At 40.6% G+C, this 576716-nt stretch overlaps 2 protein-coding genes and 1 long non-coding RNA gene across 8 annotated transcripts; 1 reads left to right on the top strand and 2 right to left on the bottom strand.

Annotated features, from left to right (window-relative positions):
- Positions 1-79120: 79120 nt before the first annotated feature.
- Positions 79121-87164, bottom strand: LOC132834182 (SKI family transcriptional corepressor 1 homolog-B-like). The gene is made up of 8 exons (XM_060852846.1): positions 85419-87164; positions 83998-84088; positions 83283-83387; positions 82646-82717; positions 81172-81246; positions 80595-80669; positions 79916-79981; positions 79121-79218 (listed from the first exon to the last, which is right to left on the bottom strand). The coding sequence occupies exons 1-8, from the start codon at positions 87156-87158 to the stop codon at positions 79121-79123; spliced, it is 2322 nt and encodes a 773-aa protein (XP_060708829.1). The 5' UTR covers positions 87159-87164.
- A 62288-nt stretch (positions 87165-149452) lies between these two features.
- On the bottom strand, positions 149453-543095 carry map2k5 (mitogen-activated protein kinase kinase 5). Of its 6 annotated transcripts, XM_060852984.1 has the most exons (23): positions 542430-543094; positions 523981-524029; positions 519953-520020; positions 456177-456246; positions 452884-452924; positions 430091-430158; positions 429001-429049; positions 404768-404832; positions 364818-364857; positions 338878-338946; positions 338695-338776; positions 336662-336723; positions 307399-307447; positions 304254-304327; positions 298247-298297; positions 267785-267856; positions 230872-230901; positions 222627-222659; positions 214441-214467; positions 214079-214111; positions 208578-208639; positions 203437-203482; positions 149453-150414 (listed from the first exon to the last, which is right to left on the bottom strand). In XM_060852984.1, exons 1-23 carry the CDS (start codon positions 542571-542573, stop codon positions 150310-150312), a joined length of 1389 nt encoding a protein of 462 aa, XP_060708967.1. In that variant the 5' UTR covers positions 542574-543094; the 3' UTR covers positions 149453-150309. The 6 variants fall into 6 exon arrangements, with proteins under 6 accessions (XP_060708967.1, XP_060708969.1, XP_060708968.1 ...); XM_060852986.1 differs by lacking the exon at positions 298247-298297 and having other exon boundaries at positions 542430-543095; XM_060852985.1 differs by lacking the exon at positions 222627-222659.
- LOC132834276 (uncharacterized) lies at positions 542214-543448 on the top strand. The gene is made up of 2 exons (XR_009647159.1): positions 542214-542763; positions 543021-543448. It is a non-coding gene; the product is annotated as an uncharacterized LOC132834276 (long non-coding RNA).
- Positions 543449-576716: the final 33268 nt, after the last annotated feature.

The raw sequence follows: 576716 nt of genomic DNA, 5'->3' as shown, positions 1-576716 counted from the left end.
TTCAGCATCATCACCAATAGGAATATCACCGGGAGCCATCAGAGATTTAGATGATGATACATTAAACTGGCTGCATATAATACTAGGTATTTGCCAGGCTGTGCTGACAGATAGCAGGGGATTCAGAAAGATTTCAGAATTATTTTCATTAAGTGGAATACCTATTACCTGTTATTTTCCAGATGTTTCCCTAGAAGTGTACAGAATTGATTTAAGTCCCATTGAAATAAATACATAGAAAGTGTCACTCCGTGGCCCCATGAGTTGTTTCAAGGTGTACTGTCAATGTTTAAGATACTTGTCCATTCAGGATTTTTGTTTTGCTACATTTTGTTACATTTTGTTCATTTGTGTTTGCTTTTTAATTTTTCTTTTCTCAGAGACATCAGGTGCACTAACACTCAAGTTTGGTACTGCACCATCTACAGTGACACCTTTCAAAAGTGAAATTAATCTGAGGTTTTGTTTGCCATCACATGCAAGAAAATGTGAAGAAATATCCTTTCCATTGGATGTAAGTAATCCCATGATACTATTTTGAAGAATGCAAGGACGATTATTCACATTGATTGATATTCATCCTTCAATTAACATCACCATTCAGATTATCTAATCCAACTGAGACAGTTGAGGTGAGGGTGTGTAGAGGAGATGGTGGTAGTATTTTTACAACTAGCGACTGCGCCAAACATCTGCTCCATTGATTAAGATCAACAGCCAGATCCTAGAAAATGTGGCAGCCTTCTGTCATAGACATAAACAAGAACATATCTAGTGGTCTATCACTAAACTAGTAATCTGGAGACACCAATAATGTTCTGGGGACTTGGGTTCAGATCCCACCATAGCAGATGGTAGAAATTGAATTCAATAAAAATCTGGAATTAAAGTTTAGTAATGCCCATGAAACCATTGTAAATTACAGGAAAAGTTCCGTTTGGTTCACTTCTGTCCTTCAGGGAAGGAAAATGCATTCTTGAGAGCAATGTGGTTGACTCTCAACTGCCCTCTGGGCAATTAGGGTGAGCAATGAATACTGGCCTAGCCAACGATGACCATATCCTGTGAATGAGTAAACATGAAATCAGGCATTGGACTGAACAATTATCTCAGAAGTCAGAAAGCTGGAGTGGGAACAAGCCTTCCTCGATTTTGAGGGAGTGCCTAAAAAGAGGAGACTTATGAGAGCTTGCTTGCTAAAATTAGCCACTTCATTTCTACAATGACTATACTTCAAAAGTATTTCATTGTTGTAAAGCATTTCTTGACATTTTCTGTCCATCAAAGGCACTATATAAACAGAAATCTTTTTTTCTTAAAATTAAAAAGTTACCTTTTATATAAAACTCTCAACAGACCCATCTGAATCGAAGAGATTTACTTTTATCATCTGGACTTGACTGGAGAAACATTTTCCTAAACTACCATCTCTTTCAATATGAGATACAGCAACACCAAGGTCAGAGTAACTATGATAGCTAAAGTGGCTAGTATATTGCAAGTTACCTTGATTGACTTAATCAACTAATGTGCTATGTGTCATTGGATACATCAGCCAATGATATTTGGCTTGTCAGGGCTAATGATTTCATAATTTTTCCAATGGAAAACTGCCAGCAAGAAGTTGTGGCCAGTTTTCCAAGAGCACTAGACCCCATCTATGAAAACCATGTTACTGTTGTGGCAACTTTCTGGCTTCACAGAACAGAGGCGTCTTTCATTCCAGCAATGTGCAGGTGGTCTAGGACTGGCAATGTCTAAATCTGGAAAATGCAGCTGGAAAAATCAGAGCACTTTCCTTTCACAGCACCCTTCTGAGCTGTTAAAATTTGAAGTACTGACAGAGCCGATGAGCAGGATGAGCATCTTTTCACTTAACGCTGTGACTGAGAAACTCTGAACCATAGCTCAATGAATCTTATATATACTGCCTTTCATTGTATTCTGGGTTCTGGCAGCTGACTATGATGGTCTACAATGGCCACTTACTAACTTCACTTGTGCTTCGTACAGAAGCCAGGTAGCATTCAATCATCTCAATAGTCCTGGAAGTGGAAGGTGTTGGGCTGATGCTTGTGTTAGGAGTAGTGTGTGGGGCACTGCTGTGCTGTTTCGTCCATCATCTACTAGCTTGGTTGTTCCCTTCTCCTGCACATGAAGAAGATGTGCTACATATACAGAGTTTTTAAAGAGAGTTGAATCAACAATCCTGTTGAGATCCATAAACTGTTTGGAAATGCAAAAATGACAATGTGCGAGTGACAAAGTTATTATTATTCCGTATTATGTACACCTTGTTCCACTATGGACTCGAGGCCCAAGTTCTCAAGTATCAAATCTTCAATTTGATGGGTCATTTGGTAGTCTTCCATTGGTTATGTATTACTCCCATCCATTATGGGTTGCCTTCTTCTGAAAATAGACATAATGTGATGAACTGCTGTGTGTTTGAAGTGCACAGATGCAATTACTCTGCATTCAAGTCTATGTGAGAATCAATGAACCAAGAGCTGATACATCACTGTTCGTAGAAGCGTTAACAATGGTCTTGATTCCTCCAGTTATCAGCTAAAGATACCTTTGGCAGCAAGAAAGAACAACTTGCATCAATAAAATCTGCAATGTTTTAAAGTATTCACAAAAGCTGGACACCTTGCTGCATTTCAAAAGTCAAATGGCAGAAGTAGATTTTGTGTTAAATCTTTTATTTCTGTATCTGAGGCTTGAAATAGATTCCTAGCTGGTCAAACGTCCCCAAATTGGAAAATGTCTTTTTCATATAAAATTTTATTCCTCCTCCCTAGAAGAATACACAACTGGTACAAGGTTTCCTTCAACCTATGCAATTGCACAGACTATGGATTAATGGATGATTTCAAATATTATTGTAGAGTCATAAAGCACAGAACCAAACCCTCCAGTCCAACTTGTCCATGCCAACCAGGTATCCATTGGTGATTAAGAAATTTGACAGCATGGATAAAAGTGGGCGAATCTTGTTGCAACAATTTTACGGCCGCTCTCCGTGCTGCTGTTTATGAGGAAGTTTCTGCCTCATTAAATGTAGGAAACAGCAGAACCTGCTTGGTCAAATGTGGAAAAGGAAACCACTTCCTGTCTAACTAGAACAGCCTCTTGCAGTTAACAAGAGATAAATAAGTGTATGAATTTCTTCAGCGGAGGGTAGTTAATCTGTGGAACTCATTGCTGCAGGGGGCTATGACAGCCACGTCATTGAGTGTATTTAAGACAGAGATAGATAGGTTCTTTATCAGTAAGGGGATCAAAAGTTACAGAATGAAGGCAGGAGAATGGGGTTAAGAAACATATCATCATGATCATATGGTGGACCCAATTCGATAGGCTGAATGGCCTAATTCTGCTCCTATATCTTATACTCTTATGTCAGCAAATGAAAAGGTCCAGATGTCAGGTTTTACTCCTTCAAGTTCCAAGTTGGAACAGATTTAGTTGATTGGTAGACATGAGACATGAGGAAAAACTTTTCACTCAGTGGTTAATGGGTATCTGGAATTCGCTGTCCAGTTTAGTGCATGAAGCAGAAACCCTTTAATAGAAACCTGGATCTACATTTGATGTGCTGCAACCAATAAGGCTATAGGTCAGCTGCTGGAAAGTGGGGTTAGAATGGGCATAAGAAATAGGAGAAGGAGTAGGCTATCTGCCCCATTGAGCCTACTCTGCCATTCAATAAGATTATAGATGATCTTTTTGTGGACTCAGCTCCACTTACCGGCCCACTCATCATAACCCTTCATTCCTTTACTGTTCGAAAATCTATCTTACTTTGCCTTAAAAACATTCAACAAGGTGGCCTCAACTGCTTCAATGGGCAGGGAATTCCACCGATAGGCAGCTAGGTTATTCAGCCAGCACAAGTATCTTGGGCTGAATGGTGTCTATCTGAGCTGTGTCTTTTTCTGTAGTTCTACTTTTTCGCGCAGGGGGTGGTGCTTGTGTGGGGTGGGCTGCCAGAGAAAGTGATGGAGGTTAGTACAAATGCAATATTTAAAAGGCATCTGGACGGGTTTATGAATAGGAAGGGTTTGGAGGGATATGGGCAGAATGCTGGCAGGTGGGACTAGATTGGGTTGAGATATCTAGTCGGCATAGACGAGTTGGACTCTATGATTCTATGACTCTAAGTCTGCACGACATCATCATAATGGGTGGTGCATATGGCTCTCCTTAGTGTTAACCTGTACAGACTGTCCTACAACAGTTTGGCTGTGTAGGTGTCTCAAAACAGGACTCGATGCCTTATGAAGAGGAAGGGGAAAAATAGATAGAAAAGACTCTCAATTTGTTTTTGCTAACACTAGCAACAGAGGTATACCCACACGTATTTCATCTCAGCATTGCAAAGCTCAATATATCCTCGTAGACCCCATCCAAATTTGGATGACCAAAACCTACAACTCACATTCACTTTTTCTTGATTGTAGAAGATGAAGAAATGATTTTATTGAGATGTTTAGATGATTGAAGAAGTTAATTAGGTGTGACGAGAGGTAGAAATTGTTTGCTTTGTTGGGAGAATCCAGAACAGGGAGACATAAACATAAAAAGAGAGCTAGGCTGTTTGGGGAGATGTCAGTTTGAAGCATTTCCTCACATGGAAAACTGGAATTCTCACAACTAAACACAGTCAAGTCATGGGTCATTTGAAGATTGATAGATATTTGTTAGGCAGGGACATTAAGGGATTTGGAGGTGCATAGACAGTTAAGATCAACTTTAAATTATTTGAATGATGGAACAGATTTGAGAGGACAAAATGATTTATAATTCAGACACCACAATTCATCCAGGAAAACTTACCATGCTCAAACTGTAAGGGGGCTTACATTTTTCTTGATTTTTGGCTTATCGCCATCTGAATCCACTTTTATTTTCCCCATTGCAACAAATAAAAGCAGCTATTCCTCATTGCATCTTGATCTTCTGTGATCTAAAAAGCTGCCACACAGGATTCCAGATCCATAAACAAATATGAATAATTAGTTCATTTCAAAATGCTGCAAGAAATTGGATGAGGCTAAAGGTGCTTTTAAATCACATTTGAATACAATAGATTTATTAAGTTATCAGCTCAGAAGATGACCATTCAGTTCATCATGTTTCTTTCATAGGACAATTCATGACTGACTTTTGTTGCAATTTGCAGATGTGATTACAAGCCACAATAAATGTTGTCACCAAAAAGGTTAATAGTGAATAACCAGGGATGAGACACTTTGAACCAGCAAATCTGCCAGGATGACTATCTAATCTTTCCAGAGTCTCTGACATTCCATTAGAAAGGGAGACATGTATTGGAATTAGTTGAGTCAACAGATTTATTAGGCGAAAGTAAGGACTGCAGATGCTGGAGATTAGAGTTGAGAGTGTAGTACTGGAAAAGCATAGCAGGTCAGGCAGCATCTGAAGAGGAGGAGAATCGATGTTCTGGGCAAAAACCCTTCATCAGCTCTGAATTACTCCTCATTCCTTGGTGTTGTTGACAGTCCAGAGAAAATTATTGCTTCTTTTTCCTTCTGAATGGACTGTTTTGAGGTCCCTGCTATTCATATACCCTTTAGACCTGCAACATGTTACAATCATAGCCCCATCCCCTCATGGCAAGAGACTGGCAGATCAGCCAGCTCTGCTGTGATTAAGTCCATTGTGGGAGGGCCTGTAGCCAGCCTTCCCAATCAGTCATTAAGTGAGAATCCAGGTTAGGGTGCCATCTTACTGCTGGTGTTTGGTCTTTGAAATCCAGAGCTTTCCAATTTGATCTTACATCACATCTTCATGACATTACTGACCCTCTGTCAATGCCCCACCCTCCACCATCTGGCCTAAAACTGCCTGCCAAAGATTTGAAGACGTTTGGATTTTTCTTTCTTCAAATACTTAATTGTATGTGTTGGGCAATTGGATCTTTCAAAACTTCACCTCTTCAAAGTGTCAGTAAAGAGGTAGGCCACTGCCCGAAGCTTTGCTTCGTTCTGTCTTACTAAACGTAAGGTTACTTCTGGTATGACAACTCTGTCGCTCGAGGAAATCCTCTCCACCCCCAACAAATCCTGATGACACACTTCAGATTCTTCGGATCAGTTACAGTGAGTGGGTTCCCATGGTGACAGCAGAAACTGTGCACATTCAGAGCCGACTCTCAGGTGCTTGTTTTATTTTTAAACTCTGTGTGGCTTGTGGGAGAATTACTGTGGTCAAGACACGATATACATTGACATTTCTTATTCCATGTAAATGGTATTGTAAACATTTATTTGAATTTATGTTGGATTGTACACATTGGAGATTCTCAGAATAATGAGGAAGTTTTGTGTATGTGACATAACTGATGGAATGTCCATGTGTGTGACAGGAATGTTATCCCAACCCCCATTATTTAATGGCCTATTGCCATTCACTCCTCATACTCAGAGCTTCTGAGGTCAAACTGCAAGTGAGACAGGCGGGACAGCGAGAGGATTTTGGTTTTAAAATTACAGTGCAGTGAATTACGTAACACGTGCCAGAAAAACTTAAAAAGGGGGTCAGACTGTTACACCCCATCATCTTCTTACTGTCTCCCACCCCCACATTTGGATAAGATTTGTACCCAACAAATCAAGAGAGACTTGCATTTATATAGTTCCTTTTATGACCAAGTGGTGTTCCAAAGTCAATGAAGTGCTCTTGCAGCGGAGTCATACTTGTGATTTTATTTCAATATTTATCCATGGAATGTGGGCACACTGGCTGGGCCAGCATTTGTCACCCTTCACTAATTGCCCCTTGAATTGAGTGATTCATCAGGGCCATTTTCACAGAGCAGTTACATTGCTGTGAGTCTGGAGTCACATGTAAGCCAGACCAGATAAGAATGGCAAATTTCCTCCCCTAAAGAACATGAATAAACCAAATAGGCTTTTACAATTATGACAATAGGTTAGTTTATTTTTCATATTCCAGATTTTTACAGAATTCAATGTTCACTGTCTGAATATTTGAAGACATGTCCCCAGAGCGTTGGGCTAGAGGTTCAGGATTACTAATCCAGTGATGTTACAACTGCGCCATTGCTTCCATGGTTTCTGCACAGTAAGAGGCCATTCAGCCTGATCAGTCCATGCCAGCACAATTCCACTGGTCCCACTATCACTTCCTTTCCCTGTGAACCTATAAAAGGTGCCTAACAAAAAAAACAGAGCAGCCACGTAGCACAAGTAAAGATCTAACAATGTGATAATGAGCAGTGAAATGTTTCAATGACGCTGATCGAAAATGTAGCCCTGAAATCTTTCACATCCACCCAACAGGGCAGATGGGATCCTGGTTTTGCATCTTATCTGTGAAACAGAAACTCCAACAGTGCAACTCTCCATCTTTACTGAACTGGTGCATCACCTTAGATATCTGTACTCAAACCTTGGAGTGGAATTATGATACAAACCAATATCTCCTCACAGACAGGAGAGTATGCTCACAAGCTGACACTTACTGTCTGTGTTACCATGGGACTCAGTCCCTCCAAGAACAGGCAGCTCAATAAGGTTGAAATGGAAGGACGATTGAGCTGTGTATGAGGCTATTCAAAACTACCACTATAGGAGTGACCTCAATCAGTCAATGCTTTTCTGAAATGACCCATTTGCCGTCTTAACAAAGCTCCTGGTTCTCAGCAGGAGGTTCCATATTAATAGATAAAGGAATAATGAATTATGAAAGAATCCGTCTATGGCGATCAGTAAACAGGACTCGAAGCTAAATTCCCATATATTGTGGCAAACACCATCAAACTCTTTGTCAAATATTTTACCCACTTAAATACTGAACATTTATATCATAAAATGCACAAGTTTGTACAAACTATTCAATTTGTGCCAAAAATCTTAATAAATTTGTTCGAAACAATTGTTTGTAACTTAAAGAACTACCAACTCATGAGTGCCCTCTTTCTGTGAGATAATTAAAGTATGAGAGATTTCAAAAGCTAATGCAATTATTTTTAAAATAGTTTAATTTGACACCACATCCTCCAGTTCTCCTCATTCCCTCTGGAGCACTCTTCCTGAGGTGCATATTCACAGGCACCTGTCAGCCAGTGAATATGCCCTATTTACTGTTCTCCATATATGAGTCTGTGCTTAGAGCATCATTAAACCATGTGACTTTCTGTCGGAACACAACCAACTAATGTCCACATACTTGGGTAGTTCATCTTAGTTGAGGGTAATGTTGCAAAACTGAGTGACATCAAATTGACTGCTTGATTTACTGTATGGCCAAGATTGTTTTCCACTCACTGATAGAAAGGACATTTGTGTGTCATGTATTGATGGGTGTTTAAATAGGCACGTAGGGTGAAATCTTCTTAAGAATTGTTGCTGAAGATTGCAAGATCTACTGGGTTCAAATCCGAAACCAAACCCTTGCTTTCTTAACAAGAAAAAAAACTTGCATTTATATGGTGCCTTTCACAAACACCAAACACCACATAATGCTTTACAAGTAATGAAATACTTTTGAAGTATAGATTCAGTTGCAATGCAAGAAACATGGCAGTCAATTTACACTCAGCAAGCAAACAGAATTGTGACAATAATAAGATAATCTTTTTGTGAAGTTGATTAAAGCATAAATATCGGTCTGGACACCAGGGATACCTCTCTTCCTCAAAAAGATTCACAGGATCTTTTGTACCCATCCTAACAATACCATCATTTAACATTTCATCTGAAAAACAGTACCTCCAACGATGCACTCTCCCTCAATATTACACTGGTCTGTCTGCTTTGATTGGATGTCTCCCCAATGGCCTCCTCTACATTGGGCAGACAGGTCACCTACTTGAGGAACGTTTCAGAGAACACTTCTGAGACACCCCACCAACCAACCCAACCGCCCCATGGCTGAACACTTTAACTCCCCCTCCCACTCCGCCAAGGACATGCAGGTCCTTGGCCTCCTCCATCGCCAGACCATGGCAACACGACGCCTGGAGGAATCCTCCAACCACATCTTCCGCCTAGGAACCCTCCAACCACAAGGGATGAATGCAGATTTCGCCAGCTTTCTCATTTCCCCTCCGCACCCCCCCCCCACCTTATCTCAGTCCCAACCCAACCCTTCTTGACCTGCAATCTTCTTCCCGACCTCTCCGCCCCCACCCCCTCTCCAGCCTATCACCCTCACCTTAACCTCCTGCCACCTATCGCATTCCCAATGCCCCTCCCCCAAGTCCCTCCTCCCTACCTTTTATCTTAGCCTGCTTGGCACACCCTCCTCATTCCTGAAGAAGGGCTTATGCCTGAAACGTCGATTCTCCTGCTCCTTGGATGCTGCCTGACCTGCTGCGCCTTTCCAGTATCTCCAGTTTTAATCCAACATCAACAACCACAGCTAACATAAACCATCTTGTATTCTGCAGCAAAAAAAACTCTGGGGAAGAATCAGGAAAGAGAGCACTTGCTGGTTTACAGTGTCACTGAACATCCTTTTGTTAAGATTCAGTGCACACCAGAGCAGTGCCTTAACCCACAAATTTATTGAGTGAATTGAAGTTTCAAATCTGTTACCAGATAAAATTACTGTAACTGATAGACTAACAAGAAAATTGACTGGAGTAAATCTTTAAACTAAGGAACCAATGGGCTGTTTCAGATTAAAATGATAAACACAATATTCACAAAGGAGAATGTTTGAGAGGGAGGTTGAATTACCAAATTAAATACAAGCTTCCCCCATGGTTTACTGGATTCATAATGTGGTACTGAGCCTGCAGATGAGAGATCTGAGACTTGATTTCTGGTCCACAGCCACTGAAGCCAATTGCAATTCCTCTACTGTAGCTCCAACCAAATCAACAAGCTCCCAACAGACCAGAGGGTTGAATTCAGCTCCACACTCATAGCAGTTACAAATGCCTTAGTGTTTAGCTTCTCCTTTGCACAACGGTTTCTCCCTTCATGAGAATTAACTCAGATTAGAAAGTGTGGACAGCAACTTTCAAAAATACATAGGTCACTTCATCAGGTGAGTGATGGAAGGCCTGTAAATGAATCAAAGAACTTACTGTATTATCTCACTGCCATACGATTCTGCCATACTAAAATGTGATTCCAACTTATATTCTGCAATTGTCTTTCTTCTCACTCACCACTCCAGATTCTCCCCTTTCCTCCACTCTTCAAAAGTAATGAAATACTTCAAGACATTGTCATGATCATGGATCATAATCCCAGATTCCACACAGACACAATGAATTCCAACTTGTGTTTTTATTTAAAAGATGTCAAAATTGCTGCAGGTATAAATTCAATGGCTGTCTAGAGAGACAGAGAACTGGAGTGTCATACCTGATACGGTGTCAAGGAAACTTCAAAAAGATGAATTTAAAAAGGGGGAGATGCACCTGATCATTAATTTCCAGAGAGTGAACAAAGAATAATAGTGCAGAAAAGGACAATCGGCCCTCCTAGCCTGTGCCAACACATTTTGCCCTTTCTTGCTAACCCTGTCTTCACCTATAGGCTACATACCCCTCTATTTCCTTCCTTTCATGCATTCGTCCAGGTGCTTCTTCAATGCTGCTTTTGTATCTGTTTCCACCACTTCCTCTGGCAATGCATTCCAGGCACTCAGACAACCTTTGAGGGAAAAATCTTGCCTAACATATCTCCTTTAAACTTCCCCCTCCCACTTTGAACTTGTGTCCCCTAGTAATTGACCCCTTCACCCTGGGAAAAAGCCTGGTACTTTCCACTGTATCTATGCCATTCATAATCTTATAAACTTCTATTCGGTCACCCCTCAACTTCCTGTCTTCCAGTGAAAACAAACCCAGTCTATCCAACTTTTCCTCATAGCTAAAAAGCTCCATAACTGGCAATATTCTGGGAAACCTTTTCTGTACCCTCTCCAAAGCATATACATTCTTCTGGTAGTGTGGTGACCAGAACTGTACACAATATTGTGAGTGTGGCCGAACTAAAGTACTATAAAGCTGCAGCAGAGCTTGTCTATCCTTATACTCAATGCCCCTTCCAGTTAAGGCAATCTTAGACTGTAAGCATAGTTGGAGGAATGACCCCATACTGGGTAAGAGGCATTGTTTGTGTCTTCGCCTTTAAGTATAAGAACTGGGGTTAAAAACCATTCAACGCTTCAGGCCATGTCAAGTCATAGTTCAACTATGTGTGCTAGTGAGAGAAGATCTTCGTGAGCTCAGGTGCTTGTGTGTGCCAGCTGTATATACTAATTTGGGTTCTAGTGTGCTGTGAAGGGTCACAGTCAGAGAGTAACAACAGGTCACCCTGCATCGAGAGCATTCTGTCTGGATGTATCACTACCTGGTATGGCAGCTGTACCATTCAAGATTGGAAACGGTTACAAAGAGTGGTGAACCCAGCCCGGACAATCACAAAGGCCACCCTCCCATCTATAAAATCCATCTAGCAAGCCCGCTGTCAAGGAAAGGCCACCAGCATTCTCAAAGATCCATCCCACCCTGGCAATGTTTTTCTACAACCTCTACCATTGAAGAGAAGGTACAGAAGCCTGAACACATCCACCAGCCAGTTTTGAAACAGTTTCTACTCTACTGTTGCTAGAATACTGAATGGACTCACAAACTCTTAACATTTGCCTGTACCTATGTTTTTGTTTCTGCTGCTGTTACCTATTAATTACTTATCTCTGCTACTTAACTCTGTGATCTGCCTGTATTGCTCACAAGACAAAGCTTTTCACTGTGCCTCAGTACACGTGACAATAAATTCAAATTCAATTCAATTCAATTCATCGCAGGTTAACAAACTTCTTGCTCTGAGTTAACCAGCCCAAAGGAAACGTAACAAAAGAAGGACTCTCTCACTCTGAGTGCTGCCATCTAACCACCATCAAAAGGACTCAGGAATTAAAGTTTCTACTAGCCTGCAAATCCTTATGAATAACTGATAGAGACTGACCAGTAATTTTTTAAAACTTTTACCTTCCTTTACACTCACTTCTCATTTGTAATCCGTATTTTTTCGGTGTTGCTTAATTATTTCTTTTCACGTTAATTAACTATTTCTCTCATTTGTTAATTCGTGAAAGCCTGTTTAAATCAGTTCACTTAAAACATAAGTTCATATAATCTGGAAGAAAGAGAGGAGATCCTTTGTAAATTAACCATGTTTCTTCAACCAAAGAGTGGACTGAATAAAGGAGGGGAGCCAGTTTATTAAGAAGGGTTTCAGAGCTGAGGTATGTTGATTGAGTTAATATTTGGGACATCCATGAATGCCTTGAATGATAGAAGAAGCTTGAGGGATTGAATGGTCTACTCATGTTTCTATTAGAAACAAAGGTGCTTTATTTGGCCTCATTATACTAGGTTTGGGAAATGTAAAAACTAGACAGCGTTTCAGTTTCTCAGTGCAGTCCAGGAACCCACAATGGAAAACATTTACTTGGATGCTGGATGAGAAAGCAAAGCATCAATTTACATTTCTATAGGCAAGAACAGAATTCATGTACGGTCAACAGATTGTTTTAATACCTAGGCTTAAAACTAGGAATAGCTGCTTGTATGTGTGGCCTGTGCTAAACGACAGCATGATCTAGCAACCTTAAGAGAGAAGGGGAGAAAGTTAGAAAGCAAAATTCAGGGAAGTGGCTGCAAATTCATTAATGGTTCCAATGATCGCTGCCTGATTGAGTTTCATAAGTACAGACTTTGTTAGCTATAAACATTCTGCATGCCAGAGATAAAGCAAAATGGCCAATCCCTAATAGCGAAGTCAGTGAGAGGTTGTACTTTGGCAGTACCATTATGGCCTGGGACAGAATGAGGAAAGCCTGTTCTGTTCCGCTGGCTCTCTGTGTGCCAAAGTGACAGGCACTACAGCTACATAATTCCTGAGAGATCTTGATTTCTCTTTCTGTAACCTTTATACTGGGTGATGGAAAGAGAGAGAGAGAAAAAATAGAAATTTGAATTTCTGTAGCATTTTCAAGGCATTGAGATAACCAGAAATATTTTACAGCAAATTTAGTTTGAGGAATAGTCACTGTTGTAAATAATAAGTGCAGGGGAACATCATGTTGAGAGTTCCACCATTGGGAGCAAAGCTGGAACGCTGCTATATCAGACTAAATTCCTTTGTGTTGTGTTACTAGACTACACAGGCCAGGACAGTCTCAGAATGAAGTTGTCTGCCCCTGACCTCCCATTTCCATTCTTGTACCTCTTCAAATAGTTTTAACATGATCTATAATTGGGAGAAAACTTCCACGCATACCTATGGTTGAACTCTCACACACATGTGGGGGTAATGTGCTGGCACATGTATCATTTGTTACTCCCTTGAGTCCAATGGGAGCCACAGGTGAGGCAAATAACTGGTAGAATTAAGTCTTTAACATTTGTCTCATTAGCTCCATGCTAATATTTCGCATTCTTTATATCATTTAACAATCAGCAGTTCCGTGATTAAAAAGGAAATCCATTCACAGATTAGGAAAACCCCTTGTATCTATAATTCATTTGCTTTTTGTTCTCCTGTCACTACCTCTCTTTAGATTTGTGCACTCCTATAAGGGGTAAAATTCATGTATATTTTCAGAACGTAAACTTTAACTCGTTTGTCTTTTTTAAACATAAAAGACATGTGCCAGATTTACTGTTTCTCTGTTTCCAAACTCCTTACCCAAGTGAGAATGAAGTGCAAAATTGCTCCCTCAACCTGACACTAATGCTGTTGTGCTTTGAGTCGATATCATGGGGGTGGCAGTATGAGGCCAGTGAATTCAATACTGGCTTTTGATCAGATATCCCCAGATAATGTATGAACAACCTCAATCCAATTCCAACAGCCTCAAGCTACCCCCAAGTTAGAATTTACATAAGCACTAAATTAGCAAGAGGCCACCAGCAGGGCCTATGAAAATTGGATAGATTAACTGAGCAGCAATTTTCTCAAGCTGGTTTGATCCTTTCCCCAGTACCAACAATTTTTATGCAACAGAGATCAAAAGGGAGAAAATATGTTGCAAATCTGAAAACAGAAACTTCAGGGTATGCACAGCAGGTTATCAGTATCTATCAATGGAGAAGAAGGGGTAACATCTTGAGGGTAGATTACTTTGGAATAAAATAACTGAAAGCACCTATGTATTCTTGCTCATTTCAAACATCCCTTTAACTTGCCTCTACATGCACACTAATTTGGTCTGATATATAATTTCTAATGATCTTTTTGCCATGAGGTGACCCATGTAACTCATTCTCACTTTTCAGGATTCATAGTTTTTAATAAAAGGACTTCACAGATGATTAAACACAAAGCTGCCTTCTTTGTGATCAGACTCACTATCCTTACTCTCTCCTTCTCTATATACACTGTTGCCTTCTCAATCTAATAAAACTAACCACTCTTGCTAATAAACGCAAATTACTGCGGATGCTGGAAATCAGAAGCAAATCGAGAGAATACTGGAGATATTCAGTAGATCTGGCAGCATCTGTGGAGAGAGAAACAGAGTTATTTTTCAGGTCTAGTATGTGTCCTCTTCAGAACTGCAGAAGTTGTAGTGAACTGAAGAGTTCTGCTTTTATTAGCAAGAATGATTAGTTTAATCAGATTGGGAGGGTATGTGGTTTCCTGATGAAGGTCTTATGCCTGAAATGTCGATTCTCCTGCTTCTCGGATGCTGCCTGACCTGCTGTGCTTTTCCAACAGCACACTCTCGACTCTGATCTCCACCATCTGCAGTCCTCACTTTCTCTAGGATATGTGGTGTGTGTTTATAATCACTGTTGCTTTCCTGTTCCAACAAGGGTTCTATACTGGGTTGCCAACTCTGGTTTTGCGTATTCCTTTTGTCACAACATTTTGTCACAAACCCAACTTCTAACTGTCTCACCTGGTTAAATTGGTGTCCCTTGCTCCACCCAAAACTGTCTCCACCTTCTCTCCACACACACCACCAATATTTCCATAACCAAAGCACTTACTGGTGAAGGAAAATTAATAAGTTGTACTTTGGTGAATTCAATCCCATTCTTAACTGATGACATTTTTCAATAGGACTCAATGGGGTGATTTTGATATTAGGTGTCAGTAGGAAATGGACAAAATGTGGAAACAGGTTGGCAGCTGGTCTTCAGGTCTTTTCTAAGGGCGGCACGGTGGCACAGTGGTTAGCACTGCTGCCTCACAGCGCCTGAGACCCGGGTTCAATTCCCGACTCAGGCAACTGACTGTGGGGAGTTTGCACATTCTCCCCGAGTCTGCGTGGGTTTCCTCCGGGTGCTCCGGTTTCCTCCCACAGTCCAAAGATGTGCGGGTCAGGTGAATTGGCCATGCTAAATTGCCCGTAGTGTTAGGTAAGGGGTAAATGTAGGGGTCTGGGTGGGTTGCGCTTCGGCGGGTCGGTGTGGACTTGTTGGGCCGAAGGGCCTGTTTCCACACTGTAAGTAATCTAATCTAATCTGTAAGTAATCTAATCTAAGCTGCAGCTCAACCAAAGCTCTGCTGCTGATATCCTAACTTGCACAAAGTCCTGCTCACCCATCACCTCTGTGCTTGCTGAACTGGTTTGGCTCATGGTCTGGGAATACTATGATTTTAAAATTTGCATCCTTTATTTCAAAAGTGTCCATTCATCATTCCTCTTGAACTTTGCAATCAGGCTGCCTGCTGTCCATGATCTCAATCCTCTTCCAGTTCAGACCTCTTGCCAACCCTAAATTTTGTTATGCTCTACCTTTAGTGGCTGTGTCTTCAGCTGCCCTGCCTCCTAAGACCTGGAACTCCCTCCACAAAATCTCTTTGCCTCACTTTCTTCATTTAAGCTCCTTAAAATGTATCTCTTTGAGAATGATTTTGGTCACCCGTCATGATACCAGGCAGATTTGGTTAATAATTACTCTTCTGCTGTGTCCTTTACCATATTCAAAGCATTAAATAAATGCATTGATTGATCAGATAAATGTAAAACTTTTCTTTGTGGGGTTGAGGGGAGGAGCAGTGATTCCTCTGGAGTTCCAGGAGCAAAGTTGCATTTTGGCCTGGCCTTATGATCCCACTGGGATCACGTAGGACTCATCCCAATGAATGTTCTCAGAACTCTGTTCGAAGCTGGCAGGCACCTGGTCAAGGGCAACCTCGGTCTTCTCCTGTCTGGGCTATTTTACACTTGCAGCATTCCCACTGCAGAGTGGGAAGTGAACGGACAGTGGTCTCCTGCTGCCTCTGATGGGCAAGCAGTGATTTAGCTTGCAGTTAAAATCTGCTCTCTTGCTTCTCATAGAAATACAGAATTTGCAGAGGCTGGACAGGCAAGGGATCTCATTCCAGGATATCTGCAAAGTGTGATGTGGAGAGTAGTGCCTGGCTCTGCTGTCCCATCAGTCGTCTCCCTCTTTTTCTTAGAATTAGAAATTGTTCATTTATTCTGATTGGTAAGGCTTCAGGCCGGTTTTGAAACATTTCAAAATATCATATTTTTTTGAATCCAGCTTGAATGAGGTCATTACCTCCCTGCAGCGAAAATTAGATCTAATGCTCTATGTTCATTCCACTGGGACTAACCTCCATTTCATCTTTTCATCCCAATTGTTTAGATAAGTGCTGGGTTATTACGAATTGCACTGATTTACTATGATGTTTGCATATATGGTTATGCACTGATGCGGAGACAGAGAGAGACGTTTGACATTATCAGAGATTTCTGCGATGATTTTCATTTCAAGCTTAACACCTTGAGAGCTAAAAGTCATTGCTCCCAATAGTGAGTGAAGGAAGTTGAGTTACTGAAGTGATTCAAATTGAAGGAATCCTGAATTCCACAGGCATGCAAGGTTGAAGGGGTTTATAGAGGTAGGGAAGTGGGGTGGTGGTGGGGGGGGTAGTGGGGGGAGGTCATGGAGTAATTGGTAAACAGGAAGTGGAATCTTAAAATCAAGACATCTCTGAGCCAATAATAAGAGACATTTCAGCAACTGACAGGACTTTCCAAATCCATGACCTCTACCACCTAAAACAAAAGGAACACTGCCACCTGCAAGTGCTCCTCCAAACCACACACCATCCTGACTTAGATATAAATCATCATTCTTTCAATGGTCACTGGATCAAATCCCTACAGCATTGAGGATATCCTTACACTCCAAGGACTGCAATGGACTAAGAAGGCAGCTCAGCATCACCTTCAAGAACCAATAGGGATGGGCAATAAATGCTGACACACTCTGCTTTGCTCACATCCCATTAAAGATAAATTTCCAAAAAGTTCTGCAAGCGCACAGTTGAATATAACTTACTGCAAATGCACACTGAAGCATCAGAGATTCAGTTAGGCTCAGGTTTATAGGGCAAGGAAGATGGGAATCTGGCCAAAGCAGCATTATAATAGATAACAAAGACATGGCTGAGGTTTTCAGCATCAAATGGGCTTGAATGTAAACCTGGATTATTTTTGCTCAAAACTCTGTAATGGATAGTGTCAGTGAAATACTTGATCATGGTTGTGTAGCTCCCTCTAGCCATTGGGCTTCTGATACGTGTGAGGAGTTTCTGCATTTAGCTACTGGTTGCACTTTCTCCAATACATGGTGTGGAGGCTGTCCTAGGAGATTGGGACATCTCTAGGATTATTGACAGAGCAAGGGGTCACCCACCCTTTGTCAAACAGCTAACTAATAGAAATAACATTCAGATGTTCTACCCAGCCTTAGTTATCCCTGCTCGTACTCATTCTTGAGAAGATACAGCATGATGCCTCTGAAGTCAAATAGTCCAACATGGCTCTGCACTCACTCCTCAAGTGTGAACTATAGTGCAAAGTACAACTGGGATGTGGATGCCCATGGAACTATATCTAACTAAGTGTGGAGAAAACTGAACAAAGAAACACCTTACACATTAAACAAACTCACATCTTCCTTCAGCATGATAAAGTAAACCACACCCACAAACTGCTATCCAATTAGGTTTTGCTTGGGGCTTCCAACAAACAATTTAATTATAAAAACTAAGTATGATGTGCGTGAATTTGGCAATGTGCCATTGCCAACCCTCAAGGTGCATCTGCTTGTTTGCAAAGCATTCAAGTATTTGACATTACAAATGCATTATAGACTTAATTGGATGTGTATAATACAACAATAGTGCAAACCATGAGCTTGCTAATTTACAATATGATTCCAAACACTGGTAGCCTGCAGCCTGCTAAACCTTGAGGCAATAAAGTCCAGCTGAAAAAGAGAGAAGACTTCAGCTAATTACCACTCGCAACCTTGTTTCTCTAGCATCACCAACTCATTTATTGTCTTCAGGAAGCTGCAAAGTTTGAGATATTGGAGGTAAATATTTTAATGTTCGGCAATTGACTATTACTCTTTATGTCATTGTCAGTTTTGCATATAAGACTGAGATAATTTAGCACATGTGACAGTATAACAACAGGAGGTTATTCAGCTCCTCAAGCCTGCTCCACCATTTAATAGGATCATGGCTGAGTTAGGTGTAACCCACATTCCCATCCTCTTCTAAAAACTTTTATCCCCTTCCTTGCCAAGAATCTATTCATCGCTGCCTTAAAATGTTCGAAGACTCTGTTTCACCCTACGTTTTAAGAAGACAGTTCCAAAGGTTTCAATCTTGTGTAGGAAAAATAAATTTTCCTCATACCTGTCTCAATGCTCCTTTTGTGCAAACAGTGACCCACCTCCCCTGCCAACCCCCTCACCCCCACCCCGTTATGGATTCACTTACTAGAGAACAGCCTTTCCACATTCACCCTATTAAGATCCATCAAGAATTTATATGTTTCTAACGAGTATGTCAAAAAGCGATTGCTTCAGGATCGATACCTCATCCCTGTTAATTTGCTTGTTAAAATAAGTGTTGACGATAGCTGCATCACTATTGACAAATTGTTGCCAAGTGTTTTTTCCCATCACCAAATCAGCTGTGGTTTTTTTAAACATTAACCATCACCAGTAAATTGTTGTCATTTATTAAGCAATTAGGAACATAAGAGAGAGAGGTAGGCACTGTAGGGGGTGTAGTGCTTTCTTTCTGCCTCCAACTCCATTCTGATTCAGCCCCTTTCCTATTGCCACCTCACTTTTGATGGTTTGTATTGCCTATACTAGGCGTTGTATGTAGATATTTAATTGGTTATGTGGGTGATAGGTGGTGGTCAACAGTTTTTTTTAAAAAAGGCAAAAAAATAGTCATGGTGATTTGATGGTGGGTAAGTTGTTCATTTGTGTGTGTGAGCGCTTCTGAGAATGGAAAAAAATATAAAAGATATCTGGATTGAGAGCTATCTAAATGTTTCTGCTAGATTTATTGGTAGTGGTTGATAGATTGAAAAAAGTACCACAGGTGATTTGATGAGGGAGGGAAAATAAATGTTTAGTTGTGTGCAAGAGCACTTCTGGGGGATAAAAGACGACAACTTTTGTTAACGGTTGTTGTGCACAGGTTTTGTGTCCCATTCTCTGGGACAGGTAGCCAGGGTTCAAGTCCCAATGAAGGGCTCCTGCCTGAAACATCAATTTTCCTGCTGTTCGGATGCTGCCTGACCTGCTGTGCTTTTCCAGCATCACTCTAATCTTGACTGGGTTCAAGTCCACCTGGTTCAGAGGTGTGTTATAACAACAAAAATTAAAATATCAATTAAAATTCTGCTGTTCATTCAGAAAATGCAACTTTTATTGGTTTAAGAAAGAGAGAGATACATAGCCAAAACATTCCCTCATGCCTTTTTCAGGAAAATGACAATGACCTAGTGGTATTGTTACTAGACAATTACTCCGGGTTCAACTACTACCATGGCAATTGATGAAATTTGAATTTGATTAAAAAGTCTGGATTTAGAAGTCTAATAATGACCACGTTGCCAGTTGTCTTGAAAATCCCATTTGGTTCACTAATATAATTACTCCTTTTCCTTTCTACATGTAGCTCTAGACCCACAGTAATGTAGTTGACTCTTAATGCCTGCTGGGCATTTAGGAATGAGCAATAAATGCTGGCCTAGCCATCCTTTTAATTAATCTTTGAATGAATGAATGAAAGTCAAAAAGAAGAATACCAAATTTGAAACAATCACAACAATTTTTCTACAGGATTCATTAACAAGTTGATTCACGACTGACCAAACTTTTATCCAAACCAATTCTACTTTTTGATCTAATATTCAATAACATTAAATTCCAATACACCAAAGGATACAATAAAGATATTAAATATTCATCTATTCAAAACCTTACAGTTATAGAATCCCTACAGCATAGAAGCAGGCCATTCAACCAATCAAAACTGCATTGACCCTCCGAAGAGAATCCCATGCAGACTCATCCCGTTACTGTATCCCCCGTTAACCATGGCAAATCCACCTAGCTCATTGTCCTGGACCTACGAGCAATTCAGCTTAGCCAATCCACCTCTGGACTGTGGGAGGAAACCAGAGCACTAAGAGGAAACCCATACAGACACGGGGACAATGTGCAAACTCTCCACACAGATAGTCGCCTGGCACTGTGAGGCATCAGTAGTAACCACTGAGCCACTGTACTGATATATTCCAGTGATTCTATTACCATAGTTATATGGTCTCTTTAATCAAATTTCTGCTGTAAACAATGGCCAAACAACATGGTCCAGATCCTCAAGCCATAAATGAGCAATCTTCCCATTATGACAGCCCCTCAATCTTGCCTTAGGCCTGATTTGCAATGCATTCCTATTCAGTGGAACTGAAAGGTTTTTTAACACATGATGTGCTGAATCCACAACAAACCTAACCAGTGTGAATCCATTTTCCTGCTTTCACTGCATATACCAGGTACAAAAGTCAGAGAAAAGAAAACTGCTTCATAAATTATTTTGTGGGGTCTGTTTTGTCCCTTCATTTGCGATCTTAAATATAAATTACCTGTCCAGCTGATTTGGGGTGTCTTCATGATAAAACTATATGATAACATGCCTGGATTTTTCCAAAGAGATTTTGCTTGACAGCAAATAAGCTCTGAACATTCAGTGGTAAGATTTGGAGAACTGTCCTGAGTCCATAAACCAGAGGGTTGCTCAATTTTGAGACTGGTTGTTTTGGCAGACTGAGATTCCTCTACAGAACTATTTAAAAACCCTTTTCTTTTCTCTTATAATTCAGCTTTCTGGTAGGATGGTTTGTTTCCTCAGGGGCACCAACTGGGTACTGACAGGAGGTGTGAGATGGAAACCAGATTCTTGTGACAAACCTCATTGGTAGGTTTTTTACTAGCATAGAGAGTATAATCCTTCCTAATTTGATTTAGGTCTAGTCAAGGTCCTCATTTAGCCAAGCTCCTCCGCTGGGGCCTCACTACAAGCCTCAGGCGGCATTATAAATAATGCTAGCCATTACTGAGCAATGTCCACTCCAGACCAAGTGGTGAGTTATACACCTTAAATCCAGCAAACCTGCTTGGCTCTAGAGATTTGCATTCACTAAATATAAACTGGATTTACAATGTGGTGATAAATGATAATGAGATTGCAAGTTCAATTTAAACCATAACAATTAAAAAATATTAATCTATTTGAACTCTGACAGTAAAAGGCTGGCATTGGTAGAAGTGACCACAACACCACTGGATTGAGAAAAGAACACAACGGGTTCAATAGTGTTTTTATAAGAAAGGAAATGCGCTGTCCTTACCTAGTCTAATTCCAATCCCACAATGTGTTGATTCATAGCTGACCTCTGCAGTGATCCAGCAAATCATTCAATTGCATCACCACTCTCTCAGGTCAATTAGGAATGGGTAATTAATGTTGGTTTTGCCAATGGTGCACATTGCTTGAGGATAAACATAAAACATGTAGTTTACTTCTATAAATATATATTTTTTTAATGGGCTAACGCCCAACTAACCTCAGCAGACAGAGAAATGTGGCAAAGTCACAAACAGTGTTTAAATCAGAAATGCATCAATCCAAAAGATTATCCCAGGGCTGGATTTTCAATCTGGGATTGAGAACTCCTGGAGGCCAGATCATTGCTAGGCTCTGACATACAGCCTTGTCATGTTGCAAACTGGCCCAGAAGTAACGTTCCCTACACTATTAAGGTCACAAGGCATGGAAAGAAGATGGGAAGTGGTTACAGGAGATGGTTTTTAAATTGAAAATGACATCCTTCACTTGGCTTGTCATTGTGTGGGGAATGAAGCAAAAGGAGAAAAAATGTCTGCCATCATTATGGGTCTTAGTTTAGATTATGTCCTGATTGTTAGAAGAACTACAGGAGATGCTTTTGTTAGTAGGGTTACACTTTTATTGAAAATCATCTGCTAGCTATATCTAGGACAAAACTGAGCATGAGGCTCATTTCTCAGCAATTGATTAGGAGTAAAAAAATTTAAACCTTACTAAAAGGAGACAAGTAGTCAAAGCTTTTCATCATGTATTTGTCAGAATTAGGACACAAGAAATAGGCTAGAAAACAATGACACCATTTTATCCAGCAGAGGATGCTGATTGGTTGGACCAATTATCAACACAGAGATGCGCAACAGCGGTTAACTGTCAATCTGAGTTCCCAGGCCATTATTTTCATGAACAGCCGGAGCAGCATTGGACTGATAGTTATTGGTCCAGAACGCCTTAATTCGCATCCAAGCTGCTGTGTCCTAATATGTGGGAACGGTTGACATAAAGGTCTACAAATCTGTCATAGAGGGGTTCTTGTAGGGGCTCCTGTGGTGCAGTGGTAGTGCCACTATCTCTGAACCAGGAGACTTGGGATCAAGTTCCACCTGGTTCACAGGTGGCGGTAAGGGTGATGGAGACAGAAACCCTCAACAAGGCATTGGTCAGGCCACTTTTGGAATATTGTGTGCAATTCTGGTCTCCTTCCTATCGGAAAGATGTGAAACTTGAAAGGGTTCAGAAAAGATTTACAAAGATGTTGCCAGAGTTGGAGGGCTTGAGCTATAGGGAGAGGCTGAATAAGTTGAGACTGTTTTCCCTGGAGTGTCAGAGGCTGAGGAGTGATCTTACAGAGGTTTATAAAATCATGAGGGGCACAGATAGGATAAACAGACAAAGTCTTTTCCCTGGGGTGGGGGAGTCCAGAATTAGAGGGCATGGGTTCAGTGTGAGAGGAGAAAGGTTTAAAAGGAACCTAAGGGGCAACTTTTTCATACAGAGGCCAGTGCATGTATGCAATGAGCTGCCAAGGGAAGTGGTGGAGGCTAGTACAATTACAACATTTAAAAGGCATCTTGATGGGTATATGAATAGGAAGAGTTTAAAGGGATATGGGCCAGGTGCTGGCAAATGGGACTAGGATAGGATATCTGGTTGGCATGGATGAGTTGGACCAAAGGGTCTGTTTCCGTGCTGTCCATCTCTATGACCATGCAGGCAGATTCTGATTGGTCAGGGTGTTGCCATGGGAATGTAGTAAGATGATTGGCTATCTTCTTGATCCCATTTCTCATGAAAAATTACAATATATGTGCAAATTCCTTTTGCCTACATAAAACAGGGTCCTATATATTAATATATGTAGCTTTTAGCATGTGTAAATACATCTAACTGCGAGCTCAAATTATGATCTTAAATTGATTTGGGGTGTAATTCTTCGCACAGTTCAGAATATATAACAATTGATTTCCAGTGGTAGAATCATCTCTAAAGATAGAAATACTTTTCTGAGATTTGCAAGCATAAGGTGACTGAGTATGATGGTTTACTGCCCACTGTGAATGGTCAATTGGACACATTGTTTCAAACAACACAGTAGATTAAGAAAAAACTGAAAGAATTGCAGAGGCTAGAAATCAGAAACAAAAACAGAAATTGCTGAAAAAATCTCAGCAGGTTTGGCAGCATCTGTGGAGAGAAAACAGAATTAACATTTTGGTTCCAGTGACCCTTCCTCAGAACTGTAGGTTATAGTAAAATCTGTAGATTCTGTTATCATGTGCTCTTCAATCACTGTGGATGTTGACTGTCCTATTTACAAGTTTAACATAAACCCTTTATTGCACAACCCAAACATGCACTTCTCTGTTCTGTTCAAGTAATGCCAATTGTTGACACTTCCTAAACACCTCAGTTTGATTGTCCTTTAATCTTACACAAGAATATTCATCTGACACTTGTTAAACTCAGCTGGAGAATTATGTACATTTCTGGTTGCCACATTACAGGAAGGATGTGAATGCACTGGACAGTGCAGAAGTTTTTACAAGAATAGTTCCAGGGATGAGGATAGAATCTAGAAGTTGGGATTGTTTTCCTTGGAGAGAAGAAAGCTGAAAGACAATCTGATAGAGGTTTTCAAACTCTTCAGTGAACTGGATAGAGTAGATAGGGAAAGATGGATAAAGGAACAAGAACAAGAGGGCATAGTGTTATGAAGATGTGGATGTACTGTACTTTTAAGAGAGTTAAAGCAGAACTACCTGTCAGTATCAAGTGTTCTCAACAAGATACAATGTAACATGTGGTCCAGCTACTGGAGTAGCTAGGGTAACTGGGTTTCCTAAGAGACAAAAACAGATTCAAATTAGGTCAATTAGTTTAAATTATACCCCAACCAAGTTTGAATTTAGTAGATTGACAATCTTAAAAGCCAATGACACAATCTGAAGCTTTGAGGGTTTAAGACTGGGAAAAATTGAACAGCTGAGAGGAGAACTGCTGTGCCACTAGTATGTAGGGACTGTCTGAAAAATAGCTTTCTTAAAGTTACCTTTAAGCACCTTTAAGCATGACCTCTGAAGCATAACCCCTAAGAAGAAAAGAAGACACAGGAAGATCCAAATAGAAGATTTGACAGCTGGCTGGTTTTGAAAACTTGAAATTTTAGTAAATCTTAATTGGAAGGTTTTATCGAACTAGTATTATAGAAAGGAAAGTAAAAGATAGGTTAGAGGAAGGCGTTGTAAATAGTTGTTAGTTAATTATTCTCTGTTAAACTTTAAGAAATAAAGTTGTTAATTTTTACTTTAAATAGTTCTTGGCCTCTCAAATTTTCACAGATTACTGCATGGGCTAAATATTTTCTGCATTGCAGATGTAAATTAAGCAGGGGGGTTTACCCTGTTTATAACAATAGATTTAAAGTGATCTGCAAAGGAAGCAAAGGTGATGTAAGAAAAATCTTCGTTGCTCAGCAAGTCATTAAGTTCTGGAATGCATTGCCTGGAAATGTAGGGGAGACAGGTTCAATTGAGGCATTCAAGAGGGGCTTTGGATGATTATTTGGATAAAAGTAATGTGCAAGGGCGTAGAGAAATATCAAATGATTAGTACTAGGTAATGATGTTTGTTTAATGATCTAGTATAGGTACAATTTGTGGAATGGCCTCTATTTGGGTCATCACACTTGTTTGATTCTGTGTTCTTGATAGCATGTCTGAGATCCTCACTCTTTCCATTATATACTCTAAATATTTGATACTGTCGCAAGGGGGTAGGTTTTCAAAACCAGCCAGCTGTCAAATCTTCTATTTGAATCTTCCTGTGTCTTCTTTTCTTCTTAGGGGTTATGCATCACAGATCACAGATTGATAAAGGTACCATTAAAAAAGCTATTTTTCAGACAGTCTCTACATGCTGGTAGCATGGCAGTTCTCCTACCAACTATTCATTTTTTCCTACTCTTCCAAAGGGAATAAAGGATTGGATGGCACTCATGGAAGCCATTGAGAAGTCTCATAAAAGTAATTGATACCTCTAGGAGAGGGTAAGGAGGAGAAAAGCTAAAGGAAAATAAACAGCAGCTCAGGTGCCTTCTATCGTTGATGCCTATGGCAGGCCTGATCCCAAGAGTACTTCACTTGAGAGGGAAGTGCGGCACAGAATCACTGTGTGAAGATATCAGAGTTGAAAGAGCTAAATTATGAGTATTATGTGTAGACAAACCTTATATTCCATTGACTATGGACCATTAAGGAGTGATCTAGTTGAGGTTCTTAGGAGGGACAGGCAAGTTAAAATCTGCTTCTTTGATTAGACAATTATCTTTCTGATACTCACTGCAGTCTCATTTTCCAACAATGGGTTAATATTTAGCAGTCCATTTTAAGGGTTTCCCATTTGCCCACACCAGGTCCTGCTGGTGATATTGTTGACCCCTATTGAATCTTCCTACCTTCCAGCCAATCTCAGATAATTTTCAGCAATGTTGTTGAGCAGGCATATTTCACATTCCATTTCTGCCTGTTTGTGTTTGTTTGTTAATTTTGATACGCTGTACTAAATTAAACTCAACTGAGTTCACAACAGTTTTGCTCTGCAGCCTATTTGGGAAGCATTCTCATAACATTGACCAGACCTGGGAACTGACTTATGTCATGCTTCCCCTGAGACAGATACACCCCAAGTCTCACATTAACATGATCCCAGCAGCAGTGCCTAGCCTACAATGGCAATTACTACTACCACTATTACCAGCACCACAATTTAATCTGCCATCTCACACTCTGCCAAGCTAAGCTGACCAAATTCATACATAGCTCACTACTGCAACTCAATGCATACTATGCCTGATTGCGTAAACTCCTTTATCAGGTTAAGTGAATAATTCCATGCTTTTTTTTTCCTAACCTTCTCTCCTTGAGACACTGCCATATCATAGAATCTTGGAGTAGTCCAAAAATAATTCCACAGAGACCAAGTCACCTTTCATTTACACATAGAGAATCCTTGACACTAGTCTGGCTTCCCCATATCCAGATCTGAGTGAATAGACCTCCCGACATTCCTGTTTATATCTGTCAGCCAGGGCTCCCTGATTGAGCCTGTTAATCTGGACCAATCAGGGAATTTATATTCTATGAGGCCCACCTGGCTGACCTCATGACAGTCACTACACACACAGCTCAGGCAAAAGTCATCATGCCTGTACTGGCTCTGTTGTGAACGTGTCCAGTTAATTCTACACCCCCATGTTTTCCCCCTAATTTTGTATTATTATCTTTCTGCACTTTGAATATTTATACAATTTTCTTTCTAAATTTTACCATGTGACTGTGCTTTCAGACATTATATACTGAATCCCAACAACTGTGTGTAAAACGGTTTTCCCCACATTGCCAATCTTTTACTAATTATCATTGTTGCTTGCAAAGTCAAACTTCTGATATGTTACAATCTCTCTTTGATCCAATACAGGATTTTACAATCTCTCTCGTTCAATCTGATGCAAAAGCAGTTTTCAAATCTGAATTTCACATATCCTCACACTGTCCCACTGGACAACTGTTTTCTCTATGTCCTTTAGTTCTGTATGAGTATATCATCTCAGTTAGCTTTCTCAGCAGATAGCAATCCCATGTTGCAATGTCTATTAGTAATACTATTCAGAAAAGCTTTTTTTATTAACTGGTACACAGTTTCTGTTTAGTTTCCTTAAAACTGATATTGACAGCTGCAGGCATCTTCGGGAGAGGGAAACTCAAATGTGTTTCATTTTCACTGAAGGACTGACTGCACTATGCTCAGCTTGCTCCAATTGCAACCAATCCCTCAGCAAGGACTGAGGATTAAATCTAAGACCTTCTGGCCCACTTAACTAACTTATCAACTGTCCGGTCTGAGTCACAAAAAGTGCCCTGTCCACCCTCTGTTGGTTTATGGGGAACAGACATGAGAGATGGAGTGAAGTTGCTGTCCTGTCATTTACAATCTAGTGGTAATAGATGCTTATTGTCCTTAAGGTTCACTTCGCCAAATAAACCAAAACAACAGACATTCTATAACCGATAATATCACAGAGTCACCCAGGCCATGATGATAGGTCACCAACCTAAAAGGCTAACTCTGTATCTGTCTTCATAAATTCAGTCTAACCTATGATGCAGGGGGATCTGGGTGTCCTGGAGTATGAATCACAAAGATTGGGATGTAGGTACGCAAGTAATTAGGAAAGCTAATAGAAGATTATCGTATATTGCTAAGACTATTAAATGCAAAAGTAGAGAAGTAATTATGTACAATGTTGGTCTTACTTAAGAAAGAATGTTAATGCATTGGAAGCAATTAAAAAATGCTTATTAGATTAATGCCTGGAATGAAGCGGTTGTCTTGAGGGAAGATTGGACAGGCTGGGTTTGTATCCACTGAAGTTTAAAAGAACAACAAATGACTAGATTGATACAAATAAGATACTGTCTTGTCTATTGGAGAATTGAGAATTAGATGACTTTTAAGATGTCATCCACTTAAGACAGAGATGAGGAAAGTTATTTTCTCACAGCGGATCATGAGTCTTTGGAACTGTCTTTCTTAAAAGGCAGAATCTCTCCGTATTTTCAAGGCAGAGACAGATAGATGTTTGATAAGCTGGGGTGAAAGGGTGAAAGCTGTGGGTCAGAACGTGGAGGAATCATATCAATCATGATCTTATTGAATGGTGGAACAAGATCGATGGGCTCCTAACTCATATGCTTCTATGACTATAGACCTGCCAAGTTTTTCCAATATTACCTTATGTTTCATTACAAATCCTATGCTACCATCTAATCTCATGGAATAATACAGAAGGAGGTTAGGTCCATTGCAACTGTGTTGACTCTTGAGAGATTTTGAAGAAACATTTCAAGATCTGCCGCAGCAAAATCTCCAAATAAGCATCTGTTCTCAAGCCTGCACTGATGCTGTGATTGAAAATCTTCCTCCATAGACATGTGTTCATGCCGTGCTCTTGGTCGGCTTGTTTTCTGGTTGAGGTCTGTAGCCCTTTGGGAATGATATCATTATAGCACTGAGAAACCACTAGTTTGGTGTCACAACCAATAATCGAATGTGATGGTAAGATATTTGCAGTTAAACATGAAAGCAGTGGAAGATTCCGCCTTTGGCATATTTCTGTAACCCTGCACTGCCTTATTTTCCTCTTCTAATTATTGAGATTGAATAATTTACAACCAGTCATTAAAGGGAAATCCAGAATGTTATTACAATTATAATTGTACAGTAGTAAGTTCTAATTAGGAAGTCAAAATAAAATGGGAATTATAATTTTGTTCCTCTCACTAATGAGTGCTGGTAGGTTTCTGGTCGACTTAAGAAATCTTTTATTCAGGGATTTGCCCCAGCATTTAAAATAAATAATTATGGGGTAATTTCTGACAATATCACAGAATCAAAGAATTGTCATGATGCAGCTGGAGACCATTCAGTCCATCGTGTTTTCCTCAGCTTTCTGAGCTTTTGACTTGTTGTCTGCTCCTTCCCTAAAGGCAGCAGGTTCTGTCAATCCTTGAACCAGCCAAACTGGTTAAGGAGCTGAGTGTTTTTAAATAGAAGTAGATCAGCTAAACACTTTGTTCATACTTTGAAAAGATTCTCTGCATCATTAAATGGAAAAGTAGAGAAACAAAGTTCAGCTTTGTTTTTCAAAAGATCCATATTAGTCTCAAGTTGGATACAACTATTGGCCTTCGTGCCATTGTGTAAGTGCTCACTCGAATACTCTGGCCTCTTGTCAGAAGCTGATGTCTTTAAGGACATGAGGTGTCCAAGACTTGTTTGCAAAAACTGAAGTCTGAGACACCAGTGCAGTACTGAGGGAGTGCTGCACAGTCAGAGGCACTGGCTTTTGGATGAGATATTAAACCAAAGCACCATCTGCCCTCTCAAATGGCAACGAAAGATTCCACATTGCTTGTTGAAGAACAGTGGAGGGTGTGTTCTCCCCTGTGCATTGGACAATATTTGTCACTCAATCAATGTGACAGTAAAACAGATAATTGGGTCATTATCACATTACTGTTTGTGAGAACTTGTTGTGTGTAGATTGATTGCCATTGTTCCTAAATTACAACAGTGATGACACGACCAAAAGGTAAAGTACCTCATGCCATCCAGTGGCTGTGCACACAATGTAAGTGGAAGCCTGGCTGGCTAGGCACAGCATGCTCTCCCAGTCTGATACTGAGCATGCTAAGAGCAATTGGAAGCAGAGAACAAAAATAAAGGTAAAGTTTCTTCTAAAATACACTGAGCAGTAACAATGGATTCCAGATGCGGTCTGCATAATGCCAGAGAAACAGTGGTATGTCTCTTCAATAGACAGCCAGACGCAAAAGGCTGAATGCCCTACTTCTGTGCCTATGACCCTTAGCTCCCAGTTTAGACAGATCCAATTAGCGAAGACTGAAAACTGGAACAAATAATTATTTCACTCAGGGGACGTACTGATTTAGCAACCTGAGTTACTGCCTTAACCATTTCAGGTAAAGCTAGGCCAAAGAAACTGTTGGAATAATAGCATGAAGCTGACACTGTTTCAGCATAACTGTCCAATGAAATACTGATGCTGATCCCCTGAAGGCTCTCAGTTTCACCTGCAGTGAATTCCCATGGTGGCCATTTTCCATGATCAGCATTGCCAAAACAAAAGCTTGCGTTTGCATAGCAACTTAGCTCAATTGGCTGTGCAGTCAATTTGCAGCGTAGAGTGCCATTAGTGCAAGTTCAATTCTCAGACTGGTTGAGATCACTCTAAAGGGCCTATCTTCTCAACCTCATCCCCTCACCTGAGAAATGGTAACCCTCAGGTTAACCTACCCCCAGCTGTCTTTCTCTCATGAGGGAGCAGAATATGGCAACTTTCATTTTTCACCTTTTTAGAATCTCAGCATGTCCTAAATTAGTACAGGGGGAACACTACACTGGCATTGGTCCAATCTTTCAGCTAACACATTAAACCGGTGTATCATCTGCTCCCTCATTTAGATGTAAACAATCCTGTGACACCATAGAGGGCGGCACGGTGGCACAGTGGTTAGCACTGCTGCCTCACAGCGCCTGAGATCCGGGTTCAATTCCTGACTCAGGCGACTGACACGTTCTCCCCGTGTCTGCGTGGGTTTCATCCGGGTGCTCCGGTTTCCTCCCACAGTCCAAAGATGTGCGGGTCAGGTGAATTGGCCATGCTAAATTGCCCGTAGTGTTAGGTAAGGGGTAAATGTAGGGGTATGGGTGGGTTGCGCTTCGGTGGGTCAGTGTGGACTTGTTGGGCCGAAGGGCCTGTTTCCACACTGTAAGTAATCTAATCTAACCATCTCAAAGCAATGTCAATGAGTTCTCCATAGTGACCTGGCTGAATATTTATTCCAACGCCACCAGAACAAAAGTTTGTTGTATCCTTATATAGGATGTGAGCATTGCTGACAATGCCAGCGATTGTGGCCCAAGCTTAGTTGCCCAGAAACTGAGTGACTGTCCCGGCCATTTCAGAGATCAGTTAAGAGTCGTCAACATTGCTATGGTTTGTCGTCACTCCTAGGTCAGACCAAATAAAGGTGGCTGATTACTTTCCCTTAAGAGGACATTAGTGAATCAGATGGGTTTTTACAACAGTCATCAGTGAGTCATTTTCTCATTGCTGTCTGTGGGAAGTTGATGTGTGAGATTAACCTTACTTTTCATCTATGACAACAGAGACTATGCTTCAAAAGCATATAAATATTCTGAAGGCGTGATATAAATGTAATTTTTCAGTTTCATTTTCAATGTCAGTCCATGAAGATCTTTGAAGTGATGCTCCTGTTCTAACGAATGCTATGTCTTCCTCCTTTACGATTAAATCCTACATTCAGTGATGCATCCAGTATGTGAGTCGCTGTGACTTGTCTCCGATGGCCAATTCAATGCACCACACATTACAGCAGGAGTTTGCTAATTGAAGGTTATGTTGGACAGAGCAGCACTGGGACTAGCACATTTGCCAGACATGAAGCAGTTCTGTCTGCACTGAGCTGTCCTTTGATGTTATGGCGACCAGGCAACTGAAGCAGCCTCCGGGTACTTAACAAGCACTTTCTGGATTACATGGCACCTGGAGAACGGAACAAGGGCCTTTTCATCAAATAAACATTGGCAAGGAGGCAGTGAACTTCTGCAAGAAAGCCCATCTTTTAACTCCATTGTTGAGGATCTGTGGTCATTCTCACTCCAAATTCAGATGAGAACTGTTATTAATCCCCGAATAAGAGGCAAGTATTTTTCTAAATAACTTTTTAAAATTCAAAGATGGTGAAGATTCCACTTGTCTCTTGTCCAGGAACGATTTTCCTCTGCACACTGGAAGTAGCAACTTTAGGAACAGTGTGTCGTAGGCCATTCAGCCCATTAGGCCAAGTCTTCCATTGACTTGGATTACAGCAGATTAGCACCTCAGCTCCAGTTGCCTGCTCTTACTCCACATCCCCTACCCACCGCGAACAATCCCAGGCTTCACATTGTTGTGGCCACATTTATAAAGGAAAACAGCTTGCATTTATTCAGCACCTTTCCTATATTCTGTATCACATTTTACAATGAGTAAAATTTCTTGAAGTGCAGCCATCATTGCATTGCCAGGTTTAGCAGCCAATTTTATACACAGCAAGATTCCACAAATCACATTTGGATGAATGACTAAATAAACTTTTGGATGGGCAAAGCTGCTTGATGAAGGAATCAGGCCCAGGGAGAATTCACTGCTTTTTCTCTGAATAGGATCAAACGATCCATCTGAATATGCAAACAGTGTCAGTTAACAAAGTTGGCATCTCCTATGCTCCCTCAACACCACAATGAAGTGTCAGCCTAGATTATGTGCTTAAGGATTGAGCTCACAGCCTTCTGACTCAAGGGTGAGCATGCCAAGTTAAGAAAGGCTACACCCGCTGCACAAAGTGAAAGAACAGCCTTTTGCCATATTTTCTTTTTACTATTTTTCTCCTGTCTAGCCCTGAATTACTCTGAGTCCTACTTCAGTGCCTCAACCACTTGCCACCCATGATTCCAGAGACTGCGAGCTGAAGCGAAGTGTAGGCTCCAAGGATGTTGGAACATTCTTTTATGCAGAGCGTCACTGTCTGAAAGATCTAACCTCGATTAGCTCAGGATCACTGAGACCTATTCGAAAGGTTCAGCCTCCACTTTGGCTGCAATCCTGAGGCTTGGCACAGATCGGACCCTCCTGGAGAGCTGGAGCCATCATTACCAAATGAGCTCTTTTGAAAAGGCTTGGCTCGTTCTGAGAATCTTATCAGAATGTCACTACAAAGCGTGGCGACACAATTTTAAAATAGTTTTCCACGTTGCTCATGTGGACAATAAATTTAAAAATCTTCTCAGAACCCTAGACATTAAGAGGCTCTGGCAACAATGTCACCTTAGAATGTATTAACTGTTCGCTGAAAGGCAATGTTAAAGTAAGCTGCATACTCTGCATTTCTGTTCCTCTCCGACCCCATAACAAACTGTTGGCATTTTTCCAGAATCTTCTCAGAATGCTGGTTCCACATCTGCATGTATTTATTTTAAATGTTAAAATGTTACGGCACAAAAAGTGCCCCCGATGATTCGTTGAGTAGCTGAGTAATAAAGGAATGGCTCAGTCTCAAAGTTCTGATGAGCGGAATGGGTCTAAACTGGGGCAATGTTAAGAACATTGCTGCTTGTCCTAGTTTTAGGAATGGAAAAAGTAGGCCTTCATTCTGATCTCTCTTGTCCCCCTGTTTCTTTCCCCCTCTGTCTGTTTTTCTTTCATGATAAGATCATAACATACAAGAGCAGAATTAGGCCATTTAGCCCATCAAGTCTGCTCTACCATTCTATCATGGCTGATATGCTTCCTTTTCCTCAAAACCATTGATCCTGTTACTAATCAAGAATCTCTCTGTGTCTTAAAAACACTCAATGACTTTGCCGCAGAAGACTATGGAGGCCATGAGTTCCACAAATTCTCAACCCTCTGTCTGAAGAAATTCCATCTCATCTCACTTCTAAAGGGTCATCCCTTTACTCTGAGGCTGTACCCTGGAGTCCTGATCTCTCCTACAAATGGTAACACTTTCTCCACATCCACTGCATCCAGACCTTGCAGTATTCTGCTATCTGTTGTTTTCTTTTTTTATTCATTTCCCACTCTCCCTATACTGTCTTCCTGTCATCCCATTCTGAATCACAGTTGGCATCAGGCATTGAGGTCTTGGCCCTATTTTCTCTGGTCCACAGCCCAGGCAAGATGCCACCAAGTCTGATATTTTATGAACAGAGACTTCCTGGGCAGTAGAATCCTGGTCAAGACTCTGAAAAGATGGAAGGGCAGAAAATCCTGGTGCCCGTCCTGTCTCTGCTGGTTTCATTGCGTACATTGGGGGATGTGTACCCTCAGACTGCTAGCTTTATGTTGTCCTTTGACTTTGTTTTAAATCACAAGGCAACAACCACTAGTGCTGGCAAGGGTGTGGGGGTTGAGGGGTGTGGAGGCTGGGGAAGAGAATGAGCACCTTGTCCTCTACTTGTGTTACTGGAAAGTTCACTTTAAGGGAAAGAGGGCCAGAGTTTCAAAGTCATAGAGGCCAGCCATAGAGCCACGAGATCACCATTCTGGTGCATTATGGTTGGCATATTGTCCATATGGGGAGTAAATTTGAATACTATCTTCTCAGAACCCTAAACATGAAGAGGCTCTAACAATAATATCACCTTATAACTTAAAAACTGTTCATGGAATGTCATTGGGGTAGAGCTGGGGCAAAGAGAGGTGCATCCAATAAGACAAGATGCCAATAATATCACCCCATCAGTCCTACCACTTGAAGCAGACCAAAGCGAATTATGCCCAATCCCACTGGTAGAACAAAGCAATGCTGTGACAGGAGATAGAGACTAATTGTGCTTCCATTAATTGCTCCCTGTCGCCCACCAAGCAGGATGCTGACTCTGAGCTTCTGCTGTGACTAAGCACACGAGCAAAGGAAGATCCCGCAGGCGAGTCACAGTTGGCTCAATCCTTCACTCTTCTCTATTTATGGAACCGTTTTTGCAACAATGATTTCACATAACATCAGGCCATTGTCTTGCTGCCAAGTTTTCCTTTAATCTCCTTCTGTTTACACATTGGAAGATTGACTTCCCCAAAACCAAAATTATCTTCCTGCTTAACTAAATACATAAATCATAGAAAAATAACACTTCAATTTTGGTGTTTGAAGTTCTGAAGAGTAATGTTACCTGACCATCTTTATTGTAAAATTAGTTTCCAGCTCCAGTTTCCTCATAAACATGGCTATTTCTTTTCTCACATTCTTTATTTGAATCAGATTTTCCAATTCTTGAAATTTGATTCTACCCATTTGAAATGTGCTAAAAATACAAATGGAGGTCTAGGTTTTGGAGACTGTGCAGAGATTTACCAGAATAGTACAAAGTATGAGGGAGTCAGTTTTGTGGAGAGATTGGATAAGTTAGTGTTGATCACCTGAGAGGAGAGCAGGTTAAAGCGATATTTGAAAGTAAATATCCATTTCCAGCCACGGGAGGATTGGTAAGCAGTGGTCACTAAGTTAAGCGAACAAGCAAAAGAACTGGGGAGGGATACAAAAGTATAGATTTTTTTTTACTTAATGAGCTATTATAACCTGTTATTCTAATATAAAAGTTTCTTATTGGACAAGGGTCAGTTTGGTTCCTTGATACCAAAATCAGTGAGTCCTCCATTTCTCTTAACATTAAGAGTTCTGTACTTCTTCAATTCTATTTCCAAAGTGCCAGTTAATTACAGAGAGCAGGTTCACAGACAGCATCTCCAGTAATCACCAGCATAAAGATGATTCTAAATCTTAAATGATAAATCCAACCCTCCAACTTGGCACCACCCTCTTGACCTATCCTACTTGTCCATCTTCCTTCCCACCTATCTGCTCTACCCTCCCCACCCACCTATCACAATTACCTCCCACCTGCAACCACCTATCACCTTCCCCCCCACCCCAGCCCTAACCCAACCCTTCTATTTATTTCTCAGCTCCTTTCCCTCCCACCCTAACTCCAACATTCCCGATGAAAGGCTTATTCCGCAAACATTGACTCTCTTGCTCCTCTGGATGCTGCCTGTTTTGCCGTGCTTTTTCAGCACCACACTTCTCGACTGAACCTTTCTAGCATCTGTAATCTTCACTATCTCTAAATCTTAAACGATGCCATTTAAGCCAGATAAGGACAACTGTCTTGAGTTGCCGTATCTGGTTGGGAGTATCCCTAGAATATGACAACCCACTGGGGAAATCCATCATAAATTGAGCCTGGCAGCCCCCGATGCCGTATACACCATACCCCAACTTATCTCACTTTCAGACTCGGGCTGATGGAAAGCATGGAAAACACGTCTGTACTAACCAAGCATAATTCTTTATTATAGATAATTAGACTATAGCTGTGGGTGAACAGATATAAACCACTGGTGCATAACACTACTAAAAAGATTATAATCCCCTGATAAACTCCCCCTTATACCCAGTCACACAGATAAACAATAGGGAAAATTGATTATGGGCAGGTTGGAGAAAACTGTAACATCAGTTCAGTGTTCTTTCCTTTCCAATTCTGACGTTGAAACGATCCTCGTTCAGCTCTGGCCAGACACCTATTGCTCAGATGTTTTTCTCTGGAAGCTTCCACTGGCTTGTAAGAAGTATAGAGTCACTGACTCACTTGTAAATGTCTCTGATTCATCAGTTCAAAAGTCACAGCAATTGCTGTCGGAAAGGTAACTGGTAATCTTCAGGTTTAAAGTGAGGTTTTTACTGCAGAGAACAGACAGTTTCTGGAACTGGGAGAAAATCTGTACACACTTCTCTCTTTCTGTAACTTGTTTCCAACTCCAAACTGCTCAGCCACACAGGAGCCAGTCACACAGTTGTTTGCAAGCAAAAGATCTCTGTCATTGATGACCGTCTCTAGACCATAGATCAATCAACTTATTGTTGTCAACAAGAGCTGCACAATATATGTTCTTGTCTACAATCGGAACTTCAATTACAGTTTGTTCAAATAGTTGTTCGCTATGTCTGACAGGTGGGACTAGATTGGGTTGGAATATCTGGTCAGCATGGACAGGTTGGACCAAAGGGTCTGTTTCCATGCTGTACATCTCTATGAGTCTATGACTCTATGTCTGTAATGGGAATACTGTTACTTGCTTTCAAGGCTGGTTTATAAAACAGTTCTTTCTCAGTTCAATCCTTGGATTTTAAAAACACAAAAATGAAAAGCCAGTCCTTACAGGAGATTTCATCAGATAGTCACCTGACTCCAACCAACTTTCTCCCCACTCCTGCCATTGGTCACCGACTAAGTCCGCACTTGCGGAGCCGCGTCCCCCTCCACCAATCAGAAAACAAACAAACTTGTATAACCAAACAAGTATGGATGCTGCAGAACTCAAATAAAAGCAGAAATTGCTGGTGAAACTCAGCAGGTCTAGCAGCATCTGTGAAGAGAAAGCAGAGTTAACGCTTTGATTCTAGTGTCTTCTTCAGAGGGTCATTGGATTTGAAATGTTAACTTTGTTTTCTCTCTCCACAGGTGCTGCCGGACCTGCTGAGTTTCTCCAGCAATTTCTGTTCTTGTTTGAGATCTTCAACATCGGCAGTTATTTGTTTACTTTAGGGAATGACTGGTTGACTTGACTTGGCTAGCTGATATTGAAATCTCAAACGATTCGTGTTCCCATGGTTTTTGTGACTAATTACAATAGCTTTTAATTTTTTTTAAAAATAACCTACTTGTTTTAAAATATCTCTGAGATTTCCCTCCAATATTTTCTCTCCACAGTTTCTTGGAGATTAGTCTTTAATTCTTTGAGAGTGATTTTGGAGTGTTGGCACCCCCACTCTGGGACTTTGTGGATTTATTTTCACAGTCCCTGGAGCAAAGAAAACATTCAACCAGAGTTCCCTATCTCCCTCGACACTGCATTGAAAATAAATATATCATGTTGCTGCACAGATCCCAGTAAAATAGGTTTGACCTTTAGTCCTGTGTTGGGTTGGTCAATCTCAAATGGGACAACAGTAAGTCTCAATTGCTCCTCAGTTCCAGCACGTGTAGAATCAGTGGGGAATGTATAGTGGGTGAGGGGAATGTTTCCACTGTAGTGATTGTAACAAGGTCAGTCAAGTGGACTTCATAGAACACGAGTTCCCTGATTGGGGTTGTTAACCAGATTCGATCAGGGAGCCCTGGCTAACAGATACAAAGAGGAATGCCAGAGCTTCTGCTCATTCCGAGAGCTGGCTCAGGGAAGCCAGATCAGTGTCAAGTACTGTGCACATGTAAATAAAAGGTGACTTGGTGACAGGATACAGCCTCTGTGGAACTTTGTCATCCAGCCTCCACCTTTAACAGTATTCTTATCTTTAAGAGTTAACACCAGAGTGGGCTGACCAGGTGGATTAGAACTTACTCCTTTGCTGTTGCTACCTGGGTTTCAGACATTCTCTCCATGCAGTGCTCTAACTCAATAGTGTTAAACATGTGGCTCAATTTATCCCCAGCAGTGTAGAGCCCAGGCAGCAATCCCACTCCAGAAAACCGGTCAAAGGTTAAATATCTTGACATCGTTGATTCCATTTCAGTATGACTTTCAACCCTGGCTTGTGGACTATGCTGTAGTTCAGTGTCACAGCAACAGATTGCAGGGTGGGGTGCACAACAAGCCTGTGGAGAGAGTCAGTGAGAGAAATAGAGGCATAAAGAAGAGACATGTGACAAAGAGAGAGAGAGAGAGATGTGAAAGCACAAAGAATGTGTTTAAGTGGAGGGGGGCGGTTGGATAGAGGGAAAGAGAGAGGGGTTGATAGACAGAGACAAAAAGAGGCGGGGAAAAATGGCAAATGGGATAAAATGTCATAGGAAGATACTGCCTCTGATAGACCAAAGAATGCTGAGAAAATGTGTGTGAAGGGAGCAAAGTGTGTAATAGAATTGGACTGAGAAATATTTATGTGGAAGGATATAAGAAAGAGCCTAAGAAAGGTCATGACAGAGAGAAAATGAGTGATGAAAACAAAGGAAGAGAATGGGCAGGCCAGAGGGAGATGTATATAGTGTGAGATGGAGAGAAAGAAACAAAACCCTGTGAGGGAAAAGTGAGCTTTCTCCAGGATTTACTGCAGCTAACACTGAGGAAATGTCAGCCAACGTGGCAAACTTACAGTGGTCAAATAAGATTAAATGCTGGAAGCATTCAGCGTGTCAGGGGGCATCAGTGGGGAAAACAGACAACAGCAATGGTTCAGGCGTGAGCCCTTGAGGAAGGTTAATGAAGGGCAGGATTCAGCAGCTCAGGCACAGGATGTGAAAAACCTAGCAATAAAAACAACTTAAATACCACAGACTCGCTGGCCCCTGGTTGGTTGGACTGGGCAGGTCTGCCTCAAACTGGTTGAAACCAGTTTGTCATAAGCTTCAGGGACAATGGAAGCTGGGCAACACCCTGAGACTTAGCAAATCTTCAGGGACACTGGTTAACCCTTCCCTTGCAGACGTGCAAACCATCACTGTGTTGATAATGAAATGCACAGCTGGAACTAGTTGGGAGTGAATTTAGGAGTGAGTAGTAGTCGCAGCAACTGACTTAAAGAAAGCCCTGTTTATTTCTCCGCACCTCACCGTCTCGTGCTTTATTCTTTAGTGCAAAAGTAAAAACCTGGCTATAAGGATAGGGGCTCTGCACTAATTAACATGTTGTGTAATCAATGGTAGGGATCTGGGGGAAGAACAGCTGAAAGTAGGAGGTCTTTTACTTCCTTTATTCATTCACAGGAGGTGGGTGTCACTGGCGAGGTATTGTTCAAACCTAATTTCCCAAAGGATAGTTAAACGTCAACCACATTGCTATGGGTCTGGAGCCACATTTAGGCCATTCCAGGTAAGGATGGCAGATTTCCTTCCCGAAAGGAACCAGGGGATTTTCCCCAAAAAAACAGCAATGGTTTCAGGATCATGATTAGACTCTTAATTCCAAATTTCTTTGAAATTCAAACTCCATTATCTGCCATGACAGGATTCAGACCTGAGTCCTCAGAAAATAATGTGGATTAAAATCAAGCAATAATATCACCTGGGTTCAATTCCAACCTTGGCTGACTGTCTGGTGTAGAGTTTGCACATTCTCCCTGTGGCTGCGTGGGTTTTCACCAGGTGCTCCGGTTTCCTTCCACAGGCCAAAGATGTGCAAGTTAGGTGGGTTGACCATGCTAAATTGCCCATGGTGTTCAGGGATGTGGAGGTTAGGAGCATTAGTTAGGAGTAAGTGTAGAGTAATAGGTTAAGGGAATGGGTCTGGGTGGGTTATTCTTCGGAGGGTCGGTGTGGACTTGTTGGGACGAAGGGCCTGTTTCCACACTGTAGGGATTCTATGATAACTAGGCCATCACCTCCCCAATGTGACAAAACCTCCCAAAGTATGTCTAGCTAGAGGTGACAACCTTATTTCATTACTTGTTTAAAAGGTGGCAACAGCAATGGTGCAATTGGCATCAGTTTGTTGGGAGATGTCAAACAGCCCATAGGGTAGGAGGTACAGGTTCTGCAGTGTGCAATGCCATGCCATGGATATTCACAGGGAGAAGGATAAAATCTCACAGGTTTTGTCCCTCAGCTCAGTTTATATTTGACAAAAAGGAAAAGAGTGCAAACAGGAACATTTGAATCAATTTTTGGGAAATTATTGGGACACTAGGACATTGAATAAAATTCTGGACTATCCTGGCAATACTGAAATGTCTGGTCACTTTTCAAGGAGCCTTCCAAATTTTAATTTCAATGGCCAGTGGGGATGAAGATATATGAGGTGGTTTCCCCATTACCTTCACCATATATTTTAAGAAAAATAAAGCTTCTTCCCAAAAGACCCTCCACCTGCAAGAAAATATTGTCCTTCGTGGTTTTCACTCTACTATCAAAACTATCTCGGCCAGGACTCCTAACCCCAAGAATGAGACTCTTACCAGGGCTACAGGTAGCTCCCATAGAGGCAAAGATCTCAAATAGCACTCCTGCCCTCAGAGTTAAACTGATAATCAGGAGGAATTGAACTCAGGCCAATGGGGCTAGTGGTGCTGAGGGTGAAATTGGTCATTGGGAGAAGCCAATAGTTGGCAATATCATATCAGCAACTTGTTTACCACATTGAATCCATTGGGGTGACAAACAACTCAATGTGTAGGCATATGTGCGTGTCTTCTGGAGTTGAAAGTTAAGTCTGGAATCCCCAGTGTCTTTAGTCACTGTTGCAACATGGGAAATATGGCAGCCAATTCATGCATAGCAAGCTCCCACAATCACTAACCTGCTAATGACTCCACTGCTCAAAACCAGCAATAGTTGAGGGACTCTGCTCTCTTGTATGTTGATCCCAATCAGCGCCCAGCTTCGGCATCTTGTTGAATCCTTGTTGAATGAGCTTCAAGTCCCATATCACACCTGCCTCTGCCCTTCTTTAACCATACTTACTCCACTCACTGTTTCCAATATCCACCGCAACAATTCAAACTCATCCTCGCCCCTTCCATCTGCATCCCATTCCACACTGAGTCCCACTCACCCACTCACCCAACATTCCTTCCCCATCTGATTCTCAATGATCTCTGCTGTTCTGAGACTCTCAGTTCCTTCCCCTTATTTACAAATTCCTAACCCGCCTCACATTTATTTCTGATCTCAGGCTGCACTGAAGTCTTCTGAATGTGTCCTTCTGTGTATCTCTCTGTCTTTCTCTCCCTCTCTCTCTTTCTTTTCTCTTTCTCTGCTTACCCTTTACTGATTAGGCCTCCACCCAACATTCCCCATTCTCTCTGAAAATCTCTCCTGGCTTTGAAAGCTTTTTTTCAATATCCACACTTTGACTCTCCTATCCCACTGCTTCTGTGGACCTGCAATTCTGAACTTTTGGAATTCTTTCTCCAATGAACTCTTCACTTGCTTTTGCCCCTCTTACTTTTAAAGTCTTTTATATAGGCTTTTGGCACCCTCCTGCTCTTTCTCTCTGTGACCTCCTCTAACCCTCTGACATCTCTGTGCTGCTTCAGTCCTGGCCTCGTGCACCTCCCCAGTTTGATTGGGAACACAATTATTGATCAGGTTTTCAGGTGCCTGAAATCGGAGCACTTGAATTCTGTCCCTCAAGAACTCCACTTGTCTACCTTTACAGAACTCTGAAGGAGAGTTATACTGACTGTACTTGAAATGTTGACTCTGTTTCTCTGTCCACTGATTCGGCCAGACCTGCTGAGTTTTTCCAGCACTTTCTGTTTTTGTTTCTAATTTCTTCTTATCCAGCTTGTTGCTAAATGTAATTCTCTATGACCTGTTCACAGTGGTAGAGATGTTACATAAATGCGTGCTATTGTTATTGCCTGCTTCTTTCTGAAGCAACTTTGGAGGTTTCCCAGCATGGAAGGTGCTGTATCAATATAATGCATGTTTTTGTACAATAATGACAGCACAAATGACGATCATAGAGCAATGTTCCCCTTGTGTTTGCAATGCCAGTTGAGTGGACAATATATCCATTCTGGAGACTGACATCCTCAGACTGACCAGCACCATTGCCTGAAATAGGAATGGAGCACCACCTAGTGGGTATGTAAGGAGGTTGCCACAATTCCTCCAGCAGTCTTGTTATCAGCCCCAGACTGTGCTTAATGCACAGTCCTCCTACACAAATCATTAATAGACTTCCCCTAGATGTTGCTTCTCTTTAAATTCTCATTTAATGTCCCTTTCTCTGTTTCTCTCACCCTCTCTTGCTCTCCCCCTTGTTCTATCTCACTCTCTGAGCTGTGTATTTTACAGGTTACTGATATAACTGGTGAAGTTTGGGTAACAGCGTCAGTATGTTACATGTTATTGAGCCACAGAGATCAGATAACACCACATTCACTTCCAGAGTGGGCAAAGGTCAGCTCACCTCAGTTACACTGGAAGGCCACATGAGCTTCAAATACCTTAAAACAGAAACCAACAGGAAAATTAGGCGATTTCAAAGAAAAGCCCTGGCAATATATTAAGGCAAATGTTAATTACCCAGTTTGAGACAGATGAGAGCACGATAGAGAGCGAGTGTGTGTGTCTGTCTGTGTGTATACCCCTGTCTGTCTGCTTGTGTATATATGTGTGTGTGTGTGTGTGTGTGTGCGCGCGCGCACGCATGCGCGTCTATCTGTTTGTGTGTCTCTGTCCGTCCAGGATGTGGATGCCACTGGCTGAACCAGCATTTATTGCCCATCCCTAATTGCCAGAGCTGAAAATGTGTTGCTGGAAAAGCGCAGCAGGTCAGGCAGCATCCAAGGAGCAGGAGAATCGACGTTTTGGGCATGAGCCCTTCTTCAGGAATGAGGAGAGTGTGCCAAGCAGGCTAAGATAAAAGGTAGGGAGGAGGGACTTGGGGGAGGGGCATTGGAAATGCGATAGGTGGAAGGAGGTCAAGGTGAGGGTGATAGGCCAGAGTGGAGTTGGGGGCGGAGCGGTCAGGAACAAGATTGCAGGTTAGGAAAGCGGTGCTGAGTTCGAGGGATTTGACTGAGACAAGGTGGTGGGAGGGGAAATGAGGAAACTGGAGAAATCTGAGTTCATCCCTTGTGGTTGGAGGGTTCCTAGGCGGAAGATGAGGCGCTCTTCCTCCAGCCGTCGTGTTGCTATGGTCTGGCGATGAAGGAGTCCAAGGACCTCCATGTCCTTGGTGGAGTGGGAGGGGGAGTTGAAGTGTTGAGCCACAGGGTGGTTGGGTTGGTTGGTCAACACATTTTCAGCTCTGATCTCCAGCATCTGCAGTCCTCACTTTCTCCCCTAATTGCCAGAGGGCAATTAAGAGTCAACTATATTGCTGTGGGTCTGCAATCACAGGTAAGGACAGCTGATTTTCTTCCCAAAAAGACAAACATAAAACAAATTAATTTTTCAGACATTCAACAACAGTTTCAAGGTCATCTTTAGACTCTTAATTCCAGATTTTTTTATTGAATTCAAACTCCACAATCTGCCATGACAGGGTCCCAGGTTACCCGGCTCTCTGGATTAATTGTCTTGTGATAATACCACTAGGCCATCACTGTGGACCATGTTGTGGATGAGGGATCAGCGTATGGATAGGGTTGGAGGCGGGGGGGGGTGAGGTAGGATAGGATTTGGAGTTGGAGGATGGGAAAGGGGACCGGGGTCTGATTTTCCTGTTTGCTTTAGCTCTACTAAAGTAAAGCAGAGCTCCCATTAGAAGGGGAATTAAATATTTGGCAGATTTCCTGCTCTTGATTGAGGTATCACCTGCAGCACTGCCCCTCCTGAGTGAGAAATTTGTGAGTTCAAACCCCACTCCGAGGAGTAAATATTCGGTGTCAGTGCTGCATTTTTGGACGTGATGTTTTCTGGATGAGGTGTCAAACTGAGGCTCTTTCTGACCTCTCAGTGGATGTAAAAGCAGGATTGTGAAGATAAGCAGGGGACAATTCCCTTATGTCGTGATCAATATTTGCCTCTTTAACAAAAACAGATATGGCACAATAGCTCAATGGTGAGCACTGCTACATCATGGTGCCAGGAACCCGTGCTCAATTCCAGCCTTGGGTAACTGTCTATGTGGAGTTTGCACATTCTATCTGTGTCTGTGTAGGGTTGCCTGAGTGCTCCAGTTTCTTCCCATAGTTCCAAGATGTGCAGATTAATGGAATGCTAAAATTGTCCGTAGTGTTCTTCAGCCAGAGAGTGATTAATCTATGGAATTCATTACCACTGCATTGAGTATATTTAAAACAGGGATAGATACGTTTTTGATTGTCAAGGGGATCAAAGGTTAAGGGGCGAAAGCGGGAAAATGGGATCGAAAAACCTATCAGCCGTGATTGAATGATGAAGCAGACTCAATGGGCCGAATGGCCGAATTTCTGCTTCTATATCTGAAGGTGTAATGTGGGGTTATGGTAGGGGCTGGATCTAGGTGGGATGACTTCAAAAGGTTAATGCGGTCTTGATGGGCCAAATGGCCTCCTTCTGAACTGTAGGGATTCTATGATCTCACTATGTGTAGGAGTTTATCAGGGAGGCTGGATAAATACAGGAGGGAGAAAGGGAGTGAAGGATTTGCTGATGGAATGATAGGGTAAAATGATGCTCATGGGGGACATGACAGGGTGTGTGGCCCAGTTGGGCAAACTGGCCTGTGTGTTCTGTAAATACAATGGAATTCCATCTGTAAATCAGCTCTGTGTAATTACTGTGGTTTCAGCAGGGGCACACATTGTGAAATCTGCAGCATTCATAACAAAACAGCAGGATAACCAAGTAGAATAATTCCAACTCAATATGTAATTTTTGAGTATTTTATGCTTTAAATGTTAATGTGCAATTCATCAGTTTAATGGCTTATGAATTATGTCCAACACTTTAATTATAGATGTGTCTAATCAACCTATCCAGGGATGGATCTCTGGAGTAGTAGTGACTTGAACCCGGGACTTCTAATCCAGGGGTAGGGACACTGCGATTGCACCAAATTGCTGGAGATACTCAGCAGGTCTGGCAGCATCTGTGGAGGGAAAACAGAGTTAACATTTTGAGTCCAGTGACCCTTCTTCAGAACTAGAAGCAGCTCGAAAGAGGTGATATTTTTGTAAATGGTTGGGAGTGGAGAGGAGTGGGTGTACGGGTGGAGATAGAACCCAAAGAGAGAGAGAAAACAAGCTAGGTAGAGGAAATGTCTATTGATAGTCAGCCAGGGAAGAAGAGAAGCTGGATAGGTGACACTGGGGGCTACGTGTAGTTGAAAATGGGCTGGCTGTGCTGAAAGTAACCCATTTTGTGACAGGACCTGAGATTGTGGGAGTGGGCACTACATAAAGAAGGAGGTGTCCATGCTCTGAAATCGTTAAATTGAAATTGTTGACGTTGAGTCCTAAGGGCTGTAAGGCAACTCAGTGGAAAGTGAGGTGCTGTTCCTCCAGCTTGCGCTGAACTCCACTGGAACACTGCAGCAAGCCCGAGACAGAGATCTTGGCCAGGTAACAGGGTGGGGTGTTGAAGTGGCAGACAACTGGGACTCAGGGTCTTTTTAAAAACGTGTTCTGCAAAGTGCTCACCCAGTCTCTGTTTCAGCTCTCCAATGTAGGGAAGTCATTGGACTTTGGCTCTTTAGCTCTTCAATTTTTCACAACAAAAATGCAACCATAAGCCATCCCTACCACCACCACACCAATGTCATAGTCACCACAGGTAGGATGCAAAAGGCAATGAAATTGCATTAATAGCAAACATCAACTGCACATCCCTTTCCCCGCTCTGCTCCCCCACCCACAATCCCCATCCTACTACCTAACAGAAAATGCAAACCAAGTCATGGAATTCAGTCCAGAAGCCATAGGATTGAAAGCAGAGGAATTGTGGTACATCATCTGGAACGTGGGTAATAACACACTTGCAATAGGTTTAGTTCTGGTCTTCATACAAAAGCTATAGAATCAATGGAGAGAGAAGTAGCTTATGACAATCAGAAAAGACTGAACAGGCTGAGGAAGAAAGATGAGGGACCAATTAGAAGTCCTCAAAATTATAAAAAAGACTTAATAAAATAGATTTAGAGCAAATGTTTCCATTTTTGGGTCAGACTAAACCTAGATCTATATATATATATTTTTTTAATTGCTCATAGGAGGTGGGGTTTTGCTTGGAGATAATAAACCAGGGACTTTGTGTCAATCCCTGAAAAAGCTGGAGAAACTCAGCAGGTCTGGCAACATCTGTGGAGAGAGAAACAGAGTTAAAGTTATAAGTCCAATGTGACTCTTCATCAAAATGATGCTGCCAGACCTGCTGAGTTTTTGCAATATTTTCTAGGTTTGTTCCATTTACAGTGGAAGGTGAATATACCCAGTAAGGCTTAATACCAGGTAGCTACTGAGAGAATAAATTCACAGAATTTCATCGTTTTAAACAAGCAAGCTAAATTTTATTGCCCATTTAGTTAAGTAAAACAATCTAAAATATACATACAACTTTTACTTCAACATTCAGAATTAACATGAGACAATATCACTCAACAAATAAACTGCAGTCAAACACCATTTTGACTGTATTTAAATGGCCAATATACTCAACAGAGCCCACCCAAAGATTAATGGACTGGATTACAAAGTCTCATTCAAACTCTATCTCCTTTGGAATGGATACCAATTCTTCACTCGTAATGACCTAACTTCAAATTTTCCTCACAAGTCAGTCTGTACTGAGTGTTCACAGCCTGGTAGTTTAATATTCCTCCAAGATGGTGTTTCACTAGATTTCAGCATAAGGCTGCATTTCAGCACCTACTCACAAGCACAATTCCAGGTCTTTCACAGACAGATAGTTTCATTACCAGGCACTGCTGCTGCTGAGCAAGTACTGCTTCACAGTTTCCTTCACTCCCACTCTCAGTTGAACTGAACCATTCATGGCTTCCAGAGCCGTTTTCCATCCCTATAACCTTTCCATGAAATGGACCCTCCACTCCCAGGGACCTTTCCTAATTTCCGTAACTGTTTAGAGTCTCTTAAGTTAAAAATCACACAACACCAGGTTATAGTCCAACAGTTTTATTTGGAAGCACTTGCTTTCAGACCGTTGCTCCTTCATCAGGTGGTTGTGCTCCTAACATCAGCATTTGGGCTGACTGGAGCCATTTTGTTTGCTTCAGCTCTTCCAGACTGCAACTGACTCCTCCCAGCAAATGCACACACAAATAAATTGAAACCAAACAATTATTTTAAACTCTACCCACTTCCATGATGACATTGCCTGCTGAGAGCTGTTCTTCACTTGGCTGTAAGTTAAAAATCACCCAACACCAGGTTATAGCCCAACAGGTTTAATTGGAAGCACTAGCTTTCAGAGTGCTGCTCCTTCATCAGGTGGTTGTGGAGTATAAGATTGTAAGACACAGAATTTATACCAAAGGTTTGCAGTGTGATATAACTGAAATAATGCATTGAAAAATACCCTCATCTGTTAGAATGACCATGTTAGTTTCACATCTTTCATATGTAAATCGCAAAACATTTTTTTAAAAGTTATATTCTCAGGTGAACTTTAACAATTGGTGTTAGCCCAAACAATGTACTGGGTATTAGCACCATTATTGGCTAATACCCAATAGCTCTAAATCTATCTGGATTGCCATTACTACAAGCTTTGCAGACATCACACCTCCAACTGAATGCCTTTTGTTCTTGTAGATCTATCTCTTCCATGCTGATGCTGTTAAACAGGATAACCCTCTGAGCTCCCTCTTATCTTTGTTTTTAATTTAACCTATTTTTGTAATCAAGTTGTTATTACATACCTCTGGAGTAGGTGGGACTTGAATCCTGACCTCCTGGCTCAGGAGCACAGACACTACCATTGTGCCACAAGTGCCCCTCCCACTTGTTTTGGGCATTCTGGTAGTCACTAAAGCCTAGCATTTCAATTACCTTATTTCCTAGCTGTTAAGCTCTTAAAGCAACATGACCCCAGGCTGTTGGGTGCATGAGATTTCAAGGTGTTTCTGTTACCTTTATCCCATGCGCTGCTTTTAAACTTTAATTCCTGAAACTAAAATTTCATACCAAAACATATGAATCGTGAAATAGATATTCACAACAGGAGGTTCATATGGAGAATACACTCCAGCATTAATCAGTTGGGTTGAATGACATACTTCTGTCGATGTAAAACACACAACAGCCAATCAGTTATGAAAATAACTCATTAAACCGGTGATTCTGTGTGTCCGATATGTTGCTTGTCATCACCTCACTTCCACTCCATGATAAACAGCATCGTATCCTTCTTGACAGAAAAGCAATTTTAATGACTCTTTTGATTATCCACAAATAAAGCTAAGGACAGCAATAAAAGCAACATGCTGCAGATAGTGGAGATCTGAAATAAAACGTGAAGATGCTAGAGAAACACAGCAGCTCTGTTGCTACCAAACCTGCACTTTTTGTGTTTATTTATAAAGTTGGGAATGATGGATCATATTTAGTTAATAAATCCTATTTGTTACACACCAACTTGAATCACAAGATCATCTGCAGAATTGTCACTTCAATTCCCAGTTTTGACCAGAGCGGCACTTTGATCACTATCCACTAGATGGTTAAAAAATCACACAACACCAGGTTATAGTCCAACAGGTTTAATTGGAAGCACACTAGCTTTCGGAGGGACGCTCCTTCGTCCGGTGATTGTGGAGGGCTCGATCGTAACACAGAATTTATAGCAAAAATTTGCAGTGTGATGTAACTGAAATTTTACATTGAAAAATTGATTGTCTGTTAAGCCTTTCAGCTGTTAGAATACAGTGATAGTTTCACTTCTTTCATGTGTAAATCACAAAACCTTTTTTTAAAAGTTGCATTCTCGGGTTAGCTGTTAACAATGGTGATAGGTAGACAATATGTTGAACAACTAACCCGAGAAATCAACTTTAAAAAAAAGGGTTTTGTGATTTACACATGAAAGAAGTGAAACTATCACTGTATTCTAACAGCTGAAAGGCTTAACAGACAATCAATTTTTCAATGTATAATTTCAGTTACATCACACTGCAAATTTTTGCTATAAATTCTGTGTTACGATCGAGCCCTCCACTATCACCGGACGAAGGGGCGACGCTCCGAAAGCTAGTGTGCTTCCAATTAAACCTGTTGGACTATAACCTGGTGTTGTGTGATTTTTAACTTTGTACACCCCAGTCCAACACCGGCATCTCCAACTCATATCCACTAGATGGTAGCATTGTACTAGACCAGCTCTTCCACCAAGCCCACAACATTCCAAAACTCCGGCTTTTCTTTCCATCCACAAAAATCTATACTTCTCCCAACCTAGTTCCCTCAGCCTGTTGTTTCTCATCTGTATGTATTTTAACCCTGACACCACCAAACGGGGTAATTAGCACCTCCCATTTTTGGAGGCAACAGTATAAATAATTAGTATTTATATAATTTACATATATATTTATATAAGGGAGATGATGGCCTAGTCAATTATTATCGCTAGTCAATGAACCCAAAGACATGCAATGTTCTGAGGACCTATGTCTGAATTTGATTTCAATAAAAATTTGGAATTAAGAGTCTAATGATGACCATGAAACTGTTGCCAATAGTTAAGCAAAATCTATTTGGTTTACTAATGCCCTTTAGAGAAGGGAAACTGTACTCATTATCGTGTCTCACCTAAATGTGACTCCATACCCACACCAATGTGGTTGACACTTAACTGCCCTCTAGGCAATTAGGGTTGGGCAATAAATGCTGGAGTAGCCACTAATGCCTACATCTCGTGATTGAATAAATAAAACACCATACATAATGCAATCAAATTATAATGTGTTTCACAGGTCTCTCAGCCTGGCGTGGCCTCAGCATGGACCTCTGGCCTAGAGATGATTCCTGAGCGGTCCCCTGGCCTCAAGAGCCCAGCGGATTCTAGAGTAAAAGTCCAGTATATATGAGAGGCTAGGTGCCAACATGGATTGGGTTGGAAGAACTATTATTCTAAACTTTTTATTTATTCATTTTTCTATTTTTTTCCTAAGAATCTTTATTTAAGAACAGTACCTCGGCACCTTTGTACCTAATTTGGCGTACTAAGTGGCGACTTATGAACTTTTCACAATATGATGTCAGTATATGTGACAGCAAAGCCAAACTCTATGCCACTGGGCTTGAGATGTAAACACCAAGCCATAGTTTCTGTCCTGGGTCAAGAGTGTGGTGCGGGAAAAGCACAGCAGGTCAGGCAGCATCCAAGGATCAGGAGAATCGACGTTTCGGGCATAAGCCCTTCATCAGGGATTATTGATAGATAAGAGAGGGTTAGGAAGGGTATTCCAGAGCTTAGGGCCCATGCAGCTAAAGGCGTAAGCATCATTTCGGCTTATGCCCGAAACGTCAATTCTCCTGATCCTTGGATGCTGCTTGACCTGCTGTACCTTTTCAGCACCACACTCTTGACTCTGATCACCAGCATCTGCAGTCCTCACTTTCTACTACACGGTTTCTGTCCTGTCCTGTGCTCAGTTCTCTTTGCTAGAAGGTGTGGGCCACAGGTGAACTTCACTGTAGTATCATCTACCCCCGCATCCCACTCTAATCCTCCTCTCCCCACCTCCCCCAGTAGCTGACAGGCAGCAACTTGGGTAAGATATCAAACTGGGGACCATAACTCATGGCCTCAGCATGAATTGGATCTGTTGAAGAGGAAGAGGCTGCGGTCTAAAGAAGAAAATATTTTCCCAATCCGTATTTAGGAATCAGATCAGGTGATGACTTTGCTGGCACTCCAAGGGACCTCAACTACCACCTCCATCATCTCCACCTCCACCCAGACCTTTTAACCCTTTATATCAGTATCAGAATATCATTGGAAAACATGCTCAGAGCTGCAAGAGACATTTACAATAACTCTGGCAGATTGCAAGGTTCAATGAATTCCACAAACTAGTTCATCAGCGAAACATAAATCCATTTTGTGTTTGCTGACTGTATCCATCTCCATCGCTGTGTTAAAATGTCGCTAGTCGAAGGCATTCAGGGGCCTTTAAAAACCTACCTGCTGTCTTGAATCCTGGTTCACACTGTGTCCTATTCACTAACCATCCCTTTGTTTTTTGAGTGATATTGGATCCCAGTCTGGCAAGGGCTCCATTTTAAAATCCTCATCCTCATTTTCAACACCCTCCATGAAGTCCGTATCTCTGAAATAAATCTCCCAGCTCTGTCGCTCTCTGGGACATCTGCACTCCTTTAGTTCTGGGCTATCCCGCCGACTGTTATTGCTCCATTATTGGTGCTGGTGCCTTCAGCTGCCTGTGTCCTAAGCTCTGGAATACCCTTTCTAACCCTCTCTTATCTATATTAATCTCTCTCACCCTCTCCTTATGACATGACCTAAAACCTACCTCCATAACCAAGTTTATGATCACCTGCTGTAATATTCCCTTATTTAGTTTGGTGTCAGATTTTGGTACTGCTTCCACACAGGACCTTGACTCATTTTATTATGTTAAAGGTACTATGTCAATGCACATTACTGCTATTTACTTAAGTTAGAATATACTCTCTTCTTTCTTTATTTTACATACCAAGTCAAACCAAATTAATTCTAAATGAGACATTGTAACAAAGGTTAAATCACAAACAAAACTTACAAAGTTTAAATGAAGACTTGGCCTTGGGAACTGATCACCTGTTCCATCCACTTGATACCCCTTTGGTTGCACTCAGCCTGAAGTGTACTAGTATGATGTACTCCCTCTCCAAAACGCTCCATATGAGGATACATGATACTAGCTGCACTTCTAGGTGTAAATTTGGATGCTGTCACACACTTCCTGCTGGAATGTGTCTTTGCAAAGGATGTCCAGCAGAAGACTCAGTGAATTTTGACCAGGTTTGTCCCGAGCAGTTCCATGACATGGGTCTCTGTGCTGTATGGTCTGTTCTCTGGGGGGAACACCTAGACAACCATCAACCCCATTAAAAACGCTTTGTTCTGCCTGAAACTTGTTGGTCTTCCAGTGTAAGGAGTTGACCTCTACAGCATGTTGCAGACTGGCATGTTCCAGGGTCCAGGACTACATGCTGAGGGACGCACTAAAGTTGGGGCAGCTGCTACTAAGGTGCAGTGGGGAAATACCACTGTCTCAGGTCCTGATGAATGGTCCTGACTCAAAACATCGACTTTCCTGCTCCTCCGATACTTCCTGACCTGTTGTGCCTCATTCCTGATGAAGGGCTTATGCCCGAAACATCAATTCTCCTGTTCCTCAGATGCTGCCTGACCTGCTGTGCTTTTTCAGCACTACACTCTCAACTCTGATCTCCAGCATCTACAGTCCTCACTTTTTCCCTCTGTTGTGTCTTTCCCGCTCCACATGTTATCGACACTGTCTAAGGTTACTGCCAAAGTTAAATGAGGGTCTGATACCTCAAATCTATGTAACTATAGACTTGTCCAAATAAGAAATGCCTTTGGTTTGTTTATTGGATAGAGTCAAACTTCAATGTGTGTTTGTTTTCTTCATATGCTACTGTACAGATTCAAACTGCTTTGGTGACAATGCACATATATGAAGATATTTTTAGGAATAAAGTATATTTTTAAAATAAAATGTAAGTACATTGTAAATTCAGGGATATCAGTAACACACAGATTTCCTGTGGGGGTTTAACTAACAAATACTAGCTGGCTTCCCACATTCTTTTTTCGGTTATTGTTCCTAGTCAGGTTACCGGCAAGTCCAGGATGAATTGCCCATCCTTGGTCACCCTGGGATAGGAGAGGCTTGCTGAGTTACTTCAGCGTGCAGTTAAGACTCAGCCACATTGGGACTGGAGTCACATATCAGCCCAGACTGGACAAGGGTTACCCTTTCAAAAGTGAACCAGCAGGGGTTGTACAACAATCCAACAGGGCCACAACTATTTCCAAACCCCTCTCCCACCAACCCCAATATTTCCAGCAACTCTGGTGAGTTTTGGATGATCCATCTTCAGGTTTCTGGATTACACGTACAATAAGAAATCCACATCACTGGGATCATCAGCCCATTTCTGAGTTAATTCAAACATACTATTAGTTGTTCAATATGTCTGTATTTCAGAATTCTGAGTTCTCCAATATGGCCTTCTAAAAGCTAAACCACAGTGTAAACATTCTCAAATATAGTTTCGCAATGATGTGCGTTGGAGGGAGAGACATATGTTGTCATTAAGAGAAACTGAGTTTAAGGTTTATTTAGTTCATTGATCTGTTTATTTAATCTTGTGGAACAGAAGCTCAGTAAAGACACTCAGTCTGCACTTGGTAACTTAGCTGAGTATGCCAACGTTAAATACACTGAATTATTTATGCAATTATATAAATGTTATGTATTTTTCACGAATTTTTTTTCTCAATATTATTTATGGACATGGGCTGTTCTAAGTTGCTCACTTTTGCTCAGCCATTAGTTAGAGATGTTTTGAAATTAATGATGGACAAACCATGTTAAAAATTGGAAGCAGCAGCTCTTTAAGAGATTCTATCTTTTCCTCACCTGCAAAGATTTGAGCAATGTTTTATATATCATGAGGAGAAAATTCGTCCTGGCCTGTCTTCAGACCCACCAATAAGAGATCCAAACCAGAAGGTCAAAATCAGGGTTCTGAGATCAAGCAGCCCAAACTGAAAGGCCCAATCACGGAGGAATGAAAATTAGAATTGGCCCTAAGGGTATGTGTCCTTTGTCTGGATTGAAATTGCAAGAAATGTACCAATATTTACTGTTGTCTGTTTGAAATAATTCCACAGATGACGGTATACCATCACCAAATCATTCTTTATTTCCACGTGCACCGTACACAGACTCTGACCAGCCAGCTCAGAACCAGTCTCTAGAGTGAGGAGAATCCCTGACACTCCTGTTTATATCTGCCAGCCAGGGCTTCCTGGTTGACCCAGGTTAATAGCCCCAAACAGGGAACTCATACTCAATGAGATCCACCTGGCAACCTCATTCCAATCATTTCACTGCTATCGTCACGTGGCCTCTACTATGAGGCACACATCCTGTCGGCAGACATCTTGAGCTTCACCTCATGAATGTCCTCATTTTGTACACACTGCTGTTAATGGCGTCAGGAAAGGTACTGAGCTCAAGTGCAGAGCTGAAAAGAAAAGCACAGCTTTAGTGAAGATGTCTGCAGCATTTCCCCTGTTCCTGTTCAGGTTATGGGAATATGAGGCAAAACTGGGATCCCTTCCATGAACAATGGCAGAATATTGGAACAATGGCTTTAAGAGACACAATTTATCCTGGTTTGTTTAAAGGCAGAAATGTCAAGCAGTCTACCAGTGTCACTAGATTAAACAGTTTGTGAGGCCTTAGGGTTTTTTTAAAAATTGGAACAATAGAAGCAGCCTGAATGGGTGCGGTCAAGTTCTTTTAGAATCAGGAATTTTAGTTTAGCTTTCAGCAGTTGCTGCTGGGGTCTTGAAGAAGTGGAAGTTGCTCTTCCCCTCTCTTATTTACAGCCAAAAGCTGGGGGTGTCTCCCTGTTACGATAGTTACATGTACGACAATCTGTTTCTGAATTTGCCTTTTGCCAAGTGTGTTACTAAATTAGAACAGTTAATTAGTAATAGTAATAATCTATTGTCCTACTAAGGTTTCCAATAGAGTTAAGTTATTCCAATTCCTTCTTTCTTTCTTTAATTGTATATTACCTATAGTAGGTGAATAAAGTGTGTTTTGCTTTAAATCCAGTAGTTTGACCAATTGAATTGCATCTGGAATTTTGCAAGATAAGAAAAAGTTAGGGGGTTTGGTCTGGTCCACAACAACAGTAATGGATTTGTCGAGTAACCGAGATCAAGTACAAATTGCTGCACTTTTATCTCTATTAGAAAGAGACTGTTTCAACATACATTCCATTCTAAATGCTTTCATGGCCCATTTTGAGCTCCAAGTGAACATTACATATGAGTGTTCCCTAACATTGAATAAATACCAAAGTGGAAAAGAGTTCCTTGATCAATCATGAATTCAGCTTGCAGAAACCTGTGAATATGCACGGATTAGAATTGGGGATGCGTTAGGAATTAGAAAAGACAAGATGCAAACACTACAGCACAGTAGCAGTGAAGTAACCTGGAAATCTGAGTGTACTTATTGACTCAAAAAGTCTAAATAAACCCCAGAAGAGATTACACTATGCCATACCAACCATTGAAGGAATTTTCCCACAACTGGAAAAGGCAAAATTCTTCACCACCCTGGATGTGAAGGATGGAAGCTGGATAAAAGCAGCAATTTTCAAATTACATTCCAGATGCTCTTCAGGAGGTACCAATAGTTGCTGATGCCATTCTTCATTACTCCAGAAGAATATCAATGCAGACAAAATGAAAGAGTTAGTGAGTGGAAGTTGTAATGGATGACCTGCTGATTTATGGTTGTGGAGACAAAATGGAGGAAGCCATTGATGTCCATGACTGAAATCTAGTGTGTCTGCTCAACACAACTCAGCAGGTGAACCTGATGTTGAACCAAGACAAAATTACAATTTAGGATGGCCAAACATAGGTCATGTACTGACAGCAAAGGGTTTTCACCTGAATTCCAACTATGTGAGAGCTGTAGCAATGAACAACTGATATAAAGGCAATGTACCATTTGCTTAGATGCATCAACTATTCTGGAAAGTTGTTATCAATTTGTCGTCAGAGTATGAACAATTACATGCAGGTCATTCTGCTACAACACGCATTTTGTTAATGCGAATTCGCTGTAACACGATTGACAAATTGGGGACACAGTTTCTAAAGTGCGAACTTTTAAAACGTCTGTTGGCTGTAATGCAATCGCATCACCAACACTTTAAAGTGCTGTTTCTAAAGTGCAATTTTTTTTATCTAATATAGGATTGCACAAGAACACAACCACTGCATCATAGAAGAACCGCCTGTATCAAGGCACACAACAAGAAGCAACCTTCACTAAAATTATGCAAGTAGTGATGGCAACACCAGTGTTGAAATTCTATAATGCAATTGATGAAGTCACCCTGCAGTGTGACACTAGTGAGACATGGCAACGTTCCCTCTAAGCTATTTGTCCACACAGCCACTTCGGGGGTATATGAATGTACTGACTTCTAGTTCCAGAAACCATTACAATGGCAGGAAAGCTTAGATGGATTTTAAAATAGGACTTGGAGAAATCCTAATGAAGCATAGTCAACTGATTGTACGTACATCCAGGGCACTAACCACAAACAGAAAGACATTACACCTAGATCAAGAAAGAGTGTTGAAACATTGTCTTTGCTTGAGAATAACTTTCATCAATACTTTCTTGGAAGAGACAAAATAACAGTTGAGTCTGGCTACAAATAATGTCAAAGCATCTTCCCCAAGATGCTATTATCTGCTCCATTAACAAAAAATGTTACTCCAGTTAAAGAGATATCATCCGGGTGAGACATACCAGAAAGGGAAGTAAATACGTATTGTAGACAGGCTGTCGAGAGCAGCACTCTCAGTGAAGGAAGCAACAACAGAGTGCGAAATCTTCCAGATTCAGTGTAAAGCAGCAGCTTGATAAGCTCGTGGGAGTCATCAACCCAGCAAAGACACCAAATATAACGGACAGACACCTTGCTGAAACAGAGATCGTGGGGAAAGAGATCAATCTGAGACTGTTGAGGAAAGAAGTGAGTCAAACAGTCAGGGTAGGCAGGGAGAAAGCATTCAACAGGGTAGGACTGATAAATTAAACTGCATTTATTTCAATACAAGAGGCCTAACAGGAAAGGCAGACAAGCTCAGGTCATGGTTAGGAACCTGGGACTGGGATATCATAGCAATTACAGAAATGTGGCTCAGGGATAGACAGAACTGGCAGCTTAATGTTCCAAGGTACAACATCTACAGGAAAGACAGAAAGGGAGGGGAGAGAGGAGGGGGAGTGGCGTTTTTGATAAGGGATAGCATTACAGCTGTACTGAGGGAGGATATTTCCGGAAATACATCCAAGAAGTTATTTGGGTTGAACTGAGAAATAATAAAGAGATGATCACTTTATTGGGATTGTAATATAGACCCCGCAATAGTCAGCAGAAAATTGAGAAAAAAATTTGAAAAGAGATCTCAGTTATCTGTAAGAATAATAGGGTGGTTACTGTAGGGGATTTTAACTTTCCAAACATAGACTGGGACTGCCGTAGTGTTAAGGGTTTAGATGGAGAGGAATTTGTTAATTGTGTGCAAGAAAAATTTCTGATTCAGTATGTGGATGTACCTATTAGAGAAGGTGCAAAACCTGACCTACTCTTGGGAAATAAGGCAGGGCAGGTGACTGAGGTGTCAGTGGGGGATCACTTTGGGGCCAGCGACCATAATTCTATTAATTTTAAAATATTTAGATAGACCAGATCTAAAAGTTGAAGTTCTAAATCAGAGGAAGGCTATTTTTGACTGTACTGAGCAAAAGCTTTCAAAAGCTGATTGGGGGCAGATGTTCACAGGTAAAGGGATTGCTGTAAAATGGGAAGCCTTCAGAAATGAGATAACCAGAATCCAGAGAAAGTATATTTCTGTTAGTGTGAAAAGAAAGGCTGGTAGGCATAAGGAATGCTGGATTACTAATGAAATTGAGGGTTTACTTAAGAAAAAGAAGGAAGCATATATCAGGTATAGACAGGATAGATCGAGTGAATCTTTAGAAGAGTATAAAGGCAGTAGGAGTATACTTAAGAGGGAAATCAGGAGGGCAAAAAGAGGACATGAGATAGCTTTGCCAAATAGAGTTAAGGAGAATCCAAAGAGTTTTTCCAAATACATTAAGGACAAAAGGGTAACTCAGGAATGAATAGGGCCTCTCAAAGGTCAACAAGGTGGCCTTTGTGTGGAGTTGCAGGAGATGGGGCAGATACTAAGTGAATATTTTTGTCAGTGTTTCCTGTGGAAAAGGACATGGAAGATATAGAATGTAGGGAAAGAGATGGTGACATCTTGAAAAATGTCCATATTACAGAGGAGGAAGTGCAGGATGTCTTGAAACGCATAAAAGTGGATAAATCCCCAGGGCCTGATCAGGTGTACCCTAGAACTCTGTGGGAAGTTAGGGAAGAGATTGCTGGGCATCTTGCTGAGATATTTGTATCATCGATAGTCACAGGTAAGGTGCTAGAAGACTGGAGGTTGGCTAACGTGGTGCCACTGTTTAAGAAGGGTGGTAAGAAAAATCCAGGGAACTATAATTCAGTGAACTTGACGTCAGTGGTGGGCAAGTTGTTGGAAGGAATCCTGAAGGACAGGATGAACATGTATTTGGAAAGGCAAGTACTGATTAGGGATAGTCGACATGGCTTTGTGTGTGGGAAATCATGTCTCAAAAACTTGATTGAAGAAATAACAAAGAGGATTGATGAGGGCAGAGATCTATATGGACTTCAGTGAGGTGTTCGACAAGGTTCCCCATGGGAGACTGGTTAGCAAGATTAGATCTCATGTCATACAGGGAGAACTAGCCATTTGGATACAGAACTGGCTCAAAGGTAGAAGACAGAGGGTAATGGTGGAGGGTTGTTTTTCAGACTGGAGGCCTGTGACCAGTGGAGTGCCACAAGGATCAGTGCTGGGTCCACTACTCTTCATCATTTATATAAATGATTTGGATATGCGCTTAAGAGGTGTAGTTAGTAAGTTTGCAGATGACACCAAAATTGGAGGTGTAGTTGACAGCGAAGAAGGTTACCTCGGATTACAATGGGATACTGATCAGATGGGCCAATGGGCTGAGGAGTAGCAAATGGAGTTTAATTTAGATAAATGTGAGGTGCTGCATTTTGGGAAAGCAAATCTTAGCAGGACTTATACACTTAATGGTAAGGCCCTAGGTAGTGTTGCTGAACAAAGAGACCTTGGAGTGTAAGTTCATAGCTCCTTGAAAGTAGAGTCGGAGGTAGGTATATTGGTCAGAATATTGAGTAGAGGAATTGGGAGGTCATGGTGCGGCTGTATAGTATATTGGTTAAGCCACATTTGGAATATTGCATGCAATTCTGGACTTCTTCCTATCGGAAGGATGATGTGAAACTTGAAAGGGTTCAGAAATGATTTACAAGCATTTTGCCAGGGTTGGAGGATCTGAGCCATTGGAAGAGGGTGAATAGGCTGGGGCTGTTTTCCCTGAAGCGTCAGAGACTGAGGGGCGTGAATAGGGTAAATAGACAAAGTCTCTTCCCTGGAGTGGAGGAGTCCAGAATTAGAGGACATAGGTTTAGGATGAGAGGGGAAAGATATAAAAGAGACCTAAGGGGCAACTTTTCATGCAGAGTGGTACGTATATGGAATAAGCTGCCAGAGGATGTGGTGAAGGCTAGAACAATTGCAACATTTAAAAGACATCTGGATGAGTATATGAATAGGAAGGGTTTGGAGGGATATGAGCCGGGTGATGGCAGGTGGGACTAGATTGGGTTGGGATATCTTGTTGGCATGGACAGGTTGGACCAAATGGTCTACTGTTGTGCTGTATATCTCTCTATGACTCTGTGATTCTATCTATCCAACAAGATGCAAACCTTTGATAACTGCAAGAAGTGGAGATAAAAGGATGGCCAAACAGCATCAAGGACACAGTGGTTGGACATACAGCAATCAATTGACAGCCCTAGATGGCATATTGTATAAAGGAAATAGAATAATATCCTGAAGGATTTGAAAGGAGAAATGCTAAAGTGAATCCATGCAAGTCACCAAGAAGCTGAACAAAGCTGGGAAAGGCAGGATATGTGCTCTACTGTTCGAATGTGTGCAAAAATATCAAGGACCACATCAGCCAGTGCAGTGTGCTACTGATGAGAACCATATTTAACAAACTAGAGAACCACTGATGATACACAATGTCCCCATGGATTTTATTTATTCACTGATGGAACGTGGACATCGCTGGCTGGTTAGCATTTTATTCCCCGTCCCTAGTTGCCCTTGAGAAGGTGGGGATGAGCTGCCTCCTTGAAATGCTTCGGTCCATATGCTGTGGTTGACCCAGAATGCCCTAAAAGGAGGGAATTCCAGGATTTTGACCCAGGAACAATGAAGAAACGACAAGATACTTCCAAGTCAGGATGGTGAGTAGATAAACTTGCAGGTTGTGATGTTCACATGTATTTGCTGCCCTTGTCCTTCTAGATGGAAGTGGTTGTGGGCTTGGAAGGTGCTATCTAAGAATATTTGATGAATTTCTGTAGTGCATCTGCTGCTACTGAATGTTGGTGGTAGAAAGTGTGGATGCTTGGGAATGTGGTGCCAATCAAATGGGCTGCTTCGTTCTGGATGATGTCGAACTTCTTGAGCATTGTTGGAGTTGCACACACCCAGGCAAATGGGGAGTATTCCATCACAATCCTGACTTGTGCCTTGTAGGTAGTGAAAGGCCACGCGATCCAAAATATTAATTTTGATTTTTCTCCACAGTTCCTGTCAGAACCACTGAGATTTTTCAGCAATCTGTATTTTTCTTTGTGTTTGAGATGGTAGGCAGGCTATAGGGGTCAGGTGGTGAGTTGCTCACTGCAGTATTCCAAGCCTCTGACCTGCTCTTGTAACTCCTGTTTTTAAGTGGCAAATCCAATTAAGTTTCTGGTCAATGGTAACTCCAAGGATGTTGATAGTGGGAGATTCAGTGATGGCAAACTATTGAATGTCATGGGCAGTGATTAGATAGTCTCTTATTGGAGATGGTCACTACCTGGAATTTTTGTGGTGCAAATGTTACTTTCCACTTCTTAGCTCCTCTATTTTCCTATCAAAGTACATAACCTCACTTTTTTCCCATATTATATTCCATCTGCTGACCTTTTGCTGTCTCATCTAACCTGTCACCATCCATATGAAGACTCATTGTGTCATCCTCAGCACTTGCCTTCCCACCTATTTTGTGTCATCAGCAAATGGTGATGGTACATTCACTTCCCTAATCCAAGTTAATAATATATTAATATAATAGATTGCAAAAGAGCTGGAAAGCCAATTGCTGATTATAAAGCAAAAGCCAAATCCTGCAGATGCTGGAAATCTGAAATAACAATTTAAAATGTCTCAAACATTCAGCAAGTCAAACAACATTAGAGTTGCCAACTGAGATTCAATTATGTCCTGGAGGTTCCCACCACATGACTTTACACCATCTCACCCCCTACACAATACTCCTGCCACTAATTGATCAACACATCCATCCTTGTGACCCATTGCCTTCCTCTGGCATTGAAAAGCAAATAGATTATTATCCAATTGACTGTCACCCAAACAGCCTTGTCTCCTATTTTCAATAGTTTTATAATAAGGAAAAATAGTCAAAGAAAAATAATTCTTTTTATGTCTCTATGATTTTTTTTTCTCTAGCGTTGCACACAGCAGCATCCTGGAGATTGGTCTTCAATTCCTGGAGAGTCCAGGATATTCCCTGGAGGTAGATGTTCCTAGCTATCATTCATGGAGAGGGAAGCAGAGGTAACGTATCAAGTTGATAATGATCCTTCATCAGAACTGCCATCATTGACCTGAACTACGAATTCTGTTCCTCGCAGAAACATCCATAACAACCTGTTTTTGGTCAACCAACCTGAAACAGGAGGCCCAAAATCTTATCAGGTCTGTACTGGAAGGTTCAAGGCTGAGATCTGAATGAGGACATCCAAGGCCAGCTGAAATTGGGCCCTTTTTTATATCCAGAATCCGTGCTCTGACATATAACTTTTCATTGAATATCCACCCCCAGTAAATCAACAATGTTTCCAATCAATGCATTTCTGTGCAAAGCCTAACAAGGACATTACAATAGCACCAAAGATAAGGGAAAAGGTAGTGAGCGAGGGAAAGGATCAAGTTCAAATGGGGTTGGAAGAGAGACAGAGCCTCATTGTTATTGCTTGAGTGAGCTGCTGTTTACCTATTCTAAAAAGCAGAATTCTAGGTGAACTTCTTCCACCACTAGCTCAAAGAATATTTTCTTTAGAGTTGCAAAAGCATTCCTGGATTCATGGAGAAGTTGATTTAAATATTTCAATGGCTTTTATTATGACTACAGTGGCAGCCCAAGACAGTGCATCGCCTACTCTATGGACTGTCCAATTTGACAGAAGATTTTCAAACAGCATGCAAAACAAGGGCAGGTTTTTTTGTTCAGTGTTTGCATCCCAAGAACATTGGAAAAACATCTGACCCAATATTAGTTTTCAGATGCTTCCTGGTATTCGTTTAAAACCTTCATTAGGTCCATTACAGATCTCATAATGTCTCGAATTGTAGTTACTGTTGTAAGAAACATGGTGTTAATTTGCCCAGCAAGTTCCCACAAACAGCAATGTGAAAATTACCATGTTTTTCTGCTTAACTGGATTGAAAGGTAAATATTGGTTGGGACCCCGGAACAAGCCTCCTAATTCTTCTCTGAAATATGTCTATAGGATCTCTGTGTCAGTCTGAAAGGGCAAATGTGACTTCAATTTAACATCTTATCCAAAAACTGGCTTCTCCATGGGATCTTTTCTATTCAATATTGTTCCCTCAACCAACCATCAAAATCAGAAATTCTCTTATTTCATTGACTTTGCTGGATGCAGAACAAGTGTTATATTTGTGTGATAACAATGAGTTGTTCTCAAAGTCTTCCAAGATGCTCTGAGAAATTTGAGAAGGCTCCCAAATAAATGTTAACTTTTTAAGAGGCAAATTATCAATAATCTAACCATCACCTCCAAGTTTCCCTGGTTCTCACGTCTGCTTCAAAGAACAAAGAACAAAGAAACTTTACAGCCCAGGAACAGGCCCTTCAGCCCTCCAAGCCTGAGCCAATCCAAATCCACTCTCTAAACCTATCGCCCAATTCCTAAGCACCCGTATCGCTCTGCTCCCCATTTATTCATGCATCTGTCCAGATGCACCTTCTACCGTGACTGCTCCACCACCTCTGCTGGCAACGTGTTCCAGGCACCTACCACCCTCTGTGTAAAGAACTTTCCGCATGTATCCCCCTTAAACTTTTCTCCTCTGACCTTGAAAGCGTAGCCTCTCATTGTTGAATCCCTCACCCTAGGAAAAAGCTTATCTCTATCCACCCTGTCCATACCCTTCATGATTTTGTAGATCTCAATCAAGTCCCCTCTCAATCTCTTTTTATCTAATGAAAACCACCCTAACCTCTCTTCATAGCTAGCACCTTCCATACCAGGCAACATCCTCAGAAATCTTCTCTGCACACTCTTCAAAGTGTCCACACCCTTTTGGTAATTTTTTGGCGACCAGAGCTGTACACAGTATTCTAAATGCGGTTGAACCAAAGTCTTGTACAATTTTAACATGACCTGCCAGCTCTTATACTCAATACCCCAACTGATGAAGACAAGCATACCATCTGCCTTCTTGACCACTCTATCCATCTGTGCAGCCATCTTCAGGATACAATGGATCTGAACTCCCAGATCTCTCTGCTCATCAACTTTTCCCAAGGCTCTTCTGTTTACAGTATAATTCACTCTAGAATTAGACCTTCCAAAATGCATCGCCTCACATTTGCCCGGATTGAACTCTATCTGCCCCCTGTCTGCCTAACTCTCCAGTCTATCTATATTCTCCTGTATTCTTTGACAGTCTCCTATGCTTCATTAATGTCTTCCATTCTGGATCTTACAGGTAAAGTCACCCCGTTTCCAACAATGGGCCATCAGATCAAACACGTCACAACAATGAATCCATCACCCTGAGGAATTAAATCACTGATAATTCTTCATCACATCTTGGGAGCAAACGGCAGAGATTTCTCAAAGCCTGCATGCAACTGTTGTTTAATGTGATATTCACTGTATTCAGTGTTACCAGTGTAGACGGATAAGTTTCGCTTTTTTTGAAGATTAGTATGTCTGTTCGGTTTTCATGATAACCCTTCGAAAAGCTTTCTCAAGTCCACACACTGAGTTGGCTTAGTGCTGAGTAAAGAGAAATGGGTAGAAATGGACAAACAGAGAGGGGGAGTGACAGTAAACATGCACATGGACAGACACAGTCATAAACACACAGAGAGCAATAGCAGACAAAACAGAGAGAGAGAGAAACATCAAGATCCACATCCTGTTCCTCTTTGGCCTATAGAACATAGAACATTACAGCGGAGTACAGGTCCTTTGGCCCTCAATGTTGCACTGATTTGTGGAAGCAATCTGAAGCCCATCTAACCTTCACTATCTCGTCCATATGCCTATCCAATGATTATTTAAATGCCCTTAATGTTGGCGAGTCTACTACTGTTGCAGGCAGTGTGTTCCAAATTGTCTTCTACCTTTGAGCCAGTTCTGTATCCAAATGGCTATTTGTCCTGTATGAGATCTAATCTTGCTAATCAGTCTCCCATGGGATAACTTGTCGAACAAGTGAACAACATTTGCTATCCTCCAGTCTTCAAGCTTAGCAATCTCCTCCCTGGCTTCCCAGAGAATCCTAGGATAAATCCCATCTGGCCCGGGGATATTTTTTACACTTTGCAGAATTGCTAACACCTCCTCCTTATGCACCTTGATCCCATCTAGTCTAGTAGCCTGTATCTCAGTATTCTCCTCGACCACAGTGTCTCTCTCTAGTGTAAATATTAATGACAAATATTCATTTAGAGGTTTCCCTAACTCCTATGACTCCACGCACAACTTCCCACTACTATAATTGATTGGCTGTAATCTTACTCAAGTCATTATTTTATTCCTGATGCTCTCTGAGTGAAGAAACTATCTCTGACATCTGTCCTATATCTATCACTCCTCAATTTAAAGCAATGTCCCCTCATGCTAGCCATCACCATCTAAGAAAAAAGGTTGTCACTGTCCAACTTATCTAATCCTCTGATTATCTTATATGTCTCAATTAAGTCACCTCTCAACCTTTTTCACTCTAACAAAAACAGCCTCAAGTCTTTCAGTCTTTCCTCATAAGACCTTCCCTCCATACAAGGCAATATCCTAGCAAATCTTCTCTGAACCCTTGCCAAATCTTCCGCATCCTTCCTATAATGCAGTGATCAGAACTGTACGCAATACTCCAAATGTGACCACACCAGAGTTTTGTACAGCTGCAGCATGACCTCCTGGTTCCAAAACTCAACCCCCCTACCAATAAAATCTAATACACTTCTTAACAACCCTACCAACCTAGGTGGCAACTTTCAAGGATCTATGTACCTGGACATCGAGATCTCTCTGCTCATCTACTCTACCATTAGCCCAGTACTCTGTATTGCTGTTAATCCTTCCAAAGTGAATCAGCTCACACTTTTCCGCATCAAACTCCATTTACCACCTCTTAGTCCAGCTCTGCAGGTTATCTATGTCTCTCTGTAACCTACAACATCCTTCATCACTATACACAACTCTGCTGACCTTAGTGTCATCCATAATCTACTAACCCATCTTTCTATGCCCTAATCCAGGTCTTTTATAAAAATGACAAACAACAGTGGACCCAAAACAGAACCTTGTGATATACCTAGTAACTGAACTCCAGGATGAATATTTCCCACCAACCACCACCCTTTATCTTCTTTCAGCCAGCCAATTTCTGATCCAAACTGCTAAATCACCCTCAATCCCATGCCTCCATATTTTCTGCAATAGCCTAACATGGGGAACCTTATCAAAAGCCTTACTGAAGTCCATATACACCACATCAACTGCTTTACCCTCATCCAACTGTTTGGTCACCTTCTCAAAAAACTCCATAAGGTTTGTGAGGCACGATCTACACTTCACAAAACAGTGTTGACTATCCCTAATCAACTTATTTCTTTCTAGATGATTATAAATCATATCTCTTATAACCCTTTCCAATACTTTACCCATAACTGATGTAAGGTTCACTGGTTTGTAATTTCCAGAGTTGTCTCTACTCCCCTTCTTGAACAAGTAAACAATATTTGCTATCCTCCAGTCTTCTGGCTCAGCAATCTCCTCCCTGGCTTCCCAGAGAATCCTAGGATAAATCCCATCTGGCCCGGGGATATTTTTTACACTTTGCAGAATTGCTAACACCTCCTCCTTATGCACCTCGATCCCATCTAGTCTAGTAGCCTGTATCTCAGTATTCTCCTCGACCACATTGTCTCTCTCTAGTGTAAATATTGATGACAAATACTCATTTAGAGCTTTCCCTAACTCCTATGACTCCACGCACAACTTCCCACTACTATCCTTGATTGGCTGTAATCTTACTCAAGTCATTATTTTATTCCTAATATACCTATAGAAAGCCTTAGGGTTTTCCTTGATCCTGTCTACCAATGACTTCTCATGTCGCCTCCTGGCTCTTCTTAGCTGTCTCTTTAAATGATGTCTATGTTTTTTTAAACTCTCTCTCTCTACGATCCAACTCAGAATCAATCTGATGAAATACCTCAGATAGTCCAAACAGCCTTTCACATCTGAACCCTAGGATTCAGTGTAATCCAGACGGTATCCTTACTCACTGATTACTTGGGAGTTCTGGGGACATTGGAATCTAAATCTAGGTGACACTAGATAATAAGATAAATATAAAAATTCTTCCTATTCACAAACTTCCAACTTGCGAAAAGAAAAATTGCAAAATTATTTTGTTTAAGTTTAAATAATACCATGTGCGGGTTGCTCCAGGTGCCTCATTCTCAGAGTTTCAGAAATTGGGATTACTTCTTAAATAAACTGAAATTCTAGAAACTCTTCATCTCCAATGTTTAACTCCCTATCACGGAATGGCTAGTAAACAACTAATGAATGTGTAATAGTTGTTATTTGTGATGAAAATGAATGTGATCCACTGTTTTACCAGCCAATTGTGGTATTTGCATATAGGAATCTGTAACAGCCTGAGATCTGTTCAGAATCTCTAAGGTGAGGAATGGGTTTAGCAGCATTAGAATGGAATGTAACCTGCTGCAACATTCCTGGATAGACAGAACCCTCCCCTCACCCCTCGCCCCTCACCCCTCGCCCCCTCACCACTCCCCTCACTCCTCCTCTAACCTCCCCCCCACCTCACCACTCCCCTCCTCTCACCGCTGCTTTCACTCTTCCCCTCACCCCTCCCCTCCCCAACCCCTACCTTCAATGGTCTCCTCACCCCTCCCCTTGTCACTCCCCCCACCTCACCCCTCCTTTCACTCCTCCCCTCTCTCCTCACTACTATTCTCATTTCTCCCTCCCCTCACTACTCCCCTCCTCTCTCCCCTCACCTCTCCCCTCACCACTTTTTCGGGAAGTCTGACAGTGACTGATAAGGCAGAAAGGGTTTATGGATCAGGAATAAGATGGTGTGGGTGCTGAGGAAAGTGAGTGAGAGGTGAATGGGATGGTGAGCAGGGAGGCAAATTTGGCAATGACTGATTAGGAGTGAGGCAGTGATCTACAGGCATGCAAAGGACTCTCCTCTAAGCCCTCGCCCCACCTCACCACTCCCTTCCTCTCACCGCTGCTCTCACTCTTCGCTACCTGAGATCACCAGCAGAGAGACACCAACTCTGTGTCTGCCTGGGTACGAAATAACACTCCTGCAATTGCAGGGACAGAAAGCACCATCATTAAGCAATACATTAAAGATGGATAGAGAGACAAAGAAATTGAAAAGCTTAAGGAAGTTAACTCTTAGAATTGGTCTGTTTTCAACAGAGATCAGAAATTTCATAATGTACAGCTAAAATCAGTCCAGGACTGAAATTAGCCTTCATCTATCTCATTGAATGAATCAGGTCTGGAGGAAATTTGTAATTTTAAGCCCTGTTTTTGCCAACTACCAAACATTGTATAGCACAGCAGCAGGCCATTCAGCCCACCAGGTCTGTCCCATTCACAACCTACAATCTATTGGCCACCATTTCTAAAGGGACAGCCACATAGTATGGCACTAGAATTAAAAGGTGAAGTTGCTATAGTCTTACTGATGGTGCATATAGAACAGCCCGTGATATTAACCAGCACTAAGCACTTAACTTTGTATCCCTTGTTCTGTCTAAACACTCTATGATCTGTATGTTCTTGTTTGCTGTGATCTGCCTGTACTGCTCTCAAAACAAAACATTTCACTGTACTTTGATACATGTGACTACAATAAATCAAATCAAATCAAATTGGATCCATTTGAGATGTAACTTTTTCACGCAGAGGGTGGTACGTGTATGGAATGAGCTGCCAGAGGATGTGGTGGAGGCTGGTACAATTGCAACACTTAAGAGGCATTTGGATGGGTTATGAATAGGAAGGGTTTTGAAGGATATGGGCTGATTGCTGCCGGGTGAGACTAGATTGGGTTGGGATATCTGGTCAGCATGGACAGGTTGGACCGAAGGGTCTGTTTCCATGCTGTACATCTCCATGACTCTATGACTCTATGTCTTCCAGTGAAGATAATCTATTAACTCTTGTGCATAAAATAGGTTAACCATTAAAGTGGAAAACAAAGGACTTTCAGAGAAAATGCTCACCTCTGAATGGAAAATTAGGGTTAGGTAATAATTTTTGCCCTTCTTTGTGATGTCTCCATCCCATTAATGAATTTAAGCAAAAAGGCCATAATTAGTCCACAGTATCATTATAGAAAACAATATATTTACCTCTATTAACTACTTGCTCCTTATTACATGTTGACATTGCGAGTTGACAGTAGCAGAGATTCATAATTAGCAACTTTTTTGTCAGTATACTTTGTATAAATATTCATGTTTAAGTTGTACTATTTTGATGCCTTCATAAACAGCATAAATGCTGAGTAATTGAAAAATATCTGGCTATTGATAGCATGTATGATCCATTGCTAGTCTCTTTGAGAAAGAATAGACCTGTTTGAACCAATTTTTATACTACTGAGTGGATTGCTTGGCCATTTCAGAAGCCAACTGTGCACAGGATATATTGACAGAAACAGGTCATTCAGCCCAATTGTATTGATCTTTATACTCTACTTGGATCTCCTCCCTTCCTTTCTCACAAAGCTCTACCAGTAGTTCAGCAGCTCAGTAGTTAGCACTGTGCCTCACAGCACCAGGGACCTGGGTTCAATTCCATCCTTGGGTGATTGTTTGTGCGCATTTCCTCTGGGTGCTCTGGTTTCCTCCCACAGTCTAGAGGTGTGTAGGTTCGGTGCATTGGCTGTGCTACTTTGCCCATTATGTCCAGGGAAGTGTGGTTTAGGTGGATTGGCAATTGCAGGGTTATAGGCCTGGATGGATGCTCTTCAGAGGGTCAGTGTGGATGTGATGGACCAAGTGGCCTGCTTCTACACTGTAGGGATTCCATCTTAACCTTCTCTCTCATATGTTTGTCTAGTTTCCACACTGATACTACTCTCTTCAACCACTCCCCATCTAGCGAGTTCCATACTCTCATAGCTCTTCTGAATTCTTTGTTGGATTTCTTAGACAGTATCTTATATTGATGGCTTCTAACTATGCTCTTCCCCAGAAATGGAACATTTTCACTGTGTCCACTTGATCAAAACCTTTTGAAATTTTACTGACCTTGATTAAGTCACTCCTCATGTATCTTTCTTTTTCCAAAAGGTAGGTAACCTAACTTTCCAGATACGTATATTCACACATTTCTATAGACATCTTTGGCAATCTTCGCTTTACTCCCTCCAGTGCCACTATGTCCACTTGGCAACCATATGCAGCACTCAGAGTGTGATTTAATCAGGATTTAAAACAACTTCAACAATAAAAAGGAAGTGCTGGAAATGCTCATAAGATCAGGAAGCTCCTCTGGAGAAAAATAGATTTAATGTCGATGACCTGAGGCATAACTTCTTCAATTTTCAATTCTGTCCCCCTAGAAATAATACTGAGTGTTTCAGTTTGCTTTCTTCATAGCCTGTTCAAAATCAGCCAATTTGTTGTGCGTGAGAATGAGAAATTACTTCACACAGTATACATCATTGTTAAAAATCACACAGCACCAGGTTATAGTCCAACAACTTTAAGTGGACTATAACTTGCTGTTGTGTGATTTTTAACTTTGTCCACTCCAGTCCAACACTGACTCCTCCACATCATGTACATCAGTGAAACAGGAGGTTCTCAGACAGCCATTGTATGGGGTAGGTGGTCATTGGTACTGTAAGATAGGCTGCATTTTTCCCATTTTATTCTCAAAGTGTGGGAGCTATATGTTAGATAGCAACTGAGATGCCACCCCAAGCACTGTGATAACTCAGTCTTTCAGGCACTAATTGGTGAACTAACAAGCACAGAATTGTTAAGTTTCTCAGCCTATGGTAGGCCTTGACATCTTGCCCCTCAATGTTGCCAGCCAATCCTGCCCATTCTGTGTTTGCAGTTGCATCCAACTTAAGACAATTCCACATCCACAGTCTCACCCTCACCCCAGCAGGAAATTCCCAAAGTTTCCCAGTCAGGACATGACCTTTCTCACCAGCTAGGAACATAGGTCATCAAGCAGCTGATAAGCTGCTATGATCTGCCTGTACTGCTCACAAAACAAAACTTTTCATTGTACTTAGATATATGTGACTACAATAAATCAAATCAAATTGGATCCATGAAGTGGGCATCAATTAGTGACACCCCAATGGGCTTCTTACCCAGAACTGAACTGGGGACATGATGGGAAGGGGAGAGTATCTCTCCATTGCCATCTCCAAGGAGGGAAAAGTTCTGCTCATAAACCATTGCAACACATTGTGGTTTGTTAATGAATGTTGACTTTGATGTGAACCAGGACCTGAGAGAGAGCGTTGAGGTCAAAGGGTCATTGGACTAGAAACACAGATGCTGCCAGATTTGCTGAGTTTTTCCAGAAATTTCTATCTGTGTCTCCAGTTACACGCTGGTACATTTCAGTGCTGTCAATCACTGAGTCCAGGGTAGAACCTTCAGTTCGACTTCTGCTCAGGCGGTGGCGACAGAGTGCCACTATTCTCTGTCTCAAACAGATGTTTCAGGAGGATTTGTTTTATTAACGTCAGTTGTGCCACGAGGACCTGCCTGCGCTGTTGTAAAATATGTTGCAAGAAATTGTGAAGACAATTGGGAGAAGGAGGAATCCCCCATTTGTATTGTCCTGTGACTCGCGATGTGTTAGACCACACCTGCAGTAAACCTGCGGACATTGAAATGAACCTTTTCAGTTACCCTCTCGCCCCTCATCAAAACAACGAAAGTACGGGACAGCAACAGGATGTTGGAGAAGTACAGACAAACCCCTCAAACTTGGAAGTAGATGTCACAGTGCCATTATTCCGCCAGTCCTGTGCAGTCTCCAGCCAGAGACCCCATTGAGGTTCAATAACCAACAACGTTGACAGCAACAGAAAGTTGATCAGTTCCTGGCCTTTGGAATGGGAAACTGTCATTGAGCAATATGAATAAATGTCACCAACATAGTTTACTCCAAACTCCTGTCTCTAAACTGTGACAATGTCTTGAGCACACTTGCATCAACTTCAGGTTGGGAATTAAACAACAGGAGATCTGTGTTTTGCCTGTCTGGCAGACAGGAGGTATACTGTCCCTTGACTCATATGAACTGCTCTGCATTGGAAAAGTGGCTATTGGCTTTCTGGGCTGTGTGCCTGCCGTTGACATCATGTGACATACACTCGCATGTTTTGCGGTGCAGCGATAGTGTCTATATCTCTGGACTGGGTTCAAATTCCACCTACTTCAGAGATCCATCATAACAAAAGTAAAAAGACAGATTTAAAGTATCCACACAGCAGATAACACGCAGTATAAGTCAAAGAAGGGCTGACTCTTGTGAAAGGAAGCATCAGTAGTGCAGTTCATGTCCCACCTACTCCATATATGCATTATAACTTCAGGAAGGGAGACTTGTGTTTAATAGCACTAGTCCTGAACAACATCCCATCGCGCCTTACAGTCAATGGAGTTTAGTCACAGTTCTAATATAGGAACGTTGTTTACTTTTATGGATAAGACTTTTTTAAACTTTAAAGACATTCCTAAATTTCATGGAGCACCAATAAATAACAAAGTATATTTCGGAAAGAGGACCTGACACTTGCAACTGAAGCTGTGGAATTATACAACTGCATGCATCAGTTAATGGCTACCTAGGCCAAGCCCAGGAGCAGACCTACAAGGAGGAAGTCCAACTTGCCCCAGTCCCTCTGAAGGATTTTATATTCAATGTTGACCATTTCCAAACCAACTGTTGGCAAATCTTACACAGCTGTGAGCAGATCTTTAGCTGCACTATTCAGAGACTCCGTTTACAAAACCATGTTGCATTGGTACAAGCCAAGAGCCTCCTCAGCCCTCTGCCTCCCAAATGTAGTGTAGATAAGTCTCCTGTGTCAGGTTCGAGATAACTCCAACCACTACTAAACATTGAAGCAAAAACAGAAATTTCTGGAGAAACTCAGCAGGTCTGCCAGTATCTGTGGGAAGAAAGCAGCATTAATGTTTTGAGTCCAGTGAGACTTCATCAGAACCATTCTGATGCAGAGTCACCGAAACTAAAATATGAACCCTCTAACTGTGCTGCGGGTGGTTCTGCATCCGAAGGACTTCAATAATTCAAGCGGGCAGCTCACCATTACCTTCTCTGGGGCAACATGGGTTGGCAACTATACCGAGAACCTATGATATATAAAAAGCATAAGTTTTAAGGTGCATCTTTGCAAAGGAGTGAGATTTAGAGCAGTTTTGGAAGGAAACCAGAGTTTATGGCCGAACTGATTGAAGGTATCCCAATGGTGGGATGAAAGAAATAGAGATGTATATCATTCTTTTTAAATCATCATCTCATTTAAAAGTTGTTTTGGGGAAGGCATGAATAACAAGCATCTACATGCATGCAGGTTTCTTGAATTGGACACATGATGACAAAATCCTCCTCATGTTCAGTTCTTCAATCTCAATGAATTTCAAAGTATCATTTGATAAAGATTGTGCTATTTTTAATCCTAGAGAAGACTTCCTACACTTCATAAACGTCACAGAGATATATAAATGTGCTTGGAGATTATTCAAATCCATTCAGCTCATTTCTCGATGGAGACCACTGCATTCAATAAGCACCTAACTCCTTCTTATACAATGTCAGTGACTTTTCCAATTGGTTGCTCAGTGCAATAATAAAGAGGATGTTTCCTGCTTTCAGAGTTGATGACTGTCTTTTTTTGATTTTCCCTATTTATTGATTAGAATATTGATTTTTACCTATTTTACACACCATTCTGTCTGTAATGCTCACCTGCCAAACAGCAGTGATTGTGCCTTGAGCAATTTATTGTGTGAAGCAAATTAAGTGGTTACAATGTGCTAGCACACAGTATAAACATAAATTATCATATGATTTTTTTTTTGCTAATTATGCTTGGTACAAAACTATGGAGTCCACCAGTCAATACTGATTTAGCTGACTATTGTTGAAGGTGCAGTTCAGGACTGCATAGTTGTCCTCAGTGCCCTAAGTTCAACTAAGTCATTAATCAGGGATTCAGCATAATCACCCTGTCAGAAAGTCTACATTTGTATGGAGGTTCGGAGGAGGTAGGTATTGTGTCTGGTTGAACTCTTTTTTGGTGCTGTACAGTGTAAATAGCCCAATGGCAACATAATATTATTTGATGTTAATATTATTTTGAAACTGATGTAAAATAGCAGACCATTCTAGGGCACCTCACAGGAGTGTTATCAAGCAAAATTTAACACCAAAGAGATATGAGAACACAGTGGGTTGGTAAAAGAGGTATATTTTAGGGAGCAGCTTAAAGTAAGCAATTAGGAAGACAAATAGTTAGTGTTTATTCTGAGAGGATTGAAGTACAGCAATAATGATGTTACAATTGTACAGGGTTTTGACGCGACCACATCTGAAAAGCTGTCTGCAGTTTTGGTCTCCACATTCAAGAAAATACAATATATACTTGCATTGGAGATGGTACAGTGAAGGTTCATTAAATTACTCCCTGGGATGAGACCGTTGTCCTGTGATAAGAGGCTGAACAAATTGGATCTATATTCTCTGGGGTTTAAGAGAATGAGAGATGATCGCATTAAAATGAGCAAGCTTCAGAAGATAAGGAGAGATTTCTTCACACAAAATATTGTGAATCTCTGGAATTCTCGACCCCAGAGGCTTGTCGAGTCTCCATTGTTGAATTCGCTTAAGGCTGTGATAAGACCGATATTCGGCCTCTCGGGGGATCAAAGCTGATAGGGGAGTGGGCATAGGGGAGTGGAGTTGATGCCCAAGATCAGCCATGATCATATTAGACAATAGACAATAGACAATAGGTGCAGGAGTAGGCCATTCTGCCCATCGAGCCTGCACCACCATTCAATATGATCATGGCTGATCATCCTTAATCAGTATCCTGTTCCTGCCTTATCTCCATAACCCTTGATTCCACAATCCTTGAGTGCTCCATCCAACTCTTTCTTAAATGAATCCAGAGACTGGGCCTCCACTGCCCCCTGGGGCAGAGCATTCCACACAGCCAACACTCTCTGGGTGAAGAAGTTTCTCCTCATCTCTGTCCTAAATGGTCTACCCCGTCTTGTTAAGCTGTGTCCTCAGTTTTGGCACTCACCCATCAATATTGAATGGTGAAGAAGATTCAATGGGCTGAATGGCCTCTGCTAGCACTTATTTCTCATTTTCTTGCATCAAAGGAGGATAGATGGGTAGCAAGGTGAAGTTTGGGAAGAAATTTCAGAAATTAGGGCCCAGGCAGCTGAATGCATGACCACCCATTTTGGGGTGAGTAAAGCTGAGAATGCAGAAGGGCAGAGCGGTGAGATCTGGAAGAAGATACGGGAATAGGAAGGTAGGACGAAATGAAGGAATTTGTAAACAAGGTTGAGAATTTTAAAATGGAGATGCTGTTAACTGGAAGCTGCCTAATTCAACGAGGTCAGATTATTGGTGATCAGGACATGGTAGCGAACTAGTTAGAGCCTTCGGTTGAAAGTAATAATTGGGAGCACAGAAATAAAATGAACTTTTTCTAACCAAGCAGATGTGCTGATTAGTTACATTTGATTATCTCTGGACTACCAGCCAGTAAATAGTACCTTGGGGTCGGGTTACAAACTTAGCGGAAACACAGGCTGTTACAGTGAACACATGACCGTAGCATGCAAATTGCATCGTGTGTCCGTGTTTAACACTGAACTGTGAGCCGCGCTGTAGGTTATCTGCCGCCTGGTAATTATGGGAGTGAACCCCATGACCGAAGCATTAGGGAGCTGGATGTAATTGGAGTTGACCACATCGCCACTAACCAATTGATTAGAAATAGGTTAAGCGAAAGACCAAGTTATTTCGTACCAAGATGTAAAGTGATTCCCGATAATCCACCGGGTAATTTCTGGCGTTAGGCGTTTGCACAGCAATACCTTCCTGCTTTGTTTCTTTAAATAAGGAAGACTTTGCATTTAGATAGCACCTTTCACCTTCTTAAGGCAACTGACTGAAAGTGGGCAACCAAATAATGCCCAGCTAGATCCCACGCAGACATGGTGGGAACATAGCTGAAAAATGTGTTGCTGGAAAAGCGCAGCAGGTCAGGCAGCATCAAAGGGGCAGGAGAATCGACGTTTCGGGCATAAGCCCTTCTTCAGGAATCTTCTTCAGGAATTCCTGAAGAAGGGCTTATGCCCGAAACGTCGATTCTCCTGCCCCTTTGATGTTGCCTGACCTGCTGCGCTTTTCCAGCAACACATTTTTAAGCTCTGATCTCCAGCATCTGCAGACCTCACTGTCTCCTACATAGAACATGGAACAGTACAGACCCTTCGGCCACGATGTTGTGCCGAACATTTGTCTTACTCTAAGATGAACCTACCCTACACACCTCTCAAATGACTGCTGTCCATGCGCTTGTTCAGCAGTCGCTTAAATGTCCCTAATATCTCTGACTCTACCACTGCTGGCAGTAGCGTTGGGTTACTCCCCTGTTTCCAATAGTAATGTGGATGTTTTGTCTACTTAAATAGGCAGAGAGCGCCGACATTAGTTTTAGATTCTCGATGACTGAGAGTGAGCACAGTACAGAAATCTCCAAACACAACTATTGTCAGTTCAAAAGGGCAAGCTGATAGTCGGAGTGGTTTATGGTCTGGGCGAAGGTTCAGTAGTGTTAGCAACCCAGGATCTGGGATAATTATAACTGATTATAACGGATGTTCACTATCTCGCGTTTCAAATTGTGTGAAAACTACATGGTGCATTTTTTTATATTCTTGAACCAATACCAAAAAAAAGCGAAAAACACCGACAAACAGAACAGACTTGGATGATCAGTCCGTCCCCAAAACCTTGGAATTGTTCTGCGTCTGTGAATCCAGTGGAGATGATGCACATCTGCTCAATAATAGACCACAGACCTGTCACCAGACCCATGGAACCTGATCAGGATTTGAAATAGTTTCACAGAGTCTTTCAGGATACACCCCTGCGGTGTTATTGCCTCTTCCGGAGTTTCCTTCGAACAGGGAACCTGAAGTTGAGCTGCATGAAGGTGGTAGTTTGGCTTCAATCTCCCGGATGATTTCTATTCTCCATTCGATGTAGGGTTTTTTTTTCAAGCTTTTTTGAGAAGTAATTCCCCCATTGATTATAAACTAAAAGCCCGCAGCAAAGCAGAGAAACGCCGGAGAAGGGCAAAATATTCAGCGCTTGTTTTTAAAAAAAGCTGAACGACAGATTTTATCCAATTAGTTTTCTTCAGTTCCCCCATCAGCCCTCAAACTATTCCATTTACAATGTTAGTTCTTCATGAGCGACTAACATTTTGTCAGTCAAATTGTATACATTTTACAGCGTATAATGTAAGGTAGTGGATATAATGTAATATGCAGTGGATATACAGTGTCTATACATACAGTATACAACCTATACACATACGTTATACAGTAAATATACACAGTATAATGTCTATAGATATGCTATAAATTGTATATACATACAGTATGTAACCTATATACATACATTCTACAATATATCTATTATATACAGTATTCCAAGTCAGACGCCACAATGTTGTCCTTTAAGTTCCTATGCACACGTAAGACATCCCTCTGAGAACCAAAAGCGGACTCTTACACATATCCCCGACTGGCTTTTGCTTTGTGCTGATCATTTCCCGAAGCTCAGCATCTCTCCTCGCAACTTCCTCAACAATGTCTAGTATTTAAAACGAACTACATGTTTCCAGTAACTGTACAAATAAAAAGGTCTTTTCCAGTTCGGGCTGTAGTCCGCGCGATGCCTCCTGTCCGTCTGTCTGTCTAAGGTTTTGTTGACCAGAGTGTGAGGGAACCTGTTTCTGTGTTCCCACTCACTTCCCCTCCTAAACCCAACAGTAAATGGATTGCTGCTGATGTAACCAGCAGGATATTTTGATGGTGCGGATTGGGAGTTTTTGTTTTGAAAAGCTGTTTTTTTTTGGATCGCTCTGTGTCGCAAACGTTTGAGCGAAAATAATTTGTTTCAGGCAATGCTAACGAATTTTTTTAAGCCTGTTTTCCACCTACCCCCAACCCCATCCCCCCACCCACCCCCACCGCCTTCTTATTTTCAAGTTGTAATCGAGAAAGCAACCCTTGAGTTTTTTTTTCCCTCATCCCCGCACACTGAGTGTAGTGATAGCCCTGGTGAACATAGTAATCTGGCTCCGTTTAGTCTTGTGATTGTTTAATCCACAATCAAAGCAGCTCAAAATACACCGGTTTTATTTTTGGCAGGGCTAATTTTAAATCAACTCTGATCTTTAAATGTGTAATACTCGAAATCCCATTCCCCAGTGATAGCAAGAGAAAACGGAGGGCAGTGAGTGACACATCAGCGTGGAAGGAAATGTAGACATCATCGATGTACCATCCTGGGAGTTGGTGGCAAATGTACATTGTAAAATCTTTCTCTGATTGATGGTCAATAAGAAACCTCCAAATAATCCGCTCTCATCCCCTCCTCCCAATGTTGTAATCGAAAATCACCTCAGTACCTTAAACCCTGAACTCATTTTCGCCCAGAATTAAACAATTTGGGGCACCACGGATTACATTTCCCCGCCCCCAACCCCCACCCTCCTCAGGACTCCTGGAGGTTTTGAAGGTGAGAAAGCCCAGAGGCTAAAGTCCTAGGACGGTGTTGTTCCAGCACCCTACAGACCTATGGGGCAACTGAAATAATCCAAGTCAAGAAAACGGTTTAAGGCCGACTTTATTTTAAGAACAAAATCACTTTAACAGATTTCCAAACGGAATCTTTTACACACTGAATTACCTCTTAAAGTGCTCTTTTAATAACATCGATAATATACAAAGGTAATTTTGTTCCCCATTAGATTTTCGGACTGAGAAAGGCAAATAAATAATAAATAAATCAATAAGTTACAACCATTAAATACTGTACGAACGAAATCACATTACAGAAAGATAAATTGCACATAACCACTTATTTCTTATCAACAATATTTTTAAATAAGTGGACATTAATTCAGACAGGTAGGTCTGTAACAGTGACCCTGAGGTCATCTATTCACTTTTCATATACAAAATTTCGTGCTCCTTAGTCCTTGCATTTATATTCACAATCTCCGTGCTGGCACACGGGCCCCTCCTGGTTGTTAGTGGTTTGGCTTCCCCTATGTACGGGTTTGCGCCTCTTGTTAAAAACCTTTTATCTTAAATTATTATTTACAGTCCTAAGGATCATTTAGAGCGTCACTTTGTGTTGTGTAAACGGGCTGGTGTGTCACTGCGGGAGCAGCGGGGGTTTGAAGGAACAGTTGCCAGTGCAATGTCGAGGGGTCAGCATCTTACACGAGAAATGGTGGAGAGCGTCGTGTGCTTCTGGGTGCAGAGAGTTGGGAATGGAACAGAGGGATGATTAAAAGATTGAAAATCTGATTCTGCAATATCGTTCTCATCGGCATTGACTCGACTAATCAATATTTATCATGTTATTAAATGTTATTTTAAAACCACGAATATTATAGAGCAGCAGCCGTTGGACCCAGCCCATCTGTGCCCACTTCTTGAAGAACTCTCCAATTAGTCCCACTCCTTAACCTTTCCCCAGGCTCTGCTCTCCTGTTCAACTGTTTGTCAAAATCCCCTTTGAAAGTTATTATTAGATCAGCTTCCATTACCATTTAGCTAGCGCACTCCAGATCACAAGTCGATACGATAAAACATATTCTCTTGATCTCACCCACCAAAAAAAGGTTATAATGATTAAATTCTGTCTTCCTTTCTTTTCAATAATTTCCCACCTAAAACTGATCAGCTCTTAGCCTTCATTCTGTATTCTATCTGCTTTTTACCATATTCGTCTTTTATTTAACTCGTTTCTTTTCTCATCTGGTTCCTTTGCATTATCCATTCTTTCCTTTAATATCGCTTTTTCCCCCTCAATTCTTTCTCCCAGCTCCTCATTCTCTAGTCCACCTGAGACCCTTTTCCGCTCGGCTAAGAATTGTGCTCTGGTCTATTGTCACCTCCTTGTATATGGACGGTGTCATTCAGAACATGGCGATGAAATCATTACCTTTCAGCTTTTGTTGGATGGCGTAACGCGCTTTTCTCTCTTGATCCAGCTCATTGCAGAGCGTGTCTGTCAAAAGCAAATGAGGCCATCACTGAGAAAAGCAGCAGAGAGACGCTTGGAAAAAAAACCTAAGAGAACTTCAGCAAGTCTCAATTTAAATAAAACAGCTTGTATGCATTTCCCTGCTCTCTCTCTCTCTCTCTCTGTGTATGTGTATGTCTGTCTCACTCGTCTACCGTGCAAACTCGAATCAGTTCTAGGTGAACAGCGAAATATCACAGAAAAATCCAAGGTATGGCCAAAGAGGTGGATTATGCTGGAAGGCAAGCTGAAAACCAGTTGAAAATTAAACCAAAGTTAGGCACTACTTCACAGGTAATTTTACGCCTCGATTTTTAATTTAGACACCATGAAAATTGCATTGGAAGAAAAATTCAATCATTTATTTGTAATGATGCCTTCCAGCCGTTTGTACATAGGATTCACATGCAGAGGCTAATCAGCCTGTACTGAAAGGCAAGGGCACGTTCGACGGTAACACATGAAAAGGTCAGTGCTATTACAATTGGAATTATTGAAAAATAATTTAACTATAAATGGTCTTAATGCACTCAATGAAATGCTTACTGGAGACTGTTCAGTTCATTCCTATAAACACCGACACGTGATTGCATTTTACCTCTAACGATTTGGAGTTGCTGAACCATTTCCTCTCTGTAGGCCAATTCCCTCTTCATTTGATCCTGAAAACTGTCTGTAGAAAAGTAGGGCAGATTTCAAGTGAATATTTATCGACACACTTTTTTGTTCCAGCTAGAATAGATTTATTTCAAAAGATTCACTCCCCTTGTCTATTGGGTTTAATCCCAATTAATGAATATTATCTCTTCCCGCTCATGTAGTTGCAACTATCACCAATTCCCTCCTTTCTCACCCAAATACTGTCCTAATTTTTGGTCTCTGTATAAACTTAATAGAACTATAGAAAGTACTGAGGTTGGAACTGTATTTGTAGTCTGATTGCGTTTAGGTCACTTTCTCTGCAAGCATGTGGTTATTAAAGACATTATTACCCACAACTGTTTTCTACAGAACAAGGAATTTGTTAGGAAGCTGAAATAATAAGGGGTCTATCCATAACGGTTTGGGGAGGGGTATAGACTCCTGATACCACTATCTGAAGCAAACAGTTGACGTTCATGTATCATGATGTACCCCCTTCACCACCACTGCCCCACCATGAGAGTGTGACATACCTTTTAGACTCTGAAATTCCCGTTCTAACTTCTTCCTGAGCTCCATCTGTTCCAAAAGTAGTTTTTGTAACTCTTCTGAAATATGAATAGAGAGTGTGGGCTCTTAACTTGCTTCCAGATTTATATAGAAATCTGCATTCAGCTTTATATAGGAACTTACTATAAGGATTTATAAAGAAACCTACTGTAAGGGTTTATATAGAAACCTACTCCCAAATTTATACAGAGACCTGCTGTAAGGTTGTGTGAGTGGCCATTGCATGTGCCATTAAAAGGAAAAGTGTTTTTCAGTCTGGTACACAAGATTGAGAGGACAGCCGAATATTTATCAGTATTCATTCAGAATGAAGTTTCACTTCAGGTGAGCGCTTTCAACGCGCTATACCTAGCCATGAAGCTTAAAACAATACTCTTGTGTTTGACCAGTCACACTACCTGCTGGTATTTTCACGAACCGCCTTACTGATTGACCAGTGCCAACATCTCACCATTCCCTGTAACCTCAGGTCTACTGCAGCTGTCCTTCACGGTGAGCGCCCCACACCCGTCACTATCGTTTGCCAACTATTACAAAAGCGACAACAACTCTCAATCCATCCAGGCTGTGCACAGCCGCATTAATGATGCTTAATTACATTTCAGGCCGCTTGAACCACAAACTCGAGAGAGATGGAACAAAAATGTGGCAGCAGCGACTTGCAAACCCGAACACCAGTGTGAATTGACAAGTGACCGGGTCAGGTCGTTTACCCTTCATTGCAATCACCAGGAGAAAGTGAGGACCGCAGATGCTGGAGTACCAGAGATGAAAAATGTGGTGCTGGAAAAACACAGCAGGTCAGGCAGCATCCGAGGAGCAGGAGAATCGACATTTCGGGCATAAGCCCTTCTTCAGGAATGCGATTGCAATCACCAGGTTAACATGGTTTATGTGTCATTCACTAGTTATCAACGGAAGTACCTGCCCCTCACTCAACTCTTACAATAATTGGAAAATCAATCGCCGTCAGAGAAAAATGTTAAAAACTCACTGAGGATTTGAGATTGTGACTCTCGTGAAGATGAGCCAGGGGTACATTAATCATTTCACATTTACATGAAAAATAAAATATACTGTCAAACTAAATGTAACTCGATAAATTGAACAAATCTGTATACCCAGTCTCGTCACTTGATTCATTCTATATCGGCCCCAGGAGGGGTTTAACCCAATACTTTAAAGTCGACCTTTCCTTAAACTCAAATCCCAACTTCAAAGGTCAGTTACATTTGAAATAGTTCGACAGAAAAGGGTAAAGGAGAGAAATAGTTCACAACAATAAACGCGCTTTAAAAAAAATCCTGATTTTCAATAATTGACATTTTGTCGCAGCAAATGTGACTTTTTCGATGAGTGTAAATTAATGGAAGGTCAAGGTACCATCTACCCGAGCTTTCGGATTCTCTAATATTTGTAGAAAGTCAGAATGCAGACCTTTCCCCATGTTCTCAATGTCTTTTTCGACCAGTTGGGTTCTTGGGGTTTCCAGTCTAATGCCATCTTCGCCTGAACATAAACACAGACAAGCCTGGTCAGGTCCAACCAGCAGACAGAACTGCTCATTCCGACATTGCCTCAGAGCCTTGCTGTGTAAGAGTTTCTGGGAATGTTTCAGTGGTGACAACGGGATGCTGTGTGTGGTTGGAGAGGTTAAGCTTGCGAGGTAGGTGAATGTGGATCAGTTTACAGCCTTGAACAAGGCTAGACACCTCTAAAGAATTTGAAAACTAAAACGACCCAAATCAAGAAAATAAACAGCACCAATATCCCCCTCTCCTACACCTTGCCAGTTTCCAAAAATTCGTAAATAATTTGCCTGCATACGGGACATTGCAGTGAATATGCAGATTATGTCAAGTATGGCTGATATATTCAGTGTCGCTGTGTACTCGATGTGCACTATAAGAGTTGACTTGCTCGCCAATGTTAATATCTTGATAATTTTTTTACACTTTTGAAACAAGTAAATATAAACGTTTGTTTAAAAATGGAAACACCTAACTTGCTCTGACTTGAGACAACTTTTGTCCTTTCTTTAATGATTGTGGATCCCCAAACAGAAAGTGCTCACCCCGCTCAGAATTTGCTGAGGTCTCTTGGGAAACACCGCCTTGCTGCTGATAGGATTTTCTCGGCTCGGGGTCCTCCGCTGTGCTCTGGGTCTCCTGGTCTTGCTCTTGGAAACACAACAAACCGAGGTTCAGTCTGAGAAACCGACTTCACTAGCTAATTACAGCCCCTGCTAACCGCTAGGCCAGAGGAGCAGCCGCTGTGGATGCCTATAGTTAGCAGGTAACAACTCTCCGCAATTAGGATAACATTGCCTGCAGCACCGCGCTGTCTTAGTTATTCAATATTAACCACAACAAATAATTTAAAATGTCGATTGTTTCATTCAGTCGATAGCAAATAAAAATCTGACAGAACAGAATGAGGCCATTCGTCCTATCGGGTCTGTACCAGCTCTCTCAGCTAACCCAATTTAGTCCGACTTCACTGATCCACCTCCACAGCCCTGCAAAGACTCTCTCTTTAAGCAGGTATCCACCTCCCCTTTGAAAGTTCCTAGTCAATGGCCACTTTCCGGATGTGACCAGCCTTCAACCCGAAAACGCCCAGAATTAGCTCCGACCCAAGAAATTACGCCCCCGCCTTATTTTCTTTATGTCTTGTTGTCTTACATCGGTTTATGGATGACTAACTTCAAATTAGAGTTCAGGAAAGTTTAACCTTTCTGTTGAGGGTTGGGGTGGGGAATGGGTAACTGAGAGGGGGGTGCGGTTTACCAGCTGCAGTCTCTGTGTAAATGGGCGCTGGAGTCGCGCTGCAAGCATTTTTCACACTGTTCAAGTGACCCTCCCGATCGTGTGGAAACACCTGCAAACAGAGGAAGAAATAAGCGAGATGTAGTCACGGTTTCCTGCAAAGACGCAATCCCTTAAAGTGAGCCTCCCCATTCCACGCGAATGTCTCTCATTAAACAGGAGAAACCCCCGGGTTGTTTCCATCTCTTTGAACATAAAGCATTGCTCTCCACCCCCCCACCCCCCCCCCCCCCCGATAAAACTCCTTGAGATTTAAAATCGGTCTTCTCCAAACCTCGAAGTGGTACAGATCTCTGTTTCTGTGCATTTGCTCTACTAAATGCAATTACGGATACTTGAAATGAAATGATTGAGATGAAATTGCGCTGGGTACAACACGCTTCTCGACTCCATACAGCTCCCGTCTAATTTCACAGCATCAAATAGATTCTGATAATTTGCTTAATTACTTTTATTTAAATGTGGCTGGATGCTAATTTTCAGGTGTCATTGTAGATACGCCATGTGCCAGCATCCTCTTTGGCGTTTCTTTTTGAGGCGGCCTCAGCTTAAAATTGCTAAAATATTCCACACATAGCGTTTCATTTTTGCCATCCCCTTCTGCAGATTGGCCAGACTGAGCAAAGCATCCATGACACCTGGTGCAAACTTTCTCAGTGGCAGGGACAGGAGGGGTATTTTTGTTTATGGGGGGAGGTGTGGGGGGGGGAAGGTGTGAGGGAGGGAGGTGATGGGAGGGAGGGAGTGGGGGTGATGGACGGAGGGGGTGAGGGGGTGAGGGGGTTGGGGTGTGGGGGTGGGAGGGAATGGGGGTGTGGGGGTGGGAGGGAATGGGGGTGTGATGCAAGAAGGGAGTGGGGGTCTGAGGGAGGGAGTGGGGTGTGAGGGAGGGAGGAGTTGGGGTGTGAGGGAGGGAATAGGGGTGTGAGGGAGGGAGTGAGGGTCTGAGGGAGGGAGTGGGGTGTGAGAGAGGGAGGAGTTGGGGGTGTGAGGGAAGGAGTGGGGGTGTGAAGGTGTGAGTGGGGGTGTGAAGGAGGGAGGGAGTGGGGAGTGAGGGAGGGAACAGGGGTGAGGGAGGGACAGAGTGGGGGGAAGGCGTTTGGGGGGTTTAAGGAAGGTGGCAGTGGGGGTGTGAGGGAGGGAGGCGTGAGGGAGGGAGGGGGGTGTGAGGGAGGGACGGAGTGGAGGGAGGGCGTTTGGGGGTTTAAGAAAGGAGGCAGTGGGGGTGTGAGGGAGGGAGGCGTGAGGGAGGGAGGGGGTGTGAGGGAGGGACTAAGTGGGAGGTGAGGAAGGGAGGGAGTAGGGTGTGAGGGAGGGACGGAGTGAGGGTGAGGATGTGAGGGAGGGACGTGGGGAGGGTGAGTGGTGAAGGTACACGTTACCTCGTGGCCTTTCTGCTCCCCAGAAGCCTCGCCCTCTCTGACTTTCTCTGAGCCTTGGACACCAAAAGGGCTTCCTCGGCTCTCCCTGGTGGAGATGTCCTGTGTGGGTTCAGGGGGAGCAGGCACCTCTCTGTCTGGGACTAGCTCAGTCTCTGGCACGGTGTCCACCAGCGGCGGAGAGGCCTCATCCTCGGGACATCTATTGGACTCGACATCGACCTCAGGCTCTTCCCCCTCGCTGTCCACCTCGGGAGAGACGGACCTGTAACTGGAGCTGTCACTCATGAAGTCCGGTGACCCATAGCCGGGCCGGGCTCCGTTATAAACCTCCCGGTTCCCGTAAAGCTTGGCGATGCTCTCCGCGTCCTTCACCACCGGCCGGAACGCCGAGATGTAGTTGAGTTTCCGGGGCGTGAGGGAGATGCCTTCGACCGAGCGAGCCTCGTCCCCGGAGCGGGGGTCCTCCTCATTCCGGGAGTGGGTGCTGGAGCACCTCTCACTGTCCGCCAGGCTGTCCTTGGGAGTGTTACTGCTGCGGTCACTCTGCTCGGACACGTCCATCTCGTTCTGCCGCCCATTGGGGGTCTCGGACACCTTGGGCTGGCTCTGTGGGTAAGGGGGCACGGGCAGGGCGCCAGCGGCCGGCCAGAACATGGGGAAAGACGGGTAGACCGTGTCCTTGGCGCTGGACCAGAACATACTGGGCAGCCCCCCCTGAGTCTTGTCCCCCACCACGTTGGCGTCGTCCTTTTTCTGACAGAGCCCGAAGGTGGGGAAGCCGTACGGGTGCGGGAAGATGGGCGGCGGCATCTTCTGCAGCATGCCGAAACCTTTGCTGGGCACCGGGATGACCGGGTAACTCCGGACATTGTTGGGCAGGTTCATGCCTCGCCCCTCGTCCTCGCACCTCAGCGCCTTGTGGGGGATGTCCGAGCCCCGGGGGGGCAGCGAGCTGGCCCCGGGAGCTTTCAGGGAGGCCGAGGAGCCGGAGCCGTGGTTCGGGAGGGTCCTCTTGCGGCTGCCTCCATTGAACATCGCCTTAACATCCTCCCAAGCGTGGGCCAGGTATTCGGAGGGAATCTTGTCTGAAAGTTTGAGGTGTCTCCGCCAAGAGTTGAAGTTTGCGGCGTCGGGCTGTGTGTATTTAGTGTCCGGGACTCTGTGAGAATGGAAGATGAATTTATTTGGGGAAAAGTACATATTACAATAGCTGCACTTGATGCACTTGGCCCTAGAGCTGTTGTACCTGGCAGGGATGAAGTTACCACGACAGCCCCATGCGCACTCGTGAGACACATCAAAGGCAAAGTTCTCGGGCAGTTTCGGGGGCGTGTGCTCGCCCAGGAAAGACTTACAGAGCCTCTCCGCCTCTCTTTTGGTGATCATGCCGCATCTCCGGGACGAGATGGGCATCGCCCCGGCTCGGCGCAGGATCTCCAGCTGGACTGGGGTGCACTGGACACAGGTGATACCCAAGGCCACTCTGCGGTTGTGGATCTCGTTGTAGCTGTAGTTTTTCAGCAGGGTGTTGGAGATCTGGGCCAGGCACAGCCTCTCCTGCCCGTCAATCACCAAGGAGACGATGGGCAGCCCGTACAGAACGGCTTCCCCGATGGTATTGGTTTTCAGGTTGCTGGAGGCCGTCTGGTCTCTCTGGCTGTAAGGTTGCAGTTCCTGTTTGGAGGTCGGTGTAGAAGCGGCGTCGTTTATTACTCCCAGCTGAGTAGAAATCTTCTCCATGCCGGAGCTCCTGTCGAGAAACCAGCAGAAAACAACAATTCTATATCAAATATATATTCTTTTTTTTCCCCAAAGCAGAAATGCAAAATGACTCGTCATTTTATACAACCCGGTTAAACGGGAAATTGCGCTAAATCATTTGGAAACGATAATTACAACAATTCATCATCCTCTGGGGTAATTGAGAGAAATATTTCCGATCTAAAATAACGAGATTCCCCACTTATAAATATCTCCAACGCCCCAGCCTCGGGAATAAATATCTATTTTATTAAAAATTTATGTCCCAATCAGAATTTTCGAATGCATTGTTTCTTTTCCCAATTAACGGGGAGGGATAATTCCTAAATTTTCAACGTTTTCACAACGAGACAATATTATTTGGTGGAAATTTTCGGAGGAATTTCAGAGATTTGGACTCAGGTACAAGTTACTCCTTCTGCCAGGAAGATCGGCTTCCAGATTAAAAGTGGAACATGGTAATATTTTTTTCAGGGGAACAGTTGAAATCGTTGCTGAAACTGGCGCCACACTGGGTTTAATATCCCAGTATAATTTTTTTTAAAAAATCAGTGTCAGAGTTCCTTTCCAAAACCTGGAGTTTTGACCAACACAGCGACTAGGGGCTGTCATTTCAGAATCTTCATTTAGTTTATTGTTAATTCCTACCTGCTCTGCGTCACTTCGGTTTCAAGATGAAGCTCAGTGTTGATTATTCTGTGATGCAGAGAAAAGAAACGCGATTTTCAGCCGAACAGACAATCGCAATGTCTCGACCCAAGGCTCTATTTTTTTTTAAACGCGCTTTTAATAAACTTAGCTCGCTCCCGCCGCCCGGTAATCCTTGGGAGGTCTCATCCCGCTGCACGGTATTTAATCCAAAACCGAGAGACGGTCAAGATAAGCAACGGCGTTTAAGTACTCCAGCGATTTTACACTAACGATGGGATACGGTCAATTAGTATTTACATCACACCGTTAGCGCGGATCAGAGAAATGAATGGGGATAAATCAGAACTACTTCCTACAATATAGATCACCACTGCTGCCTGTAAAACATTTTTGACTAAAGACTTGAAAAAACGTACGGAAAAAGGCCTAAAACCCTTTGCTGTTCTAAAAGGATTAAATTGAAAGACATAGTAACTTTAAATGTGACACGGTAGAATCGTAAAACGGGTTTGCCTGGCGGATCGCAGAATTAAGTGCAATTAAACTGAATACACCAAGAACTATATAACTTGAAGACAGAATGGGACAGTCATCAAACGCGTGTACTCACACTCACACATTCATACACTCACTTTCACACATACACCTTTACACTCACGATAACACACGCATGAGCCCATTCACAGTCACAGACAGATTTACACTCACAACAACACACAAATTTACACCCACTTACACACACACACACACCTTTGCACTCACAATAACACAATCACATCCAGCGAGAAATAGAGAAAATGAACTTTACCCTCTATGTCTGTTCAATCTGACACGATCGTGCGTTCCAGTTTTCAGAAAATAAAAGTTGTTGCGGGGGAGACATGAGGAGGGAAGATGTCGGAGTCACGGCTCCTGCTCCCCGTTATCCTGCTGGAGGCTGGAGGGAGGGGGATGGGGGGGGGGAGGTGGGGGAGAAGGTGGAAGAGAGGGGGCGGGGGTTCTGAAACTCCTGTCCCGCAGTGTGCAATCCCTCTGCCCCCGGTCCTTGTGTATTCTCTGTCTCTCTCTAAAGGCAGTGCAACAAAAAAAAGGTGTCGAGTATCTCAAAGAATGTCCTGAGAATCCATGTCCCTAAACTGCCCCATCTCCTTAATGCAACAGAACAGCCACATGGCAGCTGAATGGGAGCGGAGCTGATCCTTAGTTGAATGGTTTACATCGATCAAGCCACAGCTAAAATAATAGGAAGACACACCCACTTAGCGCCGGCAGAATTACATTAACCATTTGTCTACGGGATGCCCGCTAACGTCAATCATTATTTTCCGTCAATCAAGTGCTGCTTCATCCAGTTACATCGTCTGCAGGCCAGGGAGAGAGAAATATAGAGAGTGAAATCTTTGAGACTCGCCACTTGGAGGTAAGCTCTCGTATTATTGGAGAGTTGATTTTAATTATTTTTGCTGCGTTTTGTTTGCTTCCTATTTTTTCTCTTCCTGTTTATTTCAACATTCAAAGGCTTCAGGCCATTTACCACTTTAGTTGCGTTTTCATTCTGTTAATTTCAATGAATTCGCGTCAGATCGAGGTGGCAATCTTTGAGCTCAACAACTCAAAATAAAATCCCACTACTGTAGAAGCAAGAGCCCAGTTTTATTCAAAGTGTTTTAGAATGAAGGGTTTGGGAGTCAGACTAACACAGACTCTTAGAAGATCTCCAAGTTTGAAAGAAAATATTAATTTCCACATTCTCTGGCGTTGGAGTATCGCTAAACAAACACAGCGATTAAAGAAAGACAGAACAGGAAAGTGGCAACGCAGTGGAGAACGGGAATGAAACGAGCAAGAGAGTGAGAGAGAGAGGGAGGGCGAGATGATGCAAAACTAAGCCAGTAAAGAGTGGAGAGGACACGGGAGAGAGAGAGGGGGGTAAAGAGGCCCATCTTTACTGGAGATCGGGCACATTTCTTTTTGTTTAAAGCGGAACATGAATTGATGTTTCAAAGAGTGGACACCATGAAACTGGCCCTGCTTGTATCTGTTAATAACGTTAGAAGGGGACAGTTCCCAATCTGAAAGCCAGATTGTAGTGACTGTGCTTTTATTGACCACACGTGGCTTTTAGAATCAGCCCCAGGACCGAGCTGTGCCCTTGGCGAAACTTTGAGAACAGTGACTTGGTGCTGCACCGACACTGCTCCTTCTGTCTGAATTAAACCGGACAGTGTCACCCTGGCGGCAAACAAGCTCATGGAACGGTCTCGGGAAGTTATGACGAGGGGATCGCCTCGCTTAAAGTTTGTTTGTCCCAGTGGAAATTGGGAGCCACGCAATTAAAATTACTGTAAGATATGACTGAGTTCTTCAGTTGAAAAATTATGTTCCGGCGTTTCTTTTATGTGGTTTTAAACACTAGCCTGACTGCGCCGTGTGTTAAAGGCTGATGTTCTGTGTACATAAACACTCTGATGTATTTCTGCAATATTCTGCCGTAAGTGGTGTAACACAATGCTGGCTCTATTAACTATTTATAACCTGATCAATAACCATCATTTAGCCCTGCTGGGGACATGATTGTGCTATCACTGACCCTCGTCTACCATCATCTTCTCGACTTCTAGATAAATTCTCCAGAAATTATTACCCGTTTAAAGGTCCAATTTCTGTTGGGTTCTAAAGTGTGTGTGAAACGCAACATTATTTTAAAACAGGGACACACTGTGAATTTTTTTTAACTAGAAGTGGAGACAAAGTCATTTTATAAGGTGAATATTGCCGCGGTGTTATGTAGAGAGGAAGTGCGGAGAAAGAAAGGAGGTCATATATATTTATTTATCAGAATATGAAACTTGGTGATCTTGGGGATAAAAATTGCATGTTCCCGTTTGCAGTTCAATAAAATAACTCGGAGCAGCAAAACCATGAAATAAAAATATTCAGTTTGTAAAACAACCTCATTTAATCTACTTTCGTTTTATCGAAGACTCTATAGATTTAAATTGATTATTTTGTAAAATGCATTATCTATCTATCTATCTATCTATCTATCTAAATATCTATCTATCTGAATATCTATCTATCGTTAGGCGTAGTCTTTTTTTTGTTTTTGTAACATGACGCCGTTTATTGCTCTTAATGGACACGTTAATTAAACTGTAATTAATCATACTGTCTGGATTCAAATTTGAACAGTTACACTAATCAAACAGAACTTAATAACGTCCATGAAACTGCCCGGAGCTATGACTTTTGTTAAGCAGACTCGTGTTGAACTAAAGCAAGCGTTGGCAACAGCTTTTTACGCCATATGTATCTTATACACCAGCATCGAGACGGGAGCAGTTCAGGAGCGAGAAAGCAGTTTAGTAATTTCTGGAGAAGGCAGCTGAACCTTTTCCGCCCGACATCAAGAACCAGAAAATCTGAAACTTGTTTCTTTGTGAAACAGACGGCGTTTAACTCCCTTTTTTTTTGAAAAAAAATACCAAAACTATTATTTGGTTAACTGACGTCGCGGGTTTGATACCGACTCAGGGGACATAAGCAAATGCAAAATTTATTGAGTAAAGGAGCATCGACGTAAAGCTGAGACAGTATTGTGTTTCGTTTCAGCTTTCTACAGTCCCCGCCACCCACCCCCTCAATAATTAGAATCTTGTACGGTAATTATTCGCCACCTTTTAATTATTCAGAGGGTCTGAGTGAGTGTAGTATTCCGGCCAATGATTTCGTAGGTTGCAAAAGCTTCGAATACCCTGTGCACGGGTTCTATGTAAACCTCGTAAACACACCAAAAAAACACCAGCTTCAGTTGATGAATTTATTTGTGTTTTGAAAACATATTTTCACGCGTATTCGAATCCATCTTTAATAGTCTGCAAGCGGCCATCAAAGGTTCAGAGATATCTATATTTATTTAAATATGTGTCAGCCGCGACACCCCCCCGACCCCTACTCGAAAGTGAAGACTTCCACTAATTATAACCGGCTTGGCAACACATTCGCTCCCACAGATGCATTCAGCTCAAACTCCGCAATGGTTTGCTGCCCCTGCAGCTAGAATCCTACTCGGGTAGGGAAAACCACCCTTAGGCGAATGTCAGTCCCGATAAAGCGAAGCGTGGTTGACTGCAAAAGTTCTACACCTGATTGTTTCAGACTTTAACCCAAAACACACGCATCTACTGGAAGGTCTGGGATATAGACTGACAAATTAATGCTTCTAATCCGCTCGGGGTTTTGGCCTTTAAATATACACAAACCCTTCTTAAGCCAAAAAAAAACACAAGATACTTTCGGAATAGGCAGCTGTAAGCAAGTGCATCAATTTGTGGGGAAACATTAGTTTTGACCAGACCCCTGTTGAGCACAGTCTCACAGCGTGTAAACACTGAGAATGAAATTGGCTTCTGTCGGCAGGTCTGAGGCCTCAACAGTCACTTACCTCATCTTACCCCTGTCACTGGGCCTTCTTTTCATCAATCCTTAAATCAAGCGAAGTTCGTCTCCAAAGTTGTTTTGTTGGGATACGTGGGACCGCTCGACGGGCTTCGATCTAGCTCTGTACAGTTCATATTGGAAACCAGGGCGCTCAGTGGACAGCTTGGAGGTGGATTCACGTTAAAACTACATGATTCCAGCGTGCAGCTTATCCTAGCCGCTGAGAGAAACGTGCAGCAAGGCAGTCTCTGTCATTAGATCAGCAAAGATGGGAGGAACATTTCATTAATGAATTGTCCATTAGTCTTTGTTAATTACAATATCGGTTGTTTGTCAGTCCTTATGCACTTGTCTTATAACGCGGCAACCTTTGTTTTTTTGTTAAAGGAATTCCCGGGAATATTAGAATACATTTGGCCTCAGCTGTTTAGCCTGTAATTCATTATATTTGTTTAATCATGATATTGTCATTTTTACTTTTGAGGTGCGTGTTATTAAAACGCTTGGTCTTGACCTGTGGACATCACTCAAACATTTACTCACACTCATTCAAACATAAACACTCACTCAAACGCACACACACACTCCAACACAACATTCACACACTCACTCAAATACAATCTCTCAAAAATACACACTCAAACATTCACTCAAACAGTGAATTCTCAGCTCCAACGATCTTCAGCCACATACCAAACAGGTTGTGTTCTCTGTACGTCTCCTGCACAGCGCACACATCGAGCACAAAGTTACTTAGCTGACTGAAGCCCAGATGTCTGGAAAGCTCGCTGACTGCAGCAGACTAACTTTTCACTACAGCGCCCCACCCCCCCACCCCCTTCAAACGCGAGACTCCCTTCTGCTTTCTCCCTGAACTAACCGCAAAGCTTATTGTTCAGGAATTAAAACGGGTATCCGAGTATTTTGAACAGAAAAAAAAATATCTCTCAGACGCCATACTGTCTGTGGAAACTGTATAGCTCTAAGCGGGACTCTGGGCATTAAAGAATACAATATGCGTTTTAATAACTGCCTCCAACTCGTACATAAACCTGAAGGTAGGAGGGGGCTTTACTGCATCTGATGATATTTTGTAGCAATAACAACTCGTTAATGTGACTAATGTACAGAATCTTAGTAGCGTCCTTTACAGTTAGTTAAAGATAAAGTACCCTGTACCTAAGATGAACCATCCATCAATCTATCCGCACCTGAGGGTAGATACCGAGGAACACAGCACATTTCAAACAAACTCTTTAAAATAACTTGCATTGGTATAGCGCCTTTCACTATATACAGATGTCTTACAGTTAATGAAGTCTTTCCGAAGTGTGGTGATTGAGTAATGTAGGAAACTGCATTTTTACAAGATTACATTTTGTAGTAATCGAATCTGACATCAATTTATATAAATATTTTCTGTTGTGCACTAAAGGTAACATCGAATTCAACAAACACCAAACATGTGGTGAGATATTTTGTTGTTGTTACGGGGATGTCACTGTTGGGCACGGAGTGAAAAGCGTCCACATAATCCGGATACCAAAGTCAGCGTCACCTCAGGTCAGTGACATAGATTCCTGACGTTAGGAAGACCTGTCATCTGTCTGATGACATTGATAGGAACGCGGGACCTGTACAGGCGGGAGAAAGGACGAGAAGGGCGTGCAGATGGGATTAAATGAAGGGACTTGGGAGGATCACGGAACAGCCTGTTTGGGCCGAACGGCGTGCACCAGTTTGGGACAATGATCCGCTGCTGTAAACTCCATGTCGAAGTACAAGAGCTTCTACTTGAACGAGAAATGGATGCGAATCTGTCTGAGCTAATGAACTTCTTGTAGTTCATAGCTGTGCGTTTGTGGTGTCTAAACCATATTTAATAAACGCACACTGAGCAGTATGCGCTATCTGTTTAGATTTATGTCCCAACCTCCATATGTTATTCTAAAGATTGACCCTTAGGATAATTATTAAGCACACGTTACTATTACACAACCTGACGCTGATAATTTAACGGTGCGGACAGCGAAATGAACTATTCACCTGTTCCCGCATGATGGCGTTTGAGATCTCCGCTTGGATTTGCTCCTAAAAAGTTCAGGGTCGGACTGAACGTCCCTAATGCTACAGTCAACCCGACCTGCGCAGGACAGTGCTCACTATAATCCGCGTATTATTCTTCAGGCAGGGTAAATAAAGAGGGTTATCGCACACAGGAGCAGCAAGGAGGTGAAAGGTAGTTATGGATAGGCTGGAATATTCGGTAAAAACAATGACTGCAGATGCTGGAAACCAGATTCTGGATCAGTGGTGCTGGAAGAGCACAGCAGTTCAGGCAGCATCCAACGAGCAGCGACATCGACGTTTCGGGTAAAAGCCATTCATCAGGAATAAAGGCAGTGAGCTGGAAGCATGGAGAGATAAGCGAGAGGAGGGTGGGGGTGGGGAGAAAGTAGCATAGAGTACAATAGGTGAGTGGGGGAGGAGATGAAGGTGATAGGTCAGGGAGGAGAGGGTGGAGTGGATAGGTGGAAAAGAAGATAGGCAGGTAGGACAAGTCCGGACAAGTCATGGGGAGAGTGCTGAACTGGAAGTTTGAAACTAGGATGAGGTGGGGGAAGGGGAAATGGGGAGGATCAGCTCTGATGTTGGAGAATGGCGGGGTACATTCGAAGGGCCGAGGGGCCTGAGTATGCAGCTATATAAGTAAACTTATGTCACTGGGTGGATCAGGCCTCATGGCTAAGTCGTAATGATTGTCCTCACCACCACCCCCTCCACCTCACCATGGAGAGCGCCACCACGGGACAACTTTAAAAACGTCCTTCCCAAAATACATTTATTTTGTCTGAATTCCTTTAAAGTCTGCCCCCTCCTTGAAGGACAAAAGCTGACATAAAACACCGGGAGGCCGGTTTTCTGTTCTCCAAAGTGAGCAGTCAATCATAGCACCAAAACCTCTGAGAGGTGTATGTGAGTGTAGCAGGTGTATGTGTCAGTTGTGCAAGTTGTAGAGAATCGGAACGCTATGTGGGTTGGAGGAGTGTACATGCCTGGAGGAGTGTACATGCCTGGAGGGACAGAGTCTTTCAAAGAGAAAAAGAAACATTTTTCACAAATGCGCTCACATACAATGCCTGGTAGTCATTAGCCAACCAATCAGCACTCTCCTGTTGTGCTGTCCAAATGTTGGGCTTTGCCTAAATTTGTATTCTTGCCAGATGTCCTGATGAGTGCAAAATGAGAATTTTCGACAGCACTTTTCTTTTCAAATATAGGCACTGTTGCGATATTGGAAGGGGGAACAGCCGATTTGTGCACAGGAAATTCTCACAAACCACATTGAAATATTGGCCAGAGTGACATTGGTCCAGGGACAAATATTGGTCAGGACACTGGGGCGAACTCTGCTTTTTAAAACAGTCACAGGGTTACTTACTTTTCCATACACACAGATGGTTTTAATATCTCTTCCAAAAGATTACAATTTTAACAATGTAGCACAGGGAATACCAGCCTGATTGGCTGACCAATTGTCTGGAGTAGGGCTTGAATCCACAACAGAGATGGGGGTGCTGTCCACTCAGTTACAACTGAGACTGTTGAGGGTCTGTATATGAAAGGAAACCAATTTCGACCAACCTCTCTGATTGTTTCCCATCGTTTATTTGTGGGATTTTCAAATCTCTTTCTGAGTGTGTGGAGATGTGAGTGCATTCTGACTAATAGTCAATGTTTAATTTGAAACTGTCATTGAAATCAAAACTACGCCCCCTGTCCTCACATTGGCGCATAAGGTTATGAGGGCCACGGGCAAGGTAGACAGGAAGCAGTAGTTCCCTTTAGTTGAGGGATGTAGAACGAGGAGGCAGGAGGTTTAGAGGGGATTTGAGGAAGTAAAAATTCAGATGGTGGGAATCTGGAGTGCACAGCCTGCGGGATGGGGGTGGTGGTGGGGGGGGGGGGGGGCGGGTGACTTGCATCCTCTAGAAAGGACATGGGTGAGCACTTGAGATATCATAACAGTCAAGGTGATGAACTAAGTACTGGAAAGTGGGATTAGTGCAGATAGGTCTGCGCAGGTTCGATGGGCAGAAGGGTCTCTTCTGCGCTATAGCACTGTATTAATGCAATCTCAGAACATTGTTCAGGGATCATTTTCCTTGACTAGGCAAATCTCATTCACCCAGATTTGTCTAGTTATGTCTCTCAGATATTTGCGTGTGAAATAGATAATCTCAAATTGTGTGCGTATTTCTGTGTTTGTAGGAGAATCTGCATTTTGCCGGTATGACTTTTTCTGTGACTCTCAGTCAGAGAGCTGATGCTCACACAGTAGTTGTGTTCTAACATTCTATGATCCTATGCATTGTGTGTCTGTCTGTGGATTCTGCTCTGTGTGTGGTTATCTGTGTGTGCATGTGTCTGTGTGTGTGGCTGTCTCTGTGTGCGTGTGTGGACTCTGTAGACTGTGTGTGGCTTTTGCTATGCGTGTGTTTATGTGTCAAAGCTGAGTTCACAGTGCCTGAGTTTAGTGCCGTTCCTCAAATGATTTTAGTGCCCCCACTCATCCTCAGTTAGATCAATTGAATCAGTTCGTAACCTGAAAAGAGCTGGCCTTTGAAATCCCGCAACCCCACAGCACTAGCCTTGTGTCAAACCTTACAACAGGGCTGCTTAAACCCGCACCCGTACACTTGTAGCCCCCTCGCCCTCCAAAACTGGAGAAATAACCCAGTGTGGACGAGAAATTGAAGGATTCGGCGAATTTTTCTTCTGCAGGGACAAAGTTTCAACCTGGGTCGTCTCAGTACAGACAAAGTTGCATTAAAAATGGTTAAGGTCAGTTTGGCAATACGCGGTGCATGGTCTCTCGCAAGACCCCCTGGAACATGCACATTGTTGGGTTTGTATTCCCGTCATAACGGAGAAGAATGTTGCAGGCAGGAGCTGTCAGTAAAGATGAGTGTTACATTCCAAACATTTTCTAAACAATTGTTCAGGGATATTATTCCGCACCTTGAACGCGGACCTCTCGACTCAGAGGTAGGGCACTACCACTGCGCCAGAGGGAACTTGGGCATCGCATTCTATAATGAGTACATCACATTCATGGGCGTCTACAAACTCACTCCAGTCTATTACTGGATGTTGTTAAAATGCTCCCGGATTTGACCACAATCTCACCGTCCGCTAAAATTCGGGTGTAAGGGAATTGCAAGCTGGTTGCTATGTGTCAACACGGTCTTGAACATTAGAACACCGCTTCCTGTTGGATGAAATGCTTAAAGCGCCAATCAGGGACCAGTTGCACTAGAGGGATTAGAACCTTTTACAATATTTATAGGTCACACCACAGCACCCTCCGCCAATGCACTCACTCAGGATAGAGGCCGCGGATAGTACTGAGATTTCCACCATTTCTTTCTATTCCCCTGTCATCAGAGTGTGGTAATTAACAAAATAATATCTAAGTATGCTGTTGGTAATTACCACACACCGTGCACGTCTGTTTATGAATTTTGCATTGATCAAGAGATTGCAATTGGAGGCTCCTGTGATTCTGGGGAAGGTTGCTGTTTTAAAAGTTCATAGTCTCATTGGGTTTTTACTCTGCTCCATTTTCAAAGCATAAAAGGTGCAGCAGAGCTAAAGTACCATGTTGGATCCTTCTTGACTAACTGTCAAAGTTCCTCTGATCACATTTCTCTGAAGCGCCTGGGACGTCTATTTTACCTTTAGGACGCTAAATAAATGTAAATTGTTGAATTGCGCGTGTTTGATCGGCCGCGTTATAAGCATAATTCCAGAGCTAACGTCGGTGTCAGAAGCTATTTAGCATTTGTCAAGGGTACGTCAGCGTTCTATCAGCACGTTTAACCCCTGTCCCTCTATACACATTCCACTTCCCTTTACATCCAAAGCCCTGTCCCTCTATACCCACACGCCTGCCCCTCGGTACACACCACTGTCCCTCTATACACACACTCCTGCCCCGAAGTGCATACCCCCTTGTCCCTCTATACACAGTCCACACACTCTTGCCCCTCTGTACACACACGCCTGCCCCTCTATACACACACCCCTGACCCTCTATACACACACCCCTGTCCCACTATACCCACACCCCCGTCCCTCTATACACAGTACACACACTCTTGCCCCTCTATCCACACACCCCTGCACCTCAATACCCACACCCCACCACTCAATGCCCACCCTCGTCCCTCTATACTTATACCCCAGTCCCTCTATATGCACACCCCGTCCCTCTATACACACCCCTGTCCCTCTATACTCACACGCATGTACCTCTATACACACCCATGCTCTGCTATATCCACACACCTGCCACTCTATACACACTTTCCTGTCCCTCTACACCCACACCCCTGTCCCTCAATACACACACCCCGTGACTCTATACCCACACCCGTGTCCATCTATACCCACACCCCTGTCCCTCAATACACACACTCCTGTCCCTCTATACCCACACCCCTGTCCCTCTAAACACACACCCCATCCCTCTATACCCACACCCCTGTCCCTGAATACACACACCCCTGTGGCTCTATACCCACACCCGTGTCCCTCTATACCCACACCCCTGTCCCTCAATACACACACTCCTGTCCCTCTATACCCACACCCCTGTCACTCTATACACACACTCCTGTCCCTCTATACCCACACACCTGTCCCTCTAAACACACACCCCATACCTCTATACCCACATGCTCATCCCTCTATACACACACCCCAGTCACTCTATACCCACATCCCTGTCCATCTATACACACCCCTGTCCATTTATACACATACCCTTTCCGTCTATACACACATACCTGCCCCTCTACATACACACTCCTGCCCCTCTATACACATGCCTCTGTCCATCTATACACACACCCCTTCCCTCTATACACACTCCTGCCTCTTTATACATATGCCCCTGTCCATCTATACCCACACTCCTCTCCCTCTATACACACACACCTGCCACTCTATATACAAACCCCTGTCCATCTGTACACACCCCCGTCCATCTATACACACACCCTTGTCCCTCTATATACACACACCTGCCACTCTATATACAAACCCCTGTCCATCTATACACACCCCCTTCCATCTATACACACACCCTTGTCCCTCTATATACACACACCTGCCACTCTATATACACACTCCTGCCCCTCTATACACACACCCCTGTCCATCTATACACATACCCCTGTCACTCTATACATATACTCCTGCCCCTCTATGCACACACCCCTGTCCCTCTATACACACACACCTCTGTCCCTCTATACCCACATCCCTGTCCCTCTATATACACACTCCTGCCCCTCTATACACATTCCTCTGTCCATCTATACACACACCCCTGTCCCTCTATACACAACTCCTGCCTCTTTATACACATGCCCGTGTCCATCTATACACACACTCCTGTTCCTCTATACACACACTCCTACCCCTCTATACACATGCCCCCTGTCCAACTAATACCCACACTCCTCTCCCTCTATACACACACATCTGCCACTCTACACACACACTCCTGCCCCTCTATACACATGCCCCTGTCCATCTATACACACACCCCTGTCCCTCTATACACACACACCTGTCACTCTATACACACACCCCTGTCCATCTATACACACACCCTTGTCCCTCCATATACACACACCTGCCACTCTATTTACATACTCCTGCCCCTCTATACACACACCCCTGTCCATCTATACACATACCCCTGTTATTCTATACATACACTCCTGCCCCTCTATACACACACCCCTGTCCCTCTATACACACACCCCTGTCTATCTATACACACACCCTTGTCCCTCTATACCCATACTCCTGCCATCTATATGCACATCCTTGTCCATATATATACATGCCCCGTCCCTCTATACACACCCGTGCCCCTCTATCTTCACACCTGTGTCCCTCTATACACACACTCCTGCTCCACTATACCCACACACCTGCCACTCTATACACACTTTCTTGTCCCTCTATATCCACACACCTGTCCCTCGATACACACACCCCTGTCACTGTATATCCACACTCCTGTCGCTCTATACCCACACTCCTGTCTCTCTATACACACATCCCTGTCAATCTATACACACACCCCATCCCTCTATACACACACCCCTGTCCATCCATACACACAGCCCTGTCCATCTATACACACACACCTGCTACTCTATATACACTCCTGCCCCTCTATACACACCCCTGTCCATCCATACACACAGCCCTGTCCATCTACACACACACACGCTGCCACTCTATATACACAATTCTGCCCCTCTATACACACACCCCTGTCCCTCTATACACACACCCCTGTCCCTCTATACACACACCCCTGTCCATCCATACACACACCCCTGTCCATCCATACACACACACCTGCCACTCTATATACACTCCTGCCCCTCTATACACACACCCCTGTCCATCTAAACACACACCCCATCCCTCTATACACACACTCCTGTCCATCCATATACATACCCCTGTCCATCCATACACACACACCTGCCACTCTATATACACTCCTGCCCCTCTATACACACACCCCTGCCAATCCATACACACAGCCCTGTCCATCTACACACACACACACCTGCCACTCTATATACACAATTCTGCCCCTTTATACACACACCCCTGTCCCTCTATACACACAAACCCGCCACGTTATATACACACTCCTGTCCATCTATACCCACACCCCTGCACCTCTATATCCACACCCTTGTCCCTCTATACACACACTCCTGCCTCTCTATACCCACACCCATCCCTCTATACCCACACCCCGTCCCTCTATACCCACATCCTTGCTCCTCTATAGTCATACCCCTAACCTACACACACCCCTTTCCCTGTATGCTACACACACCCCTGCCCCTACACACACCCCTGCTGCCTACACACACCCCTGTCCCCTATACACACCCCTGTCCCGTACACACACCCCTGTCCCCTATACACACCCCTGTCCTGTACACACACCCCTGTCCCCTACACACACCCCGACCCCTACACATACCCCTATCCCCTATACACACCCCCGACCCCTACACACACCCCTGACCCCTACACACACACCTGCCCCCTACACACACCCCTGACCCCTACACACACCCTTATCCCCTATACACACCCCTGACCCCTACACACATCCCTGTCCCCTACACACACCCCTGACCCCTACACACACTCTTTTCCCTGTATGCTACACACACCCCTGCCCCCTACACACACCCCTGACCCCTACACACACCCCTGCCCCCTACACACACCCCTGACCCCTACACACACCCCTGACCCCTACACACACCCTTTTCCCTGTATGCTACACACACCCCTGACCCCTACACACACCCCTGACCCCTACACACACCCTTTTCCCTGTATGCTACACACACCCCTGACCCCTACACACACCCCTGACCCCAACACACACCCCTGCATTCTCTCTTGCATATTCACAATCACTTGTCTGAATAAATACATGTAAATCCTGCACTCACTCTTGTACTCACTCTCGTTTGAGTCCCCCAACCTTCCCACGGTCGGGCACATGTTTCCAATCGGTTCCCCTCCCTCCTAACAGCACACACTCACGAGATTCAAAATCCCAAATTCCCGCCACGCGGCCAAGAGTCACTCCATCTAAAGCTGAACTCACACCGAGAAACCTGGGAACATTGGACCCAATCCAGCCGAACACTGACCTCAAAACAAAACAAAGCATTTATTAATCTCTTGGCGTTTATTTTAATTTAAATTAGCAATGAATCGATTATTAAGAATATTATTTCTAAAATTGCAACACATTTAATCATTAAAACCATTCATTATCTGCGTTCCGAACGTGAAAGGGATTTCATTTCACAAAAGATTGACAAATCCTAGAATTGACAGGTTCGTGCCACTTTCAAATTGATGCTAGAAAATAAAGCGACCGAATACAATGTTAATCGGGGTGTGTATTTGTGTGTGCTGTGTGTGCATTTGTGTGTGTATGTGTCTGTGTGTGTATTTGTGTGCGTGTCTGTGTGTGTATTTGTGTGCGTGTATATTAGTGTGTATATGTGTGTGTATGTGTGTGTGTGTATTCGTGTGTGCTATATTAGTGTGTATTTGTGTGTGTGTATTAGCGTGTGCGTATGTCTGTATTAGTGTGTGTGTGGGCGACTGACAGTTAATAGTGTGAGTGAGAGTGAGGAATGAATGTGAATGAGTGAGTGTGAGTGGGCGAGCGAGTTAGTCAGTAGAATGTGGGAGCGAATGAATGAATGAGTGAGTGAGCGGATCTGTGAGTGTTTAGGAACAAGTGTGAGACTGAGTGCGTGATTGAGAGTGCGTGAATGAGTGAGAGCGTGTGTGATTCAGTGTGTGTGAATGATTGAGTGAGTGAGTGAGTGGATGAGTGTGAGTGTGAGTGAGTGGATGGGTGTGTGCGAGTGAGTGAGTGAGCAAGTAAGGGATGACGGTGACGGAACATAGACATACTGCAGTCTCCAAATCCCATTCCCAGCAGCACTGAGACGGGGCTGTGAGACTTTTTGGCAGCGTCTGGGAAGAGAGGCCAATGATCGAGTGTGGGGTCGGGGGTCAGCACTTGCTATCAAACAGAAAGCACCCCCTCCCCTGCCCTCGCCCTTCCCCACACCTCCCCCAGCGATCTACAGCAGCTTTACTTTTGGAGCAGACGGGCGAATTATTTTTCGGTTAAAACTTAGAAAGCCGTGTCATATAAAGAAGCACCTCTCCTTTCCTGGAGGGCTCCGAACGAGATTGCAACATAAATCACGGCGGTCTAATTCTGTGGAAGTTTAATAAATGCTGCTATTCAAAATGAATGTTCTCCATTTAACCGTTGTATCAGCAGCAAATAAACCCATGACCCCAATAAATTTAATTTTAGAGGCCGATCAATTCTGCGTTGTATCGATTGAACGGCCCCATACATTAGATGCCCTGCTCTCTCCCACTCTCTCGATAGCGTTCTCTCTCTTCGATTACAGTCTTATTAAGGGAAAAGATTGTTCCAAGAACATGGGAGTCTACTGAAAATTAAACGGTGACATTTTAATTACTGGCTATTGATAAAAGAATCCCTTTAATGGCTGTTTACAAGCCTTGGCATAGTTAGGATGACCTGTTCGACTAATCAAGTTGGATGGCTTTGCAAAGGTCAGGCGTTGGCAAATAGACTACATAGATTGTTAAACAGCAGCTCAATCAGCAACGGCAGAGGGTAAAAAAAAGGTGCAATTTTAACCCGGGTCAATACTTACTCGGACACTTTGCTTTCGTGGCCTGGAGTGTGTTAAACAGAATCCAATCATTCATTTGGCAACAAGGAGTTAATTTCGGAGTTGGTAATAATGCGATTTTCTGTACAGACTGGGCGGAGGGGAAGGAGAAAGATTGTGACAAGCTTTTATTTCTCAGTAGGGAGCAAGGTAGATACATAATCATCTGAGGGAGACATATTCACCTCTAACTAAATTAATATGTGTTATATTAAGAAGACAAGTTATTTAGACTGGATGCACACACGGTCTGGATGCTCACGGTGAACTGACTCCTCATTCGTTGTGTTGATGCTTGGGTCTGATGGATAGTAAGGGGATGAGGAACGAAGGGTCAAGGAGAGTCCCTGTATCTCATTCTGTACCGTCCTTGTGATCCAGGCAGTTCAGCCGAACCCACAAGGCGACCACTCAAAGCAGTGATAATCTTGTCTCAAGACAACACTGTTCCTGTGAAATAGTCTCTACATAGACAACTTCATCCTCTGAACATTTACACTGCCGTACAAAATTAAAGTTTCTAATCAGCTCCACAAAAGGGACATATGCCTGTTTTCCTAACTCGAAACTTGCCCTTTTAACTTTTCCTTTTTGAATCAATTCCCCCGCTGTGTAGGGTAACGGGGTTTGCAAAACTTCAGCAACCACCTGACACCGTTTTATGAACTAAATCAAACCCTGCTCTGAGCAGCCTGGACGGCGACTGGGTCACGCGTGGAGATGAACAGAGGTTTCAGAGTCTGTTTCACAGTGGTCTGTCTCTGAAACGCAGCGTGTGAGAGCGATTCCGGGGTGGATCCCCACCCCCGGTTTAACACCAGCTGGGCCCCAGTATTCAGAAGGACGAGTTTGGGCTTTCTCAATGATTCAGGAAGGCGGAGATCTCTTAGTTAAATGCAGACAACTCCCAAACTGATACCATTCGCCCCATTCGAAGCCTTCTGCCTTTTCATAAACTCAGCCACTCAAGAGCGTGGCTCTCTCTAAGGACGGAGTGATATATGCAAATCCGAATCTTAACTGAGGCAATCTTCCCTAAATTTAGTCCCTGGCTTTGTTGGAGCAATAAGTTGTCAGGGCAGGAGTTTTCCCAAAGTGAGACACACGGGCAAATAATCCCAGTTTTCCTGCTCCAACACATTCTCTCAAACGGCAGTGACAATTCTGATCTAATTCCTCTCTCGTCAAATTACCGTGTGGATCCTTTTTGATCCATCGCCAATGATCTAGTCAGTTATTGAAGCAATCTTAATTTTTGTTTAACACAGACAGGCAACTCCTTCCCTACTAAGGAATCATTAAAAAAAAATCCTTATCACTGTGGCTTTAGAAAATAGAAAGGGGAATAATTTTAAAAGCTACAGGACCGTTAAGAGGTGCAAATATAACACTCACCTGAGCAGGAATGTCACTTTGGCAAATGGATTCATTGCAAAACCTGCTGTTCCGGAGAATTCAAATAGGTGGGTTCTGCTGCGTTCAGGTACATCCTTGGCTCTGGTTAAGGACACGAACTTCTCCTTTCGCTAATCCTGGGAAATAAATCATCAAATCTATAGTGAGCGAGAACGAGAATGAATTACTGCTCGCTTCTATTAAGACTATAAACTGATTTTCATCGATCAGGTTTATATAACTAAAACAAGTAGACCTAAACGGATGAGATCTCATAAAAAACACATTTACTTTCAAAAAATCTGTCATATGCACATTAATAAGTCAGCTCATTTATACATTTTTTTAATCAAATGAAATATAAGACAGTAAATTGGTGAAATTTGAGTGCTTTTAATCTGTTAAATACTGTATAGAATGGTGAATGCTGAAACTCTGAATTAAAACATCTTTGTGTAATTCGAAGTTGCAAAGGACTGACTGAAAGAGATGAATTGGGGTGTGAAAATATTGCAACTGAAGCAAATACTGTTAACTTTTCCTGATGATTCAGTCTGGCACTATAGATCTATAGATTAGGGAGAACCCAGAGATAGAACTAAATGTCTGCCTGATTCCTTTTCCAGTTTCTTTTATTCAGTCCAGTCTCCTTAACCATAGAGTAATAATCATTCGAGGTCATGTGTCGGAGAAATTTGACAAGCGCTTTCCTGTGTCAATTGCACCCTTTGCTCTTAATGCCCTTTAATGGAGCAAACTCTTTCTCATCAACTGTATAAGTGCAATCATTGACAGCTGGTATTGGCTGCAGAGCATAATTTAATGGCTGAAGGTGCAAAGTATTGCTTCCCTAATGTGGGTGCACTGCCCAGGGTAGTATTGAGCCATTAAAAACAAAAACAGTCCCAAGCTCAATCCCCACATGGCAGGGCCACAATAAAGATGCATCGTTTGGTTTCAGTGTTATGGGTGGTGGAGTGCAGAGGAAAGCAGTCACCCAGTGGCTTTTGGTGGACAGGACTGGGTGGGTGAGAACGTTCCAGGCCTGTTGGGAAGTCCTTCACAGGTAAATTGTCTGCTGCACTCACTATTAAGCTTTCATGTGAAGAGTTACCACTTGGCAGAAGCCAGCATCTTTGTGACTGGGGCTGAATAGCAGTGTATGCCTAGTCTGAAACAGTCTGAAGGTGAGCAAGGTGGGTAATAAAACATAGACTTGTTTATACAATAACAGCTGCTTGAAATTGTAGGCAATGCAATTTAACCACATTTAAGCATTAACCTAGTGACTACAATTAAAGCTCCTACATTCTACAATTAAAGCCTCTGTAAACCACTTGCACGAGTATCTTGAGAGTGTGATTGCTTTCAATATTTACAGCGAAATTGTTTTCATGGGATAATTATCGTGTTGCAGGAAAGTTTGTGTTAATTGCAGTTGATATTTCCATAATGTGGAGCTCAGCAAACCTTGAGCCTAAAGGCCCAAACTGATTGTAAATATTTAATGGCAATAGATGCAGCCCCACAGTATTCATCCATCCTTGCTGTTCATTAATAGCAAGTGTCAGAGGCAAAAGAGACTAAAAAGCTCGGAAGTGATTTTCCAATTAGTCCTTAATTATTAATAATCTTACATCACTGAAACTTACGTTTCTAGCAATTTAGCTGAGGGAATGCTGTTAACATAAGAAAGATGGTATATATGTCCCCCATGATATTATTGTAAGGAGGTGGACAACCAGAGTGCTTCTGCCGATTTAGCGAAGTTTTATTGTTGTGTTCATAACTCTGTTATTTTACTAATTCTAACACCTCCTCTCTCGTGCTGACAGTTTTAATCTCTCCCTTTTCCTACTGGCTGTTTTCAGTGTTGCAGACCATCAGTGCAGCATCTTATTAAAGTGTCACTTTTCAAGCACAGGGCTAGCTGGTATATGTTGTCTGGCTATTCTTCTGAAGAAACATCACCACCAAGCTAAATGCAGTCCTCATTCCTAGTGCAGTCACTTGTAATGGGAGGCAGAATACAATTACAAAAGAGGGGATCTGGACTGAATCTTTTTCAGAACCTTGGGTTGGCAGCACAATTGAAGCTTCACATTGCAGCTCAGCTAACTCAGTACAAATTGAGCATCAACTTTCTGCTGAAAAGTTCATTTCATTATTTTCAAAGTCAGGAAACTGAATACTGGGTGGATGTCCTTAAAATATCTGCCGCCTTCTCTTCATCTTTTTCTTTTTACAATCTAGTGCCACCAGTTGAAAAAATATGATTATGTGGGTTTTAATGAATATGTTTTAACCAGCTCCAGGTTCACAATTCCAGCATCAAAAAGGTTTCCTTGTGGCCACTAGGAAGTTAGAGGAGTCCTGAAATTTGTTCTCAGAACTTTGTTTGCTAATCAACATCCTAGACCTGTAGAGAAATCAAGGCAGAATCAACCCCCTCCCACTCCACCGAGGACATGCAGGTCCTTGGACTCCTCCATCGCCAGACCATAACAACACGACGGTTGGAGGAAGAGCGCCTCATCTTCCGTCTGGGAACCCTCCAACCACAAGGGATGAACTCAGGTTTCTCCAGTTTCCTCATTTCCCCTCCCCACACCTTGTCTCAGTCAAATCCCTCGAACTCAGCACCGCCTTCCTAACCTGCAATCTTCTTCCTGACCTCTCCGCCCCCACCCCACTCCGTCTATCACCCTCACCTTGACCTCCTTCCACCTATCGCATCTCCATCGCCCCTCCCTCCAAGTCCCTCCTCCCTACCTTTTATCTTAGCCTGCTGGACACACTTTCCTCATTCCTGAAGAAGGGCTTATGCCCGAAACGTTGAATCTCCTGTTCCTTGGATGATGCCTGACCTGCTGTGCTTTAACCAGCAACACATTTTCAGCTTTGTAGAGAAATCATCATAATACAACAAACTATAGGTGCTGGAAATCCCAAACAAAAACAGAAATTGCTGGAGAAACTCAGGTGGTCTGGCAGCACCTGTAGCGAGAAAGCAGAGTTAACTTTTCGGGACAAGTGACTCTTCTTCAGTTCTGAAGCAGTTAACTCTGAATCTGAATTCATGGGAATATGGATATTGACATCAATTTAAAGCATGTGGTTAGTTAACAAAAAGAGACACTGCCTTTATTGCCATATTCCAATCTCATTATACAGCTTTCATCTCTCATACTATGCCATTTAATAAGGTTTCTGGGCCTTGGCTGGAAATGATTTTCAATTCCATTTAATGCTATATCATGGCACATTCACTGTAGGTTATGTTTCATTTTAGAACTCACAGAGGAAGTGGTTTCTCAGGCATGAGGCTGGAGTGTGGCAGAAAGAACCTTAAAGTGCAATCTAGTTAATGCTCCGTGGTGTTGCTATAAAGTAAATAACAAACTGACTGCTCTGAAAACTGCTGAAAAATTGCCCAAATGGTTACAGAAATGTCTGTGAATGTGTTAGAAAAACTGAAACTAAAGGCAGAGGCAGATTAATTGTACACTCCCTGCAACCTCGCACTGCAACTCAGCATTCACTCCATTAATTACAATTGGAATCCAACTGGCAGTCAGATTCTACAAGAGCAGCACCATCATGATCATCAACGTGACCAGTGGGACAAGTAGTCAGGAGACCCCTTGGTGGGTTTCCTAAAGGAACTGTTGGAATTTGTCTTGTACATAATCAGGATGTGGAAAATAATGATGAAAGATCTTTTCAACCATTTGCTTTGGTTTTGTTCCTGTTGTCTACCTGTTTTAGTCAAAGCAAGACCTCAATTGTTATTCCATATTTTGTGGGTTATGCTGTTATCACACACATTGTTAGTTTGTGTGACCATTTCGAGTTTTTCAGTAGAATTATCTTTTCAGAAGATATTAACAGATGGCATAGTTGGCTTTTCCTGACTCTATCCCATCAATCTGAACTAAAGAAGGCAGTATTAACATTCAGGCCTTAGCAGTTTAGTGTGGCTCAGGACGGAAGTGCTCATGATACAGATCTTTTGCCTTATCTCTCTCTCCCTTCCCATTTCAGTTCTTGCAGGGATCAGATACATTAGTGTCACTAGATACCTCTTCGCTCTTTACAAAGACACACTGGACTGTGAGTGGCTTCACTGCCAGACCCAACAGAATTCTTTGATGTTTTGATGGCCATGAGAACGAGAAAGTGACCAGAATGTGAAATGATTTCCCTGACCACCCTCCACAACCCTTATTTGGACAATATAACATTTTCACAATGCAACAACATGTTTTGAGATGAATTGCATGCCTGTGGTTGACATATAAAGTTTGCCAAATAATGGTGGGGACTGTAAAAAATGTTTGCATGTAGTGATTTTCAGCATATGTTCCAACTTTCAAGAATTCAAGAGTTTTATTGGAGTAAATAAGGAGAATTTATGCAGTGGTAGGAGTGTTGGTAACCAGAGGACTCAAAGATAAGGGAGGGCGGCATGGTGGCACAGTGGTTAGCACTGCTGCCTCACAGCGCCAGGGATCTGGGTTCAATTTCCGCCTCAGGCGACTGACTGTGTGGAGTTTGCAGGTTCTCTCCGTGTCTGCGTGGGTTTCCTCTGGGTGCTCCGGTTTCCTCCCACAGTTCAAAGATGTGCGGGTCAGGTGAATTGGCCATACTAAATTGCCCGTAGTGTTAGGTAAGGGGTATATGTAGGGGTATGGGTGGGTTGTTGCTTCGGCGGGTCGGTGTGGACTTGTTGGGCCGAAGGGCCTGTTTCCACACTGTAAGTAATCTAATCTAATCTAATCATAATTAAATTTGCAAAAGCCAGATGCAGAGAATGACAAGCGATATTACATGGAGTGAGTTGTTGTGACGAGTGATATATGACCTTAGTGAGGTGTGGAAACAGATTCAATAGTAATTTACAAAAGGAATTGGATAAATACTTAAAAATGTAAAATTTGTAAGGCTACACAGAAAAAACAGAGAGAAATTGAACTAATTGGATAATTCTTGGATTGACCTCCTCTTTACTGTATAAGTCTATGAAACAGATCACAGAACTTTGGAACATTCTCCAACAATCACAGGCCAATGAACAACCCTGATGCTTGTGGGATGTGTGGTCCAACCACTGGTGAAATATGCATTTCTTATGGTTTGTGGATTGCCATCACATAATCCTCTATCTATCCCTTTACTAAATAAACAATATGATCATCAACAGGAATTCTCCCACAACACATCACCTTCCCAGTACGTGTTCAGGTAAAGACCATCTTAATGTTAGAATTATTTAATTGCAGTCCCTCCCAATGCTTCCCTTTGAAAAAGTAGAATGTAATTGATTCTCAGAGATCTGAAGGATCCCTGGTTCTACTTGCAGTGTGTTAGTTTAATGTACAGAATTAGCTGATCTCAACAGGGGCAGCAGTTGGAGTACTCAACTTGACTCCATTTATGGGGTTGCTGTTCCTGATTATTTTCCAGTTGGACCTTGTGTTTGCATTTTCATGTGATGAGGGGTTGGGAAAGCAGGTGTCTCCAACGACAAATAACCTGCCCACATTCAACTTTTGGTTCAGTTTAGAGTGGAATGCCCAGTAGCAGGAAAAGTGCTATTTTTTTGTGGTCTGTTTCTTTGCTGGCACTTCACGTGCAGATTTGGATCAGTCTAGAGAGTAGAATTTTGAGTAGAAATAAAATTTAAAGGCATGGGGATGATCACATCACAATGACAATGTTGGGTAAAAAAATTGTCTAGCACGGTATAATATCAGTTAGAAGCAGAAAACTGAGGTTTGGGGTGGCACGGTGGCTCAGTGGTCAGCACTGCTGCCTCACAGCACCAGATTCAATTCCAGCCTCGGGTGACTGTCTGTGTGGAGTTTGCACATTCTCTCCATGTCTGTGGGAGTTTCCTCCCAAAGTCCAAAGATGTATAAGTCAGGTGAATTGGCCATGCTAAATTTCCCACAATGTTAGGTGCATTAGTCAGAGGATCTGGGTGGGTTACTCTTCGGAGGGTCGGTGTGGACAGGTTGGGTCGAAGGGCCTGTTTCCACACTGGAGGGGAATCCAATCTAATCACTTTGAGACAAGCTGATGCGTGTTTTTCCAAGTTAGAGAAAGTGGTTAATGTTTATTGGATCATATCTCATTAAGGGAAAAACTGTGAAACATAGATAACTACTGGTGAAATACTCTGATGTCCTAAGACATGCAGGATTTGTAAATGTACAGGAGTTATGGAGAACACACTGAGAAGATCAGCTTGCATCTTTTGAACCACAACAATCCACCAGGCCTGTGAGCGAGGCAGCTGAGTGTTGAAGAGCAATCTCTCATGCCAAGAGAATTTGGTAGGATGTCAGAAATAAAATTAAACAAGGCTAGGATAGTAAAATACTTAAGATGTTAAGGTGCCAGGTAGCATTCACACCCCCAGAGGATAAAGTGACAAAAGTTTTATTTTCCAGACTCTTTTGATACAAACCCAGGCTTTGAAATTAATGAGAATCACTGATTCTAGTAAGTTATGTTTGTGAACGTAAAATATCACAAAGAATTCAAACCACAAATCCAAAAAAACAATTATGATATTTTTGGTGTGCAAAAAGTAAGAAAAAGAAATACTTGCAATTAAATGCCACTTTTGGAGATCACCGGGCAAATCAAATCAAAGCACTTTACAGGCAATGAAGTCATTTTGAACTGTAATCATTGCTGTCATGTCTTAGACAGCTTTCACACAGCAAGATCTGAAAATGAGCAATGTGTTAATGTCCAAATAAACTGTTTTATTGTGATATTGACTGAGGGGTAAATACTGGCTAGACACTGGGGATAACTTCCCCCCTCTTCTTTGAAACACTGTCTCAGGTTCTTTTATATTCATCAGAGATTGCTGAAGGGGCTTCAGGTAAATGCCTCATCTAAAAGGAACAACAGTCTACACCGCAGCACTGGAGTTTCAGCCTTGATTTCTGTGCTATCTATCAAAAAATTATAGCAGATGGCGAAATACTCCAAAGTGTTCTCTATAAAATGCTTGCTTCCAAATAATGCTCTGTTTGAACCCATTCTTTCTGCACAAGATGTTTTCAAGGTCAGCCCTGATCTGTGCTGAGTTTGTTAATTCAGCTGTTGAGGTTTTCACTTATGGAAGGTATGATCAGTCAGCACTCCCGTTAAATGCTATCTTGGTGAGCGCTGGTTTGTAAATGTGCAAACAGTTTAGAGTTTTGCCTGCAATATTTTGTTGGTAATCTATTCCACTGACCCAGATTTGGTCAATGGGTAGAGTATTGGAGGGCATAGTGTACCTGTGGAGTTTTACACTGCCAGGTGTTGGTGCTGTCAATGGTTCCATGTCAAGAGAGGACTGGGGAATAGATGACAAGACTGAGGAGGGGGTGAAGAAAAAAAAGTATGAAAAGAGTTAGGTAGACATGACTGATTGCCACTCTCCGTGCTGAGGCTTCAAATAACAAATGAGAAGCTGCAATAGGTGATGTATGATGTGCTCAATCATTCGCATCATCAAGCTTATAAAGGAAGTTCCTAACACAAGCCAAAAGTGCCAAAGAAACTTAACAGATCTGGCAGCATCTGCAGACAGAGAAGCAGAGTTAATGTTTCAAATCCAGTGACCCCTCACCAGATATGACAGTAAGTCAAACCAACCTTGAAACTTTAACTCTGTTTCTCTCTCTCTCTCTCTCTCTCTGCTGTCAGACCCATCGAGTTTCTTTCGCGTTCTCTGTGTTTCAGATTTCCAACATCCAACGAATTTTGCTTTTATTTATGTAGGTATTAGGATTTTGCATATGTCGGCTTTGACTGGTTAATATTGGGATATTTTGTCCTTGCAGCATACATTGCCAATCCCTGTGCAATTTACCACACCCAGAAAAACAGTACGTAGATGCGCAAAGTCAACACTGTTTCGAGTGCTGTGATTACTGGTTTGATAGTTGAGATGGCTGGATCAATCTCAGGTCTGTAGTTGATACCAAGTTGTTCAGAGGTTGTCCATGTGGTAGATTAATGAACTAGCACCTCCCCGAGCGCTTCAAGTGTTGACATTTTCCACAAAGGTATACAATGATGATCATTTCCCCTTTTACCATGTGAAATCAGTATAGTTTGTTCACTACTTTTAATTAAAGAGGTATAGCAAATTAATTTAATTGCTCTCACCCTATGCTTTTAAGGGAAAAAAACAGATTAACAAATTGCAGTCCAGAATCAGCATTGTGAGCTAATCTTGTGCAATCTTATTTCTTGGAATATCTTAGCGGACATGTTGCCCATGAATTACTTTCCTTATCAAATATATAAAGGTAACAACATTATATTTTAGTATATCTTAGGTTAGCCACAACTTCCATTGGCGTCATGTTTGAAACTCACAACCTTGGCATTCTGTTAGATCCAGAGCTGATGGCCTGACCCATATTGTCTCTGTGATGATTTCCACTTACTACAAAAACTGTACCATCATATTTGTTCTCTCTGGACCTGAGAATTGCAATTTACTCAAGGACACTCAACACCATCCTTAAGCTTCTGCCCTTCTAAAGCTAATATGGTGTGTCATGCCCATACAGTTAATGGCAGAACTCTGAACAGCATTGACGTACAGGGGGACCTTGGGGTTCAAGTCCATAGCTCCCTGAATGTGACCATGCAAGTAGATAGGGCAGTGAAGAAGGCATATGGCATGCTTGCCTTTATCGGTCAGGGAATTGAGTACAGAGTCAGGATGTCATGTTCCACTCTTATAAGACTTTGATTAGGCCAAACTTAGAGTATTGCGTTTAATTCTGGTCATCGCATTACAGGAAGGATGTTGAGGCTTTGGAGAGGGTGCAGGAGAGGTTTATCAGGATGCTGCTTGGATTAGAGGGTATGAGCTACAAGGAGAGGTTAGAAAAACTCAAGTTGTTTTCTCTGGAGCGGTAGAGGCTGAGGGGAGACTTGATAGCAGTCTATTAAATTATACAAAGCAGAGATAGGGCTGATGGTCAGAATCTTTTTCCCAGAGCTGAAATGTCTAAAACCAGGGAGCATGTGTTTAAGGTGAGAGGGGGAAAGTTCAAAGGAGATGCAAGTTTTTTACACAGCAAGTGATAGGAGAGTGGAACGCACTGCCAGGGGTGATGGTGGAGGCAGATATGACGAGGGCATTTAAGGGACTTTTAGATAAGCACAGGAATATGCAAGGAATAAAGGGACATGGACGAAGGGCAGGCAGAAGGGGATAATTTAATTTAGCATCATGTTCGACACAACATCATGGGCCAGGGGCCCGATCCTGTGCTGTACTGTTCTATGTTCTATCCTCTAATTCAGTTATCACACGGTTTTCCCATTCAACAACTCTGTGCTCACTGATCTACTAGCCACCGTCCCCAGTCCATAGTGCTTTAATTTTAAAAAACTCGCACTTATTTTCAAATTCGTTTCCTGTAATCTCCACCAACACTGTTACTCTCAGAGAAATTTTTAATTCTTTCATGGGTATCATTTGCTGGGCTGCATCAGTTGCCCATCTCTTTTGCCCTTTTACTGAGTGGTGTACTAGAATGTTGCAGAAGACAATTAAGACTCATGAATGTTGCTGTGGGTGTGGAGTCAGAGTAGCGCAGACCAACTAAGGATGCAAGGTTTAGTTCCCCAAAGGTATTGAACCAGATGGGTCTTTCTGACCACCAATAGTAGTTTAATGGCCACCATAATTGAAACTAGTTTTCAATTGCAGATTCCTATGTCCCAGAGCATTAGCTTGGCCCTCTGGATTACTAGTCCAGTCACATTATTAGTCAGACATTAAGCCCCCCCAGATCTTTGGCAGTATCTAATTCTAGACTCTTGTGTATTGCCACTTTTGTCAAGGATGCATTGGCAGCTGAATGCTCTGGAATTCCCTTCATGTACCTCTTCAGCTCTCTTTCCTCCTTTAAAACTCATCTCCTTAACCAAGGCTTTGATTCTAATATTTTCTTTTAAGGGCTCAATGTCAAATTGTGTTTGGTAATCGTTTTTGTGAAGTGTATTTGAATGTCTTACTGCAATAATGCTGCCATTTAAATTAAAATCATTGGTGTCTCAATCCAATTCAATTTACAATAAAATATAACCACTGTGGCCAGATTACAATAATACAATAATAAAACAATACATTGCTTCAAAAAACATAAAGTATACTATGATTACATACATCATTGTTAATGAACGCCAGAAGTTCACAACAGTTTCATATGAGACAGTTTATTGCATTGAAGAGAGTAGGAGGAAATTCTTCTTCAAATTGAGTACAGATGTTTAATGTTTTTATATTTGTACAGCCAACTCTGTCCCTCAGTAATTAACTCATTTGTGTTTTATTTAATTTTGTGGAAACAATTACCACTGTGTTTTATTAATTTCAGAATGTGCAAACTTGCAGCTGCAATCTGCTTCTTGAGAGAAAGAGCAGAAAATCAAGCCAAACTTCCACTCTTCATGATTGCCAGTGCCTCTTGCTGGAAAGAACACACATGTGGCTATTGTGTGGAGACAGGATCAAGTTTGCTTGTGCTTCTCTCCCCATAGTAACATGGATATTCGCAGCACATAAAAATGCCATTTGTCCCATTGCACCTTGCGTTAGTTCTTTGTTACAAAACTCCCATGCCCAGCTCTCACATACACTGGTGTTTCCCCTGCACCAAACATTTATCTATGATTTGCTTCAGATGTGAAGTGATTTCCTCGTCAATCCTTCTCAGCAGTAAAAAGTTTATATGTTATGCAATTTGTTGCATATAGAAATTTCTCAAAATCACTCTCAGTGACAATATTAAGTTGCTGATCCCCTGTTGTTGACTTCCCCTCCATCAGTTAAAAAGCATTCATAATTTTGAAACAGATTCGTTGCTTAATTAAACTTCTTTGTTGCAGTAGAAATGGCCCTCAAAACAACTTGTCAAGCTTCTGTCGAAAGCACGTTCAAACCCTGCGATGTTTACCATCGAGAAGGACAAGGGGCAGCAGATGCATTGGGACACCACCATCTTTATGTTCCCCTCTAAAACAACTCACCATCCTGACTTGGAAATCCATCACCATCCCTCTCATGTCATTGGATCAAAATCCTACAACTCACTCCTTAGTAGCATTTTGTATGTACCTACACCACATGAACTGCACCTGTTCAACCATGTGGCTCACCACCTTTTTTGTAAGAAATGGGAAAGTGATGCTGGCCTTGCAGTGATGCTCATAAGACTAAACAAAACAGCATATGAAGTCTCTCTCCTTGTAATTATAGGTGCCCATTCCTGTCATGCTATTGAAGACGTGTTGTTCAGTCTTTGAAACCTCAATGCCGTTTCTATAACTGCACACCCTAAAACTGTAGATTGCATTCACAACATAGCCTAGTCACATTTACTATCTAACACAGAATGCAAAGCATGGACATTGGGGTGACTGACAGGTTGACACTGTTAGAGAAACTTTTCCTCATGGTACGTTGGTGCATGGAGCTAAGGGATAGTGAAATGGTGCAGAAAAGTCAGGTTAACAAAAGTGTCCATATTTGAACTTAGATTTTGCAGAACTCTGAATATTTTATACTTAGTTATTAAAAATGAGAACCATTGAGATAATTTCTGATTGGTAATAGAAACTCCATAGAATGGGAATGAATTAGGATTAGTAGAAGTATCTAATTCAAAGCTCTGACTTAAGAAGTGATTTTTAATTTTTTTTAATTTACAGGATGTGGGCATCACAGGCAAGAACTTCTTGCCTACTCCAAATTGCCCTTGTAGTGGTGAGCTGCTTTCTTCAGCCATCGCAGTCTGCTTGGCACAGGTGCACTGAAAGACAGTGATGTTAGAGAGGGATTCCTAAGACTTTGACCCAGTACTGTGTGCAGTTCTGGTTTCCAAATTTGAGGAAAGACATTCTGGCTATTGAGGGAGTGCAACGTAGGTTCACGAGGTCAATTCCTGGAATGGCAGGACTACCTTACGCTGAAAGACTGGAGCAACTGGGCTTGTACACCCTTGAGTTTCGAAGACTGAGAGGGGATCTGATTGAGACATATAAGATTATTAAAGGATTGGACACTCTGGAGGCAGGAAACATGCTTCCGCTGATGGGTGAGTGCCGAACCAGAGGACACAGCTTAAAAATACGGGATAGACCATTTAAAACAGAGATGAGGAGAAACTTCTTCACCCAGAGAGTGGTGGCTGTGTGGAATACTCTGCCCCAGAGGGCAGTGGAGGCCCAGTCTCTGGATTCATTTAAGAAAGAGTTGGATAGAGCTCTCAAGGGTAGTGGAATCAAGGGTTAAGGCAGAAACAGGATACTGATTAAGGATGATCAGCCATGATCATATTGAATGGTGGTGCAGGCTTGAAGGGCAGAATGGCCTACTCCTGCACCTATTGTCTATTGTCTATTGTAATATTGGATAAAATGAACATTGATATATTTCCATATAAGGATGATGTGCAACTTGGAGGCGAGCCGTGAGGTTGTGGTGTTCCAATGTACTTAGCACCCTTTTCTGGTAGAGGATCCAGGATTGCATGACACTGTCAAAAAGGCACTTACAAGCTCTTGCAGTACATCCTTTAGATGGTCCACACTGCTGTCATTGTGTACCATGTGTTGAAAGACACCAAGTTTTAAGGTGCTGAATCAAGTACAGATCAATTTGGAATTGAGTATAATTTGTTCATGGCAAGAATAGATTTTCTGTGCCTAATGAATAATGTAGATTTTACTTGATAACCACTTTATTGTAATTGTGTCAAGTTTCTGATTTGCCCAAATCCCTCAATACACCATTATAAAGTACATGGACTCAATCCTAACCTCTGCCCCACTTCCAGGACAGAGGGCTAAATGTACAAACATTCTAGATAAAATGTTAAACCAATATCTTTCTTCTCTGTTCCAATAGTAAAGATCATGTTGTTCCCAAATGGCCTTCCCTGTGGTAATGGAGCATCTGTTAGACCATAACAACCATTAATAAAAGCAAAATACTGTGAATGCTAGAAGTTTGAAATAAAAAATCGAAGTGTTGGAGAAACCCAGCAGTTTAACAGTATCTTCTGAAGACAAGCCATATTGTACTCAAAATATTAACTGTTTTGCTGCCAGACCTGTTGAGTTTCTCTGGCATTTTCTGTTTATATTTCAATTGAACAGATAGAGGGTTTGGTGAGGGAGTGCAATGAGAACAAGCTCTCTCTCAATGTTGGCAAAACTAAAGAACTGATCATGAGCTTGTTCTCATAGCACTCCATCACCAAGCCTTCTATCTGGAATATAAACAGAAAATGCCAGAGAAACTCAGCAGGTCTGGCAGCAAAACAATTGATAACCTACAACCTCTCCTGGACCTCCCACAGAGATGGGATGGTCAAGAAGACACAACAATGTCTCTTGTTCCTCAGGAGGGCCAGGAAATTCAGCATGTCCATAAGGCCCCTCACCAACCTTTACAGATGCACCATTGAAAGCATACTGTCCAGGTGTATAATGATCTGATATGGTAACTGCTCTGCCCAGGACAATAAGTAACTACAGAAGGTGGTGTGCACAGCCCAGATGATCATGGAAGCCAACCTTTCATCTGAGGACTCCACTTACACAGCTCACTGTTTCGGAAAGGCTACCAACATCAGCAAAGACACATCGCACCCCGGTCATGATCTCCTACAGCCTCTTCCATTAGGCAGAAGATACACTTGCACAAGCAGGTTCAGGAATAGCTCCTTCTTGGCCGTTATTAAACTGATGAATAGACTCTCTACCCTCAAATAATGCTGGTCTCACTAACGTTGACCTCACCTCGCGCATGCTGAATGCAGTGTAATCTATATGACTCTGTCTAAGTGTTTTTGATCTGTACATCCTTGCTTATGATGATCCGCTTGTACTGCCCGTAAACATAGCTTTTCACTGTACCTCAGTACACATGACAATAAATAAATCAATCAATTAATTGTGGTTTGATTGCCTGTCTGGTACTGTATTAATTACTCTCAGCCAGGACAGCTTTAGGGACATAACAGCTGGCTTCAAATCATCTGAAATAGGGAATGAAATATATAAGACCATAGAACATAAGAGCAGAATTGTTCACCTTCTGTCTTCTGCCAGTCATCCAATCCTCTATCCATGCCAGTACATAGGTCTTAACACCATGCACTCTTATCTTATTTAGCAGCCTCCTGTGCAGCACTTTGTCAAAGGTCTTCTGGAAATCTAAACATATCATGTCAATGGCTCTCCTTTGTCTAACTTGCTCATTACCTTCTCTAAGAATTCTATCAGACTTATCAAGCATGACCTCCCCCTGAACAACCCATGCTGACTTAACCCTACTTTATCATGCACTTCCAAGTACTCTGCAGTCGCAACTTTAATGGTAGATTCTAAAATCTTACCAATGACTGAGGTCAGGCTAACTGGCCTATAGTTTCTTGTCTTCCGTGTCACTCCCTTCTGAAATAGGAGTGTCACACTAGCCATTTCCCAGTCCTCTGGCTCCCTCCCTGACTCCAGTAACTCCAGAAGATCACCACAATGCCTCCATCAGGACCCTGGGTGATTTATCCACCTTCAGGTCTTTTAGCTTCCCCATCACCTTCCCCCTAGTGAGGGCCATTACATTCACAACTGTTCTCTGACTGTCTTGAAGTTCTGGTGTGCTACTGGTGAAAACTGGTCTGAAGTACCTAGCTAATTCTTCTACCACTTCTTTGACCCCATTACTAGTTCTTCAGCCTCCTTTTCCAGCAGTCCAAGTTCACTCTTGCCTCCTCTTACTTTTAATACGATTAAAAACCTCCTGCAATTTTTGTTTATATTACTAGCCAACTTACCCGCATATTTTATCTGACCTCTCCCCATGCCCCCATTGATATTTTAATTATCCTTTGCTGGTTTTTAAAGGCTTCCGAATCCTCCCACAGATCTTCACCACATTATATGGTTTTTCTTTTGTTTTTTATGATCAGTCACGGTTGCTTCACCCTCTCCTTAGCATGCTTCTTCTTCTTTGGGATGAATTTCTGCTGTACCTCACAAATATCAGCCAAATGTTCTCACTGGTCACTGCTGTTTATAGATCCCTGCTAGAATGTGCTCTAGTGTAAGTAAGGACAGGACCAACAAGGCCAAGGTAGTTTCCACAATCAATCATGAATGAAGAATGGTCACAATGGCATTGTATCACAAGCCAACACTTGCAAGAAAGATAGGAAGACAGTTGGGAAGAACAAGAATCATATCACAGTGGCTTTGTGGCCATGTCGCTGGACTATTCAAAGTCCCAGGCTAATGTTTTGGGAAAACTGAAAGAACTGTGATTGCTGGAAAAGCTCAGCAGGTCTGGCAGCATCTATGGAAAGAAATGAGAAGTAAGGTTTCAGGTAAAGTGACCTTTCCTCAGAACGTTCTGGGGATATGGATTCAAATCCTACCATGGTAGATGATAAAATTTGATTGCAATAAAACCCATCCGGTACACTAATGTTCTTGAGGGAAGGAAATCTGCCATCCTTATCTGGTCTGATCTACATGTGACTCCAGACACATAGCAATGTGGTTGACTCACAACAGCATCCTCAAATGGCCTAGAGAGACACTCTGTTCAAGGTCAGCTATGGACTTGCAAGAAGTGCACAGCAACATCTACATTCTACAGAAAATAAAGAAGAAAAAGTCACCTGCCCTGTGAATTCCAGTTTTCAGTCTTGCTATTGTGAGAAAACAATGGACCAAATATAAGAACAGAAGCAGACTCATTCTGCCCCTCAAACTCACTCTACCATTAAATGAGGTCATGACTGATCTGCTACTTTGACTATTTCCAACACTATTCCTGTATCTACTGATATTTTTAACATGTAGGAATCTATCAGACTCAGTTTTGAATATACTCAATTCCAAGGATTCAAAAATTCTCTGAGTGAAGAAATTCCTCCTCATCTCAGCCCTAACTGAGCTGCTCTTTATTATGACACCGTGTCCCCTGACTCTAGATTCCCCAGCTCAGGGAAAACATCCTTCCTGCAACTGCCCTATCAAGTCAGCTTTGTGTCCAGGGAGTGAACTGGCTCTAAGTTTGTAGCATTGGATGTTCTGGCATGCAAAACCCCTCGTGTTACTGTCCATGGCACAGAAATGATGCCCTTATTATAACAAAGAGTTCAACAATGGTAAATCCTCTGTGATAAAGTGGTAGTGCTGATCAGGAAAAGCATTTAGTAGCACAATAGTATCGGAGAAACTAACTACTGGATGGTTCAAAATAAATTCAGGAAATTCACTGGGGCTGACTCAACTCTTTATCACACTAAATGTGACAGCACTTTATTAGTCGACTGTGAAGCCATACAAAATCATTCCAAGATGCACTAATTTCCACTCCGACCACATTACTGTCTGCACAGCAGTAAATAGCATTATCTTTCTGTTGGAGATTTCCAGTTAGATACACTATGATCTATTACATAAAAATACCATTACACTATTGCAGTTATTACAGAGAATATTAGCGTTCTTAAAGTTTAATTTAAAATGAATACCCTGTGTGGACCCCATGGGCTGGTACAATGACTTACTGTGTGGTTGCGTGTTCATAAACTTGGTTTGGATGAAAAAAGAATCCTTCAACCCTTTTATTTCTTCCTTCTGGAATATCTACCCTAGTGTCTTCCGTAATAGTGGCTAGCTGTTTCTTAAATTATTCCAGTCTTCTAGCCTCAACTACACTGCTTGGTGTCTCATTCCAGCTGCAAAGAATGTGTTCTCATGACCCCTTGTCTTGTTCTCCTGGTGTGTTTGAAAAATTGAACATCCCATCTTTCAGATGAGATATTAAACGGTGGCTCCATCTGTCCTCTCAGGTGGATTTAAAAGATCCCATGGCACTATTATGGAGTAGAAGAGGCAATCTCTCCCTGTGCCCTGGCCAATAATTATCCCTTAATCAACATCACTACAAACAGATTATCTGATTATTCTCACGCTGCTAAAATAAACAAAGTATTGTAACCATTCAGCATCTATCCTGGAAATCTGGATCCAGTTCTGATCCTTCACTCTGCATTTCTCCCCACTGAAGCTGCTGACTGCTTCTGGCATTTTCTGTCTTAATTGTATCATTATTTGTGGGATCTTGTTGTGCAAAAATGCTTATGTGTTTCCTGCCCTACAACTACAACTGCACTTCCTAAGGATGTACTTAACTGGCTGTGAATTACTTTGGAATGACCCAAGTATGTGAAAGGAGCTACTGAAATGCACTTTTTTCACATTTTCTTCAGGTTAATTTTCTCTTACTTTATAGACCTCTACAAAATGCAGATATTAATTCTAAAAACTGAAGAGCTTTTGCTTAGAAAGCATCTTTAAAAAGAAGTACTCTGATCTATTATGTAAAAATACTATTACATTATTTTGTAGTTATTAAAGGGAACATTAACATTCTTCAAGTTTAATTTACAGTGAATGTGTCCTGTGTGGCCCTTATGGATTAGTACAATGACTGACTGTGTGACTGAGTTATCATGAAGTCGATTTGAATGGACTAAACCAAGATCTGGGCAATACTGTAACCCACTTCAACTAATTGGCTAAAATGCTTCAGAGGATATTCAGAGTCATCCTTGTAGTGGAAAATTGGAGCTTGATATAGCCCAGACCAGGCTGGGAGGACAGGTTCTCTTCCCTGAAGGACATTACTGAATGAGTTCAGTTTTTTAAACAACAATCTCCAGAAGCTTTCACTTTTGTTCCTGGTGCAGCAACAATTTAACAGATTTATTGAATTCAATTTCACAACTTGCCACAGTGGATTTGAACTCATGACCTCTCAGCTGCTAGTCCAGTATCATAACTATTTTACTATCATATCCCTAACAGGAGGTACTCATAGCTCTTCTCCCTGACACCTTGAAGCTGCTTCATTGATCCCCTCGGCACTGTATCTAGATGATCCCCTACTGTTCCAATATGTTTCTGTTCCCCAAATCACAACGATTTCCTGATTCCAGGCAAATCTCTTTGTGTTAAGGAGAAACAATGTTGTTTAGAGGGGGAAAGGGATGGAGTGGGGTGAAGGCAAATTTGACAGGGCTAGAGAATAGGAGATGAAGGAGGAGAGAGAGTGTGACAGATCATGGGGAAGTGATGGAAGACATAGTTTGAGCTATGCGCAATTAACATTATATAGATCAGAATGTCCTAGATTTGACATTTGGTCACTACAGTGTTGCTGATTTCAGCCTTAATAGGGCTATAAGTGGACTCAATGGTCTTGAAAGATGGGGAAAAAGCATCAATGTTTATTGGAGAGTGATATTAAAGGGGAGTCTCTTTAGTGTTCAGTTGTGTAAACAACCTTTATTCAGAGCTCTTCTGGTCTCCTTCCTGTCAGAAAGATGTTGTGAAACTTGAAAGGGTTCAGAAAAGATTTACAAGGATGTTGCCAGGGTTGGAGGATTTGAGCTACAGGGAGAGGATAAACAGGCTGGGGCTGTTTTCCCTGGAGCATCAGAGGTTGAGGGGTGACCTTATAGAAGTTTACAAAACCATGAGGGGCATGGATAGGATAAATAGACAAAGTCTTTTGCTTGGGGTCAGGGAGTCCAGAACTAGAGGTTTAAGGTGAGAGGGGAAAGATATAAAAGAGACCTAAGGGGCAACGTTTTCACACAGAATGTAGTATGTGCATGGAATAGCTGCCAGAGGAAGTGGTGGAGGCTGGTACAATTGCAACATTTAAAAGGCATTTGTATGGGAATATGAATAGGAAGGGTTTGGACGGATATGGACCGGGTGCTGGCAGGTGGGACTAGATTGGGTTGGGCTATCTGGTCGGCATGGATGGGTTGGACTGAAGGGTCTGTTTCCATGCTGTACATCTCTATGACTGTGTGACTCTATGTGAGGATGAGGCCAGAGATGGCTCTAAATCTGGCTTTCACACAGGGCACAGTAGCCCTCCTGAATATAGTTCAGATTGGAGGAGAGGTCAGTGACACTCTACCTTTCCCAATAAAGTACTGGACACTTATACATATCACTTTACAATGGTCACATGCAACATTGACATCAGTGTTTGCCAGGTCCCCTCTGACATATACATCCAATCCTGTGAATACGCGATCAATGATAGACAAGATTAGATTAGATTAGATTACTTACAGTGTGGAAACAGGCCCTTCGGCCCAACAAGTCCACACCGACCCGCCGAAGCGCAACCCACCCATACCCCTACATTTACCCCTTACCTAATACTACGGGCAATTTAGCATGGCCAATTCACCTGGCCCGCACATCTCTGGACTGTGGGAGGAAACTGGAGCACCCGGAGGAAACCCACGCAGACACGGGGAGAACGTGCAAACTCCACACAGTCAGTCGCCTGAGTCGGGAATTGAACCCGGATCTCTGGTGCTGTGAGGCAGCAGTGCTAACCACTGTGCCACCGTGCCACCCACATGACCAACCTTAGGTCCTCCCATCATCTCATGATGTTTTCCAGACCCCTATCACCTGTCCTTGGGCTTTTACAATACATCTTATTGACCACATTCCATTACATTATTATGCCCCTCCCCAGACATTTGCCAGTGGATGCTGTGTGTGACCTTGTGAAGTTGCGATTATTTTCCTGAGGTCATAATGGTCTAAGTAATGTTTTGCAGTTGCCCCCTTACTATGCTATCTGTTTTCCGGTGTCCTTTCATGAGGTTTATACCCTTCGTTATACATCATTCCATTCTTGGTTTTCAGACTATTTGTTTTTCAACGCTCCCTCCTGACGAGATGGGGACTTCTGTCTACTTTCTACAGCTAATTGTCTCAAAGAATTCAGCTACATTCCTCAACATTAATTTTTTTCATTGCAGTTATTATTTGTATGCTGAAATGTATCATATGTAATGACAATTACTTTGAAAAGCCTTAGATTATGGTGGGATCAGATTTTCTATTCTACACTCTACTAAATAAAGAGTTTGCTCTTTTCCATGAAGGTTTCTACGAGCATTTCATTATCTTATCTGGTTGCCATGAGCTACGATTCTGACCATGAAGCTTGCTGCTTCAACTACAATTCTCTTCAGTAATGGGCAATTCCAACAATGCCTGATTGAACGGCTTAGAAATATGCAGTTATATGGATGTCAGGTGAGGGAGAATTTGACTTGGCTGTGAGTGTCCGGTGGTGGAGTATCCTATAGCACTAACAGCCTTGCCTGATACATAGAGATTACCCCCTTGAGTGAGGCACCAAAAAGTTGGTTGCATTTTTGTAAAATTCAGCAGTTTCAGAGAGACAGGAGGAAAGCTGGGACAATTTCATGGTCACAATCACGCTATTTAATTTCAAGAGTGTCAAGTGACTAGCACTTGGATGTTTACATCTGGTGGCAGTGCACGTACCAGCCCAGGTTGGAAGAAGTCCTCCCAGTTCTAAACTGAATCCCAACAAAATCCATTGAGCCAAAGACCAGTATTGGTATGTCATGCATCTCAGACTGTCAGCTTCAGGCATATTAAAGGTGACATTTATGGCCACAAAGCGAGAAGACAGATTGAAAGTCCACATAACATATATGGGACTGTGTTTATTTTTAAGAACATGAGGCATAAAAACAGGCCATCAAAAACAAATGATTGTCATTTTTAATGTGAGGTACTTGGTCAGTCTGATTGATCACCCAGATACATTGGGCAACCAAAACAATATGTCACCATTTAATGCGTAGTCAGGAAATGTAGCCGTCAATGCAAGCACAGCAATAAGAAAAATCTTCAGACATTCTGAAGATTAATTTATTAATTTTGTTTGAAGGATGAGTAATAGTTAGGACAGCAGGAAAAACTCTTCTTCATACAGTATCATGGAATCTTCAGCATCCACCCAAGGGTGTAGGTACCAAAAAGACAACAGGCATTGTAGAATAGCAAGCTTTCCATTCTGCACTGAGTGTTAGATTAGAAGTTATGCTCAAGTATCTGGAGTGGATGCACCCTTCCTCCTCTTGTTAAACTGATTGCAGATATTCATGGACTGAGTTCGAACATGGTCCTGGCCATTTGGCATGGAACCATTTGCCAAGAAGGGTCAACACTCCTAGGAGAACACGCAAGACAAAAGGGAACAATTTTAAAATGTAAGTAATTAATCTGTTTTGATCTCTATCATTCTAGCAGTTAGTGTAAGAGTGAGATGAAGTGCAGGGAAAAACTCTTTTGGCTGTATGGACAAACAAACTTTTCTATATTGGGAAACTTTTCGAAAATATTACAATCTCTGGAATCTTTGTCTAAACATTGGAAAGACAGAGTCAGCTACTTTCAGAAGCATGAAAGTAGTAGTAATATGTGGAAGTAGAAAAAAATAATCATTTCAACAAGGCATCAAATCAATAGCAGAATCTCAGTGTGTGGTATAGAAATCTGATGACTGCACAGATTCTGCAGGATTTCACCGCATTCAGAGTTCCCAGTTAGAAACTTAAATTTCCATTGTTTATTGGTTTAGGTTAGATTACTTACAGTGTGGAAACAGGCCCTTCGGTCCAACAAGTCCACACCGACCCTCTGAAGAACAACCCACCCAGACCCATTTCCCTACATCTAACACTATGGGCTATTTAGCATGGCCAATTCACCTAACTTGCACATTTTCTTGGACTGTGGGAGGAAACCAGAGCACCCGGAGGAAACCCAGGCAGACACGGGGAGAATGTGAAAACTCCACACAGACAGTTGCCTGGTTGGAAATATTTGATCTACGCAGAAGTAAGAATGCAATATATTAATGGCTCCAATTTTAACCCAACTTGCTTGGAGCTTCAGTTCGAAGATTATATAGGTTGGGTCTATGTCCCAACCACCCTGCTTCCCCCCAGTCTCCTCCTACCAGGGTGGTTGGGTTTATTTATTTCCATCAGTTATTTCTAGTTTATAATTATAGATAAAGTTAATTAAACACCAATGTAAAGTTGAAGGCTGTTATTAAGTCACTTAGATCTTTGATTTATTTGTTTTGAGAGTTGAGAGTTTCACATGTCAGATAGTTGCAGAGACTGGAAAATGAGTAACACGTGAATAATTATCCTCCAAATGCTTATTATTCCTACTTGCCTAGTTTCAGAGGCTGCGTTAAGCTTCCAAAAGCATTGGCATTTTAGATAACTGCAATATAAGGCGTTTCAAAGATTTGAGGACAACTTCTCCTTCTTTTTCTTGTTTTCTTTGCCTTTTTCTTTGTGCAGTACTATCCATGCTCCCAGGGACCTTCACTTGATGAATTCACCCATGGTCCTCAGACTGTCTTCGGTTGATTAATGTTGTGTTCTATCTCTTTATTGCAGCTAGCAAGCCCTGATTTGTTGCTTACATCAAGCTACTGAGATGCTTGAGAATATACAAACAGACAGGACCAGGCTCAAATTGCTTTTGGAATAAGCAAGAGGATCTTGCAAGTTGGACAGACATGGAGAAACTTTACTTGTCAATGTCATGCAGCGTGTAGAACTCATCTGACAGTGAGGTCCTTGGATGAGTGTTGGAAATGTCAACATCTAGACAAAGCATACAGGATATTTTTCATTACAAACATTACTGTGGTTGGAAAGGTGAGTTGGGAAAAGGTTTTCTGTGTTCTTTTATTAACTTATTCTCTGTTTAGTAAGGTTCAAACAAGAAAAAGTTAGTACAGGGACGATGAGCCGAATGGCTTTCTTCGGTGCAATAAGATTCTTTGATTCTAAGCACATAGTCCAGAGCAGGAAAAGACTAATCTGGAAATTCAACCCAATCCACCAAATGGACATTCTACACTTAAGATTTCTCCAATGTGGAGCCAATTAAAGAGACAGTAGAGGCTTGAAATGTTCAGTAAGACTCATTGATTAGAATTAAAGTCAGAGTGAATCTACATGCCACCCCATTTCCAAGAACATCCAAGATTGAACAACAGAACAATTAACCTCATTTTATTACTTCTGCATGGATGGAGAGAGAAATTAACTTCAACCATAATTACAGCATTAAGATATACTTTCGTAAATTATTTTTGATGGGCAGTTCTTGCATACGTTGGAGCATGTTTGTACTTAAAACTGTATGATGTGGTATTTACAGCACAAATACAGTCTAATCAATTCATGCCAGTGTTACGCTGCATGTTAACTTCCTTCTACTTTTCTTCATTTATCACCATTATTACATTTTTTTTATCCTTTCTCTCATGTCTTCATCTAGTTTCTTCTTAAATGCATCTATACTATTTGCCTCAACTACTCCAAGTGACCACAGATTCTACAATCTGACCACTCTCTGGGTAAAGAGGTTTCTCCTGAATTTCCAGTTAGATTTATTAGTGAATAGATTGGAGTTATATCCCTCAGTTATTGACATCTCTGCAGGTGAAAACATTTTGATATCAACTGTATCAAATCTTGAAGACCTTTATTAGGCCTTCCTGTAGAGAAGAAACAGCTTGTTAAACTTTCTTGGTAATTAAAAACTGTCACTTCAGGTATCATTCTTCAAGTCTTTTTTTGCATCTTCTCCGGTGCCTCTGTTATGTAATATAGAAATGAGAACTGTTTACAATACAGTAAACATGGTCTAACCAAGGTTCTAAACAAGTTCAGCATAGGTTCCTGATTTTCAATTCTGTGTCTTTAGAAATAAATATAATTGCTCCGCTTGCCTTTAATGCTTTACCCATTTAACCCAATGTTTACATTTGGTTTGATTTCTCCTCTCTATTATCCATTAGGTTCTCATAGCAGGTTTTGTGCATTTTGATTATCAGATGTATAACCCCACATTCCTGAAACCTGCCTCATGCAATTGGAAAGGTCTGTGCAGATGCCCATATGATGTACTATTCACTCTCCGAAGCCAAGAGCTCTACTCTTCCCTCTCAGAAGTCCAACATACTAACAGTTGTAAAAAAAAGGGAATAGAGGACTTGAGGGGAATAATACCTAGAAAGCTAGCCACAAACATAGAATATAAACCAAAACTCTTGTTAAAAGCTCATCCTCCACTCATTTTGAAACACCAGCTATAAATTTTACTCCAAAAAGATCTATAAAAACCGACACTTCCTCTTGGGCTGTAGCTACGCAGCTACATAGAACTACATCTGTCAGAACTTACAAGAAATGGTAAAATGATAAATATAAACGGATAAAAACTCCGCCTAAAGTGTCTCCTTCCTTCAAGGAAATAAATTTGTCACACTTTAGTCTAGTTCTGTAAGGCAATAGCTCAGTGATCTCATTCATCGTACTGTTAGCTGCCAGCAAGCTGTGACACATGGTGCGATTAAGACAAAGTTAAGTCTATAACTTCTAGTCTGCAACCTTTGTGCTTCCAGTCATGACTGATAGTGTTTGCAGTGTGATTTCAGCTGTTGTATCCCTGTGGCTGGCCCCCACATGGCCTGCATTCTAAAATGACCAGAAACAGATCTACACAATGTCTGTATTAACAAGCAGCAGTCATTCTGTCAAACTTCATTTCTAGAAGACTTCTATATTTTTCTCTCTACTGTGACTACAGGGAAAGGCAACGTTTTAGTTACAGTAAAGTCCCTTTCTCTGGAGCACAGGTTCTGGTCATTGTATAGGTTATGAGAATGCAATAATTGACTAATTATATATGTGTATTTGTGTACTCATACAAATAATTTCTTTTACTTTATGACTTTAATAATATACAAACTCAATATTTGTATATTATTGTTCAGGTTTCTCAGCATTTCTCTTAAATGATACGCCCACATGACTACTCTTCACATATAAATCATTGTTTTGGTAGGAGTTTTTGCATGTAGATTGACTGGGCAGTGATTAGGAGCAGAAGCCTTTACTCGTTTTATAAAACATTTTCCCTTTTCTAGTTAAAGACCAATTGTGATCATGAAAAATGCTGTCCTGCTTAAATCCAAATGAGTTGTTCCAAAGACAGTGAATTAAAACAGGGATCTTTGGCACTGCATTGGCTATGGTGCCTTTATTCATTAAGCAATTAGAAGCTCAGCAGCTCACTGTGTAATGTACTAAGTTTCCCCAATTTTCTGTAGTAGAACTGGAAAGTAATTACCTATTCTGTATCATGGCATGTGATAACAAGTTGCATTGATAAAGTGATTTTAATGTTGTAAAGTAAGCCAAAGTACACTACTGGAGTCTAATCAGACAAATAAATTGATACAGGACCAAACAGAAAGACATTTGCTGAGGCTATGATGTGGAAGTGTTGATGCTAGATTGGGATAGACTGGGATCAAAGTCACACGAAACCAGATTTTAGTTCAACAGTTTTATTCGAAATCACAAGCTTTTGGAGTGCTGTTGCTTTGTCAGATGAAGTGACATCAGTCACCTGACAAAGGAGTAACGCTCTGAAAGCTTGTGATTTCAAATAAACCTGTTGGACTATAACCTGGTGCTGTGTGACTTCTGACCTTGGCCAATAACTAGGTCAGTGGGGTAAGTTTTAAGGGGTTCAAGGTTATTAGGCAAATTTAGCTGATGAACATTGAACATATTTGCACTCATATGCCATTTTAACATGTTAGCCTACTTCTCCTTCTCCATGTGAGATTTACGGATTCCATGATACAAACCAATAAATATAGTCATTAATGCATTTTCTATGTTTGGCCACATCATGATAATTACATTTCAACTTCAACATTTACATAGCACCTCTCACATAATAAAAATGTTCACAAGGAACATTCACAGGAGAGTATCAGACAAGAACTGACATCAAGACAAAGAACAGTCAGGGCAAATGACTTAATTCTTGGCCATAGAGATTTGTTTTTAAGCAGTCTCTTATGCATGGGAAGTGGAAAGGCTAACTGTTAACAGTTGAGAATTACAGAGCTCAAGGCCTGGATTTAACTTTTAAGGCTTCTCTCTATGTTTAACTTAATAACATTTAATTAGTGCACGGAGTTGCCTTTTCATGGTCACAGGGGCTTTTCTCATTCCTCAATATTTGTTATTCTGCAGTTGAAAATTATTCACTGTTATCTGATAGGCAACTGTAGCTTTCTTCCACTTTGATGTTATATGAGCTTCACAGTTGGCGATTCTTAAAATTCACAGGTCATTACATATTTTGGAACATTTGTGAGGGCATGAATAGACGACGTGTACCTTTTTTAGTGTGCTTTAATCAGGAGGTTTTGGTCAAGTATTAGAACTGCTTGATGAGCTCTTTGGTGCTGCACTTGTAGAGGTGAACAACTTCTGTCAAATCATTACTGTGCTTTGGTGTCAGTACTCTCAAGCAACAAAAAGGGTGGCAAAGATGTCAAGGCCCAATGATGTTAAGGAAACAACATAAAAATCATTCAGTGCATTACAGGTGCCATAATCCTTAAGCCGTTATGAATTATCACAGAGTAGACTGGTGGAAAGCTAAACAAAGATGTGGTGAAGATGGGGAAAAAAAAACAAAAGTGTAAACACACTTATTTATTTGTCTGTGAGTGTGCATATGCTGCACACAGACTTTTAATAATCCTAGTTAGGTTCCTTTCCTTACTCAATAGGGAGCAAGATTTGTTGTTTTAATAATAACTGGCCTTTCCTAACAAGCCATAAGCTGAGAGCAAAGTCATTATAAATTTGACAGCAAGACATAAAAGCAGCATTAGAGTTTCCTCAAGAATTGTAGTCTGTGACCCTTGCAACCTCACCAACAACTTATATTTACATAGCAGCTCAATGTAATATAATGTCCCAAGGTGCTTTATAAAAACCAGTAACATTTGGTTACTGTGCCACCAAACTTGGGAGCAAAAAAAAACAAACCTCTGTCTATATCCACAACTATGGTTATCTATAAGGCCATTCAGACTTGTGTTTGAAGCAATTTTGTAATAACAAAGTTATAGGTTCACCTAATCTTCCTGGGTTATGGCAGTGTGGTGAGAAATGATGTAGCACAGCAATTAAAATAACAGACCAAGGCTCAAGAAAAACATTAGTGCAGTATAATATTAGGAAATATAATGAAAGAACTCCACTATTGTGGCAGAATCTGATCTAGTCCACATATTACAATAAAAATTAATGGTTGGGAAATGATTATCAGTCGTACAGTGTTTCAGATGGAACTTACTACATGTACACCGTGATTGTAGAATGTTTAATTAAATGTGAAACAACAATGCTTTCCTCCCAGATAAGCAGATAATGTGAGTTAAAACACAAGGCAATATTGTGGGAGGATGATATAACAGCAGTGTGGTCATTCAAAAGGAAAATAAAATGAACATAAAGTGTTTCATAAACACTTATTAGGCAGTTCTGAGTGATTTACATATTGATTTATTCATTCAGACAGGGTAATGTGTTTATTTTGCTTTTACCTTACACTGGTAATTAAGAAAGTTATTAATTAGGGTTCTCAAACAAAACAAAAAAAAATTCCACTGTTGGATTGAGATACAATTAGCATCAGCCAACTGGGAGGTGATTTTGAAGGATTGTCCTAGAAATAATTTAAAATTAAGCTTGTAGTCAGGAACCTAAATAACATACAGGGTGACCGCTGTATCTGTGGAATTGTTTTCTACGGATTCAGTTACCTGCGGTTTACCCAAACATATTATAGGGAACATTCCAGAACCAAGGACAAGGGGGCTGCTGGGAAGGTAAATTTCCCATTGAAATTAATGGGTTCGCTCCTGTCTGTGCTTTTGGATTTCTGTAGTAGGTCTTGGAATGTATCCTGAAGAAGGGCTTATGCCCGAAACGTCGAATTTCCTGTTCCTTGGATGCTGCCTGACCTGCTGCGCTTTTCCAGCAACACATTTCCAGCTTGGAATGTATCCCCCATGGGTACTACTGTATATAGTTTTAGAAATCGCCTTTTTGGAATTTCTATAACAGTTATCACTTCAAAATAATTTGAGATAGTAAAGGCCTGGTGACATTATCGTTAGACTGTTAAACAAGAAACTCAGAGCATGTTCGGGGACCTGGGTTCAAATCCCACATGACAGATGGTGGAATTTGAATTCAATTGGAAATCTAGGATAAGGGTCTACTAATGATCACAAAACAATTGTTGGAAAAACCTTCTGGTTCACTAAAAACCTTTAGGGAAAGAAACCACCATCCTTACCTGGTCTGGCCTACATGTGACTCAGCCCCACAGCAATGTGGTTGACACTTAGCTGCCCTTATCAGATCAGATCAGATTCCCTCCAGTCTGGAAACAGGTCTTTCAGCTCAACAAGTCCACACCGACCTTCCAAAGAGTAACCTACCCAGATCCATTTCGCTCTGATTAATGCACCTAACACTATGGGCAATTTAACATGGCCAATTCACCTGACCAGCACATCTTTGGACTGTGGTAGGAAACCGGTGCACCCAGAGGAAACCCACGCAGAAATGGGGAGAGTGTGCAAACTCTATACAGACAGTGTGCCCTCTTGACAACAAATACAAATTATAAATAGCACTTCCCACATGTTATTACTTCTAACTTTATCAGCATAGTTAACTTTTACCTGTTATTTCTTTCAAAGCTCTGAATCCATAGGAAGATGGCAAAAAGCTTCAATGGAGGCTAATGCTCGGGTGATAAGGTGTGGTGGTGGATGAGCAGCAGTTATAGCTGCTTGGTGTTTGTGTGACATCATTCTGGAGGGATTCTGATTTGTAGCACTGGTAATGTAAATAACCTGACTTTGTTACAATGGATGGTAGGATTTGGGTTTTGGTTTGCTGGGTAATTCTAGATTTAGAACCAGTGGAGGTAGCACCAGAAACTAGCTGAATGTGCAACACAGATGACAATGTTTGGGAATCTTTTTGTCTTCAGTAGTGAGAGTGGAGGCTTTCAAGACATAGGATGTTAAGATTGGGAGCATGAAGAAATTTGTGCCAAAAATGGAGATGTTGTAGCAGTGAATGGGAGCTTAGATGGTGTTAGTAAGACCTGATGACTTTGTTTTCAGGGATAACTCGAAGAAAACTAGGTCCTGTCAATATCAACAATGGAAAGCATTAAGGTGTGATATCACTGTTGGTGTCCTGTGAACTGGAAATGTTGCTGTGATTGTAGCTTGAAGATGGTCTTTAGTCTGGATTACTCTCCTCAAGGAAGGAAGTTGCCTTAAGTCTTGTAGTTTCGGAGAATGTAGAGTTTAGAGTATGGGAGTCCTTGTATCTGGCACCCATTAGAAGGGCATCTGTCAACTTAAATCTGGTATGTGTGCATGTGTTCATGTGGGAGGACGGATCCCATTATCTAGAAGCACTGAGAGACAGTCCCAGAAAACAAAGGTGGGCAAATCAGTTATTGACTTTTGAGATTGTGGGGAAGTCTGAGAACAAGACCAAACCCATCCCGAAGCCATTCTTGCTCATTATGTACCTGTGGCGCAGGCATTCTAAATGCACTTCAAGCTGCTAATGTTTTTGCTAATTGTATCAACAGAAAGTTGACAAATCCATTATTAAAGCATTGATAGTGCTAAAATCCACTTTTATTTCTAGCAGAATTCTCACCACTCGGACTGTTTACATTTTCAATCAACAAGACATATTAGTGGTTATCTGAGAGTTTTTGAATTCCAACTTACGACCATTTTCTTCTGTAGAGAAGGATAGTTTAATTTAGCACTGTCCCCTTTGTCTCAAGTAGTCAACTGTCCTCTGATAAATTCTGTTCCTAATTAAGGATCAGCAATTGATAAAGTAAGAATTTTCTATTGGCATAGCAAGATATAAAGCACAACCTCATGAGAATGACATCAGGATTATAAGGTTAAATTACTAGGACAGGCAGCATAAACCTAGGCTGTATTTTTGTGTGTTCAGAAGTTTAAGGGCTGATCTAATGGAAGTATTTATTATAATGATGAATACATTAGGGTAGGTTCAGAGAAGCCATTTCCTCTGGTGCAGGAATCCAGAACAAAGGGTGTAAATATCAAAACACTACCCCAATAGTACTTTTATAATGATAAGTTAATCTCTCCAGGTTAAATCAATTATATCCATTTCTGAAAGTCTATATGGACTGTGATATCTGTCCCCTGCCCCATTACTTTTACATCAAGTTATACTTTATTTACTGTGTTTCTCTGCATACATAAAAAGCAGTTTTTCTATATTTGAATTAATAATGCTTGTTTCATTTCAGTTGTGCAGCACTGTGAACGTTTATCTTTCAAATCAATTTTGATAATAAAGGATCGATAAAATTAATAATTAATAGTTTTGGTGTCAATTCACATTTCAAACAACTTTATTAGTTTGACTGCTCTGTCAATGAAGTTTTCTTAGACATGTTGATTTCCAATGTGCCATTGTGGTTTCAAGATGGGGGTGAGTTTATTGTAGCTTTTCATTGCATTTTGGGAGAGAAATCAATAAGCACATCTTCCATTGAAAACTTAGTTAAAATCTGCAAAATACTCATAGAGTGGCCTGCAGAATTATTTCATGCAGATAAACATACAAACAATAATTTAAGATCAATTGAGTTGATTGGCTTATGCAACACTAAATGAAAACTGAGAAAAAAATGCATTTTGTGATAGCACCCATTTTATGCACTCTTTCAAAATTCCTGGTATCCTTTTAATTTTTTTTGCAGGAAAGTATAGAGCATAATTATTATTTTAGGATATCTGTTAACAGGATTCTGACAGCGATGAGAAACTACACTAAAGTCTAAGACACAGATTTGTCAAGTTTAGAGCACATGATAATTCCACGTCAGACGAGATGGACAAGAAACGTGATCAAAAGTCCTGATCTCAACATTGCCCAAGCAGGTGATCCTTCAGAGTCATTTCAGGGAACCAATTCACAATGGGTCAAAGGAAATGATTCAAAGACAATATGCCTGCTCTGCTTAATATCAAAACATAGAAGCAAATGTCTAGTCATAACCAAGATGGCAATTCATTATCAAAATGGTTTCATGACCTTCGAGACCACAAGAGCAGCCGCTGATAAATGGAAGGAGAGAGCTGCTTCTCAAGTCAACAATCCACTACCACTTCAACTGATGTCCTCACTGTGGGGAGCCTGTAAGACTGAGATTAGTCTCATAAGCTATCTGCAAACCCACATCCAACATGTTCGCCCAAATGTCTGTGAAGATGAATCAAACCTTGACACTGGAATTATTAATGCCTAACTGCAATGTTTCTGTTCGCATCCCCTGATGAAATTACTAAATCAGCACAGGTTTATTTTGGAGGAGTTCTGGTTGATATAGTTCAATGTACACTAAGAAATCAAATATTGTTGACTTAATCTCATCATATCACTGACATTTTTCAAAATGCAGGAAACAGCAAGTGGAAAATGCAAGTAAACATTCCTGCTGCAATATACAACCACCATTAGAAAATTAACCAAATCCCAGTCTGGTATGTTTGCTAGGTATGACCAATATATATGTATCTTGCAGTTTATTAGACAACATCCTTAGCAAGTAATACTTCTATACCTCAGTACAAAACATTAAATTAACATGTAATTGAACACAACTGAATTTTAAAAAGCAGAGTACAAGTCAGGATCCTTGTTCCCATGCTTTGAAGAATGTATGCACCATATGCAAAGCTCATCTCCCAAAGGTTATATTTTAAACGTTTTAACTCCTTAAACTTTTTAATTCATTCCAGGTTGGTCAAAAGTGTTCAGGAGAGTTAAGGGACTGCCCCATTGCCACCCTTTTATACCTGATTTCACACTGCAATGGATTTACATTTCACATGCTCTCAGTGAATCGGGATTTGCTTTACAATTGGTGCGAAGCAGAGACTGCATCAAATGTAAATACATTTAATTACAGCTGTAAAGATAGCACGCCCTGCAGCATATTGTAATAAAGGAAACTAGCTGGTAGTCTTCTTCTAAAACTTGTAATATTCTACCTTAAAAGACTTTAGAGCTCTATCTTATTTGTGCACAGACAAGGCAGTGATGCAAATACCATAAGACATAGGAGTGGAAGTAAGGCCATTCGGCCCATTGAGTCCATTTAATCATGGCTGATGGCATTTCAACTCCACTTACCTACATTCTCCCCAAAGCCCTTAATTGCTTGTGACATCAAGAATTTATCAATCTCTGCCTTGAAGACATTTAGCGTCCTGGCCTCCACGTCAATGAATTCCACAGGCCCACCACTCTCTGGCTGAAGGAAAGTCTCCGCATTTCTGTTCTGAATTTACCCCCTCTAATTTTAAGGCTGTGCCCATGGGTCCTAGTTTCCTCACCTAACTGAAACAATTTCCTAGCATCCACCCTTTCCAAGCCATGTATTATCTTGTAAGTTTCTATTAAAACTCCCCTTAATCTTCTAAACTCCAATGAATACAATCCCAGGATCCTCAGCTGTTCCTCGTATGTTAGACCTACCATTCCAGGGATCATCCGTGTGAATCTCCGCTGGACACGCTCCAGTGCCAGTATGTCCTTCCTGAGGCGTGGGGCTCAAAACTGGACACAGTACTCCAGATGGGCCCTAGCCAGAGCTTTATAAAGTCTCAGTAGCACAACAGTGCTTTTATATTCCAACCCTCTTGAGATAAATGTCAACATTGCATTCGCTTTCTTAATCATGGACTCAACCTGCATGTTTACCTTTAGAGAATTCTCGACGAGCACTCCCAGATCCCTTTGTACTCTGGCTTTATGAATTTTCTCACAGTTTAGAAAGTAGTCCATGCTTGTATTGTTTTTTCCAAAGTGCAAGATCTCACATTTGCTCACATTGAATTTCATCAGCCATTTCCTGGACCACTCTCCCAAACTGTTTAGATCCTTCTGCAGCTTCCCCACTTCCTCAGTACTACCTGCCTGTCCACCTATCTTCGTATCATCGGCAAACTTTGCTAGAATGCCCCCAGTCCCTTCATCCAGATCATTAATTTATAACATGAACAGCTGCGGCCCCAACACTGAACCCTGCGGGACCCCGCTTGTCACCGGCTGCCATTCCGATAAAGAACCTCTTATCCCAACTCTCTGCCTTCTGTCAAGACAGCCAATCCTCAATCCATGCCAGTAGCTCACCTCGAACACCATGGGCCCTCACCCTACTCAGCAGCCTCCTGTGTGGCATCTTATCAAAGGCCTTCTGGAAGTCTAGATAGACCACATCCACTGGGTTTCCCTGGTCTAACCTACTTGTCACCTCTTCAAAGAATTCTAACAGGCTTGTCAGGCACGACCTCCCCTTACTAAATCCATGTTGACTTGTTCTAATCCGAGGAGAAAGTGCGGACAGCAGATGCTGGAGATCAGAGTTGAAAATGTGTTGCTGGAAAAGCGCAGCAGGTCAGGCAGCATCCAAGGAACAGGAGAAACGAACGTTTCGGGCATAAGCCCTTCTTCAGGAAACTTCTAATCCGACCCTGCTCTTCCAAGAATTTAGAAACCTCATCCTTAATGATGGATTCTAGAATTTTACCAACAAATGAGATTAGGCTAATTGGCCTATAATTCTCCATCTTTTGTCTTGACCCTTTCTTGAACAATGGGGTTACAACAGCGATCTTCCAATCATCTGGGACTTCCCCTGACTCCAGTGACTTTTGAAAGGTCTCAACCAACGCCTCCGCTATTTCCTCAGCCACCTCCCTCAGAACTCTAGGATGTAGCCCATCGGTGCTAGGAGATTTGTCGATTTTAAGACCTTTTAGCTTTTCTAGCACTTCCTCTTTTGCAATGGCAACTATACTCAACCCAGCCCCCTGACTTCCTTTAATTGTTGGGATATTACTCATGTCTTCCACTGTGAAGACTAATGCAAAGTACTTATTAAGTTCTCCAGCTATTTCCTTATCTCCCATCACTAGCCTTCCAGCATCAGTTTGAAGTGGCCCAATGTCTACTTTTGCCTGTTGTTTGTTTCTTATGTATTGAAAGAAACTTTTACTATCATTTCTAATCTTACTGGCTAGCCTACCTTCATATTAGATCCTCTTCTTCCTTATTTCTCTCTTTGTTATCCTCTGTTTTTGTAGCCTTCCCAATCTTCTGATTTTCCACTGCTCTTGGCCACTTTATAGGATCTCTCTTTCTCTTTGATACATTTCCTGACTTCCTTTGTCAGCCATGGCTGTCTAATCCCTCCCTGGATAATTGTACAGTGTCCTCAATTATACCCACAAACTCCTGCCATTTTTGCTCTACTGTCTTCCCCGCTAGGCTCCGCTTCCAGTCGATTTTCGTCAGTTCCTCTCTCATGCCCTTATAGTTACCTTTGTTTAACTGTAACACCATTACATCCGATTTTGCCTTCTCTCTTTCAAACTGCAGACTGAACTCTACCATATTATGATCACTACTCCCTTAGTGTTCCCTTACTTTAAGATCTTCTAAAAAGTCTAGTTCATTACATAGCACTAGGTCCAGAATAGCCTGTTCCCTTGTGGGCTCCATGATAAGCTGTTCCAATACCAATGAGATGTAGCATCTTGTCTTCACACATCATTGTTATCATGTCACAAAAGTAAATGACTCTTCCCTCAGACCAAAGTAAACTGCTTCTTTTTTTTCAAAGTACTCTTCTAATGATAATTTAAGTTTAGAATTAAGAAGCAGAATTTGCACTGGGATCTGCTTTATATCTTAAAAAAAATTACTGCTAAAGACCTAAGCGGCTGCATTAAACATGAAAGAAACCAAGAGGATAACTCTACAGTGCATGTGTTCATGCAGGTTTTATTAATAACATCAGATTGATCACATTAACAAGTCAGATGAGAAAATCTAAATAAAATCAAAAATAACTGCAAAGCTAGGAATACAGAAGCTGAATTGCGCAGACTTCACCAGAGTTGTCAGAGTACTCTTGGCTGACAATAAAACTGAATGCTAAAATGAAGGAGAACAAGGTATACAAAAGAACCTCTGAACTGAGATTATTTCAAAAAGAGTTTTCTTTTTGTAAATGCCTTGAATTTGGGATTAATCCACTTTCTCCCCACCATCTTTTTTCTTTAAAGAATGAGAAACATTCTCCAATAAACCTACAGATATATTATTTCTACACATTAAGCCAATGCTAGATATATGCATGACCAGATCTAGTTCTTACACAGTTATCATAACTTGAATGTGTAGCTTCAGTCTGCACTGTACTGTCTGACATTGTGAATGAATGTGCATCAGTTGTTGCAGACGTGTGGTTGTTGTCTGGAAGTAACAATATTTTCAGTATCTGATTTGTCATCCTGTGCATTGGGTGATTGATGATGTGCAGTTTGGATATGTCTATTTCTTTGCATGACTTGATTTTTGCTCATTACAACATCGTGTCACCTAGGCTGGACACAATGATGCAGTATCCTACCATGAACCGACATGTTTGTATGACAATCTCAAACTTTTATACCTTTTCCTGGTTAAAGTTGGGATGCTCGTTGATCATGCTCGTGTATCATTTTCTCCCCTTTTTCCAACAATGCATTGTACACATGTGGCTGGTTGGAAACAAATGTGTGAAATGTGGGAAGGAAAAATTGTGCAATTCTGTTTTCTAAACATGAAAGCTGGCTTGAGGGTGAGCCATAGCCTGAGGAGTATGGTAGGTTTATTACAGAGATTCAAACACTTGGCAAGTTGGTTTACACTTGATTATCACGGATTTTATGATATGGACAGTGCATTCTACAGACAATTACACTGACAGCATTGAGGACAGCATGATGGCACAGTGGTTAGCACTGCTGCCTTACAGCACCAGGGACAGGGGCTTGATTCCAGTCTTTGGTGACTGTGTGGAGTTTGCACATTCTCCAGCGTGAGTTTCCTCTGGTTTTCTCCCATGGTCCAAAAATGTACAGGTTAGGTAGAATGAAAATAGTAAATAGAGGGTTACAGGGATAGGGTTGGGGGCTAGGTCTGGGTGAGATGCTGTTCAGAGGGTTGATGTGAACTCAGTGGGCCGAATGGCCTCCTTCCACACTGTAGTGATTCTACGATTCTATGAAGCAGTAGTTTGTCAGGCATACCATTTTCTGAACATGCCTGTGAAGTATGGCTTGGTGTATTATAGACCATTTTTAGACTGCAATGCCATCTGCGATACAGAGATAATTTCACAGATTCTCAATGATACAATCTACATGCTGTTGCAATATATCCTGTCTGATGATAATCTGAGGAAATGGTATCCACTGAAACATGTTCTAAAAGTTGGCAGCTCCTGTGACTCTCGGGAAAGATGTATGGGTCAATACTTTTTGCATCGACCTTAGAAAAATGCTTGACACCTGAGAAGTTTGGGATTAAGCTCTTCCAGGGAACAATAATTTGAAAGCATCTTTTTAGTGAGATGTTTAGTATCCTTGAATTCAAACATGGAAAACAAGTAATGGAGTTGCATCAGTTAATATAGTGCTTGACATTGTGGATAATGTAGCTTTGTACCATGAAATCCCATTCCACTTTAAGATTGTCTTGGATGTGAATTCTGCACTTAAGAACTGGGTTGCTCATCATCTTCCACTGCATCACTTTTAAAGTTGCCAATAACGTTTAACTTGCCCAGGCAAACACTAATCATATCGTCAGCAGTCTCAATGTTGCAGTCCAGAATCTTTGGTGTTACAACTGACAGGTTTGTTAATTCATGGATTGTGATCATCTGTAGATCCATGCATTCCGCTGGACCAGTGAGAGCTGGGGTTTAGATCAGAGTGGTGATGAAAAAGCACAGCAGGTCAGGCAGCATCCGAGGAGCAGGAAAATCTAAACTCTGGTTTCCAGCATCTGCGACCCTCACTTTTGCCCGGTAAGAGCTGAGCCAACTGCTTAAACAGTACATTAGGTTTCATGTTCTTATACAGGTGCAGCTTCAAATATTAATAACACAAAAATAATCTAATTTTCCACCAATTTAAAAAAATCAATTCAAAGTTTAGTGTTCAACTTCCACCTGTTTCTTCCTCATTCCAGGCTGAAATGATCTAATATCATGTGGAACGAAAGACTGCATATTAGTTCCAACGAGAAATTTTAGTTGGTCAATCAAAAAGTTAGGTCTTGCTACTAATCTATGTCAAAGCAGAAAACCCCTGGCCAAAATATGTAAAACTACAACAGAGGAATTGCAGCAGCAGTGGAAGTGGTGACAGCGAGGACCAGGGGGCTGCCGGGGAAGGTAAATTTCCCTCTTTAAAGGACTTAACTCGAGTGTCAGTGGCCTCCATTTGCAGCAGCAGTGGGAGTAGTGAGTGCGAGGAGCTGAGTGAGTGCAGTCAAATTGTGCTCTGGGAAGGTGATTGAACGGATATATTTGGGCAGCAGCTGAACTCAAGACACTACGTGTAGTGTCTCCCTCCCATCCTCCTCCATGAACCCCCAAATAAAACTCTGTGTGTGTTGATAAGGCAAAGTTTCTCAATTTCTTTTTTTATTGTGTGAGTAATAAAACATTTTCTTTCCTTTTTCATTTATCTAAGTTAAGACTAAGTTAAGCTTAAGATTAAAAATGGCAAGAGATCTCAGACCTATGTTATACTCCTCTTGCTCAATATAGGAGTACACGGATGCAGCTGATAACCCTGACTCCTTCACATGCAGGAAGTGTGTCCAGCTGCAACTCTTATTAGACTGCATGGTGGCTCTGGAGCTGCAGATGGACACACTTTAAAGCATCCATGATGCTGAGGAGCTCATGGATTGCACGCTTAGTAATTTGTCACACTGCAGATTAGGATTGCTGAGGGAGAAAGTGAGTGGGTGACCAAAAGGCAGAGAAAGAACAGGAAGGCAGTACAGATGTCCCCTGCAATCATCTCCCTCCAAAACAGGTATACAGTTTTGGATACTGTTGGGGGAGATGGCTCACCAGGGGAAGGCAGCAGTAGCCAGGTTCATGGCATCGTAGCTGGCTCTGTTGTACAGAGGGGTGGGAGAAAGTGTGGAATGGCTATAGTCATAGGGGATTCAGTTGTCAAGGGAGTAGATAGATAGTTCTGTGGTCAAAAACAAGATTCCCGGATGGTACGTTGTCTCCCAGGTGCATGGCTCAGGGATATCTCAGACTGGCGTCAGAATATTCTGAAGGTGGAGGGTGAACAGTCAGTTGTCATGGTGCATTTAGGAAGCAATGATATAGGTTAAAAAATGGGATGAGGTCCTAAAAGCAGAATTTAGGGAATTAGGAGCCAAGTTAAAAGGTAGGACCTCAGAGGTAGCAATCTCAGGATTGACTAGCACGTGGCAGTGGTAGCAGAGTCGAAATGAAAGAATAGGGAAAATGAATGCATTGCGTCATAGATAGTGCAGGAGGGAGGGGTTCAGATTTTTGGGACATTGGGACCGGTTGTGGGGGAGGTGGGTCTATTACAAATTGGATGGTCTACACCTGGGCCGGATTGGAACCAATGTCCTTGGGGGTGCTTTTGCTAATGCTGTTGGGGATGGTTTAAACTAATGTGTCAGGGGAATGGGAACCAAATGAGGAGGTTAGTGGACAGAACTGAGGTAGTAACTAAAGCCTGTAAGAAACTAGATAATGAAGTCAGCATGACTCAGGGTAAGAGTAGACAGGGAGCAGATGATGAGTGCAAAGGGACAGGTGGTCTGAGGTCCATTGTTTTAATGCAACGAGTGTAGTAGGTAAGACAGATGAACTTAGGGCTTGGATCAGTACCTGGGAGTGAAATGTTATTGCTATTACTGAGACTTGGTTGAGGGAAGGGCATGATTGGCAACTAAATATCCCAGAATATCGATGCTTCAGGCAGGATAGAGAGAGGAAAAAAGGGCGGAGGAGTTATGTTTCTGGTCAGAAAGGATATCACAGCTGTGCTGAATGAGGACATTATGCAGGACTCAAGCAGTGAGGCAATATGGGCAGAGCTCAGAAATAGGAAGGGTGTGGGCCTTCCAACAGCGGGCATGAGATAGAGGTACAAATATGTGAACAGATTATGGAAAGTTCTAGGAGCAACAGGGTAGTGGTGATAGGAGATTTTAATTTAAAGTTGGCAGGTCATGTTACAATTGTATAAGAGTTTGATTAGGCCACATTTGGAATACTGCATACAGTTCTGATCGCCACATTATCAAAAGGATGTGGATGCTTTGGAGAGGGTGCAAAGGAGGTTCACCAGGATGTTGCCTGGTATGGAGGACACTAGCTATGAAGAGAGATTGAGAAGATTAGGATTATTTTCATGAGAAAAAGACAGAGGTTGAGGAGCGACCTAATTGAGGTCTACAAAATCATGAGAGGTATAGACAGGGTGGATAGCAAGAAGACCTTTTCCAGTGTAAGGGACTTAATTACTAGGAGTCATGAGTTCAAAGTGAGAGGGAAAAGGTTTAAGAGAGATATACTCTTTAGGCAGAGGGTGGTGTGTGCCAGGAACACATTTCCAGTGGACACCGTAGAGACAAGCACGATAGTGTCATTTAAGATGTGTCTAGACAGGTACATTAATGGACAGGGAGCAAAGGAATACAGACCCTTAGAAAATAGGCAACAGGTTTAGAGAAAGGAGCTGGATTGGCATAGGCTTGGAAGGACGAAGGGCCCATTCCTGTGCTGTAATTTTCTTTGTTCTTTGCTCAATAATTCTTATTTGGGAAATTATACTGTTGCTTACAATCACACTAATATGAAATGCTTTTGCTGATTATTTCGCAGAGCTTTAAAGATAGGTTTCAACTTTGACAAATTGTACCTGTGCTGAAATCAGGCAGATGAGCAAATAAGTGTGTTAAGGTAGGAGCCTCTGAATTGCAAACCTGTGGCCCAGGTAAATTTGACCTCTAAGGTCCAAGAAACTCAGACTTTTCTATCATATTTTATTGTCTGGTCATTCTATTCAAATGTTGAGGCCTGAATGTTTCAGAAGTTCTGAATGCCTCATTTGTAGATAGAACCTAATCACGGCAATAGAATCTACTTAACATGCATTGAAGTACACCAATAAATGGAATTAAAAGTATTATACACAGTTCTCACTTCCATGGTAAACATTTTGGAAGCCACAGAAGACAAAAAAATTGGACGAATTTCATTGATGTCTTCTGCCACTAATGTCATATTAAATGACTACACTTCCACAACATTTTAGTGAAAATGAAAACAAAATTGTATTATAAAATCTGATGTAAAGACACATGTGTATCCATGCTTCTATTCTATCAGAATAAATGCTGCATGAACACTTCATTGATAATGGCTGCCATAAAGAATTTAAATAGTTATTTGCCAGATTTCACTAGAATCTCAACATAAGAAAATGAGCACAAATGCAACTGCCTTGGTGACTAAGGGAATTAGGTAAACAAGAGCATCATAAAATTCATGTTGAGTGGCAATATGGGAAAGATGTAGGTTTGATTTTCATCATATTTTAGTTCCTGGTCTTGAGCTATGCTGAGCAGATGCTCCAGTTGGAGTGCTTTCTAAAGGATTAAGGGAAAAACGAAGGATTGTGTTGGGGAACTTATGTGGTTAAAATTTGGAAGCAGGTCAATTACCGATTTTTCAATCAAAGGGATACAGTAGCTTGGCAAGAATGCTTGCTTTTCACTTGAAGGAAAACAGAAGGTTTTGGGTTCAAGTCCCAGTCCAGGAATTCAGTCTAAACTGATACGTTCATGCTGTGATGAAGCAGAACTGCATTATTGGTGATGTTACCTTTTGAATAAAGCATCAAGCAGATACTCTGGCTGCCTGTTCAGATGGTCAAAAAGGTCCAATGGCACTAATTGAAGAAGAGGAACATTAGAGCCCGTATTCACCCTTCATGTAACTCTGTCAAAGCAGATCAATTGAGAATTTTGTTGTTGTTGAATGGTGTGATGCACAAATTTGCTGTCACATTGTTTTATAAAACAAAAATATGTTTGTCTTCTTTTGATGGTTTTCTGTTCACGAGGATGGAATGATTATCTTGCAGACATCTTCACAGATCTTGCCATTTCACAGTGAACTCAGCATGAGGCAGGCTTCAGTGATATAGGGTTATACTGGACAATAAAGTGCTCAGTGTTGGCTAGGAGACACGCAAGGATAATAGAGAGGGAAAAAAAGAAATCAAGTAAACCGCAAGCCACTGGTTAACAAAATAAAATCATAAAAAAAGTAAACAAAGTTTGGGGTTCATTTCCAAAGAGGTAGAATTTAAAAGTAGTGAATTTATGTTAAATCTATATTGGAATACTGGTTAGACTGCACTTAATGTACTGTGAACAGTTGAGATCAAACAAGGCTGTGTCATTGCATCAACTTTATTTTCTTCACTGCAATAATTCCAGCAAATTCCAGAGGTGAGGTGAGAGTGACAGTCCTTGACATCAATGTCACATTTGACCAAGTGTAGCATCAAGAAGCTCTAGCAAATCTAGAATCACAGGGAATTGGGGGGAAAACTCTCTGATGGTTTGAGTCATACCTGGCACTTGGAAGATGGTTGTGGCTTTTGAAGGTCTGTCACCTCCACGGTATCTTAATGAGAATTTCACAGCGCACTATCCTAGGCCATACCATTTTCAGCTGTTTTATCTGTGACATTCATTTCATCATCAGGTCAGATTTGAGGATGTTTGCTGATGATTGCACAATGTTCAGCACTATTCGTGACTCCACAGACATTTAAGCAGTCAATGTCCAAATACAACAAGACTTAGACAATATAAATGCTTGAGCTGAAAAGAGGCAAGTAACATTGGTTCCACAAAAATGTCAGGCAAAGACCATCTCAAATAAGTGACAACCTAGCCATCACCCTTGGCATTCAATAATGTTACCATCAATTAATCCCCTACTATCAGCATCCTAGGCTTCCATTGACCAGAAACTCAAAAGAACCCAGTGCATAAATAAAGTAGCTATTTAGAGGCTGGGAATACTGGAATGAGTAACTTACTCTCTGACTCTTCAAAGTCTGTCCATCATTTACAAGGATCAAGTCAGGAATGTGATGGAATACTCCCCATCTACCTGGATGGATTCAGCTCCAACAACACTCAAGAAGCTTGACACCATCTGGGGTAAAACAATTTGCTTGACTGGTACCATGCCTACTCCTCTACCACCAATACTCAGCAGCAGAAATTAACCAAAGATCCTTAGATAGAACCTTCCAAACCCATGACCCATTTAGAAGGACATGGGAACACCATTACCTGAAAGTTCAAGGCATCATCATTCTGACTTGGAAATACATTGCTGTTCCTTCAGTGTCATTAGGTCAAAATCCTGGAATTCCTCCCGAGAGGCATTGTGGGTCTATCCACAGCACATGGACTATGATGACTAAGGAAGGCAACTACCTTCTCTAGGACACCAGGAATGTTTATACTCCATGCGTAAATAAAAAAAAAGCAATAGGCATGGAAATAATCTACAGAGCAGGTAGGAAACTGTTCCACCAACTCCACCTCAATCCAAAACTGAAATCATTCCAACCTGAGTCATTGAGCTTCAAAATGCAGATTAGCTTTCATTATACACCCTGAAAACTCAGGTCCTCATCCAACCAACCCACAGCATAACACCATTATCAATAGAGTTGATTAAGATCAACAGTGACATCCTGGAAAATGGGGCAAATCTCTCAATGAAGATAGACATGGACAGTAAAATTTGTCAGTGCTCCGATGTGGCACCTTATCCTACAATCAATTGAGAAAAAAGTATTTGAAGACAAGATCTTAAACCTAAGACTAAGGCCATGGTTCCCCAGGTTGTAGTATTCTCCGCACTCCTGTATGCTTCAGTGACTTGGACACACAATGGCAGGCACCTCCAATAACCTGAGAAGCACCACCAACGCTGCCTTTGCAAAATAGCAATCCAATTACAGTATCCTCTCCCAAGCCCATTTGTGCAGCATTGAAGTGTTAACCACTCAAAACTAGTTCTGTCAGTTTGTAAGCCTGACACCAGACTCCTGAAACAACTATCTTACTTGGAACTTGGTCTTGGCAAGAGTCAGTGAAAAAACTTTAGTGATGTCCTCAGAGCATTCTTGAAGAAGTTGACCAAAGCTGCTGACTCAGGGGAGTTCCTGGGTTGTGGGTGACCCAGGATAGAGCAGTAAGGTCCCAGGGGACTTCAAGAACCTTTGTCAGGAATGCAGAGGTGAAGTTGAGGTGTCAGAGACAAATCTGCACAGAATCTATCCAACCTGCTCCAAAAACATGTGGCCGTTTTTAGATTTCACAATGGACTTATCAGCCATCTTAGAACCCATGCAACCTGAGTGGAAGCAAGTAATTGTCACTCTCTAAAATGAATCAAAGGACTGTGGATGCTGGAAATTTGAAACAAAAATAAAAATTGCTGGAGAAACCCAATGGATCCAGCAGTGTCTGTACAGAGAAAGCAGAGCTAATATTTTGAACCCAGTGAACTCAGTTCTGAAGAAGGATGACTGGACTTGAAATGTTAACTGTTTTCTCTCCACAGATGCTGCTTAGTTTCTCCAACAATTTCTGTGTTTGTTTCATCCTCAACCTAATGGGCTGCTTGAGGAAAAGGATTCTGAACAGTTCAAGTCTCCATATAATAAACAAACGGCACTGTAGGAAGTCAAATAAAAGATTTGCTAGGTTGATACTTGAATTGAGAAGCTAGACTAAGAAAACTGAATGAGCTGTGCTTTTTTTTCTAGGGAAGAGACGACTGAGGTGTGACATGAATGAGGTCCTCAAGATTATGAAACTATTTGATAGGGTTGACTTAAAACAGGAGTTCCACTTGTGGAAGAAACCAGAACTAAATGCCACAAACCTATGATAGGCATAATAAATTCAACAGGAAATTCAGGCAAAATATTTTTATCCAGAGAATAGTCAGAAATGTGGTACCTGCTACCACAGTGGATTGGTGAAACAATGAGCACAGATACATGTAATGGGGAAAACTAGATGAATATATGAGGGAGAAAAGAAGAACATGCCAACAGAAATGCACGGAGAATGATAAGAGGCTCACATAATACTGCCATGGACTTGTTGGTCTGAATGACTTGTTTTTGTTTTGTAAATATTATTCTTCTATCCTGCAATTCTATTTCATTGGCTTTTATATTTGAAGACCATCAAAAGCACTGCATAAATGCAAGTTAATTCTTAGCATGATCCACACAGAGAGTGTTGATGTTTAAATGTATTTTTTTGTGCAATATTCCCCTACTTTGCTGCTACAAAATCAGTGCATGTTAAGTAAACAGGGACATTAAGGTGAACACCTGCATAAGTAAATATACAGAATACCTTTCTTGTTTTTTGACATGCATCCGGATGAAACATCATTGCTGGATGATATAACAGTTTTATAGATAGCTATGTTTTGTAGCCACTTTGGGGAATTAGTAAGTTATTGTTGTGAATTCCACTTTTGAAACCAATATTAGGCATTTGGTAACTTCTTTATTTAATGAAAGTTTTAGAAAATCAGCAGAAACTGCACATTACTGAACAAAGGAACATGATAAAGGTACATTATTATGACGTAAGGCATTTGTGTGCCTACACAGATTACCACAGCGATCAGTGCAATGCACAATAGAAGATGGAAATATTCTAACTGAATTTATCAACAAAAAGACTGTACATAATGTGAGTATCTTATCCAAAACCGCAATCAAATATTAAAAACCATAATTGCAGATCAAAGGTTTGTAATTTTGATACAAACCTGACCAAAGAATATAATAAACTTAAGGCCTTATATTTACTTGCATTCCAAAATGCTGTAATGTATTTTCAGAAAAATAAGTACACATCCAAAATATTAATTGTTCAATTGGTGGAGAATGGCAGATCCTTGTCTTGCTTGCCAAGTTTATCATTCCTTCTAGTCCAATGACAAGATCAGTCTCTCTGGTAACAATGCTACCAGTTTACAGATACAGGGCAGATTATGTCAGAATTCACACAGGACAAACAGGCATACATAAACTGTGCAGTGAATTAGATGTGAAAACCTGGACGCTGCTGCTTGTAATGTGTTGCCCCCCCTGTGATACAACCTTTTTTGTAGATAGTCTATAGATCATACCATGATGGCTGTAATTGAGACCACCTGCCAAGTCAGAGGACAGTTACAGATGTCTGCTCAGATGAGATAATATAAGACGTGCTGTGGTCACGGAACACTCAGCTACATTGATCTGGCAACACTGGAGGGGAAAAAAAAATTGCTTTTGCTGTTGAGATTTTATTATCTTCATAACATCCTTTGTCTGTAGAGACTGGTGAGGTTGGTCACTGGATACCCTGTTGAGAGCGCCTCTCTTCAAGCATTCTGCAAACCCACATGGAAACCACCTCTGCGTTCTTGTCATTGTACTGCACCACAAATGGGTGAACCTGCAAAGCAAGGTTTAAAAAAAAGTGAAGCAAATAAAAGGTAGGAATCCTTTGTAGACTAAGCTAATAACTGTTAAGGTCAGGTCATTAGTGCCTTCAACTCAGATCTTTCCACATTGAAATTCCTCACCAAAACTGACCATGAAAAGAAAGACATGAACATACATTCCTTGTAAATTAATGCTCTAACGCAGTGATGCTGCACTCTAAGCAAGATGCCTTGCTTGATATAATTGAGAGTTCCAGAACAGCTCTATATTATTCAGGGACATAATAGAGATCTAGCTCCTATTAAGTTAGAAATGTAGAATCACGAGATCTACAGTACATTAGCAAGGATAGAAAAGTTTATTTATATCTCCCAGTGCAAAGAATTTGAACTTTTGCACTTTGTTCTGTTGAATGGTTATGTAATGAAAAGAAAACGCTTATGCATGTCTTACAACATACAATAACCTGTAAATAAAAAAAAACAACTGGGGATGCCGGAGTTCAGAAACAAAAACAGAAACTGCTGGAAAACCTCAGAATTCTGAGGAAGGGTCACTAGATCCAAAATGTTAATTTTGCTTTCTCTGCACATATGCTGCCAGACCTGCTAACTTTTTTCTCACAATTTCTGTTTTTGTATACAATAACCCCTTTTCATATACTAAGATTAACGAAAAGTAGCCACCTGCAAATGAGGTATGTGTGCGTTTTTGTGTATGTTAGTGAGACAGAGATTACAAGACTAAAGAGATTTTTAAAAATAGACAGGTGATCGGAGTGGAAACGTGGAGATGCTTGAGGTGAAGGGAAACAGTTTTGATAATGATTCAGATGTGAGGGTGGTAGGAGGAAACTGAAGTTGATTGAGAAGAACACCAAGCTTCTGTAATACTGCCCAAAATCTCAGATATTCAGAGAGGTTGAATGGAGTTGAAGCCAATTATACATAGAAATATGCTAGAGAAGAGGACGACTATGATTCCTTGGACATTTAGCAAGGGGAAGTTGAATCACAGAATGGCAGGCCATGTTGACAAAGTGATTAATGAGGCAAATGAATTCAGTGCTTTGATTACAAAAGTAAGCAAGTTGTATGAACTTTGAGACAACATTGGTTCAGGTTCAATGGGAGGACAATTTCTTGTTCTTTAGTGCACAGCACAGTTAGAAGATTGTGAAGGTATTCAAGAGGGTGCATAAAAGATTTGTGAAAATAGTTTCTGGTACGAGGGCCTCAGCTGTGTGGATAGACTGGAGGAGCTGGGTTGTTCACCTTAGAGAAGAGGAGGTTGCGAAGAACATAGTTAGAAGTGTTCAAATTCATGGAGGTCTAGACACAGCAGACAAAGATAGACTATTTCTGTTAGTGGTAGGGCTGGGAACCAAAGAATATTGACACAAGATAATCAGCAAAAAAAAATTAAACCAAAGTGAAATGAGGAAAACTCTTTTGACTCAGCAAATGGTTAGGATCTACTGAGTGCATGGTGGAGGCAACATTAAGGCTTTGCAAAGGAATTTGCTAAGAACCCAAAGATAAAAACAGAGCAAGGTTATAGGAAAAGTGAACAAAAAACTGAGTTGCTCTTGCAGAGAACTGGCAACAACACACGTTTCCTAAACTTTAAATGCTCTAGTTTTAAGAATGTTGGCACTGCTCAGCAAGAGGAAACAAGTTCATATGAATAATATTTGCTCGGGATTAAACATGGATAAGAGTTGTAGTTTATATTGAAAGTTGCTGTCTAATCTGGATTCAAAGCTTCCATTGTACCAGGCTTTCTATTCTATCGAGAAAGTCTGAGTGGAGGAAGATGTCTGGGCAAAAGCACATAAATCATGCCAAATATAAGCTGACATTCTGAAGTTCTTATTGACTAAATTTCTGGGAGCAGAAGAACAAAGAACAGAATCTTAGTTCACAAATTGAAATGGTTGGGCAGAATCTCTGACAACTGAATTGCACATGGCATGTAGAAAGAGTAAGTTTGTGAACATTGTACAAAAAGCCATTTGGTCCACGGACTACAATTCTGAATGCTTTGTCTTTTGATTTACTCTCCAAAATTAGCTTTCAAATAAAGTAAAGCAAGCTTGCATCCATACTGCGATTAGCCAGCTCAGCATCTGCAAACCCTAACAACATGCATTCATAGTTATACATGACCCTGGCAATGAATTCAAAATGTTTCATACAAAGCAATGTACACCAGGTGTTGGCATATGTTAGTTTACATTAAACTACTGTGACATAATGTGCCAGAAATACTGAAGGATTTGGTAAAATGTGTAGAAACATATTTTGCCAGATGACCAGTCCATGCTTTCATATAATGCTGGTGCTTGTTCTGGAATCAGGAAGTATCCCACTATCTAGTAGCTTCATTACCAAACAAGGTGACATTACAGTTAGGATGATAACAGAAAATGCTGGTAAGACTTTAGACTTGAGAGGAAGTGGTGAGGTGAGGACCTGCACAGAGTAATAGAAAGACTGGCAACTGACTTGAGTGGGACTTGTTTCATAATGATGACCACAAAACCATTGCTGATTGTGGAAAAAATCCATCTAGTTCACTAAAGTTCTTTAGGGAAGGAAACTGCTGCCTTACCTGGTTTGGCCTACACATGACCCCAGACTCACAGCAATGAGATAGACTCTTAACAGCCTGCTGGGCAATTAGGGACGGGCAGTAAATATTGGCTTAGCCAGCAATGTCTACATCCGTGAAATAAAATTATACAAAACAAGTTTTTATAGTCTATATTTATGTAGGACTGAGGGTAAAACAAAAGCAAAGGGTCTATATTCTGTTTTGTTGAGGTAAATCTGGAGATTTCAAGCCTGACACAGAGTCATACAGCATGGAAACAGACCCTTCGGTCCAACCAGTCCATGCTAAACATAATCCCAAACTAAATGAGTCCCACCCGCCTGCTCCTGGTTATGCTCCAGGCAGTTTGGAACACTAAGTGTGCAGGAGATGCCTCTGGTTGGTGCAAACCAAGCTTCAGGTTCAAGGTTCTGAGCACCATAATACATTGGTGCGGCAGAGAGGTTGGTGGATAATATGTTGCAGGCTGTAGTCACCCTGTAACTTAAGGAACTAACATTCTGAGAAGGAATGGATAACTGCCAGAAGAAAAAAAGGTGGGGCACCAGACAGGTAATGAGGAACTCTCACCAAGTGCATCTTGCTTGCAAACAGTTTTTCAACCTTGGAAAATGGTAAGAACAATGATTCCTCTCTGAAGGCCAGCCATAGCCTTCACACGACGGATGGTCCAGCTGCATAGGGAACGAGGAAGTCTGGTGATGATTCATTAGTGAGAACAGACAGGTGATGTGGCTGTAAATCTGATAATAAGATACCTTCTGGTTGTGAGGGTCAAGGATGTTATGGAATGACTGGAGGGCATTCTGAAAGGGGAGGATGAACAGCCAGAGCTAGTGGTCCACATTGGAATCAATGACATAGGAAGGAAGAGAAGTGAAGTCCTATAAGCAGGGTGTTTGGTAGGAAATTGAAAAGTGGAACTTCAAAGATGTCATATCTATAAATGACTCCTGAGGCTGCTCAGCAGAGAGTCTATGGATAGGGAATAGAGCAGATGAATGTGTGAGACATGATGCAAGGGAAAAGGCTTTAGATGCCTGAGACAATGGGATTGTTTCTAGGTGAGATGGTAATTCCACAAGTTTGATGGATTACAGGAACTGAACCAAAATCCACATTGGGAGAACTGCTAAGACTATTGAGGCAGATTTAAATCATATTGGCAGGGGGATGGTAGTTCAGGACAGAGATACTGAAATGGAATTAGGAGTTAAAACTCAATGAGTCTAGAAGGCAGAGGAGATCTAGACTAGAGAAGAAAAAAGCTGATTTAGCAAGTCTGCATGGAACAAAGTTTAATGCAAGGAGCCTCAGGAAATTGACAGATGGACCAGATGGACTACACCAGAGTTCTAAGGAAGATAGCTGCAAGATAGCGGAGGCATTAGTGGTGATCTTTCAGGAATCGTTAGAATCAGGAAGGGTCCCAGAGGACTGGAAAATTGCTAACATGACAACCCTGTTTAAAAAGGAAGTAAGGCAAAAGACAGAAAATTACATACTGATTAACCTAACCTCAATGGTGTGCAAGATCCTGGAATCCATTGTGAAGGATGAGATTTCTGAATACTTGAAAGTGTATGGTAAACTAGGGCAAAGTCAGTACGGTTTCATCAAGGGGAGGTCATGCCTGACAAATCTGCTAGAATTCTTTGAGGAAGTAATAAGCAGGTTAGACCAAGGAGAGCCAATGGATGTTATCTATCTGGACTTCAAGAAGGCTTTTGACAAGGTGCCACATGGGAGGCTAATGAGTAAGATAAGGGCCCATGGTGTCAGGGGCAAGGTGTGAGCATGGATAGAAGCTTGGCTGTCTGGCAGAAAGAGTGAGGATAAAAGGGTCCTTCTCAGTATGGCAATCAGTGACAAGTGGTGTTCCACAAAGCTCAGTGTGGGGACAACCTTTCACTTTTTACATTAATGATCTAGATGAAGGATTTGAGGGTATTCTGGCTAGGTTTGCAGACAATACAAAGGTAGGTAGAGGGACAGGTAGCATTGAGGAGGCGGGGAGACTGGAGAAGGACAAACAAGTGGCAGATGGAGTACAACATGGGAAAGTGTCAGGTCATGTACTTTGGTAGGAAGAATAGAGCTGCAAATGTGTTGCTGGTCAAAGCACAGCAGGTTAGGCAGCATCTCAGGAATATTCCTGAGATGCTGCCTAACCTGCTGTGCTTTGACCAGCAACACATTTGCAGCTGTGATCTCCAGCATCTGCAGACCTCATTTTTTACTATAGGAAGAATAGAGGCATGGACTACTTTTTAAATGGGGAGAAAATTCAGAAATCTGAAGTGGAAAAAAACTTGGGAGTTCTAGCCCAGAATTCCCTCAAGGTAAACTTTCAGGTTGAGTCAGTAGTTAGGAAGGCGAATGCAATGATGGCATTTATTTTGAGAGAACATGAAGGGACGTTCTGCTGAGGCTCTATCAGGCTCGGGTCAGGCCACATTTGGAGTATTGTGCACACTTTCAGGCCCTGTATCACAGGAGGATGTACTGGCCCTGGAGCGTGTTCAAAGGAGGTTCATGAGAATGGCCCCAGGAATGAAAAGCTTAACATACAAGGAATGTTTGAGAATTCTGGGTTTATACTCGATGGAGTTTAGAAGGATGACAGGATGAGTGGGGAACTAATTGAAACATACAGAATACTGAATGGCCTGGGCAGAGTGGATGTTGGGAAGATATTTCCACTGGTAGGAGTGACTAAGACCCGAGGGCATAGCCTTAGAGTAAAGGGAAGAACTTTGAGAACGAAGATAAGTTGAAACTTCTTCAGCCAGAGAGTGGTGAATCTATGGAACTCATTGCCACAGAAGGCTGTGGGGGCCAGGTCATTAAGTATATTTAAGACTGGGATAGATAGGTTCTTGAGTATCAAGGATTACGGGGGGAAAGCAGGATAATGGAGTTGAGAAACTTATCAGCCATGAGTGAATGGTGGAGCAGACTTGATGGATTGAATGGCCTAATTTCTGCTCCTATGTCCTATGTTCTAGATGAGCTGATAGCACAGATAGACCTGTGGGAGTATTATATCACAGTGATAACTGAGACTTGGCTAAAACATGGGCATGATTGGCAGCTGACATGGCTGGAGATAGTGTATTTAGTTGAGATAGAAGAGGGGATGGAAGACGAAAGGGTTATAGAATTGACCAAGAAATCAACTGTAGAAGTGTGGAGGGATGATATCTTAGACGGACTGTCAAATGAGACCACATAGATAGAAGTCAAAATCACCAAAGGACAAACATGCAGTTGGGTGTATGTTCTATAAGCCCCCAAACAGTTAGGGAAAGATAGAGAATAAAATATGTAATCAAGTTTCAGAGAACTGTAAGAATAAGGCAGAAACAGAATGCAATTTCAGCTACCTAAATATTAACGGGCATAATTTTAATGCAAGGTAGAAAATTCTTAAATTGCATCCAGGAAAATATTTTTAGTCAGTATATAGAAAACCCAACAAGGGAGGGGGTAATTCTCAACGTAATATTTGGAAATAAGCCCGGTAGGTGAAAGGTGTATCAGTACTTCCTTAGATAGCATCTTCGAAACCCACGACCAGCAGCATCTATTGAGAAGGACAAAGGCTGCAGACACATGGAAACACCACAACTTGCAAGTTCCCTTCCAATCCACTCACCGTACTGCTGTTGCCTCAGTGTGCAAAAGTGAGGACTGCAGATGTTGGAAACCAGAGTTTAGATCAGAGCGGTACTGGAAAAGCACAGCAGGTCAGGCAACATTCAAGAAGTAGGAAAATCGATGTTTCGGGCAAAAGCCCTTCATCAGGAATAGCAATGCATGTTGTGGATGTTGTGCCTGGCCTAAGATGTACTAAAATATAATGTTGTTATCTTTATATATTTGATAAGGAAAGTAATTCATGGGCAACATGTCCACTAAGATATTCCAATAAATAAGATTGCACAAGATAAGCTCGCAATGCTGATTCAGGACTGCAAATTGTTAATCTGTTTTCTTCCCTTAAAAGCATAGGGTTAGAGCAATTAAAATAATTTGCTATATCTCTTAAATTAAAAGTAGTGAACAAACAATACTGATTTCACATGAAAGGGGAAATGATCATCATTGAGGAGAAAGTGAGATCTGCAGATGCTGGAGTATCAGAGCTGAAAATGTGTTGCTGGAAAAGCGCAGCAGGTCAGGCAGCATCCAAGGAACAGGAAATTCGACGTTTCGGGAATTCCTGATGAAGGGCTTATGCCCGAAACGTCGAATTTCCTGTTCCTTGGATGCTGCCTGACCTGCTGCGCTTTTCCAGCAACACATTTTCAGCAAATGATCATCATTGTATACCTTTGTGGAAAATGTCAACACTTGAAGCACTAGGGGAGGTGCTAGTTCATTAATCCACCACATGGACAACCTCTGACCAACTTAGTATCAACTACAGACCTGAGATTGAGCCATCTCAACTATCAAACCAGTAATCATCAGGAATGGAGGCAGGGAGCCTCCAGGATGGAGAGATAAATGGGTGGTGGGGGGCAGTAGCAAAGAGTACAAAAGGTGAATGGGGGTGAGGATAGAGGTGATAGGTCAGAGAGGAGGGTAGGGAAAGGTAGCAAAAGTACAATAAGTGAATGGGGGTGGGGATGGAGGTGATAGATCAGACAGGAGGGTGGGGGAAGGTAGCAAAGAGTACAATAAGTGAATGGGAGTGGGCATGGAGGTGATAGGTCAGAGAGGAGGGTGGAGCGGATAGGTGGGAAGGGAGATTGGCAGGTAGGACAGGTCATGACGACAGTGCTGAGCTGGAAGGTTGGAACTAGGGTAAGGCGGGGGAAGGGAAATGAGGATACTGGTGAAGTCCACATAGATGCCCTGGGGTTGAAGTGTTCCGAGGCGGAAGATGAGGCGTTCTTCTTCCAGGCGTCGGGTGGTGAGGGAGCGGCGGTGGAGGAGGCCCAGGACCTGTGTGTCCTTAGCAGAGTGGGAGGGGGAGTTGAAATGTTGGGCACGGGGCGGTGGGGTTGATAGGTGCGGGTGTCTCGGAGATGTTCCCTGAAGCGCTCTGCGAGAAGGCATCCAGTCTCCCCAATGTAGAGGAGACCGCATTGGGAGCAACGAATACAATAAATGACATTGGTGGATGTGCAGGTGAAACTTTGAATGTGGAAGGCTCCTTTGGGGCCTTGGATAGAGGTGAGGGAGGAGGGGTGGGTGCAGGTTTTACAGTTCCTGCAGTGGCAGGGGAAGGTGCCAGGATGTGAGGATGGGTTGTTGGGGGATGTGGACCTGACCAGGTAGTCACAGAAGGAACGCTCTTTGTGGAAAGCAGAAAGGTGTGGGGAGGGATATATATCCCTGATGGTGGGGTCTGTTTGGAGATGGCAGAAATGTCGGCGGATGATGTGGTTAATGCGAAGGTGGAAAGTGGAGACCGGGAGGTTCTTTCCTTGTTAAGGGTGGAGGGGTGGGATTTGAGGGCAGAGGTGTGGGATGTGGATGAGATACTTTGGAGGGCATCTTCAACTACGTGGGAAGAGAAATTGCAATCTCTAAAGAAGGAGGCCATCTGGTGTGTTCTGTGGTGGAACTGGTCCTCCTGGGAGCAGATACGGAGGAGGCGGTGGAATTGAAAATACAGGATGGCATTTTTGCAGGAGGTAGGGTGGGATGAGATGTAATGCAGGTAGCTGTGTGAGTCGGTGGGTTTGTAAAAAATGTCAGTGTCAAGTCGATCGTCATTAATAGAGATGGAGAGGTTCAGGAAAGGAAGGGAGGTATCAGAGATGGGCCAGATGAATTTAAGGTTGGGATGGAATGTGTTGGTGAAGTTGATGAACTGCTCAACCTCCTTGCGGGAGTATGAGGTGGTGCCAATGCAGTCATCAATGTAGCGGAGGAAGATGTGGGGAGTGGTGCCGATGTAACTACGGAAGATGGACTGTTCTACGTAGCTGACAAAGAGACAGGCATAGCTGGGGCCCATACGGGTGCCCACGGCTACCCCTTTGGTCTGGAGGAATTGGGAGGATTCGAAGGAGAAATTGTTAAGGGTGAGGACCAGTTTAGCCAAACGAATGAGATTGTCAGTGGAAGGGTACTGTTGTGGACGTCGGGAGAGGAAGAAATAGAGGGCTTGGAGGCCCTGGTCATAGTGCGTGGAGGTGTAGAGGGACTGGATGTCCATGGTGAAGCTGAGGCATTGGGGGCTGGGGATGCGGAAGTCTTGGAGGAGATGGAGGGCATGGGTGGTGTCTTGAACATATGTGGGGAGCTCCTGGACTAGGGGGCATAGAACAGTATCGAGGTAGGTGGAGATGAGTTCGGTGGGGCAGGAACAGGCTGAGACAATGGGTTGGCCGTGGTGGTCAGGCTTGTGGATAGTGGGAAGGAAGTAGAATCGGACGGTGTCGGGTTCCCGGACTATGAGGTTGGAAGCTATGGGAGGGAGATCTCCTGAGGTGATGAGGTTCTGTATGGTCTGGGAGATGATGGTTTGGTGATGGGGGGTTGGGTCATGGTCGAGGGGGTGGTAGGAGGAGGTGTCTTCGAGTTGGCGTCTGGTTTCAGTGGTGTAAAGGTCAGAGCGCCAAACTACCACTGCACCCCCTTTATCTGCTGGTTTGATGGTGTTCCCTCAGTGGCACTGGGTCAAAATCCTGGAACACTCTCCCTAATTATGTATCCACCTACAGCAAATGGACGGCAGCAGTTCACCATCACCTTCTCAAGGGCAACTAGAGAGGAGTAATAAAATACTTTTCTCGTCAGTGAAGCCCACATTGCAGGAATTAATGGAAAAGGAAGGGAGCATTTTGCATTGTGGCCAGAGAGCAGTTAGATTTAGGATAGTTATGGAAATGGATAAGGAATAAAAATTCTCAGAAGGGGCAAATCTAACTTTACTAAGTTAAGATATCTTCACTAAGTTAAGCTATAAATTGGCCCAAGTGGATTCTGGGTAACAACTCACAGATAACATTTGTCAGAGTGACAGTATGGAGCAAGTATGATCCCTTGAAGAGTGCAGAACCTTGGGTGTCAAGGGATACAATGGTTAAGATTCAGAAAATAAGAAAAGCTTTTGACAGATACCAATGGCTCAAGGTGGCAGAGTTCCTACAGGAATGCAAGCTATATAATGGGGAACTAAATGGAAATGATAAAGCCAACAGAGTGCATGAGAACGCAATGGCGAGTAGAATAAAAGGAAATGTGTATGTCAACCTGGAAGATATAGGTACAATCCTCAATGAATGTGTCAATTTTCGTAATGGAAAATATCAAGCAAGTGTAAACAACAAAGTGGAAGACAATGAAACATTAGAAGAAATTAATGGGGGTGGAGTGGGAAGATAGTTGCTCGAGGGTTAGGCAGCCTATCAAGAGAAGAAATTTGCAGGGCTGGATGAGATACATCCCTGGCTGCAGAGGTAGGAGATATTTTGGGCCTTGTAATCCTAATTGGCCAGTGGACTGAAGGACTGGTTACATCATCTCACTGTTAACAAAGGCTGCATTTGCTCACATCAGTGCTTGTGCACATGTTGCTTTAAATCCCACATGTAAATGGTTTCAGGTGAAGAGGGAATAAGACAGTATCGGGATCCTAGAGACGGGAATTGGAATGGGATCAAGACCTGGGAGATGGGGAGCAGACAAGTTTGGGACCTGGGAGGGGGATAGGGAGATATTAGGTTCTGGGAGAAGGGGGTTAGCCAGGGGAGGGGTTGGAGTTTGGGGAGGAGTCACTCCCCACAACCAGTCCAGATTCCCACCTACTGCTTCCCATTTCCCTCCCCAATTCTCCCTTTTTCCCTATGTCTTGACTTTCCATTGCTGAATCCCATTTCAAAAGCAAACACTTCAATGCACATGTGCACTGCAATACTTTTGTATGAATTAACACGTACATTCTACGCAATGACACAATGTCTTGTACCATGCGCCCAAATTCAGTGTCTGAATTAGCATGCATGCGGAACTGCCAGAAAAAACAGGTGTTAGCAAACACTGCTGTTAATAAAGTGAAGAAGGGATAGATCAAGAAATTACTGGGCAATCATCAATCTTACCGTTGGCGAAATTATTAGAAATAATTTGAAAGGAAAGAATATATCAGAGATTCATCATGGACAGTTAGCATGCATGTGTTAAAACAAAGTTGTTTTGACAAATTTGATCAACATTTTTCAGGATGTAACCAGGTGCATTGATGACAGTAATGCATTTGATGTGTTAACATGCACTTTAACAAGGCTCTCAAGGTCCCTCATGGCAAACTGAATCATGGAGTCATAAAGAACAGAAAAGGCCCTTCACCCCACTAAATCTATGGCAACATATCAAGAGACATTAATGTCACTTTCCAGCAGACAGCACAAAGCTTTGAAAGTGATGATATTTTAAGTGCTCATCTACGTATGTTTTAAAGATTATGAGGTTTCCCATCTTTACTACCCTCAACTTGTGAAGAATGTAAGAGCCCATGGTAAAGAGGGACATTGGACCCAAAACTGACTGACAGGCAGGAAACAGAGGGTGTCAGTAAAGGGATGCTTTTACAACTGGAATACTGTTTTCAATGGAGCTCTGCACAGCTCGGTGCTGGATCTTAGCTGTTTGTGGCTAATGTTGTGTGTGTGGTGCCTTTCTTAGCTAAGGCATAGAATACAAGAGCAAGGAAGTCATGCTCAAATTATGTAAAACACTGGTTAGGCCCAACTGTAATATTATCTGTAGTCACAGTCATCACATTATAGGAAGGACGTGACTGCGTTGCAGAGTGCAGAGATTTACTAGAATACTATTCGAGTCATGAGAAGATATTGGATGAGTTGGGATTGTTTGCCATAGAACAGCTAAGGTTAAGGGGGACTGGATAGCGTGTATATGATTATGAATGCCATAGACAGGGTGGATATGAAGGCACTTTCTACATTAGTAAGGAGGTCAATAAACAGTGGGCGCAGATTTAAGGTAGGAGGTAGAAGACTAAGAGGAGAGTTCAGAATATTTTCTTTTTTACTCACAGGGTGTTGGGAGTTTGAAACATACTGTCTGAAGTCAGAAACCCTCGTAACATTTTAGCACAATTTAGATATTCACTTGCATTGCCATACCCTCCAGGGGTATAGGCCAAAGGCTAGAAAAATGGATTAACGTTGTCAGGTGTTTGTTGACTAGTGCAGACAGGATGCACCAAATGGCCTCCTTCTGTGAACTACTGTGAATCTGAGGGACTTAGCAGGACAGGTACCCTATGGCACTTCTGTAAGAAAGAAGATAATTTAACGTCACAATAAAAGTTCATCGACCTGAAATACAAACTTTGTTTCTCCTCCCAGATATTATCTGACAAACTGCTGAATAGTTTTAGTATTTTCTGTTTTTAGTTCACATTCCAGCATCTGTCATATTTTGCTCTTTCCTTAGTTAACTACTGGATTATAAGATGACCTATAAAGAACGTAGACTTATTGTGCAAAGGAGTAGAAATGTGGCATTTCTTTAAATCCTAGGATTTACCGTGTGCATTGCTGGGGTCAAGCACTGTGTCATGGAATTGAACAGTGGGAAAATACTCTTTAAACCCCTAGGAAACAACTGATACACTTGTTGAGAATTCACAAATTATCTGGCAATTTTTCCTTTTCCCCTATAAATGCAAAATATTGGCACAAAGGAGAATGAATAAATGAAATAAATTGCAAGATTATCCACAGAAAAAGAAATAAATAACAAGTACAGAAAGCATAGATTGCTGGTGGGCTGTCAGAGATCAGCTCCACATGAAGTGTAACTGTTCACCATTTGAGCCAGGAAACTTCCAGGACTGCTGTGCACCACAGGTGGTAGCTAAGTTTCCTGACTTTGATACTCCTCGATTGGTATCCAGGTTAGAAAAGCATGATAACTATTACTCCCTATGAAGCCATTCAGTGACAGGTTCATTGGTTGAATTGAACACAACTACTTCCTACTGAGTGCACAAACTTGAAATGGCCAGTCTCCATAGGGAGGGAAAATTAAAACTTTAAATGTTGCCAGCTAAGTCAGCTTTTTGAAGTGATTGTTTTTAATCTTACCTCAATGGGGTGGTAGGGCACACAGTATATAATGAAAGTAATTGTCCCTTAATTTACCTTCAATTTATACGGTAATGCAGACAGCCCCAAGAAACACAATTAGTACTTTCCTTGCAAATGCAGTATCTGGACTGGGTAACTTTGAAAAAAATCAAGAACAACAGCTTTCTGTGCATTAATGGTCCACACAGGAAACACAGCAATTTGAGAACAGCACTAGTCAAGAGTACAATGTTTAAAATGGCTTTTGCAGCCAAATAATTCTCTTCACTTCTGGAAATTTAAAGCCAAGTTCAAAATAACAGTAGGGTCAGGTTCGCTAATTCCCATAAGGGATTTTGAGTCTCAATCAAATCATGGAGATGTTGCTCTGCAGAAACAACCTACAACGGAGCTCAGCTGAAGACTGGGAAAATGTGAATCAGCTACTACAGTGAAGGGTGTGTATTGTCCTTGAGTGAGAAATTTAAAAATTGCCACAGCAAGCAATATTAAACTGTTAAATTCTCTCCACTTTTGGAGAGAACAAATAAATAATTAGCTATGCAATAAGTTCAACTAAACAAATGAAGTTTAATTTCTTTAAAGCGTAAGCTTACCAAATATCTTACAAAATTGTGGGGTATAAGAAAGCGCTGTTATTAAACAACACTCATAAAAGTTTTAAAGCAACCAGTAAACACGAGCTGATCAATATGTCAAAGCTCAGGAAATTGAAACAAGGAGTTGAACCTTAATAAAAAGTGGATGAGTGTCCAATTTGGCAAGCTTCATGAAGGGTTTGTCTCTGTGAATCCTAGCAGATTTTTTCACACTCTTCCCAAACTCATTTCATTACCGAAAGACCATATACACTGTTTACCTAACTCTTGCACTTTCCGACAGCACTGGCCACTGCCAGGTCCTCCCAGGATTCCTGGTGCCAAAACCACCTTTAAAATGCAGTTATGCATCCAGTCAAACACTGACAGCCTCCTGCTGCCCTGAACAGTTTGCCTCAGACATGTTGGACAATGGGTAATTTGTACACGCTTTGTACTTTATATGGAAACAGATTTAAAAGCCTGCAGATTATCTCAATCACAGATTTTGCAACTTATTTGACACAATTGCTACTGCCTTGCTGTAACTTCAACATGTCACAAATGCTGAGAAGAACCAAACAGAAATTTACTGAGCATTACTCACACAACAGAAAATTTTCAACACAATTGTTTCTTTAATTTATAATTTACTCAATGCCAAACACAATTGCAACACAAATAGATAAACAAGGAAAGCTTAGGAGTGAGTATTTTAAGGCTCCAGTAACAATATAAAAATCAGGTGAATTTGGCAAGAACATGTTGCAATGCTATACAGACATGGACATTCGCTGGAATAAGAAGAGGTCAGCAGGAATAGGAAAGTCAATGGACTGGAAAGCAGGCCGCAGAATGAGTGCCAGTCAGACTAATTTTCTGTGTCAACTTTGAAAATTAGGTAAACAGTGACAAACCAGCTTCTTAAAATCAACTTGTCAGTTCTCATTTTCTTGAGAAAGGGTAATCTTCGGCTACTGGCAGCCCACAGAGTTTTCTAATAGAGGTTAAACTTCAAGGCTAACAACACACCACACTAGCCATAGAGACATTTAAAAACAAACTGCTAAGTCCTACTTCTGGTGTAACAAACATGCAAATGCTCTTCTAAAAACAATGTGGAAGAATCTTTGCCTTTTGTTAAAAGCAATTTTGAATACGCTTTCCTGTTCCAACAAATTGTTAAATAAAAATATTATAAACTGATGTCCACACACATACTTGCTATTTACAAATGGACAAGGTCTGTCCCCAGACTGAGTGTGTCACATTTCAACACTACCTCACTGTCTGATTTCATAATCTTTCTCCACATGCTTTTATGAAAGCATACAAATAATCTGATGTATACTGAAATGACTGGGTCAGAACAAGGTTACCCTCAACAAAGAAGAGAAAAACGAAAACATCGATTGCTATTATGTCCCATGGACTGAATGATCTTGTATTTCTCATAAATTTGATAGTGACCTCCAGTTTCTTTAGCCTCTATAAATCCCTCAAATTATGCTGGCTTCTTAGCAGCAAATATTTTCTTATGTGACTTCTATCTTGTTGAAGGCATTGATTCATTATAGAATATTCGACAAGTATGGGTTTAGTCATGAGTTGTCAGGATATTCAACCATTGGGGCTTCACATTTATTTTTCCAACTATGCCCCTGCATTTTGTTGAACTGATTTATTTTATAGGACAAGGAGGAGAAATTCTGGATGATTTATTTGCCTCCCTAATTTTGGGGGTGCTATGGTTAATTGCAATCAAACTAGCAATATCTGCAGCTGGTAGGGAGCTCTTACGAAACTAATCAACTGTTCGCAAGTTTAATTTTACTGGGTAAAATGACAAAATATATAATTTCAGCACAGTGACACATTCGTACAATGCTCACACGCTACACACCTCTGGCAAAGGCACAGATGACTAGAAGACCCTACTAATTAAAATAATTTTTACTATTAAAACTCACTTTTGTTTTAAGAATCAGCATGTAGTTTATTTTAAGTACAGCACTCAGAATACTGATCATCAGAGTGTGATATGAAGAGAGTAGGAGATGACATAATGCATTGGGACCTTGTGCACACTGTGGAAAGCCCTCACACGCATAAGTGTAATGAACCCATAGTCCAAAAACATTATAGTGTACATTAACCTATCATTAATGGCACATTAGAACTCGGGGCATAGCATGCTTCCTGGTCAGGGTGTCATCAGGACAAGATAACATCCTAGAAGCTCTGAAAGGAACTTTAAAGAGAATGGTATCTGAATGCTTCCATTCTCAAAGTGTTTGATCCAAATTGCCTTACAGCACTGTATGTAGAATTTGAATCAAATGTGCTTATGTAATAACGAAGTAATTTAAATCAATTTAACCTGGGTAATATTCTACATTTTTAAAGGATTCTACAGCAGCAGCTTTTTATTTTTAATTACAGAATTTACTGATGTTATATCCAATATGGGTAGAAGTTCTATAATCCCTGTTCATCCCCACTCCAAATTACTGCAGAGTCAAAAGGCACAAAACTGCAACTACAAAGGAAAGGGCTGGGAGAAAGAATAAGAGTACATTGATGCAAAAATATTTTGGTGAATGTCAAGAGTGGATTCATTCCAACTCCATCCAAAGCAATTTTAATAAAAAGTGCTCTCAAAAATAACTCAGACATTTTCCAGTTATGTCAAATAAAACTCATCTAAAAACACATTGTGGTCCTTCAAAATGGTTTCAGGATGCAGGCCTATCTACCAAATCCCAATGAATTCCTGACCTCACCAATGATATCAGTAAAGAATAAGTCACCTAGCCAGTTGCTGTTCTGTTTTATCAAATGCTGGTCCATTGCATTTGCTTGAAATTTATTTTTTTAGAAATGGATGCTTAACACAATTGCACAACATTAACAGATTAACACATGGAGAACAAATTCCATTCTAACCAGTTTAAGTGCTTGCTTTTGGAAATTTTTACAGCACATTTCAAAGCCATGGGGAAAGGAACAGGTTTTAGGGAGTAAGCAGTCATTCCCATTGATTGCATGGGAGATGACGGGGGAATTTTCCAATTGCATTACAAATGGAAGCCTCTCTACCAGGCAGATTTCAGATATTCAAATAATGTTACAGGTACTTTTTTTTACCAGATGGAACATCACTGCTGATCTTGTGCTCACTCAATGACACACACATTCATTGGTCAGCATCCCTGGGCTCGAAAGAATCACAGGAAAAGAAAACAGGCAAAGTCCCCATTAAAAGTTTTCCTGTGAAGATGAATTGAACAGGATTGGGATACAGTTCAGCCTCAGTGGTAGTGCCTTATCCTGGCTCAAGCTGAGTAAGTTGCAAAGATCATCCAGTACCTGTGAAACTGTATCCAAGCAAACGTCAATAATTTGGAGGGTGCAGGAGAGAAATACAGTGTAGGAAGTGAAAATTCATTGGTGACATTAAGAAAGTTGACATAAATTACCAGACTGAATTAAATTAAAATTGACAATAAAAAGCAGTAATAAGTAAACTACCACATTATAAAATACTGGAATGGTTTTTGATTGACGGACTGGTGGCAGTGGGAAATTCATGATGCTTATACTGCTCATTCCTATACTTGTATGATAGCCATTGACCTGATAGTTATAGCAACATGGGTCCAGATTAAACAAATATCGAGGAAAAGGAAAGGAAAATAACATGAATGGTTTTCGATCATTATACTCTATGGGGATCTTTGAGGCTCTTAGTTTATTTAAAATAAATTAGCTTTCCAGATCCAAGTGTTTATCCAATTTTCTTTAGAGCACTACTTTTAATCTGCATTCACTACAATATCAAGGTAGGAGCACATTGAAAATCCTTATCTCTGCTTTCATGGAGATTTGCCTTGTATCACCTCTTGCTCTTCAGCTAATCAACTAAAACTGAAATTAAATGTGGGCTATCTGATTATCGATTCTTCAGCTATCAGAAACGGTTTCTATTTAATCTATCGAAACATACAGAATTTTACATACCTCTAAGGAAACACCCTGACTTCTCTGCAATGCATCACCCTGGAACAATTCCAGTAAATCTGTTCTGAACCCTATACAAAGCCTTCACATCCTTCTGGTGTCCAGAATTAGAAACCGTAGTCACAGTATAATGGATTTATAATAAGTTCAGCAAAGTTTCTTCACTTTTGGACTCTTTGCTTCTATGTAAAACACCATCAAAAACTCAGATTTGATATGAAACACTTTGCAACCATGGTTCTTCAGACAATTGACATAACCTGGTCATTCATATTATGCAATCGGCTTTGTTTCTTTGAATCTGACTGTGTGGCAAAATAATTCTATTGAAGGTTCTTTGATTTTCAGCATTGTTTGCATTTATGGGTACTGTACTTACCAGATCTGGCCCAGATATGGTTTCACACACATAGCAATATGGTTGACTCTCAACTACTCTCTGAAATGGTCTAGCAAACCACTCAGTTCAAAGGCAAATTGAAGTTGGTGACAATGGTGGCTTTGCTAGTGACACCCAGATTTCATGAAAGAACACCATATATACTCGAGTAATAGTCAATCTCATGTAAAAGTTGACCTCCTATTTTTGGCCAAATAATCTGGAATTTTCCATACATCTTGTGTAAAAGTTGACTCTAGTTTTTCACAGATCAATGTCATTGAGTCAGTGTGCTGGTCGTCACGTCCGGCACCAGCTTTCCAATCTGCAGGTTGTTCTGCTCCACTCCCGATCTTCCAATCTGCTGGGTGCTCCGCTCTGGGTTTTCAGAATTACAATAATTCTCTTTTTTTATCGCATAGAGATCAACTGAGCTTCTGCGAGTGATACACTGTGAATTTTGACGGGCATGAATTTCAGCCCCTCAAAAGTAGTATCCATGTAATAATCGACCCTATAAATTTAACCTTAAAAAGTAGTCAATAAAAATTTGACGATTACTCAAGTGTATAAAAATAGTCACTTGTGCTAGCACATAGTAGAAACCAATTTGAGGAAGTGAATAAACAACTGTATAATTTTCTCTGGTATATCAATATAAATCTTGTATTCAGTAAGTTTTGCCTTAAAGTATTCAACATCTTTATAAATGAAAGCAAAGAGAAAAAAGTATCATTCATTTCTTGATGCACTCTTCTCACATGAATTCTGAATTCAGCTTCTAACATGCAAGCTATTATTATTGTCTGAATTTGCCTGTTTAGCTCATATATACAGTGCTGGTGTTGTGATCTTCAAGGGCTGAGCTTAGGTAAACATAGTTCCATCTTTGCAGAAAAAAATTTCAATTGTGGTCTAGACCACTCATGATCAATACTGTGGAAGATTTAGTATTATGTAAATAAGCTAAGTGATGATACTGCTAGCTACATTTTCTGAAAATTAATGTCAGCTACTCTTCTATGGATTTCTTTCAGATACAGCAGTAACCAATTCATTTTCAGGATTAATTTTAGTTTACTTACTTGATTTCAATATAAAACCAACAGCACCACCTTTAATATTGTACAAAAAGCCAAGACCCAGAGTGGCAAAGTTGGATCAAAGTCTTCTGTTCAAACTAGCGTCTATGTCTAACAACCGTTGTCAAAGATAAAATCTGAATATTGATATGCCTCATCTTTCTTTTAATCATACTTCATTAACATGCCTAAATAGAAGGCTTAATTTAGGTGATGAGAATTTAATGGCATATTTATACTATTGTGCTGATGTCAAACCAGCACAGTTTACAGTTTCTATTTCTACTTTCCTTTCAACACAAATTACTTTATGGGTTGAAAATTGCCAAGACAACTACACTCATGCTCATAGCTGCATGCAGAATGGCTATGATCTGGTGCTTACTGGCTATATTCACACTGGCCATTGCATTACAATGCTGGTGTGAGATCCAGGTGCTCCAATTACAGATCCTGACATTGTTGCTTATTTGTTGTGTTAATGCTACTTATAACGATACTCCATTGTGGTTTTACTTTCAAAATACTAAGAAGCTTTAAGTGAGATTAAGGCAAGGCAGCTTGTTCATTGAAAAACAGTATTTCTTTATTTACAAATATCTTCAAAAGATCACTTATGTCTCCAGAGATCTGAATTCTTGTGTCTAGCTTGTGGGAACGCAGCAAAGATAGTCTATTTAAACCACTGCTGTGTACAAATAAAAGCTTAACTAAAAGTGACAAATAATACCATTAGGCTTAGTTTTAGATCATTATCTCATTTAATTTAATATTTAAATCAATGTTCTCATTTCGTTTAATATACCCCATTGCATACAACAAGCACTAAAGTATATCAGCACCATGATACTCTCAAGTATAACAATAGAATTAGCCAGCCAAGGATATTATAGCTGCTCTTAATTGGTCTCAGCCAGTAATAGTTTTCCACTCTAAAATTAATATAAGCAATTTTAAATAACTCTACTTATGATTAATAAGCTCGAAAATTAAAGAGAGTCTAAAGCAATTACACAGTACTCTTGGTCAAGACCTCATTAGGGGAAGTAGCAAGGATGGAGCAGCAGAATTTATAAAAGGCATAGTTTAGGTTATTTTGCTGAAGACAAATGTACATCTTCAAAAATCACACCGACATTTCAAGAATAGGTCATTGTTAAAGAGTTGGCCAGGTACATTTGCATGTTAATGACTTCATCCCAATGGTGATTTGGGTCAGAAGAAAATTGCGCCATATAAAAGCATGAGTCTAATGCTTGCTCTGTCTCCTATAAAACATACAAGCAACTTAAACATTAAAAAAGGCGTTAAACAAGTTTATTGGTTCAACTACATCACAAATTAAGTACCTTGTTAATTAATCCACTCTTCAATAGTAGGAAAGAAACTCGCATGCTAGGAGTTCATTGACACAGGCATGAACATGAATGAAGGACAAATTTCACAGTTGGCCTAATCCTTTTTTATTGATTATATGCTTAGACTTTGAACAGAAGTGCCTGAATGCCTTGGCTGGTGAGCAAGTACATTAGCACATTTATGAAGTCCATGTTGCAAAGGAAAAAATTAATATTAGCAACTGCTGCAATCTGCCTGGGTCTAAGTTGATTGAAATGAATTGAAATTCTTGTCAAACTCATTTGAACACAGGAGCACTACATGGACAATTAGTTCCTCCATATGAATACTGAACAAACACCGGCCTGGTGACTGCTTTAAGACAGTTTACCTACTGTGTCGAGTAGAAAAATAACCAAAAGCAGTCTTTATGAAATATTTAACTTCCCAATTAACACAGGGTTTGGCCAACTAAACAAGACAAAAATCAATTCCTTGGTTTCTTGGAATCAATTCTTAAAATGATTAAAGCATCTGTTTTGGTATGAATTTGTTTACTCGATCAGCTTCCACTCTAATTGCAGTTGTTTATCTCTTTGCATCCCCGAGGCCATAATCTCCATCTCACTAATACTTAACACTCAATTCACATCTAAAGCTCCTTCTAATTCTCAACAGGTTTTTTTTGAGGGGTGGGCTCTGAAAATTATTGAAGCCAGGAAGCCAAATAGGCATAGTCTCTTTGTCAGAAATATCTTATACACTAACAGCTGGGCACAATCATCACTCGGGAATGGTGACAACAAAGGTGCTAAAAGGCTTTTCCACAATGATTGCTGCTCCACTGGGAACTTAGTGGAGAAATGGCAGGAGAGTGAGAGAGAATCAGACAAATGATTCATAAGACAACAGAAACCTTTGGCAGTGGTAAATTTGTAGTTTTGAGCTCAGGCAGCTGGTTACTAATGACAAGAAACTGTAGACACTTTTGCTGTATGAATGCAGCCAACCACAGATTTAGTTTTACAGTTATGAAAAGAGGCCTTTTAGAATTGCTCATCAAGCACTACTAACTCTCGTCACATTTTTAATACTTGGCCAGTAGTCTTGCACACGTGGCAGTTTGTATTAATTATGTTGTCAAACTTAGGTGCTGATTACTGTAGATAAGAAGTGTCTCTGAGCAGATTCATATATTAAAAGACATTTCTGCACTACACAGTCAGTAAGGTGCTCAATCAGAGTGAAGAGAGCTTCAACCAAATGAGACAAAGGTCAACTGAATGAACTAGAAATTCAGCTCAAAGGGAACTCAACTTAGGTGCAAAGAAGGACAGAGATGCTTTAACTGAGGTCTACTGGTAAAAGGTAATGCTGTAGAATGAGAGACGAATAACAGATGATAAAAAATATGGATGGAGAGGTCTATCCATATAAAGGCATAGATGGAGAGAACTACTGCAGTCACACCAGTGGCAGAGTGCCGTCATGAATCCCAGCATAACGTAAGTGTGTGAATGATGATAACTGGTGAGTAGGATTGGTGAATATTTCTAAGTTTTAAAGTAAAAGTAAGATCTTTAGGTCTCCAGTGTTTTTCTTTTCTCTCAAAAGTAACTGGTTAATTAGAAGATTGATACCAGTAATTTTCTTTTAAATTCATTACAATAAAGTATAAAGACTAAGGAATCTAGAGTAATTATTTTATATATTAAATCAATATAATAGCGATGAAATAGCAGGTAATGAATTACTGCTGTAGCATGTGCAAGTTGCTGGACACAGCACCATTGGTTAGGAAGCCATTCAAGTAGGGTAAGAAATTGAAACGTTGTAGGGGAGAATGAAATTAGGGGTGTAAATACCTCACTGCACAGTTGTGAGTGGGGGTCTGTAGACTGTGTTGCCTGCCCTTTGCCAAAGTTATGGACTTATGTTCAGAGTTAAGAAGAACTTGCAGTGTCGGGGTGATCCAGTTACTACGAGATATATTGGTACCAATGAGAGGACTAGAAAGGAGGTTCTCCTGAAGGAATTTGAAAGTTAGGAGCTAAATTAGAAAGTCAAACTTTCAAGGTAGGGATTTTACAATTCTTGATTGCTCCTGAGCCATGTGCAAACTGACATAAGATGTAAAAAATGAAGGTTTTAAATGCGTAGCTTAAAGATTGGAGTGGTTAGAGTTACAGTGGGTTACAGATCATGGAGCAGTGGGAAGAGCTTCATTTGAACTGTGCTGGGACTAATGTCCTGGTGAATTGATTAACTAGGGCTGCAGAGCAGGCTTTAAACTAATTATAAGCTGGATATGGGTGGGGGGGATGGGGCGAGACAAAGACAATGAGTGCGTCTGGGAGAGGGGAAAATGTAGACTTTCAAAGCACAAGGATATGCAGTGTCTCACGGACCAACTTGGATAACATTACTCAAAATGACATAGCGTCGGATGATGTGGGGTCTGTGTGGGTGGAATTGAAGAACCACAAAGGCAAAAAAAACCGTAATGGGAGTTATGTACAGACCTCCTAACAGTGGTCAGGACCAGGGGCGCAACATGTACCGGGAAATCGAGAAGGCATGTCAGAAAGGCAAGGTCACGGTGATCATGGGAGACTTCAATATGCAGGTGGCCTGGGTAAATAATGTTGCCAGTGGATCCAAAGAAAGGGAGTTCAAGGAATGCTTACAGGATGGCTTTTTGGAACAGCTTGTCATGGAGCCCATTAGGGAGCAGGCTATTCTGGACCTAATGCTATGTAATGAACCAGACTTTATAAAAGATCTTAAAGTAAGGGAACACTTAGGAAGCAACGATCATAATGTTGTAGAGTTCAGTCTGCAGTTTGAAAGAGAGAAGGCAAAATCAGATGTAATGGTGCTACAGTTAAATAAAGGTAATTATGAGGGCATGAGAGAGGAACTGACAAAAATAGACTGGAAGCAGAGCTTTGCAGGGAAGACAGTAGAGCAAAAATGGCAGGAGTTTGTGGGTATAATTGAGGACACTGTACAGAGGTTCATCCCCAAGAAAAGAAAGATTATCCGGGCGGTATTAGACAGCCATGGTTGACAAAGGAAGTCAGGAAATGTATTAAAGAAAAAGAGAGATCCTATAAAGTGGCCAAGAGCAGTGCGAAATCAGAAGATTGGGAAGGCTACAAAAACAAACAGAGGATAACAAAGAGAGAAATAAGGAAGGAGAAGATCAAATACGAAAGTAGGCTAGCCAGTAATATTAGAAATGAGAGTAAAAGTTTCTTTCAATACATAAGAAACAAACGACAGGCAAAAGTAGACATTGGGCCACTTCAAACTGATGCTGGAAGCCTAGTGATGGGAGATAAGGAAATAGCAGGAGAACTTAACAAGTACTTTGCGTTAGTCTTCACAGTGGAAGATATGAGTAATATCCCAACAATTAAAGGGAGTCAGGGGGCTGAGTTGAGTATGGTTGCCATTACAAAAGTGAAAGTGCTAGAAAAGCTAAAAGGTCTTAAAATTGATAAACCTCCTGGCCCCGATGGGCTACATCCTAGAGTTCTGAGGGAGGTGGCTGAGGAAATAGCGGAGGCATTGGTTGAGATCTTTCAAAAGTCACTGGAGTCAGGGAAAGTCCCAGATGATTGGAAGATCGCTGTTGTAACCTCCTTGTTCAAGAAAGGATCAAGACAAAAGATGGAGAATTATAGGCCAATTAGCCTAACCTCAATTGTTGGTAAAATTCTAGAATCCATCATTAAGGATGAGGTTTCTAAATTCTTGGAAGAGCAGAGTCTGATTAGAACAAGTCAGCATGGATTTAGTAAGGGGAGGTTGTGTCTGACAAACCTGTTGGAATTCTTTGAAGAGGTGACAAGTCGGTTAGACCAGGGAAACCCAGTGGATGTGGTCTATCCAGACTTCCAAAAGGCCTTTGATAAGGTGCCACACGGGAGGCTGCTGAGTAAGGTGAGGGCCCATGGTGTTCGAGGTGAGCTACTGGCATGGATTGAGGTTTGGCTGTCTGACAGAAGGCAGAGAGTTGGGATAAAAGGTTCTTTTTTGGAATGGCAGCCGGTGACAAGCGGTGTCCCACAGGGTTCAGTGTTGGGGCCGCAGCTGTTCACATTATATATTAATGATCTGGATGAAGGGACTGGGGGCATTCTAGCGAAGTTTGCGGATAATACAAAGTTAGGTGGACAGGCAGGTAGTAATGAAGAAGTGGGGAGGCTGAAGAAGGATCTAGCCAGTTTGGGAGAGTGGTCCAGGAAATGGCTGATGGAATTCAATGTGAGCAAATGCGAGATCTTGCACTTTGGAAAAAAGAATGGAAGTATAGCCTACTTTCTAAACGGTGAGAAAATTCATAAAGCCAAAGTACAAAGGGATCTGGGAGTGCTAGTCGAGGATTCTCTAAAGGTAAACATGCAGGTTGAGTCCGTGATTAAGAAAGCAAATGCAATGTTGTCAGTTATCTCAAGAGGTTGGAATATAAAAGCAGCGTTGTGCTACTGAGACTTTATAAAGCTCTGGTTTGGCCCCATTTGGAGTACTGTGTCCAGTTTTGGTTCCCACACCTTAGGAAGGACATACTGGCACTGAAGCGTGTCCAGTGGAGATTCACACGGATGATCCCTGGAATAGTAGGTCTAACATACGAGGAACGGCTGAGGATCCTGGGATTGTATTCATTGGAGTTTCGAAGATTAAGGGGAGTTTTAATAGAAACTTACAAGGTAATACATGGCTTGGAAAGGGTGGATGCTAAGTAATTGTTTCTGTTAGGCGAGGAGACTAGGACCCGTAGACACAGCCTCAGAATTAGAACAGAAATGTGGAGACATTTCTTCAGCCAGAGTGTGGTGGGCCTGTGGAATTCATTGCCGTGGAACGCAGTGGAGGCTGGGACGCTAAATGTCTTCAAGGCAGAGATTGATAAATGCTTGATGTCACAAGGAATTAAGGGCTACGGGGAGAATGCGGGTAAGTGGAGTTGAAATGCTCATCAGCTATGATTGAATGGCGGAGTGGAACCGATGGGCCGAATGGCCTTACTTCCACTCCGATGTCTTATGGTCTTAAAATGGGACAGGAAGGGACAGAATGTACAAATATAGAAAATTGAAGTAAACAGGGTCAGACGGGGAAATGGTAAAAAGGTAAAGTGACTTGAATGCATGTAGTACTAAGAAAGATTAAACTAGTTAACAGCACAAATCGCGGTTAGTTGGTATGATATTAAACCCATTATACAGACCTAATAACAAGGAGGTCAGATGTGGGAAATAAATATTAAGAGCTTTGTGAATTTTCCACAGGACATACAGAAAGGAAATGTGGTTAGATAGCTTTGTTATAAGAGATTGATCAAATATGATAGTAAGAAATGATCTTGGATCAGAAGGTACAGAATCTTCTGGATGGAGGAAAGAAATATAAGGGGAAGACAACACTGGTATATGGTGGGACAAGGAATAAACCAAGAGATAATGAGGGCATGTATAAAATACAATACTTGATCATGAGTGACTTTAATCTTCATGAAGATTGGGAAAGCCAGATTGGCAGAGGCAGTCACACAAATAATTTATACTGTATATTCAGGACAATTTCCTAGAACAATGTGTTGTGGATTCAATCAGGGATCACACTATTTTGGATCTGGTAATGAGCAATGAGATAGATTTATTACTACCTCAGTCCTACCTCAATACTACCTGCCTGATGAGAGTGAAAGATTGCTTTGGAACAGTAACCATAACATAGTAGATTTTAACATTTAGTTTGAAGGGGAGGAACATGGGTTTGAAACTAACTGTTCGAAACTTAAATAATGATAACTACAAAGGAATGACAGCAGAGCTGGCAGGAACGGACTGGCAAAAGAATTCAGTAGCAAAAATGGTTGAGGAACAATGGCTCACAACAAAGGTATATCTGACTGAGAAAAAAAGATTCTTGGAAACAAATAAGCTAACTGTGGCTAAACAGGGAAATTAAAAATAGGGCTGAAAATGTGTTGCTGGAAAAGCGCAGCAGGTCAGGCAGCATCCAAGGAACAGGAGATTCGACGTTTCGGGCATAAGCCCTTCTTCAGGAAACTTTCCTGAAGAAGGGCTTATGCCCGAAACGTCAAATCTCCTGTTCCTTGGATGCTGCCTGACCTGCTGCGCTTTTCCAGCAACACATTTTCAGCTCTGATCTCCAGCATCTGCAGACCTCACTTCCTCCTCGAAAATTAAAAATAGGGTCAAATTGAAAAAAAAACATACATATGGCAAACATTAGTGGTAAGACTGAGAATGGGGAAAGTTTTAAAAAACAATAAAAGATGGGAGAAGGAGAAAATAAACTTTATAGGTACAAAAAGAAAGAAATTTCTGGCAAAGCTCAGCAGGTCTGGCAACATTTGTGGAGAAAAACCAGAGATACCCGTTTTGGTACTGCTTGCCAGTTTACCTGTGAAGTTTAAAAACTGAAAGAACTGTGATGCTAGAAATCAGAAACAAAAACAGAATTTACTGGAAAAGCTCAGCAGGTCTGGCAGCAACTGTGGTGGGAAATCAGACCTTTGTGGAGAGAAGGAAATAAGAATGGGGAAGCAGGAAATGGCAGAGGAGTGGAATAAATATTTTGTATTAGACCGTGTTACAACATCCTAATAGCATTCCAAAATTATTAAATAATTAAGGGGCAAAAAGAAGAGGGGAAATAATTATCACTAGAGGAAAAGTATTCAGGAAAATAATGGGGCTAAAGACTGATAAGTTCCCTGGACCCAATGGATACAACCTAGGATATTAAAAGAAGTAGCTACAGAGATAGTGAATGTGTGTGTAGTAATCTTCCAAGAATCCTTAGGTTTTGGAAAGGTGACAGAGAATTGGAAAACTGGTACATAACCAGGATAAACAGTGGAGCGATTTAAATGGAGAAAGACCACAGAAAGCTACAGTATAGTTTGATTTGGGACTAAACGTGTCCCATGTTAGGAGCCAAGTTCAGGAGATAATGAGAAAAGTAAATTTGATGTTGGCCTTTATTTCAAAGGGAATGAAGTGTAAACATAGGAAGCTTTTGCTAAAAATATGCAAAGTTATACTATATTCACAATAGTGTGAAGTTTGGGGACACTTATCTAAGGAAAGACATTTGAGACAGTCCAGAAAAGGTTCACTAGGTTGATCTCAGGTATGAAGGAATTGTTTCATGAGGTGGGTTTTCTGTAAGGTGGGTTTGCGCTCATTGAAATTTATAAGGATGCGAGGTCATATTTAAAGGTATAAGACTCTTAGGGAAATTGACAAATGTGGAAAGATTGTTTCCCAATGTGGGTGAGTCTCGAACCAGAGGGTATAATCTCAGAATAAGGGCTGCACATTTTAGATGAAGATGAGGAGGAATTTCTTCTCTTAGAGGTTTGTGAATCTGTGGAATTCTTTGCGAAAGCATGCTGTTGAGGTTATTCAAGGCTGACATACACTGATTTTTAATTAGGAAGAGAATCAAGGGTTTTGGGAAAAAAGCAGGAAAATGGAATTGAGGATTATCAGATCCGCCATGACTTTATTTAATGGTGGAGAAAATCCAATGAACTGAATGGCCTACTTCTGCTCCTATATCTTATGCTTCAAGTGATCATCTAAATGCTTCTTCAATGTTTTAATGATACCCCCCATCACTTTTGGAGGCAGTGCTGGACGGGGTTGGGGGGGCGGGCAGGAGATTGCATGCAGGGTGCTGCTGCCTCATCTCCTGAATGGGGAGTGGACTCAACAGAAAACTCCGTGCTCCAGAGGAAAGGCATTGAATCAGTCAACTGAATAATCAATTATCTGAACGAAATAGCGCCTGCTCATCTTGTTTGGATAATCGAGGTTCCTCTGTACACAATTGAATACAGTGCAATGACAAATATAACACAAAAGTATCCTATTACAATATGAGAAATTAAAATCAGGATTTTAAAAAAATTGTCTAAATTCATAATTCTGAATAAAAATGCAACAAACACACGTTTGTTTCACTATAAAAATGGTAATTGTCTCACCTTCCAATATACAATACTTTTATACCCTTATTTCTTAAGATTTGGACTAAATAGGCAATTAAGTACTGAAACAGCAGACTGAATTCTCTTTTAGAAGTTTCATGATTTTTAAACCAGAAAGTCTGATGTAATACAAAATACGGCAAAATATATTTTAAAACCTCAACAAATTTTCTAAAAGTCTGAAAGCACATACAAGGCAAAGTGTTATAATTTGAAAAATAAAGAAACGTTTTTGCATTTCTCAACAAATTGGCCAAGTTACTTGTTTAGTATCCTTTCTTTTAAAATGAAGCAGTACAGGTTACAGTCTTCAATTACATACAAGTTACAGTTTGAAAGTTTATTAAATTAAAAGCTTTCTTCAATACCTTTTCCCCTGTTCACCCCCAATTTCTGCACCATCTTTCATTAAGTCATGCCTCACCAGTCCTCCAGCATCTCAACTTCTTTACACTGAAATGAATTTAACAGGATTCTTCACCATGGAGAGTCACCATGGCTAATTCTGATGATACATAGGACCTGGATGCATCGTTTTCAGCTGAAATTACTACAGAGCAATTGAAAGCAGAATTCCTGCTTAAATTTTCTAGTTTGGCCCAAGGTTTGCTGAGGACATCAATGGCACCATGACTGATACTCCAGTAGGCTCAACTGAGCATTGGCCAAGAAGCAAACCTAGGAAATTCTGATCTGCATTGTTGGCAAATTCCTTTCTCTATTAACACATTGGGCTATTTTCCACTAAACTGGTTTGATGCACCATTGTTATTTCAGTAAAAAAAATCAGTGATATTTTAGTGATTTGGTTGGTACACGATAAAGCATTAGACTTTCCAACTCAATTGCACTCAGCCAGAGACGCTAAACTGAAATCCAAGCTCAGCATTTATGAATTTCTACTCTTTATTTCCTTTCTCATTCATACCAAACGTAGGACCAAATTTGGATATTCCAATTGTTATCTTAACTTTGCTGCAATGCATGCAAATTGCTTGTATTAGTTAAACAATGATGATGAAGTAAAAATAAAGTGCTGGAGAAATTCAGCAGGTCTGGAAACATCTGTGGAGAGAGAAACAGAATTCAGTAGCACTTATTTTAGCTTAAGGGGAAGTACATGAGCAAGAAAGGAATATACTGATAGGGTTAAAGTTAAGGGGTGGGAGGAAGCTTGTGTAACACAAACAACAATGTAAGCATTTTAGACAAAATAACATATTTCTATTTTGTATCACACTTGTATTTTCCTAGCTCTGTGGTGGCAGGTTTGGAGGTGGGGGCATTTGGAAAATAGCCTGGAAAGCCAGGTCAGAATGGATCCCTAATACATTCCTGCCACTGGGTAACCTTTCTAGGGAGGATTGAGAAGTGCACTGACTGCCTGTTTCATAGAATTGAGCAGGCAATTAAAATTATTGAGGTTCCAGTTTGGGATAAAAACTTTTTGCCATTTTGCCAGGGACTGAGGATGTCACGTGTGGATAAGAAGGCCACGGGTCCTATTGGAACCTGACGCTCAATGCTGTAAAGAGGACACTATATTAATAAGAGATCACATTTGAGGTCAAGTCCAATCCAGGATGATTCACCGAGCAATCTAGATGAAGTTATCAATGGGCAGGCCAGCAAGGGTGTCACCATGCTAGCAATGCCTACTTCTCCCAGTTAGGCTGCCAAGACTTCAAAGATATTTGTTGTTCTTAACAAGTTAAGAGACATGCAGCCAATTAGGAAGTCACCCCCAATTGCTTTATCAGACTTGCTGTCGACAAGTGGGAGCTCAGAGCTCACATTTCAGCTTGTTGTCAGGATTTTCAAAACTGCAAAAAGCCAACCTGGTAATCAGACAATTCTACACAATTTATAAATACAAGGTTCCTTTCTTGGTTATCTCACGTTAGTGAAATTAGGCCCCTCTCAATATCAGATGGCATTGTGAACCCTTCTGCAGACAAGAGTTATTTTGCTCAGTGAGAAATAGAAATAAAAAGTCTCCATATCATATTTTGAGCTGTTGAAGATAATCAAAGTAGATATCTATATACTATTTAGAATAGCTTGTGGCCACAGTATTACAATGGCATGGCATGTGTAAGCAGTTTAAGGATCACAGTACATGGCTATTAAGTACAATGAGGACTACTATATTTACCATGTAATCCCTTTTATTGCACTTCAAAGCTGCTTAGCCAAGCAAACTAAATCAACCTCCTCTTAATTGATGATTTTTACAACTGCCCTGTAGCCATTTTGATATTCTTTGTGGTGAATTGCACTTGATAGAATGTTTATCCTTTGGCTCTGTTCTTGATTTCATTGTAAGATGTGAGCTTCTCTTTCTCAATGCATCATTATCAACCTTCCCAGCCCAATCTTATAGTATCCTGACAACAAACCCCTTTCCTGAAATGGTCAACTAGCCTGTATCTGCATTTATCAATGAAGACCCAACTTAAATGGGGCTATACCTCTTCCAGCAACCAAATAACCTTAGCTTTATCTCATGCTTTAAGCCAATACAGATTCTAAATATTGAGATGCCTATCTGGAAACCTTTTTTGGGCTATGGATACATGCATATCACCCTGTCTCTGAGCCTGCTTGTTCCTTATCTCAAAGCAAGGCTCTTCAACTTCTTATATTCTGTAACACTCATTTACTTACATCTATAGGTTATCAAAAAAGGCTCTCTTATGCATTGTCTAAGAACTTTCTATTCACATGCTCATTCTGGGATGGTATCTTACAGCTGTTAGAATCAGGTAAAGCATGACTACATTATTCTTATTCTACTGCATATCCAGGCAAGCTTCTCTCTTGGTTTACAGCATTCTAATCATTTAATGGTACCTTACATTATCTTTGCAAGCATTAACATAATTATTTGTTATTATCACCATCATTCTGAGAGTGTCACACATTGAGACAATTTGGAACTGTAGCTGAACATGTTTGAGTTCAACACTAAGGCGTTGTATCAAGTCTGAAATCAGAGTTATTGCCCATCATGCCAAAATGGTTGATAAAATAACTGCTGGACCCTTGCATATGCAGATGTTGATGTCAGTTGGCTGTGTTGTGCTTACTTCTGAACATTGATCACCACCTGATCAGTCTCTGTCAAAGCTCTTGACATGAAATAGACCAGTGTGTGTGTTTCATCTATTTGCACTTGAATAAGGCCTGTTCCAATTCTTGTGGGGAATGTATCTGAGCTTACAATATAAAAAGTAACAATAGGATCAAGCCTGGACTGTAATGTACAAAAGCATCAGTAGGAAGTAGTTTCTCTTTAATCCTTTGAAGAGCTGCAATTCCAAATCCATCACTGGCCTTTTCAAAAGCTTGCTTATGGGATGAGTAAGACTGGCTAAATTGGAGACAAACATTTCCACTTGATTCTCATGCCAAGAAGCACTTCTTGTCATTTACATGTATTGGTGCTGGCCAGTCACTGGGTTTGTGGATCTGCAGTAGTGCCATGTTCCTGGATTATGTGTCCTAGAAATATAATTGCCATTTTTGAGAGTTGGTATTTCTCATTTAGTCAAGACCTTTGTTTTTAAAAAATGACTCTCTAGTTCCAGATTCTCTCATGAGAAGAAACATCTCCATATCTACTCGGTCAAGCCCCCTCAAGATCTTTAATCAAATGATACTTTTCTAAACTCCAGCTATTGCAAGCCTACCTTGTTTCCTCATTAGACATAATGCCAATCCAGTTGTCAGTTTAGTAAACTTTCTCCAAACTGCTTCTAATGCATTTACATCCTTCCTTAAATAAAATGATCAAAACTGTACATTGTAATGTACTTGCGGTCTCAGCTATACTCTGTATAAATGAAGCATAACCATTTTGTATTCAATTTCCCTTCCAATTAACAATTACGTTCTATTAATTTTCCTAATTACTTGCAGTACCTGCATACTAGCCTTTTTATAACTCATAAACACACGATTCCTCTGTATCACAGTGCTCCAATTTCTCACAATTTAAATATTATGCTCCTTTTTAAATTCTTCCTGCCAAGATGGATAATTTCACATTTTTCAATGTTATACCCCATTTGCCACATCTTCGTCGACTCACTTTATCTGTATTGCTCTGGCATTCTTAAGTGATCTTGCCTGCCCATTTTTTGCATTATCAACAAAACTGGCAAATATACAAGTCTTCATTGAAATCATTTAGATAAATTCTAAACAGTTGAGGTCCTAGCACCAATCCCAGTTACACACCACGCTTTGTCTACTAACTTGAAAAAGATTCAGTTATTCCCAATCTCTGGATCCTGATAGCCATCCAATTTTCTATCCATGTCAAATGCTATTCTCTACACCAGTGGTTTTATATTATATGATATAATACTTTATTAAATGTTTTATGGAAATTTAAGTACAGTATGTCCTCTGCTTCTCTTTTATCCACAGCACTTTACTTTCTCAAAGAACTTCAACAGGTTGGTGAAACATGATTATGATTTCCTTTTCACATACATGCTGAATCTATCTGATTAGCCTGAACTTGTCTAAATGTCCTACTAAAACCTCTAATATTTTCTGGTGTGACAGATTATAAGCTAACAGGTCTGTAGATTCCTGCTTAGTGTCTCCCTTCTTGAGTAAAAGAGTTACATTTGTTATCTTCCAATCCAATCTGAATCAAGGAAGTTTTGGAAAATTAATATCAACAATCTTACTTGCCAATCTTTTTATATCCCCAGGAAGACGTCCATCAGGTCCTAAGCAATTGTTAGCACTTATCGTGTGATTAGATATTTCTTGTGTTCCTACCTCCTTTCCATTTCATGATATATAGCTCCTCCTGGGATGTTATTTGTATCTTTTACAGTGTAGTCTAGTGCAGAATACCTGCTCATTTCATCGGATATTTGTTCATTTTCCATTATCAATTGTCGAGACTCACTTTCTAAAGGACCAATGCTCACTTTAACTTTTCTCATTGAAATTTGTACTGTTTTTATATTTCAGCTGACATACTCTTGTACTCTAATTATTCCCTCATTAATTTCTCTCAAAAATCATTTTGTTTTTTTTTAACATTGTCTAATCTTCTGATGTGCCACCTGTTTTTTGCACAATTCTATATTTTTCTATAAATTCGATAATACCTTTAACCTTTTTAGTTAACCATGAATGATGGTTTTGTCCCAGAATTTGGAGAAATGTATCTGTTCTGTGAATTCTGAACTACCACTTTAACGGTCAGCCAAGGCATTTTTATTGAACTATTCTTTAACCTTTTTGCCAATTTGCTTTAGTCAGCTTTGCTTTCAATTATTCTTTTGCATAATTGTTTTTATTTAATCTTTTAAAAAACGCCTTGGATCCACTACTCTCTTCCTCAAACTGAATGTACAATTCAATCATATTAAGGTTGCTGCTACCTAGGGACACCTTATCCATGACATCATTAATTAATCCTATCTCGCTGCAGATCACCAGGTTTAGTACAGCTTGATTTCTGGTCAGCTCCAGAATATGCTATTGTAAGCAACAATCTTGAAAATATTCTACAAATTCTTCATCTAGGCTACTTTTGCCCATCTGATTTTTCTAGTCTATAAATAGATTAAAAGCTCCCATGATTGTCACTTTGCCTTTCTGACAAACCCCAATTATTTTGATGTTTATACTCCATCGTACCATGGGGTTATTGTTAGAAGATGTACACCATGTCCACAAGTGACTTCTTTCTTTTAATTTCTCATCTGTACCCGTTGTGATTAGAACAAGATTGGCCAGGTGGAACTCATTGAATATGAGTTCCCTGAGGGGCCCAGTTAACAGCCCAATCAGGAAGCCCTGGCTGACAGACATAAACAGAGAGCCTCCCCACTCTAGGCACTGGCTCTGAGCTAACTGGTCAGAGTACACTGTGCCTGTGTAAATAAAAGGTGACTAGGTGATGGGATACTGGCCTCTGGATGATATTTCAGCACACAAACTATTTCTATATTCTGATTTCTATAACATAGCTCATTCCTCTCTATTATGCTAACACCATCATAAACAAGCAGAGCCATCCCTCTTTCTTAGGAGGTTAGGAACAGCATTAGGCCATTCAGACCTGGGAGGCTGTTCCACCATTCAGTAAGATCATGACTGATCTCCATATACCTGCACTTGGCCCATACCCTTTAATACCTTTGCTTAACAATAATGTATCTAACTCAGATTTAAAATTATCAACAAATCCAGAATCTACTGCCATTTGTGGAAGAGAGTTCCAAATATTTACCACCTAAATGTCTTGACACTCTTCAATATTTAGGTACCCATCCATGTCATCCTGCAACCCTGTCTCTGTAATGGTTACCAGATTGCATTTATTTATGTCAATTTGTGTTCTCAGTTAATCTGTTTTGTTTTGTATGCCATTTGCATTCAAACATACAGTTGCATAAAATACTGCAGTTGCTGAAAACCTGAAACAAAAAACAGCACATGTTGAGAAAACTCAGATTTGGCAGCATCTGTGGACACAGAAACACTGTTAATGTTTCAAGTCCAGTCTTCTTCATAACATTACAGTTACAGATATAAACAGAAGTCTCAGAGAGTTTCCGTACTCTAGGGACTGGCACTGCGCTACCTTGTCAGGTTTGTCCTTTCATTCTTCTTGTATCATTTGACTTGTCTCTATTCTTTGATTTACATATTCTCAAATTTGATTCCTTGTTCCCTAGCATTTTGTTTAAAATTGTCCCTTCTTCCCTTGTGATGTAACTTGCAATATTATCAGCCCCAACATCGTTTGGTGGAAACCCGTAGCGATGGTATAGATCCCATTTACCTAGTAATGGTTTGTGGGACACTGGTATCTGAACACACTTCTCATATATAAGTCATTGAGTTGGGGTTTAATCTCTCCACTCTGATTTGCTCTATGCCACTTTGCACATGACTTACATTACAATCCAAACATTGTGGCCTTTGAAGTTATGCTTCTTAGTTTGGTATGCTGGTCTTCATATTAATCATGCAGAACCCCTTTCTTTGTCTTGTTTATGTTGTTGCTTTCTGCATGGACTGGATCCTCCCCCTCCCAGTGCAAGTTCCTCTGTAGCCCTTAGCAGGTGTCCTGAAGAACTCTCATTTTTCGTAGCAGAGAACGATATTAACTCGCCTGATGATACTGTCTTGTACAACTACTATTTTTGCTCCCCTCACTTAAGGGTCTCTTCAGTCAGTGACTTGCAGCCTCTGCCTCCACATGTCAGTGAGATCTTAAACGTTTCAATTCCCTTCCTGGTCGTCTAGTCCCTTAAGTTGCGGAGGCACGGCTGCTTGCTTTCTGCATATGCTGTGTGTTTGCCACTTAAACTGCTGGCACATGGTGCAGGTGAGAAATTGATGTCGCACACTGCTGTACTGCAAGATATGATTGCTGACCAGCAAGGCAAGCTATCCTGTTTGTGACTGCACTAACTCGTATAGCAAGCATGGATGTTGTAAATTTGCAAGTAGGTACAAAGCGAGCAAGTGTTAAGACAACAAGCAAGCAGCCCTGAGGTGCAATCTGGTCCAATCTGTGCGCTGGGTGCCTGACCCTGCACACAAAGTATCCTTCCATTAACCTTTCAATATTAGTTACCAGTGTACCCGGCAATGCAAGGGATTGTGCTTCATACTTGACCTGCAAGTGTATCAGAGAGATATCATGATGCTTGTGAAGTGTTGCAAAATGCCAGAAGCCAATTTCCATGGATGAGAGGTGCATGAAACTGGAGTCTTGGATTGTCCTCTGAGATGCTAATTGGCACTGAGCAATTTGGAGACTCTTTTCAGCCAATGGCAAGCTGAATTCACCTGGTAGCTGTTCAGATTTTCTTGTTGAGATTTCTTGATGTCTAGCTTGGTTAAAACGTTTGGTAAGATAGGAAGCTGAATATTAATGAGATAAGTTGGACCATTAGTAAGGCAAATTATCATATTCCTTAATTGGCAACTTGGCACTGCCTAGTGAGAAACGTTCGATGCTGCTTGTGAAAAGTGTAAAAGACAGTGAGATGCTCCTGATGTTGAGATGGGCCTCGTCATCCAATTGTGTCACAAATCTTGCCACAGCCCATGTCACTCAGATCCCTACAACATTCTGCCTATCCTGATGAAGAGTACACAATTTAAACCATATAATTAGTCTAATTAACCTGTTTTTTGCCCAGAGCAGTAGTGTTGTTTTCCCTTCCATTACTTATCCAATTCCCTTCCAAACAATATTGCTGAATTAGCGTACATCACTTTCTTAGGCAGCATATTCCATACCATAACTTTCCTTAAAAATTTGTTTCTTTACGAATTACTTTAAATTTAGGTTCCGTAGTTCAATATATTAAGATGTTCTTAATTTTGAAATCCTCTAATAAAATTTTCCCTTCAACTTCTCTGTTTTAAGGAGAACACTCTCAATTTTTCTATTCACTTTCTATAACTGAACTCCTCAATTTCTGGTGCCATTCTTGTAGATTTACCTTCCTTGTTACCTCATTAAAAAAAAATCAATGCAGTTGGCAAGATATAATTTACTTTCACAAATTTGTGCTGGTCCTCCTTGACTAACCCTTACTTTACAAGTTTATTTTGTTTCTGATTATGGTTTCCACAAACTTCCTTTCCAATGATGTATGGCTGACCGGCCAGTCTTTGTGTGGTTTATCACTTTTGCCTTCTTGGAATAATGGCATAACATTACTGTTTGTTGTCTGTTCTGGTACGACTCCTGTATCCAACGAGAATTGAAAGATTGTGATCAATGTTTCCACCTCTGTTTCTTTCAGCAACATAGGATATATTTCACCTTGGCCAGGTGACTTTACACTCTCAGTTAAGATAATCTTGTCTGTAATTATTATTCTGTCCTTAACAGCCTGTCCACCTTATAGTGTAACCTTCACAGCAATCATTTCCATTGTGAAGGCAGATGCAAAATACTTATTCAATCTTTCTCCCATTTCCTCTGCCTTGAATTGAGGTTTCCTCTCAGGTCCTTAACAGATCAAACTTTTTCCATTTAACATTTTATACATCCACAAAATATTTCTGGGTTAAATTTAAAATTCCCACTTAATCTTTGAGTTTCCTTGTTTTATATTTTAATTCCCTACATACATTCCACACTCTTTTTCAGTTAATAACAGAGTTTTATTCCTGACATTTATCAGAAACCTCCTTCTCCTGTATCCTTTTAACTTCTATTTTCATTTGCCACTCAGAGCATCTTGTTCTACCGTTTCCCTTCAAAGGAACTGCCCAGGTTGTTTATGAACTCTCTTTCATAAATTCCCTCTGATGTTTGCTTACTACCTTATCCTACAATCATTGTTTTCTATCAACATGTGCAAAATCAAACATTATAATTTACTCTTCCCCAGTTCAGAACATTTACCTACATTTTATTTACCACAATTACTTGAAACCAAATTACATTAATTGTCAGCTAGATGATGGCTTACTATAACACATTCTAATTGCCCTTCTTAATTTTTCAGAACCAGATCCAACACTGCTTCCTTCCTTTTTGAACTGCAGACAATTTATCAAAAAGAATTTTCCTGTGCATGTACTTGAATTCTTCCTTCTTTTCCCAATTGGCAATTACTTCTTTACTTAGAGACTGGGAAGAACTATATTTTCAAATATCAGAAGGTGCTTCTGCTCTGATCACTGGAAATTTTGCTAGGGCAAGGACCAGACCAGATCTGAATCTACCAATATTCACATATGAAGAACAGCCAATTGAGCCATAAGTATGGAATTTTTAAAAACTGAGTTACATGATAGCTATTGGGACAAGGGAATCATGACTAGGCAAGCATTTATTTTTGGTATCTAATTGCCTGGTGAGTAGTTAGTTGTCAACCACAGTGGGTCTGGAGTCACATGTAGGCTAGGCCTGATAAAAGCAGCAGATTTCCTTCCATAAAGGAATTAGTGAACCGGATAGGTTTATGAGCATCAACGGTTACATGGCCAACATTAGGCACGCTTTTTACTTCAGATTTTTACTCAATTCAAATGTCACCATCTGCAGTGGTGGAATTAACCTCATGTCCCCAGAATGTTAACTTGGAGTTCTGGATTACTGGTCGAGTGATATTATCATAAGGTGATAACATTTGATAAGGTGCCACACGGGAGGCTGCTGAGCAAAGTCTGGGCCCATGGTGTTCGAGGTGAGCTACTGGGATGGATTGAGGATTGGCTGTCTGACAGAAGGCAGAGAGTTGGGATAAGAGGTTCTTTTTCGGAATGGCAGCCAGTGACAAGCGGTGTCCTGCAGGGCTCAGTGTTGGGGCCACAGCTGTTTGCATTATATATTAATGATCTGGATGAAGGGACTGGGGGAATTCTAGCGAAGTTTGCAGATGATACGAAGTTAGGTGGACAGGCAGGTAGTACTGAGGAAGTGGGGAGGCTACAGAAGGATCTTCACCATCCCTCCAGAACTCCCCCTCTCTGAGGATGAAAGATCAGTCCTCAGCAGAGGCCTCACCTTCATTTCCCTACGCCCTTGGATTACACGCGAGTTCAACACGCGACGAGATATTGAACAATTCTTCCGCCGCCTTCGCCTCTGTGCCTACTTTTTCAACCAAGACTCCCGCCCACCTTCTGACGACCCCTTCTCCTGCCTCCAACACATCCCATCCACCTGGACACCCCGTGCTGGCCTCTTACCCGCCCTCGATCTATTTATAGCCAACTGCCGCCGCGACATTAACCGACTCAACCTGTGCACCCCTCTTACCCACTCCAACCTCTCACCCTCAGAACGTGCAGCCCTCCACTCCAACCCCAACCTCAGCATCAAACCGGCAGACAAGAGAGGCACAGTAGTAGTTTGGCGCACCGACCTTTATACCGCTGAGGCCAAATGCCAGCTTGCGGACGCCTCCTCCTATTGCCCCCTTGACCATGACCCCACCTCCCACCACCAAACCATCATCTCCCAGACCATCCATAACCTCATCACCTCAGGGGATCTCCCATTCACCGCCTCCAACCTCATAGTTCCACAACCCCGCACCGCCCGTTTCTACCTCCTGCCCAAAATCCACAAACCTGACTGCCCCGGCCGACCCATTCTCTCAGCCTGCTCCTGCCCCACTGAACTCATCTCCGCGTACCTCGACACGGTTCTGTCTCCCTTAGTCCAAGAACTCCCCACCTACGTTCGGGACACCACCCACGCCCTTCACCTCCTCCATGATTTTCGCTTCCCCGGTCCCCAACGCCTTATCTTCACGACGGACATCCAGTCCCTGTAAACCTCCATCCCCCATCACGAAGGACTCAAAGCCCTCCGCTTCTTCCTTTCCCGCCGTACCAACCAGTACCCTTCCACTGACACCCTCCTTCGACTGACTGAACTGGTCCTCACCCTGAACAACTTCTCTTTCCAATCCTCCCACTTCCTCCAAACTAAAGGAGTTGCCATGGGCACCCGCATGGGCCCCAGCTATGCCTGTCTCTTCGTAGGATATGTGGAACAGTCCATCTTCCGCAACTACACTGGCACCAACCCCCACCTTTTCCTCCGCTACATCGATGACTGTATCGGCGCTGCCTCGTGCTCCCACGAGGAGGTTGAACAGTTCATCAACTTTACCAACACCTTCCATCCCGACCTCAAATTCACCTGGACCGTCTCCACTCCTCCCTCCCCTTCCTAGACCTTTCCATTTCTATCTCGGGCGATGGAATCAACACAGACATCTACTATAAACCGAATGACTCCCACAGCTACCTGGACTACACCTCCTCCCACCCTGCCCCCTGTAAAAACACCATCCCATATTCCCAATTCCTTTGTCTCCGCCGCATCTGCTCCCAGGAGGACCACTTCCAGTACCGTACAGCCCAGATGGCCTCCTTCTTCAAAGACCGCAGACTCCCCCCACACGTGATTGATGATGCCCTCCACCGCATCTCCTCCACTTCCCGCTCCTCCGCCCTTGAGCCCCGCCCCTCCAACCGCCAACAGGACAGAACCCCACTAGTTCTCACCTACCACCCCACCAACCTCCGTATACAGCGTATCATCCGCCGTCATTTCCGCCACCTCCAAACAGACCCCACCACCAGGGATATATTTCCCTCTCCTCCCCTATCAGCGTTCCGCAAAGACCACTCCCTTCGTGACTCCCTCGTCAGGTCCACACCCCCCACCAACCCAACCTCCAATCCCGGCACCTTCCCCTGCAACCGCAGGAAATGCAAAATTTGCGCCCACACCTCCTCCCTTACCTCTCTCCAAGGCCCCAAGGGATCCTTCCATATCCGCCACAAATTCACCTGCACCTCCACACACATCATCTATTGCATCCGCTGCACCCGATGTGGCCTCCTTTATATTGGGGAGACGGGCCGCCTACTTGCAGAACGCTTCAGGGAACACCTCTGGGATGCCCGGACCAACCAACCCAACCACCCCGTGGCTCAACACTTTAACTCCCCCTCCCATTCCACCAAGGACATGCAGGTCCTTGGACTCCTCCATCGCCAGAACATAACAACACGGCAGTTGGAGGAAGAGCGCCTCATCTTCCGCCTGGGAACCCTCCAACCACAAGGGATGAATTCAGATTTCTCCAGTTTCCTCATTTCCCCTCCCCCCACCTTGTCTCAGTCGATTTCCTCGAACTCAGCACCGCCCTCCTAACCTGCAATTTTCTTCCTGACCTCTCCGCCCCCACCCCACTCCGGCCTATCACCCTCACCTTGACCTCCTTCCACCTATCGCATCTCCATCGCCCCTCCCTCCAAGTCCCTCCTCCCTACCTTTTATCTTAGCCTGCTGGACACACTTTCCTCATTCCTGAAGAAGGGCTTAAGCCCGAATCGTCGAATTTCCTGTTCCTTGGATGCTGCCTGACCTGCTGCGCTTTAACCAGCAACACATTTTCAGGTCTGATCTCCAGCATCTGCAGACCTCACTTTTTACTTACAGAAGGAACTAGACAGTTTGGGAGAGTGGTCCAGGAAATGGCTAATGGAATTCAACGTGAGCAAATGTGAGGTCTTGCACTTTGGCAAAAAGAATAAAAGCATAGACCACTTTCTAAACGGTGAGAAAATTCATAAAGCCAAAGTACAAAGGGATCTGGGAGTGCTAGTCGAGGATTCTCTAAAGGTAAACATGCAGGTTGAGTGCGTGATTAAGAAAGCGAATGCAATGTTGTCACTTATCTCAAGAGGGTTGGAATATAAAAGCACCATTGTGCTACTGAAACTTTATAAAGCTCTGGCTAGGCCCCATTTGGAGTACTGTGTCCAGTTTTGGTCCCCACACCTCAGGAAGGACATACTGGCACTGGAGCATGTCCAGCAGAGATTCACACAGATGATCCCTGAAATGGTTGGTCTAACATATGAGGAACGACTGAGGATCCTGGGATTGTATTCATTGGAGTTTAGAAGATTAAGGGGAGACTTAATAGAAACTTACAAGATAATACATGGCTTGGAAAGGGTGGACGCTATGAAATTTTTTCAGTTAGGCGAGGAGACTAGGACCCGTGGACGCAGCCTTAGAATTAGAGGGGGTCAATTCAGAACAGAAATGCGGAGACATTTCTTCAGCCAGAGTGTGGTGGGCCTGTGGAATTCATTGCCGCAGAGTGCAGTGGAGGCCGGGATGCTAAATGTCTTCAAGGCAGAGATTGATAGATTCTTGATGTCACAAGGAATTAAGGGCTATGGGGAGAATGCGGGTAACTGGAGTTGAAATGCCCATCAGCCAGGATTGATTGGCGGAGTGGACTCGATGGGCCGAATGGCCTTACTTCCACTCCTAAGTCTTATGGTCTTATGATCATTATGTCATTGACTCACTCCTGGAATAAATCAGAGAGGACACAAGGTGAGCAATCTTAGGTGAGAATGGATAGGGAGGGGTATGCTAGAACAGAAAGAGAAGAAAGGTAAAAAACAATAATGACAAAGATTTAGGCTATAGCAGTGAATGCGTGAGGAAGGGATGGAGATGTTCAGATTTATTAGATCAAATTTTTCACATGTACAAAATTAAATTTAAGATTTATCATAATGTACACATTTACATTTTACTTTGATATTTATTTCAAATAAGCAAATTAACATGCATTATTAATAAATCTACTCACATAAAATTTCCAGCTGTGGATTCTCACACACACTTGCATATAGATTATTTTTAATATGGGTTCAGTGCGTAATTTGTTACAGCACAACTGCACCCAAAAGAATAGAAATTGAATCAACACGAGACAATCAAGTGTCTCTGATAATGTATTAGTCGACACATTGATCGAAACAGAGGATGCAGGCTTTCTTTGTGACCTAATTCTGTGCTATGCATAGATTCCATTAAATGGTAGTCAGCTTTCGTGAGCTTCTGGAAAATACAATTAACACAGAGTGGTTGATGCAATGGGTTCAGAGCTAGCCTGAACTTTTTTTTATATGAAATGATTGCATGTGGTATAGATAGCTGAGCTAAGTTTTTCTTCAAACAGTGGTGAAGTAATGCTTACAAATATGAACATAATTTGAAATGGTAAATAAAGAGAAGTTTCAATATTACCAGCAGTCAGTTGATTTTCTAAATCTTTAACAGTGTTATTTAATAAAGGAACAGGTAGCCACAGTATCATGATGATCTTTAAAACACAGGAAAATCCTAATGACAAGTCCCAGTCTGTGCTGAGGTATCAGATTTTAGTCCACGTAACAAAGTAGTTCATATAACTGAGGCCGGTTTTCTCTACACAGTCTCATGATCCTATTGTCAAGCTTAAATGAGGTCAGAATCTGTACTATGTTAGAATCAGTCATTTTTCTGCGGTATCTCATTGCAGGTATACTCTTGACATTGGCTGGCTAAAAGGAATCCCTAAAACTCAGAAATAGCCACATGCTCTTGTATGCAAGATGTATACCAAGATCGATGCAGCTTCTCTCTAATTTTTTACAAATTAAAATGTAAAGAAGTTTCAGCAGTCAGGATAGGATGGAGCTTGGAAACAGCATGCTGGCCAGCCTCACATCCTAAACATTCTACCCAAGATAGAAATCAGCCTGGCAAGTTTAGACTATCTTACACTGTTATAGTTAAACAGTCAGAGAAATCATGAGAAAGGGGTAAGGTAACGGAATGTTACCAGGAATTTTGAAGTTTTAACTGAACACACGTAACCAACTTCAAAGAAGAAAAACTGGAGTTGGTGAAGCAGAACATATTTTTTCAAAGTCTGTTTTTGATTTCAATAGCAGAGATAGCATGAAATCTATCTTTGCTGTTTAGAAGACAGCTCATTTGACTGCTAAGTAAATTACTGCTTCCCATTCTTTTTAAAGAGAAATGAATTACTGTTCAAAATTGTCTGCTGGAAAATTGCATGGCAGCAACACAGCAACAATTAAAAGATCACAACAGCCAGCCGTGTAGTGAGAAGATGCCATCCTCAGCTTGCTGAAGGCACATGTCCAAGAAGCAAAGTGACTATCTTCAAGTGCAATGTTTTGTACTTTTATTCCTTAAATTTGCTCTCCATCTTTCCTGAGAATGTTGACTCTTGGTGGTGTGTAGCAAGCTGTCTCTAGTACTTTGGGTGACTACCCTTCACTTCTGAGCCCAGAAAATATGGGAAGGATAATTCATTGCAGACAGCATCACAGTTGAGCCAGATACTGCCCTCACCGTAGTGCAACTTTTACCAGTAGAGATTATTAGATATCAATCAGGGCATGAATGCTTTCTGAATGCCTGCCCACTTGAAAGGCACTAAGGCCAATCATATATCCCTGCCATCAACTGAGCTGACAGTGGGTAACTCAATGCAAACTATTTGAAACCTTCTGATCTTTATAAATACTGTACCACTGAGAAAGCTATTGTTCATTCATCATTTGCCCCAGCTCTTGTATAGCTCAGGGGGTTCACTAATATTAAATCCTACTTGAACAATGTTGAAATTTAATATTCAATCACATGATCCTCATAATCTCTAATTTTTCATAGATGTTGGCAATCCACGAAGCTTTCATTGTCATCATTAAATTCTTGATTTTTAAAAATTGTATTCAAATTCCACCATGTGCCATGGCAGGAATCAAACACAGAATACAGAACACAGAACAGTACAGCATTGCACAGGCCCTTCGGTCCTCAATGTTGTGCCGACCTTTTATCCTTCTCTAACTACCTACATACCCAACATTTTATTGTTATCCATGTGCCTATCCAAGAGTCATTTAAATGTGCCTAATTATTTGGATTAAAAGTCTAGTGATAACATCAATAGGCCACAGCCCCCTTTGATCAAATAACAGCTTCCAGTTAAGGCAGCACACCACCACCTCTGGACATTTAGTCACAAGATTACTCACATTCTAAGAACAAAGAGAATTCATACATTCATAACAGAGACAGGACCTTGGTATTCTAAAGAAATTAAATATTTAAATTTTAAGAAGTTAGCAATACTACCGCACTTCCCAATTTTATCCTTTATTTTCTTGAAGTGAGCACAGCCTTAGTTAAGGTATGGGCTATTCACCAGTTCACTGTCCAAAATGCAATTTCTGTTTTTATTTCAAATCTTTGGCATTCCGAGTTTCTTTTTATTATTTTTTATATATAAAAACTCTAGTTTTGTATCAAAGGCATACGGCATTAGTTTTTGAGTTGTGATTGTTAGTTGTTGGGCATTAGCATTACTCACAGAACTGAGGCACCATCCAACAAAACCACAATTTTTCCAGCACTTGCTTTACTGTTATTTAAAGTGGACCCATAAAATTTGGCTTTAATTTAATCACCACCCTGCATCTTTAGTGAAACATCATTCATTTCATGGTGAATTAAGTGTTTTAAGTTGCTTATTTAAGTCTGCAGTTTCCACAGTTTCACACTTTTATGATAAATTTCTTCCCTCGAGGTGAAAGGGTCCAAGTTCACCAAATAGTGGATTAATTCTGACTCCCACTGAACAAGAAGTATGCGTCAAATCTGCTTAAATTGAGTTGCAAAAAACGATTTATTTTGGATTAATTCAAATTATTTCACAGGGCAAAAAATGTTCCCAAATTTCATTAATCTGCTGAGTAAATGAAATTACAATACACTTATAAACTTTGATTTGTATTTGTGCTCCAGCTCTCCCTAGTAAAGGCTGTGTCTTTGTTGAAAAAAGGCTCCACTGCAGAAATGTAATTAACAAACTCACAGAATGTTGCCACTTAAAATGGTCAGAACTACTTGTATTTGAATTATAATGGCTGCCTGCCGCTTGATTAGAAGGAGTGACTTTAAAAAATGTGAAAATACAGCAGTAGCTTCAGCTGTTCCAGTGAAGAAATATTTCACGCAATACAGATGAGTGTAACAAAAATAACACCAGGAGATAAAGTGAGGAAGGCGCAGTATAATTATTATTTACTAGTTCTGCTGGATGCCACCGATATTCTTAACAGCTTGTTCATTGTCAAATCAACAAACACTGCTGAATAAATGACCTATTGGGAATTATTCTCCGGCAGCATTCCTTCCCCTTGCTGGATGTCATTTACAATCAGTGAAGGTTGCCTCAAAGCTGACAGCAGCTCCCTGAAAGCCCTGCAGACTCTGGTCTTTACCAGCTACTCAAGTTTATCTTCAAAATGAACATGATAAAATCTTGTACAATTCTTTATGATTCATAAAGGCTTGCTCTTTTGGCTGGCAGAACCCCATACAATCCTCAATGGCTGACTATAAATTCTGTGTATTATCTATATTTATGATGCAGATCACTTTTATAATGTAGCATTGGTGTTTAAAAAAGATCAGTGGGATAGATGCTTCAAAAAAGGTAAATTTCAAAATATCCTGATGCCAACAATGAACTTAACACTAATTATTTTCAATGGTATGATATAAATATGACAGTTGCATATTTCAAAAAGATAATCATACAATGATTGACATCATGATCAGCAGTGCCACCCTTGCAAGCACAGAAACATAATTCTGCAGAGGGTTGAATGCAATAAGGATGGGATGGATAGTCTTCCCCTCAATCCCACTCAAAACTGGAAGAAATGGTGCAGAAAAAGACAAAATTATGTAGCAGAGCCCAATGATATTTTCACCTGATGCAGACTTCCTCCCCTGTTAAGACTTATGTTGGTCTCCTGTCCTATGCCTGCTGTACATAAATGTGAGTGACTTGCTGGAGTCAGTGGAGGCAATTGCAATGGTGGGAGGCAAGGCAAGAGAAACCAATTTCTGGATCAGTGGTGCTGGAAGAGCACAGCAGTTCAGGCAGCATCCAATGAGCAGCGAAATCAAGAGAAACCAATCCTGACTGAACTTGTTACTGCATATTATGAAACCTGTCAAATAATCTACATATATATATTCTAGGTATTATACAATAGGGTGCAGTCAGATTCAGGTTTACCAAGGATATAATTTAAAAATCTGAACCCAGATGTTGCTGAGAATACTGGAAGAGATTTAAACATTTTATTGGCATAAATGTGAATTCAGATCTCCCATTTTGTTTACATATTCCATAAATATTAATTCCAGCAAAATGGCTAACATGTTGAGTTGAGATAAAAATCACACAACACCAGGTTATAGTCCAAAAGGTTTAATTGGAAACACATTAGCTTTCGGAGCGACGCTCCTTCATCAGGTGATAGCGTCGCTCCGAAAGCTTGTGTGCTTCCAACTAAACCTGTTGGACTATAACCTGGTGTTGTGTGATTTTTAACTTTGTACACCCCAGTCCAACACTGGCATCTCCAAATCATGTTGAGTTGAAGTATTAACTTTGTTCTTTCCACAATGCTGCCAGTCCTGCAGAGTTTCTCCAACAATTTGTTTTTGTTTCAGGTTTCCAGCATTTGCAGTTCCTTGTTTTATCTTGACATTGAAGATAAATTCTGACACAGCGAGCAGTAATTTTTTGAAGTTTCAATGGGTTAACATCGCTGCATCTGGACCGAATTGGGTTAAAAAGCTGTTTTTCCTTTATTGCACAAAGCAACTGCAAACATTGGAAATTTGAATCAGAAATACAAAACGCATTTTAGTCAGAATCTTTAAAGGGAATAATGGAGTTAACTTTCAAATTGCTATTTGAAAATTTATCTCTTAATTTTAGCAATGGTGATTGACTTACTGTTTCAGTCATTATTTTGTAGCTAGCCAGTTGTGACAGTAATACATCACAGAGCAGATACAAATTTTGCACAGCAATGAAAACTATTGACAATAGCAAATAAAGGTAAATTTTCTTGAAAGTTCCTAATGTGCAGCAAAACTTTACAATAAACCCAGCCATACTTCTTTGGAAAAAATTGCTGAAGAATGTAGCAATAAGATTTGCAGTTAGAGGTTGGTGGGGTGGCCAACAATTTTTGCCTTGAAATGACAATGTATTCTGTTGTAGTCACTAACTTGAATATGAATTAAGCTTCGAGTAAAAAATGAGGTCTGCAGATGCTGGAGATCACAGCTGAAAATGTGTTGCTGGTCAAAGCACAGCAGGCCAGGCAGCATCTCAGGAATAGGGAATTCGACGTTTCGAGCGGGGCTTATGCTCGAAACGTCGAATTCCCTATTCCTGAGATGCTGCCTGGCCTGCTGTGCTTTGACCAGCAACACATTTTCAGCTATGAATTAAGCTTCTGGATTTAGGTTCAAATTCAATTATTAACTGAAAGATCAATTCTAAGATTAGGATGTGAAGCTAAATCACAAAACAAACATGATCTGATTCAGTGCAAAACAGACTTGAAGGGCTAAATTTCATTAGATTAGATTCTCTACAGTGTGGAAACAGGCCCTTTGGCCCAACCAGTCCATACCGACCCTCTGAAGAGTAACCCACCCAGACCCATTTCCCTCTGACTAATGCACCTAGCACTATGGACAATTTAGCATGGCCAATTCACCTGGCCTACACATCTTTGGACTGTGGGAGGAAACTGGAGCACCCAGGAGAAACCCACGCAAACACGAGGAGAATGTACAAATTCTACATCGACCCCAAGGCTGGAATCAAACCCAGGGCCCTGTTGCCGTGAGGCAGCAGTGCTAACCACTGAGACACCATGCACAGGAATAGTTGATTCCTGTTCCTATCTTCTACATGGTGGTTCCCAGAAATGTCAACTTTGGCATTTTACTTTCCTGGTGTGATGCAGGCAGTGATTCTTCTTGTTTGAATTAGAGGGTATTTCATATTCTAGCTATACCAGTAGGTGGTATGTTGCAGAACACAACTTTAAATGCTAATTCAGCATACAGATGGTTGAATGAAGTTAAGGGAAGAGAGGGCACTGAAGATATTGCTAATTGGATAAGGCATGCTTTTTTTTAGCATTCTATATGTGAAGGGAGTTTTGTTATTAGCTGATTGAAGTACTGTACTTTATCCTTTTAAATCATTTTATTGACAATGGTTTGTAATTTGTTTTTGACGACTGAAAGTACTTTACAATGAAACCCAATTTTCTGATTACAAACATATTGCTTTTTTTTTCACTTGAGGCACATGGATTTGTTGCAGCTGATCTTTTTGACCCGAGTTCAAAAAATACAAATATCAGATGGCTTATTCATATTGCAGTTGCTCCCACTGGCAAATTACATTAAACAAAGTCTATGTTTTTGGTCAGAATCCCAAAGTAAAACCAAGCATAAACAGAACAAAAAAAACCTAATAATCACAGGTGGCACACGCTTTTCAAAAGGTATATTGTACAATATTCTGGAAAGACAAAAGATGTGCCAGATTAAGTTTCTACAGGAAGAGAGAGAGCAATGCAGAAGGAATTGCATTAGATGCAGCCTACACCCATCTGTTGTTACCTTTTGCCCACATTCTAGATAGAGAAGCAATATCTTGGTAGTGAACTATGGAATTAACAACATGAATTCGAGGACAGCAGATAGCTAGATGCAGAGCTGTATGATCTGTGAAAAGTACAAATCGCAGTCAACATAAACTACCAGTAGTAGGGGCAGTCAATTGTACTTTCAAATTTGATACTTTTACTACCTTTCAGATATGTTGCAATGTTATTTATGAGGACAGCTCTTTGGAGTGGGAAGGAGACAATACTCCTTCCTATCAATTCATTTGCTCACCCTTTATTCCACCAGTTATCAAGTACTGGCTGTACAATCAATTGTTTGAGCACTTTTATCATTTTGCATTCACAATTACTGTGATAGATCCAATTAACTCTGAAATGTACATTAACCGATCTGTATGAAAACAATATACCTTGGGATACTGAAAATCTGAAATTATGAACTGAAAACTTTGAAATTTCTAATAAAAGATCATAAGCATGAAACATTAACTCTGTTTTTCTTTCTCCACAGGTACTGCCAGATCTGATTGTTTCCAGTATTTTCTGTTTTCCTTAAAATATTAGTAGCACTTGGAAAGGTTACTATTATTTCTTTCCCCTATGCAACCACTTACCCACAACTGGTTGTATCCTCTTAAATATACTCAGAACCTGGAAAAAGCAGCTCTTTTAGGGAAGTTTTACATGATTTTTTGCTCCCTTCTGCTAAGTTCCCAATGTTAGGTCCAATATATACTGAAAGCCTATCCTCATAATCAGGGTCTCACAACAAAGGAAGGGTGCTAATAACAAACGCTGCTTAACAACTGATTAAAAATTAATTACTGTGTTTATATGAAACATCTTGAAATGATTATGAATATGTAATAAAGTTAAGTATAAGTGCAAGTTGCAAATTCTCTTGATTGCAAAAAACCAGTTTCATTAAGGTTATCATATGATATTAAGACTTCACTAGCTGTATAAAACCCAAATGAATTACAAGTTAGTTAAGGTGGAAGAAAAATTCTTAAACTGGCACAGTATTCAAGCCCATAAGGGGAACTGAGCACAGATTTCTGTTTAATCCTGACTAAAGAAAAAATGGTATGATATACACAATACTTGGCCTTAGCCATGAAACTGACCTCACCATTTACATCTTCCACCTTAGTTCTAACCTGACAAGATTTTCATCATATGCTGTGGTCATGAACCATAAATAAAAACAGAAACATAACATTGTTTCACATTAAATGGCCTAGAATTAATTCCATACAAGAAAATCTACCTCAGTGGTGGCTTTATCATGTTGGGATTTGATCAAAATGCAAAGCATGTCTCATAAATTCTCTGTAATAGGGTGATGATTTTAAGCATACATTGGATCTGCTCATTCATAAGTAGCTTGGAGGTCAGAATACACCAGCCTATGTCTTCCCTTGATAATGAGGTAAATACTTCATGGAGTGATATTTTAACCAAACATCTTGGAGTGCAAGGTATGGATTCAAGTGCAAAGCAATGCAACGCTGAAATGATGTTCACAGTAAGGGAAATAAGGAGTATTTTTTCACCAAAAGTTGGAAGAACAGAATTACTTATCAGAAAGAGGTAGACTTGTTGGTCATAATGGTCATTTCAGTTTCCTAGAAATCATAACTGTTCTTAAGAGATAACTGCTTATTTAGTGAACACATTTTAATGAAAATTAGCTCTTGAAAGGCATATGGAAACATAATTAAACATATCAGGCCAGGCTGTCAACAGTACAACTGTACTAATTATTTGCTGTAAAAAGGCAAGTCTAATGACTAGACTAATTGGTGTGTCCCACGTGCAATGTAACATTCCCTTAAACATCTGACTAACCAGAATACCTGTTCCCACTTGAATGTATGTGGGCAGAGATGTCTAAACATAATTTGTAACTAGTAAATAACACTTTCAGAAGAACATGGGACAATTCCCCACTAAAAAATTGTTTTAAACTGATGGAGGCTTTACTCTTGCAAATATAAAATAACATTTCTATAAAAATCGACTAATAGATTAATTTTGAAATACATTTGAGTTTTATTGTATAGGTAAATACAACAGCCAATAGCACTAAACAAATTGAATGCATTGGTAGAATAAGAAGAGTAATGTTTGACTTGTTACAATAATTCTATTTCTCTCTCAATAAATTCTGACAAAACTACTCAGGAGATTAGAGAGAGATAGTGGTTGGAGTTTTTACAGTTTACTTTATCCATAACTTACAACTTTTCATTTAGCCCTTTAGATAATGGATTGGAATTCAGCTAAGACAGATGGGAAAAAACCCTTTACCTTTTGGTTCCCATTAAAATGTACCAAATGAAAGGGGTTCCGCTGATTTCAAACCAGCTATTGATATGTGAGAAACAACAGTGTACAGTCATAGAGATTTGCAGCACAGAAAAAGGGCCTTCAGCCCAATCAGTCTGTGCTGATCAAAACAACCACCTGATTATACCAATCTCATTTTTCAGCACTTGGCCCACAGCCTTGTATGCCTTGGCATTGCAAGTATACACCTGAATATATCTCAAATGTGATGATAGTTTCTGTCTCTCCCACTCTTACAGGCAAAAGAGAGCTCCAGACTTCCACCACCCACTGGTTGAAAACGTTTTTCCTCACACTCCACTAAATCTCCTGCCCCTTAGCTTAAATCTATGCCCCTGGTCACTGATCTCTCCACCACCCTGTCTATGACACTCATAATTTTATACATCTCAATCAGATTAGTCTCCTCTGGTCCGAGAAAATAACCCGAGTATATCCAATCCCTTTTCATAACTAAAACTCTCCAGTCGAGGCAACATTCTGTTAAATCTGCCCTGTACGCACTCCAATGGAATCATATCTCTTCTATAATCTGAATTCTAGTACTGTACAGAATACACAACTCGATGTGCAGGTTAATCAACTTTTTATATAGTTCCAACATAACCTCCCTGCTCTTAAACTTTATGCTTTGACTAATTAAGGTAAGTATCTTATCTGACTACTTCGGCAGTTTATCTAGCTATCCTGTTACCTTAAGAAACTGGAGGACATGCACACCAAAGTTCCTCTCATACTTGATGCTTCCAAGGGTCCTACTATTCACCACGCATCCCCTTGCCTTGTTCATCCTATCCAAGAGCATCATTTCACTCATCTGGATTGAACTCCATGTGACACTGATCAACCCATCTGAGCAACCAATCTATATCCTCATGTAATCTAAAGTTATCCTCCTCATTATTTACTACTCCACCAATTTTCATATCACCTGCAACCTTCCAGATCAACCCTCCTATATTCAAGTCTAAATCATTTATATGTACCATAAACAGCAAGGGCTCCAACACTGAATTCAGCAGAAACTCAATGGACACTGGTTTTGAGTCACAAAAACACCCTTGACTGTCACCTTCTGCTCCCTGCCACTCAGCCAGTTCTGGTTGCAGTTAGCCAAATTACCTTGGATTCCTTGGGCTCGTACCTTCGCTATTAGGTTCCTATACAGGATCATGTCAAAAGCCTGCTAAAATCCAAGCAGACTGCATCGAATTGTCCTCATTCATACACCTATTCACCTCTTTGAAAATTCAAACAGGTTGGTCAACAAAACTGTGGTGGCTATTAATCTCCAATGTAGATTAATTCCATCCTCAGGATTACTTCGAATAATTTTCCCACCACTAAGGTTAGATAGATAAATTGACTTGCGGTTTCCTGGTCTATCCCTTGCACCCTGCTTGAATAATCACATATCATTTATAACATACCGGATTTCTTAACCAAAGAAAATTACATTAATGATTGATCTTACAAATAAAATGTATGTAAAATAAAAAAAGACTTGGTTAATAATAATCTATATTATATAATTAATATTTTAGTAATTTACTTATGTTTAAAATCACCCAATGGTGATATGTTGAGAAAAGAACTTGGTACCCAGTCATTTTAGGTTTCGTTAGTCAGAGATGTTGCCTGAAAATTAAATAATTTTAAAAATGATGGCTTACCATGAGGTCCTCAGGTGCAGGTCTTTCTGTTGGCAACTTTCTCATACTGTAATAAGCAAACATTCTAATTATTTCATAATCTTTATAACCTTTGAAGGATGATCACAGTTTAACAGAAAAATAACTGATCAACATAGATTTTGGACCCATGTCAATTTTTAGTGACCTTGACTTTTCAGAAATTTGGCTTCTCATTACTAGGTATGTGGTGCAATTATCTCTCCAGAATAGCACCTGTATTGTACACGCACAGTTCTAGTGAGTTATGTTGGATGCCATTTTAGCAGAAGTTGTCCTTTAGCCACCCCAGAAGTGAGTATTAGCCATTAACATATTCAAATATGGGGCCTAACATCCACCTTCTATCCTCCTCAGCCCCAGTGTCCATCATAACTTGGACTTGTGCCTGATGTAGCCAGCACCAGCACCGATTTCTTCTAGCAAAGCCAAAGCTACAGAAAAAAGTCCAATGATCTCCAACCCAACTGCTAACCTCCATAAATGGTGTCCATGTAGCAGCGCCAGTGTCAGCTCAAACACCTCTTGAATTCTACAGGTTCCTACAATCATCATCTTCCCTCAATCCCAGACAGTTCCACTAATCACATTCAGCAGACTCTCGAATAATTGTCCCTGGCAAATCACCTGCAATCTTCTTTCTCAGTCTCCTATGGCCTTCAATAGTAGTAAGACTGAGTTATTCTTTTAACAACACCGTGAAATCCTCTTTCTTCACCCCTAACAACTAATAACATTTTAAAGCCCAGCTGTTTCTCTTTCAGGATTCCATGATCTTACCAATTACTTAACTGAACATTCGCATATAAATCTGTGCAGGCTTCTATACTCGTAATCAACATGGGCGGCACAGTGGTTAGCACTGCTGTCTCACAGCGCCTGAGACCCGGGTTCAATTCCCGACTCAGGCAACAGACTGTGTGGAGTTTGCACGTTCTCCCCGTGTCTGCGTGGGTTTCCTCCGGGTGCTCCGGTTTCCTCCCACAGTCGAAAGATGTGCGGGTCAGGTGAATTGGCTATGCTAAATTGCCCGTAGTGTTAGGTATGGGGTAAAACTGTAGGGGTATGGGTGGGTTGCGCTTCGGCGGGTCGGTGTGGACTTGTTGGGCCGAAGGGCCTGTTTCCACGCTGTAAGTAATCTAATCTAAACAAATGCCAAACGCAAAATCCTTGACTCCTTCCCCTTTTTAAGTTAGCACCATGCAGCTTAGACAGTGCAGAATTCCTAGACCTGTTATTTTTTTTTTAGATTAGATTAGACTTACAGTGTGGAAACAGGCCCTTCGGCCCAACAAGTCCACACCGACCCGCCGAAGCGAAACCCACCCATACCCCTACATTACCCCTTACCTAACACTACGGGCAATTTAGCATAGCCAATTCACCTGACCCGCACATCTTTGGACTGTGGGAGGAAACCGGAGCACCCGGAGGAAACCCACGCAGACACGGGGAGAACGTGCAAACTCCACACAGTCAGTCGCCTGAGTCGGGAATTGAACCCGGGTCTTCAGGCGCTGTGAGGCAGCAGTGCTAACCACTGTGCCACCGTGCCGCCCATGAAAGAACCATTTTGTTTATGGTCATTCTGGCATGACCAAGGAGGTTATTGTTTACATTCCTGTCAGTGATAAAGCCTCAGAGCAGGGGAGCCAGAGTTAGAGGACAGAATGCCAGGGAGGGCTGACAGGATAGGGGAAAGTGAGGACTGTAGATGCTGGAGATCAGAGTTGAGAGTGTGGTGCTGCAAAAGCGCAGCCGGTCAGGCAGCATCCAAAGAGCCTGAGAGTCAACATTTTGGGCATAGGCCCGTCATCATGACAACATAGAGCCATAGGGAAGTGCTGAGGGAGTTCAACAAAACATTTTTATTTGCAATTATTGTTATGATTAGAACAATTACATGTTCTGTGCTTAATTTGCGTATATGATTAGATTAGATTACTTACAGTGTGGAAACAGGCCCTTCGGCCCAACAAGTCCACACCGAACCCCCGAAGCGCAACTCACCCATACCCGTACATTTACTCCTTACCTAACACTACGGGCAATTTAGCATGGCCAATTCACCTGACCCGCACATCTTTGGACTGTGGGAGGAAACCGGAGCACCCGGAGGAAACCCACGAAACACGGGGAGAACATGAAAACTCCACACAGTCAGTCGCCTGAGTCGGGAATTGAACCCGGGTCTCAGGCGCTGTGAGACAGCAGTGCTAACCATTGTGCCACCGTGCCGCCCACTATGATTAACATCTTGTACAAATTTAAGCAAATAGGTGAAGTTTTCTCATTAATAGTCCTTGCTTCTTGAAGAATAGAAACAGTGACCATTATTGTGGGCCCCAACTCAGACACACTGTACTTCCAGACTTCACAAGTGAGGTTGCTGTTGAGCCCCTTAACAGTAGCAAACCTGTCAGCCTTTTCAGCCACTTGGATGGCAAATTCAGGTCATTCTGTTTATAAGGCAAAAACATATTCACCAGAAGTTCTATGCCCTCTCTCATCAGCGCATTCACGGAGGTGGACTGTCTTCTGTAGTGTTAGTGCTTCTCTTGAACTGGCCATGAAGAAGTTCCAAATGACAATCATCCATCTTACAGGTTTAGTTCTAACCCTCTCCCAGCCTCATATTTGCCATTAGATAAATCACATGTACCTACAAGATCTTACCCCCCGCAGCACAATGCACTATCACTCAAGAAAAAAAAAATCCAGACTGAGATTTTTCTTCACAATATTAAGGGGACAGGTTCAGCCACCATTTATTGCCATCCCCACAGACTAAAACCAGAGTTAGAAGGTTGTACTAGTAAGCAGTGTCCATTTTTTTTCCTCAATGTCTCTAAGTTGGGCTATAGTTCCATATGTACCAACTGCTCCCTGGAAGTGCACTGAGTACCTAAACATCATATGCAAGCCTGGCCAGCAAGTGTGGACAGGCTAATTGACCACACGGACACAAACCCAATTTTATCCTTATCAGATGTTTACATTCATATTTTACACATCAGAAATAACTGTACAGCATTAATGGGCAATTAAACATCCCTCTCACAGCTTGGGAATAAATAAATGGACTGTTGTGCCTTCATTAGGTGAAAGTAATCTCTGCAGATGGTAGAGATTAGAGTCGAGAGTGTGATACTGGAAAAGCACAGCAGGTCAGGCAGCATCCGAGGAGCAGGAAAATCGATGTTTCGGACAAAAGCCTTTCATCAGGACTGAGGCTGGGAGCCTGGGGTGGAGAGATAAATGGGAGGGGGGTGGGGCTGGGGGGAGGGTAGCAGAGAGTCCGATAGGTGGATGGAGGTGGGGACAATGGTGATAGGTCGGAGGGGAGGGTGGAGCGGATAGATGGGATGGAAGATGGACAGGTAGGTCATGAGGGTGGTGCTGAGTTGGAAGGTTGGAACTGGGATAAAGTAGGTCAAGGGAAATGAGGAAACTGATGAAATCTACATTGATGCCATGGGGTTGGAGGGTCTCGAGGCAGAAGATGAGGCATTCTTCCTCCAGGCGTCGGGTGATTCGGTCATGGCGATGGAGGAGGCCCAGGACCTGCATGTCCTTGGTGGAGTGCGAGGGGAAGTTGAAGTGTTCGGCAACTGGGTGTTGGGTTAGTTGGTGAGGACTTCACAGAGATGTTCTCTGAAGCGCTCTGCGAGTCGACTTTATTTGTTGTTCCTCCAGAAAACACCACAGAACTATCAAACCTCAGACTTTAAATCTGTATGGCTTGGTAGCACATGTAATGCAATAGTTCTCCCGCAGTCATTGAGAGAAAACTTCAAAAAGAATGTTAAGTGTTCTACAAAAATACAACTGAAATATCATGACAGGACTGAAACAAAACTAGCACATGCTAACCTTGCTTCTGTTTAGAATGCAAAATGAAGTAAATTGCACTTTCAAAACTGTGCTGCGTGGTTTCTGGACAAAATGGAAAAATACAATACCAATCCTAAGAGATTTACAAAATGCAATTCCATCTTTCCAATCCTAAATTTCCCACAAGTTTACTCCTAAACTCTTCCAATATCAATAGTGCAAAACACCAGCATTTTTATAACTACTGTACAGTCAAAACTTCTTTTAAAAGCTACATTAATAATAATTTTTATAAAAACATTTCCTTAAATTATACCTTTTTGGGAGACAGACACATACAAACGATGACAGCTGTGATATCACTATTACTACCATCTGCTTTAATTACATTTATTTCATGTACTTGCACTTTACGAGTGGGCTGGGACATGTAAAAGAACAGACTATCTGGGTTGGTTTTCCAATACTGTATTTGTTTAATTTTTTTTAAACAGAGACGGGGAAGGGATAATGTTTCAGTCACTTAGCAGAAAATAGCTGTGAACGATTAAAAAAATAAATTACAAACAAAACCCTTCAGGAAAACTGTACACTCTTTTAAAAAAAAATTCAATAAAAAGTTTATTTCTTTTTGCATCAAAACATCTTTTGATGTTTTTATAATACACAAGTTGTTTTCTATGAAATGCAACTGTCATTTAAGGAAATGTATTCCCATAACATCTTATGCTAATATCAGATGACACTCAAAAAATTAACAGACTCGAGTACTAAACAAGAAGCATAGTTATAAACCATTAACTATCGCAGAGGACAATTTGCTGTCTCCATAAACAAACATATGCACCTCTGGAATAATGCACCCATTAGCAAGCAATTCAAGCTGTCTAAAGACTTGTTTGGTAACGGTCCTAATCTATGATTCCAAAGTAGCTGCTTCTCCAGGGAAAACAAAGCTATTACCCACTATCATTTAGGTTTCAGCTTGACATCTGTGAACATTTCACACCAGTTACCCCGCCTTCTCCTTTTTAAAACTTTTATGTGACATCTGATAATTTCAAAAGCTGCTCCATGTTATGGTGTTGTATGACCTTCCATGTAAGTAACATTCACAGAAATTAAGTAACAGTATTCTTTTCTTTCTTTGCTATCCATCTGTTCACGGCACACAGACCCTCCCTGCCTATGGAAAGATGTAGAAGAGCCATAAGGTCTCCTGGAGTCTGAGAGCTAATGGAATGTATCATTTACACTGAGGAGATGGCATATTTGCAAACGGAGCTTACCACTGAGTGATGAAATGTACAAATGGTTCAGAAAACTCTCCAACCGGAAGGACTGGTGGATCCTGGGAAGCAGTAAGACAAAGTGTATGAGGGAGAGAGAGAGAGAAAATGGAAGAGAGAAAGGAGAAATAGACAGAATAAGTAGAGAGAAACAAAAACAAAAAGGTTATTTCAATGAATCAATTTTACTGACAAGTTGAGAAACTCTACACAGTCTCTAACACTAAACTTGACCATTTTAGAGAAAGTTATTGATTGAGTTTCTAACAACTGGAATTTGGTCATCTATTCAGTTAATATAGGATGATTAATTCTATTTTAACGGGTAATTCTCAGACTTTAATGTAAATACTGTACTACTTTGTGCACATGGTTTGATTATTTAACTATTAAAACCTACAAGCACTTTTTAAAATTTTCTACATGTGGAACTGACTTCATAAAATATTAAAATACATTTGATGGGCAGATATATCTCAAATTTCAAAAATGTTCCCTTAAAACATTGTTTTAAAACGTACTTCTATATAACATTAAACTTTAACAGTTCACTAGAACTAAACTATATATTAATTTTAAAAGAGAATCAGAAAACATATTAGAGACATATTCCAAAAATAATCAACTTGCTATCATACAATTGGTTTACTAAGTGCATAAATTCCAGGAAAAACTACATAAAGATTTACCATTATAATTATAAGCAAATAGTTATAATAGCAGCCAATTTAAAGGCTGCAAGATGATTGTACCACACAGTGCATAACAAAACCCTCGGATGCAATTCCTTTGCTATTCCAACAAAAAAAGACTCAAATCTTACAGAATTATGCACAGAAATTTCTTAAAATTAAGATCTGCGGGAGTTTAATGGCTGCCTCATCAAATTTGCAATTGCTGAAGAACAGCAGAATATAAAAGGCAGCTGGAAGTGACTGCATTTTCATCTGTTCTCATTTTTCCATTAAAAATACCTTTTGGCTGCAGTTTCTGTGACATCCCTGTTAAAACTACCCTGCAAAGTATGATACATGCACCTATTTAAATTAACAAAGAGATGACTTATTTTAATCTCACAGTGCTTTGGACTGCTTCAGCCATTTGGATGAGCAATATATCATTACATACAACCTTTCAATGCTTCAGGCAAAACTCAATGTGTGTAGCGTTTAGTAGGAGCCAAACAATTTCTCTACTATATAACTGTGTCAAGTGCATGCGTGCATTCATTACGGCAAAAAGAGAAAGAGAAAGGTGTGTCTGTATATATGAGTACTTGCTTCTTCCAGATTGGGGGTGGGGGTGGAGAATTGGTATGGAAGAAGGAGGTGGTGTTGAAAAATCTTTGATGTGATGAAAACACATGAAAAGCACCTCTGCAATTTGTAAGCTTCATTATCAATGGTAGCAAATAGATACAATCAGAGCTTCAAATGTGATTAGTAAATATACATGTAATTGCCGTAGCCAATTACAACTTCAAATTATCAGAAAAATGAGATCAGTAATTACAAGGGAGAAAATTAAGTAGATCTCTCATCTGAGCTTTGTCTCCCATTTATACAACAGGAGGCTGCTTGAAGAATACAATCAAGTCAGGAAAGTAAGTTAAGGGACACAGAGGTAGGAAGAGCCAGTGAAAAAAGCCATTTGACAGTGAGCATTATGATCCAAAATCTTTTATGTCCAACATTAAACCGGAACATAACTGTGGGCAGTGAGAACAGGCTGGGACACCTCCAACAGCATGGCTGATGTCATATCACTGACAGATTTCTACGTCTGCAGATATATCCGTAATGTACCAATATATTTATTGATTTTCTTTGTTGGTGAGATATTTAATATTTTTCCTGCACGACTGTAAGCAAGCAGTAATGATCCTTGGCAGCCATGTCAAAGCAGATGCCAGCTTTGTTGGCATTTGTAAGTTAAAAAAAAATGAAAATACCGATCACAAAATTTATTCCCTACATTTTGATCTATGTGGTACACAGATGTTTTAACAGATGCACTTCTGGACATGTTATTTTAGGTGAGTGAGTCAAGACTATTATTATATGACAATAATTACATTGGTGAAATATTGAACCAAGCAATCGTTTAGTTATTTGTTCATTCAAACAAAGATCAGTTCCAATTTTAAAGTTTCCCACCTCAAACAAAAATCTATTAGAAGAGGACAGAAATAGGAAAACTTGATTAAGAACATATTTTTACTTAAAACCAAAACAGAAGATAAATTCCCACTGGTATTTAAGAATTCAGAGCCAGATAACAGTTTAACGCAGGCAAAATATAACTAGCTTATTGCACGTATTTCCACAATACAAGTTTAGATTACTAAATGGCCACCTGATGAGTCAAAGGATTGTACGTCAACATGTTTTCAACAAGAAAACAACTCCATTTATTTTATGTTGTCTTTGTTTAAATTCAGATACCAGAACAATGGTACCTGTGAACCAGTTCTGATTGTTTGTAATACAAAATTTGTTTCCTTTATCCATGTGGTAGACTGAGTCTGTAAGTCTAGTAAAAAGACAATGACTCAGTATTGTAAGCATGAGAAGTTAATGAATGACAATGGAACCCACTGTTAAGACATTATTTTAAATTTAGCAGCAGTTATTTGTTATTTAATTATAATTTGCTTAAAAGAAAGTCAAACGCCATTTTTAAATCAGACATATTGCAGACTAGTACAGATGCGTGGCAGGTGAAATGTAATACAGAGAAATGTGCGGTGATCCACTTTGGTAGAAGAGATGGGAGAAGAAATATAAGTTTAATATCACCATTCTAAAGAATATGCAGGAACAGAAGATCTAGAGGTGCATCTGTATGGAGGATCTTTGAAGGTGGATGAACATATTGAGAGGCTAGTGAACATGGACTTCATATATGAAGATATGAGTACAAAAGCAGAGAATTATACTGAAACTTTAGAAAGCTCTCTTTGGGTCACAGCTATAGTATTGCATCCAGTTCTGGTCACCATACTCTAGGAAAGGTATTGGATCCTTCAAAGTGTGCAGATGAAATTTACCAGAATAGCTATGGGAATGGAGATTTTAGCTTCTAGTTTGGTTTGGAAATGCTGAACATTTTACAGAAAAGTAAAATGAAGAGAGATTAAGTACATGTGTACAAAGTTATGACAGGTTTGGAAGAAATACACAAGGAAGAACTCTTTCAATTTGCTGACTTTACAAAGACTGGGATAAGGGGAGTTGGGTTTGGGTGGGATTTACTTTGGAGAGTTGGTGCAGACTCACTGGGCTGAATGGTCTCTTTCTGCACTGTAGTATTCTATGATTGTGTTTTTGATAGTTAAATTAAGTAAGTTAGTCAGGACACTCCGTAAACTCCTGATCTTCTGAGTCACAACAAAAGGCAGATCAGGCCCTAGTTTAATGTGTTGTCTGAAGGGTTATACTTTTGAAATGCAGTAGAATGTCAACATTCTTGAACCCATGACCTTCCAATTCAGACCAACTGAGCCATTCTGACATTTATTCTTTATTAGTTCAATTTCAAGATGGAAGAGAAAAAAATTATTGCAACACAAGAAAATGTGTTCAAATACTTGATCCAGTTATCTAAAATTTATTTCTCTGCTATTTATTTTAAACTGGCAAGTGCTGCTTATAAAAGAACAAAGAAAGGATTTGCAGACTTGTTAACTGTACCCTAAGCTTTCCATGGTGCTAATTCAAGGCCTGAGAATATTTATAAATATTTATAAAAGATCTCATATGTATTGCTATTTTGCTGTATTTTAGATTTTAAAAAACTGCAATCTTATTTTTCTCCATTTTAATAACTTCATGCGAGGACTTTCAATTAATAACTCTTATTTACTCATAATGTGCTGGGGATTTAAAAAAAATTGAAATTATATCCTTTATCGAGGGGTAATTCAGAAAGGAGAGACCAGGGGTCAATAGACCTAGCACTTAAAAAATAGCGGGTTAAGGAATAATTAGGTTAGCTGTTAGGGAAAATAGTTTATCTTCAAGCGTGGCTAAGCACATGTGAGCCTTGTGCCAAAAAGCCACACTTGAATGAGACCATAGATATGAATTGTCATACAATTAATAGCCTTGGTGTATTTTCCATTTTCTAAACTAAATGGTACATACAGGATGCAAACATTCTTCACTCTTTTGCAAAGAACAATATTCACATTGTAAAAAAGGTTTAATTTGCAGCAGTTTAAGTAAGTACTTGGTCAGCTGAAATTTAGGTGGCCCACTGAATTCCATATATTCAGCTCGAGCACAGCGAAGGGCAATGAAAAAATACTTTGAGTGATGCCTTTGCCATGTGAGTAATGAACAGTTCATGGAGGTCAACCCATTACAACTGAAACAGTTTAATTATTAATTACCTGCAATCTATGAGCTAAAGGACAAGTTCAGTATGTTTAGTGTGTGGTAACACCAACTGGACTCTCTCTTGGCATTTGGTTATTAGCACATGTCAGCAAAGTGCTCAGGCATAAAGAAAAAGACACAGAGGCAGCAAACACACTTAATATGTGTATTGAGAGAGACTGCCAGAGAAAAAAACAGGGGGAGGGGTGGTTAAAAAATCTCCCTGATGATCTGTTATAGCTCGTGTGCAAATTTTGTTATTTTACAGCGTAATCAATATTCTTTTGCCTCAGGGTGAGCACAGTTGCAGTTTGTAAAAAAATCTGGATAAAAATAATCAAACAATCAAGAAAAGAGGGCCTCAGTGGTCATAAACCAGCAAAGGATGAGGGAGCTGGGGCTACGCAGGAAAATATTATTTTACCAAATTTGTGAATAAGCTCAAGACTACAGGGCAAAAAAAAACCAAGATATTCATTAATATAAGCTATTTCTTAACACAAAATGTCAATTTGAGAACAGTGAAGCTCTGTCACCATTTAGGGGCTATCTTTGGTCTCTTGTCAATTATAAGCTGAAGGAGCACAGCAGTACTCCTTCATAGTGCTGAAATAACTAAGGCAAGGCAGCATGAAACAGTCATAATACCTTGCAAACCAAACAGATCTGATACACAGAAAAAAACCACCTAAATTAGTCAATGTTCCTCTATTTTTCTCTTAGTCTCAAGCTTTTTATTGCTTTCATAAAATACCACGGCAAATAATCAAGCATGACCACTGACATCCTCTAGATTGAGTTTTAGAGCCATTAAATGAGCTAGGCCTCTTGGGAAGGCTCCTGCTCAGGTTAGTCTAAAGGTAATTATTCAGCAATTCGAGCCATGGCTCTACCTAGTTCCTCTACGGTGCCTGAATGGTATGCATGGATAAGGTCATATTTGAGCTTGATATAGGTCTGGCATGGCTAGGTTTGATGGCCTAAGGAGCTGGACTGGGCTTAAGAGGTTGTTAGAGTCAAGAGCTTCATTAAGAAAAATATAATGTGTATATTGTATAAATAAAACTTTCCAGGCCATTAAGAATGACTTTAGAAGAGAAAGCACATAAGACAGTGACTCACCTCATCAACGATGCACTGCAATAACTGTAGTGGCTACAATGGCAAGTGAGGTGGGGGACGGGGGTGCGGTGGAACAGAGAGAAGTATTAGCTTATATGCAGTCTTTTACAGTAGACTGAGAAAATCATTAATGCAGTAAAATGTTGCAAGATTAATCAACAGCGCGGAAGTCTTATAAAAACATTGACACCCTAGATGTTCTATTATTTCTAATGATACCTAATCTACTACAGGCACTTTAGTGCTTGTTGTAACAAAAATGCAATTTGCTAAGTTTAAAGTAAAGCATTCAAGCATGCAAAAAGGCAGCCAGCAGGAAAAAAAGTGAATTTTTTTTCCTCTGCAAACTCATAAAACCTTACCATTAAAGATCCCTGGTTTTTCTGAATCTGAAAGGCAATATGTAATTAGCATGTCATAATCAAAATGACTCACTTGGACACATTACGATCACTGAGAGAAAATTATTGCATAGCTGGTGGCAATTTGTGGGCATGTGTTAACACCATTTACATAATGAAAATACACAAATGTTAATAGCTATTCTTCTCATTTATAGGCGAAAGTCAGCAGAATGTTAATTTTGCAGAACACTTTTTAGTACCCTCCAGGTTATATAAGTGAGGGGGAAAGAAATAATACAGTTACAGTGCTGTTTACACATCCCATACAAATAATAATCGCTGGCTATGGTACAAATCCAAGATTAAATGCTACATTTGTTCCCCGTGCATTCAAATCCTCTGCCTTTCAAATTAAAAGATGATTCAAAATATAAAATCTGCCAGTTATTTGATGCCCACTGAACACAAGCACAATTTACAAGTGATCTGACCAATCTTGTCTCTCTCGACATGAAATGAGAATTTTCAAAGCAGCAATTTTTTTTTAATTAGAATCTTCACTCATACATCCTTCCCCAATGAATTAGCTGAAATCTAAACTATGTCAGTTCCCACTGAATATAAGGAAAATTACATTTTTTTGGTTGATTTTTTTTCTGCTTACCAAGGAAAAGAATGTTTGCACTGGGGACATGAATATTTTCCCATTTCAGACAGTATTAACATCAAGCACACCCAGATCAAGTTTAACAAGCATGGCTGCAAGGTAAAGCTGACTCGAGACTACCCCATGGCATGTCTTCAATCTAAGTTGTGTAAAGCATTCTACTTTTCATCAATTTGATATTTTTACTTTGGGAGTTACAGCAGGAGTGGAAGACCTGGAAACAGTATTTAATATCATTTTATTGAAGCCTTTATGATTTCATATCCAAGACCTCTGTTTTGGGAAGGAACCATGGTCCACATGTTGGAGGGTAAATGAAATCTCAATCCAGGGCCCAAGACAGTCAAAAACTGGTATTTGAGGGCAGCATGCTGGCTTAGTGGTTAGCACTGTGCCTCACAACACCAAAGACCCAGGTTTGTTCTTGCCTCAGGCAACTGTCTGTGTGGAGTTTGCACGTTCTCCCTGTGTCTGCATGGGTTTCCTCCAGGTGCTCTGGTTCCTTCCCCATTCAAAGATGTGCAGATTAGGTGAATTGGCCCTGTTAAATTGCCCATAGTGTTCAGGGATATGTAGGTTAGTGCATTAGTCTGGGGTAAATGCAGAGTAGTAGGGGAATGGGTCTGAGTGGGTTACTCTTCGGAGGGTCAGTGTGGACTTGTTAGGCTGAAGGGCCTGTTTCCGCACGGTTGGGATTCTAGATTTTTGATAGTAAAGCTACAATAGTAGCATACTACACCTTAACAAAGATGAATGAAGACTCCTCCTGGAGATCTAAGCCTGGCAAGTACCTTGATCTCCCAAACTGCTATTTAAAACTGATAGTTTATGTGGTTTCTATACAAAGAGGGAGTGATATGGAGAACTTAGGGAACATCAAGTAAGTGTTCCCGTCATCTTGGAGATAGCCATGATGTGGGGGTGCTGGTGTTGGACTGGGGTGGACAAAGTTAAAAATCACACAACTCCGAAAGCTAGAACTTCCAAATAAACCTGTTGGACTATAACCTGGTGTTTTAATCTTGGTGGTAGGAGATGTTGGAGATACAGACACAGTAGTACAGGCACAAACTAATGTTAATTAAGTGCCCTCCCCTAAAAGCTCTATTTTCTTTGGTAAGGCCAGCACACTGAAAGGCTCTAGCAAACATAAATTTGGCAAAAGTGCCAGAACTGCAGTCTAATAATTTCAGGTTCTGACAGTTTTCTACTGAGTGAGGCAAGTTGTATGCCAATATTCAATATGACCTGGTTTGAAACTGTCCATACTAATTTCACATGAAATGTATAAATACTTTGGAATATATTCTGAATAGAATATCCCTAGAAAGATCTACATAATTCAAAGGAATGCACTTGCAAACCAGGTTTTATACAAATGTACAAAATCTTACCAGCACATAAGTTAATTCAGCAGGTTGCTGGTACAGAAAAATATATTTCCAAAAGTGCCTGCTTTTCATTCTGTGCTGGGATAGCTCACCTTGGATCTCTAGTTTGTTAGGATAGCTGAACTTGATTCCCTACTTCAGGTGGGAAATCTCACCTCTGCACTGGTGCACTTTTACACCTAATAAGCAAAGATTCTTTTCTTTTTAGCAGAAGGATTCATGTCCCAAGGATAAACAGACAATGTGCTAAAATCAGTCTGTTCAAATATCAAAAGTTTATTTTCTGTCAAACAGCAAAAAAAGGTATAAAATCTACTGGCATACTAGTGATGTCACCCTTCTATATGAAAATATATTAAAGAAATTTCCTGACTGGTCTATCACCCAACCCCCTCCCTATTTTTCAAACTCAGTGCTCTCAGCTTTAATTTAAAAAGGTAAGAAATTGCAACTTTAACGTAATATAATTACTTTCCATTACATTATGCAGTAACACAATGCATAGGTCAATGTTTCACTTGAATCTGACAATGTACTGTAAATATAATTGATTCATTCTATCAATTAAATACAACCTCATAGCCTTGCTTTCTCTTTCTCCTCCCCCACAACCCTTAACCACCTTATAAGTACTGGAGAGACCTGACAGTCAGAAATATTAGCTATCAGTTCTACTTTAGATGAACTGCCTTTAAGATTGAGTTATGTTTTAAATTGTCTTTAACATTTTAGAAGAGTGCAATCAGCCTGCTCAATAGGGCTTTGTGCCCCACACCCCAAGCAATGTGCAACGTCTTGTTTTCTTTGCTTCTATTTTATGTATATTCTATTAATTGCTTGCATTCTACCCAAACATTTCTAGATGTTTAGATGATTCAGACTGACATTCTATATAAAGAACATTACGGACATGTTGTGGTCCAATGGCTTTATCATATGTAATTCCCCAAAGCAGACACTCCAATTGTAGAACTTGTCAGTTTAGTTTATAAAGATGTTTTTAAAGTGGTATCTATAAAACTTCACACACATTTCCTTACTATTTCTATTCTATTTGTTCTCTCAATAAAAACTTACTTACAACCAAATTTGATATGTAAGGAAAGGTGGGATTTAGAATCTATTCTAGAAAAATAACTAACACTTATCTGATGTACTTTCCTATAACAATTTAGCCCAATTACTTTTGAATATGTGATCACTGTATGTAAATTACATATAGTTTACACTTATAAAATAAATAAGTAAACAATAATATGAAACCATACAATTTCAAAACGAAGCAAAAGATTTTCTAACAATAGTTTTATAAGATGAAGTACCAGAAATGTGTGCTGGAATCATGGCGAAAATATCACTCTACTCCTACAAAAAAAAGCTGTTCACTGAGAGCTACGTGCAATTTAAAATTATCCAATAACACCCTCATTCAATAGGTATGTCTTTGGAACACCTCAAACTTTGTATTTGTGATCAATTTTAATTATAAAATTTAGATAAGTATTAATGTCCTATTTAGACTGGGGTAGAAACTGGGCAAAGGGATACCAATGCAAACATATAGTTGATCAACCATAACCTTGTTTTCATAGCCTATGGCTGTTTAGCTGACTAGGAATTGAGAACTTCTACTGATTTTTTTTCACTTTCAGCAAGCATATTGTTATGATCCAGGTGATGATAATATTGGACAAGTCAGATGCCAAAGTGAAATCAGGTTTGATAGCGCACACATTTTATTTTTACTGGTGAACAGTCACTGAATATATTCACAAGATGTTGCCAAAGTACTTTTAAGAGAGCATCAAATTTTATTACACAGAAAAGGAAAATTTAATATTATTTTCACAATACAAAGACTAGTTGAAGTAGTCTTATTACAAATTTCAGAAATAAATATTCAACCCTTTTATTCTCAACACATTAGTCAAACCTCAGAGAGGGGCAACCCTGCCTCCACTTTAAAATTACTTCATCAGTTGGCTCGGTTGCAATTATTTCTTTTCAGCAAATTTCTGTATTCACTTGTTGTTATTTCTTTAATCAATGTCATTTCCTGATATCCTTAAAACAAGCTGTTGAAACTGCTCACTTATTTCTTAACAAGGATTCTTTAGTTTCATTTTACACAGGCTTCTGCTCATTTTTGCTGCTTTTCTTGTCTTGTTGTGAAGACTGCTAAAATCCATTGTTGATTTTGTGGTCCTCTTCCCTCTGAAAGAAACCTGCATCCACTATCTGACTTCTGGATTTCTGTTTGCTTGTCATAAAATACTCTTTTGTTTGGCAACAGCAATTATTTTTCTCTTAAAGCTTTGCTTCTGATACATCCAACTATTCACCTCAAAGGTTTTATTGACCTCACTGACAACTATGTAAATAAAACTTCAGACAATCCAGTACAACACTAAGTTTTAGTTCCAATTTTGAATTCTATGCCCTTCCCTTTTTAACCCTTAAAGGTTATAAATACAAAATTAAACTTAAAGCTATACATAGTTTTCTCCATTTTAGAAGCTAAATTTCTAAATATTCATAATATTATGAATCAAATCACATTATATAAGTTGGTAGAGCTGCACAGATATAAGATCATTCCATACCCTTTGGCAAACTAGAAAATGGGAAATAACTAGTGTTTCACTGTTTGTAATTATTTTCTTCAAAATTTAGAAAGTACCAAGATAGTTTGGATAGTATCCATGCTAGCTCACTGCCTGGTAGCATCTTTGCTGGTGGCACACAGAATTGTTATGGTGCAGAAGGAGGCCATGCAGCCCATCATGCCTGCACTGGCTTGTTAAATGAGCACCGTTACCTAATGCCAATTGCTCGTTTATTTTCCATACTCTTGTCTATCCAAGTAATCATCCAATGTCCTTTTGCATGTTTCAATTGAACCTAGCTCTGCCACAATACTTTCCATACCCTAACTAGTCACAAATGAAAACACTTTTCCTTTTTCAGATCACTTTAAATCTATACTCAATTGTTCTTATCCCTTTTACAAGCAGGAGCAGTTTTCTTTTCCTATCTGTCTTATCCAGCTTCTCTTCGTTTTGAAAACCTCAGTCAGATCTCTCCCCAGTTTCCTTCTCTCCAAGAACAGCCTCATCTTCTTCAATCTATCGTCCTGATCGAAATTTCCTCATTCCTGGAACCATTCTTTTAAACCATTTCTGCACTCTCCAATGTCTTCACATCATTCCTATAATGTGGCACACTGAACTATACACATTACTCCAGTTGAAATGTAACAAGTGTTGTACACATCACGTATTTGCTCTTGTACTGTGTGCCTTATTAATAAACCATGATACTGTATGCTTCACTTCCTGCTCTCTCTACCTGTCCTGCCATGACTGATGATCTGTGTACATGCATATCCAGGTCCCTCCTGCAACCTATTTGGAGTTGTATTCCCTTTGTTATATTGTCTTTCAATGTACTTCCTACAAAATGCATCACCTTACACTTCTCTGCATTGAAACACATCTGCCATCTATTTGCCCATTCCAGCAACTCATCAACGTCCTCTGAAATTTTGCAGTGTCCTGCTTACAGTCTGAAATTATTCTAAGCTTTGCATCATCTGCAAACTTTGAAATTGCCCCGTGAACATCAAGATCTAAATCAGTTATATATATTTGGGAAAGCAAGGGTCTCAATATGGACCCCTGGGACCTCCACTACAAACCTTCCTCCATTAACCATTACTCTTTGTTTCTTATCACTCAGCCAATTTTGTACCTATACCTCCACTGACTCTTTTTTCCATGATCTTTTACTTTCGTCACAAGACTGTTGAGTGGCACTGTATTCAATGCCTTCTGAAAGTCCATGCACAATTATCAACAACATTGCTCTTTTCGATGGTGGTGAGAGCAGGAGTAGGCAGCCCTGGGCCATCAGCGGTGAGAGTGGGAGCAGGTAGCCTGGGGTCAGTGGCGGTGAGAGTGGGAGCAGGTAGCCTGGGATCAGCGGCGGTGAGAGTGGGAGCAGGCAGCCCGGGGTCATTGGCGGTGAGAGTGGGAGCAGGCAGCCCGGGGTCATTGGTGGTGAGAGCGGGGACAGACAGCCCAGGGTCATCAGCAGTGAGACAGTGGGAGCAAGTAGCTCAGGGTCATCGGCAGTGAGAGTGGGAGCAGGTAGCCTGGGGCCATCGATGGTGAGAGTGGGAGCAGGTAGCCTGGGGCCATCAACGATGTGAGTGGGAGCAGGTTGCCTGGGGTAGCTGACGGCGGTGAGGGTGAGAGTGAGAGCAGGTAGCTTGGGGCCATCAGCAGTGAGAGCAGGAGCAGGTATCCTTGGGCCATCAGCAGCCAGAGTGGGAGCAGGTAACCTGGGGTGGCTGACGCGGTAGTACCAGGAACTGGCTGCAAGGTGGTGAGAGCAGGTAGCCCAGGGCAGAGGCAGGAGTGAGGTCAAGGCCTGTGAGGAGTGTGAGCCCAGCATGGCCAGGTGGGCTTATGGACTGTGGTGTTGAACTGATTACTGTGTTTCTTTGCTTTTCTGTCTTTTGGTAAGAAGGACTGTAATGTTTAACATTTTCAATTTTGTTTGCCTTAGTTTTCTACTCACCAGTTAAGATGGCAACGTAAGTGGTGACTTGTAAGCTTTCACTGTTCTCATGTGAGTACATGTGACAACAAACCTAATTCAATAATTATTGTAGCATTGCAGTAGGTGAATTGCAATGGGACTACAATATATTAATGTGCACTAAATTCCAGTGCAAAGAGCAATGTGATAGGTTCAAATTCAGTACATTAGGTGGTTGCTGATTTTACTTCTTTTGATATGGGAGCTGCTAAAGAAATTTGCATAATTTCTGGGCAGTTTTAAGATGTTCCCAGACAATCAGCTCCACGGGAGCAGTGACATATACGCCTTGGACTCAGTATCCAATTAATGTCCACCTTTCTAGCCATTTCCTGTGACTAGATAAGAAACATGAATGGGAGAAAAGGCAGGGGAAATCTATTTACCAGACAATCCTTCACAAAAAACATGGGGAAGATACTTAATTTCATGGCAACAATGCAATTGGACTTTGAATAAACATACTTTTGGCGAACACCGCTCTCAAACAAGTCAGGGAGAACACTTACGATGTCGGATTAAGTGTTAATTAATTTATTGAGTCATTTCACTCATTGCATGTATGAATGCAGGGCAAGTGTGTGCCTATGCAATTACTCAGTTTTACACAAAATGCAGCGTCTAACAAAGTGATGACAATTACAAAGTTAACTTCTAAAAATATTGCAGAATTTTAGGGGAAATTCAAAAACACAAAAGCAATACATCTTGGAGTAGATGGATTGGGGAGAGGAGAAAAGAGACACCCTCTTGCTGTATCCGTCAAAAAAGGCACCATGTTTAGCAGAACACACCAGAACAGATTTAGACACAATTTCTGCTTCAGAATTTTGTATTCTGTCCTACAGAAAATCAAAATACTTTTAAATCAAACAGGACTGTTTCAGTGTATAGCATTCCCAAACATGAAAATAATTAGCTGTGTTTAGAAAGACAGTTTAATTTGCACCTCAGTACATTGAAAATTGAATGTCACAAAAATCACACCTCCAACTTCTTAATAATGATCACACTTTATACATCGACTGGAAGGAGTTAATGGAGCAGTTCAAGTTATTTTTAAATCAGTGTCTGATTTATATGCCAATATTACATTCAGTTTTTAATTTTCCATGTTGGGGAAATATTTAAATAACATGCTCATGTTACAATATCACTGCGACAGATTGATTTCAAGCTAGCACTAATAACTAAAGTCCCATCCCAAAAAATAAACAAAATGAGAGGGTCCATCATCTGTGCCACTGAAACAAAATGATCATTGGCCCCAGATTCAATTGAACCTTTTCATTGTTACCTTTACTGTTAAAAACTTGACGTTATTCGATCCCTCACCACTTTGTCATAAATCAGGAACAATGCCTTTGTTGAATTAAAGCATTCCAAAATAGCAACAAGCAGATGTGAAGCAGATGCTGAAAACTGCCATGAGAACCCAGAACTTGGCCATTGAAGGAAGAGAGGCAAACAAAGATGGTGGTGGGGAAAGGAACAGGTAGCTTGTTGATAGCACAAAAATGTCAAAACTGTACTTGGGAACCTACCACTTCATTCAGAACTTCCCCAGATCTTAGCACCTGCCAGTTTAAGTGCAAAAATGATAATCAGAACCAAAAATACTATTCTGTGTATGAAATACACAGCATAGTATTAACATATCACAAAGCTTAGATTTTAAAAATATACGTGTGTACATAAGACTCTGTAACAATGTTTCTTTGAAACCAGAAAGAGCAAGCTAATTATTGAAAAAAACATTCAAAATGTAATTTGCTACATATGCTGTAGAATGATATGAAAAGATAAGAACTTACATACATATAGTATCTCATCATTTTCTTAGACTATCTAAAGTAAATCCACAATCTAATAAATACTTTGAAGCACAACCACTTGTCATGTATGTGAAGTATTTACTTTCAGCAGGGAATGAGTTAATTTCTTCAGACACAACCCTGATTTAAACTGAGAAAAAAATTGCTGTCTGTTTGTAGATTGGTTTGACTATTTCTTGTAACAAATGGGGAGAAAATATGGACAAGTCTTGAATTGAAAGAAGTTACATATCTGCTATTAGGAAACTTGTAAACCTGCATCCTCCAAAAGAAATCCGTCAGCATCTATAAAGTGAAAAGGTTTTGACAAAGACCCTTTTCCCCTCCACAATTACAATGCATTCTTTAACTTTGTAGATGATGGTGGATTACAATATCTTCTGCTTTCATTTCATATCTCCAGCATTTGCAGTTTTCATTTTTTATCATTTTTCTGTCTTAGTTTCAATGAATTGTATCTGTAGATTGAGCACTTTACCAGTTTTCCCGTGGCGGTTCACCATTTAATCAATGCCTCTGGTTAAAGTGAATGAAGAAAAAAGGATGACTTTCACTATCAGTACTTTTTTCTATTTCAGTTGCCATGACAATGCTTTTTGACGGAAAGTGGCTGTGTAGACCTTCCACTCTCCCTTTTACATTATTATCAAAAGCACAATCAGAGCAGTAAAATGGATTCACCCACCTCAAAACGTAACTTACAGAAGAAACCAGCTATAGCTTTCATCTTTCTCTTCCACACTGGAATTATGACTTGCCCTTAAGCTCTTCTTGGAGAGATTTACCAGTGACCCAGGTCAGATCTTCCCATATCAGTTGACAAATTTTTATCTCTAATATTTTTATCACCTAGTGAAAATTCACTGCTTTTCAGACCAGTGTCGGTACGTTCTTCAAAAACAGATATTGGAGTGCTCTCTAATTATTTGGATGACAAAGCTTTTCATAGGCTGCATGTGAGGTTTGATATATTATAGAAATATGATTGGCACTTAAATAACACAGCATATCTCAAGATTGCTCAACTCCACACATTTAACTTGAGCTTAATGCATGTTCACGAAGCAATAAAGTAACCCTTCTTTTTTAAAGAAAAGGATTAAAATTGAGTATTGAATGTCTTGCAGCTCTTCGGAGCCTAGACTCTAGCACTCAGGTTATAATTCCAGTATAAATTTGACAAGTGAATTTGATTGCCCTAATTTACTAAGGGATTTTTGCTGATATGCAGTCAAAACTGACCTGCTGATCTGGGATAAAGGAAGGAGGAGTCTAAAATAGGCAAGATTTCTAAGCAAAAAAAAATTGAATTGTTATCTTTTAAAGCATTCACTGTTCCATCCTCTGTTGGAAAAACTAACATCAAATGATTTGTATGTTCAAAAAATATTTGATCCCTGCAAACATCATCCCTCCAAGTCAAGCACCATACATTACCATCCCTTTATCAAACTGGGTCAAAATACTAGAACTCTCTAACTAACAGCAATGTGTGCCGTACCTTCACTGTACGGAATGTAGCAGTCCAAGATGGCACTTTCTCAAAGACAATTGGGAATGGACAATATATACTGGCCTTGTCACTAATTCTCTTATCACATAAATGAATAAGAACAAAAAGAAAACTCATTTCCATTAACTTCCCCACTTAAAGGATGATATTTTCTCCTTCTGTGACTTGCATTCTCAGAAATAACCTAGAGAGGATAGGGTGAACACGGCTAAGGGGCATCTCTACAAGGGAAAAATATGAAATAAACATCTCACCAAATAGCTTCAAATGCTTAATAACAACAACAGCATCTGTTTGGAATAGATTGACTTGCCAATCACATTTCTAGAAAATCCATTTGATGTGAAAGAACCAAAGGATGAGGAAAGAATAACAAATACAATGCAATAAATAACTTGGATGGTGTATAAACATCAAATGGCTTCTCTAAATGAAACCTGCAGCTATTGGATCTACCAATATCAAATTTAACCTGTCTGCTGACGATAGCAGGCCCTCATTTGATTGGATAAAAGGATGTGCTCCAAATTCTGAAAATTGGAAAGGAATCAACTAAGATTGAAATTAATGATAAAATAATGCAAATTACAGATAAAAGAAACACTGGAAAAAGTGAAGTGGGACAGTAGGGAGGATACTGAATTGGAAATAATATGTTTGAAACACACTTGTCTTATTTATCTCTGCAGGACAGTAATAATATATTCTATTTGCATCTCTATAGCTTCTGATAGGTTAAATATTACCTGGATCTCAAGAGTGTCTGAAGTGAAATTAAAATGGCTAGCCTAGAATACAAAATACATTGGAAATTCTGGCATGTCAGCACATAGAGTTAAAACCTTATGGTAAAAGTAGCTCAAAGTATTTATGGATAACATCAGTGGCAGGGAATAGGTTTAGCCTCATGGTTCACAACATTAAAGTGGTTATTCAGATCAGGCAAATTGAGAGGCAGGGAAATGAATGGAAGTATCAGAGAATAGAAAATCAAGTGCAGGAAGTAAGATACTCTTTACAGTCAAAAGAAGAATCAAAATGAAATATCAAACCAGGCTCCAAACAATTAAAGAGATATCAGCATGTGTACGTAGCAGGCTATGCACCCATCTTCCGTAATGAGAAATGCATGTGATGTGCAGTATGTAGGAGGGCTTGACAGGATGCAAGGTGAGGAAAGAAAAACTACAAATATAAACCAACCTCAAAAACAATTGGCAGTTAATTGTATTAGATGTACTGTATTGTTATTATTGTTGTGTTATTTGCTAAAGCAGTAGGCAATTCCAAATTGGTTTGTCCATGGTATACTAACGGTTATATATTTAAACCATTGCAAGTATTCTTGGAATATCTGCCGGTACTTCTGCAAAATTGCTCTTAAGTGCCAACACTGAAGGTGCACTGTACATAGGTACCTGAAAATTACAAAATGGAAACTAAACACTTCACTCAGCTAAATGTTGGCAAATGGGACTAGTTCCTTTTAAGAAACCTGGTCAGCATGGATGAGTTGGGCCGAAGGATCTGTTTCTATGCCATATGACTCTTTCAGTGTCCTTTATTCACACCCAAAAGAAGTGGACTTAGCTATTCTCATGAGCTAACCATATACCGACATGAACAGAAGATGTTCTTATGTAGAAATACTTTTCTGAGGTTAAAAATGCTTTATGCAAAATAACTCAAACAATAAGATGATGCTTTTAAAAGAAATGCCAATGAATGAAAGAAAGAATTACATAGTTATACTTAAAGCCAAGATTACATAATGTGGAAGAACTTTGTTTATTGACATCTTCTTTGATCTAAAAATTGATGCAATACAAAGTATACACAAAAACCTGCTAAATCTATGAGTTTTACAATTCTGACACTAAAAAAACGGTTGAAGAGTTATTGCAAAATAAACAAAACTGGAATCCAATTTGTTTTTATTTTTCCCTCTTCCAATTGTGAATTGAATCAAGATGCTGCCAGAAAATCAGCCTAACTTGCATCATTGTGCAAAACCATGATTTATCTTCATACACAGTCGAAAAAGTATATTAAAAGGCCTTCATCTGTTTATACAGTAATATGTTCCATCAACACTATTCCTGCTATTCTCTAATTATGAACAACCCTTCAACAGTATCTTGCTGAACTTATCCCTTGATTCTCCTAAGCTGATAATGCGCCACAATACACTCTGCCTGGTTCATGTTTAAAAAAGGAGTACAGTCTTGGTGGGTTGAATAACCTGTTTGGTACAGCAAAATTTTATGATCTGAAGCTTAGGAGTAAGAGTCAAAGGAACCAAACATAACAGCATGACCTACAGAGATACAAAAAGAGTTGCAAAAGAAAGAGACTTTTAAATTGAGGTGAGAAAGTAATTGCTTATCAAAAGGTATACCTTGACTTGCATCTTGTCCAAGTGTGTGTGAAAGGTGCTCAAAGAATAATTTTCTCTGTACATTAAATTTTTGTTTTATAAATCAGTTTATGATTCTGTTACTGATGGCACAACACAAATTCCTCGACGCCACAAAAGATTTCTAAATTGAAGTGAAACTGTAAAATGTATATTAAATGTTTCTCTTGTTCAGAGAGGAACTTGGGCACTAAATGCCTTTCAATAATTTAAAATTAGTACATTGATGAAGCTCCACACCAAAAGCAACTGGCCTGATCTTTCCTTACAATCTAGTTATTATTTTTGAGAGTGAGAGAAGTAAATGTTGAAAAATTGACTCAAGTCCATTTGTACTTGTCTAAATACAAATCGTTTATGTAACTGAAAACAGACTGGGAAAATTGGACCGTGAAGGACTTGTAAAATGCTAAGGTTAGTTTGGTGATAGAACAGACTAATACAAACTTACAACAGTAGAGAGTAACATCATTCTCTTTTGTGGTGCCACTAAACAGGGTTGACATTTTGGTCACATTCAGGAAACCAAAGTTCTCATACAAACTGAACTTTGGATTTTTGTTTTATATGCAGTTCAGATATGTAAAAACTGATTGATTTGTCAATAAAATTCAATTTATTTCTATTATTTAAAAATATTTCACCTCCCAAACAAAAAAATCTTAATCTCCACAATGCCTCACTGTGACCAGTACTAACCAGAACCTATTTTCATGTGCTTTAACTCCAAATATTTGTAACAACCTTGAAAAGTAACAGACTATGTTTCAGCTTTTTTTAAAGGAAATTATGTACATCTGACATTCAATGGAAGAAACTTCATAATTGATTAGATTAACTTCTGATTAGATTAAAACTTGACTTTAATAATCAGTTTTCCAGTAATTTTAATTGATATTTATTTATATTGATTGTGTTTTACAATTTAAAAACAATCCTACAAACATATGTGGTAAAGTTCAGATAAATATTTCAGCTTTTGTGACACAGAACAAGCAGGTTTTATTTGGTTACCTGAAAGCTAGCCTAGGGCTTGATAGGTTATGTGATTCACCATGAAGGGGATTTGCCAACACAGTACATTTTTCAGTTTACAGAAAAAAGATAGGTTGACAGACTATTATTAAATAGTTACTTTTTATGTCAGTTTCTAATACTTCTAGTCTTTTCTTTCAATGTCTTAAGTTGTGTCTCCTTTGATTTCTCAGGCATCAGAAAAGGATTGTTTTAAACAACAACCTTTGGTGCTAATATGCCTTTAAAGGCAATTGTTTCCAAAGTGGTCAGTCATGGCACGGTTACATCTCAGCACAGATGGAGGTTAATTTGGTCTTTAATATTTATGTTGGTTCTTTGCAAGAGCAATTGAACTGGATCTACTGCCTCCATGCTTTTCTTGGAACCTTGAAAATTTTCTCTTTAACCATTTACCATTTCCTTTCAAAACCCTTTTCTATCCATCCCCTTCATATTCAGTACATTCCATATCTGTGACACTCACTGCAAAAAACATTTTTCCTCATGTTACTTTTAGTTTTGTTCATGATCTTAAATCTGTGACTCTTGGTTCTTCACTATTCTGCCAAATGGAACAGTTCCCCTTACATCTATTGGTTCATGGTTTTAAACTATTCTATCAAATCTCCTCACAATCTTCTCTTATCTAAGGCGAACAACTCCCATTTTCCCAATGTATCTCAGCAACTGAAGTCCATCATCCTTGGGAACAGTCTTGCGAATCTTTTTTGTACCATCTCTAAAGCCTTCAAATCCTTCCTAAAGTGTGGTGTTCATAAATGAAAACTGGTATCCAGCTGAGGCCAAACTACTATGAAGGTTCATCATAACATCCTTCCATTCATCCCCTAAGCCTCTATTTATTTCTAAAGTCAATACACTTATGAAGTGTCACATAATATACATAGGCAAACTATAACTGGCAAGAAGTGTAATTTTAGACAAACTAATAGACTGGTAAGAACTTGTGGTAATATTGAAGTGTTAGCTCTATCACCCTAGCAACATCTTTTAGTGTTTTGCACCTGAAGCAATCAGTTTCCCTTCTGAAACAGAGCTTTATAGTTTAAAAATTCATGATATTTATTAACATTATATTACAATGAATTAGTTTGTCAAACTATTATAACTGAATTTCCAATTATGATAACATTCATTCTAAAGGAACTGGTTAAATAAGAATGTGTTTAAAATTCTAGGTGTCAGTTAAAAAAAACAATTTTTAGTGGAGCTTCCAAGTCAAACAAGCATTTAAATCCTTGATGAGTTGTCTGCATCTGAATAAAAATGTTCATGGCAAGTAGTGTCAATAATATGGATTATATGCAAAAAAAGGAAGAAACCCTGGTACATGCTGCTTCAGGGACTGTCCTGCATTGACTCCAATTAGTACTCGACATCTACTCAGCAAACTTTTACTTTACAATAAATTAGAGCTACATAAAGACCAAAAACATTTTAAGCAGTAACAGAGGGGTCTAACCTCCCAGAGGCTAGTGTCAATTTTTAGCATAAATTCCTGTTAATTTTTTCCCCAATGAGGAAAAGGGAAAAATAAAGTAGCTTTATATTGTATTCAAAACAGAGCAGTTGCTTAAAATAACTTGGGGAACGAAAGCCTGCTATCAATCAAAACAGCATCTGCCGGCGGTTGTATAAACAGAAGATCAAATAAGATGTCTTCAAGGATTTTCTGTGTGAACCGTAAAAAACTTCATTAACTTCTGACAAAGAATGCAAATTAATCACAACATGGGGTGAAATGAAATTAAAGACTCTTTTCTAATCAATGACAAAGCAGGATGAAATATTTCAAGCCTCTTAATGTGAGGGATGTTTACAGCGTGCTTGGGGAAGCCAAAATGTAAGGTTTGAGTACAGTTCCACCTATGGCGGCTATTTAGGCCCCCCCAGAGCTATCTGCTTACAAGGAGTACATACATAGCACTGATACACAAACACACTAATCATCCAAATCTCAGGTGCATCCAATTTGTTATTCACACTCAGTGCCAGCAAAAAATGCCTGGTGCAGACAGATGCACCAGGAACCTTAACTGACAGTTTTGGCCTCCGGAAGTGCGATCACTACAGCAAAATCTAGTACAGCCTCCAGGTGAAATGTCTGGAGCTCCATATGGAGCAGGGAAAATTAACAACAAGATGAAAATCACTACTGCAGCAGGGAGTCTGAATTTAAAAAAAATGAAATTTAAAGATGAAGAAAGAGAAGTAATAAATTAATGGGGTGTGAAAACATTCAAAGCTTTACAATACCAGGGGCACTATTTGCACAGAAGTTATTTTTACTTCGGGTCATTTCAATGTAATTTATTAACCCGGCCTGGTTTCACAGCTAAGACAAGCCAGTTATTCTTTTTCCCCCTCCTTCCCTTTTATGGAAAGAAAAGCAAAATCTTTTACGTTTGCACTAGCAAATCAGAAATGTAATATTTATTCAAATGTAACATTTAGTTAATATGCAGGCTTTCATCAACCAACTTAGCTGTCCAATATGAAACAATCATTGGAAATCCTTCAAAAATAGATACAAGAGTTATTGTCACAATTTGAAAAAACTTTGAGAGCAAACTGAAAAAAAATCAGCAGAAGCAAATCCGAGTTGTTCACTCTTGTGACACACACACACATAATTTTACCATGCATATATTTGTATGTGTAATACAAATCTTATTTGCATAATAATAAGTTAATGGATGCTCAAAGAATGTAGGCCAACAAGACTTTTAAATCAGATGAGCCAGATAGTGTTCAATTTATATAGACCACTGAGGGGGGTGGGGGGTAGAAGACAGAGAGAGAGTGCTGTTGGGGCAAGAGATGGGAGGATTAAAAAATGGTTTCCAAACCACTGGATGGATAGCATATTTCAATTTAACTCTGCAGCTTTGTGTGTACGTGGAACAAACTTTCAGGATTGCTCCCTTGCACCTTCATACATAGGGATGAATGTCATAGTGGCAAAAGCCAGTAATGAACAATCTTACCTGAGGATATGGAAACCTCCCAAGAGCAAGCTGTAAAAGGAAATAATATTTGTCTAGTTATGGATCTGCATGTGGGGCATAATCTCACTGTAAGACAAGAGTTTAAATCCTATCATCAAAAGTCACAAATGAAATTAACACTGTGTAATTTTATTTTTAAAAACACATTTAAAATGCAAAACTTTTTTTAGAAAGGTAATTTAATCACACGTCTAATATTGGATTTTATTTTAATCATGAATCAATTCCTACACTGCTCTATTTTAAAAGAAAAGGGAACACAGAGCATGGCATGTAATCTTCTACGAAATTGCCTGCAGATATCTCACTGTACTATATGTGCTTCAGATTTAATGAAGCTCTAATGTCCTTCTTAATTTTCCCTGTTTCAGTATCACCAGGGGTTGAAAGAAGCTGTATCTCCAGAAGGATGCAGCCCTGATGAAAATTATCAACCACCGTTCCGCTTCTGAATCCAAATCACAGCTTTTGCAGACACATGAATACATATTTTTTGGTGTTACATACGAACTGTGCAAGTTTTATCTGTTTCTTTGCAAGTGGGTCAGGGAGGCTTCCTACAACATCATTCAAACATTTTTACTACAGATTATTTTCTGGGAATATGAATACCTAACTAGAATACATTATGGTATTATACAAGAATCACATAATAAAATACTTTGCTACTGTATACTTCTAAGATCACAACTACATAAGTAAAAAGATCATCAGATGTGGGAGTATCTGTTATGGGCCATTTGGCCCATCAAGTCTGCTCTGCTATTCAGTGAGATCATGGTTGATCTAAATCTTCAACTCCCCTTTCCTTTCTTTGCCCCAAAACATTTGATTCCCTTGATTAAAAGTCTATCTCAGCTTTAAATATGCTGAATGACTCAAGCTTTACAGTCCGCTGAAGTAAAGAATTTCCAAAGATTCATGACCCTCTGAGGAGCGGGTCCTCCTCACCTCTGCCTTTTACATTAGATTATGTTCTCTGGCCCAATATTCTCCCACATGGGGGAACAACCACTCTGCATTTACCCTGTCAAGCCCCCAAGAATATTGTATATTTTAACATTGTTGCTTCTCATTCTTCTCATTTCCGATGAGCAGTACAGGCCAAACCTATTCGACTTCTCCTCAAAACAGCTCTTCCATACCAGGGCCAGGGATCAATGTGGTGAACCTTTTCTGACCTGCTTCCAATGCCAATATATCTTTCATTAGATCAGTGGACCAAAACTGTTCATAACATTCCATGATCTTACTTTTCACAAGTGAATGTATGGTTGAATTTTGAAAAAGTGGCAATGTCCTGAATAATGGGCTACAAAACAGAGGCAAACCTTACCACACTCCTTTTCTGCTGTCCCATTTTTATACTCCAGCTAACAGACAGCTGATAAGCTGTTGATGGGGTTCCCATCCCTTTAATAGACAATATCACACCTCCAAGAATTGGCAACTAATCAGAGGACGGTTAGCAATTCAATCCCAACAGCAAGAATGGTGGCCAGTGCTGCGATGGCACCAGCTGAAGAAGCTGAATGAATGCCATCCTTGGATCAAATTAAGTGGGGTGGTGGTCTGTGGGGCAAGTCAAGCAAGCCGTAGGAGAGTGAAGGGAGCAAAGGGAATGGAAGGATTAGAGAGACAAGAGAGATGAGAAGGAGAGAGGGGTGCGCAGTGGAGCATGGTTAAAGAATGAAATCAGATTTGTTGGTGAAGGAGTGTCTATTACCTCCAAAGGCTCCATTTGGATTCAAACTCACTTGACACTCAAAGCCTAGACCACTAAAGTTTAAAAAGGTTGTCTCATCACAGGACAGAGGACCACCTGCTGCTAGTAAAATGCCAGTGGTGGCAGAAAAGACCTTTATTTGGCCACTTAAGTGACACGTTGGCCTCTGGACTGGACATACTCCACATTTTCTGCTTCTGATAAAATGCCACAGAAATGGCAAAGCAAGCCATAAACCACATGTGCTCTCCATGTTGATTTTCTGGAAACCATTCCCACCTCTCCATATGTTCTCACAGGCTCCATAAAATTCAGTGCATGACCAGAAATAATATTATTAGCTTAACCAATGTATATAGTTATGTGTGCACATTGAAGGTAGAGCGATAATTATGCTGAAGTCCACGTTTTTGCCAGATATTTTAACTTCTGTTGGAGGCAAGTTTGACAAGAGGTGAATACTGTCTGGTATTCTTCAGTCATTGTTCATATCTAAATCTAGAAAGTGAGTGCTATTAGAGTATTCAATGGTTGATAGAATACAATAACTCTCTCATCATATAACTCTCACAGACAATTTAGAGAAGAGAGAATAGAAAGTAAAATTCCTGACTAATGTTCCCTATTAAAGGTTATTGAGGTCAACCATACTATCATTATTGCACCTAATCTGAAAAATCAGGCAAGGTGATACAAACTGAAAATCAAACTAAGTCTGCATAACTCAGTTACATATATTTTTACCAGTCAAGGTATTAAAGAAGTCTGGACTTTTGAATGTTGCAAAATTGTGTGTCTGCTAAAATCTGTTTCTATAACGAGATCTGAAACCAATATTACCCTCTAATTCATAGGTCAAAATGCTCTCAAGACATAATCCATATTCAGGCAAAATCTATAATTGTAATACTGATTTTACAACCAGATGCACAAACTGAAAACCTTCAGTCACCAATCTAATAACACTATTATAGCATAGGTGTGAGATGATAATGGGAAGGTGGCCTGTGTTCTTACTCAGGTGGATCACTAAAGTTGGTAGTTTTCAGAGTATCTTGGCCAGTATTACTCCCTCAATTACCACACATAAGTAAATCAATTCTTCATTTAGTTCATTATTGGTTTTGTCTGTGATCAAAGTGGTCTTTTTTTGCCTTCAACAACATGCAGGTTCACTTCTGAAATAATTCATTATACACAAGGCATGTTGGGCATTTCCAACAGCCCAATAAAACATGAACAACAAATCTTTGTTTTTTTTATCAAGTACATAAGCCAGTCAACAGCACGCTTCTTTTTCACACCACTTGTACTCATTAGTTCAACCTGTGTTGCATGGTCATAGTTAATCATAGGCCTCTGTCAATACTTCACATTGTAACAGCAACGAGGAAATACAAGAGTTTTATTCATCCTAATAACCTACCGCACAGGTTTCTATCATTCTTTTTTCAAATCCTGAATAAAGAATGCTGTGGGCTTTTGAGTTGGCTTCAAAATTCCTTACATGTTATACTGTTCAATGTCAAATATCCCTATACTGTATGTAAAGATACACGGCGTTGATGTGCAATGCATTATAAATTTCTATGTTAAAATTATAATGGAAATTACTGATGTTAAATTTTCCTATTAGGTGGCAGTACAACAGCTGCACTGGCAGGAGGCTACAAATACAATCTGGCAAGTGAGCAATTTTTATTGTAAATGTGGTCAAAATTAATTTACGATAGAAATCTATAAAATAAGGATAGAACACGTGACTTTAAATTGGGCACCTATATTTCGACATTTCCTGTTAATTAAACATTCCCATTTCACCCTGACTAATCCTGGTCAAGATCACACTTAGTCCCTATTCTCTATGTATAATGCCTTGAGTGATGGATTTGTTAAAATGAAAATAAAATGTGGAGCATGCATTTTTCTTTAATTATCTTGCATATTTCTGTGCTACGTAAACTATTGTCTGATCTGAACTGATGAGAGGAAGGCACAGAAAATATCTTCCAATTGACTTCAGAAATCACGGTGTCAATGCAACATACTGACTTCCAAACTAGAAGATTGAGGTCCCATTCCTTAACTTGAGCACATAATCTAAACTGACCTCACTGGAATGCCACAAATACGCTACCTTTTGAAGGAGATGCTAATTCAAGTATGTCTGGTGCTACAATTTTATAAGACAGTTATGTTTTGGGACTGTCTTTAATTAACGAAAATGGGTCGAGTGACCAGTTATGAAGTCTGCAAACGAGTAAAGGGAAGTCTGGGTTGTTATGCTTGGGAGAAATGTAAAGAGTTTGCACTTGGACACAATGGCAGCACCATCTATTTTCACAGTGGCTGTACTGCTAGTTTCCAAAGTGCCAGTCAAGATATTAATAGTTATATATTGGACTATCCATTTAATTTCAAAATAAATTAACTATTCATCAGTTTTACCTGGACAGAAGGCACATTGATTCACATTGCTGGCTTTGAGATGATAAGGCTAGGATATCCCCAAAAATCTTATATGTAGGTATTTTGCCAGGATCTGGGAAAGAGTGCAGCGAGAGGCTGAAAATCTTTAAGACTGACTGAGCAGGAATGTGGATGGGCCGTACATGCTTAGATTGCAAAGAGTAAATCTGTGACAACCTGAGAGACTGTAAGATTTACCTAGCTTCAGTTAAAGGAAGATATCACCAGAAAAAGCCTTCATGGTGAAAGACGGTTCTGGGATTGAACATTACAAAGCTAGAAAAGAAAAACAATGAACACAAATCTTGAGAGCTAAAAATTACTTTGGATTGGATCCAGCGAAAATGAATGCAAACTTGAGACAATTTAAATGTCCTCTGAAGAGTTTTTTTTTCTATAAGTAATGAGGGAAAGTATAGATATGTAGTTTAATGCATAAATTGTCTAAAAATGTACTGTTCAGGTAAGTGATTTTAGTTGGCTTCTTACAGTAAATGTTTTAAAACTCAAGTCTTTTTTATGTAATTCTTTCAATTCAATTTTAAAAATGAATTTAATAGTTTCAAAAGAGATTATTGCATTACTTTCACAAATGGCACTATTCGAAGAAGAATGGAGGAGATTTCCCAATGTCTTGTTCAAAGTTTATCCCTCAATCAACATCACTAAAAACAGTTCCAAGTTAGCTCATCTTTATTTGAGACTGGATTTTGCAAAAAAAAATTGTTTACAAGATGAAATCCACACTCAAGAAACTACTAACTGTGAACAAATAAATGTTTCACATTCAGTATGCATCTGCCTTGCTCTAGAAACGTACCTTGTTAGATGTAAAATGTTTGAAAAAACAGAATAGTATAATAAGACAGCAGAATTAAATTGCCTGTTGAAGTTTATCTCAAGCCAAGTATCATATTTAATATTTCGGAGTAGTGATGTGATTTATTACTAATCCCAAATCAATTCTCTTATCTTCCTACAGAGTGGTAAAATCCAAATGGATTTGAAAGCCTTTGTTTCTCTGAAGTGAAAACAAGATGCTGTGAGGTTAACTTGACAACAAAAGGTCATGGTACAGTTTAGAAAGTACAGAGACAACTTGAAGTGGTGCTTCTATTAAATGTGCAGGATTTACAGAGGAAAGACAAGAAAGCATTACAAATTAATTTAATCTTCAGCAGCTAGTTCACAGCTGCACTTGAGGAAACCATCCAGGGCTTAAGAGCAAAGCCTTGAAAGGGCTGCGTGTGAGTGGCTTCAATTTTTAATGTATAACAGCCATTAGCTGATAACCTGTAGAATCTTCACCCTTGTGAATCAGCACAAATGCAAGTAACAAAGTGATGAAGTGACACATTTGCTTCATGTCTGGAACCATAGAGGGAAGCAGGTCACTATACTCCATCGTGGCTGGGAAGAAATATTTTCCAATCTCTCCACTGATACCTTTTACGCAATCAAAATGACTTCATGATTAAATTACTGATGCAACTTTAAAAAAATTAAAATATGTGCTTTTGCACTGTAATTAAAATATAAATATACTGACTTACCAAATGTTGTCCTGAATTATATTTGGAACTGGGGAAAGCAAATATCTACTCATACCCCGACTGTATAAACTGAAATTGCAGCTGAGTGTAATAGAATAGAGGTCTCAACCTCTGTAAATTGTATGTATCTAAACTAACACTTATTGCCGTTTGCATGTAGCTAAGCTCTAAGCTCCAACCAATATAGGGTTACATCCCAGTGCAGCATGCAGATAAATCATTCTGGAATATTACTTCAGCAAAGTTTAGCCACAACTGGAGCATATGTGCTTCCGAGCCACTGAAGCAAGTGACCATAAAATACACTAATTACTGGAAGTTATGGTCAGTGAGTGATTGATAGCCCTCTGCAAGGCAACTTCCTCATTTCTGCTCCTATGACAGGGCTCATCCGGCACATGGCAATTATTAATTCATGACCCTCCCCTAAGGCACAAGTACCTTTACTCTTCTCATTCCCCTACTTCCAATGTTACTGCAAACTGCAATTAACAGCAGACCACAATTTCATCAGTGTTTTGGCACCTCTGGAAGATGGTGCACCATTGCTTTATTCTGAATGTTTGGCATATATCCCTGGCTTTATTGTAATGTATCATTTTGAGTCTTGTTGCTGCCAAGTTAATTTTAACACAGGCTTCTTTTTGCATTTTTTTAACCTTTTGATCTACATAAAGCTGGCACTTGCAAAAGAGGCCTGACAGTTATTTTGTTTATTACTGCCCCTAAATGTTAATTTAGATGGCCTCTAGTCGAACAGCTGTTGTTAATACCATGGCCATAGCTATGTATTACAGGCATCTGCTACATTTTGGCATTGTTTTGCCAAGCGAATTTTAACCCTTTCTATACATGGTTCACTTACTCTTCTTTCAAGACCACAGTCAATGATTATATTTTAAATAAGAACTGTAAAATGACTTATGCTGCTAATTCTGAAATAAAAATGTGAATAATTATTTGGAATCTTCAAATGCATATGATCCCATTTGGGGAAGCTGTACATTTATAAGTAACTGAAACATCCTTATGGACAAAGTAACAAAGAATGTAAGGTACTCTTGATATGTATCACCTCCTAAAATATGAACATATTTTAACAGCAATTATCCTTCCATTTTCAATTGTAATTAGTAGACATCTCATAATTCAATCAGATTAGGTATTTGAAGGCACAAATCCCTGACAATAGTTCATCTGGAAGATTTAATTTAAAGCTATGAAAGCAATGCTGCGTACTTCCTTAAAGCAACAAAGTGATGTTAGTCTCATATTGGCTATGGTAAAGATATGACATGTACACTTCATTCTGGAATGGGAGCAAACTTTTGAGTTCATTGAAAATACTGTATTGGCTATAGCCTTGAGCTTTAATTAACTCTGTCCCCTTTTCCTCAATAGAACTTTTGCAATTCTGCACTATATTTAGCCAGAGCTACTTAATAGATGATTAAAATCTGTGGAAAGTACTAAGCTTTGAGGACCAATCATCTTCAAAAACATTTTATTTGAATTTTTTTGGCAAAAACAAAGACACTTATGGCCATCCAGCCCCAGGAGAATTAAAATTAGTATTTTTTAAAAAAGGTAATTTTGAAAAGCTTCAGATAGTGACTCTGCCATCTCACCAACTGGATCTGAGGGTAGATAGGTGAGAACACAAAGTTGTGCCGAGGAAAGAGGCACTTAGCCAATCAGATCAGGTTTGTTGGCTGGCAGCTCTATATTTTTAAGCCAAAGTCCCTGCCTTTTCCTCATCTTCCTTCACAATGACAGGTAATCCTCCTGTCCCAAACACACAAATAAGATTGACTATAAACAATAAAGGTTTGATTTGTAACTGATCTTAGCAGGATGATGGCCAACGCTAGAGTTTGCCTGAACAACCTAGTTAAGAGGAGAAAAAGTTGAAGCACTTTCTGGCTCCGAATTGTTAACTGGTGAGTAAAAAGATGTGCATAGATGTATACTTCAATAATCATGGCACAAAGAAAATGATAGGTTCAGTGAAGTTACAATTTATTTGTAAAATTGTCAGTGGAAGAATTTTGATTCAACTGCTAAAGCTGAAACTGATGAAATGCTACCAATTTAAACAAATTCCATAAAATGATAAGATGGTCATAGATAGAACATACCATATTTCTGCAAAACAACTGACTGACAAATTCCAAAATTAATTTATTGGCTTGAGGCGCATTGGTGATCAAAAGCATGTGAAAAGTGTCAAATTAATTTTATTTTCTTCCTAATTTGAAAGGAAAACTAATAAAATGTGTCTTATGGAACACTGGAACAAAAGGAAATATTAAACTGTTAATAGAAACTTATCAAAATTAAACTGAAATGCCTTTGCTGGATGATAATTCATCTTGTCCCTTGTGGTGTTCACCTATCATGAAAAGCTTTTGTCTTGTTAGTGGACTCCACATGCCCCCTCTCAATGGATACCTGACGAAACACTGAAATAATTCCAGAGGCAAGTATCCTGTCACCAAGTCATCCTTTATTTACACATAGAGAATACATAACACTGATCAAGCTCTCTCAGAGCCACCTCAAAGAGAACAGGATATTTGATACTCCTGGTTATATCTGTCAGCCATGGCTCCCTAATTTGACCAGATTAACAGACCCAATCAGGGAACTCATATTCTATGAGGTCCACCTGGCTGACCTCCTGACAATCACTACATCTCTCCCAATCCGACTCGGAGGACACAGGCTGGTTCTTTTCTCCTGGGTGACTTTAGCACTGGCTGAAGTATCTCAACTCTGCCTCTGACATGAATGGTGTATAACTGACAGTAGTGCACCTCTTGTACCTGCAGTGTCTCGGAAGAAATTCATTATCCGCTTCTAGCAACAAAGGCGTTGAGGCAGCAACGTTTGCCATGTCCTTCTCAGATTCCGAGATATCTTCATTGCTTGATGGAGAAGGCCAACCCATGGATTCCGGAACAGTAAGAAAAGCAGTCAAGGAGCTGAGCATGTTTTGCTCCCACACCATTTGCGTGTTTACAGCTTTCATATGGTCCATGTGCTTGTTCATGACTGTCATAACTACTCAAACTTTATACAGCAATGGACCTGACTTCACTTCAACCATGCCTTTTACCCATGTGGGACCAATTCTGTCTTTCCTGCACCCAACTGTCTCCCTCTCTTAGTGGAGTCTCGTGCCTGATATTGGCATTCCTGATGCTGTTTTACCCTGCTGACTGCAAGGTCTGGGAAGATCTGATTTAACTTGGTGTGGAGTCAACTCTCTGTTAGCACCTCTGCTGGTGCTATCCTTGTAGTTGCATGACAGGTGGCCCAATAATCAAACAGGAATTGGGACAGTTTGGCATCTAGTGAAGCTGAACGCTGTTTCTTTAAGCCTGTCTTCAAAGTTTAGACTTCTCTTTCCGCTAAATCATCTTGATAGATGGTACGGAGCTATCCTTTTATGACAAATACATTTGACTTTAAGAAATACTCAAATTTCCTGCTGATTAACAATGGCCAATTATCTATGACCAACACTTCTGGAAATCCTATTGCAAAAGATGCGCTCAGTTTTTCAATCATCATCCCTATGTTCGACAAATGAACTCCAGCCATTTTGAGTGGGCGTCCACAATGACTAAGAACATTGAGCCCATGAAAGGATCTGTACAGTTGGAAGTTTAACAGAGTCCACGGTTTACCTGGCCATTCCTATCAATGTGGACAATAGACAATAGGTGCAGGAGTAGGCCATTCTGCCCTTCCAGTCTGCACCACCATTCAATAGGATCATGACTGATCATCCTTCATCAGTATCCTGTTCCTGCCTTATTTCCATAACCCTTGATTCCACATTCCTTGAGCGCTCTATCCAACTCTTTCTTAAATGAATCCAGAGACTGGGCCTCCACTGCCCTCTGGAGCAGAGCATTCCACACAGCCACCACTCTTTGGGTGAAGAAGTTTCTCCTCATCTCTGTCATAAATGGTCTACCCTGTATTTTTAAGCTGTGTCCTCTGGTTCGGCACTCACCCGTCAGCAGAAACATGCTTCCTACCTCCAGAGTGTCCTATCTTTTAATAATCTTATATGTCTCAATCAGATCCCCTCTCAGTCTCAAGGGTATACAAGCCCAGTTGCTCCAGTCTTTCAGCATAAGGTAGTCCTGCCATTCCAGGAATTTACCTCGCTGTTGGCAATATATTTTGTCCTTGTTAGCACTCTGGGCACTGCCCCATCAATGCATCAATCCTGGCCACCAGTCTCAAAGACGTTAGCCAGAAGCTATTTTGGAAACCCATGAATGGCCCTAGTGGAGTTTAGCCTGTACCTGGCTGTGACCTTTGTTCAGGACAATCACTCTTGGTCCCCAAAATAATATTAATCTTCTACGGTGATCTGGTCCATTGGGTTTTAAGAAGATTTTAATTCTGGTTGTGTTGGCCCTTTAGTTTTCCCCATCACCACAAGCTGTTTCAGTTTTGCCAAGACTGTGTCTTTCTGTGTCCAAAGTCTGATATTGTCAGCTATGACTGGAAGTTTGTCCAGAAAATTGAAAAACACTTCAGACTCTTCCAGTAGTGGTGTCTGTCAGCAGGAGGTGGCTCTATGTATCAGCATTTGCCACTTAGCCTCCCAGTGTTCTCACCAGTAATTATACACATTAAGCATTAGAGCCCAATGCTGCATTCAGCCTGAAGCAATGGGTGGCATTGCCTTGTCCTCTTTAAGTAGACCTAGCAAAGATCTGTGATCTGTTCATATTACAAATTTACATCTACAAAGGTAGTGGTGGAACTTCCTGATTCCATCTATGATCACCAAAACTTCTTTATCTACCTGGGTGTACTTATGGTCTGCATTAGCCAAACTCCTGGATGCATACGCTATTGGGTGTTCCTCTCCACTAGGCCACCTATGAACTAATACTACCCCAATGCTGTATAGGGTGACATTTCGTGGCATTAAAAGATCTTGCTTGGGATCATAATGTGCCAACACCATAGAGGATGATAGCTGTTTCTTCACTTCCCTGAAAACTACGGCTTGGTTATACAACCATTTTCAAGGCTTTTTTGAGTTGGTGCAAAGGTGCCGGGATGCAGGCCAGGTTATGTCTGAACTTTCCATTTAAATTCATCACCTCAAGCAAAGACCTAAGCTCTGATACAGATGTGAAATCTGAAGCACCTTTGAACGTCATCACTTTATCTTCCAACGGGTGTAACCTTGTCTTGTCAACTCTGTAGCCCCTTCTAAGGCGTACACACATATGGGATAAACAACACGTAAGGACTATGTCCAAGTTCTCTAAGCGCTCCTTACTGATCTTCCCTGTTATTAGCACACCAACTAGGTAAATGGCGACCTGGGGTCGACCCTGTAAAATGTTCTCCATCCTCTGCGGCAAATTTGCACCAAATGGTAGTCTCGTATATTGATACAAACCTTTATGAGTATTAATCATAGCAAACTTCTGGGAATCCTTATCTAGCCACAATTGCAAGTACACATGGCAATCATCCAACTTCGTGAAGGACAGTCCCCTGTCTACCTTGAAAATCGACTGGAAGCAGAGCCTAGTGGGGAAGACAGTACAGCAACAATGGCAGGAGTTTCTGGGTGTAATTGAGGACGCAGTACTGTGGTTCATCCCAAAGAAAAGAAAGATTATCTAGGGAGGGGTTAGAAAGCCATGGCTGACAAAGGAAGTCAGGAAATATATCAAAGAAAAAAGAAACAGCCTATAAAGTGACCAAGAGCACTGGGAAATCAGAAGATTGGGAAGACTATAAAAACAGAGGAAAACAAAGAGAGAAATAAGGAAGGAGAGGGTCAAATATGAAGGTAGGCTAGCCAGTAATATGAGAAATTATAGTAAAAGTTTCTTTCAATACATAAGAAACAAATGAGAGGCAAAAGTAGAAATTGGGCTCCTCCAAATTGATGCTGGAAGGTTAGTGATGGGAGATAATGAAATAGCTGAAGAACTTAATAAGTACTTTGTGGCAGTCTTCACAGTGGAAGACATGGGTAATATCCCAAATATTAAGGAGAGTCAAAGGGCAGAGTTGAGTATGGTAGCCATTACAAAAGAGAAAGTGCTAGAAAAGCTATAAAGTCTAAAAATCGATAAATCTCTGGTCCTGATGGGCTACATCCTAGGGTTCTGAGAGAGAGAGCTGAGGAAATACTGGAGGCGCTAACTGTGACCTTTCAAAAATCACTGGAGTCAGGAAAAGTCCCAGATGATTGGAAAATTCCTGTTGCAACCCCTTTGTTCAAGAAAGGATCAAGACAGAATATGGAAAATTATAAGCTGATTAGCCTAAACTCAGTTGTAGGTACAATTCTAGAATCCATCGCTAAGGATGAAATTTCTAAATTCTTGGAAATGCAGGGTGGGATTAGAACAAGTTAGCATGGATTTAGTAAGGGGAGTCGTGCCTGACGAACCTTTTTGAATTCTTTGAAGAGGTAACAAGTATGTTAGACCAGGAAAACCCAATGGATGTCATCTATTTAGACTTCCAAAAGGCCTTTGATAAGGTGCCTCATGGGAGGCTGCTGAGTAAAGTGAGGGCCCATGGTGTTCGAGATGAGCTACTGGCATGAATTGGAGATTGGCTGTCTGAAAGAAGGCAGAGAGTTGGGATAAAAGGTTCTTTTTCGGAATGGCAGCTGGTGACAAGTGGTGTCCCACAGGGTTCAGTGTTGGGGCCGCAGCTGTTCACTGTATATATTAATGATCTGGATGAAGGGACAGGAGGCATTCTGGCGAAGTTCGCTGATGAAACGAAGTTAGGCGGACAGGCAGGTAGTACTGAGGAGATGGGGCAGCTGCAGAAAGATTTAGACAGTTTAGGAGAGTGGTCCAGGAAATGATGAAATTCAACGTGAGCAAGTGCGAGGTCTTGCACTCTGGAAAAAACAATACAGGCATGGATTATTTTCTACACGGTGAGAAAATTCATAAAGCCGAAGTACAAAGGCATCTGGGACTGCTAGTCCAGGATTCTTTAAAGGTTGATTTGCAGGTTGAGTCTGTATTTAAGAAAGCAAATGTAATGTTGTCATTTATCTCAAGAGGATTGGAATATAAAAGCAACAATCTGCTTCTGAGACTTTATAAAGCTCTAGTTAGGCCCCATTTAGAATACTGTGTCCAATTTTGGGCCCCAAACCTCAGGAAGGAGATACTGGCACTGCAGCGTGTCCAGCAGAGATTCACATGGATGATCCCTGGAATGGTAGGTCTAAAATATGATGATTGGCTGAGGATCCTAGGATTGTATTCATTAGAATTTAGAACTTTGAAGGGAGATCTAATAGAAACTTACAAGATAACGCCTGGCTTAAAAAGAGTGGATGCTGGGAAGTTGTTTCTGTTAGGCGGGGAGAGTAGGACACGTGGGCATAGCCTTAAGATAAGAGTGGGGTCAATTTAGAACGGAAATGAGGAGACCTTTCTTCAGCCAGAGAGTGGTGGGGGTGTGGAATTTATTGCCACGGAATGCAGTGGAGGCCGGGATGTTGGGTGTGTTCAAGGCAGAGATTGATAAATTCTTGATCTCGCAAGAAATTAAGGGCTACGGGAAGAGTGCGGGTAACTGGAATTGAAACACCCAAAAGCCATGATTAAATGGTGGAGGGGACTCGATGGGACGAATGGCCCTGTTTCCACTCATGTGTCTTATGACCTTAGCTTGCATATAAATGTTCTATGTGGTGGGATTGAGTATTTGTCCAGCTGCCAAAAGCGGTTTACCATTTGTTTAAAATCCCCATAAAGGGGAACTGACACATCAGGCTTCGCAGTCGGTACAACTGGTGCTGCCCATTCTGCAGACTGGACTGGTTTGATGTGTGCTTTGCAGAATTGTAGAATTGCTTCCTAGTCAACACGTAAGGTGGCCTCGGCTCCTTTGATAGTCTCTAGACCTTGTTGAGAAATGTCCGGATATTTAATTAGGACATCACTGAGAGAGCCATTTTCTAATTAAAAGACATTGAGCCAATCTAGGTGAATCTTTCTCAAATCATTTCATCCTATCAAGCTATCAATCAGTGGCAACTGAACCAGCTGCTTCTCATAAGAGATTGGAACTGAAATTGCATCCTTAATCTGTCAAAGTTCCCTGGTATAGGATCTCGAATTGCCAAGTAAAACTGATAGTCGCAGAATTTGAGGCAGCTTGCGGTCATAACATTCCTTAACTTAATCTGTCAACACTTGAAAGGTTTTTGTATGTGGTGCCTCAGGGACAGGCTGGCTCCTAGTAACAGAAAAAGCTGCAGTTCCACAAGCAGTCAGGAAAATGTTTTGTCACTTTTCATCTGCCCCAATATCATTTGCCCGGAAAAAATACTGCATTCTTTCCACATACTGGGTACAGTCTTCGAACAAGCAGAGCTTGCCAAATATGGCATGATGCCAGAATTGCTTACTCCAATTCAAAGACAACTGTTGCGAGCAAATTTCTTCAGGCGCATGCTTTTCTCTCATTGCCAGTATCCTGTCACCAAGTCACCCATTATTTACACATGGAGGGTCCTTGACACTGATCCATCTCTCCGAATGGACAGAACCTCTGACACTCTTGTTTATATCTTTCAGGCAGGGTTCTTTAATTGAACCAGCTTGACACCCCCAAACAGGGAACTCATATTCAATGAGGTCCACCTGGCTGACATCACTACAGACATAACCACAAAACAGGGGCAGATACTTTGGTGTTACAATCCTCTCCATGGTTGTTTGCATCAGCGAAGCCCAGAAGCACATCCACAAAGAGATCTTCTGATTTGCCTTCTCCTTTCTGCACAGATGCCAATAGATTAGGGGCCTGGGACTGAAGTACAACAACAAATTCAAATTAAGCAGTTCTACCCATAAAATGCTAAGACCCCATGGTTAATAGTTGCTATAAAGCAAATTAGTCAAAATAATTGTGAAAAACTGATTTCTTAAGGCCATAAAACTTGCATGTGGCCTGGCACACAGTGAACCTACTTAATCACAGGATGGTTGCAAGCAAGTTCCCCTCTCTAATGCCCCAAATGAAAGATAGAGATAAAAGTCCTCCCACTGGGGTCCTCCAAAGCTAGACATCAGCCAAGGTGTGTCTGGGTACCAGTGATGGCTGCAGTCATTGTTGTGAATCCACGAAGCGGAGGACTATATGCATGACATGTTTTGGGAGACGGATACACAGTGGTTTAGCAGTGTTCAGACAGATAAGGAATGAGTGATGACCAAGAATCCAAAAAGCATCAGGCAAGTAGTACACGAGTCCCTGAGATCGTCTCGCTCACAAACTGATTTTTTGCTTTGGATACTGGTTGCGATAGTGGCTCTTGAGAAGGGTACAGTCAAAGCCCAGTCAGTGACACCATGAGCAACTCATAGTGGAGGAGAGAAGAACAATGAAACACCAGAATTCACTGGAATTCTTCAGCTAGAGGAACAGATAGGTTTTTCTGTGGTCATAATTGTGACTTTGTGTATACTGCTTTCCTGGCGCCATTATGTGGAAGTGTGGGTGCTGGAATGGGAAGGAACAAAGTCAGAAATTATGCGACACTAGGTTACAGTCCAACAGGTTTATTTGAAATTACAAGCTTTTGGAGCACTGCTCCTTTGTCAGGTGAATTTACCCTGAAGCCAGGATCAAGGAATATCACAGAAGAACTGCAAGCAATTTTTCTGGGGCAAGGTGAACAGCCAGAGAAAGATGTCGATGTTGGCACCAATGATTAAGATAGTAAGGGATATTTCAGTGAGTTTGGAAAGAAATTGAAAAGCAGGACCTCCAAACTAGTAATTTCAGGTTACTCCCAGTCCCACATGCTATTCAGCATAGAAGCTGGACAACCATAAGGTTCCCCATGATAGGCTCATTCAGTAGGTCAGGAGGAATGGGATACAGGGGAACTTAGCTGTCTGGATACAGAATTGGCTGGCCAACAGAAGATAGCGAGTGGTAATAGAAGGAAAATATTCTGCCTGGAAGTCTGTGGTGAGTGGTGTTCCACAGGACTCTGTTCTTGGGCCTCTACTGTTTGTAATTTTTATTAATGACTTGATAACTTGGATGAGGGGATTGAAGGATGGCTCAGCAAGTTTGCAGACGACACAAAGGTTGGAGGTGTTGTTGACAGTATAGAGGGCTGTTGTAGGCTGCAGCGAGACATTGACAGGATGCAGAGATGGGCTGAGAGGTGGCAGATGGAGTTCAACCTGGATAAATGTGAGGTGATGCATTTTGGAAGGTCGAATTTGAAAGTTGAGTACAGGATTAAGGATAGGATTCCTGGCAATGTGGAGGAACAGAGGGATCTTGGTGTGCAGGTACATAGATCCCTTAAAATGGCCACCCAAGTGAACAGGGTTGTTAAGAAAGCATATGGTGTTTTGACTTTCATTAACAGGGGATTGAGTTTAAGAGTCATGAGATCTTTTTGCAGCTCTATAAAACTTTGGTTAGACTGCACTTGGAATACTGTGTCCAGTTCTGGTCGCCCTATTATAGGAAAGATGTGGATGTTTTGGAGAGGGTTCAGAGGAGGTTTACCAGGTTGTTGCCTGGACTGGAGGGCTTATCTTATGAAGAGAGATTGACTGAGCTCGGATTTTTTTCATTGGAGAAAAGGAGGAGGAGAGGGGACCTAATTGAGGCATACAAGATAATGACAGGCATAGATAAAGTCGATAGCCAGAAACTATTTCCCATGGCAGAAATGACTAACACGAAGGGTCATAGTTTTAAGCTGGTTGGAGGAAAGTATAGAGGGGATGTCAGAGGTGGGTTCTTTACACAGAGTTGTGAGGGCATGGAATGCGTTGCCATCAGAAGTTGTGGAAGCAAGGTCATTGGGGACATTTAAAAGACTACTGGACATGCATATAGTCACAGAAATTTGAGGGTGCATACATGAGGATCGGTGGTCGGCACAACATCGTGGGCTAAAGGGCCTATTCTGTGCTGTACTGTTCTATCTTCTATGTAACTGAGCAATCGTAGCTGGAAAAGTGGCATAGAAGAGATAACTTTAGATTTCTAAGTCATTGGGTTAGGCAGGACCTATGCAAGACTGACAAGTTACATCTTGACAAGGGTTTAAGCTAGACTGGCAGAGGAATAGGAGCCCAAGAGGGAGTTCCGATTCAAGCCAAACAAGTAGAAATAGAAGAGTATTAAGCAAAAACAAAGGACAGAAAAAGCAATGGCAAGCATCAAATAGAATCAAAGTGGAGAATAATATTAAAGAGGTTGAATTAAAAGCACTGTGTCTGAATGCAAGTAGGGTTCACATAAGGGATGTTGATTTCAGTGCAGAAATTGAGGTGAATTGATGCGATTTAAATGCCATCAGTGAGATGTGGTTGCAGGGTGATCGAGATAAGGATTGTGTGAAACTTGTACAGTAAATGAGTAAGGATAATTGGATATAATTCTTTAATAATGAAGAGGAGTCACTGGACTTGAAATGTTAACTCTGCTTTTTTCCCACAGATGCTGCCAGGCCTGTTGAGTTTCTCCAGCAATTTCAGTTTTTCTTTCAGATATAATTCTTAGTTTTGTTGTCCTGTGTGACATATACTTTGTGTTGAAAATAGTTTTTGAAATGGCATTTCATTCCTTTCAGAATGTAAGTATGTTTTTACTTTGGACTGCAGAATGAAAATGGGAACATGGTCATTGCATTAAAAAGGAAAAGGTGCGCAAGAGATTTATTTGTGACTTGGAATCAACAAGTGAAGCAAAGTGATCGATTTAAGGCACTCTAGCAAAAACCACATTCAGAGACATCAAAAGTAAGAAATCTAAAACAAAGGAAAAGGAAGGACCCTGGGTCCAACCAATCAGTCAGTCAGTCAGTCAGTGAAAAAATTCTGTCCTCACTTTCCAGACATAATTATGTTATCATTGCTAAGAATCAAGAGGATTATAGGAACTCTCCATTCTATTTTACTGAACTCATTTCTACCTACCTCGACACTGTCCTATCCCCCCAGTCCAGGAACTCCCCACATACGTTCGAGACACCACCCACGTCCTCCACCTCCTCCAAGACTTCCGTTTCCCCGGCTCCCAATGCCACATCTTCACCATGGATATCCAATCCCTCTATACCTCCATCCGCCATGACCAGGGCCTCCAAGTCCTCTGTTTCTTCCTCTCCTGACGTCCCCAACAGTACCCTTCAACCGACACTCTCATTCGTTTGGCCGAACTGGTCCTCCCCCTTAACAATTTCTCCTTCGAATCCTCCTGCTTCCTCCAGACTAGAGGGATAGCCATGGGCACCTGTATGGACCCCAGCCATGCCTGTCTCTTTGTTGGCTACATAGAACAGTCCATCTTCCGTAATTACAATGGCACCACTCCTTACCTCTTCCTCCGCTACATTGATGACTGCATTGGCGCCGCCTCATGCTCCCGCGAGGCAGTTGAGCAATTCATCAACTTCACCAACACAATTCACCCTGACCTTAAATTTACCTGGACCATCTCTGACACCTCCCTCCCCTTCCTGGACCTCTCCATCTCCATTAATGATGACCAACTTGACACCGACATTTTTTACAAATGCACTGACTCCCACAGCTACCTGGATTCCACCCCTTCCCACCCTACCTCCTGCAAAAATGGCATCCCGTATTCCCAATTCCTCAGCCGTATCTGCTCCCAGGAGGACCAGTTCCACCATAGAACACATCAGATGGCCTCCTTCTTTAGAGACCGCAATTTCCCTTCCCACGTGGTTAAAGATGCCCTCCAACACATCTCGTCCACATCCCGCACCTCTGCCCTCAGACCCCACCCCTCCAACCGTAACAAGGGCTGAACGCCCCTGGTGCTCACCTTCCACCCTACCAATCTTCACATAAACCAAATCATCCACCAACATTTCTGCCACCTCCAAACGGACCCCACCACCAGGGATATATTTCCCTCCCCACCCCTTTCCGCCTTCCGCAAAGACCATTCCCTCCGTGACGATCTAGTCAGGTCCACGCCCCCCTACAACCCAGCCTCCCATCCTGGCACCTTCCACTGTCACCGGGGAATTGCAAAACCTGCGCCCACACCTCCTCCCTCACCTTCATCCAAGGCCCTAAAGGAGCCTTCCACATCCATCAAAGTTTTACCTGCACATCCACCAATATTCATCTATTGTATCCGTTGCTCCCGATGCAGTCTCTTCTACATTGGGGAGACTGGACGACTCCTAGCAGAGCGCTTTAACGAACATCTCTGGGACACCCGCACCAATCAACCACACTTCCCTGTGGCCCAACATTTCAACTCCCCCTCCCACTCTGCCAAGGACATGGAGGTCCTGGGCCTCCTTCACCACCACTCCCTCACCACCAGACGCCTGGACGAAGAACGCCTCATCTTCTGCCCCAGGGCATCAATGTGGACTTCAACAGTTTCCTTATTTCCCCTTCCTCCACCTCACCCCAGTTCCAAACTTCCAGCTCAGCATTGTCCCCATGACTTTTCCTCCCTGCCTATCTTCTTTTCCACCTATCCACTCCACCCTTTCCCCCCTCCCCCCCGACCTATCACCTTCGTCCCCTCCCCCACTTACCTATTGTACTCTATGCTACTTTCTCATGACGCCCACCTTCCTCTCATTTATCTCTTTACCGTTCAGGCTGTCTGCCTGTATTCCTGATGAAGGGCTTTTGCCCGAAACGTTGATTTTACTGCTCCTTGGATGCTGCCTGAACTGCTTTTCGAGCACAACTCTAATATAGACTCTGGTTTCCAGCATTAGCAGTCATTGTTTTTATCTATCCTATTTTTGTGTCCTGGACTGGTGATCCAGAGCTAAGTTTTTCCTGATTATATTTTTTCCTCAACCCATGGTATTTCTGTTGAACTGTCTGTCACAAATTATTCAAGAATGAGCATGTAGTTGGGATAAAAGGGGTATAGCTCAAATTTAATAGTTATTTAGTATTAATAATCTATCTTCTTTGTCTGTTAAAGTATAAATGTTTATTATAAATGGCTATTTTTCTTATTGAAGACAACACTTGGGTATTAATTTTGGGTTCTGAATTGCATCAAACTATCATGGTTTAATTTGATATATATACATTTATCACAGCTTGTGGAAATGGGGTTTGATTGTCAGCACTCTTCCTCGAGAATTCCTAGCATCTGATGTGCAATTGTAGGCACAGTATTTATATGGCTGGTCCAGTTCAATTTCTGGGTAATGGCAAATCCCAGAATGTTGATACTGGGGAAGAATCACCAATGGTAATGCCATTTAATGTTGAGGGATGATGGTTAGATTTTCTTGTTGGATGTGGCAATTGCCTGGCACTTCTGTGGTGCAAAGGTAGCTTGCCCCTTACCAGCCCAAGACAGGATCCTGCCCAGTCTTGCTGTACATATGGACACAAACTGCTTCAGTATCTGAGGTGTCTTGAATGTGGTAAACATTACATAATTATCTGTGAACATTTCCATTCACCTAATGGAGGAGGAAAGGTCATTAATGAACCAGCTAAAGATGATTAGGCCTAGGACATTACTCTGAAGAACTCCTGTGGTGATATCCTGGGTCTGATATAATTGACCTCCAACAACAGCCATTTTCCTTTGTAGGAAGTATGACTCTGACATGCTGAGTATTGTATCCTCAAATCCCATTGACTCCAGTTTTGTGAGGGTTCCTTGATACCATGCACAATAAGATGTTACCTTTACATTAAGGGGAGTCAATCTTGCTTCACCTCTGGAGTTCAGTCGTTTTGTCACTGATTTGACCAAGGTTGAGTGACCTGGTAGAATCCAAACTAAGCATCACTGAGCAGGTTATTTCTTGATAGCACTATTAATGGTTCTTTTCCTCACTTTGCTGATGATCGAGAATAGTCTGGTGGGGTGGTAATTAGCCTGCCTTGGATTTGTCATACTTTGTGTTCAGAATATACTTGGCAATTTTTCACATCATCAGGTAGATGCTGGTATTGTAGCTGCAACTGAACAACTTGGCTAGGGGCATGGCTAGTGGTGGAGCTCAAGTATAGTACTATTGCTAGAATGTTGTCAGGGTCCAATACCTATGTAACATCCAGTACCTTCAGCCATTTCTTGATATCATGTGGAATGAAGTAGTTGAAGACTGTATCTATCTTGCTGCAGATCTCAGGAAAAGACGAAGATGGATCATTTATGTGGCACTTCTTGCTGAAGATGGATTCAAGTATTTCAGCTTTGTCTTTTGCGCTGATGTGAGTAACCTCCTATTACGTGTTTCACTGTCTATCACCATTGAAGACTGGATGTGGTCAAACTGCAGAGTTGGGGAATTACTTAGTCATCTATTTTATGTAAAAATGAAAGTTGAAAGCATGGTCCCTCTAGTCACAGCTGTTACCTCTTTGCTCAATTACTAAATGCTACCGATATAGCAGTAAAATACTGTAGGTTTAAAAATCATAAAACTGTCTGTAAATATTACAATATTAACAACTTAATCAACAGAAATATTATTTTGTCAGGTTGTGGAAATAATTCTATTTATTACTCTGCTACAATGGCATTAAGTACACATTGTTTTGCAAATCCATGCTTGCATCATTTCCAGAGCAAAATCAATGTTATTGAACATTCTTATTTGTTCTGGCTAAATATCAAATGTTGACCATAAGCAGGTGTCATGTGAAATGTGATCATTGCCAATTTGGTATTCTACTGAGAGAAAATAAAAATCTACTTTAGTAAAAAGTCCTTAAGATATTCATTCGAGAAACAGTTGAAATTATGGACTTGTTTGCCATTAATGAGATCTACAGGACTAGTTGGCATCAGCTGGGAAATCTCATATGCTCACTGTCAAATGCCTTGATCAAAAGTCACAAAGCTGCTAGATTTTGGACACCTTTAGGCTCAGCACTGTTAACCCTGTGGATTTGCAGTGTATTACACTTTCACTTTTAGCTTGATAAAGAGTAACAATGACTAGAGCACCACTGGATTACAGAAGGTTGCTTGGTTACATGTTGGTACAGAACTTGAGTTTTGCTTAAAAGAATGATATATTTTCTTGAAGCTTTTTGACTTCCACTTACCAGTTCAAGGGTAATCATCAGGTGATTGTGGAGGGCTCGATCGTAACACAGAATTTATAGCAAAAAGTTTGCAGTGTGATATAACTGAAATTATACTTTGAAAAATTGATTGTCTGTTAAGCCTTTCATCTGTTAGAATACAGTGATAGTTTCACTTCTTTCATGTGTAAATCACAAAACCCTTCTTTTTAAAGTTGCATTCTCGGGTTAGCTGCTGACAATGGTGATAGCTAGACAATATGTTGAAGGTATTAGCCCCCTGTGTTCTCTGTCTATGACCTGATGTTTAGATTGATTCTAATCTAATAAGTGAGATAACAGTGTTTTACATAAATTCCTGCAGTTTTTGAGCTCAGAGTTCTATCTGAATGTATGCAGTTTTTGAGCAATGTGCAACGTAACTGTGTAATACAAATTCACCCCACAAAATATATGTGTGCATGTGGGTCTTGTGATTTACACATAAAAGAAGTGAAACTATATTCTAACAGATGAAAGACTTAACAGACAATCAATTTTTCAATGTATAATTTCAGTTATATCACACTGCAAACTTTTTGCTATAAATTCTGTGTTACGATCGAGCCCTCCACAATCACCTGATGAAGGAGCGTCGCTCCGAAAGCTAGTGTGCTTCCAATTAAACCTGTTGGACTGTAACCTGGTGTTGTGTGATTTTTAACTCAGTGACACCAGTGATTGTTGTTAATTCAAGTTCACAATGTCCCATTACAGAATTTTGTAAGTTTGTTTAAACTGTCAGTACTCTGGGTCAACTTTTATGGTAGTTTATATTTTGCAAATTATAACATATAATCTGCTTTGTTTGAAAGCAATACAACAAATACAATTTTCAATAATGTAATATGTTAATATAATACAAAATTTTAAGTGATAAATCAAACCATGTTTAAAATAATGAATTACTTTTTATCCAGTACCAAGCACAGAGGATATCTTTGTTATATTTTGCTATCAGTCAACAAAATGTGTAAATAAATGACGGTTTATTTTCTTTGAGTTACAGAGTTGCTTAAAATATTCATAAATCAAATGGATAAGAATAATTTATGCCTTTTGGCAGCATGAAGTAGAAAAGGTTTCAAAAACCTGCTCACAAAATTAAATAATAAAGGAAATAGGATTAATGTCCTCATTAGACTCACTGACTAACAGTAACCTTGAGGTTTTCTGTTGCAAAAGGTGGGAGGGTAGGCAATATTTTAACTACACATACCAAATAGCAAGCCAGAATGCTTTAAATCATACATAAAATAATTTCTTCTACTTTATACAGTAAGTCTCACTGGCAAAACCTCTTTTAAAAGTTACTGAGCACTGGAGTGTTTGGAATGGCTTTTAAGTTTTGCTTGAAACGCTGATTATATGTACATAATTTGCATTATTAAAACTACTGATTTCACAATCCATGAGAAAGAGACAAGTGCAAAAATGTCATTGCCTTTCCAGCACTATATCACAACTGAACAACTGTAATTCTGTAAGTAACAATGAACCTCCCCCAAATATTTTTTCCTCTATACTGTTGATTTTCCATTTATCTGTTAAAATACAACATTGTTATTAGCAGTTTTTAAACATTTCTTTCAGAGTTTCATTTTTAAAAAAATGATAACAGAAAAAATAAGGATTCCTGTTGGGGTACCCAAAGACATTTTGCAAGCCATTTAAACCAGAGAGTTCCATTTCAGACTGTACTGAATTAGCTTCTCTCAGCATTTCTGAGCTGAATAAGGGAAAGATCATTTCTTGCTTCTATTTAATGACTCATGCTCAAAAGTAAGGCATGTCAATGCTATATGAGGAATGGATCTTGCACAACGGCGATGCTGCCTGCAGTTGAATAACCTGTTAACATGTCTTGTAGGTTTAGAAATAAAGAATAATGATTTGCTAAAATTCTGGAGGACTAGAAGTCTCCATGATAATGCATACCAGCAAGAATGTATGTCTTTTAGTTTTAGTGTAAAGAGGCAAGTAACAGGAAAAAATATTGATACGAAAACTTTTCTTGAATGTGTGTAAACTAGAACAATCAGTTGTGAAAATATGTCCAGAAGTATGAACATATTAAATGCACAATTTTTTCAGATAATGCACAAATTAACATTATTAGTTACTTAGGAAATAGACAACCTGATTTGCCATTGAACTTTTCGTTGTAAACATTTGCTATAATGAATTTCACCACATTCTGCTAACATAATGTGGTGAAATTTCAGCTGCTAACAGCTGAAATAATCCAATTAACTATTCTCTCCCTACCTCAATTGGTGGTGCTCTTTTAATGGCAGTGACCTTGTCAGTCTGTTTTTTTTACTGTTACTCGCCTATCTAAAGACACATTTTCCTTGCTGAAACCTTTGTCCTTGCCAGCACAACTCACCGTATCACTCAAACCACTTCAGTAAAAAAAATCATGTTGAAGGAGCCCTCTGAGGAACATCTGACATGCCAATTAACAAAATACAACAAAGCCAAATTGTGCTGTGCACCTTACTCCAGAGACAATGACTTGTGACAAAAATTAAGGGGTAGACAGTGAACAAGGACTGTAAAGACAAAATAGACACAGGAGAGGCTTACTGGCATATCTGGTATTTTCTGTTAAATCAAATGCTTCATTTGAATTTCTTTAGAAAAAAAATAAACCATTCTCAGCATTACACACACTGGGAGTAGATAGGAGAATAACACAGGAAGGAACAATAGTCAAGTGAAACCACAAAATAAATAACACCACTGTTACCACAAAAGCTGAGAAATTATTGCTTGCAAATGGTACTGAATGTATACCAAGGGGCCAATTTTCCAAATTTGCACTACAGAGAAACACTGTAAGAGGCACGTTGGAGGTGGGAGCGGGTTCACTTCATGTGCTGTCTGTATACTTCGTAAATTTACTAATGGGCAGAATAACATGAAGGATATTTCTTCATAAGATTGGCATCTAACCTCCACTTGAGTTCCTTGGAAATAGCAGAGCTGAGATAGTATAATGGAGAGTAGATCTGTCTTACTGTTATGCCAAGGCATGATAGTGGCCCTAAACAATGCATTGTTCTGCAGGAAGTTTTAATTTTATTTTTCTTTTTGATTTTGATTTTGATGCACCTGCTGTATACTTTCGGCAACTGTTTTTATTATATCATTCATTCACCAACTACAGTGAGACCTGAAGTAAGATCTTACCATTTTCAAGTTTCTGGACACCGATTTTTAGGTTAATTATATCAAGATATTAATGTTCTTATTGTAAGTTCCTAACTATAGGTGAAATGAATAAGCTTGTTGGGAAAACTGGAGATTTGGTTGATCAAGGTTATAATCCACCAGCACTATCACTCTGTATTGTAGTTCCAGAATTCTACAATAAAGCTGCCCATTTTCAGGAATCAGCCTCCTTATCCACTAGCAGATGCTTTCCAATTTATATCTTTTCAGTAGTGGAGATATCATAGGCTAGCAATGTAGGCCTTATTAAAGCTAGATACAGTTTTAAAATCACATGCTCACTTACAAGTCAGATTGTCAGCCAGACAATCCAACACTTAATTTACTTTCAATCTATGTAACCTATATTCTAATGACCATGTTACCCCTTGGGGACCATCTCTCGACCCTTCTCCCAAGGACTGACATCCACTTCCCTTGAAACATCCGAAACATAGGGCTGACAATTTCCCATCCCAGGATCTGAGATTACATCCCTGCCTTGATTGACTCTGGAAAGCCCTCACTGCCGGACTCACCCTGACATCTGAATCTCTTCAGCTCTACCAGACTCGATCCCTGCCTCCCCCAACTGCCCGTCAAACGTGATCCCCACAGAGCACCACCACTGAACCCGACCTCTGAATTCCCCACTCAACTATTGGAACGGACCTCACTTTCAAGCCCTAGACACAACCAGCAATTTCCCTCTGCCCACTGAACAGACTGGACTCAACCCTTCTCTACCCAACCTGACACTTAACCTCACTACTCCACTCAAGACCAGATTTCTCCAGCCTACCCTGACTTACTGTAAACACTTACCTGCCTCTTGGCATCTTACCCCCACCTAGGTGGCATCTTAACACCTGGCATCTTATTCACCTACTAATTTGGCATCCAACCTTCTCAGCACCAATATATCACACTTATGTACTCACCCTTTGACAGCAGCTGTCAAAGTGGCAAGCTGCACCATTACATTTCAGATTAGAGGGCCTTCCTCATACAGTTCTATGTAGTGAAAGGACTGTCAGAATGAATTACACCTCTGCATTTCTGATGGAGACCTGAGCAGAATTTCCTCTCAGAAATGTGGAGCTTCCTTCTTTCCTAAAAAAAAAGGCTGAATGACAATCTGCATGGGATCACCACTCACTAGAAAATATGGTCAACAGACACAAAGTTCAAAAACAAGGGAGTCATGGTGCACATCTAATGTTTTATAATTCATCCTCAACCACAGTACCTTGTTCAATTCTGTGCACCACATTTACACTTCTTAAGAGAAAACTTACAGAACAACAACAAAAGGGTGGGATACTGAGATTAGCTAAATTCCACTTCAACAGTTTCAACATAGATTCAATGGGACAAATGGCCTCCTTTTATGGTGCAACCATTCAATCATTCCTAGATTAGATTACTTACAGTGGAGGAACAGGCCCTTCGGCCCAACAAGTCCACACCGACCCGCCGAAGCGCAACAGGCAATTTAGCATGGCCAATTCACCTGACCCGCACATCTTTGTGACTGTGGGAGGAAACCGGAGCACCCGGAGGAAACCCACGCAGACACGGGGAGAACGTGCAAACTCCACACAGTCACCTGAGGCGGGAATTGAACCCGGGTCTCTGGCGCTGTGAGGCAGCAGTGCTAACCACTGTGCCACCCACAAGCCCTAGACACAACCATCAATTTCCCTCTGCCCACTGAACAGACTGGACTCAACCCTTCTATGGATCCATGGATCTTTGCTCAAAACACCCAATTTACTTATGCCATCTGAATTTCTGCACACAGCTACATGCATTTAATTTATTTCCTCATTTTTAAATTTATGTCCATCCATAATTTTACTTTTCTACAATTCAAGAGGAATGGCTAATGTCTTAAATATACTTTACTGAAGCTTCGATAGTTTATTGTAAGGACAGCATCTTTTTACTTCTTGTTCTTTAAGACCTGTGGACTGCAATGAGGATGCACTGTTTCTAAAAACAGGGTTTTACCAAGATAAGACCATAAGACCACAAGACATAGGAGTGAAAGTAAGGTCATTTAATCATGGCTGATTGGCATTAACCGCACTCTCCCCATATCCCTTAATTCCTTGCGAGATCATGAATTTATCAATCTCTGCCTTGGAGACATTTAATGTCCTTGCCTCCACTGCGCTCCGTTGCAATGAATTCTATAGGCCCACCACTCTCTGGCTGAAGAACTGTTTCCTTATTTCCATTCTACATTGACCCCCTCTAATTTTAAGGCTGTGCCCATGGATCCTAGTCTCCTCTCCTCATGGAAACAACTTCCCAGCTTCCATCCTTTCACCTATCACCCTCACCTTGACCTCCTTCCACCTATCGCATCTCCATCACCCCTCCCCCAAGTCCCTCCTCTCTACCTTTTATCTTAGCCTGCTGGACACACTTCCTCATTCCTGAAGAAGGGCTCATGCCCGAAACGTCGAATTTCCTGTTCCATGGATGCTGCCTGACCTGCTGCGCTTTTCCAGCAACACATTTTCAGCTCTGATCTCCAGCATCTGCAGACCTCACTTTCTCCTCCATCCTTTCCAAGCCATGCATTATCATGTAAGTTTCTATTAGATTTCCCCTCAACTTTCTAAACTCTAATGAATACAATCCCAGGATCCTCAGCCATACATTGTATGTTAAGCCTACCATTCCAGGGATCATCCTAGTGAATCTCCACTGGACATGCGCCAGTGCCAGTATGTCCTTCCTGAGGTGTGGGACCCAAAATTGGACACAGTATTCTAAATGGGGCCTAACTAGAGCTTCACAAAGTCTCAGAAACACATCACTACTTTAATATTCCAACCCTCGAGGTAAATGACAACATTACATTTGCTTTCTTAAACACGGACTCAACCTGCAAGTTAACCTATAAAGAATCCTGGACTAGCACTCCCAGATGCCTTTGTACTTCGGCTTTATGAATTTTCTCACCGTGTAGAAAATAGTCCATGTCTGTATTCTTTTTTCCAAAGTGCAAAATCTCACATTTGTCCAAGTTGAATTTCATCAGCTATTTCCTGGACCACTCTCCTAAACTGTCTAAATCTTTCTGCAGCTGTCCCAACTCCTCAATACTACCTGCCTGTCCACCTAACTTCATAGCATCGGCAACTTCACTATAATGCCTCCTGTCCCTTCATCCAGATCATTAATATATAAAGTGAACAGCTGCGGCCCCAACACTGAACCTTGTGCGACACCACTTGCCACCAGCTGCCATTCCGAAAAAGAACCTTTTATCCCAACTCTCTGCCTTCTGTCAGACAGCCAATCCCCAATCCATGCCAGTAGCTCACCTCAAACACCATGGGCCCTCACCTTACTCAGCAGCCACCCATGAGGCACCTTATCAAAGGCCTTTTGGAAGTCTAGATAGATAACATCCATTGGGTTTCCCTAGTCCAACCTACTTGTTACCACTTCAAAGAATTCTTGCATTTCCAAGAATTTAGAAATCTCATCTTTAATGATGGATTCTAGAGTTTTACCAAAAACCAAGGTTAGGCTAATAGGCCTATAGTTTTCCAACTTTTGGCTTGATCCTTTTTTGAACAAGGGGGTTTCAACAATGATTTTCCTATCATCTGGGACTTTCCCTGACTCACATGATTTTTGAAAGATTACAGTCAGCGCCTGCACTATTTCCTCAGCCACCTCTCTCAGACCTCTAGAATGTAGCCCATCTGGGCTAAGAGATTTATCAATTTTTAGACCTTTTAGCTTTCCTAGCCCTTTCTCTTTTGTATTGGCTACCATACTCAACTCTGCCCCCTGACTCTCTTTAATTGTTGGGATATTACTCATGACTTTCACTGTGAAGACGGATGAAAATTACTTATTAAGTTCTTCAGCTGTTTCCTTTTCTCCCATTACTAGCCCTCCTGCATCAATTTAGAGCAGCCCAATGTCTACTTTTGACTCTCATTTGTTTCTTATGTATTGAAAGAAACTTTTACTATAATTTCTAATATTACTGACTAGCCTACCTTCATATTTGATCCTCTCCTTCTTTACTTCTCTCTTTGTTATCATCTGTTTTTGTAGTTTTCCCAATCTTCTGATTTCCCAGTGCTCTTGGTCACTTTATTGGCTCTCTCTTTTGCTTTGATACATTTCCTGACTCCCTTTGTCAGCCATGGCTATCTAATTCCATCCCCACCCCCGGTAATCTTTCTTTTCTTTGAGATGAACCTCTGTACTGTATCCTCAATTACACCCAGAAACTCCTGCCATTGTTGCTCTACCATCTTCCCCGCTAGTCTCTGCTTCCAGTCAATTTTAGTCAGTTCCTCTCTGATGCCATTGTAATTACCTTTATTTAGCTGGAACACCATAACATCCGATTTTGACTTTTCTCTTTCAAACTGCAGACCAAACTCTACCATATTATGATTGCTGCCTCCTAAGTGTTCCCTTACTTTAAGAGCTTTTATAAAGTCTGGCTCATTACACAGCATTAAGTCCAGAGTAGCCTGCTCCCTTGTGGGCTCCATCACAAGCTGTTCCGAAAAGCCATCCTGTAGGCAATGTATGAATTCCCTTTCTTTAGATCCACTGGCAACATTATTCACACAGTCCATCTGCATATTGAAGTCCCCCATGATCACTGCGACCTTGCCTTTCTGACATGCTCTATCTATTTCCAGGTACATCTTGCACCCTTGATCCTGATCACTGTTAGGAGGTCTGTATAAAAATCCAAATATGGTTTTTTTGCTATATGTCATCCGACCCTACGTCATTCAGTGCCATAGATTTAATTTCACTCTTAACTAACAAGGCAACACCGCCCCCTCTGCCCATCTCCCTGTTTTTTCGATATGTTGTAAATCCTTGGATGTTTAACTGCCAGTTCTGAACTCCCTGAAACCAAGTCACTGTGATGCCTACCATATCATAATTATTCACGATGAGTTGTGCCGTTAAATCATCTACTTTGTTATGAATACTATGAGCATTCAGGTAAAGTGCCTTAATGCTAGCTTTCTTATCATTATTAGAGATACTAGAAAACATAAGATGTCCTGAGTTATCTTTCTTTTTTGCTGCATTCCTAGTCTGCCTCAAGCTTAAACCCTTCGAGTAAAAAATGAGGTCTGCAGATGCTGGAGATCACAGCTGCAAATGTGTTGCTGGTCAAAGCACAGCAGGTTAGGCAGCATCTCAGGAATAGAGAATTCGACGTTTCGAGCATAAGCCCTTCATCAGGAACCAAACCACCTGCACACGTGCTATCCTGCTGCTTATCTTTCCATTTAACTCCATACTCCCTGTTGCTTTCGCTTTCTCTTCCCCCGACTCAGAAATTTAATCTCCTACTGACCACCCTATTTATCCTTTTCACTAGAACACCAGTTCCAGATGGGTTCAGGAGGAGACTGTCCCAACGGTACAGATCCCCACTCCCTGGTTCCAAAACTGATGCCAATCCCCCTTGAAATGGAATCCCTCTTTCCCACACCAATCCCTTAGCCATGTGTTTACTTCCCTAACTTTCTTATTCCTATTCCAATTGGCACGTGGTTCAGGCAGTAATCCGGAGATTATGACCTTTGAGACCTGCACTTCAATTTCCTTACTAATGCTTGATGATCCCCAAACAGGTCACACACCCTAGCTTTGCCTATGGTGTTAATCCCAATGTGGACTACTACAACTGATCTCCACCCCCCCCCGGCTCCAATATCCATTCAGAGATGTCTTCATAAGTTCCTGGCAAGGAGTTTGATAATGATTGTAAACTGTGTTTTGAGGCTGCAATATGAAGATAATCAGGAGCTGAGGAGATTTTACAATTGAAGCTGATTTCTTCTCAGCTAACTAAGCAAGTTGGAATTAGAACAAGTTACAGAAAAGAACGTCATGGAGGAACGTACAGTTGTTCTCCTTAGCAAAAGCTGCTGTTTCTACAGTAAAAAAAAATTTAAACTTGAAGAAAACCGGTTATCATTCTTGCAGCAGTTACTGTTAGCACAGTGAATCAGTTGCTCTGTACTTGTCACAAGCCAGTGGAGGTTCCCAGAAAAATACAACACATCAAGGGCCTGGCCAGCCAAAGAAGAATTATCTCAATACAGGAATTGGGAAGCAAACACTGACTTTCCAGTTTTTCTCTACTACTGCCAATAATTAATTTTTCCTATTTGTTTGTCTGTGGATGAGAGTGAGTGTATGGGGTAAGCGGAGTTTATAAGGGGATTAGAGTTGTTGTTAATAGTGTTACGACATGGGGTAAACCCCTGTGCTAATTTAAACCAGACACACAAAAGTTCACCTCATGCCATAATTTGTTAGATTTTTAATGGTAAAGGACTATCCCAAATGCCCCTATTTAAAGAAAAAATTAATAGTTTTATTTTTTAAGTCCAAAATAGAACATTAAACAACAATTATTTACAACTCCTTTCTCTTAAATCTATTTTCACATTCCACTCTACAATACTGGTCCGATAAATTCCTTCTTAAATTTACAGCAAAACACTTTCAAACCCAGCTGTCGTTTATGGACGTCAAACTTTCTCTGTAAATTTTTCAAGATCGGCTTCGGTCTTCTGCTGTATAAATTTCTTATGGACAGGTACCTTTCGGAGAGCTGGTCTGCCGGCTGTTAAGTGGTGATTGGCAGCTCTTTGTTGTTCTCTCCCTAACTGTTCAAATGTCCAATTTTAAACTCCAATATCATTTCATTTTGATGTCATCCAAAACAGTAAAATTCAAATTTGATTGGATTTTGGTATCTGGGGCATAATGTAAACTGATTAGCTGAATTTGAATTTGTTTTGTACCATGGTAACACAGTTCCAGCTATTTGTTTCAACTAAATGCTATATTTTAAACTTTTTCAGCACCCATTGTGCTCTCTAGGTCAGTGCCAGATTCCATTCTCTCTTAAAGGTACTGTACACACCTACACCTTCGTAACAATAGGTTATATGCTAATGGTTTGTATCTTTTTGCCTGTAGCTATGGTCTAATTCCTCACAATAAATAAGGATTCTTGTTTAGTACAGAAACGTGGTCCATGCTTTCAATCAACATTGGCCTGAAAGTGAGGTAAATTGGGATACCTTGCATACCTCAAAAAGAACTTCTAACATTTGGTACCACTCCAGGAATAATGAGGCTCAATCTATAGCACACGAGCCCGAGTGAACTATGTAAGAAAGCAAAACGAGGGTCTTTATTCACTACTAACTAATGGTCTCTTAGGAGCGATATACTCAATAAAATAAAAAAAGGCAATGAAAACACTGTACTTTAAAAGTATTATAGTGTTCACTGAAGACCATTGCGCTACCATTGCAGAATAATACCACCTCAAGACTGTCAGGAGAATATAATGGGGTTTTGGCCTAAGGAAGCTAACTTATATGACATGTAGTCTTCAAAATTATATGCACAATCATGACGAAATTAACTTAGAAAACACCTTATAATTTAAACTGCAGCAAAAGAGAGAATGAGGCAAAAATAAATATTCTCAAAAAAAAACCAAAAGAGCTGTGGAGGTTGGAAATCAGAATCAAAAACAGAAATTGCTGGAAAAGCTCATTAGGTCTGGCAACATCTGTGGACAGAAATCAGAGAGATATCTTCAGAGTCCCTCACAGGTTCATTGGACCTGAAACGTCAACTGTGATTGCTCTCTATAGATGCTGTCATACCTGCTGAGCTTTTTCAGCAATATCTGTGAACAAATAGTCTCTATTTGATTTTTAATTACTGCACATGTATGATCTGAATGAATAAACCATTCAACTGAATCATTTCAATGTAATAAAAACAGTAGAGGTTTTCACATGTTCTACTGCGAAAACAAAGATATTTGAAAAGGGTACATCACAATTTACACTAAACATTTTGAGGCTGAATACCAAATCACTGCATTGTATGTAGTTTCAGCACGTATGTGGAAATTATAAATCGTTAACAGAAACTTGCCTTAGGATCATAAATAGGCACTTAACATTAATTAGTATTTTAAATAAATGCTTCCTTTAACGTGATTTATGAAGGCAAAAAATATGTTGAAAACAGACTTCAAAGGTGAACTTCTGGCTATTTCTTGCCTAGGAACTGTAATCAATCTATTAGCCTGACGGATTGTAATTGCCTAATTTAGTTTCAGAAGAATATGAACTCAGTCATCAATGGACAGCAATGTGCAAAATAAATTGACGTGTGAATATTACAGAATATACAAAGAAATATAACTGTTCAGTTCTTTATTGAGTCCTATTAGAGCATCCAAATAACTAATAACCACCATGTTTTGTCAGTTGAATGGAATAATATCACAGAATTATTACGTACAATATTCAATGCAAATATACAGGCAAATCAGTGAGCTGAAGTCAAGGATTCTTTTAACTGAAGGGTTCAATGCCCCTCAATAAATTAAGACATTAGAAACAACTCAATGCAAAATTCACCATCGATAACCACATACATCTGTGTGTTTCAAATGGAGGTTTTGAACTACTGCCAAACATTACAAACAAGGAAAAATCTGTGGGTAAACTTCATGTTACTTGCTTATTTCCTCATTACATTTACGATATATATATTAGTTATATATTAACTTACCACAATTATTTTAGCATCTTTAGGGTTGAATGACATGTTTTTTAGCATCTTTAGGGCATGAATTTCAATTGAGCCTCTAGTTCCAGTTCCAATCCACATTTTTTTAAAAAACTTTGCTTGTTATGCCTCCTAGAATCCTCACTTTGTCTTCATTACTAAGTTCTCAGGTACTCTTGCCTCCCAAATCCTTATCTCAACATTTCAGTACTTCTCCAGCTATTTCCCAGACTTGACACAATTAAAAATATGCCTACTGCTTCTTTTATCTTTCTTTTGGCATATCTGAAGGGTCCATTGAGGCACCACACTCTTCCTCATTAGCAGCTGCAATCTGAACTGTCCTGTCCTACTCTGTCACCAGCCACAATGTTCAATGAGTCCTCAGAGTTAATCTTGACAATTCTCCTCATTGTTCAACTTGTCATATGCATTGCTGACATTGTGGGACTCTGTCAAGTATTGTCTTTTACCATACCCTTCTCCAAGATTTCCTCCAGAATTTCAGTTCATTCATGAGCTTATCTTGCATGACTGGAAGAATATCATGGCATTGAGAGAAATATGGTTCAAGTGTGACAACATCAATTGGTGAAGTGCAGTTTATTTCTGGTTATACCTTCAACCAGTTGTCCTGTTCAAACTGCCATGGTAATGGTCTAAGTAATCAGCCCTTCTTATCTTCTCTTACTCTGGCACTTTAATCACCCTGAGCATTTCATTTTGCTGCACAGGTCACACTGAAAATCTTTATTTTTTTACCATCCACCTTCCCTCAGAGCCTGCACTGAGTGATTTCTTAATCTTCAATTCATCACATGCTCTCTTTTTGGAGTTCATGCCCTCCTAGCCCACTCTTAATCTCTCCCTCCACATAAACGCCATAGGCCTTTTGATGGCTACCCGAGATCTTGCTGATTCACACTGAAAGGCTACTACAACTATATCAATCGCAGATAAGACCAACTTGGACCACTGTCTTTTCCAGTATCACTCTCCACGCACAGACTTTTCGCTCTTCCAATCCTACATTCTTTGGTGTCCACCTCTAAAAATAAACTTCTCAATTCACAACTACACTTTCAAATCCTGCTGTCTCGCCTTGACCCTCTGTTCATCATAATAGTTCTGCATTACTGATTGCTCAAGAACATCATCACCCATAACTTTGACACCCCAGTACTCCAATGAAAAATTATTTTTGCTCACCCTAGTCAAATGCCCAGAAGAGGCATCATCTCTATTCTCTTATGTTTAAAGGATTCAGCCTTAAACAGATATGGCATTCAGTTAATTTAATCTTTCACTAATAAATCTGGCTTGATTATATAAAACACTATTAAGTACTGATCTGAGATTCCAAAACTGTACTCTATTCCAGAATCACCTGGAATGCAAAGGAAACCACTGGCTTCTTTTGTCTATCACAAACTAATTTCTTAATCTTCTCTTCCACATTTCCTTCACCTGTCTTCCACCAATATATGTGGCGCTGGAAAAGCACACTAGGTCAGACAGCAACCAAGGACCAGGAGAATCTATGTTTCAGGCATAAAGAAAGGCTTATACCTGAAATGACAACTCTCCTGCTCCTGAGATCCTCCTGACCTGCTGTACTTTTCCAGTGCTACATTTTTTGACTCTGACTGTCCAGCATCTGCAGTCCTCACTTTCTTCCACCAATATGTGTAATGAACTCATGAAAACTAAAATTGTGACCATCTAATCGGCTTCATCTGCCACCTTCCTTCCTTCTCCCGGGCCACTGAGACAGCCTTACCCTAAAGTCCTCTCAGACCACTGCAGTACTGAAATCCATTTATCTTATATCACCTTAAGGAGCTCATGTTGTTTGTAAGGTCCATATTCTGACCCTTCAACTCTACTCCAACTAAAATACTGATTAGCCAAGTTCCCTTTCTGGCTTCCATGTCAGCTATTCTTATGAGCAGTTCTCTCTCTTCATGTTCTGTTTCCCTCTCCTATTTTGCCATCTTTTGTCAAAGATAAATTAACACTCAACAACAAATTAATAGGACCTGATGGGACTATATCTCAGGGTTCTAAACGAGGCAGCTGAGAGATGGTGCATACACTGATATGGTTTTGCAAAAGTACCTGAATTCTAGAACAGTGTCAGCAAATTAGAAAACGCAACACCACTAAATTGAAGTGTCCTATGATGCATTCTTGCTCTTTTTTTTGATGTTCTTGCATTTCTAACTCCATTTTAACTCCAATTTACATGATTATGATTTTAGCTGATTGCAATACTGAATACATCAGATCCCAGAATGGCTTGATAGATCAGAAGTTAAACTTCTTCAGTTGGTGACCGTGGTGGCGAGTCACTAAGCATATTTACAAAATGTTGCCAATGTTCTTTAACAAAAGAACACAGGTTTATTACACAAAAAAGGCTAAGCTTTAGAAGACACTTTAGAAAGATTTTAACAGAAACACCAAAATAATTCAAGCCATTTCCCAGCAATAAACTTTACTGATACTCAATCCCAGTGAAGTGTTGCCCCCATTGTACCTCTTTAATTTCTTAACTGACTCTATATAGGTTTGATGGCCTAAAGATGACTTTCCAGTCTGATGATCTAAATTTCTTTTCAGTTCTGACAGCTTGAAAATTTCTCCAGAAACACTCATAGCCTGGAGAGAATCACTTTCTGCAGGGGTGAAAATGATCTTGTGTACTGAAAACTGATTTTGAAGCTAAAACAAAACACTAGTGGCCCCTGGTCTGTTTTCTCAGCATGCCATAAAATTCAATTTTGTAAACACTTCATCAATTAATACCACATTTATCCTGCTTGGTACTTAACTTAGGTCACATGTTTTGTTTTTGGAAATAATAGCTTCAATTCACTTTTCCAAATTACTTACTGATTTTTTAAAAAAACAATTACCTTTCTAGAAACGAAATCACAAATCTAAATTAATTGTAGCTTCGAATTCAAATGATAATATAACATACAACTTTATCAGAACATTTTGACAAGAAATGGAAAAATTAGTAAATAAATGCCAGAAGATGGAAGACAAAACCCTTCTTGTTCTTATGATATCACACACACACACACACACACACACACACACACACACACACACACACACACACACACACACACACACACACACACACACACACACATATATATATATATATGTTAACTCACCTCCATAAATGAGATCCCAAAACTCCACACATCTGAATGTATTCCATACTGTTCACCTGCTATTCGTTCAGGCTATAAAAGGAATGGAATAACACTTCAGGAGTTATGTTTTTGAACTATAATCTAAAATCTAACTAACTGATTTAGTACATTTCCACTTCAATTTAACAATAGTCTGAATTAGAAAGGCTTTAATGTGTGCTCCCATTTGACAAAAAAAAATGTTCTGTAGTTAGTTTCCTCATGCTGCAGATCACACATTCAAAGTAGCTTTCTCCAATGCTGTTCTTAAACTACATTCTTGCAAGAATGGTACAGATCCCTCCAATTATACCATTCTCGTGTGAAACCGGTAGGTGAGGATTGATTCACAGTCACAAATCTGCTCCCCAATATACCGCAGAAACAATAAAGGTAAAGTTTCTAATGGGGAATCTACATGGCATTCGATAAATATTTCCATATTAACTCTTAATACACACCATACATAATACATTTTTATATAAATGGCATAAAAATGCTCACAGGCCAAGAATTACAAAAAACGGATCGCCAGATTCCAGTTTTTTTTTGTATTATTGTTATACCTGGAGGAGGATGGACAACAATACAAATAATTTCTTCAATGGTAAAATCAATAGTTCAAACGATTTAAGGCTGTTCTGAATTTAACTTGCTTGTTCTTCCTAAAGGGGAAAAATACTGAAGCAAAATAAAAGGTTCTCAGATTTCTAGGGAATGGGTCAAATTCAACCGTTTCAAGCCAAACAATGGCAAATAATACACATTAAATGTTTGCAAGGGAATTATTAAAAGTATCAAAATGAGAACAGGGTGTCTGGGTAGTGATAAAAAAAATCAAATTAGATCTGGTGTTTTACACGAAAGATGAGAAAACATGCAACCAGTTTTAATTATAGGTTCTCCCACTACAGAGTACCTTCAAAACCTAATTTACATTAACCTTCAGGTTATATGATTAAATAAAGCAGTTTTCCCCATTCAATTACACAGCGATAATTGGCTATAATCAACAGTAATGAAGGGCAAAAGGGTAACCCAATAAGTGCAAAACTACATTTTAAGTTCTTTGGAAGTATTAAAAGCAAAACAATATGCAATCAGTTGTTAAATGGAAGAGTGAGGAGCTTTAACACTGTCAACTTTCTTCTGCAAAACCTTTTCCTGAAAAGAGATTATATTTACATTGGTATCCAGTGGTGTTTGCATGTGATTTCCAAATCCAATCAGAATTTGGCTGATTCTATTCCTCCTCTATCCAAAATTTAAATCTAGTTCACAGGAACTCACAGCTTAGTTTCTAACTCTAATTACTTTTATTTTAAGTATGGCGTTAGTGATCACAATGTCATTAGGTTTGAAGCAATTACGGAAAAGAACAAATAAAATTCAAATGTGAAAATACTCATTGAAAGAAAGCAAATTTCAGAGAAGAGGAATTTGACCTAACTGGACTGGAATCAAAGATTGGCAGGTAATCATAAATTAGGAAACATCAATCATGCAAAGGAAGCGACAGAAGTCAATCTGCTTTCTACATAAATTTATTCACAACCCTCTCTGCAGCATAAGTACAGAGTATTTCTTTCTTCTACAAACCAATATCTGCAATTTGGTGGAAACCAGTTTTTTTTTTATAAACTATCAACTCACACAATTAACGAGGAGATAGTAAGTACTGCAGATGCTGGAAGTCAGAGTTGATAAAATATGGAGCTGGAAAGACATAGCATGTAAGACAGCATCAGAGGAGCAGGAAAGTTGACGTTTCGGGTTGCAACCCTTCATCAGGACTGGGTGTCCAGTCCTGATGAAGGGTCCCCACCTGAAATGTTGACTTTCCTACTCCTCCTATTATGTGTGACGTGCTGTGCCTTTCCAGTTCCATGTTTCATCAACACAGTTAACTAACTGTGCAATAAATTACTTGTACTGTCCCCAAGAGGCAGTGTCAGAATATCAAAAATCAGAAAGGTAGGGAAACAAGGACGGGGGGGGGAGGATTTTAAATCACAATAGTATTGGAGGGGTTGATAATACATTTCACTTCCCACAGTGCCCACCTATCTCTGATAACTCTGAGGTAATGCTGGACACCCAGGCATGAATGTAGCCATGGATGAGAGGCAGGCAGTAACAAATGACCTTTTAGATGGCTACTTTAGCCAGGCCCCGGAGCAGAACCACAAGGAGGTCTTCCTACCCACCCTCTGCAATGATGCCCACAGAAGCCAAAGAAGAAAAACTGAGTGTGCATGATAAGGCAACCAAGGTGAGTATTTGTGTTAAAGTCTAGGACTTGGGTCTAGATATTTTATTGAAAATGTTCAGATATGTTAAGACACATCTGGGCAAGTGGAATTTGAACCCAGACCTTCTGACTCAGAGATGGGCACTGCCTTTGTACCACAAGAGAGAAATCAGTTCTTTGTTTAATCAAAAAGATCCACAGAACTACAGATACCAGAAAGCTAAAACAAAAACCAAGAAATTAGTGGAGAAACTCAGCAGGTCTGGCAGCATCTGTGGAGAGAAAGCAGAGTTAACCCCAGTTCTTAAGAAGGATCACTGGTCCCGAAATGTTAATGGTGCTTTCTCTCCGCAGATGCTGCCAGCCCTGCTGAGTTTCTCTAGCAATTTCTGTTCTTTAATTCGTCAATCTGTCCAGGATTGTTCCAACACACTTCTGGAGCAGTTGAGATTTGAACCCACATCTTCTGGCCCAAAATAGAAACGTTGTCATTGAACCAAAACAGCTCTTAGAATATTAATCTAGTGATCCAGTCCAGTCTATGGATTGCTAATCTAGTGACATTGCCACCATGCCACTGCCTCCTCCTTGAGGAACTAGTTTTTATTTTAAAAATAAAACTATTGCCAAATCACCCATGTTACTCATTAAGAGAACAATCATCACCAATAGAAACAGGGGAGACTAGGAAGAGAGGGAAGGGACTAAATTAAAATTGTGTTGGAGGGGCAACAAATCAGTTCTTATATACAACCCTAATTAACGTTCGTTGCTTTTAAATTCAAATTGAAGGTGACCCAGGATTTGAAATATTAAAAGGTAAAACAGTAAATGAGCGGAATAGGTTATTTGATTTCAGATTTAACACAAGAGAGAAATAGAAGACACACAAAGCTTGAGCACCCTGGATGACTTATAAAGACTAGAATTATACTTTTGATAGATGTAAGGTTTGTAACAGAGTAGAAAACCAAGATGAATACAAAGCTTCAAAGGAGTACTGAAAAAGGAAATAAAGGGCCAAAAAGAGTACGTAAGTATACATTAGCAGATAGCATAAAGGGGAATCCAAAGGTTGTTCAACAGTATCTAAACAGTAAAATGATAATCAATGCTGAGTGAGCCTTTAGAGACCACGAACATCTTCTTAAGGCTGAGATCATAATTGAGTATTAAGTGAAAATTTTGGTTTTCTCTTCACAAATATAAAGGATGCGGCCAATGTCACAATAAAAGCTTAGACCAAATAAAATTGGGAAGGATAAAAACAGATTTTAAAAAATGTATTTTAAAGGGTGGCAGCACTCAAAGTAGAAAGGTCAGGCTAGCATGCCTCCTAGACTCCAGGCATTTAGAATGACATCACTACTGAACACCTGGAGCATTTCATAAAAATGATAGCAGAATATGCAAATTTTTTAAAAATTGCATACGGAGACTTATATTTGAACTTGGCACTATATAGTTATGTAAGACAGCATAGAGTATGAGTAAGGGAGGATTAAACTAAGTAGGTCCCCTGTAGAGACAGAATACACATGGGGGAAATAATATCATTCCATGTTAATATTTCTATAATTTCAATCTGCCCAATGGGTTTAATCGCACAGAACCAGCACTATTTCTATTACATGTGTCATTATCAAGGAATGTTCATATTATGTCAAATAGCTTGTGTATAAGAGGAACGGGGTGGGGGGGGGCAGTTAAAAAAAGAAACAAAATCACTGACTCCCTGGCACAACAGTTTTATGTGTAAATTGGGCATCTATCGAAAGCATGAAAAAAAATTACTTTGCAGAGATATGGATTTACAAGATAAATAGAGGGAAGTTGGATCTTGTGAATAGGTAATTCAGGCAGCAGGAGTGCAATAATAACAATAATAATGGCCATTTAGCAAACAAAGAGCGTTTATTTATGATCTAATAATCCAGAAATTTAGACTAATAATCCAGAGATGAAATGCCACGAAGGTAGTTCAAAAATGAGAGTCCAACTGTCAATATCTGGAAATAAAAATTTGGAATCAGGAAGAGAGACCATGAAATTGTAGAATTGTTACAAAAATTAATTAGTTTACTGATGTCTTTGTCGGAAATAATACTACCAACGATTTCAGTCCAACACAAATGCATTTTTACCTTAACTGTCCTTTGAAGAGCCCAAAAAGCCATTATTATGAGGTCAAATCATACTTCACAGAAATTAAATTTAGTTGACTGAATAAATCAGGATCAAAAGTTAGCTTCAGCCATGAGATTTACTATGAAGCTACTAGATTATTATAGAATTCCAAGTGGTTCACCATTGAGCTTTACTGAAAGAAACCTATTATCTTTACTTGGCCCAGTTCATGTGACTCTAGACCCGTAGCGATGTGATGACTCTTAACTGGCTATTGAAATGGCTTCGCTAGTCTATCAGTCATATCAAAATACAATTAATTCAAATGAAATGGACAGTGAAATGATTTCTCACCAGTATCCCATCACCAAGTCATCTTCATTTAGATGTGGAGAGTCCATTATACTGACCCAGCTTCCTCAGAGCCAGTTCTCAGAGTGAACAGGATGTCTGACACTCCCATTTATATCTGCTAGCCAGGGCTCCCTGACTGGACTAGAGTATAACCCCAATCAGGGAACACATATTCTATGAGGTCCATGGAACTGACATTGTTACAATCATGACATCCTGCCCAACTTAGAGTCCGATGGCATTGGTGGTTTTTTCTTTGTAGCTCCTCCTGAGGTGTTTTAACACCGGGTCAGGTTCCTCCAACTCTGCCTTTGATACAGGTGACGTATAATGCACAGTTATTTGCCCCTTATGCCAGGAGCATCTTGGAAGAAATTCATTCTTCAGGCAGCAAAGGTGTCAAGGTGGTAATATCTGGCATGTCCACCTCAGATTCCAAGGTATCTTCAATGCATGAAGGATTGGGAGAACCCACAGGTTCCATAACAGTCAAAAAGGTAACTGAGGAGTTGGGTACAGTTTGCTTCCAGACCATTTGTGAGTTCGCAGTTTTCATATGGTCCAGATGCTTATTCAGGACCGCCGCACCTACCTGAACTTTATATGTCATTAGACCTGACCTTGGGTCAACCATGCCTCTTACCCTTGCAAGGACATTCCCATGGTTCCCACATCAAACTTAATTTCCTGAAGTATACTGTCCCTCTCGCTTAGGGGAGACATTCTTGTATGCCTTCTCACTCCCCCGCCTCACTCCGAGGTCTGGAAAGATCAGAGAAAACCTAGTGCAAAGTCTTCTCCACTGGTCATCCAGGAGTCTCTAAAATAAAGATGCTGGTGAGAAGTTATGGCTGGTGTCCAGAACTGGATACAGACATAGCTGCATTGATGGGACAGTGATCAGAATGCCTACAAGGACAATACTTACAGCCAGCAGCTCACCAACATTCATGGGAATGGCTGGGTCTTCTCCTCATTAGCCACACTGCTGGAACTGTCCCTGTAATTGCATGAGGGATGGTCTTATAATCAAATAGGAACCAGGACAGGTTGGTATTTAGTTAAGCTGTAGGTGGTTTCTTTGAGCCTGCCTTCGAAGTTTGGACTACTCTTTCTGTCTGCCAGACCACTGGATTCTGGAAGGTATAGTGCTGTCCTTGTATGGAATACTCAAATTCCCTGCTTGTAAATGATGGTCCATTCTCTGTGAAGAAGTCTTCCATGATGCGCGCAGTTTTTTCTATTGTCATCTCCTTGTTTAACAAATCAACTTTATGCACATTTAGCCATTTTCAGTGGGTGTCCGCAATGACTAAGAACATTGACCCTGTGAAAGGACATGTATAGTTGACATATCACTGGGTCCAGGGTCATTCCCAACAGCTACTGGCAGTAATTTTTGTCCTTGTTGGCCCGCTGAGCACTGTGCCATCAACGCAACTGTGTCTGCATCCAATTCTGGCCACCAGACATAATTCCTGGCCAACCTCTTTAATTTGGAAACCCATGGATGGCCCTAGTGGGGTTCAGCTTGTATCTGACTGTGTCCTTTACTCGGGACAATCACTCTTGCTTCTCATAATAATATGACACTTTCTATTGTGATCTGGAATCTCAGGTACCAAACGATTTCAATTCTGGTTGTGCCGGCCCTTTGGTTTTCCCCATCACCACCAGCTGTTTCAATTTTGCCAGGACCAAATCTTTCTGCATTCAAAGTCTGACATTGTCAGCTGTGACTGGAAGTGTGCCAAGAAATTTCAAAAGCATTATGGACTCTTCCAATGGTAGTACTACTGGTGGTGCATCTGTCAGCAGGAGATGGCTCAATGCATCCACTTTTGCTACTTTGCCACCTAGACAGTGCTCCAACTGATAATTATACACACTTAGTATGAGAGCCCAACGCTGAATTCAACCTGAATCTGTGGGCAGCACTGCCTTGTCCTCTTTAAGTAGGCCTAGCAAGGGTTCGCTGTCCATTATTATTACAAATTTACATCCGAAAAGATATTGGTGGAACACCCTGATTCCAAATACGACAACCAAACCTTCTTTCTCTATCTGGAAGTATTTGCGCTCTGCATTAACCAAAATCCTGGATGCTTTCACTATTGGGAGTTTGTCTCCATTGACCCACCTATGAGCTATGACCCCAATGCCATACTCAGTGGCGTCACATGTCAATACAGATTTTGATTCGGATTATAGTGTGCCAACATATGGAGGATGATAGCTGTTTCACTTCCCTGAAAGCTTTAGCTTGGCTTTGTCACCTTTTCAAGCTGACCCTTTTAAAATGTTGATGCAAAGGTGACAGGATGAAGGCCAGGTTATAGAAACATAGAAAAATACAGCACAGTACAGGCCCTTTGGCCCTCGATGTTACGCTGACCCAAGCCCACCTAACCTATACTAGCCCACTATCCTCCATATGCCTATCTAATACCCGTTTAAATGCCCATAAAGAGGGAGAGTCCACCACTGCTACTGGCAGGGCATTCTATGAACTCACGACTCGCTGAGTAAAGAATCTACCCCTAACATCTGTCCTATACCTATTTCCCCTTAATTTAAAGCTATGCCCCCTCCTAATAGCTGACTCCATACGTGGAAAAAGGGTCTCATTGTCAACCCAATCCAAACCCCTAATCATCTTGTACACCTCTATCAAGTCACCCCTAAACTTTCTTTTCTCCAATGAAAACAGTCCCAAGTGCCTCAGCCTTTCCTCATACGATCTTCCTACCGTACCAGGCAACATCCTGGTAAACCTCCTCTGCATCCGTTCCAGTGCCTCCACATCCTTCCTATAGCATGGCGACCAAAACTGCACACAATACTCCAGATGCGGCCGCACCAGCGTCTTATACAACTGCAACATGACCTCAGGATTCCGGAACTCAATTCCTCTACCAATAAAAGCCAGTACGCCATATACCTTCTTCACAGCCCTATTTACCTGGGTGGCAACTTTCAGAGATCTGTGTACATGGACACCAAGATCCTTCTGCTCATCCACACTACCAATTTTTCGACCATTAGCCCAGTACTCCATCTTGTTACTCTTACCAAAGTGAATCACTTCACAGTTACCTACATTGAACTCCATTTGCCAGCTTTCTGCCCAGCTCTGCAGCTTATGTATATCTGCTATAACCTGCCACATCCTTCCTCACTGTCAACAACTCCACCGACTTTCATATCATCCGCAAACTTGCTCACCCAACCTTCTAGCCCCTCCTCCAGGTCATTTATAAAAATGACAAACAGCAATGGTCCCAAAACAGATCCTTGCGGAACACCACTAGTAACTGCACTCTAAGATGAACCTTTACCATCAACTATTACCCTCTGTCTTCTTCCAGCCAGCCAATTCCTAATCCAAACCTCTAACGCACCCTCAATGCCATACCTCCGTATTTTTTGCAGTAGCCTACTATGGGGAACCTTATCAAACGCCTTACTAAAATCCATATACACCACATCTACCGCTTTACCCTCGACAACCTCCTTAGTCACCTTCTCAAAGAATTCAATAAGGTTTGTGAGGCACAACCTGCCCTTCACAAAACCATGCTGACTATCCTTGATCACATTATTCCTATCCAGATGTTCATAAATCCTATCCCTTACAATTCTCTCTAAGACTTTGCCCACAACAGAAGTGAGACTCACTGGCCTATAGTTACTAGGGTTATCCCTACTCCCGTTCTTGAACAAGGGAACCACATTTGCTATCCTCCAGTCTTCTGGCATTATTTCTGTAGACAACGAGGACATAAAAATCAAGGCCATTAGCTCTGCAATCTCCTCCCTTGCTTCCCAGATGGCTGAACTATCTGCAATGATTCATCAGGCAAAGCAAAGAACTGTGCTCCGATATGAACAAGGGAACCAAGCACCTTTTATTGCTCTCACTTTATCTTGCAATAGGTGTAATTCAGTCTTGCTGACTCTGTAATCCGAGTAGGTCACTTGGGGTACCTGGAACATACATTTTTCCCTTCTAAGGCATATGCCTGTCTGGGGGAATCATCTAAGGACTAAGTCCAAGTTCTCTAAATGCTTCTTATTAATCTTCCCTTTTATCCTTTTATCTTTATAATTGAGATAAGTGGCAACCTGGGGTAGACCTTGTGAAATATTCTCCATTGTTTGCTGAAAAATGGCACAGGTTGAGGATACCACAAATATCAGTCTCGTGCATTGGTACAATCCCTTATGGATATTAATTGTAGCATATTTCTGGGAATCCTCATCCAATCGCAAGTTCACATATGGCTTATGTCCAGCTTTATGATGGACAGCCTCCCTGCCAGCTTTGCATATAAAACTTCTGTGTAAGGGACTGTGTATTTTTCCAGCTGCGAGCAGCAGTTTACAAAATCCATACAAAAGTAAACAACCCCACAGGCTTCACAATAGTTACAACCAGTACTGCCCATCCTGCAAACTGGACCAGTTTCCAGCCTTCTGCCTGATGTCTCTACTGTTGCCAGTAAGGCAAATGGCACTGGGTGGGCCTTGCAGAACTGTGAAATTGCTTCTTGGGCAACATACAAGGTGGCTTTGGCTCCTTTGATAGTTCCCAGACCTTCCTGAATAACTTCTAAGTAATTAATTAGGACTTCACTCAGGCAGCCATTTTCTAATTGAAAAAAGTACAGCCATTCTAGGTGAATCTTTCTCAACCAAGTTTGCCCCATCAAGCTTGGCCATGAGCCTTTTACTACAGTCAGTGGAAACTGAATCAACTGCTTCTCAGAAGAGACCCTTAATCTGTACAGGCTCTCAGTCTAGTCAAAGTCTTGCACAAATGTAAGGGCTGGATCCAAAGCAAAGTTTGTTAAAGACTGGTTCTGCCATCACTGATACAGCTGTGCTGGTAAAAACCTCCATCAGAACTCAGTGACCATTTAAGACATGCTGATTTTGATTGGTTTTGATTTGGATATTGCTAAGCAACGTAACTGTTCTAAACCAGATGTAGGTGGGCTTTCCAGTGTGTGTATTCTCCTGGCTACCAGCCTAAGATTTCTCTTATTCAATTTAAGTTAAGTGGGACTCTTTTGCTACCTCAAGTCCATATACTGGCAGTAATTACAATGGCCTGCCAACCCGGATCCTGAAGAAAATGGCTGTGTTTTGGGGTTTTGTAGTGGGCTGACCTCTGTTCATGATATGTCCTGAGTGAAGCTATATCAAGTGGTGCTCCCCAAGCACAGTTGGACTGCTGAGCGTGTCCACTTCAATTGGAATATCCTTTAACTCATATGTTCCACTTGCCACATTTTCAAATGATGAAGCAGTTTGTATTGCCTGTTCAAAATTCAGTTGGGCTTCAGCTAGTTGGCGCTTTAGCATCATTACAGCATTAATCCCACATAACAAACGGTCTCTCAGTATCTCATTAATAGTTAAACCAAAGTCAGATGCCTCTGCCAATTGTCTTAACCTAGTCAAAAATCCCGATACAATTCTCTTGGCTTAGGAATTGCCTAGTAAAACCAGTAACATCTCAAAACTAGAGGCGGCTTGGGGTCGTAACTCAGTCAACTCTTAAAGGTTTTAGTACATGGTACCTCTGGGAAAGCTAGGCTCCCTAATAACCAAATAAGCTGCAGGTCCACAAGCTGTCAGGAGAATTGCTCGTTGCTTTTCATCTGTCCCAATCTCATTTTCCTGGGAATTAAAAATTCTTTCCACATACTGGCAGGATCGAATGAGTCAAGTTTCCCAAATAACAGCTTGATGCCAGAAATGTTTATCCCTAACTCAAAGATGACTGTTACGAGTGAATTTCTTCAGTAGCATGCTTCTCTGTCATTACCACTGAATTAGTTCCATCGAGGCCGGGTATCCCATCACCAACTCACCCTTTACTTATACATGGAGAACCCTTGTTATTGATCCAGCTTCCTGAGAGCCAGTTCTCAGAGTGAACAGAACCTCTGACACTCCTGTTTATATCCGTCAGCCACGGCTCCCTGACTAGATTAACAGCCTCAATCAGGGAACTCCTATTCTATGAGGTTCACCAGGTTAAGCTCCTTACAATCACTACAGAGAGAACAGTGGCATCAATTTAGGCACTACATCCAGACAACAGCTAAGTCTAACATGCAAAGTATTCCTCACTGAAGCTGTGCATTTCATGCAATCTTCATATTGAGGATACCATCCATCAAACTATTTGTACCCCCATTGTGCAAAATAGGATAAATGCAGAAAAATCTGAAAACTGGGCTTCCAACAGGACTGTATGCCATCAGCAGTAGCTATTGTTATGTTCTGTTCGCCGAGCTGGAAGTGTTTGCTGCAAACGTTTCGTTCCCTGGCTAGGGAACATCATCAGTGCTATTGGAGCCTCCTGTGAAGCGCTGCTTTGATGTTTCTTCCGGTATTTATAGTGGTTTGTTCTTGCCGCTTCCGGGTGTCAGTTTCAGCTGTAGTAGTTTGTATGTGGGGTCCAGGTCGATGTGTCTGTTGATGGATGTTCTTGCCGCTTTCGGGTGTCAGTTTCAGCTGTAGTGGTTTGTATATGGGGTCCAGGTCCATGTGTCTGTTAATGGAGTTTGTGGATGAATGCCATGCCTCTAGGAATTCCCTGGCTGTTCTCTGTCTGGCTTGTCCTATGATGGTAGTGTTTTCCCAGTCAAATTCATGTTCCTGGTTGTCTGAGTGTATGGCTACTAGGGATAGCTGGTCGTGTCGTTTTGTGGCTAGCTGATGTTCATGGATGCGGATTGTTAGCTGTCTTCCTGTTTGTCCTATATAGTGTTTTGTGCAGTCCTTGCATGGTATTTCGTAAACTACGTTAGTTTGGCTCGTGCTGGCTATTGGGTCCTCTGTTCTAGTGAGTTGTTGTCTGAGTGTGGAAGTTGGCTTGTGTGCTGTTATGAGTCCTAAGAGTCGCAGAACTGACAGCCAGACTACTGCGACCCTTAGGACTCATAACAGCACACAAGTCAACTTCCACACTCAGACAACAACTCACTAGAACAAAGGACCCAATAGCCAGCACGAGCCAAACTAACGTAGTTTACAAAATACCATGCAAGGACTGCACAAAACACTATATAGGACAAACAGGAAGACAGCTAACAATCCGCATCCATGAACATCAGCTAGCCACAAAACGACACGACCAGCTATCCCTAGTAGCCATACACTCAGACAACCAGGAACATGAATTTGACTGGGAAAACACTACCATCATAGGACAAGCCAGACAGAGAACAGCCAGGGAATTCCTAGAGGCATGGCATTCATCCACAAACTCCATTAACAGACACATGGACCTGGACCCCATATACAAACTACTACAGCTGAAACTGACACCCGGAAGCGGCAAGAACAAACCACTATAAATACCGGAAGAAACATCAAAGCAGCGCTTCGCAGGAGACTCCAATAGCACTGATGATGTTCCCTAGCCAGGGAACGAAACGTTTGCAGCAAAAACTTCCAGCTCGGCGAACAGAACCACAACAACGGACACCCGAGCTACAAATCTTCAACCAGACTTTAAGCAGTAGCTATATTCTGCTACACTTTGAGGCAGTAATAAGCAAGATAGGTAAAGGGGAAGGATTGGAGATGTAATATACTTGGATTTTCAGAAGATGTTTGATAAGGTAGAACACTTTTAGACTACTTAATAAGATAAAAGCCTATGGTGTTGAAGGTAGCATATAAGCATGAATGAAAGGCTGACTAACAATGAAAATGAAGGGCTTTTGCCTGAAACATCAATTTCCCTGCTCTTCAGATGCTGCCTGAACTGCTGTGCTTTTTCAGCACCACGCTTATCTAGAATCTGTTGGCCTTTATTTCAAAGAAGATGGAATAGAAAATGACAGAGGCTACGCTCAAACTATAAAAAGCACTATCAGGCCACAGATGGAACAGGTTGGGCCTGTACTTACTGGAAGTTAGAAAAATGAGAGGTAACATTACCGAAAGAAAAAATGTTCTTACTAGACTTAACAGGGTAGTTGAGGAGATGAGGCTTCCCATTGTTGGAGATTCAAGGACTAGAGGATATAATTTCACAATAAATGGTTGCACATTTAAGGCAGTGATGATGAGGAATTTTCTCTCAAAGAATAGTGAATCTGGAATTATTTATCACAGAGGGATTAACATGCTAAAGACAAGCACCAAGTGTAACTAAAAACACAATTTCAAACTGGTGTACATACATGTTAAATATAGACAGAACTAAGAGACATGAATCTGAACCTCTGCATCCAGTTGTGAATGGCAGTAGTCAATTAAACAACCAAGACGAAGACGATGCGCCCCATCTGAAATCAAGGCTGAGCCTATTAAATTAGTGCAAAAATGCTGAGTGAATGACCAAATTTGGTTTCTTCAAGGGCCTTTGCATTATAAATGCCAACCATCAGTCGAATTGATCTACTCCATGTGATGTCAGGAAATGGCTACAAGCACTGAATAGAAAAGACAATAGACCCAGACATTATCCTGGTTGAAGGCTTGTGTTCCAGAAGAATACATAAGAATGTATGAACTAGTAGCAGGAGTAGGCAATTCAGACGCTTGAGCTTGCTCTGCATTTAATATATTCATGGCTGATCTCATCTTCTGTTTGATTTATTTCCACAAATGCTCCCAGACCTGCTGAGTTTTTCCAACAGTTTCTGGTTTGTTTCATCTTGGCCTCATTTCCACATTCCTCCCATAACTGTTAACCCATTACTATTTAGAAATCTATTTCCTCATAAAATGTATACAGTGCACTGGAATCCACTGTTATCGGGACTGTGAATTCCTCCACATCTCTGCTTTATATTTGCTACCCCTTCTCCTAAAACTGTGACCTTTCATTCTAGATTTCTCAAGGGAAAACACCGACTTGATGCTTACTTTGTCAATCTCTTCAGCATCTTACATACTTGAATTAGATCTCCTCTCGTCCCTCTGAATTGTAGTGAGTGTAGGTCTAAACTACTCAATCTCTCTTCATTCGACAAGCCTTTCATCTCTGGAATTAATCTAATGTATCTCATTAGAATGTTCCAGTTCTGCTACAACATTGGCATCTATTAGCTAAGTGTAAAATTTCTCAAGTATACCATGTCCACAAAAAAATCAGGAGAAATGCAACCTAAACAATTACCTTGCATCAACTTATTCTCAGCTATTAGCAAAATGATGGTATCATCAGCAGTGTAACTATTTTGCAATACTGATGCTCAGCTCGGGTTCTGCCAGAACCACTCAGCTTCAGAGTTCTATTCGGGTCCGGATAAACTTGGATACAATAACGACTCACATCCTCAGTTCAGCCAAAGTGTGACATTAACACAGGCTTTACATCAATGAGCTGAGGAAAACTGAATTTAAGGGAATCAGACTCTCTACCAGCAGAAATTGTGATTATCGCAAAGGAAAACAGTTGTGCTTTTGAAGGCCAATCTCACTCCTAGGTATTGATGTGGAGTTCCTCATGACAGATTCCTAAGTTCAACCATCTTTAGCTGCTTCATTAATCACCTAACGTCCATTAGAAGTGAGGGTGTTTGCAGTGTTCAGTTCTATTTGAAACTCCAGAGAAAAGGGATAAGTAACATGCATGCCACAATTCAATAGCAGTACCATCTTGGATGGTGGAAAGGCTTCAAATGCCAGAGGATGAGTTACCCACTGCAGAATTCTCAGACTCCAAGCTACTCTTGTAGCTTGTGTGTTTATGTGTTGGTCAACGATGGCTTCCAGGATGTTAATATTAGAGGAAATTGAAGATAGTACTGCTATTGAGTGTGAAGGTAGTGTGTCAAAGTTTGGGGATAACACTAAGATGAGTGGTAGCGCAAAGTGTGCAGAGGACTCTGGAAGTTTGCAAAGTGATATAGATTATTTAAATGAGTGGGCAAAGGTCTGACAGATGGTGGACAATGTTGATAAATGTGAAGTTATCCATTTTGATAGGAATAACAGTAAAAAAGACTATTATTCGAATGGTAAAAAATTGCAGCATGCTGCAGGTTGGAGGGATCTGGGTGTCCTTGTGCATTAACTGCAGAAGGCTGTTTTGAAGGTGCAACAGGTAATTAAGAAGGCAAATGGAATTTTGTCCTTCACTGCTAGAGAGATTGAGTTTAAAAGCAGGGAGTTATGTTACAATTGAATAGGGTGCTGGTGAAACTGCATCTGGAGTACTGTGTGCAATTTTGGTTATATGGCAATGGGGTGCGTGCAGAGGAGATTCACTAGGTTGATTCTGGAGCTGAGAGGGTTGGCTTATGATAGCAGACTGAGTTGACTGGGATTATATTCATTGAAATTCAGAACAATGAGAGGGGATTTTATAGGAACATCTAAAATTATGAAGGGAACAGATAAGATAGAAGCAGGGAGAATGTTTCCACTGGCACGTTAATCAAGAATAAGTGGGCATAGCCTCAAAATTAGGGTTAGCAGACCTAGGACTGAATTAAGGAGGAACTTCTTCACCCAAAGGATTGTGAATCTGTGGAATTCCCTGCCCAGTGAAGTCATTGAGGCTGCCTCAGTAAATGTTTTTAAAGCTAAGATAGATAATCTTTTGACCAGTAAAGGAATTAAAGGTTATGGTGAGAGAATGGGTAAGTGGAGCTGAGGCCAAGAAAAGACCAGCCATTATCTTATTGAATAGCAGATCAGACTCAAAGGGCCAGGTGGCCTACTCTTGCTCATAGTTCTTATGTTAAGGAAAAAGCCAAAGGTGCTGTGGAAGACATACCAGCATGGATCACATTGCATGAATGAATAAATGAGAAAAAAGTTAAATAGACACTTGATTGAATCAAACTACAACAAACAAAGACTACAGCAAGTTGAGAAGAAGTCCCATCGCTTTCTGCTCAGCACAACTTTGGACAGAGTATAAATACTACATCTTCCACCAACATTTACACTCTGAAAATGTGAAAAGATGACTTTTATAGATATTTTCTCATCAACCACTTCAGAAAGTCATAGAGAGTCACAGAGTTGTACAGTGCAGAAACAGACCCTTTGAATCAACTAATCCATGTTGACCAAATATCCTAAACTAATTGAGTCCCATATGCCAGCATTTGGCCCATATGCCTCTAAACTGTTCTTATTCATGTACCCATCCAGATGCCTTTCAAATGTTGCAATTGAACGAGCCTCCAGTATTGCCTCTAGTTACACCACCCTCTGCATGAAAAAGTTGCCCCTTAGGTCCCTTTTAAACTTTTCCCTTTCACCTTAAACCTATGCCCTCTAGTTTTGGACTCTCCTACCCGGGGAAAAAGACCTAGCCTTTTCACCCTAACCATGCCTCTTATGATTTTATAAACCTCTATTAGGTCAGCCCTCAGCTTCTGATGTTCCAGAGGAAGTATCCTTAGCCTATTCAGCCTCTACTTATAGTTTAAACCCTCCAAACCTGGCAACATCCTTGTTGATCTTTTCTGCACCCTCTCAAGTTTAACAACATCCTTCTTATAGCAGTGAGACCAGAACTGAAAACAGTATTCCAAAAGTGGCCTAACTAATGTCCTGTACAGCTGCAACATGACATCCCAACTCCTACACTCAATGTACTGACCAATAAAGATAAGCATACCAAATGCCTTCTTTACTACTCTGTCTACCTGAAACTTCACCTTCAAGGAACTTTGAATCTGTACTCCAAAGACACTTTGTTCAGCAACATTCCCCAGAACACTACCATTAATTATATAAGCCATCTCCTGATATGCCTTACCAAAATGTAACATCTTCCTTCTAAATTAAACCCGACCTTCTATTCCTCAGCTCTCAGTTCATCTGATGAAGGTCCTATTGCACTCTGAGATAACCTTCTTCACTGTTTGCTAAACCAACAGATTTGCTGTTGTCTGCAAACTAACCATTCCTCCTATATTCACATCAAAATGACTTACATAAATTGCAAAAAGCAGTGGACCCAGCATCAATCCTTGCAGCACACTACTGGTCACAGGACTCCAGTCCAAAAAACAATCACCCTCCATCTCCTACCTTAAACCCAATTTTGTATCCAAAATTATGCAACATCATCTTGGTCAGGTGGGAATAAATCAGAACTTTCTAAGCCATACATAAGAGCACTACCACTGCGCCTTCCAGCAAACTATCTAAGTAACCTGGGTCTCTTGGCTTAGAGATAGGGACACTACCCTTAAGTCACAACATTCTCCACTATTTTTAATAAACTTGTTCAGACACATCTCTGGAGCAGGTGAGACTTGAACCCAGGACTTCTGGTCCAGAGGCAGGAATACCATTCCAACTCCTACTCTTATAATCCAGGGTGATCAATTGTTTAGACCTACAGCAACATTTTTATTCAACCTTTTGAAGCTTATTAGGATTCACACCAGTGGGAATTCTTCATTAAGGATTCATCTCAAATGAGTTTTGACATAGATGATGATCTTTTAATAATCTAAGCATATAATCCTTTCTCAGGCTTTCCACTAACTTCATAATGCCCCTCCTTCAATATCTCTAGAATTACCCAAATCTAATCCAGCCACTTATTGTAATGTTTCCCCTCTCACTGTGGAAATATCTTCATTTAAAGACTGTCGCCAGAAGCACAAATGAGACCAGGAATTTTGTATGTGGGAAATCGCAAGTACACAATTCATAGCCAATTCAACAGTTAGTATACACCTTTATATTTGTTTTCAAAACGACTACAACTCTAGTTTACATTTTAAGTAATTAGGTGCCAGTAAAAATTTGAGGAAGGTAGACTTCAAAAAGCTGCAGCATTTATGCTTGGTTTGAGTATAGGAATTGAGAAGCCATGTTGAAGTTGTACAGGACATTGGTGAGGCCTCTCTGGAATAGTATGTCCAGTTATAGTCACCCAGTTATAAGGAGGATATTATAATGCTGGAGAGAGTTCAGAAGAGATTTACCAGGATGTTGCTGGGTATTGAAGGTTTGAGCTATAAAGGATGGCTGGATAGGCTGGTACTTTTTTCACTGGAGTGTAGGAGGTTGAGAGGCGACCTTATAGAAGTTTATACAATAATGAGGGGTATAGATAGAGTTAATGGTAGTTGTCTTTTCCCTCTGGTGGGAGATTTCAAGTCTACAGGGCACATTTTTAAGGTTTTTTTTAGATTAGATTACTTACAGTGTGGAAACAGGCCCTTCGGCCCAACAGGTCCACAAAGACCTGCCGAAGCGCAACCCACCCATTCTCCTACATTTACCCCTTTAGCTAACACTACGTGCAATTTAGCATGACCAATTCACCTGACCTGCATATCTTTAGACTGTGGGAGGAAACCGGAGCACCCGGAGGAAATCCACGCAGACACAGGGAGAATGTGCAAACTCCACACAATCAGTCGCCTGAGTCGGGAATTGAACACTGGTGTCTGGCGCTGTGAGGCAGCAGTGCTAACCACTGAGGTGACTGGAGAGATTTATAAAAGACATGAGGGACAAATCTTTTACACAGAGGGTGGTTCACATGTGGAATGAACTTCCTGAGGAAGTGGTTGGTGTGGATACAATTACCTAAATATCTTTTCGATGTTGTAAGTACACAAATAGGAATGGTGTGGAGGGATATGGGCCAGGAGCAGACAAGTAGGACTAGTTTAATCTGGGATTATGTTTCCCGTGGACTGGTTGAACTGAAGGGTCTATTTCTATGCTAGATGACTCTAGGACACATGCATGTATCCAATCTTGCTGACTTCCTACTCTATGCATAACCATAATAAGGTGATTAATCTTCCAGATCAATATTATATGCCTTTGTACATATATAGTACCTCAAATTACAAGAAACATTCTGTGTAATTTCAGTGAAGTTGTGAACATGGTAAAATAAAACAAAACCAAATCAGTTAGGCTTTATAAGATATTTGGAAAAGTACTCAAAAAAATCACAGCAATTCAATATCAAAGAAAGCCACAGTAATTCAATTAATTGGCAAGGATGTTTTTAAGCTGGATTTTCATGAGCTACTCTTCACTCAAAGTAACAACAGAAAGCTGTAAAAGCCCATCATATAAAAAGGGACTTGTGTTTGAAGTAAGCTTTACTGATTTGCCCAGCTGTGCTTTTCTCAACATCTTTTCATTCAATAAACTACACTAAGATTAGATTGTTGGGAAGATAATATTCTTATTACTTGCACAAATGGACAACAGAAAATATCACTATTAATGTACATGTTTATGTTTAATACTTAAGTCTCAAATCTAATTAAACACCCTGAAAGATTTGGCATAATCCAGCAAGTAAGTACAAACTTGGGGTCTGTTAATTTATTGCTACAGGTACTCAACTGATTTTCTGTGCAATGGTGGGATATAACTTTGCGCTTGAAAGATTGTCAGCTGAAGGTCCCAGAAACATTTTGCTCTTCTCAAAAAAGAAAAAAGCCTGCCTTTCTTCCTCATCTCTATTGAAGGCACAGACTGAAGTAGAGATCCAGTTCTATGGGTACTGATCATCTTTATATATCTTTCCAAAATAGCAATTATTTACATTGAAACATAGAAAATAGGAACAGGAGTCAGCGATTTGGTCCTTTCAGTTTATTCTGCAATTCGATATGATAATGACTGAGCATTCGACTCCAAACGCTGTTCCCATATTCTCCCCATACCTTTTGATCATTTTAGCCGTAAGAACTATATCTAACTCATTCTTGAAAACATAAATTTTTTGGCCTCATCATTTTCTGTGGCAGAGAATTCCACAGGCTCACCACTCTCTGGGTGAAGAAGTTTCTCCTCATCCCAGTCCTAAATGGTCTATCCCATATCCCTAAACTGTGACTCCTCGTTCTAGACTCCCTGTTCATCAGGAATATCCTTCCTGTATTTATCCTGTCTAGTACTGTTAGAATTCTATTGCTTTATTTGAGATCCCCTTCTTCTAAACTCTATTGAATATGGTCCTAAGTGATCCAGTCTCTGTTCACGTTAGTTGCAATCCCCATGAATCAATCTGGTAAACCTTCATTGTGCTCCCTCTGTTCTTGAAAAATTCCTGTATGTTCGTCAAGTAGAATTTTTTTTCATAAATCTATGCTGACACTGTCCAATCCTGCCTGTATCTTCGAAGTACCCTACTATTAAAACTTTCATAATGGACTCTAATATTTTTCTCATGACCAGTGTCAGGCTAATCAGTTTATAATTCCCTGTTTTCTGTCCACCTCATTTTAAAGGACATGCAGGGGTACAACAACAACTTGCACATGTCGCAAAATGCCATTCAGAAGCATTTTAAAGCAAAATTTGATGTAGAGGCACAAAAAGAGACATTTGGGCAGATAACCAACAGCTTGGCCAGAGAGAAAAGTTTTAAGGAGTGTCTTCAAGAAAGGGTTTTTATTTCATTTGAACAAATAAATACAGTGAAGTATAATATGTAGCCACCCTCTGGCACCATTTTCAGTTACAAAAGATATTAGGATAGAACTAGCAACTTCCTCCTTTCTTGTGCTCTGCTTGACACCGTACAGGGTGGCCGGTGGGAGGAGGAGGTGGTGGTTACTTCACAGGGGGCTCTGTGCCCACCGATGCACCAACATCACAGTCCATTCCATAAGTCTCATTTAGGGATTGCCACTGCTCCCCTACTGGGCCTACAACATTGCTGATTGCAATCACTGTTCCCATCAATTTTCCAAGAGTACTGATTTGGGCCTACTACATTGTCTGACCAGTACCGACCAGCCATTGAAACCATCTTAAAAACTGGTGCTGCCATCACTACCTCAAGTCCTACCTTGAGCCCAGTGAAGTTTCCACTCTCTAGCACCATCTCTTGCCACAGGGCTAACATTGAGGGAATTCATGAGCAGATACAGCTAAAGACATGTCCATCTACAATTAAGCAATTAAAATTGGGAAGGTCAAGATGCCAGAATTAGAGGCATCTTGGATGGTTGTGGGGCAAGAGGGGATTATCGGCGAAGGGGTAAGCAAGGCCACAGACGGATGATCAGAAAACATGAGTGAACAGGATTCAGTGTAAATGAACAGGACTTTTGGTGTTAATAACAACATGAACAGTATGTATTCCATGGTCTCAAATGTATGGCGGTAGAAGGGAGGCAACCTGAAATGCACTGGAAAAGTCAAGTTTAGAAGTAAAGAGATGGATGAGGGGCTCAAATAGAGTTGGGCAATATTACAGAAGTGGAAGTAGATGACTTTAATAATAACCTGTGTATGTGGTTGGAAGCTTACCGCTGTGTCAAATAATAATACCAAAGTTGTCAACCAGTGGGTTACCCACTGATGCAGAACAGATGGCATCAATGGTTAGAAAATGGGCTTTTTAAAAGTTATTAATTCACAGGATGAGTATATCACCGGTTAGGCCAGTATTTATTGCCCATTCTCAATTGTCCTCTGCGCAATTAAGAGTCAATCACACTGATATAGGTCTACAGTTACAGACCAGGTAAGAACAGCATTTTCCTTCCCGAAAGGACATTAGTGAACTAGATGGGTTTTTTACAACAATCAACAATAGATTCATGATCTTAATTAGACTCTTAATTCCAGATTTTTACTAAATTCAAATTCACCACCACATATCGGAGATTGTAAACAAAGAGTCGGACTTATTTCTTTAGAGGAGAACGTTGCTCATCCAGTATTGGATATCGGACAAGCAGGCAGATAACTTTGAGATAACGTGAAAGCATCAGGAAAGCTGGTAGTGAAGTAGACAGGCAGGAAGCTGCAAGAACACAGTAAGTCAGGCAGCATCAGAAGGTAGAGAAGGTAAAGTTGCCATAGTTCCAGAGGACTATAAAATCGCACTTTCATTAGAGAGAGAGAGAAAACTGGAGATAAGTTTAACTCTGAGAGTCACTGTGCTTTAGACATGGGTTGAGGTTGAGAAGGTTGGACCTTCAATAGTGTCATCACCTAGTGTGGAAACTGCTGTTGCATCATTCTGAATCTACAACACAGACAAAAGTTTCTTGGTGCATTGAGTCTGTATTGGTCAAAACATGTAATGTTTCAACACTTCACCCATAGCCTTATATGTCTTTTTAAATGCACAATGCAATCCCTACTTCTTAAATGCTACAAGGGTTCTGCCTCTCCAATCCTACAAGCAGAGATTCCCACCAGCCACTGAGCAAATATGCTTTCCTCACATCACCTTGAAAGTTCTTGCCCTTTACCTTAAATCTATGCCCCTGGTAACTGATCCCTCCACAAGGGGAAATATTTCTTCTTGTCTGCCCTGTCTATGTCGTTCATAATTTTATGCATCTCAATCATAATACTCCACTCCCCCCTCCCTCCTCCCTCCTCCACCGACCAATGACCAACCCCAGGCTCCTCTACTCTAAAGAAAACAACCTCAGTATACCAAATCTCTCTTCATAACTAAAACTTTCTGTACCCGGCAATATCCCAGTAAATCTACTCTGTACTCTCTCCAGTGCAATCACATCCCTTCTATAATGTTGATTCCAGAACTGTACATGGTACTGTAGTTGTGTCTAACCAACTTTTTATATAGTTGCAGCATAACCTCAATGCAGTTAAACATATGCCTTAGCTAAGAGAGGCAAGAATCCCATTTGCCTCCTTAGCCACTTTATCCAATTGTCCTGCTAACTTAAGGGACTAGTGAACATACACACCAAGGTCCCATTGATCCTAAGTGCTTTCCATCATGCATGCCCAAGCACATCACCTCACATTTATCCAGATTTAATTTTATTTCTCCCTGATCAGCCCATTTATGTATGCCAGTGATCTGAAGTGATCCTCCTCACTATTTACCACTCCACCATTTTTCTTATCCTCTGCAAACTTACTGATCAACCCTCGTACATTCAAGTCTACATCATTCATACATATCATAACCAGCAAGAGCCCCAACTCTGATCACTGTTGAAATGCAATGGACACTGGCTTTCAGTCACAAAATCACTTCATGGCCAACACCATCTGCTCCTTGCCTTCCACTCACCCAGTTCTCGATTCAATTAGCCAAATTTACTTGGATCCCAGGAGCACTTGCCTTTCAGTCTCCTATGTGGGAGCTTATCTAAAGCCTGCTGAAGTCCAAGTTGTTAAATCAAATGCAGTACCTTCATCCACACATTTGGTCACTTCTTTAAATATATCACAGTCCTTGTCCCTGATTTCTATACCCACGTTGTCCCTATCACTAGTGAACCCTGACACAAAGTATTCATTCAGAACTGTACTTATGTCCTCTAGCTTCACTCAAATTTCCACTGTCATGCTTATCAGGTCCTCCTCTTTCCTTAGTTACCCTTTTATCCTTAGTGTACATGTAAAATAACTTAGAATTTTCCTTTATTTTGTCTGCCATTATTCTTTCATGACTTTATCTTGCTGTCTTAATTTTCTTCGAGTAAAAAGTGAGGCATCTTAATTTTCTTTACAAGTTTCCCCTTGCATTCTCTGCAAACCTCTAAGTGCTCAGTATTTGTCAAAAGCCTTCCTTTTTCTTTTTATCCAATCCTGAATATACCTTGATATCAAGGGATCACCCTTTGTCATTATTGGAACATGTTGGCCCTACACTTTCCCTACTTCCTTCTTGAATGCACCCCACTGCTCTGTCACAGATTTACTTAAATGTTATCTGGTTACAGTCCATTCTGGCCAAAACATACCTGATCTTAATTAAAGCAACCTTCCCCAGTTTAGAAATTTGATTTTAGTCCAACTTTAGCCCTTTTCCATAGCAATTTTGAATCTAACTGAGTTAGGATAGCTATCTGCAAAATGTTCACCCTATTGATAGAGGAGCCATTTGCCTCAATCCATTACCTAAATTTAACTCCAGGACCCCCCCCCCCCCTCTCTCTCTGTGGTGCCATCTAAATACTGGCTTTAAAAAAATGTCCTGGATATATTTAAGAGCTCTGCTCCCTCTAAATCTTTCACACTATGAATCCCCCAGCTAACACTGGAGTAGTTGAAATCCTCTACTATGACTACCTTATTACATTTACACTTTGCTGATATTTGCATACTTCTTGCTCTTGATAGGTACTCTTCCTATTTCTCTTGGATCGTTAGGGGGCTATGGTATACTCCCAGCACATGATTGCTCCTCTTTGTTTTTTTTAAGTGATTTCCATTTGAGAAACCTTCTAAGATGTCATCTCTCTTTACCACTGTAAATTTAATCCCTAATCAATATTGCGACACTCTGTCCTCTTTTACTGCTGATTTTACTGCTCCTCGGATGCTGCTTGAACTGCTGTGCTTTTCTAGCACCACTCCAATCTAGACTCATCGCTCCTCTTTTATCTCCTTCCCTATCTTGCCTGAAGGCTCCACATGCTGAAATATTGCCCAAGGAGAAAGTGAGGACTGCAGATACTGGAGTTCAGAGTCGAGAGTGTGGGGTTGGAAAAGCACAGCAGGTCAGGCAGCATCCAGGGAGCAGGAGAATCAATGTTTCGGGCAAAAGCCCTTCATCAGGAATAAGGCACATCAGGAATATTGCCCTGCCAATCCTACCCCTCTTTCAGGATCCTGTTTCAGTGACAGTAATTATCTCGCACCCCCATGTTCTAGCTTTGTTCTCAACTCATTTGCCTTGTTCATCAGACTTCCTGCATTGAAATAAGTACCGCTTCATCATGTCAAACTCCCTTGTGCTTTGACTGGCCTATAATTTTAATGCATTCTCGACTCCTTTGCTGTCTCTTCAAATTTTGCTGCGCATCGTCCCTGCTGGACCTTCTTTCAGGACACCAAGCCCTTGCTGCCAAATTAGTTTGAAACTTCCCAAAAGCCAGAATGCTGGTCCCATCCCAGTTCAGGTGCAACCCATCTGCCTTGTTCAGGTTCCACTGCCCCCAAAGACCCAAAGCCCTCCCTCTAGTATTCCTTCTCCAACCAGTTTTTGTTCATGGGAATAGGGCAGGATTGGCTGGCCAGCATTGTAGCCCATTTTTAATTGCCCTTGAGGAGGTGATGGCAAGCTGATATTCTTAAACCGCTTCAGTCCATTTTGGTGTTAGTGGTTGCACAATGCCTTTAAGGAGGAGTTTCAGGATTTCACCCAGCCATAATGAAGGAATGGTGATATATTTCCAAACCAGGGTGAGATTGGCTTGGCAGGGGATTTTGCAGGTGGAGGCATTTCCAAGTATCTACTGCCTTGTCCTTTTTAATGGCAACAGTCATGGGTTTGGAAGATGCGAGCTAAGTAGCCTTGGTGAATTTTTGCAATACACCTTGTAAATGGTACATATTGCTGATACTGTGTGTTGTGGTGGAAGGAGTGAATGCTTATGGATGTGGCACCAGTCAAGTGGAAGCTTTGCCCTGGATGATACCATGCTTCTTCAGAGCTGTCAGAGCTACATTCATCCAGGCAATTGAAGAGTATTCCATCACACAATTGACTTGTGTAGATGGTGGACACGCTGGAGGATTCAAGAGCTGAGTTATTTGCTGCAGAACTCAGGCCTCTGACCTGTTCTTGTAGCCACAGATTTTTTTATGGCAGGTTCGCTTCAGTTTCTGGTCAGTGGTAAATTCCAGAATGTTGATTGTGAAGGGATTCAGTGATGGTAATGTACTTGGGGCAATGGTTGGATTCTCTCTTGTTACAAATGGTCATAGCCTGACATTTGTGTGGCATAGATGTTACTTGCCACTTATCAGCCCAAGTGTATATATTATCCAGGTCCTGCTGCATGTGGGCTTGGCCTACAACAGTGTCTCAAATGGTGCTAAACATTGTGCAATTACCAAAATCTCCAGTTCTGACTTTATGATAGAGAGAAGGTCATTAATGAAGCAAGTGAAGATAGCTGGACTAGGTCTACATTTGGGAACTCCAGCAGAAACGCCCTCACAAAGTCACAGCCACCTTCATTTGTGTCAGACAGGAGTCTAATCAGTGGAGTTTTGTTAGATTTCCTAATGCCACAGTCAGTCAAATGTGACCTTGATGCCAAGGGCAGTCACTCTCATATCACCTCAAGAATTCAGTTCCTTTAAACCAAAGCTGTAATGAAGTCAGCAGCTGAATGGCCCTGGCAGAACCAAACTAAGCATCAGTGATCAGGTTATTGCTGAGCAAGTGCTTGATAGCACTGTTAATGACACCTTCCATCACTTTAAAGATGATCAAGAGTAGATTCATGAAGCAGTAACTGGCCAAGTTGGCTATGTCCTGCTCTTGTGTACAGGGCACACCCGTGCAACTTTCCATATTTTCAGGTAGATGTTAGTGTTGTAGCTGTATTGGAACACCTTGATTAGAGGCACAGCAAACTCTGGAGTATGTTTATTCAGTACTACTCTTGGAATGCTGTCAAATATGCCTATCTGATGCCTTCAGCCATTTCTTGATATTACATGGAGTAAATCAAACTGGCTAAAGACTGGCATCTGTGACACTGGGGTCCTTTGGAAGAGGCCAAGATGGATCATTCATTTGGTACTTCTAGCCTTGATTTTTGTCCTGATGCGCGAGGCTTCCAGATTAAGAATCGGGCTATCTGTTCAGCCTCCTCCTCCAGTGAGTTGTTTAATTGCCCACCACCATTCATGACTGAGTTAGACAGAAAAAGCTTCAATATAATAAAAGAATGAACTTCAAATGTGAATTGCTTAGCCCTATCATTTGCTGCCTAAGCCATTTGGTAAATAAGCGGTTTGCAGCCTCACCATGTTGACTCCTCATTTTTAGGTGTGCCTGGTGTTGCAATTGGCATGTCCTCCTTTATTGAATTTAATAGTTATTTTATGTATTTTTAATGCTCTCTGAGCAATTAGTATACAGTTTCACAGTATGATTAGTACTTTTTGTAGCAGCCATTTTAACTACAGAATTCTATAAAAGGGAAGAAATTGGGAAGCAGACAATTGTAATTATGAAGTAGCAGCAATACACTTTTAAATGGTGAGGGTGAAATAAACAGAATGTCAAATTACTATGTTTATGAATATTATGCCTTGCAAAATTGATGTCTCTAGCTTCTCTTATAAGTACAATAGATTATTCTTCCTCTAAATTTATGCAGTTACTTTGATACTTGTGATGAAAAATAGATTTTAACACATCCTAATTTTGAGGTTTATAATCTTAATAAATTTTAAATTGTCTTTGGCACTATAAACAGTTGGTTGATAAATGTACTTTTTAAACATGCTAGAAGGCAGTAAAGTTGTGAAAGAGACCTAATCCACCAAGTCACTTTGTGGCCAGACATGGCAAAACTAAGACCATAAGACATGGGAGCAGAAATTAGGCCATTCAGCATTTCAAGTCTGCTCCGCTGTTCAATCATGGTTGATAAGTTTCTCAGGAGAAAGTGAGAACTTCTTGATGAAGGCTTATGCCCAAAACATTGATTCTCCTGCATTCCTGATGAAGGGCTGTTGCCCGAAACATCAATTTGCCTGCTTCTCAGATGCTGCCTGACCTGGTGTGCTGTTCCAGCACCATACTCAATGACCTGGCCACTACAGCCTTCTGTGGAGTGAATGCCATAAATTCAACACTCTCTGGCGAAAGAAGTTTCTCCTTATCTCCATTCTGAAAGGTCTTCCCCTTACTCTAAGGTTGTGCCCTCAGGTCCCAGTCTCTCCTACCAATGGAAACATCTTCCCAACATCCACTCTGTCCAGACCATTCAGTATTCTATAGGTTTCAATTAGATCTTTCCCCCCCTCCCCCCACCATGGTCTGACCAGAGCCTTATAGAGCCTCAGAAATACATCCCTGCTTTCATATTCATGTCCTCTCAAAATAAATGCCAACATTGCATTTGCCTTGCCAATTACTGACTCAACCTACAAGTTTACCTCGAGAGAATCCTGGATTAGAATTCCTAAGTCTCTTTGCACTTCAGATTTTTGAATTTTTTCCCCATTTAGAAAATAGTCCATGATTGTATTATTCTTACCGAGTGCATGACCTCACACTTTCCCACATTGTATTCCATTTGCCATTTCTTTGCCCACTCTCTTAAGCTATCCAAATCCTTCTGCAGTCTCCTTAATATTTCATGTTCCTCTACCTATCTTTGTAGGTTTGTGAACTTAGCTGGAATGCCCTCAATTCGTTCATCTAGATTGTTAATGTATAAAGTGAAAAGTTGTGGTCCAAACACGGAACCTTGCAGAACACCATGTATCACTGTTTGTCATCCTGAGAAAGACCCTTATATCCCCATTCTCTGCTTTCTGCCATACAGCCAATCTTCTATCTATGCTAGCATCTTGCCTGTAACACCACAGGCTCTTATTTTGCTTAGCAGCTTCCTACGTGGCACCTTGAAGTCCAGGTAGATAACATCCATTAGCCCTCCTTAGTCTAACCTGTGTGTTATGTCCTCAAAGAATTCTAGCAGACTTGTCAGGTATGACCTCCCCTTGTTGAAACCATGTTGACTTTGCCCTATTTTACCAAATCATGATATTTACTGAAGGATAATTAAGATGGAAGTTTGACACAACAATTCACATTGGTAAATGTTGACAGAAAATAGAGAGCAGGTATTAAGCGTCTTGGATAAGAAGTATTCAACTTATGCAAAACATTTAATAACATAACTTACACAGCCTAAGAGAAAGAAAGCAGTAATTTAATACTACAAGGTAGTACATATGTGGGATAAAATATGTTGAACTGGAGAACTAAAGCTTCAATACAATGTGATACACAAGAATATTTACAAAATGAAACATTTGGGTGCTCATTCTACAGCATGTGATAAAGCCAAAGCGATTCTTGCCACAGTTTAAGCAAGGTCGGTGGCTAAGAATTTAATCATTTTTTGCAAGTTAACTCTGATTTATTTAGTATTTACTGTTTCATTCCTTTTCTAGGTTGGTAAATTTTAAATGTCATGTTGGAAATGAAACTGACAAATTTACAACTAAAAAATCCTTTGGCAATGACAGTGGTAGAAATATAGATTTCAGATAAATGCACATCTGAATTCATCATGATTTACAAATTTTGACATAGATGTATATACACATTTCTCTACAACTAATTGCCTGATTTTGACCACTTTTTTCCAGTACATAAATAGGTTGATTATATTTTGCTTAACAGCAGAAAACAGATGGAATAAATTACAAAAGATGTTGTGTTTACTTCGAAGAACAACATTGTCCAATTTATAGGAGCAAATTACTGCAGATGCTGGAATCTGTACCTAAAACAAAAATGCTGGCAAACACAGTGGATCAGACAGCTTCCACAGAGGAAAGTACGCTGATGTTTCAAGTCTAGGTGACTTGTCACCAGAGCTGATGTAAAGTGTGGAAGAGGCAGCATTTATGCAATGGGGGGTGGGGGAGGAGGTGTTGCTGGGTTGGGGATGGGGAGGATGGAGAGCTGGGGGAGGAAGGATGTTGATAGTTCTGATTAATTCATAGGCATGTGAGAAAGGCAGAACATCTTCAAATTGTGAACCCACTCCCGTTCCTTCCCTTTCTTTTCACTTTATTTGTTACATTCTCTGTCACCATGTCCTGTCTCCCTTCTCCTTACCCCAGTCAGACTGTCTGCTCTTTCCAGTCTGGCAGCTAGGCACACCGTTGTTCTGCTATTCTCACATTCCAATGACTTAATCTGAACTACTAACATCCTTTCTCACTCAGCACTCAACCTTGCTACCCCCCCCCCCCCAAACCTATCAGCGTTCCGGAGAGACCACTCCCTCCCCGACTCCCTCATCAGGTCCACACCCCCCACCAACCCAACCCCCACTCCCAGCACCTTCCCCTGCAACCGCAAGAAATGCAAAACTTGCACCCACACCTCTCTCCTCACCTCCCTCCAAGGCCCCAATGGATCTTTCCATATCTGTCACAAATTCACCTGCACCTCCACACACATCATTTACTGTATCCACTGCACCCGGTGGTCTCCTCTACATTGGGGAGACAGGCCACCTACTTGCAGAATGTTTCAGGGAACACCTCTGGGACACCTGCACCAACTAATTCAACTGCTCCGTGGCTGAACACTTTAACTCCCCCTCCCACAAGGACATGCAGGCCCTTGGCCTCCTCCATCGCCAGACCCTGATCACACGACGCCTGGAGGAAGAGCGCCTCATCTTCCGCCTAGGAACCCTCCAACCACACGGGATGAATGTAGATTTCTCCAGCTTCCTCATTTCCTCTCCTCCCACCTTATCTCAGTCCCAACCACCGGATTCAGCACCACCCTCTTGACCTGCAATCTTCTTCCTGACCTCTCCGCTCCCACCCCCTCTCGGGCCTATCACCCTCACCTCCTTCCACCTATCGTATTCCCAGCGCCCTGCCCCCAAACTCGCCGCCCCCCACCAACCCTTACCTTTTATCTCAGCCCACTCGGCACACCAGCCTCATTCCTGAAGAAGGGCTTATGCCCGAAACGTCGTTTCTCCTGCTCCTTGGATGCTGCCTGGCCTGCTGTGTTTTTCCAGCACCACATTTTTCAACCCCTCCAAACTCCCTACTATTGCATAAATACTGCCTTCTTCACACTTCACATCAACTCTGAAGAATCATCTAGACTCGAAACATCACAGTGCTTTCTCTCCATGAATGTTGCCTGATCCGTTGCGATCTCCAGCATCTTTTGTTTTCAGTACACTGTTCAACTTATATTTTAGCTATATTGACATTAATTTAAAAAAAAAATCATTAATACTTGTGACATCAGTAGAAGGTTTACTCACCGCCATGTAGGCATTTGTTCCCACATATGTTTTGGCTATTGAATTCACCAGCTACAAGAGAAATGGTGTTGTAATTTAAGTACAAATTATCAATAAGATCTTGAACAGTTCTTCCATCTTCAGATTCTAATATCTAAAACAGCAATGATATATCCTAATTGAAAAAAATGGGAAAGCCTAGGATGTACGTAAAGTGAAGTCACCATGTAGCTTAGGGAGAGACGAGTTGTGCTGGGTTTAACCTGAGGGTCACCATGGCTCAGGAGAGGAGCAAGCTTGAGATTGAAAGCACTCTGTTGGTGTCACTCTGCATCACAAACCAGCGGCTCAACCAACCAGCGGCTCAGCCAACCAATTGAATGTACACAACTTCAATAACAACTTGCTTTTAATGAACATCCCAGAATACTTTGTGGAGAAAAAATAGATGCTGTCACTGAAGAGTTGGATAATATAATTAAACAATCAAAGAAGCAAATGACGCTTCAAGCTTCAGCCCGATGAAGGGCTGAAGCCTGAAGCACGATTCTCCTGCTCCTTGGATGCTGCCGGACCTGCTAAGTTTTTCCAGCACCACAGTCTCGACAAGTTAACTTTGCGTCTGTTATAAGACTTCTTCAGAAATTGATGTTGAAAGAGGGGTTGGAAATGGAGTTCTTTCTCTATTATTACATGAACTGTGGAATCACTGGCAGGACTAGCAAAGGCTAATGGAATGTTGGTCTTTATGTCTAGAGAATTAGAGAATAAGGATGGCAGGAGTTATGCTGCAGCTATACAAAACAGTGGTTAGACCCTATTTGGAGTAGCATGAGCAGAGCTGGGCACCAGACCTGAGGAAGGATATTCTGGCGTTGAAGGAAGTACATTGTAGGTTTAACAAAATGATACCTGGACTTTAGGGGTTAAGTTATGAGATGAGATTATACTAATTAGGCCGTTATTCTCCAGAATTTAGAAGGCTAAGGGGGGATCTGATTGAAGTCCTTAAGATAATAAAAGGAAAAAGTAAGGTAGATAAGTTATTTCCACTTTTTAGAGATTCTAGAACTAGAGGGCATAGTATAAAAATTAGGGGCCAGATCATTTATGAGAGGGGTTAGGAAGCACTTCTACACATACAAAGGTGGTATAGATTTGGAACTCTCCTCCACAATTGGCAGTTGAATTGAGATTGATTGTTAATTTTAAATGTGAGTTGACAAATCTTTGTTAAGCAAAGGGCTAAAGGCAGATATATGGAGTGAAGCCACATATCAGCCATGATCTCACTGAATGGTGTAACAGGCTCAAGGGACTGAATGGCCTAATCCTGTTCTTATGTGTTGCCCATTCCCATTTGCCTTTGAAGTGAGTGGTTTGCTAGGACATTTCAGAGAGATGGTGACATTCAAAACAGGCAAGCCCATTTCTATGAATCTGGAGTCATATGTAGATCGGACAGAAGGACAACGACTGTATTCCTTCCCTAAAGGATATCAGTTAACTAAATGGGTTTTATCAAAAATAGTTGTGAGATACACCATTATGAGAACTAATTTTATATTCTACAATTTATTATTTTAATATAAATTTTACCAGTTGCTGTGATAGTATTTAAACCTATATAGTACTACGCTATAAAGGCATGGGGGGAAACCGAGATGGTTGGAAGACTTAAAAGGGTGAAGTGATACCAAGGAATTTATTATAACTTGAATGACACAAATGTTGAGTGGACCATTGAACATGTCCCTTTTTAACACTTTCCTTCACCCTCTGCTTATAAACTCTTTGCTCTGAAAGTATGACTTGATAATGGAACAACAAGGACAATGGAGTATCTGTGATTTTAGGAATTTTCAATAGTGTCAACAATTAAAATTTAAAGATTGAAAAATAAATTGAATAATAGAGGAGGAGAGTGAGTTAAAACTGGTGAATTAGAATTAAATCAGGTATTCAAAGAGGGAAAGAAACATTTGATAAGCAGTGAATATGGGGCAGAAAGTAAAAGATGAAAAAAAATGAATTTAAAACTTGAAATAATTTAGCGTTCAGAAAAAACAAGGTTATGCAATGTTTGGTTTGAGTAAAAATGAGCATAGCAGCTGATATGGGAACAAGTATGAAGAGGGTATAACAAAAATAATTGTCATTTCCAAATAATGTATTCAATCCAAAGATATTGCCATTGACCCTTTTACTACTCTTGTCATCCCCCTGTGCAAGATGAAGTACCCAGTCAAGGTACTAAGCCTTGCAGCTAAGAAATCAGAAAATTTACTGACTTCAAAAAATTTCACAAACATAAAGGATTTGGAAATTTTAACCAAGGCCATATGAACAGGAGTCTTTAAATCCTATGGTCTGACACTCCAAACACATTTGTTTGATATTGGCTTTATGGAACATCCTAATTTTCTCTTCCAAAGTTTTCCTACTCCAGAAAGTTGCAACTGGAGATGATGACTTATTTGTTCATGTCTGTAACATATTGTTATTAACTGCCTAGTTCAATTTGCTATTCTTAACAAATTCCAAAAGTTCAAGTACTTAATTTCTTTATTACCAAGTCTTTGACAAGCTCATTGGCTAACACCACGTTCTCTCCCTCTCGCTTTCTCTTTTCTCTCACAATACTATGATGAAAAAAAATCCCTGACCTTTTACACTTATCAAGTATGGTTCCAGAGGATGTACGTTATATTCTAACCTTGAATATAACCTTCCTTCCTGACACAACCTTAAAAATAATGACAATCTGCACAAGGTACTTCCTCTTTGCAATGGCAGTTCTGCAATTAGTTAATAAGAGACCATACCACAATCAACACACATCAAAAAAGAAATACCACTAAAACTGATATTTATCCAATAAGTCAGTGCAACGTGGTAACATATTTCTGACTTTCAGCTGAATCTCTAAATTGAATGACTGTTGTAGTGAATCCATTAATGTTGATTCAAATCCGAAGATATTTGACTTAAAACAATAATGCTGTTTTTCTCCCCATGGATATTTTATAACATCTGTAGTATTTGCTTTTATTGTAACCAATGAGAAATGATAGCCCACTTGCTCTACATTCACCTTCAACATCTATACTTTGCATTCATTTGTTCACTGGATGTGGGCATCACTGCCTGAGCCAGCATTTACTGCCCATCCCTAAATGTCCCTGTAAGCCACCTTCTTGAACAGCTTCAGCCCTTCTCAACAAGTCTCAGTGTTGTTGAGAAGGGAGTTCCAGGATTTTGACTTGATTAAAGTAAAGGAATGACAACATAGTTTCAAGTCAAGATGGTGCATGGCTTTTGTTTTTGGGGTAACAGACTTGCAGGTAGTATTTTCATGTCCCTCTAGATAGCAGACATTGTGGGTTTTCAAGTATGCTTGTGAATTATCTTGCAGATCTTGAGTGGATCTTGTAGACGCCATTGTCCTTTGGGAAGAAAGAAAATGTTGAAGGTGGTGTATAGGGTGCTGATCAAATGGCTCCCTCTTCCTGGATGGTGTCAAGCTTCTTGAGTGTTGCAGAGCAGGTCTCCTCCACATAAGCAGAGAGTATTCCAAGGTGTTCTTGAGTTGTGCCTTGTAGATAGTGGACAGGTTTTGGGATGTCAGAGATCAGTTGCTCACCACAGATTTCCCAGACTTTGTCCTGCTCTTAGAGTCATGTGTCTTGTCTAATTAGACCCCTCTGTCTTGTCTAATTTCCTCTTAAATGGAACTATACTATCTACTTCTATGACTCCATGGTAGAAAATTCCACATGCTCACTACTTTTTGCAAAGAAAAACTGCTTTTGAATTCCCCATTTTACTTCTTGGTGACTACCTTATATTGATGACACTTATGCATGCTCTTTCCCAAAACAGGAAATGTTCCCTGTGTACCCACTCTGTTCCAGTCTTTCAAAGTCGTAGTCACCTCTATTAAATCACCTTTTTTTTCCCAGGAGGAAGGAGACCTAGCCTGTCAATTTTTCATGACACATATACCCACTCACTTCTGGCTTTATTCTTGTAAATGGGCAATGGATAGCCAGTGCTGATAAGCCATGATTCCTCAATGACTTGCCTTAAAAATCATCAGTTTGTCAAAAGTTTTGGCCTACAACCTCTGTAAAGTGAAAGACATGAACTTCTATACAGTGCAGTAGAATTTTACTAATAGTTAAAGTAGGAAAATAGGTGGCAAGCGGGGGGGGGGGGCAGTGTTGGACGAGGTTGGGGGGCAGGCGGGGGGCGCGGGGTTGGACAGGGTTGGGGGCAGGCGGGGGGCAGAGTTGGACGAGGTTGGGGGGATGGTGCTGGATGGGGTTGGGAGTGGGCAGGGAGGAGGTGTTGGACAGGGTTGGGGGACAGGCAGGGAAGCGGTGTTGGATGGGGTTGGGGGGCGGTGCTGGACGGGGTTGGGGGTGGGCAGGGAAGCGGTGTTGGACGGGGTTGGGGGGCAGGCTGGGGGGGGAGGAATGGTGTTGGACGGGATTATGGGACAGACAGGGAGGTGGTGTTGGATGGGATTGGGGTTGTGTGAGGGGGCGCGGTGTTGGACGGGGTTGGGATTGTGGGTGCAGGCGGGGGGGGAGCGGTTTTGGACTGGATTGGGGGTGCGGGCAGGGGGGTGGACTGGGGTTGGGGGTCAGGTGGGGGGGGCGGTGTTGGACAGGGTTGGGGGCAGGTGGGGGGGCAGTGTTGGATGGGGTTGGGGGTGGGTGGGGTGGCAGGGAGTGGGGCTCACGCACTAAGTGCTGCTGCAGTCTCCTGAACAGGGTGCAGACTTTAAAAACTTCGAGCCCCAGAGGAAAGGCATTTAATCGATTAACCGAGTAACTGATAATCCGAATGAAATAGTGTCCCCCCATCTCGTTTGGATAATCGATGTTCCCCTGTATTTGAAATCTTTACCTGATGAAGGAGCAGAGTTCAAAAAACTTGTGGTTTCAAATATACCTGTTGAATTATAACCTGGTGTCATAGAATCATAGGAGCGTAGTGTTGCGTGATTTCCTACAGAATAGAGATGGGTGTAGTGAATCTGTGGAATTGTTAACTGCTGAGAGCTGTTGAGTTTGGACTATTAACTATATCAATGACGAGTCATACAGACTTTTAAATCAGTAAGGGAGTCCAGGATCATGGGTAAAATTCAGGAAAGTGGAGCTGAGGATCATCAGATTAGCCATTATCTCATTGAATTGTGATCAAACTTGATGGGCTGAATAGTCTATTTCTACTCCTCATCTTCTGGTGTTTTTAAATAATAATTGTGTGTAACTATGAAAAGAATTACATTGATAAAACAGAAAAGAGTTTCTTGACCTTCGAAATGGAATGGTGAGAAATAAACTAATGGCACTCCATTACAAAAGCTGCAATCACTTATAACAAAGTCAGTTTTCGGAACATCTAACAGTCTGAACAAAATTTTCTTGTCACCTGGGACCAGCACACTATCCTGATACAAGCTGTCTGCTTACACATTTGACAAAATGGAGAATATACAATGCACCAGGGAGAATAGACTTTGACAACTTTTAATATACCACTGACCTTCTTTTTCTTCAAAATCTTTGACTGAGAAAAAAGGGCGACTGCAATTCAAATCAACACCAAAGCAAGCTCACAGGTCACTACCACAAGTGTCTCAAGGGCCAAAAATGGAAATTAATTAAATTTTGTGCATCGCCTTGTAAATGCCCGCTACTATTGTTGATCTCCACATTAATTTTTATTGCAGGCCTCCACAGTTCCCCAGACACGGCATGTGCTCTGCCCCCTCTATTGTCTGGCCAAACACTTCAAATCAAATACGCATATCAATGACCTGTTCTATTTTTAAATAGTAATTACAATATCAGCAATTTTTCTGTCATTAAACAATGAACAATCATACTCTGATGAAGGAAAGTCACTCAGAGATTAAATGTGAATAAGTCTCTCCCTCAACAAGGGGTTTTTGTTGTGAATCCCTTTGACATGTGGCCAGGTGATTTGAATAAAGATGTCCCCATGAGCATACCTGGGTGCTTACTCCAAAATCGCACAGCTTGACCTGTCCTCGCGTGTTCACTAGCATATTAGAGGGTTTGACATCTGCAAAGGACAAAATAGGAGATAGAAACAATCCCTTTTAAAAGCACCTCAGAATTTAATGATTCTGTAATTACAGCTATGACTCAGTAATGCAGAAAATGAATGCAATACAAAGGCTATACAGATTAGAATGACAAGCTTTGCACCTGCTGCACACATTTATAATGCTCCTGAATACCGTGTTTGAAAAAATGTCTTTCAAATAAGCAAATATTCTCATTACAACATAGTTACTCAATCTACTTCTATGAAGTAGAAAAACTTGATTGGTGCCACAAAACAGTTGACACAATCAAGATGATTCTGTCCTGTGTCATTTAAAAAGATGTGCAATTTATGAATGAATATTACAAAAATCTCTGGTGGAATCTTTTATCTCTGTTTTAGCAACATATTTAATAAGGCATCAGCTTAGCTACTGTGCAATACAGGAGACAGCTGTCAATTATGACTTCAGAACTTTCAGCATAGCATAATAAGCAAGTGTGACCAATCACTAAAATGAAAAAACATTTGTAAATAAACAACTTTATGCATAGTTTTTCTTTTTCTGTTGATTCTTTGAAGCATTAATTGGGACAGTACTGCCATCAAGAACTGGTTCAAAGACAGTTACTAAACTCAAAGTGTGAGGCAACTGACATCAACATGAAACCCGGGTGCTTCATCTTCAACTGTGCATATTAATTTCTCTCTTTCATATAGTGGAGCTGAGGGACTTCTTTAAGCCCATTCCCTTGATGATTTAACTATCACTCAGCATTCCAATAGAAATATCTAACAACAGAAACAAACAAAGGATATTCAAGTTAATCATAATTCTTTGCAACTGATTATTTTTCTGAAGGATACTGTTGAGGGGAAAGTCATTGTTTCTGCTCATAATAAAATGCAAGCAAGGTCAACTTTACTATGCAGTGGCTACTGAGAATTAATTTTAAGTGACCAGTTCTTCCCTCTCATTATCACAGTGAGCGAATTGTTCCAGGCAATGCAGCATTGAGAGTTCCCAAAGCACAACTGCATCTTACACTGTGATAGTACACCCCTGTTTGGGAGTTAAAAGAATAAAACATGCAATGGGAGCATGCAGCAAACCTTCAACACAAAGTCAAGGGAAAATAGTTGAATTCTGCTAATTTCAATCTACTAGAACAATCCTCAGAACCTTCAAATTGTTAGGTAATGCACCCCTGGTAAAATGCAATGTTTATTTTATTCTTCAGTTGTATATTTTCATCTTGCCCTGTTGCTGCAGCCAGTTTCTCCATTACTACCCTCAAGACAGCACAAATATTTAACAAACATTTTGGATAATGATATAGATTTTTTAAAAAGTGATTGCCATACGGATTTTTTGTTGAGGGTAGGGGTGCGGGGGTGGAATAAAAAACATGAATCTCCTGTAGCTGAGAGTATTGGTTAATTTTCCGAAACCTTTGCCAAAATCATGCAATCATTTGCAATAGCCAAGGGGCGAATTTTTTAAAATCCAATTCTCCCAACTCACTTGCAATGGGAAATTATCAGCCTTTGCTCAGCAATTCTCTACATTACTCTAAAATTATACAGTTGGAACTGGAGACCGAACATGGATGTGAAAATTGAAGCTTTCATTGCTGAGGGACACTGTTCAAATGCTACCTGATTTAACTAGGTATTTTATTATTTTGAAACTTGACTTATTCATTTACTTGATTACAGGAATAAAAAATATCTAAGGTTTACTCAGAAAATTTGTCAACAAATGCTGAAGCAGTCACTTACATTTTATATGAAACTAAAGGACAAGATAACTTCAATTAGAACACAATCATATAAACTTGTGAAATCAAAATCTGATGGGGCCTTCCACTTGAGCAAGGTGTTAGAAAGCTGCTGGCACCTTGAAGTCAGATATAAGTTTAAGCCATCACCTACAGAATATAAAAGCAAGAAGGGACAGAAAGTAAAATTTCATGTCACTAATGTTTTCTTTCAATGGTGTAAAAGTGTTCTCCACTTGTGTATTTAGGTTTTTGAATTCATGAATCAATGATAGTAACTCTGCCACTGCTGAGATGTAATGTAAGTATATTTTATGAAGCTATTCTAGGATTGCATAATTTTCATTTCAGTAGGAATTCAATATTAACTTGCTCATTTCTAGCATTCAACATTTAATTAAAGGGATGAAAATGAAACAAGGACATAGAATGACAACATATATATAAGCAAATACATATTTGAACTCTAAATGAACAGAGAATCTAATGTACAAGCGCTTACTAATTAATCATATAAAGATGACACCACTTTGGTTTTGGGAGCTTGTAAATGTAGCTGGCGCCAGTTGATGGAGATGTGGCCAATACATAAAGTTAGATCAATACTTGTTGGGCTTGGATTAATGGGGATGATCTGATAACTGAGATAAGTTTACTTCCACCAAAGTGTCCCAATTAATAGGCTTCAACTATGAAATGATGATCTGAAATAATGTCTGCACTTAACTGATCTCAGTCAGGGCAGAGGGTAGACTCACTACTGTTCACCACATTTCCCTGGGCAACAGGAAGTGGTTTGGGCAGATACACACTTAGAATGCTGCATATTACTGCACATGTACCAAATACTGACAGGATTAAAGGTTATGTGTGTTGTCCTCCATAGTTAGACATTCACTGTTAAGAGTGACACAAATAAAAACGTTTGGATATGCTACAGAGAACATCCTATGCCTAGTGAACTTCATGTGTGAAGAGATGATAGAGAAGGTAAGAGAAAAAAAAACTACAGAAATGCCAACTTCTCATATAGTCATTGGAAACACCTGAATACAAATTTCAGCATGTGTGACAAAAGGAACTGTGATCTAACCTTGCATATAGTTCTCTACAAAACATCTATGTAGAGCTCTAATTTCTACATTGCTGACATCACTTTATTTTGCCACTCTTGAGTTTGAAAACTCAATTTTGTATTTTTCTGTTCACTTAATTAATAACTGTAGCCTTCTTGATCATTTGAGGTTAAAAGAAAACAAGGTATTATTTGTTTAAAAAAAAGTCTAAACAAGGAGTATAACACACCTCTGTGCAAAATCTTTAGGCTCCAGAGGTAGGTAAGGCCTTTCACAACCTGCAGGATAAAATTAGAAGAACATGCATTATAATTATTCCAGTTATTCTTTAGAATCTGTTACATTCACACTATGAGTACCTGGCAATAACCATCTCCAATAAGGGAGCTAACAAAAGCAGAAATGCTGGAAAAGTTCAGCGGGTCTGGCAGCATCTGTGGAAAGAGTTAACGAATGGGTCCACGAACGGTCACTGGACCCAAAATGTTGACTTTGTTTATCTCTCACTCCCCTTAGGTGCTCCCCACCTTCCTGAAGAAGAGCCTATGTTTGAAGCGTCAACTCTCCTGCTCCTCGGATGCTGCCTGACCAGCTGTGCTTCTCCAGTGCCGCTCTGCCTGAACTTGAATCCCCTATAACCTCTGCTTTCCTACATTTGCTATTCTCTCCTGTGAGGTCCCTTGACATTGGTGTCATGGTGCTGAATGGATACCATGATTTTCTGCAGTCTCCAGTTTCAAAGAGGCACACACTCTGAAGACCCCTTTCCTGCCTCTGCCTATTCTTCTGGATGGCCACCCATTCACTCTCCTGGAATATCTTGGTCTGTTAGGTGGCCACCTGGATCCAGGAAACTTTCAGACTCACTGGTACTCTGCATGACTCCAGCAGTCCCTCAAGCTTGAAAATCCTGAGCTCAAGCTCAAGTTGCTGAAGACATTTTCTGCACGTGGTCCCCTAAGGCATACGAAGTGTCCTGAATTTTGAGTGGAGCAAGAATTGCAAATTATAAGTCTCAGCTGCCCTTCCATGATTTCAGTAAGATTTCTATTTGCCCTTTGAGAATCTAGTGATTTCTTTGTTTAAACTATAAATTTTATTATATTTTATTGTATTGGAACACGTACAAAGTTTCCTTATTCCAGTACTCTTCTTATTAATTCACTCAATGTTATACTCGTCCCATTTGATTTTTCTTTAATTTCCTGAATTCTTGTTCAGAGCAGTGTTTAGAGAGAAGAAAATATTCACCAGCCAATCACATGGTTTCCTATGTCATTCTACTTTGATTTTCCGAACAATCATTTGGTGTTGATTTCTGAGTACATTCTTTGTTTTACCACTCAGCCTTTCTGCTTAAGGGTTTCTACTGACATTGCTCTATTTAGGCTTGCCAGTCTCCCTGATCTGGGATCTTGCTCTTCATTTGGGTCTCCAACGATGCTGCTCTATTTATTATTGAGCTCTCTCTCCAGGTCTTGGGTCTCCTCTGCCAAAACTCCATTTATCACTCTGGTCTGTTCAGTTCTCATTCCTGTCAGTCATTGTTTGGTTATCCTCACAAGACCAACATGAAAAGCCACAGTGCCACCACTGGCAGACTGCAAGTTCATGGCAATTTACTTTATAAAGGTGAACATATCTTTTATAATGGGGATAATGTTAATCAAGACAGCTAACAAAATGTGACATGTGGCAAGAAGTGCACAGCAAACAAGATTTTAATTTCCCAGAAGCTGTACAACAACGAGTCTTAGACTCAAGTGCTACACAGCATGGAAATAGATCTTTGGTCCAGGTTTTCTATACAAACCAGATACCTTAAATGATCCAGTCTCATTTGCTAGCTTTTAGCCCATATCCCTCTGAACCCTTCCTATTTATGTACTCATCCAGATACTTTTGAACTGCTGTAATTATACTAGCCTTCAACACTTCCTCTAGCAGCTCGTTCCATGCATGCAACACCGTCTGCTGAAAAACGTGCCCCTTATGACCCTTTTAAATCTTTCCCTCTCACCTTAGATCTATGTTGTCCAGTTATGGACTCCCCTGTATTGGAGAAAAGGCCTTGACTATTCAACCTATCCAAGTCACTCATGACTTCATAAACTTCTATAAGGTCATCCCTCAGCCTCCAATGTTCCAGGGAAAATAGCCCCAGTCTATTCAGTCTCCCCTATAACTTAAACTCTCCAACCCTGGCAACATCCTTGTAAATCTTTTCTGAGCATTTTCAAGTTTCACAACATTCTTCCTATAGCAGGGAGACCAGAATGGCACACAATATTCTAAAAGTGGACTCATCAATGTCCTGTACAGTCACAACATAATATTCCAATTCCTATAAGTCAATGCACTGACCAATAAAGGCAAGCCTACCAAACACCTTCTTCACCACCTTTTCACTACCCTGTTTATCTATGACTCCACTTTTAATAAACTATGAATCTGCACCCAAGGTTCTCTTTATTCAGCAACACTCCTCAGGACTTGACCATTAAGTGCTTAAGTTGTGCCTTGATTTGCCTTACCAAAATGCAGCATCTCACATTTATCTAAATTAAATTCCATCTGCCACTCCTCAGCCCATCTGTCCATCTGATCAAACTCCTGTTGTTCTCGGAGGTAATCTTCTTCGCTGTCCACTACATCATCAATTTCAGTGTTATCTGTAAATTTATTAACCATACCTCCTATATTCACATTCATATCATTTATACAAATAACAAAAAGCAGTGGATCCAGCATCGATCCTAACAGCACAACACTGGTCACAGGCCTCCAGTCTGTACAACAACTCTTCGCCACCACCCTTGGTCTCCTATCTTCAAGCCAATTTTATATCCAAACGGCTAGGTCTCCCTGTATTCCATGTGAAATAACTTTATTATTCAGTCTATCATGCAGGATATTGTCAAATGCCTTATTGAAGTCCATACAGACAATGTCCACTGCTCTGTCTTCACCAATCTTTTTCATCACTTCTTCAAAAAACTCAATCAAGTTTGTGAGGCATGATTTCCCACAAAGCCATGTTGACTATCCCTAATCAGTATTGCCTTTCCAAATACACGTACATTCTGTTCCTCATAATCCCCTCCAACAGCTTAACCACTACTCATGTCAAGTTTGGAAGTACAGGTGTAGAGTGAAGGGTTTTCACAATAGCTGCCTCAAATGGCACCACTTAGGTACAAGTACCGCGGTACAAATCTTTGATTAAAAAAAGAGGAAGAAGAAGAAAAGTAGTAACATTGATTACAGTGTCAAAACAATGAGTTAGATTGAATGAGAGGATTTGAGAAGCTCAAGTTGAGGTTCTGAATGTAGGTTTGCTCACTGAGCTGGAAGATTCATTTTCATATGTTTCATTACCATACTAGGTAACCTCTTCAGTGAACCTCCAAATGAAGCATTCATGGTGTAGCCTGCTTTCTATTTATATGTCTGAGTTTCCTTGGGTTGATTATGTCGTTTTCTAGGGTGACACCATTTCCTATCAACAAATACATTGTCTTGGATCCCATTTACCATCCAGTGAGAAAACAAACAGGAAATGACATCACCAACCCAAGGAAACTCACCAGTGCTTCATTTGGAGGCTCACTGAAGATGTTACCTAGTATGATGATGAAACGCCTGAAAATAAACCTTCAGTGAGCAAACTTACATACTTGAGATAGATATAGCACAGTTGAAGAATTGACATTACAGACCGGTAAAGAATTTCAAGTAGCAGCAGCTCAACAAGTGGTCTGACCACCCATGCTAGGCCCCAGTCCAACAATCATCCTGCTCCACTCCAAGCCTCCAGTCCGCTCTCCACTGGCACTAAACTGCACCAACGTAAGTTGCACTGCTCCAGGACTCATTTTCCCTTGTGTTGCTTCAGGATTGATTCCTGCCGCGCTGCACAGGAACTTGCTTTGCTGCATGTGGAACCGGGCCTCACATCCCCTCGTGATGCTTCAGGATTTGTACCCCTCGCAGTGCACTGGGACTCGCTTCCTCGCATGCTGCTCCAGGTCTCATTATCCCTTGCGCTGTTCAGGGACTGTTTCCCTGCATGCTGCTTCAGGTATGTTAAAAGTTGGGAGAGAAAAAGTAAAGAAAGAAAAAGAACAGATAGAGTAGAAGAGCTCTGGGTGGAGTGTCGTACTCTGATGCCAACTTGGCCAATCTCAACAACATCATGTTAGGCAACCCCCAAGTCTTCTGGCACCTCACCCATACCTATTGATGATGCAAATATCTCAGTAAAGGTCCCAGTAATCACTTCCTTAGCTTCCCAAAAGTTCTGAGGTACACCTGATCAGGTCCCAGGGATTTATTCACCTTCATCCATTTTAAGATGTCCAGTGTCTCCTCCCGTGGAATATGGACATTTGAAATATCACTATTTATTTCTCCAAGTTGTTCCAAGATTAACCACTGCAGAGATATTATAAGTCATTTCAAGGGAGAATGAATGGTATTATGAACAAAGGTGTTTAAAGGATATAGCAACAAAATTAATTTTTTGTTTGATTTAAGGGAGAAGGCCACTTGAGACTAACGATCTTTTCTCACATTTAAAAATTCTTTTTTAAAATCCCACAATTCAAATACTTAACCCCACAATAATGTAACAGAATAATTCATCACACACATAATTATAATTTTGCTTGGATCCACTAGGCAAAGAGAGAACAATGGAATTTAATGAACGTCCATAACTATTCCATATTACTTTTATAGCCATATATGAATTAAGAAGGGTTTCTAGCATTCCAGTAACTGTGCAAAACAAGAAAATACTGTGCGTAACAATAAAAGCACAATTAAATGGATTTCCATGACAGATTAACACCTTTTTACAGAAATTCCACATAACAGAGAAAAGGTCTGGCAGGATGCAACTCTAATATCCAAAGATGTGCAGGGCAGGTGAAATGGCCATGTTAAATTGTCCATAGTGTTAGCTACGTTAGTTAGATGGAAATGGGTCTGGGTGGGTTACTCTTCAGAGGGTCAGTGTGGACTTGTTGGGCCGAAGGGCCTGTTTCCGCACTGTAGGGAATCTAATCTAATCTACCCATTTTTAAACTAACAAAACAAAGAGGCCATTGCACTCAAGATTTTAAATAAGCTATTTTTCCCAAAAATATACTTATTCATAAAATTTGTAAAATTACATTCTAAAATATTTTGACTTGAATACAAATAAAATAGGACTTGTCGCCATATAGCATACAGTATTCCACTCTTTTCTACTCAATACAATTGTAATAGTATTAATATTTGCAAAATACGTCTAGGTCAGTCAGGTATACAGCCGGAGTCCAAAGCATTTCAATTTGTAAATTACAGCATGTGCAATAGATATATATTTTTCTCTACAGTATATATGTATTGTTCTACTGAAGTGGCACAATATATTTTCAATGCTCTTAATCTCCATAATCTATATTCTCTGTAAGGCAATAGCCTGAGTTCTCAGCTTTGTGTACGATACTGAATGGTCTTAGAAAGCGACCCTTCCCCATTGTGACTGTACAGTTGTTGCCTTAAACTGTTCTGCATTCCTCAGCATATTGTCCTGAATCTTAAAATATTCAAGTTGAAGAACAGTCAAGAAGAATTCTTTTACTTAAAGATCAGCAGGTTTTGGGCAGACCAAAGAGTATCCTTTGCCATGTTGATGTTTGACTCTGTGAGCATTCGTGAGAACAGTCATAGAATATAAAATCTTGCAGCACAGCTACTTAAGATGATCCTTGACAAAACTGCTACATGTTCCTCTAGACCTTCTTTGCAACGACATATTCCACGATGAAATGCGTGCCAGTCTTTTCCCTAACACAGCCACCTTGAAGGCAATGTGTGGAGGGGGTGAGATTCCAGTATGTAGGAACAATCTGACGGGAAGAGCACTTCTCACCAGAAACCAAGCTACATTTTGGTGCAGGTTTGTAAATTCACACCATCAAGTCTTCTGCCAAATTACCTTGACAGTCTGTTAGGGATGACAATCCGACAGTAACTACCAAATCTTTTTAACTGGGCCTCAAGGATATTTTGTATAGAGGAACCTTGATTATCGGAATACCAATTATCCAAAAATCATATTATCTGAAGAAGATCTCGAGGTTCCAACAGAAACATTACATGAAAAGACTGATCATGTCTTTTGTTTACAGTGATTAAAAGTGCAGCCCAGAACAGTCCTGGACAGTTGGGAGCGCAGGCACTGTCTCTAAATTACTGAGCTCCCGCCCACACTCTCTCTCTCTCTCTCTCTTTCTCTCCCCCCACACTTTCCCTGGAGTTCTACACAGGGCTGTACCCTAAACCCCCTTCCTCAGATAATCTCTCTAACATTGTCCCACACAGGGCAGAGTGGAACCTGTCAAAACGCTGTGTGTATGTTAGTTAGTTAGTTAGTTATTTGGACACTCACCCCACAAAAGACAGCAGCAGCAGCTGCCTTGTTGTTGATGTCCAGTCCAGCTGACCTGGAGAGGGGATGGAGACAGGGGTGGGCAGTGGCGGTGTTGGAGTGGACGGTGGAAGTGGACGGGGGGCAGTGCTGGGGACCAGTGGGGGGGATAGGCGGGGAGTGGTGTTGGGCTGAATGGGACAGATGTGGGGCGTGGGTGAGGAGCAGTGTTGGAGTTGGATGGGGGAGCGGGGGGGATGGGGGGGGGGCAGAAGGCGGTCAGGGGACGGTGTTGGGTGTGGGTGAGGGTGCAGTATGCTGCAGTCTCCTGAATGGAGAGCAGACTTAATAAAGAACTCCGAGCTCCAGAGAAGAGGCATTGATTTGATTAACCAAATAATCAATCATCTGTTCGGATAATCGAGGTTCCTCTGTACTGATCACTTAGACTTGATAGATTTGTGGTCACAGGTGTTTTCTGCCTAAACTTCTCCATGAGACACAGGTGGAACTGCATAGTCTAATTACTTTGAGCACTCTGAGGTTATGTGGCCAGACCCATCCTTAGCAACAGGTAGAAGCAGAGTGTTTTTTGGTGTTTGAATGCGGAGGGTCTGACACACACAAAGGCAGCCACCAGAATGCAGGTGATACGGGAACATTTTCCTCCCCTTTTTATCCTCGCCTTTTTGTATGTTCTTCAAATATGGGCCATTTTCAACTTTCAGATAATAGCTATAGTTCAGGAGTGAAGAATAACCCATGTCTGTGTCTTGTACTGCAAAGCTAAGAGCACCTGATGAGCCTTAATATAAAGTCAAAAGAAGTTGTTCCCACCTGCTCAGTTTTTGTTTGACGATGACGACTTACTCATTACAGTTTGTGAGGCATGCCCAGCTCCTTTGACCAAATTCCCAGCAACTTCAGATAACCCGACTTGAACTTATTGTCACGTGTACCGAGGTACAGTGAAAAGCTTTGCTCTGCGAGCAATACAAGCAGATCACAGAGTTAAGTAGCATAGATAGGTAAATAATAGGTAAACAGCAGCAAAAACAAAAACCCAGGTACAGGCGAATGTTAAGAGTTTGTGAGTCTATTCAGTATTCTAATAACATTAGGGTAGAAACTGTTTCAAAACTGGCTGGTGCGTGTGTTCAGGCTTCTGTACCTTCTCCCCAATGTTAGATAAACATTGCCATGGTGGGATGGATCTTCGAGAATGCTGGTGGGCTTTCCTTCACAGTGGGCCTGGTAGATGGATTCTATAGATGGGAAGTTGGCCATTGTGATTGTCTGGGCCGAGTTCACCGCTCTCTGTAACCATTCCCGATCTTGAATGGTGCAGTTGCCACACCAGGTAGTGATATATCCAGAATGCTCTCGATGTCGCACCTTTAAAGTTGGCAAGGGTATTCGCTGTCATGCCAAATTTCCTCAGCTGCCTGACGCAGAAGAGATGTTATTGGGCCTTTGTAACCAGTGCATCCACATGAAGAGTCCAAGAAAGTTGCTGAGGATGACCATTCCCAGGAGCTTGACACTCTCCACTCGTTCCACCTCTGCATTGATAATGTGTAGGGGGGGCATGAATAACATCCTGCCAAAAGTTAATAATGAGTTCCTTGGTTTTGCTGGCACTGAGAGCTAGGCTGTTCTCAATGCACCATTTTTCCAGGTCTTCCACCTCCTGTCTGTAGTCTGTTTCATCGCCATTGGAGATTCAACTATGATGGTGTCATCAGAAACCTGTAAATGGCATTAGTTTGGTATTGGTAACACTGTCATGAGTATACAGCGAGTACAGTAGGGGGCTGATTACACACCCCTGGGAGACTCCAGTGTTGAGTGTTAGTGAGGATGAAATATTGTTCCCAGTCTTCACTGATTGTGGTCTGTGGGTCAGGAAACTGAGGATATAGTTGCAGAGAGTGGGGTTTAGTCTGAGATCATTAAGTTTAGTAATCAATCAATCAGTCTCAAGGGGATAATAGTGTTGAAGGCTGAAATGTAGTCAATGAGTAGGATTCTTAAAAACTGTTCTTGGTGTCAAGATTTTCTATGGAGGAGTGAAGGGCAAGTGATATGGCCTCTGACGTGGATCGGTTGATCTGATAGGCAAATTGGAGTGGATTAAGAGTAGTGAGGAGGCTGGAGTTGATTAATGCCATGACCAGCCTTTCAAAGTACTTCATGACCACCAAAGTTAGGGCCATTGGGCGGTAGTCATTGAGACATGCTGCATGAGCTTTTTAAGGCACTGGGATGATGTTGGCCCTCTTGAAACAGGCAGGGACAGTGGCCTGCTACTGGGAGAGGTCGAAGATGATGACAAAGAAGTCAAAGAACTGGCTAATTTATTGTCCAAAAAACATGGCCTCACTCTTGCCTTGATTTACCTTGTTTAAACTGGATGTAGATGCTCATGAGTCTGCGTACAAAATGTGTATTTGAGCAGAAGATCATGATGTTATCTATGTTCAGGAATACTTTGATGAGTGTGCGCTATACCTTGAATAGCCAACTCTTTGGTAACAAATAAGAAACATAAGAAATGCCTGTACCCTCCTGGTAGGCTCAACAAGATGTCCTATACAACACATTAGACAAGGGAGAGAGGTCAGACCTGCCTGATTCCATATCTAACTGGAAAGGTTTCTCAACTTCCATGAATTGATTGAAGCTGCACTACTGATGTTTGTGTACAGCAGTTGTGTTCATTTGCAGGTTCCTTCTTCAAATCCCATTTTGAAAAGCACATCCATCAAAAAAGCGTGCTTAATTCTGTCAAATGCCTTCTCCTGGTCCAGGCAGATGAAGTTGTCTATGCCTTATCCCATACACAGGCAACCATATTGCTGAATGGCATAACGTTCTCAGAAATCTTCTACATTGCAGGTCTGGTAAGGCTGAATCATCAACTCGAGCTAGATGCGATTGGCAATAATCTTGAACACAATGCTGTTGTCCACTTTCAGTAGTGAGAATAGGTACTGGTAGACAATCCTTTATCTAAAATCCCAAAATCTGAAAAGCTCCAAAATCCGAAGGCTTTTTTGTGAAGTTTTGTTTTCATTCATAAGGTTGGTTGGCATGCAAACAATTAACCCAACACCAAACCCACTCGATGCGTGTCACTCACATGTGATGTGTGGGGCCGTGGCCCAGCACTGGCAGGCCTCAATTCTGCTTCAGGGTCTGTTTTACCCACAGTGCATCTGCTGGTTGGTATGAACTCAATGGGCCAAATGACCATGCTTTCACAGGGTAGAGATTCTATGTTCTATATCTCAATAATTGCAACATGACTCAATGGTCAGACTCAATGAACCTGTTTTGTTCCTGTTAAGTCAGTTTTGAATATGTATACTATCTCAATTTTAAATAGCTCTATTTTTATAAAGTCAATTACTGCATCCCTTTATGATGCACTGTGGCAAATGGGAGTGGAGGTGAAGGCAAATTGAGAGAACTGAGCTAAACTGCAGCAAAAGAAATTTAAATAGAAATTTTCTCAATGTTGACATTTATTAACGAGCTCCTGAAGCACAATGCAGTGCTCATTGTAGTGGTAGATGTACATTTTTAAGGATCAATTTGTAATACTCCCTACTGCTGCAGGCTATGTAAAATAAACAGAAAAAGCAAGTAAATGGAAATTGTGAAAGTAAGGTTGAATTAAAGCACTCATTAAATCATTCCAGAACCACCTGGGTCGAAAGTCAAAACTCCCTCTAGAACTGAACCAGTGGGCCTTGAAACAATGGTATCAGTTTAATATTGCAGCACAGAGAAATTAGCAACCACTCAGCATGCTGAAAAATGGGATTAGAATAGTTAGGTGGTTGTTCTTTGACTGGTGCAGACGCGATGAGCTAAAGGGCATTGTCTGGCTGTAGACCTCTATGACTAGATCCAAATATTTTTACTTCTTTCCTTTTAAATCTCCTAATCACTACAACTGTCCAAGCGTCGTCTGGAAGTCAGTGAGCTCAGCTGTGATGCAGAGTCACGTCAACAATTCAATTCCTATACTGGCTGAGTTTACCATGAAGGCCTTGCCTTCTCACGCACAACTCTCATCTCAGACATGGTGACCTCGTGGTTAAACTCATCATCAGTCATCTCACTCTAATGAGAGAGCACCCTATGGGTCTTTTATAACAAAACTTGGTCATTTTCACTTCCAACACCCTTGCTTATCCTTTCTTTCACATAATGTAATGGACGATACCAACCATCTTACAAATATGTCAAGGAAATAGTCTAAACCCTAACTTTTATTTAAAAGCAAGTTTAAAGTACTGCATTCCAGATGTAATTCAACTTGTCAAGCTACTGGCTTTAATCAAACACACTATTATTACGTGCAATTAAAACGCAAAAAAAGAAAGAATTGGTATAACTTTAATCCTACTGGAAACCTTAACAGAACAACAGATTAGTTAACTCCTAAACAGTAACTGTTCCAAGATAGTAACATCCCATAAACACTCCCCTGGCAAAGACAAAGGCAAATCCAGTAAAACAGATCATCTCACATGATTTCTCCAGTCCAGAAAAAAAGAAAGAACTGAAAACAGCTTCCACAGCCAACTTCAAAACCCAAACAACTGCAACCTAAGCTAAAACCCTGGTTCTATGGAAGCCTGTTTTCACCCATTCATACTGTTTCTATTGTTCTAACTTATAAAAAAAACTGGCTGTTTACTTTATTGGCTCAGAAGAAACACTCAGCATCTCTGGCTCAAAATCCCTCTTCAAAAAAAACACAGGACAAAACATATCTCTTAATGCCATAGTATTATCACCACCCCCTCCCCCACTTTGAAAAAAACCCATCAATGCACAAAGATGGCTTCATTGTCAAAAACCTTTAATCTTACACTATTAGAAAATATATATGTTACATTGACTCTAAGCATGCAAACATTCAATACTACAGTCCACTTCTTCTGCCACCAAATACCTTTGTTTTTCTTCAAAGTCATGACAACTTGTCAGCAATTACCCTCTCCTCCTGCCACGTGCATAATTTTCAAATTAAATAGCATACTTCTAAACTTCTTCTAAACAGTCTGGGATTTTTATCTTTAAGTTTTTCCAAAAATGTTAATGGGTTATGATCAGGATGTAAAATTTTCTCAGACACATTACTGGCACATAAATTTCGCAATGCCAACACCAAACCCAAGGTCTCCATCTCAATTGTGAAACATTTCTTTTGATGAATATTCAAATTTCTGGAAAATTACCCAGTTGGCCTATCTATCTTCTCAATGTCTTCTTGCAAGACTGCAGCACCGACACCCACATCACTTGCATCAATAACCAACTTGAATGGCTTTGTGTAATTCGGTGTGGCTAACATTGGGGCCATAGTTAAAACAGCTCTCAGGCTGTCAACTACCTTCTGACATTCCTCCATCCACTGAAATTTTCTGCACTTCTTCAATAATTCAATAAGTGGAGCAACCACGCTACTAAAATTTGGTATGCGTTTTCAATAAAAACCAGTCACAGGAATTTCCATCTTCGTTGATGGGATGGGAAACTCCCCAATAATCTTTGTTTTCACATTTCAGGGGGCCACTGTCCATCTCCAATGATATGACCAGAAGTGTGATTTGGGCTTTAGTGAAATCACTCTTTGACAGGCTTATCACCAAGCTTGCCCTCTGAAGTCAATCCTGATAGATTCTGCAAATGTTGCATGTGTGATTAAAAATTACCAGAGCGTCTATGTACACCACACACTAAAATGACTTTAGTATTTAATCATTGAAATATGGTTGGTATATTTTCATACCAAATGGCATAACTTTAAACTGGGAAAGTCCTTTTGATGTTACAAAAGCTGAAATTTCTTTCACTCTCTCGGATAAAGGTACCTGTCAGTATCTTTTTCCGGCTTCAAAATGTAAGTTGCTTGTCCCACTTTCTCAATACAGTTTTCCAGCCATGGAATAGAATATGAATCAGATTTCATAACTGTATTGACTTTGTGGTAATCAATATGTAGGCATTGGGTATCATCCGGTTTTGGCACCATCACTATGGGTGAACTCTATTTATTGCAACTCACTTCGATTGTATTGTATTTGAGCATGCTTTCAATTTCTTTTTGAACCTGAACCAATTTTACAGTGTTATGTCGATAAGGATGTTGCTTAATTGGAACAGCATTTCTTATCTCTACATCTTGCATAATCAGGTTAGTATTTCCCAATTTATTCCCACATATCTCTCCATGTGATTGTAGTAGTTCTTTCAGGTCATTCAATTTTCCTCTGGAAGGTAATTCAATAAAAACATCGATTCTCCTGCTCCTTGGATCTGCCTGACCTGTTGCTCTTTTCCTGCAACACATTTTTCAGCTACATAGATAAGCTGCAGAGCTGGGCTGAGAGGTGATAATTGGAGTTTAATGCAGAAAAGTGTGAGGTGATTTACTTTGGAAGGCGCAACAGATATGCAGAGTAATGGGATAATGGTAAGATTGTTGGCAGTGTAGAGGGCAGAGGGATCTCTGTGATGATGTACATAGATCTCTGAAAGTTTCCACCCAGATTGATAGGGTTGTTAAGAAGGCATACTGTGTGTTAGCTTTTATTAGTAGGGGGATTGGGTTTCGGAACCATGAGGTCATACTGCAACTGTACAAAACTCTGGTGTGACCGCACTTGGACTATTGCGGGCAGTTCTTAGATTAGATTAGACTTACAGTGTGGAAACAGGCCCTTCGGCCCAACAAGTCCACACCGACCCGCCGAAGTGAAACCCACCCATACCCTTACATTACCCCTTACCTAACACTACGGGCAATTTAGCATGGCCAATTCACCTGACCCGCACATCTTTGGACTGTGGGAGGAAACCGGAGCACCCGGAGGAAACCCACGCAGACACGGGGAGAACATGCAAACTCCACACAGTCAGTCGCCTGAGTCGGGAATTGAACCCGGGTCTTCAGGCGCTGTGAGGCAGCAGTGCTAACCACTGTGCCACCGTGACGCCCACTACTCATCATATTATGGGAAGGATGTGGAAGCTATGGAAAGGGTTCAGAGGAGATTTACTAGGATGTTGCCTGATATGGAGGGAAGGTCTTATGAAAAAAGACTGAGGGACTTGAGGCTGCTTTTCTTACAGAGAAGGTTGAGAGATGATGTATTTGAGACCTACAAGATAATCAGAGGGTTAGATAGGGTGGACAGTGAGAGCCTTTTTCATCGGATGGTGATGGCTAGCACGAGGGGACATAGCTTTAAACTGGGGGTGATAGACACAGGACCGATGTCATAAGTAGTTTCTTTACTCAGAGAGTAGTAGGGGGATGGAATGCACTGCCTGCAACGGTAGTAGATTTGTCAACTTTAAGGGCATTTAAATGGTCATTGGATAGACATACAGACAAAAATGGAATAGCGTAGTTTAGATGGGCTTCAGACTGGTTTCACAGGTTGGGTTAACATCGACGGCCAAAGGGCCTGTACTGCAATATAATGCGGTTTCTACAGGTTGAAACAGGAGGAGAGATCACAGAATAAAGATAAGGAAGTTGAAGTTCTATTATCAGAAACTATTTTTGATTAAATGGTTGAGAAAAAATAAGAACAGGTTGAGGATAAAAATGGATAGTTTTAGTTCAGAAAAGTTAGTTGAATTATAAAAAAAGAGACAGGAAAAGAAAAGCACTTTTTGCGAAAAGCTTACGCTGAATAAGAATCTGAATGTATCTCCGAATGAGGGAGTGAAGACAATCACATATTCAGGCAGATGAAAAATAGGCAGAAGTTCATCAAGTTGTATTACTGGTAGCTTACAGAAAGGAGATGTTATAGGTAGCATACAAGATACCAGGAGAAGGTCATTTAGAAGTAAGAAAAACTCAAGCCAAAATACAGAAAACTTTTTATTGGCCTGAACTGCATAGAAGTATGGTTGAATTTTGCTTGCCATGTCACACATGTCAAATAATAGGAAAACCTCAGGCAGTGCTAAAACCAGCCTCTTTAAAACCTATCCAGCATTTGAGGAACCTTTTTCAAGAGTATTAATTGATTGCATAGGACCTTTCCCTAAAACAAAAAGTAGGAATCAATATTTGTTGACCATAACTGATATGTCTCCTAGATTTACAGAGGCCATCTGAAGGATTGGAGAAGATGGATTCAAATTTTTTTTACTAGATACAGACTACCACGAAGATACAGTCAAAATTATTCAAGGAAGCTATGGATATCTTCGGAATAAGGCAGCTTAAACCAATTGTGTACCACCAAGAATTGCAAGGAGCATAAAGAGTGGTCGCATCAAACTTTAAAGACCACGCTGAGAACTCAGGACAGTTCAGAGGATTAGGATGAATTAATTGCATTTGTACTTCTTGTAATTAGGGATGCACCTAATGAATCAACAAAATTCAGTGAATTTGAGTTAGTTTTCAGGCATGAGGTAAATGGATCACAGAATTTAATTTAGAAAAAAATTAAGTCAGCTCAGACACCACATATTTGGAATGTGTTTCAAATTTTAGGGAAAGTGAGTGAGTGAGTAGGCTAGACAACATTTCAAAGTAGCACAGCATTTGATGAAACAGGAAGCAGTCAAGAAATTAAGAATTTCTTGATTCAGGAGATAAAGTGTTCGCATTACTACCAGTGGTAGGTGAGCCTTTAAATAAGGTTCAGTGGTTCTTACCAAATCGTAAAGAAATTGAGTGAGGTGAATTATTTGATAAGAATCCTAGACAAGAGGAAAGCCCTATGTCATGTATTTTGATATGGAAGGAAAGCAAAGGAGAATCATAAAATCAAACTCCTATGTTGTTGAAAGAGGCCATTTGGCCTATCAAGTCTGCACTGATTCATTCCTGAAGAAGGGCTTATGCCTGAAACGTTGATTCTCCTGCTCCTTGGATGCTGCCTGACCTGCTGCGCTTTTCCAGCAACACATTTTTCAGCTCTGATCTCCAGCATCTGCAATCCTCACTTTCTCCTAGCTTATCTATGTACCTCTGAAATCTATAACATCCTTCTGCACTATCCACAACTCTACCAACCTTAGTGTCATCCGCAAATTTACTAATCCATCTTTCTACACTCTCATCCAGGTTGTTTATAAAAATGACAAACAGCAGTGGACCCAAAATAGATCCTTGTGGTACACCACTAGTAACTGAATTCCAGGATGAACATTTCCCATCAACCACCACCCTCTTTCAGCTAGCCAGTTTCCGATCCAAACTGCTAAATGATCCTCAATCCATGGCTCCATACTTTGTACAATAGCCTACAGTGGGGAACCTTATCAAACGCCTTACTGAAATCCATATACTCTACATCAACCGCATTACCTTCATCCACCTGTTTGGTCACCTTCTCAAATAACTTAATAAGGTTTGTGAGGCATGACCTACACTTCACAAAACCATGTTGACTATTCCTAATCAGGTTATTCCTGTCTCGATGATTATAAATCCTGTCTCTTATCATCTTTTCCAACACTTTACCCACAACCGAATTAAGGGTCACTGGTCTATAATTACCACGGTTGCTTTTACTCCCCTTCTTCAACAAGGGAACATCATTTGTTATTCTCCAGTCTTCTGACACTATTCTTGTAGACAATGACGACATAAAAATCAAAGCCAAAGGCTCAACAATCTCCTCCCTGTCTTCCGAGAGAATCCTAGGATAAATCTCATCCAACCAAGAGTACTTATCTATTTTTAAACTTTGCAGAATTTCTACACCTCCTCCTTGTGAACCTCAATCCCATCTAATCTAGTACTTGTATCTCAGTATTCTCCTTGACAACATTGTCTTTTTTTAATTTCCTCTGACTCCACCACAACTTCGATTGCTAAAGTAAACATAACTGAATTGGGATCACTATCAGATATTTCTGGAAAAGCGCAGCAGGTCAGGCAGCATCCAAGGAGCAGGAGAATCGACGTTTCGGGAATGAGCCCTTCTTCACTTTCTCCTTGTGATCACTATCAGCAAAGTGCTCACCTACCCGCAAATCTAAACCTGGCCGGGTTTATTACCCAGTGCCAAATATAATGTGATCTTGCCCCTTGTTGACCTGTCTACATAGTGCATCAGGAAACCCTTCTGCACACATTGAACAAAAACTGATCCATCTAAAGTACTTGAACTATAGTGTTCCCAGTCAATATTTGGAAAGTTAAAGTCCCCCATAACAACTACCCTGTCACTCTCACTACTATCGAAAATCATCTTTGCTATCCTTATCTCTGCATCATTTGAACTATCTGGAGGACTGTATCGGGTGACCTCTCCTTTTCTGTTTTTAACCTCAGCCCATACTACCTTAGTTGACGAATCTTGAAATGTCCTTTCTGCAGCCGTAATACTGTCCTTGATTAACAATGTCACACCCCCACCTCTTTTACCACCTTCCCTATTCTTACTGAAACATCTAAATCCCAGAACCTGCAATAACCATTTCTGACCCTGCTCTATCCATGTCTCTGAAATGACCACAACATCAAAATCCCAGGTACCAACCCATGCTGCAAGTTCACCCACCTATTCCGGATGCTCCTGGCATTGAAGTAGACACATTTCAAACCAACTTCTTGCTTGCCGGTGCCCTCTTGCAAACTTTAAACCTTATTTCGAACCTCACAACTCTCAACCTTGTGTATACTCGTATTACAATTTGGGTTCCCACCCCCTGCTGAAAATATGTAAACTCACCCAGAGAGTATTAGCATCTTTCTTCTTGTGCCTGAGATGTGACGACCTCCCTGTAACTCTTCTCAATAACCCCCTCTGCCTCCCAAATGATCCAAAGTTCATCCAGCTCCAGCTCTAGTTCCCTTATGTGGTTTTTGAGGAGTTGGAGTTGGGTGCACTTCCCGCCGATGCAGTCAGCAGGGACACTAATGGTGACCCTGGACATCTTAAAATTTTAATTTCTTTACCTACTTTTCCTGGTACATGAGTAAATCTTATCAATGCAGGTGAATACTTTAAAGAAATTTGGTGTTCTCTTATTAATCAACTCTGACTAGGTTTTACATGCTTTTGCTGCTCTCTAGCTTCCACTGAGATTTCCTTTACCAATTTAATAAACAACAAAGGCTTATCTTGTTTCACCAGATTTGCCTTCCCAGTGCTTTCCTTAAACCACCACCACTGCAACTTCATGTGTCCTATTTATTACAGTGTAAATACCAGAGGTATGTTTTTACTTATTTTCTACCCCTTCTCATGGGTTTCCCTTTCTAAACTGTGGTAAGCTGCCTTTACTATCATCAGTAAGATCTCCTTTTCCTTGATTACCTGAGGATTTCTCTTTTTCCCCTTAATTTCTATCCCTTACAGTTTAAAATTGATGTTGGAAGCTAAACTTTGATTTATGAACTAACTCATAACCATCTGCCATTTCTGCTGCTCATCTTGCAGTTGTAACTGTTAGCTCTTCCACTTCAGGAAATGAATTTTGAAATCCTCCAAAATAACAGTCTCTCTAAGAACATCATATGTCCGATCTACATTCAATGCCCTTATCCACCTATCAAAGTCTGTTTGATCCTTTCAAACTTTAGGTACGTTTGACCAGGTTCTCTCCTTAGATTCCTAAATATTCTTTGTGAGCTTCTGTTGAACTTAAAAAGTTCATATATATTTAAGATGGCTTTTTTCACCTTATCATACTCCTCAGATAATGATGTAAACACCTCACGAACCCTACCTTCCAACTTTGTTTGAATCAACAATATCCACATGGTCACTGGCCATATCATTTGTTTAGCCATTTTCTCAAGTTAACTGAAAAAGGCTTCTACGTCTTTCTCAAACTTTAGTAACGCTTGGATTTATTTATACAGAGCCCCACCAGGCTTTGGCTATGATGGGTTTGCTCTCCATCACTACTCCTACCTTCGCAATTTTAAGTCGACTTTCCTCTTTCATTGACAATACTGAAATTCAAAACCTCTCACTTTCTCCACCTTTTACTTCCTTTCTTCTGCTAGAGCCATCCTTTCTTATGATTAAAAGCAGAGAAAAAAGCAAAAGTCAAACTGTGGATTTCCTTTTCTCTTTAATTTTCTTCTGCTAAGGCTAATCTTTTCTTTTTGTCCTGCTAGGGCTTTTTTTTTGGCTTCTTCTTTCCCCCTTGCCATGGCCACTAATTCAAGCTGTTTCATTTACGATTTAATTTTAGCTAATTCCAATGATTCTAATTGCAATCCTGGCAACTGTAAATGCTGAGCTATTGCTGCAATTATCTCCTTTTTCCTCACGGACACAGGCAACTTTGACTTCAGCTTGCTTGCCAATTCTGAAAGCTTTGCCGTGTTCACTTTCTGTAAACCATTCAAAGTGACTTCTTGCACATCCAAGAAACTCATAGCATGACTGAAGGAGCTAGTCTTAAACAAGGAACATCTTATGTTTTATCTTATTTAAACCAACCGAATGCAACACCCAAAAGAAAACATCAACACTCACCACTCACTGGGTTTAGGATTATTGTATTCAGAGACAACCTGGAATTAGAGATTTTGATCCTGACCAGAGCTGCAAATTTGTTCTGGACCAGACCAAACACCCTTCAAATATAGCGAGGAGATAGCCTAAATCTTAACTTTTATCTTACTTAAAGGCAAGTGTAAGGTACTGTGTTCAGATATAATTTGATTGGTCATGATGCTTGACTTTAAGCAAAACATACTTTATTCTTACACCCATTAAAATACAAACAAAAGAAAGAATGTGAATAAATTTCCCAATAGGGTTAAAATTAACAGAACAACAGATTATTTAACTAGTAAACAGCAATTGTTCCAATATAGTAACATACCATAAACACACCCTTGGCAAAGGCAAATCCAATAAAATTCATTGACTCACATGTAATCTTTCTCCAGTCCAGGAGAAAAGAACACAAAGAGAAAAATTTGGTAGAGGGAGAGAACTCCAGCTTTTTGCTGTCAGAGGAGATGGAAACAGCTTCCATCATCAATTTCAAAACCCCCACAACAACTGCAAACTAAACTAAACTCCTGGCTCTGTTGGAGCCTGACTCCACCTATTCATGCTGCTTCTATTATTATAACTTTAAAACAAAACCCAGCACCTCATAAGCTGTTTACTTTATTGGCTTTGCAGAGACAACTCTGTGCCTCTGGCTGAAAAACTCTTTTCAAAAAAATCCAGGATAAAATACATCTCTCAAAGCCATTGTATCGTTACAATAGCAAAATACCTAAATCAAGTAACTTGTGGGAAGAGGAGATCTATATCTCAAGACTTTCTTACAAAATTGTTGGGATTAGAATTGTTATGATGAGACCACACAGAAACTGATCACTTAGGTCAACTAGGCAGAATGGTCATGTTCCACACAGGCCTGCTTTGTCTCATGTGCATGTCTAGTTTCCTCTCGAAAACATCAAAAGTGATCTCTCAATCACATCTTGCAGTAGCAAATTCTTCCAGAACCAAAAACATCTCTCCTTATTTCCCTACTGACTTTATTAGCAACTGTCTTACATTGATGGTTGCTCATTTTACATTAACCCACAAGTGGAAACACTCTCTTCAGATCTGTCCTGTCTAACTAATTTATAACTTAAAGATCTCCATCAGAATACCTCCGAGTTTTATCCCAGTCAACTTTTTCTGACACATCATAGTCTATCAGTTCTGGTACCAGTCCTTCTGCATTTTTTATACCAAGAAGACTAGAATTGTATATAATCCTCGAAGTGTGGTCTAACCAGGTTCTGTAAATTCTTTGCTTAAATTTTATGTCTTTAAAATCTATATTGTTAGAAGTAAATTTCAGTTCTTGTTAGCATTTTTAAACATTTTTTTTACCACAGAAATTGTTTTCAATAAATTATTCGGCTATATTTCTAGGTTCTAGGTCCATTATTCTACCAGCACAGTATTTTACTTTGAGGCATCAATGATGTTGCTATTTTGCAATCAAAATACAACACCTCAGAGTTATATATGTTAAAATTCATTTGGCTCAGTGGTTAGCACTGCTACCTCACAGCGCCAGGGATTCAGGTTTGATTTCAACCTCAGGGGACTGTGTGTGGAGTTTGCACGTTCTTCCAATGTCTGCATGGGTTTTCTCCCTCAGTCCAAAGATGTGCAGGTTAAGTGGATTGGCCATGCTAAACTATCCAGGGTTCAGAGATGTGTAGGTAAGGGGCATTAGTCATGGGAAATGTAAAATAATAGGATAGGGGAATGGGTCAGAGGGCGATACTTTTCAGAGGGTCAGTGTGAACTTGTTGGGTCAAATGGCCCATTTCCACATTGTAGAGATTCAATGATTCTATGCACAGTATGCCAGTTATCAAATGTCTTTGTGAGTTATATTGACTATATTGTTGGCTTGTTACCAAATGCAAATCTTACATTAATGATGTGGGTTTGTGAACAATTGAATCAATGATTAATATTGGTTCCAGCATTAATCCATGTGATAGCTATGTTCAAGCCAAATAACTATCTTTATCCTCTAGATTCCTACTCAGTGGACTTATCACTAAATTGGCTATTTGTCCACTGACTCCATGGGGACATATTGTCTGAATCTGGAGTTGTATCCTTTTTAATTTTACTAGTTTACAACATTTATTTTCCATTCTTGTCTCTATTGTACTAATTGCGATTATGGTGTGAAACTTGGTCATGCTATTAACACTGATGAAGGCCCAAAATGTTAATTCTCCAGCTCCTACGATGCTGCCTGACCTGCTGTGCTTTTCTAGCGCCACACTCTCGACCCACATGCTATTAACCCTAAACGATATATCAGTGTTGGGTCAAACAGATTTTTTTTTGTTCAGGAATGTCCAGATTTAGTAAGAAAATGCTTTACAGTTTAACATATAAAAATAAAATCGGCAATTACTGTCTTAACTGACAATTCATTTTCCAATTTCAGAGACAGTTATATTATTAAAACATTCCTTTTGATATAAATGGTACCAAAAGAGTAAATAAACCAAAATAACTAGAAATGGCAGCAGCAAATACCTTGCACACCAGAAGACATGTTTGCTTCATTTGTTTCTGCACTTGCACAACAGTTGTTTCACTTGGATATTTGAAGTCAATGACAGTGAAAAACCAGTGGTAGTATGCAGTATGAGTTTGCAACTGAAGGATATGAAGAAGTATAAAAAGGCTGTGCTGCCAAATGCTTCTCCCAGCCTTAATCAATTTTGCCCAAAGAACATTAACATTGCCCTCAAAACAATACCTTTGTTTGAGCTTCTCCAGTATTTTATGTTTTTATTTCAGGTATCCAGTGTCTGCAGTATTTTGATTCAGACATAACTCAATTCTAAAAGTGAATCATCACAGTCAGCATCTGTTATGTAGTTTATGTAAGCTTACACGCTTCTCTCAACAGCCAACATAACATTTACAAAATTCAACGTTGAAAGTAAAGTGACAATGATACTTTAAAATCATTTTACACTCTGAACATTTAGTAATGTTATTTTGTATTTGAAAGATGTTTGATTTATTTCTGTTTTTTCCCAATTCTTCTCCTTGTACCCCTTGCTGCTGAGAGTTGATGGTAGTCTTTGAATTAACATGCTTGATCGTTTGGGGGCAGATATTTTCATTAGAGAGAAGACGTCAGTTACAATGAGGGTTCAGGCTACTGGCCTCAATGAGGGCTCTGGCTACTCATTGGCTTTTGTTTGCTGCTGTTGCCCAGAGCTTAAAGGGGTCTGGCTACTGGTGCCATTTGCAGTTCTGGGCATAAATACAACACAGTTTCCTCAGCAGCACAAAAATGTTAATTCTATTTAGTGCAACCTAGTTAAAATAATCAACATAAATGCTTAATTGTTAATTTTTTAATATAATTTTATGGAGAACTAATACTAATAATATGGGAAGTAGGGGCTTGGTGTGTGTGTGTTGGGGGGGGAGAAGGGTGGATGCGCAAAAGTGAAAGCAAAGCCGAAATAGTTGAGAATCTCACATTCATAATTTTAGTGGGAATGCATAGAATTAAAAACAATAAAACACTTTCGATTTCTGAAAGCACTAACGCATTTGCATAAACTCTACATTATGGCTCACAACTCTATAGAATAAACACACAGGAAGAACTACAAAGCTTTCCAAAGATGCAGCTATAAGAAATTAGGACCCTCTAAACTAGGTTTTCCTGTTCAGAATGACTTTTTAAAATAAGCTTAGCTAATGCAGTACTGATTTTTGTGTCTCTGAGAAAGCATAAGCAAAATTGTGCAAAACAAAAGCCACAAAGTTTCAATCCCAATACCAAGGTCACTTAATTCCCAAACTGACATCAGGGAATTGCTTGGTACTATGCATGCATCCTTTATCCACAGAAGTGTTTAGAAAGAACAAAAGCTGACCCTGATTGGAAGATAGACAAAGAAGGAGGTGTGTCCTGATATCTTGGAATCTGTCCTTTAATCATTGGTTAAAAAGATTCAAACAGATGATTGATTTAGTGCAATCTACTAGCCCCCAGAATTAAAGTAAATTAAAACTTCCTTGTTGGGAGGCAAAGCAATGTCTCTCAGGTGGCAGTGTACATCGGGCAGTTGCCTCTTCAAAGAAAAGATCAACTAATAAAATTGAAGGAAGACCTTAGGGAGATTCCTTAATGCTTCTGCTGAATAGCAGGATGCTGTCTTCACAATCTGTTGAGATCAACATGTTGTTCTAATGCTGATATCAGTGAACTGTCCTCAACTTTCACCAGTTGTATAGTTTCCTTGTCTATTTAGCTAATATATTGTATCAAACTGCTATCTCTTAATAAACATCTTAAAATTACTTACAAACAGTAGACAGTCTATTTTATGTGATGTGGACCTCAATCCTAAACCTTACACAGTCTAATCAAAACAAAGTTCAAGAATAGAAACTCAAAATGAATATGTTTCACTTAAAAATACTTAACTGTGCACACCAAATAATAATAGAACGGTTACAGCATAAGAGGATGTAATTGAGGGTATTGCAGTGCAGTTGTAGCATCCATGTTTCCAAAACAGTAGGTCTGTGTTCAAGTACTGCCTGCCTTGGAAGTGTACCATAACATATCCAAATAGGTTTTTTTAAAATGGAACTTAAATGGAAGTAATTTAGCTTCTTGTGCCTTTGTCTACTCTCTACAAGAGCAACATGCTTAGTCCTAGTTCCATGTCTTTTCCCTGTAGCCCTACAAGTTTCTTTTGTTCAGATAACTGTTCAAATTTGAAAACTATGACTGAATTGGTTTCTTGAACTGTCCACCAGAAACTGGTTTTAACCAAACACCATAAATCAGTAACCTCTGGCTCTCCAACAACTGGAACGGTTTCTCCTACATTCACTATTGACATTCCTCATGGCTTTGAGTACCTTGTTCAAATCAAAATATTGAATAAGACTGTGCATTGAATGAGCAATTGTTGATTTCGTGAGAAAAACAAAGAAGCTGTATTGATGTTGGAACCTTTGTTTATCCACTCCATGGTCAATATGTGTGCTTAAATGCTTTCATTCTGGCTGTGCAAATATAAGATCTCCTAAAATTACACATTAAATTACAGCAGCAACAAGCAAATTATGACCAATTTGCTGATAAAAGCCAATATTCAAATGGAATCTCCATTGCCCTGGGCAGTTTCCAAAGATAATTACAGGACTTTGTGAAAATGAAGGTCTGTGAATTAGAATGAATTGAGACTAATAGCTGTCGATGTTTGATCACTTGGATTTAAATTAATTGTCATTACAAGGGATAATGAATGTCAGAATAAGATATTAAAGTGAAAAAATGCAACTTATAATTAATTGCTCCAAAACGGAGGATATTTCTCCCATCTAATGAATGATCAAGTTTATTCTTATGAAGAATAAGGTACAAAAAATTGCAATACGAGAAAGCAGTCATCAGCAAAGTATCAAGAATTGTAATTTGAATTTTTCTTCACCTATTAGTTCTAAAACAAACTATTTTCATTCTCTGGACAATCAAAAGAGTCCAAGTCGTGTTTTAAGTCCAAGTGGAGTTTGCACATTCCTCCGGTGTCTGCATGGGTTGCCTTCGGGTGCTCCAGTTTCCTCCCACAATCCAAAGATGTGTAGTTTTGGTAAATTTGCTATGCTAAATTGCCCATAGTGTTCAGGGATGTGTAGGTTAGGTGCATTAGTCAGGGGAATGGGTCTGGTTGGGAAATTCTCAGAGGGTCGGTGTGAACTTGTTGGTCCGAAGGGCCTGTTTACACACTATAGGAATTCTATTCTATTTAATTCTAAATATACTACAAAAACTTGTGTTACAAAATATAAATATACATGGATGACATATGTTTGTGCAGCACAAGTAATTTAGTTGGAAGATTTTTGCTAATGATTTTTAAAAAACCCAGCCCACATAATTACCTTCTAATTTAAGATCTTGTCCCTGAGCAAGACTTTTGTGGTCTTGATTAGAGGTCATTGATGGAACTATTAGTCTGACATGCTTGTATTATTTTTCATTGGGCTACCCAGCTGGACTTTAGATACGAGAATTAATGGTAAATGGAACCAAAGAGCAATCAACGGTGTGATTAAAATAGACTGAGTAGCAAGACAAGAAGTAAGAAGATACAGTGCTAAAATTTCAGTTATGAGGGAATTTAGTAGAATCTGAATTCAGGATCATTTCAATCAAATTTCTTTATTTAAAGACGATTAGAGGAAGATTATAAAAGATATCCAAAAAAATCACAATCAGCACAATTTTCACGACGAGGTTACTTACAATCTTGAGCTCAACTGCATTGTTTATTGCTCTGATAATAAACATACTACTAAAATTCAAATGCAAATTTGTGACAATTTACCACACGTAACAACTGGACAAACAGGATTGAGGCCTTCATAAAGCTGAGGTCTGATTTGGAGCAGAGTTTATATTGTCTGCAATTAACACTGTACCTCACAAATTTAATGTGTTAAGTTCAATTGCCAACTTCTTAGATTTTGTCCATGCACACACACACAAGGCCAGGACAACATTCAGACTTGGGCAGACATGGCAAGTAATATTAGTGCCACATAAGCATCAGGCAATGATAATCTTCAATGAAACGAAAATCAAAAAACAAAAAATCATAGTGTTCTGAATCTGACACCATATTTTATCTTGGGGCTAATTTTCTGAAGCTTTAGCACAACTTCCTTCATTTTGGACTTTTTTGCCTATATTTTTAAAGTCAGGGATCCAATAAGAACTAGCAAACAGCCCACAGAAATATTAATTCGCCATTTGGATACAGAACTGGCTCAAAGGTAGAAGACAGAGGATGGTGGTGAAGGATTGCTTTTCAGACTGGAGGCTTATGACCATTGGAGTACCACAAGGATCAGTGCTGGGCTCACTATTTTTTGTCATTTATATAAATTACTTGGATGTGAGCTTAAGAGATATAGTTAGTAAGTTTGCAGATGACACTAAAATTGGAGGTGTAATGGACAGCGAAGAAGGTTACCTCAGAGTACCACGGGATATTGATCTGATCAGCCAATGGGCTGAGGAGAGGCAAATGGAGTTTAATTTAGATAAATTTGAGGAGTTGCATTTTGGAAAAGCAAATCAGAGCAGGACCTTTACACTTAACGGTAAGGCCCTGGAGAGTGTTGCTGAACAATGAGACCTTGGACTGCAGGTTTATAGCTCCTTGAAAGTAGAGTCGCAGGTAGATAGAACTGTGAAGAAGGCATTTGGTATGCTTTACGTTATTGGTCAGAGTATTGAGTATAGGAGTTGGGAGGCTGTACAAGATATTGGTTAGGCTACTTTTGGAATATTGCGTGCAATTCTGGTCTCCTTTGTATTGGAAGGATGCTGTGAAACTTGAAAGGGTTCAGAAATAATTTACAAGGATAGGGAGAGGTTGAATAGGCTGGGGCTGTTTTCCCTGGAGCGTTGGAGGCTCAAGGGTGACCTTACGGAGGTTTATAAAATCATGAGGGAAATGGATAGGGTAAATAGACAAAGTCTTTTCCCTGGAGTGGAGGAGTCCAGAGCTAGAGGGCATAGGTTTAGGGTGAGAGGGGAAAGTTATAAAAGGGACCCAAGGGCAACCTTTTCACACAGAGGGTGATGCATGTATGGAATAGGCTGCCAGAGGAAGTGGTGGAGGCTGGTACAATTGCAACATTTAAAAAGCACCTGGATGGTTATATGAATAGGTAGGGTTTGGAGGGTTATGGGCCAGGTGCTGGCAGATGGGACTAGATCAGGTTGGGATATCTGGTTGGACGAGTTGGACCAAAGGGTCTGTTTCTGTGCTGTAATTTCTATGACTCTCTATTAAATATGCTGGATTGAAATTAGATTTTGCAATATTGACAATGAATACATTAACTTGTTCATTTGGAATTCCTTTATTTCATGTTTTAACAATTTATCCGAATTTTGGATTATCTGTCAAGATTGCAAGGTCCCAACGCTTAGCTAAACTGTGTTAGTCAGCATTTGATCATCTGAACATTCGATTATCTGAACAAAATACTCCCTGCAGGCGTTGTTCGGATAATCGAGGTTCCTCTGTATACAGCACGGAAACAGGCCCTTCAATCCAACCGTCTATGCTGATCTGATATCCTCAACTGATCTCGTGCCATTTGCCAGCAATTAACCCATAACTGAGAGACTAGGATGATTTTAATTGGAATTTAGAAGAATGAGGGAGGGATATTATAGAAACATATAAAGTTATGAAGGGAATAGACACAATAGAAGTAGAGGGGATGTTTCCACTGCCAGTGAAACTCGGATAAGAGGGCATAGCCTCAAAATTAAGGGGAGCAGATTTAGGACCAAATTGAGTTGGAACTTCCTCATGCAGAGGGTTGTGAATCTGTGGAATCCTATGCCCAATGAAGTAGTTGAGGTTTCTTCATTGAATGTTTTTAAAGCTAAGATAGATAATCTTTTGAACAGTAAAGGAGTTAAGGGTCATGGTGAGAGAGCAGGTGAGTGGAGCTGAGGACACGAAAAGATCAGCCATGATGGCCTACTCCTGATCCTATTTCTTACGTTCTTATGTAAAACCTTCATATTAAATGTAACCATCCAGATATCTTTTAAATGTAATTGTACCTGCCTCCACCAATTCCTCTCACAGCTTGTTCCATACATGCACCACACTGTGTGAAAAAGTTGCTCTTCTGGTCACTTCTAAATCTTTCCCATCACACCTTAAACTTATGCCCTCTAGTTTAGAACTCCCCTATCCATGCCCCTCATAAAATACACATTTCCACCAAAATAAAATTCACAATGACTCCATAAATATAGAAGAACTAAGGAACAATAACAGTCACATCTTTGTTTCTAAATCACACATCCTGAATTTCTCAGTGAGCAAACTACAGCACATTTATACTGGACTGCAAAATTTGCACAACGTGTGGTCCACTTTAGCCTAATACCGTCAAAATTGGCCTATCTCCAATTTAGAACTTCAACATTTAAGATCTGGTCTATCCTTTTCCATCACTATTTTAAAATGAATAGAATTATGGTCACTGGCCCCAAAATGCTACCCCACTGACACCTCAGTCACCTGCCCTACCTTATTTCCCAAGAGTAGGTCAAGTTTTGCACCTTCACTAGTAGGTACATCCACATACTGAATCAGAATGGTTTGGAGAATTCAGGTTATACATTTCCTTTGTATCTGCCCACTCTGTGTTCAGCACGGAAACAACCGTTATTCCAACCATTCCAAGGTTGCTGAATAAGGCCTCATGTTCCTATCCAAATGAAATTAACCAAAATAGCCAATTTTATTTTATCCAAAATCATCCACATACTGAGGACGGAGAATTCACTGAATATAAACAATCCATGTCTTGGACATTTTTAAAAAAACTAGATATGGCAAGTGCCCACATTACATCACAGCTTCTTGACAATTTTCGAAAACCTGTTTGGAAATGCAAATGTTATGAAACACTAAATGCTATGAATAATATGTGGATTTACTCTTAAACAACCCACAGATATGCTTGAACCCCAAGTCCATAATAGTGCTGGTGTATTTTCTTAGAGTATATACAATGACATCAGCCTTCACTATATCAGACATTTGGTTGAGCTGGTTTTAAAAATATTTCCACGCACACTTCATGTTTCAAGAAACATCCCAAAGTGCTTTACAACCAATGAGTTGCTTTTGAGGAGTCGACTTTGTAATATAGGAAATACTGCCACCAATTTGCGAACAGCAAGGTTCCACAAAACAGCAATGTGAATAATTAGACATTCTGTTTGTGTGCAGCTATCTGAGAGTTGAATATTGGATTACAAAAAGAATATTGGTAAAGCTGACATTTTTAAGCTTTCCCTCCTTACCTCATCTCTTGTCTAGCTAAAAGGAAATGTTTTAATGAATACTACTTCATATCTAGCCAGAAGAACTTGCGCCTGAGTGATTTAAGATTACTAGATTCTTTATTGTATCTTCCATTTGCGCAGCACTTCCACCATGTATCACAGTTTGCTGATTGGGAACGTGCAGCGTGGCAAATCAGAAACACAAAAATACCCCCTAATATTCTGCAATGTAAGATACCTCAAGTATATATCACCTTGTAAAGGCAACCAATGAAAGATTGTAATATCTATTTCAGCCACATTTTATACCTGCTATTATGCTACTTTCAGCAAATGAACACTTCAAATCTAGTCCTAAAAGGTTTTAAAAACAAACTCCATTAGGATGTCCCCAACCAGCCTAAAATTATAGAAGTGTTACATCTAATTACTTTTACAAGACCTACCTGTAATCTTTAGTCAGCTAACCGTATCTACAATTCCAAACATCCCTTAGGCCATGATAATATGCAAATTGCAAATTATGTCTCTCACCTCAGATTTTTCAGCATGTGCAATTATATATATATAGAAATATGCACAATTTCTTAATGTTTTGTTTTATTATCTTTTTCTACATTTATTCTATATGAAATGGATCATTTCTTCAATATGTTGTTGAAATATTGATTTTAAAAATATTTAAACTTACTGCAACAGAGATTCTCCCTAGCACATGCTCAGGGATTCTTCTATATACATCCAAAGAACCTCCTGAAGGAAATTGTAATGGAGGAGAAAAAACATGAATGCATATTAAATTAAGTTGATATTACTACAATTGTTGACCGTAAGTTCTAAAATAAATTCTTATGACTTGATACACTGGAGGACCCTATCTGTTTCAAGGTCAAGTACAACATCTAATTTCTTAAGGTACTATTAATATTTTAAATACACCATAAATAGTGTTAATATAGTAATTGGGGTTTAAATTCTAAATTACATCCAACAAATTGGCATTCACAAAAGCAAAACATTTACAATTTGTTTTATCCATACCTCTAAATTGCAATGAAAATTTTGACTGTTACATCATTATTATTTGACAAAAGACATACATACCAATAAACTTGATAGTTATGAATAACACAAAATATTGTACTATTAAAATTATGTTTGACCAGTTAGGACTCTTTCAAAAATGGAGGAATAAACAAGAGATAAGTGACCCATAAGGAATAAAATCCAAACTATTTCAGTGGAGGGAAAAGTCAGTCCGGAAGATGTGGCAGACATCGCTTTGCACACTAAAGGTAAATTAATATTAATCTTTTCCTGCAGGCTCCTGCAAAGCAGATTTTGCTCTGAGATAGTTTTTTAAAAAAAATCCTTTCATAAAAGTGGAGGTCACTGACAAGACAAGCATTTCTGCCCATACCTAATTGGCCTGGATCATTTGAGAGGGCAGTGAAGAGTCAGCAACATTGCTGTGGATCTAGAGTCATGTGCAAACCAAACCAGGTAAAGAGGCAGGTTTCCTTTTCTAAAGGTCATTAGCAAACAACTATTGATGATAGTTTCACCATTGTGGAATCAAATTTTCACTTCCAAATACTATTAACTGAATTTAAATTCCACCAGCTGCCATGGTAAGATTTGAACCCGTATCTTCAGAGAATAAGTTTCGCCCCTCTGGATAACTAATCCAGTGACATTATTACTGCACCACCATAACATAATAATGATAATAGCACTTTTATTTCTAAAACTTCCTAGTTTTTATAATTTCTGGCCCATAAAAAATGCTATTCTGGTGATAATGGCACACCTTGCTCAGTATCGTATTAGTTTGTAGAATCAGAGCAGAATATGTGTCAGCACCTATATATTATACCTCTAAGCAGAGTCACTTTCCATAGAAAACAACCCCAAGCTGGGTCAAAAACAATGAAATCATACTCATAACATGGGTTACAGAATGTGGAATTATACCTCAGTGTGGGCCATAAAATAAATCTATACTTGTAGAACTATATCCCTGGCATGGTCTAAGAGCTTCCTGACATGATGGAAGTACTGAGCAAACAGCATTATAAATATAGTTTTTGGCATTACAAATACAGAAGCAACCAATGCAAGAAGCCAAATTATTTAGCTAGTTATACTATTATTCACCTGGTATGACAATGCACGGACAAGCCTGGGTACTGATCATTTGAGAAATCACACCTTTTTATATAAGATAGTTCTTCTTTGCCTTTTGTATACCATGCACAGATGTTCATACAGGCCTAACCAACTTGGCTGTTTTGTATCTATTGAAAATGCATTACATTCTATCAAGACACCACAAATCCTCTAAGCTATACGCCAAATTGAAATGTTGCCTATTTGCCATCCAAATCGGGTTTCAGGAATAGTTCAAGTGCCATCAAATCTAGGTATATTCATAGATAAGCTGCAGGGCCAATGTGGATTTAAATGTAACAAGTTACTGCTGATAAGGTGAAATTTTTTTTGCAGTATGTTTCAATATAGACTCTGGGTTAGATTTTATTTCTCTAAAGCATTCTAAGCTGCTAAGAGTCTCATTCATTCCAGTTATGACTTACATACCCTAACAGAAAGGGCCATACCAAAACAGTAGTCAAATTTGCAGACTCCCAGTTTTAAAAAAAACCCCACAGCAATTAATTCAAATTCATACAAAAAATTGATGCTTTAAATAACCTACAAACTCACCATCCATGAATTCTGTACATATTGATATCCTGTTTTCCACAAAAAATGCTCCATAAAATCCTATTATATACGACGAATCACACTGTAAGTAGTTGAATGACCAAAAAAGATTAAGAATGAGTCTCACAATTGAACGAAGTAAAGCAAAGCTAAAATTAGTACTCAAAAAAGTTGAAAAATTACCTTATAAAGAATTTCTAGCTCTGACATAATTTGTTTTTGAACTTCAAGTGTAATGTCTAAAGGAATAACCTGCAATAAAATAAATCAATATGTTATCATGTGCTAATTGACCAAATATTGCAACTTTATATCTTAACAATAAACAGAGATCACATCAGTTGTCAGCAACCTACTGTAAATATTTTTCTATATAAATTAGGAGCTGTGGATTACCAATCTCATTGAGAAACCATGATTAAAACATAAAAGTCAATCTTGCTTGACACTGTCAAGGTTGTAATGAGTGCAAAGCTACTCAAAAGGCAATGGTTCAGAATCAAGGCTGTAAATTTACAGACAAAGGTAAAGAAATCCCTTCTAAATTTCTAATCTACTCTTCTGAGAGCAGTGGGTCCCAGATGGTAACATATTCACCTCTCGATGAGGTTATGGGTTCAACCCACAGACCAGATTATATTATATAACCTAGGCTGACAACACAAGTAAAGAACTGAGAAAGTATAACATGTGAAGTTTCCAAGGTCCTATTCAAAAAGTACTCCTCCTGTTCAAGATTACGCACACAAGTAATAGCCACAAAAAAGAGACTGACAGTTGGATACTAGTCACTCCAGTCTGAGAGATATAGCTCCTGCAGAATTCTACTATATTTGTCTCTATAATCTCCACACACAATAAAATTCAAAAAATATTAATTTTGTGAGGGGGTTTAAATTATCGAGCTGTTTTCTTGATCACTCTCTACTTTGTCTCACAAAGTACTGTTCATGAAGTCCATGGAACTTTCTGTAAGAGCTCTTTATTTATAGCTGAATCTATATTGACACTCTCTTCACGCTAAGTTAGAGCTTTGCTCCCTTTCAACACGATACTTATCTATGTGTCTCTGACATTTACATTACATCATTATACATTCATCTAGTGTCAATCACATGCCTCTAGGTCTTCCTTCAATCTCAGATTTTACAGGGTGAGAATCTGTGGTGCTCTGATCAATCTCCATGATCTGTTCTGATTTCATTCTGAGGACTAGGATGTTCTGCACCCTTCTTTTAATGTGAGAATGTATCTTCGATTGAGCTTCCTTCTTTTTCTGAGAAAGTTATAATGTTTAATCAGTGTTTTGTTCAATGACTCAAATGCATGACCATTTCTTCTAATAATCCTAAAAACTGTTTCAACTTTATATGATCTCAGTTGTTGCTTCCTTCTCTCTGTTGATGTCATTTACATATTTTTTTCGCAGACTATAGCTTTGATAACACTAGTTCACATCAATAACCAACTTTAGTACTCTTTTTGCCTTGTCCATTACCACCATATTTTGTTTTGTTTGACACTTAACCCCAATTAGACTTCCAAAGTACTATCATTGGAGTCCAAGGGACTTGGTGCAACTACTCTTTACCTACAGGATGATCTATACACATTCTTTTCATGCAAGGTGAACTTTTGCTCACTTTCAGTTTGTTTTACTTAATTATGTGACTGATATCATTATTCATATTTCTGATGTTTATCCCATTAACTCACATCAATGTCCTAAACAAATGGAGGCATTTTAAAAGGTTTATTATTAACTTACATAGTACTTGCTACTGTAATTCTAAGGTTCTAGCAACCTTCTGGGACCCCATGTGGTGAACCTTTAGGTGGAAAATTAAACAGAATCAAAAGGCTATCTGAAGAAAACACGGCTGACATGAATCAATTGTCTCCAAGAATCATGTCTTGTGATCAGCAGCAGAATCAAAAGCTTTTCTTCTTTCAATTTATGGACGTTAAGGTTCAGAAGAGATTTGGAGAAAGTGAGGATTGCAGTTGCTGGAAAAGCATCAGGGCTCATCAGTTTGGGATTTCTGATAAGGGCTTACACTCAAAATGCTGATTCTTCTGCTCCTTGGCTGCTGTGTGACCTGCTGTGCTTTTCCAGCACCACATGCTCGATTTCAGAAGAGATTTGCCAGGATGTTGCTGGGAATGGAGGGTTTGAGCTATAATGAGAAACTGGATAGGCTGGGATTTCTTTGTTCACTGCAGCATAGGAGATTGAGAGGTGATCTTATAGAGGTTTACAAAATCATGAGGGCTGTAGATAAAGTGAATGGTCAGTATTTTTACCCGAGAGTGGGGTATTTCAAGACTAGGGAACATACTTTTAAAGTGAGAGGAGAAAGATTTGAAGAAAACAGGAAGTGCATTTTGTTTTAAACACAAAGTGGCTCGTGTGTGGAATGAATTTCCAGAGAAAGTGGAGGATGCAGGTACAGTTACAACATTTAAAAGACATTTAGATAAGTACACAAATGTTGGGAGGGATCTGAGTCAAGCACATGCAGACGAGACTAGTTTAGTTTGGGATTATGATCGGATGGACTGGTTGGACCGAAGGGTCTGTTTCCATGCTGTATGATCCAATGACTCCAAGTACTTGTTGCCCCAGCAAAGATCGACTAACCACATATGCATACCTGAGCTTTTGTAATCTGTTTGATCTCATAAGTTCACCTATTAGACTTTTGAGAAATCGCTGAATTGAGTCTTGGTTAAGGTCTTGGGTAATAATGAAGTCACAATTCTTGAACTTTGCTTGAGAACAACTTAGGAAATGTATGAAATACTCTGTTAACGTTTTCATTCAGAGCCAAAGGAAAGACACAACAAAAAAAATTAAAATCTACATTTTAATGCATGCTGAATTAAGATGACTGCAATAAACTGTGCATTTTTCACTTGTGCTTTAGAACCCTAAACAACCTCCCCAGGGAATGTTAGGTTAACTAATTACAAATCAGCCTCAGATTTTTATATAACACTATATATGTATAAAGGCAAATTTATTGCAAAGGAATTACAATAAAGCTGTTATCTGACTGCACCTTCCATCCCTATTGCAAAAAATACAAATGCTATAAAGAAACAGTTCATGTGATCAAGCCATTCAGCTCCTCAAGCATGCTCTACCATTTATAAAGTCATGGTTGACCCGATTGTTACCTCAAAATCAGATTCTCACTTGTTCCTAACAACATTTCACTTCCTTGCTTACTAAGAATCTATCTTTCTCCTTAAAAATATTTGAAGACTCTTCTTTTTAAGGAAGAGAGATCCTTTCTAAGAAAAAAATTGGTTTTCTGTGTTAAATAACCCTTTATTTTTAAACAGTACCCTCCAATTCTAGATTCTTCCACAAGAGAAATATCCTCTTATAGCTATCTCATCAAGAATCCTCAGGAAATTATATATTTTAATCAAATCACCAAGTTTTGAGAAGATTTGTAGCTCTGGTTGAGGTTCTGGGTGTAGGTTTGCTTGCTGAGCTGGAAGGTTCATTTCCAGATGTTTTGTCACACTACTAGGTAACGTTTCCAGTGGGCCTCAGCAAAACAGTGTACATGATTCCTGCTTTCTATTTATATGTTTGGGCTTCTTTGGTTTGGTGATGTTATTTCCTGTTCTTTTACTCTCTTACTCTCTATACTCCAGCAGATGTAAACCTAAATCTGTCCAATTTTCCTCATGAGGCAACCTGCTATTCAAGTAACTAGAATAGTAAACCTTCTCTGAACTCCCTCCAATGCATTTATATGTTTCCTTAAATAAGTTATAACCAATGTATTCAGTATTCCAAATATGGTCTCACCAATGCCCTGTCTAGTCTGAGCATAAACCTCCTACTTACATATTCAATTAATTATGACATTTTCAAATAAACATTAGCTTTCCTAATTACTTGCTGGGCATGAATGCTAGTGTTTGTGACTGGCATATGAGAACACCCAGATCCCTTTATCTTCCAGTTCTGTAATTTCTCACCATTTAGTTAACATGCTTTGCTTTGTTCTTCTTGCCAAAATGAACAATTTCCCATTTTCCATTATTTTCCACTTGTCACATCTTTGCTCACTCACTTAATCTATCTATATCCTTTGTAGCATCCTTATGTCATTTTTACAACTAAGTTTCCTATCGTGGAGATATGGCTATAACTCAAGAATAAGAAAGGTGCAATCACTATGATGGTTTTTTTTAACAAAGGCCTCCTAGTAGCCAGCGGGAGATAGAATAGATATGTAAGCAGATCATGGAAAGATGTAAAAACAGGGTTGTTGTAGTGGGTTATTTAAATTTCCCTAATATTGACTGGGATTTCCTTAGTGCCAGATGCTTAGACGGGAAGAATTTGACAGGTGCATCTAGGACAATTTCTTGAAACAATATTAAGGAAGGGCCATATTGGATCTTAAATTAGGAATGTTCCTGGCCAGATGATCAAGTTTCAATGGGGGAGAATTTTGAGAACAGTGATCATAATTCCCTAAGCTTTCAGATAATTTTGGATAAGGAGAAGACTGGTCCTCAGGTGAAACTGATAAATTTGAGGAAGGCTAATTACAACAGTATTAACACGAACTGCAGAAATTAAATTGGGGTGGGTCTTTGAGAATAAATCCACATCTAACATGTAGGCGTCTTTAAAGACTGGTTATCAGAATTCAGGATAAGCATGTTCCTGTGAGGATGAAGATATGGATGTGAGTTTTGGGAACCCTGGATAACAACAGACATTGAAAGATTAGCCAAGAAGAAAAAGGAAGTATAAGTAAGGTTTAGGGAACAGAAATCAGACAAGGCCCTTGAAGAATATAAACGAAGCAGGAAACAACATAAAGAACGAATTACGAGCTAAAATGGGCCACATCACAGTCCTTGGCAAGAGGATTAAGAAGAATCCCAAAGTGTTTGTACATATATTAGAAGCAAGAGGGTAGCTCAGGAAAGGGTAGGTCCATTCAAGGACAAAGAAGGGAATTTTATGCATGGAGTTAGAGTAAGTTTATGAGGTTCTTATTGAGTACTGGATATTCACAAGGAGAAGGAAGTGGATGATGGTAAGGTTAGGAAGGGATATGTCAATATTCTAGGGTATATTGGAGTCAAGGAGGTGGTGTTGAGTGTCTTGAAAAACATTAAGGTCGAGAAAACCTAAGGGACTGTTGGGGTCTATCCCAAGATACAGAGGGGGACAAGGGAAGAGATTGCTGAGGCCTTGACAGAGACCCTTGTATTCTCTTTAGCTCCAGGCAAGGTCCCAGAAGACTGGAGAATAGACAATATTGTTCCTTTGCTTAAGGGCAACATGGATAATCAAGGAAATTAATGGAGAAGATTCTTAGGGACTAGATTTACTCACATTTGGAAAAGAATGGACTTATAAACGATAGTTAGCATGGCTTTGTGCAGGGGAGATATTGTCTCACAAATCTGACTGAATTTTTTGAAGAAGTTATGAAGATGATTGATGAGGGTAGGGCAGAGAATGTAATCAACATGGATTTTACTAAAGCATTGACAATTCCCTAATGGTAGGCTGGTCCAAAAGATTAAGTCACATGGAGTCCACAGTGAATTGCTAAGCTGGATACAAAACTATCTTGGTCATAGAACACAGAGGGTGACTGTGAAGGGGTGTTTTCTGACTGATATCTGAGACCAGTGGTGTTCTTCAAGGATCAGTTGTACAAAACTTTAGTTAGGCCACATTTGGAGTAGTGTATGCTGTTCTGATTGCCACACAGGTGTACCAGGAGTGTCTTAGCTACAAAGAGACATTCAACAAACTTGAATTATATTTGCTAGGGATGCTGAAGACAGACCTAATAGAAGTACATAAAATTATGACAGGAATGGATAGGGTGGGTAATTGGAGACTTCAAATACGAGGGGACATAGGTTGAAAATGAGAAGGGGTAAGTTTAAAGGAGATGTGCAAGATAAGTCTTTTTTTAAATATAGAGATTGCTAGGTGCTTGAAATTCTCTGCCAGGGAAGTGGTTGAAGCAGTTATGATCAGAAAGTTTAAAAAGCAATTAGATGGACCCATGAAAAAGGCAGTGAATGGAGGGATATGGAACATGTGCAGGCAGGTTTGGAGTGGTATTATGGTCAGCATTGCCATGGTGGCCAAAGGGGCTGCTATGCTCCTCTGTTGCATTCATTATTCAGATCTACCCTTTCATTATTTTTATGATCTTAGGCCTTATCTGTCGATTTATTCTTAAATGTGCACACTCTATCCTTTCCTGCCACAGTCCATTTATTATTGCTAGTATTAACAATTTTCTGTCTTGCGTCATCTTTATTTTTTGCTTTCCCACATCTTTCCAAACCTGATCCTTTCCTGCACTATTTAGTTGAACATTTCTACATGCTTAGTTATGCAATGCGCAAGAACACTAGCTCCAGCATGTTCAGGTGGCAACGAAGAGTACAGATCCCACTTTGCCAGTAAGGGTGATAGTGCACCGTGAACAGGAATCCTGTTCTCCCACAACAGTTTTTGAGCTGTGCATCAATTTCTCTAATTTGATTTGTCCTAAGGACAGGTGATGACCCAGTGATATTATCACTAGATTATAAATCCAGAAATGAAGCTAATGTTCTGGGGATTGGGGTTCAAATTCCATCATGACAGATAATGGAAAGTGAATTTAATAAATACCTGAAATTAAGAATCTAATGACACCCATGAAACTACTGCCAATTGTTGAAAAATACCCGATTCACTAAGGTTCTTCAGTGAAGAAAATCTGCCATCTCATCTGGTTTGGCCTACACATGACTACCATGTATCAACATTCCTCAGCTGACGAATCAATACTCCTCCAAGTCGAACAGCACTTGGAGGAAGCACTGAGGATTCCAAGACTTTAGAATGTACTCTGGCTAGGGGATTTCAATTTCACCGCAAAGAGAGGTTCAGCAACAGCACTACAGGAGTTGTTCAGGTCCTAAAGGACATAGATCCTAGACTAGGACTGTAGCAGGTGGTGAGGAAACCAATAAGAGGAAAACGTATACTTGACCTCATGCCCACCAATCCGCCTGCTGCTGATGCATCTGTCCATGACAGTATTGCAAAAGTAACTACCATTGCACAGCCCTTGTAGGAACAAAGTTCCACCTTCATACTGAGAATACCCTATACCATGTTGTGTTGCAACATGCTATATGGGATAGACTTCGAACAGCTCTAGGAACTCAAAGCTGGACATCCATCAAGTGTTGTCAGCCATGTCAGCCGACTGCAAGTTCCCTTCCAAGCCAGTTACCATCCTGACTTGGAAATATATCGCTATTCCTTCAGTGTTGCAGAGACAAAATTCTAGAATTCCGGTCCCAACACTATTGAGGGTATACCTCCAACAAATAGACCACACCAGACCCCCACAAAATATTTTGAGAAGGTATCCTACTCCCTAACATTTTCTTATTTTAAAAGGTTGATGTGAAGCCCCTTGTTCCAGATGTAATGTGACTAGTCAGACATTAAACAAACATTTATTTAAACACTACAGTTAAAATACAAATAAAAAGAAGAATTTATAATAACTTACATGAATAATAGATACTGTACCAATTACAAATTAACTGTTCCAATATAGTGTGAAATATTGTGTTATGAGATATTGTGTCAGAGGTTATCTATTAACTCAATCATCAGCTCGCTATATTCATTAATACCGGGTTCCTGTTCATTCATAACACTCCACTAACCCATTATTTACTATAACAAGGTTTCATTCATTTATTCATAAAACTGCAGTTTTGTAGTACATTTTAACATTCAAATTTAAAAACAACCTTTTCTAATCAAATTTAAAAATCCCACAACACCAGGTTATAGCCCAACAAGTTTATTTGGAAGTACTAGTTTTCAGAGCGTTGCTCCTTCATCAGGTAGCTGTGGAGCAGGATCAAAAGACACAGAATTTATAGCAAAAGATCAGTGTTGTTCATGCAAATGATACAATATATTGAACAAACCTAGATTGCTGTTGAGTCGTTTATCTTTTAGAATGGATTCCAGGTTTGGTTTGATTAAAACGTAAATCCTAGAACTTCTTTCAAGTCACATTCTTGAAATAACTTAAGGTTTTATTAAAAAAAAGCAACATCTCAGCTCAGATAATGCAATAAAGGTATGAGGTTAGAGTCTGACTGTATTCCAATCTTGAGTCAGACTGGTTCTATTTCTAAGGTAGGCATTTATAAAATGTTACACAGATTGACTGCCTGCAGATTGTGTGCTTTTTGAACAAAATAGAATGTATCTGCAATTACAATTCTGCAAATGCAATTTCACCTCATTGACTTATATGTGTGCACGTACATGTGTGAGACAGAGTGACAGCGAGAGAGCGAGCAATTATGTGCATGTGAGCGTGTGTTTGCGCGTGCATGCCTCTCGGGTGTGTGTGTGTGTGTGTGTGTGTGTGTGTGTGTGTGTGTGTGTGTGTGTGTGTGTGTGTGTGTGTGTGTGTGTGTGTGTGTGTGTGTGTGTGTGAGAACGTGTGTACGAGAGTCTGCGTGAGTGTGTGTATGTAAGAGTGTGCGAATATGTTAAGAGTGTGCATGTATGTGAGAGTGTATAATGTAGTGGGGTCACGTGTAGAGTGGTATGGACCCAAGGTCCCAGCTGAGGCAGCCTTCATGGGTACTGAACTTGGCTATCAGCCTCTGCTCAGCCATTCTGTGTTGCTGCGTATCCCCGAAGTCTGCCTTGGAGGATGACTTGAGCCCGAATGTCCCTTACCGCTGAAGTGTTCCCCAACTGGGAAGGAACATCCCTGTGTGGTGATTGTTACGTGGTGTCCATTCATCCGTTGTCGTAGTGTCTGCTTAGTCTCGCCAATGTAGCATGCCTCGGGACATCCTTGCCTGCAGTGTATCAGATAGACAATGTTGGCTAAGTCAATGAGTACCTGCCGTATACATAGTGGGTGTGTACCCACGTGTAATGGTAGTATCCATATCGACACTCTGACATGTCTTGCAGTGGTTGCCCTGATAGGCTTGTGTGGTGTTGTGGTCGATTTGTCCTGAAGGCTGGGCAGTTTGCCGCAAACAATTTGTTTAAAGTTTGGTGGCTGTTTAAAGGTGAGAAGTGGAGGTGTAGTGAAGGTCTTGACAAGATGCTCATCTTCATCGATAATGTGTTGCAGGCTGCCAAGAACTGGGCGTAGTTTCTCCACTCTCAGGAAGTACTGGACAACGAAGCATACCCCATTGGTCACATCCTGTGTCTGTCTCCTGAGGTGATCAATGTGGTTCCTCACTGTGGCATGTCGGAATTGGTCATCGATGAGTTGAGCATTGTACCCTGTTCTTTGGAGGGCGTCCTTCAGGAGTTCATCACACTCCTCATCTGACCAGATTGTGAGCATACCCCACAATACTTTCTTCATTCCTGAAGAAGGGCTTATGCCCGAAACGTCGAATCTCCTGTTCCTTGGATGCTGCCTGACCTGCTGCGCTTTTCCAGCAACATATTTTCGGCTCTGATCTCCAGCATCTGCAGACCTCACTTTCTCATCGCTGCAACAGCCTCAGTACTCAATAGCAACAACTGCTAATCTCTGAGCACCATTCTACAACTCATCCACTTCATCCTAGACCACAACGTTTTCACGTTTGACAACCAGTTCTTTACCCAGACACACGGACTGGCTATGGGACCAAAGGTACACCCCAATATGCCAATATTTTCATTGGCAAGTTCGAACAAGACTTCTTTGTTGCATAGAACCTCCAACCATCACTATACACCAGATATATTGACGACATTTTCTTTCTCTGGACCCATGGCAAGGAGTCATTGAAATGACTACACAGTGGTATCAACAAGTTTCATCCCACCATCAGACTTACCATGAACTACTCTTTGGTAGCTGTCTCATTCTTGGACACACGCGTCTCTACCAAGGACGGGTACACCTCAGTATCTCATTCTACCACAAACCAACGGATAACCTCACGATGTTGCACTTCTCTAGCTTCCACCCTCAGCATATTAAAACAGCCATCCTCTATGGACAATCCCTACGCATACCCAGGATCTGTTCAGAGGAGGAGGAATGTGACAGACACCTAAAGGTGCTGAAAGATGTCCTCATAAGAACAGGGTACGATGCTCAGCTCATCGATCACCAGTTCCAACGTGTCACAGCAAGAAACTGCAATGACCACCTCAGGAGACAAACACAGGATGCAACCAATAGGGTACCCTTCATTGTCCAGTACTTCCCAGGGACAGAGAAACTACACCATGTTCTTTGCAGCCTGCAACAATATCGATGAGGATGAGCACCTCGCCAAGATCTTCCCTATATCTCCACTTCTCACTTTTAAACAAACCTTAAATAGGCCATTGTTTGCAGCAAACAGCCAGCCTTCAAGACAACATTGACCACAACACCACACGACCCTGTCGAGGCAACCACTGGGTCGGAGTGTCGCCATGGATACTACCATTACACATGGGGACACCACCCACCATGTACTCAGCAGGTACTCATGTGACTCGGTCAATGCTGCAGGCAAGGATGCTCCGAGGCATGGTACATAGGTGAGACCAAGCAGGCGTTATGATAACGGATGAATGGACACCGTGTAACAATCGCCAGACAGGGATGTTCCCCCCAGATGGGGAATACTTCAGCGGTCAGGGACATTTGACTCGAATCTTCAGGTGACCATCCTCCAAAGCGGATTTTGAGATATAAAATGACGCAGAGTGGCCAAGCAGAGGTTGATAGCCAAGTTTAGTACCCATTAAGATGGCCTCAACGAAGACCTTGGGTTCATGTCACACTCCAGATGACCCCACTACACGATACACTCACACATACATGCACACTCTTACATACTCCCTCTCATACACACACACAAACACACACATACACATCTTCACACGTACTTACACTGTCTCCCTCACATGCACGCACACACACAAGTCTAGGGAGTAAATTTCTGCTTGCAGATACATTCTACTTTGTTCAAAAAGCACACAATCTGCAGGCAGTCAATCCATGTACCATTTTATAAATTCCTACTTTGGAAATGGAACCAGTCTGACTCAAGATTGGGATACAGCCAGACTCTAACCTCACACCTTTAATGCATTGTCTGAGCTGAGATGTCACTTCATTTTTATAAAACCTTAAGTTATCTTGAGAATGTGATTTGAAAGAAGTTCTGAGATTTACGTATTAATGAACCAAAACATGCAACCCATTCTAAAAGATGAAAGACCTAACAGCAATGTAGGTTTGTTCAGTATATTGTATCAGTTGCATGTGATCTTTTGTTATAAATTCTGTGTCTTTTGATCCTGCTCCACAGTTACCTGATGAAGGAGCATCACTCCAAAAGCTAGTACTTCCAAATAAACTTGTTGGACTATAACCTGGTGTTGTGGGATTTTTAAACTTTGTCCACCCCAGTCCAATACCTGCAGCTCCACATCCTTTCTAATCAAAACGACCCTTTCAAACCCATTACTGCATTTCCACACCATATCGTCCTTAGCTACAAACAGTGTTTACCTCTGAATTAGTATAGCATATGGAACAATACCACCATCATCAGGTCTCTACACATTAAGTACCTGTTAAATACCTTTTAACTAGGCTATTATCCCTTTATAAAAGCAACTGACAAAACAGTGCTTCCATGAAATTGCATGAATGAATGAAACTCAGATCAGCAAATATTACATAAATCTCACAACCCAACTGCAGTAATCAGTTTAATATCCTTTATTCTTTTATTAAGTACAGGTACAATTTCTAACTTATTTAGAGCATACAGTCCTCGCATTTTTATTAATATTTACTAACTTAAAAGACAGAAGGACTAACACTTCATAATTATGCAAGCAGACCGGACAGATATCCCATCAGAAGTAGCAGCCAGCATTTAGCACGTTTTAACCCATCTCCAGTCTCCCAGGTAAGGAGCCTTTCAAACCTTTGTATACAATAGATAAAATAATGTAACACCATAGTAATGGAATTTTAATATATGTAAGAACTGTATTTCCAGATTCTATTGCCTCCTCAAACTTGTGCTGTGATTGCTGAATAAAAGAGACTATTTTTACCACTCACCAATTTCTGTCGTTATTTGAACACTATCCCACAACAGTCACATCCTATAAACACACCTCTTGGTAAAAGGAAAATTCAGGGAAAGTAGTAGCTAGGAGACATCCCACTGACGCTTCCAACTCTTTTGAGACCCCCAAAAGTTTCTGCCCAAAACTAAGCCTAAAAACTAAACAAACTAGAAAGCCTGGCCACATAGCCACACCTAGGCTGCTTCCATTGTTCTAACTTTAAGAAAACCTCTGCCTTCCAACCTCTCTTCAAAAATAAACACACCAGGACAAAATATCCTCTTAAAGTGACAGTATTGTTACAACATAGACTCCAGCAGTTTAAGAAAGCTGTTCACCCCAACCTTCACAAGGGCAACTTGATATGGGCAATAGAAGCCCTCCAGCCAGCAATGTCCACATCCCACAAGTGAATGAAAAAAATCCAATTTGCATGTGGTTCAGGTAATATGGTTAGGAATGTGATGTGAGCCATCAGTAGCAGCAGAATCATTTTCCAAAATAATTTGTAACCTCGTGGCCTGGCATACCCCCTCACTCAACCATTCTCTGCTTCCTCCAGCATCTCAGCCAATTTAATTCACTTAATGCGATGGATGTAGGTTTGCTCGCTGAGCTGAAAGGTTTGATTTCAGACATTTCATCACCATACTAGGTAACATCCTCAGCGAGCCTCCGGATGAAGCACTGGTGGTATGCCCTGCTTTTTATTTGTGTTTAGGTTTCCTTGGGTTGGTGATGTCATTTCCTGTTCTTTTTCTCAGGGGGTGGTAAATGGGATCCAAGTCAATGTGTTTGTTGATAGTGTTCCTGTTGGAATGCCACGCTTCCAGAAAATCTTGCGCTTGTCTCTGTTTGGTTTGTCCTAGGATGGATGTGTTGTCCCAGATGAAGTGGTGTCCATCCTCATCTGTATGAGAAGATACTAGTGGCATCATGGTAGCCCACAAACCCATCAACACACTAAAACAGCAGTTAATGAAAGACCCTACATTGACAACATGCAAAACTGATGCCATTTACAAAATATCTTGCAAGAACTGTAACAAACACTACATTGGACAAACAGGCAGAAAACTAGCCACCAGGATACTTGAACATTAACTAGCCACAAAAAATACCTGACCCACTCTTACTAGTATCTTTACGTGCATGAGGAAGGACAACATTCGACTGAGAAAACACATCCATTCTAGGACAAGCCAAATAGAGACACACGTGAGAATTCCTCAAAACATGCCATTCCAACCAGAACTCCAACAACAAACACATTGACTTCGATCCCATTTATCACCCCGCCTGTGAGAAAGAACAGAAAATGACATCACCACAGGAAATGATATCACCAACCCAAGGAAACCTAAACACAAATAAAAACACCCTGAGCTACAAATCTTCTCAAAACGTGCTAACTTAATGTGATATCAAGGAATATTTTATGGCACTCAATATTGCAAAGGCTTTGGGACCCGACAACATTCTGGCAATGGTACTGAAGCATCTGCGCCAGAAATTGTGTCACCCTGAGCCAAACTGATCCAGTACAGCTACAACATTAATACCATCTGACAATATGGAAAATTGTCGAGGTATATCCTGTACACAAAAAGCAGGTCAAGTCAACCTCGTCAGTTACTTTCAATACATTCTACATCATTAGCAAAATGATGGAAGGTGTCAACAACATGCTATGAAGCAACACCAGCTTAGTAATAACCTACTCACTGTCATCTAATTTAGTTTCCACTAGGGGCACTCAGTGCTGCACTGCATTACAACCTTGGCTCAAATATGGACAAAGAGTTGAATTCTAGAATTGAGGTGAGGGTAACAGCTCTTGACAGCAAGGTCGCTTTGGTAACATTAGACGGAGGTGACAGAGTGTGACATAGGGGCAGCACGGTGACTCAGTGGTTAGCACTGCTGCCTCGCAGCGCCAGGGACCCGGGTTCGAATTCAGCCTCGGGCGACTGTCTGAGTTTGCATATTCTCCCAGTGTCTGCGTGGGTTTCCTCCGCGGGCTCCGGTTTCCTCCCACAATCCAAAGATGTGCAGGTTAGATGAATTAGCCATGCTAAATTGCCCATAGTGATAGGTGCATTAGTAGGGGAATAGGTCATTGGTGGGTTACTCTTCGGAGGATCGGTGTGGACTTGTTGGGCCAAAGGGCCTGTTTCCACACTGTAGGGAACCTAATCATCAATGAGCCCTAGCAAAACTGGAATCAATGGGTATTGGGGGAAAACTCCACTAGTCTTTCGGAGGTACACCGGAAGATAGTTGAGGATATTGGAGGTTAGTCATTGCAGCTGCAGGACATCACTGCAGGAGTTCCTCAAGGTAGTGGCCTGGGTCTAACCATCTTCAGATGCTTCATCAATGACCTTCCCTCCATCATAAAGTCAGAAGTGGGCATGTTCAATGATTGCATGATGTTCAGCACCATTTGTGACTCCTCAGATATTGAAGTAGTCCATGTTTAAATGCAACAAGTTTTGCACAATATTCAAATATCCAGGCTTGGGTTGATAGGTGCCAAATAATATTCACACCACGCAAATGCCAGGCAATGACTATTTCCAATAAGAGTGAATCTAACCACTGCCCCTTGCAATTGAATGGCTTTACCATCACTGAATCTCCCATTCTCATTCTTGGGTTTAATCATGGACTGGAAACTTAACTGTACTCACCATATAAATACAGTGGCAACAAGAGAAGTCAGAGGCTAGGAATACTGTAGCAAGTAACTCACCTCCTGACTCCCAAAGCCTGCCCACCATCTACATAGAATGTCAGGAATGTGATGGAATACTCTCCTCATTCCTGGATGAGTGCACCCCTAACAACACTCAACAGCTTGACACCATCCTGGGCAAAGCAGCCAGCTTGATTGGCACCACATCCACAAGTATCCACTCCCTCCACAACCAATGCTCAATAGCAGCAATGTCGCACTATCTACAAGATGCACTGCAGAAATTTATCAAGGTTCTTTGGGCAGCACCTTCCAAACCCAGGACCACATCCATATAGAAGGTTCAAAGGCAGGAGATACATAGCCATATCATCTTCTGCAGCTTCCTTTCCAAGCCACCCATCATCCAGAGTTGGATGGGGGTGGCTCAGTGGTTAACACTGTCCCTCACAGCACGAGGGACCTGGGTTCAATTCCTGCTTCGGGCAACTGTCTGTGTGGAGTTTGCACATTCTCCCAGTGTCTTTATGGGTTTCCTCCGGGTGCTCCGGTTTCCTCCCACAGTCCCATAGTGTTAGGTGCATTAGTCAGAGGTAAATGTAGGCGAATGGGTCTGGTTGAGTTGCTCTTCGGAGGGTCGATGTGGACTTGTTGGGTCGAAGGGCCTGTTTCCACACTGTAAGGAATCTAATCTGATCTAATCCCTTCAGTGTCGTAGGGGCAAAATCCTAGAATTCCCTCCCAAACAGTATTTTGGGTCTGCTTACAGCACATGAACTACAGCAATTTAAGAAAACTGCTCGCCCCAACTACTCAGCCAGCAACACCCACATCCTATAAGTGAATGAAAAGAAAAAGTCCAATGTGATTCTGGGTAATCCAAGATGGAGGACAGGAAAAATTTCTGGCTGAACGAGCTGCTCCTTTTTTTGAGGTAATTTAGGTGTTGGAGGTGATTTCCTCGAATTCCAGGAGCAGCAATTACTGTTTTATACGCTGTTGCATTGTTTTGGAACTTTGGAAAAACCAAGTCAAAACAACAGCAGTTTAAAAGGGAGAAGAGCAGACAAAGGAAACGCACGGTGAGGACAGTGCAGGAGAGAGAGAGAGAACACACCTGCAGTTACCGCCTTTGCTGTTTGAATTCATGTATCGTTGGACATCGGAGTGCAACTGGGAAAATTAACAAACAGTGAAATTCACAACTAATCTTGGAGGAACTGTTGGATGAAGTTCACAGCACAGTATCAGATAAGTTAAGTGTTGTTTTAAGTCTGTCCAAGAGAAAGGCTGCAGTATTGAGTATAGTGGATTCTTTCTTGATTATATGTTCTTGGAGATAAGTCTCTTGATTAAACTTAAAATATGAGCCATAGCTATTAATTGAACCTGGGGCAGTGTTTGCAGAGGAATAAGATGATGTTATTTTCTGGGTCTGTAGATTGTGAAGGAGCAAAAATGGCCTTTGCAGTGATATGTACTTCTTATCAGATGTCGGAGTTTAAAGAGAGTTTAAGGGTTACTGCAGATTATATCTGCCATAAATGCTGTTGGATGCGAATCTTATCAGATCGAGTGGATCGGTTGGAGAGACAGATAGAAGTGATGAGGAATTTGCAACAGCAACAGTATGTGATGGATGACAGTTATAGGAATGGGGAAAAGTCTCAGATACAGTCACATAGATGGATTAACTCCAGGAAGGGCAAGAGAGGTCGGCACCTAGGGCAGGAGTCTTTTGTGGATATACCCTTTTCAAACAGGTATGCGGTTTTGGAAAATGTAGAGGGTGATGGATTCTCAGGGGATGTAGCACGAACAGCCAAGTTTCTGGTATTGAGACTGACTCTAATGCAATGAGGGGGTACGTCGGCTTCCAAGAAATCAATTGTGTTAGGGGATTCTGTGAACAGAGGTACAGACAGATGTTTCTGTGGCCAGCAGAGAAAAAGCAGAATGGTGTGTTATTTCCCTGGTGCCAGGATCAAGGATGTCTCAGAGAGGGCGCAGAATGTTCTCACGGGGGAGAAGGGCCAGCAGGAGGTCATTGTCCACATTGGAACCAACGACATTGGCAGGGAAAAGGTTGAGACTTTGAAGGGGCATTACAGAGAGTTAGGCAGGAATTTAAAAAGTCCTCAAAGGTAGTAATATCTGGATTACCCCCAGTGCTACGAGCTGGTGAGGGCAGGAATAGGAGGATAGAGCAGATGAATGCATGGCTGAGGAGCTGCAATTTGGGACAACAAATCTAAGCAGGACTTTTACTTAATGGTAAAATCCTAGGCAGTGTTGCTGAACAGATAGACCTTGGAGTGCAGGTTCATAGCTCCTTGAAAGTGGAGTCACAGGTAGATAGGATAGTGAGTGCGGTGTTTGGTATGCTTTCCTTTATTAGTCAGAGTACTGAGTACAGGAGTTGGGAGGTCATGTTGCGGCTATACAGGACATTGGTTAGGCCACTGTTGGAATATTGCGTGCAATTCTAGTCTCCTTCCTATTGGAAAGATGTGAAACTTGAAAGAATTCAGAAAAGATTTGCAAGGATGTTGCCAAGGTTGGAGGATTTGACCTACAGGGAGAGGCTGAACAAGCTGGGGCTGTTTTCCCTGGAGCGTCGGAGGCTGAGGGATGACCTTATAGGGGTGGGGGGGGGTCAACAATGCAGAACAGGAAATTACTGACAAAGGAAAAGTTGCATTTATGCACTAAACTTCATTAATGTGGTTGCCAGAAATTTCTGCCAGCTTCACAGTTAAAATGATGGTGATGTTTCAAGGTTTTTCTGTTATTACAACTGCAAATTCAAGGCCACAGCTTGTGAAAGTGAAGAATTATGAAGAGCAGGAGGGATTAGGACCACAACTGTACACATCATACATTAATGATTTAGTTGAAGAAACTGAAGGCATTCTGGCTAAGTTTGCAGGTGATACAAAGATAGGTAGAGGGACAGGTAGCATTGAGGAGGCAGGGAGGCTGTCGAAGGATTTAAACAGGTTAGGAGAGTGGTCAAAGAAGTAGCAGATAGAGTTCAATGTGGGGAAGTGTGAAGTCATGTACTTTGGTAAGAAGAATAAAGGCATGCACAATTTTCTAAATGGGGAGAAAATTCATAAGTCTGAAGAGTAAAGACACTTGGGAGCTCCAGTCCAGGATTCTCTCAAAGTAAAATTGCAGGTTGAATCAGTAGTTTGGAAAACAAATGGAATGATAGCATTTGTCTCAAGAGGACTTGAATATAAACACAGGGATGTACTTCCAACGCTCTCTAAGGCTCTGGTCAGACCACATTTGGAGTATTGTGTGCAGTTTTGAGCCCGATATCTTAGGAAGGATGTACTGGCGCTGGAGCGTGTTCAGAGGAGCTTCATGAGAATGGTCCCAGAAATGAAAAGCTTAACATATGAGGAATGTTTGAGGACTCTGGGTCTATACTCAAAGTGGAACGTATAGCAGCGCTTCACAGGAGGCAACACAGCACTGATGATGTCACCTAGAAAGGGGACAAAACGCCTGCCAACAAACCTATCAGCTCAATGAACAGATTAATGAATCCAAACAGGTCTTGACCTAGATCTTCACAAAATCTTTAAATCCCAACAACTCTCTGGTAAAACATGTTTTCCTCATTTCGCTTCTAAACTTTCTACTAATCACTTTAATTCTGTGTCACCTAGTAACTGATCTCTCTGTCCAAGATCAGTTCTGTCCAAGGAGATCAACCCCATTTTATGTTTCCTCATAGTTGTATTTTTCCAGTCCTAACAATACCCTTGTAAATCTCCTCTGTACATATACACTCTTCCAACCTTCTATATTGAGCTGACCAGAACCAAACACAGTATTCAAGTTGTGACCTAACAATAACAGGAAGGCAGAAGATTTAGAAAGAAAGGAAGATGATGATGAAAACATATGCCAGGTTATTCCATTTGATTTGTGGCTTATCAGTGTGCAAACTGTCAAGAGAAGAATTTGGAATTAAAATATAAATTTAAGTTTAAAAGAAAAAAAAACTGATTACATCACACAGGACAACCATGCACATAACTGGTTAACCTGACACACAAATGCCTTCTTATGTAATGGGGGACATATTTGAAATCATGTGGAAACCTATATTGTACCTTGCTGTAGGGTGATTGATAAAAAGCAGCTTCAAATTGGCTTGTAACTGTAATATCCTGCTGCCAAGGAAAATTTAAAACCACATACTTGTGAATCAATAGTCATTCGCCAACAAAATTCAACTCAGGGTCTCTTGGTGAAAAAAAAATGAATAATTCACCACCACAGTGTCGCTCAATTAATAGGAATAGCATTTAAGGCTGAGAGTGGAGTACCTGAGTAAATTTGCTCAGATCACCAATACACCTCCAGGACAAACAAGGATGAGTTGTCAAGTTAAATACAAGCAGTCAACTGACTGAATTATAATTTACTCTTTGTGCTCAACTAAAATTAGTGCAAGGCTATTAAAATATACAGTATAAATAAGGCAATTCATCACTGGCTGACATGGATGACTTCGTCTATTTGCAGGAGCAGCACACATTCCACTTAAGGGAGGGAGTGCAGAATCACAGGTCAAATTAAGCTACTATTCCTGTTTAATTTACTTACATAATCCCTAGCTGACACAATTGTCTTTGTATGTACTTTTACAGCATTTGAGATGCATTGTTACTATATAAATGATTAATCAAATTAAGCATTTCAATGCTGATTTGTACCCAATAGTCGTCAAGATTAGTTACAAGAGAAAAATACTATGAATTGTTCATATCTTTCAATGTATACATGTAGAAAGCAAAATTACACAATTAATCTTGCAAAAATTTTAATTTAACCATTTTGTTACTTTTTTTTGAAAGAAATAGCACCCCAAAAACACCAACTCTGTGGTTGACTTCTTCCTAGTTTCCCTTTCTATACTTCACCCTGTTTAAATCTACATTTGCACATTTAAAATAATAGACCTGATGTTTAAAATGTGATTGAGAAAATTCTTTCCGGATGGTCAGACTTGGAGGATTAACAGTATCTATTTTAGAATGGAAATGATATTTGGATAGATTTTCAGTTTCTTCTAAACAGGTTAATACTGGCAGTAAATATTGATCAGAGGGACTTTGTGCAAGATTACAAACTTTCATGGGAGCAGCTCTGATCATGAATATACCTTCATGACCATTTGGTTTCTCGCTTCTCATGTTCCAGTGGTAACAGGTGCCAAATATGGCATTCTGACAATATAAATTGTGCTTCAAGATTAATAGTTTGTAGTCAGATTTACTTTAAAAAATTTTTACACTAATTTAGTTTTTTTAAAGCTGGGTTTTGAGGAATGAACTCATTATTAAACCTCTACCTCCCGATGAAAGGGAAAATTCTTAAATAGTGTCTTCATTAAGTAAGTTAATCCAATGCAAAAGTGAAGCTGAGAGTTGAAAATTGGGTAGACTTTCTGCCTCAAAATAATGCTCCAGAATCTCCAAAAAACTTAAAATTCAAACTAAGCCCAAAGGCAGAAAAAATGTATTTCCCATTTCTGTGTTCTTCAATATACCGAAGAAAGAAAAACCCTGCACTTTTGAAGTGCTGTTCATTGCCTCAGGACATACCAGAAAAGACTGCACAACCTGTGAAATACTTCTAAGTGAAGTCATCGTTCTATCGTAACAAACAAGATCTCACAATCAACAAACCAGAAACTCTTTCAGTGCGGTTGATTGAAGGGCACAAGGGAACTACTTTGGCCCTCTTTGAAGAATGCCATGAGATGATATACATGTACACTGTACTTTAAAAGGCTGCTTTAATCATGCACAAGTTTTAAATTCATTGCAAGCATTGTTATCCAACTGTTTCTTCAAGGTTGTTATGGATTCCAGTTGACACCATATTGCATTCCTAATATATTGTTGCAAAACATGCTTGTTGAGTAGAAGGCAGTCATTTATCTGCTTTGATTCAAGCACCTTCAATGAAAAACATGTTAACAAGCCAGGACCAGTTTTTCAAATGAAGCATTTCTGTAATTGCTAATTCAATGAAATCAAAAGAAGTGTTCCATTTTGAGGACCCACTGTTCCACTTAAGATATTTTCCTAGATGTTAGTTTTCTCCAAAATATTATTTTGTTTTTGCATAGTACTTCTAAAATAACCATTTTCCTATTCCATTTTCTATAATCTAATTGAGACCCCAGGGCAGACACAGGTGGTATGCTACCAGCTGTACAATATGGGGATAAGAGATACTTATTTATGAGTATTACATTTTATTATTGAAGACATTGTAGCAGCACATTACTGCAGATATTGGAATCCTTGTGACAACATAAAATGCTGGTGATCACAGTGGGTCAGGCAGCATTCTTGGAGAGACAACAAACTAATGTAAATAATTCTTCATCAGAGCTGGCATGAACGTATGGAGGGGACAGCATTTATGCAGTAGTGGGGTGCGGGAGGAAAGTGTTGGGGCTGGAGGGCACTCCACCCTCTATTACCATTGTATAAATGCTGTCCCTTCCACACTTCATGTTAGCTCCAAAGAAGAGTCAAGACTCAAAAAGGTTAGTTTGCTCCCTGTCCATGGATGCTGCCTGACCTGTAGTGATCTTCAGAAATTTTTGTTTTCAGTACATATTGTCTATTCCTTCAGACATTATAAACAAGAAATTATTGCATTATCTCAGAATATTTCATTTTATTTGTTTTGCAACTGTACCCATGGCTAAAAAAGAAAGTTAAAGATAACAAAGACAAAAACTAGAGCAAAACATCGACCAAAGGCCTTGGTACACTGGAAGATTGGGTAACTTTTAAAGATCAACAAAGGTTTACTGAAAAAAACAAAGTAATTAAAAAGACTAAAGTTATATTATGAAAGAAGCCTAATTTAAAATATAAAAAAAAGAGCAAAAGCTTCTATAAGTATTTAAAATGGAAGAGAGCAGCTAAAGTGAATGTTCGTAACTTGGAGCATGAGACCAGTGAGTTAATCGTGTGGAAATCAGAAATGCCAAGAGGAACTAAATCAACATTTTGCCTCAGTTTTCATAGTGTAAGATACTAGTACCATCCCAACAGTAACAGGAAAAGCAGAGTTATAGCAAGGGAGGAACTTGGAACAATCATCACTTGGGAAACATAGTGAGCAAAATATTGGAATTGAAGTCCCTAGGGTCTGAAGTACTATAGGATCATAAAGACAACGGAAGCAAAGATAATGGATCATTTGGTTATAATATTACAAACTTCCCTGGATATCAGAGAGGTTCCAATGGATTAAAAAAAAGAGAGAGAGAGAGACAGAAGGTAGGAAATTATAGACCAATTATTTTAGCATCTGTTGTTAAAAATTGTTAGAATCATTATTAAGGAAGTAATAGTAGTCGAAAAGCATGATGCTAGAAAAGTGCAGCAGGTCAGGTAGAATCCGAGGAGCAGGACAGTCGATGTTTCAGGCATAAGTCCTTCATCGGCATTCCTGACGAACGGCTTATGCCTGGAACGCCAACTCTCCTGCTCCTCAGATGCTGCCTGACCTGCTGCGCTTCTCCAGTGCCACAATTTTCAACTCTGAAAATTTTCACCTAGTCAAAGTAATAACAGGACCTGTTTGAAGTGTCAAAATGCAATCATTAGAGTCAGCATGGTTTTATGAAAGGTAAATCATGTTTGTCTAATTTGCTGAAGTTTACGGATGTAACAAACATAGTGAATGACGGATTCCTGTAGATGTAGTATATTTGGACTTCCGGAAGGCATTTGATAAGGTACTGCACAAAGAGTTAATACATAAGGCATGATCATATGGGGTTTGGGGAAATTTATTAACTTGAATAGAGGATTCACTAATCAACCAAAAACAGAGAGTTGGGATAAGTGTTTTTTTCTCTCTATTTTGCAAGATGTGACCAGTGGGGTGCCACAAGTTTAGTCTGCAGACAAGAACTATCAACGATCTATACTAAAGAGTTTGAGTAAAAAATGAGGTCTGCAGATGCTGGAGATCACAGCTGAAAATGTGTTGCTGGTCAAAGCACAGCAGGCCAAGCAGCATCTCAGGAATAGAGAATTCGACGTTTCGAGCATAAGTTTATGCTCGAAACGTCGAATTCTCTATTCCTGAGATGCTGCCTGGCCTGCTGTGCTTTGACCAACTAAAGAGTTTGATGCAGGCATAGAAAGTATGGTCGTCAAATTTGCACATAACATTAAAATAGCTGGGAAGGTAAGTTGCAATAAAGAAATGAGAAATTTACAAATTGGTACTTGTAGTTTAGGTGAAAATGCCAAAATCTGGCAATGGATTTTAACATGGTGTGAGGTTGTCAATTTTTGTCTAAAGAATAACAAGGCAACTCATTATTTAAATACAAACTTCAGAGTACTTTGGTGCAGAGGGATCTGTGCCCTCATGTTTCAATCACAGAAAACTCCTATGCAAGTGCAGCAAATAATAAGGTAAGTTAATGCAAGTCTGGCATTTATTCCTAAAGGAATAGCATATAAAAGTAGGGAAATGTTGCTGCAACTGTACAAAGCACTAGTGAGACTGCACTTGTAGGACTTCATACAATCTTGGTCCCCTTATTTGAGGTGGTATGTATTTGCGTTAGAAGTTTTTCAGAGAATGTTCATAGATTGATTCCAGAGATGAGAGCTTTTTTTTAAAAAAAATGTTGCAGAACAAAATTAAGATTAATTTAAAATATAGAATATTTTAGGATAAAACTTGTTTTTTTAAAGTTATTGAGTCTGATGCATCTTTCCCTTAAGGACAATGACAGTGTCATCTCGGAAAAGGAATCTCAATGAAGAAGAATACATTCTTCAAATTTGTGACTAACTACATCATTTATAATGTAACTGCATCTAACTACATACACAGGAAAATGTTGCTGAAAGTGTAAGGGCTTTTATGATCTACACCTTTGCATTTATATTCCAAAATAACTTTCATAGTGTTAATTCTTTTTAAACATATCAGTATCTGTAAGCCTATTTCACAGTGTATCAAGTACCAGTGAAACTTAAAAGTAGTAGACCCCTTCCAGGAAGTACCTTCGTAAAACAGTTGGACTTTAATGATTTGGAGCCCATTTTGGACTGGGGTGTACAATCAACCCCACCGCCCCGTGGCCCAACATTACAACTCCACCTTCCACTCTGCCGAGGACTGGTCCTGGGCCTCCTCCACGGCCGCTCCCTCACCACCCAACATCTGGAGGAAGAAAGCCTCATCTTCTGCCTCGGAACACTTCAATCCCATGGCATCAGTGTGGATTTCACCAGTTTCCTCATTTCCCCTTCCCCCACCTCACCCCAGCTCCAACCTTCCTGTTGTGGTTCTGTTCGCCGAGCTGGGAATGTGTTGCAGACGTTTTGTCCCCTGTCCAGGTGACATCCTCAGTGCTTGGGAGCCTCCTGTGAAGCGCTTCTGTGATCTTTCCTCCGGCATTTATAGTGGTTTGAATCTGCCGCTTCCAGTTGTCAGTTTCAGCTGTCCGTTGCAGTGGTTGGTATATTGGGTCCAGGTCAATGTGCTTATTGATTGAATCTGTGGATGAGTGCCATGCCTCTAGGAATTCCCTGGCTGTTCTCTGTTTGGCTTGCCCTATAATAGTAGTGTTGTCCCAGTCGAATTCATGTTGCTTGTCATCTGCATGTGTGGCTACTAAGGATAGCTGGTCGTGTCGTTTCGTGGCTAGTTGGTGTTCATGGATGCAGATCATTAGTTGTCTTGCTGTTTGTCCTATGTAGTGTTATGTGCAGTCCTTGCATGGGATTTTGTGCACTAGATTGGTTTTGCTCATGCTGGGTATCGGGTCCTTCGTTCTGTTGAGTTGTTGTCTGAGAGTGGCTGTTGGTTTGTGTGTTGTTATGAGTCCTAGTAGTCGTAGTAGTCTGGCTGTCAGTTTCGAAATGCTCTTGATGTATGGTAGTGTAGCTAGTCCTTTGGGTTGCGGCATTTCCGCAATGAGGACACGCTGCAACCCAATGGACTAGCCACACCACCACACATCAAGAGCATTTCCGAACTGACAGCCAGACTACTGCGACCACTAGGACTCATAACAGCACACAAATCAACAGCCACTCTCAGACAACAACTCACCAGAATGAGGGACCCAATACCCAGCATGAGCAAAACCAATGTAGTGTACAAAATCCCATGCAAGGACTGCACAAAACACTACATAGGACAAACAGGAAGACAGCTAACGATCCGCATCCATGAATACCAACTAGCCACGAAACGACACGACCAGCTATCCTTAGTAGCCACACATGCAGATGACAAGCAACATGAATTTGACTGGGACAACACTACTATTATAGGACAAGCCAAACAGAGAACAGCCAGGGAATTCCTAGAGGCATGGCATTCATCCACAGATTCAATCAATAAGCACATTGACCTGGACCCAATATACCAACCACTGCAACGGACAGCTGAAACTGACAACTGGAAGCGGCAGATTCAAACTGCTATAAATGCAGGAGGAAAGATCACAGAAGCGCTTCACAGGAGGGTCCCAAGCACTGAGGAGGTCACCTAGACAGGGGACGAAACTTCTGAAACACAAATTCCCAGCTCGACGAACAGAACCACAACAACGAGCACCCGAGCTACAAATCTTCTCACAAACTTCCAACCTTCCTGCTCAGCACCGCCCTCATGACCTGTCCTACCTGCCTATCTTCCTTTCCAAATATCCACTCCACCTCCTCTCTGACCTATCACCTTTATCCCCACTCCCATTCACCCATTGCACTCTATGCTACTTTCTCCCCACCCCCTCTCCACTGTTCTGCCTCTATTCCTAATGAAGGGTTTTTGCCCGAAACATCCGTTTTCCGCTCCTCGGATGTTGCCTGACCTGCTGTGCTTCCAGCACCACACTAATCTATACAAATGATATAAATATGTCTTTACCATAGTATATTAATCAAAGTATCTATAATGTTGGCCTGGTGGGAAAAATATTGCCTCTGTGGCACTAAATGATGGAGATGGTGTCTGACTAAGTTTGATTCTCAAATAATACTGCGGTAGTCGATCTGAACTCTAATGGTAGTTGACATCAGTGCTGCTGGCTATAAAGGGAAATAAAGAATACAGATTCTTAAAAAAATGAGAAAAAATGTATGGATGATGCAATGTGCATAATATCAATACAAACAGCATTTGAAAAAAACAACAGCAATATACACTGTTCAATAACTACAAAATAATAATGCATAAACAAAATATTCATCTTACCTTAACTGCTAATATTTTTCCACTTGGAACATGGTAAGCTCTGTGTGGATATAAAATATAGATACTGAATAATCCACATACCAAAGCAGTGCATGAGATTCACATCAAAACAATGTGTTAATCGTGAAGTTTGGGTTCACAACAAATCTGTTGTTTCATAAATCAATCAATTCTATTTTCTCTGCTGTGCAGCCTTCTAAAGTCTCAGACCATAGATTTCAGCAAATATGGCAGCTAAGCAACTGTGCATCTTTCTTTGGCTGTCCATATTTTTTTACCTGCCCCAGCCAATGTTCCTAATGATGAAGAATAGAATATTTTGGTACCCAAATGCTACATTTATATCCCACTGAGAAGTATCTTGGCTGAACACAAGATTGCAAATCAATTGTCTGACAGTGCAATAGTTGAGGGAACTTGGAAACAATTGCTTGTAGAGCCTGAAACTCTTAGGGTGGATTTCCTGATGTGTGGTGGGTTCATGAAATGTTTGTGCTCAGTTATCCTGTTGAGTGCTGACCTTCATGAATCTTCCAGGCTCATGGTTATTTACTTGTTGATGGCAGGTGTCTGGCAGTTGTCCCAGATGGGTGAGCTGTCGCAGGTGAGAGTTAGAGAAAAATTGCTGCACACTTGCCATGATGCCAACCCAACTGAAGAAAATACATTTTTCAAAATTTACTACCTTGGGATAAAAAATTGACTGATTGCACCAGGTATCAGATTGTTCCTTTATAAAAGTCCTCACCTAAGTAACACTGAATATGAAGAACATATTTGTTTTCATTATAAGCTGCATTATTAAGGCCTTAATAATGGGAAATCAATTGTCTAATTTGAATACATTTGCTCCAATATGGACGGAAGTATTCAACATAGACCACCATTTCCAGCAGGAAAACTCTTCACCCATTTCTCAACACTGATCATCCTTACATTTTACCTCTTACTGAGCTGCTCAGCATATAATTGCTACCAACTCACTGATATTTTTTAAAGTGGCAGCAAAAATGTATGTTGCCACTTTAGTGTAACTAATTTGATTAAACTGACTTCACCACCTGAATGTTGGTCAATACATCATCATATGACATTTATAGAACAAAATCATTTCACTGTACAGAAAACAATCCTTATTGGAGGCTCTGGCCAGCATGTTCTAACCACAAAACTGCAACAATAGACATTTAACGTTATGGTAGTTAGTGTAAATTTAAAATTATATGTAAGTAAATGAAAAAGAAAATAAATCAATAGAATATGAAATCAAATTATAACAGAATTATTATGTTTAAATGACCTCTTGAAGCAAGGTAAATTATTGCTGAAGAAAAATTACCTAACAAATACATAAATATGCATGAATCAATTGGAAAACAGTAATATTAAAGAACCAGGCAACACAATGCATGTTTACAGTTGACTCTACACATGGTAGAGAGAGAAGGAGAGATAAAGATCAAGTCTCCAAATATTTGACACACATTGCAGCATTCTAGCTAAATTGCACAAAAACGTGCTAGTTCCACTACTGGGTAAAAGTCAACCCAATTAAACACAATCAATGAAATTTCAGTGAGGAATGGAATAGTAAAGAATACAGTGTATTCTACTGATTGAATGTACTATCAATACAAACCACTTTTGCAATAGAAATATCACAGTTTTGATGTAAAATAAAGGGTCCTTTTACACTGCCTCAAGTACACGGTGACTAGTGACATTTCTAATTTTCACACTAGTCATTCTAACAGCATATTTTACAAGCAACTTAACCTGCAAGTCTCCACAAGGTATCCTAATTGACCTTTAACACTGTGACTTCAAACGACACACGTAAAAACTCAACTACACTGCTCAGTATAGGAATAAGGTTGCTTGCATTCAGTGCTGGTCATGTGAGTCAATAACCCAAGAGTCAGACTTAGAAAGTGCAAAACTAAACTTCTAGCCATTTTTACATGCAAACAAGAGTGAGTGAAAGAACCGTTTCCTTATCCATAATGTGAGTCACCAGGATGTTAGGTAATTTTCAAACCTGGCCAAACTAATATAAACACATAGCAATTAAAGAACAAAATCCCTATGCACCGTATGCATCCATTACTATAACATAAACTGATCAGGCTGTTTTTATAACATAACCCACTTACAGAATTCCCCAAATACCGCATCACTTCCTATTCCCCTAAAAAGCCCATTTGAGGTCATGAATGTTTCTGAAGCCCTACTTATACAAGAACCTGCAGCTATTCTGCTTTAAATTGCTTCAGGTCCTGGCCAGATTAACTTTAAAGGGTCATAATGTAAAACATGCTGGTGACAAAGTATTCATACTATTTCTACTTTAGATCTGCTTGTCGGTTTACGCTGGGGATATAAACCTTAAAAGAGCCTTGCCTTCGACAAGAAGGGGTGAATTTTAATACCAGATTTATATCATTGCAGTTTAATTCTGATTAAATTTAGGACAGATTTATAGCAATACAAAGTCTCCAGCGTAAATTGGGATTCTAGGTTAAAGCACCTCAATTTGCTCGTTAAACGTATAAAAGCATCAAAAAGCTTTAATATCCAGGTCTAATGTGAAATTCCCCACATACTCTATGAGCATATTAGCATTAAATAGGCTTGACCAATGCATTAAATTATTTAACTCAAGAACATTACTACCTCCTCTTAACCTTTCATAATCTAATCACCTATTTACAGGTTTCTGTTTTATTTGCAGCTCTAGCTCTTTCGTTTAAAGTCATAGATTTAATATGGCATTTTTATATCACAACCTACTCATTGGCAAACTTTGCACATTAGGTAGAATAAGTAGACCAGCCTTTAAGTAATTTAAAATAGCCTAATTAGAAGAGGCAGTTTCATGATTGTGGCAGTTAGCATTACAACACATGAAATCCCTTGCCCAAATTAAGTGCTGATTATTGTACTTAAGAGGTGACTCCAAGCAGATCCACATCAGAAAGATATTTTAGCTCCACAGTTAGTAAGGACCATGGTCAGCATGAATAAATACTTCCCTTGAGTAACACAAAGGTGAAATGAGCACAGCTGGAAGTTTAGTTCAAGTGGGAATTCAGTGCTGAGGGAGTCAGAGGTGCTTTAACTAAGGTGTACTGCAAAAAGTAAACTCTCCAGAGTGAGAGATGAGCGAGAGAAACAGCTGATTGGTAGATGTATTTCTAGTCTTTAAAGTAAAAATAAAGTCTTCAGTTTGTTTTTAGCTCCCCAATCATTTTCTTCCTGCTACCTCATACTTCTTTCTACCACTACACCTCCCTCCCACCAATACCTGTGGTCTGACATCACCTCTGTTGCATGAAAGGTACTCCCTCACTCACTTTTGTAACACCCCATTCTCCATCACCATCAAACCCACATGTTTTCTGTGCTCCATCCTCCCTCTCTTGGAATACCTCAACATCTATCATCCACATGCACTAGACCCAACAGTTGTGCCACCACGTGCATCTTAGTCATTCAACCCCTTTATGACATTACAGGTGAAGAGCAATAGGGGAATGAGTCTGGGTGGCTTACCCCATAACAGATCAGAACGACAGAACAGGTAGCAAAGTACGGATTTTTGTGATTTAAGAAAGGGTTCTTGCCCTAGCAGGAGAAGGCAGGGACCGCTTTTGCGGGGATGTGGAGGAATCCATGTTCCAATAGCCAACTAAGGAACACTTGTTATCTCACTGCAACAGTCACATTAACCAGGAGTTGGACATCACTACTAACCAGCAATTGTAATACCTTCTGCCTCTTATGTCTTACAGGCATACCTATCCACCCAAGGATCAGCCTGTCTCCTATAAGGAAAGTTTCTCTGCCTTCCCAAATGATAATCCCTCCACTCTGTCCATACTACCATCTACACTGATTCCTGGAACACCCAGTAACATAGCTGAGGACATTTCAATGGGTTCTATAAGAATGCACTTAAAGTTCCACACACCAACAGCTCTGCAGATGGGCAAGGGAAAAAATGCCAGCAGTTGGAGGACTGATGGGGATTGGGCATGTGCTAAGCCCCCACCTGGAAATGACCTTGTGAGTTTGGCAGTGAACAACTTCGTTCAGATGCATAGAAAAGAGCTGAACTGTCAGCAGGCACACAAGAGGCACTGGCCATCATAACGGAGAAACTGCAGCGATGCCGCCAACTCAGTGACAAACATAGGCCCATCCTTCACAAATCTGCTCACTTACCTCACCCATTGCGCATTCCAACACAGCAGTTATCTTTAAGACTGTCCTCTGCCAGTGGCATCTAAACTCAACAAACACATCCTGCTGAAATCCTCAACATCATTGTCACCTTTCTAGGTAGCAATTTCATCAACCCCACAGACTTCCCACTTCGGCACGTCATCACCCAAACCGTGTACATTCAACTACAGCTGCCTACCCATTCCTTCAGTCCCCCAGCTCCTCTTTCCCTTAATTTCACTCAGAGATTAAGATGCATCCCCACAGTGGGACATGAAGGCTCACTGTGTACAAATGTAGGAAAACAGCAGCAAATAAGGTCAAAGGGAAAAATCCGATAAAGGCAAAATTAATGCAGTTTTACTTAAATACATGTAGTATTTGAGATTAAACACAAGAATTAATGGTACAAATAGAGCTAATGTGTATGATCTAATAGCTGTTACAAAGACATAGTTATAAGGAGATCAAAGCTGGGAATTAAAGATTCAGGTTGAATAGAATAGAAAGAATCCCTACATTGTGGAAATAGGCTTTTCAGCCCAACAAGTCCACATAACCCTCTCTATAGTAACCTACCCAGACTCATTCCCCTACTGCTCTACATTTACGCCTGACTAATGCACCTAACCTACACATTCATGAACACCATGGGCAATTTAGCATAGCCAATTCACCTAACCTGCACATCTTTGGATTGTGGGAGGGAACCAGAGCACCCGGAGGAAATCCATGCAGACACAGGGAGAATGTGCAAACTCCACACAGACAGTTGCCTGAGGCTGAAACCAAACCTGGGTCCCTGGCGCTGTGAAACAACAGTGCTAACCACTGAGCCACCATGCTGGCCACGGTGTATCAGACGTTTCAAAAGTTTTACAACACAATGAAATAGGGTGCTGGAAATCAAGTTCCCTTATCCCCACACACATCACAAAAATTAAAGATTTTTAAAAGTGCACACAATTTTCCAATTTATTGATCTTTTACACAGATTGAGAAAATGCATGGATCAGGTTTCTGTACTTAACAAGGATTATTATTCATTACAAATAAATAGATTCCAACTATAGATAAACAATTAAGCACTATCGACAAATAACTCTACCAGTTAAAACTGGTTCACAATTATCAAGGTCTTTGATTTTTTATTTAAAGCTCATATCAACTCAGAGCAACTGAAAAAGGGAATAAAATGACTACCTTCAGACTTGAAATACTTTTCAGTGCAGAATAAAATCATGTCTTTCTCTTCCAGAGGTCCAAATACTTATCCCTCAAACATTCACAACCACAAGCTCTTCAGCTTCACCAGAGCCAATCACATAATAGTTGGCAGGCAGAAGACCTTTGTCATTAATAAGTAGTCACCACGTCACAAGCAACCGGTTACTTTTTGACTGCCAAATCTCGATTGTACACAGCTTCCTGGCTTCAGCTCATATGCAACATGGCATTTTTCAGTGCTTGTACCAGCTTGGTGAAGAACACTTACAAAGGGTCCAGATGTAGGTTTGCTCACTGAGCTGGAAGATTCATTTTCAGACGTTTCTTCACCATACCAGGTAACATCTTCAGTGAGCCTCTGGACAAAGCATTGCTGAAGATTCCTGCTTTCTATTTATATTTATTTGGCTTGGTGTCATAATTTTCTGTGGTGATGTAATTTCCTGTTATTTTTCTCAGAGGGTTGTAAATTATGCCCAAGTTAATGTGCTTTTAGATAGAGTTCTGGTTGGAATGCCATGCTTCTAGGAATTCTCATGCATGTCTCTGTTTGGCTCGCCCTAGGATGGATGTGTTGGCCCAGTCGAAGTGGTGTCCTTCCTCATCAGTATGTAAGAATACGAGTGAGAGAGTGTTATGTCGTTTTGTGGCTAATTGATGTTCATGTATCCTGGTGGCTAGTTTTCTGCCTGTTTATTCAATGTAGTGTTTGTTACATTCCTTGCATGATGTTTTATACATGACATTAGTTTTGCTTGTTGTCTGTATAGGGTCTTTCAAGTTCATTAGCTGCTGTTTTAGTGTGTTGGTGGGTTTGTAGGCTACCATGATGCCAAGGGATCTGAGTAGTCTGGCAGTCATTTCTGAGATGTCTTTGATGTAGGGGAGAGTGGCTAGGGTTTCTGGATGTGTTTTGTCGCTGAAAAATCTGTGGGCTGTGTTCTTTTTGAATACGCCTTTTAGGTGATTTTCCTCTGCTCTGTGTAGTTCGTCTGCACTGCTGTGTTTGGTGGCTCGTTGGAATAATGTTCTAATGCAGTTTCATTTGTGGATGTTGTGGTGATTGTTTCTGTAGTTTAATATTTGTTCTGTATATGTTGTTTCCCTATAGACACTGGTTTGAAGTTCCCCATTGGCTGTTCGTTGTACTGTGACATCTAGGAAAGGCAGTTTGTTGTTGTTTTCCTTCTCTTTAGTGAATTTTAGTGAATTCAAGACCATCAATAATACCCTTACTGGCATAAAATGACTAAAGTGGAGGAAAAGAACAACAAACTGCCATTCCTAGATGCTGCAGTAGAGCGAACAGCCAATGGGGAACTTCAAACCAGTGTCTATAGGAAAACAACATATACAGACCAAATATTGAACTACAGAAGCAATCACTCCAACATCCACAAACGAAGCTGCATCAGAACATTATTCCAATGAGCCACCACACACTGCAGTACAAAGGAACTACGCACAGCAGAGGAAAATCACCGATACACAGTGTATTCAAAAAGAATGGGTACCCAATGAACACAGTCTGCCGATTTCTCAGCAACAAACCAAAACAAGCAGACAAAACACATCCAGAAACCCTAGCTACTATCCCCTACATCAGACATCTCAGAAATGACTGCTAGACTATTCATATCCTTTGGCATCATGGTAGCCCACAAGCCCATCAACACACTAAAACAGCAGCTAATGAACAGCAGCTACAGACAACAAGCAAAACTAATGTCATGTACAAACGACTGTACTAGGACTGTAAAAAGCACTGGACAAACAGGCAGAAAACTAGCCACCAGGATACATGAATATCAATTAGCCACAAAACATGACCCTCTCTCACTAATATCCTTACATTCAGATAAGGAAGGACACCACTTCGACTGGGACAACACATTTATCCTAGGACAAACCAAACAGAGACATGCATGAGAATTTCTAGAAGCATGGCATTCCAACCAGAGCTCTATCAAAAAACACATTGACTTGGACATGATTTATCACCCCCTGAGAAAAATAACAGGAAATGACATCATCATAGGAAATGATGTCACCAACCCAAAGAAACCCAAACATATAAATAGAAAGCAGGAATCATCAACAAGGCTGTGTCCAGAGGCTCACCGAAGATGTTACCTAGTATGGTGACAAAACGTCTGAAAATGAACCTTCTAGCTCAGCGAGCAAACCTATATCCAGAACCTCAACCTGAGCTACAAATCTTCTCAAACCTCGCTAACTTACAAGGGGTGTCAGATAACTTGCAATAAAAATAGTAATACTTCAACAACTGTTGGTTTGACCCTAGACTCCCTAAATGTAGATAAACTCTTGGACAGAAAAAGAATCAGGAGATAATGAGGGGATTTTTTTTTAAAAACACAATGCAATTTTCACAGGTGATTTTAATTTTCATGTTGACTGGGAAAGTCAAATTGGCAGAGATAGTGAAGAGGAAGAATTCATGGAGTGTATACCGGTTAGTTTTCGAGAACAATATGTTGTGGATCAAACCAGGGATCAGGATATTTTGGATTTACTAATGTGCAATGAAGCAAGTTTAATAATTGATCTCAGACAAAAAAATGCCTTGGGAAACAGTGACCAGAGTATAGTAGACTTTAGCATTCAGTTTGAGAAACATGAGTCAGAAACAACAGTGCTAAACTTAAATAAGGATAATTACAATGAAATGAGTGCAGAGTTAGCTGAAGTGGACTGAGAAAGGAATTTAGCAGCAAAGTGAGTTGAGGAACAATGGTAGATGTTTGAGAAAATAGTTCATGACTTATAATAAAGACATATGCATTAAGAGAAAAGGCTTTGAGGAAGTAGATAAGCCAACTGTATTAAGCTAAGGAAGGTCTGGAGAGCATTGAATTGAAAAAGGAAAAAAGACATTATGGTAAAGACTGGTGGTTAACTAGAGGCACTTATAAAAACTAAAAACTGACCCAAAAAAAGAGGCAGGAAATAAACTTTGAGAGAAAATTTGCAAGATACATCAAGAGGGTCTGCAAGAGCTTCTTTAAACATATAAAAAGGGAAGAGAGAAGCCAGAGTGAACATAGGCCCCTTAGAGAATGGTACTGGGGAAATAGGTAATGACAGAGGAGATGAACAAACAGTTTTCACAACAAAAGATACTAATAGCATTTTCAAGCCACTAGATAGTCAAAGAATAAAAGTAGTGAGGAAATAAATACAATAACATAGTAGAGAAAAAGTACAAAGCAAAACTAATGGGACCTGATGGGATGTATCCTAGGATATTAAAGGAAGTAGCTACAAAGATAGTGGTTGCACAGGCAGTGATCTTCCAAGAATCCTTAGAGTCTGGAAATGTCTCAGAGGATTGGAAAACTGCCAATCTAATATCCTTATTCAAAAAGGGAAAGAGACCAAAAAAAACCAAGTCATACTATAGACCAGTTAGCTTAATATCAGTATTTTTGAAAACATTAGAGCCCACTATAAAGTATGTAATACCAGTGCATTCAGAAATACAAGCAGAGTCAGCATAACTTCATGAAGGGGAAATCATGCCTGACAATTTGGCCACTTAAGAGCCCATGATAGTGGAAATAGTTGCAGTTACATAGTGATAATACCACTGCACTAGTAATTCAAAATCCCAAGTTAATGTTCTCTGGACATGGACTTGAATTCCACCACTGTAGATGGTAAAATCTGAAATAAATTAAAAGCTAATTTAATGGAAAGCGCATAACCACTGTTGATTGACGTAAAGACTCGTGTCCTTTAGGGCCAGAGATCTGTTATCCTTACCTGGTCTGGTTTGTATACAATTTCAGATCCACAGCAGTGTGGTTTACTCTTACATATCTTTAATTATCCAGAGGGCGGTTAATTATGCTGGCTTAGCCTGCAATCTCATTTCCCATGAACAAATGAAAGAAAAAGTATATAACCATGGATAGAGGATTGGCTAACTAATGGAAGACAGAGTTAATATAAAAGGAACATTTTCAAGATAGCAATCCGTAACTAGTGGAGTGCCATAAAAATCAGTGCTGGGGTCACAAAATGCATTAATAATTTGGATGCTGGTATACAAATTTGTGATCACAAGTGGTGAAGATGACACAAAGCATTTACAGAGGGATATAGACAGGTAAAGTGACTGAACAAAAACTTCACAGATAGAATATAATCTGAGAAATACAAAATTATGCACTTTGCCAGGAAGAGTAGAGGGACTGAGTATTAGTTAAATGGAGAAAGCACAGAAAGCTGAACCACAGAAGAATTCAGGAGACATTTATGCATTAATCGTAAACAGCTAGCATACAAGTTCAGCAGATAATAGGGATGGAAAGTGGAATTTGGGCCTTTTTCTCAAAGGAGTGGAGTATAAAATTTGGAAGTCCTACAAAATCTATACAAGGCACTAGTTGACCAAACCTCGAATACAGAGAAAGTGAAGAATGGTGATGTTGGAGATCAGAGTTGAAAAGTGTGCTGCTGGAAAAGCACAGCAGGTCAGGCAGCATTGAGGAACAGGAGAATCGACATTTCGGGCATAAGCTCTTCATCAGGGCACATTCCTGACGAAGGGCTTATGCCCGAAATGTCGAATCTCCGGCTCCTCAGATGCTGCTTGACCTGCTGTGCTTTTCCAACACCACACTTTTCAACATACCTAGAATACTGTCATCAATTCTGGTTCCCTTATCTCAGGGAAAAATACCCTGGTATTAGAGACAGTGCAGTGAAGATTCAGTGTGTTGATTCTAGGAATGGAGAGATTTTCTTATGAGGAAAGATTGAGTGGGTTGGACGTGTACTCATGTTCAGAGTACCAAGAGGCTGACTCATTAAAATATATATACTTTTTAGAGGGTTTGGCAGTATAGATGCAGAGTGATTTGTTTCCCCTTGTGGGAAAATCGAGAATCAGAGGATCCAATCTCAGAGCAAGAGGTCATCCAGTTATGAAATGAAATGAAACAAAATCCCTACAATGTGGAAGCAGGCCCTCCGGCTCAATGGGTCCACACCAATCTTCCGAAAAGTAACCCACTCAGACCCATTCCCCTACCCTATTAACCTATATTTGTCCCTGATTAATGCACCTAACCTATACATCCCTGAACACTATGGGCAATTCATTGAACCTGCACGTCTTTGGGTTGTGGGAGGAAACCAGTGCACCCAGAGGAAACCCATGCAGAAATGGGGAGAATGTGCAAACTCCATACAGTCACCAGAGGCTGGAATTGAACCCAGGTCATTGATGCTGAGAGGCAGCAGTGCTAACCACTGAGCCACCATATAGAGATGAGGAGAAATTTCTTCCCTCAGAGGGCAGTGAGTTTGTGGAATTCTTTATTGCAAAGGACAGTAAAGGTCGATGCAAGGTTTGTGAAGGTTTGTAGCTCAGGTTGAGGTTTAGGGTGCAGGTTTGCTCGCTGAGCTGTAGGTTTGATATCCAGACATTTCATATCCTGGCTAGGTAACATCATCAGTGGCGACCATCAGCAAAGGTCGAGTTGTTAAGTATATTCAAAGTTGAGATACACAGATTTCTTTAATCAGTAAGGGAATCATGGGGTAAGGGAAAAAGGCAGGAAAGTGGAACTGAGGATTATCAGATGATAAATGATTTCACTAAATGGCAGAGCAGATTCATTCAGTTGAATGGACTGTTTCAGCTTCAATGTAATTTGATCTTGTGGATATTTGAGCATAGACAATATCCCATTTAGAAATTAATACTGTGTAACAATGTAAACATTCACCTGCACCTTTGTCACCTCCTAGTTCCAAGTCTTCAGTAGCTTCTCAAACTTTCCGTATAAAATTCAATCTCATCTGGAACTTAAGTCAATTCTTCACTTGTCTACAGAAACACCATTGTTCTTCATCCCATCTAACATCTTCAAAGTTTATTATCCCAGCACTGCACTCACATGTAAATCTATAAAGAAGCTCAGACCTGAAGGATACTATTCTCTTTGTCTGTGCCACTATGACTGGAATGAGCGTTAGGTATAAAAATCCTGCATGCTGAAACTCTCTTCCGAAAGGTACATACTTCAAATAATAGAGAGAATATTTTCTCTGATTGTTTTGTGGCAATGTTAGCCATGATTAGCAAGGAATTCTTTCAGTGCGCTTACTACCATTGCTTCCTCATTTCGTATCACCAATATCCGCTTATCTATAGTTTCTAGGAGATAAAAGCATGACCCAAAAATGTAGTCCAGTTGGCGAGCAATTGAAAATTCACACATGGAATCAAGCGTACCCATGAACCAGATTGACAATACGAGTGTTATAGGCCAGACTAAACTTCCTCAAAATATATCAAGGACATAGCCTAAATTCTAACGTTTATCTCGTTTAAATGCAAATGTAAGGTGCTATGTTCCAGGTACGATTTGATTGATGAACCTACTTGGCATTAAGCAAAACACACTTTAATCCTCCACTGCAATTAAAGTACAAACAAAAATGAATTGGGATAATGGATGGGAACATGGGTCTATGATAGCATAGCTATTACAGAAAAAACATGGCTGAGGGAGGAACAGAATTGGCATGTCAATATTCCAGGGTATTGGTGCTCTAGGAAGGACATAAGGGGAGGCAAGAGAGGAGAGGGAAGTGGTGTTTTTGATTAGGGAAAACATCACAGCAGTACTTAGAGAAGATATTCCTGAAGGATCATCCAGTGAAGCTACGAGAACTGAGAAATGAGAAAGGGGTGATCCCTTTGATGGGATTGTACTATAAGCCCCCCCAATAGTCAGCAGGAAATTGAGGAGTAAATATTTAGGGAGAACAGAGGTAGCTGTGAGAAAAATACTGTTGTAATAGCAGAGGATTTTAACTTTCTAACATAACACTATGGCAGTTCCTGTCTCAGGACTTCGATGGGAAGGAGTTTAAGTGCGTTCAAGAAAACTTCCGCATTCAATATGTAGATGGCTCCTCCAGATAACAGGCACAACTTGACCTCTTCTTGAGAAATAAGGCAGGGTAAGTGAGTGAAGTGTTACTGGAGGAACATTTTGAGACCAGTGACTAAAATTGTATTAGTTTTAAAATAGTTATGGAAAAGGGCAGGCCTGGTCCACAATTTAAAGTTCGAATTGAGGCAAGGCCAATTTTGATGGTACTAGGTAGTTAATTGGGGGAGGTTGTTTGCAGGTAATGGGACCTCTGGCAAGTGGGAGGATTTCAAAAGCAAGATAACAAGAGTTCAGGGACAGCATATTTTTCTAGTGTGAATGGCAAGGCTAGCAGCAGTAGGGAACTCTGGATGACGAGATATTGAGGCTCTGGTCAAGAAACATAAGTAGGTATAAATCCGGTATAGAGAGCTGGGGTTAAGTGAATCACTTGAGAAGAATGAGGGGTGTAGCAGTACACTTCAAAGGGAAATCAGGAGGGCAAAAAGGGAACCATGAGAATAGATTTGTCAAATAAAATTATGGAGAATAAAGAGATTCTGCAAGTACATGAAGGGCAAAAGAGTAACCAGGGAAAGAATAGGGCCCCTGAATGATCAATGAAGCCATTTATGTGAGGAAGTACAGGAGATGTATGAGATCCTAAACAAATACTTCAGGTCAGTATTTACTGTAAAAAAAGAAATGGAAGCTAGGGAACTCATGGAAATAAACAGTGATATCTTGAAAACAGTCCACATTTCAGAAGAGGAGGTGCTGTAGGTTTTAAAATGTAAAAAGTTAGATACATCCCCAGGTCCTGATCAAGTGTGTGGGAAGCTAGGAAAGAAACTGTGGGGCACCTAGCAGAAATATTTTTATCGATAGCTACAGAAGACTGGAGGGTGGCTAATGTTGGCCACTATTTAAGAAAGACCTGCTAGGAAAAATCAGGGAACTACAGACTGATGAACCTGAGGTCAGTGATGGGTAGGTTGTTGGAGGGGATTCTGAGAGACAGGATCTAAATGCACTTGGACAAGCAAGGTTGATTTTTGACCGTCAGCATGACTTTGTGCATGGGAAATAGTGTCTCACAAACTTGATTGAGTTTTTTGAAGAGGTGACCAAGAAGATATACAAAAGGAAAGTGGCAGATGTTGTCTTTCTGGGTTTTAGTAATGGTCTTGGACAAAGCTGCACATAGTAGACTGATTATTAAGGTTAGATCCCATGGGATCCAGGGAGAGCTAGCCAATTGGATACAAAATTGGCTTGATGGTAGGAGACAGAGGGCGGTGGTAGAGAATTGTTGTTCAGACTGGAGGCTTGTGACCAGCGGTATGCTGCAAAGATCGGTGCTGAATCCACTGGTGTTCATTACTTATATAAATGATTTCAAAGAGAGTATAGGAGGCATGGTTTGCAAGTTTGCAGATGACACCTAAACTAGTGGTAAAGTGAACAGTGAAGGAGTTGTCTAAGTGTACAACTGAATCTTCAGAAACTGAATCAGTGGGCTGAGGAATAGCAAAGGGAGTTTCATTTAGATAAATGCGAGGTGTTGCATTTTGGTAAGACAAACCAAGGAAGGACTGGCACAGTTAATAGTAGGGTTCTGGGGCACTTTGTCGGTATATAGTTCCTTGAAAGTAGCATCACAGGTAGACAGAAGGCATTTGGCATGCTTGCCCTCATTGGTCAGTGCACTCAGAACAGGACTTAGGACGCCATGTTACAGCTGTAAAAGACATTGGTAAGGCCACATTTCAAGTACTGTATACAATTCTGGTCACCTTGCTATTGGAAAGATGTTATTAAACTGGAAAGGACGCAGAAAGGATTTACAAATATGTTACGGAAACTGGAAGGTTTGAGTTATAAGGAGAGTCTGGATACTTTTGTTCCCTGCAGTGCAGGAAGTTGAGGGTGACCTGAGGGGCATAGATGAGGTGAATAGCCAAGACCTTTTCCCAAGGATAAGGGAGTGCAAAACTAGAGGGCATAGATTTAAAATGAGATGGGAAATTTTTAAAAGGGAACTATGGGGCAACGTTTTCACACAAAGGTGGTGTGTATATGGAATGAGCTGCCAGAGGAATTACAACATTTAACAGACATTTGGACAGGTACTGGATAGGAAAAGTTTCGAGGAATATGGGTCAAACAAATCCAAACGTGACTAGTTCAGTTTAGGAAACCTGGATGGCATGGACGAGTTGGACCAAAGGGTCTGTTTCCGTACTGTATGATTCTATGACTCTACAACTAACTCTATAGACTTAATAAAATATTACATTATTTGACTACTATTCAACAACTGTTCCATGGCAATTTAGTAAAATGTTTCAATCTCATGTGCAGCAGAGAAAGAATTCAAACTATTAGCTGCAGCAGAAGGAATGGCATCTAGCAGTTTCAACTCCAAAAACTCTAATTTCAACAGCTGAAAGTAAAAACTGAAGCCCTGGGTCTGTGAGCCTGAGTCCATCCAGTCTTGCTTCCTTTGTCTAATTTTTAAAAAACCCAAAGCTATTTGCTTTCCATGAAGCAGGCACCGCTGCACCAGATTGACAACACCCCTCTTCAAGAGAAACAGGACAGAACAAATCCCTCTTAAAGGCACATTTCATCACACGATCTATAATCTTGCTAACTCCTAATGTATCCAATGATCTGTGGATGAGGTTATGAGTAATTGCTGTATAATGATGTACAGTCTGAAGTTCCAGTCATGTTAAAGTTCTTTGTCTTATGCGAAATGAATTTATCAAGAATTATGAGGCAAGAAATCAGAGACGGAACTGAAGAAACTCTGACTTGATCAAAACCAAAGAATGAATGCCAAATGTTGATGAGAGTTTCAAATGGGTGGAAATGTGGGCAGGTATTGAATGAATGGATTGTTTAGACATTGAAAGTATGTGGGAACTCTATGAGGAAGCAGTTAAAGGGATTATTGACTCTAGTGGCTCACCATTTGACTCATGAGTATGGTGATTAATTCCTCCACTGGAAAATCTTTAAATTTAATAAAAACATTGTTTTAAGTTGTCAACCTTTGGTTGGTTGGAACATATCCCATTGATTCCTATTATGAAACTTGTTCATCGTTTACAACTTCACTGTTTACAATGTTCTTCCCATGTGAATGGCAGGACTTTATAGTACTATACTTATAGTACAGTCACAGATGAAGAACAGCTAAATGATTTAGATCATAGATTGCAGCCTGCACCCCATCCTAACTCATCAATTGAATAGAAATGGAGAAAATTGAGAGAAGATTTGAAAAATAATACAACTAAAGTTTTGAATTACATTTTTGTTCTGTATATTACCTAAATTAAACTTTACCTGGTTTGCTTTTAGTGTGAAAAAAAGTCAATATCAGGAGAGTATATAGTCATACATAACTTTACATTGATTATTGTCTTTTCTTCTTCAACAACTATTATGCGAAGAAAGAACTTGCCTTCTATTCTGTAAATAAACATAAAGCTACAATAAGTAAGAAGCCATTGTCAATTGATCACTCGAAGATAAGCAAATCCCCTGAATTTCTATACGAAGTCCAGCAATTTTAAATGGTCTTCTTTGGGAGCATCTCAACAGGTTATTTAGTATGTCAGTTACTTGACAAGAAAGATGATCTTTCTAAAATGACGATGGTTTCCTGTTACCAACTGAATAATACGGGAGTACTTGATGATTTAATTATGATGCACGTGAATTCATCCATAAAGGCCGGCTTTGAGTTTCCAATAAAGGTTCATACCCAAGCTTTGTCTATAAATGCCATGTTCCTGTTTACAATATCAATTTAATAGTTAATTCAGTAATCATTTGTAGACTTTCATCACAAATTTGAATAAAGCTAAACCCATATTCCCTTCTCTCTTTCAACTGAAAGACAGCTGGAATAGAAGTAATTTGTTTGCTTCATACTGATCTTCACTTTTAAATTGTCCCTGCCATAAATATGTTTCAGCATCTAGGCTGCAAACTGATTAATGTACTTTTGTGCAAAGGTATAGTTACACCAGAATACAATTCAACACCAGTACACTGTTTTAATTAACAGCTAACAGCTACAAGTTGGAAACAATGACTATTCTAATTACCACTTTTAATCACCTCCATTCTTCACACAAAAAATACCTGGGGTGGGGGAATCAACTGCAGCTCACTTACCTTGCAATTCTACATGCATGAAACCAGAGAGATGCAACATTCATTCAACATGTTTTCTTTCAAGCCAAACCACTAGCTAATAATATATTCATGTGTGCATAATCAAAAGATTTCCAAAATACTTTGTTGGAAATCTATTCGACATTTGATGAATTTTTGGAGTTCAAATTGCTTCTGTACCTATCTCCTTACAGTCATGATAATATACACAATAGGCTGCCCAAATCATAGAAGGATGTGTTTCAAAACTCATATTAAGTTCATATTAAACTATACAAATTATCTTTAAGTATTTCAACTCCTTTCCATAATTCCACACACTATAATCTTAAAGTAAAGCTTTTGCTTTGCATTTATAAATTTTCTCTCTAAATTTCTTTGGATAGCACTATAGTCACATGACAAATCTACTTTATCCTCTAACCTTCCATACATAAAATTGTTTTCTTCCCTAGGTGAAGACAAACTTTGTTCTTGTTAAGATGAGCAGCAGCTTTTTAAGGGAATGAACGTCATTACTTCTTTTAACATCTCATGTTAGCTATGAGCACTCCAAGTCAGGCACAGCAAAGTAATGTTCCCTCACCTGAAAGAAAACTTCAACAAAGAATCTCATCACTGGACCAGCATGAATGTTTCGCTTTTCACACAATCATATGGCCTTTTAAGTGGGGCTATTAGTTAAAGCCAAATTATATTTGCCCTGGAGTGTGATCTGCATCCAATAGAAATTTCATAGTTTTGTTTAAAAATCTGAGTAGACGTTGCATTTTAGCAGTAAAAGCTACTTTGAAGGCCACAGATATGAAGGGAAACATTTTTAGCTAGAAGATCCATCAATTTATTTTTAATCATTCATGGGATGTAGATGCCATTGGCTAAGCCAACAAATCTTTTAAGAAAGGTGGTAAGGACAAGCCAGAGAACTATAGACCAGTGAGCCTGATGTCGGTGGTGGGCAAGTTGTTGGAGGGAATCCTGAGGGACAGGATGTACATGTATTTGGAAAGGCAAGGACTGATTAGGGATAGTCAACATGGCTTTATGCATGGGAAATCATGTCTCATAAACTTGATTGAGTTTTTTGAAGAAGTAACAAAGAGGATTGATGAGGGCAGAGCTACATGGACCTATATGGACTTCAGTAAGGCATTCAACAAGGTTCCCTGTGGGCAACTGATTAGTAAGGTTAGATCTCATGGAATACAGAGAGAACTAGCCACGTGCATGCAGAACTGGCTCAAAGGTAGAAGACAGAGGGTGGTGGTGGAGGGTTGTTTTTCAGACTGGAGGCCTGTGACCAGTGGAGTGCCAAAAGAATCGGTGCTAGGTCCACTACTTTTTGTCATTTATATAAATGACTTGGATGTGAGCATAAGGAGTATAGTTAGTAATTTTGCAGATGACACCAAAATTGGAGGTGTAGTGGACAGCGAAGAAGGTTACCCCAGATTACCATGGGATCTTGATCAGATGGGCCAAAGGGCTGAGAAGTGGCAGATGGAGTTTAATTTAGATAAATGTGACGTGCTGCATTTTGGGAAAGCAAATCTTAGCAGACTTATACACTTAATGGTAAGGTCCTAGGGAGTGTTGCTGAATAAAGAGACTTGGAGTGCTGGTTCATAGCTCCTTGAAAGTGGAGTCGCAGGTAGATAGAATAGTGAAGAAGGTGTTTGGTATGCTTTCCTTTATTGGTCAGAGTACTGAGTACAGGAGTTGAGAGGTCATGTTGTGCTGGACAGGACATTGGTTAGGCCACTGTTGAAATATTGCATGTATTCTGGTCTCCTTCCTATCGGAAAGATATTGTGAAACTTGAAAGGGTTCAGAAAAGATTTACAAGGATGTTGACAGGGTTGGAGGATTTGAGCTAGAGGGAGAGGTTGAACAGGCTGGCGCTGTTTTCCCTGAAGCGTTGGAGGCTGAGGGGTGACCTTAAAGAGGTTTATAAAATCAAGAGGGGCATGGATAGGATAAATAGACAAAGACTTTTCACTGAGTTTAGGGAGGCCAGAACTCAAAGGCATAGGTTTAGCGTGAGAGGGGAAAGATATAAAAGAGACCTAGGGGCAACGTTTTCACACAGAGAGTGGTACGTGTATGGAATGAGCTGCCTGAGGAAGTGGTGGAGACTAGTACAACTGCAACATTTAATGGGCATCTGGATTGGTATGTGAATAGGTAGGGTTTGCAGGGATATGGGCCAAGTGCTGGCAGGTGGGGCTAGATTGGGTTGTGATATCTGATCAGCATGGACGAATTGGACCGAAGGGTCTGTTTCCGTGCTGTACATCTCTAGGACTCTAATAATTGCCCTGAAAGGTGGTACTGCCTTCTTAAATCTCTGCAGCTCTTGGGGTATGGGGAACACCCAGAGTGCGGTTACAGCGGGAGTCCCATACTTTGCCCTAGCAAAGAAATGATGCTATTGTTCCAAGTCAGGATGCTATCTGGCTTGTAGGGGAACTTGCAGGTGGTGGTTTTCCCTCATATCTGCTGTCCATGTCCTTCTAGATGGTAGGGTCACAGATTTGGAAGGTGCTGTCAGAGTTGCCTTGGTGAGTTTCTGCTTGGTGAGTTGATGGCGTACACTGATGCCAATGTGTTGGTGGTGCATGTTGAATATAGTGAATGTGACCTGTTTTGACCTGGATATTGTCAAGCTTCTTCAGTGTTGTTGGAGTTGCACTCATCCAGGCAAGTAGGGAATATTCTATCACACTCGTGACTTGTGCTTTGTAGATGGTAGGCAAGGACTGGGGAGACAATAGTGAAACAACAACTCACTGTAGAATTCCTCGTCCTCTGATCTGATCTTGTAATCATAGTATTTTGTTGGATGGTTCAGTTTCAATTCTGGTCAATGGTAAACAATGGACATTGATAATGCGGAATTTGGTGATGGTAATGTCATTTAGAATTTAGAATTCATTGTCATATGTCTTTTTAACAACAAAAATACAATGAAAAGTGTTCTAAGTCACCCTATCATGGCACCTATATTAATGACAGAAGTCATAGTAAAATCATAAGTTACAATAAGACAAAGTTCTTCAAAGTCCATTTCAAGGCTCCTGGTCTCGAAGAAAGTCGATCAAGAGACGATAGGCACAGCCAGAATGAGAACAACATTCATGACGAGAATGAGATGATGGGGATACCACTTCATTGGGCCAAAAGCCTCTGAAGAAAAACCATCTCCTAGAATGCCACTTAAAAAAACGCTGGGTTGGTCGATCACTGGGTTCGCCACCCAAAAATAAAATGATGCACCGAGATATCAGAACACCGAGTAGGAAATGCTTGAAGATTAAGATTGAGCTGGACCGCCGTCAAGATCATTAACTGCGATGAAGTGGTCCATCAGAGACAGTTCTGCAGGTCGAGATCAACACGCCATGAAAGACCGCCACTTCGGACCCCTGGAAGCAACTGCCGCTTAGGAGATACTCATGGCTGAAGCTTTTAAATAAAGGCATGATGAATTTGATGTTATCTATACTAAATGAAAAACATCAAAAACAGAAAAAGAAAAATAACAAAGGCAAACAGGGTAGATAAGCAATGCGCTTCTGGGCCAGGGAGCCTGAGCACTGCACTACTACTCCACTGCTGCCACCTTATCAGTCAATTTAACGTCAACGGATGGTGGTTAGATTCACTCTTGGAGACAGCATTGCCTGGCATATATGTGGCGTAATATTACTTGTCACATATCAGCCTAGACCTGGATATTATCCAAGTCTTGCTATTCATGGTTAAGAACTGCATCAGTATCTTAGGAATGGTGAATGGTGCTGGACATTGTACATACATCAGAAAAGCTCGTCACTCCTGATCTTGTGGTGGACGATAGGTCCTGGGATTGATTGACTTCCAACAACATTCTTCTTTTGTGTTAGGCCTGACTTCAACCAGCAGAGAGCTTTGTACTGAAATATCCTGGCAATTAAAACCAATAATCTATTTCATTTAGCCAATATATATCAATGAACAGGTTTTGAATGTTAAGAAAATTGTGCACTGTAAAGACAAGATCCTTTTCCCCACAAACATATTCCTTTGCATGCAATTAAATTTGGTGTTGGTCCTGCCTATGTGTGAACCACTACGATTATCTGAATTAAATATAATTTGCCAAATTTGCATCAAATTTCCAATCTCATCAAGATCTGCCTGCAGTAGTTTATTTCATTAACAGCCAAAATACTTGCACATATCTTCATACCATAATCTAGTATCCTTCAATTCTCACAGCATTAGGTTCTGGAATTCTCTCCCTAACCTTTCTGCCTCTCTAATTCACTTTACTCCTTAGAAAACCTACCCCTTGACCAAGCTGATCTAATATTCCTTTGTGTCTCTGAGTCATAACTTGCTTTATAAATTTCTCGAAGCATTTTTGCACATTTAGTTATATAACACCAGTAAATAAATGTATATTGATAGTGTTGTCATTGCACCAAATATGCAGGCTATTCTCAACACCAACATGAATGAAAATCACTAGCACAGATCCTTGCAGGATGCCACTAAAAACCCGTCTTCAAGCAAATCAAAAACATTAATAATCACTTCTACATACAATTCTTAATACTTTCTGAAAGTTTCCAAACAACTTAGTCCTACTGACTAGCTTACCAAAATCTGTTTGAAAATCTAGGTGGAAAACCCTCATGAACAAATCCAATAAACTTTCAAAGTATTTAATCAAATTAATCAGTGAAACATTTTTCAGAAGCAGTGATGAGAATCCACAATAACTTCAATATCTGGGTGATCATAAACAAAGTGGATCTCTGATTTCTTTCAGCATATTTTCTACGATAAGGCCAAACTAATAGGGTTATAGTTTCCTATAAGACTTATCATATTTTTAAAAATCAGAATTACATGAGCAGATTTCCACCTCAATGGAATAATCCTCAACCATAAGCCATGAAATTTACAGGAAAGGGGCTCACAAAATACTGGTTCCAATTCTTCAAATATTATTGGTGTCTTTGTTGTAGTTCCCAGTTTTATCTAAGATGCTATTCTCAGTTTCTTTTGACAACTTTCATCCTGACATTTTAATTCTTTGCTGGTGTGTAAGCATGGTCCACAGGAGTCAAGACCGATGAAAAGTAATCAAAATGCTTCAGCATACACTGGAGTGAATTAAAATCGCCCTGAGGAATCCTTCAATGGTATTATGCAACTTGGATCTCTCATTCCTGACATAGGACATTAAATTTTGCCATTTTTAGCAGATGTTCACTATCATTTCTGTATTCTGCTGCACTCCTGAAACTCTACTGTCTACCTTGTTTAAGTTTATAAATAATAGGCAGTTCCAGGATTTTGAACCGGCAACACTGAAGGACCGATAATATATTTCCATTCAGGATGGTGAATAAATTGGAGGGGAACTTGCAGAATGTGGTCTTCCCATTTAGGTTTCCCTTGGTGTTCTAGATGGTAGTGATCATGGATTTAGAAGCTGCTGCCTAAGAAACCCTGGTGAATCTCTGCAGTGCACCTTATAAATGGTACTGCTGCTGATACTGACAGTTAGTGGAGGAAGTGAATATTTATGGATGTGGTACCAATCAAGAGGGCTGTTTTATCCTGGATAGTCTCGAGCTTCTTCAGTATTGTTGAAGCTGCACTTATCCAGCATTTATTCCATCACACTTCTGATTTGTGTCTTGTCGATGGGGTAGTTATGTGGCAAATTACTTATTGCAGGATTCCTTGCCTCTGACTCTCTCTTGCAGCTGCAGTATTTCATTTGCTGGTCCAGTTCAGTCCTTGGTCAATGGTAACTCCGGGATGTCGACAGTGTGGGATTCAGATTCTGAATCCTGCTGCATTTAGAATCAACTTCAGTATTCTGATGAATTGCGAACAGTGCCGAACATTGGGCTGAGGTGACCTTTTCAATACAGACAGGTTGATCCTGAACTGGAGGAGGACCAATACCTTGGCGGCCAGGTTTGCTAGTGCTGCAAGGGAGGGTTTAAACTAGATTGGCAGGGGGGAGGGATCCTCAACAGCAGAGAGGCAAATGTGAGCCTCAAAGAAGATAGAATGATCAGAAATAGTAGGTTGAAGAGATAGGTCAGGCTGGAACACGGCAGGAAACAAGGAATGCCTGTTGGATTCAATAGCATTTAATTCAATACAAGAGGGCTGACAGGTAAGGTTGATGAATTCAGGGCATGGATAGGTATGTGGGACTGGGATATTATAGTCATTAGAGAAACATGGCTAAGGAAGGGGCAGGACTGGCAGCTTAATATGCCAGGATACAGGTGCTTTAGGTTGGACAGAGGTGATGGAAGGAGGGGAGGGGGAGTTGCATTTTTGATTAAGCGGAGTATCACAACAGTAGTCAGAGATGAAATAACTGAATAATCATCCAGTGAGACTTTGTGGGTGGAGCTAAGAAATAAGAAGGGGATGGTGACATTATTGAAGTTGTACTATATGCCCCTAAATAGTCAATGGGAATTAGAGAAACAAATATGCAGGGAGACTGGGGAGACTTGCAGGAGCAATAGTGTTGTCATAGTGGGGATTTTAATGTTCCTAAAAGACTGGGACTGCCAGGGTGTTCAGGGCTCAAATGGGGTGAAGCTTGTTGAGTGTGTTAAGGAAAGTTTCATCAAGCAGTATATAAAGGGTCCTACTCAGGAAGGGGCAAAACCTGACCTACTCTTCGGAAAAAGGGCAGGACAAGTGACAGAGGTGATAGTGGGGGAGCACTTTGGGACTAGTAACCATAGTTCTATTAATTTTAAAACAGTCATGGAGAGGCACGAAACTGGTCCACAAGCTCAAGTTCTAAATTGGGGCAAGACGAATTTTGAGGGAATTAGACAGGAGCTTGCAGGGGTTGATTGTAGTAGTTTATTTGTAGGCAAAGGTACCTCTGGCAAATGGGAGGCCTTCAAAAGTGAGATAGCTAGAGTTCAAGGTCTTCATATTCCGGTGAGGGTGAAGGACAAGGTTGGCAGAAATTGGGAATGCTGGATGACAGGAGATAGTGAGACTTTGACCAGAAAAAAGGTGGCATGGCTCACGTACAGGCAGCTGGAATCCCTGGCGGTATACAGGGAATACAGGAGTTTACTGAAGAAGGCAATTGGGAGGGTGAAAAGAGGGCATGAGATAGCCTTGGCTGAGAAGATTAGGGTGAATCCAAAGAGTACTTTAAGTATATTAAAGGATAAAGACTAACTAGAGAGAGAGAGAGAGAGAATAGGGCTCAAGGACCAAAGTGGACATGCATGTGTAAACTGCAGGAAATGGGTGAGGTTTTCAGAGTAGACCTGGGAGCTTGGGGAAGTTAGTTGTGATACCTTGGGGACAGTCCATATCACAGTAGAGATGTCGGATGTATTAGAATGTATGAAAATGGATAAATCTCCTGGTCCTGACCAAATATATCCAAGAACACTGCAAGAGGCTCCAGAAGTAATTGCTGGTGTCCTGCCTGATATTTTTGCATTGTTGTTAGCCATGGGTGAGGTCCCATAAGATTGGAGGGTAGCGAATGTTGTGCCATTATTCAATAAGGGCTGCAAAGAAAAGCCTGGGAACTATAGATGTAAGATTAACATCTGTGGTGACAAGTTAGTTGAGAAGATTCTGAGATAAGATATTCATACATTTGGAAAGATAGGGTTTGATTAGGGGTAGTGTAGCATGGCTTTGTGAGTGGGAGATCATTCCTCACAAATTTGTTAGGATTCTTTGATGAAGTGACTGGAAAGGCTGAGAACAGGGCAGTAGATGTAGTCTATCTGGATTTCGGTAAGGCCTTTGATAAGGTTCCACGTAGTAGGCTGCTCTGGAAAGTTAGATTGCATGGAATCCGGGGCCAGCTGGCGAATTGGATACAAAATTGGCTTGATGTTAGGAAGCAGAGGGCAAAAGTCGAAGGATGCTTGTCTGACTGGAGGCCTGGGATTAGTGGAGTATCCCAGGGGTTGGTGGTGGGACCATTACTGTTTGTTATCCAAATCAATGATTTGGATGAGAGTGTACCAGGCATGATTAGTAAGTTTGCTGATGACAGTAAAATAGGAGGTATCATGAAGAGTGAGGAAGGTTGTCAGAAATTGCAGTAAGATCTTGATCAGCTGAGGAACTGGGCTGAGAAATGGAAAATGGAGTTCATTATAGGTAAGTGTGAGGTCTTGCATTTTGGAAAGTCGAATCAACGTAGGAATTTCATGGTGAATGACAGGGCCTTAAGGAGGGTAGTGGAACAGAAGGATCTTGGAGTTCAGATTCACAGTACTCTGAAAGTGGAGTCACAGATAGATAGGGCAGTGAAAACAGCTTTTAGCACACTGGCCTTCATCAGTTAGGGCATCGAATATAGAAGTTGGGAAGTTATGTTGCACTTATACATAACGTTGGTGAGGCTGCACTTAGAGTATTGTGTTCAGTTTTGATCACCTTGTTAAAGGGAGGATGTTATTAATCTGGAAAGAGTGCAGAAGAAATTCACAAGTATGTTGCCTGGACTCAATGGTCTGAATTATAGTGAGAGTTTGGATAAGCTAGGACTTCTTTTTGACTAAGATGATGAGCTATATCGTCACCCAGTGAGTGGTGAGCCTGTGGGATTCACTACCACAAAAAGCATTCAAGGCCTGAACATTGCATCTTTTCAAAAGGGAATTGAATATAGGGACTATATCGCATTTGGGATTAATGTAATCAAAGTATATAGGAAAAAGCGGGAACAGGCTATTGAGTTGGATGATCAACTACCATAACGAATGGCAGAATATACTCAAAGGGCCAAATGATCTACTCCTATTCCTATTTTCTATGTTTGCACGATCTGTTGGTTGTGGAATCACTTTACCCTGTCTAAAGCTGTTTGGCACGCAAGCAGTCTTGTTTTAGAACTTCAACAAGTTTACACTTTCTTTTTAGGTATGCTATGGGATACCATGACTCTTTACTCTTCCTCCAACCAGTGCAATGTTTTACATTATCCAAATGGGCAGGCATGTCTCATTTCAAAGATTATAGCTCTGAAAATACAACACACCTTCTCTCAAATCAAAATTTTGATGCAAGGCTGGAACCCAAATCTATTGATTTGAAAGGCAAGAATTACGACTAAGCTAAACTGGCATTACTAAAGAAAGGCTAACCATCACTCAAGTTACTAATAGTTATGCAGAACAATGGTTGAAAAGTGTTAATTAACTCCAGTCAACCTCTTTGCATTAAAATAAACTGTTATGAATGTGGAGCTTAATTTCTTTAAGTTTTATTCACTGCATGTTTTAAAACTTTCTCAAATCTTATTTACTTGCATTAATAGCTCACATTTTGAATAACTTGCAACTTCTTTTGAAACACATTTTGCAACTTTACAAATCTAAGTCAAACTTGTTCAGCTGAATCACACTGATATTTTGAGATGGATTACCTTAAATCTTGAGGTAACTTTTTGTTGCCCATGTTCATTTCAGTGTCAAAGTGATGGTATGAATTAAAGACCTAGTAGGTCATGTGATAGGTATTATTTCCTGCCCCACTTGCTATTAACAAAATTCTTTATAAACCCGCATTAAAACTTTCAAGTAAGAAGTTTGAAAAAAAGCATTAATGCAACATCTTTTGTAAGACAGGAACAGATGTAGGTCTTTCAGTCCAGTGAGTTTGCTCTGCCATTCAATGAGATTGTGACAGATCTGATAATCCTCAATTGCATTTTCCTGTTTTTCTTTCCCATAATTCTTGATTCCCTTACTGATTAAAAAAATGTCTGTCAGCCTTGAATGCACTTAATGACCCAGCCTCAACAGTCCAATGTTGTCTTGAATTGGTGTTACATTGAGGGATATAGTTAGTTATATTCAATACTTCATTTTCCTGATCCTTTTCCCTTCCGTCTGGTAATGTTGAAACCTTGTTTGGTACGGTGCTGCAGTTCTCAAGTCTTGTAGGCTTGGGTCTGGAAAAATTCAACACTAAGTGCCTTTTTGACTGAAGGAGGAGTTGTAACTGAGCTGATTCTGTCTTCACTTGATGTTAAAACTCAAAAGTAACAACTGAACATTGATCAGTTTTCTGAGCTCTTTGTGATTAACCCTTCTTGAACCAAGTCATTTGAGTCCAATTGCAGTGTCCCAGCTGAGCTCAGCTATTTTATTATAGATTGGAATTTGAATGATATGATGTGTATGACTCAAGTATTTGTTATAGTGACTCACTGAGCTAATTGTGGAGTTCCAGTTGTTTTGTAAAAGTTGGGAAATCCAAAATAAATTATGTTTTGGTCCACTGGACATGCTCCTTTCATATGGACCTTGTACAATTTACTCAGTTGGAGTTCAGCTTATTTTATATCCTTGGAGAAATTAATATCAGCAAAATATATACAAGAACAAAAACAGTAACTAATATAAATGCACCATCAGACCTTTAAGACACATTTGGTAAAGTTAGTAGTGACACAGCGCATTTCTTGATTTTTATGCAATTTGAAGCCATGTCATTTACTTTTGGGTTTTTGTAGTGTGTATAGGATGGGTTAAGTAGAATTGAGAGCTCTCCTTCCAGCAGATTTTGCTTTAGATGTGTCACTAAGTGTTCCTTTTATCGCAAATTTTGCTTTACAGCCAAACATGCCAGTGCACATTAGCAACAGGAACATTTTTCATAATTTTGGTGAGCATTACATTTTTTTGTTGACATTGAAATATGAATTCTTAATATATGAATTGCAGGTGAATCCTTGATGTCTATTGACATGCATGTTGGTGTTTAACAGAACAAGAATCCACGTTATGGAATGAATGTGATTGTACTGGAGAGTGCGCAGAGGAGATTCACCTGGATGTCATCTGGGCTGGACAGTTTATTTATGAGGAGAGATTGGATAGACTGGGGTTGTTTTCCATGGATCAGAGAACAATGAGGGAGAACACATTTGATACGTATAAAACTTTGAGGGGCACAGATAGGGTACAAAGGGTGACACTTTTCCATTTGGTGGAGGGATCAATGACCAAAAGTAAGGAGTGTGAGGTTCAGAAAGGATGTGAGAAGAATTCTTTTCACCCATAGAGCTTTGAGAATCTGGAACTCACTGCCTGTAATGATAGCAGAGGCAGAAATCTTCATAACATTTAAATGTACACTCACAATGCCAAAGCATAAAGGCTACGGGCAAAGTACTAGAATATGGAATGAGAATAGTTAGGTGCTTGTTTTTGACCAAAACAGATTCAATGGGCTGAAAGGTCTTTTTCTGTACTGTAGACCTCTGACTGAGTACAATGGTAGTTGACCGTGCAATGTTTGATGACAGCTCCCTGACACCGTAAGGTAATTGAATAAAAAACTCCTTGATACATAATATTGGATACCAGGGAGTGATTTCAAGGCCGTAATCTAATCTTTAGATTCAGGTGAATGTTCATAAACTACTCAAGTTGCACTCTGGCGATTTATCTCATCATCTGAACAACGTTGATTAGGTTACAGCCTGGTAATCACTCCCTGCTATCTCGTTCCATATTTAATACTGATCACAGGTAAAGGGTTATATACATAACTAATGAAGTAAAACAATGTAATTAATTATTTATGGGTAGTAATTATACACAGTAATTTATACATTTTAATCATCCATCTGGTATCGCTCTCCTTTTTCTTCACCAGAGATGTTTTGGAAGCTGATAAAGATTGCAGTTTACAAAATCTATTGATTGTATCTTATATGCAAAGAGTTTCCATTCTATCAATTGTATTTCTGATAATACATTTGTTCATCATTAAAATGGATTTATTAATTTCAATAATTGTTCAGGTTACCCCAAGATTTAAGGTAATCCATCTCAAAATATCACTGTGACTCAGCTGAACAAGTTCGACTTAGATCTGTAAAGTTGCAAAATGTGTTTCAAAAGAAGTTGCAAGTTATTTAAAATGTGAGCTATTAATGCAAGTAAGTAAGATTTGAGAAAGTTTTAAAACATGCAGTGAATAAAACTTAAAGAAATTAAGCTCCACATTCAAATCAGTTCATTTAAATGCAAAGAGGTTGACTGGAGTTAATTAACACTCTTCAACTTAGTTGGCTGGTAGTACAAAACTTCAATATTGCTGAAAAAAAGACATTTTGTTGAAGATCTTCATCTTTCACTCATCAGGGTAATCCCCAAAAACCTAAAGTAAAAGGAAAGAAAATATCCTGTGTTTTAAAGAAAGAGTGCTGATAGTTGACAAGTGAAATCTGATTGGTGGGGGCATTGCCATGGAGAATATACCAGTTACAAGTTAACTGGAGGTTTTGTTTAAATTTGAAACAGGCAGGTTGAAACTAATTTGTTGAAGTAGTGCCCTAAGAAGCAAGCCACAGTATGATTGTCACTGTACTTGTTTATTTAAATGAGGTGTAGCATGTACATGTTCTTGATAGGGCCTCTGCACTGATAAATGTCACTTCCAGTATGTGAAAGTGCTTGAAAACTCAAAACATAATGTCCAACATTATATGTGGTTCTGCAATTGAAGAACATTTTTTCATTAATCTTGAATATGGCAAGAATTATTTTTACAGTCAACGTGGGTTTTATGATTGCCAAACCCATAATCTAATGTTCAAAATGAAGAGCAGTGAGACTCCAGAGAGTATCTGATCCTTTTGGGATCACATGCCAATTTGTGCAGATACTTTCAGAAGAGACAAGGAAGAATATTTTCTTTTAAGAGGAGGAAGAATGAGTTTAAAAAAAAGGGCTGGAGAAGCAAACTGAGTCTCACTTGAAGCATTTTTTCTTAGTACAATAAAATTTTATCAAACTACATTGAAAAAGTAGATCAAATAACTACAAGGGATTTCCAACATTTCCAGTTTAAAAATAAAAATGTGAGAAATAAAGAAATTTTAAAAGAGCTTCTAAAATAAACCAGTAATAATTAAATCAGATTACCAGAATTCTTATTCAATTTGATAGAGATTAACACATAATAATAAACCTGAAAGCAAAACAAAACATAATTATGTTTGAAGAATGGATCTTGTTTAAAGTAAAAACAATTTGAAAGTTATCCAAGTTTCAAAAATCATTTTTCTTCAAGTGAATGTTTTATGCTACCCTATCAAGACGTCAGAAGAATTGAACTTCTACTTCTAATTTTGGTCTTCAGGAGGAGTTAACATTCAAGTAAAACTCCCTTTACTCTCCTCAATAACATGCCTTAAAGTTCAAATTCCCATCTTCACCCTTTACAGAAGATTTTCAGTTCCCACAGCAATTTTGTACTACTTTGTCATGAAGATCTGCAATTTTATATGGACTGATATCTATCAAAAGACTGCTGCCAACAAGTAATCAACTTAGAATCAATTATGAAAGTACACTTAAAACTCAAAGCTTAGGCAGGAATCAAATATGAAGAAGTACCAACTGCTGCCCCTCTCCCAACAATAGCTAAATTTCAAGCTAAGCTGGCTGCAGAGGAGAAATATCAGCACAAAACATAATGGAGGAAACAAATCGTTTATATAATTAAAAATTAGTGGATGTTGAAACTAAAATTATATCTCACTGTCACACTTTCACAATCGCCAACTTGCAGGTAAATTCATTTTACCAACTTAGGAAATCGGTAGGTAAGGCAGATAAAATGGAAGAAGACTTACATGGAATATGAACACTAGAATAGAATAGTTGGACTAACTATCCTCTTTCTCTGCTGTATAATGTTTCAGAAACACTTCGAGAAAAAAAAAACCTTTATTAGCACCTTTGGGTTTATTTTCTTGTGCCTCTCCTCAAGGTGATTTTTTCACTTTCCCCTGACATATAACTAAAACTAAACTAGGGTCACCAGAAGGACAGATAGAGAGAATGATGAGAATGAGAGAGATAGATGAGAAAGTGATGAAGAAAGAGAGGGTCTACCAATGATACAGGAGGGAAGCAGCAGTGACCTGCAATGCATTATGAACCTAGGCAACATATACACATCTTAAAATTCTGGAAAGTTTTATAGTAAGTTAAGACTGCAATTTAGTTTTGAGGTACATGACATGATATAATCATATGGGACAAAAAAAGACCATTGAAGCCATCATTGAAGTCAGCTTCTTGAAAGACATATCTAATTGACACCCTTTCCTCTTCCAAATATTTATCTAATTCACTTTTGAAAGTTATTATTGAATTTTCCTCCACTGATATTTTTAGCTAGTAAACTCTGGATTATAAAAATTTGCTGTCTTAGAAGAAATTCTTGGCTCCCCTCAAGTTCCTTTATGAATTACATTAAATTCATGGAGAAAGTGAGGTCTGCAGATGCTGGAGTATCAGAGCTGAAAATGTGTTGCTGGAAAAGCGCAGCAGGTCAGGCAGCATCCAAGGAACAGGAAACTCGACGTTTCGGGCATAAGCCCTTCATCAGGATGAAGCCCTTCCTGATGAAGGGCTTATGCCCGAAACGTTGAGTTTCCTGTTCCTTGAATGCTGCCTGACCTGCTGCGTCTTTCCAGCAATTCATTTTCAGCTATATTAAATTCATACCTGGTTTCCACTACAAGTACAGTGTTTCAAATTCAGCTGTCCAAAAATTGCAGTTACCTAAAAACTGAACATTTTTGCTGTGGTCAACAGATCAAATTCAAATGAATACAGTAAAAAGCTAACTGGACAACTTAGCAAGACACTGCATTGGCAAAGTGTGGATTCAGCCCGGTTAGCCACTTTGTAATTTGTGTGCCATCTATTTCCAAACTCTGAATGACCCTTTGTCTCATCCAACGCAGCTTGGCCTGAATTCATCGAATCCAAAATTCAGCAATATAGCATCCAAAATTCAACACTGCCTCAGTCCCTTGATTGAGGGTTTTGAAACAATGTACCCACATAACAGGAATGTCAATTATTCATTTCTCCTTAATCAAAACCTTTACAATTTTTAAAACCTCTTTAACAATCCCATGTTTCTCCAGACTATTCATGTAACTGCAAGTGAAGTCCTATACTACTGCCATCATTTTAATAAATATTGTCTCCATCCTTTCCAAGGTCTTAATAACTTTGCAAATATAAGTTGCCAAGAAATGGACCTGACTTAAACTGAGGCTAAACTAGTGACTGAGAAAGGATTATCATAATATTTTAAATATATTCTTGTAGTCGTACTAGTAGTGCAATCCGCTTGCCTTGACAGGTTCAAAGATTTGAGTAAATTAACTCACACGTCATCCCTAAACTTCCAGATCAAACCTCAATTTCTCTAACTCCCAAATTTCTGTGGAACACAATTAATTCAACATCTTCTAATCAAGAAAAAAAAAATTAGAATTGGTGCACTTTTGTTGCTGCAAGTCATTTAAAACCTTTTATGAATACCATGGACATGATGCCAGCTCACTAGCAGTGATAGCTAGTGAAGTGAACTTAGAAGCCTCAAATAAATAAACCAACTTATTAAAAAGAGAACAGGTACTGTAACGAAGAAGTGAGTTCAAGGTTGAAGTCTGTTCTCAGGGTTCGGATAGTTATGAAATGCCGCAGTTTTGCTCTCCTGATTTGAGATACTTTGAACCCTTTCATTAGATTACCACCTTACATCTTGGTATGAAGTAGCCATTAAATTTCTGAAGGAGGGCTTATGCCCGAAACGTCAATTCGCCTGCTCCTTTGATGCTGCCTGATCTGGTACACTTTTCCAGCAACACATTTTTAAGCTCTGATCTCCAGCATCTGCAGTCCTCACATTCTCCATGAAGTAGCCATTGTCTATATATTTCACTTGAGGAAAAAAGGTCAGCACTTATGATAGGTTCTCTTCTAATATTTTATATTAGATTGTGACAGCAAAACACAGACTAAACAGAGGGTAAGAAAGAAAAAAAACCGAATACTTGAAATCCAATATCAAAACAAAAAGTTTGGTTCAGCTGGACAGTCAACATTGAAAAGAGAAAGATTCTCATACAGAGAAAAAAAACAAAAATGAAAGCAGGAAATGGTCAGTGAATAATAGAAAGCTTAACTTCACAGGATTGAGAACCACTTTCATACAACAGCAGTGCTCATAGAGTCGTAGAGGTCTTCAATGCAGAAAAAGGCCCTTTATTCCATCGATACTGTGCCAGTCAAAAACAAGCAACTAACTATTCTAATCCCATTTTCCAGCACTTGGCCCAGTCACTTGTATTCCTTAGCACTACAAGTGCACACATACTTTCCCACGTGAGAAACAGTAAAAGCTGCGAGCCATAAAGAAATGCTGTTTAAATGTTCTGGTGTTTACAGCAGTAATATAACTGCTTAAAACAATTAAAACATCACTAAAATCATTTAAATGGAAGACCTGATGGGTAAATAAGTACCACGTCTTACCAATTTATTAGACTGTATATGATGGGCAATCATAAGAAACATAGAGCACACCTACTGAGAAGATTGTTGCACAATGTTCATTGTTTGATTGACAGCTAAAAGAGACTATTAAAGCATAGCTGTCTTTCACAGAGTCATAGTCATAGAGATGTACAGCACGGAAACAGACCCTTCAGTCCAACTTGTCCATGCTGACCAGATATCCCAATCCAATCTAGTTCCACCTGCCAGCACCTGACCCATTTCCTTCCAAACCCTTCCTATTCATATACCCATTCAGATGCCTTTTAAATGTTGCAATTGTACTAGCCTCCACCACTTCCTCTGGCAGCTGATTCCATACAAGTACCACACTCTATGTATAGGATTTTGTTTTGATAAGTGATTAAGGAAATGTAGAAGTTGTGAACAGTCATTCCTGAATGGGAAATGTTTTTAATTATAGCAAAAGCAATAATGAATATTTAGACCTTAATTTTATTGCAACACAATATGGCTCCAAGATCTGTTTAAGGTAGATAGAAGGTTATTTGGCAGAGAGGTATAAGGGCCAAGGGTGGTGGGTGGATTTCATATGTTAGCATTAAGTTCGCATGGAGGATATTAGGAACTGGCAAGGATGGGGCAAGGGGACCAGGTAAGGTGGCTGAGGGGGTGTGAAGATGCCCTAAAACATAAGGAAAGAATAGGTGCAAAGTACAAGCCAACTCAGGTGATCCTTTAAAGTAACATGCCTTCACAGTCCTTGTTGCTGCCCCCAATTTGTGGCTCATTCTGTACCTCAGAATGAACTCCTACTACTCAGGGAAATTTCTCCTGAGGAGAGAGTGTGATGAGCCAAGGACTCTCACAACTTGTGTTAAGTACTGTAGGAATGAAAGTGTAGGTCCAAGACTATTGCGAAGGAAAGGCAAACAGTTTGTAGTTAGGGAACCAAGTTTGGAATAGGGTCCAGAAACAATGGCTTTCATCTGCCTAATCTGCTGAATGTTGTTTTATTTGTTTTTACCTACCAAGACCAAGTAATTCCACACAGATAATGAAACTAAACCCTAGAGGTTTAGAATTTTGTCATTGCACTCCTGTTCATACTTCCTTGCAATTGGCAGTCTTTGAAAAAGGGTGTTAATATGCATCACTGAAGGTTGGTTGAAACAATATTACTCATTAGGATCTCTGACTTTGACACTGTGGGGAAATGTTTACATGGAAAATGAATTGAGAGAATGGTAACTTCTTATTTGGGAAACAAATACTGTTTAGAAGATATCTGCACATTTTTGTTCTAATATTTAAATAATTCTCATTAACATTCATTAATATAGCCACTTTTACATTCAACTAGACCTGTACTTACTAATGCTTCCAGCTGAAGACACCGCAATCTGAATATCAACCAGCTAGGAAATGGTAAGATTACCAGTTTGGTATTGTCACTATACTAGCAATTCATGGTCCCAGACTTATGCTATGGGGTCATGGGTTTGAATTCACATGGAATTAAAAACTAATCTAATGGTGACGATGTAACCGTGGTTAATTGCTGCAAAAAACCCATCTGGTTCACTAATGATCTTTACAGATGGAACTCTGACATCCTTATCTGATCTGTCCTACAGGTTACTCCACACCCTCAGGAAAAAGTTTATTCTTAACTGCCCTCTCCCTCTCAGTTGTATCAAACCTGCTACAAAATTAACAAGGAAACAAAATAGACATCATTCAGCAATGATCAAGGCACTGGAAATGATAATGGCAAACCCAGCATGGTTGATCCTGCAAAGTTCTCCTTGGTAACATCTTGGGGAGGGGTAGTGCTTAAAGTGCAGCAGCTGTCCCACAAACTAATCAAGCAACAGCCTGGTATTGTCTGTAAAGTATGATTCTGAGCATATATTAATGTTCCGGACTCCACGATTTTTAACCTAAGGGTGGGGATATACTGACACACAGTCAGGGAGCTGACTTGAGACTCCTCAGCATAGACTACTGACCTCAAAGTATCATGTCATCAAGTGAAACATGAAAAGAAAAACCTGCTGATTACCACTAGTACAGCACTCCAACTTTCCTACATTGAACCCCACAATGACTTGTGCATTACTTCTTCACTCCTCTGTTTTGAACAGCACTTTGATGCAGCACAGGATCACTTGAAGGTAGCACAAAACATGCTCTGAATGGGAAATTTCAATATCCTTCACCAAAAGTGGCACAGCAACACTACTACTGACTAAACTGACCAAGTCCTAAAGGACACAGCTGCTAGAATGGATCTGTGATAGACAGTGAGGAAATCAGCAAAAAGAAAAAATGTATGTGAACATGTCCTCTCCAATCTACATGTCACAGAATGCATCCACTTATGAGAGGACTGAAGGCATGGTGGCTCCCTTTGCAGATAACACTAAGATAGAAGAAAACTGAAACAGATGCCTTCACTGAGTACACAAAAATCTGGTAGATGGAGTATAATGTGAAGTTTATTTAGGCAGAAGAATAAAAAAGCAAGATATTATTTAAACAAGAACAACTGCAGAATTTTGAGATGCAGAGAGATCTAGGTACTCCAGTGCAAAAGTCACAAAAGTTGACATGCAGATACAATAAATGATTAAGTAGACTAATGGAATGTTTTCCTTCATTATGAGTGGAATTGAACAGAAACGTAAGGATGTTGTGACTCAGCTATACAGGGCACTGTTGAGACCACATCTCAAATACTGTTTGCAGTTTTAGCCTCCTTATTTAAAGAAGGATGTAAATGTACAGGAAGTGGAACATAGAAGGTTTATGAGATTGGCCCCTGGAATGAGTGGGTTGGTTGACTTACGAGGAAAGATTAGACAGACTAGGCTTGTTTTCACTGGAGTTCAGAAGAACAAGGAAGGATTTGATTGAAGTATACAGACAAGATCCTGAAAGGTCTTGGCAAGGTGGTCATGTAAAGGATATTTCCTCTTGTGGGTGGGTCCAGAACTAGAGGACACGGTTTTAAAATTAAGGGTCACCCTTTTAGGGCGGAGATGAGGAGTAACCCATCCTCTCAGAGTTGAGAGACCGTAGAACTTAGTGCTTATTAGTGGTGGACGAGGTGGGGAAATTAATATTTTTAAGGTGAAGGTAAAAAGATTCTTGTTGAGAAAAAGAATCAGACGTTATTAGGGATCAATGGGTATGTGGAATTTGAAACTTAAACAGATCAGCCATGGTCTTATTGAATGATGGAGTAGGTTTGAAGGGTCAAATGGCCTACTTTTGCTGCTAATTTAAATGCTCATAAAACCTATTAAACATGCACTGCAGCCCTTTTATACACAACCAGGTCCCATGATAAACAGCAAGATGAATGAGCAATTAAACTGTTTTGGAAGTTGTTAATCGAGGGAGTAATGCTGGCCAGGACAGAGCCATTATTGCACAGGACACATTAAGAACATCTAGTCCATGCCAGTTAAAATTCTTGTCTAAAAGATGGCACCTCTAACAATGTAGCAGCCTTTCAATGCTGCACTAAAGCACCATTATAGACTTCACAGACTACAATTTAATAATACATACGAAGAAGTGATCGTGTAAACTTGAAAATATATATATTCTGAATATCATACTTTACATTGCCTTAATTCTGAGCCTGGAAGCTATTTCCCTTAATCAGAAGAATTAATTTATCTGTCTATTTATTTACACAGGGAGTTTGTTTTGAGTGCAAATGGGAAAATTGGATAATTTGTTGTATAAATATTTAAAGAAGAAAAATGTTAAGCTTCAATAGGCTGGCAAACTGCCCAAACATCTAAACAAACAGTAAAACCCACTGTAAATAACATTTCTTTTAAACATCAGCTAAATGCACACTCAATACTGCTTTACAAAGTCTTCTACAAAATTACTGTAACTAACAAGCAGAAATTTATCAGCTTCAGCTAAAATCAATTGCTTAAATCAATTCTAACACTGCTAGTATCTAAGAGGCCCACTGGCAATTTAGGTAAATTACACCATGTAAATGCTTTTGCCTTAATTGAACAGTTCTATCAAGTAGGCTCAGAATACTGTCCACACAGTTTGCACTGAATCAGTATAAATCTAAGTGTAAACATATTCTAGATCTGGATGGAAAGATTTTGTTTAAAGTTGTCATTGGGAGCTTTGCAATTATTCAAAGTATTGATAAAATTATTCCTTACATGTGAAGGGGTGCGTTTCCAATGAAAATTCAGAGCAAATATAAATTTGTCAGTAACAATATAATTTAAATTAATAGCATGACCAAATCAAAATATTTTCTAGAAGTGTAAAATTTGAAATGTTGTTTCCCAATATTGTTCATTTTCTTTTCAGAAATATCATCTAAATCTCAACATTGCCAACTTTGTGAATAAATACACTACCGATTGCAAAAGCCAGAAACCCATGACTGTTCAGGCACCATCCTGGAGTTATATTGATTTAGCTGATCTAAGGCAGGGCATGTTTTTCAATTTATTTATATCTCCCTAAGGTGAGTTGGACTAAAAGAAACACTCTAATTTTGAGTGGTCTTCAGTACTCTAAGTCTCTGCATAGGCAGGATACCAGAATTGTATCATCGCAGGCATAGACCTTCAGAAGTGTGGAGAAAATGAATAGAATCAGTGCTTTCAAATCTCAAAATTAAACAATGGAGACAGAGCATGAAACAGAGGCTTGTATTCAAATAGTGCTCTTCAGAATTATGGAATGTCTGTAGTCACCTTTGCAATGTAGAAATGTAGGGACAGTTGTAGGAGGAAACATGGCAACCAATTTGCACAGAGCAATTTCCCACAAACAGAAATATGATATAACCAGCTACTCTGTTTTTGTGATATTATTTGAGGGAATAACATTTGATAGGATACTAGGAATAACTCTTCTGCTTATCTTCGCAATAGTGGCAAAGGACCTTTTCTGTCAACTTAAGAGGGCAGATGGGCCTCAGTTTAATGACTCATACTGGGTGCATAATGAATTTCTCCGGTCAAAAATACAAGGTGATAGAAGAACGAAGCAATTAAAAATTACTGGGATGACATTAAGACTGAGAATCTTGGAAATACAGAAGTTACTTAGCATCTGAGAGAGAAGAAATATAAATATAAATATATATGTAAATGACAGAACACCGCAAAATGCCATATATGAAACAAATAATGACAATTTCATATTTTCTGATGGCATTCACACCAGTGAAAATAATAAATGTGCAAATTATGACTTAACACATTAACTGTGTCTGCAAAGTTATAACAAAGGTAATTCCACAAATATAAGGAGAAAGAATTGTCTGTGCTCAGTTTTCTCTGTTTATTTGTGATTGAGAGAAGAGATACGTGAAAAATCTAACCAGTAAAAATGGATAAAAGACATTGCTATGAAATCAGCACAACAAGGAAAGTACGGGATAAACCTTGAGAGAGGGGAAGAGTGGAAATATTAAGTCCGAGACTACAGTGCAACTCTGTCTTTAACATTCATTCTCATGAAACTGAGACACTTCATGTATTTCAAGGTTTTTTTTTCCTCATCATATTTTAGTAAGATCATGAATTTTCTTATTTTTTTCCGAAGTTAACAGGGACCACACACAAAATTGTTCTTCTGGCTTTGAGAGTATTTTCCTTCCAACTCCAGGAACAGCACAAGAGAAGTGCAGAGGTGATGTCTCTTACCCCTTTCTACTTGGAGACGACTTGGCTTTGCTCAGCATCACACGATTGTCAGGTACTACAACTGACAACAAAATAACAAGCCTGCTGTGTTCTAAGTATACTGCTGCACCAGCTCTTCGTGTGCCACTCATTTCTCGTTTATTTTCAAGATAAAAGGTACTGGCAGATATTACAGAAAATACTTTTTAAATTCTCCAAATACTTTATGCAGCCATTCACAGCTGTAAAATACATTGATTTATATAACAATTGCTAATGGCATGTAATTTAGTAATTTAGCTTCAAACTAAGAAAGTGATTACAACATACTGGTTATATTCAGGAGTGGAAAGTATTTGGAAAACAAGGTTATTAAGGAAGATCCTCAACAGAGGGAGGTTACTCCTTCCACCCCACTCTCTCTCTCACTTGTTCTTTGCTTCAATTAGCTACTAAATAATTACCTGATTAAAAAAAATGCATACTGAACCTACTGCAGACACAAACAAAGCAGATGGATCTCTGGCTTATACAGTGTGGTTTTATTCACTAGCATATATGACTCGAGATAATGCTGCAGATAACAGATTGAAACTGTATTCAATTGAGCAAAAAGCTATTTGCGCAACATAATAGGTATCTGAGAAGGTGATGACATAAAATGTTGACAAGAATCTTTCAGTTTTAGTTAAATGCTTAAAAATCATGTTCATCGAACAGAACACAAACATGTCCATTAAGTAAACCATTACTTACTCGCTGCTCTCCCAACACACACCCACCCAAAAATGTGGGTTCTTTTTATGCTTTGTCAATTAGCAATTGAAGTCTGTGAACTCTAATCCAGGTAGGCGAAGAGTGTGATCATTTTGAAATGGAAGAGAAACAACAAAGTAATTCAATGCATTGCGATAAAATTTAAGTGGTTGTAAAAAATAAATGGGATGCTTGTTTTATAAAAGTTCATGCAATCCAGAATAGACAGTCTCCCTTTAAGCCAAGGTTAGTGCAAGCAGTGATCAATACCTCAATCTCAATAAACTATTTCAATAATAGTTGATTCAGGTGGAAACAGGAGTTGAAATTTCTGTTCAGCGACCTGTGTCACCTTGTCATGTTTGCTGAACACTGATAATACATCATAGCTGTAATGGAAATGACTAAGTGTAAAATGTACACAGAAAGGCACCCACAGAATCGTTTTCATTCTTCAACATCAAATCAATATGATATGCATGCCTTCAGCCAAAACTGTGTGATGGATGCTGGAAAGACATTAAAAAACCCTTTACCAACATTTTTCACATATTCCGTGGTAATAGGCAGAGGCAGATACTCACTTGTATACTGTCCCTCCATTGCCATGACCGAGGATATCTCGATACTGAATGTCCTGTTCATTCATCTAAAAGAAAGGAAGGTAGAAAAAAAAGCTAGTAATGTCAGGCAAGTGTATAGAAATGTCAAGGAAAAGTAACTCAAGGCCATAAACAACAAGCATCCAGGTCATTTCAAGTTCAGCAGCAAGTGGGAAAAGATCAATACAACATTTGCTGTTCAATTTATAAAAGACAATACCAAGGGACAAAGTGATGGAAAGTTTAATGACAATTTGTTTGCCTGGGTCATTTCATTAATGTTTGATAAAAGATGTCAAAACTGAATGATACAACATGGTTTCAGTGGGTCAGTGTGAGGAAACTAATGGTGGAGGGGAGGGAGTAGTATAAAGAGAGAAAAAAAAGGAGGTGACTGGCATCACTTATATCCTGAGGGCAATACAAAGGCAAAAATGAGAATTCGGTATAAAATCATACCATTCTGCCTCAAATCTGAAAATTTAATTTAGCCGAGAATGGCTTCAGTCCTCATTACAAACAAGTAGGAATGCAGCCATCCTTCAAAGTGCATGTCAGCACTGTCAAAGTCCGTAGCGTTCAATGCCAGTCACACAGAAACAAGAGACAGGTGCTGCAGAAGTGTTAATGTCAAAGCCTTCAATTGTTGCAACTTGGTAAGAGAGTTAAAAAGAAATCTCTACATCAGTTGGGCATACAGCTTAAAAAGAAAACAGGCATGGATAGTTGAGATTCAGTTCTTTCCTGACTTTATCTCCACATCATCTTCAACTGCAAACATCAAATAATTTTTGTTTCTGGTTGGGCAAGTGGTAAAATTAGAGACAGCCAAATTCTCAACTTTCAGCACTAGTGCACCTTGGGAAGATCCAGTTAAAGGATAATTTCCAAATTGGGCATTTACAAATTAGGTTGTGGGATTACCCATTGTTACTATGGTCTCATACAGAGAGAAACAATAGTGAAACAATAACAAAAAATACTGAAAACAATTAAGTAATGTATTTTTGTGTTTTGGCTTTCGTGTTCCACCACACCACCACCCATAAACCAATGCTCATCCAAAACTGTCTATAACCTAACCTGTTCCAAGCCCAATCAATGGAAGCCATTGGCTCAGCCATGTGTTCAGTAATTCTGGAATTCTGAAACACTGCCATTTTTATCTCCTTTGTAAGTTTTAGGACTCTCCTCAAAATTGAATCCTTCAAATAAGCTCTTGGTTATCCTAATATAGCTTTCTCTGGCTTCATCATAACTTTGCCTTGTACTTCAATGAAGTGCTTTGGGGAATTTTATACATCAGCGCTTCTACATAAATAGTAGTTGATGTTATCCTCAAGTGAAATTATTTTGTTTTTATTTCAGATTACTACCATCCGTGTTTCTGCCGTCATCACTGAATGTTTGTTGTATTTCTTTGTCACTGGCACACATAATGTAGTTTTTGTACGTATGATGTAATTGACATGTTTTGCATCAGTTCAGTTTAAATCAATCTCACCTTTTAGAAACTTGAAATCTACATAAAACTGATTTTTTATGCTGTTTTTCTTTCTGTTCTTGTTTGCAGTATTCAACACCAGAGTTTTTAAAAATTAGTTGATTTGTCACTGGGACGCTACAGCTGCCCAACTGTGCTACAAACATGGTAAAGGTCCAACTGACACACAGGTCAGACAATATTAGCAGCAATTTTTTTAACCATTCATAGCACGCTCATGGATGCATAGAAATGCCACAATACTTCTTTCAAACCCACCCAAGCAGCATTTTTGATAAGAATTTTCAATTAGGTTTGCTTGCTACACATTCCAGGACGTATAAAATCTGAACTTTTGCTGTTACTCACTTTATGAAAAGCATCCTGTGTTACAAAACATATTTTCTGTACATTCGATTTTGCCTTGTGTACATAATGCATTTTGAGTTGCAGTAAAGAATAGTAGGGTAAAATTCAGGGAGCTAAAGGCATTACTTGATGGGTGATTACCTTGAATTGTTGCCAAGTGTCATACAAAAGCACACTGGGGTCAGATATATATAGGGTTAACTGAGATTTTCTGTACACTAAGAGAGCAATGCTTTTTAAAAGAACCCTAGTGACAACATTGATAGGTACAACCTCAGACAAAATAACATATTAAGTCAACTGCAAATTATTTGTTAACAAATCTATGGCAATGACATCAAAACAGGCATGAACTCAGTAAAAATGATCAACTTTCCAACACATGTAACAATTAAAACAATACACTATAAGAAGTGATAATACAAAATACCACATAGCTATTGCGAAATGTTAATCTAAAAATGAATCACAGGACAACCCTCAAGATTTTTCAAGTTCTTGTCTCCCAGTTTAAGGGCATTATTTGTATTCCGTGACTAAATTACTGCCCTGCAATTACTCCCACATATTGTTTTTTCTCTAAATAACCATCAGCTGCAATACAAAACAGCAACAGATGAAATAAAGGATATGTGGGCTTCTATGAACTTGCTTGAAATTAACAAATCCATAGCACAAAATAAAAATCTGTGCAAAAAATCAATTGTCAAAACTTTGGTTTATTACAACTGATTTATAACCAAATGCTTAAACATTTTTCAAATAATCACTGCTAAGTAAAACTAACTTATATGAAAATATTTGATGTACAACTTCAATTAACATTTGTTGAAATAAATAAATTCTTTTGCTTAAAACAGTACAGCTATTTTGTTCACTGGTGTAACCATTTCATTCAAGCATTAATGCAAGCAATTGAAAAGACTTAGCAAGTAACACTTTATATAGCAGCAAGTAATTCAAAAACACAACATGGTCAAATGCCTTCTATGAACTAGTGGCACTTTATCAATACTAGAATCAATGGCTGGCATTACCAGTGAGTGACAGATATGAAATAAATATTTATATCACATAACCTGTGTCAATGAAACTCAGCAGAAAGCTATTTTCAATCTGCCAATAACTGATTTTCCCAATGACAAGCTGGAGGATCATAATTTTAACTTTTTTTTAACACTTAATATGAAGTCAATATTGAACTGTCACTGATAATTTTGTTAAATTACCAGGTAGCACATCTTTAATGCTTGGCTATATTACGTCCTGAATTGTATGGAATTGATTCTCCGGCAAACAAACAAGATTGGAGCACTGCCACTACTATCAAATGTCAAGGGGACATCCCTCCATTAGGCTACTCTGTTACAGGTGATATCAAGGGACAGGCGTAAAGAGCAAGCTGGTAATTGTCTGCTTGACACACTCAACTTGAACAACTTGATTCATGAAATGCCAAAAAGGCTTAGTCTGTTCCCTTCACAGAGAATGAATACGCATCCAAGATGATTAACTTTTTATCCTAAAAAGTGTGAAAGGGACGTGAACAGCAGTTAGAAAATCAATAAGCATCTTTCATTTGCAGTGACACAAATGTCTCAGTCAATACAATTTAATAAGCAATTCTGATAACAATGGACAGATGCCCTCCTTCCTCAAAGGTCTCTTAAAAGGCTTCAACTATCCCCACCAAGTTAAAAACACCATTACAATCTATTTACCATGACCAATTTAAATGCACAAGTCAAACTGACAGTAAATTACATGTGAGCAATTATTAAATTGCAACAGATATTTCCAAAGTACTTTCTCTGTTACTTAGCCAGGCAAAGTATCACTACAGCTTAGCTCCATCATTTAAGTTAGCCAATACTTGAACTGGACATTCTGGTTTTGGAACAGCCCAAATGTGGCTGTTTGGTAACTTCCACAATGTAAAACCAGAGTAAAATTAAAATAAATTGTAATGTGTGACTGCACAAAATCCTGTACTCAGTTTTGGGATTGTCAAAAACATAGTAATCCTACTGTAACATTACATTTTGCCTAATTTCACAATTAACAAGTTAATTAACAAATAACAAAAACAATTTGCATTTTAAAAAAGAACAGCAAGTGCTGGATAACTCAACAAGTCTGGCAGTGTCTGTGAAGAGGGAAACAAAGTTAACATTTCTTGTCTGATTTGACTCCATTCCAAAGGACCATCATATTGGACACAAACTGTCAACTTTGTTTTTCTCTCCACAGATGCAAACAGACCTTTTGAATCCCATATGACTCTACTATGGAATGGAGGCACATCAGACTCAAAAAGTAAACTTTGTTTTTCTCTCTCCACAGATAAGAACAGACATTCCGACTTGCTTCAACATTTATTTTTCAAATTTGAAAGATAAGTATTTAATCAAAATCTACTCCTGCAAGAACAAAAAAAGTGTTTTGTCAGAATAATGTATAGTATGCTCTATTTCAACTAAATTTGTGAAGATCCTTTCTAAGTTTTAAAAATGGAAATTAACAGCATAAATATGAAAATAACAACTGTAGAAAATCTGAGATAACCATTCAATAGCATCCCAGGTTAAGTGAAAAGTAGGTGGGGTTGCAGGTGGAAAAGGAGAAAATGAGGAGACTACGATTACTCATTATCTAGTACCTTAAATGAGTAAAAGTTAGTTTAGCAATTCTGAAAGAAAATCAAATAACTTGATACAAATATCCAAAAGCACAAAAGTTAACTAACATTGTATGTATGAAACAGATCAATTTATTGCGTAGACCCTGAACAGCAACTCATGTCATAGTGCTATGCAATATCATATGATACAATTGTCCCGCAGAAAACTGGCCATTTTTTTTATTGCAATAATTTGACCACCTGCTATAATGAGGTTAAAAAAAATTGAATGCAAAATTCTAAACGCCATAATGGGCAGTAAGTTTTCATTGAAACACTAATTCTAACAATTCTAAACATTGACAAAATTATCTAACAGTTAAAAAGAGGGAAGACACTTTAAAAAGGTTATCCATGACAAGTGACCCGAAAGCAGCCAAGTTCACAGGAATCTACAAAGGAGTGCCTAAATAAAATGGATGAAATGATCTAGCACACCTTGAAAAGCCTTTTTATTGAAAAGAAAGGGCTTTCCAACAGTAACCACTCTTGGACAGGGAAATTCACAGCCCAGAAAATATAACTCAAACAGACACTTTCAAACATCCCTAGTGATGAGACTCCTACAGTACTGCAGGAACAATAACATAAATTTGAAACTTGTTATGCACAAAGTAAGATTCAAAACCCTCTTACCTATACCTGAGGATAACAGACAAACTCTGATAATGGTCCATCAAATTATCTTGTTAAAATTAGATAACTGTTCCTACTGCGGACCATTAGGTGGTAATCACACTTCAAAATACCCCTCTTCAGAAAAGCCACGATTACAAGCTTGTGCCTTTTGCTTGAGAAAGCAGTGACAGGAACATCAAGAAGGCTCTATTTTGGAAATGATGTGTGCAGTGTTGCAGAAGTGACCAACCTGAGAAAAAGCTGATAGTGAGCCAAGAAGTTTTAAAACATGGAAATCTGCTGCGTGAAATTTCATCCAGGAGAATACTTGATCCAGCTTAGCTGCAATCACCCATCAAAACTTCAAGGTGGACATTCGTACAATTCCTTTACCAAAGAACTATAGTTCTTTTTCAATTCAACCTCAATTAACCCTGTATCTTGTTCTGTTTTAAATCTCTGCTCGCACAGATGTGCATGTCGGGAATTTGGAACAAAATTTATCTTTTTAACAGTGTTTATGTCTTTGTACTGAGTTTACAATTAAAGTATTTTAATTAAAAAGTTAATTTTTATTACTTTAAAAGATTTAGCTGATTTGTTTCTTCCTGGTTTTACACATGCTCAAGTATACATTGAATTGAAAAGTACACCCTTAAAAATTCAAAAACTAAGAGATCAATCTCAGGAACAAAGAGTGAGAGGAATCTACCCACCCTCCAGACTTGGTCACAACATATTTAACGATCACTTTTATGTATGTGTCAATCAGATTAATATTTCTATCCAAGCTGGTTAAAGCTACAGGAAAACTAAAAGCAATGGGAAAAAGCTTTTTCAAAGCTTACTGGGTAAACACTCAATATGGTATTAACCCTCACAGCCATTTCATTACAACCAAATAACAGGACATTACAATCAATATTAGCACTGCTTAAATAGGCTCTTACTGCGGACCATAATGCAGTGTTTCCATACAGACAGAACAGCTAGTTTCCTTGATTTCATCTTCACCTGACATCCATACTTCATGAAACTGAATCAAGAATCCCAGCTGATATTTTCCTCTCTAACTCCAGGTTAAGAGACTTTCTGTAGTAACCCTATAGTCATCCATGCTGAGATTAAGCAACTCCGCACTGATCAAGGTTTTAAATGGTTGGTTTTTGTGGTTGGTATGAATCAACCAAACATCAACTTGACCAGCTAAACAACTGACAGTGCTGATGCAAATCATAATTTAATCGAATCTCCAGTAAACTGAACTTAAAAAATATATAATTTAAAAAAACTAGGAATTCAGTTCATTCACCAAAATCAAATTTAAAAAGCACCATTTCCAAGAAAATTCTTCAAATACTTACACATTTGTTACATTATCATTTAAATCTGATTTAATTTAATATTGCTAGCTGGCTTTTTAAAATTAAGTAAACAGATGTGGGGCTGGATATTAGACAGGTTTTCAGCCTTAGGGTCACGTAGAATAGTTCAGGTGGCTAGCCCACCACCTTCTTACCCACATCTGGACTTACCCTCATTAAATAGAAGGAGCCGTGATTGGTAGTCTACCCACCAAATGTAAATAAATAATTGATGATAATACACTGTCCATGCCATAGTATAGTTGCCATGGGTAGTTGGGCAAGAGTTGGTAAGCCTTTTGGCAGGAGAGGAGGATGGCACAATCTTAAAGCATTGTCCTTTATGCACGGGGGACATCCCCCTTCCTTTCACCTGCCTGTTCCTCAAAATCTATCTTCTTTACCCCTTTGCACCCCTCCCTAAGGTTTTCAAACGCTTCCTGACTAGGACACCAGCCTTAACTTAGGCTAGGGTCTATGTTATCTTCTTTTTGGGGCTGCCCGCAGTATAGGTAGCACACACTAGAAGTGATGGAGTTACCAGGACTGCAGGAGTTACTAGACAATCAGTTCCAAAGATTGGAATCTCTTACCCTCTGTGGATGGAAGTCCCTTAATCCAATAACTAAAGGTCACCACCAAGCAGTCCAGCCACCAAAGGTATCTAGCTTATCTGATCAATACATTTAAAATATACAACCTACTTTACAGTTGGGAATTTGCTTTATAAACCATTAGGATACAACCCCCAGTAATTTAAAAAACATATTCATTGCTCAATAATCATACTGAAGCAACAAAACAGTAGTAATATGTTTTCAGAAATGCTATTATCTGAACAATGATTGTTGACTAACTGTTGAATTCAAAGCTCCCAATGCAATTTTTATTTTACTTTCAGTTTACTATCCTATACAGACAGAATTCTTACTGGAAGAGCATTATGTTTCTTACACATTAATTGAGACCAATAGTGGGCCTATTAGGACCTATAGATTAGTTCTCTTTTTAAAAGAAAGACTTTCCAAGACATCAACATATAAAGATAGGGCACAATGACATAACAAAGAGCAAAGACAAAAATCTTCAAAAACACTGTTATGAGGATAACAAGAAATCACTGAGGCAGAACTAGTTACTTCCACAGTGCTGGAAAAATTGAAAACAAATAAAGTTATGTTTTAAAAGCATCAGTGAGCCAAACAGTAGCACAATTGTCTGACTGATAAGGAATTATCACAATGGAACTACAGATCGGATGAAATAAAATGTAATAATTTTTTTCTAGAAAAAGTCAAATTAATGTCACAATTTCAAATTTCTGTTCTTCATACAGATAAGCTGCATTAACACCCATTTTTGGCCAATATGTACTATATTAATACACAAACTAGCATTTATAAACCACGTCTTTTTATAAAACATTTATTGTTACTAATTTACTTTCATTTAAATCTGCGTTCATATTTAGAAGTGAATGATGTATGTTTTTTTAATAATTACATCATCATACTGTAATGCCCTACTTTTGTAGCTCAGAGCTTCTCAGCCTATACTACAGAGAAACACCTATACGTATCACTCAGTTTCCAAATCAAATTTCTGCATTTTGCTGTTTAACTATAAACCTATTTAACTATAAAATACATTTAAGAAGGAACAAATTTAGATCAGATCTATGGTCCAAATAGCCCTTTGTCCTGCAACTTTATACAAAAGTTAAAATTTAGTCTTGGGTTCTTTACGGAACACCACAGATCATCAACCAGAAATTATTATATTTATTACATCAGTTTCCCCTATTCTATAAATTGGTCTACAGTTATACCTCCTCTGTACAATGCCTTGCAAATCTCCACTGAGAAAAACTACTGTGCCGCTTCAATAGTTTTCATTTTACAAAATCTCAAACTCATAAATTAGTCAACATTTAGTGTTAACATGACATCTGAAAGAGCTTGGTTTACTAAACACAAGCAAGCAGCAACTTTGGCCTAATTAACTCACTGAACCTTGTATTTTGTTATGTGGCCTCATTCTGTGGTTTATTTTTGAGCAAATCAAATAAACTGGAATTCAAACCAACATCTTTGCAAGAATCAAAAACAGAGGTTGCTGGAAAAGCTCAGGTCTGGCAGCATCTGTGAAAACAAATCAGAGTTAAGGTTTTGGATCCCGGACATGACACTTTGATTTCTCTTCACAGGTGCTGCCAGACCTGCTAAGCTTTTCCAGAAACTTCTGTTTTTGTTTCTGATTTACAGCATCCGCACTGCAAGAATGTTTCCTCATATTGGCGGGGTAGATTTAAACTGTCACTTGTCACAAAGCAAACCTACTTTCCCCTCTGTAACACTGCTCCTGAACATTTCATTTATTTTTTTGATATCTTTAGATTTGACCATTCCAATATTGCCCCAGTTAACATGCCATCTTTCACCCTCCATAAACTCAGGCTCATCCAAAGCTCAGCTAGTCATATTCTGAACTGCATTCTGTCTCATTGAACCATCACCTTTATGCTTGCTGAATCACGAAATGTAATTAAGTCCTCAAAGTCTGAATATATATTTTGCTTATAACTAGGTTTAATAGTGTGCTGTTCATGAGATGGCATACTTCTCTGTTGCCTTTGCAACCCCTACTGGTCAACCAATTTCCCAATTTTTAAAACAAAATGTTCATTTTCAAATTTCCCAATACCCTAATTACTTAAATCTACGCAAGAAGGCGTTCGGTATGCTTTCCTTTATTGGTCAGAGTATTGAGTACAGGAGTTGGGAGGTCATGTTGCGGCTGTACAGGACATTGCTTAGGCCACTGTTAGAATATTGCGTGCAATTCTGGTCTCCTTCCTTTCAGAAAGTGTTGTGAAACTTGAAAGGATTCAGAAAAGATTTACAAGGATGTTGCCAGGGTTGGAGGATCTGAGCTACAGGGAGAGGCTGAACAGGCTGGGGCTGTTTTCCCTGGAGCGTCAGAGGCTGAGGGGTGACCTTATAGAAGTTTACAAAATTATGAGGGGCATAGATAGGATAAGTAGACAAAGTCTTTTCCCTGGAGTCGGGGAGTCCAGATCTAGAGGGCATAGGTTTAGGGTGAGAGGGGAAAGATATAAAAGAGACCTAACGGGCAACTTTTTCACACAGAGGGTGGTACGTGTATGGATTGAGCTGCCAGAGGATGTGGTGGAGGCTGGTACAATTACAACAATTAAGAGGCATTTGGATGGGTATATGAATAGGAAGGGTTTGGAGGGATATGGGCCAGGTGGGACTAGATTGGGTTGGGATATCTGGTTGGCATGGACGGATTGGACCGAAGGGTCTGTTTTCATGCTGTACATCTTTATGACTCTAGTCCTACAATTCTTCAAGTACTCCACATTTCTCCAACTCCAGACTTTTATGCATACTTCAATCATGTTGCTCCATGATTAGCAGCTATCTTTTCAGCAGTCCAGGCCATAAACATTCGAATTATCTCCCTAAACCTGTCTTTCCTTTTCTCTCTCCTCGAATACCCTACTGCAGAATTAATACAGAAACTAACACATGATAATTTGTTTTGTTTGATTTAATCACCGCATCATAGTACATTTATTGCTTTATCAAATAATATAGTATTCTGTTAATGGTAGCCAATGCAGATCTTGGCACTTTAATATTATGTAGCAATGCTTAGCTTCATTTGACAAAGAAATCAAAGTGAAGGCAATAACTTAATGCTTAGATATCAGCTACAAGGAATTGTGGGCTCTGTTTAGGTTCAGGTCCAGACTGTCAACATGGAAAAGACAGAGATGGCATACTCTAGGTTTCATAAGCCCTTATCAAGAAATCATAACCACAACTTCGTCCTTATATTTGTGTGTTGGAAGTATAGCAATTGATTAAACACAAGTTTTGTATTAGAGTTAACTTTGTAACAATGTATTTAACTTAGAAATTGTATAATCCTTTATATGTTAAAATACCCTGTATAATAATTTGCAGAGATTGGGATTCTTAAGGATCAAGATGGCGGAGGCGGCAGAATAGGTGGTGTTCGTGCTCCCAGCCTATCTGCTCTCTTTCGCATGACCGACCACATCCCTTTCTTTAAATTTTATTTTCGTCATTAATCAAGTTCATCTTTACTTTGTTCTGCAGTTATGGTAGTGGAGTGAGGTTGCGGGAATCTGTTGAGTGGTGGATCTGGTCCATTCCTCATGACCACAGTGGTCACAGCTTGAGCAACTGCTTCAGCATCAATAAATTGGGACCTGTTCTTTGCCTCTGATGTTTTGGTGGCATCTGCAATATAGGCGGAGTGAATGATAGCTCAGTCCTCGGGAGTTAATCTGAACAGTCAGTCAATCAGTTCTCCAAGTTGAGATGGTCCTGGTCCTCGGGAGTTGGGTTAGTCTCCTAGCCATAGAGCGGCTGAAGTATCAGCAGCAATGAACAGGCTTTGGCAGAGATAATGTCCTGGGTCTGGTCAGCAGTGGCAGGCACTGCTTCAGCATGCTTCCTTCTTGGTGTTGCAACCTTAAGGACAATTTTGATGGCTGCAGAGTGTGGCAGCATTCCCAAATCCACTTAGGAAATCACGAATAATTGGATGAAACAAACAATTTGTCCTAACTTTCGTAAATATATGTAACAATAAATTTTGTCGTCTTTAGAGTAAACAAAAGGGTAACCTGGACTTTTTCAATTTGCTCAGCACAGCAAAAACAAAACCAATTAGAACAGATCTCTCGAAGGAAATAGATGCAAATGGTTAGTGATAACTAAATGTCTAATTTATTAGAAAGTTCACCAAATTAAACGAGGTTTGAGACAGAAGCTCAAGGATTTCAATCTTTTGAGTCTTGACTGCAAATTATAGACAGAACTATAATTCTGGCACAGTGGCACAGTGGTTAGCACTGCTGCCTCACAGCGCCAGAGACCTGGGTTCAATTCCCGACTCAGGCGACTGACTGTGTGGAGTTTGCACATTCTCCCCGTGTCTGCGTGGGTTTCCTCCGGGTGCTCCGGTTTCCTCCCACAGTCCAAAGATGTGCAGGTCAGGTGAATTGGTCATGCTAAATTGCCCGTAGTGTTAGGTAAAGGGATAAATGTAGGGGAATGGGTGGGTTGCGCTTCGGCGGGTCGGTGTGGACTTGTTGGGCCGAAGGGCCTGTTTCCACACTGTAAGTAATCTAATCTAAAAAAAAAGATAATCGCAAGATATGTTTTATGGGCGGCACGGTGGCACAGTGGTTAGCACTGCTGCCTCACAGCACCTGAGACCCGGGTTCAATTCCCGACTCAGGCGACTGACTGTGTGGAGTTTGCATGTTCTCCCCGTGTCTGTGTGGGTTTCCTCCGGGTGCTCCGGTTTCCTCCCACAGTCACAAAGATATGCGGGTCAGGTGAATTGGCCATGCTAAATTGCCCGTAGTGTTAGGTAAGGGGTAAATGTAGGGGTATGGGTGGGTTGCGCTTCGGCGGGTCGGTGTGGACTTGTTGGGCTGAAGGGCCTGTTTCCACACTGTAAGTAATCTAAAAAAAAACTAAGCAATCTCACAATCAGAAGATCAGATCTAAGCTCTGCAGTCCTGCCACAACCAGTCGTTAATGGTAATAAACAATTAAACAACTCACTGGAGGAGGTGGCTCTACAAATATCCCCATCCCCAATGATGGAAGAACCCAGAGCATCAATGTAAAAGATAAGGCTGAAGCATTCACAGCAATATGCAGCTAGAAGTGCAATTGGATGATCCGTCTTGGCAGTCTCCAGTGATCCCCAGCATCAGAGATGTCAGCCTTCAGTCAATTTAATTCATTCCACATGATATCAATGTACAGTTGGAAGCACTGGATACTATGCAGGCTCTATACCCTGAAAAAGTTCCAGTAATAGCACTGAAGATATGTGCTCCATAACTTGCCGTTCCTCTAGCCAAGCTGTTCCAGTAAAGTTGCAACATTGACATCTACACTGTGGAAACTTGCCCAGATATGTTCTGCACACAAAAAGCAGAACAAATGGGTTGAAGAGCCTGTTTCTCTTCTGTGTGGCTCTAAATCTAATGCAGCCAATTACTTAGTCATCAGTAAAATGATGGAAGGTATCATCAATAGTGTTATCAAGTAGCAGCTGTTCAGCAATAATCTGCTCACTGAAGCCCAGTTTGCGATATGCTAGGGCCATACAGCTCCTGACCTCATTACAGCTTTGGTTCAAACATGGAGAAAAGCATTGAGTTCCAGAGATGAGGTGTGTCAGTCCTTGAATCAAGGTCGCATTCAGCTGAATGGCAACAAGAAGCCCTAGCAAAGTTGGAATCAATGGGATTTGGGGGCAAACTCGCCACTGGTTGGAGTCATACTTGACACGTAGGAAGACTATAGTGGTTCTTGGAGGTCAGTCATTTCAGCCCCAGGACAGCTCTGCAGCAGAATAGTTTTGTAAGATCAGTTTTTATATGATCTGATCTACTCGATACCTTAGTGGGACTCGTTTTATACTAATAATGAGATGTGGTTTATGTAACATTGTAATTAATATAAATTAAGTTTCAATCTCAGGAAAATTGTTACAAAAGACAGTATTGGATATTGAAATTTCCCCTCTTGATGGAACTGACCCTAAGAACCAGGTTGTGTCAAAAACAGTTCTACTGAAACTCAGATCTATTGCTCCACCCAAAAGCTTGCAGTATTGTCTCACCAATTCTCGTGCTGCTTGTGCTTTTCCAATTCCCCACTCTCGACTTTCACTGCCAGCATCTGAAATAGTCACTTTCTCCTAGTTGATTTTAGGCCATTCAACTGTCAATCAAGGTGAATGGCTTGCATATCTGTCTGGTTTGATTCAATGTGATAGTGAATGCAGCAAATGTCCTGGGTTAATGTTTCAGGCCACAACCTAGCTGAGTCCGACCCATCTCCCGCACTTCAGCCCTCACCCACTCTGTTCCCTCCCAAAACAGCAATATGGTCCCCTTGTCCTCAGCTATTATCCAAACAGCATTCACATCCAGAGAATCATTGGCTATCAGTTACACCTGTCCATCACCGCACACGCATGTACGCACACACAACACCTGCCCATATACTTCCTCCCCTCACAATATCCAAGGGTCCAAATGCACTTTCCAGGTGACCGTGTAATTCAATCAATCAATCTAGTCTACTGAATTGTCTGCTCCCAACATGTTTTCCTCTCCACTGGAGAAACAAAGCATTGACTGGAGTAATTCTGCAAAATGGTCACCATGTTCTGTCTTCAAAAAGAGCTTACTATTGCCTGCCACATCAACACACCACCTTGTTACCTGGCCAATATTTGACTCAGGATTGCTGCAGTGGTCCAGTGAAGCTCAGTGCAAGCTGGAAGGAGAGCACCTTATTTTCTGTTTGGGGACTCAATATTGAGCTCAATAATTTTAGGGCTTGAGGCATCTTCTCCTAACTCCCAGTCACCAGGCCTTGTAATAATATGGTCTGCTATTACACACTACTCATTGTCAGCCACTAATAGCCCCATTAGCAGCTGTTTATTCTCCTAAACTATTACCCACTCCTTTGTCTGACTCACCATTCTTCTTTCTCTCTTTGGGCTCTAACTCCACCTATTGTTTACTCCTTTCCCCCTTCCCCACTCTATTTTCTGCATATATATAAAAAAAAACTTTTTCCTAATTACCATCAGTTCTGTAGAAGGGTCACTGGACCAGAAATAGTAACTGATTTCTCTCTACAGATGCTGTCACACCCACATTTTCCAGCAACTTCTGCTTTTAACTCAGTTCATAGTCTCATTAACACCTATTCAATATAATCAATGAAGGTAACTGGTTTCAACAGCTATCCTTCTGAGCTGATGTAAATCCCAACATGCTGTTTAGATGGCCAGTTTTCCCAGTATTCCATTCAGTTGGTCAATGACGCTTTCTGTGTCCCACTTTTATAGAGAAGTGATATTCCACTACCTACAACGTACCATGCTCAACCCATCTTCAGCTGCTTCATCAATGATACTCCTTCCATCATAAAGTCAGAAGTTGGATGTTCACCAAAATGATCGCACAATATTCAGCATCATTCAAGACTCCTCAGATATCGAAGTAGACCATGTTCAAATGTGACAAGATCTGGACAATATCCAGGCTTGGGTTAACAAGTGGCAAATAACATCTGCACTGCCTGGCAATGACCATCTCCATTAAGAGACGATCTAATCATTGTCTCTTAACATTCAATGCTGTTATCATCATTGGTAACCCCCAGCATATTGATGATAGGGGATTCAATGACCAGAAATTCAACTGGCTTCACCACATAAACACAATGGTTACAAGAGCAGGTCAGAGGCTAGGTACACTGAGGTTGCTAACTCACCTCCTGATGCCCCAAAGCCTGTCCACCACCTACAAGATGCAAGTCAGGAGTATGGTGGAATACACCCCAGACAGGTGCAGCTCCAAGAACACTAAAGAAGCTCGACACTATCTAGGAAAAAGCAGCCCATTTGATTGGTACCGTTTCCTCAAGCATCCACTTGCTCCACCACCAACACTCAGTAACAGAAATTTACCAAAGATCCTTCCAAACCCACAAACACCACCATCTAGAAGGACAAAGGCAGCTAAAAGTTGGGACCACTAACACTACCTGGAAATTTATCTCCAAGCTACCCACCATCCTTACTTTGAAATGTATCGTTCCTTCACTGTGTCCGGGTCAAAAATCCTGGAATTCCCTCCCTCAGGGCATTGTGGGCCGACCTATACCACATCGACAGTATGGTTCAAGACACCATCACCTTCCCAATGGCAACAAATGCTGGCTAGCCAGTGATGCCCATGTCCCATTAGTTAATACAAAACAGTTGCCCTTTTTCTTCAAGCTTTCATTGTATTTTAATATGCAGTCATATAGGAACCAAGAGATAGTGAAAGGTGAAATCAGTGAATGTCCATCACTATTGAGAGCCAAATGGTGACTGATCACATGTCCATTAAACCAATTAGCAATAAGGCTCACTTAGCTTAGGCCTATCAGAATATAATGATGTAATTGCTCATGCTGTGAGTAACTTCTTGGAAAGAGTCAATAACCAATAGTTTTTGGTGACAGCATGCACACAAGGTGTTTGAAACTGGATTATTTTGCTGTGTATTGGGAATTGGAAGGTCCTGAAGGCATTGGAAGCAACAGACCAGGTGACAAAGTGTACCCTAAGCTGAATCAGGGTTCAGGAAATGTGCTGTGGAATAGAGAAGACTAAATTAGATTAGATTCCCTACAGTACACTGACCCTCAAAAGAGTAACCCACCCAGACCAATTCCCCTATCCTATATTTACCCCTGACTAATGCACCTAACGATACGGGCAATTTAGCATATCCAATTCACCTGATGTGCACACCTTTGGATTGTCGGAGGAAACGGGAGCACTTGGAAGAAACCCACGCAGACATGGTAAGAATGTGCAAACTCCACACAGACAGTCGCCCAAGGAAGGAATCAAACCTGGGTCCCTGGTGCTGTGAGTCAGCAGTGCTAACCACTCAGCCGCCATGCTGCCCCAAGAAGAATTTGCAATAGAATGAGAGGAACCAGTGGTTGTGGTCCATGTGTTACAACGACATGGGTAAAACTAGGAAAGAGGTTCTGCTGACGAAGTATGACAAGCTAGGTGTTAACTGCTGCAAATGTGTTGCTGGTCAAAGCACAGCAGGTTAGGCAGCATCTCAGGAATAGAGAATTCGACGTTTCGAGCATGAGCCCTTCATCAGGAATAAGAGAGAGAGAGCCAAGCAGGCTGAGATAAAAGGTAGGGAGGAGGGACTAGGGGGAGGGGCGATGGAGGTGGGATAGGTGGAAGGAGGTCAAGGCGAGGGTGATAGGCCGGAGTGGGGTGGGGGCGGAGAGGTCAGGAAGAGGATTGCAGGTTAGGAGGGCGGTGCTGAGTTGAGGGAACCGACTGAGACAAGGTGGGGGGAGGGGAAATGAGGAAGCTGGAGAAATCTGAATTCATACCTTGTGGTTGGAGGGTTCCCAGGCGGAAGATGAGGCGCTCCTCCTCCAGCCGTCGTGTAGTTGTGTTCTGCCGGTGGAGGAGTCCAAGGACCTGCATGTCCTCGGTGGAGTGGGAGGGGGAGTTAAAGTGTTGAGCCACGGGGTGATTGGGTTGGTTGGTTCGGGCGGCCCAGAGGTGTTCTCTGAAGCGTTCCGCAAGTAAGCGGCCTGTCTCACCAATATAGAGGAGGCCACATCGGGTGCAGCGGATGCAATAGATGATGTGTGTGGAGGTACAGGTGAACTTGTGGCGGATATGGAAGGATCCCTTGGGGCCTTGGAGGGAAGTGAGTGTGGAGGTGTGGGCGCAAGTTTTACATTTCCTGCGGTTGCAGGGGAAGGTGCCGGGGGTGGAGGTTGGGTTGGTGGGGGGTGTGGATCTGACAAGGGAGTCACGAAGGGAGTGGTCCTTGCGGAACGCTGATAGGGGAGGGGAGGGAAATATATCCTTGGTGGTGGGGTCCGTTTGGAGGTGGCGGAAATGGCGGCGGATAATACGTTGTATGCGCAGGTTGGTGGGGTGGTAGGTGAGAACCAGTGGGGTTCTGTCTTGGTGGCGGTTGGAGGAGCGGGGCTCAAGGGCGGAGGAGCGGGAAGTGGAGGAGATGCGGTGGAGGGCATCGTCGATCACGTCTGGGGGGAATCTGCGGTCCTTGAAGAAGGAGGCCATCTGGGTTGTGCGGTGTTGGAATTGGTCCTCCTGGGAGCAGATGCGGCGGAGACGAAGGAATTGGGAATATGGGATGGCGTTTTTACAGGGGGCAGGGTGGGAGGAGGTGTAGTCCAGGTAGCTGTGGGAGTCAGTCGGTTTATAATAGATGTCTGTGTTGAGTCGGTCGCCCGAGATAGAAATGGAAAGGTCTAGGAAGGGGAGGGAGGAGTCTGAGACAGTCCAGGTGAATTTCAGGTCGGGATGGAAGGTGTTAGTAAAGTTGATGAACTGTTCAACCTCCTCGTGGGAGCACGAGGCAGCGCCGATACAGTCATCGATGTAGCGGAGGAAAAGGTGGGGGGTGGTGCCAGTGTAGTTGCGGAAGATGGACTGTTCCACATATCCTACGAAGAGGCAGGCATAGCTGGGGCCCATGCGGGTGCCCATGGCAACTCCTTTAGTTTGGAGGAAGTGGAAGGATTGAAAAGAGAAGTTATTCAGGGTGAGGACCAGTTCAGTCAGTCGAAGGAGGGTGTCAGTGGAAGGGTACTGGTTAGTGCGGCGGGAAAGGAAGAAGCGGAGGGCTTTGAGTCCTTCGTGATGGGGGATGGAGGTGTACAGGGACTGGATGTCCATAGTGAAAATAAGGCGTTGGGGACCGGGGAAGCGAAAATCCTGGAGGAGGTGGAGGGCGTGGGTGGTGTCCCGAACGTAGGTGGGGAGTTCTTGGACTAAAGGGGACTTAACTTCTCTTTTCAATCCTCCCACTTCCTCCAAACTAAAGGAGTTGCCATGGGCACCCGCATGGGCCCCAGCTATGCCTGCCTCTTCGTAGGATATGTGGAACAGTCCATCTTCCGCAACTACACTGGCACCACCCCCCACCTTTTCCTCCGCTACATCGATGACTGTATCGGCGCTGCCTCGTGCTCCCACGAGGAGGTTGAACAGTTCATCAACTTTACTAACACCTTCCATCCCGACCTGAAATTCACCTGGACTGTCTCAGACTCCTCCCTCCCCTTCCTAGACCTTTCCATTTCTATCTCGGGCGACCGACTCAACACAGACATCTATTATAAACCGACTGACTCCCACAGCTACCTGGACTACACCTCCTCCCACCCTGCCCCCTGTAAAAACGCCATCCCATATTCCCAATTCCTTCATCTCCGCCGCATCTGCTCCCAGGAGGACCAATTCCAACACCGCACAACCCAGATGGCCTCCTTCTTCAAGGACCGCAGATTCCCCCAGACGTGATCGACGATGCCCTCCACCGCATCTCCTCCACTTCCCGCTCCTCCGCCCTTGAGCCCCGCTCCTCCAACCGCCACCAAGACAGAACCCCACTGGTTCTCACCTACCACCCCACCAACCTGCGCATACAACGTATTATCCGCCGCCATTTCCGCCACCTCCAAACGGACCCCACCACCAAGGATATATTTCCCTCCCCTCCCCTATCAGCGTTCCGCAAGGACCACTCCCTTCGTGACTCCCTTGTCAGATCCACACCCCCCACCAACCCAACCTCCACCCCCGGCACCTTCCCCTGCAACCGCAGGAAATGTAAAACTTGCGCCCACACCTCCACACTCACTTCCCTCCAAGGCCCCAAGGGATCCTTCCATATCCGCCACAAGTTCACCTGTACCTCCACACACATCATCTATTGCATCCGCTGCACCCGATGTGGCCTCCTCTATATTGGTGAGACAGGCCGCTTACTTGCGGAACGCTTCAGAGAACACCTCTGGGCCGCCCGAACCAACCAACCCAATCACCCCGTGGCTCAACACTTTAACTCCCCCTCCCACTCCACCGAGGACATGCAGGTCCTTGGACTCCTCCACCGGCAGAACACAACTACACGACGGCTGGAGGAGGAGCGCCTCATCTTCCGCCTGGGAACCCTCCAACCACAAGGTATGAATTCAGATTTCTCCAGCTTCCTCATTTCCCCTCCCCCCACCTTGTCTCAGTCGGTTCCCTCAACTCAGCACCGCCCTCCTAACCTGCAATCCTCTTCCTGACCTCTCCGCCCCCACCCCACTCCGGCCTATCACCCACGCCTTGACCTCCTTCCACCTATCCCACCTCCATCGCCCCTCCCCCTAGTCCCTCCTCCCTACCTTTTATCTCAGCCTGCTTGGCTCTCTCTCTCTTATTCCTGATGAAGGGCTCATGCTCGAAACGTCGAATTCTCTATTCCTGAGATGCTGCCTAACCTGCTGTGCTTTGACCAGCAACACATTTGCAGCTGTGATCTCCAGCATCTGCAGACCTCATTTTTTACTCTAAGCTAGGTGTTAAAGTTAAAAGCGGAAGCTCAGAGAAATAATCCTTGGATTGCTACCTATGCCACATGGAAATTGGCATAGGATAAATAAGATTTGAGAAGTGAAAGTATAGCTCAAAGACTGACGTGGGAGAAATGAGTTCAGTTTGCGAGGCACTGGACTGGGGAGTCATATTTGTACAGTTGGGATGGCCTATACCTGAAATGAGTGAGGAATGGAGTTGCTGTAAGCAGCAAAACTTGGGACATACAGCGGGCTTTAAACTACAAAAGTTGGGTGAAGAGTCAATCTAGTGTAAATGTCAAATGGCAATGTTAAAAAGATCAAGGAATAGAGTCCAGGTAGGAGAGCAAAATTCTAATATGGAAAATGAAGGTCAGAGAATGATAGGAAAGGACAGAGACAAAAAATGGCAAATACCAACAGTAACAATGAAATGTCACAAAGATAACAGAAAGAAAACTAAAGACTCTGTCTCTGAATATATGCAGCACTCATCACAAAGTAAATTAGCTAATAGCACACAATGAAGTGAATAAATATGATCTGATAGTCATTACGGAGTCACATTTTCAGGATGATAAGGACTGAATTCTCAATATTGAGGGGTATAGAGGAGTAAAGCTTTCATTCAAATTTGTATTGGTGCAATTGTAAGAGGTGACCCTGGTTCAAGATATCAGGGTGGCTCATCTGCTCTTTCCATTTTTACTTTTAATTCTTTCATGTTTTGCTGTTCTTTCACTACTTTTTGTTCTTAACCTACTTACCTCATGTAAGATGCGTAAGATTTGTGCAGTGTGGAGGAGGTTTTATAGAGCAGATCAAGACAAGTGTGGGGAAGGCTAGTTGAATATGGTGAGCGAGGTCTCTCACGTTGACAGCAGTCATCACAAGTGGCAGGAGAGCAGAAACATGTAGTCAGAGGCAGTTGGCTGCGAGAGCAGCAGCATGTAGCCCAAGCCAGTGAGAGCGGGAGCAGGCACTAGAAAGCGGTCCAGGTGAGAGCGGAAGCAGACAGTTCTGGGGGCCAGTGGCGAGATCTTGTGCTGGCAGCCTGAGGCGGTGAAAGCAGGAGCAGGCAGCCCGAGGTGGTGGTGGGGGTGAAGTCAATCCCTTGTAAGGAGTGCGAGCCCAGTATAGCCAGGTGCTTATGGACTCTGATGTTGAAATATTAACTGTGCTTCTTTGTTTTTCTACATTTCAGTAAGAAGGACTGTAATGTTTAACTTCTTAACTTGCTTTTGCTTTTTTTTGTTTTATACCCAGGCACAGATTCTTGGTACATGTTACCTAAGATGATGCCGAAAGTAACAGTTTGTAAACTTGTCACTATACTCATGTGATTGAGTACATATGACAATAAAATTAATACAATTCAATTCAGGATGTAGAATCAGTTTGGATTGAGATGAGGAATAATAAGGGTAAGAAGTAACTAAATGGATCTACATTGGCGTAAACAGAAATAATGACATAGGAAGAAGTATACGAGAAGAAATATTAAATGATTCCTGTAAAGGAATGATGTAGGGTCATTTAAATGTATATGTATAAATATGAAAAGATCAGATTGGTAACGACAATCTCCATAAGGAATTTATAGAATGCTTTTGAGATAGATTGTTAGAGGAACATATTCAGGAATTGACCATTGTGTCAGGATTAATTCATAATCTCCCAATAAGGGCACCTCTCAGATTGAATTTTACATTTGGCTTTAAAGAAAGAAGTGTGGATCTAAGACTAGAATTTAAACTTAAATAAGAGCAATTGTGTGGGCACGAAAGCTCAGCTCAGAGAAGTGAACTGGGATATTAGGCAAGAACATAATTCAATAGAAAATCAATGACAGGCATTTAAAGGGATATTTCAGAAAAGTACATTCCTCAGTCAGGGTGCTGGCTCTGTGGTTAGCACTGCTGCCTCACAACACCAGGGACCTGGGTTTGATGCCTTGGGCAACTGTGTGTGGAATTTGAACATTGTGCATGTTTTTCCTCTGGCTGCTCCAGTTCCTTCCCACAGTCCAAAGGTGTACATGTTAAGTGAATATGTGCAATTGTAGCATGGCTTAGTGTCCAAGGAGATGTAGGCTAGGTGGATCAGCCATGGGAAATCTACGGATACAGGGATAGAGGAAGGTGTGGGTCTGGGTGGGATGCTCTTTGGTGGGGTCAGTGTGGACTCGAAAGTCTGAATGGCCTGCGTCCATACTGTAGGGATTCTATGATTCTACTATAACCTTCCAAGGACCTACTACCTCTGATTTACAAAAGAAGTTAAGGAAAAGTAACAAACTGAAGGAAAAAGCATATATATGCATGAAGATGAGTGGCATACCAGGGACTGCTCAGAATACAAAGAACAGCAGACAATGACTAACAGGAAAAACAGAGCAAATAAATTAAAATATGAGACGCTAGCTACAAATGTGAAAAGGGATTGAAATTTTTTCTACATGTATCTAAAACAGGAAAGGGTAAGTGAGTGTTGCTCCTCTAATGGGTGAGAATAGGAAGTAAATTGTACATTAAAAAAATGGTAGATATAACAAATAAATATTTTGCCTCTGTCTTCGCTATAGAAGATATAGCAAACATCCCAGTTACACCTTTAAATCAGAAAATTGAAGGAAGAAAGGAACTTGGTGAAATTATAATCACAAGGCAAATGGTACTGAGCAAACTGATGGCGCTACAGGTTGATGTCTTCGGGTCCTGAGGAACTTCATCTGAGGGTGTTAAAAGAGATGGATCATGATAGGAGATACGCTATGCTAGTTTTCTAGAATTTGTTAGGATTCTGGATAGGTTCCTCAGAACGGAAAGTAGCAAATATACCCCCACTCTTCAAGAAGGAAAGAAGGCATGAAACAAGAATCTTTATGCCAATTAGTTTTATGTCTGATGTGAGTAAAGTGCCAGAATCAATCATTAAAGAGATCATAACTGGACACTTCGTACACTCAGGACAATTAGGAAAAATCAGCATGGTGTTTTGAAAGGAAAATCATGTATAATTAATTTAATGGAATTCTTTGAAGGAGCGAAATGCATTGTGGATATTGGAGACATTTGACAAGGTTCCACATAAAAGATTATTGCACAAGGTAGGAGCTCATGGTGTAGACAATAAAACGGATAGAACATTGGCTGCCGGCAGAAAACTGACAGCATGTATAAATGGGTCTTTTTCAGGTTGGGATGATGTGGCAAGTGGGGACCTGAAAAGGGTCTCTGCCTTTAATCTTTTACATCAATAACTTGGATTCAAAGTATGGTAGCTAAAGTTTCAGATTGACAAAAAGCTACACAGGAACATATGTAATGAAAATTATATCACAAACATGCAAATAAATATAGATAAGTTAACTGAATGGGCAAACATCAGGAAACGGTATAATATGGGAAAGTGTGATGGCAGAAGGATTAACAAAAGTAAGATATTATTTAAACAGATATTGACTACAGACTTCCATGGTGAAGAGGGATCTAGGTGTTCGTGTGCACATCACAAAAAGTTAGCATGCAGATATAGCAAGTAATTAAGGCAACTGGTAGAACACTAGTCTTTATTACAGAAGTAATAAGGCTCAGTGGCTAGCACATCTGCCTCATAGCGCCAGGGATCCAGGTTCAATTTCAGCTTTGAGCAACTATCTATGTGGGGCTTGCAAATTCTCCCCGTGTCTGCATGGGTTTCCTCTGGGTGCTCCGTTTTCCTTCCACAGTCCAAAGATGTGCAGGTCAGGTAAATTGGCCATGCTAAACTGCCCATAGTGTTAAGTGCATTTGTCAGAGGGAAATGGATCTGAGTGGGTTACTCTTCAGAGGTTTGGAGTGGACATGTTGGGCCAAATCGCCTGCTTCCACACTGTAGGGAATCTAATCTAATCTAAAAAAAAGCAATTCAACATACATGTAAGGATGTTACATTTTAGTTATACAAGATATTTGTGAGACCTATCTCAAATATCTGTGCAGTTTTGGTCTCTATATTTAAGGAAGGATGTAAATACATTGGAAGTGGTTCAAAGGTGGTTTAGATTAATATCTGGAATGAGAAAGTTGCCTTAGAGAAAAGATTGGATAGGCTGTACTTTTTTTCGCTGGAGTTTAGAAGATCGAAGGATGCTTTGGTTTAGAAGATGGATGTGGAAAGGATGTTTCCTCTTGTGGGAGGGTCTAAAACTAGGATACGCTGTTTAAAAATTTGGGATCATCCTTTTAGGATGGAGATGAAGGCAATTCTTTTCCTGAGGGCTGTACAACTTTGAACACTCTACCTCAGAAGGTGGCAGAGGTGGTCACTGAATACTTTAAGGTGGAGGTGGTAAGATTCTTGTCTGGCAAAGGAGTTTCAGGTTATCAGAGGTAGATGGGGACATGGAATTTGGAATTCAAACAAATCAGCCATGATCTTATTCAATGACAAATTAGTCTTGAAAGGCCAAATGTCCTAATCGTGCTTTTAATTTGGACTTCAGCCAGGATTTCAGCAACCGATGGACTGAACACAAATATTTTATTTTAAAATCAAAGCATTTATTCCAATACCAATGTGGATTCAGACTGTCCATAGTGTGAAATGATCTTTATTTTATTGGGCAATGTGATTAATGGTAAATTACTTATCAATTAAACAGATTAGAATTCTACTTGCATGCAGCTTCCTTCACCTACCTGTCCATTTGCCAGTATTTTCTTAAGTTCGGCAGAAGATTTCTTCAACCTGATGCAGAAAAGAAAGGCAGTGGTTAAAAATGCATATAATTGTATACAGACACAATCTAAACTAATTAACATTGCAGTAAGGAAACTGTATTCTACAGAACTCAAAGAAATATTATAAAACATTATCATTAAACTGATTTATTATGTAAGTAATTGTTTTGCACCAAAAAAACTCAAATTGCTTTTTACAATTAATCCAGAAATTAGAACGTCTAGTCAGAAAAAAGGCGAAGTTTTTTTTAAGTTCTCCCTTCTTCAGTATCCAAAAACAAATAATTATTTTTTAAAAGCAGCTAGCTCCAGACTTAGTTGGTAAGGCCACAACCCAGTGTGAAACCTAGTCATAATGACAGATTTGAGTGTTGAACTAAAAGATCTCAGCAAGGGTGTGAGCACGAATAATGTTATAAATGGCCTCAGCAACTAAAAGGTACACCTGCATGTACATTAGCTACGATTCCTCCTCCTGAGTGCTCTCCCATGACCCCTGCTGGTATGCGTGGCGGCCAGGTGTGAAGAAGACAAGATCACCAGTGAGTCTGTCTCCCACTGAGTAACCTAATAACAACCACCCTCAAGGTTTACATATGAAGAATGCCAATGGGGGCAAGATTTGCAAAAACAATATATCACCTAAAAGTTATACTCTTGTAACAAGGACTGGAGAGGAAAGTAAAATTAGGTAGAAAAGAAGACGTTATCAAACTTGAACATGAATTTAATAATTAGTATTCCTGCGATATGAGACGAAATTCACCCAGAATACAAGTACATCAGCACCAGTACTGTAAATTAAAAAATAAAATACTCAATTTTACATAGTTTAATGTGTAACAGTTGAAATAAAAGAAGCAAATGATAAATATTAATTCCAACATCATATGCTCTTTATAATTATGGTTTTCTCATTTTTGTCAAGAATTCCCAGCAGAAACACCTCTAAAATTATATAGCTTAACAATTTTGAATCTAGCACCATTAGTTGTCATGCAGCGAACATATCTCATAAGCCGTTTTTGATTCTGCTCTTGACTCTTACCTATTGTTCGGCAGGCCTTCTGTGACTGCCGGGCAGCTATTATTAGAGGACCCTGCCCGTGTATTTACCTGCAGGCAGATAAAGGAGTTTTTATCAGTCATTCATGGGCTGAGGACAGCAGTCTAATTAACCTGTAATTTACCATAGATTTCTCATTTCCATCTGAAGGTTAATTGGCTTGTTGCTAGGCATGTGGATGTTTGCATACTCGCTACTTGTGCGCAACATTAGCATACTAAATTACACTATCTTCTTGAAAACTAAGAACAAGACTTTTTTTAAAACACTAGGATAGATACTATTCAAAACGATATCTTAGAAACAACTTCAGCATGTTTAAACAGACAATCACGTTGCACATTTTTCAAAATACTCTATATTGTAAACATTTTTTATCAACCTGTTCAGACATGTTATGACAACACCTCTGGAGCAGTGGGAACTGAACCCAGGCCATCTGGACCAGGGACAGGTATACTACCACAACATGACTATTTTCCTTTATATCATATGAATACTAGCATCATATGAATATGCTGATGACATGGCTGCTAGAGGTAATAGGAGCAAGTGAGGACTGCAGATTCTGGAGTTTCTGATGAAGGGCTTTTGCCCAAAATGTCGATTCTCCTGCTCCTCAGATGCTGCCTGACCTGCTGTGGTTTTCCAGCACCACACTCTCGACTGCTAGAGGCAATAGCAAATTTATACAATAAATTTCACATTTGAGGAGTTGTTAGACATTGCTTTCATTATGCCTGTTCGTGGAATGTGGGCGACTATAGCTCGGCCAGCATTTATTGCACATCCCTAATTGCTCAGAGGGCAGTTAAGGATCAACCACATTGCTGTGTGTCAGGAGTCACATACAGGCCAAATTAGGTAAGGATGGTAAATTTTCCTCCCTAACAGACGTAAGTGAACTCCAGGTGGGATTTTATAACAATCAGCAGTAGTTACATGCTTACCATTAGGCTAGTTTTTAATTCCAGGTTTTATATGGAATTCAAATTCCACCATCTGTCATTGTTGGATTCAAAACCATTTCCCTAGAACATTAGCTTGAATTCTACGTTACTAGTCCATTAAAATTACCATTAAGCACACACCCATCTTCAAATTAACACAAAGTGGTCTCCAGCAATGTTTCTTGAGGCAGTACTACTTATTCCATAAGACTAAATATTGAATGCGACACTCCGTTTTCAGCAATGCGAGTTCCAAAAATCAATGACCCTTGAAATTGCCAGCCCCTAATTTGGTGTCCATGAGTAGCACCTGCCTGTAATGAATACAGGGAATGGAAAATCTGGTTACAAGCTCACTTCTAACATGCCAAAACATGTTGCGCCATTTGCTTTGTTTCCTTTTATTGAAATGAAAGTAATATGCTTATGCATACATAATCAATAGCACCTCAACGAGAAGTGAAATTTAACACACACATGATATTAATAGACTAACATAAACAGAAAAATTGATTTACATCAGCATGAGACCCACAAAAAAATTTAAAACTCATAATTAAAATTATAACCATTTAATGTAATCAGATTGTTTATTAGAATTACAATTGATCTGGAAATAGATTTGGAAAGTTCACAATAGGGAATGGCTAAATTTGCATCAAACAATCAGAACAATCCCCAATATCTACAAGTTAAATAATCAAGTTTCTGGAAGACATTCTGATAGAACAGTAAATATCATTGTAACCTGAAAGGTTTATTAAGGACTTCAAATTAGTAACTCCATACGTGTCTGGAACACTGAAGTAACAAAACAAATTACTCTTTATCTGATAATGATTGTTTTTCGAGATTTATACAGCACAGAAAAGGACTTCAGCTCATTGAGTCTGCATTGAGATAACTATCACTAAAAGTGCACTAATCCTAATTTCCTGCACTTGTCCCATATCGTTGAAGGTTATAATATTTGAAGTACTCAACCAAATATTTTTCAAAGGTTGTACAGTTTCCAGCCTCCACTACCTTCCCATGCAGAACATTCTAGATTCCCACCACCTGAGTGAAAAACGTTTTTCCCAATTCCCCTCTGAATCTCCAGTCCCTTACCCTAAAATTATGCTCTCTCACAATTGGCCCCTCAACTAAGAGGAACAGCTGCTCTCTATTCACCCTGTCCATTCCCCTCATAATCTTATACACCTCAATCATATTCTCCCTCAGTCTTCTCTGCTGTAAAGAAAATGATCCAAGCCTATCTAGTCTCTCCTGATAGCTCAATTTCTTGTCCCAGGAAACATTCTGGTGAAGTCCCTCTTGTAACCCCTCTACAGGTATCACATCCTTCTTGTAGCAAGGTGACCAGAACTGCATACAGTATTCCAGTTGTAGATTGACCAATGCTTTGTACAACTCCAACATTACCGTCTTGCGCTTATACTCTATGTCATGACCGATGAAAACACATGCCTTCTAAACTATCCCATTTACATACTCAGCCGACTTCAGAGATCAATGAATAATTAGTTCAAACTCCCTTCATTCCTGTTAACAATCCAATATCCTGTGATTCATTAAATACTCCCTCATCTGGTTTCTTCTTCTACAGTGCACCACCTTGCACTTATCAGGGTTGAATACCATCTGCCACTGATTTAATTTATTTGATTGATTTATATATTTATTGTCCTATCTTGTTACAAAATACAGTGAAAAGTACAGTATAGTGTCATCATTCTCCAACACCATCTTAAAACACAGAATAATCCAAAATATAGAATGTAAAGGCAGAAAAATGAAGAAACAAAGGAAGTGTCCAACTTTACAGTCTTTCTTGCTAAGAGTCTGGTCATGGGCCTAGTGGCCAGACACGAATCCACTTCACTGTATCACTGCAATGAAAGTTGCCACCCTTCAACACCATCTCACCTTAACCAACACCTTTGCCACTACGAGTCCTTGCTGGACCTCACCAATGCAAACATCATTGATGCTCCTGGGTACCGCACTGACCCAAATTCGACTTCACTGCCGCCTTCATGAATGAGGCTGGAAGCAGATGCTGCTATGAGCCCAAACTTGCCTCCAGCGCCACGGATCCATACTGCTGGGCCTATTAGAGTTCATGCTGCTGGGCCAAGTCATTGCCACTGATGTCATCACTATGATTGAACATTTCATCAAGAAGTAAGTCAAACAAAATAGAAAAAAAGAGAAGCTAGAGAAAGAAAAGAAAAGCAGGTGGAGCGGACAAGCCCTGGGCTCAGAAGGCCTACTCTACTGCTATCTTACTGAAAGAAACACATGTTTGCCCATCTGACCAAATCACCTATATATTCCTGTAACCTAAAACCATCTTCTTTGCGATTAACTACTCTGCAAATTTGCTTAACATTCCTCTCACAACAAAATCATAATAATAAGGATCCTAGTATTGATCCTTGTGGTAAACTGCTATTCCTGATGAAGGGCTTATGCCCGAAACGTCGAATTTCCTATTCCTTGGATGCTGCCTAACCTGCTGTGCTTTAACCAGCAACACATTTTCAGCTGTGATCTCCAGCATCTGCAGACCTCATTTTTTACCCGAAGATTTTAACCTACTGCAAATCCTCTTGCAAGGATGCCTTCCTTGAAGAAGCTCTCTTCCTCCCTCTACAAGGATTTCAGTGAGTCTCTCTCTCACTGCACCCTCCAGGTCATCTCCTCTGCACAGAAGCTCTTCAGCCATGTTCTCAAACAGACTCGTTACCACAGCCACATCTCCTTCCTCAGCACCTGCCTACGGAACCGACTGATCCCACACGGACTCCGAACTACATTCCAACCAACAAAATTTGGACCCAACCAGGACAACCTGTACCATTCCTGATGAAGGGCTTATGCCCGAAACGTCGAATTTCCTATTCCTTGGATGCTGCCTAACCTGCTGTGCTTTAACCAGCAACACATTTTCAGCTGTAAACTGCTAGACACCAGCCTCCAGTCACTTAAAGCTTTCTACCACTACCCTTTGTATCCTTGAACTAAGCCAGTTTCTGATCCATCTCACCAAGTTTCCCTCAGTTCCATACGCTTTAAACTTCTTAATTAGTCTTCCAATTGGGACTTTGTGAAAAGCTTTGCTAAAATCCATATGAACTACATCAGCTGAATTTCCCTCAACCAGACACTTGATCACATTTTCAAAAAATTCTAAAATATTTCTTAGGCATGACCTCCCTCTGACAAAGTCATGCTGACTATCTCTAACTAACCCACACCTTTCCAAGTTGGTATTAATTTGCCCTCCCAAATTTTCTCCAATAGTTTACCTACCACTAAACTGAGCCATACAAGGCTATAATTTCCTGGTTCTTCTCTACCAGCCCTTTTAAAAAGTGGAATCACATTAGGTGTCCTCCAATCCTCTGGCACAACCCCTTTTGGCCAGAGAGAAATTAAAAGATTGGGTCAGAGCCCCTGCAGTTTCCTGCCTCACCTCCAACAGCAGCCTGGGATGCAATTGATTAGACTTACAGTGTGGAAACAAGCCCTTCGGCCCAACAAGTCCACACCGACCCGCCGAAGCGCAACCCACCCATACCCCTACATTAACCCCTTACCTAACACTATGGGCAATTTAGCATAGCCAATTCACCTCACCTGCACATCTTTGGACTGTGGGAGGAAACCGGAGCACCCGGAGGAAACCCACGCAGACACGGGGAGAACGTGCAAACTCCACACAGTCAGTCGCCTGAGTCGGGAATTGAACCCGGGTCTCTGGTGCTGTGAGGCAGCAGTGCTAACCACTGTGCCACCGTGCCGCCCAAAATTCATCCAATCCAGATGATTTATCTGCTTTTAAGCCCAATAGAGCCTCTAATGCCTCCCCATTTCCAATGTAAAACTGTGCAAGTTCCTCACATTCCCCTTTCCTGAATTCTGTACTTACATTTGTCTTTCCCAGAAGAACACTGAAGAGAATTTTTCATTCAACACCCTTCCAATAAACTGTGGCTTCACACACAGGTTGCCCCTTGGGGCCTAATGGTTAGCTTTTTCCCTTTAATGTATTTATAAAATATCTTAGGATTCTCACTAGTCCTGTTCACAAATCCTTTCGCACATCGCCGTTTTGCTTTTCTGCTTGTTTACTTAAGTTTCCTCCTGCATTTCCTGTATTCCTCTACGGCTGCAGCTGAAATGCTCCCTTTGCACTTGTTAAAAGCCCTACTCTTCTTCTTTATCCAGTCGTGAATTGTCCTAGACATCCAGAATTCTCTGAACTTATTGGTCCTAGATTTCTCTCTAAAGAGTTCAAGTTGGACTTGTTCTCTCCCTAGTTCCTTTTTGAATGAACCCCATTGCTCCGCTGTAGACCTACTCGCAAAGAGGTGTTCCCAGTCTACTGTGGCCAGATCCTGCTTTATTTTAATAAAATCTGCCTTCCTCAATCCAAAGTCGATTTTGCAGGCTGTACCTTTCCTTGTCCAGAACAAATTTGAACCAGACAGTGTTATGGTGACTATTGCCTAAATGTTCCCTCACTGCCTTATACACTTAGCAGCTGATTTCCCCGAAACCAGATCCAGCACTGCACCATCCCTTGTTGGGCCTTCTACATATTGATAAAAAAATCTTCCCTCGATACATTTCAAGAAATCAACCCTCTTTAAACCCTGAACACTATGACTATCCCAATTTATGCTGGGAAAGCTGCCCTTGTATTATTAGCTGATCATTACACTTATACACCTATGAATTGTCTACATATTGCTCCTCTATTTTCTGCTCACTCTTTGGGGCCAATAATACACTCTCAGTAAAGTAGCCGTCCCTTAACATTCCTACGTTCTACCAACAAAGCCTTGTTTGAGGACCCTTCCAAGATATCATATCTACTTAATTCTGTACTTGACTCCTTATCTAATATTGCTACACCACCACTCTGTTTACACCACCTCTGCTTCATCTATAATTCTATCCCCTACATTGATGAGTTGCCAGTCCAGCCCTTTCCTCAACCATGTTTTTGTGATGGCAACAATATCATACTTCCATGTTCAAATCCACGCCATTAACTCATCAATCTTCCCTATCATGCTCCTAGCATTAAAGTAAAGACCATCCAACCTTGCCTTACTTTCTCAACACTCAACATGGCTGAATTCACTGTGACTCGATTCCATAGCTGTTGCATGATGCATCACTGTTTCAACAATATTCTGTGTCCCCTCCCTCTGTCAAACTGGTTTAAACTCTCCCAGTAGCACCAGCAAACCTACTGCAAAGATGTTGGCCCCAATGTGGTCCAGGTGCAGACTGTTTGGACATGTCCCACCTTCCCCAAAAACAATCCCCATGATCTAGGAATCTAAAACCCTCCCTCTTGTGTCATCTCTTGAGACGTACATTCTTACAGTGTGGAAACAGGCCCTTCAGCCAACAAGTGCACACCGACCTGTCAAAGCACAACCCACCCAGACCCATTCATCTGTCCTATTTTCCTATCTCTAAACTCACTGGGATGTGGCACTGGGAGTAGCATACAGAATAAAACCATTGAGGTCCTGTTTTATAATTTATTGTCTAGCTGCCTGAATTCTTGATGCAAGACTACATTCTTCACTTTGCTCATATCAAAGATACCAACATGTACCATGATTTGGAGATGTCGGTGTTGGACTGGGGTGTACAAAGTTAAAAATCACACAACACCTGGTTATAGTACAACAGGTTTAATTAGAAGTACGTACTAGCTTTCGGAGCACTGCTCCGACATCAGGTGGTTGTGGAGTACACAATTGTAAGACCCAGAACTTACAGCAAAAGTTTACAGTGTGATGTAACTGAAATTATACATTATTCCTCAGTCATCTGATGAAGGAGCAGCGGTCCGAAAGCTAGTGCTTCCAATTAAACCTGATGGGACTATAACTTGGTGTTGTGTGATTTTTTAACCATGTACAATGACCTTTAACTCATCATCCTCCCCTTTCAGGATGCCCTGTAGCCATTCGGTGACACCTCTGACCTGGCACCAGACAGGCAACACACCATGCTGGAGTCAAGCTTTGTCTGCAGAAATGTCTGTCTGCTCCCTTGACTAAAAAATCCCCTATCACTATTGCTCTTCCATTCTTTTTCCTCCCCCCTGTATAGTCAAGTCACTTATGGTGCCAGAAGCTTGTCATGGACTGTATTCCTGCAAGGTAACAGTACGCTCATCAGCTTCCAAAATGGAATATTAGTTTGAGTGTGATCACACAAGATTTTCAGTCACAACTCAAAATGTAATTTTAAAATTGCCCACACTCCTACCTTCTACAGGTCCTGAAAAAAATGATTAATATAATTATTATCATTGTGACCATTTCTCAATTGTGAGTTTTTAAAATTCTCTCAAATCAAATTAATTCTCATGTATGGACTAAGTATTAAATTAGTATGAGAAATATATTTGCCTCAGTAATAAAAATAGAAAATGTTAGAAATACACAAGGCAGTCAGCATTTATACAGGAGACTAGTCATACCATTTTATATTTTTATCCTTCATCAGATGCAAAATTCTAACACTTCTGGTTTCCTTTTATACTTTGCATTTATTTTTGTAATGTTCTTCTCCCTGCTGGTGGAGATAAATTTTACTGACATGTTCTGATTTTACAGCTGAAGCAACAGTTAAAAATTGGACAACTTTTGATGATAATGTTGGGGGTGAGAGGTCTTGAACAAAATGGGTGCATGAGCTTACATTAAAAATAACTACCATCTGTGCAAAAATCTAAAATACATTGCGACTCCAATCCTCTGTCGCAAAATTATTTGCAAAGAGGAGCATAAAATAAAACAAAGCCTTTGAAAGAATTCTGTTTGCAATGTAACATTTTTACTGTCTAAAATTTGAATGCTGAAAAGTGAGACATGTTGCCACAGCCTTTATCAGAATGAATGCAAGAATGCCAAATTTCAAATGATCACAACAATTTACTTCACAGGAGAAAAGGGGAGCTGAATGGTCAAAGTGTTGCCATGGAGAAAGGAAAACAAAACTCCTAGTTTGCCTGCTTCTGGATCATTTAATACACTTTCAAGATTGAACATATTCCTTTTCCATGTGAAGGATCTTTGCATACGAATACATGTCACTTCTAGTGAGCATAAATGAGCAAGGTTACAAACTTGATTGATCATCTTATACTGGTTATCAATGTAATTATTAGCATACTCCAGATTGTTCAGCAATTTTTGTTTAAGATTTGCAAGTGTGGGAGCGCTGAATATGATCTCTAATCTGCTTTTTACAACCTGCCAGTGGAGCTAGCTGTTTGATTTGCTTAGCCAGTTCTTGGGGTACATGGCCTATGTACCTGGTATTACATTGGCATATGATGTCATTCAATTCTGTGGGAGGCAGAATGTCTCTTTCAACTGACAGTAATGTCACATTAAGGGAAAATATCACTTGCAATGCCACTGTACAGTAACTGCATGAAACGGCTTGCTACACTTATTTACATTTTTGAAACATGTCTTCCCAGGGTAATGAGAAATAGACCAGACACCTTTCAATTCCTAAAGAGGTGGCCTGTAGCCCATTTGAGAGTTTGTGTCAAATACACCAATCATCTGATCAGCAAAGCTGTTGTCCTGCAAGATAGCTTTAATGCACTCTAATTACAGTGTTGAGCTTGTACAGTCAGAAAATAACGAGGGCCATCTTTACAAAATTGCTAATAAGGTCAATCTTACAGTTGAAGCTATACGAATTCCAACATGTATAGTGACTGGTGAAAGTAAGCTTGCAGAAGACAGTAGTGGAGAATCATTAACGGATTTAACTAGCATATCAAGGAAAGCGAGAATGTGTTGGACTGCCCCAACTCAAAACTGAATTGGAGAACAAGATGGAGTGCATTAAGATGTGTAAAGGAAATCCTTATACATAACATACTCTTGTTCATAGGGTACCATTCACTGCAAAAAGAAATTTGTTCATGGCTTATGCCTTTCTAGAACTACCTTGAAGCATAGCAAACTATAGTACCCCAATGCTTTCCTTAAAAGCAATACTTTGGCTAATCAGCATTGATTTGCCAATCAATTATTACCCTCTTCTTTGTGCATTGTTGAAATCATTAAAAAATTATATTCTTGCATTTATCCTGATGAGTGCAGGACAAAAAGCTTAATCAAAATTTGGAGACGCCAGTGTTGGACTGGGATGTACAAAGTTAAAAATCATACAACACCAGGTTATAGTCCAACAGGTTTAAGTGGAAACACACTAGCTTTCGGAGCGTCGCTCCTAATGAAAGAGCGATGCTCCGAAAGCTAGTGTGCTTCCAATTAAACCTGTTGCTCGATAGCCTGGTGTTGTGTGATTTTTAACTTAATTAAAAAGTCTCTTAACAGCAGTGTTCAAGCCTGGTACAGTTAGAGGCATTTGACATAACTGATAATATCAAGTGGTTGTATTCCATGTAGTTGAGAATGTGGTGCTGGAAAAACACAGCAGGTCAGGCAGCATCCAAGGAGCAGGAAAATCAACATTTCTGGCATAACATCATCATCAAGAACATTGATTCTCTTGGTCCTTGGATGCTGCCTGACCTGCTATGCTTTCCAGCACCACACTCTCGACTCTGATCTCCAGCATCTGTAGTCCTCACTTTCTCCTTGTATTCAATGGAACCTTCTTCCACCTCACTTCATCTTATCCTTTTCCTTCGTAAATTGAGCTAATTTTCATTCTTAAATGCTTTAACAATTCAAGATGTAAATGGGATCCTTCAGGCTCCCCAGTGCAAGTGTATATATTTTCTCTACATCTATTCTATCAAATTCATTTATAAATTTAAAGACAGCTAAGAAATCACCTTTTATTCTTTTTGTCAGAGAAGAAATCCAACCATTCAGTCCTCCTTGATGTTTAAATTCACACAATTCAGTAATGTTACATCTTAGTATAATACTGTCAGCAAAATATCTTTCCTTAATTTACTTACAAGCCCCCAGAAATAATGTACATCTAATCGAGTTGTATAATTGCTTCACCTTCGCATGACACAATTGCATAACAGCAGCCCATGAGTCTGCTACTAACATTTCTCTCCTTGGAAAAAGCTTCCAAAAATGGTCTGACACTTCTTGCATTAATATAGTTTCCACTTGATTTTGTATTCTTTTTCATATATTTGCAAATGATTGTTGCTCAACCACAACATCATTAAAACAGGCTGTGTAAGCACTTATCTCTTTGATGTCTGACACTCTGTCATGTACTTTAAGAGCAAGCTGAGCTTTAAACTGCATAATCTGTGCAATTTCAAATCATGTTATTATATCTTAAAACTGTTTTTATATTAATTTGTTCACAGAACTTGGCCATTATTGTCCAGGGCATTTGTTACCCATCCCGAATAGCTCCTGAGAAAGTGATCCTGAGCACTTTCTTGGATAGTTGCATTTCACAGGGGATAAGTACACCCCAGATGGAGATGGAGACAGGAGGTAAGTTATTTGTTGCAAAATATACACTGGTTGACTCGATACTGAAGCCAAAGTGGGGCGATCCAATCTCATTTCTGACCAATTGCAATCTCCACTTTGATGATTATGGGGGTTTCTAGCTATGATAACAGCATTAAATATCAAAGGACAATGGTAAGATTTTCTCTTGTTTGAGATGGCCATTGCTTTGTATTTCTTTGGCACAAATATTACTTGCCACTTATTAGCCCAGGCCTGCACTCTTGCTTTTGCATTCGGACACACACTGCTTCAGAATCTGAGGAGTCACAAATTATGCTGAATGTTGAGCAATCATCTGCGCACATCCGCACTTCCGACCTCATGATGAAAGGCCACTATCCCAAGAACTCCTGCAGTGTTGTCCTGGGAATGAGATGATTGACCTCCAAACCACGACAATTTTTCTTTGTGCGAGGTATAACTGCAACCAGTAGAGAATTCCCCCTGCCTCGAACGCTCACCAACTGATTCCCAATGACTCCAGTTCACATAAGGTTGCTTGATTCCATACTTAATCAAGTGCTGCTTTGACGTCAAAGATAGTCACTCTCACCTTACCTCTGGAGTTCCGCTCTTTTGCCTATGTTTGGGCCATAAGATCACATGATATAGGAGCAAGAATAGGCCATTTGGTCTACTGGGTCTGCACCAACATTCAATGAGTTCATGTCTGATCTGATCATCTTCAACTCCACCTTCCTTCCTCATCTTCATAACCCTTGATTCCCTTAAAGATTAAAAATCTAACAATCTCTGCTTGGAATATATACTAAATGATGAAGCCTCAATAACGCTCTGCTGATAAAGAATTCCACTGAATCCCTACCCTAGAGAAGAAATTTCCCCTCCTCTCTATCTTAAATGGATGACCCCTTACTCTGAGATTTTGCCCTCTTGTCCTAGACTATCTATAATGCAGACTATCTATAAATCTGGAACACACTTTCAAAATTAATGTCAGAATGTTATCAGCATCCACAGTCTTAACAGTATAAAGTGCCTTCAGCTGTTTCTTGATATCACATGAAGTGTATCAAATTGGTTGAAGTCTGATATTTGTGATAAGGAGATGGATCATCCACTTGGTACTTCTGGCTGAAGAAAGTTTCAAATCCATCAGCCTGGTCTATTGCACAGATTTGCTGAGCTCCCTCATCATTGAGAATAGAAATATTCGTGGAAATTCCTTCTCTTTAAAGTGCAAAACCAAGCTATAAGTAGTTTGAATATGTGCTGTGATGGTGTGGTGAGGCTGGATGCCAATGTCTGCGGAAGTGGAGCATTTCCAGTCACTGCCCATGTAGCCTGCTCTGAAAGGTTAGGATCAGGCGTCCCAAGGTGGAGGTCTGTCTTAGATACCAGGAATTCTTGGCATCTAAGTTTCTCTCCAGCGGGTGAGGGAATGGGAAACTGCATGTTATTGAGGTTGCATTAAGTAATAATGAAAGGTTAATGCAATTAGGCTTCTTCCCACTCACTAATGAGAATCTTGTCTGGTTGTTCAACACTGTTTTGCTAAGTGAAACTTCTTGCTCTTGAGGTTGAGAAGCTCCTCACTAGACATTCTCACCTGATTTTCCCAACTTCCTTGCCATAGCCAACATCATTCAGGGGCTACAAAGATTATGCCTCTCATTTTTAAATATGCTTGATGCTTCTCCTGGCATGCACTCTTGCACATTTCATTGAACCAGGGTTTGATACAGATGGTACAGTAAGATACATGCTGGGCCATGAAGCTACAGATTATGATTAAATCCAATTCTGTTGCTGATGGTCCATGGTTATTCAGTTCTGAAGTGCTAGCTCTATACAAAATGTATTCCCACTTAATGTGTTGGTGATGCTACAAAACACTATGGAGAGTAGCCTCAAAGTGAAGATGGGTTTTTGCCTCCAAAAGCACTTCAACGCAGTCATTCCTATGAAAACTGTCATGGGCAAATGTATCAGTGACAGCTAGATTGGTGAGGATGAGGTCACGTTTGTATTTCTCACTTGTTGGTTCCCTCACCAATTGCTGCAAACCCAGTCTAGAGCTGTGACCTTTGGACGTGGCCACCTGTGGTGACACTGAGCCAAACTTGATGGTGGATATTGTAGTCTCTCAGCAGAACACATTCTTGCCCTTGCCACCAACAGTGTTTCTTCCAATTGATGTTCAATATTGGAATACATCAGCTGAGGAGGATGGTAGTTGGTAATCAAAAAGAGGGTTCCTTGTCCATGTTTGGCCTGATGCTATGAGACTTCATATGGTCCAAAATCAATGTTGAAGATTCACACGGTAACTCATTCTTGACTATACACCTCTGTGCAGCCACTGGTGATTGGTCCTGCCAGTAGGACAGGAAATAACAAGAAATTGTGATGGTTGGGACATTGTCAGCATGATATGATTCTGAAAGTTTGACTACAGTAAGTAGTCTATTGATCAATTGTCCCAATTTTGGCACAAGACCCCAAATGCTAGAGAGGAATATTCTGTAGGATCATGAGGTTGGGTTTCTCTTGTTGTTTCCAATTCCTACATCAGTGCCTCGTGATTCATCAGGCTTCATTCCACTTTTTCCCCACTCATATTGATTTGATACAATAGATTGTCCTTTTAGACCAATTCAGAGGGCATTTAAGAGTCAATCGTATTGCTGATGGTCTGGAGTCACATATCGGCTACACCAGATGAGGACAGCAAATTTCCTTCCCTAAAAGGAAGCAGATTGGTCTTTGCAACAATTGACAATGGCTTCATGGTTCCTTTTAGACTAACTTTCTTTTAAATTCCTGGTTTATTAATTACATTTAATTCTATCGTCCACTACGTTGGGTTTGAACCCAAGCTTTCAGAAAGTTAGCTGGGTCTCTGGATTACTACGTCAATTATATTATCTAAAGCCTTTGTAACCACCTTTGTTACCTCCAACCTGACTATTTCAGCACTTTCCTTCCCCCTTCCTTCCATTCTTTGTCTTCCAAAAACTTTAAAGCCCTATTAAATGTTATATTCCAAAAGATAATTGTACTTAAACAGAATTCAAGTCCACACTTTTATGTGAAAGCTTTATTTCAGTTAGCCACACTCCATAAAACACACCCTACTGATTACTAGCTCCCCATATTTATGCAACCAATTCAAACCCAATTAATTCTTAATTAATTTATCCATCACTTGTTCATTCATTCCATTATGTCTCAGGCACTTCTTTAGACCATATTAGATGGGAACAGATTATTTTCCTTTTTAGAAAACCAAATGAAAATAATTCTAAAAATTAGCAAAATATACAAAATGACAAACAATTATATTCTCAGCTTTCCCTTTACTGTGTAAAGTTCCAAGTGTCCTACTTTCTGAATGTCCAACAGTTTCTTGGAACTTGCTTCTGCATTTATGAACCAATTAGACAGCCAATTGCTGATCTCCACCCATTTCAATTTGGAGATTCACCATCTGTTTTAAAACTGTAACATTGATATTATGTCTTTTCTCATTCATGCATTCTGTACAGTGCATGTTATCCCATAGTGACTTATCATTAATGTAGCACTCAATGGGTATTGTTGCTGAAATTTCATTTTAGAATTTACTCAGAAAATGCCATACCCACTGCCTCACCAAGATTGAGAGTCTCTGCCTCTAATGAACTCTTTCATAATTCTAATATTTTTAGCTTCCCAAACGAAAGGGTAACATTTACTTACCCTTTCCACAAGGGAAAATGCAAACCCTCATGTATCTGAGAATCCATTGCAGAGAATTGCATAAGAAGCATCACTAGAAACACATTTTATGTTTCTTGCATCTCCCAACGATAAGAATGTCAAATTATAATGATCAATTCTTAATTTTTTTAATATTTTGTTGGCCTGAATAATATCTTTCACTTTGGGATTTTTCATCTTCTACTCAACTCTAATATTTAAAGTGGCATCTGGCTTTGTTCGGGTGCCCTGTTAATGCAACAGTCCAATTAGACTTTGCAGTTCCTCCATTTCAGTTTTGAAAGCAGCTGTATCTATTTGTGAAGTTCTACTTTGACTAACAGCAATGAGGGTAACATTTTCTAAATACATTTGCTCATGCAAAGTGACAGTTGATCCATTCCCCTTGATTTTTAATCCAATGTACTTAAAAGCCCCAGAAGCCATCATTTGGGCCATATGCACATTTATTTAACTTCCTGAGTTATTACATTGCCCTTAATGGGCTCTGCATATATATTGAACAATTGGAAACAGCAGTAATTTACATGTGGTGGTTAACTGATGAAAGATACCACTGGTGATTTGGTGGTAGGAAAAGCTGTTCGTTTGTGTGTAATGGCACTTGCAGATACAGAAGAAACAAAACAACTTTCAGGGTGTCCCCACTGGTTCTGTTGCCTCTTTTAGAAGCTGAAGAAATATTTCCCTTTAAGCTGATTTCTCTGCAGAAATGCAGTTTTATCAATTGATCTACACTCCCAAGCATTTGTTACTACAAAGATAAAAACTAAATTCAAAATTGGTTTTCCTAAGCAATTATATCCTTATATTTGTTCCTCAAATTTTTCTTCAAACCCTCATGTCACTAACCTAGCTGTAACCTTAAGAACCATAGACTTATATGTGTGTGCCTGCATGAGGGAGAGTGAGAGAGTGTGTGGGTGTGAGAGAGTGAAACCACACAATCTGTAGGCAGTCAACATTTTTATAACTCGTGACATTTTATAAATTCCTACTTTGGAAACAGAACCAGTCTGAATCAAGATTGCAATACAAAAAGAGTAACCTCACACCTTTAAGGCATTGTCTGAGCTGCGATGACACTTTTGTTTATCAAGTCTTAAGTTATTGGGTATGTGACTTGAAATAAGTTCTGGGATTTACATATAAATGAATCAAAAGCTGCAACCCATTCTAAAAGATGAAAGACTTTACAGCAATTTAGATTTGTTCAATATATTGCATAAGTTGTATGACATTGACTTTTTGCTATAAATTCTGTGTCCTATGATCCTACTCCACTAGGTACCTGATGAAGCTGTTTGTATTTCCAAATAAAATTGCTGGGACTATAACCGGGTGTTGTGTGATTTTTTTTAACTTTAAGAAGTTAACGGGCCCTAGAGGAATATCGGAAGAGTAGGACAAGTCTTAAACAAGAAATCAAGAGGGCTAAAAGGGGTCGTGAAATAGCTTAAGCAAGCAGAATTAAGGAAAATCCCAAAGCATTTTATTCTTACATAAGAAGCAAGCGGGTAACTAGAAAAAGGAGTGAAGGAAGGCTGTGTGCTGAACCTGAGAGAATGAGTGAGATTCTGAATGATTACTTTGCATCAGTGTTCACCGAGGAGAGGAACATGATGAATTTTGAGATTAGAGATAGACGTTTGATTAGTCTGGATCACGTTGGCATAAGTCAGGAAAATGTGTTGGGTATGCTAGAGGTTATTCAGGTGGACTAATCCCCAGGATTCGATGGGATCTATCTCAGGTTGCTGAGGGAGGTGAGAGAGGAAATAGCTGGGGCCCTGACAGATATCTTTGCGGCATCCTTAAATATAGGTGAGGTGCCGGAGGACTGGCTCATGTTGTACCTCTGTAGGGTAGTAGGGATATTCCGGGTAACTACAGACTAGTGAGCCTGATGTTGGTGGTGGGGAAGTTGCTGGAGAGGGTACTGAGAGATAGGATCTATTTATATTTAGAAAAGAATGAGCTTATCAGTGATAGGCAACATCGTTTTGTGCAGGGGAGATCATGCCTTACCAACTTAATAGAGTTTTTTGAGGAAGTGACCAAGTTGTTAGATGAAGGAAGGGCTGTTGATACCATATACATAGACTTTAGTAAGGCTTTTGATAAGGTTCCCCATTGTAGACTAATTGAGAAAGTGAAATCACATGGTGTGCAGGGTGTTCTAGCTAAGTGGTTGAGAACAGGAGACAGAGAGTAGTAGTTGAAGGGAGTTTCTCGAAATGGAGAAAGATGACCAGTGATGTTCCACAGGGGTCAGTATTTGGGCCACTGTTGTTTGTAATATACATAAATAATCTAGAAGAGGGCACTGTTGGTATGATCAGCAAGTTTGCAGATGACACAAAGATTGGTGGAGTAGCAGAAAACATAAGGGACTGTCAGAGAATACAGGAGTATATAGATATGCTGGAGAGTTGGGCGGAAAAGTGGCAGATGGCTTTCAATCCAGACAAATGTGAGGTGATGCATTTTGGCAAGTCTAATTCCAGAGCGAATTATACAATGAATGGAAGAGACTTGGGAAAAGTTGATGGGCAGAGAGATCTGGGAATGCAGGTCCATTGTACCCTGAAGGTTGCTGCACAGGTGGATAGAATGGTCAAGAAGGCAAATAGTACGCTTGCCTCATTGGATGGGGTATTGAGTGTAAGAGCTGGCAAGTCATGTTAAAATCATACAAGACATTGGATCGGCCGCATTTAGAATATTGTGCACATTTCTGAGCGCCACATTACCAAAAGGATTTGGACAGGGTTCAGAGAAGGTTTACAAGGATGTTGCTTGGAATGTAAGGTGCTAGCTATGAGGAGAGGTTAAGTAGGTTAGGTTTATTTTCACTAGAAAAAAGGAGATTGAGGGGGGACCTGATTGAGGTTGACAAAATCATGAGGGGTATAGACAGGGTGGATTGAGACAAGCTTTTTCCCAGGGTGAAGGATTCAATAACGAGAAGTCATGCTTTCAAGGTGAGAGGTGGAAAGTTTAAGGGGGATACACGCAGCAAGTACTTCACACAGAGGGTGGTGGGTGTTTGGAACGCATTGCCAGCAGAGGTGGTAGGGGTAAGCACGGTGGATTCATTTAAGATGCTTTTGGACAGATGCATGTGTAGGTGAGGAGCAGAGGGATACAAATGCTTAGGAATTGACTGACAGGTTTAGACAGTACATTTGGATTGGCTCAGGCTTGGAGGGCTGAAGGGCCTGTTCCTGGGCTGTAAATTTTCTTTGTTTCTTTGTTTTTTCTTTGTTCACCCTAGTCCAACACCAGCACCTCCACATCATCCCTTTTGAAACAGTGGCGTCACATTTGCTGTTTTCCAATCTGCTGGAACTGCCCCAGACTTCAATGAATTTTGGAAAATTACCACAAGTGCACTTGCTTTTTCTCCTGCCTTCTCTTTTAGCACCCTGTGATGCATTCTATCGCCAGGAGACTTGTCTATTCTTAGCTCAATTAGCTTTCCCAACACTACCTCGTTTGTGGTAATGATTGTTTCCAGGTCCTCACCTACCTTTGTCTCTTTGTCAATTACTGGCATGTTACTTGTGTCCTCTGCTGTGAAGGTACCTATTCAATGCTATGGCCATTTCCTCTTATCCCATTATTAAAGCCCCGCTCTCATCTTCTAAAGGACCAATGTTTACTTTAGCCACATTTTCTGTTTGATATATTTATAGAAACTTTTGCTATCTGTCTTTATATTCTGAGCTAGTTTTTTTTCTCTTACATCTTTTTTACTTTTCTTTATAGCTCTTTTTGTGGCTTTCTGTTGACCTTTACAGCTTACCCAATCTTCTAATTTCCTGCTGACCTTGGCCACTTCATATGCCTTCTCTTTCGATTTGGTAGCCTCCTTTATCTTCTTTAGCACCCATGGCAAATTACCCTTTTTCCTACATGCCTTCCTTTTCACTGGAATATACTTTTGCTGAGTGCTTTGAAAAATTGCTTTGAAAAGTCCTCCACTGTTTGTCAACTGTCCCACCATAAAGTCTTTGCTTGCAGTCTACTTTTGCCAAATCCTCCCTCAACCTCTTGTAGTCTCCCTTGTTTAAGCACAGGACCCTGGTATTTATCTTTGCACTTTACCACAAGTGCACTTGCTTTTTCTCCTGCCTTCTCTTTTAGCACCCTGTATTATAAATTCAACCACACTATAATTGCTCCTTCCAAGAGGATCCCTAACTATGACATCATTAATTATTCCTGTCTAATCACACAGCCCAAATCTAGGATAGGTTGCTCCCTCATCAGTTGCATTACATCCTGTTCAAAAAAACTATCATGGATATGTTCAGTGAATTCTTCCTCAAGGCTATCCTGACCGACCTGGTTCAGCCAATCGACCTGTAAATTAAAATCCCCCATGTTAATCACCATACAATTTTTACAGGCATTATTTCTTTATTTATTGCCCATTCCCATGTGATATTATTATTTAGTGGCCTAAAGACCACACCAATCAGTAACGTTTTCTTTTTAGAACTTCCAATTTCTACCCAAATGAATTCAACCTTATTCTCCATAGAAACCTTATCATCTCTCACCACCGACCTGATGTTGTCCATAAGTATCAGAGCTACAACACCTCCCTTACCTTCCTGTTTGTCCTTCCAAATAGTCTGATATCCATGGATATTTAACTCCCAGTCATGACCATCCTGCAACCATGTCTCCGCAATGGCTACTAAATCATATTCATTCACGATGATTTGTGCCATTAGCTCATCTACCTTGTTACAAATGCTACAAGCATTCAGGTAAAGTGCCCTTATGATAGTTTTTGTGCTGTCATTATGAATTCCAACATCTACAATAATATCTCCTGAGCTATTCTTCCTTTTACTTCTTTCATAGTCTGCCATGTAGTTAGTCCCTCCTGCACACACGCTAACCCGCTGCTTTTCTTTTTATTTACCACCATACATCCTGTTGTTTTCCCTTTCCCTTACCCCTGACTCATTAGTTTAAAGTCCTTGTGATCATCCCATGTGTCCTTTTCACTGCAACACCGGTTCCAGATCAGTTCAAGTGAAAACCATTCCATTGGTACAGATCCCTCTTACGGGACCTGTTCCTTAATTTTGTTCCTAGTGCTTGATAATCCCCACACAGGCCATCCTTCCTAGCCTTGCCTATGTTATTGATCCCAACATGGACAACAACAACTGGATCCTTGCCCTCCCGCTCCAATCTCCTTTCAAGCCAGTCATGCCAACATACCACACGGGTCTCATGATTCTGGTTACAAAGGATACTATTTATCCCTCTAATTATACTATCCCTTGCAATTACCCCTTGACTTTTTGCTCCCCCCTCTTGAATGGCCTTCTACACCACAGTGCAATGGTCAGCTGGCTCATTCTCCTTGCAGCCCTTTTCCTCAACAACACAGGGAGTAAGTACCTCACACAAGGTACCTGGACAAGGTCAAGAGATGAGGTTCCTGCATTCCTGAATTCAGGATCCCCTTACCGGCTTCACTTGCAGTTACACCATGAAATTCCTGATTCAATTGAATTTGAACTACTTAATCTCCCAGGTGTGACGACCTCCTGAAACAAAGCATCCAGGTACATCTCCCCCTCCTGGATATGCCACAATGTTTGAAGCTGCGATTCCAGATCATCAATTTTGAGCCAGAATTCCTTAACTTTGTCCTGATATTTTTTACTTAGTGCCTCGGTAGCATTTTAATCGGTCTATTTAACATTCACTAGAAGTGCATCGACTGTCCAACATTGCTTAATTGAAAGACACCAGTACATTCCTCACTTGACAGAAATGTTTTTGTGACAAATAAAATGCCCTCTCTTTGACCTGTGTCACCATCTTTCCCTGAATCCATAACGTCATGCTTAGTTTCAAATACTTTATCACATTTGGGACAATTCATGGTGTAGTGGTACTTTGAATCACACCCAAACATCAAACTGTTACACCGTGAGCACTTTTAACACCTACTGTAAATGTCAAATTCTCTTTGATTTGCAAAATTATCAACTGCATTTCTGTCCTCGTTTCCATAAGTTGTAGTTCTCCTTTTGTACTGTTGCCTGTGACCTATGTTTAGTCAGTCTCACCAATTTATTAACATTGTATTCCTGGTCATATTGCCGATTGCCTCTTTGTGCTATCACTGCTGCTGAGAAAAAATGCTTTCCTGGGAAGGTTTTCAATGCTTCTGACATTTTCCCTAGTGTATGATTATCTGAAAATTTAAGTCCCATCAAAACTAGATGTCTGTCCATTTTTGATACTTTGGCATTGGTTATTAACTTTATTAAGTTAAATGCCAACACAGAGTGGGGAATTTCCAAATTATATTTTTGTAGTGGTGTATAAAACCACTTTGCATTCTTCTGTAGTACTGTTCTCAGTCCAAATGTTTCAGAATCACATCTCAACAGTCACCAGAATATCCATTCGATAAATTTTATCCATTATAGTTATCAGTCTGTCTGACTCTCAACCTTACTCAAATTATTAGACCAATTTGTTGCTCGTCTTGTTTCTATGTGTAATGAAAGTGCTAAGGCCATATGCTCCTTCCTCTTTGGTAAGGAAGTAATCCAAGATCCACACAGTAACTTTATCATTCTGCTGGTCACAAGGTTTATTTTCAGAAAACAAGAGTCAGTAATCATACATCCTTAACTTTACATTTTAAATCAACCATCCTGTGCACAATGTCATGTTCCAAAAGATAATGGTGTTCAAAGAGTTCACGTCCACACTTTTCTATAAGAGCTTTATTTAAGTTCATCGCACTCTATAAAACACACTCCCAATTACTAGCTCTCCATATTTATATAACCAATTCGAAATCAATTAACTCTCAATTAATATATGCATTATATGTTGCTTCATTCTATTAAGTCTCTGGCAATCTTTCAGACCACATTTGATGATAACATTACATATCCAACACCTCCAACCTAACACACCCCACCTCCATATTAAAAATTCTATTCTGACTGAGCTTACTAGTTCTCTATCTTGCAGTTTATTTAATAATTCATCTAAAAATACCTTCATGGACATTTCACCCACTCAATCTTCGCTAGCTTTATGTACCTCCTCCACTCTAAAGTCTTCTTTAAATCTCTCCTTTTTGTTCAACCCACCAATGGCTCTTAGCCTTCAGCCACTTTAGTCAAATACATAGAATACTCTTTCAAAATGTTATACTTATGTACCTCAGTCTCTGACTTAAGATATTCTCAGAGCTCTTCTTGTTGACTAATCTTGTTACCCCTCCTATTAGAAAAAAGTGAGGACTGCAGATGCTGGAGATCAGAGCTGAAAATGTGTTGCTGGAAAAGTGCAGCAGGTCAGGCAGCATCCAAGGAGCAGGAGAATCGACGTTTCGGGCATGACCCCTCCTATTTTCATTCTTTATGATTTGACATGTTTATATAAATACAAGATATTGTTATGAAATGAATTTGAGCTCTTTCTAAAACAGAAACAGCAGTATATGAAGGTTATATCATTCTGAACACGGGGATTTGTTTTCCCAAAGTGCATGGATTGAAGTGGGTGGGGAAGAAACAAAAAAAGGGTATACTCAATCTCAATCATTTATATATTGTTTATAATGAGTCACTCAGCAGAAAGAGAACAGGGCCAGTTAGTCATCTGGCGATGTTACACTCAGGAACTGAGAGCAGAGCAAGAAAATAAAATACTCCATGTTTTCCCTTCTAAGCACCACCAACCTTGCTTAGATATGGCTTTAGTCACTCCCCATTTCTCAACAAAAAGACACTCCTGTTTCTAACCAAAGAGACACATACAGTGCCTCACCAAAGAGTGTTAGGAGGTTCTTTACTGCAGGTGGCATTAGAACTGTATCTATTTTGACCAGATATCCACACAATTTCTAAAAGCAATGATGAATAGTGAGCAAGAGCAAGAAACCTGACGGATTTGTTATCTATTTGCAATACAAGGGCACCGAGTCCAAATTATGCATTCAAAATTAATGTTTTAGATAAACTAGGAATAAAAAAACATTTTATTTCATGATAATTTTGGTTTTGTCCTATTTTCAACAATTTTCCTCTTCATGCCTTGATTTATTAAAAGTGAATTTGTAGCTATTTTCCTCCTTCCTGTTTTCTACATAGCCTCGTATTTTTCATAGGTCACATGCACAACAGGTACCGCAGACTGACTTAGGAACACTTTGCCTGAAAGCAGAAAAAGTTTTATTTCTTTTGAAGCTGTGAAAGTTCATATAATTACTATAATTTTTTAATCATATCACTTTCTGTCCCTCATTAAAATGTACATCACAAAAATTTAACCACCTTTTAATATTAAAAAATTAAAAATGGTAACCTATTTTGTAACTCTAATTGCTTCAATGGAAATAAGACAAGAATTCACAGCTGTGTGATTAAATCATGGGAAATATTCCCTACTTTGTATAACAAGAGACCCCCTGCTTGTCAGAGTTTGAAGAGCCAAGGTTTTCAGATGACATTTCAATAACTGGAACACAGCATTACAAATCCATTCCCAACTTTACTGAAACAATTATTGAAATTATTACCTTCAGGCCATGTATGTTCCGTTTCCCAGGTGGCTTGCAGGCTGAAACAGTAATTGACTAAATTGCAGAACACATCAGGGCCATTTACAAATTTGTTAAAAATGATTCATATGAAAGAAATGAGACTGACACCAAAATTAACAGCTGAAAATGATGGAAAAGGGGCTCAAAAGCCTGTACAGGGAATTTTTAAAGAGTGATCCCATCTTGCAAAACTAATGCTGAAAAATAAAGATAATATATGAAAAAGATATAAAGTATGAAAGGCAAATAAAGATTAACAGATTATAAATTTAAGGAGCAAGAGTCAGACCATTTAAACCCTCTTTTCCAACATTTTGAAAGTAAATTAAGCTAACATGTGAGCAAATAACATACTTAACTATAGAATCCACTGTCAAGGTTGATAAATTAGAAACATCAAGATTAATATTTAAATTTTTTTTAAGTTTGTTTTGCTTATGCAAGTGACTGGAGCTGTTCATCAGTTACATTTCACAGGCGACAAAACAGTCAATAAAACATTGTCAAGAATTGCGCAATCTATTCTAGTGTTTTGGTTAAAAGCTATTTTAAATAGAGTTCCAATGGCCAAATATTTTAGGGAGGGGAGGAAGGGTGTGACTCATTTGAATAACTGAAGTCTAAGTGAAGATGTACCCATTAAACCATAGTATTACAACAAGATTGTAATTTCAAGTGTTACATATTGAGTTCAACTGAATCTGCAAGATGTAGCAACCTTTCTGAAACAATTACACCAATGGAGTCATTACTCATTGTTTAATCAATGTAATTTAAGGGAAAAGAATCAGAAATAAACTACAACTGAAAGATTCTTGATAAACTACTACCATGATTCTTGGTAGACAGAATCCCAAGCAATAGAATTTTAAGAATAGTCAAAGCAATGTTTATTTAACTGGAAAAAACTGCAAACTTGATTGATTGTGTCACCAAAACAAACTATATTTTCTGCACCTTCTCTAAGATGATGGTATGCCATGAGATTGAAGCAAATAAAATAGCCAATGTAAAATGCAGCAAAGTTTAATTATAAATATATATTACTAGCTCACTAAGTTTTGAACTCACATATAAAGATAACCTTGTTTCATATTCATATATAAAGATAACAGGCCAATTTTTGGTCTGTTCCATTAGTTTATGTGGACCAGTTCTGCTGTCATAATAACACAACAGGGTCAGTGCCCATAGTTAGTGGTTGAACACTTGCCACAACTTATGTCCTTGGTCACCATCCAGTCACTGTTATTGCTCATGTACATGTGGCCAGCAAGTAACACCAAGATTTGGCTCTCTAATGAAACTGACCACAAGAATACTAACCACTTGGGCAAGGTACCCCACCACCCATTTTATGGGAGAAATAACTGGCAGAGACATTGAAAAAAAAATTGTGCATTAATAAGAAGGCAAACTACTGCTGATGTTGGAAATCTGAAATATGAACGAAAAGGGGTCAGGTAAAATCTGTGGTTTCAAGTCAATGTTCTTTCATCAAACACTGAAGAGAAATAGAGATTTAAAAGTTTTTAGGCCAGTTGAAGGGGGGAAGAGAAAGGAACAGCAAAAGGAGATTTGTGATAACGTGGTGATTTCATAATGTAATTGCCAACACTTTAGGAACCTTTCTGAGAGGGTATTTATGACCTAGTGCCTCAACTTTTAATAGCAGTAGACATACATTGTTCAGTTAAATTTGGAGTATTGGGAGTTGAAAGCACAATAAAGTTTTCTAAATTTAGGTTTAGTTATTTAAACCTAAAATCATCAATTACTGAACTGGGAACTAAATCATTTTAAAATCTTACTGGCAATTTAATTCACACTTTTTAAAGTGGAACCCTCTATCTTAACCTCATAACCCCAAAATGGATTTTAACATTTCTTGATCTAGGCACTAAGAAGGTATGCTGTAAGCAAACAGACTTCTCAATCTTGGGACAGGATCACACATGGACAATCAGTTCTAATGATGATTTAAAAGTATAGAATTAATATTTAAAGGCCATTGCCTCACCTAATCCAGCACAAGAGACCATAATCTTAAAATTAAAGCTCAATCATTCAAGAGTCTAAACAAGCAGCATTTTATCACAAAAAATGATAGCTAACATCTGGAAAATCCTTCCAAAAGGGTAAAAGGAAATAGAACAATTGAAATATTCTAAATTGAGGCAGATGAATTTCTTGAGAGGCAATGGCATATGGAGAAACAGTGGTGAATGGTGTTGAAGTGCAGATCAATTTTGTTCTAATTAAATAGTGAAAGAGACTTGAGAGGCTGAATGGCATACCCATTTCAATATTTAATTTTCAACAAGATATAGACCAATATTTAATACTGTTCATCAAATATATCGATAAATATATTTTCAGTGCTTTGTCAACAAAATTGATAAACTGACAAAATACATTTAGCTCGTGGCTAGTCAAATTTTAGTTATTGAGTCATTTCACCATTATTTTAAACAATGACCCTCACCATAAGCCAACTTGCAAATAGCAGAACAATCCAATTAATTACATTAAATACAGAAGAATATTTATGTCTGAGGGAATAAGTTTGAAATGCAGAAGCTGCATCAAAGTAGAAGTTCACAAATAGTATGTTAAGATAAAGCTGAAAATCTCAATACTGTTGAAATATTTTAAGCCACCTGGATTCCAAGATTAGAGTCTTCTATTCATTTTCATCAAGGTATGTAATAAACACAAAAATAGACTTTACCCCTAACCCTACTGTGTAATAGCAAAATGCAATTTAGTGATTCTGTTGCTTGACAGTGCTGCTTTAATTTCATTTTTAAATCATCTGGCCATTGTGATAGTATCTTAAAAATAAGCCAACTGAACTCCTCACACAATTAAAGGAAAATATGTGAATAGCACCTAACTCATCAGGGTGTCTACATGACATGAAAGCGAAACAGGCAATTTAGAATAGTCAGCAAGAAAAATCTTCTAGTCTTTAAATCCTTCTGATACAGTATGGCCATTACATTAAAAATACTGGGGAGTTTGTTGTTTTATTCTTCATTATGTTCCTTTATTTGCTAGAAATTGGCATGGCTGGCATCAAGGATAAAACATACAAGTGTCATCATATCGTACCTGCTTACAATATTGCATCCATGCATAAACATCAAAGATAATAATTCAGCTTAATTATTAAAGATGTTTTAAGAGAGAACAAGATAAACAAAGATGCAGACTTTTTGGCAACTTCTTTTACTTTAAATGTGTAGATGTAAAGTCAACCTTCTTACCTCGTGGATATATCTGCAGTGGTTCAATCATTTCTCCATTGACTTGCTGCTCTGTTACAGTGGTATAATACTGTAAAAGCAAGCAGAAAGACAAATACATTCACCCAAGTTTAAATAAAATGTAATTACTTAGTCTTTCAAACTTGCATAGAAATAGACTCAATAGACAACTTAATACTTTCATGTACCTATTATGACCTCCACTTATGATGCACCTTTAATGATGCTGAAAATATTACAATAGAAACAGAAACATTGACATGGTAACAGACTTTATTAAGACAGCAGAATATGTGATCATGATAATGAACGCTAACATTTTTGACACTGAATAAGAGGACTGGAGAAGCAAGTTCCAGATAGTTGGAGAAAATTGCTTAAAAGCTCTACTGCTGTACAATTAGTCAAGATAATCAAAAAGTCAGGGTTACGAGATTAAGGATGCAGCTAGGGAGACAAAAACTGAAGGGAATGATAGAAATAGGAATGATAGACTGAGGCCAAAGGACAATTTGAGGATAACAAGACAAAGTTTAAATTCAACTTGTTAAGATTCGTGGAACCAATGTAAGGACATGCCCAGGGTGATTAATTGGTATCAATACCAGAGTTGATTTGAATAACCGAGTTTTAGATAATTTAAGCGTTTATGAAGCGTTAAGGTTGGGAAGCCAGCAAGGGGACCAGTGAAGAAATTTCAAGCCAGGGCAAGAAAAGAATTGGTAAGGTTTAGTGGGAATGAGTGAGGGGAAAATAGCATTCTTGTAGAGATGGGACTATGAAATCTTGATAGTAGACAGGCCATGAGATTTTCAGCTTAGCTGCAAGTGAAGGAAATTGCTACTGTTTTCCACATTCTGGGCAGGTCTAAAGAGTAAATGCAGAGGGAACTGTAATCAGTGACATAGGGATTTTTTCGGTATTCAGTTGGAAATTTTGATATCAAAGAGGCAGTCTAACAACAGAGATAATTTTAAGGTCATGAGATATGAAGAGCAGGGTATCATATACATAAATATGGAAGTTGATCCAACACCTGTTGGTGATCTTAGCAAGAAGCAGTGTATGAATGAGAAACAGAACATAGCCTACACTGATTCTTAGAGACTCTGGAGGGGATCGTGTAGCAATTTGAAGAGATGCCATTGCTGCAGAAATGGTGAGTGTTTTGACTAGTAAGATTTGAACCAAACAATTGTCTGTCCTCTTTTGTCCAGAATTATGTTAGCTTTATCAAACATTGCAAAATGTATGATAAGGGATAATGCCCAAGTTAGCAGTCACAAAGAAAGCCATCATGCAGTTAGGTAGGGTAACGCAAACACTGAGCAGGCAAACTTGAATTTATACTTGAAGGAATTAAATTGTTTTTTAAAATTATAATTAAATTATTTTTTGTAAATGGAACATGTTTTGAACATTATGCAAAGAAAAAGGAGATTAGAGATAGGATGGCAACTGAAGAGAATGGATAGGTGGATTATGGATAAATCTTTTGAGGCAGGATAATGATAGCAATAAAAAGGATATTTATCAAAAATATTAATACTTTTTCTCTGTGAAGCATTTCTATTATTTTCAGGTTTTTAGGATTCTGTGGTTTCATTTTTAAAAGCAACAATTGTACCAACTGAAAATAACTATTGTTGAACCAGTTTGTTTCTTTGGCCATTTCATACATTAATTAAACAAGCAATGTTAATACAGAAAGGCAAAATTATCTAAATGGGGAGAAAATTCAGAGTGTTTCAGTGCAGAGGGATCTGGGTGTCCTCATAATAAGAAAGGCAAACGGAATTTTGACATTTATTGCTAAAGGAATAGATTACAAAAGTAGGGAAGTGTTGCTTCAACAGTTTAAAGGCATTAGAAATACCACACCAAGATATTGTGTACCGATTTGGTTCTTTTATTTGAGGAGGAATGTTGTTTCACTGGAGGCAGGTGAAAGGAGACTCACTAGATTAATTCGAGAGGTGAGGGGTTTGACGTATGAAGAAAGATTGAGAAGTTTAGGCCTATAGTGCCTGGAGTTTAGAAGAATTAGAGGAGATGTAATTGAGGTATACAAGATGCTAAAGAGGATTGACAAAGTAGACATACAAAGGATATTTTCTCTTGTGGGGCAAACTAGAATGAGAGATCATAGCTTTTAGATAAGGGGCAGCAGATTTAAGACAGAGATGAAGATAAATTACTTCCCTCAAGGGGTTGGGAGTCTGTGGAATTCACTTCCACAGACAAGAGTCGGTGCCAGGACAGTCAGTAAATTTAAGGAGCTAGACAGACTTTTAAATAGTAATGGGTTGAAGGATTATCGGGAGCAGCAGTAAAGTGGAGTTGAGGCTGAGATGAGATCAGCTGGGATCATATGCAATGATAGAGCAGACTCAAGGGCTGAATTACCTACTCCTGCTCCTGATTCTTATGTTCTTAGAGCTGCAATTCACATTAGCAAAATAAGCAAATTGGTAAAGTTGTAGAATTCAACATCCACTGATTTGTGGAGTCATTTGGATAACCGATCTCACAAACTTTAGATGTTGAGAACAAAATACTGCTATCTTCCAAGATAAAATCGAATCAATTATCACAATGATAATACTAATTATGATAAAAACAAAATTCAGTTTAGTTAACATAAATTATGATAACGCATACATGAATTGTAAAACTAACACTCTGACAATTTATATATAATTTGACATGTGGTTAACAAAATTTGTTAGAGGTGCTTGAATTAGGAACAGGCAATAATAAAACATTGAGAGATCCAAATCCTGATCAACAACCAGCAAAGCTGGCAGAAAGGGAAGGAAGAGGGATAGGACTAAATTTACAACTCTTTCACCCTCCACCACTACCCTCTCTCTTTTACCTTTGAGTCACTTCTGTATCTAAATGTCTGGTTCTCCCTGTATTCCAGAAATCTAACCTTGTTAACCAGTTTCCCACAGGGAACCTTGTCGAACGCCTTTTTTTCAATAAGGCGTTCATATTGATCATGTCTACCACCCTGCCCTCATCAATCCTCTTTGTTACTTCTTCAAAAACTCAATCAAGTTTGTGAGACATGATTTCCCATGCACAAAGCCACGTTGACTATCCCAACTCAGTCTTTGCCTTTCCAAATATATGTACATCCTGTCCCTCAGGATTTCCTCCAACAATTTGCCCAACATCAACGTCAGGCTCACTGGTCTATAGTTCCCTAGTTTGTCCTTACCACCTTTCTTAAATAGTGGCATGTTAGCCAACCTCCAGTCTTCCGGCACCTCACCTGTGACTATCGATGATACAAATATCTCAGCAAGACGCCCAGGGATCACTTCCCTAGATTCCCACAGAGATCTAGGGTACACCTGATCAGGTCCTGGGGATTTATCCACTTTTATGTGTTTCAAGACATCCAGCATTTCCTCCTCCGTAATATGGACATTTTTCAAGATGTCACAACCTATTTCCCTACATTCTATACCTTCCATGTCCATTTTCGCAGTAAATACTGATGTAAAGTACTCATTTAGTAACTCCCCCAGTCTCCTGGGGCTCCACACAAAGGTCACATTGCTGATCTTTGAGGGGCCCTATTCTCTCCCTAGTTACCCTTTTGTCCTTAATGTATTTGTAAAAACCCTTTGGATTCTCCTTAACTCTATTTGCCAAAGCTAGTTCATGTGCCCTTTTTGCCCTCCTGATTTCCCTCTTAAGTATACTCCTGCTGCCTTTATACTCTTCTAAGGATTCACTCAATCTACTCTGTCTATACCTGACATATGCTTCCTTCTTTTTCTTCACCAAATCCTCAATTTCTCTAGTCATCCAGTATTCCCTATACCTACTAGCCTTTCCTTTCACCCTAACAGGAATATACTTTCTCTGGACTCTTGTTATCTCATTTCTGGAGGCTTCCCATTTTCCAGCCATCCTTTTACCTGCGAACATCTGCCTCTAATCAGCTTTCAAAAGTTCTTGCCTAATACTGTCAAAATTGGCCTTTCTCCAATTTAGAACTTCGACTTTTCGATCCATAACTATTCTAAAATTAATAGAATTATGGTCACTGGCCCCAAAGTGCTCGTGCACTGACACCTCAGTCACCTGCCCTGCCTTATTTCCCAAGTGTAGGTCAGATTTTGCATCTTCCCTATCCACATACTGAATCAGAAAATTGTCTTGTATGCAATTAACAAATTCCTCTCCTTCTAAACCCTTCACACTATGGCAGTCCCAGTCAATGTTTGAAAATTAAAATCCCCTACCATAACCATCCTATTATTTTTACAGATAACTGAGATCTCCTTATAAATTTGTTTTTCAATTTCCCTCTGACTATTCAGGGGTCTATAATACAATCCCGATAAGGTGATCATCTCTTTCTTATTTCTCAGTTCCACCCAACTAACGTTCCTGGATGTATTTCCGGGATTATTCTCCCTCAGTACAGCTATAATACTATCCCTTATCAAAAGTGCCACTCCCCCTCCTATTTTGCCTCCCTTTCTGACCTTCCTATAGCATTTGTATCCTGGAACTTTAAGCTGCCAGTCCTGTCTATCCCTGAGTCACATTTCTGTGATTGCTATGATATCCCAGTCCCATGTTCCTAACCATGCCCTGAGTTAATTTGCTTCCCTGTTAGGCCTCTTGCATTTAAATAAACGCAGTTTATCAGTCCAACCTTGTTCTCTTTGTCCCTGCCTGCCCTGACTGTTTGATTTACTTCTTTTCTTAACTGTACTCATCTCAGATTGATTTCTTTCCTCACTAACTCCCTGGGTCCCACCTTACTAGTTTAAATCCTCCCAAGCAGTTCTAGCAAATCTCCCTGCCAGTAAATTAGTCCCCTTCCAATTTAGATGCAATCCGTCCTTCTTGTACAGGTCACTTCTATCCCAAAAGAGATTCCAATGATCCAAAAATGTGAATCCTTCTCCCATACACCAGCTCCTCAGCCATACATTCATCTGCTCTATCCTCCTATTTCTGCCCTCATTATCTCGTAGCACCGGGTGTAATCCATATATTACTACTCTTGAGAACCTCCTTTTTAAATTCCTGCCTAACTCTCTATAATCTCCCTTCAGAATCTCAACCTTTTCCCTTCCTATGTCGTTGGTTCCAATGTGTACAATGACTTCCTGCTGGCCCCACTCCCCTTTGAGAACATTTTGCACCCGCTCTAAGACATCCTTGTTCTGGTCAATATCTCAATAAAACATATAATCAAGAAAGAACCCACTCAATTCACTACTGTATATAGCAAGGCCCCAAGGCCACACATAAAACTATTCACTTATCTGTCTCTGTGCTGTGATCTCTCCCAAATAGATTCCTCCAAGATCAGTCGTGAATCTCGCTGTTTGTGTCAATTTTCCCAGATGCACTCCAATGTCCAGCAATACATGAATTCAATAGCAAAGGGCAGTAATTGTTCAGATTCACTGCTGTGTCAGTTAGCAGTGTGGGTTTCTTTCTCTCTCGCTCTCCTGCACTGACCTCACCATGTATGCCTTTGTCTGTTCCTTTCCCTTTTTCTCTTTTAAAAGTGTCACTGTTTTGACTTTTTTTACCTCCAAAGTTCTAAAATAATGCAACAGCATATAAAACATTAATTGTTGCTCCTGGGATTCGAGGAAATCACCTCCAACACCTAAAATACCTCAAAAAAGTCACAGAATAATACAACATGGAAACATGCTAATCATGGTGCCCACTCAACTAGTTCCAATTGCCTGCATTTGGTCCATATCCTTCTAAAGCCTTCCCATCCATCTACCTATCCAAATTTTTTTTAAAAAATGTGCTGTTGTACCTGTCTCAACCAATTTCTCTGACAGCCCATTCCTTTTACATACCACTCTCTGTGTGAAGAAGTTGCCCCTCGGGTCCTTCTTAAGTCTTTCCCCCTCACCTTAAACCTGTACCCTCTATATTTCAATTCACCATTCCTGGGGAAAAAGACTATATGCATTCATCCTATCTATGCTCCTCGTGATTTTATATACCTCAATAACGTCACCTCTCATTCTCCTATGTTCCAAGGCATAAAGTCCTACCCTGACCAACCTCTCCCCATAATTCAGGCCTCTGCAACATCCTCATAAATTTTCTTTGCACTCTTTCCAGTTTAATTATGACTTTCCTATAACAGGGTGACTTCACAATACTCCAAGTGCAGCCTCATCAAGGACTTATCAACTGTACTATAATGTTCCAACTCCTGTACTCAATGCCTCAACCGATGAAGACCAGCATGCTAAATGCCTTCTTCACCACTGTGTCTCTACCTGTCATGTCACTTTCAAAGAACTATGTACCTGTACTCCTGGGTCGCTCAGCCCCACAACACTCCTCAGGACCTTACCATTTAGTGTATAAGTCCTACCTTGATTTGACTTTCCAAAGTGCAATACTTCACACTTATCTGTATTGAACTGTATTTGCCAATTCTCAGCCCACTTCCCCATCTGATCAAGATCCCTCTGTAATGTTTGATAACCTTCCTCACTACGAACAATTCCTCTTAATTTTGTATCATCCACAAACTTACAAATCATGCTTTGTACATTCACATCGATCATTTGTGTAAATAACAAAAGATCCTAGCACCGATCCTTTTGGCACACCACTAGTCTCAAGCCCCCAGTCCAAGAAACGACCTTGAACTGTCACCCTCTGCTTCCTACCATCGAGCCAATTTTGAGTCCAATTAGCTAGCTTTCCCTGGATATCACGCGGCCTAACCTTCATGACTAGCCTGTGTGCAGGACTTTGTCAAAGGCCTTACTAAAGTCCATATACAGAACATCCACTCATCTAGCTTCTTGGTTACCTCTTCAAAAAAGTCTAAAAGATTTATCACACGTGACTTGACATGTACAGATCCATGCTGACTATCCCTAATCAGATCTGACTATCCTAATGTTCATTAATCTTGCCCCTCAGTATCCTCTCCAACAATTTGCTTACCATGATGTCGGGCTCACTGGCCTGTAGTTCCCTGGCTTGTCTTTGACACCTTTCTAAAACAGTGAACAACAGTAGCCACCCTCCAGTCTTCCAGAACTTCAGCAGTGGCTAAAGATGAGGCAGAAATCTCTGCAAAACGTCCTTAGCAATTATTTCCAAACTACAGCAAACTGCTTGCACTTTCACACCAGGTTGGGTACAAACGACCTTTAAATGTACCTCAGCCAGAATGGGTAGCAAATCTCATGCTATTGGCATTAATCAGATCTATATGCTAGTCATCTTGCCAAGTGAAATAACTGATCTCCCATACCAGATTTTAAAAAAAACTTGTGCAGGGATTGAGACAGGTGGGGCTTGAACCCAGGCCTTCTGGCCCAGTGGTAGCGAAACTAACACTATGCCACAAAACACAACTTAACTGAATTAAAAAAGGGTTCAAACTGCATAAACCACTAAGAAGTCGTGCTATGTGAAACTCAACATCATTTAAAACTTTTTTTTAAATGTTAGGAAATCATTTCATTCAACGTTATGCCATTTGAGTCAGTTTGATCAGTGGTTATCATTGTGTTTTCGTGTGGCTGATACCAGTAGATGATGATTTTTAATGAAGGACCAACACTTGTAATTCAATTAATTATTGCAAATTTCCTGAGAATTAATTTGCAGCTGATTATGAGGAAATGCTGTGCATGTAATGCAAATTCTTATTCCCAGTAAAAACACTGATTGGTTTGGAAATTTCGAATATATAAATGATATGCGATTCCACTTTCAGCTTTCATTCATTAGTGCCTCAAGAAATCTAGTGGTCTTATAGAATAACATGTACAAGATAGCTTTAATCAACCTGTTCAGATGTGTTGTGACACATCTCTGGAACCGGTGGGATTTGAACCCAGGTCTCATAATCTGCTATGTGAGCATGTGTTGTGTAAATTTAAACAAATTATTTTCTTTCTCTCTTCAAGAAGTACTTGTTTCATGCACCAATATTCATTTAAGAATGACACAGATTTACTGTAAATTTATTGTACATACATCGATTTCTACCTTTTCCTGTTCTTAAGCCAACAGTCAACTAAAGTACAACTCAGCTTTTTCATTTTAAGAAGTACTACCAAATTAACCGAGCACCAAATGGACAAATTGCAAACACTGCCCATCAGGAGCAGTGTAACAAGAACAAGAAATCAAAAAAAGAAAACAAGGAGTGGGTACTAAATCAAAATAGTGTTGGTGGGAAAGATAATGTACCCCTACCCTCTCAGTGGCCACCCAGCTTTGAGGCTACTAGTGGACACCACATGCTCCCAATCCGAGTACTCCCAGGCACAGAAGTAACTGCAAAAGACAGAGTGGCGAGCAGTCAGGTATTACAATCCATTGCACAACACACTGCCTGGACCTGTTGAAGGCTACTAAAGCTACATTTTTGACAAAATATATACATTAAATCACCAACAATTTACAAATTCACCCAATTAAACAAATTACAGACATTTTCTGTAATTCTTCAGGTGCAGAGTAACAGCAATTATACCAAACAAGAGGGGTGAAAGGCAGAACAAAAAAGGTGATTGAATCAGGGGAAATGTTGTATCCCAGGCCCCACAGTGCCAACAAATCTCTAATAGCCTTGAGGAAACCTGTAGAGATTGTGTGCTTCATGTCCAAGGACATCCAGGTACGAAAGAACCATGGAAGAGAGGCAAGCAGTAGGGAATGAAGACACCCTCCATGGCCTGCTGCCTGGACCTGATAGCTACGAAGAATCAGTCCTTTGTAAATAAATTTAGCTATTCGGAGCCATGAATGCTACCACTGAACCACAAGAATTCCTCTCAGCTCAAGAGCAGGCACTTCCTAATCAACCTTCTGGTCGACATTCTTGCATATTTCTGGTGCAAGTGGTATAAAGTCCAATGAGCATCACTTGCTCCCAATCAACAATTGGTCTGTTCTGCTTGAGCTTTAAAAGCAACCTGCATTTCTAACTCTGACAGTACTGCATTGTGTTATGTTTCCAGATGTAGAAAATGACCTTTAGAGATCTTCCAAATATGAGTACACTTCATGAGTAATCCCAGGTGGTCAATGTTGGCAGGGGCAGCAATTTTGAGCTCCATCCCATTTTTACTTACATTTAAAGTATAGGATACAATTTTCATGATTTTTATGATAAAGCCTATTATAGCAACTATTACACAATATTAGTTTCTATAGCTACCATGGCCACAAATAGGAAACTAATTTGAAATGTCCCACTGCTGTTTCTAGGCTGAATTAGTACTAGAACACAAATGGAAAAAGAACACAAAGCCAATATGCTTAACTGAACAGTATAATTTTTGGGTGGTGCCATTGACTCATCATATCACATTGCTCTTACCACTAGCAACATCAGCAACAAGTTTATGACTACTGCTAATTCACTCTAGTTCAAAATACCCTCTCCAGACATTTTGGAAGGATAGACTACAACTTAATGGTATTACTAATCATTTCTTCTTAGCTGAAATTAACAATGCAAAATGTGTTCACACCTTTATTAGACATCACTAGATTTCTAATGACAATTATGTAAAAACAATTGCAGCACTTCACTGATTTCTGCTTACTTACAAGTATAAAGTTAAACATTTCTGAAGGACTCTCTGTCCAAAGGGACAATGGGCACTATGATTCAAATCATAATAATTATTTTTAAGATTTTGTTTGGATAGTACCAAACAACAGCACTTCTGACAATGGGCAGATTCTATGGCAATTGTCATAATACAAATCCAAAATGTAACAATAAAAGCCCATTAAAGTAACAATTTATTTCACATATGTGAATTGGACCTTCATTAGGCAATAGCTGTATAGTTATGAAAAGTATGGACAAAAGTGATAATTATATTATCTCAGGACCCAATATATCATGGAGAAAACTGATGCATCCTCATTAATTTTTGTCATTAGAGAGTTCTATCTTAAAATATGAACAGCAGGGACTAAAGATAAACTTATTTCAGATTTGTAAATAAGAATTAGCAGTACTTAATGCTCAGAAGTTTCTTTACATTATTTAGTGTCAGTTCTCCATGGCCAGAGTATATTTGTGGCTGACTTACTTGTTGACACTAAACTTAGTAGGATGCACAAGAATGGCACAGGAAAAGCTCAGTCTCCAATAATCCCTGCTGTTGGGAAGGATGAAGCTTCCTCTGGAAAAACTGAGAACTTAGCAGCACAAAGAAAATGTTAGTGGTTTAATGTGCTGGAAAAGCACACTGTCAGCAGCAGAAAGACAATTTCCAAAGAACACAGGTGACAACTTTTGTTTCTTTTCAATTAATTTTCAGATGTGGGCATTGTTGGTAATGCTCAATTGGTGGCATTTGTTGCCCTGACAATTCTGTGGCCCATTTCCCACTTCAAACGGCCGAAATGAGTTAATCACATTGACCTGGGACTACAGTCTTATATAAGACAGGCTGTGTAGGAACAATAAGTTGTTCTCTTGAAAGGATAGAAATGAACCAATTAGGTTTTTTAGCCAATCAATCTCATGATCACTTTTATTGATATAGCTTTTTGAATAGAGTTTAAAGCAGAAACACCAAAATATCACATGCCATCAAAATGTAGAAGCATGAGGAGAGAAGTTGATATAAATCAAGATGTGAAGTCACTGACCGTGAATTTTAAAAACCTGTGAACTTGCAAGCCCCTGGGATGGATTAAGTTATGAGCAGGAGCTGCTCAATCTGATTTCAGAATAGTTAGAAGACAGGCAGTATAGATGAGAAAGATAATCTCAATACACTTTTCACAACCACCAGAAGTTCCAAAGAGCTTTACAGTCAATTTAGCAATTTTGAAGTCTAGTTGCTGTTATATTACAAGATAGTATACTTCAAAGCTACGATAGTTAATCACAATACTTTAAAAAAAACTCACCATAATATCAAATGAACTGAAATCATGAGATAAAGAGAACATAGAATATTGAATAGATTATAATAATTAAACATTTATGCTGCTTGCTTTCTTTCTGATTTGCAGCTTAGTTAGCAGCTGCCTTCAGTTGCAAACAAAGCTGAAGACCTTATAGAGTTGGGAGTTTTTTTTTCTTTATTCATGCCAAAAGCTCAGGAATAAAAGAACAACTTCATCGCAATGCACTGAGGAAAACTTATTTCCAAAAGCATTTATTACCCTTGCAAAAAAAATAATTGATGCTGTCGGTTTCTCAAACGGTCAAGACAAGTAGGTTTTATTGGTAACAGTTTTATAGATCGACCTTTTAGAGCAGTAATAAATGTTAACAAGTAGTTTCGAAAAACAGTTCAAAATAAAGTCTCGCTAAAATACAATGACATTTCTAAACGTAGTAATTTCACAGAAAATATGACGCCACTGGCTATTTTGAGCTCTGTTCGTGTATTTTTAATAGGAAATTTGCCAGTTATTGATCCGCAGCTTGTACTATCTGCCTAAGGCAGCTATTCTAGTTGCACGCAACTTTCCAATCAGTAGCTGTCAAAAATCACAAGATTTACAGGCATGTTGCGTACCTCTTTATTTGCTTACCACCATTTATGCAAGTCACTAAACAGGAGGAGCAACATTTAACTCTCTAACCCACTCAATTGGCACTACTTATCTTGTCTGTATTTTCAGGGAAGGACATCTTGGTCATTTTACCACAGTTATCACACAAACAATGTTTCAAAGTCAGTGATAAAAATTGTGGTGCTTCCTTATTTGGTATATTAGACTTCATTGGGGCACTGTCCTTGTGTATATTTAATACTGAGATAGATAGATACTTGATCAGTAAGGGAGTCAAACGTTACTGGAAAGGGCAAGAAAGTGGAGGTGAGAATGTCAGATCAGACATGATCCTATTGAACTGCAAAGCAGGGCCAAGGGACTGAACTGCCTACTCCTGTTCCTATTTCTTATGTTCCCATGGGTTGGGTTGAGTTGTTTAGACAAAGGGATATAAGTTTGATTTCCAGTTGCATTGCTAATTGATTAAACTGAAGGTAGTAAATGAAGTATTAAATTTGGTCTCAATGAAGCTAGAGATGAGATAAAGAGAATAAATGAAGCTACTACCTGATCATTATCCAGTCTATCATGTGGAGATTTCCCAAAATTAAACATACAGTCCCTATTACACAACTTGAGCTAATCAAATAACCAAATGCCACAGATTAAAGATCACACTAATGTACAATGGAGAAACTCAACAATTTAACTAGCAGAAACCGCTAGTCCCACAGGCTTCAAACATGTATATGTAAACCAAGACTTGCATATCTGAGATGCACACAACATTTAACAATGGACATCACCTCCAAATGCAAGGCCTGATTTATATGACCTTTGCAGATCTTTAAACATGCTTGCGACTTTGATATTCTAGATAGCCATGGCCAGTAAAATATATCACCCTCACAGCAAAATCTACTTGCTCCAAATGTCCTCTTCATGAGATTTAACAGAGACAAGTTATTTTGAAGCTGATTTCAGCTTCTGGTTTTTTCTGCGTACTAGCAACTTAAATTTCCACGTTTTGATATTCCATGATTCTACCTGTTGCAATTAAAGTCAACTGTAGCTCTGAAAGAATCTAGTTCAAAATATACAAGTGATTTGATTGAGAAAATCTCAAGTCTTAAGCCTAGCATTTCACTTAGAGTGAAGATACAAGGAGGGATTTCCATGCAAGGTGACAAAGATGATTGGTTATGAAATGAAAAACTGCAAGTGCTGCACCCTATGTCACTCTTAAGTACTTTTAATGCAGCATACTGTACAGGTAAGGCACAGCACAAACCTCTAGTCTTTCTGCATTGATAACATTTAAACCGAAATGTACACTACATATTACAGTGTAAATTTTAAATTTGCCACACTAGTTGTACACGTACTCTTAAAGTAAAATAATTAATTATAATCAAGAGTACTCATCCTTTCTACTCAAAGCTTCCAGGAAGCACAGCAGTGATTTTTAGTGATTCAGTCTAGGTTAAATTTCATTTTGGGTCTGAGGGGCAACTCATCAACCAGATTAGATTCAAACTTCTTGTTCAAACAAACTATGGTTCAAGGTCAAACTACATTAAAATTAAGATCAGAATATGCAGACATAGAATAAGTTGCCTAGACAGGAATAATTATTTTCAGGATATTGACAAGTTAATTTCAAATTTCATCAATTTACAGCAAGTGGTTATTCAGTGTGGCAGTACTGTATGTTTTAATAATGCTGCTTTTTCTTACTCATCCACTAGATTATCTTCAACAGCATTAGCATCGCATTATAATGTAAGATCATTCACTAATGCAAATTACAGACATCCTGCTGTTAAAAGCAACTTTGGCAAATCTTGCAGCATTTTTACTGCTTTTCAATTATGGAACGTAATTCCAAGCCACATAAAATTATCTCCAAATCTGCAAAATGTTTAAGAAAAACTCTTTACAACCAAAACATAAAACACTCAAGGGTGCATAACACTGAATACTATTTTATTAGGTGTATTTGATCTACGTTTGCATTCTTAATCATCCTTTTATTATCAGTTTATATTTGACTTTCTTGTTACATTACCAATAGGGACCAACTGTAAACTACAATCATAGCTAAATAAAGTACTTATAGAGATTTCTTTTAAAAAAATCTTTGAATGAATGATGATAACTGACAGAAACAATTTATTTTCCAGACAGTAAAGACACAGAAAAATTAAGCAAATTGAATGACTATGTAGACTTAGATCCAATCCACAAAGCAATATTTTCCATTGGTTTACATTGCTGACTGTCAATATAATATTTGAAGATGCAGTGAGGTCACAAAGCTTAGATTTTTTAAAAAGCACCCAGCCGAAGTGACGATAAATTAAATTTTATCAAAATGTTTTGCTCTGCACATTTCCCCACACCCCAGCAGTCCTCCCTTTCCTGAAAGTGTAATTTCCAAACCATTGTCAGAAACAGTGCCATTTTACCAATAACCATTCTTATAGAGAGTTAAATAGCAAAGGTCAAGAGGCTGTTTAGTTGCATGAGGTGTCACAGTCAAGCTTGACTGTACCTTCACATCACATATAAGTGCAAACACATTTCGATAGGGAGTATTCCATAGTAACTACAGAGCGGGAACCCTAGGTCCTAGTCTTCTTCATAGCCCAGGATTATGAAAGACAATTCTAGCATCAGAACTATTTTCGAAGAAATCAGTTAACTCAGCAGAGACTGGGATATCCAAAATGAGACTTTCCAATATCTATGGCTTGATACCATCAACCATCAGAAAAAGTTGACTTCTGTCAGTTGTGAAAAAAAAATTAATAGTTAAAACAGGCAAACTGCATTCTAATGAAATCTCCAAGGCAGTATATTTAAAATTAGTTTTCTATCCCTGCATGCCTCGCACATGTATATACATAGGTGAGAGTGCAAAAGATTGGCAGTATCATTAAATGGCAGGAATTTGGTGCAAGATTCCTCCTTCACAATTCATTATCCTAATGGCAATTGATTTTTCAATGTCCTCTAGTATATTACTGACAAGTTGTCAGCTCCACTCTTCACTTCTCAAATGGCTATTAATTCAAAATATTGGCTCAGGTTTGCTAACTTTTTACACTTACTGCTATTAAAGTGCAAGTTCAGTAGCAGCACCAGCCGACTGTAGTTAAGCACAGAAATTAGGAAGTTGCTGTTTAGTTTCGTTGCTCCTCCAAAAACATTGCTGTAAAAGCAAGAGTATTCGACATTGAAATACATGAAAAAGCACAAAATCTAAGTATCCATGTGATAGGTAAACCACTAAACTTGCCAGAAAAAATTAATGCTGATCAATCTCTATGCAAGTACTTTCTTTAAACAGTATTATAATTCTTAAATGCTAATTAACATTCTCACTAGCACTGGAAATTAAACATTAACAAGTATGGAGTATCATTCCTTTAGATTTTAATTATTATTCAGGGTTTTCAAAGAATTAAACCATTGAAACAACCCTCCCTGTGAGCCAAGAGACCTGGATTCAATTCCCACTTGACCAGGAGGCATGTAATAACATCTCTAAACAGGTTGATTAGAAAATATCTATGATCGCAGGCTACATATTGTCTTTTAAAGTTCATTTACAGGATTCCCAGAATTAATGATCACAAAACTTTACGTGAGAAGGATCATAGACCGGGATGAAAATGATGTGAAATAAAAGATAATTGGTTTTTGCAGTTTTTTTTGTTTTATTTTGGTTTTATTTGAAGCTGTAGGTACAAATACAAAAAAGTATAAGTAGAAGCTTTTGCAAGGAGCTGCTCCTCCATTCAGGGGCCCTTTCTTTCCCGTGTGCATTTTTGCAAGCTTATTGCAAATGTGGGAGCAATTCAGTCTACAATTTGAGCGGCCAAAGACTTGGAACTGCGTCAGTGAGGTGGAAGGGAGGTTTTAGAAAGATTTTGGGTTGAGGAAAGGGGAGAGGAGATGAGAATTGTATAATGGGTAGAAGACAATGAGAGTCACAAGGCTGAGATGATCTACGAGTCAGGCCTTGATGGTGAGGGGTGAAATGTTAGACAGACCACCAGATTGTTCCTGCTATTTTTAAACTGTTGAAGAGATACATAGTTGCCTGTCCCGCTCATGAAGGTCCCAGGCCTCATGTTGCTATACTGAAATGGTGTTTAAATCTTTTAAATGGCTTTTAAAGAAGTCCACAGAAAGTCTGTGGGTGAATAAAAGTGTGATGAAAAGCACATACTATTTGTTTGCTGCTAACTACTAAATCTGATCCAACCACTTTTTAAAAAGCCTCTAATGAGAAAAAGTGCACATTGAAAAAAGCACTTGTATTCACAATTTTGTAGAATATGTCTTCCAGAAATCCACTGTACTTTGGCAACTGGTTGTAGGCAGTGTTGTCATGTCAAGGTTATCATTAACATCTTGATTTTTTTTTAATGCTTGTTTCGACCATGTAGGATTTGAGACGTCAGGTTGCAGTTGTATAGGAAACTGATGCCTAGTTCATATTATCAAGGAAAGCCAGTCGAGCAAAAAGAAAATGACTTGCATTTATATCGCCCTTTCATAAACATTGGGCATCTCAACGTGCTTTAGCACTGATAAAGTACTTTTCAATGGTGTACTTTTTAACTGTTGTATTTAAGGAAACATAACAGCCAATATGCCCACAGCAAACCTCCGAGGCATAGGAATGTCATAATGGCTGTACAGTCTATGGTTGTGATGTTGACTAATAAATATCATTCAGCATACAGGAAATAGCTCTTCTTCAGAATGGAGACATGGGATCATTACCAGCTATCTAAGATGATATTTGAAGCCTCAATTTAGCATCTTGTCTCAAGGATGGCATCTCCTACAGCCTGGTACTCTTTCACCACCGCACTGAAGTGTCATGCTTACTTTTTGTGCTCAACATCGGAGATGGATTTGAACCTCGCATCTTCTGAGTCAAAGGACAGAGTGCAACCAACTGAGCCTCAGATAACATATTCTAAAAAGACAACCAGTACCCTTGGAACTACAGCAAATCCCTACACCAAAAATGCTCTTCTTTTGTTTCCCTTCTCCAAGTTCAGCAAGTTGCAAGTGAAGGACTACATTCAACTTGGATGAACTCCACCAAGAAAAATCAGGCAGGCTGGATACAGAGGATAAACCAGTGGCGTTTTTGATATTATTTTGCTCTATCTCTAATTCTTGCTATTATGCATATTTAATTTGTGTGCTTCTAATAATAGCACATGGAAATGAAAGCTTAGCATAAAATTAAAGAGTAAAGTTACTAGCTTTATACTCAAGCACCACCTGCATTGTGCCCAAAGACAAACAAAACATCCTCTTCAATCTAAACAGTTAAGTCTGAGAAAATGTTCAATATTGTGCACATCAGAATAGTAAAATATCATTACATAATGTGAAATTGTCCCTCATCTGAGATGCCCCTCTCTTGCCCAAACAAGAAACTGTCGAAGACATGAATTCTGAGTATTTCTTTTTTTTCACAATTTACAGTTTAGTACACAAACCCACTACTTCTCAATTTACTTCTTTGTCTTTTCAATAGATTTGTCGATAATATGGAAAGAAAGTGCAACTGACAGACTATACTATACTGTAAATATACAAAGACTTGTCTAATGGAAACAGTTTTGTGGTAAGTAAAATATTCTGTTTATCCAATCATTTTCACTATGCAACAACAAAAAGGAATAGGGACGATACAGGGGATGAATCGGCGCCTGGGGAAACACTTCCTTTTAAATGAGTGTTCCCATTAACAGACTGTGCCATTAACTGGTATATACTAGATATTAATCAAAAGACAATGCAGCAGAAAAATGTGACTGATGGACTGTAAAGTCATTAAGGATGCTACATTTGAAGCCTGAAATACTATAATATTTTGATACTCATTAACAACCAATACTACCAGCTCCAAATATCATTATTTCCCCTATAAGTGATTGGACAGAACACTTGTGTGGCATTGGTTAACTAGTTATGCCTTACAAAAACTTTCTCTAGAAGGAGAAAAATCCAAAAAGGATTAAAATGGCTTTCCTTTCCTATATATGTGTCTTTGGTATTAATGTAATTACTGTTATATTTTATGGAAAAGCATTTTTAAGTCACAATTTTAACCACTACTCATTCAGAATAAATATTAACACATTTGCAAGATTGGATCCAAAAACTTCTACATATTAATGGTTTTCTGGCTTTGAGAACTTTATTAACCAGTTTCTACTGCATGTTCACTTCAAACCAATATGATGCTCAGTGTTTTTTCAAAACTCTTTCATAGGATGTGGATTTAGCTTACAAGGCCAACATTTGTTGCCCATCCCAAACTAAACTGAGTAACTTACTAAGCCATTTCAGAAGGCAGCTAAGAGTAAAAGAGTTATAAACAGTTAAGTCTGAGAAAATGTCCAATATCATGAATATCAGAATAGTAAAATATTATGACATGTAGATCTAGAGCCATACGAAGGCCATAACAAGTAAGGATGTCAGTTGTCCTTCCATAAAGGACATTAACGAACTGTATAGGTTTTTAACAACAAATAATAGTTTTGGTGACTGTAATGAGGTGGACCTCATAGAATATGAGTTCTGATTGGGCTGTTAACCAGGTCCAACCAAAGAGCCCTGGCTGACATATTTAAACAGAAGTTTCAGAAGTTCCATTCACTCTGAGTGCACGCCCTGGGAAAGCCCACTTATATCTGGTTTTGAACACTAAATTACTTAGCAACATCCAAATCAGAAAGAATCAAAATAAATGTCTGGATAGGTTATCATGTGGTTCCAATTGGAGGTTGATACCGGCACAGCTGCATCAATAATTGCAGAACTAGTCTTAAACAAAATTCCATCTTAAGTTTGTGTAAGACCTCAGCTAGACTTAGAATTAATTCCAAGGAGACAGTGAGGTCTACAGATGCTGGAGATCGGAATTGAGAGTGTTTTGCTGGAAAAGCACAGCAGATTAGGCAGCATCCGAGGAGCAAGAAAATCGACGTTTCGTGCCAGAGGCCTTCATCAGGAATATAGCTGGGAGCCTCAGTTGGAGAGATAAATGGAAGGGGATGGGGCTGGAGAGAGGGTAGCTGAGAGGGCAATAGGTGGATGGAGGTGGGGGTAAAGGTGTTAGGTCGGAGGGGAGGGTGGAGCGGATAGGTGGGAACTAGATTGACAGGTGAGACAGGTCAACAGGGTTGTGCTGAGCTGGAAGGTTGGAACTGGGGTAAGGTGGGAGGAGGGAAAATGAGGAAACTGGTGAAGTCCCACATTGATGCCCTGGGGTTGAAGGATCCTGAGGCAGAAGATAAGGCGTTCTTTCACCAGGCGTCGGGTGATGAAGGATTGGCGATGGAGGCAGCCCAGGACCTGCATGTCCTCAGCAGAGGGGGAAGGGGAGTTAAAATGTCATGGAGATGCTCTCTAAAGCGCTCTGCAAGAAAGCATCCAGTCTCCCCAATGCAGAGGAGACCACATCGGGAGCAATGGATACAATAAATAACGTGTGGAAGTGCAGGTGAAACTTTGAAGGATGTGAAAGGCTCCTTTGGGGCCTTGGATAGAAGTACGGGGGAGGTGTGGGTGCAGGTTTTGTAATTCCTGCGGTGGCAGGGGAAGGTGCCAGGATGAGAGAGTGGCTTGTTAGGGGAGTGTGGACCTGACCAGGCAGTCGCAGAGGAACACCATGGACATCCAGTTCCTGCTACACCTCCATCCGCCATGACCTCCAAGTCCTCCGTTTCTTCCTCTCCCGAAGTCCCCACCAGTACCCTTCCATTGACACTCTTATTTGTTTAGCTGAACTGGTCCTCACCCACCACAATTTCTCCTTCCAATCCTCCCACTTCCTCCAGATGAAAGGGGTAGTCATGGACGCCCGCATGGGCTCCAGCTATGTCTGTCTCTTGGTCAGCTATGTAGAACAGTCAATCTTCTGGAGTTACACCAACACCACTCCCCTCCTCTTCCTCCGCTACATTAATGACTGCATCGGCGCCACTTCATGCTCCCACGAGAAGGTCGAACAGTTCATCAACTTCACCAACACATTCCACACCGAAATTAAATTCACTTGAACCATCTCTGACACCTCCCTCCCCCTCCTAGACTTCTCCATCTCCACCCATGAGGACGGACCCAACACTGACATTTTTACAAATCCAGAGATTTCCACAGCTACCTGGATTACACCTCCTCCCACTCTACCTCCTGCAAAAATGCTATCCTGTGTACCCAATTCCTCCGCCTCTGCCACATCTGCTCCCAGGAGGACCAGTTTCACAACAAAACACACCAAATGGCCTCCTCCTTTAAAGACCAAAATTTCCCCTCCCACGTGGTTGAAAATGGCGTCCAAAGCATCTCATCCACATTCTGGACTTCTGCCCTCGAACCCTACCCTTCCAACTGCCAAAAGGTCACAACCTCCCGATCCTCACCTTCCGCCCCACTAACTTCTGCATAAATCGCATCATCCGCCAACATTTCTGCCACCTACAAATGCACCCCACCACCAGGGATACATTTCCCTCCCCACCCCTATCTGCCTTCCGCAAAAACCATTCCCTCTGCGACTACATGTTCAGGTCCACGCCACCTAAGAAGCCACCCCTCCTGACACCTTTCCCTGCCACTGCAGGAATTGCAAAACCTGCTCCCACACACCCCCACCTTATCTCCATCCAAGGCCCCAAAGGAGCCTTCCATGTCCATCAAAGTTTCAACTGCACTTCCACACAGATCATTTATTGTATCGGTTGCTCCTGATGTGGTCTCCTCTACAGCGGGGAGACTGAACATCTTCTTGCAGAGTACTTTAGAGAACATCTCCATGACACCTGCACCAGTCAACCCACCACCCCATGGCTGAACATCTCAACTCCCTCTCCCACTCTGCTGAGGACATCAGGTCCTGGGCCTCCTTCATCACCACTCCCTCACCACCTGATGCCTGGAGGAAGAACACCTTATTTTCTGCCTCAGCATCCTTCAACCCCAGGTCATCAATGTGGACTTCACCAGTTTTCACATTTCCCCTCACCTCAACCTTCCAGCTCACGATTGTTCTCATGACCTGTCCCACCTGTCAATCTTCCTTCCCACCTATCCACTCCACCCTATCACCTTCACCCCCACCTCCATCCACCTATTGTACTCTCAGCTACCTTCTCCCCAGCCCCAACCCCCCCTCCCATTTATCTTTCCACCCCCAAGGCTCCCAGCTTCATTCCTGATGATGGCATCTGGTCCAAAACATTGATTTCCCTGCTCCTCAGATGCTGCCAAACCTATTCCAGGGAATCTATTCCAAGGAATCTTTATAGATTAAGGGTACAACTTTGGTTCTGGTCTCATATGAGAGGCATCTGGTTCAGTCACCACTGATTGTAGTAAAAGGCTTGGGCCCAAGCCTGATGGGTGAAGTTGGTTGAAAAGATTCACTTTAAATGGCTCAATACTTTTTATTTAGAAAAATGCTGCCTGAGTGGATTTCTAATTAAATGCCTGGAAATTTTTCAGTATAGTCTAGGGACTATCAAAGGAGCCAAGCAAAACTTGCATGTTGACCAGGAAACAAATCCACAATTCCGCAAGGTCTGCCCAGTGCTATTTGCCTCAGGTGCAAAAGTAGGGGCAGAAATCAGGATGCTGGAAAGTGAAATTTGCAGAATGGGCAACCCCGGTGAAGCCCAACGGGTCAGTTTTCCTTTGTGGGGATTTTAAGCCAACAGTAAACCATTTCTCGCATCTAGGTAAATACCTTGCATAGAAGACTTATATGCAAAGCTGGTGGGTTGGGGCGATGGGCAGGCCTTCTTAAAGCTGGATATAAACCTTGCATAGCTGCAACTGCAGTTAGGTGAGGATTCTGAGAAGTATGCTACAATTAATACCCTTAACGAATTGTACCAATATATGAGAATACAATTTGGGAAAGCATGAGTCTGCACCATTTTCCAGCAGACAATGGAGAACATTTTACAAGTTCTAGCCCAGGTCACCATTTATCTGGATGACATGCTAATAACAGGGAAGACCAATAAAGAGCATTTAGAGAACTTGGACGTAGTCCTTAGATGTTTCTCAAAGGCAGGCATATGCCTTAGGAGGGAAAACTATGTGATCCAGTCATGCCAAGTGACCTACTTAGGCTACAGTTGACAAGAGCAGATTATGCCAACTGGAAGATAATGTGAGGGCAATCAAAAGTGCGCTGGTTCCCACAACTGTACCGGAGCTTTGGTCTTTCCTCGGATTGGTGAATTATTACAAAAAACTCATGCATATTCTAGCCTCCATCCCGGCAATCTTAGATCTGCTATTAAAAAAAGGACAGTGTTTGAAATAGTCTCGCAGCAAAGATATAGCTTTTAGAGAAGTCAAGAAGCAGCACTATGATCTGAAGGGAGATCTAGTGCTGATATGCGATGTTGGGTGACACATGGCCCAGTGGAGAGGAACACCCGATAGCGTTTGTTACCCAGACTTTGGCTGCTGTACAGTGCAAATATGCCCAGATAGAGAAGGAAGGTTGGACAATCATCTTTGATGGGAGGAAGTTCTACCAATAACTTTACAGACATAAACTTGTAACAATAACAGATCACAAACCCCTTGTAGGGGCACTGAAATTGCACAAGGCTCTCATACACTCTCATTCTGTGTATATAATCACAAATTGGAATATTGTTTGGAAGGCAAGTTGCAAATGCAGGTGCCTTGAGCCACATCCTACTGGCAGATACAACACCGGTGGTGCCGCCACAGGAAGAGTCCATTCTGGTTTTAAACTTTCTGGACATCCTTCCAGTCATCGCAGACAATATCTGACTGTGGATGCAATAAGATCTGGTCCTGGCAAAACTAAAATAGCGGAGAGTGATGGGGGAAACAAAATGACTGTTTAACCAGGTGCACAGTCTTCTCCCCCTCAGTAATTCTGCTGAAGATATCAGTGTAGAATTGAAATCTTTCTTGTGCTAGTGAGACCAGTTCACCGTGGAGGATAGCATTTTAGTTTGGGGAGCAAGATTGACTGTGCCAAGCAAAGGTTGCCACCAGATACTGGCTGAACTTCACCAGGGTTATCCAGGGGTTTCCAAAATGAAGATATTGGTGTGCACATATGATTGACATAGCTGTGTTGGTGGCCAGTGCTCAGAGTGCCAAGGGAATGGCCAGGTAAACCCAAGTCTTGGTTACACATCAACTATGCTGGCCTTTTCATGGGTTCAACATTCTTAGTCATTGTGGGTGCCCACTCAAAGTGAATGGATGTGCATACAGTACATTCATCAAACACAAGGATAGAAAAGCCACAAACTTCTTTTGCAATACACCCACTCTGGCAAGTGTTGGTCACAAACAACAGGCCATCATTTACCAGCAGGAAATTTGATTATTTCCTAAAGTCGAATAGTATTCGGCATGTAAGGACAGCTGCATCCATCATCCAATAGTCTGGCAGAAAGGGCTGTCCAAACTTTGAAGGCAGGCTTAAATAACAGCCTATAGCCTCATTCTATACCAAACTCTCCTGGTTCCTATTTGTTGATCAGACTACCCCTGAAGCAACTACAGGCATAGCTCTAGCAGAATTCCTAATGGGGAGAAGACTCTGCACCAGGTTAAACTGATCTTCCTGGACCTGGGGGTGGCAGAGTGGGGGTTGGCAGGAATGCCAATGCAAGTCTAAGTGAGAGGGAACTTCTGGGGACAAAAGTTTGGTGCTGAAACCACAGAAATGGCCCTGAATGGGTAAGAGGCATAGTGGACACGAGGTCAGATCCCATGACATATAAAGTTCGGGCAGGTGAGGCGATCCTGAACAAGCACTTGGACCGCATTAAAGCTGCAAACTCGCAAATGGAGCAGAAGCAAAACGGATCTGGCCTCTCAGAACATCCAAAAATGCTGTTGGAAACCATGGGTTCTAGCATCAAAGAAACCTCAGAGTCTGAGATGGATATGGCGGGTGTCACAGTCTCAATGTCTTTACCGCTAAGGCACTCAGGATGCAACAGGCCAGCTATAGTTCGGTACATGCTGCCTGTATCCAAGGCTGAGTTGAAGAACCAGGACACAGTAGGAAAATGCCCCAGGAAAAGGTACAAGAGGAAGAACAGGCCTACAACTCCAGATTTAGAGGAGGAGGGATGTAGTATTTGTAACAAGGTCAGCCAGGTAGGCCTCACAGAAAATGAGTTCCCTGACTGAGTCTATTAATCTGGTCCAAAAAGGGAGCCCAGCTGACAGATATAAACAGGAGTGTCAGAAGTTCTGTTCACAGAGAGCTGGCCCTGTGGAAACTGGACCAGTGTCAAGTACTATCCATATGTAAATAAATGGTGACTTCGTGACAGGTATTGGCTTCTATGGAGTTATTTTCAAAGCAGTTCCACAGACACTTTGCTAAGACTAGATTTATTAACTGAATTTAAATTCCACCAGCTGTCATGGTGAAATTTGAACTAATGTCCTCAGAGCATTAATTTGGACCTCTGGATTAGTGGTCCAGTGACATTACCTTTAGACCATAGCCTGCCCTCTTATATCCCCAATCAAATTGACAGGTTTAAAGTGAAAACAAATTTCCTTCAGTTCTCGTACCAAACAGCAACTGGAGTATATTTGACCCAATGCTTATAGGCTAGGAGAAAAAATAAATAGATTCCACTTTGAATTGCCCTGCAGTGGTCCCTGAAGAAAAGTGCCTTTAGAAAAGGAAACTGTGAATGGGACAAACTGAAAAAATTGAGTGGGTAAGAAATTCTACAGATAAATTATTTCAGGTGAGAAAGATAAAATATTCACCTGAAATAATTTACCTGCAAAAGTAAAGCTACAAAGTATTTATGTAAAAGCAACTGGAAGAAAAAGATATTACTCCTTGATCAGATGTGAGCAATGCTGGCAAGGCCAGCATTCATTGCTCATGCCTTCACTGCCCTTGAGAAGGTGACTCAAGCATTAAGGGGACTGCTGCATAATCATGACACAAGGCGGTCTGCTCTGTAATCCTGTAGTAAGGTTGTGACACTACATTTGTAGCAATGTGTAACTGTAACATCTGAAGTCTTTGCAAAAACAGAGTTTTGAAAAGAACTAAAATTACCCATAAATTAATGGGCCAGAAAAGACTTTCTTGGCCACTAATCACGAACAGCAAAGGTGAAGTCTGAACTACAAATAAGTTCCTTCAAGCCACCAAATAATCTACTGGGACAAGGAAGAAATATGTATTATATCATACACCATCAGAAAGCCACATTTTTTGATTCAAAGTGGCAAATGCCATGCCACCTGCAACAATGTGAAGAGACATCAACATTGCAAAGAGATTTTTATATCATACATAAGACCACAGTATTAATGAACAGTACATACAAGCAGCTGAATGAATTCTATAGTTACAGAATAGTTAGACAAAGAACAAGACTAACAACGTAGTAAAAAAACTTAGAGGAATATATTCCTGTAAAGACTCAAAGAAACCATAAAATCTCTTATTTTTCCGATATTTTAAACAGCTCGAAAATGCTGCATGTCTTACCAAAATGGAGGATGACGTAGGCAGCAGAAGTAATGGATGTTAAATCCCACTTCTTAACTTCACTCAAACTTATTGAATAGATGCTGAAATAAAACTAAAATCTAACTTGAAAAGCGTGCTGACTCCCAGTGTACGCCAACAAATACCATACTTGCATGATCTTCCTGATGCTATCTTTTGAACAGATAAAAAAATTACTTGCAAGCTCATTTCTTACATAAATGGGCATGTTAAAAATTTCAGAGTCACTCAATAACATTATGTAAGATTTGCAGAAATAAGGTAAAGTAAACTGAATCTGTCAGCAGAATGAAAGGTCTGATGCGAGAGAGATAAAGATAAGTTGATGGCAGAGAGTTAACAAAGAAGATATTTGCCCCCAAATCCCACTCTTCCAACAGTAAGCAATAATCCTTCAATTAAATCAAAAACAACTTTGAGAAATTGATAGAAAACTCGAATCTATAAAGATAATGTCCAAGTATGAAAGCAAAAGATTTAGGAAATAGCTGAAGCCTTATTTCAGCTTGCTTCAAATACAATATCAGAATTGCTCTGCTGGCTGCTACTGAAGTCACAGTGAATCACCAACAGACAAGCTGAGAATGTTTTTGAGGAGGGGTAAGGGGGAGTAAGGTAGGTTTTTTCTTACACAAGTACGCCCAATTTCATTCCTTTTATTGGGTTACTATTCCAAGAAAATATCATTCTTTCACTGGTAAAACTAGCTGTGAGCTACACAACAGAATAATACATAAAGCAGCTTACATGTCAACATAATACCATACCAGGCCCTTCACAGTTCCCTAAATTACAATAGTAGCTAAACATCTAAAGTACTTCATTAGCTGGAAACATGAAGGCACTATAAAAATGCAAGCTCATTCTTTATGAGACAGTAGAATCCGAAGAGTCGATTACAGCATTGAAATAACTCCTTGGAATTGATTCCAATTCACAGAAATTTTATTGTATAGATTTTTAGTCCGTTTTAAGTCAATTAATACACCATCTGGGTCTGTGATGATCATTTTGCAAACTTCAAAGAATGATAACCTGCAATAATTTTCAATATACCCCATGCACAATGAATTAAGCACAGTAGAGGATTAAACATTATTTGCTGAGTAACCATGCATTGTCAGTTTGATTTTAGTTCTATTCATATAATTTAAAATAATGTATTCCACACATTAAACTAACATTAAATTATGGAATAAATATATTCTAAAAATTAAAACGGGAGTATTTCAGCATCATACAGTGAAAGCATTCCATCCTTCCTTTAGATGTAAGACCCATATTTCTTCTTTAGCGCCTGCATTAAAATGATCGCCTACTATCAGCATGTCCCCATCAGAGAAATAATGGGCTTGAGTATCCTATAAGGAATACAAGCTATTAAAATAATTCATAATGCGTTTATCACAAGGCTGGAGTACTCACTGTCCATTGCTCTGGGAATACCAGAGCACTGCTCAATGATGTAGATGATGAACAAAGCTCTACAATAAGCAAGATGAGAATCAGCTGATCCATAAAAAAGGAACAGGGCAGATAAACTAAAGTAGACATCATTCATATAACTGCTGTAAGCAATTTATTAAGCAGTCTTTAACAAAGGTGTCAGAAATATACATTGAGAAAGTAGGTCTATTTGTTGCTCTAGGAAGAATACTTAGCTTGACACAATACTTAGCTTGGCAGAAGAAAGGTGATGAATTTACAATACCATCAGAATAAGACAATAAGAGATAAAGCCATAGTCAAGAGAGAGGAAGGGAGAAAGAAAGAAAGATGTAGGGAGGGAGAGTGGAAGGATATGGAGGAGCAAGGGCCATGGCACTGTGGGGGAGGGTGAAGATCTGGGGGACAGCAAGGGGTAGATAAGGAAGGGGGGGGAGAGACAGAATGGGGCAAACAGGAAGGGGCAGAGAGGTGGGGTGAAGGAGGGAGAAGGGTGGAAGGGGAGAAGAGGAGAGGAGAGAATGGGCAAAAGGGATGGAGAAGGAGAGAAGGGGAGAGAAAGGGAGGCGAAGAAGGAGATGGGGAAGAGTTGAGTGGATGGGTTTGGAGTGGGGGAGGGGAGAGGAAGGCAGAGCAAGGGTTTGAGGTGAAAGGGGAGGGTTTGTGGAGAGGAAAGGGGAGAAGAGGAGGAGAGGACTCAGAAAGAGAGGGAGAACTGGGGAAAAGGAGGGAGCTGTAGAGGAGGGAATGTACAGAAGGGAGGGAACTGGAGAGAGGGAGAGTAGTGGAGAAGGGTAGAAGGTGAAGAGGAAAATGTTTTAAGGATTCTGTTATTGCACAACATCATTGTGTATCAACATGAATCACTTCCACTTTTACATCAAGCAGCATCAATTACTCCAAAGCTAACTAGAGCGCAAACAAGTTCAAGTTTCATCCGTTGTATCACAAGATCTCCCAACATATCTTTTTAAAGCACTTTCTTTCTCCATCATGCCCCAGTACTAGTGCAAGTCTGGAATTAGTACCAAGTGGTACATAACTACAAGCAGCTCTTTTAGCTGTTGGGAATTTGTATGAGTCTGATTCTAACTTACTTCACTTTGAAAATTCTCAACAGAGACTTCTTCTCATCTCTGGCAGATTGATTATAGAAAGGAAACAAAAGTATGTTTAGCCACAACACCACCCATTTTAAAAAGCCTCATTGTTCAGATGATTGGAAAACCAGAAAGGAAATCACTATTCATCATTGAAACAATCTCCTCCCCTCCCTTGCTACTATTTCAAAAGACCAGTTGTCTCAACAGTTTTAGAAAGTATGAATTTATAATTTCTTAACAATATTGCGATTGAAACAAAAGTTGCTTTCATATTGTACTAGTGCCACAACCTCCCAATTCAAAGGTTTAGCACAATAAATTAAGCTTGTTTCATTTATTAAGACAAATGTTTGGGAAGAACCATTTTTACTGAGTTGTTAGGGCCATGTGCCTATTGTCACTGTTTACTACAGGAAATTCTGCAACACCATTAACTCTATGAAGGTTTCTTAAAATACTTTATCAGTGATGCTGGAGATAGAATGAAATTCTCATCTAACACCCAAATATATCCATAATGTATACTAAGCATGTACATTGGTAAATCATAAAAGATATGGATATAAAAGATGTAAAAGTTTGAATCCATATACAAATAGATTCAAGAACAGCTTGAAACCGCTATTATCAGACTTTTGAACAGACCTCTTAAATGTTACTTTTGATCCCTCTCCCTCTGCACCTTGTCTGTGGCTGTAACACTATTATGCACTCTGTTATGCTACCCTGATGCATTTTGTAAGGTACAATCTGCTGTATAGCACACAAAACAATACTTTTCACTGTAACTTGATACATGTGACAACAATAAATTAAACAAATGGGTCAATCATACTACCGTCAATGCAACATAAATAGGATGTAAATAATGACAGCGCTCTTTTGATAAGATACCATTGTAAGCCCCTTGCTGGGAGTATCTGAACAGTCAGTGGATGCGGATTGCTTCGGCATCCGGTCTTGAATTGGGAGAAATTAAGCCTGAGAAGTAGCGCTGCCCAGCTAATCTTTCCCATTTCTGAAAAGAACACTTGCAGAGTCATAGAGATGTACAACACGGAAACAGACCCTTTAGTGCAAATCATCCATGCCGACCAGATATCCTAAGTCCTGCCCTGATTCCTTACCAAAATATAGCATCTCACATTTATCAAGATTAAACTCCATCTACCACTCCTTGGCCCACCTAATGAAGTTCCCATTGTACTCTGAGGTAACTTTCTTTGCTTTCCCCACTGCACCACCAATTTTAGTGTCATCTGCAAATTTACTAATCATTCCTCCTATATTCAGATCCAAATCATTTATATAAACGACAAAAAGCAGAGGAAACAGCACCAATCTATTCATAGGCCTCCAGCCCGAAAAGCAACCCTCTACCATCACTCCCTGTCTCCTACCATCTCGCCAATTTTGTATCCAAATAGCTAGGTCTCCCTTTATTCCATGTGATCTAACCTTGTCAAACTTCTGAGAAATAAGAGTGACATCATAGAATCAAAGCTCTCAAACTTACTTTGACTGCGGTCCTTTGAAGACTCCCCTTTTCTATCCTGATAGCCCTGCAAAAAAATTCATTTTTTTGGACAGAGGCAGCTCATCTGCTGGGTCAAGGATTTGAGACTCGACTGTGGACATAAAGCACTTCCATTTGGCATTTTCTGTGGTCCAGAAGGTTGCATTTTTGACTCAGATGCTTGAAAATTTTGGGCTTATATCCCATTCTGGCTACAACACAGTATGATCTCAGATGATATTATTGAGGGAGTACTGCATTGTTGGATATATAGTACAATGAGGTTCTTCTTGCCCTCTGAAAAGAATGTAAAGATGCCTGTAGCATTATTCAAGAAAAGGATTTGTTCCTCTTTGGCCAGTCCAATATTTCAATAAAGGTCCATGGATAATTTTCAGGCTGGAAGCAGGTTCAATATTGAGACCTTTGCTATTCTTGATATATGTTAATGATCAGGCTCTTGGTATGTAGGGAACAATTTCCAAGTTTACAGGTGCCATTAAATGTGGGAGAATTGTAAATTGTGAGAAGAAAATTTGGAACTCCAAAAGGACATTGACAAGTTGGTGGAGTTGGCAGGAGAAAGTGGTGCTGGAGACCAGAGTTGAAAAATGTGTTGCTGGAAAAACACAGCAGGCCGGGCAGCATCCGAGAAGCAGGCGAATCGACGTTTTGGGCATAAACCCTTCTTCAGGAATGAGGCTGGTGTGCCAAGCGGGCTGAGATAAAGGGTAGGGGGAGGGAATTTGGGGGAGGGGCGCTGGGAATACAATAGGTGGAAGGAGGTGAGGGTGAGGGTGATAGGTCGGAGAGGGGGTAGGGGCTGAGAGGTCGGGAAGATGATTGCAGGTCAAGAGGGTGGTGCTGAATCCGGGGGTTGAGACTGAGATAGAGTGGGGGGAGGGGAAATGAGGAAGCTGGAGAAATCTACATTCATCCCATGTGGTTGGAGGGTTCCTAGGCGGATGATGAGGCGCTCTTCCTCCAGGCGTTGTGTGGTTAGGGTCTGGCAATGGAGGCGGCCAAGGACCTGTATGTCCTTGGGGGAGTGGGAGGAGGAGTGGGCTGACAGGTGGAGGATGAGATTTAATACAGAGAAGTGTAAGGTCAGGAGAACACTGAAAAACAATGTAAAATAGGGAGTACAATTCTAAAGGGGGTACAGGAGCAGAGGTCCCTGAGTGCATGTGCACAGATCAACTGAAGGTAGCAGTACAGGTGGAGTAAATAAAGCATACAGCATTCTGAGCTTTATCAATAGCAGTATAGAGGATATGAATAGGAAATTGAACTTGTACACGGTACATGTTAGACCTTAGCTGGAGTATTGTGCACAGCTGTGGGTTCCACATTTTAGAGAAAATGCAACTATATTGATGTGTCAAAGCAATTTTCTAGAATGGTTCCAGGTATGAAAAGCTTCATACAAAAGTTACAAGAACGGTTTGAAGAAGTTGAGACTGTCTGTTTCAAGAGCAGGCTGAGAGGAGATGTGATTGAAGTTTTTGAAATCACAAGCAGACTGGACAAAGTTGATAAGGAAAAGCTGTCCCTGCTTCTATAAGAAACAAAAATGAGGCAGCTTAGGTTTAAAGTGACGTGCGAAAAAAACTTTTTCACACAACATGTATTTAGGTTGGTTTTTATCAAAATGAAAACCTTATATGGGTAAAGGAATTTATTTGGCCATTTGGTAATTGAGAAATATTTTAATTTTAATTTGTGGCCTCCATAGCAGTGGGTCTAACAGTACATTCTTCGGTTCTAACAATAGAACCAAGAGGTCAAGATTCTGGTAATCCTGATACAGACAGCATCAAAACAGATCCACTTACAACAGCTACCTAACTTCATACAAGAAAAAATATTAACTGATTTTTTTTTCAAACAAAAGGTTAGTCCATCTACAGAATTAAACACACACGTTACACAATACTCACTGAGGTGTGACAGACAGGTAAAACTCAGCAGTGTGTTTTAATTTTTGGTTGCTAACAAGAGTTGCCAAAGGCCATTAAAAGATTATGTTTATTTAAAATAATGTCATCACAAAACTTTAGGTAAGGATTTTTCCAAATATTCAGTGAGCAAAGGTGACATAAATGTAGGAGTGATCCTTAAAGATCAGAACAGTCCCAGGTTATTAGTTGACTTCGTTAGCTGAATTCTGCTATAGAGGAGTAGTGAAGCCAAATAGCACCAACCAGGGTTGTTCTGCCTCCTTGAAATTCTTCCAATTTTATTTTCAGTATATTCAGGGTAATAAATCTGATAAATAGTAGTACATTTGAGTTCATATGGTTAGGTGTGGTTTCACCTTGTTCAGCTACTTGAAATTAGATGATTAGTGCAAAAAAAAAATCAATTGTACAATTGTTAAGAGTTTCTGCATAACCTATCAATGTTACTTCGTATTTTCAAACATTAGATCAATTCTCAATTTACAATCCCTTCATTTAAGGTTAGCAGAAAACAGGATAAACAAGTGATAATGGTTACATTCAAAGTTCAGACGATCACCCATAAGTAAGCTATACATGGTCAGGAAAGAGAGATCACATTCTGAGTAAGATAGCCCAAGTGATTATATAGTTTGGGGATTTTGGAGGCAGCATGGGAATTTGGTGCAGGGGAAAATGTGATTTTTGCTTGCATTGTTGATTCTTAGGTTTTTAGGTCTCTTTAACAGATAAATTGAAGCTTAGGATTGGGGAGCTAGCACAAAATAAGGAGTGTTATTACAGGAAAATTGTAAGTTCATTGACTGGTTTTATAAGATAATTTGATGGTTATTGATTACATTCAGATTGAAGGCAAATATGATAAATATTTACAGACTACCAATAGACCATTAGGAAATGGTTAAAAAAAACTAAGTAAATAAAAGAGAGATGCAGGGCCAAACAATGTGTTATATGATGCATGATGTGGGAGCTGGTAGACTACATTATGGTTCATAGTGACCACATCTATAATAAGTGTTCGTAGCTTAAGGAACTCTGGCTTAGAACCTGCCAGAGAAGATACCAAGATCAAGAGTGGAGCTTTGAGTCATCAGAGCTAGTGGAAATCATCACTGGATCGTGATTGGACGTTGGAGAATCGTTTGGTTGTGCTAACCTGCTCTTGGTGGATCTTCATGCTGGCTTCGGCCTAACGCCAATTCAGGAACCAGCCAATCTCAGAGCTATGGCCTCAGCAACCGCCCGCAGCCCAAGCCAGGGCATTCGCAACACAGTCCGAGTGACTGTGAAGAAAGTGGAGGATCGTACACCTGTCGATCGGACGGTGTTTGTCAAGAAGGTTCTACTGGAGTGCTGCGAGTTTGATGCGGCAGACATATACTGCCTGCAAGATTTCCCTGGGGCAGGCTATTTCGATGTGACCTTCAGGAGTGTGAAGCAGTGTGAGCAGCTCCTGAAGATCTTCAAGGAGAAGGAAGGGGAGCCTCTGTTCTCCATCTTATCGATGGTCCTGTTGTGTTTGCTTCCTGCACAGAGGAGTCAGGTTGTTACGATCCATATGCACAACCCCCACATCCCAGCAGCTGACGTCCTGACCTTCCGGAGAAGATACGTCCGGGTTGAGGGAGAAAGCACCAATGTGGTCAAACCTTTCGGGATGTGGACCAGCAAACGGCAGGTCAGGATAATTCTCAGGGTCGATGCCAGTGGGAACATCCTCCACCCACCCCTCCAGCTTTGCAATCGGAGGGAGCAGAGGGTACCTGACGTACGCAGGGCAGCCAAAATTATGCCGAACCTGCGGGAGGTTAGGCCACATGGCGGCGGACTGTAAGGTCACCATTTGTCATAACTGCAAGAAGGAGGGTCACTCGACCAAGGAATGCAAAGAGGCCAAGAGCTGCAATCTGTGCAGAGAGGCAGGCCACGTGTACAAGGTCTGCCAAGACAAGGGGCCACCATCTACACACAGATGGCTGGAAGGGGTAATGTGAGGTGTGGACTGCAAAAGGCCAGCAGATATCACAAACCAGCAGGGGAATGGTGTCTGGGGGCACCCAGAAGGATGGAGGGGAGCAGACGGCAGCCAACGGAGGGGTGCAGTAGCCAATCCAAGCTCCCACAGAACAGATGGAGGAAATGGAGGAGGAGCAAACCAAGGAGGCAGAGGACTGGATTCTTGTAAAAAAACAGGAAGAGGAAACCTGGCCAGGCCCTCAAAGCCCCCCCAAAGAGGAAACGACACCTGCATGAGGAGGATACAGGCAGCTCTTCAGATGGTGAGGATGGGCGTAAGGAGGGTCGTTACCAGAGGAAGAGACAGAGTGTCGCGGGGAGAAAGGAGGGCAGCACCTCCCAAACAGGGAATAACGAACCCTGAGGGGGCTCAGAAAGACCACCCCCCACCCGGTGAGAACCAGGAGGTACCCTGGTAACTGGCAGCAGCGACCCTCTGACAGTTCTGCTGTCAGATAGAGAATGGGACTGCGCGAACCCTGGTCCCAACCCGAAGACAACAGAGCAGGGAAATGCCTGCAGCATGGAGCCGGACAGCTACCTCAGCCCTGCGAGTGTCCAGCAGTTCACCACAGGGATGCAGACAGCTACCCCAGAGAGGCTGGACCAACAGCAACTGGACACTGGTAACCTCATAAACTGTTAAAACGGGGATAAAAATTGCCAGTATTAATGTGCGTAGTAATAAATCTGCTATGCGATGTGTCTTCCTGGCCAACGTTAAAGCCGATGTCCTGTTTCTGCAGGAATGTGGGATACCGCACCTCAGCAGCTACAGGAGATGGTTGAGCTCGTGGGCCCATGGGCTGTCAGTTTGGTCAGGGGGCAATGATAGTCGCACCTCCGGCCTGGGTAACCTGTTGCGAGGAGGCAACTTCACCATCTCAGAGGTTAAGGAGGTGGTGGGCAGGCACCTCCTCATCGCTGATGTCATGTACAGAAATGCTCCCCTGAGACTGATTAATGTGTACGCCCCAACAGGTAAGAGTGAACAATTGGCCGTCCTGCAGCAGCTTCCACTGTTACTGGGTATGTCCAGACCGGTCATTCTGGGCGGAGACTTCAACTGTATCATTGATGCAGATGGACGATCCGGCTGGGGGTACAGTAAACTGGACACCACGCCTAGAGTCCTGATGGAAATGGTCAAAGATGCCAAGCTGCACGACGTCTTCAGCATCCCTGCAGATGGAGCACAGCATAGAAAAACCTGGTCACGGGCAGATGGGTCTCTACGCTCAAGGATAGGTTACCTGTTTGTGTCCCAAACATTCTTGGTCAGATCCACCAACATCAAGCTGGTGTTCTTTTCTGACCACTGCCTCGAGCTGGCCGACTGTCACCTACAGGACGAGCAGCGGGCTGGTAAGGGAACGTGGAAATTGAACACCAAGCTGTTGACCCCGGGAAACATTGAGGAGCTCAAGATGGATTACGCAGGTTGGAGAACCGTGAAGCTCCTGTTTGAGTCTCCAGCGGACTGGTGGGAAACAATAAAAGGGAACATCAAGAGGTTCTTCATCCTCAAAGGTGTTCAAGAGGCAAGAGAGAGGCGATGAAAACTGTCCCAACTCCAGAAAAGTATGCAGAACCTGCTCCTGCTGCAGACGATGGGGGTCGATGTCACAGAGGACCTGCAGGAGGTGAAGGGCCTGCAAGCCTCGCTCTTTGCCTCAGAGGCCTCCAAGATAATCTTCCGGTCCAGGGTCTACTCCGTGGAGCAGGATGAAACGTGCTCACGTTTCTTCTTCCAAAAGATGCACAAAGAGAGATCCGTGCTCAGCAGCCTGAAGGAAGAAGATGGCTCGGTAACGTCATCTCAGGCTGACGTCATGAGAATCAGCAAATCCTTCTATGCCAGTCTGTATGACTCGAAGCCAACCGATAGCGCGGTCTCCCAGTCGTTCCTGTTCTCTATCACGGAGATCTTAGACAACAGAACACAGGAGAGGCTGGACCAGCCACTATCTCTAGATGAGATGACCAAGACCCTCGAGTCCTTCGAAAAGAATAAAACTCCCAGAAGGAACAGCTTACCGGTCGAGTTCTATTCTGCCCTGTGGGACTGGATTGGCCAGACCTGCTGGAGGTGTATGTCAGTATGCTTCTGGCAGGTACCTTGAGTGAATCCATGAGGAAAGGCATCATCACCCTCATCTACAAGCGGATGGGGAAGAGGGGGGAAATCAGAAATTGGAGACCAATCTCACTATTAAATGCAGATTACGAAATCTTGGCAAAGGTCATCGCCAACCGGGTCATGTCTGCTCTGTGATCAGTGATCCACCCTGACCAAACCTGTGCTGTACCAGGCAGGAAGATCGCTGACAGTCTCGCACTCCTCAGGGACATGATTGCCTACATGCAGGAGAGGGGGGGTTGGACACCTGCCTCATCAGCCTGGGCCAGGAGAAAGCCTTTGACAGGATATCACATACGTATATGAGAGATGTTCTCTCCATAATGGGCTTTGGGGAGGGAATCTGTAATTGGATCGGACAGCTCTACACCAACATTGTCAGTGTAGTCTCAATCAATGGGTGGGAATCAGATAGCTTCCCAGTCAGATCTGGAGTCAGGCAGGGCTGTCCTCTCTCTCCTGCTGTGTTTGTGTGCTGCATATAACCATGTGCCAAGTCTATCAGGAAGGATGCAAGCCTGAGAGGGGTGACTATTTCTGGCAGCAGGGGCCTGCAGGTTAAGGCCTGCTTGTACATGGATGATGTCGCCGTTTTCTGCTCAGATCCACTGTCCATGCACAGACTTTTGTGCATATGTGACCAGGTCGAACGGGCCACGGGGGCCAAGGTCAACCGAGGCAAGAGCGAGGCCATGCTCTTCGGAAACTGAGCTGACCAATCCTCCATAACCTTCACCATCAGGACTGACCAGCTGGAAGTGCTGGGTATTTGGTTCGGAGGAGCTGGGGCGTGCGCCAAGTCTTGGATGGAGCATATCAAGAAAGTGAGGCAGAAACTGGGTAGATGGAAGCTACGGTCGCTCTCCATCGCAGGTAAAAACCTGGTCATTGGATGTGAGGCATTGCCAGTGTTGTTATATGTGGCAGAGGTCTGGCCTATTCCCAGAACCTGTGCCATCGCAGTTGCCCAGGCCATCTTCCATTTTGTATGGAGATCAAAGATGACCAGGGTCCGAAGGGACTAGATGTGCAAAGCTCTGGGAAATGGGGGGAGAAAACACACCAAATGCCACCCTCACCCTGATGGCCACCTTTGTGTGTGGCTGCATCAAGCTGTGCGTGGATCCCCGATACGCAAACACAAAGTGTCATTATGTACTGAGGTTCTACCCGTCCCCGGTGTTGCAAAGGATGGGCTTGGCCTCGCTGCCGCGGAACACTCCAAGTAGTTGGGCTGTTCCGTGTCACCTGTCCTTCGTAGAGAAAGTTATGAAGAAAAACACCTTTGACCACAAGTCCTTGAGATCTTTTGGGAAAAGAAGAGGGCAGATCCTGTCGAGCGGTTCCCTGGGCAGACTGTCAAAGTCATTTGGCAGAATGCCTCATCACCAGAACTTTCCAACAAGCACCAAGACATGGCTTGGCTGGTGGTGAGAAGGCTCTGCCTGTGAGATCCTTTATGCACGCCCGAACTGTCTGCCGCACAGCACGCTGCCCTCGAAGCGGCTGTGGAGGGGACAAGACTGTCACACACCTCCTTCTGGAATGTGTCTACGCAAAGAAAGTCTGGAGAGGAATGCAGTGGTGTTTGTTGAGGTTAGTCCCGAGCATCTCTGTGATGCGGGACTCCGTGTTCTACAGTCTGTTCCCCGGGACTCACACCGAGACGAACGTCAACTGTGCCTGGAGGATCATCAACTCGGTGAAAGATGCTCTTTGGTCTGTACGAAACCCGTTGATCTTCCAGCTGAAGGAGCTGACCCCAACTGAGTGTTGCGGACTGGCACATTCCAAGATCCAGGACTACATGTTGAGGGATGCGCTGAAGCTTGGGGAAGCTGCCGCCAAGGCACGGTGGGGAAAGACCACCGTGTAACATCTGCCTGCCAAAGAACAGGGGGGTCCACGCAGTAAGTGGGCTCAGCTTACATCTCAGCTAAATATATGCATAGTAAACGTACAGACATGTATATATGTTTGACTACTCAATCTCTGTACGCAAAGAAATGAAATGTTTACGTATGTATGGCATGACCAATTGCACAGATCATCAAAATATTTTTATGAATAACGTATATTTTTGAAATAAAAAAAAGAATGAGCTGGAGTCTGAGCTTTGAACACTGTGACATATTAGAGGGTGGAAGAGTTACCTGGACACTGTTTCAGGAGGCAGTCACATCCCTTTGAATTTGTGGTAGTTGATCTGTCAGTGTTCAGGGACAGGAGGGTGTAATTATGAGCAAGGCAGGTCAAGGGATCAAGGAGCCCTTCTGCTTGTTCAACAGCTTTGAGATTTTTGCTCTGTATGAATGAGCACTGGGGCTACAGGAAGATAAGTAAACTGACCATAGCACCATGTACAAAGACTCATTCAAAAGTGGAAAGGGAAGAAAAATGTAGTTGTATGTGGAGACAGTATAGCCAGAGGAATAAACAATGTTCTTGATGACCAGGATCAAGTCTTGAAATCTGTGCTGTCTGCTTGGTGCCCGAGTTCTGGATTTCTCATTTGGGCTGCAGAGAAACCTGGAGTGAGAGAAAATCCAGTTATCCATGTGGGTACCAACAATATAGATAGAGACAGGAAAGAGACATTAGTACTGTCAAAGAAGAGAGCTGTTCCAATGGGAAGGCTCCAGCTGAATCATACTGGGACCAGAATCACGTAATGCAGTCTGTAGATTGGCCTCTAAACTAAATACCTGGGAGGGTGTGGCTTCATTACATTGAAAATTATAAAATCAGAGGTAAAGGAAAAGGTAAGATTGCAGATCAGTGATGGTATTGATTGATACCAAAAAATAAAAGCAAGGAACAGAAGGTATGAATGTGATCTTGTACCAAGGACCATAAAAGTGTCACAAAACTGAACAATAGAACAAACTTTGTATCTTAATTCACAAAACATTCAGAATAAAGTAGACAAACTGATGGCGCAAATAGAGGTAAATTAATACAATCTCAGCCATTATGGAAAGATGGTTACAAGGAGATCAAAATTGAGAACTTAACATTCAGGGATATGGGGATCCAAGATGGCAGTGATCTAGGAAGATCGTGTTGCAGAGTTCTGCACCGCAGCGCAAACGGGACGAAGTTTTAACCTGCCCTACCCAGACCACCACAATATTCTGGCACTCTAGAAAGGTCGTGAGTCCCAGGAAACTGTCAGAGATGCCAAAGAAGGGAGGAGGTACGTCCAAGGCTGGGCCTGCGGACTAGTCTGCATGATCCTTGAACTCTATTTCTTAACAGGTCCTGGTAAAGGAGCATGCGAAATCTCATGAGGTGTTGGGCAAGCAGATAGAGGAGAAGGTGGCCCCAATCTCTATCATGCTGCAAAAGCATGAACAGCAGCTGGGAGATCTGGAGAAAAGGACAAATGACATAGAACGCAGGATCATAGTGGTGGAAGCTGAAACTGATTCCTCAAAGATAGGATCCAGGCCCTAGAGATGCAGGTCGGTAATTTGCTTGACCAGGTTGATCATCTCAAGAACAGGGGCAAGGGAAAAAAATATATTTGGATCATCAGTCTGCGAGAGGGTAAGGAAGGTGATCAACTGGATGAGTTTACTGAGGACTGGTTGCCGAAATTCCTTAACTTGGACGCTGGAATGAGCAGCTTGAAGAGCAAGAGGACTCACCAGGTCACAGCGCGGAGGTCAGATCTGGACTAACGTCCTTGTCATGTCTTGGCATGGTTTCATCACTTTAGTGATAAGGAGAGAATCATACAAGCTTCCAGAATCCAGGGGAAGGATCCAAAAGCCCTAGTTTACAAAGGCTTCAAGATCATGCTTTTCCAGGACTTCTCAGCAGCGGTGATCCGGAAAAGAAAATCCTATGGCGGCATCAAGAAAAGACTGAGGGAGGTCGGGATCTAATACTGAGATATTCAGCAATGCTTCGGATCACCTTAGATGGATTTTAACATCGCTTTGACACGTCAGAGAAGGCGAGAGACTTTGTGGACAAATTAACTTATTTTGAATAATTTATTATGTAAAAATAGTTGTGTTGTTTGGAAACGTCTCTACTTTTCTTTTAAAAAAGAGGAAGCCCAATTGGGGCTTTCATTTCCTTTCTTTTATTGGTAACAATCTGGTCTAAACTATACTCGGGAATGGTTGGGATGTGTACTTCCAATTTCTAAGTTAAGTTATACCAAGGATGGGTAGGGTACTTGCCTTTTTTTTTCCAAAATTTCTTTGTTCACATTGTTATTTCATGGCGTATTTTCTTTCTTTTCTCCTTGCGTTTGTGGTGCGGCTCTAGCTAGGAGAGAAAATGTTTGGGATGGCTAGATGCCTACTTATGAGCAGTTTATGCCCGGTTCGGGTATTTAAATGCCCTGGCTGCAGTACTGGCAGTGGAACGGGAAGTTGGGTTTTGTGATGTGTAGATGCCCCTTTGGGTAGGCGGTGAGTTCCCCTATTCAGTGCCATTGGCGCTTTATATGGTTTGTTTTTTGGTTTTTGTTGTATATAGTTTTTGATAGCTTTGTAGCTTTGTTAACTGTAGTGGTTTTGGTTTATGTAGTTTTTATGTTTGGTGGATCTTGAGACACTTTGGCTCAGCGATTTGTAATTGGAGTTCCTTCTCTCTGGAATCTAGATGTTACTGCAGAACGTTATGGCTAATGACTTGATTAAATGGTGTACCTGGAACATCAAGGGGAGTCACTCACCAATTAAGAGGGAAAAGGTACTCTCGAGTCTGTGAAAGGAAAAGGTGGATATTGCTTTATTACAAGAGACACAGTTGGATGATAGGGAGCATCTGAAACTACAGAAGAATGGCTTTGATCAGGTTTATTTTACATCTTTTAATACCGGTAGTAAGGGAGTGGTTATATTGGTTAGAAGGAATCTCCCATTTAAATTACTAGACTGTGTTAAAGACACACATGGGAGGTTTGTAATCCTCAAAGCCCTGATAAACAGGGAAGAATATGGTATTTTAAATGTTTACTGCCCTCCGGCCCATCCCCTCAAAATTTTGTTAGATGCATTCTCTAAATTGATGAGTCTCAAGACCTGCATATCATTATGGGCAAAATTATAATTGTCTTATGGACCCCATGGTAGACAGGTTGCCCAAATGCCCCCGCTACCCTCTGCACAAACTAAACAATTAGTGGATCTGTGTGTGGAGTTAGGGTTGGTGGACGTCTGGAGGTATCTTCACCCTACAGGCAGGGATTTTACGTTTTTTTCCAATCCACACAGATGTCACACCAGGATTGATTTTTTTCTGACCCCCGAAGCACCCTAGATTTGGTGGCATCTTGTACGATTGGTAATATTACCATCTCTCATCATGCTCTAGTATACATTCTGGTTAAGATTAAGAACGCTATAGTGGGTCTGAAGCATTGGCGAATGGATCCCTTTACCCTTAAGGATAATATTTTTGTGGAGTACTTCTCTAAAGAATTTAGGGGATTCCTCGACATTAATTCAGGTTTGGTTAATAGCCCATCTGTCCTTTGGGAAACTGCCAAAGCCTATGCTATGGGGTTAGTTATCTCCTACTCTGCCAGTAGGAAGCGGTAGAAGGGCAAGCAGCAACATCTCCTCGAAGCACGGTTGAAGGCAGCCAAGAAGGCTTACTTTGACAGGCCCTCGTTGGACAAACTACAGAGGATTTTAGCGCTGTGTCTGCATTAAATTCCAAGCTCTCGCAAACAGCAAAGAAGGAGCGAAATTTCACAAAACATGGCGACAAACCAAGCAAATACTTAGCATATCTTGCCAGGAAAAGGAAAGTCCCTCAAGCCATTATGTCAATTAGGGAAGGGTCAAGGAACCTAACATTCCAGAAAGATTAATGCTGCATTCCAGAGATTTTACGCCAATCTGGGGGTTGTGAGAATGGGCAGGCCGAGGTGGAGAGTCCTTTTTCAAGGATTTGGAGCTTCCAGGTGTGACCCCAAACAAAAGTTTTTCCTCAATGCTTCCTTTCAGAGCAAGAGGTGTAGCACGCTGTGAAACAACTTCAGAGTGGAAGTCCTAATGGACTTCCCCACGAATTCTGTAAGGAATTTATAAGCATATTGTCAGGCTGATACTCAACATGTTCAATGATTTGTACAGTCATGATTATCTCCCGCCATCTCTGAGAGAGGCCAACATTTCACTTATTCTTCAAAAAGGGAAGGTGTCGAAGGACTGTGCTTCTTACAGGCCCATTACACTCTTAAATGTGGACTTTAAAATTCTCTCTCAGACTCTCGCATGAAGGCTGGAAACTGTGTTACCTTCTATTGTTAAAAAGGACCAGACGGGTTCATTAGGGGCTGCAGATCCTCCAAAAATGTTAGAAGGCTGTTTAATGTAACTCAAGTGTGTCAACAACAGTCAATACAAGGATTTGTGATTTCTCTAGATGCAGAGAAGGCATTTGTCCCAGTTGAGTGGCCGTACCTTTTTTATACTCTAGAGCGGTTTGGCTTGGTCTAAGCCTTTATAAGATGGGTAAAGGTTCTCTAGGTGACCCTCTCACTGCGGTCAGCACCCATGGGGAACAATGAAGTAATTTTAGCATTTTTAGGGGCAGCCGACGGGACTGTGCCCTTTCGCCATTGCTTTTTACATTGGTGATTGAAGCATTGAAAGAGACCATTCGTAGGGATCCCAATATATTGGCTCCAGAGGTGGGTTCAAAATTAAATAAGATTTCATTGTATGCGGATGAAGTCCTCATTTTTTTTGTCAAATCCAACAGTTCCAGTGCCTCGCCTGATACAATGCATCAGCTCATTTGGCACCTTTTCGGGGTACAAGATTAATTTTGCAAAATCAGAGGCTACACCTATGGGTGGTCTTATAATGGTGGTAGCTCGAGGGCAAATCTTGATTCCCATTTAAATGGTCACAGAGGGGTTTTACTTATTTGGGCACATTCAACACTTCAGTTCTGGATCGGCTGTTCAAAGCCAATTTTGTTCAATTATTTGACAAAATCAAACAAGACGTTCAAAGATGGGAGGCACTTCTGGTCTTGTAGTTGGGTTGGATAGCTCTTATTAAGATGAATATTCTCCCGCATTTTTGTACCCTATATGGATGCTCCCCCTGATTTTCGATAAGCATATGTTTGGGAGACTGAATGGCTGGTTCAGCTCTTTTTATTTGGTATCGTACATGGTCCCTTATTAAATTAGCTAAACTGCAACTGCCTCACAGACTGGGGGGAGTGGATCTCCCAGACATTAAATCTACCAACTTTTATCTTACGTGAGTGATTGGGTTTGTGGGGACACTTTTTCAATATAGTTAGATATCAAAACCTCTCAAAGTGTCCCCTTATTAGCTTACTGTTTTTGGACAAAATGAAGACAGTTAAGGAATATTGCCATAACCCAATAGTTATCAATACTGTTAAAACATGGAGGACAATTTGGCAGAGGGAAGGCAATATTAGCAAAACATCTTTTTTTAACCTAGAGTGGATATACCATGTTTCCAACCAGGGATGATGGATTCAGGATTCAAACATTAGGCGGCTAAGCGGGTGTCATGCATGAGTGATTTATTTGAGGGAGAGACAATGATGCCTTTTGATCAGTTAGCGTGGATATACGAGCTGTCAAGCAGGGACCACTTTTGTTTTTTCAAGTTAGGGGATTTTATTCAAAAGAAAAGTCTACACTTTTGACTGATTCCTACAAATCTGACACAGAAAGAAGGGTGCTCAGTGCTAAGAGTACACTTTGTCAAAACTTTATATCATCAATTAGGGGGCAGCTCCTCAGAGGAGTTCGACTGACTATGGAGGGTTTGGGAGAGAGAGCTAGGCTTTGAGGTCCCCTCAGAGACACAGGAAGATATTTGGGAAAATGCAAGAAAGATATCAATTTGCAATAGGACCCATGCTTTACAGTTGAAGATTGTCCACAGGGTCCACTTGGCTCCACACCGTTTGACAAAATTTAAACCAGGGGTATACTCAACATGCCCCAAGTGTAGAGTTAATACGGGCACTCTTACCCATTGTCTCTAATCCTGTGGTAGGCTTAAGACATACTAGAGCGCTGTGGCAGGTGCAACGGAGGGGATTTTGAGTGTAAAGGTGGAGAAGGACCCAATCTCTCTTCTTGGCCTGCCCAGTGTATTCCCTGTAGATTGCATAAGAAACATCCTCACTTTCTGCACAAGAAAAAAAATCTTGTTAGGTTAGGTGTCCGAAAATCCTATGGACCTGTCAGATTGGTATAAAATTGTTATGGAGCATATCATCTTGGATTTTCTGACAAGAATGGTACACCACAAAACTGAGAATTTCTATAAAGCATGGTGGCTCTTTTTGCACCACACTAATAAATTCCGCCACACTAATAAATAGCCGTAACAATTGTGCTTTACAAGTCCAACATCCGGAGAGGGGCAACTGCGAATATATGAGTATACGAAAAGTAATGCTCTCAATAGTTGAGAGTTAGAATTTTGTTTTGTTAAGCTGTATTATTATTATTTATTAATTTGCTATTAGTTGGGAGTTTTTCAATATATTTTCATATATTTATACATTTGTACATGAGGGAGGTTTCGGTTTTTAAAAATTTTTGGTGTCCTTTCTTTGTGTTGTTTTGAGTTGTATTTTTTGTATCTGTTGTAATATTTAAAAATCTATTTGTCAATAAAAATATATTTTCAAAAAACATTCAGGGATAGGATATATTTCGGAGAGACAGAAGGATGGAAAACATGGTGGGATAGCACTATTAATAAGAAATGTAATGAGGACAGTTATAAGAAATGACTGAGACTTAAATGATGCAAAGTTAATTTCAGCCAAGGTATAAAAAACAGCAAGGGAAAGAAGACATTGGGAGGACTATTGCACAGATCTCCAAATAGAAACCACTCTCTGGAAAGACTATAAATCAACAAATAGCAGACGGATGTAAAAAGAACAGAACAATAATTATGGGTGACTTTAATTTAAATTGAATTAATCAAATTGGAAAGGGTAGCCATGATAATTAATTCATACAGTGCACTACGGATAGTTTCCCGAAAGCAATGTGTCATGGAACCAAAGAGGGAGCAGGCGATCATGGATTTTGTAATCGGTAACATGGCAGGTTTAAGAAATGCCCTCCACGTAAAAGATCTCTTAGGATGTAGTCATCATAACATAATAAAATTTAATATTCAGATCAAGGATGAGAAATTTGGTTCGGAAAAGGAATAATAAAGAAACAAAGATAAAGTTAGCTGAAGTGAACTGGTGATCAGATTAGCAAGAATAGACAGGCAGTGGCAAACATTTAAAGAGGTAATTTACTACTCTCAGCAAAAATGCATCTTAGGAAGGAGAAAAGTTCCGGAGAGGGAGAAATCAACCATGACTGGTCAAAAAAGTTAAGGAGACAATTATGTTGAAAGATAAGGGAGGCAGTAATAGAGCCAAAGACTGGAATAAATTCAGAACCCAGATAAAAACAGAAAAAAGTAAACTAAAAGGGCAAACTCACAAGGAATATTAAAACTGACAATAAGAGTTTCTTTAAACACGTAAAAAAAGGAAGAGGGAGATCAAAGTGAACACAAGCCCTTAGAAAATGATTCTGGAAACACAGTTTTGGGAACAAGGAAATAGCAAAGGATGTAAACAGATATTCTGCATGAGTCGTTATGGTGGAAGATAAGTCAAACATTCCATTAGGACTGAAGAATATGGGGTAAGAATTAAGTATCATCTAAAGTAGTAGTATTAGACAAACTGATAGGACTAAAGACAGATCAGTCTGCAAGTCCCGATGTCTTGCATCCTAGGACCCTAAAAGTGGTCGCTACAGAGACAGTAGATGCATTGGTGGTAATTTTCCAAATATCACTGAATTCTGGGGAAGCACCAGTGGATTGGAAAACTGCTAATGCGATACCCCTACTTAAAAATGAAGGGAGGCAAAAAGCAGGTAACTATAGGCCAAACATCTATTGTCAGAAAAGCATTGGAATCTATTATGCGGGAAGTAATTGCAGAACATTTAGAAAATTGTAATCTCGTCAAGCAGAGTCAACATTACTTCATGAAAGGGAAATAGTGTCTGACTAGTTTATTAGTGTTTTTGAGCAAGTCTCAACGAGAATGGATAGGGGGAACCCAGTACATGTGATGTATTTGGACTTCCAGAAGGCATTTGTCAAGGTACCTCACAATAGGTTAAGTCATAAGAGAAGAGACTACAAAGTTGGGGGTGGCATATTCACATGAATAGAGAACTGGCTAACAGGCAGAAAACAGCAAGTGGGGATAGGAGTTGTTTTCAGGCTGGTGACCAATGAACTGGGGTTCCACAGGGATTGGTGCTAGGACTGCAATTTATTCGCTTGGAGGAAGGAAGTGAATTCACTGTAGCCAAATTTGCAGATGACATAAAAATAGCGGGTAAGGCAAGTTGTCAGAGGGATATCTTGTTAAGTGTGTACAAGAAAACTTTCTGATTCAGTATGTGGATGTACCAACTGGAGATGGCACAAAACTTGACCTACTTTTGGGAAATAAGGTAGGGTAAGTGTCGGAGGGGGAGCACTTTGGGGCTAGTGACCATAATTCTATTAATATTAAACTAGTGATGCGAAAGGATAGACCAGATTTAAAAGTTAAAATTCTAAGCTGAAGGAAAGCCACACATCGGCAGCCTTACTGATCTTTAAAGAGCCCTATTCTCACCAGAGTTACTCTTTTGTCCTAAATGCATTTGTAGAATCCCTTTGGATTTTTTTTAAACCCTATTTGCCAAACCTATCTTATGCCTTCTTTTTGCCCTCCTGATCTCCCTCCCAAGGTGCGTGCAAGATGGCAACGGAGTTCCTCTGCTTCACAACTGACACTGGGGCAGATGAAAAGTAATGAAGAATTCTCCTGACATCTTGTGGACCAACAGCTTGTTTTGATAATTAAGAGCCTAACATTTCCTGAGGCACCAGATCTTAAAACCTTTCAAGAGTTCATGGATTTAGTCAAGGAATATTATGACGCCAAACTTCTCTAATTCTGAGATGTTATCACTTTTACTCAGCAGATTGAGAACAAGGGGAATCTGTGTCGAGAATTTTGACAAGGTTAAGGCAACTGGCAGAGGGCATAACACTTTAACTTAACCCTTAATGAGATACTGGGAGATTTGAATGCGGGATTAATGATGTAACCATGCAAAAGCACCTACTAGCTGAAGTCCAACTGGACTCCAAAGAGGCTTTGTCATTCGAAAATGCATCAAGTGGAGCATAAGAGTTAACAGTTATGCCAATGGAAGTGGACACCCTTGCCGGGCTGACTGAACTTGGGGGAGACCACTTGAGTGTAGACAATTGCATAGCCTTACTCAGGACATATCCTCAATAGAGGTATTCTCGGTCAGCCCACAGCAAAACCCCAAAACAAAGCCAAGTCTCGGCTGAACCTTTAACATTTTCTTCAGGATCCAGGCTGGCAAGCCAATTTAATTGCTGCCGATATGCAAGACAGCAAAACAAATCACACTAGGTCTGAATTAAGTAAAAGAACTCATAGGCCAACATCCAGAGAGTGCACACCCTGAAAATCACACCTACATCTGGTTTAGAACAATTAAATTGCTTAGCAACATCCAAATCAGAATCAATTAAATGTCTCTCTCTCTCTCTAAACCTTTCCTATTCATATATCCATTCAGATGCCTTTTAAAAATGTTGTAATTGTACCAGCCTCTAGCACTTCCTCTGGCAGCTCATTCCATACATGCACACCCTCTACTTAAAAAAACTGCCCCTATGGCCCCTTTTATATCTTTCCCCTCTCACCCTAAACCTATGCCATCTAGTTCTGGACTCCCCCACCCCAGGGAAAAGACCTTGTCTATTTATCCTATCAATACCCCTCATAATTTTATAAACCTCTATAATGTCACCCCTCAGCCTCTGAAGCTCCAGGGACACAGCCCCAGCCTATTCAGCCTCTCACCGTAGCTCAAATCCTCCAATCCTGGCAATATCTTTGTAAATCTTTTCTGAACCCTTTCAAATTTCACAACATCCTTCTGGATAGAAAGGAGACCAGAATTTCGGGCAATATGCCTGAAGTGGCCTAACCAATGTCCTGTATAGCTGCAACATGACCTCCCAACTCCTAAACTCAATGCTCTGAACAATAACGGAAAACATACCAAATGCCTTGTTCACTCTCCTATCTACCTGCAACTCTACATTCAAAGAGCTATGAACCTGCATTCCAAGGTCTCTTTGTTCAGCAACACTCATCAGGATCTTAGCATTAAGAGTACGATATGGGTCAAGTGCTGGTAAATTGGACTAGATTAAGTTAGAATAGCTGGTTGGCATGGCTGAGTTGGACTAAAGGGTCTGGTTCCCTGCTGTATATCTCTATGAGACTCTTTTAATTGGTCACCTGTTCTAATGGAAATTGATACTGGCACGGCTGTATCAGTGATCGTAGGACCAGCTTTTAACTCTCGACTCCAACCTTTAAAGTTTAAAGTAAGACCGTAGCTAGACTGAAAACCTATGCTGGGGAACTTTTACAGATCAAGGGTACAACTTCGGTCCTGGTCTCGTATGAGAAGAAACTGGTTCAGTTACCACTGTTTATAGTAAATGGCTTGGGTAAAAGCCTGATGGGACAAAAATTGATTGAGAAAGATTCACCTTGATTGGTTCAACAATGTTTGATGAGAAAATGGCTGCCCAAGTGAAGTCCTAATAAAATACCCCACAAGGTTTTCAAGAAGATCCAGGGGCTATCGAAGGAGCCAAGGCAACCTTGCATGTTGACCAAAAAACAATTCCAGGATTCTGCAAGGCCTGGCCAATGCAAAGCTAGTGTGGGGCGGTTGCTGTCCTTCATGAAGCTGGGCATGAGCTATGCATACCTGCAATTGCTGATATATGAGGATTTCCAGAAGTATGCTACAATTAATACCCATAAGGCTTGTACCAATATCCGAGACTGTGATTTGGGATATCATCAGTCTGTGCCATTTTTCAGCAGGTGATGAAGAACATTTTACAAGATCTATCCAAGGTCGCCATTTATCTGGATGACATGCTAATAACAGGAAAGACTAATAAAGAGTACTTAGAGAACTTGGACATAGTTGTTAGACATTTCTCCAAAGTGGGTATATACCTTAGAAGGGAAAGAAAATGTTCCAGGCATGGAAAGTGAGCTACTTGGGCTACAGAATCGACAAGACCAGGTTACACCTATTGGAAGATAAAGTGAGTGCAATCTGCTCCTTCAGCAGATGCTTGTGAGTGGCACAGTGGTTAGCACTGCTGCCTCACAGCGCCTGAGACCCGGGTTCAATTCCCGACTCAGGCGACAGACTGTGTGGAGTTTGCACGTTCTCCCCGTGTCTGCGTGGGTTTCCTCCGGGTGCTCCGGTTTCCTCCCACAGTCCAAAGATGTGCGGGTCAGGTGAATTGGCCATGCTAAATTGCCCGTAGTGTTAGGTAAGGGGTAAATGTGGGGTATGGGTGGGTTGCGCTTCGGCGGGTCAGTGTGGACTTGTTGGGCCGAAGGGCCTGTTTCCACACTGTAAGTAATCTAATCTAATCTAATCAAAAGGTGCTCCGACTCCCATGTCTATACCAGAGCTTAGGTCTTTCTTTGGTTTGGAGATGCTAGTGTTGGACTGGGGTGTACAAAGTTAAAAATCATACACCAGATTATAGTCCAACATGTTTACTTGGAAACACTAGCTTTTAGAGCTCTGCTCCTTCAGCAGATGCTTGTGAATCATACATAACCTTGCCTCCATCCCTGGTACCTTGGATCTGCTATTAAGAAAGGGCAGCCTTGGAAATGGTTTTGTAGCCAGGACATAGCTCCCATCATCACACTATGATCCCAAGAAAGATCTGGTGCTGACATGATGCCTCCCAGTAGAGTCTTGGATCGTGTTGACTCACAGATGACTCAACAGGGAGGAATGCCCAATAGCGTATGCTTCCCGGACTTTGATGCACAGCACAAGTACCATTGGATAAAGAAGGACGGTTCGGCAGTCGTCTTTGATGTGAAAAAGTACTGCCGATACCTTTACAGATATAAATTTATAACAAACCACAAACCCCTTCCAGGGCCGCTCAAAGAGGACAAGGCCATGCTGCCGCTGAACCCCCCTACCCCATAGCTTCAGGTTGAATTCAGCAGTAGCCTCTCATTCTAAATGTGTACAAATTTCAACACTGTTTTGAAGGCCAAACAGCAACAGCAGATGCCATGGGCCACCACCCACTGGCAGATCCACCACTGGCGGTGCCTCCAGTGGAAGAGTCCATTCTGGTTTTAAACTTTCTGGACACCTTTCTGGTCACTGCTGATACTATCAGACTGTAGACACAAAAAGATCCGGTCCGGTCAAATCTTAAATACTGGTAGCGATGGGGGAAATACAAGGGCCATCACAACCAGATTTTCTAGACCAGTGAGACCACACCACCATACAGAATGGCCTCTTATTATGGGGAGCAAGAGTGACTGTCCCGAACAAAGGTTACTACCCAGTACTGGCTGAACTCCACCGAGTATGCAAAATGAAAATGTTGGTGAGAAGTTATGTCTGGTGAGCAGGGTTGGATGCCAACATAGCCAGATGAAGACCATAAAACACAGGAGCAGAAATTAGGCCATTCTGCACGAGCCTGCTCCGTCATTCAATTATGGCAGACATTTTTAACCCCGTTTTCCCACTTTCCCCCCATAATCTTTGATGCCTTTGGCAATCAAGAACTTATCTATCACTGTTTTAAATATATTCAATGACCTGGCCTCCACAGCCTTCTATTGCAATGAATTCCACAGATCCTTCACTCCCTAGCTAAAGATGTTTCTCCTCTCTGTTCTAAAGGGTCTTCCCTTTATTCTAAGGCTGTGCCTTCAGGTCCTTGTTTCTCCTGCCAACATCCACTCTGACCAGACCATTCAGTATTCTGTAAGTTTCAGTCAGATCCCCCTCTGCAATCCTTCTACCCCACATAGGTGGGGGTAAAGCCCAAAGTGCCAACAAAGACAAAAATTACTGCTAGCCCTTTGTGAGAATGGCTGGGTAACCCCCAGATTTGGTTTCACGTCAACTATGCCAGCCATTTCATGGGCTTAACATTCTTAATCATTGTGGACACCCACTCAAAATAATTGGACATGCTTAGTGTTCATTCAGCAAACACAGAGACAATGACAGGCCATCATTTACCAGCAATGAAGTAGAGTATTTCCTGAAGTTGAATGGCATTTGGTATATAAGGACAGTTCCATACCAACGATCATTCAGTAGTCTGGCAGAAAGAGCAGTCCAAACTTTAAAGGTAGGCTTAAAGAAACAACCTACGTGATATCAAACTACCTCCAGTCCAATTTGATGATCAGACCATCCCTCATGCAACTACATGGATTGCTTAAGCAGAGTTGCTAATGGTTAAATCTGATCTTCCCCGACCTGGGGGGATTGGGTGAAATGACATCAGGAACACCAATACCAGACACATGACTCCTCTAAAGGTGAATAAAGTTTGTTGCCAACAACAGGGAAATGGCCCTGCGTGGGGAAGAGGCATAGTTGACGTGAGGTCAAGACCTGTGATGTACAAAGGACCACTTCAGTAAGGTGAGATGGTCCTGAACAAGCATTTGGATGATATGAAGGCTGCAAGGTCACAAAAGAGTCAGGGGCAAAACATAACTGGTCCCTCAGAACAGCCAGAAAGGCCGTCAGAACTTGTGGGTTCTCCCCCTCTGTTTAGTGTCAAAGAAACCTCAGAGTCTGAGACAGACAAGGCTGATGTTGCAGCCTCAACTCTTTTACTGCCTGAAGAGGAGGATGAATTTCTTCCAAGACACTCTGGTTCTAAGAGGCAGGTTACAGTCTGCCCATATCCAAGACTGAGTCAGAGGAACCAGACCAGGGTACGTAAACACCCCAGGGTACGTAAACACCCCAGGAGACGCGACAAGAAAAAGAACAGGCCTATGTCCCCGGATTTAGAGGGGGAAGGATGTAACACTTGTTACAAGGTCAGCCAGGTGGTCCTCTTGTAATAAGAGTTCCCTGATTGAGGCTGTTAACCTGGTCCAAACAGAGATCCCTGGCTGACAGATATAAATAAGAATGTCAGGGAGAGGTGGGCATCGCAGGGAGTGGAGTGCATCATTTCCCCCTCCAACTCTATTTTGATTTAGTCCCTACCCTCCCCTTCACTGTTTGTTCACACAGCATTGCCCTTTGATGTGAAGGGCACTGCTCATCACTGGCCACTCGGGTGTTTTCCTACTTTTCCTGGTGGTGGAAATTGAATAAAGATTTGTACACCTTGTCTCTCACTGTGTCTCACACCTGCACACACACACCATGGGTGCTGGGGATAAAAATAATAAGCACTACCGCAGTTAGGCGGTAGTGTGGGGGTTAATGAAAAAGAAAAGAAAAAAAAAAGATAAATAAGAATGTCAGGGAGAGGTGGGCATCGCAGGGAGTGGAGTGCATCATTTCCCCCTCCAACTCTATTTTGATTTAATCCCTGCCCTCCCCTTCACTGTTTGTTCACACAGCATTGCCCTTTGATGTGAAGGGCACTGCTTGTCAAAGGCCACTCGGGTGTTTTCCTACTTTTCCTGGTGGTGGAAATTGAATAAAGATTTGTACACCTTGTCTCTCACTGTGTCTCACACCTGCGCACACACACCATGGGTGCTGGGGTTAAAAATAATAAGCACTACCGCAGTTAGGCGGTAGTGTGGGGGTTAATTAAAAAAGAAAAAAAAGAAAAATAAAAAAAATTATAAATAGGGGAACTATGTTTCACACCTGCCCACACACACAATACGGGGTTGGGGAAAAAGAAGAAAAAAAAATTAAATAAGAATGTCAGGGAGAGGTGGGCATCGCAGGGAGTGGAGTGCATCATTTCCCCCTCCAACTTTATTTGGATTTAGTCCCTGCCCTCCCCTTCACTGTTTTTGATCACACAGCTTTGCCCTTTGATGTGAAGGGCACTGCTTGTTACCTGCCACTCGGGTGTTTTCCTATTTTTCCTGGTGGTGGAAATTGAATAAAGATTTGTACACTTTGTGTCTCTCACTGCGTCTCACACCTGTACACACACAACATGGGTGCTGGGGTAAAAAATAAGCACTACTGCAATTAGGCGGTAGTGTGGGGGATAGAAAGAAAAAAAAAGCAGTGTCCCCTTTTGATGTGAAGGGTACTGCTTGTCACTGGACCACTCAGGTGTTTTCCCTTGACTTGAGTGCTGGGGAAAAAAAAATAAACCCAGGAACCAAATAAGCACTGCTGCAGTTAGGTGGTTGTGTGGGGGTTAATAATAAAAAAAAGAAGAAAAAAAAACAGGAGATAATAAATCAGAGCTTTTTGGATTGCTGGGTGTCTCTATTGCATGCACTGTTTTATGCAATTGGACTATCATATATCACACACAAATATCATATAAAAAAAAATAAGAATGTCAGGGAGAGGTGGGCATCGCAGGGAGTGGAGTGCATCATTTCCCCCTCCAACTTTATTTGGATTTAGTCCCTGCCCTCCCCTTCACTGTTTTTGATCACACAGCTTTGCCCTTTGATGTGAAGGGCACTGCTTGTTACCTGCCACTTGGGTGTTTTCCTATTTTCCTGGTGTTGGAAATTGAATAAAGATTTGTACACTTTGTGTCTTTCACTGTGTCTCACACCTGCACACACACCATAGGTGCTGAGGAAAAAATAAGCACTACCGCAGTTAGGCGGTAGTGTGGGGGAATACAAAAAAAAGATAAAGAGGAAAAAAAAATAAATAAGAGTGTCAGGGAGAGGTGGGCATCGCAGGAAGTGGAGTGCATCATTTCCCCCTCCAACTTTATTTAGATTTAGTCCCTGCCCTCCCCTTCACTGTTTTGATCACACAACATTGCCCTTTGGTGTGAAGGGCACTGCTTGTCACAGGCCACTCGGTGTTTTCCTATCTTCCTGGTGGTGGGAATTGAATAAAGATTCATGCACTTTGTGTCTTTCACTGCGTCTCACACCTGCACACACGCACCATGGGTGCTGGGGATAAAATAAGCACTGCCACAGTTAGGCGGTAGTGCGGGGCTAAATTAAAAAAAAACAAAAGAAGAAAAAAAAAAAGAGGGTCAGAGGTTCTGCTCACTCTTGACAGCTGGCTTGTTCCAGCTTTCTCAGTGTCAACAGTATGCACGTGTAAACAAAGGGTGACTTGATGATGGGATACGACCACAGTGAAATTATTTCATGACCCTTATTTCAAAGTAGCTGGAGTACAAGAGTAGGGAAGACTTTGTATAATTGCAATAAGTGCTGGTGAGACCACATCTGGAGGACTGAGAGCAGTTTTGGTACCTTTAGTCAAGGAAAGCGATTATTTTATTCAAGACAGTTCAGAGAAAGTTCACTGGGATGATCCCTGGTGCACAGAAATTGTCATATGAGCAAAGGCTAAATACATTGCACCTCTACCAATTCGGAGATTAGATGAGAGGCAATCTCATTGAAACAAAGTGGATTCTTAAAAGGTCTTGATAGAGTAAATTCTGAGAGGATGTTTCCCCTCAAGGGAGAATCTAGGGCCAGGTGTTTCAGAATAAGATGACAATTCTTTGCTCAGAGGGTTGTGTCTTTGAAATTCCTTACCACAAAGAGCTGTAGAGGCAGAGTCCTTGTGTATAGTTAAGGCTGTAATAGATAGGTTCTTGAACAACAGAAGCAGCATTGGTCAGGAAAGTGGATGGGAAAATGTCAGGCCAGCTATGTGTGGTTGTACTGTGCCTTTAAAATAAATTTGTTGAGTACTGTTTCTCTTGCAGAGAGATGGTACCATGGTGGTGTCTCAATGTTTGCTTCAGAAGCAGCAGGTAAACAGTTTTAAGCTCAGAATTTTTTTTTTAAATTAGACAAAAGAACCAGAAGTGGGTCAAGTCAGACTCACACAAACCCAGTTTATTTTCATTTAGGGTTTGGAGTTTGCTGTTGAAGCTGATAGATACAACTCAAGCTCTTTGCTGCAGCAGAGAGAGCGAGTTCTCTCTTTGATGCTAGATTATTTCTTTCAGTGTTCCTTTCTCCATAGCACATGAGGAAAATCTGTTTTGCTGAATATGCTTTTGCCAAGGGTGTGTTATGGGGTGATGCTATATTGGAATAGTCAGTGATTAGTAGAAGAAAGTGAGGACCGCAGATGTTGGAGATCAGAATCAAAACGTGTGGTGCTGGAGAAGCACAGCCAGTCAGGCAGCATCCAAGGAACAGCAGAGTCAGAGTCAATGTTTCAAGCATAAGCTCTTCATCAGGGATAGTTAGTGATGAGTAGTTAAATAATATATTATTTATTACTTACTTTAATAGTTAAAGTTATGCCAATTCTTCCTTTTTGTTTGAATTTTAACTGTGTTGTAAGAATAAAGTGTTTTGCTCAATATATTGTGGTAGACCAACTGAATCACATCTGGAACACAACATCTTACACTTGTCTTTACATAAAAAGTTAGGGTATAGGTGACCTTTCTGATATATTTTGATTTGGTCTGGTCCATAACATATGATCCGATTGAATGGTAGAGTAGGTAGAGGGGTCAAACAGCCTACGCCTGGTCCTATTTCTTATGGTCTTATTACTGAAACAAGGAAAGGCAAATAATCATGTATGGGATGGTAAGACAACTGAGGAGAAACAAAATTTATGTTTACGGAATTTGTGCCTGCAAACAAATACTCAAATTGGTATTTCTATGCAAAATTTTGATTCAATTATACCAACATATGCCAACAGTATAATTCAGAATACAACATCATTGAGTTGTAGCGTCAGAGTTATACAGCATAGAAACAGACCCTTCAGTCCAATTCATCCAAGCTAATCAGCTGTCCTAAACTGATCCAGTCCCATTTACCAGCATTTGGTCTATATCCCTCTAAACCCTTCCTATTCATGTACTCATCCAGATACCTTTTAAAATGTTATAATTGTACTCACCTCCACCACATCCTCTGGCAGCTCGTTTCATACACACACCACCGTCTGCATGAAAACACTGCCCCTCAGCTCCCTTTTAAATCTTTTCCCTTTCACCTTAAAACTATGCTCTCTCGTTTTGAACTCCCATACCCGGAGAAAAAGACCTTGGCTATTCGTCTGATCCATTCCCCTCAAAATATACATTTGCGCCAAAATAAAATTCACAATGATTCCATAAATGAAGAACTAAGGAACAGTATATAATAGGATGCTTCCTATATTCTATAATAAACCAAAAAAACTTGGCACAAAATTTTTAAATCACAAGATGTTGATTTCAGGGTACTTTCTTTGTTGTGCTTAACTGAAATGGTTATCTTTGGCTACTTATTGCAACAATACAAGTGTTCTTCTATAACACGATGGCTGCGTTCTTGTGCAACCCCACATTATAGAAAAATAATGCTTTAGAAACAGCTTTAAAATGTTGGTGATGTAACTGTGTTACAGCCAACACGCATTTTAAAAGTTTGTGCTTTAGAAACATTGTCTCCAATTTGTCAATCATGTTACAGAGAATTCATGTTACTAGAACGTGCATTATAACAGAACAACCCGTAGCTTATTGGCATTTTCTCTGGTTAAAGAGTTATTAGTTGTTCCAAGACCAACCACTTCAGAAATACTATAACTGGTTCAAGGGAGAATTAATGGTTTGTTGAACAAAGGTGCTTGAAGGATATAGCAAGAAGATGGATCATTTGATCTAAGGAACAAGGCTACTTGAGACTAACAACCTTTCCTCTTATTTAATTTTTTTTTCCAAATCTCACAATTCAAAAATGTAATTCCACAATAATGTAACAACATAAATAATCAAATACTTCATAATAATTTTGCTTGGATGCACACAGTGAAGAGAGTACCACAGAATTTAATGAAGGTCCAGAACTATTCCACATTACTGTTATAGCCATATATGAATTAGGAAGGGTGTATTAACATGGATGTTGAATCAGTATCCAATGAAGTATCATTCGAGCATTCCACTGAATCATGTGAAACAAGAAAATATTGAAAAGCACGATTAAATGGATTTCTGTGACACTTTAATACCTTCACACTGAAATTCCACATAACAGAAGAAAAGATCTGGCAAGATGCAACTCTAATACTGTATCAATTCTTTTAAAGTGACAAAACAAAGATGCCATTGTACTCAAGGTTTTAAGAGATTCCACCCCTGCCCAAAATAATTTTATTCATAAAATTTGTAAAATTACATTCTAAAACATTTTGACTTGAATATCAACAAAATTCAACTGATCTCCATGCAGCATGTCCACTCTACCCAACACAGTTGTAATAGTCTTAATATTTGTTATTACCTTTATCCCACAGAGTAATGTAGACTAATTTTACAATACTCTTAAGGGTTAACATCATCTCCAGTGGAAAGTGTTATTTAAAAAAGCCCGGGGGCTCATTTTTAATGAGCTGTAACTATTAAGTAATGCATAAAGGATACTAAAATTTATGGTGCATATAGCTATTATATAATGGTAAAAATCATTAAAAACTATTTTTCTTAATGTTCATGATGATCTGATCAGTAACTATGGAATTACTTTTAGAAACGTCAAAAACAAATCAAGTTAATTTAGACCTTTTAACTTGTGAGCATTTGGTCTTTTCAAAAGGTCACTCAAATACACACACTGCCTCAACAATTTGCAATCCCAGTGGTCAGTGCAATTTCATCAACCCAGTGTTATTGCAATCAACTGTTGTCACACTTCTGTTCAGTGTGACAACCCTCCTAGGAATACGAATGGGCTCAATATTTATATTCAAATAGCCAAACTTGCCAGCAATACCTAGCAGAATTTTTTCAAAGTTGTGGGAACATTTCCCAACCTTGCTGAACTGTGAGCTATTTACATTAGAATGGGAAAACTTTGGTACATAGAAACCTTCAATTTGGCCCGCAGTCACAATGAACTAATTCTGTTGGAATATCCAATGTAAATTGTCCCATAATCTGTGGCTGCAGGAGAAAGTTTCTCTACGAGTGCAGCTGCCACACGAGCTCACACGAGGGAGACCTAAGAACAGCACAAGGCAAGTGGGAATTCAAAATTACTTACAATGCTAGATTAATAGCAATTTTGATTTGCACATTGATTTCCCAAGTATCTACATGGAAATTAGAAAACTTCAAATGTATTTTTCATTTAGGTTTTAGAACCTTTTCAAAAAATCAAGTTAATACACAAATAGTTGTGCTCCTCTATTTTTCATATTTCCTCAACTGCAAATGCCAGTTCTTGCTGATGTCTTGGGTGCTGGTGCCTTGCCAAGCAGCCTTTCTTCATATGTAGTACTGCGAATGTTAGCAGATTGTTTGGTACTGTGGCCAGCCCCTCTCCTATCTAGAACCAATATGCTTTCATATAACATAATTCCTTTCTTCCCTGTTCTTCTAATGATATAGTGGTGCAGCACCAGCTGCTGTCTTGGTTTAGAGCAAATAATAGCCCAGACCAGAATTTTAAACTGGGACCTTCAAGTCCACATTGGCACAGAAATAGACTGAAGAGTACCTTGAACAACTATAGTGATTATACATCTCTATTCTACAATAAAATTTAGCATTTGTGTCTCAGTCTTACCAGCTTTCTACATTAAGTGCCTAAAAGCCGTATTTATAATATTACCAGAGAGGAGAAACTTCTGTTAGGTGAGGAAATAAGAGTACCTCGGGTGGTTATCCTTTGGGCAGAGAAGGTTAAGCATAAATTTAATAAAGGTGTTCAAAATCAAGTAGGATACTGATTGGTAGGTAACAATTTCTCGAGGCAGATGGGTCAATAACCAGAAGACACAGATTTCAGGTAAATAACAAGAAAATGTCAGCAAATAGCAGATTTGTACAGCAAACAAAAAAATTTTTCTTTCCTTTCTTCTTTCATGGGATGTGGGTATTACTGACAAGATCAGCATTTACTGTCCATGTCAAATGCACTTGAACTCAGTAGCTCACTCGGCCATTTTGAAGGGCAGTTAAGAATCAACCATGTTGTGGATCTTGAGTCACATGTAGGTCAGATGAGGTAAGGATGATAAGTTGCCCTTCCTTAATAAAATTCAAGAACCAGATGAGTTTTTACTCAGTGTAGGTTCATGAGGTCAATTCCCGGAGTGGCGGGAGTATCTTACGCTGAAAGATTAGAGCAACAGGGCTTGTATATGCTTAGAAGCTGAGAGGGGATCTGATCGAGACAGAAGATTATTAAAGGATTGGACACTCTGGAGGCAGGAAGCATGTTTCTGCCGAACCAGAGGACACAGTTTAAAAATAAGGGGTAGGCCACTTAGAACAGAGTTGAGGAGAAACTTCTTCATCCAGAGAGTGGTGGGTATATGGAATGCTCTGCTCCAGGAAGCTGTGGAGACCAAGTCTCTGGATATTTTCAAGAAAGAGATGGATAGAGCTCTTAAAGATAGTGGAATCAAGGGTCATGGGGATAAGGCAGGAACAGGATACTGATTGAGGATGATCAGCCATGATCATAAAGAATAGTGGTGCTGGCTCGAAGGGCAGAATAACCTACTCCTGCACCTATTGTCTATTTACAGGATAGTCTGCAATGGTGATGATGAAACAATCTTTCAATTTCACACCATTGAATTTAAAATGCCACCAGCTTCTGTGGAGGGATATGAAACCATGCCTACAGAACATTTGAAGGATTACCAAAAATTGTTGGAGAAACATAGTAGGTCTGGCAGCATCTATGGAGTAAAAGCAGAATTAACATTGTGTTGATGATCTTTTACAGACCTGGAAGGGCTACCAGTTGTGACATTCCCACTACACCACTACCTCCTCTCAATTTATGTATAATTCAGTGATTGATAAAGGGGTTGAAATATAGAAAAGCCATAATACCTACAGCATTTTCCAACCTAGGTATGACAAAATCTCAACAAACAAACTTGGAGAGTCTTTCCCTCAAATGGATGGATATTGCCAAATCATGCATTTTGAACAGTGATGTAAATTCAAGAGCGAATGGAAAAACAGAAATCCCATGGTAGTTGTGACTCAATGATGGCACTCTTGGCTTTGAGTAAGATAGTTGTATATATAGATTCAACATTAAATGCTGTTTTGGATATAATAAAGAGACTGACTGCACCTTTCTACATCAATTTTCTGGGTTTGCTCTTTGCTTCAGTTAATTTTCTCTGCCTGAAATAAACTATTCCCTAAGTACTCTGTGATCATGAAAAACAAAAAGAGGCAAATTTTTTCATCAATCACTGATCAGCCTAGTGCTGCAAACATGTTGCAGAGTGAGAGAATGCAAGAAAATAACAGAAAAATTTCCAAGATGAAGGTCCACTTCAAAAGGAAAAGTACATCCAGAAATATTGAATGGGATTTAAGCTTTCTTGAGTGAATCTACATTCTCATTATGATCCAGAAGGACAAGGACATCAGGTAAATGGGAACACCACAATTTCCAAGTTCCCCTCCAAGCTAATCACCATCCTGGCTTGGAAATATATCACCACTCCTTCAATGTCACTAGGTCATGGAACTCCCTCCCTAATGCCATTATAGGTCTACCTACACCAAAAGGCGACATCTCAGCACTACCTTCAAGGACAACTAGAGATGGATAATAAATGCTCCCATGAATGACTGTTTTCAGCAAAATGTCAAATGTCAAGTCTCACAACTGCTCAGAGTTCAGTTCCTTCTTGACGATTTCTATAAAAAGAACAACACTGGCTTTAATACATTATAAACAGGAGTGATCAACTACATGGTTCATCCTAAGCTAAGAGGGCATGAAAAAAAAAAGAACGTGGTTAGTTCTGTTAATGTAGTGCATCATTATGATGATTTTAATGTCTATTTGTACCAAAATATATTATTTCTTGAACATTTAAAAATGGCCCAGTACAATTTTCATACCCAAATGTGGTCCACCATCATAAATGTCCAAGCACTCCGACAACACTTGCAGGATTACTGGCATCACTTCAAAAATGGCTACCTTTTTCTAGATACATGAAAAGTTTTTACAATTATCCTTTTTTTAGCCAAATTGCGACATGCATGTTTTGAAATTTATTTGCCAGTTATAATACTGAAAGTATACTGGTTTTCACATGGTTATACAATGTTTAAATAAGCTTTCCAAAATTTATAATTGAATTTTCTTTTCATGTTTATTTGTTTAAACGTGGCAAAATCTGTTTAAAAATCTCAATAGAAAGTTGTTAAAGACATGGATTCATCTGTTATGGAAAGGGCACCTCAGTAAAAAAAAATTAAATCACTCATGAGAAGCAATTCTAAAAGGAGGAAAATTTCTGTCATTGGCTTTTTAAAAGGAATAAACAAAAGACATGTTGCACAAATAGGTTTATTTTGCCTTCTACACGGTGTAATACCAAAGGTGGAAAAAAAATCTAATATGCTTGACATCAATTTCCTGGAGAAGACCTCAAAGCTAATCTTTTGATCTAGAAGCACCAGAATCCAACAAATACAATTTCAAAAGGCAAGTTACAATGTTGTTGCTGCCAAGCCAACTGTAAGATCACAGCTTATTGTAAGTCAAGCCGTTAGTAATGGTGGTTCAATTAAATTCTGAATTATCTGCTCCTTTCAGACATCTTCAAAAAGATTATTTGAGCATTGCTTCGACTAAACCAAACTGAAAGAAAAAAATTATTTCCAAATTTTAGTCAATCATTATGCATACAACCCTGATGCAACAAAATCCCAAGCAATCTGTAATCCAATTTGTAATCCAATATTAAATTTGCATACACTCAGTGTTATCACAGTTGCACAAGAAAAGTAGAAACTGGAAGCAAAAAGTGACTTCATTAAGAATACTTTTTGGCTGACGTTTAATATTCTCGTGCAAAGTTAACAGCATAACTTAAAAATTATGCTGAGAAGGCAAATTTCAATATAATGATTTCTGAATGTGTTGGGTTTAATAGTATTTCTATTCCTAAACATTGTTTTAAATGCTAACTATAAGATTATGTACTCAAATGTATGCTACGCCAGTAATAAATCTGAAACAAAAGGACATTAAATCTTGCAAGATTAATGCTTGGTTGGTTTGTTAGCAACATTTTAACCACAAATCTATCAATACTTACTGTGTAAAGATCTTATAAAGCGTTAATACTGAATAAAAGCTCTCTACTATTATTATGCCACATGGTTGGTCTAGCAATGGGTTGCTAAATAAAATGCAGATTTTAATGGTTTCTATATATACTAAGATCTTTCCAAGTGCATAAAAAAAAACTGAACTGTAGCTAAAATTACGCCAGCGATATAAAACATTCTGAGGAGACTTGAGATACTGGGATAGCCTTTTCTGCTCCACTAAGTAAAGGGAAGATTTAATTTTTTTTAAACACTATGAAAAGGTTTTATAATGTTAAATAAAGTAAGATCATTCATTTTGGTTTGGGATCAGTTTTAAAGGAGTCACCAAGTTAAAATCATTCCTAAAAAAGGGAAAGAGAGGCATTTCTGATCATAGCAAATTAATCTTTCTCAGTTTAAACAGAGGCCAAAGCACTATAAAGAAAGGATAAATATTTGAAGTCCAGTGCTTGAGGAATTTAGATTAGATTAGATTCCCTACAGTGTGGAAACAGTTCCTTCTGCCCAATAAGTCCACATCGACCCTCCAAAGAGTAACCCACCCAGTCCCATTTTCTCTCTGACTAATGCACCTAACACTATGGGCAATTTAGCATGGCCAATTCACCTAACCTGCACATCTTTGGAATGTGGGAGGAAACCCATGCAGACACAGGGGAACTGGCAAACTCTACACAGTCAGTCGCCCAAGGCTGGAATCAAACCCGGGTCCCTGGTGTTGTGAGGCTGCAGTGCTAACCACTGAGCCACCATGCCGTCCGATTTCAGTTGTCGGTTCTAAAAGTGACTACAGATGGAGTGTACCTAAAGATCATTTCCTTGTTGTTCAAACAAATGTAATAATATTTAAAACTGACATTTTTTTTATTTTAAACAAATTTAAAGTTTTCAAACTATAATTATCTAGTGATGGATACAGCTCACTGTAGTATTACATCCTATAAAGCAAAGTATTTTAGGTTTCATGCCTCTGCCAAATTTACTAGTCTCAGCTTCTTGACATGTCTCAGTGGTTTCAGAATTTTAAAAAAAATCAAATGAGCATCCTGCTTTGATAGTTAACCTATATTTCTACTGGAAAGTGCAACATTTCAAAGGAAACAGGGTGGGCTCGAGCTTTGAAAACATGAAAGGACAGTAACTGTTTTATGTATTGCTGTTCTCATCTTAGTTGACCTTACAATTCAAATAGCATTTTTCCCCTTCCTATCTGGTGTTCACTAGATGTTTTTTAATTGAAAACTCCTCTACAAAATAGCAATTCTTTTGCTACTGGATTTCACTTTCAAAAATAATTTCTTAGCAAATATGCACATGCAACTTCCATTTGCAGATCTGACTTAATAAAAAAAACTAGAGAATTATTGAACCCACTTGGCAGAATAGCAACAGTTATTACAAATAAGATTAAAGAAAATGATCACTTTTATCCAAATACAAAACATGGGAACCAAATAATTACCTATTCCAAAAAACATTGTATCGTGGTATTTAATAACATACATAAAATTCACACAAGAAAAAGTAAAGACTGCAGATGCTCCAGCATCCTGAGATCCGGGTTCAATTCCCGACTCAGGCGACTGACTGTGTGGAGTTTGCACGTTCTCCCTGTGTCTGCGTGGGTTTCCTCCGGGTGCTCCGGTTTCCTCCCACAGTCCAAAGATGTGCGGGTCAGGTGAATTGGCCATGCTAAATTGCCCGTAGTGTTAGGTAAGGGGAAAAATATAGGGGTATGGGTGGGTTACGCTTCGGCGGGTCGGTGTGGACTTGTTGGGCCAAAGGGCCGGTTTCCACACTGTAAGTAATCTAATCTAATCTAATCATTTCTCCTAGTTGATTTTAACCTTACAGCGAAGCCTCTTCCTAGGATGCCTACCTTGAAGAAGTTCTCTTCCTCTTTCCACAAGGATCTTAGTAAGTCCCTCTCTCACTGCACCTCACAGGTCATCTCCTCTGCCCTGAAGCTTTTCAGCCATGTCCTGAAGCAGACTTGCTACCACAGCCACATCTCCTTCCTCAGTACCTGCCTATGGAACTGACTGGTTCCACATGGACTCCGGACTACATTCAAACCAACACAATTTGGACCTGAACAGGCTCATTTCTGATGAAGTGCTTATGCCCGAAACGCCAATTCTCCTGCTCTTCGGATGCTGCGTGACCTGCTGTGCTTTTCCAACACTCTCAACATAAAATTCACACAGTACACGACAGGCAGAAGTGCTCCTTTCGTGTACATGTTTGAAAGGGTTTGATTAAAATGTACCTACATATGATAACATGGCTTTCATTTCCTCATCACTGCGTACTGTGATTCGATCACCATCTTCATCGTCATCTTTAAAAATAAAAATACATTGTAAATATTATTTAGTTAATCAATACTAACAGAGAGATATAGAAAATAATACTTTAGAATAGATAAGATATTAATTAAACAGAAGTTAGAATGACACAGCTAACTCCACACAACTAACAGTTTGCATTACATTATATGAATTTTGCAGAACTTTATTTGATTGAAAATTATATATATTCTCCAGGCAGGTAATATTGGAAGACAGTAGGGTCTCATGAATCCACAATGCAATCTGAACTACTATTGCATGTTTGGTTTACAAAATGTTTTCATTCCATTGTAATTTGCAAAACATATCTAATCTGTCTAATACAGTTGATACAAACTTTACTTTTGTAAGACTTGATAATTTAGCATCTTAAGTAACTATTCCTCAATTTCATATGTTACCATTTTACATTCAAATCAATACTTGCAAGTGTTACAAATCCAAAGTTTCAAAGGAGAGGTTTCATGATATCTAATAGTTATTAACACACAGAGTTACAACCATGAACTTGTATTCAAATCACTAAAACATCACAACACAACAAATGCGATCAAGTTTCATCAGAATTAGCTTATTCCAATGTGTACATACTGAACATAGGACAGTACAACACAGGAACAGGCCATGAATTTTATGCCAGTAGCTGACATCAACAAATGATAAAAGGAAATTGTAATATCCATTCTGAACCTGTATCACAATTATTTCGAAAGAAAGAGAGGAATATCCAGCAGTAATTTAATAGATTTCTTAACAACTCAATGCCAATCTAAAATAAAATTAAATAGCATAGGGTCATCCACTGTGGTTCATATTGTACTTGCAATTAACTGCAGTGTTCACAGTGTGGCAAAATATTTCACTCCTCAGTTAAAACGATGTCACTAGATAGGAATTGAAGGGAAGCCATACAGTAGAATCAATGTACAGGTAAATTCACAAACTGCCACAAATAAGCTCAAGTGGTCAATCATCAGAATTCATGACTACACCCCTTAATTCTCCAGCACCAACTTAACTTGCATATTGTCAGTACATTTTCCAAAATGCTATTCAAGGGGAGCTGAAAATGTTGTTACGTGCAACACACTACGCAATACACTATATGGTGGTTAAGTTGTTACCCTACTCCTAACATTCTTACAATAATGGAGAAGTGCCTCAAAATGCAAATATAATTCATAGGTGTATGGTTTGTTCATGTGTATCATTGCAGTATTCATGAATGGAGGCGTCATTTATTCAAATTGCATTGAGGGTGGCCTTGAAGTCCTTTCCTTTCTTTTAGCTTTATTTGTTGTATTCTCTGTCACCATGTCCTCTCTTCCCTCCTCCCATTCCAGTGGATGTCTTTTTTTTTCCAATGTGGCAGTTAGAATGACCATTATTCTGCCATTTGCGCTTTCTAATCACTTAGGCTACTGGTAGTGCAGATTTTCTCCCACAACATTCCACGCACTCCTCCCCCCTCCCCTCCCCTCCCCCCCCCCCCCCCCACCCACCCCACTATTGTGTGAATGCTCCACACTTCACATCAGCTCTGATGAAGAGTCATCTACACTCAAAACATCAGCTTTTTCTCTCTATAAATGCTGCCTGCCCTGTGATTTCCAGCATTTTTTATTTTCATTACAGATTCCAGCATCTGCAATAATTTGCTCCTGCAGGCCTTGGGGTGATGCGGTGAGAAAAGTAGTGGTGGAGTATACTTAAAGAAAGTGGCAGTACTGTACAGTTTTATGGCATTTAGAAGGTAGTACTGGTATATGGAAGCACCAAAATGAAGCTAGTGGGATACTGGAGTCCTTGGGGGATGACAAATGCTCAGTAGTAAACAGCATTAAGGAGAGACACCCATAATGTAAACAATGTGTTGGAATAAGTTTGAAATTCTGAATCAATGGGAGAATGATACCAGAAACCTGGCTTAGTGTAACAGGAAGGGTTCCTAAGCAAGAGAGCAGCAGTACTAAGATGATTATTTTGGAATATGGGAAGAATGCTTAAGGCAAGGCGCTGAAGGTGTTCGGTTTTAACATCTGCGAATAATGTACTGGGATATGACACTGGTGAAAGGGCAATATCAGGGAGAAAGATACGGGTGTTAGATATGGGACAAGAAACCTTCTGTTTAAACAATGTAGTGGAGGAAAGCCACATGAGCAAGTCAATAAATGCTCTGCAGAATTGAAAATTCTTGCAGTGGGGAAACAGTACCAAGGAGATTTAAAAAGCATGATAATATTTAGTCATTTAAGGGTTCATCTCAATGGGAATTGGCTTTTGTACTATAGTTCAAAGATAACAATTTGCATACGCACCCCAGTACTACCTGTTCTGGAGACATAAGGAGCAACACTCAAATAAAGTTCAATATTTTTAGATAACAGAAAAATGTGACTCATTACCGTTACAGAAAATGATACAACAAGGTGTTTTATACATAAACGCTTACCCTCTTTGGACATGGATAAGGAAGCTTGGAACTTGTTCAATAAATCTTTGGCAACAAGCAATGAAGCCTGTCCCAAGATTACCATGTGCTAACTTCTTAAATCAAACTTAATGTTCATGTGGAGGAAACCTGGAATGAGGGAAAGTTGCTTTGGGGCAGCACAGTGGCTCAGTAATTAGCATTGCGACCTCGCTGCACCAGGACCCAGGTTCGACTCCACCCTCAGGCAACTGTCCGTGTGGAGTTTACACATCTCCCTGCACCTGTGTGGGTTTCCTCTGGGTGCTCTGGTTTCCTCCCACAGTCCAAAGATGTGCAACCTAAGTGGACTGGCCTCACTAGATTGCCCTATGGTGCCCGAGGATGTGCAGGCTAGATGGGTTAGCCATGGAAAATGCAGGGTTACAGGGTTAGGGTTGGGGGATGGATGTGGTCGAATGCCCTTTGGAGGGTCGATGTGGACTTGATGGACCGAATGGCCTGTTTGCACACTGTGTAGGAATTCTATACGTTTTTTTTTAAAAGTGCAAGTCAGTGCTGTGATCTCAACCACCCCATCCGATAAATGCATGAATACAAAATGAAATTGGACTTCCCACAGCACATCCTTCGAAATATTTTCCCATGGTGACCCCAAATTGAGGCTTGAAAATTGCTGCAAGCCTTCAGGAAATGGGGTAGAGGATATCCAAGAGCCATGGCCTCTTCAAAGTTGCAACCCCAAAATTGCAGCTTGTGACCCGATTTGGGATCCAGAGCCCATCTTTGGGAGGCTTAGATTTCTAAAATTCCACAAATTACAAAACAGTGTACAAATTGCAAAACAATCACAAAGTAGTATCCAAATAACAGATGCTTCTTAACTTTTAAAATTCTTAAACTTATGTAGTAAGTTAAAATATTATTTCAATGGTATGTTGCATAATCAAGCACCATCATTTAAGCAACCAAAACAAATAACATTCTTTGCCAAAACACGTATTTTTAAAAGAAACTTTCATGGGTGTGAACTCGCTGGTAACAGCAGCATTTTCTTGTACATCTTTATTTACCCAACAAGCAGCAAGCCATCTTCCTGAACTACTATAACCTGTTTATATGTATACCCAAAGTGTTATTAGGGAGAGAGTTCCAGAATTTTCTCCATGGACAGTGAAGTTCGGTGAAGGTTTAAAATCAGATTGGTGCATGACAGAGTTATCAGATTTTGAAGATGCTGAAAGCAACTTGGTGAGTTGTTACAGTGCATCTTGTACATGACACACACTGCTGCTGCTCTACATCAGTGGTCAACGATGCAAATCTTTAAACTGGTACATGGAATGTTCATTAAGCAGACTGTTTTGTCCTGTAGGCTTTACATTGAATGAATTTCGATAAAGCCTACAGAATACCAGATATTAAAACAAAATTAACTAAAATAAAACCAGAAGCTGATTAATGTGTATTTCTATAATTTGGATTTATTTTACACATTAAGCAATAGTTTACTTACATTCAAACGCCGTGGTTGTCGTGTCTGGCAACACCTGACCAATAACATCCTAAAAGTAAGAAACAAAATTGGTAATTCTGAAGCAGATCTCAGAAGATTTTACATTCAAAGATAAAGTAAAATACATTTTAAAAATCAGGTAAATAATTTGCTGCCTTCTTCCATACATAAATGTTGACTGCTTACTCCCAACATGTGCCAGAAGATGCCTTCATATCTCACTTTAGCCTTCTTTAAATAATGTGTGACCCCTCCTCTCACTCCCACCTCCCGAATCCCCAGAATACATCTCTATGACTCTGTAATCATGACTGAGATCAGTAACTCAGGATATAAAGCAAAGACCAAAACTTGCATCTTATATTTCTGACGGCCTCCTGCATGGGTTCTAGAATAGAGTCTTAGTTGGAACTCCCACAGCTTGCTTTAGCAATGCAGGGATTGTGTTTTATATACGTATAATTAATACTGAATCTGTGCAACAATCTGTACGCAAAACCTTTTTTGCTTTTCCATTAGGATACTCTATTCCTGAACCACTATAGCGCATCTGTTATATGTATATCCATACTGTTACTACAGTGGTTGGGGGCGGGGGGCAGAGGAGAAGAGAGGAGCTCCAGGATTTTCTCCACAAACAGTGATGTTTGGAGAAGGTTTGAAATCAGGTTGGTGCATGACAGAGTTATCAGGTTTTGAAGATGCTGAAGGTGGCTTGGTGAGTTTCAACAGAAAAGATCATTAACTTATTTATCTTTTGCTGTGAATTAAGACAGAAGAATGTGAGGCAGATGTTGCATAGTTCACAAAAATAATGAAATATAATAGCAAAATCAGCCAAGGCATTAATGTGAATTAAATTAAATAAAAGCAAACAGAACTAACAAGAAATCAAATAAAAAAAAATCAACATGACAAAAGTTAGGAATAAACTAAGAAATAATTATTTTGGTTTTAATATGATAAGCTAACAAGAATAATCAGAAAAAAAAGGAAATGGTACTTCATAGATTTTTCATGTTTCCTTATCTATTGTTGCTGATTATTTAAAAGAAATGGCTCTTTGAATTACTTTGTCAGAGTTTGTAATCAGTGTGTCATTTTACTCATTCTTCAGAGAGGTAAGGATACTAGGTCAATTCTGTTGTTAATCTGTGAAAAAGATTTTAGCATTGTCATTTAATAAGTTAATTTTTGTCCTCATTAACATGTAACACTGAAACACTGGAGCAAGAGTAGATCATTCAGCCTGGACCTTCGCCATTTAAAATGTACATAGCTGTTCCATCCACTTCACTGCAATGCTCCACATTATCTCCATGCCCCATTACATCACTGATATTTAGAAATATGTCAATCTCTACTTTAAACATGCTCAATGACTGAATATCCACAGTTTTCTAGGGTAAAATATTCCAATTATTCAAAATCCTGAGTTAAAAAAAAATTTCAGTCCTTTTGCAAGCCACTTAGGAAAATTAGCTGATTCTCATGCCTCACCACTGGCATTGATTAATTAATTAACCTTTGTAGCAAAGTATGCAAAGTCCCTAATTTAGCTGTCAGAGAATTAGGTTAACAGACAACACCAACCAGGTTTCCATAATTATTGAGAACTACTGCTTGTTACAAGTAAGTAGGTTCTAGCATCGGTGAAAAAAAGCTACGAACTGTCAATATATGAACTCTACTAGTTGAAACTCTAAACCCACGAATCCCCACACACAGTGACACAAGCAAACAAAAATCTATTTTTGAGCAGAGGTAAAAGAAAAATTGGGAAATACAGTTCAATAAAACCATCCGACAGGTTTTGTCACTTCTGTGCAAGAGGAACATGGCAATTTATACACTGATTAGCAAATCTCTTAATTACTGGTTAAAGCAACAGTTTATAGCAAATGGTGGGAGAAAATAACTGGCTTTATTCAGGCTACAGGTACTTGTACAGCAGAGAAAGAGAGATAGTGAATCTACTCTTCCAGCAATCTGGAGGCTTCTCATCCTCGATTGTAAACTCACAAACCGGCTCCTGGGCAGATGAACAATCTGTGTTTAGGCTGATGACTTCTGGCAGCCACATCTGCACAAACCAGTTACTTGTTGCCAACCAAATTTCTCACTGCGGACATACATCACATTTCTATGTTATTTTATCTCACCCCCCAACCCCCCCCACCTCTCCTTGCAAAGCAACAATGTAAACACAATCCAGTAACTTGTTTCAAAAGCTATTAATTCCTAAAAACAGTATTTTTTTCATTTTAGTTCACAATCAAAAAATGAAAATAAGAAGATACCATCTTAACAATTCCAAGTGGTATGCCTTTTATTTTGTGCCCTGGCTCTAAATTCTAAGATAGGGAAATCATCTTATTTGATTTATCCAGTCCATTCCTTTAAATATTTTGTACATTTCAACGAGATCATTGCCCATTCTTCAAAACGCGAGAGAATACAGGATCAGTTTCCCCAATTTCTTTCCACGGTTGTGTTATCCCAGAACAAGTCTGAGGAACTTTCATTCCTGTATTGCAATATTTGCCTTCCTTAGATAAGGAGACAAGAATTGTGAAGTAGGTGCAGTCGAATGAAAGATCAATGTGGTTGAACAAAGACTTAAGTACTCTTGTACTCAAATTATCTTCTATGAAAACTAACATACTATTAGTCTTTCTAATTGTTTGCTGCATCTCTATGCTAGTCTTCAGTGACTTACTGACATGGACACCCAGAGTTCTTTGTATATCTTCACTTGCTCATCTCTTACCATTTGGACATCCTCATATTTCCCCATATTGTATTCCATTTGCTATGTTCTGTCAGTAAGAGTGTACAAATCCTTTTGAAGCCACTTCATGTCTTCCCCAGATCATACATTCCCACCTAGGTTTGCATCATCTGCAAACTTTGAAATATTACATTGAGCCCTTGTATCTAAATTCATTGTTCTATTTTGTGAACAGCTGGGGCTCCAAGTACTGATCCTTGCAAAACTTACTAGTCATGGCTTGCCAACATGAAAATGACCCGTTTATTCTTATTCTTCATTTTATGTCCATTGCCCAATCCTTAGTTTCAGCCAATATATTAAAACATCTAGAATAGGTGTTAATTTTGCTAATCAACCTTCTGCAGGGGATTTTATCAAATGACTTCTGAAAATCCAAGTTTATTTTGTCCACTGACTCCACTTCTTCGTTTCTGTTATTAATAGGTTCCAAAAGCTCCAAACAAATTGTCAAACACAATTTCCCATTCACGAATCCATGCTGACTATGCCCAAACAGATTGCTTCTGGTTGCAATTCCATTGGTGGTACTGCAAACATTGGTGTAATGCATACTTTCAGTATTCTTGAAGTGTACTTGTTTGCTATCAGTGCCAAAGTCTTTTAGTAAGTTCCAAGTTAAAAGCATGAAGATCCAGAGAAGACTAACACTTTTGCTCCAGGACTGAGATAATGAAAAGCTCACCAATTAATCAATTTTCTTAAAGGATCACCCCTCAGAACATGAAAAGCATGAGCAAGTGTATTCCTCTCAATGCATAATTCCCCTCTCTCCCCATATCCCTTCAATGCCTTTAGTATCCAGAACTTTACAGTCTATTTCTTTTTTTACATAGATATTTTTATTAGAAATTTAACATTTTAACAAATTTACAAAAATAAACAAAATTCTCAAGTACAAACATTGATATATAAATAAATCTTAAATATACAATAATCAAAATTTAACAAAAGAAAAATACCAAGAGAGAAAAAAAACAAAACTCAATTAACTACTAATCTAACCTACAATTAGCCAGAGTGTATAATGGAGTCACTTACATCTTTCAAATAAGAGAAAATGAGAGAAAAAAAAAGAAGTGGGGGAAGAAAAAAAAACCCCAACGGTTAACATAGAAGTTGGATAATGAAATACTTGCTCGGAATGTGTTAACATCATATATAACAAAACCCGTATTCGTGCGGGATTCCTCTCCCAAGGGGCCCCGGACCAGCCATGTTTGTAATCTCAATTAAATAAAAGCCCTTGTTAGGATAGCCAAAATATCGATGTAAAAGGGCTGCCATATTTTATAAAATAATTCGGTCTTTCGGTGCACCATATTTATAAGGAAATCAAGGGGAATACATTCCATGATTAATCTGTGTCAATTTGAAAATCCAGGGGAACCTTCAGCCACCCAGTTTACCAAAATATTTTTCCTTATACGGAAAGAGAGAACAGAAAATAATCTCTTCCTATTTGACATTCCAGGTGCACCACTTAACCGACTGGTCAACCATAATCATCCGGGTAAATCCGAGACCCCTCGGGAGGGGAAATCCTATCTAAAACATCCCGAGCATGGAGCATATAGAACTTACAAAAATAAAGGTTCTCTAATACACTCATAACAGTATAATAAAAAGAAAACTATTTCTAAATAATAAAAAAAACATATTTGAATGGAGATTATCCCCCTTGTTCCCAGGGGGTATCACTTCTTTTCCAACGGTCCATCATATCCTCTCCCAACCAGTGCCCCATCCTTGACCCAGGCGCTCCTTAATAGGATGAGGAGAATTCAGATATAATACAGAGCTAGAATTAACAGTGAGCACCCTACCCCCACCCCCTCACCTGAGTATATTTGGTAGTATTAATACCATATATAAACATATATAACTATAAAATTACAACTTCAACAAATTATAATTAAATATAATAATATAAAATAGCAAGGGAAAATAACCCCGCTCCTAGAGACAAAAGTAAAATAGAATAAGGTAACCACCTCTCCCCACCAACATTAACTAAACCCCCTGGCTTATATACATACATATATACACATACATGCATACACACATATATGTACATACACACATACATACGTATAATAATAAAATAAAAGAACCCTGGGGGGAGGGAGAAAATCTTTAAATGGAGAGCAAATAAGTAATTCCCTCCCCCCCCCAAGATAATAATAAACAGTAAGATAAGAAAAAGAAAAACGGGGGGGATATAAATCGGAGTGGGGAAAAGGCAAGCCAACATACATTGTCTCTTACGATTTATTTAAGAGAGTCCAAAAATTCCTTAGCCTTTTCTGGAGATCTGAAATTATACCCGGATCCTTCGTGGTTAAAACATAGCGTCGCTGGGTAGCGTAAGGAGTATTGAATATTTAAGTCCCTTAAACACTTCTTCACCTCATCGAACACCTTCCTCCTTCGAGCCAGAGCCGGGGAGAAGTCCTGAAATAACATGATCTTGGATCCTTTATAAATCATGGCTTTGGGATCTTTTCCAAGATTTATAGAGGCATCTAGGAGTATCTGCCTCTCCCTATAGCTCTGCAGCCGGAACAGGACCGGGCGTGGGCACTGGTTCGAGCCAGGCCCGCGTATTGTGACCCGGTAGGCCCATTCTACCCACACCTGGCCTGATCCAGCCTCCAGATCCAAAAGTTGTGGCAACCACTGTTCCAGGAATGCTGTGAGCTGGCCTGTCTCTTCCCGTTTGGGAAGGCCCAGCAAACGAATATTTTTTCGGCGACCTTGATTATCGAGGTCGATGTAATTCGCTAAGGTCCGGACTCGCTGTTCGAGAGTCCGGACCTGATCCACGGCCGACTGAGCTGCAGTCTCGGAGGTCGCGGCCTTTAACTCCGCCCCTCCGACTTGGCGCTCGAGCTCCTGGATGTCTCGGCCGTGCTTTTGCAGCTCGGCCGAGAGTGATTCCCATCGATTTCGGGACTCCTCGATAAATGCGTCGATTTTCGCGTCCAGCTTGGTGATCATCTCCACAAGGCTTGTTATTGTCGGTAAGTCCCCCAGGACGGCTATGGACGCCTCAGCTGCAGCTGGAGAGGGTGGGGGAGGCGTTCCTGCTTGCTGAGAGCTGAGGGCTCTCCTCCCTTTAATCATTTTTCCTAAGAGATTAGATTATTTAAATTTAATACTAACACTACCAAACAACTAATTATATTAAATAAAAGCTATTTTAGATGATTTGGTGAGTGTGGTGGGGGTGGGTGATACACTTTGCCCAAGTCTTGGGAGGAGCACTGTAGACTCAGACTTGCTGGGTCGCCGCCATCTTGAATCGCCTACGGTCTGTTTCTTAAATATATAAAGTGCCTTGGCCTCCACCACCTTATGTGGAACAAAATTGCCCAAGATCACATCTTCTGAGTTCCAGGGAAAAAAAAATCCCAGCCTAAGTTCTCCTTACAACTCAAACCTTCCAGTCTCAGTAACATACTTATAAACCTTATTTGCACCCTTTCCAGTTTGATAATGTCCTTCCTACAGCAGGGCAAACAGAATTGTATATAGTATTTGAAATGTGGCCTACTAATGTCTTGTACAGCCAGTATGACATCCCAACTCCTTTACTCAATGCTCTGACTGATGAAGGCAAATATGCCAAACTCCTCCTTCACCACCCTATGTACCTGTGACACCTCTTTCAAAGAACTATGTACCTGCACCCCTGGGTCGCTCTGTTTGACAATGCTCCCCAGGACCCTACCATTAAATGTACAAGCCCTGCCCTGTTTGTCTCACCAAAATGCTACACCTCACGTTTGTCTGAATTAACCTCCATCTGCTATTCCTCCGCCCACTGGCCCAGTTGATCAATATTCCATTGTACTCTTAGATAACCTCCTTCGCTGTCCACTAAACGACCAATTTTGGTGTCATCTGCAAACTTACTAATTGTACCTCCTATATTCCCATCCAAATTGTTTATATACCTGACGAACAACAGTGGACATGATTTTCCACACACAAAGCCATGCTGACAATCCCTAATCAGTTCTTGCCTTTTCAAATGCATAAATCCTGTCTGTCAGAATCCCCTCAACGACTTGCCCACCACTGATATCAGGCTCATGGATCTGTAGTTACCTGGCTTTTACTTGCATACTTGGCTGTTAATGATAGAAATCTCTCTGCTAAGGGCCCCTCAATTGTTTCCCTAGAGTCTAATGATAACCGTAAATCCATTGTTGATTGTTGGGAAAATCCATCTGGTTCAATAATGTTCTTTTAGTGAAGGAAATTGCCAATCTTCCCTGGTCTGGCCTACATGTGACTCCAGACCCACAGCAAATGTGATCGACTCTTAACTGCCTTCTGGACAAATTAAGGACGAGCAAAAATACTGGCCTAAATCAGTGATGTCCTCATCCCAAGAATGATGATTTTTTAAAAAAAAATCCATGGAGAGAAAGCAAGCGAACGTTTCAAGTCTGAAGAAGAGGCATCAGCCATAACTGAATGGTGAAGCAGACTTAATAGGCTAAATGGCCTAATTCTGCTCCTATATCTGTGTAATGGAAAATATAGACATCAATGGGTAAGCAATTAAAATCAGGAACTCTCAAGAATTGGAGGAGTTCCAAACTAAAGTAAAAATGTCCGTTTCTCAGATTAAAACGTTTGAAGAAATGCCAATGTCTGCATGTTGCTTAATTACTTTTTGTAACAACTGAATATTCTAAATCTGAGGGAATTTAGTATGAGGCAGTGATTTGATTAATATTTTCAAAACATCAAGGGAAATAGGTAAGAAAGGGAGAAGCTATCAATGATTGTTGGGATTAATCGGAATAGAAGTCATGAAGTAAACATTGACTGGAATTTCTGCAATGAAATCAGGAAACACGTCTACACAACGATGAAAGAAGTCAGATCTCTCTTCTGAAAACAGTTGATGATACTAGATCAATTATTAATTTTAAATGTAAATTAATAGTTTTGTAAATAAATACATTTGAGGAGTGAATGAAGGTAAGGAGTTAAGTTGGACATTGCTCATGATATCACTTAATGTTGTAAAGGGCTCAAAAGGCTAAATGGTCTACTCTTGTAAACCAACTCAATTGAATTTGAGTTTTTTGAAGAAGAAACAAAGAAGATTGATGAGGGCAGAGCAGTAGATGTGATCTATATGGACTTCAGTAAGGCGTTCGACAAGGTTCCCCATGGGAGACTGATTAGCAAGGTTAGATCTCATGAAATACAGGGAGAACTAGCCATTTGGATACAGAACTGGCTCAAAGGTAGAAGACAGAGGGTGATGGTGGAGGGTTGTTTTTCAGACTGGAGGCCTGTGACCAGTGGAGTGCCACAAGGATCAGTGCATGGCCCTCTACTTTTTGTCACTAACATAAATGATTTGGATGCGAGCATAAGAGGTACAGTTAGTAAGTTTGCAGATAACACCAAACCTGGAGGTGTAGTGGACAGCGAAGAGGATTACCTCAGATTACAACAGGATCTGGACCAGATGGGCCAATAGGCTGAGAAGTGGCAGATGGAGTTTAATTCAGATAAATGCGAGGTGCTGCATTTTGGGAAAGCAAACCTTAGCAGGATTTATACACTTAATGGGAAGATCCTAGGGAGTGTTGCTGAACAATGAGACCTTTGAGTGCAGGTTCATAGCTCCTTGGAAGTGGAGTCGCATGTAGATATGATAGTGAAGAAGGCATTTGGTAAGCTTTCCTTTATTGGTCAGAGTATTGAGTACAGGAGTTGGGAGGTCATGTTGCGGCTGTACAGGACATTGGTTAGGACACTGTTGGAATATTATGTGCAATTCTGATCTCCTTCCTATCAGAAAAGATGTTGTGAAACTTGAAAGGGTTCAGAAAAAATTTATAAGGATGTTGCCAAAGTTGGAGGATCCTGGCTACAGGGAGAGGCTGAACAGGCTGGGGCTGTTTTCCCTGGAGCGTCAGAGACTGAGGGGTGACCTGCATGTCCTTGGTGGATTGGGAGGGGGTGTTGAAGTGTTGAGACACGGGGTGGTTGGGTTGGTTGGTCCGGGTGTCCCAGAGGTGTTCTCTGAAACGTTCTGCAAGTAGGCGGCCTATCTCCCCAACATAAAGGAGGCCACATCAGGTGCAGCGGATGCAGTAAATGATGTGTGTGGAGGTGCAGGTGAATTTGTGGCAGAATTTCCTTGGACTCCTCCATCGCCAGACCATAGCAACAGGACAGCTGGAGGAAGAGCACCTCATCTTCCGCCTACGAAGCCTCCAACCACAAGGGATGAATGCAGATTTCTCCAGTTTCCTCATTTCCCCTCCCCCCACCTTGTCGCAGTCCCAACCGCGAACTCAGTACCACCTTCCTAACCTGCAATCTTCTTCCTGACCTCTCCACCCCCACCCCAGCCTATCACCCTCACCTTAATCTCCTTCCACCTATCGCATTTCCAACACCCCTCCCCCAAGTCCCTCCTCCCTATCTTTTATCTTAGCCTGCTTGGCACACTCTCCTCATTCCTGAAGAAGGTCTCATGCCCGAAATGTCGATTCTCCTGCTCCTTGGATGCTGCCTGACCTGCTGCGTTTTTCCAGCAACACACTTTCAGCTCTGATCTCCAGCATCTGCAGTCCTCACTTTCTCCTCCAATGAAAGCAAGCATACAAGTACAGCAGGCAGTGAAGAAAGCTAACAGCATGCTGGCCTTCATAACGAGAGGAATTGAGTATACAAACAAAGAGGTCCTTCTGCAGCTGTACAGGGCCCTGGTGAGACTGCACCTGGAATACTGTGTGCAGTCTTGGTCTCCAAATTTGAGGAAAGACATTCTGGCTGTTGAAGGAGTGCAGCATAGGTTCACGAGGTCAATTCCCGGAATGGCGGGACTATCTTACGCTGAAAGATTGGAGCGACTAGGCTTGTATATCCTTGAGTTTAGAAGGCTGAGAGGAGATCTGATTAAGACTCATAAGATTATTAAAGGATTGGACACTCTGGAGGCAGGAAGATTTTTCTGCTGATGGATGAGTCCTGAACCAGAGGACACAGTTTAAAAATAAGGGGTAGGCCACTTAGAACAGAGTTGAGGAGTAACTTTTTTACCCAGAGAGAGTGGTGGATGTACGGAATGCTCTGCCCCAGAAGGCTATGGAAGTCAAGTCACTGGATACTTTTAAGAAAGAGGTGGATAGAGCTCTTAAGGATAGTGGAATCAAGAGTTATGGGGATAAGGCAAGAACTGGATATTGATTGAAGATGACCAGCCATGATCATAATGAATGGTGGTGCTGGCTCGAAGGGCAGAATGGCCTACTCATGCACCTATTGTCTATTTCCTATTCTGAATGCAATAATTTCTACTGAGATATTCAATGGTGCAAGCATCTCCTCTGGTTTTTCACTGAATGTCCATTTTTCACGCATTTGCACAGAAAGCAAATTTCATTATTTGATTAGCATTATAATTCAACCAGATCTATTCATCCACTAACAGCCATACATCTGCACCTCCCTTTATGGCCGACTGGAAATTCTGGTGCGAAATCCAGTAGCTCTGTTAATTCATGTAAGATATGAACTCCAGAGAATTCTGGATATCTAGTAAAGTACAATATTGGATACGAAAAAAAACATAGGAGCTTACAGCAGATTACCATAACACCAGAAACCCTAGAGACATACAGAAAAAAGCATGGGTTACTTTAAAAATAAATTAGGAAAGCAACTGGAGGGCATAAGAAAAAACAATGGCAGGTAAAATGAAGGAAAATCCGAAGGCATATAATAAGTACAGTAGGAGCTGAGGATAACTGGAAAAAGATTGGCGTCCATGAGGTACCCATGTGGAAAATTTTGGGTGGAGACAGATGATGTAGGTAAGTCTTTAAATTAGTACTGTATTAGTCCAACTGTATTCAAGATAGAGAAGAATAAGATAGTTATAGAAATAAGAGGAGAGAACTAATGTACTCAAATGAATTATAACAGAGCAAGTGGAGGTACCAGTAGTGTTAGCAAACTTAAAATTTGATAAGTCTCCGGGCTTAGATGGAATGCATTCCAGCCTGCTATGGGAGGTAAGGGAGAAAATTGCAGGGCACCAACATTAATTTTCTAATCCATCTGGACACTGACACTTAGTCTGTTGCTGGTCTTGGGTGTTGGCCACAGAAATGCCAAAGGATTGTAAGACAGCTAAAGTGGTACTCTTATTCAAGAAGGGTGACAAAGAAAAAAAAAATCAGTGGTTTATAAGACAGAGTCCAACACCAGTTGAAGCAAAACTTTGGAAAAGATTCTGAAGGAGAGAATTAATTTTTACTTGGAGAAGAAAGGATTAATCAAGCATATGAAGGGGAGATCATGTCCGACAGGTTTGTTTGAGCTTTTTGAAGAGACTAGACAAGTAGATGAGGTAAAATGAATGTACTTTGATGTAACCTTTGACAAGGACTTGTTGGGCCGTTGATCAAGAAGGTAAGAGCCCATGGGATCCAGGGCAAATTGCGAAACTGGATCCAAAACTGGTTTAATGGCAGGAGTCAGAGCGTGATAGTCGAAGGCTGTGTTTTTGTGACTGGTAGCATGTGCTCTGTGACATTTCACAGGTTCTGGATCATTTGCTATTTGTAATGTATATTAATGATTTAGACACAAATATAAAACTTGATTGTAAACTTACCAATGACAGAAATTCATGTGGTAAACAGTGAGGAGGAAAGTCTTAAACTACAAGATGATACATACAGGCTGGTCAGATAGGCAGAACAATGGAATCTTATCCTGAAAGATGTTAGGCAATGTATTTTGGGAGAACCAACAAAGCAAAGCAAGGCAATGAATTGCTGCACCCTAGGAAGTACAGAAGATCAGTGGGACTTTGGTGTGCCTGTCCACAGATCCTTGAAGACAATATGAGAGGTTTGTTAAGGTAGTTAAGAAGGCATTTGGGGCACTTGCCTTTATTAGTCAAGGCACTAAATACCAGAGTAGGGAGATGTAGCTGTATACAACGTTAGTTAGGCCTGGAGTACCCAGTGCAGTTTTGATCACCACACTATATTGCAATGTAAATGAACCAGAGTGGAAGAGATTTACCAGGATGTTCCCTAGAATGGAGTCATTCAGCTTATGGAGACTAGATTGGCCTTTGAGCAGAGAAGGCCACAGGAGGAAATGACGGAGGTGCAGAAAATTATGCAAGGTATAGACAGGCTGAAACTTTTCTCCTGATGGAGGAGTCAGTAACCAGAGAGTACAGATGTCATAGGGCATAGAAGGCAAAGGGCATGGGTATCTAAAATTTAGTGCTTGAAAGGGTGGTAGGCACAGTGTGGGAGGTTAGAAATGTAGTTTCTGCAGATGGGCAAGGGGAACATTATACAAACGGTCGTGGAATTCTTGTAGCATGTAGCATACTTAAGGCTAAGACTTTAATGAATATAGAGAGTCTTTTAAAGAAAATAGTTTTAAGCTAGGAAATAACTTTAGTGTTGTAGTTGACCACAAAAAGAAGCAGCAGGGTCATTTCACAATAAAGCTTATAGTATGATAAGAGAAACTGGATAAAAGAACAAGCTGTAACAAACAAGGAACAAAGAATGCAGACATACAAGGACTGCAGGATGGCTAGATAAGAAAATAACTAGAGAAAAACAAGTGAGGCAATCGGCTTATGATAGGATGGGAAAAGGGAGGCATGATTCCGCAACTTGTAAACTGAATAAGAAAGCTAACATGTTCTGTTTTCGCGCACATTTCTGCTTGATTGCAGAAGTGTCCGGTACTTGCAAGGTTGTAATAAATTGTTCTTGTTTCCAAGGCTTTGTCTCAGGCTGATTTGTGAGTGAGTTCTGCTTCTCACATTTGGGGGCTCGTCCGGGATCCAAAATGCCGACCGCTCGACACTCTTGGAACAATGGGGGAGGTGCACCTCGTCAATTTCAGTGATCTCTGACTCCCTTGCTTGTCGTTCGTTGTTTGGGCGAGTACGATCCGGACAGGGAGACCCTGAAAACAAAGTGGATAGATGCGGCGGGTTCGGTTGAGCAACTCTTGTGCACAAGACCCAGATATGGAAAGGTCTTAAAAGGATATATCCGGGCAACTGGGGGCAGTGGTATTTGCTACAGGAATTGACACGGGATGGGATGCACCAAAATGACCAGGTAACTCTGTGCACAGACCAAGGTAAGAAAAGAGACCTTTAAGTATTGCCTTGGTGGTCGGGACATACGAAGGTACGGGGAATTGGTGATACATAAAATAAAGCATATGTCAATGGAAAACAGCCTGTGTCAGAAGGGCTAGTAGCTGAAGGGCTATTGAGGGTGCACTTCGTAACTAACTTATGGCCAGACGTCCAGAAGAATATTCAAAAGCTAGAGGAGTCGTTGCCGGAGTGTGTGCGTGTGTGTGAGTGTGCGTGTGAGAGAGAGAGAGAGCTGTACAGCTACTAGAAAGGTTAACCCTTTGTGATTCAGTTTGAATGCATATTTGTTTGTTGGTGATTGAATGTTTGTGCTTTGTTCCCTGGAGCTCGAGATCCGGGACGTTTTGAATCTGATTTCTACTATGGAAAATTTAACATGATTTCTTTTAAGGTTAAGGATTTTACAGATTATGAAATAAAATGTTAACTCCTGTTCTTTTTACAGGTCATGACTGCCTTACTATCAGTTTCTAGCTAATCTCTTTTATCCTTACATAAAAGTGATTTATGGAGAACAGTTGAAGTCTCAAAAGGCAGATAATTGGTCAGACTAATCGGACAAGTAAGGTGTCTAGTCAGGACCCTGAAGGGGGTGTGGAAGAAGGTGACACCGGACCTCATTAAGATTAATTAAATTAGCAACAATGGGAGGCATGGGGAGTTGCCTGTGTAACGATCGATCTGTAAATAACGTTAATGGGGAATATATTCCGCCAGACAGTCCTTGGGGAAAATGTTGGGTAATTGGGAACACAACTCCCAGGCATGGGAGAAAGAGAAGGCTACAATGATAAACTATTGTTGTTTCATTTGGATTAGAGAAAGTATTAAGGTGCCTGAAATTTTTTGGCCCAAATATGGGTTCGATGAAGATTGGCTGTGTCAAGATCTTAATATATACATCAATCGAGAAGAACTGTACAGTCAAAAACCGATTATGCGGCTTGTTGGATAGGGAGCACGGGAGTAAAATTATGTCCCAGGAATACGGAGGAATCAGGGAAAGAACAAGGGAAGCCACAATGGGATCCCTTAACATGTTTGCCACCACATATACTACTCCCCGGAACGAGCCTACAGCTCCCGAAGTAGAACCAAGTCCAGACGCAGAAAGGGGAATGGACTCTGAACTAAAAGATGCAGAACCTAGGGGGCTCAGAATCACTCAAGCCACCACATGTAAAGGAGGGGCAGAGATAATGGAAAATGTAAAATTATGTCCCTTACGAGAGGTTCCGATTGAGGAAGGTACAATTGGATATGTAAACGCTCCCTTAACTAGCAGTGAAGTTAGGGTCTTTAAAAAGGAAATAAAAAGTTTAATAGAGGATCCGGTTGGACTAGCTGAACAATTAGATCAATTCCTAGGGCCTAATTTATGTACCTGGGGAGAACTGATGGCAATTTTAGGAACGTTAATTTCAGGGAAGAACGAGGTGTGATTAGGAGAGCGGCTTTATAGAAATGGGAAAAGAAGCACCCAGTTGGGGAAGAAGGGACCCCAGCAGAACAGAAATTCCCAAATGTTGACCCTCATTGGGAAAATAATGACAGAGAAGATAGGGAGTCAATGCGGAATCTACGAGAAATGGTAATATTAGGAATTAAAGAGGCGGCACCTAGCTCACAAAACTTTGTTAAGGCCTTTGAAGTACGACAAGAGAAGGATGAAACCCCTTCTGCATTTCTTAAAAGGCTCAAGGAGGCCACAAGGTAATATTCGGGAATGGATCCCGATAATCCGAAAGCACAGGACTCTAAAAGGTCCAGTTTGTAACTAAATCATGGCCGGACACACAAATGAAATTACAGAAATTAGATGGATGGAGTGAAAGACAGATGGAAGAACTGTTATGTGAGGCACAGAAAGTGTATGTGAAAAGGGAAGACGAGAAGCAGAAACAGAAAGCCAAAATGATGGTGGCGGCAGTAGAAGAAATAACAAAAAGGAGAATGGGATCAAGGGATAACAGGAAGGGTTGGGGAGGACACGAAAGACAAGGATCAGATACCCGGGAAAGGAGGCAACAGGTAGGGTGTTACCATTGCGGGAAAGTAGGGCATTTTAAACAGGAATGCCCGGAATTAGCACGAGAAAGGGAAGCCGTTTCCCTAATGACCTTAGATGAAGATTCGGGGAGTCAGGGGTTCCTTCCTCCTGAGACCCACCGGGAACCCTTAATAAATTTAAAGATGGGACCTGAAGGGGAGGAGGCAGTATTTTTGGTGGACACGGGAGCTGCATGGTCATCCCCATGTTTTAGACCTGCCGGTGTTAAATTGACTAACAAGAATCTCAGGGTTTCCGGAGTAAAAGGCGAGGAATTCTTGCTGCATATTTTTGAGCCAATCCTAATTATAGGTAATCATGAGGAAGTAACAGGACAATTATCAACTGTAGGGTTCAATGATAAGTTTTTAAAGAACTATATTGTGGCGCTCGGCTCTTCTTTGTCTATCCTTAGGAAGAAGGGTCTGTTGACCCAGCCACCTCCACTTGAGTTCGCAGTACATCGGATACGACCGGGTGATTGGGTCCTGATCAAAACATGGAAAGATATCAAACTGCACCCAAGCTGGGAGGGACCGTTCCTAACTCTCCTGAATACTGAAACAGCCGTCCGAACTGCTGAAAAAGGGTGGAGTCATCACACTTGTGTTAAGGGCCCGGTGGATGCTCCTTCCCCTCTGGCAGAGTGGCAAGCACATCCTACAGACAACCCTCTGAAAATCACGCTGAACAAAAAGAACGGACTGAGATAAGAGATTACTAAGTATTGGGTAAAAAAAATTGTATCCCAAAACAATTGTAAGTGTTGCATGGACTCACTCCTCCCTGGTATTTAAAGGGTTAGGGAATAGACAGCTAAGGTTGCGAGCTGAAATGAATGGTCAGCTTTATGTTGTCACGATAATATTGGCGATAGCTGCCAAGGGGGGTGGGAAAAATCATTTTACCACTTTATGTCAGAATTATGCTAAACTAAAGGGGCATACCGAGTGTTGGGTACGTGCGGAGATCCCACACCATGGGGAAATCTGGAATTCCTCTCACGGTAATACAACTTACCAAAGAAGAAGTGTACGATGTACAACAATTTGATTCGGGCTAAAATGATACAACTTGGAGATTTGAAAGGGGTAATTATAACTTTGCGGAGTGGTTCCTTCGACCAGCCCCGAAAACTCTGGGCGCTATCGATGGCCTTAGAGTATCCCCACCGAAAGGAGCAGCAAATACCACTTGTTTCTGTAATCAGAATGATACTGCACTCTTCCGATTAGGAGATTCATCTTGTGTCCACACCAGCCAAGCTACTCTCACAACTATTCCCCAAATATTGAATGGGACATATTGAGTGTGTGGCTTAAAGGCCTACCCATTTATCCCCGGTGAGAAGTATGTTTGGAGTGGCGGATGTAACGGGAATGAGTGCTGGGACCATCCGATTCAGACATTACCTCAAAACCAGAAAGGTTGGAGTGGCTGCTGCTACCTCGCCTATATAATTCCCCACTTGAGGCTGTTAAAGAGAGCCCCAAAAATACTTCGGAATAAACAGGGAGGAAGGCGAGTAACCCGGAAAGTAACCGAAGGAGATCGCCTCCTCTGGACTTTGATACCTATGTATGGGACCGCTTGAGCAGGAGTAGAAATACAAAAGTTGGCGACTTCCCTGGAAGAGTTGGCCAACAATACTGCGGATGCGTTGGCCAAAACCCAATCCCAAGTAGCAGCCATAACGACCAAAATGATTGCCACTAGGCTAACGACCCTTCAGAACAGGATGGCTCTGGCCTATATTCTAGCAGAAAAGGGTGGTACCTGTGCACTAATTGGAGAGGAATGTTGTACGTACATACCCAAGGTCTCCTCTAACATTACTGATATCTCCAAATATGTGAGAGACAAAATTGCCAAGATAAGGGAACCCGGTATTCGGTACCAGAACGAAAAAGGATAGGAATGGGGAAATTGGGGATTGACTGGTTGGGGAAGGTGGTTAGTCAGTCTAGCTTTCTATGGATTATTGATATTAGTGGGTCTGGTAGCAGGATTCAATATCCTAAAATGGGTAATGAGCCGACTGATGACATCCCTTTGGGGAAGGAACCCAAATAAATCATCAGATGCTTTTACAATTAGCCGGTGATATGCAACAAAGAGAAAGTCGAAGAATGCTTCTAGAGTTCAAGGGACGAACAACACAAATATAAGATGTAAGATTGTGAACCTCATCGCCAAAAGGCGTAAGAGGGCAGAATGTAAGAAAATGAATTAAAGGAGATTTAAGTGCAGAAACAACAGTTAGGGAAAAAGAAAAAGAGGGAATTGTGGGAGGTTAGAAATGTAGTTTCTGCAGGTGGGGGAGGGGGAAGGGGAACATTATACAAACGGTCGTGGAATTTTTGCAGCATGTAGCATACATAAGGCTAAGACTTTAATGAATATAGAGAGTCTTTTAAAAAAAAGTTTTAAGCTAGGAAATAACTTTAAAGCATTGCAGTTGACCACAAAAAGAAGCAGCAGGGTCATTTCACAATAAAGCTTATAATATGATAAGAGAAACTGGATAAAAGAACAAGCTATAACAAACAAGGAACAAAGAATGAGACATACAAGGACAGCAGGATGGCCAGATAAGAAAATAACAAGAGAAAAAAAACAAGTGAGGTAATCAGCCTCTGATAGGATTGGAAAAGGGAGGCGCGATTCCGCAACTTGTAAACTGAATAAGAAAGCTGACATGCTCTGTTTTCGTGCGCATTTCTGCTTGATTGCAGAAGCGTCCGGTACTTGCAAGGCTGTAATAAATTGTTCTTACTTCCAAGGCTTTGTCTCAGGCTGATTTGTGAATGAGTTCTGTTTCTCACAACAGGATGGGACAAATATTTTAGTAGAATTTAGATGATTACTTGAAGTGTTATAGCACAAAAGGCTATGGGCCAAATACTGGAAAATGGGACCAGAGGGGATAGGTTCTTCTAAAACCAAGTGGACATGACTGAACCAGATTCTCATTCTGGAAACTAGCAACCCCTCAGGGTGCCAGCCACAAAAACAGCAGTTGATCAAGTCCTCAACCGTGAGACCACAAACCTGTCTGTTCCACAATCCCAAAATCAGCCGTTCATGAGGTGGCATCCAAATCCTCAGCCTGTCATGTCTTCTACACACTAATTGCCCTGCCGTCAAGTCCTTACTCTCAAAACCTGCAGCCTGTCAGCTCCTCGGCCCCAGAGGCCAGCAGCTTGGGCTCCTCGGCCAAAATAAAAAGGCAGCAGTTCGTCAACTGTCAACATCCAAGCCAGCAGCCTCTCAGAGCCTGTGCCCACAAATTCCGTAATCTGTCAGATCCCATTCAGGAAACTAGCGGATTTGTCAAGTCCCCACTGCCGTGAATCAGTAGGCCCGGGGGCGCCCACCACCGAAACCAGCAGCCTTGCCAACTGCACCACTCTTACCAACACATCTCTGAAGAGCAGGGGCGAGCCTAACGGGATGCTCCAGTCCACATCGCCGCCGTCCGGGACCTTGATGCGGATGACCAACTGCTGCTGGGGCGGCGGCGGCTGCGCCTTGGGCTCCATCTCACGGGGCACGAGCATTGCTCGCGCGGGGCCTCATTCTCCACCTCGCGACTGCCCGCGAGCTTGAACTGACGACCAACGGCCGCCCGCGAGCTCGGACTGACGACCAACGGCCGCCCGCGCGCCCACACCGACCGGTGACGCTCGCCTCGATCCCAGATCAGGACCAACGGTTGCTCGGAACCTGAACTGACGGCCTCGCCTCCAGGTAAGGCCTCAATCCCTCGTATATGTCTCTCCTGCACTGACACCCTACGTTTGCGCGCCGGCTGGCCTATGAGCTTCGACCAATAACATGGAGTTTATGCTCCCTTTTCAAGAAGCTTTAAAATGTTTCTCGATTCTATTCTCCTTCCCCAACACCTATTCGCCGCTTTTAATTTGATATCGTGGCGGTTCCATTTATATGTTTTTTTTTGCTTCTCTTTCTCCTCCTCTACCGCGTCCTTCCGCTTGTAAATATAGGAATTATAGGGCAGTATTTTGCATTCGAAACCGGACCAAAAATGACGGGAGGTGAAGTTCTTCGGACCCGTCATCGAAAACACATCGCGGAGCCGGCGGACGTCTTTCCTCTCTGCACCAGAGTGGGAGGAGCCCAGAAACCAACTTCTCCAGGAGCCATGGAAGAGTTATCGCCTGGTCACTACTCCAGCAACCAAAATCACAACCACAAACACATTAAATAGGAGAAAAGATGTACCTTTTGTCATTGATCTTATTAGTTATAAAAGGATCGAAAATGGGCGTTCCAAATTCCATTTGATTGAGGTAGGGGCTGGGCCAAGCAGAGTTGGCAAGCCTCGTCAAAGGCAAACATCAAGAAGGTTTCTTTTTAAATTTTGCAGAACAAGACTGTTCAAATATAAATAAAACGGACTTAGCAAATACAATATCTTCCAGCATATTTCTCTTTATTCGTATCAGACTGAAATGGTAAAACCATTTCTAAAGCATACAAGTTACAGAGGGAAGAAACGTGAAGCCAATACAACATGCAACCAATACATTGCTGAATATAAAGAATCCACTCAGTTTCTGCTCCACCCACCCAAACTTCAGTAGCCTCTCACCATCGCAACAGATCACAAATTTGTAAGTAGTTATCTAGTTATAGGGAACTTCTCTCGACAATTACCCTGCAGTAACTTCGGAGCAAAAGTTATACTTAACTATTATGCATAAGGACAGGAGAGTTAAAAACAGTTTAAAGCATGTCTAACTGGGGAAAAAAATTCACAAGGCATTTCACATGGGAAAATTATAGAATAGTATAATGCCAAGTTACAAAAGCTGATATTGAAAGCAGCTTCGTGTTAGCACTAAAAAATTCATAAAATTCTCCAGGTTGGGAATAGATATAGGAAGGGCCCAATGTTTACAAGGCCTGCTGGTATATTAGTTTCCTGACCATCTTTGCATTCGTAGCCCAGTATGTTCACTTATGTTTCAGGTGATGTGTCTTTATTGGCTGCCACAAACTATACAGCTATAGCAGAGGTAGAGGTCATATGACTACAGTAAGCCAACTATTGTAATAAAGGTACGATTGGATTTTCTACAAACATCCCCTGTAAGAATTTGCATGCACAATCATTTGCAAGTTATGCAAGTCACCCAATATGCAGGATAGAAGAAAATTACCATTCATGAACAAAAGTATTAACTCTAGTCAGTTTTACTTTTGTCAGTCCCTGCAAATGCATTACTCAATCTATAAACCACACAATCCTCCAAATGGCATATGCACACTATCCTTGGCATTTGATCTGGTACCTGGTTGTTTCTAGGATGAGTTCTTGATCAGGGCATTGTGATTCCCATGGAGAGCATTGTTGCAATAATAACTGCTGATGCTGATCCATTGTGTTGCTGTTGAACAGTGGAACTCTGGAACTGATGGTCAGTCTGTAGTCTGTGCATGTGATGAGATCACTTTCCTGATGCATTGCCTGTAGTAAAGGAACAGCTTCTCTTGTAGCAGTGCATCTGCAGTTGTAACAATATATATGGTTGTTCATATTCATCTTGTATGCCTGAAGTGACAACTGCCCTATGCAGGTCTCAAGTTGCCTCACAACTTGACTATCATTGAAGGTACTGCATGTTTGCACTCTGATTGATTCTCCAGTGAATTGGCAGTTTTATCAAAGTGAAGTTTGGCTTCAGCTTGATTTTGTCACTCATGCCTATTACTATGTCTGGCTTCAATAGCATTTTTCACTCTTTGAGGAGTAGTTAGTAGTTGTACTTCCCATTCAAGGATTGCCTGACACAAGACTGTGCTGGATTTGCCTGATTTCTTTATAATTTTCATTGCTGTTTCAGCCTTTATATTTGGGGATATCATGGAGATGATGTTTGATATTGCATTTCCAATCTTTTAGGAAGCAATGAAACTCATGAATTAACAGCCACTGTCATTCATTACACCTGAAGTACATTTTCAAAAACTCTACAAACTTTCTGGTAGTTTTGACATCAACTGGTATAACTACTCTTCATCAGAATAGTAGTGGAGGATGACAAGATAATCACTTCCAGGTGAACATAGCAGGTATAGTTAGTAAGTTTGCAAATGACACCAAAATTAGAGGTGTAGTGAACATTGAAGAAGGTTACCTCAGAGTACAACAGGATCTTGATCTGATGGGCCAGTGTGCTGAGGAGTGGCAGATGGAGTTTAATTTAGATAAATGTGAGATGCTGCATTTTGGAAAAGCAAATCAGAACAGGACTTACACACTTAATAGTAAGGACCTGTGGGAGTGTTGCTGAACAAAGAAACCTTGGAGTGCAGGTTCATAATTCCTTGAAAGTAGAGACGCTGGTAGATAGGATAGTGAAGAAAGCGTTTGGTATGCGTTCCTTTATTGGTTAGAGCATTGAGTACTGGAGTTGGGAGGTCATGTTGCGGCTGTCCAGGAAATTTATTAGGCCACTTTTGGAATATTCTATGAATTCTGGTCTCGTTCTGATTGGAAGGATTAGATTAGATTAGATTCTCCACAGTGTGGAAACAGGCCCTTCGGCCCAATAAGTCCACACCGACCCTCCGAAGAGAAACCCACCCAGACCTATTTCCCTCTGACTAAAGCACCTAATACTATGGGCAATTTAGAATGGCCAATGCACCTCACCTGCACATCTTTGGACTGTGGGAGGAAACCGGAGCATCCAGAGGAAACCCATGCAGACACGGGGAGAATGTGCAAACTCCACACAGACAGTCACCCAAGGTTGGAATCGAACCTGGGTCCCTGGTGCTGTGGGACAGCAGTGCTAACCACTGAGCCACCATGCTGCCCATGGTGTGAAACTTGTAAGGAGTCAGAAAAGATTTACAAGGATATTGCCAGGACTGGAGGATTTGAACCTAGAGAAGAGGCTGAATAGGCTGGGGCTGTTTTTCCTGGAGTGTCGGAGGCTGAGATTTATACAACCATGAGGGGCATTGATAGGATAAATAGACAAGGCCTTTTCCCTGGGGTGGGGGAGTCCAGAACTAGAGGACATGGGTTTAGAGTAAGAGGAGAAAGATATAAAAGGGACCTAAGGGGCAACTTTTTCATAAAGACAGTGGTGCATGTATGGAATGAGCTGCCAGAGGAAGTGGTGGAGGTTAGTACAATTACAGCATTTAAAAGTTATCTGGATGGATATATGAATAGGAAGGGTCTAGAGGGATATGTGCCAAGTGCTGGCAAATGGGACTAGATGAGGTTAGAATATCTGGTTGGCATGGGCGAGTTGGACCGAAGGGTCTGTTTTCATGCTGTACCTCTCTATGACTCTAAAATAAAGAAGTCCACTTTAACCTTCATGTCTGAGTGTCATAAGTGTCTCTTCAGCTTTCTTACTTTAGTATTCACTGCAAACATCGCACTGGCTGATGTGGTCCTTAATTTCATTGCCTATATTTGGCCAATAGAGCACTTTTGTTGCCTTCCTCAGACTACATTGATTTTCTTGATGGCTTCTATGGATGTGCTTGAGCATCTCTTTTCTCATCTCCTTCGAAACACTGATCATATAAGTAAGTCAAAGCAATAATTTATAATGCAGCAGAACGTACTGCTTAATTGATGTGAACCAGAAAGTCTGCAACATAGAACATTACAGCGCAGTACAGGCCCTTCAGCTCTCGATGTTGTGCCTCCCTGTGAAACCAATGTGAAGCCCATCTAAATCACACTATTCCATTGTTATCCATATGCCTATCCATTGACCATTTAAATGCCCATAAAGTTGGTGAGTCTAGAACTGTTGCAGGCAGTGCTTTCCATGCCCCTACTACCCTCTAAGTAAAGAAACTACTTCTGATATCTGTCCTATATCCATCACCCCTGAATTTGAAGCTATACCCCCTTGTACTAGCTATCACTATCTGAGGAAAAGGGCTCTCACTGAGCACCCGATCTAACCTGCTGATTATCAATTAAGTTACCTCTCAACCTTCTTCTCTCTAACGGAAACAGCCTCAAGACTCTCAGCCTTTCCTCATATGACTTCCCTCCATAACAGGCAACATCCTAGTAAATCTCCTCTGAACCCTTTCCAAAGCTTCCACATCCTTCCTATAATACAGTGACCAGAACTGCACACAATACTGCAAGTGCAGCTGCACCAGAGTTTTGTACAGCTGCAGCAATACCTCATGGCTCCGAAACTCAATCCCTCTACTAATAAAAGCTAACGGACTGCGTGCCTTCTTAACAGCCATATCAACCTGGGTGGCAACTTTGAGGGATCTACATGGAGACCGAGATCTCTCTGTTCATCTAAACTATCAAGAATCTCACCATTTGCCCAATACTCTGCATTCATGTTACTCCGTCCAAAGTGAAACACCTCACACTTTTCCACATTAAACTCCATTTGGCACCTCTCAGCTCAGCTCTGCAACTTATCTATGTCCCTCTGTAACCTAAAATGTGTTTCAGCACTATCCACAACTGTACGGACCTTCGTGTCATCTGTAAATTTACTAGCCCATCCTTCTATGCCCTCATCCAGGTAATTTATAAAAATGACAAACAGCAGCGGACCCAAAACAGATCTTTGCGGTACACCACTAGGAACTGAACTCCATGATGAACCTTTCCCATCAACCAACACCCTCTGTCTTACTTCAGCTAGCCAATTTCTGATCCAAACCACTAAATCACCCTTAATCCCATGCCTCCGTATTTTGTGCAGTAGCCTTTCCTAGAGAACATTATCAAACGCCTTACTGAAATCCATATACACCCCATCAATGGCTTTACCCTCATTCACCTATTTGGTCATCCTGTCAAAGAACTCAATAAGGGTTACAAGGCACAATCTATCCTTCACAAAACCATGTTGGCTATCCCTAATCAACTTATTCCTATCGAGATGATTATAAATCCAATCTCTTACAAACTTTTCCAACGCAGTACTCACAACCAAAGAAAGGCTCACTGGTCTATAATTACCAGTGTTGTCTCAACTCCACCTTCTTGGGAACAACATTCGCTATCCTCCAATTTTCTGGTATTATTCCTGTAGACAATGACAACTTAAAGACTTGGCAGTCTCCTCCCTGGCTTCCCAGAGAATCCTCGGATAACTCCCATCTGGCCCAGAATATTTATCTTTTTTCACACTTTTCAGATTTTCTAACAGCTCCTCCTTGTGAACCTCAATCCCATCTAGTCTCGTAGCCTGTTTCTCATTATTCTCCTCGACAACATTATCTTTTTCCAGTGTGAATACTGATGAAAAATATTCATTTAGTCCTTCCCCTATATCCTCTGATTCCACACACAACTTCCCACTACTGTCCTCAACTGGCACTAATCTTACTCTAGTCATTCTTTTATCCCTTATGTACGTATAGAAAGTTTTAGCCTTTTCCTGATCCTATTCTCCGACAACTTCTCATGTCCCCTCCTTGCTCATCTTAGCTCTCTCTTTAGGTCTTTGCTGGCTACCTTGTAACTCTCAAGCACCCTAACTGAGCCTTCACATCTCATCCTAACATAAAATTTCTTCTTCCTCTTGACAAGAGATTTAACTTCCTTAGTAAACCTCGGCTTCTTCGCTCGACAACCCTGTCTGACAGGTACATACTTAGCAAATACACACAATAGCTATTCCTTGAATAAGCTGAAAATGTGTTGCTGGTTAAAGCACAGCAGGTTAGGCAGTACCTCAGGAATAGGGAATTCGACGTTTCGAGCATAAGCCCTTCATCAGGAATGAGAGAGAGTAGCCAAGCAGGCTAAGATAAAAGGTAGGGAGGAGGGACTTGGGGGAGGGGCGATGGAGGTGGGATAGGTGGAAGGAGGTCAAGGTGAGGGTGATAGGCCGGAGTGGGGTGGGGGCGGAGAGGTCAGTAAGGAGATTGAAGGTTAGGAGGGCGGTGCTGAGTTGAGGGTACCGACTGAGACAAGGTGGGGGGAGGGGAAATGAGGAAACTGGAGAAATCTGAATTCATACCTTGTGGTTGGAGGGTTCCCAGGCGGAGGAGGAGCGCCTCATCTTAATTCACGGCTGGAAGAGGAGCGCCTCATCTTAATTCACGGCTGGAGGAGGAGCGCCTCATCTTAATTCGGCCCCAAGGGATCCTTCCATATCCGCCACAAGTTCACCTGTACCTCCACACACATCATCTATTGCATCCGCTGCACCCGATGTGGCCTCCTTATATTGGGGAGACAGGCCGCTTACTTGCGGAACGCTTCAGAGAACACCTCTGGGCCGCCCGGACCAACCAACCCAACCACCCCGTGGCTCAACACTTTAACTCTCCCTCCCACTCCACCGAGGACATGCAGGTCCTTGGACTCCTCCACCGGCAGAACATAACAACACGACGGCTGGAGGAGGAGCACCTCATCTTAACCGCCTGGGAACCCTCCAACCACAAGGTATGAATTCAGATTTCTCCAGTTTCCTCATTTCCCCTCCCCCCACCTTGTCTCAGTCGGTTCCCTCAACTCAGCACCGCCCTCCTAACCTGCAATCTCCTTACTGACCTCTTCGCCCCCACCCCACTCCGGCCTATCACCCTCACCTTGACCTCCTTCCACCTATCCCACCTCCATCGCCCCTCCCCCAAGTCCCTCCTCCCTACCTTTTATCTTAGCCTGCTTGGCTACTCTCTCTCATTCCTGATGAAGGGCTTATGCTCGAAACGTCGAATTCCCTATTCCTGAGATACTGCCTAACCTGCTGTGCTTTAACCAGCAACACATTTTCAGCTGTGATCTCCAGCATCTGCAGACCTCATTTTTTATTCCTTGAATAAGCTCCATGTTTCTATTGTGCCCACCTTCTGCAGTTTCCTTCCCCATCCTATGCATCCTAAATCTTGTCTAATGGCATTGTAATTGCTGTAGCTCTTGCCCTCTGGTGTATACCTATCCCTTCCATCGCTAAAGTAAACATAACTGAATTGTGGTCACTATCACCAAAGTGCTCACCTACCTCCAAATCTAACACCTGTCCGGGTTCATTACCCAGTATCAAATCTAATGTGACCTCACCCTTGTTGGCCTGTCTACATACTGTGTCAGAAAACCCTGCTGCACACATTGGACAAAAACTGATCCATCTAAAGTACTTGAACTATAATATTCCCAGGAGAAAGTGAGGACTGCAGATGCTGGAGATCAGAGCTGAAAATGTGTTGCTGGAAAGGCGCAGCAGATCAGGCAGCATCCAAGGAGCAAGAGAATCGACGTTTCGGGCCTGAGCCCTTCTTCAGGAATGAGGAGAGTGTACCCAGCAGGCTAAGATAAAAGGTAGGGAGGAGGGACTTGGGGGAGGGTCGTTGGAACTGTGATAGGTGGAAGGTAAGCGTATTAGGTCGTGTTGCTATGGTCTGGCGATGGAGGAGTCTAAGGACCTGCATGTCCTTGGTGGAGTGGGAGGGGGAGTTGAAGTGTTGAGCCACAGGGTGGTTGGGTTGGTTGGTCTGGGTGTCCCAGAGGTATTCTCTGAAACGTTCTGCAAGTAGGCGGCCTGTCTCCCCAATATAAAAGAGGCCACATTGGTGTAACCCAGATGGCCATAACCCAGATGGCCTCCTTCTTCAAAGACCGCAATTTCCCCCCAGACGTGATCGACGATGCTCTCCACCGCATCTTCTCCACTTCCCACTCTTCCGCCCTTGAGCCCCACACCTTCCAATCGCCACCAGGACAGAACTCCACTGGCCCTCACCTACCACCCCACCAACCTCCATATACATCACATCATCTGTCGTCATTTCTGCCACCTCCAAACGGACCCCACCACCAGGGATATATTTCCCTCCCCTCCCCTATCAGCGTTCCGAAAAGACCACGCCCTCCGTGACTCCCTTGTCAGGTCCACACCCCCCACCAACCCAACCTCCACTCCCAGCACCTTCCCCTGCAACCACAAGAAATGCAAAACTTGCGCCCACACCTCCCCCCTTACTTCCCTCCAAGGCCCTAAGAGATCCTTCCATATCCGCCACAAATTCACCTGCACCTTCAGACACATCATTTACTGTATCCACTACACCCAATGTGGCCTCCTCTATATTGGGGAGATAGGCCGCCTACTTGTGGAACGTTTCAGAGAACACCTCTGGAACACCCGGACCAACCAACCCAACCACCCCGTGGCTCAACACTTCAACTCCCCCTCCCACTCCACCAAGGACATACAGGTCCTTGGCCTCCTCCATCCCCAGACCATAGCAACACGACGGCTGGAGGAAGAGCACCTCATCTTCTGCCTAGGAGCCCTCCAATCACAAGGGATGAATGCAGATTTCTTCAGTTTCCTCATTTACCCTCCCCCCACCTTGTCTCAGTCCCAACCCTCGAACTCAACATCACCTTCCTAACCTGCAATCTTCTTCCTGACCTCTCCGCCCCCACCCCCACTCCGGCCTGTCACCTTCACCGTAACCTCCTTCCACCTATTGCATTTCCAACGCCCCTCCCCCAAGTCCGTCCTCCCTACCTTTTATCTTAGCCCGCTTGGCACACTCTCCTCATTCCTGAAGAAGGGCTCATGCCCGAAACGTCGATTCTCCTGCTCCTTGGATGCTGCCTGACCTGCTGCATGAGAGTGTTAATGTTCTCAGTCAATATTTGGGAAGTTGAAGTCCCCCACCTCTTTTACTACCTTCCCTATTCTGACTGAGACATCTAAATCCTGGAATCTGCAACAACTCTTCCTGTCCCTGCCCTACCTATGTCTCTGAGTTTCCATTGTGGAAGCTCAGCCTTGAGCTCCTGGGCTTCTTGTGAACGCCTGTCCAAGAACAGAGAACCACCACTTGATTAACACATTTCAACAGCACTGTTTTTATTCAAGATTGTCAGTATACATGTATACAAACAATCCTGGGAGAGAAAAGACACCTTAGACCACACCGGGTACTAAAGGATGGATTCTCTCACCGTTGATAGGGAAAGTTGTTACATTTATACATAACTTCTCACGCAATACAGAGTCCCGTATCATTAAGCTATCGCACAGTGTATTAATCAAAGCATACTTTATTGGAAGCTTACACATCAAAAGTGCTCTAAATCTAACACACACATACCAACAGCCATCTGGTTAAGCTCTTAACACTATCTAAAGTCTGACATAGCCCTCATTATTCTTACTCTGCTTTTCAAGGTAACATTCAGATATCAAAAATTGCTCTGAACTAAACATGCATTCATTAGTACAGTTCTAAAACTAGACAATGAGGCACCAGTATTCCTCTGATGGTTGCCCTTTGATCTGGTGCTATGTACTATCTCATCCTTGGACCTGTGGGGAGGATTGTTTATACAACTAGGCTGGCTTCTTACAAATTGCTATGTTAGCAATTAGTTTTGCTTAGCCTGTCGCTTAGGATGCCAGGAAATACAGCCAATATGCTGGGGCCATTTTAGTTAACATTTCTGAGCTCCATTTTCTACATGGTCACTATATCTATTTCCAACTTATCACCATCCCCTGCTAAATTACTGTAAACCCAACTGAAGAGCATTAGTAAATCCTCTTCCGCTCCCCCCCCCCCCCCCCCCCCCCCCCGGGATATTGGTACCCCTTTGGTTCAGGTGAAGACCATCCTGTTTGTAGAGGTCCCATCTACCCAGAAAGAGCCCCAATTATCCAGAAATCCAAAACCGTCCCTCCTGCACTATCCCTGTAACCATGTGTTCAACTCCTCTGTCTCCCTATTCCCTGACTCGCTAGCATGTGGCACGGGTAACAAGCCAAAGATAACAAGAGATCTCTTTGTCCTAGCTCTAAGCTTTCATCCTAGCTCCCTGAATTTCTGCCTTAAATCCCCATTTCTCTTCCTACCTATGTCATTCGTGCCTATGGGAACCACGATTTGGTGTGCTCCCCCTCCCCCGCAAGGATCCCAAAAACATGATCAGACGCATCGTGAATCCTGGCACCTGGAAGGCAACACGCCAACCGTGAGTCTCTCATGTTCCCACATAACTTCCTGTCTGTACCCCTAATTATAGAGTCCCCAATGACTAATGCTCTGCTCCTCTTCCCCCTTCTCTTCTGAGCAGCAGGGACAGACTCTGTGAGATCCCTGCACTGCCTGCCAGTTCCCTTTACGTCCCCTGACAGTAACCCATTTACCTTCTTCTTGTACCTGACGTGTGACAACCTCTGTAACTTTGACTAACTTTACCAATCATGCTTACAAAAAGAAGGGTAGCGATCAGAGCTGCATATGAAAGCAATCCTCTTCCAATCCAATGACTGCCAAACTACTCAGACTCCTTGGGATCATGGTAGCCCACAAATCCACCAACACACTAAAACAGCAGCTAATGAACTTGAAAGACCCTATACAAACAACAATTAAAATTAATGCCATTTACAAAATACCTTGCAAGAACTATAATAAACACTACATTGGATAAACAGGCAGAAAACTAGCCATCAGGATACATGACCCACTCTCACTAGTTTCCTTACATGCGGATGAGGAAAGACATCACTTCGACTGGGACAACACATCTATCCTAGGACAAGCCAAACAGACATGCATGAGAATTCCTAGAAGCATGGCATTCAAACCAGGACTCTATCAGCAAACACATTGACTTAGATCCCATTTACCACCCCCTGAGAAAAAGACAAGGAAATTACATCACCAACCCAAGGAACTCAAACATACAAATAGAAAGTGGGCTACACCACCAGTGTTCCATTTAGAGACTCACTGAAGATGTTACCTAGTATGGTGATAAAACATCTGAAAATGAACCTTCTAGCTCAGCGAGCAAACCTACATCCAGAACTCAACCTAAGCTACAAATCTTCTCAAAACTCTGTGGAACTATTGACCATGGTCCTGGATTAGTGGTGCTGGAAGAGCACAGCAGTTCAGGCAGCATCCAAGGAGCAGCGAAATTGACATTTCAGGCAAAAGCCCTTCATCAGGAATATTGACCATGGACTGACCCAGGTGCCAACTTTAGACCAAGTAGCAGGCTGGTGACATGGATTCCTGTGCTGGTTCTGGTGGATGAGCATGAGCCTCCAATGCACCCAACCATCCACCAGGACATCCAGGTCCCTGCCTGCCAAGTGGGATGCTAATTTCCCTCTGTAAATTACATCTGAGGCAATTCGCAATAAACTTGCAAAGTAAATCCAGACTGACATCATTTGACCTGGTGCACAACTGAAGTGTAATTACTTCCACATGCAGTGAGACATGTGGTGCATAGATAATGAGGCAAGGAAGATAATCTGAGAAACTCTCTATGCCCCACAAAAAGAAATCCATCATGAAGCTTGACAAGATTCATACATTCGTCAAATACTGGTAAAATTCAGCTCTGAGAGATCATTCTGTATGTAATGCTGTATATTTCTGTCTAATGATGAACTCCTTACACTCTGAATACATACTAAATCAGGAAGAAAATTGTTGAAATGTTTCAAACAAAACAAAATGACTTCACTGGTGTGGACTGTGTATTTGAATGTAATAGATCTGTGTAGTGGATAATTTAAATTGTATTAGATCCCATCAATATTCACAGCTCTTTTTGCTTTTACAGAACATGACAGGGTAAAGGATGCATGTGACCATGTTATCTGGTATGATAAAAGAAAGTTCAATTTCTGTAAAATTATAAGTACTTTCACAACTTTGCTTCTTTCCTATACTGTAGTAGGATCTCATTTGTTGAGTATAATATTAGCTGTTTATATTATGAAACTTGTAATGTTTGCACGGTTACTTATCAATATGAAATTATATTATATTGGATTCCCTTTAAAATAAATTAAAAACTTATGCATACCCACTGAGCCACAGCTAACATCTACACAAGAAGTAGGAGCAGGAATAGCCATGTGATCCTCTAAAACCAGCTCCAAAGACAATGATATAAAGTCATACAGCACAGAAACAGATACTTCAGTCCAACTTATCTTCTCCACCAAACAGAAGCTTAATTTCCAAGAATAGATGCTCTAGGAAGGATAGAAAGGGAGGGAAGAGAGATGGGAGAGTGGCGTTTTTGTTTAGGGATAACATTATGTACTTTGGATATTCCTGGGAGATTGTCCAGTGAAGTTACATGGGTGAAATTGAGAAATAAGAATGGGATGATCACCAAGGTGGGATTGTATTATTGGTCCCCCAATAGTCAGTTGGAAATTGAGAAACAAATATGTAAGGACATCTCACATATCTCTAAGAATAATAGGGTTATAATGGTAGGGATTTTAATTTTCCAAACATAGGCTAATATTTGGCCCATATCACTCTGAACTCTTCCTATTCATATACCCATCCGGATGCCTTTTAAGTGTTGTAATTGTACCAGCCTCCACCACTTCCTTTGGCAGCTTGTTCCAAATATGCACCACCCTCTGCGTGAAAAAGCTACCCCTCAAGTCCTTTTTCAATCTTTCCCTTCTCTAAATCTATGCCCTATAATTTTGGATTGTCCTACCCTTGGCTATTAACCCTATCGACACCCCTCATGATTTTATAAACCTCTGTAAAGTCACCCCTCAGGCTCCGATGCTTCAGGAAAAAAAAGCCCAGCCTTTTCAGCCTCTCCTTATAACTCAAACCCTCCATGCCCAGCAACATACTTCGTAAATTTTTTTCTGCACTGTCTCAAATTTAACAGCACCTTTCCATGGAGGGACAACCAGAATTATACTCAATATTCTAAAAGTGGCCTCATCAATGTTCTGTACAGCCACAACATGATGTCCCAACTCCTATACACAATGTGCTGACCAATGAAGGCAACTGTGCCAAACACCTTTTCTTCTGCTACATCAATAACTGTATCGGCGCTACCTCGTGCTCACAAGAGGAGGTTGAATAGTAACTAACACATTCTACCCAGATCCTAAGTTCACCTGGACCATCTCGGACACCTTCCTGGACCTCCCCATCTCCATTAACGGTGAACGACTCAACATGGACATCTACTACAAGCCCACCAACTCCCACAGCTACCTGGACTATACCTCCTCCCACCCTACCTCCTGTAAAAATGCTGTCCCTTATTCTCAATTCCTCCGCCTCCACCACATCAGCTCCCAGGAGGACCAATTTCACCACAAAACATGCCAGATGACCTCTTTCTTCAAAGACTGCAATTGCCCCCCCACGTGGTCGAAGATGCTCTCCAGTGCATCTCATCCACTTCCTGCACCTCTGCCCTCAAACCCCACCCCTTCAACAACATCAAGGACAGAACCCCCCCTCCCCCCACCCGCCGTCCTTACCTTCTACCTCACCAACCTCCAGATAAATAACATCATCCTCCACTATTTCCAACACCTACAAACAGGCCTCACCAGCAGGGATATATTTCCCTCCCCACCCCTATCCGCATTCTGAAAGACCATTCCCTCTGCGACTCTCTTGTCAGATCCATGCCTCCCACCAACCTACCCTCCACTTCTAGCACCTACCCCTGCCATCGCAAGAATTGCAAAACCTGCGCCCACATCTCCCCCTTACCTCTGCCAAGGTCCCAAAGAAACCTTCCACATCCATCAGAGATTTACCTGCACTTCCACTCTTGTCATTTACTACTACTTGCAGAACACTTCAGAGAACATCTCCGGGACACACGCACGAAACAACCCCACTGCCCCGGGGCCGAACACTTTAAGTCCTCCTCCCACTCTCCCAAGGACATGCAGGTCCTGGTCCTCCTCCACGACCAAATCCTTACCACCTGGGGGCTGGAGGAAGAACACCCTATCTTCCATCTTGGGATCCTCCAACCACATGGGATCAATGTGGATTTCACCAGTTTCCTCAGTTCCCCTCCCCCCACATTATCCCAGATCGAACCCTCCAACTTGGCAACACCCTCTTGACCTGTCCCTCTTCCTTCCCACCTATCTGGTTCACCCTCCTCTCTGACCTATCACCTTCACCCCCACCTTAATCTATCCATCACATTCTCAGCTACCTTCACCTCCCAGCCCCAACCCCCTCCCATTTATCTCCCAGCCCCCTTAGCCCATAAGACTCATTCCTGACGAAGAGCTCATATTCGAAACGTCGATTCTCCTGTTCCTCGGATGCTGCCTAACTGGCTGTGCTTATCCAGCACCTCACTCTCGACTGCATAATAGTCAGGTCAAGCATTCAATAAATTGCAGCTGTCAGATACCCTGTCTGGTTTTTATGTCAGGAATTGTGCTAATTTGTTTCTCAGTAGAAGATTTTTGTTTGTCATTTATGTAAATGATTTGGATGAGAATATAGGAGGCATGGTTAGTACATTTGTGAATGACACCGAAATTGGTGGTATAGTGTAGAGTGAAGAAGATTATTGAAGATTAACAAGCGATCTTGATCAATTCAGTCAATGGAGGAGTGGAGATGGAATCTAATTTGGATAAAAATGAGCTATTGCATTTTGTTAAAAAAAAACAAAGGCAGGACTTATACAACTCATAGTAGGGCCATTAGTGTTGTAGAATGGAGAGACCTAGGGGTTCTGGTACATAATTCTTTAAAATTTGTGTCACAGATAGACAGGGTGGTTAAGAAGGCATTTAGCCTTCAAATGCCTTCATTGCTCAGAGCTTTGACTATAAGAATTGGGACATCATGTTGAGGTTATATAGCACATTGGTGTAGCCTCTTCTGGAATGCTGTGTGCAGTTCTGGTCACCTTGTTATGTGAAAGACATTATTAAACTGGGGAGGGTTCAGAAAAGATTTGCCTGGAATGGAGGGTTTGAGTTATAAAAATAGGCTGGAACGACTGGGATTTTTTTCACTGTAGCATATAAGTTTGAGGAGTGACCTTGTAGAGGTTCATAAAATCATAAGGGACAAAAATAAGGTGAATACCAAAGGTCTTTCCCTGAAGGTGGGAGAGTTCAAAACTAGGCCTTTTTTTTAAGGTGAGACGATTAAGATTCTAAATGGACACGGGGGTAAGGGGCAACTTTTTGACACAAAGTGTGGTTCATCTGTGGCTTGAACTGCCAGAGAAAGTGATGGATTCAGGAACAGTTACAATGTTTAAAAGTAATTTAAGGTGGGATCCAAGATGGTGGCAATCTAGTAGGATCGCATTGCAGAGTTCCGCACCGCAGCACAAGCAGGACGAACTTCTAACGCTCCCAACCGGGACCATTGTGATATCGTGGATATCATGGAGTCCCAGGAAACTGAAAAATCAACTTACCTGCGTCTTTGCCGTCCAGAGATGCCGAAGAAGGAAAGACGAGCGTCCAAGGCTGGGCACGCAGCCCAGCCTGCAGTATCCTCAGACTCGATTATCCACCAGGCCCGAGTGAAGGAGCTTGCAAAATCTCGCGAGATGTTGGGGAAGCAGATAGAGGAGAAGCTGACCCTGATCTCCAATTTGCTGCAGAAGCATGAACAGCAGCTGGGAGACCTGGAAAAGAGGATAGATGAGATTGAACACAGAGTCACAGTGGTAGAAGCTGATACCAGTTCCTCCAAGGATAAGATCCAAGCCCTGGAGACGCAGATCTGTAACTTGTGTGGCCAAGTGGATGATCTTGAGAGAAGGAGCAGGAGAAAAAATATTCAGATCGTCGGTCTGCCAGAGGGTAAGGAAGGTGAACAGCTGGCGGAATTTATTGAGGACTGATTGCCAAAAGTCCTTAACTTGGAGGCTGGAATGAGAGGCTTGAAGATTGAGAGGGCTCACCGGGTCACAGCGTGGAGATCAGATCTGGGTCAACGTCCTTGTCCTCTCTTGGTGCGGTTTCATCATTATAGAGATAAGGAGAAAATCGTGGAAGCTTCTAGAATCTACAGGAAGGGTCCGAAGGCCCTAATTTACAAGGACTCTAAGATCATGTTCTTCTTAGTGATGGTGATCCAGAAAAGAAGATTTTATGACTATGTCAAGAGAAGACTGAGGGAGCTTGGGATCCAATACTTTCTGAGGTATCCGGCGGTGTTTTGGATCACCTTAGATGGATCGGACATTTCTTTGACACATCAGAGAAGGCAAGAGACTTTGTGAACAAATTAACCAAATATGAACAATTAAGTATGTACAAGTAGCAATGTTGTTTGGATATGTCTTTGTTGTTTTTTCTTTAAAAACAGGAAGTCCGGTTGGGGCTTTCATTTCCTTTTTTTATTGGAAATAATCTGGTTTAAACTATAAATCTGGTTGAGATGTATACTTTCAATTTCTAAGTTAAGTTGTACCAAGGATAGTGGGGTATTGGCCCCTTTGTTTCTTTAAAAAAAATTCTTTATTCATATTGCTATTCCATGGTGTATCTTCTTTCTTTTCTGCTTGTGTTTGCAGTGTGGCTCTAGCTAGGAGGAGAGAAAATGGTTGGGATGGTTAGGTGCCTACTTACGGGCAGTTTATGCCCAGTTCAGATAATTAAGTGCCTGGGCTGCAGTCTTGGCAGTTGGATGTGAAATTGAGTTTTGGATGAGTAGTTGCCCCATTTGGGCAGGGGTGAGTTCCCCTATTCAGCACTGTTGGCGCTTTATATGTTGGTTTGTTTTTCGGTTTTTGTTGCATATAACCTTTGATAGCTTTTTAGGTTTGTTAAATGTAGTGGTTTTAATTAATGGAGTTTTTATATTTGATGGATCTTGTGACACTATGGCTCAGCGATTTGTGGTTCGAGTTCCTCCTCTCTGGAATTTAAAGGTTATGGCTAATGACTTGATTAAATGGTGTACCTGGAATATCAAGGGGAGTTATTCACCAATTAAGAGGAAGAACGTACTTTTGAGTCTTAGAAAGGAGAAGGTGGGAGATTCAAGATGGCGGCGACTCAGCAAGTCTGAGCCTAGAGTGCTCCTTCCAAGACTTGGGCAGAGTGGATCTCCCACCCCCACCACACTCACCAAATCATCTAAAATAGCTCTTATTTAATATAATTAGTTGTTTGGTAGTGTTAGTATTAAATTTAAATAATCTAATCTCTTAGGAAAAATGGCTAAAGGGAGGAGAGCCCACAGCTCTCAGCAAGCAGGGACCCCTCCCCCACCCTCTCCCTCTCCAGCTGCAGTTGAGGTGTCCATAGCTGCCCTGGGGGACTTACCGACAATAACGAGCCTTGTGGAGATGATTACCAAGCTGGATGCGCAGATCGACGCATTTATCGAAGAGTCCCGACATCGCTGGGAATCACTCTCGGCCGAGCTGCAGAAGCACGGCCGAGACATCCAGGAACTCGAGCGCCGAGTCGGAGGGGCGGAGTTAAAGGCTGCGACCTCCGAGACTGCAGCTCAATCAGCCACGAATCAGGTCCGGACTCTCGAACAGCGAGTCCGGACCTTAGAGAATTACATCGACGACCTAGATAATCGAGGTCGCTGAAAAAATATTCGTTTGCTGGGCCTTCCCGAACGGGAAGAGAAAGGCCAGCTCACAGCATTCCTGGAGCAGTGGTTGCCACAATTTTTGGATCTGGAGGCTGGATCAGGCCAGGTGTGGGTAGAATGGGCCTACCGGGTCACAATACGCGGTCCTGGCTCGAACCAGCGCCCGCGCCTGGTCCTGTTCCGGCTGCAGAGCTATAGGGAGAAGCAGATACTCCTAGATGCCTCTAGAAATCTTGGAAAAGATCTTAAAGCCATGATCTATAAAGGATCCAAGATCATGTTATTTCAGGACTTCTCCCCGGCTCTGGCCCGAAGGAGGAAGGCGTTCAATGAGGTGAAGAAGTGTTTAAGGGACTTAAATATTCAATACACCTTACGCTACCCAGCGACGTTATGTTTTAACCACGAAGGATCCGGGTATAATTTTAGATCGCCAGAAAAGGCTAAGGAATTTTTGGACTCTCTTAAATAAATCATAAGAGACAATGTATGTTGGCTTGCCTTTTCCCCACTCCGATTTATATCCCCCCTCTTTTTTTCTTTTTCCTATCTTACTGTTTATTATTATCTTGGGGGGGGGAGAGGGAATAATTTATTTGCTCTCCATTTAACGATTTCCCCCCCCCTTGGGTTTTTAAAAATTTTATTATTATACGTATGTATGTGTGTATGTACATATATGTGTGTATGCATGTATGTGTATATATGTATATATATAAGCCGGGGGGTCTAGTTAATGTTGGTGGGGAGAGGTGGTTACCTTATTCTATTTTATTTTTGCCTCTAGGAGCGGGGTTATTTTCCCTTGTTATTTTATATTATTATATTTAATTATAATTTGTTGAAGTTGTAATTTTATAGTTATATATGTTTATACATGGTATTGATACTACCAAATATACTCAGGTGTGGGGGGGGGGGGTGCTCACTGTTAACTCTAGCTCTGTATTATATCTGAATTCTCCTCATCCTATTAAGGAGCGCCTGGGTCAAGGGTGGGGCACTGGTTGGGAGAGGATATGATGGACCGTTGGAAAAGAAGTGATACCCCCTGGGAATAAGGGGGATAATCTCCATTCAAATATGTTTTTTTTTTATTATTTAGAAATAGTTTCCTTTTTATCATACTGTTATGAGTGTATTAGAGAACCTTTATTTTTGTAAATTCTATATGCTCCATGCTCGGGATGTTTTAGATAGGGTTTCCCCTCCCGAGGGGTCTCGGATTTACCCGGATGATTATGGTTGACCAGTTGGTTAAGTGGTGCACCTGGAATGTCAAATAGGAAGAGATTATTTTCTGTTCTCTCTTTCCATATAAGGAAAAATATTTTGGTAAACTGGGTGGCTGAAGGTTCCCCTGGATTTTCGAATTGGCACAGATTAATTATGGAATGTATTCCCCTTGACTTCCTTATAAATATGGTGCACCGAAAGACCGAATTATTTTTTATAAATTATGGCAGCCCTTTTACATAGATATTTTGGCTATCCTAACGAGGGCTTTTATTTAATTGAGATTACAAACATGGCTGGTCCGGGGCCCCTTGGAAGAGGAATCCCATATGAATACAGGTTTTGTTATATATGATGTTAACACATTCCGAGCAAGTATTTTAATATCCAACTTCTATGTTAATCGTTGGGGGTTTCTTTTCCCCCCCAATTCTTCTTTTTTTTTCTCTCATTTTCTCTTATTTGAAAGATGTAAGTGACTCAATTATACACTCTGGCTAATTGTAGGTTAGATTAGTAGTTAATTGAGTTTTGTTTTTTCTCTTTTGGTTTTTTTTGTAAAATTTTGATTATTGTATATTTAAGATTTATTTATATATCAATGTTTGTACTTGAGAGTTTTGTTTATTTTTGTAAATTTGTTAAAATGTTAAATTTCTAATAAAAATATCTATAAAAAAAAGAAAGGAGAAGGTGGATATTGCTTTGTTATAGGAGACACACTTGGATGATAGGTAGCACTTGAAACTACAGCAGAATGGCTTTGATTGGGTTTACTTTTCATCTTTTAATACCAGAAGTAGGGGAGTGGCTGTATTGATTGGGAGGAATCTCCCATTTAAGTTACTAGAGTGTGTTCAAGACACACACACAGGAGGTTTGTAATTCTCAAAGCCCTGATAAACGGGGAAGAATAGAGTCAGAGAATCATAGAGATGTACAGCATGGAAACAGACCCTTCGGTCCAACCCATTCATGCTGACCAGATATCCCAACCCAATCTAGTCCCACCTGCTAGCACCTAGCCCATATCCCTCCAAACCGTTCCTATTCATATACCCATCCAAATGTCTCTTAATTGTTGTAATTGTACCAGCCTCCACCACTTCATCTGGCAGCTTATTCCATACATGTACCATGCTCTATATGAAAACGTTGCCCCTTCGGTCTCTTTTATATCTTTCCCCTCTCATCCTAAACCTATGCCCTCTCGTTCTGGACTCCCTGACCCCAAGTAAAAGACTTTGTCTATTTATCCTATCCATGCCCCTCATAATTTTGTAAACCTCTATAAGGTCAGCCCTCAACCTCCGACGCTCCACGGAAAACAGCCCCAGCCTGTTCAGCCTCTCCATATAGCTCAAATCCTCCAACCCTGGCAACATCCTTGTAAATCTTTTCTGAACCCTTTCAAGTTTCACAACATCTTTCCGATAGGAAGGAGACCAGAATTGCACGCAATATTCCAACAGTGGTCGAACCAATGTCCTGTACAACCGCAACATGACCTCCCAACTCCTGTACTCAATACTCTGACCAATAAAAGAAACCATACCAAATGCCTTCTTCACTATCCTATCTACCTGCGACTCCACTTTCAAGGAGCTATGAACCTGCACTCCAAGGTCCCTTTGTTCAGCAACACTCCCCAGGACCTTACTATTAAGTGTATAAGTCCTGCTAAGATTTGTTTTCCCAAAATGCAGCACCTCGCATTTATCTGAATTAAACTCCATCTGCCACTTCTCAGCCTATTGGCCTATCTGGTCAAGATCCTGTTGTAATATGAGGTAACCCTCTTCGCTGTCCACTACACCTCCAATTTTGGTGTCATCTGCAAACTTACTAACTGTACCTCATATACTCACATTCAAATCATTTATGTAAATGACAAAAAGTAGTGGACCCATCACTAATCCTTGTGGCACTCCACTGGTCACAGGCCTCCAGTCTGAAAAACCACCCTCCACCACCACCCTCTTTCTTCTACCTTTGAGCCAGTTCTGTGCCCAAATGGCTAGTTCTCCCTTTATTCCATGAGATCTAACCTTGCTAACCAGTCTCCTATGGGGAACCTTGTCGAACGCCTTACTGCAGTCCATGTAGATCACATCTACTGCTCTGCCCTCATCAATCCTCTTTGTTACTTCTTCAAAAAACTCAATTAGTTTGTGAGACATGATTTCCCAGGCACAAAGCCATGTTGACTATCCCGAATCAGTTCTTGCCTTTCCAAATACATGTACATCCTGTCCCTCAGGAGTCCCTCCAACAACTTGCTTACCACCGACGTCAGGCTCACTGGTCTATAGTTCCCTGGCAAGTCCTTACCACCCTTCTTAAACAGTAGCACCACATTAGCCAACCTCCAGTCTTCTGGCACCTCACCTGTGACTACCGATGATACAAATATCTCAGCAAGAGGCCCAGCAATCACTTCTCTAACTTCCCACAGAGTTCTAGGGTACATCTGATCAGGTCCTGGGGATTTATCCACTTTTATGTGTTTGAAGACATCCAGCACCATCTATTTCCCCACATTCTATATCTTCCATGTCCTTTTCCATAGTAAACACTAATGCAAAATACTCGTTTAGTATCGCCCCCATTTTCTGCGGCCCCACGCAAAGGCCACCATGCTGATCTTTGAGGGACCCTATTCTCTCCCAAGTTACCCTTTTGTCCTTAATGTATTTAGAAAAACCCTTTGGATTCTTAATTCTATTTGCCAAAGCTATCTCATGTCCTCTTTTTGTCCTCCTGATTTAGCTCTTAAGTATACTCCTACTTCCTTTATACTCTTCTGCGAATTCACTCAGCTATCCTGTCTATACCTGACATATGCTTCCTTCTTTTTCTTAACCAAACCCTCAATTTCTTTAGTCATCCAGCATTCCCTATACCTACCAGCCTTCCCTTTCACCCTGATAGGAATATACTTTCTCTGGATTCTCGTTATCTCATTCCTGAAGGCTTTCCATTTTCCAGCCGTCCCTTTACCTGTGAACATCTGCCCCCAATCAGCTTTAGAAAGCCTAATACCATAAAATTGGCCTTTCTCAAATTTAGAACTTCAACTTTTAGATCTGGTCTATCCTTTTCCATCACTATTTTAAATCTAATGGAATTATGGTCACTGGCCCCAAAGTGATCCCCCACTGACACCTCAGTCACCTGCCCTGCCTTATTTCCCAAGAGTAGGTCAAGTTTTGCACCTTCTCCATTATTTTCTTGTACACACTTAACAAATTCCTCTCCATCTACACCCTTAACACTATTGCAGTCCCAGTCTATGTTTGGAAAGTTAAAATCCCCTACCATAACCACCCTATTATTCTTACAGATAGCTGAGATCTCCTTATAAATTTGTTTCTCAATTTCCCTGAACTTCCCTGGATGTATTTCAGGAATATCCTCCCGCAGCACAGCTGTAATGCTATCTCTTATCAAAAATGCCACTCCCCCTCCTCTCTTGCCTCCCTTCCTATCCTTCCTGTAGCATTTGTATCCTGGAACATTAAGCTGCCAGTCCTGTCCATCCCTGAGCCATGTTTCTATAATTGCTATGATATCCCAGTCACATGTTCCTAACCATGCCCTGAGTTCATCTGCCTTCCCCGTTAGGCCCTATTGCATTGAAATAAATGCAGTTTAATTTATTAGTCCTATCCTTTTCCTGCCTGCCCTGACTGTTTGACTCTCTTCTGTTCTCAACTGTACCAGTCTCTTTCCTCACTATTTCCCTAGGTCCCACCGCAACTGCCCCCCCCAATCACCCCCACCACCTCCTGCCCCCCCCACCATCCCACCCCCATCTTACTAGTTTGAATCCTTCCGAGCAACTCGAGTAAATTTCCCTGCCAGTATATTAGTCCCCTTCCAATTTAGGTGCAATCCGTCCTTCTTGTACAGGTCGCTTCTACCCCAAAAGAGATTCCAATGATCCAAAAATGTGAATCCTTCTCCCATAGACCAGCTCCTCAGCCATGCATTCATCTGCTCTATCTTCCTATTCCTGCTCTCACTAGCTCGTAGCATCAGGAGTATTCCAGATATTACTACTCTCAAGGACCGCCTTTTTAAATTCCTGCCTAACTCTCAGTAATCACCCTTCAGAATCTCAACCTTTTCCCTTCCTATGTTATTGATTCCAATGCGGACAATGACCTCTTGCTGACCCCTCTCCCCCTGAGAACATTCTGTACCCTCTCCAAGACATCCTTGATCCTGATAAGATTTGCAACCGACAGCATTTATTGCAGATATATTCCACAGTAACCCTTGAACTCTCTTTAAACTCCCACATCTGACAAGAAGCACATATCAATCTACTAAAGGCCATGTTTGCTCCTTCACAATCTACAGACCCAGAAAATAACACCGTCTTATTCCTCTACAAAACACTGCCCCAGGTTAGATTAATAGTTACGGCTGATATTTTAAGTTTAATCAAGAGACATATCTCAAAAAATATGTAATCAAGAAAGAACTCACTCTACTCACTACTGCAGACTTTCTGTCGGCCACTTAAAACAATTAACTTATCTGATTCTGTGCTGTGACTTCCCCCAAACAGTTCTTCTAAGACCAGTTGTGAATTTTACTGTTTGTTAATTTTCCCAGATGCACTCCGATGTCCAGTGATACATGAATTCAAACAGCAAAAACAATACTGTGCAGGTTCACTCTGGTGTCAGTTTCTTTCTCTCTCTCCTGCATTGACCTCACCATATGTTTCCTTTGTCTGTGCTTCTCCCTTTTAAAATTGCTGTTGTTTTGACTTTTATTTTTCCAAGGTTCCAAAACAATGCAACAGCATATAAAACAATAATTGCTACTCCTAGAATTCAAGGAAATCGCCTCCAGCACCTAAAATACCTCAAAAAAGGAGCAGCTGTTACAGCCAGAAATTTTTCCCATCCTCCATCTTATACGGAGTTTTAAATGTTTATTGCCCTCTGGTCCATCCCCTCAAATTTTTAGTAGATGCATTCTCTAAATTGATCAGTCTCGAGCCCCTGCATATTATTATAGGGGGAGATTTTAACTGTTTCATGGATCCCACAGTAGACAGGTTGCTCAAATGCCCCATGATACCTTCTGTACAAACTAAACAATTTGTGGATCTGTATGTGGAGTTAGGGTTGGTGGACATCTGGAGGTGTCTTCACCCTACAGGCAGGGATTTTACGTTTTGTTCCAATCCGCACAGATGTCACATCAGGATTGATTTTATTCTGATCCCCGTGGCAACCAGGGACTTGGTGGCATCTTGTACGATTGGTAATATTACCATCTCTGATCCAGTGTACCTGTTGGTTAAGATTGAGGACTTTACAGTGGGTTTGAGGAACTGGCAAATGGATCCCTTTATCTTCTAGGATAATAAGTTGTGGAGTACTTCTCTAGGAAATTTTGGGCGTTCCTAGGCATTAGTCCAGGCTTGGTTAGTAGCCCATCTGTCCTTTGGGAAACTGCCAAAGCCTATGCCAGGGGATTAGTTATTTCTTACTCTGCCAGTAGGAAGTGGCAGAAGGGTGAGCAGCAACATCCTTGAGGCATTGTTGAAGGCAGCTGAGAGAGCTTACTTTGACAGGGCCTTGTTGGTCAAGCTACAGAGGATTTTGTCGCTGTGGTCTGCATTGAGTTCCATGCTCACGCAGATGGAAAAGAAGGAACTTACTTTTACAAAGCAAAGATTATAGGACCATGGTGACAGGCCAGGTAAATACTTCACCAGGAAAAGGAGTGCCTTTACGGCGATTAGGGAAGGATCTGGGAACCTGATATGTGACTCCAAAAAGATTAATGCGGCATTCCAGATATTTTACTCTAATTTATACCAATCTGAGGGTTGTGAGGAGAGGTGGACCAAAATGGAGTTTTTTTTTTAAGGATCTGGAGCTCCCGCATGTGACCCCCGAACAAGTCTTTTCTCAATGCCCCCTTATCAGAGCAAGAGATGCAGGAGGCTGTGAAGCAGCTTCAGAGTGGAAAGGCGCCTGGTCCTGACAGACTTCGCAGCAAATTCTATAAGTAATTTATAAATATATTGTCAGGCTTAATGCTCAACATGTTTAATGACTCATACAGCCATGATTGTCTCTTGCCATCTCTGAGAGATGCCAATATTTGGCTTATTCTTAAAATAGGGAATATCCCAGAGGACTGTGCTTTGTACAGGCCCATTTCACTCTTAAATGTGGACTTTAAAATCCTAAGACTCTTGTGTTAAGACTGGAGACTGTTTTACCTCCTATTGTTACAAAGTGTTACAAGGGGACATAAATTTAAGGTGAAGGGTGGAATGTATAGGGGGGATGTCAGGGGTAGGTTCTTTACCCAGAGAGTGGTGGGGGCATGGAATGTGCTGCCTGTGGGAGTGGCAGAGTCAGAATCATTGATGACCTTTAAGCGGCAATTGGATAGGTACATGGAGAGGTGCTTAAGCTAGGACAAATGTTCGGCACAACATCATGGGCCGAAGGGCCTGTTCTGTGCTGTATTGTTCTATGTTCTATTTAGGACCAGACATACTTCATAAAGGGCCACAGATCCTCCAATAATGTTTGGAGGCTGCTTCATGCAATTCAAGCATGTCAACAACAGTCAATACAGGGATTGGTGACTTTCTAGATGCAGAGAAGGCATTTGACCGAGTTGAGTGGCCATACCTTTTTTATACTCTAGAGCAGTTTGGTTTGGGTGAAATCTTTATCAGATGGGTAAAGGTTTTCTACAGTGACCCTCTCACAGTTGTCATCACAATGGAGTGCGATCCAGCAATTTTAACATTTTTAGGGGCAGCCGACAGGACTGTCCCCTTTCACCACTGTTTTTTACATTTAGTGATTGGGCCATTGCCGGAGGCCATTCATAGGGATCCCAATATATTGGCTCCAGAAGTGGGGACAAAATTACATAAGATTTCATTGTTTGCGGATGATGTCCTAATTTCTTTGTCAAATCCAGCAGTTTCGGTGCCTTGCCTGATACAATGCATCAATGCGTTTGGCGCCTTTTCGGGGTGTAAGATTAATCTTGCAAAATCAGAGGCTATGGCTATGGGTGGTCTTACGAAGGTGGGGCGAATATCTATTCCCATTTAAGTGGTCACAGGGGACGTTTTGGGCATATTCATTACTCCAATTCTGGATCAGCTGTTCAAAGCCAATTTTGTTCATTTATTTGACAAAATTAAACAAGATTTTCAAAGATGAGAGGTGCTTCCGGTCTCATGGTTGGGTTGGATAGCTCCTATTAAGATGAATATTTTCCCCTGTTTTTTAAACCCTACATGGATGTTCCCCCTGATTTTCAATAAGCAAACATTCAGGAGACTGAACAGCTGGTTCACCTCTTATTTGACATCATAAGCGGCCCCTCATTAAATTAGCTAAACCACAATTGCCTCATAAATTGGGGGGGTGTGTGGATCTCCCAGACATTAAAAGCTGCCAATTAAGCTGACTCATATCCTACTTGAGTGATTGGGTCTGAGGGACCCTCTTTTAATATGTTTAGATATCAAAATCTCCCAGGCAAGGTGCCCCCTTACTCGTTGCTGTTTTTGGACAAAATGAAGACAGTTAGGGAATCTTGCCATAACCCAATAGTTATCAATATTGTTAAAGCAATTCGGCAGAGGGAAGGCAATATTGGCAAAACATCTTCTCTTACACCTTTAGTGGGTATGCGAGGTCTTCACCCGGGGATGATAGATTCAGGATTCAAACATTTCACAGCTAGGGGTGTGTCTTGCATGGGAGATTTAATTGAGGGAGACACAATGATATCTTTTGATCAGTTAGCGCAGATATACAAGCTATCTAAAAGGGACCTCTTTTTCATTTTATTCAAGTTAGGGATTTTATTCAAAAAAAGACTACACTTTTGACTGATCCCTACCGATCCTGACTTAGAGAGGACGGTGCTCAGTGTTAAGAGTACACTTTCTGTCAGCATTTTATGTCATCAAATGCTGAGGGTTCCCCCTCAGATGAGTTTGATTGACTCTGCAGGATGTGGGAGAGAGAGCTAGGTGTTGAGGTCTACTCAGAGGCATGGGAAGATATTCGGGAAAATGCAAGAAAGATATCAATTTGCAATAGGATCCATGCTTTTCAATTGAAGATTCTCCACAGGGTCCACTTGGCTCCAGACCGTTTGTCAAAATTTAAACCAGGGTACCTTCAACATGCCCCACGTGCAAGGTTTGCCCATTGTCTCTGGTCCTATAGTAGGTTTCAAACATACTGGAGGGCTGTGGCAGGTGCAATAGAGAGGATTTTGGGAGTAAAAGTGGAGAAGGACCCAATCTCTCTTCTACCTGGCCTGCCCAGTGTGTTCCCTGCAGATGCACAAAAGAAAAAACTTTTCAACATCCTCACTTTCTGCGCAAGAAAGAATATCTTGCTAGGTTGGGTATCCGAAAACCCCCTGGACCTGTTGGGTTGTTGGAAGATTGTTATGGAGCATATCCCCTTGGATTTTCTGACAAGTTTGAGAATTTTTATAAGACATGGCAGCCCTTTTTGGAATACCTGGACACAGATTTATCTCCTACACTAATTTGGGCTTTGATATAACTGTAAAGATGGTGTTTTACGAGTCCATTATTCAGGGAAGAGGAACTGAGAACACATGAGTGTCTTGTTTGGCTGAGTTGAGTTATTACTATCTATTAATTTGTTGTTGGTAATTATTTATTTCGTTAAATAGTTAGTTGGGTTTTTTAATGATTTTTTTTCTATATATAACTATATGTTTGTACTTAAGGGAGGGTTTATTTTTAACTTTTTTTGTATTCTATCTTTGCATTGTTTTGACTTGTATTGTTTTGTATTTGTTATAATATTTTTAAAAAATCAATTATTTTCAATAAAAATATGTTTTAAAAAAGTCATTTGAATAAGTTCATGGAATAAGATATGTTTTAAGGGATAGGGGCCTAATGCAGGCAGGTGGAGCTAGTTTAGCTTGGGAACATGGTCAATGTAGAATAGTTGGACTAAAGGGTCTGTCTCCATGAGTCTGAGAGAAGGATTGGAAATGACGTATGACTAAGACAAATTGGGGCTTTAATGAAATGTGTAAATGCAAAGAAATAAGTTTTTCACTTTTTAAAGCAAGATTCTCAGTCACCATTTAGGACTTGAGGGGAAAATAGTAAAAGTTTTCTCAAAATCAAAAATCTGATATTTGCATTTTCCATTTTCACTTTTCCCACCATTACTCACACCATACCAAAGAGAGAAAATTCCACCTGTAGTGTCTTAAAGTCATTACAGTACAGAAGGAAACCATTCAGCTTGTCATGCCAATGATTACTTTTTTTTTACACAATAATTGTTGTAACCTAGGAGTTGGCACAGCCAGAATGAATAGCCTCCTTCTTTGCTGTAGAATACATGATTCAGAGCTGAAAATGTGTTGCTGGAAAAGCGCACCAGGTCAGGCAGCATCCAAGGAACAGGAGATTCGACGTTTCGGGCATAAGCCCTTCTTCAGGAATCTCCTGTTCCTTGGATGCTGCCTGACCTGCTGCGCTTTTCCAGCAACACATTTTCAGCTCTGATCTCCAGCATCTGCAGACCTCACTTTCTCCTTGAATACATGATTCAACTATGGTACAACTACTGCACCACTATTGGATAAATAATTGACAGTAACTAATAAATTGTTTAAAATATTGTAACTCTTTAACAGTAATTCCACTCTGTTAGATTAAAACACAATCAGATGTAGCTACAGATAATGAAATCTATTTAACATGTTCTTACAAGAACTGCTTTCAGTTTCTTATCTGACAACCTGCCAGGAATTAACTGAAATGCCATGAACACAATTCTCTGACTTAATTTCAAATATTTTTAACTAAGAAAATGTTATCAAACATAAACTATTTTTGCTCTAGGCTTTAAATTTGCTTCAGTTTTGACATTTATAAATAATCAAATGCATGTAACATTTTGCACAATTAGCTGTGTGGCTTATGACCACCCTATTCCACCATACTCGCTGTTGAAATCAAGTCTTGTGTGTTACCTTCCCTAACCTTGTAGTTTGTGGACTTTAAGGGTGCATTTGCAACTCAAATGCAGTTTGACGCAATGCAGTTTCACTTCACAATAATGTTGCAGTTACTATATACAAACAAACTGAAACAGGTGTCAGCGCATTGATTTACACTCAAAGTTTAGAATTGCGCAAAACGCACTTCATGCCAATGCAAAATCTGTAAAGTCTGAATATACTTTGAAGTCCAAGGTTGGCATCACCTGATCACAAGTTTATGATTTATTTTCTTTTCTCTCTTGTTCTCTTTAACCACACTGCTGTCCTGCTGAAATAAGCCTTGACCTTGTAGCTGCATTCCTTGAGAATAAACCACTTTGACAGATGAAAGTCTGTAGTAGTTCATACTGAAAACTGCTTGAGTTTAAGAAAGGTTATTTCCTTTAAGGTTTTGAATTACAATGCAATATAATACTGTTTGCAATATTTTCTGATATTTGTAGTTCCTGACTATTTGAACACTGTCGCCAGATTATTACCACAAAGTGAGACACAATTAATGTACTTTCTGTAATTGCCCATGTTCTGTGTATAGAAATACCTGATATGATTTTTTTCAAGGCATTTAGCCAATCGGTTTGGTAATAAGATCTACAAAAGAGAGGATGTGGTCTAATTGGATTAGCTGATCCATGGAGTTAGCATTCTCAAGGTTATATTTTTCTTAAATGGTCTCTTCTTGTGCAGCAACCATTCCATGATTCCACATAAAGCAGCATTGTCAGATAAACTATAAAACTATTTTAGACTACTGATATCAAAAGTTGATCAGAAACAGAGAAACACTCTTTCCTTAACCTAAGTTGGTAAGCTTTCCAATTTAAACAATTTTCCAAACTATTTCTATGGCTATACTTGCTGAGAGTATAATTCTAACGTTGAGCCAAAATTTGCAATTTCATTCAAGGAAGCTATTTTTCATTTGTGTTTTAAGTAGTTTCAATTGAATATTAAACTGTTGGAGATATCATGGCTGAAGCCAAACCTGAAGTTAATTCTGTTACTCCAACCACGGGCTCCAGCTAACTGAGCTGAGGCTGGCAATTGACTCAGGGTCTTTTCCTGTATCTGGATGGGGCAGTTTCACAGTATGCAGCATATTTATCAATCCATTGTTGTGCAGCTACATTGCAAACTTAAAAACAGTGATTGGCAGGAAAATACTATATGCTTCATCCAGTCATATAAGACCACGAGACATAGGCTTTTCAGTCCATCGACTCTGCTGCACCATTCAGTGTGATCATAATTGATCTTATAATTCTAAACTTCACTTTCCTGCTTTATTCTTAGTTCTATTACTGATTTAAAATCTTGTATATTTCAGCCTTGAATATATTTAACATCCTGGTCTTTACAATGCTCTGCAGTAAAGAACTCCATAGCTTGACTACCATTTCAGACAAGAAATTCCTCCTCAGCTCTGTCCTAACTTTGTGATTCCTTTCTCAGAGGTTATGCCTACTGGTCCGAGATTTTCCCACAAGGGGAAACATTTTCTCCACACCTACTCTGTCACGCTCGCTAAGTGTCTTATATGTTTCAATAAGGATGCCTCATATTCTTCTGAACACTAGTGAGTGCAGGCCAAACCTAAGAAAATCCCAACATGCCAGGTGAAATAACTCTACAGAAACCAGTATCCCGTCACCATGTCATCTTTTGTTTACACTAGTCTGGCTTCCTCAGAACTAGCAATCAGAGTGAGCAGAATCTTTGACACTCCTGATTATATCTGTCAGCCAAGATTCTCTGATTGGACCAGATGAACAGCCCCAATCAGGGTCGAAGAGTGTGGTGCTGGAAAAGCATAGCTGGTCAGGCAGCAGCCGAGGAGCAGGAGAGTTGACGTTTTGGGCATAAGCCCTTTGTCAGGAATTCCTGAATTCAGGTAGTCAAGCTGTGGAATTCTTTATTGCAGAGCACTGTGAAGACCAGGTCATTAAGTATATTCAAGGCTAAAATATACAAGATTTTTAATGATGAAGGGCTTATGTCTGAAACGTCAACTCTCCTGCTCCTCAATGCTGCCTGACCATCTGTGCTTTTCCAGCACCACACTCTTCGACTTTGATCTCCAGCATCTGCAGTCTTCACTTTCTCCTATCCCCAATCAGAGAACTGATATGCTATGAGGTCCAACTGGCAGATGTTGTTACAATCCGACTCTAAATCCAGGGTCATTGGCCTGTTCTTTTTCTCTCCTGGGCCATTTATGCGCCCGGGTCTGGCCCCTCTGACTTGGCATCGAATATGGGTGGCGTGTGGTAGACCGTTGCCTGCCTCTTGTGTCTGGAGTGTCTTGGAAAAAAATTCATCGCCTTCAGGTGGTAAAGGTTTTGAGGCTGCAACATCCACCATGTCCATCTCAAACTCGGAGGATGTTTTGACACTAGATGGAGGGGGAGCACCCATGGGTTCCGACAGTCTTCAGCTGTTCTGAGGGGCAAGTGTGGCACTGGAAAGGCACAGCAGATCATGTAGCATCCAAGGAGTAGGGGCATCAACATTTCAGGCATAAGCATTCCATCAGGATGTAGGGGGGGTGGGAATTGAGAAGGGAGCTGAGAGATAAATAAGGGCGTTCGGGTTGAAGGAAGGTAGCTGGGAAGGCGATAGATGGATGCAGGTGAGGCATGACAGTAACAGGTTGGAGCGGAGGCTGGAGCGGATAGGTGGGAAGGAAGATGGACAGATGGGATAGTTCAAGCGGGCGGTGCTGAGTTGGAGGGTTGGATCTGGAATGAGGTAGGGGTAAGGGAGATGAGAAAACTGGTGAAATCACCGTTGATGCCATGTGGTTGGAGGGTCCCAAGGTGGAAGATGAGGCGTTCTTCTTCCAGGCATCAGGTGGCTAGGATTTGGCAGTGGAGGAGGCCCAGGACTTGCATTTCCTTGGCGGAGTGGGAGGCAGAGTTGAAGTGATTGGCCCCAGGATGGTGGGGTTGTTTGGTGCATGAGAGTGGACTGTTCTGAGGGGTAAGGTATGTTTTGCTCCTGTCCCGTTTGTGAGATTGCAGCTGTCATGTGGTCCATGTGTTTGTTCAGGACCGCCTCACTTATCTGAACTTTGTATATCACAGGACCTGATTTCGTGTCCTCCATGCCTCTTACCCATGCAGGGCATTTCTGTGGTTTTGGCCTGAAACTTTGTCCCCTGAAGTAAACTGTCTCTCTCGTTTAAAGGAGTCTTGTGTCTGGCATTGACATTCCTGATGCCATTTCACTCTCCCCGTCCTCTTTCAGCTCTCCACCTATCTCCCCCCACCAACCCCAGGTCTGACAAAATCAGATTCAACTTGGCGCTGAGTCTTCTTCCCATTAGCAACTCTGCTGGAGCTATCCCTGTAGTTTAATGAGGGGTGGTCTGCTAATCAAATAGGAACCAGGACAGTTTGGTATCGAATGAAGCAATGTTTCTTTAAGCCTACTTTCAAAGTTTGGACTGCTCTTTCTGCGAGACTATTGGACGATAGAGCTTTCCTTGTACGCTAAATGCCATTCAACTTTAAGGAATACTCTAATTCTTTGCTGGTAAATGGTGATCCGTTGTCTGTGATGAACACTTCCAGGAGCACGTGTATTGCAAAAGATGTTTGTGGCTTTTCTGTCATCATCCCAATGTTTGATGAATGAATTCTACGCATGTCCAACCACTATGAGTGGGCATCCACAATTACTAAGAGCATTGAGCCCATAATAGTCAATGTGTAACTAAGTCCAGAGTTTATCTGGCCATTCCCACAAATGTCCTTGTTGGAACTCTGGGGACTGCCTCACAAATGTGGCAATGTCTGCATCCATTTCTGGCCACCAGACAAAACTTCTCACCAACATCTTCATTTTGGATACCCTTGCATGAACCTGGTGGAGTTCAGCCAGTATCTGACAGTGACCGTTGCTCAGGATAATCACTCTTGCTCCCCATAATAAAATGCTGTCCTCTATGTTGATCTTGTCTTGCCTTGTACAGAATGTTTTCAATTCTAGTTGTGATGTTTCTCCCATCACCACTGGCTGTTTTAGATTTACCAAGATGGATCCTTTTGCAGCCACAGACTGATATTGTCAACAGTGACCAGAAGATGTCCAGAAAGTTTAAAACCAGAATGGACTCTTCCAGTGGAAGCACCACTTGTGGTGTATCTGCCAGTGGGAGATGGGTCAAGGCCTCCAGGATGGTGATGCAACTTGTACACACTGAGAATGAGAACCTACAGCTGAATTCGATGTGAAGCTATCAGAGGCACAGTCTTCTCTTCTTTCTGTAGCCCTGACAGGGGATTGTGGTCTGTTACTACTACAAATTTATGACCATAAAAGTATTAGTAGAACTTCCTCAAACCAAAGATGACCATCAAACCTTTTTCTCTATTTGGGCATATTTGCACTCTGTGTCAGCCAAAGTCTAGGTGTTCCTCTTCATTGGGCCATTGTGAGCAAACACCATCCCAATCCCTTAGGGGAGCCATTGCATGTCAGCACCAGATCTTGCTGGGATCATAATGTGCTGAAAATGTGTTGCTGGAAAAGCGCAGCAGGTCAGGCAGCATCAAAGGAGCAGGAGAATCGGCGTTTCGGGCATAAGCCCTTCTTCAGAATCTTCAGCATCTGCAGTCCTCACTTTCCCTGGAATCATAATGTGCCGACACCTTAGATGATAATAGCTGTGTCTTGACTTCCCAAAATATTATGTCTTGGCTAAGAGACCACTTCCAAGGCTGCCCCTTTAACAGTAACAGATGTAAGGGTGCCAAGATGGAGTCCAGGCTACATATAAAATTTCTGTAATAATTCACCAACCCAAGGAAAGACCTAAGCTCCTGTACAGATGTGGGAACTGGGGAACCTTTGATCGCCTTCACTTTATCTTCTGACGAATATAACATCATCTTGCCAATCCTGCAGCCCAAATAGGTCACTCGGGGTGCCTAGAACATACATTGTTTCCTTCTAAGCTGTACTCCTGCCTTGGGGAAAGGTCTAAGGACTATACCAAGTTGTCTAAGTGCTCTTTATTGATCATCCCT

Source organism: Hemiscyllium ocellatum, chromosome 39 (genome assembly GCF_020745735.1).
Source record: "Hemiscyllium ocellatum isolate sHemOce1 chromosome 39, sHemOce1.pat.X.cur, whole genome shotgun sequence".
In the NCBI taxonomy this organism is placed as follows: domain Eukaryota; kingdom Metazoa; phylum Chordata; class Chondrichthyes; order Orectolobiformes; family Hemiscylliidae; genus Hemiscyllium; species Hemiscyllium ocellatum.
Note: the sequence above shows the minus strand (reverse complement) of the source record. Positions and strands in the feature narration are given on the sequence as shown.

Bases quoted from the DNA above. Each gene is read 5' to 3' on its own strand.
- LOC132834182 (XM_060852846.1), bottom strand. From the start codon at position 87,158: ATGGAGAAGATTTCTACTCAGCTGGGAGTAATAAACGACGCCGCTTCT. The intron at 83,388-83,997 runs GTAAACCGCACC...TGTGTTTCCAAG, and splicing joins TTACACAGAGACTGCAGCTG to AGCAAGACCAGGAGACCCAG. The intron at 82,718-83,282 runs GTGAGCACTTTC...GTTTATGTTCAG, and splicing joins CTCAGCAAATTCTGAGCGGG to GCGAAGATGGCATTAGACTG.
- map2k5 (XM_060852984.1), bottom strand. From the start codon at position 542,573: ATGCTCGTGCCCCGTGAGATGGAGCCCAAGGCGCAGCCGCCGCCGCCC. The intron at 364,858-404,767 runs GTGAGTATCTGC...ATATCCACACAG, and splicing joins AATGGAGGGACAGTATACAA to AGCTTACCATGTTCCAAGTG. The intron at 338,777-338,877 runs GTAATTTTTCAA...AACTACTTACAG, and splicing joins AGCTAGAAATTCTTTATAAG to TGTGATTCGTCGTATATAAT.